Source organism: Notechis scutatus, chromosome 1, assembly GCF_049901735.1.
Source record: "Notechis scutatus isolate UNSWTSFEM ecotype Mainland chromosome 1, rNotScu1.2, whole genome shotgun sequence".
NCBI classification, from domain to species: Eukaryota; Metazoa; Chordata; class Lepidosauria; order Squamata; family Elapidae; genus Notechis; species Notechis scutatus.
Genome location: NC_142009.1, coordinates 269264797 through 269791338, shown reverse-complemented (window position 1 = coordinate 269791338; position 526542 = coordinate 269264797). Strand labels below are relative to the sequence as shown.

The following is a 526542-nucleotide window of genomic DNA, read 5'->3' as shown; positions in this document are numbered from 1 at the left end:
GTCTTTTGTGGACATCACTTATCAGGGACATTGGGAGAATGACCTTGGATGACTATTTCAGATCATCATAGATACATCTAGGAACAGGTGATTCATCAACAGAAGATCAAGTACCAAGATCTCAAGTTAGGAATAGTTTTAAAGGTTAAAAGGCAGCAGTTTAAAATGAATTCAGAAAAGCATCAGGTGACAGAGTATGACTTGATCTTCCTTCTAAATAAAATTCTATACTGAAGTTTTTGCCTAATTTTCAAATATTCAATGGATCGCCATCATCCAAAGAGAGTTCCATCTTAGGCCCAGTACTCTTCAATATCTTCATTAATGGCATAGATGAGGGAATAGAAGGGTAACTTGCCAAATTTGCAGATGATACTAAGCTGGCAGGAATAGCTAACACCCAAGAAGATAAGCTCAGGAGCCAGATGGATCTTGACAGACTAGAACACTGGGCCATATTTAACAAAATGAAATTCAATGTAGAGAAAAGTAAAGCCCTACACTTAGGCAAGAAAAACCAAAAGTACACATATAGACTGGGTGAAACCAGGCTCAATAGCATTAATTGTGAGAGAGATCTTAGAGTCTTAGTGGACAACCAGCTAAACATGAGCCAGCAATGTGCAGCAGCAGCTAAAAAAGCCAATGCAATCCTAAATTGCATTAACAGAGAGATACAATCGAGATCAAGTGAGGTACTAATACCACTCTATAAAGCCTAAGTAAGACCACACCTAGAGTACTGTATCCAGTTTTGGTCACCACACTATAAAAAAGATGTTGAGACTCTAGAAAAAGTACAGAGAAGAGCAACCAGGATGATTAGGGGACTGGAAACTAAAATATATGAAGAATGGTTACAAGGAACTGGGCATGGCTAGTCTAGTGAAGAGAAGGACCAGGGGAGGCATGATAGCAGTCTTCCAATATTTGAGGGGCTGCCACAGAGAGGAGGGTGTCAAGCTATTTTCTAAAGCACTCGAAGGCCAGACAAGGAATAATGGATGGAAACTGAACAAGGAGAGATTTAACCTGGAAATAAGGAGAAATTTTCTGACAGTGAGAACAACCAATGGAACAGCTTGCCTTCAGAAGTTGTGGGAGCTTCATCACTTGAGACTTTCAAGAAGAGATTGGACTGCCATTTGTCAGAAATGGTGTAGGGTCTCCCGCTTGGGTGGGGGATTGGACTAGAACACCTACAAGATCCCTTCCAACTCTGATTATCTGTTATCTGTTAGAGTTAACAGGGCATTAAAATGTAAGTTAAGAAGCAGCATATCTAGGTTACAATTACAAATCTAATATTATAAAGACCACCTTATTCTTCAGTGGCAAAGTGACAAAGATGGAGCAAAGTCTACTTTTTTAGAAAGAATGCAGCTGCAACAGAATAGAGGAAGAGAAATGAATCACCGGTTAACAGTATTTACTTCTTGTGTGGAGAATTTCAGCTTTGGTATACTGACTCAGACACTTTTAACATTTCCATTTCTCAAAGGTTTCAAATTTTGCAAGTTTACCACATTTCATGTGGTTTCAGATTCAGATCATCAGAATTGCATACAAGTTGACAATCTTCTCAAGTTTGAGGCAATTTTTGTTTGTATCTTTTGGGAAGTTCATAGAACAATACGTGATCGTTTAAAAGTTTTCCATTTCTGATAACCAGTATTACATTTTATTAGGAGTAGGACTAAACCTTGTGGGGTTCTAATGCATATGACTCAGAAATGTAAGCAGCTGTCTGGATGTGATTGGGATAACCAAACAGCTGTGTTGCCTCACTCCATGTTGGAAAATTGAGTCCAAACTTAGAACAGGCTATTAAATTTCTTGGCACAGAGAATACCATTGTTTGTTTGATGATTGGTTTTTGTTTCTCAACATATTGATAAAATTTGTGCCTTATAAATGGAACTTTTAATTCATTCAGAGACAATGATCAATTGTTGTATATCATAAAGAACTGGAATGTGTTTTAATTTTCATGTAGCTTCTGCAATCATAAGTAGCTTATCAACAGAACCAGCCAGATTATGGAAAAGGGCTTCTGACTCTTGTAATAATGACATTTTTGCATGGCATCCATTTCCCATGGAGCTGTTTGGGAAAATACTACACCAAATTATAGTAATGAGCCAGATGTCGATGTGTACAGATAGCTGGAGTGTGTAGATTGTTTAAAATGCTATCACTATGTGGCGGTAGTTTTTCTAGTTTGTTTCAGGATTATATGCCACTCAGATACCGAGTTGGCACCTTCGCAGCTATGCTATAAGGAAGTAATTCTAAACAGTGCACATAGCTGCCATATGAAGTTATTACTGTAAATGTTATGCTTATCATTCACCATGAGGCTCAGACGTCCATTTCTCCATATTCCCCAAATTGCTCTTTCTTTCTCTGGATAAAGGCTGTTTCTCCACTCATTTCCTTCAGCTTTTTTGATTAGGGAAAGAGTAACAATGGCTCCCCAGGAATGTAATTCACACCCTAATGCCAACCATGGATGATGCTACTAAAGACATCATAATAAACTCCAAACAATGAGCTATCCAAGTGGAACTTGCTGAATGTCCTGTTGAATTCTGCCAAAATAATAATAATAATAACCCTAGATATTAGAACATAATTCAAATTCCATATATTCCACATGGAATCTAATCTTAATATGGACTGAATATGAACTTGGCAATCCTCTTTCTGTTGGGCAGATATGAACAATTGGGTGTTTTTTTTTTTTAAAAAATTCTGTGTTACCAGGTGAACTGCTTTTAACTCCACCAGACCACTACTGGGAATATCATCCCCATCATCTGCACACTGAATTTGAGAGCTTTGGAGACAATCATTTTGCAGAGCTCCAAAGTGTACAGCCACCACAGCTCCAGCAGCTCTACCGACACATGGAGATAGAACAGATGCACGTTCTTGACTCTGGGATCCCTGTCACACATCTTGGACTCAACCACAACCATCAGGTACAAATCTGAGCCCAGATAATCCAAACATAGATATTTTTCTAGGCAGATAACTGGATATACAAGGATTGTTCCTATTTCATAACATTTAGTTTAATAAAACTAGGACAAATTAACACCACCACAAAGACCATTTTAAGAGAACAAGAAACTAAGCATTATACGTAGGGTTATATCACTTTTCTTTAAATATTTTAAAAAGCAGACACACCTTTTGCAGGCTGTTAACAGAAGGGCTAAAATTATCCATGCAATTAAATGCATCATTTGAAGTTAAACTATTATCAGTTTTTTTTGGGGGGGGGGTTGTTGTTTTTAAAATCAGAAATAGCAGGTGGAATCAACAGAGTGAGACCCAGGGAACAATTTATTTTTAATGTGCTATTCCCTGCCAGGGTTGCAATAAAAATACTCTCCTGATCAGCTATCAACCCAAGGAGAGACATTCTCAGTAACCATGAATAAAAGAGAGGGATAGAACTGCTTATTCTTTGCCTTCTTCCTTTCTTTGCAATGTAAAGGAGTTGGAATTGGGCAGCCAATACATTTAAAATACTATCATCCCCATCTTCATACATCCACCCAAACATTTTTCCATGTAGGAGGGAACGGAAAGCACCTGTATTTTTTCTTCATTCTTGTTCTTGTGTTGCCTGTTGGTCTAGATGTTGACTCTTAGTGGCCAATGTTGGGTGTAACCAAGCAGCTATAGCCACTCACTGTAGTTAATATATTTCTTGTTCTGTTTAGAAAAGGTTCACTCTCTGTCAAATAGCATTAATATCACACATTCAACACTTGGAATAGTAGAATAGAGGCAAAACATTAATTCTAGACAATCTGATTAGCAAGGTTTGTTCAAATAGGCTGAGAATAGGCAGAAGCAATTTTTCTGGTTTAATATTAGGAAAAATATCCTTCCAGTAAAAGGGGTTTCTTAGCAGAATCCCAAACTAGTCATACCACATCTGGGCTGTCAATCTCCGGATCAGCGGTCACCAACTGGTGGTCTGCAGCCCACTGGTGGTCTGCAAAAAATTTTTGGTGGGCTGCAGAGAAATGTCACCCTCAGAGCACCCCCCCAAAGCAATTAATCTAGGCTGTGCAGAAACACAAGGCTGCGCTGCCCACATGGCCCATAGGAACCCTCCCTGCTCACTCACTCCTTACCTGGCAAACTTGCCTGCTAAATTGCTATTTTTCCTTTTTTTTTCCCCCAACCATCAGCTATTCTGCTGTGTGGGGAGATTTAGATTAGCTAGAAAGCAGGAAATTGTTGGATTTCTTGCTTTCTAGTAAGTCTTTAGATCTTCGGCTCTGCTTTTAAGCACAGCTGAACCTCCCTTAGGACTGAAGGTTCTATTATTCAGTGCAGACTCACGGCAAGCAAGTTTTATATGACAGACTCAGGTAGCCGATGGCAGACAGATAGATCACTGAATGATTCTGTGAGCAACTCAATCTGCCTGTCTACTTTGCCTGATTTTGGGTAAAAAGTTGTTCTTAAAAAAAAAAAATCAATATTTACGTACATGGTGTCTTGTGAGTTAATTTTGTGAGTTTGCTTACTAGCAAATTTTATGAGTTTGCTTGCAAGCAAATTTTATGTGACAGACAGAGCTAGCCAATGGCAGATGGATAGATCTCTGAATGAATCTGTGATTCGAGCAACTCAATCTGCCTGCACGCTTTGCCTGATTCTGGGTAAAAGTTGCTCTTTTTTATAAAAAATTCAATATTTATATAAATATTTATAATATTTACATACAAGCCATGCCCAGCCAACATGACCACCAAGCCACACCCACAAATTAGGCCACGCCCACAGAACTGGTTAGTGGTCCCTGGGATTTAAAATTATGAGTTTGGTGATCCCTGAGGTCCAAAAGGTTGGCGACCCCTGCTCTGGATGATCTCTATATGGCTTCAAAAAAAATAATAGGATATTTTAAACTGGATTTCTCCTGGAGGTGAAATGCCTCCAAAAAAAATCTTTTCTCTCTACCCCAAGTAGGCTGACGACATGGTGTTCCATACTTAAAACCACACTTTAAAAAAAGATTAGTAAGAATGAAATGGAGTTTTTAGATATATATTCCATCATCCTTTTAAATTGAGGTTCACCATGTCAGCTCTTTCCTTCTTGTTCTTCCCCAAAGTATAGCAGCTTAATACTAGGGACAGTATGCAAAACTCCATGCAAAACTCACGGAGAAGATAATGTTTCACTTCCTCCCAAAATTTTCCAGAATGTCACCACTGGAAGAGCTTCCAAACTGTCACTGAATTTCCACTGTAGTAAAAATGTGCTTCAGTCACTCCTCTCTGGATATTTTATAAGCCCGAAATAAAGGTCTTGCTTTTCCTGGGTCTTCTTTAGCTGTTTCATATGATGGATATTTGCTCTGAATTTAATTTTAAATTAAATGTTGGTGGGCAATCTAATGCCTCCATTTAAGCTGCAGTTTAACTATAAAGAGCTCAAGGTGACTCTGTGGTTAAGGTCAGTAGTTTTACCCTTGAAGAGCTAGCAGGAAATGTACACACAATATTACTCAATCTCAGCCCGTTCCACTGTAGTCATCTCCAGTTATTCTGCCAAGTCATTAACCACCCATCCCTGTACCCCGAAGCAACTTAATTGCACATTCCTTGCTGAGATATTTTGGAACAACTTCTACATCAACAGAAAAAACTCAGAAGTCCACGATCTGACTGCTAGAATAAGTTACAAACTAAGAACCATTTTGTATCTTCTCAATGTGCCCCTTCTTACCTCTCTTGCTTCTAATAAGTTTTGTCACTTATTTCCTGTACCTAGGAGGAAGCAGAGAGGTTTGCTTCTGTAACCTAATGACAAACAAAAACAGTTAACCAGTATGTTTGGATTTTTCCTGCAATGGTAGCCTGTCCTTTTCCATCTTCCTGTGAGATGAGCCTAATAAGGCAGACACAAATTTGCAGCTACTTAGGTGATGTTTGAAAGAAAGGCTACTTTACCCCTCTTCATTCTTGGCACACCTTCCCTTTATATGACTTAACTGACAAGCTCATATCTCAACAGGTTGCCTTTCTGCCTCGCATGTGTGTGTATCCCTCTCATCAGCGCAGTTCTGATGAAGAAGATCTAGAGAGGCAGAGTCCACCCTTGGAAGTATCAGATGGAGAGACTGAGGTTGGGGAACCCACTCCTGGGGTTATGAATGGAGAATCAGGTTAGCAACTATACCACAGAAGCTGAATTCTGTCTTTTATCCTAACTTTTTCTTCATTCCTGTTCTATCATTGCTTCTCTGGCATCACTTTAACCCTTATAACTCCACTATCTCAAAACTGAAATGTTCTTTTCTTTTGATAACTCCCTCCCCGTCTTTATGAAGTTTTCTCTCATGGCTAGCTTATATTTTCACATCCTGTGCTAAGCACATTCAGCTACAAACATACTCCACAGAGGAGACTGTAGCTTCTCAATCTCAATCTACAGCTACATCCTTTCATTTAAGACTGATCTTTTTCAGGTCTTCCTGAAATGTTTGGCGCCAGGTTTTCTTTGGCCTTTCTCTTTTTCTCTGACCAATTGGCAGAATCTAGTTGATTGTGGTCTTTGATCACCCGGTAATGGCTCTCATTGTTTTCCCCTTCAAGCCACCTTTCAAATATTTTTAAAAGAAAATGTTTCATTTGATTCCTTAATCTAGGTTTCAAGTGAAAACTACAGATTCATCCTCACATTTTGCTTTCTTGCAGTTTGAAGACAATTTGGTAACCATTTTTAAGGGACATGTCCTGATGGTATTGCCTTCATCTCATCTCCCAGCTTGCTGTGGATGCATTCTGAAGTTCTTTTTGGTTAATCTACTGTTAGTAGTGTTTTCCCTCTTCTTCTGAACCTTGGCATGTGAATAATCTCTCACATCTCAGTGTCACGGCTGGAAGTGTTGTCAAGAGCAGTGATCTGCTCCACTTCTATTGGCTACTTAAATCATTATGAGCATGTCCCCTCTGTTCAGTATCTGAGCACTGACATTTGTGGCCATGTTGGCTTGGACTCTGAGAGAAATCCAGTACTAAGTTTTGCAGCCTGCAGCCTATGGATAAACCTGCAGGTTCCCATCCTGTTTTTCATGGTCCTTGGAGAACCCAACATCTCACCCAGGTGATACCCCTCTACCACCGTAACAAAACACAGCAGCAAAACTCAGAATCTGGTGGTGAGATTTTCCAGAGATTTGATAAAATAGCAGCTAGAAAATAGATGCTCTTAGTTTTAATAAAATCAGAGCTAAAAGTCCCAAACACCTGGTCCTACTTTCTCTGTGGACATCACTGCATTGTTGCCATATGTGTGATGGGCCATAAAAGATGAAAAGATGGGAATATGGGTTCAGCCAGAAAAGGGTTACCCATATGCCATAAACTATAGTTTATAAAATATAACTATATTTATATATAATGCTAAGACAACACCAAACTTCATTATGATTATGTGCAATGATTTTAAACCCAGGCATTATCTGGAGTCCTTAGTGTTCTCTGAGCTTGGTTGTTTTCTTGCAGATGTTTTGCTAACTGGGTAACATCATCAATACTAGTGGATAGAGGGGTTTGCTGTCATTTATATACTAGTGGCTTGCCCTGTCAGTATTGGTGGGAGTAGTCTTGATAGTTCTTTGATTGCCTGTTTATGTTAGCTTGTTTGGCAGTTCCTTGATTCAGGGATTGTTAATCCTGATGTTAATCTCTGCTCATCTGGATGTTGACTGCTGGGATGAACTGTTTTGGTCTTTTCATTTCTTTTGACTTTTTGATTGTCTCCTTTGAATGATATGTAGATGTTGTTTATGTCTCTGTGCCTGTTGATGGCTGATTTGTTCCAGTGCCAGGCTTCCAGGAATTTTCTAGCATTTTGGGATGGTTTGAATTCCTACGTTAGTTTGGAAGTGTATGGCAAGAATAGTACTTTGTTACAATGCAATCAATACAAATGACTATCAGTTGTATATAAATAAACTTCTGATATTCCTATTGCCCCTCATGCAGTGCTTTTTCTATTTTTTTTTCATATAGGTAGTAAGAAGAAAATCCGATTATATCAATTTCTTCTCGATCTGCTTCGGAGTGGAGATATGAAGGATAGCATCTGGTGGGTGGATAAGGAAAAAGGCACATTCCAGTTCTCGTCTAAGCACAAAGAAGCACTGGCTCATCGCTGGGGCATTCAAAAAGGCAACCGCAAGAAAATGACCTACCAGAAAATGGCACGAGCATTGCGAAATTACGGGAAGACTGGAGAGGTCAAGAAAGTGAAGAAGAAGCTGACATATCAGTTTAGTGATGAAGTGATGGGAAAGAGCAGCAGTGATAGAAACAGCTTTCCTCTCTGAATGAGAGTCCAGGATTCCCCAAAAGCCAAATTGTAGAGACAAATATGGGTTGGACTTAACAGCAGATTTGCTGTATCATCTCTGGGCCCTCATGCTTACCTTACTGAGGTTTTCATCAACCATCTTCTCTGGTACGAATTCCCTTTTCAGCTTTGACATTCCTACAGGTTATTTTTGCATCTATACAACAAGCTGGACACAGTAGGGACTGTTTTTAAAGAGAAAGAAATGTATAGGTATGTCATTTTCAGAAAATATTTGATTGTGCTGTAATTAAAATACATAGCCAATGAAGTGTTTTTATTTCTCAGACAGTATTAGTTGATCTTCAAAGACTGCCTTAGCCTACAGCTTTTAAATTAGCATTAATAAAGACTCTGCTATATTTCTCCATGGCTAGAGAGAAATCTGCAGACCTTGGAAACGTATCTTATTGTGCAAGTATTAATAACATTAAATATTTAATAAAATCAGATATAATGAAATAATATTTTCTGCATTAATCCAGATAATCTTAGCCAGGGGTGGGATTCCACCAGTATTACAACCGGTTCTGTGATCATGTGTGTTCATGCCAAATGCGCACTTCACACACGCGCTCCGCATTTCAAAAGGAGTTTATACTTGCCTTCTTCTGCAGTCCCTGTGACTAAAACAGCTGAGACACGGTAAACTGCTCCGTCACGCGAATCAGCTATGCTCTCACAAAAGGGAATAAAGCATAGGAAAGAGCAGGGACAGGTGGGTGGCCCCACATGCTCGTCACAGCAAACCGGTTCGCTGCCAGCTGATCTTCAGAGCAAGGGGTTCGCTCAAACCGGTAGATCCGGTAGAATCCCACCCCTGATCTTAGCTGTTTCTCAGTCATATTATAAATAGATTTCTCCAAGCCCTAATAGAGATGTTGGAGAAATAACCCAGGGTGGAGAATCTTCTTGATCCAAATCATGTTATTACTATTGAGCTATGGGCCTTGCCTTTCTTCTGGTGTGCATACTTCACAGTTTCCTTGAGCACAGAAGCAATAAGATGTATGACAGCGTGGACTGTTACTGCTTCCCCAACACTGACATTGAAATAATCCTTCTGAACTTCTAAGCTGCTGCTTCATACTGCTGCAAAGATTGTACATCATTTTGTAAAACAAAGTTAGAGACCTCTTTGCAGTTAAGAGAACCATATAGAAAGTATAGAAGTACACCGATGGTAACTAGTGTAAAGTTGCAGATAAAAGATCTCAGTCATGGATCTCCATTGCAAATCCCAATGACATCACAAAGTTGTGATGCAAATAATATGAATCATACACTTACATTATCACATGCAATGTCACAAGCACACAATGTACACCCTGTGGTCTCAGTACAATTTTTCTCAATTCGGAGGATTACATATATACAGTATATGTCCTGCCTTGAAACTACTGAGCTTGGACATATTAATGCTAGGGAGCCACAGTTATAAGTATGGCTTTCCTCAACCAATGCCATGTTCTTCCAGGTAAGAAATTGTTATGGAAGCCATAATCCTGTTCCCAAAGCACTGTGGTCATGGCATTAACCCATCCGCAGGATCTTTTCTCTTCACTCTCATAATTGGTGGGTTCAAGGTGGAAAGAACAGGCCTCCTTCCATCACAAAACTGCAGAGACACAGAGGTGGAATTTCCCATCCATTTCAAGAACCAAGAGAGGTTGTTTCTCTCTGCCTTTAAAATGATTTATGAGGAGAGGATTTGCTTAGAGAATTTTTTTTTTCAAATCTTCCTTGGCAGTTATTGATTCTTTATGAAGAAACAGGAGATTCTCCCATTTTTCTATGGTAAATAATTAAGAGTCCCTGCGCTATTTAGTTCCTGTGCAGTTTTCTGAAATATTCATTAACATTTAATTTCACTGCATAACTACAATGAAATTTTGGAACAGGCCTTCTATTACATGTGATGCCTATAGCACCATTACTAAATATGCTATAATTTAGATTGTATTATATTATTTCATGATAAGCATGAAAAACAATCTAATGGTATGAGATAAAGAACTGCAATTTGGAAAAGAACTTGAAGCAAAATGAGGAATTTTTTGCTTGCACATGTTTTCAAATGTATAATTTAATTCTCATTTCAATTCCAAAGTGGTTTTCTCTTGTTTTCCAAAATATTTATTTCTAAAAAAATATTGAACTGTGACTGGTTGAGAATTTCCACCTGTTTGATCACTTTCAGCCCTCAGCTGTGAAGAGAATTTCATGGTTTATTCAGCTGCACTTTTCAATCATTCCATTTAAACTCTGTAATTCTGACCCACCCATTCTTTATTGTTGCACACACATTCCATTCTGGATATAATCAAAAACTCTCCATTTTAACTTAAGGGAAGCAGCAGAAAGCTAATATTAACTAAAATATTGTACAAAAATGTCATTTAGAGCTAGGTCTTTTCCTCATGTGAGAACCTCCCTCCTGTGCCCCCACAACATTGGGAGCTTATGAAGTTTTAGTTTTTGGCTTGTTTTGTATGGCAAGAAAAATGTTTCAAAGATAATTTTGGCTAAAGAAGGGCAAAGTTAGGTCACTTGCTGAGTCCCACCCAGCAATAAACTAATGGTGAATATTTAGGGGCTGTATGAAGCAGATGAAACAGTGCCAGTATTGTCTTTCTTTGTGTCATGCTAGTTTAAACATTTCATCAAAAGAACAGGAAATGACCATGTTTCAGTCTTTCTCAAAAAGAGGCCTACATACGTTCATGGATTACATGTTGCATGTGAGTCAACAATTTGAGACATTTCCAAAAAAGGCAGGGTTGCAGGAACAATGCACCCAGGCTATAGGAACTATGACAATTTTTGTGACAGACTAGGTGAAACTTGAGCCTCCTGGTGTAGTCCTTTTGCATTTTTTTCTCACTGACCCAACAAAAACAAAATACAACCTGAAGCTATTGGTCAGTACTGTTACAAACACAGGTGGGATTCAGTCAATTCTCACTGGTTCGCTGGAACAGTTAGTTAATTGCTTATGCAGTTCGGAGAACCAGATAAAGAGTTTTCTCTCTCTCTTCGCCCCCTTCAGTTAATAGCCCCGGGAAGACAGCCAATAACTACTTAACAATTGCAGCTGGAATGCAGCCATACATGCTGAATCAAGTCAATAAATAACAAAAAATGACAGGATCAATCTATCAATCACCTATCTAGGGATGGGATTAGCCTCTTCCCTTCAGGAAGAAGGATGAGATTACAAACATTTTCATTATAAAGGGTATTAAGTAACACTTCTGTGATCAGCTGATGCTCCCTGGAGTTCCCCAAGACCTTTTATTGCTGCTGCAGTGTTGGCTACTTCTTGTTTCTTCCTGGGGGGGGGGGAGATATAGGAGGGGACAATGTTGCAACTTGATCATACAGGCCGTGAATTTAATGCATGTGTGGTCCAGCCAGCTGTATTGCTGTGAAGCACCCAATTTAGAATATAGAGAACATAGAATAGAGTTGGAAGGGTTAATGGCTTTTGGCAACATGCCCAGGCTTTCAATTAGCACAAGCAGCTGCTCTTAGTTTCCCCCTCAGCCGGTGCATTTGCTTTGGGGTTGACTATCTTTTAAAAGGGGAATGGCTGTTTTAAGTTTTCTGCATTGTTTTAGTGGTTCCTGGCACTGTCTTTTTGGGGTGGACTTCCCTCACTCTTTTTGAAAGCCTCTAGCGATGGAGCACCCACAACTTCTGAGACAAGCTGTTCCATTGGTTGGTCTCACCCTTAGGAAATTTCTCCTTAGTCCTAGGTTGCTTCTCTCTTTGGTTAGTTCCATCAATTGTTTCTTGTGCCTTTTGGTGCTTTGGAAAATAGATTGATGCCCTCATTTTTATAGTAGCCCCTCAAATTTCCTGACAAAACATTTAATCAGTGAAACAACTTGTCTCCAGAATTGTAAATGCTGCAATACAACGTTTTTAAGAAAAGATTCGATAACCATTAGTCTGAAGTGGTGTAGGGTTTCCTGCCTGAGCAGGAAGTTGGAATAGAAGACGTCCAAAGTTCTTTACAATTCTGTTATTCCAGAGTTGTTCTAAGACCTCCAAGGTTCTTTACAACTCTGTTATTCTATTCTATTTTAAATATTAGAACAGTGCTATTTTATTGTGCTATTTTATTATGAGTTGGGCTAAAGAGAAATTTCCTAAGGGTGAGACCAATCAAGTTGGCCATGCCTACCTAATCACATGACCACCCAACCATGTCCACCAAGTCATTAGGGCAGAGAACTGGTTGTTCAATTATTTGAGTTCCATCACTGGTTACAAACCATTTCAGTGACTATAATCAATAATTTTGGTGACTGTAATCAACTGTAATCAATTAAGCAACTGATTGCTTAATTACAGGGACTTGAAAAATCTTGTGCTCCGAAAGGGAGGAAAACAGGCGTATCCAGTTTTAACTAGCTTTGTTTAGGAGCATGCTCAGGGCAAACCTGATGAAGACACTTTTCTAAAGAAAGCAAGGCCAAAAAGAAAAAAGAAAAGGCTCCAGAAAACTATTGCTTCACTTCAGCTGAGAGGGCCATATGTTCTACCCAGTTCTCTCCCTCTCGTTCTCTCTCTCTTTCTCTCTTCCTCCCTCCTTCCCTTCCTCCCTCCCTCCCTCACACACACACACACACACACACACACTCACAGCAAGTGGAACAGGCACACAATTACAAAAGTAACACTGTATGGTACTCCCCATAACCTTAGGGATAGTTTCTAATGGAAAGGGAGAACAGAAATTTTACAAATAAGTAGTAATAACAAACTGCCTGGTGTCGTGGGTACCAGTGCAGTGGTGGACTTCAAATTTTTTTACTACCGGTTCTGTGGTCGTGGCTTGGTGGTCGTGGCTTGGTGGGTGTGGCAGGGGAAGGATACTCTAAAATCTCCAGTCAGAGGTAGTATTTGCTGGTTCTCTGAACTACTCAAAATTTCTGCTACCACTTCTCCAGAAAGTGGCCAGAACCTGCTGAATACCACCTCTGTACCAGTGTAGTTGTCAGGACTTAATACTAGAGGCCACCTAAACATATACTCAAAGCTACCTTGAGTATGCTCTTGACTACTTTGACTCCTTCTGCTTAATGCTGCCAGCTTCCCTATTACTTGCTAAATAAATAAATAAGTAAGTAAGTAAATAAATAAATAAATAAATAAATAAATACCACAAAGCCAAATGCCAACCTTTAGCCTTATTTTTAGTCACATAGCTATTCTGAAAACTGGGCAGCTGTAGTCCAGTGCTTTCTTTAGAAGTATGCCCAGCAGAAAGAAAGAACGAAGATGAGCTGAAGGAGTATCAATCATCCTGGAAGACAGAAGATAGTTAGAAGCAACCTTATGTAACAGACATGAGCTAAACAGATGATTCACTGTGCTCAATACTGCAGCTATGGTTTGAATATGGGAGTCTCCCACAGCAGACATTTTGTGACAGTGGCCAAGCTACGTTCTCTAATTTTCCATTTTTCCTTGATCAAAAAAGATTGCTTATCATGGTAACTAATTCTGGTAATCACAGAACCCTGAGTATTAGATTGTGACCATCCTTTTCAGAGCTATTTTAGCCTCCTTTCCTGAATTCTCAGCTGTCCTTGAAAAAAAAAATTCTAGGTTGTTTTGCTTGGCTAATATATGGGCAAGCATGCTTACTACTTAATAAGTAAATCTGCTCCTAGTCCTCAAAAATGAGCACCAAGAACAGATTAAAAACACTATAAAAACACAAGACTAAGTATGGTCAGTTGCTATTATGTACAAACCAAGCAGCTATTGAATGGAGGAAAAAATATAATAAAAAAGAAATTGGTCCCCTTGACATTTCTGCATAGGACTTGGATCAGGGTGACATGTACAGAATAGTTTCGACTTCAGAAATCTGATTTCCTAAGATGCAGCTCAGATACGTAAGACACAAAACTGTCTTAAAGAAATAAAACTGTCTTAAAGAAACTCTTAAAGAAATACATTCAAAAAGCAACTTAATCATTGAAGGAAGTTGTGGTATTCCAGTTGTTTCCAGTTTTGTTTTGCCAATTATTTAAAAGCATATTCAATCATAATAGCAATTCATGCAACTACAAGGTAATCTCCAAGTAACAACTGGGTTATATAATTTCCTAGATCCAAATTGTGTATTAAGAAAAACTCTGTGTTCTTAGATCAAACGCATTAGTGAAGAATGAGGATTTCAGAATATTTTCATCTGGGATTCAACACTTCATCCTGGGCTTTGGTACTGCATTGGCCCTCCATCCTTGGGATCACATGCCATTGTCTTCTTTTGGGCAACCAAGTCAATTTCCTTTCATCTTAACTACAGTATAGCCAAAATTATCATACCTCAAAGTTTTGTAACACTTCGGAATAGTCCATTTTCTCCTTCCCAGGAGCTCTCACTCAGCCTGCCTCTCATCTGAACTTTATAACTTTGTAGCAGATTTTACAGGCAATATGATTCCAAATCTTAATCCTGTTTATTTAGTCCCTGTTTTAAAAAAATAAAATACCTTGGCATCCCAGTTTTCCTTGTTTTTATAAGCAGCATTTATTTTCTCTCTCTCTCTCTCTCTCTGAGTAAAGCAGAAGTAAATAGGTTTTTGTTATTCTAGGAGCTGTCAAAGCTCAAAAATTGGGGCACTAACTAGTCAGCTGAAAGGAGCACTGGTTGACTCATGGTGTTCCTTGGCTGTTTTCTGCATTCTTACAATACCAGGGATGAAGGCACTTGAAGTTGATAGCTTGAAGTTGATACTTCTTTCAGAACATGAAATGCTCTGTGCAAAAATATTCATGAACTTACATTGGGATGAACTGTGAAGAGTTTGAAAAATATGGTGCAGAAACCCTTTAAAACTGATGCTAAATTCTTGCCATAGTGAAACAGCTTCTTTTCTTTTACTTATTTCTTCCAGTCCTCTGACATTAGGAGGAAATACTGCCAGCTGGTCATCATACAAGCTTTTAATTCACTTTCCTCCAGAAGTAATTAAAAACCCTATGTCATCATCTCACCTTAATAGTTTAAAAAAAAATATTGAAACTCACTGTTTAACTGGTGATCCCAACATTTCCTTTACTGGTAGGACTGAATGAATTCTGAGGTTCAAGATATCTCTGAAAGTTCATAAATGGCAGTTCAGGATGGATAAAATGGATTATTACTGCAATGCTGCCACCTGGTAGTCAACAGCACAGTAGCATTAGGGAAAGAAGAAAAATACTCTTCAGTCCACATTCCTTTTGAATGAAAGATCAGATCTAATATTTATCTAATAAAAGTCTGACACAACTGTGCACTAAAAATGGCCACTCCATTCCACTCTGGTTTTCAATCTTGTTATTTACCCCTGCTGAGTTTTTATTTGAAATTTGTGGAGATAAGCGCTAGAACTTTAATTCCCTATATTGATCAAAGTGGAAGGGTAGTTCTGTTGTATAGCTCATCAAGGAATACATTTTCAGAGTAGATTTGGTACACTGACACTGTTCCAAATGTGACACAATTCAACCCAAATTAAGCAACCCTGTTCTGCTCCATTTCAGTGAATGGGACTTACCAATGCATAACTTCAGCTGCATCTATTCATAGTGTTGGAATTTACATTGATATGCTGAGGTTTCGTGTACATAATTAAAGACACAAATGATATGCCATGGAGAGGAATACACAAAGACATCATTTTGGGCACTGGGGTGTACATAAGTCCTACATTGGATGAACAGTGGGGCCTGTTTTGGATGGTTCACACTCTCTGACACATGGAACTCAGCTATATTTAAACTGGCAGAGGAATTTTGTCAAGTGCCTCTGTACTGTTGATAAGGTGGCAGTATTGACAACAGAAAGGGAACAAGAGGGAGGAGCAGGAGGGGGCTTCTGAGTAGTATTTCTTAGAGGGGGTCTTGGTAGTCCTTCAGTCTCCTTGCAGTGCCACTCAGTGAAAGGGTCCTTTCAATTCACAAGCCAACAAGAAGATGCCAGAACCTACAAAGAAACCAGGTAAGGATAACTGGAGATGGAACAAAAGATGTTACTTGAATAAACAGAGATGGAGCAGGTCTCTTCATTATATAGTGAAATAAGATGCCTTAACAATAAAGTTACATGAGAGAAAAATTAACCAGTATTACCTTTTGAAGTAGGCAAACAGAAATATAATTAAAGGATAATTAAAATAAAGTGGAGTAGTTAATTTAAAATAGAGGGTGGCTATACATTCTTTATTTCTCTGTCCCTTTCAAATTGTAGCTTGTGATTTTTCTCTGATTTTTTTTCTGGGAGATGTGACTCCCATTGTTATTTATTTTTGTCCTGAACTTCCATGCAAATATAAGTTTATGGGGAGCTGAGAAAATGAGGTACTTTATTTAAGATGTAATTTTTGCTCAATAAGATTAATCCTTCTGGTGACAGAAATCCATAAATAATGCTTTCCTTTATCCTTTTGAAATATGAGATATGAGAGCTCTCATCCAGAAAAGCTATTTTGATATCTTTTCTGAAAGACTATTTAAATGAAAATGAGAAAAGCCAAGCCCCATTATTCCCTTGTTAAATGTCTGCACCTTCAAAAACATACATGCTTCATTCCTGAAATTTAAACCGTCTTTTAAAAAAAAAGTTTTTATTTTTTACAACAAACATACGAGCAAACATAAAAACATAAAACCATCTTTCAATTATATACATACAGTGTGTCAGTTGGTTACAATATTTTGTGCTATCCTTTTTTACTATTACTCATAAGTTATATAAATTCTCAACTTATCGATCTAGCTTGTGCTTATATAATATCAATTATTAAACATTCATTTGACTATTTTTCCATCATTTTATACAAGATATTCTAATTTTCATTATGATTTAATCTTATACATTCATCCAATGGTTGTATATTTTATATTGTATTCTATATCAATCTATTAACTTTTATTGTAAGGCTTACTAATCTATTTCTTTACCATGTCTTTTCATCTAACCATTGATAAAATAAATCCCATATCATATAAAATTGTTTATCTCTTGTTCTCTAATTTCAAATGTCAATTTACTCATTTCGGCACAGTCCATGATTTTCTTAATAATTTCTTCCTGCATACGTATTTTTTTCATTTTTCCAATTCTTAGCAAATACAATTCTAGCCGCTGTTAAAACATTTACGATCAAATATTTCAATTCTTTACAATATATTTCCCGTATAATTCCCAATAAAAATATCTCAGGTTTAAAGTCTATGAGTTGTTTTGTCATTTTTTCCAACCATGTGTGGATTATAGTCCAATATCTTTTTGCATCTGAGCATGTCCACCACATGTGGTAATATGAACTAGGTATCTGATGACATTTCCAACATTTATCCGATTTATTCTTGAACATCCAGCAATTCTTGTTGGGGGTAAGTGCCACCTGTAAAACATTTTATACAAATTTTCTTTATATGCAGTTGACATTGTCATTTTATAATTTTGAGACCACAATTTTTGCCATTTATCTAAGTCAATCCCATATACCAAATTTTCCCCCCACGCAATCATTGTTTCTTTTACTTGTTCTTCCTCTAATTTAAACTCTAGCAAATGTCCATAAAGTTTTTTGATTACTTTTTCATCAGTACCTGTCAAAATTTTATCTAAATCAGTCAACTTATCATAGATATCTTCTGTTTTAACATCTTTTTCAAATCTAGATTGTATTTGCAAATATGAAAACCAATTTAAACCTTCTTTAATGGTCCTTACTTAAGATCATATAATATTGAATGCTACATTCCGAGACAAGTTACTGGGGAATGGATCCATTGCTGTGATTGAACATTAGATGCAATTAACTCATATTTGCCAGGATATAAAATTGGTGAAAAAAAGACCCTTTTCTTTTTACAATCTCCTATTATATTGAGGACTGATAATCTGGAATCTACTAACTGCCTGGCTTAAAAGATAGTTATTACCCATGTTTGTATGTTTATTTTCCCAATTCAAATATCTCTTCTAACATATAGCATTCATTTGTTACTGTATATATGGATATGCAATTTCTGTATGCAAGGTGACTAGGCTAAAAATATGTGAGAGCTCAAAAAAATCAGGACATTAGAAATGCAGAAGCAACCCAGCAATGCCTTCTTAGGAAACAGAGAGACATTAAACTGGTGAGAATGCCATTGCTATTATACTATAATCAACAGTACCTGAGAAGACATAGAGGACTTCCACAGCAAATATTTGCTTTGTCCCAGTCAATTCTTGTGATCTCAGGTCTGATGAAATCCACATGCATTCTCTAAGACTCTTCCATTGTGGCGCCCTTCCTCTTTGGTTTTAACGATAAATCCTAAAAGAACACACAGAAGTAATTGATGTCTAAGAAGAATGGAATTACAGGTGTACATAGATGAATCTAGTTACTACGCAGAAGTAGAATGTTATAGGAAGAAAACCCGAATTAGGTACATTTTGGTATACGTTGGTAAAAGTATCTGTAGGGGAAGGCAGGGAGGAAGATAGACCAACAAGAATTGAATGGTGATATTGTGATGCAAACCCTATCCTTTTTCTATGCATGTTGTAAAAGGGGTGGAGCATGTGGCATGATGCTGTTATTTGGAGAATAAGGGGAAAAGGTTAGATGTAAATAAAAATAATGTTAGGGGTATGACACTCTTGTTGAACTACTCTGTATGACTAGAGGCCTGTGGAAAGGCTGAATGACTTTCATGAAATAGGGCTTGTGTCTTTAGTTGTCATTGGGTCCTAATTAAGCCCTAGCAATGTTAACAGTGAAAACATCTGGAAGATCTTGTTTGGGCTGGGGCAGGAGAACGATGATCAGCATTTTGAATAGGAGATCTCTGGGGAATACCAAAGCTATAGATTAGAGTCAAAGGCCAAAAGAAGTCCCAGAAGACAATGGTAAACCACTTCCATGTCCAACAACATCCACAGGCTTCTGCATCATTTCTCAGAAATTTCTCCACCACAGACCTCAATTGCCACTGTCCGATAGAAGCCATAGATCTGGAGAGGGGGGACATTGCATTTGCTATATAATGAGGGGACTCCAATGAGATTGTTTAAATTGATATTGCAAACTGAGTTAGCATGCCCTTTTTCACAACTTTGAGTATACAACCTCATCACAAAGCTTTAAGAGTACTAAATCTGCTTTTAAATGTAAATCTGAAAATACTAGGGAAAATAATTATAACTATTCTACACATTAATGGACTTGTGGGACAACAGATGCATGGAAAAATTATATACAAAGGCAGGCTTGGTATGCACGTCTTACTGGCAGTTTTTTGCTCAGGTTACTATACTGGAATTTATAGCCTCAGCTGCTGTAGCGGAAGAAGAATGTAAGATTGTAAGACATCACAACTTGGGATCAAGGGAGAGCTAAGCCTGTTAATGGAGCAGCTAGGAAATTTATAATAACTTTAAATATAGTTCCAGAGCAAAACATTGGCTAATTTGCTCACTGATCCAGCTGAAGCTGCCAGGTGCACACACCAAACTCATTTCCATTTGCTGTACTTTGTGGAAAGAGAGGAAGATAACATATTACTATAATAAGAAATCAGCTAAGGAAAATTATTATTTTTATGTTTCTCTCTGTGCTGAGTACAACATATGAAACTAACAGCAAGAAAACTTCTCCCAGACCAGAGCTGTTCTGATGATAAAATGGTAAGTGGGAAGCAATTTGAAAAGCTACTGAGAGATCAACCTTTGACTAAACCGAAGGAATCAGGAAGAGTAGATTTGATAGACTTAATAGACTTAGATTAAGATCTCTCTCTCCCTCTCTCCCTCTCATCATTACTCCCCTCATATCATGGTTCAAAGAACAAGATGAAATATTCCAGCAGCATTTTGTCATTGAGAATTTATTCATGTTATCCCTGTGCTCTGTTCCTGGCCAGCAACCAATTTTGTAGGACAGAAACAGATAACATTGTTCTTTAATCTCTCCTTCCCATGACTTACATAACCTCTGGGCACATTCCCCTGAGGCCTATCCTCTGTTTCTCAGCTACTTCACAGAGGAAGGAATGCTCCTCATTTCTTTTTTGAAGGAAGTCTTTTGCTGTGCACATAAGAAGTTATCCCAGTGGCGTAGTGGTGAGAAGGTTTGTTCCATGCACAGAATGGTCCTGGATTCGAAACCAACAAAAATGGCTGGATTTTAAATTATTTTTTCTCTCTGACATCCCTGTTTTTCCTAGGCTTTTCTTTTTAATAAGAAAAAGAATCAGGAGCCCCGGGACTTATTTAAAGAACAAAACCTAGGAGAAAATAGGAATGTCAGGAAAAGTCAAATATAGTTTCAAAAAAAATCTGAATTTTCTGTGTATGAAACAAGTTCTTAATTGTTATGCTCTTGATGCAATATTGCAACAGAAGCTCTAAAAGACCTTCTGGAAGGCAAAAAGAAAAACTTTAATTTAAATGTAATGCCCACATACTACTTGTATTTTGAATCATTAACTTTAGCATATATAAATTTAATTTATAAAATATATGTGTACACACCATTGCTTTCCTAAACAATTGGGAAGGGACAATAGTAGAGGAAGTGTCCAGTAAGAGGAGATAGTAATCCTGGGTCTTTTTTTAAGATGTTACCAAAACAATTCAGTCCCCACCAGGTTTTGCTTAAGCAGGGTTGGATTTAAATTGCCACAAGATAGAAAGAACAGAGGCCCTCAAACTTGGCAACTTTAAGACTTGTGGACTTCAACTCCCAGAATCCCTCTGAGATAGAAGCTGCTTAAAAAGGCATTGTTGACAGACCATTAAAGTATTTATGGATGATTTAAAGGCTAAAAAGGCTGGGTGACAACAACTGCCTTTACAAAGCTATCCCTCTAAATCTTTTTATCCTCCTGCTTTGAAGGGAGAAGAGGAGCAGTGTTCGTCTTGCAGTCATTTTCCAAACTGGCTTGACTTCCAAGAATGCTGTAACCCAGTCCTGTTAGATATAATGTAAATGTCAGGACTTAATTTTTGCTACCTACAACATAACATTTGCTTCGTGTTGGAAGTTCCACTCTTCTATGTATTGTCTCATTCTCAGTGACTGTCCTCCGAAAGCAGCAGATACAGTCAAAATGTATGCATTGGCCCACCCCATCCCCTTAACTTCTTTACAAATTTTATTCTCAGGGCTGTCATCACTTCCTACTCCTTCTCATTACTGTTACTTCTCTGATAATTGCATTAGATACTAGACCGCCTCCATCTGGTCTTGCAGTTTGCATAAGCTGTCATTATTTTACTTTGACTACAGCTACATCAAGCATGCTGGCTTTCTGTCTAAATATATTTTCCTAATAAAGGGCTTCTGAGAGAGACAGGAGCACTCCTCTGCAGAAATCCTTTGGTGAAATGCTTGTTATTTCCTCTATATTTTACTCCATAAAGTGCCTCTGCTATCTAGAGAGACTGGTATTCACTTCAGCACAGCCCAAGTTTTCTGTTTATTTTTAAATCTTCTTTTTTCAGAACTCAAGAGATTCAAACTGAAATTACTCTACATATAGTCATCTAAATCTCATACGTGTCAACAATGAAAAAAAGCAGTCCCATATCTGAGGCTTTCAGTTATTATACCCTTTAAATTAAAGCAGCTAAGGAACCCTGAATTCTTATCCTGAGGCCAGCTGAAACCATCCAGCCCAGGGGTGTCAAACTCACGGCGTCACAGCGTCGTCACATGATGTATCGGGACTTTTTTCCCCTTGGCTAAACTGGGACGGGTGGGGCCAACACATCATGCACCCGGCCCGCAGGCCGTGAGTTTGACACCCCTGATCCAGCCCATTTTTGCCTTCACAATGACATTTGCAGAAAATCATGATTTCATGATTTTCATGATTTTGAGTCGAGACCAACATACAAGCTAAAAACTATAAACCCTAAAACAGGCTTAACAAAATAAAAGATCTTCCCCAAACTGCAGAAAAACAGAAAATCTTTTTCTCTGTATGTATTGTCATTTGTAGCTAATTTGTGTTTCTTCTATGAAATCTGAAAAGTTTTAAAAGTATCATTAATTTGTTATTTGAGGGGAAGAATCCATTATGACACCTTATTTTCCCAAAAGAGATATTCCCAGCCATTTTGAAGTCAGTATTGCTCCAAAGAGTCAATTTTTCATGAGAAGAAAAATCAAAATAAGCCTATTTTATGAGGTAAAATATGTTTACATTTTAGCTAATCCTACTTAATGTATCACATAAACTACACTACTAATAGCTCTTATTAAAAACTTAAGGGCTAATTGATAACTTTAGTTAAGCTCCTTGTGCACATGAGTGCCCATTTGTATTTAAACCCAGAAAATATAGTTTGTGCATAATAAATCAGTGATACTTGCTTCTCCTGTCCCAAGGATCAATGTCATTATTTTATTAATTTGATCCTTTGTACTTCCTCTCACCAGTTATCCACATTCCCCTTCACGAAGCAGGCTGGGATTACTGCAGTGTTGGGATTCAATATTTTTTACTACCGGTTCTGTAGGCGTGGTTTGGTGTGTGTGGCAGGGGAAGGATACTGTAAAATCTCCAGTCAGAGGTGGCATTTGCTGGTTCTCTGAACTAGTCAAAATTTCCACTACCGGTTCTCCAGAACTGGTCAGAACCTGCTGAATACCATCTCTGGATTACTAGTTTATGAAACAGGATATTACATAGGGAAAGAAATCTCTTTGTCTCAAATGCAAAGTCCTAGTTTAAAACATAACCTATGCAGGTTGAGCTTGTGACGTTAGCATGGGAAACGGCTTAAACTAAAAAATCATGGTTAGAATTTTTTTCCAATTGTACTTTAGCAAATCTCACCAAGATTCTCAGAAAGTTTCATAGGGCGATTGCTTGTAATTACCAACCAACAGTACATTCGTAACCAGCAGTACATTCGGGAAACAATGCATTTCACTAACCAGCATCTCTGAAAGATTTAGTAATGCAAGCTTCAGAGATCACCATACAGTATATTTAATGTCACCAAAACACAGATAGCTGAGACCAGGTCTAGCTTTTTCTGAGAGGGTCATTATCTAACTAGATAGGAATTCTGGCTTCTACAGAAAAACAAAGCATTTCATTGGAAAGGAAATAAAACTGGCCTTCCTGTTTTCTGGTTCATAGCAGTGGGTTGCCTAAACAACAGGTGGTTGAGGTAAAATGGAGCTAGTATCAAAGTGGTGGTATTAAAAGTCCATATTCAGTCTGGTCCCAGACTGAATAAAAGAATTTATGATCATCTGCTTCAGTTCTGAAAGTCAACACCTATAAAAATATTGCAAATGATATAGGTAAGGGGGATTAGAAAATAGGGTAGAGCAGTAGTCCTCAGCCTTTTGGGCATGGAGAGATGTTTTTCCACAAATGGAAGGGGCATGTTTTGTGTGCTGTTTGCATCCCATGGATGGGCCTTCTCTTGTTTCCATGGCCCAGTTTTTGGCATGCTACCAATCTGTGCCAGTCCACGGACCGGGGGTTGGAGACCCCTGGGATAGACTATTTTGCACTTTTTATTTTTATTTGCCATCTTTTTAGCTTCAGCGTTCATCAAGAAACCAAAGACAAAAGATGTCTCAGCAGGAGGCACGGCTGTTTTTGAAGCAGAGACGGAGAAGACGGGCATCAAGGTGAAATGGCAGCAAAATGGTGTAGAACTTGCCACAAGTGAGAAGTATGTTATCAAATCGGAGGGGAATAAGCACTTCTTGACCATTAATAACGTTGGAAAAGAGGATGATGCCACTTATGCTGTCATTGCTGGAAGTTCCAAGGTCAAATTTGAACTTAAAGTGACAGAACCAGGTAAACCAGAAGTCCCAAGTGACTGTTTTGATCCATCATTACTGTGACATATGACCTTCCCTTGAAGACGTTTAAGACAAAGCCAATAAAATGGGGGTGTTCCCAGGGAGATGTTAAAAGGGTGGGGAGCAAGATGCTAGCCATGAATATGCAATTGAAACCCTGTCTCTTTTTTATGTGTGATGCCTCAGCAGGCATCTCTGTCATAAACCAAAAATAATCATCCTATCCACATGGGGTGGGGGGTAGGGGAACCACTGTTTGAAAACAGAGTGTGGTATTTCCCTTGTATTTGAACTATTATTTATTGTCATTTGAAATCCAATTTGGGAACAACTAGGCTAAATGACATGACCATAGAACAATAGTTGGATTCAGCACAAACCTCCCACAAGCAGATAAGTCATGCATTTGCAAGGCCATTGAACAAGCAGAGGTTAGATGGGGGAAGAGGCAATCCATCACAAAACCATTCAAACCAGTGAAGCTTCGAGGTGATGAAGAGGATTTGTAAAATTCCATTTATTGTCCCCAAAGTGCTTTTTCCAAAAGGCAAGTGGGCTTTCTTGTTTTGTTTTTCTCCCCTTTTGAAAATGTTTCTCTTTTTATCCACCAATTCCCCATCAGGCAGTTAAAATTGAAGAAGTTTCTTGGATGATGAGCAAAGTGTTTTCCAAAAAAAAAAAAAAAAAGACATCCAGTTGCCTTTTGGAAAAAAGCACCTCTGGGACAACCATTACTAGGATGACTGAGAATTTTCAAAGAATTCAGCTTATTGAACACGGGGAAAAAAAAGTCAGTTCTGCAAAAGAAAAAGTTCATAAATTATCACAGAGTGTAGATTTGGGAAGGCATTTTGGAGATAATTTGGTCCAGTCTCCTGCCCAATCTACTATTAAAACATCCAACCTCCATTTACATTCTTCCAGTGAAGAATGGAAGTGAAGTCCACTGGCTCTGAGGCAGGCTGTTCCACAATTGAATAACTCTTGCTATTAGAAAATTCTTCTTGATACATTAATTTTTTTTAATTTGTCAGTATTAACTAGAATCTTAATTTTGCCAAAAAATGTCATATTCCTACAATGTGCTGTAAACTTTCATTTAAAAAGAATTCTCCTATGGTGTCTTTTTTTTTTTTTAGAAAAAATGGGGGAGGTTCCTCCTGTCATGTCTTCTGATCAACCCACCTTCTCAGACATAGTTACTGTCCCAAACACTGGACCTACAAATGCTGAATCTAAAGATGCTGAAGCTACAAGTGATAACAAAGTCTCAGAAGGTAAAAATAGTAACAGGCACGAAGATTAATCTGACCCTAATTATAAGAAAATGAATATTTACTGACAACAAAGAGAATATTAAAAAAAATCCACATTATGTGGCTTGACAAACTATGTTACTATTATTTGTTCTTTAGTATATACAGAGTCACTTAGATGAGATGGACAGAATAGAAATGTGATGAATAAATAAATAAATAAATAAATAAATAAATAAATAAATAAATAAATAAATAAATAAATAAATAAATAAATAAATAAATAAATAAAAATAAATACAACCAATGTACTATAAAACTTTGCTACTGATGAGAAAATTTGCATACACTTCCATTAACTATTTTTCTCATGTCTGAGCAATTATTATTTTCTCCCTTTGGGGGAAATATCAAAATGATATTATAATAGACCAAGCCACCGATCTGTTTAGTTCAACGTTGCCTCCACCAACTAGTAACATTTTAAACAAGAACCCAATTTAGAGATTCAGAATATACAGCTGAGGGCTTTTTGTATGAAATGTAGATGCTCTACTTCTTATGTCTAGCCCTTGGTTATCTTTCAGATAATTTGCCAAATTATATACTTGTTTATGCTGATCTGCCCACAGCTGACATCACAAGGACCAACAGCAAAGTAGCTAGTGATTGTACAACTGTGATTAGTTCCCAGTAATCGATTTACTGCAATGAACACTTTTGTTAAATACAGGTCTTTCGAGTATCTGCTGCCATTCTGTCTACTTAAAGTCTGCTCCCTGCTTTTAACAGACCAGACCTGGCATAAATATAGCTGTGTTCTTTTCCATGTCCTCTTGCTTGATAGTGATAGACGGGCATGTTGGTTTATGTAACTTATTGATGACCTTCTGTGGGATCTCCCATCTCGACCTAGCTCATATTTTGTGCACAAACAAGTAGCTGGCATTATATATATGAACATCTGCACAGAACATGAGCTAGCTCTTCCTGTACATAATGCCAGCTACTTATTTGTGCTGTTCAATATATGCTATTCCTGCTTGCATCTTACATCCTGCCGCTATGTATTGGACTGTCTCTGGGGTCTCTCTGCATAGTCTGCACCTTGGATCATTTCTAGTGTGATAGTCCACTGTCTCTATGCAGTGGTGGGATTCAAATTTTTTTTAGTACCGGTTCTGTGGGCGTGGCTTGGTGGGCATGGCAGGGGAAGGATACTGTAAAATCTCCAGTCAGAGGTGGGATTTGTCGGTTCTCCGAACTACTCAAAATTTCTGTTACCGGTTCTCCAGAACTGGTCAGAACCTGCTGAATACCATCTCTGCTCTATGCTTAGTGTCTGTTCTTGTGCTGTTGTGCTGTTATGATCAGTGCCTCAGTGCTGTCTTTAAGTCCAGCACTTTCCAGCCACTGGTAACATTTCCCAAAAATTCTGCCACCTCAGCTATCTATCAATATGATATATCTCTTGCCTTGCCCAAGGCACTTCCTCTGCTGGATCTTCCTCCCATGTCTGCTGCTGCCTCAGGCATTCTCTCACAAGCTCATCTTTTAGTGTCATCTGACCAATGTATTCATGGATGCTCTGGGTTTCATCCAGGACAGTGACTTTGAGACTCACCAGACTCCGACCACTGTCTTTCTGGCTAGCGTACAGTCTTTGGGTGTTGGATTTGGCATGAAAGCCTCCATACATCATGAGGAACTTCCAGGTCTTGACACCAGCAGCTTCTATGTCCTTCTTTGGTCAGCTCATTATAGTGGCAGAGTATCTGATGACTGGCAGGGCATACATGTGGATGGCATGGATCTTGTTCACCTTGTATCCTTTATATTTGTGGAAAAAGGTCCCTCCAAGATTCCCCCCTTGAGTTTTCACCAAGAATTGAACAGCCTCCATCATGAGTTTTGAAGGTCCCTGAAGCTCTTTGCAAGGCTATACAAATGGATAAATAGATCTGTAATTTTTATTAAATATTTTTAAAAGGAAGATTAAAAACTAACACAGATTAATATAAAGTAAGGGAAAGAAAGAAAAGAGATAATTAAAAGTGTGAGAAAGAAAAGGAAAGAAGTAAACAAAAAATAGAAAAGAAAGAAAAAAAGATACCCAGAAGTAGCTTTTGATCTTCTTTACTCTACTTATAGGTACAATTATAAATTTACCATTTATACTATGGTTACAACATAACTTTCTTCTTTCTATAATCTATCTTTTTTGTTTTGTATTGTTTTCTAGCTTTAGTGTTCTAACAATTTGTAAACTGCCCAGAGTCACTGGGAATCAGGCCGCATCTACATTCATATTATTATTATTATCATTATTAATTATATTAATCTTGATTTGACTTACAGTTCTTCCTACAGAAGCCCAGAAAGAAATACCTGTCGACCCAATTGGCATTTTTGTGACTCGACCACAGGATGGAGAAGTTGCAATTGGTAAGTGCATGTCACAGATTCTAGGCCAGAAGTAAAAAAAAGGGGGGGGCTGGCTGAGCAAAATTCATTTTGTCAGACACATAAACCCAGACCTCCCGTAAAAGATGGAATGAAAAATTTGGAATCTTTTTGCACTTTTGGGAGGGTGGGGTGCAAAATGCTAGCTTTAATTCTGAAGATGCATAAGTCTCCTATTTCATCCTTTAAACCAGGGGTCCCCAACCACCGGTCCCCGGACCGGTACCGGTCCGTGGATCATTTTTTACCGGGCCGCAAAGCTTGGGCGCCACCATCTTGTTTCGACGGCGCTTCCAGGTTTTCAGTTGCTTCCGGGTTTTCGGTTGGAAAGTGCTTCTGGGTTTTCAGTTGGAAAGCGGCGTTTGGGTGCTCGCACCTTAGTTTTGTCGAAGAGAGGGGCGGCGGCTTCGAACGAAGAGCCGTCCTGATGGCGGTGGAGTCTCGCGTTACTCAGGTACCGGTCCGTGGAAGAATAAATAATCGTGAAACCGGTCCCTGGTTCAAAAAAGGTTGGGGGCCACTGCTTTAAACCTCTGACCCAGCTCCCTTGTGAACCTACAAACCCTGGCATGACTCTCAGGGAAGTTGTCTGTCCCTGTCCTAGGTCTTTAAAGGGAAAGATTGTTTTGCAAAACTAGTGCCTCTGACATAGTCCATGATATAGCAGGAACCCTTTTATTCTGGAAACTCCATACTCACCTAAATTTCTCCCTCAAGGTGGGAACATTACGTTCACTGCTGTAGTGGCAAGTGAAAGCTTGCTGAAGAAACCTACAGCCAAATGGTTCAAGGGAAAGTGGATGGACCTGGGAAGCAAAGTGGGAAAACACCTTCAGCTTCACGAGAGCTATGATCGAACCAACAAGGTACAGCTACCTTAAGAAGAACTTGCCCATTGCACCTTTTTATATTTTGGTGAAAACAGCATAATCGTAACATTAACATTTCTTCTTCTCAGCAATATCAAGCATTGTATATATATATATAGCTACTGTTTTATTATCTTCGTACATAAAATACTGTTTACAACCTCTTGCTTAAACTATGCTGAATAAGAGCTGGTAAAATTTACTTTAGGTGTGAAATGCCACTCGATGTTATGCATCTTCTCCCAATGCATAATTTGAATTAGTTAAGAAAGTACATTTGTTTCAGAAAAAGGATGAAAAAAGTACTTTTTAAGTCTGTTTTTTCCCCAGTGAGTGAATTTTACAGATAAGAAAGGATAATCTCTTAGGGATTAACTTTTTTTAATCAATCTGGGTCTTTTTTTTTTCTTTTTCAGTTTTAAGTGCACTAAACTTGGCTTCATGTATTTCATCACTTCTTTTCTACCATAGTTAGCTAACAATTGTTAGATATGTAGAAAATATAATGAGATCCAGACAGTATAATAAAACAAAGAATGAATATATTACATACATCAAGATAAATTTATAGATATTGAGGATCTCACTAGAGTTCCTAAGCAGGTTTAAATATCCATAAGTTCTTGTGACAAACTATTTGGTAGGGGAAAAAATTAAGAGAAAAAAGAAACAAGAACTTTTCCATTAGGAGAAGATAAAAGGTAAAAAAAAATCCCTCGAGCTGAGTTTGGCTCCTAGGGATTCACTGTGAAGTAGTAATTCCATATGTATATTATAGAAAACAAGATGACTATTGGGAAATTTATACAGAAGAAGAACTCTTAGTTAATAACATTCAAGTTTATGTGTCTATCTCCTAAAGAGGTCCAATTATTTCTATTCTATTCTTTTCAAGATTTATGTCTTCGAAATGAACATTATTGATGCAAAACCAACTTATGCAGGGGGATATCGATGTGAGGTGGCTACAAAGGACAAATTTGATAGCTGTAACTTTACCCTGGTTGTCCATGGTAATGTGTTGTATTTTCCTTACTAACAAAATGTTTATATTTTGGCAACAGTTTATAACATAGTATCAATTTGCTGTATTACAGCTACAATAATATTATAATAGTAATGATTATTATTATTTCATGCTGAATGCTGTGTCTTGTCTAAGGAGAAAATACACATCAAACTAAAATATGTGCTCAGTAAAGAAATGATAAAGTCTGAGTAAAATAGAGTTTTGGAGAAGGAATGTTCATGGATCCATTTCCCCCCCCCCCAAATGTCAGTATGTATTTTAAACCAGGATTTTGTTGGGATTTATAAATTTAAAGATAATTGGAGAATGTACAAGCAAAAATATTTTGCAATTCTATGCCTATCTATCTCAAATTAATTTAAATTGGAAATTACTCCCAGGTGTAGCTATAAAGTGGCAATTTTAACCTGATTATCCATTCAGAAGGTATGCATGGAAGGAATTTCATCTCATATATTTTAGAAACAATGGACACAAAGCAATATAATTCAGTTGCAGTTGCAGTTCTATGTATGAATATTAGTTGTCCTACTCCTAACATGTCTGTGCTGTAAACTGACACAATTGTTTTTCTGCAATTTAATTTGTAATCCAATTACAAAACAGATCACACGTTATTTGTTTTAAATTTGAAAGCGCTAAAACTGCAAGCAAACCGAATTAATTTTGCATCTCTAACAATGTTAGATTGTTTATTCAGCAAAAGTAAGTAGAACGTAAGACCACTGATTCTGTTTTCTCTAAGGCCCAACCCCAAAAGAGGAAGGGAAAATGCTTGCTACCACATGCAGAGCCTCTTCCCACAAATGGTTTGAAAGAATAACTTGCTCATTTCTGTAGCTTGATTTAAATGTAGAAACTTGCCTAATTTTAGAAATCACTCAGGAATTGGAAAAATATCTCAACCATAATTTTGACTTTGATTAGAAGGACATGTGGCCTAATATTTGTCTAAAGCAGGGGTGTCAAACTGGATTTCTTTGAGGGCCAGCTCAGTTCTCCGCGGGATGGCAGGGAGTGGGGGAGACGGGATGGACACCTCCTGCAGTAGCCTGCTGGCCAAAAAGGGGCATGGGGGTAGGCATTTTCAGCCTGGACAGTCTCCTGCAGCACTTTGCTGGCCAAAATGGCCCATGGGGGGGCTATCAGAAGCACCGCGGGTTGATCCTTTGCTATTTCCAGGCCAGCCCCGCAGACCAGATTTAAGTTTGAGTTTGACACCCCTGGTCTAAAGGAATCTCCTGGAGAAGCCATTTTTTCCCACTCAATGACCTTCAGCTCAATGGGACTTCAATTCCATTATCTTCCAAAACTCTCCTCATCTCTATCAGCATGTCATTTTTTGAACTCCTATAAGGATATCATTGTATTTCTATAAAGTAAAATCAAGATTTGGATTGTTCTAAATCTAGATTTTCTATCCGTCTCTCAAAAGTAAAATCTTCCAGTTGAATATGACTTCAGGTGACCAAATGAGGCATCTATATATTTTCTCAGCAATAATATGGAAGTGGTTTGCTACTGCATTCTTATGCAATATATTTTCAGCTCTAAGTCTAGCCTACAGGCTTGGGATTTTGAAGTTAGTCTCTTTTTTAAGTATTAAACAAGGCTAGGATTTTCCTTACTGCATGAAATTTTAACCTCTAGATGAAAACTGTAAAAGCTGTACAAAAAAAATCCCAAAAGAACCCAATGTAAGTTTGGGATGAAAGTTTAAGTTGCCTTGGGATATTGTCTTATTGTTATTACCATTTTCTATATAATCACAGAGGCACCTGCCACAGCTGACCTGGACATCCGATCAACATTTCGACGGACGTGAGTGTTATCACCAATGTTTACCCCAGTTTGCCAATGAAGGAGACAACTCTGAATGAAACAAAATGGTTGCTAGGAATATTTCCCTAGATTAAATTAATTAATTCCTTGAGGTCACTCTATTTTGAAATCCTGATTCAACAGTAATCAAATGTAGGTGCACCACATAAAAATAATAGATACAATAGACATAATAATACAATAACTTTGTATGATAATGTGATGACCTGGGGCCTGGCACAAAGGCAACCCAGTCAAATAAGCAAGAAATGTCCCTTTAGTACCTCCAACTTTGCCCCCAAAGCCCAGGTTACCTTCGGCTGGAGAAAAAACTCTCCCAAGAACAGTCTTTAAGTGGAGGAAATTCAGTCCAAAAACAAAGTACATACAAACTGTAAATAAAAATCCACACAAACCAGGCTGCAGCAATTAATTTGACAGGACAGGAGAAGGAATTGCAGACTTGAAAGCCCAGCAAAACACACACAGTTGGGAAGACGTCAGGAACCCAGATAAGCCTCGATGATACCAGATAATTCACAATTTGCTCCCAACAACTTTGCTGTGTGCAGCTTCCCTTTTTAAACAGTGTTCCCAGCTGCAGCTAATGAAGGGAATCAGGGCCCTTTCCTTCCCATAAGCCACGCAACCCACATTGCTCCCTTCTCTGTTCCTCCCTGCGTGCCCTAGGATGAAGAGGGGATGGTCCTGAGTCTTCCTCCGAATTCCATCTCACTTGCTCTACCTCTTCCCTGCTCTGCCCAGCCGGACTGTGCCTTTCCCCAGTTTCTTCCACAGCCAACAGAGCCACACTCCCACTCCCTGTCAGCTGCTCGGCCTCCCCCTCTGAATCAGATTCCAACAGAGGCATGACAGATAACCACATACAAAGTTTCTAGAAAACTGATGTATAATGCCAACAGAATGTCACTCCAGATATGCATTCATAGCGTAAGCCAACACGAGAGCATGCTGAGAGTTCCTAACACAGCACAAGGGATTTTGCAATTAGCCCTGTTCCTGAAACTGAGGTCTCTAGCCAAGTGATTCAAGCACAAGCCACATTTGTTTACATGTGTGCATTGCACATCCTAATCTAACAGCCATGTTTATGCGTATGGTCCAAAATAGCATAAACCTTTTCAAGTAGCAATTATAATTTCAGCATTTATAAAATATAATTTTAAATTTAAGCATTGGAATCAATACTTCTGATAAATGCTTCCTATCATGGCAGAGGTACAGAAGAAATCGAAAAAGTGTGGGAAAATCACTTGGTTTGTTTGGAAGTATCCTGATTTTCAGAAGCATCTACAAACAACAAGAGATAACAGCAACAACAACAACAAATCACCTCAAATTTTCTATAGAGATTAAAAGATAACATAGTCTCTGTGTACAGAGTCTGTCATGCCCCTGGTGGAGACTGGCTCTGCGGGAGAGGAGGAACAGCTGACAGGGAGTGGAAGTGTGGCTCCAGAGGTGGTGGAGGAGGCTGGGGAAGGGCAGAGGCCGGCTGAGCAGTCAGAGGAGGACCCAGGCCTATCCATCCTAGGGCACGCAGGGAGGAGAGGATAAGGGAGAAACATGGTTTACTCTGGAGGACAGGGCCTTGATCCTCTTCATGGGCTGCAACTGTGACAACTGAATAAGAGTTTGGACCTGCATACTGGCGAACGCTGGGAAAAAAACGTGTAAATACCTCTAGTTTATAGTTCCTTTCTGAGTTTGGCGTTCTTCCCAGTGTGTGTTATCTGTGGACATCCTCCAGCTCTTATATTGCCTGGTTTGTGTTGCTTTTTTCCTTCTTCATGTAACTGTTTGTGTGGGAGTTTTTTTGTCTTCCGTCAAAGATATTCGGAGCTTGGAAGCAAAGTGAAGGAATAAAAGGGGCTTCACCTGTTTTCTGTGACTGTGTTTGTTTTGTATCCCACCCTGGGTCATCACAGAGTCTGAACTTGATCAACATAGTTTTTAAAGCAGGATAGAGAATTAGAAATTTAGATAAATATTTTTTTCAGCAGAAAAAAATTGTGTAAATCCTTTGTATAATTCTAATTTAGGAGCACAGCAGGAGGAAGAAAGTGGACATTAGCAATCAAGTACCTAGTTTTCAGTATTCACCATTGATCATCATTGTGAATTGTCACTCAAACAGCACTTTAAACAAAATTTAACTACAAGCACTAACATGGATAAATGACTTAGACTAAGAATAAGTTTATTGTCACTGAATCACCTCACACAGAAATAAATATGAACTTATTTCTATATGAGGCAATCTTGAGACACAGATTCCTTTGTAGAATAACAAAATGCCTGGCAAATATTCTAAACAAAATAATACTTTATAAAGAACATTGACGTTGCTCATTATTCACCTATATAACCCTAAAATATGGATTGATTTTATTAACCAAATATTTGCCATGCTCCCATATGAAGTCTGCCCTGCAGTTTGAGATGCATAATAGCAATCCTGCTTTCCTTTCAAAGTAGCTTAATATTTTTATGACCCTACACTATCTTTACTGTGTTCACTCTGTCTTCAGAGACAATAGAATGCATTCACTGGTATTTTTGTTAAGTTTCCTGATTAGTTTTCAAAAATTGACATAATGCTTCTTACTTTTGGCTAATTTCAGCATGAAGATGCCACATTAACCATTCATCATTCATCAGTGATTGCTCACAGGACACGTTTATCTATTAACTAGCTATTTCATTTTTAGTGCTTTCTACCTTCTCTTCAATACATCTGGCCACATGAAAGAATCTATAATATCCTACTGACAATGTTCAGAGATTGGCTTCTTCCAACTTTATCTAGCAATTTTAATTAGTTATGGGCATCATCTGGACTCAATACATTGTTTTCTAGGGCTATTCTGCTTTTAGCAGTGTGAAAGTCTTTTTTTTAAAAAAAAAATTAGGCATGTGTCTATCCCAAACAGCCTTATCTCACCATTTCTTCTGCTTCTGTAGAGTTGAACACCTGACAGATAACTCTTATCCCCCATACCTTTTTCACTGCACGAGCACTGACAGCCAAACTCAAGGTTGGATAGAGTGGCAAGAGAAAGGAATAGCAGTAGAACTTAGACTTACCATGTTACTGAAAAATAAGGAAGAGGGGGAGTTTTTTACAATTTGGAATATATGGAACAAATGGTTGTATAAAAAGAAAGTAAAGAAGTCTAGTGAAACTGATTAAAGAAACAACAAGGGAAAATCAAATAAGGATAAATGTATATATAGCTAGGTATATATGTAAAGTAATATAATATAATAAATATTGTATTATAATTGTAACGATAACATAACAAAAAGTAAGGATTTAAGAAATAAGTTATAGATTCACTTGTAACAAATGACTTTAATTGACACTAATAGAAATGTACACTACTATGAAACGTTACAAAAATGTGAGAACATGTTTCTCTTTTTTAAAAATATATTCTTTTTTTTTTTTGAAACTTTGAATAAACATTATTTTTTAAAAAAGAACTTAAACTTATACACTGCTTCATAGTGCTTTACAGCCCTCTCTACACGGTATACAGAGTCATTGCCCTCAACAATTTTGGGTCCTCATTTTATCCACCTCATTTTACCTCATTTTACCTCATTTTACCGATGACTGAGTCAACCTTGAGCTTGATGGGATCTGAACTGCCAAATTGCAAGTAGCCGACAGTCAGCAGAAGTAGCCTGCAGTACTGCACTCTAAACACTGCACTGAAGCTCAGTGGATGGGGAAGCAACATTTTCTTCAACAGTCTCTGATCACACAGCTGTAGTATTTGATCTGTGAGGTGGTTTGGGATTGTGCCATAATATTCCTGCTTTACTGGACAACCCAATTCAGTTGCACCATAGTATGGCTTAGGGCAGGGATGTTCAACCTTGACAACTTTAAGACTCATGGATTTCAACTCCCAGAATTCCTCAGCCAGTAATTCTGAAAGTTGAAATCCACAAGTCATAAAGAATCAGATTTAGTCAAAATAAATTTTCAATATTGTTTGGATTTTAATGAAAATGAATGATTTTATGTTAATTCCCCCATGGTAAAAATAGAATGATTAAATTCTAATGTATGAACAATTCTTTTTTTATTAATCTTGATCTTCAGTTTAGAAATAACTATTTGAAACAACTCCTCTGAAGTAAGGAAGCTATACTTTTGTCCATAATTTTGCTTTTTGATGTTTGTAAATATTTGCAAATTTTAGTATAAAATGGCATTTAGTTTATGATAAACATTTAAAAATATACCAGAATTGCACTTCTGACAATTAACACAATTGTCATATACTTTGTTTAATTTAACTTCTATTTTGATATGTCTTAATAGTGCTATCAGCATATCTAATAGTGCTTCCAGCATATCTGAAAAATGATAGCTTAGGGATGATTGTTCTTCCAACTACAGTCAACATTTATTTTTATTTGAAATGTGGCAACTTAACTCATTTTCCTGCTCCCTGCCTCCTATGTGCAATTTAACCTTCTGGAGCAGATCTGGAGTATGTGCAAAAGAGGGCAGGGGAAGGAGATACTAATTTCATTGATGGATTCTTTTCCATCATTGGATAACAACTACAGTACCATAAAGACCCAAAGACACTGCTCTTGACTATATTAACCTATACAGTAAAACCAAAACCAAAAATAACAATACACTGTTTGTTATTCAACTAATTAAAATGATTTTATTAAAAAGGCTTATGTTATCTATTGAAAATTGTTGCCCCTATCCATTTCTTGTATATGAGTAACAGCCTAGTATGGATGACATTCGAAACAATATTTGCAGAAAAGGAGATAAGCTTTTTATTGTATGATACCAATCCAGATGCAATGGACTTCAGTGTTTAATACAATTTCCTTGACAAACTTTTAGGAGGAGAAAGGGACAAAATAAGCTGTGTTGTTCTGAGGTTTATTTTGAATCAGACATGATTTTATTTCTTTCATCCTTCTGGCATGGGCTGTCCAATGCCTGTTCCAAGTTAGGGAAGTCTGGTGTGATTATGTATCATTGTATAAAAGCAAAATATTCACCTGGATCTTTTTAAAAAAGTGATTCCTGTTCTTGCTCTGTTACGCAGTGTGGATGGTCAAAATGAAGGCAGAGAGTTGGATTTCACTACCTTGCTGAAAAAGAGGTAAGTGGTCAGGGTGTAGCCAATTCACCTCCAGAACAATGGGATGAAACACTTGTGGGACCAATGAATTATGTGAAGTGCTTTGGCAACATCCTCACATCCATTCCCCCCTCCCCCGCCCCCCAGGGTATGAGATGTGAGATGTCTTTAAGGCTACCAGCTGCGACAAATGTCTGTAATTTCCAATTTTAAAAAGGGGGAGTAGGGAGACTATAATGGCATGAGAACTGATCTCTAGGGTGGTTGCATCTGATTGAGCAACACAATTTGTCAAAAAGTGGATGCAAGGAAAACATTCCCAAAATGGCCATTTCAGTGTGTCAGTGATACTAAGTACTTCTAAGCAGCATAGCACTGTAATCTAGAATATAAGGCTGAGAAAGAAGATTAGGTAATTTAAGGCCACTTGATAGATTGATGTGAAAAAATATTTTTCGTAATTTTCTCTTATTGATTCTCTTTTTTAATTGACAATTTATTTTTCTATCCCTGGTTTTTCATGCTTCTCTCCCTTTTCCCCTTCTTTCTGCATTTTGCTCTGATTTTCATCTCCACTTGGAAATCTTGCTTGGAATTCTGGAACAGAGAGTAAGATTTCACTTTAATTCCTTTTAAACTGCATGAAGTATGTATGGTTTGCACTTTACATAAGCATCCAATTTTTCAGTGCTTTGGAACATCATATATCACCTCAGATATTATTTAAAATATAGCTCGTATGGAAGATGGAGCAGTCACTTTCATTGATTTGCTTGCTTAATATTCTGCTTTAGAGCAGTTTTGTTGCATAATTTCCAAAGATGGTTATTTGGGAACTAATTTTAAGTATCTTCTAGATATGTAATCATATCTAAGGGCCATTTTTCTGCCTTCTTGAAGTAACTTAAGTGGACTAACTTCTTTAATAAGCAGCTTATAAATCAATCATGGATCATGTCTCACAAAAGCTCTTGAGCTAAAATAGCCTTTCTGCAGTAAGTTACATTGAAACATCTTTTTAAATGACAGCTGTTTATGCCTTGTTACTGTCTTATGTTGCTGCAGTGATGTATTGTTTGAGCCTGAAGTTGACTGTGTTAATGTGAGGTAAAAGTATTAACAATAAGACAAAAATTGATACTTGGTCTTATTTAAAACCATAATTATCCTTCAAATGAGATCATATTTTGCTATATGATAATCTATCATAATTTTCAATTATACCTAATGAAGAAAAAAGGAATGGAGGGATAAATGTCACTTCAGTATCAACTAAACTATTTTAACCATAGGGAAACAATATCTTTATTAATATTAATTATCTATGTTCCACTGGAATGTTAGAAAGCTAATTTGAAACCAGCATTGAATCTAAAAATTACTAGTGTTGTCAGGAAGTCCTAGTCTAGGAGAGTTGAACCAAAATAACTTCTAAATATTTCTGCTAAATTATTGGAGTGTTTTCCACACCCTAGCCACTGTGAATTTGCAGCCAGGGTCTGCAAGACTAAAACATGGTAATGTTGGAAGAAATGTCCATCTGGGTTCAGTTCCAAGTGGGAAGAAAGACACTGGAAACATGAAGGCCGTTTGGAAAGATGGTTTAATGGTAGACAGCAGGACCACATGATTTGAAATCCTGGGCAGAAAGAGCACATGGGTGAGAGAGGGAGAGAGATTTATACCCTCTGTTGGGCTTTGAACTTGCTTCCTGTTCCTGTGGCAAGAAATGTATCCTGATTGGTGTCAAACTCCCACGGGGTCATGCAGGGGTAACTTTGTAGGTTGTCTTGAGTCCCAAGCTTGGTTGAATCTTGTTGGGTGATGTAATGAGGGGGCTTTGGGCAATTCCTATTATGGCTTAATGGCTTTGTCCTTGTTTGGATCTGAGTGAGGGTAATCCTACCACCCTGGGGGCCTTGTCTTAATCCCATTACCCTAGAGCTGAAGGGGGGGCAGGGAGCTGCTGTATATTTAAAAACATGTTCCTCCTTTTCTCGTCCAGGGAAATATAATATTCTGCCTTTTTAATATTTCCTAGAATATTTCATTCTTTTAGGAGAGGGGTGAGTGCTAACTTTCTATGGTAATCAGAAGGATGTAAAACCTTCTTCATATAATCCCAATCTGGACTGGGTACCCCTCTGCCTTCCCTTTTCTCAGATATATTTTGCCATATGTATTACGACAGTGAATAAGCTAGTGTTCTTTCTTTCTTTCTTTCTTTCTTTTTCTTTCTTTTCTTTCTTTCTTTCTTTCTTTCTTTCTTTCTTTCTTTCTTTCTTTCTTTCTTTCTTTCTTTCTTTCTTTCTTTCTTTCTTTCCTTCTTTCTTTCTTTCTTCATTTCTTTCTTTCTGAGGATGGATTAGGCAAGCAAGTATCAAGTATGAGGAAATGGGAAAGGGCTACTCATACAAAAACCTATCAATGGAAACTGTGTTCTCAACCCATAAAAGGAAAGCAGTTGGTGTTTGCTTTCCCAGCCTGAGTGAGTTGGGTGAGGAGAAAAGATAAACAATCAGAGGAAGCACTTAGTGGCCATAGTAAATGTGGTTGAAATAGAAGAGCAGACTATCACTATAACCAAAGTGAAGGAATGGGTCAAAAATTGGAAAGGATTTCTTAAGCTGAATTCATTTCCAACCAGATGACACACAGAAGAGTAAAGCACTGAGAGGGAAGTGATGGGATGGATTATTTCTCGTCCATTTACCTTACGTTCTACTGAGCTCATTAACATGCTATATGTTCATATTGTCAGGGATAACTGCTTTGTTTACATGACTTGGAAAACTATCAGATGCCCCAAGCGCTTCTATCAAGTTATCTTCTTTTGGTATCATCTTTCAGAAAACTGAAGTGTTTTCTCTATTGTGTTCTACTTCAAAGCTATTTTGGGGGGAGAGAGGGGTCACCTTTTAGGAAAAAATGGTACTTGCTCAAATGACATTCCAGCTTGGCACTTAAAAGCAAAACCCACTGGATTCAAAAGAATATATCTGGGGTTTAATGTTATAACCCTAGTTTACTCATTTTTAAACGGATTTTATTTTTAATGTGACTCGTCTGGCTCCGGAAATAAGGGTTTCAGTTTAAATACTTATGGTAGCATAGTGCAACTGATTTGTTCCTGTATTTTTGTTTCATAATCACAGTAAAGAGACAGGAAGATTATGTAACTTTTTTCAGAGGGCTGAAATTTTTTTGGGGGGGGAAATGCATGTACTCGCCCAATGACTCTCTTCTTGGAGCTCATTCCAGTGGAAATTTTATACTATGCTGTGCAGAAGTATTACTTTCCAACAGGGTAGTCTGAATAGATGGCACTGACATACAGGTGCCACAGACCAAACAGAAGGAACAGCTGTCACTCCAGTGTTGGACAGGCAATGAGAGAAACCACTAGAGGAGGTGACAGCTGACATTCTAAAAATCCAAGCAATAGGAAAGGGAAAACCATTGTTAGTTGTTTGCAACAATTTAAACTCTCACAGTTGTTTAGAACATATAACTCCAAGTTAGTTAGGACCAAACGAAACTCTCTAATACACGAGCGAGAGAGAACTATGCCAAATAGTCTCACTCCTGATGACATGATTTTATATAACTCCCTATGCCAAGGTATGCACATGTGAATACTGCAGGGATTATGAAAACTGGTCACTACAGATGCTGGTATTTTTGCAGCATAAGTTTTTACATAGCTTGTTTGCATTTGGTAGGACTAGTTGAAAAAGTAAAACAACAAGGCCCAACCTGGTTCCTTCAAGCTATATGGGAGTACAATTGATATTGCAATGGAAACTATCGTTCAAGACAATGAGAGACCTCGGTTTGGCAAAGAGTGTTTTAATTCTCCCACGCTCATAGGATAATTCTGGGGTTATTTTCTATACCACAAGAAGCATAATGGGGGATTAGTTTTCTAAGTGGCAAGTTAAGTGAGATGGAAGAATCCTTTGTTTACATCATTCTTAAGATGGTGCAGAACTGGCTTGTGACTTCAATCTCATTATTTCACCAACTTTGATTGAGACCAAATCAAAGCAAGGATTGATTTTGAGGGGGGGCAGTGATGCTTGAATGTGATTTGGAATAGTCCCTTTAGCCTGGATTCTGCTATACTGAAGAATAACGTTTCACTAATTGAACTGAATTACTTCTGTATAAATTAAATATCCAAATCAAGAGCTCTATTTGTATGTTCCCAAAGAGAATGGCACTTGGTAGAATTTCCTCAGTTTTAGAAAAGACCATTAAGAATTGAATCACTCCCTTGTTCTATCTAGCCCACAAGCCAGGTTTCACAATGGCCAATCAAATATACAAAGAAGGCTGCTTGTCTCCCAGTCACACTGATGTCAAACATAGAAACCACCAATCCCCATGAGTTCCATAAATTGGTAGGCAGTACTCCATTTCTAGTAGTGAATTCCAAGGTTTAATTACACATTGTATAAAAGAAAATACTTTCTTTTGTCTTTCCCAATTCTTCCAGGATTTAATTTCATTAGGTAACCTCAGGTTCTAGTATTTTGGGAATGGAAAAAAGATTCTCCTTGGCACTTTACACCACACATAATTTTCTATACTTCAATCATGTCTCCTCTCATTTTCCTCCTTCCTAGACTAAAAAGTCCCAAATGTACGTAACCTTTCCTCATCGTTGTTGGCCTCCTCTGAACCTTCTATAGATCCATTATATTTTTTTGAGGTGCAATCACCAGAACTGCACAAAATATTCCAGATATGGTTACATCATTGTTTAATATAATGACATGATGATATTGTCATCTCTATTTTCAATACTGTTTCTTATTATCTCTAACATAAAATTGATCTTGTTTTTTATAGCAGATGCACAATGCATGAATACTTCCATATAACTTTTTATCATTACTCCAAGATTTCTCTCCTTCATTAGTCACTGCCAGCACTGCACTGATCTCATTAGTTGGTGTAAGTACCCTGTTTCTCCAACAATACGGCCTCCCCCAATAGGAAGTCCCAGCATGTTTTATAGGCATGAAATGAAATTAAGCCCCTCCCCCCAAATTAAGGCCTATATTAAAACATGCAAAATGGGGAGGAATGGTGGGGGGGCTTCCCGTTAGGAAGTACTTTTGTTGCACACCCGGATATAGTGCTGCCTGCGTTGACCCCGATACGAAGTGCCCCACCAACGCTGAGGTCAACATCCAAGCCGTCGCTGCCCGCCCGCCTGAAGATGCAAGGGGGGGGAATTAAGTCACCCCCGAAAAGACGGCCTAGCCATTTTTTCGGGGCTCAAAAAAAAAAAAAGACCCAGCCTTATTATATGAGAAACACGGTAGTTAGGATTTTTGGCACAAGTAAGCCCCTGTCAATTTTTTGAATAAGGTGAACATCCAGAAATACTAGCATTAGTGGCATACTCTTTGAGACTGGTATAAATTATAGACTATAAATTACATTGAATTGGATTGTTGTGTGTCCAGTTGCTTCTCTGCTACCATTTTTCAGTGTGGTAAATATTTAGACTTTCTATCGAGGAGGTTGAAGCTTGTTCTAGTGATGGCTGCTGATACTACTAACTCCTAATGCCCTCTCTCTTGCTTATGGGGATGCCGCTGCATGTTCCTGCAAATGTTTCTCGGCATTGTTTTGAAGTCCAGCAGTTTCTTGCGCTCGGTACATCGGTAAGCATTCATTCCATCTCTTCTCCATTGATAATTGTCAGTAAACCTTTTCTAGAAAGGTAATTGTCTTTTGCACCAAAAGGGGGGCGGGAAGTAACTTTATAGCATAGAGCACCTTAAAGGCTAATAAATATATTACATTTTATGATTTAAAACCTTACCTCTGATGAACTGGACTCTGTTTCATAATATGTGTTAAAATGTAATACTTTAGAAAACTTCATGATTTTGTTAAAAACACATGTTTTTGTTAATAACAAAAAATTATTTATGTATTTAAGAGACATGAAATTAACAAGCAATCTTGATTTCATTATCGTGCATAAGCACACCAATCGGGCCTACCGTCCCTGTCCGATTGTTTCTTTTTATTTTTCTTATAAGTATCTATCTCATGTATTCAAAACTATGTTTATTCTTATACCTGTATCTTGTAAGCGATTGACAAATCAAATATTATCCAAAATTAAATTTTTGCATCCTTTGGACTAAAGTCATCTTTAGAATCCATGAGTGGCACATATCTTTTTAAGTATTAATTTTAAAATAAAGCATTAATCAGTATGTGTAAAAAAGAAAATAAAAAGAAAGCTTTAACTTACCTATACCTAAGGAATATTTTCCCATAAATTCATGTAAAACATGTAAAAAGTTTTCCTATTCCTTAACCACAGCCGTCAGAATCTGAAACTAAGGCCCAGCTGTTGCTTCATCATCAAGCTATTCAGACCACATTTGTACATTCTGCGAAATGTAGGATTACTAATTCTATGTTAGGGAACCAGCAGCATTCTGCTACCTACAGACCTTTTACTCCCATCTTGTTTCTCTTGTTTATGTGAATGGTGAAGTGATCCAGACCCTTCACATTTACTGCATATGTCTAAACCTAAGGTCTAATTCAAGCAAGTTAGAAGGCACACCATTTGTTGCTAGCTCAAAATACCAAATGTTATTATTGACAGGAGAGAACCAAGACCCTGGATGTTGCTCAATTGCTTAAGTGAAATTTAATGTGAGGTTACGTGTCTTTTCTTTGTAGAAATGAAGGAAAAGTTGAATCGCAACCAGAGGTTGATGTGTGGGAAATCCTTCGGAATGCTCCAGCATCAGAATATGAGAAAATTGCATTTCAATATGGCATCACTGATCTACGGGGAATGTTGAAACGCCTCAAGCGCATGAAGAAGGAGGAGAAGAAAAGCACATGTAAGAGAACATGTTTTCCTCCACCATTCAAATACAGTTAATTATCTCCTTTTAGAGAAGTGTGCCATTCAAACATATTTTTTTTCCGGATTGTGGTCTTTCTTCTCCTACTTCTATTTATTATCTAGAAAAGAACAGCTGGTTCTATAAAATTAGAAATGAAAGCTAAAGCTGACAAGGATAGGAGAAAAGAAAGAGGAAATTTATAAACAATAGAGGGAGCTTTGAAAAAAACACCAACTAAACCAATAAAAGTGAAGAAAGACAGGGGTAGAATAGCTCAATACTGAATGGAAGATAGGGGAGTTGATGTACAAAGGGCATAAGCCAATGGTATTGGCATGATCCAAAATAACAAAAGCATTTTTGCGCTGTCATCTTGGAAGCTTCATCTCTTTTGTATATGCAAGCTATTGTATATCATGATAGATATTCAGAAGGGCCAAACTTGTAATACTCTTTCATCATTGTCTCTCCTTGACCCTTGCAATGGGCATCTCTGCTAGAGGGAAGTTACAAATATAGGCTCGGAAACAGTAAATAGATTTGAGAGCTGCTGTTTTCCTTGCATCACAGAAGTTCTTTGAAGCTTGTGACAGACAATATTGTCGGAAGACAATATTTATATTTCAGAGTCAAATTGTGGGGTTCTTTGTGTTCTTTGAGCTTGGTTGTTTTCTTGCAGCTATTTCATTGCCTGACTAGGTAACAGCATCAGTGCTCCTGATGTTACCTAGTTGGGAAGTGAAACATTTGTTAAAAAACAACAACCAAGCTTAGAAAGTATCAAGGTCCTCACAATTTCCCCAATTTTCACAATTTTCTTGACTAACTTCAGTTTCTGAGCTTAAGACATTCTTCCTTATATAGCAATTCAGCATCGTTCCAAGATGACATTCTTTCTATTAAAGGTTTTTTTTTTTTTGAATACAGGAATATGAAAACTAATACTGTGGTGGCACAGTGGTTAGAATGCAGTACTGCAGGCTACTTCTGCTGATTGCTGGCTGCCATATAGTAGGCTGTGTTGCTATTATCCTTGTCATCTTCTCATCCTTTCTATCTTCTTGTCTCTCTCACCTTTCATCCTTCCTACTACCTTCTCCTATTGGTATATTATGAGGTATCAATTGCTGTTTGTAACTTATGATTTATGATCTATGACTTATGTTGTTGGTATGTACATTGAAAGCTTATGCACCAGAGACAATTTCCTTTTGTGTCCAATCACACTTGGCCAATAAAGAATTTTATTCCATTCTATATGCAGGCTTGACTACAAAGTACTGATATAATAGAGCTTGCCATTGAAAAAAAAATGCTACTAATATGGTTGTCCTGTGTGCAGAGTATGGACTTAGCTGAATCTCAATGAATGTCAGCAGATGTTAATATTAGGTTTATAAATATTTAGATGTCCTTATAAGCTAAATTTTTAAATGTTTTTGAAAATGGCAATAATAGTTTACCCTGGGTAGAAATTAAGAATATTAGGGAAATATGAGCTTCTTTTGTGAACAGAAAGCTATTTTTTTACATTAAAGTTAGTGATTTTGATGCTAAAGTTAATCCAGATTTAAAGACAGTACCTGAATTGAACTTGATAACAACATGTAAATTTAGTAAAAGAGAATTAAAAAAAAATCATAGACTGTTCGCTTATCAAATAAATTAAATTTACATATCTTTCCAGTGAGTTATTGTTCTGAGAAAATTACTAGGGTCAATACCATAGTAATACTGGAACACTCAGAAAGATAACAGATTAGGATTAGATTAGCTCCAAAAAGATGTAAAACTGTCTGAGAGAATAATTTCACTTATATACTATAAATAAAATTCTTGCAATGCTCAAAACCGGCAAATATTGAATTCTAGCAATACATTGTGATGAACACAACTGAATGAAAACCATTTGAAGCTTATGTGTATAATATATCTTTTTGGTAGCTATAAATTTACAAGATTTCCATTTGGTATTTATTTCAGCTGCTACTCCTGAATATCAGGGAATGTAACAAAAACCTTTATTCAAAGTGAAAGAGTAATATGCTACATTGATATATATTGATCTGTTCTGAAAAACAAGATAAACAAGTTAAAGACAGTATGGTAAAATGGAGTGCAACTTTTAGTTGTAATATAAATATGGATATATGGAAGAAAGTGTGGAAAACTAAATTTACATTGTGTAAAAAAATTTATAAAATGTTTGATCACTGGTATGTGACACCACTTAAATTGTAAAAAATGTATAAAGGAATATCAAACCAGTGTTGGAAATGTGAAAAGGAAGAGAGACATTTTAACTTGTGAAAAAGCAAAGAAAAAAATATGGGTGCAAATTCATACAATTATGTAAAATGTATTGTGGATTAATATTACAATGAAACTGGAATTATCTTGGGTTTTATGGATGATGAACTAGAAAAATATGGGAAAACTATATCATATATGGTAACTGCAGAAAGATTATTGTATGCACAAAGATGGGGAAAAAAGAAATACTACAGTAGAAGATTATAAAATTAATGGAGCATGTGGAAATGGAAGAGTTCAACAGTTTGATGAGGGGAAAAATAATAAAAAAAACTTTTTAAAAGACTGGAAGCCTAAAATTGATTTTTATTGAAAGAAGAAAAAACTGAATTCATTATTTATGGATTTGGAGATTAAAAAGGACCAAAGAGAAAGGTGGCAATTGCTTAATAGAAGGAAGGGAAGAAATCCTAATTCTCTGTATTCTTTTATCTAATTCAATTGTATAGCCAAAAAATTTTTTCCATACTATCATTGTTTCCTTTACTTGTTCATCTTCCAATTTAATGTATAATAAGTAGCTGTATGGTTTTTTATCATTTTTTCTTCTATCCCTGTTAGTATTTTGTCTAATTCCGTTAATTCTTTATAAAAACCATATAGTTTTGCATCTTTCTCATATCTAGAATGTATCTGCACTTGTGAATACCCTGTCATATCAATCCCTTGATCGCTTAATTCTTGTTTATTTTTGGTTTCCCCTATCATTCAAAATATCTTGATTGTTGCTTGTTTGGCTAAATGTATAGCTATACTTTATATTTTTCTGACAAGTTCAACAAAATTGTTGAATTTCAATGGTTAAATATCTGTGAGAGGGCATTTGCAGAGCTTAAGGCTTTGTTAAATAGGGTGCCCTTGCTGAGATATAATGTTGGCAAAATGTTTATTGCTTCTATTCACTAGAAGCTTGGGAGCAATATTGCTTCAAGATTGTTTACTAGGATCATACACTTCTAAAGCTATGACAACTGAAGATTAAAATTATTCTTACACTGAAAAAGAAGCATTAGCTATTCTGTCTGATTGCACAAGGTTTCATCAGTTTATTTATCACAAGATAGTGAATGTAGAAGAAGACAGATTGTAACCTTTGAAGCATCTGTATATCTGTCAAATCTTAGGATTGGAAGATGGCTGTTAATCTTTCAGAAATAGCAGTTGCAGTCTACTTATAAAGCAGGAAAGGAATTAATAATCATTGACATTTAATTGTGAAGAAGGATCTGATCCTGGAGAAACTGAACTCGCAGTGAATTTTATTATGCCCAATTTGTTTATAATTCTAAACTGAGAGGCATTAAAGTAGATGCCACCCTTTATTACAGAGTTCAGCCATCAATGTTGGTGCTGTAGACACTTCAGCCCTTATTCTGGAATGGGCTTATCGCAACTCAGCTAAATCAAACTTTTTATTGCAAATTGGGACGAAGTTGTATATATTCCTTTCAGTGCAAAGTCAAAGTTTCCATACTGTATATAATTATACCGACGTTTTTGAATTTCAGATAATTATACTGCCATGTCCCCATTGCCAGTCCCTATCTTACTCCTAGTGTCTTGGTGTTGTTGAAAGGTGCTGCCCTGATTCCATATTTGATTACCTGTCTGCAATTCCCTGCTCATCATCTCTGGGGCCCTTCCAATGTGAATAAGACAAATATATGTGTCTCGGGCTAATGTTGCAGGATCCAATCTGAATTGGTCATGATGAGTAGAGGTTTGTTCTTCCAAGGTTTTGGATTCGTGCTGGAGCCCACCTTCAGGGAATCTCAATTCTCAATGTGTGCATCCTAGAGATTGAGAAATTCTCTGGGGATGGACTGCAGCATGAGTTCAAAAGCTTGGAAGGACAAACCTCTGGTCCCAATGACCAGCTCAGATTGAATTCTTCCTCTGCTTTTATCTACCCCTCTTCTATCATAATCAAGTTGAATAATTTTAAAAAAACAGAATCATGAATAGACCTGAGTCATAAGGATCATTTTTATTTAGGATTTGTCGTTCTTTGCCTTGTGCAGCCAAAATGTTTATTTTTGTATTGAATTTGTTTATTAAGTTCTTTAATATCCAAAATCCATTGCATGAAAAAAATTTAAATGGAGACTTAAATGCAGGAGGATGAAAAGGATTTCTTGTCATTCTTAAACAATTCCAGATGACACTTTTGTTGTGGAATGTTCCTTCTAGACATAGAATTTTAGCCTGCCTCTTTTTCCCCACCTGCATTTCTACATTTTTTTCCATATCACAGAAATGCCCACTCAGGTTTTTAAAAAAAGCAGAATGGCTTTTGATTAATAGAGTCAGGAGGTCTCCACTTGGCAGCATTTGAGTTATAGGATGTATTCAAATAACATGAATCTTAATTTTAAACCAATTTTGTTCACAGCGTTTCAGAAGAGGTTGGATCCAGCATATCAAGTTGACAAAGGACAGAAAATCAAATTAGTGGTGGAACTTGCTAATCCAGATGAGGAAGTTAAATGGCTCAAGAATGGACAAGAGATCCAAGTGAGTGGCAGGTAATCAAGAGAACAAAATGAAAGCATTTGGATAAGTATTATACAACAGTATGAAATGTTATATGGATATAATGTGGAATATAGGAAATCATCAGAATGGGTGGGTGGGAATAGCAACCAGAGGCATCTATAGGTGGTTGAGGGTCAAAAAAAGTCAAGTTTGTGATTATAACTATACAATCACCCCATTTTTATGTGCAACTCACATAAATAAGGACTGGGCTTTAACTGCACAGTGATGGCCATGATCTTGAATCTTTTGATACCTCTAACCACTCACTCCAGAAGCCTCCAATATCAACAAAAGCTATAAGCAGTTGGGAAAATGAGGTGGGATTAATGCTTACTATATTGTAAGACTGTTATTCATATAGTTTTTCATGCCTGTTTTTTCTCTTTTCTCTGTTCATCCCTGCCTTGAATGAACCCCATTCATCATTTGTTCTTAGCAAGTAAGTCCTCATATAGCACTTCTTGTTTTTATTATTTTCCTCATCTACAATATAACAAAGAATATATTTTTGCTGATTCCAACCCCCCCCCAAGTTTTCAGATAGAAGCTGAAATTATAAATAAGTCAATCTAATTTTGAGATCTTCTAATACAAGTTTGACTAGTCCTAAGTGAATATCTTTGAACTAATGATAACATACTACATGATCACTTGGCCATAAGTAAACTATCTAACATAAAACCATGGTAATTACCTCTGCCTTATTAAGAATTTATGAAGATGATAGTGTTTTTTGTAACCCGAATAACTGCTATATGTCTAATTGTTTTCATGCATATCTCAAGGAATAAATGAGTCCCTTAGTAGTCTTTTACACATTATTTGGTTATCTATATATATATATATATATATATATTTTCCCATTATATATATATATTGTGCTTTTTCAAAAGTTGTAGTTGTGCTTAAAGGCCGTTTGGCAGAATCTCATCTGCCATCATCAGGCTTCTGTATTGGGAAATATGATGATGGCAGATGAGATTCTGCCGAAACGTCGCTACAACTTTAAAAACACAACTATAATGACGTGGGAAAATACCCAAACAAAGCTGAATACCATACATGTAAGTACCTGTGAAAACTTAACACACACACACACACACACACACTCACACATATATATATCATACCCATTATGCAATTCTTTTGGGGTGAGCAGCGTTATGCAAAGCACAGAAATGGGCAAAGAAATAATGTAATAAGCCAATCATGATCAGCAAGAGGGCATAGGACCATCCAAGCATTGTAAGATGCTTTTTTAAAGAGAGAAACCTATGGTAAAGAAAGAGAAGCAGCTCCCAGCAACAAGCAAAGAAAAATAAGAAAATCTGCTGAGTTATTTCACACTGAGCCCCATGAAAGAAAGTATACATTACAGCAAGAGAATTAAGGCACAAAATAAGAGGAACAGTATAGCTAAATGTAGTTTACCCCAAATCACTCATCTTTACCAATCCATACATTTGCCCTTAAAAACAGTTGTCTGTTATCACAATGCCCATGCCCCATGTCACACATTTACCTTCTCTCACCTCTTTTTTTGAGGATCCCATCAATTTCATCTAACTTTCCCATTCTTCCCCTTTCTCTCAATCCATTCACGTCATGCATTTGTTTTATGCCTTTCCTTGAGTCAGTCTCTCAGTCCACTGCAATTTATTTCATTAATACTGATCATTCTTGCATTAAATCCACATTCATTTGACACTATTGATTCTTCACCCTAGTGTTTCTTGTTTTGCTGCATATATCTTAAGTATATTTCCCCTGCAGTCAGTTTATTTCTATAATGTTCCTCAGAATGCAGGCATTATTGCCATATAAACAAGTTTCCCCTTCTTTTGATAAACTTCCATTCCTTGCCATCAAATATATGCTACCTACCACTTTTCTATAGCATTCACAATATTGTCTTAAAATGTCTCCATCCATCTTCCCTTCTTTGATCAACATTTTATCAGGGAACCTAAATCTATCTCTTTTCCTCAATTTTTCATCATTAAGTATTTGTTCACACAGTTTCTACAGTCAAACACAACTTTATCGCTCATTATACATTGATTTTCACCTCCATGTTCCTCACCACATTATGCAATCTAACATTCATTGCAAATCATTTGGATTGCAAGCCAGCAATATTGCAGCACCTTAATTCTGTACACATAACTATGTATAGCTTCATATCCATAGTAACACACCTCAAATTTCATCATAAACATTTCTTACATTTTTATTCATGAATACATTAAAAAATGTAATGATTTATCACAAATCCTCATCCTGGTGCTTACAGCTAAGCCATCTGCCAAGGAGTGCTTTTATTGTCATGTGCACTTTAGTTTTATTTACACAAATATGCCATTCTTACTCCATTCGGCAATCAACCATCAAGTCCATGTTCACACAAAATATTCCATCATTCAAGCTATTGTTTTATGTATGCTTTCATTAAATTGCAATAAGCTTTATTTCCCACATTCATACAGATCTTATTTGTTTTTGTCTATGTGTGAAGATGCAATACCGCCTTTCACTTTGTGTTAGGAAATAACAATTTTCTTCCAAACATCAGAAACAGATAAGTCTTTACACATACTAAACAAATCATACTATTATTCTATATGTAAACCAAATCCATATTTTAATATTTCCCAAATTTCATCATCCATGCTTGTGGCTTTATAATTTTATTAAAAAATTATAATTTTTCAAGGTTCTCACAACAAGTATTACTTTCTTTTCATAATTTTTTCCCCTGAACATTAACATTTATAGCATTTGAGTTCTGTTCATTCATTTATTTATTATTTCTATGTTTATAAAATTATAGGCCGGCCAACTTACTCAAGGTAACTTTGATCTATCACTACCATTCCTATACAAATCTCTAAAACACTTCCACTAAGCATTTCTTCACTTCAGTTTCATCCTAAATTATTTCAACACTTTTATTAATTTTATTATTATTAATTAACCAAGCACTCTGATGGAGGCTTCTTTAATGGTTTTTCACCTGCTGCTTCCATTTTTTTCATCAATAACACTGCATTTTCTTTCTCTTTTAAAAATGTAACTGTTCCTTGTTCTTTTTTTACTACAATCTTTGCAATTATCTCTTATCTTTTTTTCTCTACACACTGTATAGAATATGTGTATATGAACAGAGCTGATCAAAAATACCCAGGAATCTAAGTGATACCTATTCTGTGTTAGTTTTTTTTTTTTTTTAAATCCATTTCCATTTTTTACATACTTTTTATTATGGAATTTTAAAAGATAACAACTTATAAGAACTAATATAAAATTTTAAAAAAGGAACAAAGAAACAAAAGGCCCAAAGTGGAAAAAATAAGAATAAAAAGAAATAGAATGTACCTTCTAATAAGTACAAATACAAAATATCTCTTACTCAATGATTGCAAAAAAAAAACCAAACCTATTTTTCTATTATCTATTTTTTCTAACCCTCAAAACTGTAAATCATAAATTTATTTTTTGTTCTATTGCACACAAAGATTCTAGAAGAGGTTGCTAGTCAGCAATAAATATAAATATTGTCTTTTCTATAATCCAGGAAGTCAGTTTAGCCATCTCTGCAAGTTCCATCATCTTCATTTGCATTTCTCTAGATATATCTTTGAATCTATGGGAAATAAAAGGATCTTGACCATAAACCACTGCTCATTGGCTGATGACGCAGCATATCAGTGCGTGATTGGGGAAGAGAAGACTTTCACAGAACTGTTTGTAAGAGGTGAATGATTTATTATTGTTATTGGGTTGGGCTATGAGATGTACAGACTAAGACCTAGATTATAATTCAAATATTTCAAGCAACATCCTGAAATTCTACGTTTTGTGCAGCTGCAATTTTGCCAACCCAATGTTATTTTTGGCAACAATTTAATGTGTGTGTGTGTGTATGTGTGTGTGTGTGTGTGTGTAAGGCTTCTTCTCTTTTTTTCTCCATTATTTCCTGAACTTGAGAAAATTTATGCATGTCTGTATTTACCATATTTTACCTACCAGAAGGCATTATAAATATTTCTGCTTCTCTAATGAATATTACCCCATGAAATTGTCAAATCTTTGAATTCTCTGCAGAAGCTAATAGGTTATTGTGAACCTGAAAGTCTTCTGCATGTTCATTTGATACTTATCCAGACTGAATGAAGCGGCATTTACTTCCAACTATATCTCAGATTGGTTTGCAGAATGTTACTTTGTGTACCTTGATAAAAAGATAAAAAATAGCACAAATCAATCACAATTACTATATATTAAAATGAAAAGGTTCTAAAAGTTCTAAAATCAATTCTGCAGATTCCAAATTGCATTTCTGTATTACTTGGGTTAGTGAGTATTAGAATTGAATTAGAATTAAAATACAAGACAATTTTAGACGTCATCTTTCAGAATATATTAAAAAGATAATGATTTACATTCAAAAGAGATTCCATTTAAAGGAGAATAAAGAAGCATGGTAATTCTATAAACATACAGTTGTGTATAGATGTGTTAGTGTTGACTATTATGAGCAGATGGTTTTGGCTTACAACTAAAAATTAAACAACAGTATGATTCAAATCATCAATTCTAAATCCTGACATTTTTTCAGTTATGTCCTTTCATCTTCTTAGCCAAAGAAGCAGCTTTCAGTTCTTTCTGAAACAAAAATGACAATTATAGGGCTAGAGGAAAGGAAGAAAAGTGTAAAAAAAAGGGGGGGCATATACCTTTTACAAAAGTGATCATATTTAGTTTGAGAACACAGAAATGGGAATAAGATAGTATAAGGTGAGTTTTTTCTTGTTTCACAGGAATGGGACCTAGCTCAACCTTTCCAACATACAAAACCCATATAGAGGGTTGGGTTTAATTGAAGGTAACTTGAATTGCAGCTGAAGACTGTTAGAGTAGGCCACACGTGATGCAATTGCTGTAGTATGAAATAATGTGGTCCTGACCTTGGAAATGGGAAAGGAATCACTGAATCACTGTTAAAGAAGAATTAAAGAAGAATTTCAGAAAAGATGAGAAATTCAAAATAACCTTATCTTGATTTTGTTTAGGGTAAAATGTAGTAGGAGAAACCTTGACAAGCTTTCAAGGTAGATGTCAGCCTTTCAAGGTAAGGGAGATCACGAAACCAAAAAAGCAGAAATTCCAGAAATGCTTTTTAAGTTGCTGGGTAGGTTAGCAGTATCTTGAAAGCCTGTCTTTATTTCATATTATACCAAACAAAATTGACGCAGTGTTGGGTTGAGTTTCATTTGGAAGTAATGCTGTCCAAAACTTCTCCCTTAACACTTTGCTCATTCCTTTCATCTTCCTAAGGCCAGGTCTACATTCCTTCACATTATTTTGAGCAATGCTGAGTTTGGCTGCCATTTTCATTTATTGTATTGCCTTATGGCTATTTTATGAATTTTGTGGAGAATTAAAACAGCAAAATCCATCTGTTTGATACTATTGAATGTACCAGGAAAAAGTTAAAGGGAGACCACAGAGTAATTACAGCATCCAAGAGTATCATATGTTACTATCATCCTGAATTCTGCTATAACATTGTATGGAATTGTATAAGTACAGCCAAGACAAAAAATGTCACTGTCATGAAAGAAAAGGGACAGCTTGAATAATGTGCAAAAATATTGTCAAGAACTTAGTTTTTGGAAGAAAATAAGAGAAAAATCTGGGACCGATTGATATTCTTTTTCTATTCTTCTCTTTTGTCTGAGGTTTTTGTGACCTTCTCAGAAAAACTTCATGCTCTTGAGTGGCACAGGAATATGCTGTTCTGGGTCTTGAAAAAGAAAATAAATCTTATTCCGCATGAATGTAGTCCAGAAAAATGAGAAACAAATGCTAAAGTTTTAAATTATCTTCACTTTCTGTAACAGAATGCAGTGAGGAGTTGGATCCCACAGGGAGCAGGTGCTTTCCAGAAGAATAATACACAACTCAAGCCAAATATTTTGTGTGAGAGAAGATGTCAAAACAGCCCCTCCCTAACAGTTCATGGAGGAAGATGCAGATAGTAGAGTGCTCAGTCTGGCAAGATTCTGTCTATAGGTGTAGAAACAACAAAGCACTCGGGTTGGAAGAATCACCATGAATCAATCTTAGTTTTTAGGCCTGTCATATTCTCCATTCTGAAATCAAGTTCTCATTTCATTTCTAGAGCCTCCCATCCTGATTACTCATTCTCTGGAAGACCAAGTGGTCACAGTTGGGGAAAGAGTGGAGTTTGAAGCTGAAGTGTCTGAAGATGGGGCTACTGTGAAATGGTAAAATAAAAGGGAAGTGGGGGAAACCTTCACTGTTGAGGGGGAGTTATACCCTAAACTGGCCAAAGAGCTTTATTTAAAAAGATTAAGATTTCTTCTAATTGAGCTCAACTTTTGGTGATTTCATGGACATGCTTATTTGGTCTTCTTGGCAGCAACACAGAAGGAACTTCCTATTGCCTTCTTCTAGAATCTTATTCTGGCTTCCTAGTTAAGACTACTGCACTGGTATTACACCATGGCCTCCCCTCAAATACCCAACTAATCCCAACTACTTAGCTTTTTGAACTCAAACAAGGTTTTTAAAAAGAGAGGAATCATATTTCAGAATACCAAGGATAAAAACATATGGGTAGTCACTATCTGTCTTGTGTGACCGGAAAAGTGAGTTGAGGCCATAAGGCTCCAGGGAAGGGAGAGGGCCTTAGGTGACCCTGCAGAAAAAGCCACTCATCATTCTTTCTGGTGCGAAGCTAGCTCACCCTCCTTAGGAAGCATGTGAGCATGTCCTACAAACAGAGCTAGTAAAGAAAGTAATTTGGAAGCCAAATTACTATTCTGCAATAGCCATTGAGGTCTCCTGGCTAATGTAAGAATGCCCTATGCCAGGGGTGTCTAACCTTTTTGGGCTCCTGTGGCAAAAATTGCAAGTGCACCAGTGTGCACACGCTTGCGTGCCAGGAACCTAGAATGCAATGCGCCCTCCCTCCCCACTCCCCCTGTGCATGCACGCGCAATCACCCCTACCCTACCCTGTTACCTGCACTGCGCCTCACAGCTGATTTTTTGGCTAGTTTGTGGCCTTTTTTGGCCTCCCAGAGGCTTGAAAAAAGCCTCTGCAAGGCTTTTCAGGCCAGATTATAGGAAACGGGCCTATAATTTGGCCTGAAAAGCCTTGCAGAGGCTTTTTCCAAGCCTCTGGGAGGCCAAAAAAGGCCTCAAACCAACCAAAAAAATTAGCTGTAAGGTGCGCGCATCCGCAGTGAGGTAAGTTTGCCTGCAGCTCACGGGCCAGCACAAATGGCTCGCATGCCATAGGTTCGCCATCCCGGCCCTATGCGAATAATAATAGTAATAGTAATAAGCACAATGATACTTTGATACACACAGGGAGAAAGATGGTGTAGAGCTTACTCGAGAAGAGGCATTCAAATATCGGTTCAAAAAGGATGGTAAAAAACACTACCTCATCATCAATGAGTCCACCAAGGAAGATAATGGGCATTACAAAGTCAAAACCAATGGTGGGGAATCTGTTGCAGAATTGATTGTACAAGGTGAGAAATAAATAAGAACATGCTTTTTAAAATGTGCATGGAGATTGGTAATGGCCTTCTCTGTAACAGTAATAACTAGTAATAGAATAGTTAATTATGCATTGTATGTTAATCATGCATTATATGTTGATGTTGGATGTAGCACATATTCTGATAACAGCGCTGCCTTATATATCAAATTACACTAAATTCTCACACATTCCTAAATATCTCTATTTCACCTTTTCTGGAAAAGGTGGGGTTTTTTTCCTTTAACTTTTGTTTGTAAAAGCAGTATCTAGAGCAGGGGTTTCCAACCTGGGGTGCTCGCACCCCCTGGGGGTGCGAGATGATATTCCAGGGGGTGCGAGAAAGGTCCAGGTAAATAATAGGATATTGGCTATATGTTGGCATTGTTATTTATTATGCAATGGATTAACTTTGTTTTCATTTTAGAGTGAAGTATCGTTATTTAGTGGCCGTCACATACATAGCTGAAAAGATTCAATCCTACCATATATTTAACACGTTCAGTAGTTCCTAAAGTCTAAATTTGAGGGGGTGCGAGGTTCGAGTGAAATTTCTTTAGGGGTGCGGGCCGAAAAAAAGGTTGGGAACCACTGATCTAGAGTTTGGATGTTTCCTACCTCTGACCTGTTGCAATCATGTTGATTTGTTCCCCAATTCACAATCTCAGAAAAGAAGCTAGAGGTATACCAAAGCATTGCAGATCTGACTGTGAAGGCCCGAGACCAGGCTGTGTTCAAGTGTGAGGTGTCCGATGAGAATGTGAAGGGCATCTGGCTGAAAAATGGGAAAGAGGTCATCCCAAACAATCGGATTAAAATCTCTCATATTGGCAGGTATGTTATACATTTTGCAGTGATTGTAGAATATTGATTTTCTTGGGATTACTTACATGGTGTGAGAAAAGTGATTTAAAGTTCTCCATAAATTGCAAGCAGAAAAAAAGAGAAAAATATATGAAAGCTGAAAATCCTAAATGATCTTTTTAAGAAGATGCACAAGTAATTAATTAACAATTAAGTGACTTTGAAGTTTCTAATATTCATACTTTTTTTACTGATACTGTGAACATTTAAGCATGGTCTTTTGGATTTTCAGTACTGAAAATTAAAAATAGGAATACTAACATTAGATGTCGTGTTTTAAGATTGTTTTGTTTTTGCTTTATATAGTGTCTTAATTTTTATTTTTCTCTTATTTTTGCTGGTTCTCCACCACCCATCACCCCCATTATTGGTTATTCTGTGTTTGTATGGGTCTCTGTTTAATTTTTAAAAATTTATGTCAGCCCAAAAATTTGCTCTCGAGTTATAGAAATATTAGCCTGGCCATATTTCTGTATTATTTTTCTTTGAGATTTTATCTTATGATGAAAAGATATCCAAAAAAGAAATAACTGATAATATTGGATTACTAATTAACATTCCAGATATACATTCAAAAAGACTGAAATTAGAAGCAGTGGTCTAATATGGTATATAATGGAAATTTTTGAATAAGTAGTACTTTACTCATGCTAAAATTATTTAAAATGGAATTACCTTTTAATCCAGCAGCATTCAACCTTTTGGGCACCAGGGACCAGTTCCATAGAGAGAGGTTCTTCCATGAATTGGAAGGGGCGGGGTCTTGTGTGCTGCCTGCATCCCATGGATGGGGCTTCGCTTGTTTGCGCAGCCCAGTTTCTGGCATGCTGCACACCGGGGCCAGTCCATGGACTGGGGTTTGGGGACCCCTGTTTTAATCCATCAAGGTGCTTCATGGAACACCCTTATTCTTCTCTTAATTTTAATTTGATATTGGAATTATTGGGCCACCTTACTCAATTGACCTATTTTAAACATCAGTGACTATGGTAGATATGAAAAGAAATCATTATGGCCTGATGATATATTTTGCCTCATTAATAGTTATGTATGTTCTATTAAAATGCTTTAATATTGCGAAATAGTTTGGCAATTTATTAAATTATTAAATTAATTTATTATTAGACAATTAAGACTCATGTGCTTCCCATACAAATTTGCAAAAGTTCAGGTTTAATTTGTAATAATATATATGGTTTAAAACATACATGGTTGATCTACACTGTGGGGAAAATTAGACTCAATCTACTAGACAAAAACTGGATATAATCTGTCTCATCTGCACTGAACAAAGATTAGATTCAAGCAAAAATATTTGTTGCAGGATCCAATTTGGGTCTGTCACCAGGACCAACGGTTTTGTCTTCCAAGCTTTCAGACTCATGCTGAAGTTCAGGTCTCCTCATCTGACCACTCGCTTGTGTTCATCTGACCACTTGCTTGTGTTCTTGCAAGAACACATCTGACCACTCGCTTGTGTCCTTGCAAGTGAGTGGTCAGACCAGGAGACCCAAACTCATTGGTAGACTCACCCTGCAATGAACAAGGACACACATTCAACTTTTCAGCTACTAAGATTGTTGGAAGAGCAGGCACAAAAACAACCAGGGAAGTGATGAAAGTCTGGAAAATAGGCCCCTTGTCAGTCAACAGGAGTGCTGATTTACCACCAGCCTATCAAGTACTTAGAAGGTGAGAAATGGGCAGCACAAGCAAATGACAGCTAATGACTTAAAAGCCAGCCATCAACATACCCTAATCAATATCTAAAAAGCCACTTACAACAGACAGTACAAATACCACACACAGAACAGCACACACTCTGCTAGAGAAAAATTCCCTGAAGATGGACTCCAGCACGAGTCTGAAAGCTCAGAAGACAAAATTTCTAATCCTGCTGACCGACCCAGATTGGATCCTGCAACATTATCCTGGGACATGTATATTTGCCTTCCACCATGATCCATATTTGTTTTTCAGAATCCATAAGCTAACCATTGATGATGTTACCCCAGAAGATGAAGCTGATTATTCTTTTGTGCCTCAAGGATTTGCATACAATCTCTCAGCTCATCTGCGTTTTTTGGGTAAGTTTCATGGAATCTCTTTTCTAACACCAGGTAAGAATGTGTAGCAGGATTTATCTGCCTGACTGCCTGTTTTTAAATGCACATTTCATAACTAAGCTGTGATTAGATCTCATTGCTGAATATAGCTTATTTTATTATATTACAGGTCCAACACCACCATTTGCAAAAAAGAAAAAGGCAAACAGAGTAGTAGAACATAATATCATATATTGTATTACTTTAGCGTGACTTAATTTAACTAAACCTGCAAAATTAATCCACAAACTATAATCTGTTTAGCTGGGCTTTTTCAGTGGACTAGATTCAATTTGGGAGAGTTACAGAGGTGGTATTCAGCAGGTTCTGACCAGTTCTGGAGAACCAATAGTGGAAATTTTGAGTAGTTCGGAGAACCAGCAAATACCACCTTTGACTGGCCCCACCCTCATTTATTCTCTTCCTCCTGAGTCCCAGCTGATTGGCTGGGTCTTCTTTTGTTACCCTGCACAGGAGAACGGAGCTGGAAAGCAGGTTAGTGGGGTGAGGAGGGAATGGGGATTTTGCGGTAACCTTCCCTCAGGACTGGGGAGGGAATGGAGATTTTACAGTATACTTCCCCTGCCATGCCCACCAAGTCACGCCCACAGAACTGGTAGTAAAGAAAAAATTTGAATCCCACCACTGGAGAGTTCTGTTAGAAGAAATGAAGCAGGGAACGAGGATGGCTTTTCTTTTCTTTTTTAGCATGTTGTTCCCCCTTCCCCACTCAAAATCACCTCCCAAATTTCTCTGGAAGACTGTTCTGGGGAGGATGTATAAAGATGAAAGGGAACAGGAGAAAGAGTGAATCAAGGAAAAATACTGCCATGTTCCTTTCTTGGGTGGGAAGTTTCCTACAGATCTCTTATGCCAAAAGGATGAAAGTTGTTAATAAGTTAGCAACAGTAGAAATCCAATTACTGGATAATGAGATATATTGGGTATTTTATAAATCTATGCTTATATATTACAAGTACATGAGAAACAGACCTGAAGGTAAGATCAGAGAATAATGTCTGAAGATATGAAAAGCAAGCAGGAAATCAAAGTGATAAAGGAAATCTTGGAAAAAACCCTGCAGGCTGAATATGCTAACTATATTTTGTTACTGTTTTTGAAAAAAACAAAACAAATGTATGACCATGGTGGTCCAGAAAAATCAAGTAGTGGAACAGTTTCAGAAGAATAATGATAAAACTTATTTCATTGCAAATGTTTATCAGTGACTCAATGGATGAATTCAAAAGTTCAATGTCACTGTTTTGTGTGATTTTTTTTCTTTGCCCAGCTATGGATGTTTATATTTGTTTGAAGCTTGTTAAACCTTAGAAAATGTTAAATCGGAAACATTTCATCAAATACTATTTCATGCTGCCATAACAAAGCAGCCATGGTCTTCTGCAGCCACAATGCCATATTCAAAGGAAAACTAAGGGACAGGCTGAAACATTGGAACCTGGCAGAGGGGCACCAATTAAAAAGACAGTGGATTGGCAATGGTGAGCCATCCTTTAGGCTGCACATTGACAATTCACCATCTCCTCCCGATCACCAAGGCTTTGGAGCCAATGGCATAAAATCATTGGAGCCATTAATAGATCAAACTTAATGACAGTATTCAATCATGATAGCATTGATTTTATTACTCTGCTTCGCAATCCCCTTCTCTGTCCTCTCACACAGTCTCCTTGGCAACTCACATTCTTTCACTATAGATTTTTTTTAAAATAAATAAATAAATAAATGCTTGCTTCAAGCATATAGCTGCCAAATACATTTCATCATTTTTCCTCCCTTCCCCTCCCCCATTTCTTTTCTTGCAGAGATTAAGATTGACTTTGTGCCTAGGCAAGGTAAGAACAACTTTTTTTATTTATACTAATCTCTCTCTCTCCCTCTCCCTCCCCCCCCTCTTTCTCTACACACACACACACACACACACACACACACCATTTCAGAAGAGTCCTTGTTTATGTCATGCAATGGTTTCTATGCTCTTGCTGCAGAACCTCCCAAAATTCATCTGGACTGCATGGGCCAAACTCCGGACACCATTATTGTGGTAGCTGGAAATAAGCTGAGACTCGATGTACCCATCTCAGGGGACCCCGTCCCTGAAGTGATTTGGCAGAAAATAAACAAGGTAATAACAGTCTAGAAATGCCAGGGCTTCATAGCTGGTCCTTTAAATCAGGGGTCCCCAACCCCTTGGCTGTGGACCAGTATCTGGCCGTGGACATGCCAGATACTGGGCCAAGCAGACAAGCAAAGCCCCATCCACAGGATGCAGGCAGCACATGAAACCATGCCCTCTTCACTCCACAGAAAAACTTCTCTCCACAGAAATGGTCCCTGGTGCTCAAAAGATTGGGGGCTGCTGCTTTAAATCATGGCTGCCTATCAGGCTTATTACAAATTTCTTACTTGATTAAAAAAATAAATGAATTCTTACCAATAAAGGAGAATATTTGTAAGTTAGGGGTCTTACCATGCCTACCCAATCACATGACCCACCCAGCCATGCCCAGTCCAACCAGTCATTAAGGCAGAGAACCAGTAGTTAAATTATTCAAATCCCACCACTGAATCAAGGGATTTCTTTCCCTCACCTTTTGCTTCTGGATAAATCCTCATGTCCTTCAAATGTACTTCACTTGACAATCTGAACAGGTACAAGGGCTATTGTTAATTGCTGTCTGATAATTTATTCTGCCCCACTGTTTCTTGTAGCCTGAAATAATTGAGCATCAAGCTAGAAGGATTCATCCATTTTGAATCACTCCTATTGAAGTCATGTTATCGTTCAAAGAGCTGCTATAAGGATTCATCCATTTTGAATCACTCCTATTGAAGTCATATTATTGTTCAAAGAGCTGCTATAAGGATTGAGGAGTTTTGTTCTGCCCATGCCATTCTGCCATTCTAACCGATCCCAAAACTGATCCCTGTCCTGTTTTATTAATATCATTTCGTCAGGTAAACAGCATCAAGCAGTTCAGAGTATAACTCTCCTTCCTGTGCATAGGTGTGACTTGTTTCGATTACAGAATGACTTCTCAGATGTTTGAATGAAATTAACTAGCCTACAAAAGCACTTTCTATCTTTGCCTTAATTGTGTGCAAATCAAAGGATTGCCTTCTTTTGTGTGAAAGTAGAACAACCCTTTCATGTATCCTCTGGGTATTCAATTCCTGTTAGCCACAGCCATTGGAGACAGTGGGAAAGAACCGGGGAGCTGCACTTTGAATATCAAGAGAAATCAAGTTACCTATCTTTGTTTTAGGTCCTCATTCAGGGAACTGGTAATTCAGAAGCTAAAAAGTTGATGGCCAGCCTTCAATGTTTGTATCTGTATAGTGATGTGAGAACACCTTTGCAAAAGGCAGGGGCAAGATTTGGCATCCATAATAGGCAGTAGTGTCCAAAGAATGTGGTTAAAAAAAACAAGATGACAGCTGCAACATATTGCTCCCCCTCCCAACAATCTGCCATGATACAGTATAGGCAAGGGGTTCCCCAACCCCCAGTGCATGCCAGCAACCAGCTCAAACAAACAAGCAAAGCCCCATCTGCAGGATGCAGGCAGCAGGAAAAAATAAGCCCTCTCCAGTCTACGGAGGAACTTTTCTCCACTGAACTGGTTCCTAGCACCCAAAAGGTTGGGGACCGCTGGAATAGGCAACAAAGCAATAGTCAGTATAGGCTATTACAGCATTAGTCTTTTATAGATAGCTACTATTACCTGATGGTGATGCTTACTTAAGGCAGACCGATTTTTTTTAAGATACTTTCTCTCATTGGCTCACAGTTTGTGAAGATGGTTAGGAAGTGTGTACTCTAAGTATATCTATTAGATGGTCTGAAAGAAATGAAACTTACAGTGGAGTATATGACATAAATAATTGCACATAAGAAATTATAAAAATCCCATATATATATATTTGTATAAGCCAATCTGCCAATAACCCAACCATCATTTTTTTAAATACAACAAAGGCACCATCTACAGATCAGCAAATCCTCAATGTTTTTTGTTTTAATTTACCTGCAGGTGGCTCATTGTTTATGTATTGGCTCATTGTATTTTGGTTAGAAATTTGAATGTCTGTTTATCCACAGATGGGCTTATCCATGACCATTTATAGACTATATATTTGAGTATTTTTAAAGAGCTAAGAGGAAAAGCTATCATATATGTTTGCAGATAAACTCATTCATGGATAAGATGAACCCAATTTGGGAGCTGTATTTTGGCACCTAAAATCCTTGTCTTTTCTAAAAATACATAAAGAATATAATTACTTCTAATTCTTGATAATCTACAAGCAGCTCCAAAATTCTCGATGGTTGCATGAAACAACATGGTTTTCAGTTATTACAAGAAGTATCAGAAGTTCAAGAAAATGCACTGGATTATAAATAATAAAAAAGTATGGGTTATTAACTCTTAAATGACTTTTAAGATGTTTTGCTTATCTTTTATGTTTGGAAAGAACAAGGCTGACCTCTTCTGGTATGTATTTTTAATGCTAGTTCACTTTCTCTCTTCATTAGTATTCTTTCTGAGAATTTATGGTTTGAAACTTTTTTTATTTGTTTCTTGTGTTCAGCATTTTATCTCTCCTATATCTTGATCTCAATCTTCATTTCACAAGGATATGTTTATTTAAATACAGTCGGTCCAGGGCCCGGTGGTTGGGGACCCCTGCAGTAAAGGGACAATTTAGGACAGTTCTTTCCCACAGCACTATTCCTCACGGTAAAGCTAACCATCAGCCTTTGAGCTAGCAGAAAATTATAGTAGCATAAAATTGGCTAAATATGCTGGTGATCCCTATCCTACCAGATTCTAAATCCCATGATGGGGGATAACAGTTCTGTCCTTATCAGGTGCAGGTATGTTGAAGGCAAGGATTGATAGCTTCCCCCCGCTTTATTTTCCTGGCTCTAATCCTGTCCTATCACCCAGTCATCAGTTAATGAAAAGACATCTATCGATCATGCTCCTTAATGTGAGATGGAGATAGTGATGAGGATGAAGCAAATTTTAACAAATATGTCCCCTACTTGAATTCATGCTGGTTTTGCACAAATGTCTATGGCAGCGGTCCCCAAACTTGGCAACTTTAAGACTTGTGGACTTAGTTGGCTGGAGAATTCTGGGAGTTGAAGTCCACAAGTCTTAAAGTTGCCAAGTTTGGGGACCCCTGGTCTATGGAGATTCTCAGGGATCCAGCTCATAGTTGTCCCAAAGGTAATTTTTCATGAAACGTCTTTGAAGAAAAACCAGAAAGCCCCGTTGCCTTTTGAAAAAGCACCTTTGGGTTTTGCACAAATATTTTTTGCACAGGTACATTCAGAAGTCCAATTATGAAGTGTTATTAGTGTCAGGGCTCCAACAAATCCACCCCCATTCAAATAATAAGTCTCTAGCCACATCTCTCAGAGTAAAAAAATGTTTTATTAGGAATGGCCATGTTGGCGTTAGCTGGGTGCAGCAGACACTAAAATACATCATTCATTTTCCCCCTTGACCCTGATCTTCCCCCCACCCCCTGGATGTATATCCTCCAATGGGACACATCCATTGCCAAGAGTCATCAATCATGTTCTCTAGTAATATTCTTGTGTGCTGACAGCTTTGGGCTGCCAAGGCGATTATCTAACGCATTTGAGGAATGCACTGATTTCCCTCACTCCCTTTCTGCTGGCAACTAAAATGACCACAGGAGTTTTTTGTTCTTTTTTAGTTGACATTTAGCTCATTATTAGGCTCCTTTGGGGCACAGGTATAGCACTATTGCAGAAGCACACTTCTGTTTAAAACCTCAAATAATAGCTGCAGGTATTTTATCTTACAGCTCTGTTTCGACCCCAGCTAGTGAAGTATCTAAGCCACATTTCTAAATCCAAGACCTTCTCAAAGACTTCATGACTAAACAGAAAGAATACATTCTAAGAAAAAATAGACTTACCCACTATCCATAGGGACCTGAAAGACACTGCTCTAGGACCAGAATGAAGTAGTCATGTCTATACCAAAGCTGGCCAACAGATGCCAGACTGGTCCTATTAGAATTGTTAATAGAGCATCTCAGACGGTATCCATAGCAAAACCAAAGGGGAGAAACTTCTATGATGCTGATAGAGCTAAAGGTGACTGCTTCAGATATAGGATGGCAACCGCATGAGGACACATCGGAAGAGATTACAAGATTGTGCTTGTGCTGCAATTCAATGCAAGTGAGAAAAATTTCTTACTAAGGGTCTCATATCTTTCATGATCATTGGAGGATAGAATTTGAATCTGTTTTATTTTTCTGCACAATTGTAGTACGCACAATTTTATTTAAACCATCCGGTGACACAGTGGTTAGAATGCAGTATTGCAGACTAATTCTGCCTACAGCCTGGAATTCGATCCTGATTAGCTCAAGGTTTACTCTGCCTTCCATCATTCTGAGGTCGGTAAACTGAGGACCCAGATTGTTGAGGGCAATATGCTGAGTCTGTAAACCTCCTACAGAGTGCTGTAAAGCACTATGGGTAATATATACAAGTTTAAGTGCTATTACTATTGCTATTAAGGCCTGGTCCGAATATTTGGAACACCAAGAAGAACTGCCAGCTGGCTGCATCAATCTTAATAATTCACAATCAGGATTCAGCCTTTACAAACAAAATCACTTTTAAGCAGAATTAGACCACCTTTTCTGTGAGTGAAAACAGTTTTTCCTTTCTCCCTTCCTCCCCTGAGTTTTCATTTCCTAATTTTAAACCCAGTTTTTAAAAATCCCTGAGACTGGCTCTGAGCACCACATGTTCCAACATTTGCACAGAATGGGTCAGCAGCATTTACTCAATATTATTTCAAAGTGGCAAATAACTAAATCTCTTGCCTTGCCTTGCCTTCCAACAAATCTGTAACCAAACAAACATCCTTCTCCCCACTTCTTAAAAAAGTACAAAATAACAGTTAGTATTTCCCATCTCTTACACTTCATGCTAGTGGTGGGATTCAATTTTTTTTTACTACCGGTTCTCTGGGCGTGGCTTGGTGGGCGTGGTGAGGCTTGGTGGGCGTGGCAGGGGAAGGTTACTGCAAAATCCCATTCCCTCCCCACCCCACTAACCTGCTTTCCAGCTCCGTTCTCCTAGGCAGGGCAACAAAAGAAGACCAAGCCGATCAGCTGGGATTCGGGAGGCAGAGAATAATTGGACGTGGGGCCAGTCAGAGATGGTATTTGCCGGTTCTCTGAACTACTCAAAATTTTTGCTACCGGTTCTCCAGAACTGGTCAGAACCAGCTGAATACCACCTCTGCTTCATGCCCTTCAATGGATATATTGTTTTTGCCAAAAACACTAGAGTGAATCTGAGATGATGTTGTGTGAGACAAGGATGACTATTAATAATAGCTACAAATATACATAAAACCCTGCAAAACTTCCCACTCATTTTGGCAGGAAATCTCCATTACTTTCCAACTGCATGTAAGCCAGCAAAGCAGTTCATATTTGGGCCTATTTTCTGAACCATGTCAGCAGTTTGCTATGACATAAGCCCAGGAGAAGGATGGTGGAGGATGGGAAACCATCCTTTCGAGGATGAACTTTACACATTTGATCTTGAAGTGGCATTTCCCCATCCACAAATAACCATAGGTCTGTCCATTGGTGTTGCATTTGCTTGACTATGAAACAGTGTGATCAGTAAAAGAGGTTTTTTTTTTTTCTTGTACTGTTGAGATTATTTGTCGGGGTTGTTCTCTAAAACAATATTTTTGTTCTCTAAAACAATATTTTTTAATAACAAACCTGGCTAATTTCTTTGATTTTAAACATGAAGCCTATTTTTTTTCTTCTGCTTCATTTCTCTTTCAGAATAATGAACTGGAACTAATAAAAGGTGGTCCAAATCCTACGGATCTTAAGGGCACATGTGGTGATTTGACTAACAATGAGAAGGCAAGTCTTTCATTTTTTCAAACTGTCAGGCAGATAGATCTCCTCCCTTAGGACAAATGTTTGCAACCTAGTGATCCCTGCAGTAATTCAGAGATTTAGAATAGTTATGTAAATTGTTAACTTGAAATAATAATAGCTTAGAGTTTTTAATTTGAATTGTATCTCTGGACTTAGTTGTGCTTAAAGTACTATTTCTCAAACTGTTGAACCTTTAGCACTTATTTCACCACCAAATAATGAAGTACCACCCATCTGAAAGGGCAGTCTTGTGCAAATAAGTGTGTACTTCTGTGCAAGCATACGTTGTCTGGCAATAATCCCACATTGGCTTTGGAATGACTTTGCCGATCCTTTGTTAGCCATACAGAAAGATAAATGAGAAAAAAAGAAAATAAACCCTTCTAGACTTTCTTATTTTCAAATGATGGGATAGAAAGAGCGCAATTATTTCCTTAGGATCAATCTGGATCAGTTCCAAAGAGTATTCAGTGTATCCAGATTTTAGCTATTTAGGAAAGAAAATAGGACCTATCACTGAATCCCAATTCTTTTATTCCTTGCTACTCTCAGTTGCTTACTGTAGCACTGGCTCCAGAATATTAAATGATGTAAGATAAACGAAATGAAAGTCTCATCAGCATGCGTAGTTCAAACAAGTCTGCTCAGTTAACTCAGAACTGAATTATTTCCTTGATTTCATTTTAATTATAAATAAAATGACACATTTTGCATGAATACTTCAAGCGAAAAAAAGCTCTTAGCATATTTAAATTTTTGTAGAAAGGAGAATGCAACATTTAGCACATATTTGTGCTGCACCATTAAGCTGCTGCTGAGGTCAGAGAGATTGAAAGCTGGTTTAAGAAAATTCTGCCAGATTGAGATGTGTGGTTGATGACTTGCCAGATGTTCAGTACAATTCTTCTAGTACTGTTCCCTCCTAATTTTCTCAGAAAAGACAGTAGTTACCAATCACTTTCCTTCCTATGAAAAGTATATATAAATATAGTGAACATATAGAATTTTTGTGTGCGTACAATATATGTATATGGAATTATAGTTATATATAAATAGTGGATGCATTAAAATGTCCATATATTCAAGAAGATGTGTCCTCTTTAAAATAAAAAAACCTTCTTTCTTGAATTTTTCTCAGTTTGGCTCAGTAATGTCTGTTGCAGTTATTGTTACAGAATTCTTTCAATAGCACGGGGGTTATAATGTTAGCGTGACTTGCAGAATGTCACTAATTTGAAACCCCATTGAAATGTGGATTTTTAATTACTATTTTTCTCACCTTGAACAACCCACATTACTGCATTATTCAATAAATTCTCCTGGAATTTTTCCATCAGTTGAAGTAAAACGCAAAATATTTTGTTGTACTTATTCATGTGGAGCAGGGCTGCCAAACTCCCGGCCTGTGGGATAGATGCCTCACGCACTAGCCACGCCCACACCCGGATCAGCAAAGGGGGGGGGGAAGTCCCAATATGTCACATGATGCTGCCGTGACGATGTGAGTTTGACACCCCTGATGTGGAGTATTTGGGAGCCAATTTAAAAGAAAAAGAAGAAAACAAGCTCTGGTGTTTCAACTATGCTGCACTGGAACTTAAGAAGGAAAATGGCCAGCAAAAAAGTAGGAAGCTTAGGAGAAAAATAGTAATAAAAGGACCCTTTCCTGCTGAGTTTTGCACTGATAACATCTTATATATCAAGCAAATATCATAACCAGGGGTGGGATTCAACCAGTGTTACTACTGGTTCGGTAATTACGTTGCTATGACATAAGCCCAGGAGAAGGATGGTGGAGGATGGGAAACCATCCTTTCAAGGATGAACTCTACACATTTGATCTTGAAATGGCACGTGCGTGTAATACACAATAAGCTGTGCCGCCCGGACAGCTGATAAGCGCTGCGCGAGGGTGTGCAGCGTTTGAAAAACCGCTGCTTTAATGCTTTTTCAACCTCAGCTGTGCCACGCAAAGCAGCTGAGGTTGAAAAAGCAGGAAATAAAGGTCAGTTAACAGCTCAGGTGGGCCAAACAGCAGCAGACACAGAACCGGTTCTGTGTCTGCTGCTCTTCGGAGCTACCGATTCTATAGAGCCGTGCAGAACTGGTAGCATCCCACCCCTGATCATAACCACTCTACTATGGAACATTTATAATAATTGAGGCAGATATCGGTAAGCTGCAGGGCTTCAACCACTAAACTAAGTTGTTCCTTGAGTGGGGGTGTTTCTGTCACTACATAAAGTAATCTGTTAAGTTTGCTAAAAAGAAAATATTTAGCAGTAGCAGCTAAGATAGCAGTCCTTGTACTGACACTAACTGGAAAACATAGCTTTTAACGCAGAGCAGAAAAATACAGATGGGGGGGGGGGTCACATTTGCAATAGGCTAGGTTTACGTTTACATCCAATCCTACCCTCCCGAAACGATGGGTGGATCATACTTGCAACAGGGCAATCTGGCCCTGTGACTGTCCCTTGGAAGCCCCCACTCCATTGCTTCCTAATAGCTTTTCTCAGCTGTTTCTTCTGCAGACCATCTGTTAGAATATACACAAATATTTCTGCCCGCCTACCTATTTATTTTTCTCTTTTACACATTCAGATTATCATGGTGCAAATATATAACCTTACTAATGTGTACTAAACTATTTAAATGCTAATTTAAAACTTGGTCTGATTCCATACACCCACTGAAACTAACTTTTTTTTAAAAAAAAATCTTGCTTACAGCCATTTTCTGATTCAGAAGGTCGAGTCCACGCAGAAACATATGAAGACCATTGCGTATTTACTATTGAAGGAGCTGAGAAGGAAGATGAGGGAATCTACAGAGTTGCAGTGAAAAATCCAGCTGGAGAAGACACAGCTAATATCACTGTAAAAGTTATTGGTAAGCAAGACCGTGGTGGGTTTAGTACATGAAACAAGCCTTTGTCAATCAGTCATCTCAAGTCTTTTTATTTCCCCATGGAGTAGAGCAAGGGTCTTCAAACTTGGCAAGTTTAAGACTTGTGGACTTCAACTCCCAGAAATCCTAAGCTAACATGACTGGAGGAAGAATTCTGGGAGTTGAAGTCCACGAGTCTTAAAGCTGTCAAGTTTGAAGACCCTTGGAGTAGAGACTCAGCAGCTGGACCACCCAATTCAACTCTTCCCTTTCCTATAAGTCAGTGTTTCACAAACTTGGCCACTTTAAGCGGTCTGGACTTCAACTCCCAGAATTCCCCAGCCAGCTATGAAGTCCAGACCTCTTTAAATGCCCAACGTTGAGAAATACTGCTGTAAGTGAAACTCCAAATAAGGGAAAAGCTGCAATGCCCGAATCTCCACTTTCAGTTAGTGGTTTTCAGGGAATAACAACAACCTCTGGGCAATTGTTGCCTAAATTAGCTCTTTTTTGTTGTCTGGAATGAGCTGAGAATAATCTCAGAAATACTTACAATCCAAGAACATAGTAAACACATCTTTCAAATATGTTTCTTGGTCACTTGGCTTGGCAATTAATTGTTCTCCGCTAACATTATTTCTGGGTTGAATAGAGTAATATTTTCTATCTTATGTCATTTAAAAATATAACATGTGGGTAAGTCTCAACAGATTGGCTATTTTTTATTTTTAAGTATTAATCTGATTGTACCATTTGTTTTACAGATGGAGAAATGTTGTGACTAATATAGGAGTTATAACAGGAACATCTCCCTTCCTTCAAAATGTTACTAAGCAACTTTTTTTCAGAATTTTCTTTCCCTTTTTTAAGAAGGAATTGTTTGACATAAATACCAATACAATAATGAAAGTTCAATAAATCAAGAATACAGCAATAACTTTCAAGATTGCTTAGGCCCAAAGCTCATTCGTGTTTAACTCAAAGTTAAATTTTTCAGTGACAATGTAATAACTTAAGCCGGTGTTTTTCAACCTTGACGACTTTAAAATGGCTGCTGGCTAGGGAATGCTGGGAGTTGAAGTCCACCCATCTTAAAGTTGCCAAGATTGAGAAACACTGACTTAAGTCATTAGAGTATCACGTAAAGATTTTTGGATTATCTCCCCTGAGATTCAGATTCAGATTGAGGGAGGGAGGGAGGGAGGGAGGGAGGGAGGGAGAGGGAGAGGGAGAGGGAGAGGGAGAGGGAGAGAGAGAGAGAGAGAGAGAGAGAGAGAGAGAGAGAGAGATGAGCTGAATTCCTTCTACAACAGTCTATTTTTCCAACTATTTGGTTTCCACATGGGCAAATCAATTTTGATGGGAATAGTAACATTCTCCCCTTCTGAAACTAGAGATAATATGTAGCCACCATACTGTTGAATACCTCCTACTCTTGCATTTGTCTAAGAATCTTTAAAAATAATTCAAATAGGCAGCTGCCATCACTATACTGTTATTTAACTAAAAAGATCTTTGATCTCATCTTTCCCTACTTCTCCAGATATACCTGATCCACCAGAAGCTCCTAAAATAACTGATGTTGGTGAAGACAACTGTATAGTACAGTGGCAGCCACCTAAGTATGATGGAGGACAGCCAATACTGGGTAAGAATCAACAATAATCCTAACAGAAGAGTTTTTAATTGGAACAGACGTTTTTTGTGAATTACTTACAGAAAAAAAAAATGGCAGAGCTGTGAAATGCCTTGGATTTGTTTCAAAAACATGCTTTTGAATGTGTGGAGATATAAAATAGCATGTCTGCAACTGCTTAAAGCAGATGATTTTTCTGAAAATTGCAGTTTGGGGATCCTAGAAAAACAAATCGGTACTATTAAGTGTTATAGAGAAGTGCATCATACATGCCTCATATGCTCCAAAGCACCTGTTTGGAAGAGAATCAGATAGTGCCTTGATTCCTTTTACTTGTCTTCTCAAGGACAACATATCCACAATGTGTTACTCAAGTCATACAAAAGGAAATAGGAGCACCTTCTCTGTATAAAGTGTCTAGAATGGAAGCTCATAATAAAATATCCAACTTTCATGAGCCGTTGGTTTCAATCAACTTCAGGTGTTATATGGAAAGCATAAATAGAACTCACCCTTATTTCTTCTGCAGTTGATGTTGTGTGCAAAGCATTTTTCAGTGCAGAGGTCACTTTTCAAAGAGACTACAGTAAGTGTCAAGACAGGAAGGAACTGTCATGAGGACAGATAGAGATTAAGCTTGCAGTCTTATAATACTGGCATGATTAAACACATTATGATCAGACTGTCTGTCTTTTGATGAGACTCTAGACAAAAATAACATTGGCATTATACAGCTCAAATGGTTTTAATGAGGCATATGGGACTAAGTCTCCTATTAATACATTACATGTATTGGCTGCAATGGAGCCATATTCCTGTCCCTGATTCTGCTAGCCCCACCCACTGACCTGTTGAATGGAAGCAGAGATTTCAATATTGATTAGCGCAGGCATTGTATTTCACATTCATTTGAAAAGCAATGGACTTAATAGTATTTCTTTCATACAGTCTACATATGCCTGTAATCAAGCTACCCATTTCAGTGTAAAAACAGTTCTTACTATCACTCACAGAGAAAACACTTCAGTCCTGAAGATCACTAGAAGAACATAAGCTCTATTGAACAGTATCAGATCTCCTCCAGAGCAATAGTGCATTGGATTGGCTTGCATAAAGTTCAGTCCTATATGTAGACCTTGGGAAGTCTTATCACATTCACAACTGCAAGTTCTGCATCTTCTTGCTGTAACTGGGTGTTAAAAATAGAAACAGAAACCTGTGAGGGAGGGGGATTTTAATTCACATGGATTGTTCACCCTACTTTTAAAGTTTAGATTTCTTAACTTGAGGAATAACCAGTTGGGCTGTTGGCTAGGCAAGTTTTATTTCAATTGGTATACAAGCAAGTGAGCTTTTAATAGTTTGTGTATTGTTATTGGACTGAATAAATTAGGTCCCTTTTTTAAAAAAAAATTACACAATAATGTGTAGATTGCCTATTTTTTGTATAAGCAGATTGACTACTCAAAGATCCAGCTTTTGGTTAGGTCACTATAACCAAGTGGGATGCCTTATAATTCTTCCACGTCAGCCATTACAATGGTAAATATAAAAACAGAGTTAATGTAGCTAATATAGAATTTGCTACTAGGGTCCATATCCCTCCTAAGAAATAAATGTTATCTATCAGAGGTCAGCAGTGACAGATGTTTTCTTCAGACTTTTACATTTCTCAGAAATGAGAGCAGAGGTTTAATTTCAGCCCTGGTCATGGTGCATGCTTCTTCTACACAGAATGATATAATGACACAGAGTAATAATAAATAAATCCCAATGTGACTTGTGAGTGGATTACAGAAACACAGAGGATTAAAATTCCATCCATGGAAGAGAGTCAACTTCAAGTCAGTTTAACCACAATCATGTGGAAGCCTCAGGAGAAAGAGAGAGTGACTTTAGAGTAACAATGTGATATTTGACTGTACATTAATAAACTAAATAAATATGGAATTGGCTGATAATTTGGAGCAATTTTTAAAACATGAAGCTATAAGATAGACACTGTTTATTAAAATAAACTTGAATTAAGGTATTAAGTAAGAAAGGCAAAACATTTTTCTGGGAAGTAAGAGGCAATAAACAGAAAAATGTAACTATTTTATAAATGTTTAATAATATGTAACTATTTCAACAATCATTCTAATTAATGCATGTTTGTTCTTAATTAAATATCTCAAAAAGGCATTATGTTGTGATCTAACACTAGTTCCAAAAAGTCTCATTATATGGTATTATCAATCCCATCCTTTTAATATACAATACAATTAGCCTTGATCTTAGGAAATACTTGTGAACTACAAGGCATTGTACAGTAATAGTAAAGTGTAATTAGATAATACTCAGGGTCAAGGTTTCCTTACATTCACACTATTTTTGCTTTTATCTCAATTTAATAATTAATTTGCTAAATAATAGAGCGTTGAGAATCCAAATATTATTTAATGTTGCCTTTCCTAGTCTATATACATGAAGACTAAATGACAAATGTGTATGAAATATGGATGCAAAAAAAAAAAATCTGATTTGAAAGTTTCTGCACATCAGAAGCAAAATGGTTGTGCTGGTGTTACTTGACTGCTATACGGCCCAAGGCAGGTCTTCTATACCCTTATAATTTCTTTTTGATTTCCAGGATATATCTTAGAGAGGAAGAAAAAGAAGAGCTACAGGTGGATGAGGCTGAACTTTGACCTTTTGAAGGATCTGACTTATGAAGCAAAGAGAATGATTGAAGGAGTTGTTTATGAGATGAGAATTTATGCCGTGAACTCAGTTGGCATGTCTCAGCCTAGTCCTGCCTCACAGCCTTTCATGCCAATTGGTGAGTGTCAACATGCATGTTGCATTATTTGTAATCCCTCCTTGAGAACACAAGAAAGAAATGAACAATTTTGAAGAGAAAAAATAGATGTATAACTATTTAAAGTTGTTTTTTTTCCTTTTACCTGTCCTTGAAAATGAGAGCATGGAGGTTCCAGTTTCATAAAATTGCTGATGAATTTCTAACTGTTAAAATTAGAAGTGTGAGAGGCAAGCTAGGCTGAACAAGAGAGGGAAGCTAATTGGCAGTGACCTCCCATTGCCTCTCAGCTTCCTCCATTCCATTATGGATGTAAATGCTGTAGTAAAAGCTGTAAGGCTATCTGATTAAGAAAATATCCATGGATTTTCTATAAATAATCATTATGACCCACACCATTTTGTAGCAGTCCTTGAGTTAAGGACACACTGTGTGAATCATTGTGAGAAAGAAGCATTTGAGAAATTAAGGTACAGCAGTCATAGCAATGACCGAGGAGGTGGCTCAACTCATAGAAGTCCATAAAGAAGAAGAAGAGTTTTCTGAAAGTAACGATGTGGAAATTCAAGATCCTAAGAATGGACAAGCAGAGAAAATTATAGTTGAAGAGATCGTGATTAGCTCTGATCTTCAGTCACCATTCAACAACTGTACTGGCAAAGGAGAACGAGAAGAAGAAGACGATTCAGTCCAGGAAACAATTGAAGAGTTCCCACAGGAAACAGATGAGCTAAAAGGTCCAGGATTTTGATGAAATAAAAACATGTTTACGAGATTAGAAATAAGGGGCAACCTGCAACTCTGGAGATGAAGCACTGGGTTTGTAATGTGCATTTTATGGTAAACATGCTCACATCCATATGTGAGTGATGCACATGCTTTTTGAAAATTACTTTCAAAGACTGGCTTTAATTGAATGTCATTCCAGAAAGGCAAGTGAGAAAATGTGTTTATCGCAACAATGTTAGGTTGGGTGCTAACATTAGGTGTTCCATCTGTTATGTCATTTTTAACCTTTTTGAAAAGAGAAGAGGCTTGTTATCTGTTGTATGGAACATTCTGCATAGTTGAAATATTTTAAATAGTGTTCGCAATGTGTTTAAATACCACAACATTTAAGCTGCCTAATTTATGATAAGCACACATATGGCACAAAAAAGTAACCCACCTACCTTCTTTTAAGTGTTGTTCCCTTATTGCATGTAGTCTAAACAAAATGAGGTTGAATCAGCTATTGAATGAGTATTGAGTATCATGTCAAACAGTGAAGTGTGAAGCCTTTGTAGACTGAGATGGAGAAATATTTGGTAAAGAGGAATCTCAAAGATTGAAATGCAGCTCAACTGTGCAAAATATATATCAAATTATAAACTGCTTGGAACCTTTGAGAATGAGCATAGTATAAATAAATATTTTAGGTACAATAACGATGATGATGATGATGATGATGACAATGTTGACAATAGATAATAGCACTGGGTGAGCTTCTGGTTTGAGTCTCTTCGGCGACAGACCGAAATCCGCGATCGTGCGTGGTTTTGATCTGTGCTCGCCGCCAGAGCGCCCTGAGATGGCTGGTTTTGGGGCTAAGCCACCCCATAGAGGTGGTGAAGAGGGGGGAGACTGCCAGCAGGGTCGAGGAGAGCCGCATCTCTCTTCCCCAGCTGGCCATCACTCCCTTTCCCAAAGGCGGTTGCAGCGGTGGTCAGAAATGGCCACCTCAAAGAACTGAACTGGAAAAGAATGTGCAGGAGGAAGATAAGAAGAGAAAGTTTTGGTCGACCGGGTTAAACTGAAAAAGCAATAACGTAAGGTACCCTGGAATTTAAACTAAATACCATTGTTCCCAAAGAAGATTTTGAAGCAGCGAAGGAGAAAGGATTAGGTTTTTTTTCTTCCCTTTCATATACTGACAGCTAAGAGACTTAAGCAAGAAATTGAAAAAAAAAATCCACTTTGACGTTAATAGGCATTTAAGCTGAAAATAAAAGTCAAAGGGATAATAAAGATTTCTGGATATTTAAAAGTTTTTAAAAGCAGGAAAGGAGAAAAAAAAGAATAAAAGGGTAGGATCTGGAAAAATGGAGGAGACTGCCTGGAACTAAGGAATGGAACTGTAACTAAAAGGAACTTACAGTGAAACTTTACCAAGATTCCCCAAAGATACATCCAAACTGAAACCTGGCAACAAAACAATAGAACCCCAGGAAGAGAAAGTGGAAAAAAGAAGCAAGAAGAAACAGCCTTGGATTATTTGGATTACTTGGTGATTTTTGGTTTTTGCATCTAAATGACTAAAACTAATCGGGTGGTTGTTTAAAAGTGTTTAAAATGGTATCACTCTTAGAAGAACTGAAAATGGAACTTAAAAAATGGAAAGAAGATGCACAAGAAGGGAGAGGTTCTTTTGGCTTCGTATTTCAATTCATAGATATGGAGATCTGGAACTATTAGAAACAACAAGAAACGCTTGCAGAACAAGAAGATCGGGACAAAGAAGAAGCCATCTTTAATGATCAAATAATTTTAAGTGGGGGGAAAAAAGGAAAGGGGGAAAGAGAGTGAAAGGTTTGAATGGATAAAATTAAAAGATATAAAGGTGTCATACTCCAATTAGTAACTACAGGGGAAAATTTGTTTAATGAGAAAAGATAGTATGAAATTGCAACAGGACAGACAAAAGTATAAATATAATGATTTGAATTGAGATGAGATAATTAAAATAAAGTTGAGAAAATTAAAAGAGGGGAAAAACTATGTAGAAAATATAAAACAGTAATAAGATATGGAATAGAACATAAAAATGAGCATGAAATTGAGTTTGTGTCTGTATGAAGAAGTGATAACCTGGGACCATGCTATTTCCAAAAAAAGATGTTTTATTTGTATTTTGTTTTTGTGAAAACCCAAATAAAATTTTCAAAAAAAAAAAAAAAAGAATAATAGCACTGGGAAAACTCTGCTCCAAAATACTTTGAGAATCAGAACCAGAAAATTGTTCTTCTCTAAATCTCCTCAATATTGACTGCCAATTAGAGAGCAATATGGTATCCCTTCTTGTCTTGCCTATAGTTAATTTTGGGGTTAAGAGCATTCATTATACACATTTTATTGGCATGCTAGCTAATAATTTCTGCCTTCTTCTTGAATCAAATTAGAAAATGTCACACCATCCACTTAGCTATATCCATGTGATCGTGAGCTCCAACAAGTATAAGCTATGCTTCACAAGAGTGCTTAAATGCTGCCAATGATATAGAATTCAGCAGCCTCCATCTTCACCTATTTTCAGCTTAGGAAATCCTATTCTAAACATACAATAATAGCGTCATACAGGAAACAGGGCTTTTGATAAAAAAAATTATTGTACTTCTGCTTTTATAGTTTTAAATGACGTTTTGCAAAAGCTTAAAATATTATAAGCTGACATTTTTAATAAGGAAAATAAAATTACTACTGTTGTTCAGCTTTAACATATCATGCAAAGTCTTTGGTTTGTGCATTTTGTTTAGCTCCTCCAAGTGAGCCAACACACTTTACTGTAGAAGACATTTCTGACACTTCTGTTACCCTGAAGTGGAGAGCCCCTGAACGGATTGGAGCAGGAGGATTGGATGGCTACAATATTGAATACTGCAGAGAAGGATGTGAGTAAGCCCTGGTGTATTCTGAAATACCTTCCAAGGAATAAATAACACCCGTTTTGCTGATCTTCAGGTTGATAAAGTGGAGAGAGGAGGATACTGTAATATGAAAGAATTATTAGAGAGATTACGCTTTAAAACTGGCTAATATCACAGAGATGCTCTTTTGAGGGGGTGCCTATTTCCTAAAATGTTGATGACTATGCATAGAAACAAAGATGATAACCAAATATGAACTAACTTATAAGAGTGGATATAAATTTACAGGATGAATTTTGGCAGTTATGTATTTTGTTTGCCTCTCTACCTCCAAAGAAATGACTGGAACTAATGTTTTTTGGTGATAGTAATTGTTACACATTTTTATCTTGTCAGTCATTATTTCTAAACTTATTACAGCAAATGTTAAAGTAAACTGTGATCTGTGTAATTTTCAATAGATCCAGTTTCAAAATACAGACTCTCCCTCCTCTAACTGTTCCTTAGATTTATGTTAAGTTTAGTTAGCAATATCAAGTTCACCTAATAGAATAATGTCCTACTGAATTTGCTTTTGAATAAGTTGAACTTACTTTGAATAAATAGAATTATCATGCCATTAGACAAAGTCTTATAAAAATATGGTTAAAAAATATCTAGCAGTTTGTTGTTTAATATCTGCAGCCACCGAATGGATTCCAGCTCTTCCTAGCCCCATTGAACGCACATCTGTCTTACTTAAAGATTTGGTTACAGGAGACAAATTGTATTTTCGCATCACTGCTATAAATTTAGCAGGGATAAGCCAACCAGCAATGATTAAGGAACCAGTTACTGTTCAAGAGATCTTGCGTAAGTGTCTTGAGAGAATTCCTGAAGTCATTTATAATTATTTCTTTAATGAAAAGCTACTTGGAGTACAAGGGAGTATAAATTTGTTTATTGGAGTTCATTTTTCCTAATATTTTAAATTCATCAGTCTTCTAATCTTATTGGGGCCAGAGGGAATATTTTGAATTTTGAAAGCATATTGTGGAAGCTCCAAAAAATAATTATCACAGAGGCAGTCATCCATTTACAAACAAATGTCAAGATGGCACTACCAGTCACAGTATACTTCTTTCACTGAGGAAAAAAAAAAATCTCCAAGAATTGCAGTATATGTAGACTCATTAAAAGAAATCAATTTTTTAAAAGTATCTGACAAACTTTCAGATACTCCAAGCTGCTTAGCAGGTATCAAATGAGGCTTTATAGATGTATTATTGTAGTTGGGTTCCATGTTGGAATTTCAGTTTTAACCATATGAATCTGGCTTTCCAATGTGAGTCCAGAATCTCCAAAAACTGGGTTGAACAGCTGGTTTACACTAGAACATGGATGAGCAATCTATAGCTCTTGAGATATTCTTAGATTCCTACTTCTCTCACAATGGCCTATTTCATGGATGATTAATTGAACAATTAGAACCCCAGTGTGATTTCTTATTCCCATGTATCTTTGCGGCATTTGCCATGGCACAAGTATTTTTTTTTAAAAAAAAAAAAACTCCAAGTAATCACCATTAAACATGCTTAAAATTATGGTTTTTTTTGATTCTGTAAATATTTAATACATATTGTCAAAATCATTTCTTATTTTTCTGCACAAATACAATGCATGTGTACAATAATCTGAAATAGAGCAATTATCTTCTGACTTGATTTTTGATCTACAGAGCGCCCTAAAATTAGGCTGCCACGCAATCTCAGACAGACTTTAATGAAGAAAGTTGGTGATACAATCAACATTGTAGTTCCTTTCCAGGTATGTGTTGGGATCTATACTGATCATAGGGCAAAGTCTTACCCTTGTTGAAGAAACTGACAGTGGAAACAGGTATTCCTATGTATCTCTGGAGTAATTCTTGTCAAGTTGTCAAGAAATTTCCTCATCATTGGGTGAAAGCTCATCTGGTCTGGATTTTCATCTTTCCATCAAGTTACATAAGCACTGCCCACCTCTGATTTAGCTGAGGACAATGTTTGTGGTCATATCTCTTCAACTGAGTAGAACGGTAGTATCTCTAGCTTTGCCATACAAGAATGTTTGTAAGGAAGTACACTGCCAGAAAGAACTTTGAGGAACAGCCAGTGAAAAGAAATCCTGTGCCATCACTGAATAAGTTATTTCTGCCTTCTACCCCTAATGTGAAAAGCTGCACAAAAGAGACACTTCTAAATCTCATAATGGTCAAAATATTTTTTTAAAAGCTCATTTAAAATCTGAGGGCAATTTTTCTCAACCCTGGCAACTTTAAGATGTGTGGACTTCAACTCCCAGAATTCCTCAGCCAGTATGTGTAACCTTTAAAGTTGTTGAGGTTGAGCAATGTTGGCTTAAATCAAAAGATAAGCAATAAACAGAAAGGTAAATAGAAATTACACAATAATTTATTCAGAAGTTATGAAAATCTTCAACTCATCTTAGGAGGGGGAAAAACTCTACTCTACAATCCAAGTTGTACAATTTCCCTCTATTGCTCCAATGCAACTGCAAAGAACGATTGGAATCCTTCATCCCCATTTTAAGTTATCCAAACTTGACAAACTGAAAAATTTGAACGGTTACTTGTTTAATACATGTTAATTTTAAACATCCTGGAATGAATCTTTCTAGCTGAACTTCCAGGTGAAGTGGGTGGCATGTAAGTTGAATAAATGAATAAATGCATATATACCAATATGTTTGACAGTGACTTGATGACTATATAATAATTGAAAATCAAAGCTTTAAACTGTGGCTTATAAAATTAATTGCATTTTGTCTTGAATGGTATACTGAACTGTTTTTAATCTAAAATGGAGTAGTTTAAGCCAGAGATAGGCAGGCATGCAGGAGTCTGGGGAAAAGCTCATTATTAAAACTCATTATTGTCACTAAAAATCTTGGTTTTTGTGATGTCTGATAATGGTCATGATAAAATAAAAATTAAATTCTAAATACTCTATACATTTGAACATCAATATACATGCCATGCTTACATTAGTGATGTTAAAGATTTCATCTTTTGAAGGATTTGACTTTTAAATTGTTGAAATGCATTGATGCTCTCAAGTGTGTGTGTGTGTGTCTTTCAAGTTCTCTGTCTGGTAAGGAAGAGATAGGCTAAAAGAGAAGAACTAACCTACTCGAGAGAATTCCAGCCTCACAGTAATGAAAGGCATTTTCTTGCTCAATGCATAAATTGAAGCACACATTTTAAAAAACAGATTCTTGACTTTCAGGCAGATGTATATTGTTCCATGGCGATGATTTAAAAAACAACAACACATCTTCCTGAGAAGCAGGTGCTAATGAGAACTGATCATTTTGTAAAAAGTCAATTAAAATTATTTTCTGATGGCTTCATTGTAGCTGTATGTGAGGGCTATAGCTATATATTTCTAGCTATATATACAAGAAATAAGCCTACACAGAACAGAGAGGAAAAAATTATTCATAAAAGGCAGCAGGCCATTAATACAAGCAAGTACTGAAAATCAAATTTGTTTTCAGTCTGACCATTTTTCTTTCTTTTCACAGGGTAAACCTAGACCTAAAGTTGTCTGGAAAAAAGATGGTCAGCTAATAGACTCCAAGGAAGTGGGAATACGAAATAGTTATACAGATTCTATTCTATTTATCCGAAAGGCAGAGCGCCACCATTCTGGGAAATACGAAGTTGAAGTGCAAATAGAAAACATGAGTGACAAGGTCACTATTACTATGCAGATTATGGGTAAGAAACTGCTGGATAATTTTATTTATTTAAACAGTTGTATCTCACTCTTCATATGGAACAACTTAATAGAATTTAGTTCATCTGAAATCAGGTTGATTTTTTTTTACCAATCCTTCTGCAAAATATATTTAGTTGTAGCAGGACTCCCAGCAATACAATAATTAAATATCCTTCTCATTCCTTGTTTCAAAAAATATTTTTCCTAATGCTCATGTAAAGAGTGATTGAGGAGTGGGGGAAGAGAAAAATGCTCACATTTAAGTATAAACTCCATTGGCTTGGTGCCTCTTTGGATTGATGATCAATTGAGCATAGACCCAACCCAAGTTAGAAACCACAGCAACTGCTTTTATTACAAGAGTGTCAGAATTTCTGCGGTGGATTTCACAACTGAGCTTAGTTCTATGCATTAAACCTATAGCCAGGGATGGGATTCAAATTTCTTAACAACCGTTTCTGTGGGCATGGCCTACAGTATGGCTTGGTGGTCATGTGACTCGATGGGCCTGGCTTATATGTAAATATTGTAAATATTTATGTAAATATTGATTTTTTTATACAAAAAGAGCAACTTTTACCCCAAATCAGGCAAATCAGGTAGGCAGATTGAGTTGCTCACAGATTCACAGAATCACTTAGAGATCTACCATTCTGCAATCTGCTACCTGAGTCTGTCTCATTAAATTTGCTAGCAAGCAAACTCACCAAATTATCTCACAACACACCATTAGTAAATATTGAATTTTTAATAAAAAAGAGCAACTTTTACCCAAAATCAGGCAAACCAGGCAGGCAGATTGAGTTGCTCCCAGAATCACTTAGAGATCTACCATTCTGCAATCTGATACCTGAGTCTGCACTGAAAAATAGAAGCTTCAGTCCTGCTTTTTAGCTAATCTAAATCTCCGGGCACAGCTGATAGTCAGAACAGCTGATAGTCGGAAAATAAAAGGAAAAATGGTAACTTACCAAAAAGTAGGCTAAAGCAGGCAAGTTGGATGGCACGTATCCCAGTTAAGGAGTGAGTGGGTGGGGTGGGGTGGGGCCAGCCAGTGATGCGATTTCTCTGAACTGGGCCGAATCATAATAACCGGTTCTATAGAACCAGACCAACCAGGTAGAATCCCACCCCTGCCTATAGTTACTAAAACATAGAAAAATTGAGATAGTATAGACTATAGAGGGTTTTTCTAGAACTATTCAATTAAGAGTGAAACTACTCATCCATTTATAGGAGCAGCTATTACAAGATTCATTTGAATTTTTGTCTCAGGAGCTCCTTTACATTATGCCTCTGACAATGCAATCAGGTTTTTTTCTCTGAGACAGGGTCTTATTTTTGAGGGAATTAATTCATTTCCTGTAAAATATATATAAAAAATCATCTGAAAGAGTAGCAACCCAATCTGATATTCCCAGAATTCATTATTGATCATTTTAAGTGTTTAATGGACAGCTGGCTATCTCTAACAGGTATCCAGCTAAGAAGGATTAATGGGTGCAACCATATCACATGTTGAAAGGGAGGGAGGGAGAGAGAGAGAAAGGTCATAGAGCAAATAGCAACATTTAGCTAACCTTGGCTGATCTTGAGAAGGCTACAAAGGGTCAGACCTGGTTCATTTTGAAAGGAAATCTGAAGGAAATCCCAGATATACTGTATACCTAAGGCAGGGAATTATAAAGTATATCAGAAGAAGATAGTGGCAAACCAGTTGTATATTGTTTCCAAAAAGACTACATGTCCATGAGGAATCCAGAAGTCAAGTGTCACTCAAGAAAGATATTTTTTAATCTTATTTTTATAAAGCTACACAATAATTAATAACCCATTTCTATTTCAGAACAGTTTTTAAGCAATATGTGCATGCAAATTAGTATAGTGTTTTATTTATTTACCACATTTGTATCAAAATGCCCATTTTAGCTGCATGACTCTGGAGAGTTTACAAATAAAACCACAGAATCTTAGAAACTGATGGAATTCAACTTCAGCTTAAAAGATGTTGGGGGGGGGGTGAAAGAAAAAGTTTTAATTTCTTGATTTTCATTGATTAATGGTGAACATCCATGGATTTGGAGAAAGTGAAAGTTATTGTTTTTACCTTTCTCTATTGGAATACGTAGCCACTGAATATATATTCCACATCTATATTTGGTAGGGTAAATTTATTGTAGGAGGAAAAACTGGATGCAGAGGACTACTTGGAATATATCAGCACATGAGGTTATTTAAGCTGAACTCCCATTTGTATCACATCTAGGTAAAAACACTGAGGAGCCGTTCCTGATTATGTATAGCAGGTTGTGTGTTTTCTTTTTCTTTTTCCAGACAAGCCTGGTCCTCCTCTGAACATTAAGATTGTGGACGTATGGGGATTCAATGTTGCATTGGAATGGATGCCTCCCCAGGATGATGGCAATTCTCAAATCACAGGATATGTGGTCCAGAAGGCAGACAAAAAAACAATGGTAAGAATCATAGGCTGGGTAAGGGTACACATTCATCCTAGGATTATGTGCAGTCAAATAATGCTTCCTGTAATAGTATGTGGGAATGGCCTTGGGAGGCAGGAGAGAGAACTTGCCAGCTTGCCCTCGGAAGTTGTGGGAGTGCCATTACTTGAGACTTTCAAGAAGAGATTGGACTGCCATTTGTCAGAAATGGTGTAGGGCTTCCCGCTTGGGTGGGGGTGGGGGGGTTGGACTAGATGACCTATAAGGTCCCTTCCAACTCTGATTATCTGTTATCTGTTAATTACAGACTGGACAACCAGAGTTTAAATGTATCTCAGCCCTCAGAAAGAGGGAGGGCATCAGAAATATTTTAGAACAAGCCTTCTTATTTTTCCAGTATGTATGAAGAAAGGAGGGGAGAAGTACTTTCAGTTTCAGAAGACTTTGTTAATGTAACTTTACAATAAAGATATAGAGCTAGTATTCTTGTTTGTGCTTCTCTTCTGGACTACCTCGCAGGACTCCACATCCTACAGTCATGATAAGTTAAGATGATAACATTTGCATCATTTCCACAGTTAGAATTAAGTTTGTTTGGGGAATTCCAGAAGTATATAATCAGTGCTTATATTTTTTAAAAAACCTCCTTTTCCTTTCATTAAAAATTTTAGACTATGAAATATAAGTAGAACTCAAAAGATAGAAGCCATTCCCCTTTTTATGAATGCCTGTGGCTATGATAGAATTGTGAGAAATTCTATTAGAGCCGCAATCTTGTTTGCAAAATAGTTGCTACAAGAATTCTGGTTCACCCGTCAACCATTGTAATGGAGCAGTTATAGCTAGATTTCTCCACCTCTATGGGTTAATTATTAGGCTAAAGGAAATGCTATCCTGCTCTACCTTCTAAGGGCAACTTATTCTATTGAAAGGAAACTGCTTTCTTCTTTCAGTCTCTTTGGCCAAAAAAATCCCAGCTGTAGTTTTCTATATGTTAGTTTTTCATGGAGAATGATTCACTTCTATCTGTTCTATAGCATGGTACATCTCCCTAAAATGTATTTATTCCCAGTAGAAAACTGAGAGATCTGGTCTATCTGTGATTAGGTTGCAGCATCTCTTGCCCTACACAATGTAAGTTCACAATTTTAACACAGGTCTTAGTTCATAAACATCCCTTGAAAATCAATTAGGATTTTTAGTGTGTGTGTGTGTAATTAATATTATACCTTGATTGCACATCTGCTAGAGGTTCCATTAATCTTGTGCAGTAAAGTACTCTGCTATTATTGCAAGGAGGAAAAATACAACCCAATTTTTTTATCCAAATTGCTTGGCTGTACAGCAAGCAGGAAAAGGAAAGAAGTAGGGAAAGAATTGGTGTTGATTGCAAATGAAGTCATATATTTTAAGAATAAATAAGATAAAATAATAAATTAAGAGTTTATATTTAAGTGTTGGACTTCTTATTGCACATAATCCAGCTACCTTGTGTATGTATGTATTCCTTGTCTGAACAGACATTACAGCTAGTTAACCTTAGGATCCATTATGGCTTCATCAAGTTCTGCTTTGTATCATCGTGCTTGTGTATCATATGTCCGCTTTTAAAAAGATGTTTACATTTTAAGGTTCAGCACACTTTTGTTTTCCAGGAATGGTACACTGTTTTTGATCACTATCGGCGCACTAACTGTGTAGTATCTGAGCTGATCATGGGAAACGAATACTATTTCAGGATCTTCAGTGAAAACCTGTGTGGGCTGAGTGAAAATGCTACAACCACCAAAAACTCTGCCTATATTAAAAAGACAGGTAACTAAGATAAATAATACAGGCACTTGCCAACATTCTCATTAAAAATTATCTTTCCTAATGTTGAAGTCAAAATAAGTTGTCATATATTGTATGGGATATCCACTGAATTTTTGCTATTCAAGCCAGTTAATATTTGAAATAATTGCACAATTTAGTATTCAATATATTGGTAGATGACATGACATATAGTGGTTTGTGCAAGAATTTCCACACCAGCATCTACCAGAGAGTCTCCATCATGGAACGGGACACCTCACCTTAGCCAACTTCTTCATCATGGGAGACAACTTGTTGCAGGACAATTCAACAAATACAAAAGTTAAATTAATATCAACAGAACTGTGGCCAATAATAATAAAATAAGAAAGTTGATCCAGAAATACAATAAGTTACAATAACTTTGAAGAAAACGTAGTCTCCAATAATAAAAGGAACTGACTGAAACGATTAATACAACAGCTTGAATTGTCCCACAGCTCTAAAGGCAGGATATAAATAAACTAATTAAAAAAAGACAAACTAGTAAACTTGTTCTGAAATGTCACATTCATTCCAAGCTTTACTCCAAGTGCAGAGAAGAACAAAGATGATTGGGGAACTGTAGGCTAAAATATATGAAGAATGATTGCAGGAATTGGGGATGTCTAGGTTAATGAAAAGAAGGACTTGGGGTGACATGATAGCAGTGTTCCAATATCTAAGTCAACCTATTTTCCAAAGCACCTGAAAGACAGGAGAAGCAGCAATGGATGGAAACTAATCAAGGAACCAACCATCCTATAACTAACAAGAAATTTTCTAACAATTAGAACAATTAATCAGTGAAACGACTTGTCTCCAGAAATTGTGGGTGCTCCAGCACTGGAGGTTTTTAAGAAGAAATTGGACAACCATTTGTCTGAAATGTTTTAGAGTTTCCTGTTTAAGCAAGGGTTTGGACTAGATGGTCCCTCCTAATTCTTCCAATCAAATTCCAATTCTTCCATCAAATTCTTTAATCCTAAGACTAGTTCTAGATAATGACAATTGGAGAGTTTCACAAACATGGAAGGAGAGAGAAAAGCAAGAGAATTGCACAAAATAGACTGCATCCTTCATAGATCTTTGTTTACTCCTGAATGTTACTGCTATCCTATTTTAAAATATTTTAGCTGGACGTTTTTAATGATTGTTTTAAAATATGAGCATGATTAAACCAGGACACTTCCTGTTTGGTTTCTCCTCACCTTATCTCTTGTTCATTGCTGCAGGAGCAACTTACAAACCACCTAATTACAAAGAGCATGACTTCTCTGAGGCACCAAAATTCACCCATCCCCTTTCTGATCGTTCCGTAGTTTCTGGGTACAGTGCAACACTCAGTTGTGCTGTCAGAGGAAGCCCAAAGGTATGTCATACTATATCCTACCACTGGATTTTTTAGTATACATAACTGCAGTGGGAAAATTCCTATTACTATGCTAAGGTGTGTATGGCATTGTAACATATAAATATATTGAAGCAATAGAAAAACAGAAAACATTCCAGTTTATAAGTGAGCCTTAAAACTAGGGCAAGGACAGTGTTGTTTCTAAGCACAAATATTTTAGCAATTCAGGATAAGAACTTAGACTAGGAGTTATATAAGATTATTAGAAAAGCAGAGGCTTGAGTCAGGATGAGAAGATCACCTTTGAGAGAAATAGAAAAAGATATTTTCATAAAGGGAGAAAATCACAGAATAACATTAAGATATGAAAATTGGCTGAGCATATAGTCCTATATCACTATGAAATTTGCATGAAGGAGGAGGTTTGGTAAGAAGGTCTGTTTTGCTTCTTATACATCATGCTAATCTTGCCAGTGGATTCTGGCCCATCTTTTATGGAATTTCCCAAACTGCAGGTAGTAGTCCTGGACTTACAACCATTCATTTAATAACTTTATTTATTTATTTTATTTATTGATTTGATTTGTCAATCACTTACAAGATAATAGGTGTAAGTATAAACATGAGTAAGAATACAGAAAATAGGTACGAATGGGGACAATAGGACAGGGATGGGAGGCACAATGGTGCACTTATGCAGCCCCTTAACTGTGTGAAGTTACAACAGCATTGAAAAAAGTAACTTGTGATCAGTCTTCAACAACCACTTGGCAACTGACATGCACTTATGACAGTTGTATTGTCAGTCATCGTTTGTAACCTTCCCAGCTGATTTCCAATAAGCAAAGTCAATGGGGGAAGCTATGTTGGCTTAATGACTGCATGATGTGTTAACAACTGTGGCCAAAAAAAAGCCGTAAAATGAGGCACAACTTACAACTTGCTTAGCAATGGAAATTTAGAGCCCAATTGCGATTGTACAATTAAGTCAAGGACTATATGTATACTTCTTATCTTTAGCAGATAACATTTTTTTTAAAAAAATTGAAGGACCTAACATGTATGAAATACTTCTGGAAGCAAACATGTTTGGGTTAAAAATGCATTTGGACTGCTTAAGTTTCCAATGTAATCTCTAAGTAGCAAAGTAGATGTCCTTTCTTCTTCAAAATGACCTGCTTCTGCTTCAGACTTATTGTTTGTTTTCATAAACACAGCCCAAAATCTTCTGGTTCAAAAACAATGTGGACCTTTCTGGAGATGCCAAATACCGCATGTTCAGTAAACATGGAGTGTTGACTTTGGAAATCCGCAAGCCCACCCCATTTGATGGAGGCGTTTATACCTGCAAGGCAGTGAATGAATGTGGTGAAGCAGAAATAGAGTGTCGGTTGGATGTTAGAGGTACTAAAGAGGACTTAATTGATCTATTACTTCCTAAAAGATAAGGCTTTGAGTCTGTATCCTAAAGGTTCACTGTACAGTTTCAGTGTCCTTTTGGATACATTTCCTTGAAGGAATGATGTGTATAGCTAACATTTCAATAGTCTAATTAAATAGTAGACTAAAAAACTATGGACTTACGAAGACTTATCTGCATGCAAACTGGGCAAGTGATTTTACTCATTGCAGATCTTTTTGGTCTGCAATGAGTAAATCACTTGCCCAGTTTGCATTTTTAGCAAAGCATTTTTAGCAATGGTTCATACTGGTTTCATATTCCAATTCCAATGCAGAGAGAAAGGAATGTTAAGGAAACATACAGATATTATGTCTACCCTCTTTTTATGTTCCATTATGCATTCCATATCTTTTCTTCCACAAGTTGCAGATAACCTATGCCACATGTACTACATTACATGAGCAGAATCTCAAAAGTGGCACAGCAAATGAATCTTTTTCAAAATTACAGGCACAATGACTTCCCATACAGATTGGCAGCAACAGAACTGCTGCTGAATTTGCATTACTGTATCCCATTTCTGTGTAAGGAAACTGATTGAAGGTTTAAGGCAGGCGTGTCAAACTGGTGGCCCATAGGGCGGATGCGTCACACACAGGCCACGCCCACCCCAGCTCTGCAAAGGGGAAAAACATTTCGATGTCATGTGACAGCAATGTGATGCTGTGAGTTTGACACCCATGGGTTAAGGCATCAGGGCATTACAGATCAGGAGAAGGCCAAGTATGTCAGTCTTTGACCACAAGCAAAGCATGTGACTATGATATAGTGTAGTACAGTATATAGAAGCACACCAACTTACCTTCAAAACGGCAAACAAAAAATTATCCTATAAACTACAAATGCAAGGTCAACTGGAATACTAAAATACATTCTCAGTATTTTATGATAGATAAAATGGATTGTTAGCACACATGAATATGTGTCTTCATTCATTTCTTATTTATTTTGGTTATCTACAGCACCACAGTGAAATTCTAAGCAACTGGATATCAGCAAGTCCAGATATGGAACTGAATTGTTTGTCTCAACAAACTTGGGACATCTGGGAAAAATTGGAAGAGGCCAGTAACATAAAGAAAAACCAGCTTCTGGGTGTCACAAATGCCCATCGCTCCTGCTGCCGGGGAAATTACAGAACAAACTCAATTCATTTCCTGATGCGGTTTCAGTCTCTTGTTTGCTTTGCTCCCAATTAGTAAGACTGCTGTTCTTGATAAGAGCTCCACATACCCCCGTTATAATCATGCCAACTTAGCAATTTTCGGTTACTAATGGTTTTACAACGGTAGAACCTGTTTGACCACAAGCAGGGTATGTGAGATCTATAGACAGGAAATCCACACAAAATGCATTCATCAGTTTTTGGTGTTTTTTTAAAAAAACACAAGTCCATTTGGGAATGAGACCAATTGCATCATTATATTGTGACTTAGTGCATATGCTTAGGCCTCACATGCAAACAACTGGAGTGTAATTTTTCAAACTCTTGGGTTTTGTTTTTTTTATGTAATACTTATGGCAGATAACTTTGGAAGCTGCTATGGAAGTCTTCTAAAGGATGTGGCTGTTTTAAGAATTCAGAGGTGCTCCACGTTCCTTGGGAAGCACCTCTTTTGATGACTTTGGGCAGTTCTCCAAGAAATAATTTCTGCTTGTCTTTAAAAAATTGTTACCTAAGAGTTGAATTTGGGGAAAAATGATCGGGGCAATTCTGCAAAACAATCCGTTGACTTTTGTGTGTGGTTTTTTTTTTTGGGGGGGGGAATATCCTTAATGTAGTCTATTTACACATGGATTTTGTCAGCGTAGATTTCACATTTTAATCAAACAAATGGGTTTTATTTTTCTGAGTGTATAGTTTGAATTGACTAATAGCAAGTTTTTGCATTATAGCTGAACTGCACAGACACATTCCTTTAGGAAAAATCACATATCCAGGAACAAAGTATGGGAGATAATGAAAACAGAAGAATATTGCAGTGCAAATATTTAAATTTAAAAATTAGGGAGTTTTAAATCCTACTGGATTAGTTTGAATAGATTTTTATAGAAAGGTGTATGGGAGTGCTGGGGCTGTTATCAATACTTTTGGGGAGTAAACTAATATCCTACCCCACTTTTTGAATCAGCTAACCTCCCTGGGCACCTTTTATCTTGCCAGGTCCCAATTTTCCCCTGCTGCAATGATTGGCATAAAACTTTGCTTGATGATCTCAGGTTTCCAGGTTTTCACAATTGGAATTGTGCTGTTAAGGGATCAATCTTTAGTCTTCCATTCTTGATTACAGTTTGAAAACTTCTGGTTTATATTGCTCTGCATACTAAATGTAACATCGTCTTATGGCTGTTTTTCAAAGTCAATTCTAAAATTATTTTACAACAGCATCAGAAACTGTAATAAAGCTGTTCCCTGTTTTAAACATACGAAATCTATTCCCTGCACATTTAGGAAATAATATTAAGTTTATAAACACTGATACAAAAATATAAAGCACCAATGTGCTTTTCCAAACACAACACTGTATCTTTAATGAAAATGTACTGCTTCTGTGTAAGGAAATAAATATAATCAGCTTTTTCTTTTCCATTTGGTTTCCAGACTATATTTATTCTCCCAAGCGGTTTGTGATTTCTTGGTCTGTATTTATAGAACATAAAAGAGGACTATTTCAACTCCGTAGTTCATAGAAAGACTCTGTAGTCGCAGATCTCTACCTGAGAATATGTCAATAAGGGTGTGCATTATTATTATTATTATTTTTGCTTCCAAAGGCTACATGAAGCAATGGCTCAGGCTCTATGTGCTTATCAAGGGTGTGGTTGAAGGTAATGAACTTCTATGTGTGTAAATGTAAAATATTATAATCTAATCTAATTACAATATTACAATCTAAACTGACATGATTTTGCTAAAAATAATATAGTGTGGGAAGAAAAGAGAGAATAGAGAGAACCAAATCCACTATGCTGAAAGAGAAAAAATAGTAATTCAAGCAAAGAAGCCAAGAAGATTTTCTTCATTATGATCAACAGTGATCTTAAAACGAACAATAATATGACTTATGAACCAATGCAATGTTTATCGGAGTAATCTAACGAAAAGTAATAAAAGCAATAGACGGAAGTGATGGCTTTTATTTTTATATTGCATTTCAGTTGATTGATAGCTATGTAAGTTACTTCATGCTGAAGAGTTACAAAGTTACAACAGGAGGCTAAAAAATCAAGTGAACTTATAGCTGGAAGTTTTGCTCTGTTTTCCTTATGCAGTGTAAAGAACCAAAGGTTTAAGAAACACTGCACTAGATTATAAACTGAATCACACATCTCTTTCAATTTCTGCACATCGGCCTAAGATAGGCTTAAGCACTGGCAAAACTAGTGAGAATGCATAATTTCATTTTTAAAATGAACTTAGTGAAAATAATGCAACATTTTGCAATCTTAAATAATTTACCACTCTACCATTTTGGAGCAAATAATTTGCATAGTATTTTATAGTGGATCACAGATACAAAATTGCAGCCAATTAAACTTCATGCCTGTTCAAAATTTACCGAACCTGCTCTAGGGTGAAAAATTTAAGAAGAAATATCCATTTCATTTCATTATAAGTCTGAAGACGCTATGGCATTACATTTATGTGAATCAGTCCAAATATTGAGTTATGTTTCCCACTTTACCTCTTAGAGAATTCCTGTTCTTTCAAACCTAAAATTACAAATATATAATGCTTTAAAAGCGTACACACAATTTCACACATGCACATGCACACAGCCTTGATTCAGGAGACCTCAATGCAAAGGGCTTTGCTTCAAATGGATGAATTTTCTGCCTCAGTTTTTATATAAAGACATCATTAAGCTACATTGAGGTGCTTTGATTATTTAATCAAAACCTGTGCATAATAAATGCCCCCTCCTCCTACCTAGTCTGTTCAAATGAGAGTTAAGTATATATTTTAGAGATGGCCCCTTCAGTTTTGGTTTTATCTGAAACTGAAGTCATGCATATGGTACACAAGACTAGTAAGATTTCACAAGAGGCAACAATGGTTTAATTGGATTTTAATTTAACATTCAGACAACTGTACACTTTTCTATAAATATATGTGGTACTGAAATATGTACATTTCTTCCCCCCTCCCACCCTTTATAGTGCAGTCAATTCAACAGTCATACAGATTAAATTGTGCAGAACAAGCCCAACGATTCCTAAAGGCATGTTGCCTAGAAATGTTATCACTTCTGTGGTACTTCAACATCAGCCAGAAAAATCTGCCAGATGTTCCACAGTTTCTTCTCTACTGTAGATTTTCTCTTTCAAGTACCTTGGTGTATTTTTGCATTAGAGTCCAGTATAGTCCAGGAAAAGTAGAAAGACAATTCATTTATTTTTCATCCTACTCAACAATTGTCAAATGCAAATTTACCAGAAAGGGAAAATTCATTACACAGTGACATTTTTTGTTTTTGTTTTTAAATAAACATTAATAGACTGACAAAAGCCGTGGCTAAAGGGACACATAAAATGAGAACATACAGTGCTGCCGATACATTTGTGCATGCTAACAACTTTTTAATAACTGGATGTAATTCTAACAGTACACTGCACACACTCAGGCTTCACATGAATATCTCATACATTCAAGCCAATCATACTGTCTTGGTTTTGGTGGCTTTTCTCCTGTCCTCATTTAATTCTATACACTTATCATAAAGGAATCTATTTATGTCTATGAGTATATACTAGTGAATTGAACTGGAATGACAGCAAAATTGTTGTCATGTTTAAAATAGTATGTACAGCACATGCATACTGATCATGAGATCACTATTTAATCACGTCTGCATTATGATCTTTAGCCATTCCTTTCATGACACAATGACAGAAATTATATATATATATATATATATTCTGACCCTTGATGTGGAAATGGTTGAAGAAGTCTACAAAAGGGCTATTGGCAAGGATTCTCTAATGACAATTTAAGTACTGAAAACAAGAAAGGAAATAAAAGTAAGCATCTGAACAGCAGCAACAGTGGGTGATCCAGGCAAGAGTGAGTGGCTTGCACAATGCACACAATAACAAATCTGAAACAGAAGGCATGTGTCTATAAATTAAACAAACAACAGTACAACTGGAGATTAAAAAGAAGGAAGTGTCACGTGAGCCATCTTGATGAACTAAATACAAAAGAGAAAGTGATAACAGAGTGCAAATGCTTAGAATATCTTAAGCACAGGCCTCAATGTGCTTATGAAATTTCATTTCCATAAAGGGGATTTGCAGAGTCAGATACTCAAATGAACGGGGCCGTACATGAACAGTTTTCATGTGAGCTTGTATAACCGCAAAAGGAAGGAGAAAATTGCATGGCAATGTGTTTCCCAATAATAACATTGATCAGCTGGACACTGGACGAGGTGGTTTGCTTTTGCTTTCTGCCTCTTTCCCACGCACTGCTGCCACATAGGAGAAGAGACACAATACTGAATAGCAGATCTCATGAGCCTAGAAGACATTAAAAATAAGATAGTCAGATACTGGGTAGCTGGGTATATGTAGACGTAAAGTTCTTACTCTTAGAGCAAGTATAAAATGAAATGCAATGATGAGACCTATGTCTTGATGTGAGCAATTCATCCATCTCCACCACTGACAGGAATAAGCAAGCACACATTTTATGCTTGCATAATTAAAATCCAATGAATTGTAAATTTTGTTTACAGTTGAATCAGTTTGGAAGTACCTTCACTTGGATTTAGTACAAGTGAAGGTACTTCCAAACTGCCAACATGGGATTTTAGAATCTAATCTCAGCAATTAAATAATTGCTAAGATTAAACTCTAAAATCCCATGTTGGCAGCAGATAAAGAAAGGAATGGTGAGAAGGTGAGATATGAACTTCCTATGTACTCATAGTTTCATCTCTAATATTTTCACTGCTCAGTTCAGGGACCTTTTTTATAGGCTATATTTCTTCTCCTAACTAAATGACTTTATAATTGTTAGTTACTAAATTATCTTCTAATCTATATTCACTGCACTGGTATTACCTAGTTTGGGTAATAAAACAACTGCAAGAAAACAATCAAGTTCAGAGAGCATTAAGGACCCCTCATCTTTATTCAGTCTTACTGTTTGCCTTCCACTTGTCCCTCAAATCCTTTGTAGAGTAAGATGTGTAACTTTGAATGACTTTGTACTTTTTGCACTGCAATGTAATATTTAAAGGAAGTGTTATTTAAATTTTACTTATGTGCATATGTTCTAAAAGCTAAGTGTAGAGTGTCTTTCTTATATTTGATAATAATCCAAATATACTGCTAGGTATATTTACCTTTTTTAGGTATACTTTGTATTACCTTTTTAAATTTTCTGGTATACTTTCACAGGTACAATAAAAAATTTCAAAAAAGTTAAATATCTTATTCCGTAGGCAATGGCCCAAGAATTCTATAGAATAAAAACCAGCATTCTAACCTTAATTCATAGGATTTCAAGTGAGAATTATTAATATATTTATGCTCCAAATGAATCCGTGATGTGCCAGGTTTTTTCAAAGTAGACAAATTAAATTCCATTTATATTGCTAGCTTTAAAAAACCTACCACTTTGAAAAATGAGACAGAAAAATAAACTTTTAATCATTGGTAGTTCAACTGCCATGTTAATTAAGTTAAAGAGATCAATATTTGAGCTACATCATAGGCATAAATCTTCTTAATAGTACAAGCAATCTGATGAAATATTATACTATCAAATTCTGTTGCACTCTCCAAAATCATTAGCCTAGTGTATTTCCTACAGTTCTTATATTTCTTATATATATATATATATATATATATATATATATATATATATATATATATATATATATATATATATATATATATACACACACACACACACACACACACACACACTGCTCAAAAAAATAAAGGGAACACAAAAATAAGACATCCTAGATCTGAATGAATGAAATATTCTTATTAAATACTTTGTTCATTACATAGTTGAATGTGCTGACAACAAATTATCAATGGAAATCAAATTGAGCAACCCATTGATGTCTGGATTTGGAGTTACACTCAAAGTGGAAAAAAACACTATAGGCTGATCCAACTTTGATGTAATGTCCTTAAAACAAGTCAAAATGAGGCTCAGTAGTGTGTGTAGCCTCCACATGCCTGTATGACCTCCCTACAAGGCCTGGGCACGCTCCTGATGAGGTGGCGGGTGGTCTCCTGAGGGATTTCCTCCCACACCTGGACTAAAGCATTCCCCAACTCCTGGACAGTCTGTGGTGCAACGTGGCATTGGTGGATAGAGCGAGACATGATGTCCCAGATGTGTTCAATTGGATTCAGGTCTGGGGAACGGGCGGGCCAGTCCATAGCATCAATGCCTTCGTCTTGCAGGAACTGCTGCATGGAAGGCTGTGCAGCTCCCTAAAGAAATGCCACCCCACACCATTACTGACCCACTGCCAAACCGGTCATGCTGGAGGATGTTGCAGGCAGAACGTTCTCCACGGTGTCTCCAGACCCTGTCACGTCTGTCACATGTGCTCAGTGTGAACCTGCTTTCATCTGTGAAGAGCACAGGGCACCAGTGGCGAATTTGCCAATCTTGGTGTTCTCTGGCAAATGCCAAACGTCCTGCACGGTGTTGGGCTGTAAGCACAACCCCCACCTGTGGACATCGGGCCCTCCTATAAATACCCTCATGGAGTCTGTTTCTGACCGTTTAAGCAGCCACATGCACATTTGTGGCCCAGTGGAGGTCATTTTGCAGGACTCTGGCAGTGGTCCTCCTGTCCCTCCTTGCACAAAGGCGGAGGTAGCCGACCTGATGCTGGGTTGTTGCCCTCCTACGGCCTCCTCCACGTCTCCTGATGTACTGGCCTGTCTCCTGGTAGTGCCTCCATGCTCTGGACACCACGATGACAGACACAGCAAACCTTCTTGCCACAGCTCACACTGATGTGCCATCCTGGATGAGCTGCACTACCTGAGCCACTTGTGTGGGTTGTAGACTCTGTCTCATGCTACCACTAGAGTGAAAGCACCGCCAGCATTCAAAAGTGACCAAACCATCAGCCAGAAAGCATAGGAACTGAGAAGTGGTCTGTGGTCACCACCTGCAGAACCTTTATTGGGGATGTCTTGCTAACTGCCTATGCTTTCCACCTGTTGTCTATTCCATTTGCACAACAGCATGTGAAATTGATTGTCAATCAGTGTTGCTACCTAAGTGGACAGTTTGATTTCACAGAAGTGTGATTGACTTGGAGTTACATTGTGTTGTATAAGTGTTCCCTTTATTTTTTTGAGCAGTGTGTGTGTGTATGTGTGTGTGTGTATGTATGTGTGTGTATGTATATATATATATATATATATATATATATATATATATATATATATATATACACATACACACACATACAGAGAGAGAGAGAGAGAGAGAGAGAGAGAGAGAGAAATTGGTTATATACGTATTATTTCAAAATATTGGATGCTAGGCATGAAAACAAAACCTTTGAAAAATATCCAAAAACTCATAGTAAGTAACTTACCATTGGTGTCTTGTACTTGTGGCTCACCACTTCTTTAGTTTCAGGAACTAAAACCGGACGGGCAAGAGACAAAACAAAGAGTTCAAAAAACGAGAGGAAAAAATGAAAGGAATAGTGTAATGTTCCCAAAGGTAACAAAAGGTCCAAGGGAAACAGAACAGCGGCAGGAAAAAGGCATTTTAACTAATTCTATATTCTTTGATTGTGACAATTCACCCAAGTACAAATACTTTAGGATATATATTCATTTAGGATTCCTCTGAATGATATATGATATGTGATTTTTTTATATGTCCTAATAATTCTTCTATAGATAATTTTGGTATATAATACATTTACCAAGTTCCAAAAACTGCTGGCTCTTGTCTGTCCCATTTATACTAGAAAATAGTTTTGGCAACTATTTCCCAATATTGATGAAATGCATCCACAAATAAAGTGGAAGCAAATGTACTTAGGTATATAAAGGTTCTATCGTGTTCCCAATAAAAGATCAACTTCTAAATGCCCTTCGTGTAAGAAAACTGTCTCTAAGGAAGAGTTGTTCTTCCTGTGCATTTGGCCAACAGTTTAAAATATTCAAAAAGATCTACATACTAAAGCCAAAATAGGAGCAGAATTCTGAATTCTTTCTTTGCTAAATAATGTTAACCCATGTTAGCTTTGTTGCTTCATCATTTAACACCGAACAGGAAACAAATCCATTTTAGGAAGGAAACCGGATCATATAGGGCTACATGGGGAAGGATGAGTAGAATAAGTATCATATTACCTACTAAGAGAAAAAAGAATAGCAGTCAATCTATGAACAATTGACTTTAATATACGTGGGTTTGGGAAATGCAAACAAAATCCAGACATACCCTTTTTATGTAAGAGAAAAAAGTGCTATCAGAGAGACTTAATGAAACATAGTAACGATTAAGCAATACATACTAAAGATGACAGGATTCTATCAAAGAAGAATCAGACAATATATTGATATTATATGAAATCAATTATTTTGGAGAGCTAAAAAAATCCATCCATATGAAGTCCATACATGGTCAAGGATCAAAATTCAGAAAACTGGAAAAAAAAATCTTTTGAAACTATTTTACTCATTAGTATCACATAATTCTGAGGCTAACTCTGTATTACCCGTAAATGATTACAAAAAGAACCACACAAATATTTATTTATTATGTGACTTCAAAAGGCAAACAGGTAAATCAGACAGAAGTGGCCTTAAGAGGGAAAGACAGAATAAAAAAATGCAAAATCTCTGACATTTAAATATCATTTTAGAAGGGCACCATCACACTGACTACATCTACCTGCTATAACTTCTCCATAAAGAAAAGAATTAGAAATAAGGTTAAAAAGTAATTCTAAAGTGTATAGAATAAGAATAATATATCTCTTATCATACAAGGGTTTTACAGTGAAGCTCAGAAAAAGGATTGCCCTCTTCCCCCTCCCTCCAGAACTGCATTTGATTTTTGATACTGCTCAAATTAACCAAGTTGAAAGAAGAAATAAACAAAAGTACATCTTGCAGTCTCTTGCCCTGTTGATGAGCATACACAGTACTAGCAAAGGATAGGGATGAAGGGACCACATTACCTGCTGGAGAATGAAGGTTTTCATAGCAGCGATAGTGAAGGGGCCACAATAAAACGAAAGCACAAGTACATAGCAGTAACTCAAATTTCAGAGCCAAGGGCCTGATGCTTCCTAATTTTTTGGTGGGGCTGGGTAATTCATCACAACACCACTCCAACTCAGACATACCTCATCAATTAAATTATTTCAAACAATATGAGACTCTAGAGTCTATACCAACTTCACACAGAGATGCATAATCAGGGGTGGGATTCAATTTTTTTAACAACCGGTTCTGTGGGCGTGGCTAAGTTGGTGGACATGGCTTGGTGGTCATGTTATTGGCTGGGCGTGGCCAACTCAGTATCACGCACAGCGAGGCACGCATCTCCTCACCTGGCCTTTCATGACTATGGGGATGCTGCAACAGTTGTAAGTGTGAAAAAGGGTCATAAGTCACTTTTTTCAGTGCCATTGTAACTTTGAATGGTCACTCCACACAAGCAAAGTACCAGCAAAGGAGGGGGAAAAAACTCCAGATAAGTTCCTGAGACAGGAAGTCTAGTCCTGCCAAGAACGTAATAAGGGTTAACGGAGAGGCAGTTTCTGTAAGCAACACCAGAATGTTTCCTTCCTGCCTTCCTTACAGGATTAGGCCAGTAATTTTTTCTAACAACCAGTTCTCCGAACTGCTTAGAATGTTAACAACTGGTTCAAGCGTATAGGTGCGAACTGGTAGAATCCCACCCCTGTGCATAATGTATCCAAACTTACATTACCACAGCTGAAAATATTGGATTTAGTTACAAGGCCAGTTGCCAGAATCAAGCATATTTTCTATGAAATCAAAGTGATCGTCCACTAATAGGCAATGACAAAAAAGCTACTGAGAGCTGTTAATTGAAAGGTTGTCACAATGACTGCTTCCTTTGAATAAGCAGAAGCATTAGGAAGAATATAAAGCAGTCAGGTTCAAGGGAGCAAACTCACCAAGCAAGTGAATGGAGAGAACTGATAGGAATTTGCCAAGGGAGTTCCACAGGAAAGGGAAAACACTTTAAAACCAATTACAAACTATTACGTAAAGATGTTGACTGCAGATATGTGGTTTCTGCCAGGGTCTAAATTGCCTAAGGGATGGATTATTGACACAAGGAGGACTGTACCACATAAGGACTAGTAAAAACGTGTTCAACCAAAGCACGATAAGTTCGATTAGGAAGGTCTGAAATGGAACCTATGGAGTAGGGAGAAAAACCTCCCGAAATAATGGTTTCAGATAAGAACTATAGAAAGTTGGAATTTTGCTAAAATGGAGCCAATTACAAACAAATAAAAAGGATTATTGGCTGATAAAGTTGAAGGCCTTCATTCTTTATACACTAATGCTATGGGGGAGGAGGGGAACAAAGCCAAGCTTGAGATCCTAATACAGAAGGGCACATATAATTTAATAGATATAACAGAGATATAGGATGACTCCTGTGAGTGGGATATAAAGGTACAGTTTGTTCAGAAAGAAAGATGCAATCAAAGAGAATAGGAATTTCATTGTCACAGTATACTGTATACAGTATACTGTATCCACAGTATTCCCAGTCATGATATGTGCACAGTAGTGACACCACACAAAGCTGCTGTTATATACTTCTAGCTTAATACTTAACACAATTACATAAGCCGTGGAGGAAGTCAAGCTATTCTCCAAAGCACCTGAAGGCAGGACAGGAAGCAATGGATGGAAACTAATCAAAAAGAGAAGCAACCTAGAACTAGGGATAAATTTCCTGACGCTTAGAAGAATTGATCAGTGGAATAATTTGCTTCCAGAAGTTGTAAATGCTCCAACCCTGGAAGTTTGTAAGAAGAGATTGGACAACCACTTGTCTGAAGTTGTATAGGGCCGTGATGGAGAACCTATGGCATGCGTGCCAGAGGTGGCACACAGAGCCCTCTCTGTGGGCATGCGCATCACCAGCTGCTGTTGTTTCCGGCACTCCGGCATGTGCGTTTCAGTTTGGGCACTTGGTGCCAAAAAGGTTCGCCATCACTGGTATAGGGCCTCCTGCCTGAGCAGATGATTGGACCTCCAAGGTCCCTTCCAACTCTTTTATTCTCCAAGGTCCCTTCCAACTCTTTTATTCTGTATTCTGAGTTTGTGTTGTGATTCATGAGGCATTATGTCATCTCCCTATCTTCATTTGCACCATATACTAAAAAGATCCATTCCTCCTCATAAAAGGAAATTAGTGAACAATGTATTCATTTAAATGCGGAATTTAAAAAATCATATATTGCTATTTGTGTCCACTGAATATTCTCTGCTTGGTTAAGGAGATGATGTAAATGATGTCTACCAAAAGCAAATTGCAAATCTTTGAAAGAGGCATGAAGTTATGATACTTTAATCAGATTGGGGACAAGCTATGTCAAGCATGATCCTTTAAGGAAATTCCTGATCTGACTTCTGACAACATTCTCTTTGAGAAGAGAAAAAAATATATATCCATGTAATACCAGTGTTCTAGATTTTAAGGGAATCTAAAATTAAATATAACCAAACATTTATTTTGGACTTCAAAAAATAGATTACAATAAACAATGACAACAGGTATACAACAGCAGGAAAAACAAATCGGAGGATTGCCCAAGGGTTGTAATATTAAAAAAAACCACCTGCAGACAATTCCAATGTGAGAAAAATGTACAGCAGCAGATGAGGACAATATTTTTTTCTTTTTACAACCATTTACTCCCTTAATACATTCAGGGCAGAGTCAAGACAACTGAAGGGAGCTGAGCATTTACTAGCCAGATGCATTTCCTGTCACCTATGTGGAATTCGCAGTAGATACTGTATTTTCTCTTTGCGCCCTGGTAGAAATATTTCTCTAATTAATTGTAGATAACAGGACTGAATGGTGCAGAAAAAGTTTTACAAGGTGCTTTGCAAATATAAAATAGAATAACTCAACATTTACATCAAGTCCTTGAGTTATGACCCTAATTGGAACCAGAATTTCCATTACTAAGCAGAGCAAACATTAAGTAAAACATCACGTAGCCACACCACTTAGAAACATCAGTCCCCACAGTCCAGATTGGAGTTGTTACGCCAGGACCTCATGCTTCTCATGCCCTGTGTGAATGGCCTCCAATTCAGCTCCCCCTACCTGTCTATCTCCTCCCTACCTTCTCCAGGAGCGATTCCATTACAAGTGCAGAATATGTGCTGCACCTTCAGGAAGCCCTTATTTCTCGCTTTTTCCAGTTCCTCCTGCACATCCATCAACTTTGTCTGGGGAGCTATTGATGCATCTCCTGCCACGCCCATCAACAGGGTGTGTTGCACCTTGCTGGACTGTCTCACTGCATTCTCCACAGTCTAAGGGCTATTGCTCCTCATGGCAGCAGTGGAAGATGGGGCTCTTCCGCCCACACCACCATCCTGCCTCCCCTACCAACTCTCTCTTCCTGCCTGTTACCCAGCAGAACCGAGCAGTTTCCCTACAACAGGCAAGGCTCCACCATCCTGCTGTATGTGTATTGGGGTTGCACTCTTACCCAATGCCTGGATTCCAGGCCAGCAGAGGTGAGAAGAAGACAGTGAAAGTCAGCTTGGATTGCAGCAGGGATAGGCAGAAGAATACAAGGCAATCAAAAAGGCAGAGATGGGGAGTGAAGATAGTATGGTGGGGGGAATTGAAGCAGAGATAGGTCATGCATATTTGACCATGGAATACTGCAACCATCCGGAACATGAGTTGGTTGTGAAGTACTCATATTTTTTTTGTGTGACCATAGGAGAGCTGCAATGGACTGATCTTTGAGGATCAATAATAACTATCATTTGTTCAGTGCCACCATAACTTTGAACAGTAACTGAAATAAATGGGTGTAACCTAAGGACTACCGGTATATTGTTCCAAACCTGATGAAGAATCTGAATGACTGCACAAATCAATCACTGGGGCCTTTGTGTAAACTGACATTTGGTGCAGTGCATTTGACAAGAACCTTACAAATTGGTCTTAGAGAAACCAATTCAGAATATTTTTCTATCTTATTGCGGTGGCTTTTCAGATAGTCTTACAATATAAACTACATTGAGAGAAACATCATCTGGACTAATAATTCATATCAATCACTCAAAGTTTTTTACTCACAATAAAATAACAAAAGGCAATGCATGGCATGTTCATGGATAAGGTAGGGAAAAGGATAGTTGATATTATAGAAAACCAAGGAGAAGGTATGGTGATGGTATGAATTTTAGCCATGTTTTTGTTTCTTATTTTTAATTCTTTATGGCTGACCGTTTCATCTTCCTTTTCTATGTGCTCTGTTTATAACTGTTTATTCCTAAAGGGTATGCAGGATGGGAATATATCTACTCAGATTAAAAAAAAAAAAACCTGCATCTGTGTGGCACAGATTCTTCTCCTTGCACCTCCTTTTTTTCTTTGTCCCCATGACAAATGACCACATTGCAATTACTCAATTCATTAAAATTGTTTCAAGCAGCCAAAAGATAGATTCAGTTCAAGAACATTAGACGTGCTAATAGCAGACATGACGACGATTCCAAAGCATCTGAAACTAGCAAATTTACAATGACTATGACTTTTATCAAACAGAGCATTCCCATAACATGATATTTCTTATGACACCTAGAAACAGCTTTATTTAAATAATTAGTACAATTTTCAGGCTGCCAAGCTACTTAGAGATCAATGCTTCTTTCTATCTCCTTGAAATCGCTAGTCTTCCTTTGTCGTTTCACTGAAGAATGCTACAAGCTTACTAATTTTCACCTTTATTTTCCAACATTTCTTTATTTGATCTTTAGTTCCTCTGCCATCTTAGCAAACAAGCAAAGCCTACTGTCTAAAAGAGCTACAGCTCTGCCTCGCTGAGAGGACTAGAAATTTGAGTTACTGCCATGCAGGTACAAACCTAATATCAAAATAATGTAATTACCAAATTCTTCCAGGACAAAGACGCCACGCACTGTATTGCACTTTTTAATGTGATTCAGCTCTATGAAAACCTGAAAGAAAACAGGAGGGGAAAACACAAGATTAGGCTAAAGGAGGAAATCCTTTCTAAATAATACAAACATAAAAATGCACACCACAGCAGGTATAACTTGGAATGTTTGAGATGTTGTAGTTCATACTACTAATCAAGCTACAATTATTTAAACCAAAAGAAAGAGGAATTTCAAAGTAAATATTGAAAACTTGCCACAATGCTAGAAATCAACAAACAACTTAAAAGGCTAAGAAGCTAAGACAGCAGAAGATGAAGTACCTTCCGCTCCTTGCAGGAGGAGAAAGCATGGAAGAGAAACGAAGGAGTTAGTAACTCTGACATAATTCAACATTGCTACTCCCTTCAGGCACTCAGTAAAAGAAAGAAAGGGGGGGGGGAGGGGGGAAAAACCACACACCTCAAAATACAACAAAAGAAGGGACAAAGAACACTCCCAATTTTGGTCTCTTATTTGTAATCCTGTCCCATCCCATCAAATATCTACCCCTCCATGCATCCTCCTCCAGCACAGAGGGCAGGCAAGAGGGGCCATGCTTCCCACCCAAACCAGTTGTCCGCTATGTTTCCATACCCAATAAAGCCTCCTTTCAGGATTCATGGACTGTACCTTGACACAAAGTGCCAAGAAAACAGAGGTTATGAACAATGCAGTAGATCTGCATTCCTGTGAGTCAGAAATCAAATCTGTAAAATGTGCAAGTGTTCTGATTTTAATGGCCACAGCATCACTTCACACATCCACCCACATCCTCCAAAATGCAGTGCCATTAACTTCAGTCAAAATGAGCAGCAATTTATTATTTACAAGGAAGGGATGCAGAAAGAAAATCTATGCAAAAGAATATTTATACCTCAGTTTTACCAATAATTGAAATTCCCAAGTATTTCTTAGAATGGTACTGATATCAACTCCAAGGAATAAAAGAGAAGCTAATCTTTTTATTGTAGTGGGGTGGGTGGAGAAAATAAATGTGCCATGGAAATTTAGCTTAAGACAATAATCAATTTGTCTAAACACCTCAAATGCCACTATAAAAGGTCCAGGGCCAGATAATAGTATTTTCTAAAAGAAAAAGAAAAAGCTCATAAAATGGCAAACATTTGTGCAATTATTTTAGTACAAATGAAAAAGTACTATAATTACTATAAAGTTTTCTATAATTGCAGACATTAGAAAAGGTTATGTTCATCTCAAACTATCAACAAAGTATTATGACATTTACATAAATATATTTCAGACCATCATTCCAATTAGCTAACAGCTAACAAAAGGGATTCGCTCTTTGGTAGCAAAACATTATCTTGGATAATGGGAAAAAGTAAAATTGTCCTTGGATGAAGTCTTACAAGTAAATAGAGCAAGAATTGTATATTTGTATATCATAACGATCAGCATTATGTATATCATAATGATCAGCATTATATATATCATAATGATCAGCATTATGATCAGCATAATGATCCAGGGGAAAAATCTATCTAGAATCTTTGCCTGAGATAAGAAACTTTTCCTTTTTTCTACTATCCCTTAAACCACTCAGAATCCTGCTCCAAATGATTAAATAACCACTTGATGCAAACTTTGGATGTATGAGGCAGTGGTGGGATTCAAATTTTTCACTACAGGTTCTGTGGGCATGGCTTGGTGGGTGTGGCAGGGGAAGGATACTGTAAAATCTCCAGTCAAGGGTGGTATTTGCCGGTTCTCCTAACTACTCAAAATTTCTGCTACTGGTTCTCCAGAACTGGTCAGAACCGTCTGAATACCACCTCTGATGTGAGGACCTTCACAGGTGCTTGAAATTCTTACAATGACTTTACTTTTATTGAATGGGAACAACAGTTAAACAAAGCTACGAACAGAATAGATATTTATTAGAAAAGGTATTTAAAACCTTGATGAAGAGGAAAATCTAAAATTTCAATTGAAATAAGATTGGATCATGTCATGAATTACTTACTTCCTTATGAAAAAGTTTGAGATGTGCAACACTAAACAAAAGATGGAGTTGGCATGTGCAACCTCTTTTTAAAATTTCGTCTGCAAAGAGTCTTGACAAAGAATATACCGTGTTTCTCACAAAATAAGGCCGGGCCTTTTTTTTTTTTTTGAGCCCCGAAAAAATGGCTAGAACGTCTTTTCGGGGGTGAATTAATTTCCCCTCCCCCCCGCGCACCAGCACCGTCTCCAACAAGAGCATCTGAGTTGTTCCCGCTTTTCCCCCGTCCCCGTAACAACAGGAAAAAAAAGATTTTGAGGTACCTGGGAGCGCCGCGCACGACATTTTGGTTTAATCCCAAGCGGCTGGGTGGGCGTGAGAAGAGCCAAACGAGCGTCTCTGCTGCTGCTATGCTTGGTGCTCCAGCCTCGGGCTCTGCAAGTTTGCAAAAGTCCCAGTGCGCAGCCCGTTCCTGCATTCCAAGCGCCCAGGCTGAACTGCAGCTGTCCCTCTCTCGCCAGCACCGTCTCCAATAAGGGCGGCAGCAGCGGCGGGAACTGTGGAAGTTACGGAGGCAGCTCCCCCACCCGAGAAGCAGCTGAAACGCTTCCACGGTTCTGCTGCCGTTATTGGAGACGGCGCTGGCGAGAGAGGGACAGCTGCAGCTCAGCCTGGGCACTTGGAATGCAGGAATGGGCTGCACACTGGGACTTTTGCAAACTTGCAGAGCCCGAGGCTGGAGCACCAAGGGCAGCAGCAGCAGAAACGCTCACTTGGCTCTTCTCACGCCCACCCAGCTGCTTGGGATTAAACCAAAACGCAGCGCGTGGTGCTCCCAGGTACCTCAAAATGTTTTTTTTCCCCTGTTGTTACGGGGACGGGGGAAAAGCGGGAGCGACTCAGATGCTGTTGTTGGAGACAGCGCTGGCGAGAGAGGCGCCAGCACCGGTGGGAACCGTGGAAGCTACGGAGGCCTGAGAAGCGGCTGAAACGCTGCCGGATATCCATGCCAATGCCGCCCGCCTGCTGACTCGGGTAAGGGAGGGGTAAGGGAGGCCTCTGTGCTCCACCATGGTTGGCTGTTAGGAGCGGCTGATGGTGAGGCATAGCTGCCCATGGGGCACTCCTAATGGCAAGTTCCTCCCCCCGCCTTCCCCCCCAATTTCACATGTTTTAAATTAGGCCTAAATTTGGGGGGAGGGGCTTAATTTCATTTTATGCCTAGAAAACATGCTGGGTCTTCCTATTGGGGAGGGCGTATTGATGGAGAAACATGGTATTTTACATCTGACCTTCTTTAGAATATGGCTTATATTTTAGTGATGCAAAAAGAAGCACTGATAAATGTATTCAAATGCTACAACTAATGCAGAATTCAACAACAATTCTCCCTTTCTATTCTAAAACAATCACATGGCTACATTTCAATTCTTGAAACCAGCAAAGTGTTCACTACATATCTTTAAAGGTCCAAATTGTTTGTAAATCTTAATCAAATCTTAAGAATCAACTCTTCCAAGACCCAATCTGCTTGTATATTGACAGCCAAAGGTCTTCTCTAAATGCATTCATAAACTAAACAGTATGAGGACTGTCCTTCTGGATTCACCTAGACCTAGTGCTGTAAATTTCTACATATCGAATTGAAATGTTTTTACTGCCCAGTCTTTTATATTTTATTATACTGTATTTTGATTGCAATGGTATTAGTTGATTGATCAGATAATTTAAGTCATTTACTTACCAGACTGCTACATAATTTTGTTTTTATCAAATGAATGAATTAATATTTATTTGCCTCTTTAGAAATTATGTGAAGGCAGTATAGAACAATTTTAATAAGTATAAATGTTGATGAAACCTCTTTGTATTGATTTGCTATCAGAATTGTATTTTTTTTAGTTTTCACCCCCCACAAACAAAATACAGAATTCCAAAAAATAAATAGAGAAAGAACATATATCTCAATCAATTTAAAATGGCACACATCCAAATTCCAATATACAAGTCTCTCAAGTTCTGACGGCAAAACAGGGATTGGGATTGCCATCACTAAGCAATGTAGTTGTAAAGCAGGAAGTCACATGACTGCATCGCTTAGTGACAGCAATCCAGGCAATCCCAGTTGTCACTGTAACCCCAAGACACATGGGTCATTAAGTGGGAAGCAGAGGGAGTTCCAGTGGAGGTGAATTCACCCCACAGGGTGAATCGGGAAGCCCTAACAGGCCCAGGGCAGGATACGCACACAATTTGGGGGAGTATTGCAGTGTGGCATGAGCTTAGGATGGCTGGAGTAAGGTGGTGTGAATTGTTTGCATGCATGTGTATAATTGCAGGGAGGCCAGGAAAAGCGGTACAATGCAGGGAAGCTGGGAGGGAAAGGTACAAGGTGAATGCGTGTGTGAGCATAAGAACTCTAGCAAAAGAGGGGATGGGTGTGTGCATGTGCACCAACAGAAGGAGATCGTGGAAAGAGGGTGTGGGATGTGTGTATGCAAAGACAAAAAGGCTGGGAAAGAGAGCACAGGGTATGCATGTGCACAGGGAGGCCAGGGAAGGAAGGTGAATGCATGCCTGTGTACGAGTGCAGCAGTGGTGGGATTAAAAATTTTTTTACTGCTGGTTCTGTGGGCGTGGCTTGGTGGGCGTGGCAGGGGAAGGATACTGTAAAATCTCCAGCCAGAGGTGGTATTTGCCGGTTCTCTGAACTACTCCAAATTTCCACTACCGGTTCTCCAGAACTGGTGAGAACCTGCTGAATACCACCTCTGGAGTGCAGGCAGCTTAGGAAAGGAGGGTGCTTGTGGGTATGAGCAAAGAAAAAGCCCAGGTTGAGGGAGACTGACCTGAGTGACTTGTGACCTTCCTTGCCGACTTCCCTGTTGACTTTACTTGTGGGAAGCTGGCAGAGAAGGTCAGCAACAGCAATCTTGACCAGAGGATGCCACAACTAGTCATAAATATGAGCAGGTTGCCAAGCGCACAAATTTTGTTCATAAAATCCTGGAGGCACTGCAACAGCCTGAGCAAGAGTGAAAATAACATGACAGAACTGAACATTTATAACCAAACCTGTTCTGCTATAATTAGTCTATATGCAAATTTATTTCCAGTTCCAATAAACAAAACTAAAACTAACTTTTTAGGGAAAAGTGTTTATTTTAATAAGAGATATCCATGCTAATTATAAGTAAAATGTTTAATCTTTTGTTTAAAAAAAACAACCTACAATTACCATTAGTTTAATTACTAGCTTTAGACATTGCTGTCATCAGGGCGGGGAGTGGGATTTGGAGAGTGATTTATTTATTTATTTTCCAGATTTTGTTCTATTGTACTTTATTAATTTATTTTATCCTTTTGGTTAGTTTTTATTGTTTTTTTATTTTAAATATGGTTTTACATTGTGTAAGCCACCTGGAGTTGCCATGGGCAAATAGGCGGCAATATAAATTCAATAAATAAATAAATAAGACAAGGGATGTCAAACTTGTGGTGTCACATTGTCATCATGTGTGTTGTGGCCCGTCAGCTGCCAGCAGAGTTGGTGGCAGACTCGGACAATGAGGAGGTTGGGGAAGAACTTGGGCCAGTTCTGGAGCCTGGGGAAGGCTCTGATAGATGTTCAGCTTCGGACACAGAGATAGAGTCAGGGCCGTCCGGCATTTCCCAGCCTGAGAGGCAGCTGCCTTTGGAGTCAGAGATGAGTCAGGAGGAGAAACAGCAGGGGCCTGTTCCAGATGCGTGTATGCCCAGAGCAGATAGGAGAGGTGAACAATGGAAGACAATGAGTCGGCTCGGGAAGCAAAACCAATGTGGATGCTGAATGGCCCGGAAATAAATAGGAGGAAAGGGGAGTGGTTTGGTTGTAGCAGACAACCATTGGCATTTCTAGAAAGTTTATTCCTTGTGTGTTTCATGTGACAAAGACTGCCTTGCCAGAACTGAAGTTTGTCTATTTCTCTGACTTAATTTACAGCCTTCCAGCTGGGAGCTCAAGGCCTTGCATTTATCATAATGAGCTGATAAGGACTATCACTTCAGTTAACTCCTTGCAGGATTCTTGCCTGGATTTTCTGATGGTGAATGCAGTTAATTCCCATGGTATAAATAAAGAGGGGGGTTTCTTTGCGAAGAGCCTGTTTCTTGCTTCTGCGAAGATTGGGTCAGAACGTGACGTATTGTGCCTTTTTGCCCTTTGCTAAACCAAGGGTGGGCGTGGCCAGCACGTGACACATCTGGCCAGCGGGCCATGAGTTTGACACCCCTGGATTAGAACTTGCCAGCTGCAAGGAACCAGTAAGACCGTGTGAGCAGATCAACATAGTTTCTTTATTGTTATTCTCCTGTTCACAAAAATCTCACCACACTAAGTGCATTCTCTTGGGAATGGGCAGATAAAGGCTTCAGGGTTTGGTCTCTGTCACTTTCTCCCATGTCTCAAAGGTGCTTTTTCAAAAGGTAACTCGACTATGTTTTTCCTTGAGGAAAAATCATTTTGCTTCTCATTCAAGAAGCTTTATCAGTTCTGACGGTCAGAACTTCTTCTCTGGAAAGAAGAAGTTCTTCTTCCTCAAGGAAAAAAAACATAGTCCAGTTGCTTTTTGAAAAAGCACCTTTGAGACAGCCATGACCTCCATGACTGAGAATGTCCATAGTCACTTCCTCCTATGGAATGATTACAAGCTAGCTTGCTTCTTTACTCCCCTCTTTACCCTCGCTGGAGATTCCTCCACAACTCTAATCAATTTTATAATTTTAAACCATTTTACTAACCAACATATGGGCATGATCTATGAAAAAATACTGATTTGTTTTAAAAAAAATATTTTATAACCTTAAGTAGTCTATAGGCTTCTATGATCTGCAATCATTTAAATAACAGCTATTGGCACACATTAGTAACCATCTTCAAACTTATAATAAATTAATAATCATGCATTGGAAGGGGCAATTAATAAGAAAGTATATGAAACATGCAGGAATTATCATAAATAGTGGAAATAATTTTTTACACAATTCCCAGTTTTCAGGATTTTTCTTCCTGAAGTTGTAACAGTAGATTTACTTCTTGCCATCTAATATTAATGACATATATTAATAAAGTATATTAAAACCTAGTATTTAATCATATATCTTTCTATAACAATATATTCTTTAATGGGTTTATAAATGGACTAACCAACCACTGCAGCTGTGAGGAAAATCTCTCTTCACATTTATAGGACTTCTATTTTGTTCCTACTAAGATTCATGCAGCAGTAATAAAAATACTGCTAGCAGCTTCCCAAGTATATTTATTTTTTCCCTACACAGATATTTTAATTCTCCACCACTTATAAAAAAAACATCCATCAAATTATCGGTCATCTATAAACCAGCAGTTTTCCTTCCTGCTAGCCTTGAGGTTCATAAATTTAGACATCTTCCTTGGAAGACGTATTCTAAAAAATGCTACCTGAATGCTCACTGAATATTCAGCAGGGTTGGCTAACACAGCATGTATAGCTCTAAAAAAAGAGATGGGCAAACCTCTGGTAAGAAAGAGATAATTTAACATATTGGAGATGGATAAGCCCCCCCAAATGATACACCACCAATAGGTGGAGGAGTTTGGGGACTCCTTTATTTGAAAGCTGTGATATGCTTATTTTAAAATATTTGAACAGTGCAATTATTTATGTCTTTCTTGAATTTCTTACTCAAATCATTTATTAAATAGTCTAGATGCTTGTAATGTCAATTAAAGGTAAAGATACCTGACGCACGTACGTGCTAGTCGTTTCCGGCTCTAGGGGGTGGTGCTCATCTCCGTTACAAAGTCAGCACTGTTTGAAGATGTCTCCGTGGTCATGTGGCCGGCATGACTAAATGCCAATGGCGCACGGAACGCTGTTACCTTCTCACGAAAGTGGTCCCTATTTTTCTACTTGCATTTTTACATGCTTTCGAACTGCTAAGTTGGCAGAAGCTGGGACAAGTAACGGGAGCTCACTCGTAACATGGTGCTAGGGATTCGAACCGCCGAACTGCCAACATTTCTGATCAACAAGCTCAGCATTTTAGACACTGAGCCTCGCGTCCCCATGTAATGTCAATTATGTCTCCATAAATGATGTTTTCTGTACTTCATCCAACAGATTCACATCATTATTCCCCCTTTTGGGAACGTCTGCATCCTTGCAAATGTTTTCAGTATGTTTTGCTTGGTGTATTTTTCTTAGAAGCAAACTGTGCTAAAACCAATTTTCAGTAACAAATGTATTTTAAAATAAATATAACATTATATCAGTTAATATCCATTGCGTAATCCTCTACAATAACTAATTAATTTTCTATTTTTTATTTATAAATAAATACAATTTATGAAATGTATAGGTTTCCAGACTTCCGTATTACTCTGGATGACATACAATTAGCAACTTATGCTTGTGTGGGTATGTGGGTGTGTAGGTGTGGGTGTATACATAGATGTGTATGATATAACAGTCAGGAAGTAATCAAAATCCAAACAAAACAAGCAAAAGTGTGTCTACTCTTCAAATCTTAAATTTATGTAATTTGATTCAGTTTTAGATTAATTAAAGCAGAACTGTTTAATGATCTTAAGGTTTTATTATGTGGCAGTTCAGTTATGAACGCTAAGCGTGCATTTATAATATTATAAGATTGATATATAGATCAATAGATAATGTACATGTCATTAAAGTCCTATTGCCAGGATAAATACATAACCAATACATTGTAGTTTAATTTTATGCTCTTGACAAAAAAGGTAATTTGGGGAAGACAAGAGGCAGAGTTTCCAAAGAATGAATTCTTGTTATTTAGGTACAGACTCTTGTATTAAAATGAAATGGAATAACCCATAATTCATTTTAAAAAGACAACTGATAAATCTGCTAATGCTTGTCATATTTTATTACAGCATTGCAATCAATCACATTCATAGAATGCTTTGAGTTGGATCTTTATAGTTTATCATTCTTGTCAATCACTGAATGCTTACTTTTATTCAGAAATTCTTTCCCAAAGCAGCATACCAGCATTAGAACTCTTAGAATTATGCTCTTCCAGCATCGTTGCAATGAGGACACTATATTCCAATGCAGTGTTTCCCAATCTTAGCAACTTGTGTGGCTGGGTAATGCTTAAAGCCATGCTTGCCTGGGGAATTCAGGGGTTGAAATCCATTCATTTTAAAGTTGTCAAGAATGAGAAGCATTGTTCCAATGATATGCTTTTCTTTAAAAGTAAAGACCAGCCCCCAATTCACCTTTCAAGAAAAGTGCTAGGAGAAAACATCCACTACCTTTCATCAGAATTCAATCCACTGAGAATACAACAGGCATAATCATCGCAATACAGGTGGAAATCAACTCTCTGCTATAGTCTCCCTCTAGGCTGTAGACCAACAGCTGCCAAAGTGACATAGAACTAGAGCAGTGTTTCTCAATTTTGGTAAAGTTAAGATGTTAATTCCCAGAATTCCCTAGCCAACATGGCTGACTAGGCAATTCTGGGAGCTGAAGTTCAGTCATCTTGATGCTGCCAAGATCAAGAAGCATTGTAATAGAGTAACTGTTGGAAATTTGAAAAAACTGGCTTCATATAATGACTTTGAATTATTTCATCTCCGTGCTTTGTAGCTGTAATTCTCCAACACATTCAAAAGAAGGGGTCCAGAATGCAATATTTTTGGATTTGGGAGACATTTGGAATCAGTGGCATAGTCTCAAAATGGCTACTACGGAGAGTATGACTCTTCACATTTATCTTCAACATAACAACAAAACGTATACTGTTCAAATCCCATCTCTTCTCCCTTCTGTTTCATCTCATTTGAAAGCTGCTTTAAAATGGATTTCAATAAAAAAGCCCACTTCTTCCAGTTTTAAAGGTCATTTGGGTATGAAGAATTAATAGATAATATTGTAAGGACAAACCTGCACCTAAGGTTCAACAACATGTGTGATCTGTCAACATTTCCCTTTCAGGATTCATTATTATTGACTTGAGAAAGGAGCAAAGAAGAAGACAGCTGCAAAGTTTGGTTATGGGGTTTGGGGGAGACTTCCTTTGTACAGGACATAAATTGCCAGCCCCATTTTTATCTTTTTCTCTGCTCTTCTTTTGCTTTGCTTTCCTATAAGTCAATGCCATATTATTGTGTTAACTCTACTTATGCATTTTTCATTTTTTTATTCTAAGAAGTTTGACTCAATAATATGTTGTTCATTCATCAGGGACTTGGAATCAGTGTGAATGAATATATATCCATGTGCGCACTAGACCACTGAATTAGAGAAGAATGACAAAGTACTGTTGCACTCTTTAGTAGTTGCACATAATTTCAGCTGAAAAGCAACTTGTCTCCTGAGTGTTGCACGTAACTCAGTGTAAATTTCAAAGGAATCTTCAAATGCATGTATATTTTCAATGCATGTATTTTCAGATGTTCTGAAGCACAATCCGGGACTCTCACAGACACCAGAAACAATTAAACTTACCAAAATAAATAAAATAAAGACAATTGCACAAAAGACTGAATGACAAATTTAACTTTTCTCCTCTGTCTCATTCTTACACAGTCTTACATACAGATATACAAGCACACAAAACCCTAAAACACTATTTGCAAAACAAACATGAACATGAAGCAAAATAAAATCATTGAATAAGAGAAGCAAAAGAACATACATCTAAAGAAAGAAAAAGTGGCACATAATTCCATTTGTGTTTCCTCTATACCCAGAGATAAAGCTCTATTAATAAAGGGAGCAAAGTAAGATATCTGTATTACTGTGAGAAGAACTCTTTGCCTGAGTATGTTGCCCAGAGTATTTTTAACCATAAAGAAAAACATACGATGCAGAACAACTTAAAAAAAAAAAACTTGCAATCGCCAGTTCTAGCTCTCTTTTTTTTTCATGTAATGAGAATCAGTATAAATAAAGTGGTAATAAAACTGCTTTGTAATGTTTGGCTAACATATTTCAGTGCCACATTTATGCAATCTATACCCAGGATAGTTAAATGTTGTTTGAGGTGCTTTGCAGAAATCTAACATAGCCATAAATGCACATCATCATCTCAATGGCTATTTTTCAATTAAAATACTTTCTTCATTTGAACCATAAAGAAAATATGAACAAACTCACTATAAATTAATTATAAATAAACTGAAGCCTGTGTTTCTGAAAAATACTATTCTTATTATTTTTACTGAAGTTTATAAATAGATTCAATAATTCCCATATGGATTCATTTAAAAATTAATCTGCTTTTCATTATTAAAAACAATTTTAAAGCAGATTTTTAAAATTATCTGTTCTACCTAGCAAGAAGCACCTATCATTTCAAAAGGAAAAAAAAACATTGATAGCTGTGACATTTCTCTTTCCCTTTTCTGGTATAGGGAAGAGGAAACACATTTACTAGTGTTCTTCAAGAAGATACATGCTACTTTAAGACCTGTTACAGGCAATTTCCTACCTGACTATGCATGAATTTCAAATTAATTCCTTCCAGTGTGACTTGGAGAAGGCCTCCTTCGCCAGTTTTCATATCCTGTACGGGAAATTCCCCACCAAGTTCAGGCCCTATAACACAAACAGAAAATAGGGGGGGGGGAATATAAGAAAATACACCCAAACACCAAGTCATTAACGCAAAAAGGACTAATTTTCTAGCATATAATCCTTCCAAACCACAACCACAGGATAATTTAAGTTTCTACTGCGAGATAAAGATCTCTCAAGGCAGAATCGTAATGTGATAGTCTTAGGGCTCTTCTTCAGGACATTATAGTGCATTCCTTCAACCCTTGGAAGATTACTAGTTGGAACAGAAATATGCCAGCATAGTTTGCCTTGCCTCATTGTGGAGCAAGATTCTGCCTCAATTAACCTAGTCAGCGAGGAGCGTGTTATAGTTTTAATGCAGGACAAGTTAAGGAAAATAACTAGTGGCTTCCCCTGGCTGTCTCTAGCATTTGCTCTTTACCATGTTATTCATTTATTTAGCGTACGGCAATGTTACATTAGCCAGGAGACTACAATGCTAATACAGAGTAGTTTTTTAGCTGCTTAAGACTGCATGTGGTCATCCATATCATCAGTTGGCTTAGAAAAATGGTTTCTTTGATGGCGGCTAGAGCTAGAAGATAAATCCAACCCCTGGGCTATCTAGTCCAGTTCTGTGTTTTCACAGTAGCCAAAGAATTGCATAAGAAACCAACTAGTTTCTCAGCAGATGGCCTTCAGAAGCAGTCACACTAATCTGAAGGCAATAGCCACTGATCCCCATGACTTCTATAAATTAGTCCAACCCATCCCCCTTTCTTTTTTTGAAGCCAGCCATGTTGGTAGTCAATGACACGTCTTTTAGAAGTGAATTTCAAAGTTTAATTACATGTATTAATTTTTTCCCCTTTATTAGCCTTATTTCTTCCAAGATCCAATTGTATTAGGTATACACTGGTCCTAGTATTTTGGGAAGGGGAAAATAGCTTTTCCTTGCTATTTTATCCACACCATGTATAGCTTTTTGCACCTTAATCATGTCCCTTCTTATTTACCTCCTTTCTATGGTAGATTAAAAAGCCCCAAATCTCACAACTTTTCCCCAAAGGGAAGTTGCTCCAACCCCTTAATCATCTTTGTTGCCCTTCTCTGAACTTCTCTAGGTACGCTTATATCCTTTTTAAGATGTGGCAATCAGAATTGCACACAATATTCCAGATGTCACTATGCCATTGACCAAAAGCTACATTAACAAACAGCTACGCTTTTGCTTTTTGTTTTGTTATGTTATAAAAGCTCGTGGTATCATTAGCAACACATGCCAAACTCTTCTGTTTCTTTGTGTGTGTGTGTTTCTGCTTCTGTATTTCAGTCTTTAGATATATTTTTCTGTGTTGCTCCTGTACAACTATTTGCAATACTGTCATGTGTATAATTTTTGTTAATATTGTATGATATCCCACATTTTCTAAATGAGTTCAAGACTGTATCCATGGCACTCCCTCTTCCAATTTTTCCTCCCAACAACTCTCAGAAGTAAGTTGTGCTGAGAAAAGAAAGATTGGCCCAAAGTCACCTCTCAGCTTATATGGCTGAGGCTGGCCTTTGATTGTCCCAATGGCAGTCCAACATATTATCTATTATATCATGCTGGCTTATAATTGATATTACATACAGAGCAATATTCAAAGAATCACATTTACATCTAAACAATTGACATCATAAACACACGTGAAACAGATTCCTACTTTCACACTCCAAATTATACATATATTGACCTAACAATGTCTTTGGAAGAAAAGAAAAGCCTTGAAAGTATGAATAGGCATCAGCGACTTTTAGCAGCAAATGTGTTAAAAGTGAACATAAGACATCTTTCCTGACATTATCAAGGACTGACTTTGTACGTTTCACCGATTTGAAAAATAGGTATACACAGCACTACAACAGAGACATAGGAAGGGGACAAAAGCTTTACACTCTAACACTTGCATAAATTATACAGACATAAGCTTAGATCTTATTTCAGTATTTTAGAGGATGCCTTTCTCCTGACCCTTCTCTTTCAATGAGCCATAAAAGAATTAAGGATCATCTTGTGGAGTCAATTACAGGTAGTCTTCACTGTAACAGCATGTGGGAATGACACAGAGAGACAGAAAACACAACCAGGTGAGCTAATTCCACTTTATTGTAAAGCTATATTAACAGAATGTTGCACTTTAACTTGGGAGAGCGGATTGACTCCTTTTTCTTTCTCCAATTCCCTTACAGAGTGGAGATAGAAATTTCAAAAGCATACTGTAAGCTGCTTGCATAGCACACCTAAGGCTCTTAACCCTGGGCTGTCATTAGAATCACATTGCTTTTGATGTGCAAAAGACCAAACAGCTTACTTTCTTGCCATCCTTTTTCTTTCAGTTTATCTGCTCTGCAAGGGAGGGAGAAAAGGAAAAAAAAACCTATAGATCAGGTTCAGGACATGTACTGACTCTAATGGTGGTCACATGACTGAGCAATGTGGTTAAGATCATAAATGGGCCTTAGTAAAATATCTAAGATAGATACTTCTCTCTACCCTATTCCCTAATTGGAATTAGTTGCTATATGTTTATTTCTTTCTCTAACAGTAATCGTGTAATAATGTATTGCATGTGTTTAGGTGCAAGTGTGTATATAAAGATACACCTGCACAGCATCCAAAAATGAAATAAATCCATTTTGCTAAACTGGATAAAATAGGAAGTTTAATACTTTCAAATCTTCAACAAAATGAGCTACAGAAATGCTCTAATAATGTTTGTCATTTTTAAAAAAAACTAAAATCTTACCTGGCTTTATGCTCTGTTGTCTTGCAGCTGCTCTTTCCATACTATCTTTTACACAATAATATAATTCCCGGCACTATAGCAGATTGAAATAAAAGAAATAAAATGATAAGTACAGCATGGAACTAACAAAATAGCATAACTGCAAAGGACAGAAAAGACATATAACAATGTGATTTTTCACAGGAACTCCATATCACTTTGGTACAATCTTGGAAAACGATGCAGTTGCTTTTATCAGACCCAGGCAGTGCAATGTTCTTCTGAAGTTCCTCTTTGAAAACCATCGTATAAACTTATGCATTGCATCTTCCCAAAATCTAGTCAAAATATTAAGATAGTTATTGCACCCAAATTGCCCAGGAGTTTTAATCTAATAAGGTCAATAACATTATTGCTATTTAGAGCAAAACCAGCACTGTAGAAATAGTGGGGGGGGGGAATCATAAAACAGAAGTAAACATAATAATGGATACCCAAACATTATGGAATGATCATTGCTATCATTTTAAAGATGTTCAGCTGTGACAACCTTTTTTCCTTAGCTCCAATTATAGTGCAGATATACTATCTTTTATGGATAGAACCGTTTAGTTCGAGTAATTCAAGACAAGATTGTATCCACTCTATCAGATTTTAGCTTATGCTGTCTTTAGAGAGGAAAATGATACATTTAAGGCATTTTCTCTTCCAACCTAAGATTTTCTATAAGATAAAGGATTTGCTCTGATAGGCAAATAGGCATTACATATAAAGATACATGGGTGACGTTTAAAAATGCTTTATTTGTATACTGGAAATGTCACAGGATCCAAGATTACCGTGAAGATAAAATGAAACAACCCGCTCAATGCTTCAGTGCTTCTAAGGGAAAAGAAAGGCTTCTTGGGGAACGGGAAGGAAAAGGAACAAAATAAATAAAAGTGATGTTTTGATTACAAATTTTTAAAATAATTTTTGTTTTAGGGATGCTAAAATTAAAACCTACTATTTTGAATGAGTATGATCTAAAATGATGATTAAGTAGAATGTAAGTAACATCTTCCTTTATAAATAAACATAAGAGGACATTCCATTACAAACAATTTGGCAAATAATGTCAAGATGTATCATGTATTAAAAGACACTCTAGTAAGGGACTGCCTTTCTAACTTCAGCTTATCTGTTGTTATTGTTGTTGTTGTAGTTTTTCTTAGTTGGTGGACACACTTCTAAACAAAGCACAAGATTATAGCCACCTACACTTATTATCTTCTAAGATTGGGCATCAGTGGAAATAATCAGATTTGCCAAGGAGGCTAATAAGTGCAAAGAATACAGTGGCATCTAAAGAATCTTGTTAGGGACCAACATTCTAATATTGCAGGAGAATGAGTGCAGAACCCTGGGGGTGGAGTTAAAAGAGGGATCAGCCTAGAATTCCTATGTAGCCACAAGAGAACTAAGTCCAATCTCCCTTGAATTCCATTAAGCCGTATCTAACTTCTAGCAGCTGCTAACCATTTCTTGAGAAGATTCCTGTCCACAACCATTAGTTAAGAAGATTCTTGTGCATAGGCAGGATTAGCAATAATCATTAATTAATGATTAATGACTAATTAATAAATAATTAATTTAATTCGACCTTCATTTCTTGTACTTCACAAAAATGTCCAGTAAAACAATGAAATAGGTGTTTGTATCTTCCCTTTTTTTTTTTAAGACAAAATTATAGAAAACAGGTATACCTTTTTAGTGTAGAACTTATTCAGTTGTGTTTCCTGTCCATTCCTCCTCCAAAGACATAGCACTTTTGTTTTAGGACAGTACGTCATATTAATCAATTTTTCGTACCACCAACGTTCATACACAGTGCCAATGTTGCTTCTCAACACAATGCAGTCATCACACACCTAGAAATGTAAATAGTTTTATGCATAAAACTTCATAGAATTCAATCCAGTGACTCAATTAACATTTAATCTGATCTCTACCTCCATGAAGAATATGTCCCCTGTTGTATCTGTGCCAGCATGTACAACAAATGTTTGTTTCTTGATATGTCTACTGCCACTTGGTCGGATGGGGAGCTCCTTGCCAGTCTAAAGAAAAGAAAAATAAAAGAGGTGCATTCTTTTCAATACTCACATTACATAACTAAAATTCAGAATCTCTTAATATACTGTATAAAGCCACTCTCACCTAATATAACTCATGGGAGCTGAAAGTACTTAAATTGGACTAGATTATCACCATAGATATCTAACAAGTATCTTACATATTTTATTCATATATCTTAAAACATAAAGCACGGCTGTTAACAAAAAAAATTCTCAAGCATTTGTACCGTGGAAACATTAATCATTAAAAAATAAAAACCATTTTTAGTTGTTTTAGCAGAAAAATTACAAGATAATCTAATACATCAGCAAGCAGTCTACTGTATGAATAAATGAACTTTCAATGAAAGAATCCTATTGGCCTTTCAATAAAATATAGCTCAACAGCAAAATGTGACTCACTATTTGAACTACGGACACAATCTTTTAAAAGCAAACTTTCTTTTGTAATCTTTATAAAATGTCTAAGATTCATTTCAGACAATTGCTTGTTCAGAAATCCCCAAGTCAAGAGAATTTGACCACAGAGCAGAGAAAGCCTATCTACTGCCTTTCAAAAGTCTTGCAAGTCTCATCAGTTTCAGAAAATATGAAAGAACTTCAGTAGCTTCTTAGTAGAGTCCCAAGAATCGCTGCAACTGAAGTTCAGAAAAAAACAATGCCTTTCATGAAAATGATATTCTTCTTTGTACAAAGTACAGTTAAGTCAGTCAATACCATTTACATGTACTAGCACCCAGGTTTGACTCCCACCTTTTCCTGGAATATCTGATATTTCTCTGGAATAACAAGACAATATTTTAATAAATTACTTCTGTATTGCACAACAGAAAACATATTTCATGACTATGAAGTAGTCTTGATGCAGAATTATTATTTTGTATATATTGCATGTTAAGCGTATTAGAAAGCATGCAAACTTCTCTATATACTTTCAAATATTTGACAAGTGATACCATTGATATTGGAAGGACAAGCTGAAGTTTAATGTTTTTATTTCTTCCCCTCACAGCAAAGAAACAAATATATGTTTTACTTACTGCGCTGGAAATTTTGTCAAGTATTTCATTTATTTCTTGACTATGGACCAAGCCAATGTGAGATTTCCCCATCACACGGCGTACTTTCTTCCTAATATCATTTTTCTGCACCTAAATAGCAAAATGCAATATTTGTTAATGATACTTTCCCATCATTTTTGGAGATCTACATATCAGTATAAGTTTAAAAATGTGATTTGTTACTATATTTCAATCAATGCATGAATTAGATAATACTCTTGATAACATGAAGAAGGGAGAAGATCTCAAGTATACACAAGACTCAGGTGGTGTGGCTGTCCTTGGCTGACCTTGCCTAGATATAGAAGTTGAGCAAGATCAGATCAAATGAGCACTTCTAGGCAGTGGTGGGATTCAATTTTTTTTACAACTGGTTCTGTAGGCATGGCTGGGTGGGCATGGCTTGGCTTGGTGAGCGTGGCAGGGAAAGGATACTATAAAATCTCTATTCCCACCCCACTCCAGGGGAAGGATATTATAAAATCTTCATTCCCTCCCCACTCCATGGGGAAGGTTACTGCAAAATCCCATTCCCTCCCCACCCCACTAACCTGCTTTCCAGCTCCGTTCTCCTGTGCAGGGCAACAAAAGAAGACCCAGCCGATCAGCTGGGACTCAGGAGGAAGAGAATAGATGGGGGAGGGGCCAGCCAGAGGTGGTATTTGCCGGTTCTCTGAACTACTCAAAATTTCTGCTACCGATTCTCCAGAACTGATCAGAACCTGCCTAATACCATCTCTGCTTCTAGGGATGGGAAACTTCTAGGGAATGCTATGGCTATTGATTAGACAGGGAGGTTGTCTAATCAGCAGCCAAACGGTCTAATCCAATTAGACTACTTCAACACACTCTACATGGGGCTGACCTTAATGACCACCTGAAAGCTTCTATCTAGGCAAAATGCAGTGGCCAGAGTAATCATACATTCTTGTCAATGGGCATACATTACACCTGCAAGTCTTGTACTCGCTTCCTATTAAGGTCTGGGTGTAATTTAAACCAGGGGTCACCAAACTTTTGGACCTCAGGAACCCCCAACTCATAATTTTAAATCCCACAGACCACTAATATGAATTTTGATTGACGGTGGCTTGCTGACATTGGTGGGAAAGTTGGTTCCCATATTCCAGAGCCGCAGTAGTCACAGGATTGGCCCTTTGGTCATCCCGGAATATGGGACTGACTTTCCCACTAATGTCAGCAAACATCCCGGGGCGGATTTCCCTTCCCCGCCACTGGTCTTACCTTCCAGTTCCAGCTTACGTGGCTCTATTCAAGGTAAGGTTTGCACTCAGCCTAAGGGTGGGGGCCAGTGGGTGGGGGCCAGTGGGTGGGTGGGCCATGTGGACAGCGCAGCTTTGTGTTCCCGCGCAGCCTGGATTAATTGCTTTGGGCGGTTTGGGGGGGGACATTTCTCTGCGGACTACCAAAATTTTCTCATGGACCACTTGTGGTCCATGGCTCACCAGTTGGCGACCACTGATTTAAACTGCTGGTCTTAACTATATCTTTTATAGCTTGGTATTGAGTTACTTGCAGGACTGCATCCCTCCATTAGAATTGACTAAACCACTTCAATCATGCTGGGAGAAAGGGGATCTCATGGGATCTCAGGAGGGCTGAAACCATGAAGTATTATTAGATTACTAAAATGGTCTTCCTTTGGAACAGTATTTCTCAACCTCCAACATTATTAAAATGTGTGGATTTCAACTCCCAGAATCCCAGAAATTCTGAGAGTTGAACTCCACACATCTTAAAGATGCTGCTGATGTCAAGAAACACTGCTTTAGAGGTTGGCTTATCAATATAATTACCTTCTTTCTGGAAAATATTCAAAGCTGACCTTTTGGGGAGGGCCTTTGGGGTTTAACACCAGGCATTATATAGTTGGGCTTTTAATGTATCTTCTGATGTATTTTTGGTATTGTTGACCATTGTGGCAGGGTATAAATCTTATAAATAAATAAGTTTAGAAAAATCCTGAAAGAGCACAATGACAAACCATTTCCATATTGCTATTAAGAAAACTACATAAATATGCCCAAGAACACACCAGTTCAAGTTGAAGGTTTTAATAATTTTCAAGACTTTTAATGAAACAAAAACGCTTGACAGTTTGTTATACCAGCCGCTAATATTAGATTGTCCCTGAATATGTGTTCACACATCTGACATATACACTGTCCTCTCATCTGCCTGCCTTATTATCCTTCCAGCACAATTTTAAATAACTCAAAGAAATGAAATGTGCTCCATCCAGGCATTTCCAAAGGTGGTTCTGGGAGCAAAGACAAATAGATCAAATCATACAGATGAATAGGGCATCTTTTTGTTTTGCTGTAATTAATTAATATTTCTATAATCTATCACAATCCTGAAGCATTTTGAGCAGCATCTAAATATATCTGGGAGAAGTATTTCTCCCAGAGATTCTCCTCTCCCTCCCATTCCAGTTAGCCCAAAAGAAAGTGAAGCCTAAGCATATTGACACTTAGCAACTAGAATGAGAAAAGTTGATCCTTAACACCTTACTTCAAAGAGTGCAGTCTGTATCATGCAGAGACAATTATAGCATTACCCATCACAAGACCCAATCTAAAATGCAAAAACAAAAAAGCACCTTCATCATAATCATGTATGCAATCATATTGTGAAGCAAAGTAGCCAATAAACGGTCTTCATCATCTTCTAAACGTTTTCGGTCATGTGCTCCTAAAGAAAAATATCTACAGGAAAAAAAAAAATTAACTGAAGCCAACAGTGAACATTTAATCACTGATCACAAGATCCTATACACTGCCCTGCTATTTTTCTTTTTTGTTTTAAAGTTTCGTCTCAAGGTTTCATACTTAAAATTTACTCAACATAAAAATATTTCCCTTAATAGCCTCTGCATTTAAGATGAGCAAAGGCAGAAAACAGCTTATGAAGGAGAAAAATTTACACATAAGTAGCAATTGTCCCAAAGGTGCTTTTACAAGAGGCAACTGGACTTTCTGGTTATTCTTTGAAGAAAAGCTGAAGAAGATTTTTGGATGAGAAACAAACCATCTTCAAAGAAAAATCAGAAAGTACATTTAAGGTTTAGTTATAACTTACACATTGCAGAGAGAAATTGTGGAGAGATCTATACTTTACCTGTCAATCATCTCTTGAGGCCCCTGATCCATTCCCATCCCTTCTCTTTCTAACATCACAGCATCCAGAAAAGCATCTTCCCAGAACTGCATCTGATCCCACAGAGTTGAACGCTCTTTACCTAGACAGCACTGTTTTTGTTAACCATAGATTTCATATTTTTATAAGACAGAATCATATAAACAATTTCCCCCACAAATAATAAAATATGATTAAACCAGATATTTTCTTATTCTATGCCACTAAATATGCTATTTCTGATTTTACTTCATAAGTTATTCCTTAAGCGCATATCATTCTACCAATATTCCTAAATGAAACTCTTCTAGAAGTCAGAAACAAGGAAAAGCCATACATTCAAGATCTTTTTAATGCACACAGAAAAGCAGAAAGAAGAAATGATTACTCATAGAGAAGGTTTCCATGGCAGCATCCTCTAACTGGTCCCAGACAGATCCTTTATCCCTCCCTTTACAATTCCAAGCAAGCAGCAACATGGCAGCAAGAGAGAACAAAAAAATGACAAATCTAAGCATTTAATAAGGGTCAATGAGACAGGTCAATCTGTTTTATTGCAAGAAATATTTCAAAATACAGTTAAAGTAGGTAAGGAGTTAATACGAGCATATAATGATCAATGCTAGACTCTGTAATAATATTTCAAGATAGTACTTTTAAATATACATCTCAGAATTTAACAGTTTCTAAGTATCCTCAATCAAGATTGGCTTAAATCATAAATATAGTCATTATTGTTGTTATTGTTAATCCACTACAGGATGATGGTTTCTTCATGAAATTTTATGGATAGTAAATATTGTAGAAGAAGAACTGTATTAGTCTATGATGGCAAAAAATCAGTTTATGAAAGTTTATGCCTTTTTAGACAGTAATCTATCATCCAAGTCAAGCTTAGGTTGTTAAAAAGTGATCTTTTTGACTTTCCAATCAAGGGTAAGGAGTGATTAACAAGCTTTTAAAAGCAAATGAATAGCAAGAAATCCAGGGGCCACAAACATTACTGCTGATCATCCCTTCCAACTCTGTTAATTAGACACTTGGCAACTGGTTCATATTTATGGCAGTTGCAATGTCCCAGGGTCATGTGATCAGAGATGGCTTGAGGATTGATCTACTTCAGGAGGGGAGAGTTCTTTGCTTAGTGAATTGAACCTTCTCTAAACCTCGTTTTTTTTTTTGTTTTTTTTTGTCTCCTCTTCTTTTGTGGGTGATCATCTTAAATTTGTGGTCTTCTTCCTTTCAGATAAATATAATAACCTATTTGCTCAGATCAGATAAACATGTACTGTAAGCTAATTACAATGTTGAAGTCACCCTGCATAGAGCATAGAATAAATGAACAATCCAGTATTTGAAAGAAAGTGATAATGCTTTGAGGAATACAATGAAGTTACAATTTATATGTAATACTGTATGTCAGAGAATTCAGACATTATAGACTAGGGTTGGTGAACCTTTTTGGCACCAAGTCCTGAAACAGGAGTGTGAGCATTTGTGCCAGAAACCTGAAAAGCAGCCACATGGTGTGCATGTGTGCACCAGGAAGACAATCTTCCAGTTTCCAGTGCACGCATGCACACCAGCCAGCTGGTCTTCGCACATACATGTGTGCCAGAAACCAGAAGACCAGGTGGCCAATGCGCATGCGTGCGCTGGAAACCAGAAGAGCAGCCTCCCTATGCACGCATGCACACTGGGCAGCTGCTCTTCCAGTTTCCTGTACTTCGGCATGCATGAAGATCAGCTGGCCGGGGCGCCGGAACCAGAGGAACATTGGGTGATGGCTCTGTGTGCCACTTCCAGCATGCGTGGCATAGGTTTGCCATCACTGTTATAGAGAATTCACGGTAGTTTCATATCATTGCTCAGTTTTATTTTGAAAAGATCTAAAGACTAGAGAATACATGAAACTAAAATTTTATTCTTACCAAGTAGACCCTCAAAGAGATAAACTCGTTGACTTGCATCTTCTGGAACTCTTCCAGGCCTGCTGCATTTATTATCTGTGATTGTTTTTTTCATACTATGAGATTTACCCTTTTATAAAAGCAAAAATAGGACAGAAAATTCTTATTATGTAGCTAATTAACAAGATGGTTCTTAAAATGAATTAGTAATTCTATTGAGGAGATAAATAATTCAAAGTGCAAAGGATTTAAGAACAAGCATAACCACTTCTCAAATTCTGTCAGTTAAAATACATATTTAAACATGTGCACTTATCATTTGTTGATTTGTGTTTGCAGTGAACTTTGAAGGGCATGGATGTATAGTAAATTGGAAATATACTGTATATACTGAGCAGATAAATTGGCAACCACATTTAGATTAGCAGCTCATCATTATGAATCATTAACAAAATTTTCTTCCACCAGGTAATAGCGGTAAACAACCCCAACACCAGAACACCTAAGAAATGAAGTCTATTCTTACAAATATAGCACTGGTAGCAGAATTTGTTTCAATTTCACTGTCTGAGACGGTGCCTCGTGATCCTGTTAAATTTCCACTAATCTCTCCACCAAGACCATCGCCAGCATTGCTGCTCAGGTCACTATCTGCTCCAAGCGTTTCACCAGAGCTGTTGCTCACCTGAAGAAGGAAACAAACAAACAGTCTATCTATTTATTGCTCAATATACTGCAAAGATAAGATGCATTTACAGCATCATTCAAAGGTAACAAAATCTCAACATTCTACTATATGAATTAAAAATAAAATGGGAAGATAGTGGGTGTTCTTGGAGATATGTTACAATGGGATCCATACTGGGAATATGGGTCCAATATGTATAAGGACAAATGGCTTTTGGTTTAAGTCTTAATGTTACTTATTCAAAAACTACAAAAAATCCAGAATCTTGGCCTTCATTTTACCATTAATATATACACTGAATTTTTAACAATACATTAGATTTTGTCAAGCCCTACCATTGTAACAAACTCAGGAAACAAAACTATCTGGATTTCTGGAAAGATCTCTAGTATTAATAAGATAATGAAACAGAAAGTAGAATCTTGAAAGCCTATCGAAGCATTCTCCAGATAAACTTCTATCTAGCCTGATTGGTAGAGTTGTTCTATAATCCTGTTCTTATTTTCCTTTACATTTATTATTAAATTTATTTATTAAATTTATTTGGTGCCCATCTCACTATTGGAGTAACTCTTTCTCTGTGGCTAATTTATAGATAATTTAGAGGTTAATTTAATTTAATAAATCTTTAGAATAGAATAGAATAGAATAGAATAGAATAGAATAGAATAGAATAGAATAGAATAGAATATTTTATTGGCCAAGTGTGATTGGACACACAAGGAATTTGTCTTGGTGTAAATACTCTCAGTATACATAAAGAAAAGGTACATTTGTTAAGAATCAAGAATCATGACGTACAACACTTAATGATAGTCATATCATTTAGTTTAATAATCTCTAATTTAGAGCTGCACATCCTCTGCAAACAAAATTATAAGGTCAGAATTGTTAAATTTCTACTGAGAAGTATGGTGAACTGATGCCCCTAAATAGAGGGACAATGTTACAGCTGAATGCCAGATCCCGATTGTCAGAATTTCTGTGCAAAAAGAAGAGATTGCACAATGTGACATGAACAGGTGGCTTTTTCTGTGGGAATAGCTGGCAGGAAAGGACATTTTTGATCAGTTAGGAGTCGCAGAATTCCATCAAGCTTATAACCGTTAATGTGGTCTAGGTGCACTTTTTAATTAAATAAATTTATTTTTTTTACTGCTGCTTAAAGATTAAGAAACATCAGAATGGCAAGTTTTATTGAATTCACTGGATAAATTTTCTTCAATCTTTTTTTTTTAAATGTCTAGCTACAAGTTTAAAGATATGTAAAAAACAAAACAAAACTGGAATAATATAGTGTTGGTTTTAAGAAGTTTTAAACAGATTAGGAGCTAGAAATCTTAAAAGAATCCTTCCTGAGGAAAGATTAAAATAGATTGTTATTTTTGATAATATTTAATAGATTTTTGCTGATTAGACCGAATGTTTTAAATTAAATTAAATAAAGAATATTTGTAGCTCAGAGTTGAAATGAACCCCTGATGCTCCCTGAACTTGGTTGTTGATTTTTTTGTAGACATTTCATCACCCAAACTAAGTAACATCATCAATACTAGCTGTTTTAACGTGTTTATTTGAAGAGAAAAAATAAGGAAAATATGTTGAAGACAGAAAAGAAGATATAAATATAAAAGGAATGATTCAAATCACTTTAGTAGATAAGGTTTGTAACAGTAATGTTATTTCTGATAACATTTAATGGACTTTTGCTGATTAAGATAGAAATGACTATACTTGATTGAAGAAGAAGTCTTTTTTCCCTTTTCTTTCTGCTTTTTATTCTATTTTAACACAAATTTTATATTATGTATTATGTATGCTTTGTATTGGTTTTATAATATAATCTTCAATACATTTATTTCAAAAAAGGTCAGAATTGTTGTAAAACAGGATATGAACAAATGTATACTATATTTCTCAACGCATTTAAGATCATAAATAATCAATATAAACATAAAAGGAATATATGACAACTTATTGTAAAATTATAGGAATGAATAAGGCACTCATGCCTTTTGAAAGGGACATGTCCTCAACTAGAGTACAATCTCAAATAAAAATATAGAAAATTAAGGAGAAAGTGTAACCAAAAGCATATCCACAGCACCTGTAACTTATAGGATTAGAAAAAAAAATACACATAGACAAGAAAGTCTAGAAAATAACTGCTAAAATCAAACCCAGACATTTCATTTTGGCATGCCCTACCACTGTGCTAACTTCAGAATCTTGGCTGGTGCTTCGGATCATAACAGCAGGCCCCACACTTGCCACAGAGTCCAGATCACTCTTCTGAAATCATGAATTGACAGGAAGCAAAATAATACACATTAGATAATCCTGTTTCTGTTTGTAGGTTTAGTCAAGGTGGTCTTTGGGAGTTGGGGATAGTTGGGACAATTTTTCACCTGCCCGAATATTTACAAAATTAGAATGGTTGAAAAAGGCATACTCATATTTCACGAAACTATCATGCCCACAGATTCTTTTACAAGGTGGCAAGTTTTTCGCAACGTGCCCATTCCAAAGTGAACAGCTACACTTACCTGAGAGCTGGAGGTTAAGCTTAGACCACTGTCAGCACTAATCTGGGATTTCTTCTCATCTGTCTCTCCCAAGTCAAAGAAGTGTTTTGTACTTTCTGACCCTAATCGAAGCAAAATAAACAATCCTATTAATATGACAAGGAAAAATAAAAGAATTACAGGGCAGAAAACTGGAGCTATCAATGGGTAGTCCAAAGGGGACCCATAGAATCTTCTTCTCCCCTATTTTTTCAATACCATGGATTAATAATGTAGCTCAGTTTTTCACAGCCAACTATTTTGTCCAAATGTCACTGCACCTGAGAAATAGAGAAATTGTCTTAAACAATTATTACTAGGAAAGGAAGAAAACAAAGCAGGCATCAAACATATTCAAATTAATACAAAGCATGCCAGACAGTTATCACATTACTCTGGAAAGCCATACCTTTACCTTTTGTATGCAAGACTGGTTCCATGCCTGTTGCTTTTTAGAAAGAAGTCTTTCTTACTGTTTGACAATTTTTACACCGTGCAATACATTGATTTTCATTCCAGTTGTCTCACTAGCAAGTGGCAAAACTAACCAACCCACCCAAAAAGCAATAATCAATAATTTGTGTGCCATAAAAATAAAACATGAACTTCAAAGGAAAAATTACAGAGCACTGAAAGAGTGAAATAAATGGCTCTCCAGAGTTTGTAATAACAAAAGTAAAAATGGTAAGAGTGTACGTATCAGCAATTGACATGACATGCACTGATTATCCCATTCTCTTTATAAATAATATAAAAGCCGAAGAGATGCATGCAGTTCATTTAAAAAAAACAAACTCTTTTTCTGATGAAATGTTAGAAAATGGATGAAAGGAGAGAGAATTGGGAATGGTTTGGAAAACACTGTGCAATGGGAGTAAGGAGGCAGGAGAAAAATATATTACAGACTACACAGGTTCACCATTAAGATTTCAGAAGGGGGAAGAGACTGAGCACAATGCTTCTGCCATAGCCATATCTGCCAACTGTTCCATAACGGGGACACAAGACCAGCATTTGGAGGGTTTTGGTTTTTTTTGTCTTTTAATTACAGGACAAATACATGAAATGTCATCTGGCAACACTAGGTGCACAATCAAGAAATACCTTGCATACCACTAAATAGTGTGAGTTGGGAATTAAAAGTGTGAGTGGAGTTATACCAGATACCTATTAGCAGATAGTATCAAGAGAAGGGGAGAGGGAAAGAGAGAAATAGGGAACAAGAATGTGACACACAAATAATAGCTAATGTGTTCTGGAATAGAAGGGCACTTAGTGTAGATTTCTAGGATGATCTATTATTCAAAAATAGTAAACTACACCAAAGATATTTAGTTAATCCAAACTGCAGGGGTATCAAACTCGCATTGTCACAACGGCATCATGTGACGTATTGGGACTTTTTCCCCCTTCAATAAATCGGGTGTGGGCATGGCCAGCACATGATGCATCTGGCTTGCAGGCCAGGAGTTTGACACCCCTGTGCTATGTAATTGTACATGCTCCCAGGAGACTTCTTCAAAATGCTTTGAATTGAGTATATTTTAAAGCACTCAAAAAGTAATTGACAGAAGTTTGTAAATGTTGGCTTCTGTGATTCAAAATGTATTTCCAAGCAGGGTTGCGAATAGATGGTTGCTTTACAGGAAATTAAGGAAAATGGAGGAGCAAAAAAACCACAGGACCTACTTCAGATAATTATACTCTTAATCGACATGTGTTTTGCAGTAACTTTTTAAAAATCATTTAATCATTCAAAAATAATCTTTTATATACAAAGACGGCTAAACATGAACACGAAGTAATTTATAGAATAGCTGATAAATTACTAATGGTAGAAAATGTAGATTTCTAATTATAATGAAATCATTTGACCAATAGGGTACTTGCTGTCCATAATACTCCTAGAAATGAAAGGCTATGAGCAGAGAATTGATTTATAAATTATCTAAAATATATACTACCACTTGTGTTTCAATCAATTGTATGAACACTTGTGCATTGTGCACACATAACAATAAAATCAAAACATCTTTAAGCACTTGGTTAACCAAAGGTAAACACCAATTGCGAGAACAAGTTTTAATCAAAGTAAATTGAATTCTATTTGATTAGGATGACCATGTTTGAAATATTTATTCGCAGAAGGCAAAAAGATTAACTTTAGAGAACAGAAGGAGACTTATATCCTACAAAAATCAAGCGAGCAATCTTAGATGCATCTAGCTTGGAGTAAACCTTACTAAGCTCTGTAATTACCCCTGAATATCCATCCAGAGAATACTGTATTATAGTATTATGTGAAAGCAGTATACAATATTTAAAGTACGTAGTTAATTTCTCCGCACACCAATGGCCCCCTGAAAATTTAATTTTTAGAGCCATTTCTATAAAACACAATTTTTGGCCTGTTTATTAGAGTAAGGGGAAAAAAAGCTCAACAGTCTTCATATTTCTTAATTTTCTTTTTAATATATGATATACAGTATATGATCCAGCTTCCTTATAGTCAAATGGATAATGTGATTAAATGCTACTATTCAAACATAAATTTACAGGCTCTGCATTTGTAGTATTTAGTAGTGATATTTTATTATTATTAATCTGGAGTTCCTAACATGGAGCCTATGAGCACTGATCAATTTGTGAATACTTGCTAATGGTCTTGCTAATGGTCAATGAATACTCACCTTCCTAGAAATATAGGGTTCTTGGTTCCCCTTATTTTTTAATATTATTTCTCTCTAATATTTTCAATATTATCTCTAAATTTGTATTACAATGCATGGAAAGCTAATGTATTATAAAACATAATGCTCAAATTACTTTTATTTACAAAAGTGTCTTTTTAGTACCACTGTAGGCCCTACAGTAACACTTAGAAAATGAAAATGATTCATTGATCTAATACCAGGCTTTACTTCAAAGGATGCTTTTTGGCTCCCCAAAACATAAATAAATAGCTGATGTATAAGGGAATATCCAGGGAGCATCCAGAGGGGGGAAAAATACCTGCTAGGGAGCATTGTCGTCAGTTTACCTTTTGAAAAAATGTTATTTTATCCTCAAGTTTCGTTACTGAAATAGCCATTTGTGTGTTCTAAGCACAAAACAAAATATGCATATATTTGAAAGTTTCCTTTCTGACTTAGAACAAAACATGGCTGTTTTGCACTTAAAGTTCATGTGATGGATGTATGCTATGCTATTGTAATTTTCAACTAGTTAATGAAAAAGGATGTTTATGTATTCCTGTATTTCATAAATAATGTCAATGGTTTTCAGGATGTATGCAAGCAAAGTTGATTTGATTCACTTGTTACATATGTGCCTTTGTGAAAGTCAGTGGCCCCCAAGCTTTTGGGCACCAGGGACCAGTTCTTTAGAGAGATGTTTTTCCATGGACTGGAGGGGGCATGGTTTAGCATACTGCCTGCATCCTGCAGATGGGATTCCACTTGTTTGTGCAGACTGGTTTCTAGCATGCCGTGGACCGGTGCCGGTCCATGGACCAGAGGTTGGGGAACCTGGTGTAAGTTATGCCCTTGCTGTTGAGCTTTAAAGTGCATTTAAACATTTTACATCTGGGACCCGTTGGTAAGCAAAGTCTGCTGTTTTTGTTATAAGCTCTGCTAAAATTCTGTTGACTCAACAGAATTGGAAAGGATGATATTTAAAAGCACCACTGTAGCAGTTTTTACTGCCCACACAAGTTTGAAAAGAGAGCCAGTCCATCCAACATCAAGTCCCTAAGCCATTTATAACTACGGAAGTTAATTACAAATTGTGCCCAGTGAGCAACTGGCATCCAGGGTAGGAACTTTCAGCATAACCCTTACATAACTCAGCCATTGTACCGTTTAGCAACCTAGTTGCCAGATTTTACCTCAAAGACCACTCCTAACCTCCATTTACAGTGCATTATAATAATCAAGGTGATATGTAATCAAAGCATGGATAACTGATGTCAAATCTGACACAGATTATCAATCACTACTGGTGTATATCCTGCTTGCCACAGCTACCATCTGTGAATCGAGTAACAGTGAGGATCATGTTGTTGTTTTAAATGTATTCAAGTTCACTCCTAAAGTTTCCTAGGTACTAACAGTCCCTCTGTCTTCTCTGTATTTAATGTCAACTTGTTATTTTTGCTCCAGTTATTATGAAATTAGAGAACACTCAATGATACTGTTTGCTTTTTTGAAGTTGAATGGGAAGGAATAGCAGAAATGCTGTTGCCATCCCACTCTAAAGTTCCAGATGGTTTCATCTAGCTATAAACAGCAGGTGACAAGATGAAACACTGTTTGCAGACACTGTTGGTTAATTGTACAGATGTCAAACTATAGTTCTCAGTGCTACCTTTTAGCTACAGGTCCAAAAGAATAAGAACCACTGCAAACTGGTCTCATAAGTCCCAGTCCTGCAAGACAATCCATTAAGTTATAAAACCTAGTGGAATAAAAAGCTGCCAAGTGGTCCAGGAGATTTAGTGGGACTGCAGTTGACTCTCCCAGGTAGATCACATGTCACTATCACAAAACAAGTGATAGTCTATGGTAATATACATTTATAATAGTTTGCATTGGGCTCATATAATTCAAACAACCCATGGCCAGTGGACTAGATGTGTTCTTTTTTGAAATTTTGGTTAAGTTCCAGAGCCTATTTGTTTGCCATTGAAATTCAGCAGCAAACAAACTGCAAACCACTTTAAATCAATTTAAAATGCTAGTTTTCATTTTTAAAAAAGCATACAGTATGTGTAGTGCAGCAAAACTATATGAGAGTACTTTCATGTCTTTTTCTGCATGTATTTTGTTGGATCACTAATTTATTACATATTATCAGATATCTTATCTTCTTGATGCTAACTGAAACTACTTTTTAAGTGTAGCTTTTGGTACACAAACAAAAATTGAATGCAATTTTTATCCCTAAAAGACTAACTTTTCTGTAACTAATTAAACAGTGAAATTATTTTCAAGATCTAACCAAAACTTAATTTAATTAGTGAAATAGCATGGGCAAACTTCATTATATAACAGATGCATGCAGCAAAACATCAATATTCTCTTTTACACAATGTTGGCAGGAAAGGGCACTCCATAGAAGAAGAAAACAGTATTTAATATTTTCCTAACAACATATTTCTTTAATTTCCCTCCCATTTTCTATAGACAAACATGCCATATTTTTGTTCCTAATTAGTAGTTACTTAAAATCAATAGTGTGTATATGAACATTTATGTATTTTATATTTGTGCATGCTTATGAATATATCTAACTCAAATCTAGAGATCATATCAGAAGATTTCAATTGGGATTGGCTGTTTCCTAAACATGGCAATAAAGAACTAGAGTTTTAAAAAAACAATATATAAGTCTTGTCTTCCATTAAAAGTTAATCACAGTTGATCAAGTGATCTCCCACAGTTATTTTAACCTCAAGTAATTGATGGTTAATCTATGGATAGATTATGGATTGGACCTTATAAACTCCTTTTGCTGAAGAAATAGGACAACAATCTCTCCACACATTATTTCAATGAAAATGTTGCAGCAGCTATAGCATGCCTTCATAACAGAGAAACCCATCAGAACCTTCTAAAAATAAATTCAGTGGTAAGGAAGGATTTGAAACTCAGCCAGAAGAACTAAAGTATTTTTCCTCTCTCCTCATACAGGAAAGGGCTCTTTGAGGTAACTCAACACTATGTGTTTCTTTATTAAATGACCTCCTTGGTCCGTCCTATGGCTCATGTGACATGGGTGATCAATCAAAAGCTTAAGGAGTTGGCAGTTATGGGGAGGCTATGGGGAATATTATGTTTCTGTCCTTTTATCATTTTCCTTACTCAGTTTTTCCAAAGCTTTTTGTTTTGTCACTTCCTGGTGCTTGTTCCACAATTCTACTCAAGATGCAATGCAAGCAGGAGAGAAAGACAGAAGTATCAGATGCTGATCAGAGGTGGAAATGGGGAAAAAAAAGACAAAAGTAAGCCACCCAACCCTGCACTGCCAAAACAGAGATTAATGAAAACTGGCGTGTGAAGAAATAATTCTTCTTCCGCTAGATCAGGAGCAGAGCCCTCCATTACCTTAATAAAGAAATATTTTAAAAAAGAATGACATGCATTTTGGTGGCTGAGAAAAATAAAATAACTGTGAGACTCACCCACCTGATGTCATCTGACTTCACAGAAATTACATATTATAAAAAGATTTTGGCAAGCTCTTTATGCTTAATATTCAAATTACTTCTGTCTCCAAAATAATACTTCTAGCCAACACACTTTTTTTCATACATGTTTAGTCTGTTCAAATACTCCCCCCCCCCCCAATTTAACCAATTCACAGTACTCTCTCAGCAGTGTTAAAAAAGGATATTCTGAGAGAGATCTATATAAAAAGAGCAATATTTGTTTAGAGTACAAGCATCTTGGAATTAGGTAAAAATGCAATCCATATAGCAAACGAAGAAACCATTTTAGGTTTGCATTTCTGCATTGAAAAAAAATGTCAGGAACTTCTAGGTACTGGCTTCGTGGCATAATATCAAATCAACTTGCTAGAAAATTAAGCTCAACATTTGACTTGAAAGCATAATTTATGGAAAGAAGTAGAAGCTAGGAAATGTACTGTATAGAGGAAGCTGGAAACCTATCTCTTACCAAAAAAATAAAAATAAAAAGATTTGAACTAGTGGGTTGAATTATTTCTTACTATTCTGCAATTTAAAAAAAAGAGAACATGGGAAAACAAATAGGAGTTGATTTAGAAGTTATTGAAGGTTAAAGAGAGTGGGATTTCTGTGATGAAACAATGATAGAACAATCCACAACTTATCAAATCCATTTCCCCAGTAGTATATCTGGTAGATGAACAACTAAATATGGCAATAGTTTTTACTATAATGTAATAATTACTATAACAGCAACTTTTATTAAGTTATTTATTCATATTACATTGAAAATGAACCCCCATCTTCACTGATTTGTCTAGTATTAGACAAACATAGAAGAGCTGTTCATATTTCCTTACTTACTGTCACTGATAGTTTTATCTGCAAATTGGTATAGGATTCAGTAGTTATTAACTCAAATTAGAGCAGATGAATAGTTAGGAAAAAAGTTCCATAACAAAGTTGCAAAAAATATTTAATCTTTCTGTAGTGACTTGAGATTGAAAAATCTGTTTCCTCTATACATAGATGGTTATTTCTGCTACAACCCTTCTAAACCTGATTTTTTTTTTAAAAAAAATCCTGAATGGCAAAAATTTAAACCTAACAATTCAGAACGAATGAAGAAACAATCATTCAGAAAACTGGCTAGATGTTTTTCAGCCTGGATAGTGCAGTAATTCCAAACCTAATGCAATTATATTTCTCAGAGTTCTATGTTACTGTATGTATTTTGGCATAATAATTTATTTCTTATAATATCTAAGAGGATAAAGCATTAAATGTAATTTTCTTGAAAAAAGGAAAATAATGAGATAGGAATACACGAGTCCAAATGCACATAACTTTAATCTATTTATATCATATATATACATAGCACTGAGTCCCAAGAGCTCAGTGGGACTTATAAATAAAAATGGATCGATCGGACTGTAAAATAATTATCTGCATTTATCTATAAATCAGCCAATCCTTTGTTTATGCACTTCCAAGAAACATCCCATTAAAGAACAGCCAGCCAATTTGCTTATAGTAACTCAACTAGATATAATTAAAGTCTGTGATGTCAGTATCATATAATAGTCCTATTTAAAAAAAAAAGAAATTAACTCATCCAAAATGTTGAGTTGATTCTTGTTCAAAATGGGAGAAGAAAATATATGACTAGTCTTTGCAAACTGAGTGAGAGTGAAGCGCATTACTAGAGCAATGAAGGGAATCATGTTTTAATGGGAAAGATGCAAGTAGATTCTAATGCCAATGCACAATCACTTTCCTGCATTCCACGCATATTTAAATACACACCAATAGAAGCTACAAAATTTTCCTCCTTTAAACTCCTTGTGTCAAACTCCCTTGGCCCTTTCCCTGAGGGGCCTGCTGCCCTTGGCATGAGCTGAGGTACTTGTAGTTGCACCTTGGGTTTCGGTTCCACCCTCCTGGCTAAAATAGGATCTTTGCTAACCGGAGTGATTGCTCCATCTGTTGGGCTTCGCTTTCTTTTTTCAGGCTCTTTAAAAGAAAGGAACACAGAGAGATAAGCAGCCAAAAAAAAAAAAAACCCAAGTAAATATGCCAACAACCATTGAAAGAAGGAATGAGAAGGAATGAGAGAAAGGCTTGATTAGTGTTAATGGTGTTAATTCTTTATAATCATGAAAAATACCCTCAAAGCTAGAAATCATCAGCAGTTAAAGAGAAATTTACAAAATATAGATACGTAATCTAATATACTGAAACTTGGTTATTTTAAAGATGGTCCCCTCTAAGATGAATTTAGCTGGCTATCAAATTGTGACTTCGTGTTTTTTTCCAGTTAAAGAAAATTTCTCCTCTAACAAGTAACCTTATGATGACCTTACAATGAAAAACTCTTGCTAAACTTCTGCAGTATCAAGTCAAGAAAATGTTATTTGCCGATGCCATTCAGCAAGTTGGGGGAGGGGGTACACAAGAGGTGCTGCATTGGTTAGGAAGCCACATGAGAGGTCAGTGCTGGTCAGGTAAGGAGAGGTGGCACGAGTCATAGGAGGCTGGCAGGGAAGATATGCAGAGGTTTCTTCCTGTTTCTCCCTCCCTCCCTTCCCTTTCCAGCGGGAAGGTAAGTAGCTGCTGCCTAATAAGAGCAAGGGATTGTAAGACTGTCTGGGAAACTGTCACAAATTATTGAACCTGAAGATTACATGACCAGAGCAGCAGCACAATAGCACTGAAGCAGCCACAAATTTCCCAAATTTCACTCCCTCCGGTGTCATGGACCCTGGATTTTGGACATGTTCTAAAAGTTAGCCTATTTGGGGTATCTAGACCCAAAAATTGTTGCCTTATGATGCACCATTTCATCCAGTTAGTAATGACAATGAGACTTTTGGGAGCACATAGATTCTATATTGGAACTTACATGTTGTGTTAGAATTAGATTAGACATCTTAAAATCATTGTTGGCTTTTATGCATAAGAATACATATGTATTCTATATGTCAATTGTTATGAAACTCTATTTAAAGCAATGCCCTGTTATAGGATTCTTCCTTACCAATCAGGCCACTACTGATGGAAGTCTTATTTCATATAATAAAAGAGATGTATATGTGTCAGTGTCAACCACTTGCAGAAGTAAGTGACATTTAAATATGGGATGTCTGTTAATGGAAAAGGTAAACAAGAAATATGAATATAGGTTTGTTTAATTCAATCATTTCTGTCCATTTCCAGCTTCTCAAATAAGTATGGAGTAGACCTGTACAAACCATCTGAAAACTGAGCAACTTTTTGCAGGTTGCTCTAATGTAGTGGCCCCCAACCTTTTGGGTACCAGGGACTGGTTCTATAGGGAGAGGTTTTTCTGTGGACTGGAGGAGATGTGGTTTTGCATGCTGTCTGCATCTCATGAATGGGGCTTCACTTGTTTGCATCACAGAGTTTTTGGCATACCGGGCCCAGTAAAATAATAGACCAGATGTTGGGGACCCCTGCTCTAATGCTTTTACTGTTTAATCAAACAATATCTTTTGCAAAGCACCCTTCCAAATGCATGCACAAAACTGTAATCCACAGTCTTCTAGAAACAGCCATCTTGAATAAATCACTAATGTCTATAATTTCAGACCAGCTCTTGAGACCAGCCACCATTTATGCACCATGTATGCATAAATAAATAACCAAATAACCAAATGGTTATTCATTGTTTTAACCAGACAATGACTGGTTGAAGACAATGAATAAAGACTTAATTAGGAAGTCAAATATGTTTGATTCCTATATTTTACATTAGAATTGATTCAATGTAATCAATGCAATTGACTGAAAACTTCTGGTTTTCCTATCACCTCCCATCTCCCTGAAAGTAGCCAGATTACAGAGGAGAAACAACATAAAAGCTCCACCTGCTTTGTGATCCTTTTTCCCTTGACCAATTCATGCAATAAGCCAGGTTGAAGGAAGTATATTGCATTCATAACAGTTTAATCATTCCTGACTCTGCTTCATAAGCAATGCAACTGAAACATACTTTTTCCCCCACTTATTTTAGTGGTAATGATCAGCTTAATGCTGATTTGCTAATAAAATGACTTAGTGGAATGTGCATTTTGAACAAAATGAATCAAAATGTCAATCAGGCAGTTCCATATAACTTAGTGCTTCCCAACTCAATCTGGGGTAATTTATCTAGATTTGAGAAGCATTAACTTAGATTTACTACAGCTACACTTCACCTTTAACATCATACCCCTTGACTGAATACCAGAAGTATGAATGAGGATAAACACCAACTTAGGGATCTAATACTATTTTTTGCACGGGCCTCACTTCACTTCTTGAGGGAAGGACAATGTCTGGTTTTTCCTGCCTGTTTCTCTGTCGTTCACACAAATATTTTTTTAAACCAACAAAACAAAGATATTTTATAACTGATACATTCTAACAATGGTTACAATTACTTTATAACCTCTACTTGAAGATAAACTCCATACAATTATTGACTGTGGCAGGCTAGATTTAGTTCTGCCACATAAGGCTTTTCACAGTATTTATAGTATTTATACACCCATTTTTAGTATTGTCTTACCTTTGTTATAGTAATGAGTATAGGCTATTTCTAGTAAGCCAAACACACTTGCCATGCCTCCAAGTCCAGCATTTGCATATGACTGCTCAAGGCTTGATACTGTACATTTTAGTAAATCCAGCATTCCTTTATAAACCTTTCGGTTAATCTCCTAAAACAAAAAGGCTCATCTGTAAGAATGCTTTTTTTAATCAGAAGCTAATTCCACAGCCCTTCCAAGATATTATCCCAAAAACCACAATCCCCTTGGCATTTCAGTTTCTATTTTCTATCATTTAATTATGCTGTATGTAATTTAAAACAAAGGAAGGTATAATATATTATTAGTCTATCTAGCTCAGTATTTTCTAAATTTCTTAATAGCATCTCTGCAGGACACAATATACTCTTAAACTGGGTATTGTATTATAGTGTTTCTATTATTATCTCTTTTATTCATTAAACATGAAACTCAATCAACTGAACATTTAAAAATGTATCACAAATATCATTGACTGGTGCTGATGGTTAATATGGGTTGCTGCAGTATCCTAGGTATCAACCAAGTATTTTCTTAAAATGTACTATGTTCCGAGTAGCGCAGTTTTTTGCAGTTCCACTATTATTGTTGTTGTTATCACATGGCATTGTTACATTAGCCAGGAAACTACAATGCAATTACAGAGTAGTGGTTTGGCTGCCAAGATACCAGCTCTGCTGTAGGCAACTCTTGTGTGTTTCCCATGGTGTGCCCCACAAGAGGGCAAGCTTCACATCAGAAAGAAAGACAAGGGGCTCTTCCTGCACTAGCAGCCAAGGCCCCCTCCTTCCAGATGCTGCACCTGGGAAGGATCAGAGGACAGGAATCTGACTGCCTGCATGGAGTACCAGCTCATCTCCCCATTGAAGTGGTACCTATTTTATCTACTTGCATAGAACATGCTTTCATACTGTTAGGTGGACTGAGATGAGTGATGGGATTCACCCTGACATGCAGTACTAGAACTCAAACCACTGGAGCAGAAACCACCTCCAGCATCATTAAGCCACTAAGCACTACCTCTGGTGTTTCCATTCCTTTCTCTTAAAAATGGATCCCTGAAAATGGCGCTGAAGTTTATACATATACTCTCACATCTATACATATATATGTATGTGGGCCCTTGGGCATTGGATTAGACACAATTTACTATACCGAGACATAATTAAGATAGAGATATTACTGATGAATCTGAGAATCCTAGAGATCCATATTCATTTTTGATTGAATTATGTTTTCTGTAAAGCAACTGATTCTTAGTCTGAATACTCAAGGATCCAGCAGGCCTCTGGATATTTAGTAGATCTCTATGTTATGTTCATATTGAGCTTAAAAATTCGGACTCTTCTCAATCATCTGTATCCTAGTCATGTCATATGCTTTATGTGGGACTGTCCCTAAACCTACTGAAAAAGATCTGCTACCATAAAGCTGGAGCAAGCCACTGGGCTATTTCCTCTAACTATATGATCCACTCGGACTTTAACGGCTGGTGAAAAGGATCTGTTATGAGAAGGAGGTTTTATGGTGCTAGGGATGTTTTATATTTCATAATATTTTATAATCCTCTTAGTGACTGGAAATCTACAAAAGTTGGCAACAGAGAAACTACGTAAATAAACAAATAATTTCTGAATGCAAATTAAGGTGCTTCAAACTAAATAATTGGTTAATACTTTTTAATCCCTACTTCTAGTATTGGCTTCTTAAACCCTTGGTGATATCACTGGGCATTCTTCTGCCCATATGAATGTATCTGGGAAATGAGCTCATTTAGACAGGTCTGCCTCCATTTTCTACAGTCAGTTGGAAAAAGTACTTCTCAGTTAAGCTGACCATACAGGCAGTCCTTGACTTACAACAGTTCATTTAGTGACCATTTGAACTTACAATGGCACAGAAAAAGTGACTTATGACCATTTCCCACACTTATGACCCTGGCAGCATTCCCATGGTCACATGATTAACATTTGGATGCTTGACAATTGACTCAAATTTATGACAGTTGCAGTGACCTGGGTTCACATGATCCCATTTTGCGACCTTCTCACAAGTAAAGTCAATGGGAAAGCTGGATTCACTTAACAGCCATGCTACTAATTTAAACACTGCAGTGATTCACTTAAAATGTGTCAAGAAAAGTCATAAAATGGGGCAAAACTCATTTAACAAATTTCTCACTTAAGAACATAAATTTTGGGCTCAATTGTGGTCATAAATTGAGGACTACCTATATTGAGGTTCAGCTCTTAGGGAAAAAAACATTTGGTCAAGTATTACCTACATTTCATTCGAAGGTACTAACAGTGCTTTATCAGAAAGCAATTTTTCTCCATTACTTTGTTCTTCATATTTTAAGACTTATAGTAGCAGTTCCCTTGCGAGCCACCTTAAATAAGCTTCAGAACAGAAATCCACAGCAAAATTCATTCATAGATGGATGGGGGGGAAAATAAAAATAAAACTAACCACATCCTGGACAACATCCTGTCGAGCATCCTCCTCTGACTGGATAGTGCGATTAAGCTTACTTAACACAAACATACGGAGTTGCTCACTTTCCAAGAGCCGACGTACTCGCTTCATGTTTAGCCAACCAATTCCTTGTCCATCTAGGACATTGTGAACCACCTCTTTCAAGAACTGCTGATTTTCACTATAAGAATAAGAGGCATATAGTAAAAAAAATTCAACCCAAAATTTCTATAGTTTTTGTATCACTATATTATTATTAAAAGAAAGGCCTTTTTTATTATTTATATGTAATAGCATTCCTTAATATCCTTGGACTGCAAGACTTAAGAAGCATGTTATATATTATTTTGCTTTATGTAGCAACTTTAAGCATCAATTGTTTAAAAAGAAAATAAAAATATATTGTTGCTGTTTTTGAAAAAAGAAAATGTTGGCTTAAATAAGGAGGAAGCGATTTCGGAGGCGCAAAGACTCTTATTAGTGGTGAGGGATAGACCATAACGTAATCATATTCAGAGAGGAAAATGGTAATTTGTTGGATGAAGCATATGCCTAATACAAAATGCAATAGTATGTCTACTAATGAGAGCCAATATTGTCACATTAGGCCTTGAGGGAAATATTCAGAAGCCATTACAAAAAGGGTAAAAGCCCTGAAAAGGAATTAGTTAGCTATTAAGAAGAGGCTGATTTCTCTCTAACTTACTGAGATATAAGAGGAAGAGAAGAAAAACACAAGCAGAGTTTCAAGATTCTACTAATGAAGCTTAGTTCTAGTTTTCTTGTAGAATCTGTTTCCTGATCTGTACAATGTTGAAGGTTTGACAATTAAGGTTCCATCCTTCTGAAACAGCATATATCCAGAAATTCATATTTCACATGTTATAATACTTAGGAAGATATCTAAGTCAAGAAGGATATGCAAATATAAAATATAAAACTCAAATCAAAGTAATTAATGATAAAATAATATCAGTTAGTCTTCATGGACAGCCCTTTAATTAGTTATACAAATTTGCGCTTGAACCACTGATGCAGAAGAACAGGAGGATTGCAAGAATTACAGTCAAGTTTAATCTGAAAATTGCAAAATTTGCAAGAAAGACATACTGCTTGTGATTGGATGTTAGGATGTTAAAATTGGAAATAGGAACTAGGGAAATATAATTCAATTGCATGGTCTAAGAAACAGAAATGAAGGAGGAGAATGACTTACAGGCTTCTGCCAATGTAGGGACTTCTTCGTTGGTAACAGTCTTCTAACAACCACAATAATACCTGTATATGTGGACATTACTAGGTAGTGTACACAAAATGCAAAATATACAGGAGTGGGATGCTACCGGTTCTGCCCGGCTCTATAGAACCGGTAGCTCTGAAGAGCAGCAGACACTCAACAGGTTCTGTGTTTGCTGCTGTTTGGCCCTCCCACCCGCCTGGGCTCTCACCTGTCCTTTATTTCCTGCTTTTTCAACCTCAGCTGCTTTGCGTGGCACAGCTGAGGTTGAAAAAGCAGGGAAAAAGTGGCTTTTCAAACACTGTGCACCTGAACGCAGTGCTTTTCAGCTGTCTGGGCATCAAAGCTAGAGGTTTTTTACATGAGCGCACAGCAAAACGCAGTCACCGAACCAGTAGTAACACTGGTTGAATCCCACCCCTGAAAATATATAATACCAATGGTATTGATACAAGGAAATGGAAGAGCTGTAATGAGAGTAAAGATGTGATCAATAACTCTGAAACAGTCCCAAACTGTTCATGTTGAAATTCCAAGTCAAGCTAAACTGGAAGAACAAAGCCAACTTGTTTGCATTATATTATATTCCCTATTTATAAAACCTCTAGTGCTAGAATGTGCAATCAGATCAGCATTCCAGTCATTATGAGGTCAGAAGGCTACAGAAGTTGTTTGAGTAGGACAAGCAACAGAAAAAGAAACTGTGAAGTTTCTAATCAAACTATGCTAGCTAATCTGGAGAACAATACAATGGCCAATAGATTGGAAGAGATCAGTCTGCATGCCAATACCAAAGGGAGTTAGTGGGGTATATAAACTATTGTATGCTAGAAAAATAAATGCATATAACCACATATTAGAGCCCTTCACAGAAAAGAAGATGCTTGATATGGTTTTATGAAAAGGATGAGGAAGTAGGGATACTGTTTCAGGTATACATTGGAGAAAACAAAAGAATACCCCTTCAAAAGGCAATGCTTTCTTTCTTTCTTTCTTTCTTTCTTTCTTTCTTTCTTTCTTTCTTTCTTTCTTTCTTTCTTTCTTTCTTTCTTTCCTTTCTTTCTTTCTTTCTTTTTCTTTCTTTCCTTTCTTTCTTTTCTTTCTTTCTTTCAGTAAAGAAACCAGCAATTAAGAAATCCACTGCAGATTAGCGCTCTGTAGAATAGCAAAAGATACTTAGATGTCACAACCTATCTATTCCTACAAAGACCAGAATCATGCAGATTCTGATAATAGTTTTTCCTATAATATTCAATTACAGTGTAAGCTGTATTTTGAAGAAGCAAAAATATTCTAAACTTTGAATTGGAGAAAACCTATTTTGCTCAAAGTACAAATGACCAGGCTGATGATTATGATATTTGGACATATTATGAGAAGACCTAGCTCTTTTAAGTCTACAGTGCTAAGAAAGATAGAAAGAAACAGAAAAGACGACGACTAGCAGCAAGATGGATGGACTTGATTACTGGGATGAGGGGTACTCCACGAGAAGATTTGAAATGCCGGCTAGGGACATATGATTTGTCTGTTTGTGTGGTGATCATGTATGGCTTCTAGGAGACATCGTAAAATTCTCAGTCTATAAGAATAGCAAATATATATTTTTTAAAAATGAAGCAAGTAGCTGTTGACATAAAGTTAAAAATAGAAGATCCCATTCGTTGTTTTGCTGTTTTCTCTCTCTTCCAGGCAACTGACTTCAACAGAGAAGGCAGGTAGTAGTTGCAGAAGCTTCAGAAATTAGGCAATGTAAAAAAAGCTACTTGCCAAACTATGCTTTACATTTTTTTTACCTGGAATTACTGGTTCGTCCTTGTGGTGAAGGAGATTCCCTTTTCACTGTTGGGCTGTGCTTTATAACAGAAGATTTCTGATCTACAAGTGCTCGCCTGTTTCCTGCATGAGTAAAGGGGCAGAATGAGAAAACATTTGCTGAGAAAGATGTTTTAAGTCCATAAATGCTACTAATGAGACACACAGGAATTAGCTAACATTCTGTTTAAAAGGACGTACAAAAAAACTTGAAAAAGCAGCAGCATATTTTGTATTACTGCATCATACATCGGCAGAAAACAGTAATGGGAATGAGACAAAAGAGAAGATGGTAGTAAGAGCAGAAGGTGAAAAGCAGGAGAAGCTCAGCTGCTCTGCATGCATTTCTGCCACAAGAACCATCTTCAAATTCGACAACATATGGAAAAGCATAATGTGATATGGGAAAGTGATTAGTAGAGACCATACAATCTTGGTTACCAGTGGTAAAGTTGCCCAAAGACAGGCACAAAATGCTTACTGGGAATTGGTATGTCATGCACAACTCATGATGCAAAGGACCCACCTTCGTTGCTTACTGGCCCAGCTTCAGTAATAATCTCCATTATAGTATTTAGCCCAAATACTGGGACACAAAATAAACAATTAGTAGTATACTAGTAAAATCACCACCAAAATTTATAGATTAAATTAGTAGCTTCCCTCATTGTTGATTAAGTGCTGTAGGAATAATCAGGGAGTGGGAGGTAAAATCAACTAAATAAAACTACCAGTAGTCTTGGGAGGGCAAGAAGACCATAACACTATATTCTCTCTTATTCATGCATTTACACTGGTGTTGCACTGAACCAAGTCTCAGATTACCAATAATTAGAATAAAATAGTTGAACATCATCACTTTCACATAAAACTCCCTCAACAGTATAGTGTATTTCATTGCTGGAGCTATAGATTTCCTAATCCCCCAACTCTTACCGCAAAATTTCTAATTTCTTCCTTCTTGTTAAAGTTTAAAAACATACAGCCACCTCATATTTGCAGTATAGATTTGCCCTTAAACTGATTTTAAAGTTATTATAAAGCTGGAAGGTAACTGTGTATTCCATTCAAAATTATATTTTTTGTTCCAAAAACAAATTACTTTCCTTTAAGAAAATGAAGGAAGGTACATTAAACTCAAATCTAAAAGGAATTGCTGAAAAGGATAATAAAATATTGAGAAATGGAATCTAATGAGATACTATACCCAGGGATGGGCTGCTGGGGGTTTAAAGGGGTTCAGGAGAGCCCCTAGCTATGATTTTGTGCAGTTCAGAGAACCCCCAATCCCACTCCTGCCTGGCCCTGCCCACCCATCCCCTCCCCTCCCAGGAGTCCCCACGCGGCCCATATTAAATGCAGGTAAGCGCAGGGCGCACGCGGAGGCTCAGGGAAGGCAAAAAATGGGCCTCCCGGAAGTTTGGGAAGGCCAGAAATGGGGCCGTTTCCAGCTTCCAGACAGCCTCCGGAGCCCGGGGAAGGCAAAAACACCCGCCCCGCTATGGTGCAGGAGGCCAACTAGGCTATGCCCACCATGGCCATGCCCACCCAAGCAACCGGGCAGAGAACCTAAAATTTTTGAAGCCCACCCCTGACTATACGTAGTGAATTTTCTGCAAAGTTTTCTAATACTTTATTTACCTGAAAGGAAGCATATTTTGTTTCCACAAATAGTTTATTTCTAAAGTGGGAGAATTATATTTGTTGAGAATTCAGTAAAGGAGCAGAAGCACATAAATATTGTTCTGTCCAATCTTTCTTTTTTAAAAAAAATTCTGGATTGTCTTCCTTTTGGTTAAATATGTTTTTAAAAATTCAATATACGTTAACTTTGCTACTATACTATCCATTACTATTATGACTCTTAAGAAAGACAAGTCTCATATCTACTCACCTATTCATAAACTGACACCCTGCTAATTCTTAAGCTTTTTTAAAAAATCTAGTTACAAAGCAAACAATTTAAAGTAAAGAGCTGGTTTTCAGCCGCTTGCAATTTTTATTCCCTAAATGCCTCTGATTCAAACATCAACCATGCCTAAATTGAAGAGGAAAAGGTGGAACCCACTGCTTTGTAAGAAGAGGGAGTTGCAGCAGGAGAGCTACAAGAGGAATATCCTGAGGAGGAAGCAGGAAAGGCTACAAACAATGAGGGAAGTGGGAGAAGGTAAGAAAGCATCTGACTATGTGCATGTACATTTGTGCGGGGTTGGTCAAAAAAGTCAAGATGGTGGTTGTAACCACAAAACTGAAACCCTGCCCTTTTTTACATGCATGCATTAAAAAAAAAAAAAGATGGGGGATATCTTTGCAGGGTCACAACTGCCATCTTGACTTTCTGACATTCCCTGAAGAAGCCCCTACATATGTGAGTGTGAGTCTGTCCGTAAGATAAGTTGCACAATTCCTGTGAGAGGAAGATGGCAGTTTCTAAATTTGATAAATAAATAAATACAGTATGCATTTTGCGTGGATGATCCAGAGAAAGAAAGATGAGAGTTTGACACTGACCTTGAACAAAATAATTTGTGTTTTGAAGATTAGAGTCAATCTCAGTCATATAATTTATATTGTGGGTTAGTTCCTTTTAGCCTCATAAACTTATATTTCTGTGAAATTGGCATTTCATGACAAAGTTTATCTGCTATCTTGTTAAAAGCCCCATATTGTTCTAATATTCACTCAAAAAAAGTGGGAACCCCTATTTATATATTATTTATCAAAAAGGCAGAAGTACAGGCAAAGAAACTATTTCAAAGGTTAAAAATATAATTGGTATAACGTATAACAAGAGATCACACTGAACAGGAGGAGTTGTCAAAAAATGATAAATTACAGAAAATGAGACAAAAACATGAAAAGAAATGGAAACACCCATCACTGTTTTCTTCCAATGTGTGTTATTAATATTAGATTTACTTAACAGAAATGTGAGCCATAAAAATATGCTCATTAGAATGTAAGCAGATGGAAACATTCTGAGATATCATGCAGGAATTTTAGAGTACTCACATTCCTTTTCAGTTACTATTTTATTTATTTAAAACATTTATATAGCCGTCCATCTTATATCAAACTCTGGGCGGCTCCCAATCATTTGTGGATGTATATTTTACAGAAAAACACACACCCAGGAAAGAAAGTTATGCTATCCAAAGCAAACTTTAAGGCAGCAACACAAAACCAACGTTTGGCCTTTATCATTAAAAGGTCAAATGTTAGCAAGACATTATACCAACCTTTATCCATATCCCTTCCCACTTCCAGATTAAAGTAATCTTTACCGATGAAAATGGAGAAGGGGAAGAAATAAATAAAATCAACTTATTACAAAGAAAAAAATATAATTTTCTAATCATATACAAGAACTGAAAAGGCAAACAAAGCCTCCTTCTAGCTGAGCAACCAAAAAGTCCAAGTACAAAAAAATGATAAGGCTTAGGTTCATTAGTAAATCTGACTAATATTGACTGTAGTAGATATAAAATAACGTAACTTCTACAACCTGTATTTATTCTTCACTCTTCATATTGCTGAATGGTCCAGCCATGACTATCCACAGGAAATATAAGGCCATGACACATTGTGTCTTAAGAATTTTAGTCACAAATTGGGATGCAAGTAGAAGAGAATGGGATTCATTACACAATAGAGCTAGTTCTTGACTTTGACAACTGATTCGCATTTATGACCAACTGCAGTGTCCTGTGATCATTATTTGTGACCTTTATTGATGGCTCCCAGCAAAATCCAACCGTTTGGAAGAATGGAATCCCACTTATGACTGTGGTGTTTGCTTAACAACCATCATAAAATGGATTTCACTTGACTTATGAAGCAACAGCTTACAACAGAAATTCCAGTCCCAATTGGGGGTCATAAGTCAAGGGTTACCTCTATTGCCGTGTGTCATTATTTTTGCATTAATATGATTTCTGGGGGACACCTTTGCATCCCACGTAATTAACTGCAACAGCTCCCATGAGAAAGATTATTAATATATTCAATCTCAAATTAATTTCCCATCTAACAAACATTTATATGTAGAGGTCATTAAAAGTTAGTTTATATGAAGGCTCTTAAAACATCTTTCCCATATTAGTGTTCCGCATGACTGATATAGTAAAATGTTATCAAGGTAAGAAGACATATGAACAAAGCCACACTAAGTATACTTCAATGGTTGCTGCCATTCCAATGTATGTTCCATACATGCCATGAATAGAGATCTGAAAAACATCCACTCAGGATTCCTATTTTTTTCATTGTCCTATTTCATTGGGGAAGAGGATATATTTTGTGATTACTTGGCAATCAATTATGAAAGCATTAACTGGCAATGAAAACAATTACCTTTCAGACTAGGAAATGGAGTGGTTTTGTCTCTCACAGCTTTGGATGGAAGTGCTAAATTGGAAAGACTAAAGCTTGTGCTGTGGTTCTTGTATAGGCTACCTATAATAAAAAGAAAATATATCAAGTAATCTAATCATTCCCTTATTTCATTTGACTATTTATTCAGCTATTTATATGTGAGCTCATTTCTATCCTTCTCAGATTAGGAAGTAACTTAATATGTATCTTCACATTTTTTCCCTTCCTTTCAGTCATGTCTAATTCTTGAAGATCGTCTGTGGCCAAGTCCTTAAAAGTTTTCTTGGCAAGGTTTTCAGAAGTGTTTTCCCTTAGGCCAGGAAAACGTGACTGGCCCAAGGTCATCCGGCTGCCGTTGTGGCTAAGGCAGGACTAGAACTCACTGTCTCCTGCTTTCTAGCCTGATGCCTTAACCACTATAGCAAACTTGCTGTCATCTTCATGACAGCATTTAATATGCATCTTTTAAAAATATAAATTATAATCAACAGAAGACCACTAATGGGACATTATTGTCAAAATCAAAACTAGAACAAAGAAGAAGAATATATCAGGAACAAACTTTCTATTTCAATTTCATCACCTATTTGTTAAATGCACAAATTTAGCATTTAAGTCCTATTTATGTTTTTACTTAGGCCATCAATGGCAGATTCTGTCTCTTCATATTTTTTTTGATTAGAAGTATTTGAGGCACATTCTGGACATACAATAGGAAGAGAAGAGGTAGAATAAATGGTTCACTTATTTTATCTCCCTATGCATTTCTACCTCATTAGTTTACAAAATAATTTTAAATACATGCATTTTTAAAAATTCTAATTTTTTTTTTGCATCACATTTTTCAGATATCTGATGTATAGTAATTAATCACAAATCATCTATTTTAATTTGACAAAAAAGAATTTTGCATTCTTCTTTAAGAAAATGCATATCACTTGTAATTAAGATGACAATTAAGAACTAAATAGGCAGCATCAAAAGTTAATGAAAAGAAACTCACTTGCTTTAAAAAAATATATATATCACTGATGTTTTTTTAAAAAAATTGTTGTAACTTCATAGCATCTTATCAAAAAGGTAAAATGTAATCATTTTTAAGAGTATATTTGAAAGGGAGCCTGATGGATCCTCCTGAGCAACTACTATTTGCTACTACTCAAAAGCCCTTTTCTTCAATCACTACTGGGTTTTTTTTTAAAGTCAATTGATCAAAAATATTTTGAAACAACCACTCCTTTAAATTATACTAGAAAACAAACCATAACTAACTAAAATGACATGAGAGACTCAAGTATTTCAAAAAAAAATTCAAATTTTCCTGTACAATTTACAGAAGATAAATGTAACCCCAAGTAACCCAAATTTTAATATAGCTGAGGTATGTCTGTTCTTTACTCAAGCCTGCCAGTCTTCTTGGCACATCAGCTCAGAGCAAAATCTTCACTGGCTAATATTGCTGACTAGATACTGAGTAGCAACATCAAGGCCAAGAACTCTCTCGAATCCCTTCCAAAACAGACTAAACCACTACTCCTAAAAAGACTATAGCACTGACTGGAGTCACACAATTCAAATTCAAACTGTGCTTCTTCTTAGAAAGCAGGGTGGAGTTGATTTAAATAAAGTCGATTTAAATCAACTTGATTTAAATCGTAATTTTTAAAGAGCAACTGTCATCTCTGTCCCGCAGTGGCTCCTCCTCTGACCCACTGTTGACTCACCAGCAGTCCCATTCATTTTAATGGGATGGCTGGTGATGTGACAATGACACAACCAGGTGAGGGGCATGGCGGCAGCGGATGAGTTGATGCGCGCTATCAGGCACTGCCACGATCGATCTGAAATTACAGGTGCTCTTTAAATGTAAGGACTCATTCTTGCTGGCAATTAGAATCTTTAATATTATTATTTGTAAACAAAATGAAGGTTTCCTATTTAGAATGCATGTTATCTCAGCTTGCAGAGCTTGGATTCATTGAAATTGGATTCATTTACAAAAATGTAAATATTGCAGAATATACAGCCTCATACTATATAACTAAGCTCCATTTCATGCTGAATAAACTAAATTATTAATGTATCTTAAATAGAAAACTATCTTTAGATAGATTTTTTACTCCAAAAGCATTTTATTAAAATAAATGTGATACAAATAAAAAAAATCCCATTTAAATTTTAAGAAATCCATTTTTTAAAAAAAATCATCAATTTTTATCCATCCTGTTAAAAAGTAATATTGCAAACTTCCTTTGAAAATCATTGCTAATTAAAATGAGTAAGATAGACTGCGAGTACATCTAAGAATCACTAGGGAGAGGAGGGACAAGCCAACGGTACTATCTTCTCCCCCACATATTAACATGTCCAAAATGGCTCTTATTAGGAAAGGAAAATAATTGTTTACTGGCAAAGAAATATCTGTGATTGCTTGATGGCCATCTTAACTGGAGAATTTCAGTTTCAAAGCTGGCCAAAGACCTATAACAATATCCAACATATGGAACTAGTATCAGCCAAAAATTCTATTAAACATGTCTGTGAACTCCATTTCTTTTTTTTTTAATTTACCACTGAATTCATTTATTTAATATACAGCAGCTGTACCTAATTTCCCCTCTAAAGCATAAAGTTATTAACAACCACAAAGTACATTTAAAAATTACTTAAAAAGAAAACTATTAATATTTAAAGCAGAATTTCAAAAAGGTATAGCAGAGCAGGAGGAATTACTCTTAAGCCTTTATATAATAACATGGATGCTTCAAACACAAACACTGTAAAAAACAGCATTATTAAATTAGTACATGCCTAACAAAATAGCACCCTTATGTATGTCAACCTCATCCCAGCCAAAAAACAGCATTTCAAACAGGGACCCCAATACATTTCAGAGTTCACAAAACATGTTATCCATTTTATATCACAGGATGTGTTCTGATTACACATTCCATTAGCCTCAAACCAATTTCACTAATAGTTAAATGTTATGGGGTCCAAAACAACAATGATATGGTCTATCAAAATCACATGGAGATGAAAGTTCAATTATTATTTAGTAAAACTGAAAAAATAATTGCAGTATCATGAAAAGTTCTCCATAAGAGATCATAGAATAATGCATGTTAATTGTTCTAGAAACTGTGAATTCAGAAGTAAAAGATAAATGCTAAGTTCCCTAAATCATAGTGATGGCTATAATAGATAGACTGGATAATTACATATTTTCAGAGGCAGTGGTCATGGAAACATAGTTATCAATACCAACTGTTGAGGTACATAGTTTCCACTCAGGTTTGAGTTGCCTGACCCAGTCTACAGAGACCATTTTTTCCAAGATCTGCTACCTGACCTAACCTTTGGATAAAATCTGTCATTACATTTTTTCACAAAATAATGTCACCTCCTATTCTTTTATGCATCTATAAAAGCCATAATTGGAGGACTGCCACATATACAGCATTAATCAGAACCATGGCTTTCATGGTACCTAGGATTAACAACTTGCTTTCACAGTAGGTTTTTCCCCCTTTGAATATCTTCTCCACGTCTTCCCTCCTATTATTTAAATCAGTATGCACGAAATAAGGATACCTACTGGCAAAAGACATAATACCCCCAAAACCTTCACTGCTGTTATTGGAGATTGTAGAATTTGGGGAACTGGCATGAGAATCCGATTCTGCATCAGAGTCATTTCCCAGCTTTAAACTATTGGGACGCAAAGGTTTTGGAGGCCTTGAATAAAACAGGAAAAAAGAAACACATTATTTGCAGCATTTTGTATTTACGGCCATAGTAGAAATGGGAAAACATTGCGATTATCGCAAACTTCTTTGTGTTTAACTATGACAGGATCAGAAAACCATTACACAAAGCAACATTTATTCTGCAGGCCATGGCCGGCAGGATTATTAAATTCATTCATCATTCACTCAGTTAAATAAATATCTAAAGATAGATACAGAATTTTATGGGAAATAAGGCAAATCTATCGCAGTACGCATGGGTAAACCAAAATGCATAGATTGTTTAAAACCCTCTGCAGCTCTCCCAGTATTCCACAAACCCAAATCCCTCACCCACATTTTGCAGCTAACCAGTAGTGAAGAAAGGCTTTAATTTCATTTTGTCTCCCAAATATATCAAACAAGAGAAATAATGCCATCCTTCCCTACTGTGCAAATCTTTTGAAAATGGATCGTCTGGTTCTCCAGATTCTAAGTACCAGAGGGTTCGCTAAAGTAATCCATAGATTTTTGTCTCTATTATATATTTCATATACTGAAGATATGCAGAAGCATATGACATTAATATAAAGTCCATGGACAGTCACACAACTTTCTTCTTTCTACTGCTACTTTTGCCTCTTCCCTGCACTCTAAGAAGCCTACATATTGTTTTTAGCATCTTTAATATGGGACATAAATATTACTTCCTATAAAGGTAAACAAGAATACTATGAATCCAGAATTAAGAATGTAGCTGAATTGCAGAAAATTTCTTAGAAAATGGATGCTACCACACAGAAAGGACCAAATTTATTTTAAAAACCAATGCTGAATATAACAATTCTCACCGACTGGCATTGAGATTCTGATGGAACTTTGGAGTGTAGCTTTCTTCCTGCTCATCTTCCTCCTCTTCTGTTGGGAATCCATACTGTGGTTCAAAATATGGATTATCATACTCTCGTTTCTTCACCATTCCTTCTGTGGAATTCAAGCTGAATGAAGGACTTTCGCTTTCACGATGATGATCCACAGTCACCTTGGGAAAATTTGGCTGTAAAGGCAAGCTGGAAAGGTGATTTGAAAATCCAACTACCATCTTCTCTTCTACCTCTGCTGAATCAGCTGATTCCTGTACAGAGAACAAGACATGAATTTGTTTCAGCTAAAGCTTTCCGTCATAGATGATGATAAACTATTCTATCACAGTTTAAAATATAATAATTTTACTAATGATAAACTCAAATTTAACATAAAACATTCTATTGATTTCTAGCACTGTTTCTGCTAAACTAAGTTTTATTACATTCACACTGTTAGGATAACTTCTCTGCAACTTGGTTCCTGCACCTAATAGCAATATAAGTATTTGCTTTATTATAAATATTATTTTATGTGGATGCATTCAGATAAAAAGGTTTATCCATACATTAAAGAAATCATGACTAAAAAAAAATAGGACAATATTTGAAATATTACAGAAGGAATTAGCATGTAATACCAGCAATATTGAGTTTCCATTAACAAGTTCTTCTGTGCCTCTCTAAACAACTTGCTGAATCCAGCTGCCAGTTGTGGGCTTAGCACAACATCTAATATTTCCTCCTTACGATACAAAAAAACCTAAAAGATAACTGGGTTATGTTAAGTTTGACTGTGTAATAATGGAGGATGAAAGTTGCAGGCCAAAGCCACATTTGGAAGGCTGGAGGCAAATGAATAAAAGCCATGTTTGAGCTATTCTGGATAGCTGTGCCACAGTACATATTCACAGTTCACTTTGTGATTATTGAATTTTCTAACTAGAGTATATAAAAATAAACTTTGCTGGTACTATATTACAATGTTCACTCAATTTCTAATATTTCTAACACTGTCTCAAATATTTTTACTCATTTTAATCATTATCCTAGCTCAGTACTATCCTGAATTTTAAGTAAAGTGGTGTAAGTAAAACCACCTAAAATTATTACAATCTTTAAAATGCTGAAAATAATTTGTAGCTTTCAGTTAAACATGTAGGTTGGTGTTTTTTATCATTTATTTATTGCATTTTAAGACCATGTAGTTCAATCCTCAAACAAAAAGGAGTACATTCCACCAGACAGAAGTTACTGTGGAAAATTTCCTATATGTCTAGCAATAAATTCCTGTAAATTTCAATTTTTTTTATTATTGTGCCATTGAGTTAATGTTCTTTTGTTAATCAAATTTTTACATAGGCTATCTGACCTAAGTGACTGTACTGTCATCTCACCTAGTCCCTCTAGTTTTCTTGACAAAATTTTCAGAAGTGATTTGCCTTCTTTCCTAGGGCTGAGAGAAAATGACTGGCCCAAGATCACCTAGCTGGCTTCATACCTAAGGCAGCCTGATGCCAAAACCACTATACCAAACCAGTTTACTCAACTCATAAAGTTCCACAATCTCTTGTTAGGATTTTAAAAATAAATCCAGTTATTTCCTGTCTTTTTCTTCATTTTTATGCAGTTCCTATGGCTTGCAAACCCTTTTTCATTTTTTAAAATATTTGTTTGCATATTTAAACATGACAGTTAATCAGAGCTTTTTACTCTAAAGCTCCAGCTACTGATTATCTATCTCTTTGTCCCTTAACTCTAATCGCAGATTGATGAAAGGCAATAACTATAAACAATGAACAGTTTCCTAAGAGCTGTGATGAATACAGGTAGTCCTTGCCCTACAACAGTTCACTTAGTGACTATTCAAAGTTACCATGGCACTGAAAAAGTGTCTTATGACCATTTTTCATACTTATGACCATCGCAGCATCCCCATGGTCATGTGATTTACATTCAGATACTTAGTAGCTGGTTCATACTTATAACGGTTGCAGTCTCCCGGGGTCATGTGATCACCTTTTGTGACCTACTGTCTAGCAAAGTCAATGGGGAAGCCAAGTTCACTTAACAATCGTGTTACTAATTTAACAACTGCAGTGATTCACTTAACAACTATGGCAAGAAAAGTCGTAAAACGGGGCAAATTCACTTAACAAATTTCTCACTGAGCAACATAAACTTTGGGCTCAATTGTGGTCATAAGTTGAGGACTACCTGTACTGAAATTCCAGTATCCCATTTCAGCAGAAAGGTACCAGACATCCCATTGACTACTATTTAAACCTTCATAATTATAACTATTTGTTCCTTTAAAAGCCTTATGTTTTTTTTTACCATCTAGTCTATTACTTACATGATTAACCCCATGGATAACGGTGCTAGGACTACTGCTGGCTGTAGTGCTTGAACTTGACCGAGGTTGGTTATTATCTTGGGAATTCTCACTGTCTGGAGCCTGTTCATCCATATCTGCTGAGTATTCCTGGAAATCATCAAACTCCACTTCACTTGCATCACCCAAAGCTGCATGAGTTAGTGGGTCCACATCTGGAAGAGACGTTAGACCAAAAAAAACATGTTAACAATAAGAGCAGTTCAAAATAGAACTAGTTATTCAAAGGAAAGAGGACTAATTCAAACAAAGGGTAGACCCTGCTGGTGATGTCTTTATTTGAATGCTTTTATTTGGATTTCTGAACTGAACAAAGGGTTAGAGAGTAGGCCTCAATGACCTGTTTCTGTTCAATGTCTCGGTGACAAAACATTACAAGCGTCACACACAGGAAAACCATACTCCTCCCCAAAAGACATTTGTAATTAATTTTATGATCCCATGTAACGATTTCTGTGCTAGAAGATTTATATATTTTATGGACAAAAGCAGTCAACCTTTTGTCTTTTAAATCTTTACAATATAAAGGTATCTTTGAGTAAAATTTGATTCCTGATGACACCTATGCAATTTCATGGCAGCCTTATGGAAATGATTTATGACTCTAGTTTACTGACTCTGGAATTCCCAAATGACCCCCTCAACTAACTAGTAACAAAGTCTTAGCTTTCAAGGTTACCCAAGCTTAAATCATGTTTTACTTATGCCAAGTTCACATTCTTGACTGTTATTATTATAAAGATGTTATTGTTTAAATCCACCAGATGACAATGCTACAGAAAAATGCACAGGGTGTGTGCAACCCTTTTAATTTAGATTATTAAGTATTTTTCAGTACCACCAAGTGTGGCATTATTCTAAAATAGCTTTTGAAGTAGCATTATAGTTGATTCAAATCCTGATTCAAAACCTGTCTCATAAGTGGTTGCTAGAAAAATCCTGACTTTCTTGATCCCCAGTGTTTATGAGAAGCTATAAGAATTTTTGTGAGGAAATACCACCAATGTGTAGATAATTTATATTCTTTTTTTCTTCCATGAATCACAAGATGTAAAATTCCTAAACATACGTATACTAAAAATTGCAGAATGGAACAAGATGAAACTTAATCTGGATTAAGAAAGTACTATTGTGAATAAATAAAGAAGCTAATCAGAACCTGAGGTAACTGATCTTAGCCAGAGTTGCTAAAGGTTACTTCTGGTTGTATCATTATCTATAGAAGTATAGAAAATATTGTTTGAAGCAAGTCATAAACTTCAGCTTCTTTAATAGTAATTTTTATTGTTCCTTTTCACCTTTTACACATATTAATCTTGATTTTAACAGTACTGTGTCATCATTATTATACAAATTATTATACACACCAATCTCATGTAAATATCTACATTTATACATCTTTATATACATTAATATACTTTTATCTGTAATTTTCTTATTTCCTTTATCTTTATTTCTATTGTTCAACCAATTATACCAATTATACCAAATTTTGTAATACTCTGACTCTTCTTTCTCTTTTAATTTTAATGTCAATTTGTCCATTTCAGCACAATCTAGATTTTTTTGAATTATTAGTTCCTCAGAAGGTATATTTCTTTTCCCATAAAAAGACATGCCACCCTGTCTGTAGGTCATGATCCTCCAAAGTTAATATTCTTTTATTGTTCAAATTTACCCATTCCTTGATCCAAATCAGTGCTGCTGCATTATAATAGAGTTCCCAGTCCGGGAGTCCAAAGCCACCTCTGCCTCTACTGTCCTGTAATGCTATTAATTTTATTCTGCCTTTCTTTCCTGACCATATAAATTTTAACATAGTTTTATTCAATTCTGTAAATAGTTGTTTAATCTAATTTTATTGGGATTGTTTGGAATAAGTATAATAATTTCGGTAAAATATTCATTTTGATAGTCACGATAATGATAATAATAATGATAATTTTAGTTTCCCCCAATGTTCCAAATTTTTATTTGATGCAATAATTTCATATAATTATCTTCTTTTATCGTTGAGCATCTTGCGGTTAGCCATATTCCTAAGTATTTGACTTTCTTTACAAGTTGGAGTCCCGTTGCCCTTTCTAATTCTCTTTTCTATTCCTCCGTTAGGGTTTTAGTTAACATTTTAGTCTTTTCTCTTTTAATTTTTACACCTGATACTTTTCCATATTTTGCTAATTCTCTAATTAAAATATTCCTGTCTCCAAAGGGTCTTCTATGAAGAATATCAGGTCATCTGCAAAGGCTTGAATTTTATATTCTTCTTTTTAAATTCGAGTTCCTTTTATATCTGAGTTCTGTCTAATTTGGATTAATAAAATTGCTAGGGTCAGGATGAAAAGCAGAGGTGAAAACTTTTTAAGGAAAAAAAAGATGCTACATGTATACTGCAGAATGTAATGTAGTATTAGCCTCCAGCATAATTTTTATTTCCAAGAATGACTTTGGGCCTTACACACTGACATTCTTAATCAATAGGACATGAATGTTTATTTAATTAAGGTTTGCTAAATAAACTACAACTGGCTGGATTCACACAGCATACCAAATAATACTGTGTTTTAAAGCACACTGATCACAGCTATAATGTACTTTGTTGATTTGGACATTACATGTTTGCATGTAGACATTATTCCTTTGTATTGTGTACTGGTGAGACCATGTCTGGAATATTATATCCAGTTCCAGAGACATTTTAGGAAATACATTAACAAACTGGACTATGGATAATCAGGGTTTTAGAAGGAAAAGGTTGTAAGTTTGAGGTCTGGAGAAGAAAAGACTGTGGGGGAACATGATAACTCTCTTCAAGTACCTGAAGATTGCGAAGTAGAAAATATAGCAGGCTTTTCAAAGTTGCTCCAGAAGACAAGCAAAGAACAATGGTTTAAATTATAAGGGTACAGATTCTAGTTAGACATTAGGAAACATTTTGAAACAGTAAAAGCTGTTCAGTAATGAAAAAGACCTCTTCGGGATATGTAAGACTCTTTTTCACTGGAAGTGTTCATTTAAATGATGGGTGACTATCTGTCAGTGATGCTACAGTAATGGATTTTTGCAGTGGGCAGAGGATTAACCTAAATCTCCAAGATCCTTTCCAATTCTTACTTTCCATTATTCTATTATTTCATTCCATTCCAGATCAAGGGTACTTACTTGGAGTATCACCATTGATATCACATTTCATCATTTCACTAACAAAGTCACCAAGGGATGAATAAGAAGAGCTGGAGTCATCATAGTCCACACTGTCACTCCCACTGTTGCAAAGGGAGAGAAAATAGAAAAAAAATAAATTACGTAAGAGATTTAGCAGAATTTTTTTTATCATGGATTTGTATAACCTTAGTTGTATAGAGAGCATTATTTCTTTGGCCAGGTACCTCTTCCTGCTGCTAATAGCCAGGTTTCAGTCTGGAATTATCACTGCGGCAGGAAAATCTGTCCTGCCTTCCAGAGCAGGCTGGAAAAGCAGGTTTTTCTCAACTCCATGACAATGAAAACCCTGAAAGGATGAGCAAAACTATGTTCTATGGCAAAATTATAAATTATGTGGAATTAAACAGGCAGTAAGGAGTTTCTCATTTTCCCAATGGTAAAAGGAAACAGTGGAGGAATTCCTAATATCAATCACTGCCACATGTATGGCACATGTAGAAAACATATTCTAACTCTGTAAACAAGAGAGAGAAAGAAGAATGCCCAGGGACAACTCAGGGAATAGAAAATAGCATTTTCTCCTGTGTCTCATGGAAAGCATCTCAACTTATCAAACAGTGTCAGATAAGGATGGAATCCCCAAAATAGCAAACTGCTATCTGCAACTACTAAATTTTGGAGAACTTATTTGCCATTCTCAGGAAGTGTGAGCATGATATCCCTGTTCACTACTTAACCAGATAAGGAAATGAATGGCCCTGGAGCTTCTGCCTCTTAAAGATCTGTTTCCCAAAGGCAACATAACCTCATGCTATATTGCTCCCGAAACAAAAAGTAAAGAGATAGCGTACAATTACGTTTTCAATACAAAGGAAAAGGAGGCAATTTTGCAAAGCAATACACTTCTGAGAACAGCAGCCCAGAACTTAACAAGTATTAACAGTTGTACCATTATCTAAACCCTTTAAAAGAAGTCCAAAATGACATTAATATTCTTGAAGCAGTGTGCCCTATCCAAAATTTTCTCTCAATTTAGGAAGATTCTTCCTCTTGTGCAGATAATAGAGTTCCTCATAAAAACAAAACTCTTCAGTGGAACAACTTGCCTCCAGAAATTGTGAATGCTCCAACACTGGAAGTTATTAAGAAGAGACTGGATAACCATTTGTCTGAAATGGTATAGGGTTCCCTGCCTAAGCAGGGGGTTGGACTAGAAGGCCTCCAAGGTCCCTTCCAACTCTGTTATTTTAATTCTAAAAAAATTGTTAAGTCAGTTTTGCCCCATTATACGACATTTCTTGCCACATTTGTTAAGTGAATCACTGCAGTTGCTAAATTAGTACAATGGTTATGAAGTGAATCTGGTTTCCCCATTGACTTTGCTTCTCACAAGATTGCAAAAGGTGATCACATGACCCCAGAACATTGCAACCGTCATAAATGTGAGGCAGTTGTCAAGCATCCAAATTCAAATCACATGACCATGGGGATGCTGCAACGGTCATAAGTGTCATATGTCATTTTTTTCAGTGCAATTGTAACTTTGAATGCTCACTAAGCGAACTGTTGTGACATGGAGGACTACCTGTATTATGTTTTTGGAGCCAGGCAAAACTTTTAATCCTCCCAGGCTTTAAAAGGCTTTTCAAGAATTCTGGATCTGATACTTTTTTGTTGTTTCATCTATATTTTGAATGATTTTTGTTATAAATTATCTGCAATGTGTCCTTGAAACTGATGCTGGAGACAAATAAACAAAAAATGCTTACGAAGAATGACAAAGTTCACGACAAAGAAGATGACAAAGAATGACAAAGAAGATTGGTTGCATGCAGTTGCATTCCGTTCCTTACTAACCTATCATCAGTAGGATCTGAATCTGTTTCTCTGTCAGCTGGGACATTCATTGCTTCAGCTAGTTGAGAATTGCTGTCATAAACACGATAATGGATTGGCTGCAACTGATGAGCATACCACTTTGGCTTATCACCAATCAGAGCTGGGTCAAACATGTCTATAAACGCAATAAGAAACAAGTTTGCCTTATGCCAATCACAAAAATACAGTTACAGAAGCCACATGAACATTCTAAAACCCGGACAATTATGGAAAATAACAGTATTTCAGGCTTGAAATAGGTATTTCTAATTTTTATTGGAAAAACAATTCCTTATACTGAACAAATCTTTTTTGTTCTTAAGATAAAATCTTAAAACATAGTGGTCAGTTATTTCTCGGCAATATTTTGCATCGGAACATCCCAAATTAAAATCAAGAGGGCCAACAATTTATGATCACACTTACTGTTGTGGATTCTTTGGAAAGCATAATTAGTGGGACTGAGAGACCACTCCCCAAAGTATTCAACTGCTTGTGTCTTGGACAATTTTTCTGCAAATAGTGTCTGTTTTGGTCGTGAAGCTAAAAAGGAATTGGCCTGAAATGCAACCACAGGGCGTGGGAAGAGACGAAGTGTGCGGGTATGCATCTGGAATCCATGTAAAACATTTGGTGAATTGAAGAATCTCACCATAGCAACCCTTTAAAAAGGAAAGATAGGTCATTTAGCAACTAGCATGAAAACTGAAAAGGCGCAGAACATTCATGAATCACCAAAAAAATAACTGATGATGCATTCCCAATAAGGAAAGAACAAATGAATAAGTTTGTTCATGCTAACAATCACTAAATTGACTCTCAGAAGCACTTCTCAACCCTCCAAAATGCTGTTTTCATCATATTGCCCACTTTTTCTACAACTAAATTATGAAGTGAGCTGCAGATTGAAAAAGCTTACATTGTTCGGTAAGATTTGATAGTCTGAAAAAGTGCTACTAGGCTACTCCTGTGTTTTGGTTAACATCAATTAACATGGCTGCCCTAAAATGTCAGTAACATTGATAACTTTCTTTGAAGAGCCCCAAATATATTATGTAAATATATACTATTTTAGTATCTTAAATCAAGGCATCTGAAGGACGTTACCAATTTTATACCAGCTATCCTAAACATTTACAAAGTCGGCATAATTCACAGAAGTCATATAACAGCTTCTGCACAAAATATATATAAGCAACATATTAACCATACTACTTAGTACCGTAGATCATCATGAGAAGATCACACTGTTACAACAATTTTATCCGAATATTCATAGATAACCAATGTACATTGTCGGAAGATAATATAACTTTACTTATCATCTATTGCTAAACCGAACACCGGCTCTTCCCAACTAATTGGAAGTTTATTATTTTCATTCAGCAAAAGCACAATGCTTCATCTCACCTAGTGGCCACATCCACTGAATCTACATCATTGCCATAAATCAGTGGGTTGAACTCTGTGGACGGTGTGGATTGTAGGTCATTCTGTTGTCTTCCCAGAAGCAATGGGATTTCTTGACTTTCATGAAACTTTTCTAGGTTAAGAATAGGCTGGGTATTCAAACTCATGCTGGCCAAAGCCTAAAGAGCAATATGTTACAAACATAATAAACAAAAATGGCATTGCTATAATACAGCTCTGTCTCATGGGCAAAACACAAACAGTGTGATGTTCCAATATACCCTGGGATCATCTGAGACCTCTTTCGGTTGTTGTTTTTTAATGCCAATAAGAAAAAACTTAATCAATCCTTCCTCTGCTTAATTGCTTATCTTTTCTTACATTTGAATAAACAGAAAATAAAAAGAGGGAAATACACAAACTACTGTAAATATTCTTATACTAAAAAATTGCACAAAACACAAAACATTCACATAATCAATTAAATCTAATCAGAAGTTGCATTTTTTTAATTTACCATTTTACCTACTAAAGCTGTTTTAGAGAAAAACAGAAAAACTTTGAAATGAAATGCTGTGAGATTCAATTATTTATTTAAGAAACTATAAAATACTCTAGGCTCAATAGCTTTGAAAAATAAATCAAGAGTAATCTTGAATTTAAATTCCTCTCTAAACATATTGTAAGAAAAATATTGGAAAATACGATTTTATTAACTTGGCTACATAAGAAAAAAGATACATTAAATGTAAAATAAACTATCAATAGTATTTTGATACATCCTAAAATACAAAAATTATATTCTACAGTTTTATTTAAAAAGGACTTGGGGGGTGGGGGTTGCCTTTGAGTCAATGTTCAGTCCTGACAAACCTCTGAACTAGCCCTTGAAGATTTTATTTTATTTTTATTCCATCTTTAATATGCAATGAACATAATACTCCTCTCTCCTATTTTCTACAACAACAAACCAATGTGATAAGTTTAGCTGAGAGAAAGATAGTGGCTGGCCCAAAGTAATCCAATCTGGTTTCACATCAAAGCCTGGTGCCTTAACATTGGTTCTGAAAAAATGACTTATTTTGCAATAATTACCAATAATGGAATATGATCCCAATTTTTAAATCTCACAATCTTACTGCATGCTGAATATGAATGTTGGATTCAACTTATAGTTTCAACTTAAACTGCTTTAAAGCATAGGTACCAGGTACTTTTGGACTATTTACAAAGTGTGCACTACTATTACTGTTAATCTTCTCATCACTCCTTATCACCCCTCCCACTTGTGATTGTAGGACTGTAACTTTGTCGCTTGTATCCTTACGATTTATATTGACTGTTTCCTAGTATGATTTGATTGTTGATTGTATCCTATGACTATCATTAAGTGTTGTACGTTATGATTCTTGATTCTTAACGAATGTATCTTTTCTTTATACTGAGAGTATTTACACCAAGACAAATTCCTTGTGTGTCCAATCACACTTGGCCAATAAACTATTCTATTCTATTCTATTCTATTCTATTCTATTCTATTCTATTTCCAAATCAAGTTAAGAACATCCATTTAGAATGCACACACCATCAGATGTCAGATAGGTGGCAATAAGAACTTTTTATCTGTTGGGAAATACACTCTGGAAAAAAAAGCACATCCAGAGTTTTCTTTTTAGGAACTTATTTAAAAAGTTTTTCCCTCCAAAACATAGATGAGATGGGATGTGTATTAATTACACAAATATAGTCTGATTTACTGGCATACACTCTAATGACTTTGATACAATCATATGTATTATTAATGTATATTTATTACTTTTTTATTTTAAACATTAGAAATTAGTTCAGAACAAGTTTTTATGGAGAATGATACACAAATGCATTAAACAGATTAATACAAATTTACATTATTGGGTAGTTATTTCTGGTTCTGAATTCTTAACTCAGCCAATTTGTTCTGAGATTCCAATTTTGCCCTTCATGCCATATAAAAGGAGCAGAGTTAATGCATTCTTCACTATACAATTACTATGGAAGCCCAGATTCCAAGGCGGCTTAAGTTTTAAACAGTTTTCATCAACTCTTCTGGCTTCTGAAATGGCACTTCTCATATCACATTTGTAATATTCACAAAACAAGTATCTTCATCTTAGTTTAACATGCTGAATATACAAAAAACCAAACATCTTAGTTCTCTAGGTTGTCCACTAAAGTTTTCTCAATTTCAACTTCTTTGGAGGAGAGGGTGGTCTACCCTCAAGCCATGTGAATTTCTTTTATTTATCTTTCGCTTTAGTTCACCGTCTTTCACTGATATCTTCCACCAAAATACCCTTTCTTGTCAAAAGCCAATACATCAAAATAGACTAACAAAAATTATCCAATGGCAACTTAAGGGAGAAAAAGGTAAAATAAAGACACCTTTTTTTCAGGCGTGAGCAGTTGTTGCTGAGTGATTGCAGACATGCTAATCAGAGTCTGGAGGCAAGATGGAAGATCACATGACAACATCAGCGACAATCAGAGCCAAAGACGAATACATGATCACATAGAGACAGATGGAGAAAAGTCTATTATTACTAATACCACAGATGAGAAAATAAATAAATAAAAATAAAAAGCACAGTTCTTGAAGAAGGCCATGCTGCTTTGCTCCCATACACCTGTTTGTAAACATGTTCCCTTAAAAAGTACTGAGGGCTAGTAAATTGATGCACCACAAATAATTTAATACACAAACATCTGATGTTGTGACTGCAGTGAATGGGCTGTAAACATCTTTTAAAATATTTTACATACGTATTCACATAAGTTTGTTGCCTAGATTCATTACCATCAGTAAAGATTTTTTTTTTCATTCTTGCCTTCATTTATTTAATAAAAAATAAGATTGTGTTTCCTTTCTGCTAGAATAAAATATGGATTTTTATTTTATTCATATTGTTCAGGTGTGTGGGAATGTTGCCAACAGCCCCTTAAACTGTGGAAACAGAAACCAAACAGATCAGAAAGAGAGATTGCAGATTCTACTGCCTGTTGGTCTGTTGCATTAGCTTACACAATACATATAATCCTGCTCTTCTGTAAGAGACAGAAGCAGTAGCTTTTGAACTGCTGCTGTAACACTATATATATATATATATATATATATATATATATATATATATATATATATATATATATATATATATATATATATAAATAAAATTAATGATGTACAATGGGAAAACAAGTCATAGAAAAAATCAAAATGTTTAAGGCATACAATGAGTGGGAGGGGTAGGAACAAAAGAATGAGCTTTGTGCAGTTATTAAATTCAAAGTTGGATGTATAAAACCATTTTAAAGAGAGTGGCAAAGCTTTTTATGTGATTCTGAATGATATGAATAGTCCACAGAGTTTGACACACGTCAAATGTAGCTTATCAAAATGACGGTGGAGTAAGGATGTGATAAACCATACTCTAATGCTGTTTGAAGCATACATATTGATAACAGTTCAAAAATAGCACTTCAAGATGATTTCAAAGCTTCATGATCACATCAAGATTGTCGTGTGTATGAATAGATCTCGCATAAAACTCCAAGCCTCAATAAAGAGATTCAATTTTTATCACCATATATATGACTGATTAGGGCTATACAATATTAAACTATAATTGAGTGCTAGTACTACCAAACTTCAAATTGTGGTTAATGTTAACTATATTTGGTTAAAATAAGATATGTTTAATACACACTTTATAAATGTGGCTTTTTTTTCAATGAACCACTATTATTATTAAATAGTTTGAATCTGAATAACAAGCAAAACTGTAGGCAATCTAAGGTTAGTCTGATGATCAATTGTAGTTTAATATTATGTTTGACCACGATTTTCATTTTATGGCCCATATATTATACCTTTCTAGGATACATATTTTTACTCTGAAGTTTAATAATCCATTATTGGAAACACCATCACAAATCAATTCTATAAATAAATATCCATAAGATTGCTCCATAAATATAGGTATAAATTAATAGAACGGTGAAATGACAGGAAATAGGCAGAAATTGGACAAACTGAAAAGAACAGAAGTTGTTTTACTCTCTTAAGAAAATGTTATGGTGACTACCCCAACAGATTTTGGACATGCAGCCCCTTTTCAGCTTTTTTTTTCCTCATCCACAATCTAGTACAGCACTGGGGGGGGGGGAAGAATAATTACTAGTTCACCAGTATTTTATAGCTGACCAACCTAATTGAGCTTTTTAAAAATAATAATCAATTATTAATTATTAATGTGATTGTTACACTCTGCAAGTGACTACTCTTAGTCTTGATCCAAGCCCTTCCCTTTTGGTTTTCACCCTTTAAATTCCCACATATTCTGACTTCAAAAGAAACACGGTATATTTCTAGAACATAATTCACAGGAAAAAACAAATCTGTATACTTTCATGAAACAAACAATATAAAACAAATTGATTCTTGGTGGGGTGAGACAATTACTATTTTGTAAAAATTAAAGAAATGAAAAGGAAGGAAGAAAATTATTACACAGGATGTTTGTTCCAAATCTAATAAGAATTAGGGTTTCTCATATCCTTCTCTAAATACATTATATACATTCCAGTATCTCTTCAAGGGAAGCTATTTTTTGAAGTAACTATTCATTTGGGGACCAGAAATTAGAAGGAACTTCAATAAGTAGCCAGAGTCTCCTTGTTCTAATAGTAATATTATTTCATTACTCATTTTCTTTAATATATACCTCTGATGCTCACAGAGATTTTCCTTCACAAGTAGTAAAATGATGATTATGAAATTATGATCAACTTTGAGCCTGGACCTCTTAAAACTTTGGTCCAAGTTTCTGTTGTCCCAACACTCTCATCTTAGTTTTAAACTCCTCTTAACCATACTCACCAGAACATTAACTTACCTGCTTCAGATGCTTTTTCAGTTCTAAAACTTCCGGTTCTGGCAAAGTAGGCAGTAATTCAGCATTTGTAGGAACAATGACCTGAAATTAAAATTTAAAAATAACATTGCATCAAGGAAATCCCTTGAGTGGATTTCTTTTATATATCATGGAAACAAGCTCAATTAACTCATGCAAAGGAATCTATGCTCCAAATCAGTGTGACAAAGAGAACCAAATAATCCATCAAATATTGGTGACCAGGAAATTAAGTTGTTTTAGAAGCAGGGAGAAAACAGGTATCTTTGTTAGAAAAAACAATGCGGAATTAGATAATTCATAATACTGACTTATGACCTGTCCTCAAAGTTACAACCATCATATCCCCCTCACAGTCCTGGGATTGCTGTTTAGGTACTTCACAACTGATTTGCATTTATGATAATTGTAGCATCTTGCAGTCACATGATTTGCAACCTTCCAAGCCAGCTTCTGACAAATAAAGTCGATCAAGGAAGTAGGATTTGCAACCATGTGATTGAAATTCCAGTTCCAATTATCAATATAAGTCAAGCACTACCTGCATGCCTAAATGCTTCTCTAAACTATATTTAACACATAAATAGGAACAAGTTACCTTGTTGGTGTCTAGATCCACCAGCCATACATCATCTGGCATTTTAAAGTCTAACTTATAAAGGAAGAAGCTTGCTGGTACTCCAATAATATAAGGTGTTGGGGCTAGAAGTAGCTGTAATGGGCAGAAAATATTAATAAAAGTCAGATAAGAACAAAACTGGGCAAGTTTAAATACTAATGTATATACAGTATATTTTGGAAGAAGGTATATCAGAAATAAATATAACAAAGCTGAGAAGACAATGAAATAGTTGGGAAACTCCTTAAACTTATACCGCATAGGATGGAAAATACATTTGGAAATAATTAAAGTAATGTTGATTTTGAGACCTAATTTCATGTAGAAATAATTCCATCATGTCGGGAATCAGAAGGCCTAGTCCTTGTCAGGCACAAAGCCAGATATCTGCCTCTGAATCAAGCACTCTCTGTCAGACCAGGTGAAAAGGCAATGATGAGTCACTTTGAAAGTCTTATTAAAAAAGGCAGTTACCAGGACTCCAGCTAACTCAAAGGCATACAATTCTTTTTTCAAGCTACAGTAAATCAAATGTAGAACATTCATTGTTCTAAAGCAACCAATATAAAAAAGTGTATAGAAGGAAAGAATTTAGACTTTCTTTTAGAAAAATAATCCTTTGAAAACATTCTTAATTCTTTCCAAGCACAAGAAAAAATAAATACACTGAAGATTTCAGTAACAAGTAAGCAATACTTGTTAACAGATAAATATATTGGCTCTAAGGAAAGTCTTTAGTTGAGTCAAGGTTGGACTGTCCTAACATAATCATTGATATACCTGTTCTGCGGAAGCCATGCAGGTAGGAAGGAGAGGAATCACTGGGAACATGTATTCCAATGGGTAGATCAAAGATACAAATGCCATCACAGACATAGATAGAGCATTGTAATCTCGAGACTGCAGTACTACCTGAGGCCAAAGAAAATTGCATTAGTGCAAACATAAAGCAAAATTCTAAATTTTCTTAAATGCTGCTCAGTTCTATTTTCATTTCCAGTGCTGCTTCCTTAATCAAATGCTAGTTTACACAAAAAGATACAATTATGAAGGACACACCCTTTATTCCTTCATGGACAATAATAGGAAATTATCAATTATGACAAATCTATATAATCTTCAATGCTAAAGCACTACTGAAACATTGTGGAAAGGCAATGCAGTTCTCACTGCTAAATTATCTACGACGAATCGGCCACATTTTCCTCTCACCTTATGTTCCAGAAGAATGCAGGACAGGACTTGCAAGCAGGCATCCACACCTAACAGCTCCAAGGGCAAGTGCAAAGGGAAATCCACCAGAGAAAAGCGGGAAGGGTCGGGGAGGGCAAATGTCAAGGCTGGCTGCAATTCATGAGGTAAAACTTCCACATCCACACGTTTCTGGCCAGCAACTGGCACAGGTGAGCGAAGAAGCCGATAAATCCAAGCCTCGGTTTCACGCAAATCATGTAGCAAAGCACTAGATTTCTCCTCCACAAGCAGTGAGCCTGTGAAAATCCGCCACATGGTGTCCCTTTATAAAAAAATGATAGGATTAATACACCTACTTTTAGTAGTTCTACTGAAAATCCTGCAAAAAACATTAGGTTATAGCTTTGTTTCAAGAGAACAATAAAGATTCAGAAGACATTTTTTGACACTTTGCATACATACATAATATTAAATCAAAAGACTAACCATGGTTTTCTGAACAAGTCATCATGGCATGCTGCAATATATAGCACTGGGCCATAATGGGCAGGTTTATTCATCACATTACACCCCAAAGATTACTATATAAAAAGCAATCATAAAATTGTTTGTAATGTAGAATCTGTTTTATCAGTTTTATGCATTTGTGTAGTATTGCGCCATGCAACAAGTACACATATGGTTGTTGGTGGGGGAGGCCCTGGAACAGAGATCAGACTTGGGAGTATACAGTTCAAATTATGAATATTATGTTCTCCCGATCTTAGTTTTCAATCTATGAAAAAACAGAGAGCAGGGCTAAAATGACATGTTAATAACATTCTGGTAATATAATTATATAAGCTTTATAAAAACTCAGTCATTGATTAATTCAGCAACCTTATAAATCAAAATTATATGCTAATTATAAATAAATAGTTATCTTGTAACATATGCAATATGATCTTTTTACATTGATGATGAAAGCAATCAGGGCTCAAAGTAGTAAGACATGAAGTCAGTCTTGGAATCAACCAGGTTTCACAGACTCATACTGCAGGAATTATTATTGTACAGCAATCAGAATACTTTAGATAAATAACACCCAATAATATTTTATCAATACATTTTTGTCTCACAGAGTATTCCTTTGCATCTCAAAAATGGAAAGCAGTATCATTTTACTGAAATCCAAAGTAGAATTAAAAAAGCCATTGTGGCAGGCTTACTACAGAAATCATTGTGCAAAATAATAATTCATAATATTGTATGTTTAGGTCCACTAACTTTATGTATTTCCCTTCAGCTTGCTTGAAAAGGCTTCCTTTCATGCTTCTTTTCTTTCTTATTATTATCTTTGTATATCTTATTTATAGTATTATCAAAGTTCACAGAAGGAAATATCAAAGCTCACAGAAGGAAAAATTGAATACCATAGCATGCATACATTTTTGACATGGTATTCATGTATATATAGGTAGACCTCAATTTACAACAGTTCATTTAGTGACAATTCAAAGTTACAATGGCATTTAAAAAGTGACTTATGACCATTTTCATAATTACGACCTTCAAAACATCTCCATGATCATGTGATCAAAATTCAGGTGCTTGGCAACCAGTTCATATTTATGGTGTCCCAAGATCATGTAATCATCTTTTGCGACCTTCTGATAAGCAGTCAATGGGGAAACCATTTTTGTTTAACAGCTGGGTTACTAATTTATCAGGTGAATCGATTCACTTAACAATTGAGGCAAGAAAGGTTGTAAAGTGGAGCAAAACTCACTTAACAAATGTCTCACTTAACAACATAAATTGTGGTCATAAGTTGATGACTACCTGTATCTTAAAGAGATAAAGGTTCTAAGATCAGAACATTTTGGGGGAAATCACAAAAATTCTCATGTCTAACATTTTGTAGTCAAATGCCAGAATTTTTTCAATAACAGATGCAGCTTTTGGACATTCCAGTTGGGAGCTAGAAAGTCAGAACATGACACACACTTCTATGCAAGTTCAATGGCTGCCACTTTGTGTCCAAGCCCAATTCAAGGGGCTGGTTTTGACTTCTAAAGCCTTGAATAGTTTTTGAGACTGAAATGTTTGAAAGCTACCTAGGCCACGGATAAAGTCTCCCTCATGTGAGCTTGATTCCTTTAACTTTATACATATAACCATATGGTTTTCCTAGCAACAATATGGAAGTGGTTTCCATTACATTCTCCTCCAATTTCTTTTTCAACTTTCTTGTCTAGCCTATAGCCCTACATACAATCCTTGGGGTATTGAAGGCTGTGAGGAAGAGGTTTTACTCCTTTCGCTGTGTATGAATCTTGTGGAAAGTTTTGAGGTTGTAGATTAGCCAACAGAAGGGGAAAATGTGATGAAAGGAGAAAATAGGCATGTAAAACATTTTTTTTGTTCTTACATGTAAATTGTTTGCCTAATTCACCTCTTTATTCACCTAATTCACCTAATTCACCTAATTCACCTATTATCAGGCTCTTAAATTATTATTTAATAATTTAATTAATTAATTAACAATTAATAATAAATTTTAATTTACAACTACAACCCCCCAAAAAGAAGAAGAAAAATTCAAGATTTTAATTTTGCCGCACTATTTAAGCAACAGAAACTGTGTCTCTAGAAAATAAGTGACAGTATGGTATAAAAAAGTTTTACACTTCTACTAACAAACTCTCTCTACAGATTCTCTGGTCTACACATTCTCACATGAAAAGAGAAGGGAATCTGAGTAATTTTTACTTTGTTAGGCAAATAGCCAATTATATGAAGATTTTATACTCTACTGTATCATTTAGATTTGGAAACAAGTGGGGGAAAACCCCACTCCCATCTATACCTCTGCACTCCTCGAGGGATTGCCAGCTTCTTGCCTAAGAGCCTCTCACTGCAGCAGTCCACCAGCTTCTTCAGAGTGTACAGACATTCACGAAAGGTAGAAAAAAAGGGATAGTGACTGAGAATGCAGAGTGAGGTCAAGGTACTGTTACGAGAACGATGAGTGCCTTTTGCTGATGATTTACTCCGAGGTGACCGGTTTGTATCTGGAACTGGCTCTGTGCTCTGTGGCTGCAGACAGACACCTCTCTCTAAACTTTCGTTAGCTCTTTCTTTTTGCACAGTTGAAGCATCCCCAGATTTGGGAGCCTTCTGTCCATCTCGGCTACGATGTCCTTCACCTTTCTCCTTGGAAATACGCTTCTGGAAGGACCGATAGAAGTTAACGCATATCCCATAGCGGGTGATGCCTGTATCTTTGTCTGTGAGCGTGAAGACAAAGGAGGTATCATCTCGCAAGCTCATTCGCTTCTGTCGCACGCTTAAGCATCCTTCTGGTTGGCAGAAAAAGACTACATCGGGAGGCAGTGGGAAATCAGTGTGGTCTTCTAGCGGGTAACGGCGTAGTAGTTCAGGTGTCTGTGCCACACTATCACTGCTTGGTTGCCTACAGGAGTACAAGTATAAAATTACTGAAATATACTGTTACTAAGGTAGAAATGTCACACTGATGCAAATCTTCCCAATGGAAACACCACAAATACCACAGGACTCTTTCTGTAAATGGGGGTTGTAGGTTGGGTTGCAGAAAGAAGAGAAATGAGTCATCTTCATGACTAGTAATATGTCAAAGAGAGCTTATGAATCCTGACAGGGTTTGGACAGAATAGTGAAAATATACTCTTATGATTGATATGCTTAGCACACCATAATAGCTTAAAAAATGATACAATTATAATAAGCGTCTCCAGAGCTTAAATGGAAAATTAGATGACAGAAACAAGAAATGTATGGTTAGTAACAAAATGGATCTTTTTTTCGACAAGCAAAAAGAGGTAATAGTGAGCCTGGCTTGATAGTATGATAAACTGGTTTTATATTTGAGGTCTCCAATTCAATTGTAAGAAGGTAAGTCATTATTTTTACTTCCATGTAAGAATGTCAGGGTGGGAAAGGACAACTTTCAGTAAAAGAGCATGATGCATTAATCAGTTAAGTGAATCAATAAATAAACTGAAATTCAAATCAAAATCAAAAAAGCCAAACCTCACAACACAAGCTTTTAAATATACCACAGTAATTGCTTGAGAAAATATTTGAATTACTAACCATATAGATTATAAACTTCAAATACTAACCGAACAACTAACTAAAATTACACTTTAAGTTTAATGCATGCCATTGGCTTTTTGTAAACTACTGGCTTACAGTCCCAGTAGTTCCCCCATGCCTTGGGTTGAGATAGACAGGGCCCCCTTGTTGGTTGTGTTTTTGTTTATTTTTTGTAATGCTGTATAGAATGGCCAAATTCCATCTTGATTTGGGGTAGGATGTTTATCCTGTTTATATTACAAGCTGTCTCTGCAGTTGGAATTGGGTGGTGTCTACAATGGATCAAACACATATATAAATTACAGCAAATAATATCACCAATTACAAATGTCCTACTAAAAAGTAAATAAACATTGAGTTAAGGGAGCAAGCCACATGTTATAAAACTATGTAAATCCTTTGCTTGATTTTTTTAGTAAAAAGCAACTGTTGGAGGCTGCCATCAGCAATGAAAAAGGAACAGATGGAATGTGGGTGATCTAACTGTCCAACATTTTTTCCTCCCCCAAACATCCACTAACTACCTTCTCTCCACTACCATAAAATGGAGAAACAGATTCAATACTGTTTTCCTATAAAGGGAGGTAGAGGAAGTTTATGTCACAGCAGTCGGACAATATGCAATTGCACATTGCTATTATTGCCAATGTGGGTATTAAAAGCAGAAATACACTTGGCAGACTACCTTTTCTTCTACATCTTGCTTGTGATCGTAGGCTCCACAGTAACTTAGAAACATTTCACACAGATCTTTTTGCTTTCTTAGATAATTTTATTTAATTCTTATTTCAAGGTATAGATTGCATTTACTTGTTAGTAATCAAATGGTCTAAGAAGTTCAAAGTCTATATTGCATCATCTACAGGTTGTTTATAATGAAGTTTTTCCAAATTATTTTAATGTTTTCATCAGAAGGAATGCAGAGATCTTGGCGTATTAGCATTCATATCAAGTTGTCTTTTAATAAAGTGATGTCAAGCAATACCCAAAGCTTGCAGACATATGTGGGAAGCAGTCTGCATCAGGTACTCTTCATTATTCAATGTGGTTTTGCATTTATGATAGTAGAAGCCGCCCATTATTTTGGATACTTTATAGAGATGCTCACTAGCAAGAGCAAGAGCACTTAGACTTATATATTGCTTCACAGTGCTTTGCGGCCCTTTCTAAGCAGTTTACAGAGTCAGCATATTGCCCCCAACAATCTGGTCCTCATTTTACTGACCTCAGAAGGATGGAAGGCTAAGTCAACCTTGAGTCGGTGAAAATCGAACTGCTGGCAGTTGGCAGAATTAGCCTGCAATACTGCTTTCTAACCACTGTGCCATCACTAGTAAACATAAATGTTGTGCCCCTCCCACCTTGCTTTGGGCTGGTGATTAATGGCAGCAGCTATTTACTATTTTCTATACCCCTTTATTAGACCATTGTGATAATATGTGTATATTTATTCTAAGCAAACACATCTAGATGTTTACTATACCTGGCTCCAATAATTACAAGATAATCAAGTAAGCGAGGGCAGATCCTCTTCTTTTGCACCATGGTCTCGCTTCCTATACTATGTCATCTCAATGAATTCTTTTGTCATTGGTCCATCTAATATCCAGTACGTGCTCTAAAGAGAATTCCTCTGGAAATTGCGACATGAACCTACAAGTAAGAAATATTCCATTAAAGATTAGATTTGTATCCATCAAGGCTAATGACTTGATAATAAGTAATAATTTGAGCAATTTGTGACAGATATGACAAACATCAACCTATGCAACACACTGTTCAAAGTTTCACCTCTTTTATGTCTATTTGGTAAATACAACAGGAAAAAATATATCCAAGATTGAAAACAGAAGTTTCATCTTTTCAACTACCTGCATATTCCCCAAATTTCTGAAAAGTGCAAAATTAATCAGAATTATAACGAGCCTTTCCTAAAGTTGGCATTGGAGATTTCCTCATTTTGTATTTCCTCATTTTCCTCATATATAGCAAATGACAAGAAATACATAATAAGAGTATTCACAATCTGACCAATGTGTCTGCATCTCAACTAGCCAATTTTTAGTTAAATGAAAAAGGAATTACTTCAGCTTATGCTTATGTTCAGGAGCATTTTATCCAACAAGCACTCCTAAATACAGAGAGTCCTTGTCTCATAACCAGCTACTTAACAACTATTCACAGTTACAATGACCCCCCAAAAAACAAAGTAAATAACGGGCTGAAATGTCTCTTGCTGTAAACATTCATGACAATATACATTTTGTGTCTGGCAAGCAACCTACAGCATTGTGAATTTCTGACATAAGAGCACTACATTCACAAAAGCTTCTGAAAATATCTACTAGGACAGAGTTAAAAACTGGAACAGATGGAACTCAATAATATTAATCATGTTTATATTCTTAAATAAACTGTAATCAAAATGAAGTCAAGTTGATTGTTCAACAGTAGCATATACTTAGTTTTCTTACTTAATTGCATTACAAAATTTAGCTATAGATATTTTTATAACTTGTTAAAAGAAATTAGTGCTTAGTATTTTTGTGCTCAAAATTTTCATAGTTTTTAAATTAGTATTACAATACTAAATTAATATAGTAGGAAAATACAGAGACATAAAAGTATTAATATAATAAAACATCAAAATGTTGACAATAATTTTAAAGGGAAAGGGAAAAACAGGAGGGAGGCATGGAAAATTATATTATAAATAAATTGCAAAATATTTCATCATATTGTTCAAAAGTCTGCTTCTTTACCCTTTCTTGGAAAACAAAAGTAATTCAAATATTAAGAAATTGCTACATGAGTTTTTCATGATTTACACCTAGCAGTAGATTCCAATTTTATCTAATATTAAACCTAATACTATGTTTCTCACAAAATAAGGCCGGGCCCCGAAAAAACGGTTAGGATGTCTTTTCGGGGGTGAATTAATTTCTCCCCCCCCCCACACCGTCTCCAACAACAGCATCTGAGTCGCTCCCGCTTTCCCCCCGTCCCCGTAACAACAGGGAAAAAAAGATTTTGAGGTACCTGGGAGAGCCGCGCACTGCATTTTGGTTTAATCCCGAGCAGCTGGGTGGGCGTGAGAAGAGCCGAGCAAGCGTCTCTGCTGCTGTTACGCTTGGTGCTCCAGCCTCGGGCTCTGCAAGTTTGCAAAAGTCCTGGTGCGCAGCCCGTTCCTGCATTCCAAGCACCCAGGCCAAGCTGCAGCTGTCCCTCTCTCACCAGAGCCGTCTCCAATAACAGCGGCAGCAACCGTGGAAGTTACGGAGGCGGCTGCCACACCCGAGAAGCGGCTGAAACGCTTCCACTTTTGCAAACTTGCAGAGCCCGAGGTTGGAGCACCAACTAACTCATGTTTATGATGGTTGCAGTGTCCAGGAGTCACGTGATCCCCTTTTGCAACCTTTTGACAAGCAAAGTCAATGGAGAAGCTAGATTCACTTAACAACTGCAGCGATTCACTTAACAAGTGTAGCAGGAAAGGCCACAAAATGGGGCAAAATGTCTCACTAAGCAACAGACTTTGGACGCAATTGTGGTCATAAATTGAGGACATGCTTGGTACAGAATACCAAGTTTTGAAGATTTAAAAAAAAGCATCGATGTCTCATCATCATCATCGCCTTCTAAAATCTCACCCTGCCTTTATAGCATGTTACCAATATATGCACTTTCCCTACGAGTATCAGTCCTAGTTTTTAATATATTTTAAAATGACCCCACAGTATAACACTGTACACTCCTGCATTCCTCAACATCCATGCTTACAGGTGAATTTGACTAACATTTTCCAATATAGCACAGTTTATGCCTTTTAGGGGGGATATTCTAGAGAAAAATATATGATCAAATATATCAGTCAACCAATAGTCTAGTGACTAGTCGTTCAATTACAATTGCAAGTCATACATATCAAGCTGGGTAACAGGAACCTCGGGTAATCTGATTCAGATCAGTCTCCATAGCAACTCATCTTCTAGTCCCTGGATCATACCACGTTAGGTCTATTTATAGAAGCACATCGGCTCCCCCCCCCACACTTGCATGCATAAACATATCAACTTCACCTGCACTACAAACAAGATTCCCCTAGGTACAATATCTTCCTTGAGTCAGTAAATTACTATTGTTTTTGTGGCACCTCTATGATATTGTAACTTCCTAATCATTAGGGCTTTTCCCATATACGACAGACACTACCAGCTTTTATTCACGTTTGAACTAGTTTATTCATCAAATTTGTATTAACCCACAATCTACAACTACATACAATCTGATTTCCAAATACTTCTATACAATTTTCAGATTGTGAATTTTCTTGATTTAGTTGTTATCTGTATGTGCAGAAAAGATCGAGGGGAAAATCTGGTACCTTAATAATTTCTAAGAACTTTATTTAAACATCTAAAGCAGGAGTCTTCAAACTTGACAGCTTTAAGACTTGTGGACTTCAACTCCCAGAATTCCTCATGTTAGCTCAGGAATTCTGGGAGTTGAAGTCCACAAGTCTTAAACTTGCCTTGATCTAAAGGGAAAGCAAAAAGCAAAACAGGAATTAGTTTATCTGTCTCATACTAAAACTGTCTGTTTCTCTTCAATTGGGTGAAACAGTGCATCCTAGGGCAACATGGCATTTAAATTTGGCAAAGTTGTGATTGCTTTCGTGCTGCTGTATCACTGTGATCAGCTACAGTCATATAATCATTTCCAGCACTCCCTGCCAGCTTCCTACAAGGAATATCAATGGAGAAGCAATCAAAGATTTGGAAATTGCTTCTGTTCCCACTGTTTTTTTTCCTGCCCATAATCATTCTGTTTCTCAGGTAAGGAAACATCTCTGAAACAATGACTAATTAGGTCAAGGGTTGTCTGATATTTAAATAGTGTAGAATGTATGAGTTATTACACTATCCTGAGAAACATAATAATGCATAATAATGCAGTTACAGGTTGTCTTGGCTTAACAAACCTAATTGGGACAGGGACTTCTATCTCTAAGCAAAGCAGTTGTTAAGTGAAGCATCACATGACTGCACCATTTACCAATTGTCATTAAGAGAGGGTCATGTGGTCATTAAGCATGGACCTCATGCTTCTCCTGCCCAGTTGTGCTTGCCTCTGCTTCAATTTGCCCTATCCATTTCCCCACAGCTCTGTTGGATCTACACTCCCCCACTGACGCCTTAGTAAAGGGAAACCTTCAGTTTTCTTAAGTCTATGAAAAAGCTAAATTATAAAAATGAATCAGACACAAAAGTTAGGCTCCCTAGGCTAAAAAGTTATTAAGCATGACACGGTCACATAATAACTTTTACCGATGAAAAATAAGAATTATTATTGATGAAAAGTGAATGAGGTCAACTTTCAATAGTTAATTGTTGTCAACCAACATGAAGTGGAAATCCTTATTGTAAGAATGAAACTGATGATGTGGGAACCTGATAAAGGCATTCACTAAACAAGGGACAGATGGCAAAAACTCTTAAAAATTATCACAGAGTCATGGACTTGAAGTAGTAGGGAGACTCCAGATTCATACTCGGGACTAATATAAATAAGGGGTAGGATGCTTGGGTGTTCTTATATGGAAACCATCTGCTATGTATGGCCTCCTAATTCTAGGCAATGCATCTACTTATCTAAACTTCTTGGGTCAGTGTAAAAAAACAAAATGGGGAAAAAAAATCTAATTGCTCTACTTGATAGAAAGCCATGGCTTCAGTGGCACAGTGGTTAGAGTGCAATACTGCAGGCTACTTCTGCTGCAGCCAGCTGCCTGCAATTTGGCAGGCTGAATCTCACCAGGCTCAAGATTGACTCAGCCTTCCATCGTCCCGAGATGGGTAAAATGAGGACCCAAATTGTTGGGGGCAATAGGCTGACTCTGTAAACCACTTAGAGAGGGCTATAAAGCACAATGAAGTGCTATATAAGTCAAAGTGCTATTGCTATTAAATACCACTGAGTTTATTTTTCCCAATTTTTTATTAGGCTGTAAGTGAAGTTCTGCTGGATCCCAGTTGCATGGGTTTAACTTCAAAAATCTCCATTGTGCAGATGGATGATGGGAAAGTGGAGGGAGAAAAGAATGAGCTAGTTGACTAATAGTCAGCAGAGTCCCCTGTGATATTACTATCCATTGTTATCATTTTTCAGCTGCATATGACATCACTCTTCCTATCTTTTTAAACCATATTTGCTTCCATTATATTCATACACCAATTGTTTTTTTTAAATTTCCTAGGTAATGGTAAAGGTCTCCCCTGTTCAGTCATGTCTGATTCTAGGGGGTGGTGTCCAGAGGTGGGATTCAGCAGGTTCTGACCAGTTCTGGAGAACCGGTAGCAGAAATTTTGAGTAATTCGGAGAAGCCGCAAATACCACCTCTGACTGGCCCCACCCCCATCTATTTTCTGCCTCCCAGGTCCCAACTGATCAGCTGGGTCTTCTTTTGTTATCCTGCACAGGAAAATGGAGCTGGAAAGCAAGTTGGTGAGGTGGGGTGGGAATGGATTTTGCAGTATCCTTCCCCTGCCATGTCCACCAAGCCACACCCATAGAACTGGTAGTAAAAAAATTGAATCTCACCTCTGGTGGTGTCTATCACCATTTCTTAGCCAAGGGAGCCAGTGTTGCCTGAAAACTTTTCCATGGTCATGTAGCCAGCATGACTACACTTTCCCTCAAAGTATTACCTATTTATCTACTCATGCTTGCATGCTTTTGATCTGCTAGATGGGCAGAGCTGGGGCAAGAATAGGAACTCACCCTATCATGCAGGTCTCTCCAGCTAACAAGCTCAACATTTTTTACTACTGAGCCATCATGCCCCCTTTCTTACCTTTATTTTTTAGAAGGTCCCATCAACTCCACCTAATTATGATTTTCTTGGTGGTCTTCTTTCATTGAGATCATTCCATCATATACATTTTCTGTCATTCATTCTGTCTTTATGACCACAACACATCAACATACTTTTTCATACCAGTAATTCACTTTTATTTTCAATCCATATTCATTCAGCACCTATTTGTACTTAACTCTGCATCTTTTTGCTGTGCCACACATACCTTGAATAACTTATTAGCACTGTACTCATTTTATGTCTTTCCTGATATGCCAACTCTACTATACAACAAAGTTGACAGAAGCATGCTCTTATACATAGTTATTTTTACTTTATTTGACAAATATTCATTTCTCATCACAAACAATTCTCTTGTTATACTAGCATTTTCATATCTTAAAATTTCCCCTTTTACTCTTTGTTAAACAGTCTACCAAGATATATAAATTAATCAACTAGATCAATACACCTTTAATATTACCATAAACAATTTATCCATATATATATTAAATAGCCAAAATAATTTTTGTTTAACTAAATGCTGAATCATTCCCTTAGTATTCTATTTATTTTTATGCACATATACTGCTTTTATTGATAAAATATATACATCTGTATGTCAACATTTTTCAAGTAGCTACATCGGCAATCTTACTATATTTTCTAACATTCTTCCAATATTTATTACTGTGCTTTCTCAGAGGCTAATATTCAAAACATTCATTTTTAATTTGATGTATTACATTGCCTGGTTTTGTCCCAATGCTCATACTATTTTATGTAAGTCTACTCTTCAAGCCAATATATTATTGCCTGCAGCTACTAACTAGGAGATGCATGCAGAAAAAAAGGAAATATAATTTAATGGTGCATAATCAAGACTTTAAAGGGCATATTAAAATACATTCAGGAAAACTGAGTAATTTTATGGAAACTATCATAGCTTTTATGTCCTTGTTCTGCAATATTTTGGAAATATCCATTTGTGTTCCTAGGATTCATTGAAGCATGCCTTTGAAACTACATACCATATTTACTTGAAAGAAGTATGAGGTTATCGCCTCTTCAAATAATTATTTGGGAAGGCAGTCTACTTACAAGATGCTGAAAGTGATTGATTAGCCAAAATGTTCACATTGGCTGCAAAGGAGAATCAAAAGGAATGACAAAGCACACCATCCCTGCTCTTATCCCTTTATATTATATCAGGTTTTGAATACTTGCAGAGGAAAGTTTATACTGTCTATAAAAGTTCTCCATAAAAAAGAATACTAGAAAATCAGGATCATCAACTGATAGGATATCTTGATAGAAAAAATGAGTCTTCATTTCAGACACTTGCCTTATATTTTATTATTTTTACAAACAACCCAAGGTGGCAAATATATCCATCAGACCTTCCTCCTCCTATTTTCAATAAAACAACAACTTTGTGCAATAGGTGGAGCTGAGAGAGAAAGTGACTGGTTCAAAGTCACTCAGATGGCTTTCATGACTAAGGCGGGACTTGAACTTGTACATGGAAGGAAATGAAAAGAAAGTGGTGATAGCATCCTTCCCGAAGAAAAGATAAGTTTATCAAGTTCACCAAATAAAAGTTATAAATATACTAACCTAGAAATAAGAATGATTGACTATAGTGGGATTTATTATAGAATAAATATTGAAACGTTTCCAAGTATTGGAATATTGAAATGTTTTTGCAGCACAAAAGCATCTACTGATTCATTTTTTTGCAAACAAAAAGAAAAGTCAGTAACTCAAGAATCTCTTCCACAATTTTCACCCTGATTTACATGGGTAATCCAGCTATATAGACCCATTTCCAGAAAGACACTAGTTTATCAGACATCCAGCCCTTGCTTATCAATGCAGTCTGAGTAGAGGAAGTGGCCAGTTTTAAGTTTCTGGGTGTTACCCTAAAAGAGGACCTGATCTGGGGTGCCCACATTGCAGCCCTGGTCAAAAGGGCCCAGCAGAGATTATACTACCTGAGACTTCTCAGAAAACAACAACTGAATGAAAAACTGCTGGTGACCTTCTACCGCTGCACCATAGAGAGCATTTTAACATACTGCACCTCTGTATGGTTTGCTAATTGCACAGTGGCAGATCGGAAAGCACTCCAGAGAGTTAATGTCATTGCCCAGAAGATCATTGGTTGCCCTCTCCCATCTTTGGAACAGCTTTATAGCTCCCGCTGACTTAAGAAAATTCAAAACATTCTCAAAGATCCATCTCATCCTGGGAACCCTTTTTTTGAACTATTACCATCTGGCAGACGGTACAGAATAATAAAAACAAGGACAAAAAGGCTGAAAAACAGCTTCTATCCCAGGGCAGTAGCTCTTTTGAATTCTACTGTATAGTGCAGTGTTGGTGTGGTGTTGGGAGTTTCCGGTTCAATGTGTAAAGGGTGAAGGATGTGTGTTTGTGTTTATTTTCATGGTCATGGTCATGATGTGCACTGAAGATGGTGCTTGATTTCATTGTACGAGGTGCAATGACAATAAAGTAAACTAAACTTATGCATATCTAGCTAGAAGTAAAAGCCACTGAATTCAATAGGATATACAATAATTCAAAATAAGGTTTATTTTTAGAGTTCCGGTCAATTCTTTTTCTGCACTCTTGCTCAGTGGATTTGTTAAGATAGTTTTATATAAGAAACTGATATGAGTTTATGTATCAAACAAAGTATTGATTTTTAAAAATTACAAAAAATTAATTTTAATCAATATTCATTCATTTTAATTCATTTCAATTCAATGTCTGTTTTTGGGAATGTAATCTTTTCCACTGTATATTAAATGCACACATATGCCCACATATATGCAAGTGTGCCAAATGCTCCTGTTTGTTGAGGGGAAAAGATCAAACAAAATTGCTTCATAAGATTGGGCGATCCTAATTAAAGAAGGGAACTAGGCTTAAATTTTGAGTGATCTTCCACTCTGATAAGAATTGCATATACATAGACAACTTACTCTGCCTCAAATTATTCTTATCTTGCCTTGCCTCTATCATTAAGGTAACTAGCTATCTGTTCTCTCTAGATGCTTCAGACAGCACAATCAATAACAAAGGCTTGTGGGAGAACTGTTAAAATCTTATTATTCCTAATACTTGAAGAGATAACTCCTTAGGTTGTGGATGCCTTTGAAAGCAATGACAAGCATCCTACATTTAGATTTGATGCATAATAGTAACCAATACAGCTAATATTAGCTTTATATTTTTATTTATTTATTTATTAAATTTATATGCCACCTGTCTCACTGTCCAGTGACTTGTTATATCCACCCTTGTTATTCTTTACGTATGATGCAACAGTGTCACATTTTATCCACAATGAAATCTTTCAAGAGCAGTTCCCACTTTTGTGGAGATTACGAAGACATCTACAGTAGAAATAACTCTTAAGCATGATTCCCACTAGAGCCCTTTCAGATATGAGGCAGAAGCCATTTACATCAATCAACTTTATTTTAATCTACTAAAGTCAATTCCAGTCCCTTTTTATGCCTACATAACACTACCACTTGATTTCCTTGCTTATATCCTCGCAGCTCAGAAATGAAATAATACCATAACTTTGAAACACACTGTGTTGGCACTATACAGAAGTTGTAACTACCCGTCCCCAAATAATTATAAAGCAGTAGAAAACAGTATAATGAGGCTAGGCTGAAGGATATATTGTATTTCAGAAGTATTATATTCCATTGGTGGCATATAATAGCCCAATACATTCATCCATTCATATCTAGGAAAAGGCATATCAGCTGACATATAAGTGGTAACTGATAAAAACAGTTACTTAATACAGCCAGATCAGAGTTAAGAAGTGATGACTTGTCAGTAGACTACTGCCTTTTGAACAATCATTTAATTTACATGGATTTTATGGAACAATTCTTTTATATATTCAGAAGACTTCAAAGTTCTGAAACTTCTTTATATTATATACTATAAAGAAAATACATTCTCATGACATTTACAATGAAAATCATAATTCACACACACATATGGTTTTGTCTTATTTTGAATACATTTATCTCAGTTAAAGGAATACATATAAGCTGAAACAGCTGAATCAGCTGTTTCAAGAAAATGATCTACTGCATCTGACTAAAACCATATAAAAGCAGCTAAAAGCAGCCAATGTAAGACTAATTGAAGCAAACTAAATAAATCCAACACAGTTTGGAAATGACCAGAGTAGCTAATCCCATAATAGGATTATAAAAACTATACAGTATGTAGGCCAAAATGGTTTCAGTAGCCTGTCTCTCTTGGTGATAAGGGAATTGCAAGGGTCTATTTGTATCTGACTTATACAGTACCTTTGCATATTTCTAGGTATGCTTTTCCATATTTATGTAATTCTGTATAACATTAAACATACAACATCTAAAATGTTCATATAGTGATATTCACAACAATGGGTTTCCTAATACAAAATATTCTCCTACTATGTAAATGCAGATCTCAATTTCTATTTAACTGCAGATAAAACATACAAATTCTTGGACCGTAAAATAAATCAGTTGTTACAAAGCAGCACCAGTGTGCATTTGCATTACAACAATTAGTGTAAATAATACATGAAAATCCATTCCTAAAATACATGTAACTTCTTTTCATAATCCCCTATACAGTAATTTGTTTTTTGTTTTGTTTTGTTTTTTTTTAAGAAAAGTTGATATATTCTTAATTAGCACTTTCAAATTATATAGAAACTATATGTATATCTTTTGGTTGAAATAAGTACATTCGTAATAAATAAAATTATTCTTTCTAGGATATATATCCGTATCATGTCTACTTATAAAGATAGCAGTGGAAACTACAATATACAAATCATACATTAAATATTAAGAATGCAAACTTAACTTCTGTGTGCTATTATTTATTATTTTAATGCAATAATGAAAGGCTTTAATTTGAACCTGTAAAAATTAAGAGTATTGATACTCCCAGAAAGGCTATTTTCAAAGCTATTTAAAATGACTGTCTCAGTTGTGGAAAATCTATTAAAGATTCACCAGTGTTCCAGGATCTAAAAATTTCCACAATGGATACTATGCACATTTGAGGATTTCATCATTTATTATATAACTGAATATTGTTATTGAAAATAAAATGGAAGAGAAAATTACCAATATAAGTTTAACAGATGCAAATCAAAAAGCATACTTAACAAGATAGTATTTTATACTGTTAAAATAAACTTTGATAAATAATAATAATCATACTAAATTTTCCAGCATTCGTAGATACAAGATGAATGATTAAATAACTAAATCCTCCCAAGGTTCTACGCAGACGTTGATTAAAAACATTACAATCTAAATATGTTTTTAAATGCTCCAACTTTTTATTCTAAAAATCAGTGAATAATACAGTAGAAACATTTGTTTTCCAATGAAGTTTTGACACACTTTAAAAAAATCCTACCATAATTCCAGATGCAGTAAACTATTTATCAGATAACTTTATATGACACATTCAAGAAAAGTGACCTAGTTCTCTGTGCATCAATTCAGGGCTAATCTGTCAATAGCATTTACTTTCAAATATGTTTTTTCCTTTTCCAGATTGCTTTAACCCTGAGGAAACAGCATTATTCCCCAGTAAACATTCTGTAATTTTCCAGCAGTACAAACTACAGCCTCCAAATGCAAGTGAGATCATTCTCCCAAATTTTCTGCATGGTATAGCACATTTTTCAAGTTCCTAACTATGGAACCTGAGAAGATCCAGAGACCTCTGGAATAACATAAAACCTTCCAAAAGAATATGCTGGGGGCTGTTGGAGCAAAAACAGTGTAAACTGAAAACATAATGGCATTTTCAAGGTGCAATTTTTGGTAAATTCTCTTGTCCATAACCCTGATCAACTAAATTTTGCACACATTACACTCAAACCATGGTTTATTTAATCTAACCAACTGCTTCAATCTGCACAACAAAGCAAACCATTATCTAATCATACTAGCTGATTTATATAACACCCTGCCCCCAACTAAATTTAATCCTAGCCTAACCTGTCCTCCCACAAGACCCCAGAGAGAATTTAGGAAAACAATTGCAATGGGTGATGTGCAGTTTTGAAGGGTACTGGGATCAAGGAAGGAGTTTGTCCTGCGCACATTCAGCATGCAGGTTTGTATGGTGTGTGACAACACAAAATCCAGATAAACCTTGCACGCCAGGGGATGATGATAATGAGGATGAGGATGATGGTGATAACAGAAGTCTCTCTCTCTCTCTCACTCACACACACACACACAGCGTCCTTCCATAGCACATACTCCTCGGCAACCTACTGTTGCAGCTTTCCACGGCCCAGGCGCTCTCGCCTCCAGTTTCCCCCAAGCACTCCCGCAACGTTTATCCACACCTCCCAGCCCCACGCGACAACCTCCCCTGCGTCAGCCGTTGCAGCCGCCCCCTTCCATCTTTGCACTTGCACTCCCATCCTCTTGCCTCCCTGCTGCGACACCCGCGCTTCGTCACCCAACAACCGCGCCAACCTCCCCCTTGGCTGCCCGAGTCCCCGCCGTCTCCCTTAAGCCACGCAGAGCCCTCCCCGGACGGACCGGCTTCCCGCGGTCCCTCCTCAAGCTCCAGCTTCTCCCTCCCATCCCAAGCTCCCTCCGCTCCTACGGGCTCTCCTCGTCCCCTTACCCTCGCCGTCCTTCCCGGCCGCCCTCAGCCCCTCCGCCGCATATGTCACAGAGAGGGCGAAGGCAAGCGGCCCCGCGACGCTTCCTGCAGCCATTAAATGCGGCCTGCTCGTCTTTACCTGTCAGCGGAAGCCGCGTCCACTCCCCGCACGCAGGCAGGCGGCCGGCCAGTTCCGCATCAATAGCACGGGGAGGAGCGAACCAAGAGGCGGAAAAGAGGGCGGCCTTTCGACGTTGGGAACGGACCATTAAGACGCTCTGAGGGGACAGAGCCGAGCGGGGTGGGTGGGAAAGCGCGAAGCCCGAAGGGGCGGGAAGGGGCGTCACCATCAGGGGCTTGAGTACCAAGGCCAGCGCATCCCAAGGCCGAGCAGAAGCGCCAGCCCCGTCACAGGTATGTTGTTCTTATTAATAAAATACGTCCCTCCTCCCTGTCGTCCAATTGCGGTATAAAATTCAGAAAGCCAAATCCTACGCTGTCAAAAGCAACCGCAGAACAGGACACTCACTATTCGCCACTATTTGCAAATAGGACACTATGTTCCAAAGGAGGAGCTGTTTCTCGGCCAAATTTCGAGGTATCAGTTCTTTTGAAAATAAGCCACGTTAACAGAGTTATATAACTGAAATCTTAAATTACAACACATTTTAAAAAAAAAATGGGGAAAGGTTGTATTTCTGTCCATTCATAAAAGTATTTTTTAATTTAATTTCTGACCCTTCGTAAGTCTTGATTGAAGTTAAGTTCATATGTACGTTTTCAACAGAACAGGATAAATGTAGATACATTAAGTATGAGACAGGTTTTTCTTATTAGATTTTATTCTTTTCATAAAATTACATTTCTGAGAAATGGTAATTAGAAATGTGGGATTAAACCCAAGAAGTTCTGTAATTGCAAAGGGTTATTACAACATGGTAAATTGTTATATATGTGCTTTCTCAAGTTAAGGCCAATACAAACAGAGTAATCTCATGTGCAAAATAGTCATAAAGCTGACACCACAGATATGGCACTTGCTACATAGTAATTATACTGATTCAAGGGCCTAACTTCTAACACACCTGCAGAGAAAGCCAGTTTAAATGCTGAAAGAAGCAAGCATTATTAGTGTACCAATAAATGTCAGATATAATTTCTGGTATCAGATATCCTGGAAAGTGTTGGCGTATATTTTTCAAGTTATTTATCCCATTAGCAACTATTTCTGCCTAAATCCACTTGCATCAATAAGTTAAACTGCACTCATTCCTGAGGTTTAGGCTGTAAACACTAAACTCTTTGTGAGTATATGGGCCACCATGAAATAACTGAACATGTTTAACTTAAGGATGGAAGAATATAAACTTGGCCTTCACATCCTCAGTACACAAAATCATATACATAAACTGAATTCTTTTCCTCCCTGAAGATACCCAAAGGCAACATTTAAGAAATTTCCCACTGTAGGCATCCATCCAGGAAGGCAATTGACGTTAGGTGCATCATGACATGATGCAAAATGTACAACTTAAGTACTAGTATTCAACATTGGGACCAACTATGAAAGTTCAGGACTGCATCATGATGCATGCATCATCGTTTTTGGGAAAGCGATTTACAGCAGATACCAATCTGTATTTCCACCCAAATGGTTTTTGACAGAGAAGGGAAAATTTGAAGTAAAGAACTAGTAAGAGGGAAATAAGAAAATGTTTAACCATAATTGGCCGTTATTTGGATTTGTCTCTTAATGCATAGATGAATAAAAGAGAAGATGGTCATCTTATATGTAACTACGTTGTAATCTAATATAGTATATTTTGTATTATATAGAAAACATACTAAGCGGTAATCATCTAGATTATATGTATGAATGATGCACCTGTCCATATTCAAAGGAGTTTCATATAATACAAATCATGTCTTCCTCATTATTGTATCAGTATGTATCAGTAATGGTTGTATTTCTGGTCAGGGGATGGAGAACATAAATATTACAAAAGGTCCTAAGAGATTTCTATACTATAGCTATCCTTTCAATCCAAAGCGATGCTTCTGAAAAGTCCACAAAAAGGCACTGAAGCCACATACAGTCTATTAATTGTTTTGAATGTTAACATAGTTTAGCTACATACAACCTAGAGGACCCCCAAAAAAAGATATACAAGGAAGCTTGCCTCTAAAATTCCCAAGAAGGTTCTATACATCTGGATGGTGGTCTTGAAATTAAATATGAAAAAAGGATTAAAGAAAAAAACGCCTGCAAAATTATGAGGGGGTATTCTTTTACTCTTCCATGTTAGGTGTTTCAATTCCATTTTTGAAAAATAGTGACTAAAACATCATCTCATCCTTCTCATTTGTTGTCTATATACTGTATATATTTCATCAGAGCAAAGAAATCAGTCTTTTGCATTGTTTCCGTGCTTTTGATAAAGGAGAATAGTTTTTACTGGCAAAAGATAATCAGTGTAATTGCTCACTGTCCTTAGATAGTATACTCATTCATTTACATCCCAGATCTCTGAAAGAAGTGGTGGCAGCTTTTTGTCCTGTAGCCGAAGGGCAAACACTTGTTCAGAATGAACACTACTTAAAGTCCGAAGGCTGACGAGTTTCATTAACATCCGTGGGAACATTAGATGATCCTATAAGATCATACACAAATAGACAATATCAGAATGATCAAAATTCTGTTCCTCTGCTTTACTTATGTAGAATAAGATTAAAAACCATTTCCCCAGCAAACAGCCTCAAATTCTATACTATCAATACAAATAAATTATAGAAAATGTAGCCATGTGCTAAGCATGGTACTAGGTATTTGAATATTTGCTCCCCAAAGATTCCATGAACTTGTAATTCTTCAAATATTATTTTTGGGGAAAAAACACCTCCCCACTGCTTCAATAGAACAACACCACCCCCTTAGCATCTCTGATTAAAAGATATCAAAATGATCAAAAGCACTATTCTCTGAGTAAACATACATTCTTTGTTCTTTTTATTCCTAGAACTGAATACATGCAAAATAGCAAAGTAGAAGTAGCACCACACGTAGAAAGTTCATATTCAAGAGTAACGCATTGCTTGGATTTAAAAGCAAAAATCTGGAATAGCACCTATTTGCAACTTCATAAAGTAGCTTCTTAATTTTTGATGTTCAGCAGCCTGGCTCAACTGCAGCAAGTTCAGGGAAAATATACATTTGGTTTAAAGCATTACAGGTACACCCACTGCTTTTGCTTTCAAATCTAATGCTCTACTTAGTCCAAATTTCAAATGTAAAGCATGTCCAACTAAAAGAATTTCAGGTTCAGAAAAATTTGTAGAACCGCTGTTAGTCAGGATATGGCTAAATATTTGTTAAAACCTCAGTCATATCATGCAGCCCATGATAGTCAACTTACAGGAGATTCTGTTTTAACCAGATCCTTTCTTACATGCACTGTTCGCAATACAGTCACTTTCGCAGGCTAGCCAAGATACTTACGTTTGGCCTATGAATACATATATATGAGTGAAGGGCTTCTACATAGGTATGCTGCAACTTTTCTACCAGAGTTTGATCTTGAACATTTGGCCGGTCTGTTAAGGAAACAGTTAAAGCATTAAACTTTAAAAAATATTTGTCAAAATATAAATTTTATATGCTTGCCCATCTCACCTAAAGTAACTCTTAGTGGCATACAATAAACCAGAAATTAAAACATTTTTCAAACCCTTTAAAAAACAATAAGCATGGATAAAAAGAAGGCTATGAGAAGGAAGATGTTTACAAACAGTATAACCAACATGCCAGCTCCATGCTAGTTATACTGTATGTATGTAAAAATCTTTCTAATGGTTTTGTTTAATGCATGCTTATGGAAGGCTGGTAAGAAGCTTGTAATTATTTATTTGTTTATTTTTAAAGAAATATATACATCAGTGAATCCAAAGTGCTCTCTGGCTAAACTCAAAAATCTTAGTGCCATACCTGTTTCCCCAGTCTACTCTACAACTCTCTAAACACCTTATAGCTTAGAAATAGCATAAAGAAAAACCGCTTCAGAATCCAATGTCCCCGTTTGCTGTGATTTATCATTTTTTAAGAAAACGTCATTGAGAAAGAATTAGCACAGTTCAGCAAAAGCCAAGCATCTGGTTCAACAGCAAATAAGGAAATAGGAAGAGACAATAATAATATGCTGAATATTAAGCTATGAACAAGACATCTCTAAGACAGATGACTTTGAAGAAAATGATTGCAGCCCAAGCACTTTTATATGTACCATATCCATCATCTTGTCTATTTCGATCCCTCCCTGCAGATATCACAAGCCTTGAATATAAATACACCATGACACAACTAACCCATACATCTCCACCCTGAAGGTTCCGTCACCATCCTTCATCTGCTGCAGTGCACTACTACCAAATTTCCCTACCTTAGAATACCTATGCCCAAAATCTACATGTTGTGGGCCTGCACCTGGATTTGGGTTTATACAAAATGTGTATGTTTTGGGTCAGCCATGACTGGGATATTAGTGCACAACCTTAATCCATGACAAATGCGTTCCCTAGAACTAACATTAGGACACTAAGTATTATATACAATTCTTCTTGACTGAAGATTCTTTTTACTATTTTGATCTAGCTCCCTCCCAGCTTGTTACCTGCAGAAAAAATGCTGATGGCAATTAAAAGTGCATATTCAGCATCATTGAGATGCAGTTCATTCATTCTCTTTGAAAATCCAAAAATGGGATTAATAAACTCAATTTGTAGGCCTGAGGGAAAAAACAGAAAGTGACTTAGAAATATGTACAGCTTCTGTATATTGCCCCCACCTCCCCCCACCCCTAAATGGCACATTCAACTCTAGATGAATATACAGGTAGTCCTTCTTTAACCATAACTGGGATCAGCAATTCAGTCATTAAGCGAAGTGGTCAATAAACAAAATCTCAACTATACTTATGATTGTATTTCAGCTTTCCTTCACTTCACAAACCTGCAAAAGTCATAAATGAAAGAATTGGTTGCAGAGTTACTTTTTCATCACTATTGTAAGTGAAATGTCACTAAATGAAGCAGTCGCTAAACAAGGACTACCTGTATTTATCAGGAAAGACCATAGTCCAATAGAACAGGATAATTCCTCTCCCTTATGTTACTTCTGAGAACAGGCAATCTATTTTATTGTATTACCACATTTCCTGAAGAATAATCAGATGCAGACATGCCTGAGCTTCGTAAGCTTAACAAGATGGGAGACTATTATAGAACATTAGGACTATAGGCCAGAAGTTAAAATAACCTCCAAGGTGACAATGACAAACTTTTCTTATTGCTATTAAGAAAAGTGCATCATAGGACTACCATGATTCAAATTTAATTCAGGAACATCTTTATTTGATTGAAAACTATATGACAATGATGAGAAGACCCAAACAAAACATGGTAGAACCTATTTCCTTCATGTCATATACCCTTCTCTCTATTTCTTTCATTCTCCTCCATTTCCCAAAACACATGCATAGCAGAAAGGAATGTGTGAGGAAATCTGAACTGATCCCTTGCAAAAACTGAAATCAATCTGGGAATTTTCTATGGCCCAAGGCCACAACTCCATCCCAAATTAGGGTATCTACACTCTCCCTAAATATACTGTGTATAGTATACTTGTCAATAAACTGAGAAATTAGATGTCAAAATGTGTTCAAAAATGTTTCAGCTTATCTGGGGATGGGTTTACCTGCAGCTATATATAATAATACTTTTTAAAGTACCCGTATGCTGTATATACTCAATATAAGCCTTATAAGCTTATATAAGCTTATAATATACTTATAAGCCCACCCACAGACAAGGTGACCTTTAAGTTTTTAACCAAAGTATCATGAAAAATGGATAATGCTGCACTATGCACAAATAATTGTGACAAATTAAACATGAAAATTTCAAAGGTCAGGTTCATCTGCAAATGGCACATTAAAAATTCAAAAGGTGATTTGAATTTGGATGTATATGCTAGTATATACAGTTTGTGCGTGTCCGTGTGCACTACCACATGTGTGCATGCATCCACGCACACACACCCTATATTCATAGTGTCATAGATAGTTTGGGCATTTCAGGTCAAGAAATAAAAGAAAAAAATACAGGAATGATTGCTTGCTGCCTAGACAAGCTAATGTTCATTGTTAGAGCACTGTACTTGAAAAATTAAAAGAAAAAAACTAATTATATGCTTCCTTTAAAATTCTGTATATACATGTATGTGTGTGTATGGCATGCATGCATTTGGGAGCACACACACATATGCACACACACATATGCACACAACAGACACATCTATATACATCCATCCATCCATACATCCATACATACATACATACATACTACAAATATCCCACCCTTTTTTCAAAAGTTCAAGTACTTAGCACTACCTTCTCCAATTTTTCTCAACAGCCCTAAGGGATTAACTGGAGTGAGTGGCCCAACATCGTCCAGTAAACTTCCATGCTTTAAACATTCTCCTGAATCTGATTTTCCCCAATCTTAACATCACATTTGGTCTCCAATCTTGCCAGTTTGGTATAGTGGTGAAGTTGCTGGGCTAGAAATCAGGAAACTCAATTCTAGGCCCGTCACTTTCTCTCAGCCCAATTTATCTCACAAGGTGGTTGTTGTGGGAAAACATAGGAGGTAGGAATATTAAGTGTGCTTTTCACTTTGAATTATATATAAAGTACAAGATAAAACTCTAATAATAATCTACCACATATTTTGAAGTTATGAAGCTATGAAGCTAGACCTTTGCTAGAAGAACTAATTCAATACCCATAATATTCACAAATTTGGATAGCTATTTCATATCCTCCAAAAATGTTCTGGTAGGAAATTATATTATCTCTTCTAACTTTATTTTTTATAGTATTACTTGATTTCTACTTCCAAAAGTTTTGCCAAGTCTCAAATTTCAGGTTGAGGATTAAGCCTACAATCTCTCATAAAAGAATTTTGATTTTATTTTTTAGAAAATAAGTTTCCATGATATTAATCCATAAGACAGGGAGAATAAATCTCTTTTATATTCTGGAATGTGCTTAACTCACCAGCCTTGGAAAAATCATCCCGATTGTAACTCAAATCTTTCAAAAAAGTTATGCTTTCAGTTTCTGGATTGTAGCGCCTAGATGTTTCCAACAGCATCACCTTGAATACACAGATACGACACACATACCAAAACCAGTCACAGTTATAAATCTGATAATAAAATCAATTAAAAGTGTTATTGCACTCATATAAGCAATGAAATAAATACTTTTTGATAACTAAAATTATCAAAAAGAATTTGTACACTACCTTTAATACATCTGTTTTGCTTTGTTTTTCTCTAATTTATTTAAGTTGTAAACTACACTGAAAGTTCAATATGTACACAAAAATGAGAGACAAAATGATTAAATAAATATGCAACATATAAGAACATTTTTCTTGTCCTCTCCTTTCTCTCCACTCCTTTCTACACTTAAGTTTCTCCTAAGGTTAGGGATTTCTCTGGACTGATGCAGGGACAACTTCATGAGTAAGCGTTCTTTTTATAGAAACTAATTTGAGAAAATTCGCTGCTTTCCTTTCATCTCTCTGAAATATGGCTATCTTTCTGAAGAAGACCTCTTTGATTCTCAAAACATATATTTTGCCCAGATCTGCAAAATACATGTGGCAAGAGGAAAGTACCAATCCACCAAAATCCTTTTAGGATCCCAATCAAAATATGTTCCTGTGAACCCCACTAAGTAGACCAGACCTAGAAAACTGCACAAGAAGACTAAAAATACTTTTATTGAGATTGACTGTAATAACAGAATCTTGCAAATCTAATTGTGCTGTACCACCTCTCCCTTCTTTTAGATCCAGTAATTAGGGAAGCTTCTGCTTAAGTCACTTCCAAGTGTTATCTTGTTGCTTTGGGCTTAAAACTTGTCTCAGTCCCTTTTGCCCCTAGATAACAATTCTTGCATATCAAAGTGATTTTCCACAAGCTCTACATTTCCATTGACTGGGGTTTCAGGCCAAATCTTCATCCTACTTTCTATGGTCACCTTAACATCAACTGGAATTTGATTAAGATCTAAAGGTTCAGAACCTCTCAAACAGCCAGGTGAATTATTTATTTATTCAGTCAATCAGTCAGTTATCTGATGCCTTCTGACTCTGAACAACTCTGGACAGCTCACAATACACCAAATAATAAAAATGTAACATAAAAGATAGACATAAAACCAGAAGAACAAGACATTAAAACTAGTAAACTCCAAAATATCCCATTAACTTCTAATATCCATAGAAAAAAGTCTGAGAGCAGAAATGTCCTTCCAGCCTTCCAGAATACCAACAGGATGGGAGCCATTCAGATCTCAGGGGAAACATGATAGATGACAGTGTTTAATTTTGGAAACCAGGAGCATGCCAACCTTTTTAGCCAAAATTGGCCAGGCAGATACCATGGAAGATTGATGGCTCTTCTAGTAACTGGGCTCTATGCCATGTATGGCAATATAGATGATATTTGAATCACATGGAAGTAATCTGGCAACCAATGCCATTTGCACAGCAGAGATGTCACTTGGGTATACTGAGGCATGCCAACAATTGCCATAAAGGATTGAGCTGACGTTTAAATCCTGTTTTCTAAAATACTCCCTATTTTGGAAACCTAACATCAGAAAACTTTAACTTAAAACTAATAGTTTGCTCATTAGGCATGTGACTTTTAAAATGCTTTTTGATCCCAAAATTCCTCATCAAGCATTAATAAAAAAATAAAAAGTTTATTTCCTTTGTCATTAGATGATACAAAAGCAAACTGTACATATACTGTTGTGTATGCTGATTTATTTATTTATTTATTTATTTGATTTCTATAGTTGCCCATCTCACAAGTGATTTTAGGTGGAATACATTATAAAAACAATTTTAAAAATATAAAATAAATGTACATGGTCCCAAGTAATACTATTGCTGTAGATGTTAACAAAGCCAAAAAACCAGAGCCCTCAGTGTACTCAGGGCCCCAAGCCCCAGACATATAACCAGGTCTTTACAGCTTTATGAAATGCCAACAGAGTCAGGTTTATCCGAATCTCTGAAAGGAGAATGTTCCAGAGGGCAAAGGCTTCAGCAGAAAAGACATGTCTCCTAGTCCCTCCAACCGACTTTCCTTGGCTGATTCCTAATACACCCAACCTGCCAGATGGAATTGGACCAATAGCAATGACTGGGATAAGATAATCCTTGAGATAACTCAAGTGATCAATACGATAACTAGCAGCTTGAATTGTAGAGAAGCATGGGGGTAGCCAATGAAACTCACAAAGCAATGGTGTTACATAGGTCAAATATCTGTCACCATTTATTACCTGTTTAGTCAAATTATGCATCAGTTGAAGTTTCAAAATGCTGTTCAAGGACAGCCCCATAAAGAGCACATTGCATTAATCAATGAGGTCACAAGGCATGAATGACTGTAAACAAAGTCACCACTCCACAAATGGGCACAACTAGTACACAATGTTAAAGTGTGCAAAGACCCTCCTGACTACAGATATCTCCTGCTCCTCTAGAAGCAGGGGTGGGATTCAACCAGTTCAGTAGAACTGGTTGTTACAATTCCAGGTAGTTCGGAGAACTGGTAAAACGGGCCCCTGGCTGGCCCCACTCACTTCTCTGCTCCCTGCCCAGTTAGTCCTGATTGCGCATGCGCAACATCGTGCGCATGCGCAATTGCTGATTGCATTCTTCCCCCGCCTGCCCCGCCCCTCCTAATCTTGGCCATGCACCATCACTGCCTGCAGTCTGCCTTTGCCCACCCACCCGCCTGCCCACCATCGATGTCTGCCTTCCACCATGATCTCCCTAGGTGAGTGAGGCTCTGCAAGCTCTGCTGCTGCCAGCCCCAGCTAAGTCCTGACTCCTGGGCCAGCATAGGCTGCCACCCTTGCCACCACAAGCCCTGGTTAAGTCCTGACTCCCGGGTTGGCCTAGGCTGCCACTGCCATGCCGCCACTGCCCTCAGCGCCCGTGGCCTAGCTAGCTGTCCCCCCCCCCCCACCATCCCTCTCTGGCTTACTTCGCTGCCAGCGCCACGGCTCCATCCCATGCGGCACTTGCAGCCTAGCAAGCTTCCCCCACAATCGTCCCTGTCTGGCTTGCTTAACTGCAGGATGGGCTGGCTCACCTTTCCTGCAGCTCACCTCTCCTGCAGCTCCTGGGGTGGGTGAGGCTGCAGTGCAGGCCTTGCTTGAATTTCCCAGCCCTTTCCCCAAAAGAAGGAGGGGAAGAAGTCCCACCCGCAGCCCCTTTGTTGGACCCGGAAGCCTTGCCTGCTGGCTTTTCTGGGCAACGCGGGACTAGGTATGAACGGACAATCATGTCCAGTCCCTGGGACTCTGGGAGATTGGCCAGGAAGAACCCTCGTCATGAGCAACCCTGCTGGGGAGTACTTTGTTGGAAGTGTGTGTGTATGTGTGCGTGTGTGTTATTTCAAGTGGGTCTCCTAGCTTTAGAAGGAGAGAGGGAAGGAGGAAGGAAAGGGATAGAGAAAGAAAGAGAGAGAGGGAAAGAGAAAAAGAGAGAGAGAGAGAGAAAGAAAGAAAGAAAAAGAGAAGAGACAAGAAGAAAGAAAAAGTAAAGAAAGAAAAGGGAGAGAGAAAGTAAGAGAAAGAAGAGAAAGGAAGAAAATGGATAGACAAAGAAAGAAGGGGATGGAAGGAAGGGACAGAAAGAAAGAAAGAGGGGGAGGGAGGGAGGAGAAAGTGAATGGGATATATGGAAGGAGGGAGAGAAAGAAAGAAAAAAAAGAGGGAAAGAGAGAGAAAAAGAATGAGTGAGAAAGAGGGAAAGAGAGAAAAAGAGAGAGAGAGAGAGAAGGAAGAGACAAAGAAAAGAAAGAGAAAAGGGAAAGAAAGAAAAAGGGAGAGAGAAAGGAAGAGAAAGAAAAGGGATAGACAAAGAAAGAGGGGGATGGAAAGAAGGGTTTGACAATGGGAAAGAAAGGAAGGAAGGAAGGAAGGGAGGGAGGGAGGGAGGGAGGGAGGGGGAAGTGAATGAGATATATGGATGAATAGATAGATACATGGAAGGAGGGAGGGAGGGAGGGAGGGAGGGAGGGAGAGAGAAAAAAAGGAGAGGAAGGGAGGACACAAACCCTGGCTTCAGAAGACTCTTCGAAACAGCACAGCAATCTAGGGCTGGCCTGCAAGAGATCTCAGAGGTCATCTTCTCCCGCAGGGTTAGAAGGGAATGTGTGTGTGTGTGTGCATGCGTGCGCGTGCATGGCTGTCGAAACTCCAAAAACAGGTCAAGTAGCTCTGGGGAGGTCAGTCATAAATTAGAACACTTGCTAAGCAACCGGCCATTAAGCAAGGATCAGTTGTATTTGGTTTGCCAATCACCTGTCACGCCCGCCCAGTCACATGGCCAAGCCACACCCACCTGGTCACATGACCACCAAACACGCCCAGCCAGTCACATGACCACCAAGCCACACCCACAGATTAAGCCACGCCCACAGAACCAGTTGTTAAACAATTTGAATCCCACCGCTGAGTAGGACCCATGGAAAAATGGAAGAGTACTTACTTCTATTGTAGAAGTCTTCAAAAGAGCAATTTGGTCTTCTCTAGTGAGTTCCAAGAAACCTGGCAACTGTTTGGCAAAGTCCACAATTTCCTGCACAGAAATGATGGCAAGCTCTGTGAAATGAGCAAAGCGCTGTTGTCGTGCTTCACGATGAAGAGGATCTGAAATCTGAGGCCATGGCTGCAATTAAATAGCAAAGTGGGAAAGAAGACGACTTTAATGAGAGTACAAATTAAAAACAGGAAGTCCACTGAAATTAGTATTCCCAATCTCACAATTATCTCATAGCTCTCATACAAGTTTGATCTAAACAAAAGTAGTATTATATCTGGTTAATATGTTATACAACCCCTCCAGAACATGTTACACAATCCTTTGACACTAGGGATTCGGAATCATTCCGCTTCAAAACAAGCAAGTTTCCATCAACTATTCTTCCAGCTCTTTGACCGCAGCAACTGAAAGGTAAAAGCAATATCCTCTCAGTCTATTATACAGACCTCCTTGGGCCTCTGGAGGCTATTACAACATGAATGCAGTGTCTATTAAGTATGAGGCATTACTCTGTAAGTTAACCATTCGCTATACAAAATCAAAAGAAATCTTTAGTGAAGGTCAGTGTGTGTCTTCTTTCTTCTATTTAACAGCCCACAAAAATTGTGCTTTTACCGTCACTTTGAGCCTATCTGTGAAAGACCGTTGATTACATTGCTGTTGAGCTGCAACAAGTTTTTCTATCATAACAAGCTGCTCTGGTGTCATTTTGGGAGAGATGCTTGGGGGAGATGGTGGGTTCTGACGCACAGCTATCATCCGGGCTTGATCATCTTCCTGCTTCTTAAGTTTCTTCAGCTGGATTTGCTCTTCGGAGAGAACACCTAAATGTAGAGCACAGGACAGATAGGAATCAATGATACCATGGCTACCAACCAGCTTACAGTACATAATCACTTTTGCAAAAGCCTTAAAATCAACTCTGTCCATGACTAAACTGAACATAATTTGCAGTGAGAAACCCAGACCCAAAAATAGGAAAAAGGAGATGACAAATATATCTCTTAAAGGAAAGAGAAAATATATCCTTTCAAACCAGAATATGCCCAAGTGGCAAAGAAAAATAATTTGGTCAAACACGTAAAACAAAGTGCCAGAGAGGATTCTGATAATAAACTGATTAGCAAACAGAAAGCATTCTACATTCTAGACTGGCATTTTATAATAACATTATCAATTTAAATAAGAACTAAAAGGACAAAAATGAAAATTATTAAAGTCATATATGCATATATTGACTTTAAGAAGAGTAATGGAAGATTGTAAAGATGCTGCATAGAGATTCCAGATACTTAGGAATATGGTTATATTTATATTTGCCTATCATAAGATTGTATACATTGAGAAACATGTTTGAAGGAATAATATTTTATGATTTGGGAGAAGACGCTATCATATAGCTCCATTCTGGTGAAAAGATCATGAATTACTAAATTGGTCTAAGATCTAAAATCTAAGAAAAGTATGAAATGGAACTTGTACAGGAGCCGTTTCATTTGCCCAGAATAGAAAGCTAATTCTAGGATGGTTTGAACTGTTAAACTCTAATATAAAAACTTCTAGTGATTTGTTTATGTGGATATAACATTTTTCTGTTCAATTGTGTCCCATTCTTGGAGACTGCCTGGACAAGTCCTTTCTTGCAAGGTTTTTCAAAAGTGGTTTGCCATTGCCTTCTTTGTAGGGCTGAGAGAAAATGACTGGCCCAAGATCACCCAGCTGGCTTTGTGCCCAAGGCAGCATTAGAACTCACAATCTCCTAGTTTCTAGCCTGATGCCTTAACCATTACACCAAACTGGCTCTCAAATATAATATATTAGCCTACTTTGTTACCCTATTTATTAGGTTGATCCGTATTATCCTATAATAGATTTGTACTTTAATTTTAAAAAGGATTTTTTTCTTAAGAGAAATACGGTGAGAATCCAGTTTCGTAATGTATTTCAAATTATAAATTGGTAGTAAGCAACTGGCTTAGCTAAAATACAATCACATTATCATATTTTTAAATGCAAGGTAGTCACTCAAACAACTGTGGTTATTGGATGGAGTTATGCCATATCTGGTTCTTTTTTTAAAAAGGGCTGTCTTTTGCAGATTCTGTTTTCCAAAATTTGTAATATTTTGTAATGTCTAAGAACAGTGTTAGCATTAGATCATGTGACTGGCAGAATGTGTTTGTGAAGAAAAATGCTGTGAAGTGGCAGCTGCCATTTAAAGTCTGTTATTACATTGAACCTCAACTGTTTTACCATTTAGTAACAGGGAGCAATACCTGGCATTTCGGAAGCTGTTGTACTCTACATGCATACTTAATAGCTACCTGACAAAGAGAACAATTTGGAATTGTTTTTTCCATACTGAGCCTAGACAGAAGGAAACATTTAGGAAATCTCTCTGGTAAATTAAAATATGGATTTTAAGCAAATATCCAGTCATCCTATCAAAGGAGTATAAAGGATTAGGATAGTAGCAATATAAAATGTGCTCCTATATTCAGTGAAAAAATGAATTAATTTTTAGAACAGCAAACAAACAAAAGCATACCATAATTGAAAAAAAAGCCCTAACAAACAGCAGCTTGAACATTGTCCCAACCTAACCTGAGATAAACAGTTTAGGTCAATGGTAGTCAACCTGGTCCCTACCGCCCACTAGTGGGCATTCCAGCTTTCATGGTGGGCAGTAGGGGTTTTGTCCCCTACTTTATAAATCACCATTACTGTCGAACCGGTGGGCAGTTAGAAAATTTTACTACTAACAGAGATACAAAAGTGGGTGGTACATATAAAAAGGTTGACTACCCCGGTTTAGGTATTAATGGTCTTAAATATTTTGAATATTGTAAACATTCAAATAAAAATAATTTGAATAATTTAATTTATGCATATTTTATTCAAACTGCTTGCTTTAATATATTATTTTGTTAGGTGATTGAGGTTCTATGACAAAGAGAGTACTGGCAGCTTTATTATGAAATGTAGCTAAAAGAAAACATTTGGGTCTATAAAAGCAATATCTCCAGAATGATCCTTGATAGCCCCACACTAGGTACTTACATTGCTCTCGCATGCCTGCTTCATAGCACTTGCGTAACCGACACTCCTGACATTTCCGGCGCATGTACGTATCCATCTCACATCTGCCACTGTTCTTGCAGATATATTGGGCCCCTTTGATCACACTGCGTCGGAAAAAACCTTTGCAGCCCTCGCAACTCAGGACATTGTAATGGAAGCCAGAGGCTTTGTCCCCACATACACTGCACACCTCATTTCCTAGCATCTTGGGGGCTGGCCCTTTCTTCCTTTTCAGGGGAGGGTTTTCTAAAGCAAAGAATAGGGATGAAAGGAAAGACTCTGAAATTAGATCTGAAAATGAGAGAAGAGCTTCTCTTGATGTATACATGCTAACAGTTTTTTCATACATAACATGCTGACCCTGGAGAAACCTGAAATGTTACATGTAGGTGGAATCAAAGAACATAAGGACCTGTGGTGAAGGAAGGCCTCTTCTGGATATACTATTCTAATAATATTTACCCAATGGTGTTCAATGCATTTGTAGGGCCATGGGACTATAATGCAGATTATTCAATTAGTATTAAAAACAAGAATTATATCATCTTAGAATGTATAGGAATAATCAGGGGTAAAAATTCTGTACCTTCAAATACAAAGCTAGAATACTGCACAAAAGCTGAGCAATATATGTAGTTAAACAAGCAATTCTCCTTTCTGTTTATATATCTATTTAAAAATAATCAGCAGCTATTAGACTCTGAGAAGACCTGGAAATAGAAAATATCCTAGAGCAGGGATGTCAAACTTGTGGCCCGCAGGCCAGATGCATCACATGCTGGCCCGCTCCCATTTTAGCGAAGGGGGGAAGTTGCGATACATCACGTGACGACAACATGATGACATGAGTTTGACACCCCTGTCCTAGAGTGTTTCACATATAAAGGTAACATACACAGAGAATGGGTAACTAAGGAAAATATTAGCTCTCAAAACTGGTTGTCCTGATCTCTCTGTATAATAATGGTGTGTGGGAATGACCTTGGGAAATGGAGAAGAGAGGCTGCCTAGGAGCAGTCAGATAAGAGAAGCTGCATCAGAGTGGACAAAGTGCCTCAGAAGGGATACTCCCTTAGGTTTTAGGCTCTAAAGAAGGCAGCAGGGGATCTACACTTTCAGATTTGCACGATTCTGTTAATAGCCTTACAATAAAATAGAATTAGCCTGTATTGGTCTTCCTCCTTGGGGATTTTGAAAGCAAAGTCCAACATACTTTTCATTTACATTTTACAGTTTCTTCAGTCAGCTTCATAAACTTTTGAAATCATAAATAATCCAGACTATTCACTGTAAGCAGATGACTAGTGTTCATACCAGAAACAGAAATATTTCTTTTCAACATTTTTCAAAACTCAGAAAAACCAAGCCAAACAACCACCCTTGTAAACTTTTTAGATCTTCTCATGAATTTCTTTCCCCCTGCATTTCTTCCCAGGGTTTTCTTTTACCTTTTTTCAAAGCTAGACCCAAAAATTATTCCACATTCAATATCCATACCATATTCCGTAGTTATTGTTATACCCGTTGTCCTATAATGTATTGCTTGAAGGGAGATTGTTTTGTTTTAATGTCCAGAAATTATTTTAAAATTTCATAAAATCCAATTCTTGTACTACCTAGAATTCTACCACATAGGTCTATCACACGATTTGATTTAACATAGAGATAATTTCATACTGCATTCTGAACATATGAATTAAAAGAAGAATGTAGTCTTCTTACCTATAGGTTCAGAGGGAATCTCTGAATTCTGGAAAAGTGCAAATACTTTTTCCTCCATGTTAAAAACACTTGTCTTCTTCCCATGGTTCTGTGTGACAAGCTGAGAGGGACCCATGGTGGCTATTCTACAGGGGCTCACGTTCTTGTAATCTCTAAAACATGTTTATGACCATACTCAGGGTGTTTGCATGCAGTGTTACACTGACTTCACAAAATGGAGAAAAACAAAAGCTATAATAAAAGAAAAACATAATTCCCGAAGTTAATGGAAGTCTTCTGTTTTCATACTACCACCCACAACAGTATCCACCCAGGCAGCTGCTATCTACAATTATTCAACCTCAAAGAATTATAGTTTTTCTCCTTTAACTAGAAAACACTTATTTTCAATAAAATTCAATTTTAGAATATATATTTAGAAATATAATCATCATTTTTATCAATAATATAATAGTTATAATAGAAATAGTGTTTTAATTATTTGTTGGTTTTCAGCCAATTTTTCATACAGCAGCTCAAGTGGGTGTACATAGTGCTCTGTCCTAGCTTGTCCAGGACTGTCAAAACCAGATTATCTTAAGTAGCATTCTCCAACTTGGTGCCCTCCAAATGTGCTGTGCTGTACTGATGGGTAACATTGGAAATTGTATTTCCAGCAGATCTGAAGGATATCAGTTTGGGAAAGTTGGATTAAAAGTGAAGAAACCAATCAAATTTCCCATGAAAGCATTTTCACTTTTAATTCCTGTATCTATTTTTCATTACTTGTCTATCTCCAAAAATATACTTCTTCAGGCAGATCGGAAACCAAAGTCAGAAAACAGTAAAACTTTAAAACTATTACAATCATTAAAAACAATCCAAAACTAAGGCAGCTTCCTGCCAAAAAAAAATAAAGGTTCTGAAATTCTGGAGGGAGGGAAGGAGGGAGGGAGGGAGGAAGGAAGGAAGGAAGGAGCGAAACAGCCTAGTTGCCAGAAAGCTTATAGCTCTTTCTTTATTCATTATAACTTCAGCAGAGTTCCAGGTTCAGCTATTCTCAGTAAAGCATAGTGCCCTAATTACCATTTTTAGGACCTTAGAAGCAGTGAAAGGCATTCACCTAATTTGCAGCAGTGTGTCTGATTGTGGTGGTCTCCTTAGACACTAAACTAAAACCTCACTATGGTAATTTCCATTCTAGCAAAACTCTGATTTAATGAAAAGTTACAGTACCTCAATAGAAAACCTACTTCAGAGAAAATCTGCTGAATGGTTATGTGATATATATTTAACCAAACTTCCTTATTTAAAAAAACCCAAAGAGGATCTAGATATATTAAAAGGGAAAAAGATTGACTTGCCCCACCTAAATTTCTGAAAAAAATTCAATTTGGTCTTTTGCTGCTGTCAGCTCAGTAGTTAAGCAATACTGCTGGAAAATAGTACTGAAGGGGAGAATGTGCCAGGAAACAGGGTGTATTACCAGACAGCTGGAGCCAAAGAATAGGATATGGATGCTTGACTAAGGGAATTTCAAAATTGACATGTCATCATGTGCAGAGGCCAAAGCAGGCCCCCAAAGTGAAACTTGTTACTTATCACAGTTTTTGACTTGGAAAAAGTGATGTCGGCATTTAGAACTGGGGAAGTTGTAGTGCATCTCTGAAGAAAACAAACAACAGTCAGAAGTGAGCATCACTCTTCTCTGTTCCCTTGCAATAAACTTGATAACTTGTTGATCACAGTTTCCTCTTTAAAAGGCTTCTAAATTCCATTGTAAGTGCCTGCAATAACTAGGTACTCTCATTTGTGTGTTTACTTCCCAGTCACCTTGCCTGGCTCTCTTTCTTGGTTCATTCATTGCTATATCATGGGCCTTAAATACCTGAATGGGAAAATAATTCTATACTGTTAATTATTCAATTAAATAAAAACAATATTTTTCCTACTGCAATACCCAACCATTTATTACATCTTTTTATCATCATATAGAGCAGTGGTGGCGGACCTATGGCATATGTGACACAGGTAGCACACACAGCCCTCTCTGTGGGTACATGCGCCGTTGCCCTAGCTCAGCTCTGCCACACATACATGTGCGTCTCTCACTCGCCAGCTGGTCTCTGCCACACATGCGTAGGGTGTATGCTCAGAGGTGAGCATTGCATTTTGGGTATGCACGCTTGCTTTTGGCGCTCGGTACCAAAAAGGTTCGCCATCACTGATATAGAGCAATCATGTCTGATTTTGTTTTCCTTTACTGAGATGCAGATACACTTAAATATCAATCTCACTGTCAATTAGATAATGAATAAGAGCTCAATTATTATCAAGATGCATGTTGCATACTGTAGATCCATTCTAACACTATTCCCCACTTTTCTCAAGCTGCAGAGAAAATGATGTATATGGGGGAGAAACAAATCTGGGAGGAGTGAAGAAGGAGAACTTAATAATTTGGAGATAAGTAATCATCAAGCTCAACATTTTCATGATGCTCCTGGAACTAAAAATAACCCCTTCCATTGCCTCTTCCAATTATAAACTGCGCCACTGAATAATAGCAATACAGTTGTCAAAAAAGTACATTTGCAGCTTCTCAAAGTTACAGACACATACTTGATGCATGAAGCAAACTCCCAAATTCCTGCTGAAACCAGAAACACAATCTTTAAGGTCATATTCCCCTCACCAACTTTGTTATGTCTTTGGTCATCACTCTTTTCACCTCTCACACACACACATTAAATATAGGCCCTGGCCACAAAAACATGGTCAGCTCCTGATCTTTCTTGAAAGACTACAGACTCTTAAGAGTAGACCAATCACATATATATGATTGGAGGTGAGCTATATGCCTTTGGCGGATTTGTTCACTGGGATGCTATGTACTGTGTTTGTGTGCTGCAACAGTTTAACAAAAGATAGCACTGAAGACATTTTTAAAATATCACATACTAGTTTTATGGATTGATAAGCAATTTCAGGCAATTTCTCTAGTAAAAAGTGCCCAATTAGGAATGTTCATGACTACAGTAAGCTTTGAAATCAAAGACCGTATTGTGTTAAAAATATAAGAGATCATTATAGTGTGAAATATTTTCAAAGGAAGAATGTATGTTAGAGAATTAGCAAAACTAAAGGAAATCTGCAGTGATGCTTCAATGGGAAACATGTCAATGAAGTCAGAATAATCTTCATCTTCAAATTATTTGTTTTCTTATATCATAATCAGAAACCAATTCCCAATGCTCGAAATATAATTATAACCATGAAAACAAAAATATAAAACAATCAACATAGGTACCAACTTCCTAATCTCAATTATAGAGACAATTCAATCTTAAAGGACCTAAAGAAAATGTTTATTTTCACAGCCTTTTGAAATGATGCTGGGGTAGGTGACACCTGAATCTTCTGACTCTTATCTCTCTCACACATGTATGTGTAAAACCTTAAAAGATTCATACTCAAGATACGCATAGGGGGCGTGCATAAGTGCACCAACGTGCCTACCGTCCCTGTCCTATTGTTTCTCTTATTCTTTTATTTTTCTTATATGTACCCATTTCATGTATTCACAACTATGTATACACTTATACTTATTATCTTGTAAACAATTGGCAAATCAAATAAATAAATACATAAATAAATAAAATAAGCACACAGAATAGGCCTATTCTGCATGCTTAAGGCTGTCTTGGAGAGGAGATTCATGCTGTTTATGCTCTTACACTCATTGATACAAGGATTGAATGCATAAGATATCCAGCATATGGTGATGACTGGCTAGTGCCAAAATAAATTAAAATTAGACTGGACTTATGGAATCAACATTTGAAGCACCTTTTCATGTATTATTAATAAATCCAGAGTTTTGCTGCTATGCTCTGGGAAGTTTAAGAAATTCAGAATCTGAAAATAGTTGGAAAGATCTTAAGACCATTGGAAACAAATTGTTATAATAAAATATTATAACAATTTCTTTTGACAGAAATTTGTAGGTTTTGAATAGATCATAAGCAAGTTTTCTGGAGATCACTATGATGTAGAAACTACTGTTGCTTATATACAATTATTTTAATCTAATCTAGCATAGATTTTTTTCAACAATCAAAAATTAAACACTGTTTTAAGATTTCAAATGTTTGCAAGATATTTAAGTCCTCTTTTATACATTTTGTATCAAGTGATAGATAAACCAGGATCCATCATATTCCTCAATTTAATTAAAAGCTATTCAGCAGCAGATCAGCCAGGTCATTTTCTAGAGAATCAAGCAATAAGAGTTCAGAAGCTGGAAGAAAATGACTTTTATCTCATGTCCTATCTCTTATTAAGCACAACCAGAGAGGGTCTTGCTTTCTACAAAATCTAAAATAGAATTTGCTTTAATTATACTGTGAAAATAAATTCCTTAGTGAAAATATTATGAAAAGTTATTAAATGTTTAACTATCAAAGTGAAAGATGAAAAGAAGAGAGGTTTAGAAATAGAATAATGCCTACCAATTTTAAATTCCTTTGTTCCAATGATCCAGTTAATAATATCTATATGCTGGAAACTTGTATGTTGTCTTGTCAGCTGCTGGTAGTGCCAGTTCCAAATGAAAACAATAGATTATTAGCCAATCGTTCTTTTAAAAAATGCAATGAGAACAACCCCAAAACCCATGAGGAAGTAAATGTAGGTAAAAGGCTAATGAAAGCATAAAATTCCCTGTGCTGTGGTCACATTCATGTGTCAGTTGAGGCACCAAAGTACTTCCAAGATATGTTGGCACCAGGCTTTACACCCTGCCCTATGTAGAATAAGCTGAACAACTCAGCAAGCATATGTCCTAAGTCCAACTCCTATTGCTTCTTCAGATATGAAGTGCTGTTATTAAAATAAACCAAATAATTCAAACAATATTCTCCTGTGGCCACACCATTGGCACTCATAACCATAAAGAGACATCTCCCTTGTCTACTAGAAGAGTTCAGCTCTTTCTTCCTGCAACAAGAACTTTAATTTCACTGTTATCATCTCTGTAGTTATTTTCCAGTATGTTTATACACACACAAAACTTACACATCTATGATCCATTCCACCCATTACATTTTTAAGCTGTGTGAGCGTGCTTTTTCAAGAATAGCCTCTCCTCTTCTTCTCATCTGTTTTTCTCCCAAGAATTGAAAGATCAAGCTCCACAAAAGCTGTGGAACCACCAACTATCCAATTACATTTTTTGTAATTTATGCATGCAGAACCCTGGAGAATGTTTAGAGTGCTATACATATTCAAGCAACTGGAACAACTGAACAAACCATAATTTAGCTAAAAATAGATAAAATGGATTTGCACAATTCAGCAAACAAAAAGAGAATAGATAACTATCTTAAAGTTATTCTCCCCTCTTCCAAAGCTGGGAACGATGCCTAAATATATATATTCTATATATATATAGGCAAAATGCATGTGGATGTAACTCCAAAATGCACTGGACAACCAAATAAAACACTGGTGAAGAATAAGTCCTGGTTCTGGTAAGCATATATGTATCCTACCAGATCATTTTCTGACAAAATACAAGACAGAATCCAAATATCTGGCTTTTTTTTTTATTTTAAAAAAATGGCCAATCCTATCCCACTGTGCTCTTTAAAGAGAGATCACACATTGAGGTGTTTTCTGTAGCTCTTTCTTGTCATCTACCCGTGGTCCAGATACAGTATTTGCAACTTAAATATGATATGGCCCTTCTATGGTCATTAATCAATGCTGGCTAAGGTTCAGAGCTACAGTAAATCACAACAAGAAGGCACTGGGATGAGTCAGATTTAAAAACATAAATCACAATCTCTCAATTGAAAAATAGTTCATCAATACATTTATGAAGAGTAATAAATGCAATTTCTTTGTAAAAAAATTACAAGGCAAAAATTACATAATAGTAGATGAAACCACGCTCACTTTTTTCCCCAAGAGACTGGTGCCAGCATGACTTTTTGCACTGGTCAATTCCTCTTATTTTTGTACCAATCAGCAACATTTTTCATATGCTTCTTAAAAGGTTTATTTACTTCCTCTGCCACAGGGAAGCTAAATGTTCTCACAGTATTGTCTCTTAGCTCTTCCTCTTGATCTTGCTAGTGGACTTTTTGCTCATTTGTTCTGAGATTGTCTTAACCCTCTATACTGATCAGTATTTAGAACATGGGGTCCAATTCTTTCTGGTCTGGGACACACCTGCCTTTTAAGTGCAGTAAATGTAGTAAGGGAAGCCATGACAAAAATGAATTAGTTTTTAATTCCTTTGCATTTCAATATATTGAAACATGTTACGCAACATTAATAAACAATATCCTCTAATGTATTTAATGAGTTCCTCTTCTGTTATCTGAAAATATAAATTGATTGCAACTTTTTGAGTTACTGAACCCAAGACATTTATGCATTGTGCATAGTCTGGAGATGCCGGATTATGCATCTCCAATTAGAATGAGTAATTTGTTTGTCCCTTTTATGATTTAAAAATAAAGTGAACGCATTTTGGGTGAAAGATAAATCTGCACACGAGAGATCTGACATTAAACAACTAGCTGTACGTGTCACTTGGAAGATGTAATTGTAAAACTTTCACTATTATGAATCCATCCTCTTTCCACTGGCCACTTCCTTTTGTGTATTATTTAATTAATGCATGTGCCTTCCATGCCCGTGGTTTCAGACAGTTCCCAAGACACACACATAATACATAAAATGCTAAAACTATTTAGCATTCTAAGGCAATTCGAACACTAAAACACTTAAGGAGACGACACAATAGATACTGTCAAACCACTCAGAACTTCCCTTTGCCATACTGTGCATAGGAAACTGTCACTGTGCATAAATAAGGGAATACTGCATTAGGAGAGGGGTGATGTGGCTTTGAAATCTCACTAAACTAGGAAGGCTGTACATTTTCTCTTAGTTTATCTTCATAGGAGAAGAATGAAGACCAAAATGACTCTTCTTGTTCCTCACGTAGAAAATGATAAAATTGATTTTTTTTCACTCCATTTATATTTCAAGAGGTCTGTTTCTATTCCTTTATATTATTTCAGATGAATGTAATTATTTTCCAGGAATTATACACAGATTTTCACAACAATAGGTTGCATGCTAAGGCAGTGTTTCTCAACCTTGGGAACCTTGGGATGTTTAAGATGTGTTGAAGTCATTTCCCAGAATTCCCAAGCCAGCATACTAGCAAGTCAAACAAAAAAAGAAAATTATAAAAAGAAAAAAGAATTATATTGTATCATCACCAATGAGCTATGATATGTCTCTAGGAAAATCGATCCTCCTTCCTTTGGGAGGCATAGCAATCTGACAAAGTCTAAATACGATCAAACTTTATTTCTGAAAAGGAAACAACAAAAAGTAAAAAAATGCCTATCTAACTTTTAGTAATCATAAACAAGTCTTTTAATACTGAAGGACAAAAATATAGCGCTGTTGAAATCGAATAGCATTTTTTAAAATAAAGAGACTCCATTGAGAAAAACGTATGCAGTAAAACATAGAACTTTGGAAGACCACAGGGCAATGCTAGTGCCTTTCCTGTTGGAGCCACTCTGAGATTAAAAAGGTTCCAAGGTGAACAAAAATACATAATGACAGTACTTGTACGAAGACAATCACTACAGACAATAAATTACACTTAAACATTAGTCAAATCAAAAATAATCTTACGCAGTATTTCCATCCATTGTTAAACCTATTCTTACAAAAATAGCCTTTTTTTCTCAAAACAGTTTTCCTTCTGTATCAGTTTTTCCAGTTTCTTGAGGATTCCAATCAGTTAATTCTGAGGCTTCTGGGAAAGTGGCAGTTCCATTTTTCTTCACAGACTCGGTTCCCAACTTACTGTATGGCTTTGTTTCTCAGAAGTAAAGAGAGAGGGGATTTGGAGGATCTTGCTTGTTGCATTGTGCCAAAATCTGTATGCTTCTGCCCACTAACAGATTATTTTCTATTAGATGAATGGCAGGCAGTAAGGGAGGTTGTGATTTGCATATTGAAAGAAATGACAACACAACTTAATGGAGCCCGACTTTTTTGTATCATTAAAGCAGATGCAATGCATCTTTTTCTACACTTATACAGTTTCTTCGGAAGCTGCCCTCAGTTTTGTGTGCACATAGTCCTTGTTTCAGTGGGGAAAGTGCCGTCTCAACTCTTGGGGACTACTGGGGGCATCCATGTTTTTTTTCTTGGCCATCACATGAAAAATATATGCCATAGCTTCTTACCATCAACATTATGGAAATTAACTTGAAGAAATGAGGCATCTATGTTTAATGGGAAATAGATGTTGGCATCAAATGATATTCATATGATGAATTGGCCTGAGCCAAGCTCTAGAATATCAATTTCATAAGAATAATAATTTAAGATAATTTGGGTGCAAAAGGAATAGAGAACACATACCCCTTAATTTATTTATCCCAAAATGCTAAGCTGCTATAATGCCAAAATAATTACTGTATAAGAATATGAAATTCTTAATCAAGTGAAATTGTCTATAATATCTTGAGTCCCCACGTGTTTTGGAATATTGCTGCTATTAGTTTCAAATAGCATGGCTAATGTCAGAGCGATAGATTTTGTAGATCAAATGTCCTTTACAGATTAAGATCAGGAAAGATTATCCTAAAAATCATGTAATCTGAATGTAGACACTATGCATTTCTTGTCTTTCAATTTTGCACATTTTCTATAGCTTACAAAATCCTGCTTGTTCTCTATTAACATAATGACTGGAGCATCACAAAAGATGAAAAGCAAATCAACTGCAAGGCAACTTCCAAGTCTTTCCTTGTTGCCTATTGCTTGTGGGTTACTATTTCTCCTCCTTCAGTGCCAAGTCTTTCACCCTCAGCCTCTGTGAGCCACTGACCCACTGACTGGTGAATAGTGCACAGTAGAAAAAAATGGGTATTGTTTTTAGACCCCAGAGGATTAATATTCTCACCTGGCCCCTTAACTGAGAGAATGATTCAATGGATTATTCAGTTATTCTAAATTTCTTTTTCCATTCAAATAGCAGTTGTTTTGAACACAAGATAAATGATATATTTAAGTGTCTGAAGGTCAGTAAAGAGATGACATCAAGGATTTGGCACAATCAACAAGTTCCACCTTGAAGTTCCTCACTTAGTGATTGGATTTTGTTATTATCACAAAATTCCTCCATGTTCTGAAATAAGGCTTTCTCAAGTCAAATGCTGGTCAAGACTATACAGTGCTAATCAACTGTGATGTTGGTACTACATGGTTGTAAGTAACAAATGGAACACAAGCAAGTAATTACTGCCAATGAACTAGCAATTTATTATTTTCACTACCCAAGCTCTTTCTTACTCTTGACTTACCTCTACTTTTCCTCTGTATGTTATTATTGCTCCTTATCCATTTCTGTGCATCTTTTATTTCCCTCAGTCTTGTTATAGTTCAAATTGTTTGCTATCTGTTATCTGTCAGTCTGTTGGTCTGTCTATCTAATCTAATCTAACCTATCTATATAATTATTTAATAAATGTGTATGCCATCTGACTCCCAACCCCAACTTCAATTAAATTCTTAATCAGCCTTTTTTACGTTTTTATTTTGAAATTGATTCATCCTGAACATATTGCTTTGACTAGCAATTTTCTTTTCCTGCCATTTAAGACTTGTAAATACTATACTGGAGCAGAAGAGTAGGTCATTAAATGCATTCATTACAATAAAACAGAACTCCATTTCATGGAATTTGTAGGAATTGCCTAATGCCAAACCAGACCTTTGATCCATCATAGCTCTGTGAAGTCAACACCTGCACTGATTGGCAGCGATAATATACTAGGAAAGGGAGGGTAGTCGATGAATGAGATGCAGCTCTCAAATGATTCTCAGGTACAGGATTTCAGTCTCCTTCTAGGGCAGGGGTGTCCAACCTTGGCAACTTTAAGACTTGTGGACTTCAACTCCCAGAGTTCCTCAGCCAGCAAAGCTGGCTGAGGAATTCTGGGAGTTGAAGTCCACAAGTCTTAAAGTTGCCAAGGTTGGACACCCCTGTTCTAGGGTCTGAAAGGAGGGCTTTCTTTCCTCTCTAGCCAACACAACATTGGTGTATATGCATGGTAAAATGAGGACCCAAATTGTTGGGGGCAATAGGCTGACTCTGTAAACCGCTTAAAGAGGGCGGTAAAGCACCATAAAGCAGTATATAAGTCTAAATGCTATTGCTAAGTGCTATTGCTATTTCTGCACAGGAGGAGAAAGTCTCACAAACATGGCTCAAGTATTTGACATATCTCACGGCAAGTGATCTTCAGGAGAGAGAAATAGTTCTCCGCCTGGACACTAATGTTTCCCAGCAAAGACTGCCAGTTCAGAACTGAACCTGGCACATTTTACAAATAAAGTGGTAGCCTTACATTGAGGCACACACTCTAATATAATTTCAAACTCCTTGTGCATACAATAGGAAACTTCTGAACTAACTGCAGCTACAATAGTCCCAAAGATGCTTTTTTCAAGAGGCAACTGGACTTTGTGGTTTTTCTTTGACGATGTTTCACTTCTCATCCAAGAAGCTTCTTGGATGTGAAGCTTCTTGGATGTGAAGCTAAATGTCTTCAAAGAAGAAACGGAAAGTCCAGTTGCCTCTTTAAAAAAGCATCTTGGGACAACCATGAATCTCCTTAGACATGCAGCTACAATAATTATTAATCAATGATTAGAAATTGTTTTAAAAGTAGTACTGTGGTACAAAGAACAATCATTTTAAGAACTGTTCCCATGAAGCTATTGAAGTTTAGGTATACTGGCACATCAGGTTCCATAGGGCAAAAACGGCAGGTCTCAAACCTCTTTTCCCAGAAACCCTAAACATTATCTTCTGCTTTCTTCTTCCTTTCCTTCTACCATTGTCCTGCCTCTTCAATCTAGCCCATATCTAACATAAATGATTAGTGGATTACCACAATTGTATATATAGCAGCTACATGGAAGCTATTAATGCACAAAGATGGAAAAACACAGAAATGCCCACAATGGAGGAATGGACCATTAACATGGTAGAAATTGCTATAATGGCTAAATTGGCTTGTTTTATTAGGGAAAGAACAATAACTACTTTTTATAAAAGGAAATTCTTTAGGGAGATTTTGTTTAAAATGTACAAAAATGTATTGGTGATCTCAAGACTTACAGGTTAAAAAGAATTGTTTAGAGGAAGAAAGAAGCCATGATATATAATTTGGGACGGTGGAAAAAGTAGTAATTATGTTTATAAGTGCTGCATAGAAGCTATGAATTCACAACTTTATATATTTGTCTTTTATTAACTTTTTTTATCTTTGCTGTTTATAAGTGCTGCATAGAAGCTATGAAGTCACTACTTTATATATTTGTCTTTTGTCTTTTATGAACTTTTTTGATCATTTCATATCTTTTTCTCTCTTCTATTTTTGTATGCTTCTGTATTTTTTAAATTCTGTATAATATTCTTTTTCAATTAAAATTATACATGTAAATAAAATGTTCTCACATTAAAAAGCCCAATTTACAAAAATTCATACAATCCTCTTGGCAGACCACAAGATGGTGCTGGTCCACAATAATTACTGATTACAAGAGAAAAAGACACCTTTCCAAAGTTATACTATTCCAAGAAATTACTACAGGGAAAAGTGAACATTTTTACATAGAAAATTACATAGAATGCATATCTTGTGCAAAAAAATAGGAATGTCAGAATAAGATGTGTGTGTGTGTGTATGAGAGAGAAGAGAGAGAGAAGAGAGAGAGAGAAAGAGTAGAGGGGGAGAGAAAGTGTGTAGGGGGGAGAGAGGGAGAGAGAGAGAGAATGTAATGTTATCTATTTTGATGAAAACCGACTAAAAAGAAATTCCTATGCTTATTTTTCCTGGATCTCCCCCTGTTCCTTATTTATATCACTTCTCATTATAATTAATATGAGACAAGCTGGTTTACGTTATGAACTGTACTATTCCAATAACAAACATTTCTATAAACTTACTAGCCATTTAAGCTGCTTTTCTCAAATCTTAAATTACTTATTTTCTCATAGAAGGCAACAGGAATATTTTATTGGCAATAAGAGCAAAAAGCAAACTAATGTTCAAAACCAAGAATATATAAGAAAAATAAAATACAACTACAGCATTTTCATTAATCATACATTTTTAGTAATGGTACTCCTGTAAATTAAAATCACTTAAACCAAAGATTGTTACTTTGTTTCCTAAAAGCTGAGTAGGAAATTTTCTTGTTTCAATTTTAAAACAAATCTTTTAAAATTAAAAACAGCAATAGTATATTTTGTAAAAAAATAAGGAAACTTATCTTGATAATTTACCTTACTGTTGAAGAGTCCATCCCATCCCTTGTACCAGTACAGTCATGCTTAGAAACAATTGGTCTATGCCACTTCAAAGCACAGGAGGTACAGAAACAAGAGGGATTCCTCATTTATTCGCACATTTCCATTCTACATTGAATTCCAACCACCAAGCATGCTTACGAGTTTCAGGACTCCCAAAGGGAGGGCCCGCACAGCACTTATGAAAATGAACTATAATAGCCCCCAGATCTTGGCTCCCATTACAGCCTTGTACCAACCAATCTGACTCCACTATCAGCATGACCTTCGAACAGACAACAGGAAACGCAATTGTGACTTCAATTTTGTCAGAAATTTCAACCAGGAAAATAATCTCATCAGTACTCTTTCCTTGAAGGAAAGCCTTTCATTAATGGAGAGCTGGTAGGGGAAGAATCAAGAAAGGTCTCTACTTCCCTTTCATCAGGGAATCTACTCAAAGTAGGTTGGCAAAAGTATCTAATTATCAGACAAAGATTAGCTTCTGACACCAAGTTTAAAAAAAGTTGCATCACTGATCAACATAAATGTAGGTGTACACATTACACATTTGTCTCATTTATTCTGGCACATGTAAAAGTTGATAGCAAGATCGATTACACTAAACTAAATAGCCTCTTTAAAGCTATATGCAAGAAAAAACTCATGATTTCAACAATTCACTGTTAAAATTTAAATTGGTGGTTATCTTTTATCACAGTCTGACTGAAGCTAAAGTCTGCACTGCCCACTCCACAATTTATTTAGAAAACTTTATCTGTCTCTGTAACATAAGAATTCAAAAGACTGATTTGTTTGTTTAAGGCAAAGAATGCAAAGCAACAATACTTCTTTAATTTTTTAAGTTCAATATTATCTTCTAATGACTATGAGGACACTGGACAGAATGTGGATAGGCAATGAGATTAAAAATACATGGATTTTGGTCCTACAAATCAAAGGAAACAACAGTTATACAAAATTATGTATGATCTTACATATTTATATAACTTGGAAAACATCAGAAAACTACCATAACCCAAAGTGATACTCATTACTTTCATATTGGATTCTTCTATTGTACATTACTTGGGACTACCTAGTCAATACAGGACTAATTTAATATTAAAAAGATTTGTTAGAGGAAAGAATTATTATAGTTAACCATGGATAATCTGCGATAGCATTTTTTTAAAAAAAACTAAACATTAAATGAGAAAAATTAAACTTTCCATATGAGACATTAAAACCCTACTAATAACTAGAGAGTCTGGATGAAGAAGCTACACAATCAGAAAATGTGTCAGCTCCTTTCCATTACATAAAAATAAAAATTTTCTACAGATTTTGACCCGTTAGGTTACATACCCTTCTCACAACATCTGACATCATTACAGTCAGCTGGAAAACAGCAAGCCAGCCAATGACACAGCTGCACTCAAAACACACCCACCACATTAAAAAGAGAGAGAGCATGGGGTTTTTTAGGATGGTTTCAAACACTCACAAATTGTGGTTAGCTATCCCTCTTTTTTGGTGATTGTTTGCTATTTTTTCCTATTCATAGAACTTCCCTTCAAACTCTGTCATTATTTGCTAATTGGGATCACAGATTCCTGATGTGCCCCTGAATGATAAAGCTCATGGAGATAGTACTGTCATAAACTTAAAGCTAGGAGGGGGAGAGGGGGAGCAGGAGGTTGGACTATAAGACCTCCAGGATCCCTTCCAACTGTTATTCTGTATATGACCAGTGCAGTGAAATTCCATTAATTCAGCTTTCTTGTTTCCAGAAAGAGCCAACCTGATGCTTTGGGGAAGATTCCAAGCATAGTATGAAAGCAACATTGTTCAGCTATTTTGTCCCCAGATCTTAGTATTCATGGAGGTTTCCTTTTAGTTATGAGTAACAGCCATTCATAAATTGTGTTCATTCATCAGTTGAATCCTTTTAAAGCCACTTAAGACAATGCCAAATACTGTATCTTGATTATGTTTTCATAATACACTGAGTTCAAACTATCCAGCCACATTTTGTCCCAGTATGATTTATGAACTTAGCTTGGTATTTAATTAATGCTATAATATGTAATGCATAGTAAGAAAAATTGATTAAATAAACTGTGGTTAAGATAAATTCATCATGCAACTTTAGCCTATTTTCAATACCAACATTTTCCAACCTGATGTGTCCTTCAGATATTCTAGATTATATTTCCTGTAATTTCTAGGGTTTAGCTAGTTCTTAAGGCAGCCTTTTATAATAAAAATGACCTCTCTTATATTCATCAGATTAATATTAATACCAACAAAGGATAGTTTCATACTGAAATACGATGCTACAATTTAAATTTAATGTATCACTTCTTGGTGTTATTATAGCAAGCAAGCAGACCATTATACAATGACAATATGTACTTAGTTTATAAGAAAATGGAAATATAACAAAGCTGATTCAGAAAATGGTTGCAGCATGGAAGAACTTTGCCTTATTAATATTGTAAGGAAGAAATTGCTTTGCAGATCTACTTGGGCTATTCTAATCTGTACTTTTTTAAAAAGTATAGAGAAAAGGTGTGAAAAAAGATCATCTATTGTTGCCAATAGGGAAGATTTAGTTTATCTGAGGAAGTGACAGTAGAAGGAATGGCAGAAGAAAGTGATTGTGCAATGTTGATTTTATTTTATTTTATGACTCAATGTATATGTCACTCCAGTTCAGTCTAAAACTACATGGAATCAAACATTTTGTATTTCAAAAAACCTGATGTTAATAAACTAAGAACAATGATAAATAGAATTGCATGGCAAGAATTAATGGAGAAAAGAGATTAAGATACATGAAAGTTGCTATCAAAATACAATTGCAAACCAGACCAACAAAAAAGCATTAACAGAAGAAGCCAATGTGGCAATACAAAAAAATTAGTGAAGATCTGAAAATAAAAAGGCATATATAAATATGGAAAGAAGCCAACACATGATAGAAGATTACAGATAGTAAAAACTATAGAAATGACATCAGAATGAGCTAAGGTTACTGACCACTGCTGAGAATAATAACAAAAAACTTTTAGGCATTTTGAAAATAAATGAATCAGTAAACCAATTGCTCAATGAAGGTGACCAAGGAGTTGTCAAAGTGGGAGAGATACTTAATTTTTGTTTGTCAGGAAATTGTGAACAGCAAAATGAAGGGTCAGAGGTGAAGCTTTAGATTAAATGGACAAGGAATACCTCTTTACTTTAAATGAGTTTCAATCTCCAAGACTTGATGAACTACATTCCCTCAGGTTACTTCCCCCAGAAATTGCTAATAATTGGGTCAAGAGTTTATGTACTACTCTTGAGGAATTACGGAAAACTGGTAAACTGCCCAGTAAGTAGAAGAGTATCAACAGAATGCCCATATTCAAAAAAGGACAATCCAGGGTCCTCTAGATGTCTGTTTAACATCAATAAATGAGCTTTTAAAGCAGATAATAAAGAGACTGATTTGGAAACATCTTGAAAATATAAAGTAATTATCAGATGTCAGTAGGGATTTGTCAAGTACATTAGGAGATGACCAGGCTGAGCCTGAGGGAGCTGCAAAAAAGTGTCATCAATCTCCCTTTATGCCCACAAGAAATCTAAATGCTGCCTACCTTGAATTCCTTTGACTCTTACCTGCTGCCTGTTTGCTTTGACAGTTAGTAATTCAGATTTTGCAATAAACCGTTATATTAATTTGAACTGCCTGGGATCCGTGATTTTCCCATGCTTGACAGAACACTTTGCTAGATTTATCCTGCTTTTTGTTACACAACTTCTTTAATACCTTGTGGGAGATCTGTAAATATAATATTTCTTAAGTTCAAGAAAATGTTTAACAAAGTACCCTTTGGTGTTTTGATGAGTAAGTTAAGCATGGGTGGCACATGACTTAGCTGGCTCAAAAATCATGCTTAAAAGGTGTTTATTAATGGTTCTGCCATTTGTCAAAAACCTGACTGAGAGTTTAATTTGGATTTCTGTACTAAGCCTGTGATAGGATTCAATGGTCCAACCAGTCTCTCCCAACTGTATTACTCTATGAATCATGGAAACTAAACAGCCCTGGGAAGCCAAGCCAAAGTGATACAAGATGAATAAGCATATGACCTGCATCACTGGCAGAAACAGAAATGTTTAATTCATATTAATGTGGAAGCACGGTCTGGGGACTGAAGCCAAGGCCACACATATCAAACCATTATTTTTAAACTGTGGTTTGCTGGAATACCAGTAACATGCAAAACCAACAATGAAAACTATATCACACTTTGATCAATGCAATGTATGAATTATGAAAATGATTCTTGCAAAACAGCTGCATCTTACAAAGCTTCTGCCTTTTAATAAAACTGTTAGTCAGAAAAGGTGCTACCAGACTGCTGATATTTTGCCACTATAGATTAACATAGCTCTCCTTCTACAATGCCAAAAGAGCATACTAAAGTAGCATTGGCTGTTCTTGTTCAATACAATAACCCATTGTTTGCTTGCTCCTGTCTTATTGAATAACTTAGTTCACTGGATACACATAACACAATGAATCATAAAGTAACCTCACTAACTGCTTTGCACAATACATTGAGTGATACTATGCCAATTATCTGCTGCTTAGCAGGTTGTGTGAACCCAGCCACTGATTAGCAAATGTAAGAGTCCTGGTATACTGCAATAAAGGTCTGTTTATTCAGTTTAATATCTTGTAAGATTTGATTCCTGTGATCAGATTTGAAGGGAATATCATTCCATCTGGTCTCATGTAAATTATGCAATATTTATTGCGTCTATAACCTTCCTATGTGGGTAAAGTGCACTGTCTCTTTTTATAAAACTGATGAGAAAGAAAGTGTCTTGTTCAAGGCTGTCCATTGAGTTAATGACTACAAAAAGATTAGCCAGGTTGAAATAAAAGTAGCATTACACAGAGTGCCACAGACAACCTTACAGACCAGTAAGGTGGACCTTAGACCATTACCATTAAATCCCTTTTATGATGTGGAAGTTATATCTGCATGTTTTAACCTGGCGACTGGAATCTTGAAGAGATTCACCACAAATAGTAATTATTATAAATAATGCCCTACATGATGTACCAACATCTAATTGACCTTATCTCAGTTTGGAGGATAAGTAGTCTGATAGGTCGGGAGACCTCCTCAGAACCTCAGGACTGTAATCTAGACTTGAATTGAATTGAAAAAAAAAAAACACCACAGGAAGCGATCAGTAACAAACTGCTTATCTGTGGTTGCTAATGAAGTGATACTGGGAGGGCTTAACTTGAAGACTTTATTAGAAATAATATTGCATATTATATTGATGTTTCCCCAACTCATTTATTCATGGCTAATAAAACCTTAGTTAAGGTTACTTAAACAAACATTCTGAGTTTATAAAGCATTATGGAACCATCAGTTGATCACAAGGCCTGCATTCACACAGCACTCCAGATTAAAAGTGACTATTTTGTGATCCAGTGATGACTCAGCCACTGTTCCATTCAATCTCCTTTTATAATGACTGCAAGCTTCAAACTAATAGCATCCTGAAGCTGCTGCTGCTGCTTTTTCACATCATTGCCATTCTCCAACCCCAGCTTGATTGGATGGATATCTACTCTGACATTAAGTTGAATTAAAATGCCCAGGAAAGTTTGTTTACATTTGCAATTTTGAATGCAAAACTCCAGAATAAGCTACATCAGTTTTGTACTAGCAATCAGAATGCTACATTAAACATCCTGCTTTTAAAATCACTCATCTTCTCCAGTTTTTTTTTTTTTACCTCACCTCCTAATCTGCGCACCAAAATGAGACGGTAGCCAGAGGACATTCTCTTACTTAGTCATCTTGGTTATAGAGTTTATTCCTGGAATCAAGACTAGCGGTTCTCCACAGAGCAGGGCAACTTAAAGTCACGAACGGAGTCCTTACTGCTCTCCGGAGCCTCTGAGAGCAATTTATAAAAAATACACCTGTGTGGTGGCTGCTTTGGCGCCGGCAGGTGTTTTGCGTTGGTGCCTTCCACTGACACGAGGAGGAATTCCTAGCAACGGGCCCCCTAGGAACGTTAAGGAGACCCCAGGGTTGCTGAAGCAAGGCGAGCTCACTGGAGGAGGCTACCACATTCCCAAGCTGCCGTGAAGATGGCGCAAAAAAAAAAGTAGTTACCGGTCCAAAACAGCAGGTCCGGGAACGACGGCAGTCCCGGAAGGGGAAGGACGCGCTGCGCACGGCAAGCGAAAGGAGCAAAAGTCGAAAAACCGGCTCCCAGGGAAAGGCAGGATGGGGGCTCTAACTCAACCCTGCGCTCCGTCGTTCTCGGCTGAGGAGGGCCACTGAGCGTAAGTGACAGTGAGGTAATGCGAGTCTCTGCAACAACAGCAGCCGCTTTCGAGTCACATGCTTGAACTTTCCCCAACTCCACCCCCCGGCGGCCCTTTTTCTATCCCCGGCCCGATTACTACATCCTGGCTGCGGGGCGGGCAGACCACCCAAAGGCGGGGAGTGGGGGTGGGGGAGTGGCGCGTCTCTCTCCCGAGCTTTTCTCCGAATCGATAGGAGCGTTATAATCGCCTGGTGAGGATTCTTGTTAATGCCATTATTGGTATGTACTGTACCCGTACTGTACCTCAACGGAATCCTGTGAAAGCGGAAGGCTTGCCACGTTGAGTCCCGGTAGTTTGAGCTGTCGAAAATGGTCCTATTTTGGAATAGTAGCTCACCCCGTATTCTGGGACATAGTTTCTTACAGCTGAATATACGCACAATTAGCTGGTTCGACTTTTGTTTTCCAATTCATTAAAACTGTAGCCCACCTGAAGATTTTATTAAATTATCATGGGCAAAGGGTTTCTCTAATCTTTGGTCTTGCCGGGGCTGATGGATTCACCAGATGTGAACTGCTTCTCAGGAGATGTGCAGACTCGTGAAAAGTGACTTTTTTCTTGCATATCTTAGTTAATTTTAGCTTATTTTACAAACTATGCTTAGCCATAAAGAAACAGTTTAATATATTAGTGTGTCTATATTTCTACTCCTACCACTATATTGTATTCAAAAGTCTTGTGACCAAGATTGCTTTCTTAGTCTAATTTGACTATTTAAGGAGTGATCATATAAACCTTCTTTCCCAACCTGTTTCCATCTAAAAGCAACATCAAAATTTTTAACCAGCATGGAGTGGTTGACATCCAGAAGGCACTCTGTTTGGGGCAGACTGCTGTCCCTTTCTCTAAAATCTGCATCTCTGAAATGGAAAAAAAAGAAAAGAAAAGGTACAGCCAAACACTTTTACTCTCATTTTTTTCTGAAAATTATTCAATTTCACAAACTTATAATTAGCTTAATTAAAGCAGTCTCTTTAAACAAATAGTAGCAAAAGTCCTTACTTTATTCCAGAATAGTCCCTTCTTTGTACTGTTCATCATTGTACTCTGTGAATTACCTATGTCTTCAGAATGAAAGAAGTACATTACCCCAAATCAGAGCCTATTAAATGTAATAGCTTGATTTTTCACAGTCCCCAGCTAGGCGAAGCATGCAAATAAGGATGAGCAGCAAAACCTTCCATCTATGATCTGATCTGTTATTGGAAGGCAGTAGACAGTTCTGGTCTAAAAATATGTCATATCCAATCTGTCTGCCCACCACTTAATTTTCTGAGCACTTCTCTACTCCATTTAATTGTTGCCAATATCATTGAAATCAAGGTTGTAATAAGAGAAAATGGAGAAAGAAATATCATGGGAAGCTCAGATGGACTGGCTGGATATCTTGGGTTACATCAAGGATTTCACTGGTAGCAAAGAGAAGTAGAGAAAGGAAAATGGAGGATCAGGAGGACAACTGAACAACCATTGCCATGGGCTTCAAGAACAGTCTTTCCAACCAATACGCTATCATTGATTTTTCCAGCTCCTTCCTGTTCCTATTTCGTATTAGATGCCTCCAATTAATGTCTTTGGCTTCAAAGACATTAATTGGAGGCATTTCTAGCAGGACTACCAGATTATGTTAACAGCTGTGTTCCCTATGCCATCCGTCTGATAAACTTGCAAGATTTGTTTTTCTTGCCATATACATGTATACATCTGAACTAGGCTTGTTTCTCCATGTCAACTAGGCTTGTTTCTCCACTGCCAGAGAGTCTGTTGCTTGCCTTTTATCAAAGCTCTATAGAGAGCATTTTATCTTATTGCCTCTATGTGTGGTTTAGGAGTTGTACAGAGGCGGAGAAAAGGGCACTCCAAAGAGTGATAAAAAGGGCACAAAAGATCAGCGGATGTCCTCTTCCCTCATTGGAGGATTTGTACAACATGGGATGTAGAAGGAAGATACAAAAGATCTTGAGAGACCCTTCGCATCCAGGCCACCCGATGTTTGAGATCCTACCATCAGGAAGACGATATAGAGTGCTGAAAGCCAGGACAAGTAGATTTCAACATAGCTTTTACCCAAGTGCTGTGATCAGGTTAAATGCAGAGTTATGAATCTGGTGGTCTTAACATATATATATCCTGGTTGTACAGTTTTTAATTGTTATCTGTTTTAATTTGTTTTATATTGTTATTTGTATATGTCTTTTGGTGTTGTTTAGTTGTATGTTGCGAAAGAGCACCTTATTTCGTTGTTCTCAGGTTCCTGAGCACAATGACAATAAATTTATCTATCTATGTCATATATGTGGGTATATGCATAATTTTGTGTTTATTTATTTTGTCATATTTATTTTGTCAATATGGAGCTGGTGACCCTTTGAGAGCTGTATGCAACCAAATTTCATTTTAATGTATGCCAATTAGTGTACATTCAAAGTGACAAGAAAGTTATTCTTACTCTTCTTATTCAAGCATGGCTTGAAGTAGGTAGAGGAAAAAGCAAGTGAGCTAGTGTCCAGGCCATGGGGGGGAGGGGGAGGAGAGAAAGAGACAGAGACGATATCTCTGAGTATTATCTTGGTTGACATCTAGAACTATCAAAGTGTTCTGTATTTCAGCTCATCTGAACTGCAACCTTCCAGGAATGCTTTGGAGATACATTGTTTTGTGTTCCTGCCTAATGACAAGTAGTTGGCAAGCTTGACCATTCAAAGTTACAATGGCACTGAAAAAGTGACTTATGTCTGGTCCTTGCACTTATGAAGCTAGATTTGTTTAATGATTGTGTGATTCATTTGAAAACTGCAGTGATTCATTTAATATACATAATAAAAATGGTTGTAAAATTGGATGTGATTCAAGACTAAGCTGCACTTAGCACCAGAAATTATAGTACCAATTGTGGTCCTAAGTTGAGGACTATCTGTACATGGAATAACACTTTATCTCAAGTACCATAAGTGGACAAAGATAACATAGGTGGATACTGAGAACCTTATCTTCCATATAGATAGTATCAAATCCTACTTTTAATAGTGATCCAACCAGTACTAATATGTAGTTTTATGATAGATATGTATAAAGGCATAGATCAGTGTAAAGGCATTATAGTATTTACATATGTCTAATAAGGATATCTGTAAATTGATCAGGAGGTAGCTTTTGTTCCATTCTGTATCATTTTATGTTCCAAATATGAAACCATAATTACCACTAAATTGTTTTTGTTATCAGCGTATTTGATCACAATGTTTACCCATTCCAGAACTAGTAAAAAACCACTAATCCCTGGCCTAGTACTGATTACTTCTACATTCTGTTTCCTATTCTTCAGTTGGAAATTTAGAAAAGGAACTTTCTACAACTTCCTGAATTTATTCTGGAATTTGTTATGTGGGACCTTCTCAAAAACCAACTCTTTTGAAAGTTGGAGACTGAGTTTGCAAAATGTTGCTTAGTGAAGGGTGTAACCCCAACTGGTGTGGCTAGTTGTGTGGTTTAGTGTGTTGGGCAAACTTGGGCACATGGATTAATGCTTAATCATAGTCAAATAAATCACAGGATAGCTTGACATATGACACAGACTAAGCATATGTTTGCTGAATCTTCTGTTTCTACATGCTTACTGACAATCTCAAAGAACTATAAAATGATACTGAGATAGGGTTTCCCAGACTGGTCCTTCTTTATGATTAACAATGTTATTTTAAATAGTGCTTCACCAATATTTCACTTGAACCAGACATATAACTTGATGCTTCTTTTCACAGGTATATTTAGATGGAGACAGAGGTACAGATGAGTTGTATTTGCTGGTTTCCAGGTGTCTGTTCCAGGGATTAGTTGTATGGAAAAGTTACATTTGAAATTTTACATTAAAAAAAATTGAAACTTTATATTAAAAGGTTTGAAACTTTACATTGTATTGAGTAACGCTATACAATCCTTGTGCATGTCAAATGCCTAAAATTATTTGTCCTGGTTTTCCTCCTAAAAATATCAATTCAGGCAGAGATATTTTGTCCAAGCTCTTCAACAAGACTCAGTGTCATTTAGTTAGTACAGTACTATTTCTTATTTCTTGGCAAACAGTTTGATAGTTCTTATAGGCTTAGTTCTTCTGGTATCAGAGCTTTATGACAGTAAGGTCAATGTTTATAATTCAAGATTGGCCTTCCTTGTCTCTTCTTTGAGCAAGATTTTCATTGTCTAAAGAGTTTGCCTTCTTTTATCTAATAACCATTCACCATGCAGCCACCCTCTCAGGTTTCCTGACACTGTACAAATTCTCCCCTGACTTGATCTGCAATCTGCAATATTTGGGAGACAGTTGCCAAAAGAGGGAGGGTATGATTGACACTCACTTGGCCACTAAGGGCTTCTCCAAGATCCACCTATTTCCACCTGGTGGTATAGTGTTGTAATGACGAGGCAGTCGAGGTGTTTGATCATGATCACATGAATCATGATGACTTTATTGGAGTCTAATCTTGTATTTATACACATTTCTAGTAATCCTCTAACATTGGTTAACTTTGGTTGCTCAACCTTTGTTACTGTCTAGCATAGTAATTAACACAATTAACTATCTCTAGTTAAAGTCTAACACGTTTACTTCCTCTCTCTAATCCTTCTTTGCATTCGTGATTTTGTTTGCCTGAGTTGTATTTGCTTTTGTCCTTATCTGAGGTTTGCCATCCAAGATAATGACATTCCTGCAATTACAATTCTACATATCCTCGTTTTTTATTTTAAATGAAGGATTCAAAGATTTATGAATGTATCTCAATCGTAGAGGATTTAAAGAAGAGGAAGTAGAATGAAACAATGCAAACAAATTTGGAATACATTGAATAAAACAACAGGTTACAATTAGTACAACAATAATAATTATAACATAAAAGAAAAACTGTCTGAGCCAAGACCAATCAGGGAGCCAATTGGTTAGCCACTCAAAAGGTGAGTACTGAGCATGGATATTATTTTGAATGTAGGATTGTAAATTGGCAAGCTCATCCTCAATAGTTTTATTCAATGAATGAAAATGCACAGCACATCCATGGTGTCCAACTAACTTACAGAACCCGCCTTGACGGGCTAAAAGATAGTCTATGGCAAAACGCTGCTGCAAGACATCTTGATTTAAGTCTTCTGTTTCATGCTGCAAATCACGAATAATAGCAGCAGTAGCATTGATGGATTTTTCAAGTCTGCAGGTGAGACCAAGAATAGATCGTCTGTTTTCTTGAGCAATTATGCCAGGATAAGAGGCTAGAGTAATGACTCCTGTAATGGCCCCTGCCAATGCACGGCCAAATGTAGAACCAGAAGACAATTGTGTGTCAATAATAACTTCATCATTACATGTAGGCCCCAGAGAGGAACGACGCTGTCAAGTTGATGGGAGTGCACCTATTTGAACAGGTAGAGTAAAATAACCTATAGCTGCACATTGATAATTCTGAGGATGCACATTGGTGGCATATTTATCAAAAAAGAACCACATATTAGGATCTTTAAGCTGCCATCCAGCGCATATCGATCCTGTATTAGAGTGATCAGAGGCATTAAAAATAGGAAAATTGTTAGGATACATATCAGGAGCTATATTAAGTCCATACAAAGAAGAATTAAAGGTACCTGACAACCAATAGTAGTCAGAACAATAACTATAATTCCCTAGTTTTTTTTAATATGTGCTGAGCAGCATCATAATCAGACCAATTATGAAGCCAAGTATGTTTAGCGTGACAACAGAAACACAGACCCCTTGTAAATTGACTAACTTTCAAATAATGCCAACGACAGAATTCAATTACATAGGAGGTTTAGAAAATAGCCAGGAGTGTGAAATAGATTGTAATTGTGGGACAATAAATGTAGAAGACATGATCAAGTTAGGGGTAAAAGAAATTTGACCAAATGCCATTGGGGGCTCATAGTATAAAGTAATATTTGTGCCATGGGTCATAAACATGTATTGGGCATGACGAACCCACAAATTAGGGTTAAGACGAACCACAGAAGTGTCATTTTGAACAGAAACACCATTAACCATAAACAAGAAAATACAAAGTAAAATTGTAACAGAATTAGCAGTAATAATAGCAAAAACAGCAGCAACAAGATTTTCAGGAGTCTGAGGTAATGAGGCTTGTTGCAGTTGTTGTTGAGCTTGATATATAGTAGATTTAACCTGTCCCCAAGTGATGGGTTGCGGGCGCTTCAACCTTGGAAGCTGGACTTCTGTGTTCAGATGAAGATTGAAATCCGGAATCAGGTTGTGAAGGCCCTGATACCATGCCATGATACAGACGAACACAGCGCGCTGGAACCCACACTGCTTGTCTAGTAGAAGGATCTTCCACGGCAGCGTAACCGCGCCCCCAGGTGATCAGCGGTGTAGGGCCTTTCCAGGTTGGATCTGGAGCTTGGCGATACTTTACCAAAGGCCTTGCTAAAGATTCAGTAGTTCGAAAATGTAAATTAACAGGTGAGTCTGCAAGAGAATCTAAAAAGGTTAAATAATTCCAAGTATATAATGCTACAGCAATGAGATTTTGAATCTTTCGCAGATGGTAAGGGCCAGACTCAGTTTGTAATTGTTTTTGAAGCAATGCCTTAAAGTACGATGAGTTCGCTCAACTATAGCTTGACGCTGAGAGTTGTAAGGAATTCTGTGCACTAAAGTAATATTCCATTTCTGACAAAAGGTTTGAAATTCCTTACTAATATAAGCTGGGCCATTATCAGTTTTCAACTGAGAAGGCCGACCCATCACAGCAAAAGAGGATAGGCAATGAGAAATAACATCTGAAGTACATTCATGTTTTGAAACAGTAACCCAAAGGAAATGTGAATGAGTGTCAATAGACGTGTGAAGATAACAGTATGGCTTAAAAGTTGAAAATTGAGTTACATCCATTTGCCAAATTTGATTAGCTTGGGTTCCTCGTGAGTTGACACCTACTGGAAAGGGAACTGCCAGTTGCTGACAAGCTGGACAAGCACGGCCAAATCCCGGGCTTGAGATAATGAAATTTTAAATTGCTTTGCAAGCGATTTGGCAAAATGACTATCAACAGAATCAACGAACAAAGACACAACATCCTTTAAGGATTCATCTGCCTTCTGATTTCCTTCAGTCAAGGCATTAGTAAAGAGAGTATGACTTCGAATGTGTTCTACATACAAGGAATACAAGCGAGTTTCCAAACTATTCTTTAAAGATAAAAACAAGGATAACAAATTCTTATCCAAAGAGAGAGCACAATAAGAAAAATGAAGAGATTGCATAGCTAAATACACATATTGAGTATCAACAATCAAGTTAATAGGTTGGTCATTGAACAATTGTAAAGCTAAAATCACAGCAGCCAGCTCAGCACGTTGAGCTGAAGTCTGCGTGGCAGTAAATTTAAAATACCATTGTTGTTGAATCTGCCAGACGACCACACCCCTTGTTGGTGAGCCATCAGTAAAAACTGTAAAAGCTTTAGAAATAGGATTTCGCACAAAAATGGAAGAAAAGGCTGGATTTAAAGTAGTAGTAACCACTATTCTAGGATCCTTGGGTAAAGAATACAATAAGTCTCCCACATATTGAGAAAAGGCTATCTGATATGATTCTGAAATCATCATCAAATGCTCATGTTCAACTTTTGTACGAGTGAACGCTATACTAATGAGATCCTGTCCTGTAAGATGTAAGGCTCTTTTACGACCTTTAATAATCAAATCCTCTAATGCCGTCTGATAGGGGTAAATGTTTCTAGGTGGAGTAGCAGACAAATTAATCCATTCATGAATGTTGACTGCTTGTGGTGAGGCATTAGAATAAAGACATCCTGTGGGTAAGGGTGCAGTAGGAAGAATAGCTAAACAAAGTCCTATTGTTAAGGATGTTATCCTGTCCACATATCGATGCTTAAACTTATTCAATATTTCTTGAAGGCATGTTCTTTGAAGATCAGTTAATACAATTAGATCTCCTGGTGATTGTGCTCCCTTCAAAGACTGAAATAAGGGCAACATATCACCAGTTGTAATGTAAAAGAATGAGCACGCCCAATTAATAATGCCAAGTAATTTTGCCATTGTACTAAAGTATATGATTTCTGTACTTGTAATTCAGGAAGAATTGGAATGGAGCAATTATGCAACATTCTATGTCCTAAGTAGGTATAAGGTTCTACCTTTTGAATTTTGTCTGAGGCTATGTACAGTCCTTGTTGTGCCACAGTATCTGTTAACTCTTTTAACAACTTAGATTCATCAAAATCTGGGGCTGCTATCAATATATCATCCATATAATGATAGACTAAATAGGAAGGAAATTTATTCCTAAAGGGTTGAAGAGCATTATCCACGAAATATTGACAAAGTGTAGGGGAATTAAGCATTCCCTGAGGCAACACACACCAATGATATAGTTTTGTGTGCATGCTATTATTAAAAACTTGAACAGTAAATGCAAATTTTTCTTTGTCTTGAGGCTGCAAAGGTATAGTAAAAAGATCAACTACCAATAATTTATAAAAATTAGGAATTAAGTTAGGATTTGGTAGACCACATTGTAAAGGACCCATGGGTTGGATACACTTATTAATTTCTCTTAAATCCTGTAAGAGGCGAAATTTCCCATTTTTCTTTTCTATAACAAAAACAGGAGTATTCCAAGGACTATTAGAAAGTTCTATATGACCAACAGCCAATTGTTCTTGAACCAATTGTTGTAAAGCAGCAAGTTTTTCCCTTGATAATGGCCATTGTTCCACCCAAACCAGCATAGAACAGAACCATTTAAGAAGAAGAGCCATCATCAAGAATCAAATGTGCATTAAGAAGAGAAAAGATATCACTGCTCCAAATATTAGTATGAATATCTAGAATGTATGGTTGTAGGAAAAAAGACTTACCAACAGATGTTGTAACATTAATTTCTTGAACACTCTGCCAAGCAGCTGTAGAACCTCCTATTCCCCACAATGAAGAAACTTTTCATTTTTGCCACTGTACTGGCCAATGTAAAGAGATGACAGTAACATCTGCTCCAGTATCCAATAACCCTTGAAATGGTTGTTTATTTAGGAAGAGTGTTAACAAAGGACGAGAGGAGTTCAGCTGATGAAGTAAACCTACAGATAAAGAAGTTGATCCAAATCCTGCATCCACATGATTACCTATACCAGGAGGTGGGATTTCATGTGGAAGAAGAAGCAATTGAGCAACAGAAGAATTACAAGGAAGAACTTGAGGAAGATTCACCCAAATCTGAATCATAATGATACCAGTGTAATCTGAATCTATTACACCAGGCACAACAAAACAGCCCTTTTTGTGTGCAGAAGAACGAGGCAAAATTAAGCCAACTAATCCTGAAGGAAGAAAACCTTTAAATTGAGATGAAACTATTTTAACTTCTAAAGGAATTTTAAACTCAATTTCCTCTTGAGTGATTAAATCAATCCCAGCGCTACCAGCTGTGGCTAGGGAGGAATGAGAGAGACTGCTGAAGCAGTCAGGTAATATTTGCTTCCAATCTTCAGGAATCATTGTATAACCATTTTTTATTCCTTCTACAAGTCCTTTTGTAAAATTTCCACTAATCCCATAGTCTGTACCTACCTTTTTTAACTCTCCTAAGATCTGATAAGGCAGACCCTCCCATCCTGCTACTTGCAATCCAAGCTGTGGTCCCTGACCAGGATGATATTGTACTGGACAAACAGACAGTAATTCTGCAAGTTCTGTTCCTGAGACAGAGGCATCATTTTTCTCAACCATTTTCTGAAAAGAAGACTGAACAATAGAGTCAGGAGGTTTTTGCCCTGTATCTGCAGCAGCTGAGGGAATGGAAGACATATATTCAGGTGAAGAAGGAGGATAAATGACAACATTAGTATAACGTGGAGGTGTTAAAAGAGAAAGTTCATTGGGACCAAATTTTTCAATTGCATATCTACATAAATGCCACGCATGCAAGACTTCTATTTTTGCTCTAGGTTCAGTATGCAATATTTTCCCTATACGTTCCCAATCAGTTAATTTTAAAGACCCCTCTTTTGGATACCATAAGCACTGAGCTGCAATCTCCTGGACCAGCCTTAAGAGATTTTTCTCTGGTACCTGAGTATTATTTTTCTTCAACAAATCTACATGCTTCCTTTGTTCCTCTGAAAGCGAAGACCCCATACTTACAGAAACCAATAATGGTTGAGAAACCCCAAAGGGTTGAAGGTGCACCAAATCCTTGCCGGACGAAGTAAGAGGGTCCCTGTTCGGGCGCCACTTGTTGTAATGACGAGGCAGTCGAGGTGTTTGATCATGATCACATGAATCATGATGACTTTATTGGAGTCTAGTCTTGTATTTATACACATTTCTAGTAATCCTCTAACATTGGTTAACTTTGGTTGTTGCTCAACCTTTGTTACTGTCTAGCATAGTAATTAACACAATTAACTATCTCTAGTTAAAGTCTAACACATGTTTACTTCCTCTCTCTAATCCTTCTTTGCATTCGTGATTTTGTTTGCCTGAGTTGTATTTGCTTTTGTCCTTATCTGAGGTTTGCCATCCAAGATAATGACATTCCTGCAATTACAACTCTACAGTATAGCTTGTCTACTTTTCTACAATCTTTTACAGTTAACTGTGCACTGATGTTTCACTTTTTTACTCTCAGTTGAGATACTATTTTTGTTTCTTTTCTGCTGAGATTTTTTTTTATTTTCATCTTTTATTCATCTGCCATTTTCTAAAACATCGGTGGATTACAAACTATTTCTAGAAGGCAACCTAAGACTTTCATTTCTGCTTCAACATTAGCCACAGGAGGGATCAAAAGAACTAAGAACTCCTATAGTACACAGGAGAAATTTCTTGACAATGAGAACAATTAACCAGCTTGCCTTCAGAAGTTGTGAGTGCTCCATCAATGGAAATTTTTCAGAAGAGACTGGACAGCCATTTGTCTGAAACGTATAGGGTCTCTTGCCTGAGCAGGAGGCTGGACTAGAAGACCTCCAAGGTCCCTTCCGACTCTGTTATTCTGTTATCCGATCACTTCCTCCCTTTCTCTACCAAACCGTTTTCTCCGAAAAGACGGCAGAGACAGCTTCAAACGTTGCTATTGAGCATGCGCGGCTAAATGGAGCATGCTCACTTTCTCCCAGGAACGGGGGTCGAGCAAGGAACGTCGATGGTCGGCGAAAAAGAGACATGGAAGGTAGCAAAAGTCGCTGCAACTGGAGGGGGCTTCGCTTTCCCTTTATTCTGGGCTTCGTCCTCGCGTTAGCCCCGCCGATCGCCCAGAGCCGGACTCTCCGCTTCGTGACTTTGGTGAGCAGCCGAAGCAAACCTGGAGGGAGGGGGCTAAGTGGAGGGGGCCGCCCGGCGGGCGATCCTTTGGTTCAGGTGACACGTCCCGAGGGTGGTTTTTTTTCGTTTCGTTTTGTTTTTTAAAGGAAAAAAAGGGGGGAAGGGGACAAATCTGTGAGCTGCCAGAAAGTTAACCGCGAGATCCCTTTCAAAAGCCAGTTTGCGACGACTTTTTGTTAAAAACCTGGCAGATTTAAAACAACGCCGACCCCGCCTTGCCCTGCCGCTTTTAAGGCACCGGGACCCGCGGCATTGGGTTGCGTCCTGCCTTTTCCTTGCAGGTTGCTGGTCTGAGTGGAGAGGAAATCTTCGCGTATTGTTGCCATTCAAACGTTGCCATTCTCGGCATTTTGCTTGTTTTTTTGCGGAAGCGTTGGAAGGGAAGAGTCCAGGGATGGTGATGATTGCAAGGGCTTAACCGCGGAACGAGGCGGGAGAGGCTGGTCGCCCGGTACGGCTATCCCGGCTAGTAACAACAGTGTCGTCGTCGTCCCCACTTTCGAGCTAAATAATAACGTTTCCCCAAACCTAAATTAGAACTGGCACAAGCATGTGCATGGGCTACACAGAATACGTGTATTTCTGATTTCCTCCAGTTGTATCGGCATGGAGATCGCTCTCCGGTGAGGACATATCCTCGTGATCCCTACCAGGAAAGCGCCTGGCCCCAAGGATTTGGACAACTGTCTCAGGTGGGACTTTAAAAATCAAGATAACAACTTTTTTGAAGCGAAGAATGAAGAGTAATTGCCCTGTCAACAATCATCACTCAAGCACTTTTAGCAACAGTTTTAATATTTCCTGTTTTGTTCTCCCCCCCCTTCTGGAGTGCTATTTTTATACAACTTTCCTACTTTCTTTGCTATCCCAGGAAGCAGTAGTATCACTCAAAATCCAAGGAGTTGTTATAATTAACTATTAAGTTTATTTTATTGTAAGAACAGCCGAAAACTTAAAAAGAAGAAAGAGGACAGAAAATAGATTTTTGAAGGAGATGGGGTTGTTCTCTCCATTTCAGGAAGTTGTTTTGTTCACATTTCCTCCACTGAGAACATTTGACCTGTAAAAACATTAACTTTGCTTTCTGCTGTTTTGTAAACTAGCAGTTAAGACCTACTTAACTATTAATTTGTCCATATTGATATGAATAGGAAGGGATGCAGCAACAGTGGGACCTGGGCCAAGCTCTTCGTAGGCGTTACGATGGATTCCTGAGTGCATCATACAACAGGCAAGAGGTTGGTGCACTCCATATGACTAGCGGTAACAGTACAACTAATTCTCCTTGTTCCTTCTGTGCATTTTGCATAATATTGCTTTACGCCAATAGAGAAGAGCTATGTGCAGTAATTTTATTTTCTGGTTTATTGTTGCATAATCATACATTATATTGGAGAAAGGCATAGAGTGATGTGTCGCAAGGAAGAGGGCTAAGTCAATATTTGTATAAATGTCTCCGATGAAGAGACGAAGATAAGGCTTATCAGTTTTAAATGTGATACAATATTGGGTAGGATAGTTAATATCCTAAAAAAGGGGTGTCAAACTGGCGGCTCACAGGTCAGATGTGTCGCACATCCATTCCACAAAGGCAAAAAAAAAAATCACGATATGTCACATGACATCAACGTGACATGGCAAGTTTGCCCTAGAACATGGCAACTTTAAGACTTGTGGATTTTAACTCCCAGAATTCCCCAGCCAGCATAAAGTCCACATGTCTTAAAAGTTGCCAAGATTGGAAACCCTTGCCTTAGAGGTCAGAAATAAAATTCAAAATAATCTGGATAATCTAAAGAAATGAGCTGAAAGGGCAAATGTATAGTTCTTTATTTATGAAACAGAAATGAAATGAGCACATTTCACACACACACACACACACACACACACACATAAATGAACATATAACACAGTGGAAGATATCTAGCTTTGGTAATAATATGAAAAAAGTTTGGAAAAGTAGATGATTGAAAACTGAGTTTAATCTAGCAGTGGGATGTGAATGCAAAAATTGGAAACTCAATATGGGTTTCATCAATATGAATATAATGTCCAATTACATGATCTAATCATTCCACATTATTCTGTTTTAATCTGACCCTCCCTTGAATACTGAGTCGAGTTTCGGGCACCATTTTAAGGAAGAATCAGTGAAATCAGAACAGGTTCAGTGAAGACCAATGAGGATGATCGGGATTAGAAACTTAAGTGCAATGAAGAAAGAAAGTGGGTATTTGCCTTGAGAAAAGATGGTTGAAAGGAGATACAGCCTTTTTTTCAGAGTGATTACGATGTGTTCTCTCTCATCCTAATATGCAAGACATAAGAGTAACTGATCGAACTTTTAGGAAAGCAAGTTCCAATTGAGTATTTAAAAACACTTTTTAATAATGGGAATGAATCAATTACTCAGAGAGCTCCCCTTCATTAGTTGTGTTGGGCAGATCACAGATGGTCATCTGGTGGAATGCTTTAATTAAGATTCTTGCACTGAGCAGGGGATTGCATTCAAAGGATTCAGTGTCCCTTTCTAATTCCATAACCATAATTGTTTATTTAGTATAGTTCAGAAACATTTAATTTAGATTGCTTGGACTATCAATCAGTAATTCCCCTTTCAAAGAACTGTTTGTTTATGACACACATATCTGGACAATCTGTTCATCTGACAGCTATTGACTTCTGGCACAATGTGTTCTGGTCAAGAACGGTTTTTTTTGTAGGATTCATTCACAAATATGTCAACACGCATGAAGAAAAAGCCAGTTCCTATTTCTATGGACAGTTCGTTGCCCATAAGTTTACAATTCAGGAAAATCCATAGACTGTAGAAGCAGAGAAAGTAATTAAATGACCATCCTTGTTTCTGAAAAAGAGCTTTGGAGGTATTTTTTTAGCTACTACATATGTTTCAAAGAGTCTTGATTGGTCTGTGAAATTGGAAGCTGATCTGGACCAAAGCCACAATTGCTCCTAAAAGTCCTTTTCCTGAGATACATAGCTTGGGCTCCTCAATGAAGTTTGTTGGCATTATTCTATGTATCTTTAGGTTTATTATTTTCTGCTGCACTCAATGGCCGTACTTTAACAGCCTTACAAATTCTTTGCTTTCCATGGTGACTAGGAGAGGTAGAAACCTAGATTGTCACCATCTAGCAGCCCTGAAAGAAATATCCTGTTTTCTTCTTTTCTTCTTCCCACTAATCCTGTTCAGAATCATGCTCTAGCAGGAACTTAACCATCTGAAGCAGCGTTACCTGAAAGACATTGGAAGCTTCATAGCTTCTCCCTGTCCCAACCTCGTGGCTTTAGATCAGGGATGCCAAACTCAATGAGGTTCTTAAATCTGGCCTATGGGGCACCCTGGAAAGAGCGAAGGAATGGCCCGTGGTGCCTGTACCAGTGAAAACAGAGCTCAGGAGGGCTGCGTGTGGCCCTCCCGAGCTCTGTTTTCGCTGGCAGAGGGTTGCAGGGGGCCGTTGCAGCAGGAAATGGAGCTTGGGAGCCTGTTTTCCCTGGCAGAGCACTCGGGCTGCCACAGGCACCCCTGACACAAGTGACCTTGAGCTGGCCACACCCACCCTGGCCACACCCATCCCGACCCGAGGTCAAACACAACCTAGATACAGCCCTTAATGAAATCAAGTTTGATACCCCTGCTCTAGATTATAGCAAACTTTTATGCAAGATTTGTATAAAGAAAAAAGGGGGGGGGGGGACTACCCTAGACTAGCATTCATAGCAGCCCTTTTTAGTACACGATGAGTCATGGTGGGAGATTGCACACTTGTGGTACTGCACTTTCCACCACAGCTCTTGGGTTGAAAATGTTGCCAGCTCAAGATTTGCGGCCTTGATTAAAATAGACCTCCTATGCTTGTTCTTAGATAGCCTGAGTATAGTAATGATAGTGACACTAAGGTAATTCACTTCTATTTGGCTTTTTTCTCTGGCAGATCTATGTTCGCAGTACAGATTTTGATCGAACCTTGATGAGTGCCGAGGCAAATCTAGCAGGCCTGTATCCTCCAGAAGGGAAGCAAGTGTTTAATCCCAATATTACTTGGCAGCCTATTCCTGTACACACTGTACCTGACCACATGGAGAAGGTGGGTCACTTTAACACTTTAAATGTTGGAAGATTAGGTCCGTCTCTGTCAAAATATCTCTCCAGTACTTTTCTTTTCTACTACCTTGAGCTCCACTCTTCTGCTTTTTTACTTTAATTCCCAGATGTTATAGGAGAGCTGTGAGGTGCAATGGAATCTGATAAACTGCCATTCACAAAAGCTTATGTCTTATTATAAAACCTTGTCTGTCTTAAAAGGGGCTACGAGACTCTGATTTTTAATTGCCAGAGATTTCTTAGCCAAAACAAATACTGTAGGTAGATCCTAGAGAGGTAGATTGTCATGAAATTAGTGATTATAAAGAGGGATTTGTGCTCAAATTATCATTTTTAATCTAATATCAATGTTGCCTCTTTCCAGCTCTTGCGGTTTCCATTATCTTCCTGTCCCCGTTACGAACAGTTGCAAAATGAGACCAGGCAGACGCCAGAGTATGTAAATATGACCATCCAGAATATGGTACATTGCTTTCTATGTATTTTTATACATCATATAATATCTTGTTTTCTTTATATAATTATTGGGATCATGGAAAGAAAATATGTTTTTTTTTAAACTTATACAGGAATTCTTGAAAATGGTGGCAAACATGACAGGAATTCAGGATGTTTCCATTGAATCTGTCTGGAGTGTGCATGATGCACTCTTCTGTGAGGTACGTTTTGTGTTGTAAATTAGTCATTTGCTTTAGGTGCTTGTTAAAATTATTGCCTTAGTAATATTTGAAACTACCTATGCTCTTACACAAGGGCTACATGGAGAATATTCATGACATGATTGTACTGCACAGAAATACTTCTGTTGTTACTCAAATTGTTGTTATTGTTATACCATGCATATAATAACCATCTAATAAGAAAGGTTTCTAATGTGATTTGGTTACTGAAAGTGGATGCATTTTCTCTCTGAAGAATACATATGTATTTATTATTAAATAATAAGACAATCTACTCTGTAGAGTTAAGAGACCCTCCAATATGGGTGGTGCAATCAAAAACACACAATACTACCTTCCTCTTTTCTGAACAGCAGGTTCTGCTTTATCAGAAGACCTGCAAACTGACCACAGAAAGAAACCAGAAGTATATATAAGTACATTGTTCCAAACCTCTAGCACAGCCTTTCACTATCTGGTAAACTTCCAATGTGGATTTTAACAACATCTAGAAATGATAAACGCTGGGATGACTGAGGTCCAGAATGAGAAAAGGCTTCCCTATCCAAACTGTATTCCTATAAAACCTCTGTGTATTCTTCTTCCATAAAAGACAATTATTTCCATTCCTGTATAGACAAACCCTATTCTCCATATTCTTACTGACAGGTATATTGTCTAATATTAGTGTCTGTAGTTAACATAGAAAGAGGTCTCACTCATACCCCGATTTGTGCAACAGGAAAAAAAAATCCTCATGCAAACATACATCAGATTGTATCAGATTAGGGGGCATCTTGGTCACATCACTTTACACACCACCAGATATGACTTTTGATTTCATTGATCTGGTAATATAGAAAAGATCCAAATTCTGGTTGATGATCATAACAACGATAATGATAACTGGAAATATTACTTCATAAATTAGAATGATAAATTGCTGAAAATCTAGGTTGAATTTGATACATGATTTAAAACTGACATGTTCCCTTAACAGTAACATTGTATATTACATTTTAACTTTAAAATCAATTCCATATTTTCAACATCACACTGCTGGTCATGTTTACATAATTTGAGGGAAGCCAATTCAAACATTTACTTTAATGACTTCTTGGTAGTACCTGTGATCCAATACACATGCTGCTATGGAATACATATATTATTATTTCAAACAATGTTAAGCCCTATTAAATATTTAAAATGACTACCAGTTTTCCTGCTCCAAAAATAGTAGGCATGTTGTCAAATTTAAAATTTTCAGTCAACATGAATGAAACTTTTCAGACTTGAAAGTCTATAACCCTGTGCAAAAACACCTCAACATTAAATCATTTGAATATTGGAGCTATTAATACTTGGATGAAAAATGTGTTGCTATTTAATAATTACTAAATCATGTTGGTTTTGTACATTATTCTTCCCCCTCATCATTCCAAAATTGTAATAAGCTGCAAACAGGCTCTGTATGGCATGGTTCTGAGATTTTAGGAATATTTACATTCATTCTCCAAAGGGCAAACCACCTTTTTCTTGTGTCTTTCTAGACAACACACAAAATGAATCTTCCAGCATGGGTAACTCCTGTGGTGATGGCCAAACTGAAGGAGTTAAAAGATTTCAGTTTTAGTGTCCTTTTTGGCATCCATAGACAAGTGGAGAAAGCTCGTCTGCAGGGCGGTAAGTAAAGAAGAAATGTTTATTCAAGTAATTAGTGGGAGTGTCTGTAAGAGATTATGATGTAGACTTTTTTTTTCTTACTATAGGAGTTCTTTTGTCTCAAATAAGGAAGAATCTTACCTTAGCTACAAAAGACTCAGCACCTCACCATCTCAAAATGCTTGTGTACTCAGCGGTAAGTTTGGCATGTTGAGTCCAGATGCTGTCAGTGTCTCCCCTTTTGTAATACCCTACGACAGTGGTGCCCAAAAGGTTGGTGACCGGTTCCATGGAGAGAAGCTTTTCTGCGGACCGGAGGGAGGAGGGGGCGTGGTTTTGTGTGCTAACTACATCCCTTGGATGGGGCTTCACATGTTTGCACAATCTGGTTTCTAGAATGCTGAGGGTTGGGGAACCCTGCACTTCGAAATGCTCTTCATTGTAAGAATAAATGCTAACTATTAATCTACGTTCTAGAATCCCTCTTGTTTTTATCCCACTGTAGTTCGGGAAATTCTTCACATAGAAAATGCATTTTAGATTGTCTTCTGTGCATACTAAGGGGAAGATTCACATATTTCTTCTTTCCTCAGCATGACACCACGCTTGCGGCACTGCAGACAGCTCTGAATGTTTACAATGGGAAGCAACCACCCTATGCTTCATGTCATATATTTGAACTGTATGAAGAAGATGACGGGTGAGGGCTTTGCTCAGGGTATCAAAGAGATATAAGACTCAGAGGCAACTGTGTGCTGAACTTTAATGTTCAAAATACACTCAGAAAAGACAAATGACTTTAAAAAATAATTAACAATCTTCAGAGCAATCCATAGAGTAATTACCTTTTCCAATCTGTTTAAAACAATTATTATTTTCCACCGGTGCTAATTAACTTTGATGTGAATATAATAGCCATAAACATATGCACTGTGCAAGTACTTTGATACACTTGTGGACACAATATTTAATAATGAACTCTTTCCACTTGTTATTGCCGCAAGCGTTGATCGCTTGTGATCTGATACAAAAAATATACCAGAGAAATAGCTAAGTTGCATAAGGACAGTGCTCCAAACAGTAGGGCACGGTCTAACATTTTTAGATTTCTAGTATTACACAAAGGGGATTGGGCTGGATAGAAGTTGCATGCTTCAGTGCTTGGTTCCTATAGAAAATGTGATATAAAACAACTGATGGACCGTTAATACCTGTTTCTATCATATGCCTTGCTTCCAGTAACTTTACAGTGGAGATGTTCTTTCGGAATGAAAGTCAGAAGGAGCCTTATATATTGCAGCTTCCCGACTGTAAACAGCGCTGTCCCCTTCCGCAATTCCTGCAACTTACAGAGCCAGTTATTTCAAAGGACTGGAAACAGGAATGTAAGATAATAAGCACATTGAACGACACAGGTAAGTGAGGCGGCATGAATCTGAAGGAAAATTCATGTAAGATTAAACTATTGTAATTAGAATGGTTTTTGTTTCACTCTTTTGCAGAAGTGATTGTGACTTTGGCTGTCTGTGGATCTCTCCTGTTCTTACTTACCGTTCTGCTCCTGACAGTACTCTTCCGTTTGAAGTCCCAGCCACTTGGCTACAGCCATCTTTCCAATGAAGGAGAACAGCCTTGACAATTGCTTCAGCCCCTCCTGAGGCAGCAAGAGGAAACAGAGCTGATTTCAGGGACAAATGGGGCCTCATTCAATGACCAAACATCTTACTGATTTTGATTTTTGAAGCAGAAGAGTTTGACAGTGGAGCTGTTGCAACTAGCAGGTGCATTCTATCTAACACAGCACAATGCAGTTAGTTGCTAGGAGTAAAATGCCAACATGGCTTTAGATTGCTATTTCTCAGTGCGTGACTAGTTCAACAACAAGGTTATGCTTTTCTCTTTCTCTCTCGTTTAAAAATGGCACAGAAAAGTGGCCCGCTGCTCCTTAAAAAGACTTCAGTCTAGTAGCTGCCACTTGTACCTGTCTTCTACACCGTGACAGCAGCATGCTAAACCAGCAATAACCGATTGCTTCTACTGAGTTAATAATTCAGAACAAAATGATGGTTCTATTGTAGAATAGCCATTGGACGAAATATTAAATTCACTCAAAAGAAATGGCCATAATGGGATTCACTTCCAAGTCAACATAGAATTGTGCTATAGGTACTTTACTCAAAAATAGGACAAGTGACATTAGATTTTTCCCTGCCCTCTGTAACAGGAAAGGGGTTGATCAAATTTATGCATTCAACAAGAACGTGCTTTAAGACACATGCTTAATCATTCAAAGGTCTTAATTCAAATATCTGTAGTAGAAATATTTATGTCTCTGGTTTTACATTCCTAAACTTCATTTTGAAACATGCTGCTGAAGTTAAAGACTAGATAGCTTTTAATTTAGCAGGTTCTGTTGTTATGTAATATACAGGGTCCTATATATTTGGGAGATCAACAGCTCCCAGATCTTCCCTAGTGCCCGTTCCATTCCAATGATGCTGGTGCCACACATTTTCTCTTCACTCTTGCTCCCTTTAACTTTTGGCCTGGTTTTTCCCCACCTTAGGCCTTCACTGATTGCGCTTCACTTCAAATTGTATATTTCTACTTTATACCATGCAATGCAGCATAGATGTCCGTCTTATTCCTCTTCACGAAGAGAAAAATATTACACGTACTACCTCATCAAAAATATATGGCATATAAAAATCACAAGGCTGTAATTTCAAATATTCACATACAAGACATAGCCAATTTCTTAACTTCAATCAAAATATCAGTTCACATTTCACAGAAAATGGTACTTTCTTTAGATCTGAATTCTATAGGATCTGAAGTGCTCCTGAAGATGTGCAAGGTATTTCCTTCATCCCTGAACAGTGGAATCTGAAGATAAGAATCCATAGTATAATTGTCACATAGTCTAGAAAACCAGCATTTTTTAATTACCCCATCTCAAAAAAAAAAAAACCTGCACCCCTAATTTACTGCTCGAAGCTTTCTAACAAGTCCCATAAAAATCCTCTTTTATATTTCTCCACAGGACAATTTCCTACCATATGGATACTCTTTTTTTATTTTCAACTGGAGCACAGCCCATCAATTAGTTTGCAGTATCAGGATTAAATGCTAAGAACAGTTCCCCCCCACACACACAGCATTAAAAAATCAGTTTTTTCTTTCCTTAAAACAGAGCAATACTGGTTACTTACCGTAATCAAATACATCTAAGTATACAAAAGTGCTAGGAGATCTGAAGTAAAAAAATTAATTGTGTGCTTTGCTTTTTCTGGGCTGAAACTTTGCAATCCTACTCCAAGGAGATACTGAAAAAAATCCAGCTTGGTCATTACAAAACATTTCACACGTTACATTTCCTCTAAAGCCACTACATTAGTATCATGTTACTAAAGAGTACATATGACAATTGCCAAAAAAATTACCCAATTCGATTTGAAGTTGTCTTTCTTATTTTTCTATTGAAACTACTGCATGATACGTCTCCTGCAGGGCAGGCTGGAAGATAGAACCAAGAGAAACTCAGATAAATCACTTCCAGAAATGAATCAAGTCAATTTATATGCCAATTTCTTATACGCTAAGTTGTAAATAAAATGGGAAATAATTTGCTTTGGTACAAAATGAGGAAAAACTATGATTTATTTCTTGAGACAAATGTTGCTGTAATTCACTTGATCACTTTCTTAATGTTTTCATTAAAAACCAAGATGAGACTGAATTTTTGTTCCCCCTTTTTGTTGTTTCGCTCTTTTTGCACATGTCTAGCAGCTGGATCACAAGAAAAGATATAACTATGGCAACTTTTTGTATTAAAGTCAATTATAGTTAGGGAACTTGACATCGGACCAACTTCCCAGTAAATAATCCATTGTCTAGATCAGGGGTGTCCAACCTTGGCAACTTTAAGACTTGTGGACTTCAACTCCCAGAATTCCTCAGCCAGCAAATTCTGGGAGTTGAAGTCCACAAGTCTTAAAGTTGCCAAGGTTGGACACCCCTGGTCTAGATTTTTTAATGTAAGTATTAAAGCGGGAGTGCTCTTACTCTCTATTGCCCTAGAGGCAGGACCAGAACTCTAGGTTAACTACAAGCACGGAGGCTTCTGTTAGACATTAAGAATTTCCTGACTGTACAGGTCATTAGCCAGTGGCACAGACTGCCACATGATATGAGTTCTCTGAAGCAAGATGGTAAACTGTTAGAGATGCTCTAGCCCAGAGGTCTCCAACCTTGGGAACTTTAAGCCTGGCAGACTTAAAGCAAAGCTGGCTGGGGAATTCTGGGAGTTGAAGTCCGCCAGGTTTAAAGTTGCCAAGGTTGGAGACCCCTTCTCTAGCCGTCTAGCGGATCCTGCAATAAGCAGGGATTGGCAATGATTAGATTACCTTTACTGTCACTTCCAATTCAATGTATAAAAATTAATGTATTTCTAACAGGTCTTTGAAGCTAATAAAGAGCTCTATTTTCCTATACATTTATATATTGTATACCGGTAGAATGCAAATCTTGAAATCCTTCTTTTTTTTAAAAAAAAAGCAGTATCAGGTTTATAAAAGACAATGAAGGGACAAGTTAAAATGTGTGGAGCACGACTCCCCAAAATAAGACTCTGGTCACTCATTCAATTTTTATTAAGTTTCTCAGATATATTCCTTGAGCAGGCTTATGTCCTAGCTATTATGTTTTTCAAGAAGCATGTAGCTTCTTTGTATAACAAAATAATTATGATACAAAAACATTAAACATATTTTTAAACAAAAGAACACAGTAAGTGAATCACAATAATTGTTGCAAAGTAAGGTACCTATAGCTAGTTGCCTTTTTTGTACCTCTATATATCTTTTAAGTTCTAGACAGTTTTACAATCTCACAAAATACAAATACCTGTGTCTGAGAACAAACAAGTTATTTTGCTCCTTAAAACAAAAATGCTCTTATTTTTAGTGAGCATAGGATAAACATAGATTGTTTTCAATGTATTATAAAAAGAAAACAGCTAGGTCTGAAAATATACTGTAATCTGGATTGTTAGCATATGTTTGTGCCTTAAAACAATTAAAAGCCTTCAGGTACACACAACAGAATATTCCTTTTAGCTCATTTAAGGACATGCACATGTATATGCCTTATGCCTTGCCCATAATAATGGATGACTCAGTTCTGTAACATAATTTCCATCATCAAAGAAGATGGTCTATTATAAAGGGCTTCCTTCTTCTGAAGTCAATGTCGCACGTTATGCCAGCAGCACCAACTTTGCTCCAAGCAAACACTAGTGACACAAGCTTGACTCATAAGTCCTCCGGGTCCTTTCTTCTCTTAGTGCGCACTGTGTATTCTTTAGCCTTAGTTTTGGTCTCCTCTAATTCAAGACTCAGCAGTTTAGTTTTGAATTTGTTTGTTTCTGTGTTTGATTGCCTTTGCCTCTGTCCTCTTTGGTGGGGTACGTTCTTAAGCCCAATTCTCTGCTCTTTCATAGCTTGCATGAGATCCTCCTGCTTCTTACCAACCATCACTTCTCGGTCCCATATCAGAATATTAAAGCCTGTAAAACAACAGAATCACACTCTTAGGAATTCAGCCTTGGATAGCCTATAAACCACCTAATATGCCAAGAGCTCAGACATGGCTCAGTTTTTAAAGCTGTGTGTTTGGTACCAACTCTGCAGAGATTTTAGAGGAATACAATTCTGACAATTAGATAACTGAAGATCATGAACAAATTATCTTGCTCAACCCAACAAAGAGTAATACTTTTAAGTTATGAAGATTAAAGTTCAATCTTATTTTTTTTTTCTATTTGGTTCATTTTTATTGTCTTATTTTAAAAAATAAACATAATTATGCAGCTAAATTCCTTGTGAGAACATTTTTTCAAGGATCAATTATAGGCAAATATTCCCAATTTGTAAAAAATCTTTTGACCCAAAGTAGTTAAACTGGATTTTTTTTCTTGTTTCAAAAAAATATATGCTTCAATATCAAATTTTATTTTCTCCTTCCTTTTTAGAACATTATTTGAAAGGTCAACAGATGGCAGCAGTTCTCTCTTTCCTAGATAAGTACCTCTTAGTAACTACCATAGGTAGATATATCCAAGCTTTTTGGCAATAATATAAAATGGTTTAACATGGATGGTTTAGCTATGTAATTTTCTGATGGATTCTTCTTAGTTTTTCAAGATGAGCTGTGGCTGGGTGCAACCACTAGACCAAACAAACCCCAACAAATAACCAAAACCCTGTTGATTCATGGCAATTGATGGAACGCTGTGCCTTTGAATGCCCCATTTTCTTACTAATTACATTTTTAATGATATACAAAAATCAAGAGGATCTCCAGCCAAAAGAAGCACTGAACCCTTTTCTTCTTTTATATATTATTTGCTATCATTTTCAAGTAGCTGAAATAACTATGTTAGGTTAAAAAAATATATTAAAAAACCCAATCTCTCACTTCAGCCTTAGATTGTTTAAAAGTTAACAACTCTTTTTCATGCTATATATGTCAATATACCGGTACAACTAAAGCTACTTAATCAGGGATACTTAAAACATTATCATGCATAAACCAATATATGGATGGTACAGAGCTGGTTTTGGTTGATCAATGTCCAAACAAAAATAAGTGTGTTTCAGGTGTTTTGCTCCAATTATGGAATGAAGTAGAGCTGGGTTATTCAAAATATGACCAAACTGAAAATATTCCAGGCAAAAGTGATTTGGGTGAGAATAAGTAAAGGTCAATAATATATATATATATAAACATCAGGTGAGAAAAGACATTTGAAAGATCAGGGATGGCCCGGGCAGCATGTAGGTGATGTCAGAGAGGAAGAAGGGAGCAACTTCAAGCTTTTCCTTATAAGTTGCCTCATAAAATCCCTTCAGGATCCTTCCAGTTTTCATTTAAACTGAAACTGAGAACATCCAAAACATTTTAGTTTTTGTTTCTGTCAATCTATAATCAATCCAAAGTAGGCCAATGGAATTCCAGAATGTAGCATTTTATTACAGGTTCAACATGTTTCCTACCTTGAGCACACCCTTTTACAATTTTAAAGTATTAATCCTTTATTATTTTCAGCTATTGCTTGCTAAGATTTATAAAGTATTTAAAAGTAATGAAACATAAGGTAGTTACAAATAAAGTCAGAGGTTTAAGCCTATACTTAGCAAATGTTTGAGTGGGAAGAATACCAAACCACTACACGAAAAATGAAAGATTAAACTGCTTGCTTACCCATTCCTGAAGCCAAGATGTCGCCCATGGGGTTAAACTTATTGAGCTGCAAATGTACACACAATAATGCATTGTAAGCTTGTCAGCTGTCTACTTATCAAGCAAAACAGAAACCAGAACATTCTGAACAGTACAGAAAAGCCCAACAATGATTGTGGAAAATTCTGAACAAGTCAGCAAAGCATTGAATAGGAAAACCTCCTTCCTGCCCTGTTCCCTGGCTATTCTGTGTTTCAGCACCCTAGCTGATGCCAGAGATAAAGAAAGTCCTCACTCTCAAAGTTCATTCGAGAAACTCACTGGGAATCCTGGCTCATTATATTTCTGAAATCTAAACTGAAAGCATAAATCTCTGGAAACAGAAATTGAAACATTTCTTCTGCACCAAAAACTGAGGTGAAGCTTTCGACTTGAAACCACTCCCAGAACACAATTATACAGACCACTACAGTTATCCATACTCTGCTGATAAATTTCCATTGGGTCTTTAAAGGAAAAATAGGTGGGAATAGGGAGCTCTATAGACATTGCTTATGCCACATCACGGGCCATGCTAGCTTGGATTGCTGAAAGCTGAAATTCAGTAATGCCTAGAAGGCTATAGATTTCCACCTATCCATCTTAAAAAATAGTCTAAGAAGCATGCAGGAAGCCAAACTTAGACACATTCTTCTATCTACTATAATGCACAGTAGGCATTAATGATAACATGTAGGAAAGTGAGGGATTTATTCTCAGTCCTTTCTTTTTTTTGAATCCCAGATCCTGTGGCAGATAGAGCAGCAACTAAACTAGGTCTCAACACTCACAGCGATAATGCCTGATGCATTTGGATCATGTAATTGGCACACCATCTCTCCACTGTTTCCGTCAAATATGTCAACAGTTCTCAGCTCATCTGCTGTGTACCCTGGGAACTTAGGATCTGGATAACGACCAACCACAATGAGGTCGTAACGAGGATGCCATGTTGCCTGCAATACAGAAGATGTGAGTAAGTAAAGTCATTGATACAAATTTTATATATAGCACACAGAAATTGAACTACAAGTGTTAGCCTTTTTTCCCAAATGCTGGGGCTCAGCTTCAGCTTCTCCTCCTCTCACAATATCAAAAAGAGATCATGTTGTAAAAACAGAATTCCAATGGATTTTTATTAGTACTACACCTGATGCCTGAGTATAAATTGTTATGTAGTACACTACATAAACCTAGTATGCATTTTAGTTGGAAATACTTATATCTATTCTAAAATTAGTGACCCTGTTTGGTGTAGTGATAAGGCATCAAGCTAGGAACCAGGTGACTGTGGGTTCTAGGCCCACTCTAGGCACAAAGCCAGGCCTTGGGCTTGTCACTTTCGCTCAGTCCTAAGAAGGAGGCAATGGCAAACCACTTCTTAAAAACCTTGCCAAGGAAACTGCAGGAATTTGACCAAGCAGTCTATGAAAATTGGATAGAACTGAACATGAGAAAAAAAAAATAAGATTAATTTTATTCACTGTTAATTCTTTGCCCCTTACTTGGTTTACACTACATTGGCCTCTTTTTTATGACACAAAAGTTGTACAGTATATTGTTGCACACATTTGCAGTAAAATAACACATTAAAAAAATCTATGATATAGATCATGGACACAATTTCTTTTGGCTCAATCAGCTTTTCATGCATGTTTCAGGGTAAGTCCTAGGTCCATTCAGAGGAGAGATTTTAAGGGTTGAAACTGCTACCTTAAGCATTTTCAAAGCTCTTTTTAAATACCTCCATAACTTCCTAATGTAAAATAGGAATCATATTTTGGACCCCGTTTACTCCGATAGAACTCTAGAAACCACAAAAGGAATGGCAGTGGGCTGCATGTACTTTTTTGTAGCTTTTAATATCCCATGACTGGATTACTAGATGAATGTCCCTGTTTGACAATCACATTTCCAATTTCTATAGGGCAATTGTAGGCTGATTTTTTTAAAAAAACAAACAAACATGCTTTTGTCAGAAATGATTCCTAATTAATATTCCTGTCACCTTGATAGGTGTGAGATGCTGGAACTGTCTATGAGGATGCGAAATTGAATGCTGTGGTTTGGACCAATCAGAGGAAGAATAAACCCGGATTTCATTGTGCTGATCTGTACTCAGTAGTTTAGCACCATCTGTTGGACTGAAATAAGCTGCGGAAAAACACACACACACACACACAAAATGTAAGTCACAGTGCTTTTTAACACCAGGTTAAAAAAATATTTTCCAATAAATTATACTTATTACAGCATTTCCTAAAGGTTCAAGTATAATAGAGCATATTTCCATATCCTTAGCATTATGAAACATATGCATTTCAATCATATAACCATATTAATATCCTGAGTAATTTTTTTCAGAGTATGAAAACTGACAATGCAAGAAGCGGATCTGTTCTAAATAAAAAAGTATAATAGAATGATCAGTTCAGATAAAAATCAAATGCTAAATTTTACTGTTATTTCATTTTTATCCAACAATCCTTTGAAATGTATAATCTATACAGGGTTAACTATAAATGCAAAGGAGAGTAAGTGGCACTGTGAATAAAAGATGAACAAAAGTATCTTACCTGCATTGACACCTTTGTCATGCTGAAGTACATGAAGACAACTTGATTTATCCTTAATATTTCTCAGATCCCAGATTTTGACTGTCTGATCTACAGAGGCCGTAGCCACCAGCCAATCACAGTGAGAATTAAACTCCACATGAGTCACTTTCTTTTTGTGCAGCTTCAAATTCCATATCTACAGCGGATATAAGAGAAGGCAAATGTTTTGCTGTTGTACAGCACAAGATTCTGGTCTATGGATATTAGGCAGAGAAAACTCATCTTCACATCCCAGTGTGTCAATAAATGTTTTTAAGAGATGGCCTTCATGACATCGCCGTTTTATTCCTGGCCTGATGTGAAGGCAAATTGAAACCACCTTTAGTTGCGCTACTGTTGATATGATGATGCCTCCCCCAAAATATGTCTTACTATATGAACAATCCACAATGGCTCCATGATGAGGCTAGAGATAATGCAATCAGAGGCAGGAATCTGCCCAACCCTATTGAAAACTGAAGTCTGCTCATTCATTCATTTATTTATTTTATGTCCACCCACTGACACACACAAACAGGGCCTCTCACTACCCTGTCAGTCACCCAGATTGAGTAAAACAAGCATGGGAAGAAATTGTGTCATTTATTGCCATAAAGGATTGCCCAGCAGAAGAGAAACATAGCTTGTGTACGAGATGCCAAATTATGATTGGGCTGCATGTAGCAGCTCAGTGCAATATCATCATACAGCCTTTAAAACATTGTGTTAGAACAGGGATCCCCAACCTTTTGACGCCGCGCCCGGTTCCGGCGTCAGCTGGGCGCCGCGTGCCCGGTTCCGGCGTCAGCTGGGCGCCGCGCGGTTCCGGCGTCAGCTGGGCGCCGCCATCTTTTTGACGAAAATCACTTCCGGTGACGTCATCGAGTGATTTTTCGCAAAAATGGCGGCGCAGCGTTGGTGAGCTTTTTGGTAGAAATGGCTTTCTACCCGAAAAGCTCACCTGAAGCGCTGGCGCCGCCATCTTTTTGACGAAAAATTGCTTTTTTACCAAAAAGATGGCGGCGCCAGCAACCAGCGGCCCGGTAAGGCTTGTTCCGCGTTCGGTACCGTCCGCGGACCGGCGGTTGGGGACCCCTGTGTTAGAAGATGTTCAGTCAAATTTCAATGGAAGAATATTAGGTAAATAAAAAAGGGCTTAGGTTTATTTCTTTTTTGTTAAGGAAAAAATAAAATATACAAACCTGTTCACCTTCAGTACTAAGCAAAATCACGTTCCCTACATTATCTCCTGTTACTACAGTCCGACGAGTTGCTGATACATCAACACTGCAATACCAGAAACTAAAACAGAAATCACAGTTATTTTCTGTAACAAATAGAAATGCAACCAAAGAAAACAAAAGAAGCAATAACTTAAAAAGAAGCACTTAAATAATTGATTGAGTCACAAGTGAACTGAGTCCGAAGGATCTTATTTTGATACGGGATTGGTTGGAGTTATTTACCAAGAGAAGTTCATATCAAAAACATACAAAATGAAAGTTTTATCATATACGGTAGGTCACACAGAATCTGTAATAGAAGTCAAAGGCTCTGGTGTATATCTCTAAAGACATCACATGGAAAAATTAAACTCATGCTTAAAGCATTTTCCACAGAGCTGGTTTTAATTTAAAATGTACAGGTAGTCCTCGACTTACAACAATTCATTTAGTGATGTTCAAAGGTACAACAGCACTGAAAAAAGTAGCTTATGACCATTTTTCACACTTACGACCGTTGCGGTATCCTCATGGTCACATGATTGAAATTCAAACACTTGGCAACTGACTCATATTTATGACGTGTCTCCAAGGCACGTGATCACCTTTTGCGACCTTCTGATAAGCAAAGTCAATGGGGAAGCCAGATTCACTTAACAACCGTGTTATTAATTTAAACAACTGCAGTGATTCACTTAACAACCAGGGCAAGAAAGGCTGTGAAATGGAGCAAAACTCACTTAACAATTGTCTCACTTAGCAACATAAATTTTGGACTCAATTGTGGTCATACGTCGAGGGCTACCCGCAATGAATAATCTATAGGTGGGATAGAGGAGATTCAAATTGATGAAACAGAACAACCCAAATTAATTTAACATCTTCAAACCAAATCCCAACTTAGGTTGCAAGTAAAATTGCTGCTAGTTTTTCATCATTGATTATTCAAAATAGTTGAAAAAAATCTAAATTTAACAGTCCATGAAGCTCAGAAAAATGAGGTCCATGTACTTATCCTTCAAATATTTATTTTGAATATTATTTTGAATGTGAATTGGCCTTGTAAACTTTGTATTTATTCACAAGGCAATAGACAATGAAAATGCAAACTAGAAAATAGTTTTCTACCATAATAAATTGCTACCAAAATTGCAGCATGGCCAGTCTGCAAAGTCACTATTGGTGTTTTTGTTTGTTTCCTTAAATCTTTCCCAGAGATTTGTACCCAGAGAGATTTCTTGGATTGTTAAGGCTTTCTTCTGCAGATTGCTGAAGTATTCATGCCCACAACATACTTTACTACTTCATCTGCAAAAATGAAAAGCAACACTAAATTTCGACTCATTAGTTAGCCACTTATATTCTGAAGCAGAAACGTGTTACTTCATCCTGTATGCTCAGAAAATAGTTTAAGCAAATTCTAAGAGACTGTCCTTACAGTACCTATGAAAGAAGTTAGAGAAAGCTTAGAATAGCAATTCTCTCTTCCTTATTCCCCAAACTTGGAATTTATGACTACAGACTCATATATCAGAGGCTACAGGCTTCTCGTGCCTCAAACTAAGAATGCCCTCCCTGTTGCCATATTGTTTTCCAAATCAAATAGGTAGGGTCTCTGGAGTCCTTCTGGAATACGGATGAAATTAGCAGATGAAAACAACTATTTTACCATGAAAGAATGAGAATAGTGTTACAATTTAATAAAGAAATTATTAAGAGTGCATATTCTTTTTAAGGCCAAGAATCACTCTTAGCTTGTAAATGATATACTGCATCCATTTTAAAAAATGGAATAAAGAAAAGAATGGGCCAGAATGAAAATTACAGCTGAACTCAACTTTTGAATATCTTCCAGAGTGGGAGTAGTCCTAGCTAATTCATTCCCTATATATTTAAATGCATTTTACTTACTTTACAAAGCAAGTACAACAAATACTGAAAAGCTGTCCAGAATTATCTTCAAAACTATTTCATAATATTTCAAAAAACAAGATAACTGCATCTCACCAATTAGTCCTTTTATAAAGAAGCATTGCAGTAATTACTAGGTTTTTTTAAAAAAAAAATCCAGAACATTTTATATATTTTTTTAGATTATAACAAAACAGTCCTATTCAAAATATTCCATCCAAACAATTGGCATCTCTTCTGATGGAACAAAACTCAAGATGTTTTTCATGTATGACATTGGAAACAACAGAAACTTGAAACAAAGCCCTTACTTCCTTGCTTTTCACTGTGGGTAGAAAAGTATGTGAGATGGTAGCCCATGCTACATGCTAATTTACCATCAATCTACAGAAGGTGTAGTCAAAACAATCATCTATTTTTTTCTTAGCAAATAATAAAAGCAACACTAAGAATAATTTATGTAAAAACTGCACCTGCACAAAAAGCGAAAGAACTGAATCTAGCAAAAAAATAACAACTGATTTACATCAATGAAACCCATAAACAATTTAACAGCAGCAAACAGGTTTTCTGGATGTTTCATTGAAGCTTTTTTCATGTGTGTGTGTGTGTGTGTGTGTTGATCTCATGCATAATTTGTATTTGAGCTTCTTGGAACTAAACCAAATTTTTGCTATCTGGCAATCTCAAAAATGCAGCAATACTACCTGTAAAGTATCTATGCTTACTTTTAATGTTTGTCTATACAAGACAACATACAAAGAACACATAAGACTGCAAAATTACACTACAACACATGAACTAACTTCCAGACAACAATATAAAAATACAGTAAATGTCAGTGCCAAAAGGCAGTACTCTTTTTATATTGAAAGCAAGCTCTTATTCTCTGAAATATATGTCTAGTTATTCTTTTGTATCCTCCTTGCTCCTTCAAAAGTGGCTCTGGCCAATTATAATAGCAACTCTTGTCACTCCTGTTTTAATCCTCTCTCCAAATTTCTATGGCTTGGGGGAAATTGAAATGAATTACTAAATCAAGCCAACTGTAGAATATTCAAAATGATGTGGAACGAAATAATTCTGATAAAACTTCAGAACATTTTGTTCCAAGTTCAGAATGCTGGAAACAATTTGGACCTTACTAGTGCTATTTAATATCTCACTGTCATTCTTTATCTCACTATTAAGAGACATTTAAAATATTATAGAACTAGAATAATCCCAAGACAGAGTAGTAAAGACCTTTATTTTTCAACAGTAGCAGCATTACATGGCTACAAATACTTTACAAATACATTACTTTGTGCTCTTAGGGTCAAAATAGTCTATTTTCCATGAAGTACAATATTTTCTAGCTGTACACGCTTTTTCATACAAACTATATATTTTTAAAAAACTCACTCTAATATTTTATGGTAATCTAAACCTTACATGTTCTAAGCAAATCTATACCAAAGAAAATCTCTAATTCAGTCTGTTGGTCAGTCTTCCTTTTGTTATTTTACTGATTTTCAAAATGTTTTACTCAGTAATTTGTTTCATCTTTTTACCTAGGCTCCTTAAAGGCTACTTTCTGAACTAGAAAAACGAGCACTCTAAAAAGTGACTCAGGAATATAAATCACCCAAATGTTGAGTGGAAGAATGAAAAATATTCCTATCTTCACTGTTTCTTAAGGTTATGCTGCCTTCTAGATTTAAAAAAAAACCCCTGAAAAGAAGTAGAGTGCATCTTACTCCCAGTCATCACTATTGGCCATGACCCGGATTGTGTTGCCACTAAAATCTTGCAAGGCAGTAGTTCCAGCAACTGATGATGTGTACAGCTCACTTGGATTAAAAGGATTAAACTTCATTCCTGTGATGGCCCCTCCAGCTCCAATCTATAGTTAAAAGAAATGAATAAAAATCAGGAAGGATTGTCCTACCAGTCAATAACTACTTCAGCTTCAACAATACAAGAGCACACAACAGATACAAACTCAACAGATACAAACTCAAACTTGATTGCAAAAAGTACGACTTCAGCAACAGAGTGGTCAATGCCTGGAATGCACTATCTGACTCTGTTGTTACATCCTCTAAACCCCACTCCTTTAACCTCAAGCTATCCACTATTGACTTCACCCCATTCCTAAGAGGTCTGTAAGAGGTGTGCATAAGTGCACAATTGTGCCTACTGTCCCTGTCCTATTGTCCCCATTTATTCGTACCTATTTCCTGTATTCATACTCATGCGGGAAGGATTTTCAGCTTTTCTGGCCAATGCTACATATATTAAATAACTGTTACTAGAAAAATAACAATTGCTAACTCTGACATAATCTGCATCATGGCAAGAGTCCAGATTCCTCTTACTGTATCATATTGAGTGCTGTTTTTTTTTCAGTTTCTTAAAAATTATAACCTGAATGAGACTTTGAGGGATACTGTCAATTTTAAACGTAATCAGGGAAAATAAAGCAATCTGGTACATATTAATGAGCTTTATACATAACAAATGAAAAAGTCTACAGTAAGTAGTAAAAAAGAGAGAGAGAAAATATGATCAGTGAAATATGCCAGAGGACTTTTTTTTATGGAGGATAAAAAAAAAAGATGGAAATTAGGTCAAGAAAGCTTCTTCAGGAGCAATAACCTGCTGGGTACATGCGAAGTTCAATTTCTATTTGTTTATCTTCTCTTACTTATTTGAGAAAAACGAAAGGGGAACGTTAGATTTATACTCTTAGTGCAGAGATTCAGTTTTAATATTTGATACTTTTTTTCAAGTTTTACAAGACTGCAACGCTCTTGTCTTCACATTCATACATACATCCAAACAATATAAAAGAAGGTCACATAAAAAGATTTGGGAACATTTTTTTAAAAATCTTCCTCTTATCCAATATACAGACATCACGATATATTGTAGAACTATTATAACTGTAAAGCTAAGTCTATAAGTGACCACAGTTGACGCAAGGTTTCATATTAAAACAACATCTTTATAAAGCAAATGAAAAAATCTCACTCCCATTCATTCAAAGAATTGAGTTGGAAGACACCATTTGGGCCATCTTAGTTAAGTGCACTTCAGTGTATGGACCATGAGAGTAAAATAAAATTAGATCCAAAAAGATTACAGATTTCCTACTTTAAATTAATAATTTTCCAATTCTGAACCATCCCTCCAACCTCATTTCCGTTCTTTCAAAAGTAAGGAGACAAACAGCGCTGATTCTTCAAAAACAATTTAATTATAACTCATGGCTCTCATCAGCATGTTAATACAAAACAGCCCTTACTGCTTCAACTTACCCCTTTAATAAAAGATGTTTTATTGAGCACTTCATAATTCCACAGGATGATGTCTCCTCCCTTGGATCCCACAGCGACTGTGCTGGGATGCATTGGATGCCATTCCAAAGCTGTAATTCTTCTGTCAAAGGGACTTGCCGTTTGGAACAGACGGTACCAGTAGAGAGAACGTACAAAGGGCACCTGGAGACACTGTTGCAAAGAGAGTAAGAGAGTAGGATCAGATGCATGCACAGTCCCCAGATGCATGCACAGACTTTTTATACATAAGTACACTCGGGAGGAACAATTGCGTAATTGCCCAATTGTACCTTTGGATTCATTTTCTTCAATCAATAAATGAACAAACACAGCAAATCCGGTACTCTTTATCTAGTTTTAATGGAAAGCAGATAATGTCATGCTTAGGTCATATTTATGATGCAGAACTATTGAACATTCAAAAGGGTTCACAAGGTTTTAAGTGCCATTGTAAGTATAAGTATCTGGTGCTTCCTAAGATACCTTAGATCATATTCAAGGTCAAGAAAGCAGGGAAAAAATGCTACTCAAATTATCTTACCCAGAGCACAAGTGACTTGAAGAGATGCTATAAAATTTTGTTCGGATCTATTTCAGACTTGGCTGAATCTAATAAGAGGTCTATTATGCGCCATTTAGACATTAGTCTTTACATGTAATCTTGTATATTCTACAATATATTAGATTGGACAGGCATTATGAAATTTTATATTTCAGAAATGGCTATTAATTATTTCAAACAACAGATGGCTACTCATGCACACTATTATTCCAGTCCATTCAGAAATCATTAACTGATTTGGAAAATTGATGGTCCAATAAATTACAGAATGTCTGAATTCTTGGAATGTCTTCACTGGCTCTCCAAATATCCAAAAGGCTTTTTATGGTTTTATTTTAATTGTATATTATTTTTACTTTAATTAATTATTTCATATTTAATATTCTTAATATTCTTCTTAGTTTTGGCAGTAGTTTTAATAGCATATTTGTTAGATACATTGGGTTCCTTTTCTTTTCCTCCTGATTCAAATGTGTTGAATAAACAATTGTTTTTAATAAATTATCTATTGACAAGATGTTTTTTCAATACTAATGAATCATACTTTAAGAAGGTTTATTTTTTTTAATGCTGGTTATTGTTATTTGCAATTGAGACTTGGAGCTAGTCTAGTCATCACTACACATACTTTTTTGTATTTTTTTAAATTACAAATATATTTGAGTCATGGAACATTAAAGAGCTGAGGAGCATGCTTAAAAGGAAAAATATTTGTATACATTGAAATTGATGAGGGTGGATTCTTTTACATGTAATATATAATGCTCCAGATGAGGAAGAATCATTTTAGCAAAGAAAGGGATCAAATCAATTAAATAAATGGAAATTCAAAATCTGCCAAAGAAATAGAAATTTTAGTGAAAATTTCTAATTTTATAGTTGAACAAAATATTTGGTGACTACGCAAATTTAGTCATCAAACATAGAGATCATTAGTTCCAGTATAGCGTGATCATATAGCGTGGTTAGTATTGTGGCTGCAGCAACCTCGGTTTGAATCCAAGTCATGGCAGATGAAAAGAAGACAGATTAGACATCTTTTTAACCAGCTAACAGAGCTGCCTAATTTTAAAACATTAAAAAAAGTTACAGAAACTATTCCGGAGAATGTGGTTCGGAGAAGGATGAGGCATCTAGTTCCCGTGTACATCTGCTCGTTACAAAACAGCAACAGTTCAACTCTGCAAATATCAGTTGAATTATTTTTGTTGTATAAGAATATTGTATTTTACTGAATATTTTACACAATTACTAATGTTAGTTTCTTGGATTTCAGGTGGACCACATAACTATGATTTAATTATTTTTTTAAAAAAGTTTTTATTGGTTTTTAAAAACAACAGAACATAAAAACATCAAGCCATCTTCCATATGTATACATATAGTGTAAAGAAATCAATCAAATTATTCAATCAAATTATTCAATCAAATTATTAAATCAATCAAATTATTGATCCATTATTAGTTTGGAGAAAAATGAACTGGAAGTTACATCCTTTGAATACCATCCAGGGATTCAATTCAGTGGCCTATTTAAATGTGTAAACTCAGATAATTTTTAATATCAGGTTCAATAGTTAACTGTACAATTTCTAATTATATGCCCATATTAGTGTCATTGAATTTGGACAAAAATATCTCAACTATCAGAGTTAATATTTTAATACTTTTCTCCTGGAAGATTCATAGGAACAGCAAAACAATAAATATATAGATTTTCAAATAAAAGTTCAGTTAATTTGGGAATCATTTGGAATATATTTAAAGTATTTATTATTCATGGTAAGGTAACAGTCTATTGACTCCTGGCAGAAAAAGATCTACAATTACAACCTACAAAAGTTAAATTAGAAGGTAAAGAAACATGGAAAATATATGCCCTAAAACAGAGTAAGAAAACATATTATCTTTTTAGATTTACTAAGTTGCAATTGGACCATTTATAAGCTTTTTATACAGTGTATTTTTAAAGCCAATGAAACACTGAGTATTGAAAAACAGAAAGAAAAGAACTGGAAAATTATTGGATACGTGTTTGAAAATTTTCCAGCAAAGTAAAATAATATCTTTGTAAAAAGATTCCTCAGGACAAAACATACCAATTATAATTAACTGTCAAGTGTTTTTTCATTTTGTTACTTTTACCTTCTTAAGCTGTGCTCCAATAGTGCCACCCACCATATTTTGATAAACATAGTGGACAATATTCTTTTGTATTTCCCATGGATGGAAGGCAACTCTTGAATTTCGAACCATGAAGCCACCAAAGCAAGCTTGTCCTGTCCCCAAACAACAAAAATGGGTATATTATTACTTGCTTAGTTAGTATAGGAAGACTTCAGAGTTTATTTTTTTGTACTTACATATTAAGGACTACCAACCAGATATAAATTCAAAACAGTTGAGGAGGAAGACAGAACTAGAATAAAAATGGTTATTTAATGCATTGGTAGTTGTAAAAGTATAGTTTCATTAGCATGCTAATACAAACAACGTAAAATGGCTAGTAGACCATATAAAGATCTAGTAAAAAGCAGATGTTTAAAATTTTAAGAATGCACAGGATAAGACATAAGCATTTTTTCTAAAATAGTAATCGCACAAAAAAATTCACAGAATGTTAAATGGGGATGGCAATATTCAATTAACTATTTTTTTATTCCGTTAGCAAATTGAGGGAACTGAAAAATTTTGATCTTGGGGAAGGAATTACTGACCGCTGCTAGGGTCAATTTCTTCCTTATGCTCCTTTAGAAATAATGTTATACACTAAATTGACAGAATTATTGAGAAAACTCCATTTTTTAAAAGGCAGGCATATTGTATTGAATTATGTACCAAATAGGTCGAATTTATTAAGTTTGGAATAAAGATGGTTTTTGTTCATGCTGTCACAAAAGTTAAAAAAGAATAATGTTTAGGAGGTAGGAATATACTATAACTGCAAGGACTGGATTTCAGAGATGTAATTTAGCAATTTTTGAGAAAAGTAAAGATTCTGTAAAAAAAAAATGACATTATGTTTCCTTTGGAAAAAAAATTTGGACAGGTTGGGTCAACACTGAAAACTTTTTTTTAATGCTTACAAAATCAAGTGAACTTGGAATATAGCTGGGATATATAGATAACTTGGGATATAGATGTAATTTTTTTCATTTGTTTTTGTGAATGGGGAATTATTTTTATTTTATGTATGTCTGTTTAAAAATGTATTAATCAAAATATTTGATGACTTCGAAAAATTGAGCCACTGTAGGATTAAGTCTGTCTTCTGTACGCATGATCTATGTTTTGTTCTTGTTTCTTGATTTTTAAGTATAAACAACCTGCCCAGACTTATTGTGAGTTGGGCAGGCTCTAAATTGTATAAATAAATAAAGGTTTGACAGCTAACAGGACAGCTTCTTTATCTGCTCTACCAGGAAGACAAGGCACAGAAATTTAAAGTGAAGCTGCTTGCACATGTTCCACAAATGAATATGCACACATGCCCTATCAGTAACATGTTTGTACCAATGTACGGTATTGCAAGTTTTTTTTCTTATTTATTTCTGAACTGGTCTGTACTCCCTCTAGCTTGCCAAAGAGGGAGCACTGAAACCAACAGTTGATTGGTATCCTGTTCTGTTTGGCTCCTTCAATGATTCTAAAGCAAATGAGTAGCATAATTTGAGTTTTAAAAAGGCAAAGAATTAAATTTAGGATTCTACAATATGGAAAACAACAAGATGGATTGGCTATATCAAACTTTTAAGTTATACAGATACAGTTCCTCGACTCACAATCATAATTGAGCCCAAAATTTCTGTTGTTTATTTATTTTTATTTATTTATTTATTTGATTTGTCAATTGTTTACAAGATAATAAGTACAAGTGTGCCCCTGTTCAGTGAGACTTTTGTTAAGTGAGCTTTGCTCCAATTTACAACCTTTCTTGCCACAGTTGAATCATTGCAATTATTGAGTAAGTAACATGGTTGTTAGGTGAATCTGGCTTCCCCCATTGGCTTTGCTTGTCAGAAGGTCGCAAAAGGTAATCACATGACCCCGGGACACTGCAACCATTATAAATATGAGCCATTTGCCAAGCATCTGAATCTTGATCACATGACTACGGGGATGCTGCAACGGTCATAAGTGTGAAAAAGTCATAAGCCACTTTTTTCAGTGCCGTTGTAACTCTGAACGGTCACTAAATGAACTGTTGTAAATTGAGGACTTCCTTATTATCAAACTGTTAAATTTGATCACCATGCAGTTGAATATTTCTGTGGAAGAAGTAGAACTTTCAAGAGGCTTGCACATATCCAGGTTTGCTACAAAAAGTAATGTTCATTGCATAACAGGCATTCAATTATACTCTATTAAAAATAGGGGGCAGATTTAAAAGAAAAATAGACCCTTTATTACCTCTTATCCCAATAGCAAACTATTTATTTTCATGAAGGCAAATAAGCAAAATATTTTATCAATAAAGAAATAATTTATATAGAAATCAAGAATTAACGTTCATTAAAAATTCTTTAAGTTTCTATTTGGAACAGTCAGAAAGGCATAATTATAAGTAGTATAATCCCAAAGGAACTACAAAAATAAGTGATATAATTACCGTAAAACATGCTGGGACTTCCTATTGGGGGAGGCCGTATTGTTGGAGAAACAGGGTAGGAGTTTGAATTTGAAATGTATATAGCACAGAATTGAAAAATCTATTGGAGCCTGTGTGTGTGTGTGTGTATGTGTGTATGATTAATGAAATGGTTTAGAAAATGAAAAGGTCAAAAGTTCTATGATTAAATATAGAAATTAAGCAGCAGGAAACTTAATATGCAACTATGGGAATATCAATAAAAGTATTAAATTTACTGTGAATATACTCAGAAAAAGGTATTTTGTTGGTACTCTCAATATTTTTATTGCTAATCAAAATATGTATTAAAAACAACTAAAATGCTATAGTCAGATTAGATCATTCTTCTAATATGCAGTGGCAATGTTACATAGTTTAACAATTTTGGAAGATGTTTCATCATAGAATGAAACCATTTTTAAATAATGACTTTCCTTTTGTGTTAGTTGATTTTCTGCTAAGTATCACAAAGCCTTATATGTAGCTCTCTCTATATATATATATATATTTGATACCCACTGCTAGAATACACTATGCTTCTTACTGAAAATTACATTTAATTTCTTCATTAGAGGACTGGTAGATTAAGCCTTGATACATCAATATTTAAAATAACTCCATATCTAAAAATAGGTTTTTACTAACTCTAATTTTAAAATGTTTATGAACTGTAATTCTGCACTGTAGATTTCTGCCACATCTGAATTTTGGATTTGTTTCAATTTACTGTTTTAAAACTGTAGATTCTGTCTATCTGGCCACAAAGATAAGGGTGCATTGCTTTGGATCAGTTAGAAATCCTGCAGTCTGGTATGATTAAAAAAATGGCTTTTTGTATGAAATCCTGTCATATTTCTTCAGTGTGTTACTATATTCCCAGAGTCAACTTTTCCTGAGGCAAAATATACCTACCTCCTTCAATCTCTCTTTATAGTACTTAAATTTCTAATCCATGAATCATCCTCAGTGTACTTCTTTGAATGTGTTTCAGTATCTCTGAATGCTTCTTAAAGCTAGAGCCCAAAACTGGACACAATAATCAAGATGGTGTGAGAAAGCAGAATAATGTACAATTTTATTGCACTTGTGTTTTTGTCAGCCATATCACACTGAAGGTGTGCATTCAATTGCAACCTTTTTATTCACTTATTCAATTATGTCACATTCACTACGACAAGTATACATCCTAATTGTATATATATTGAGAAACATAAAAACAGGATATTCCTTCTGGAACAGAATATTCCAGTTTGTTCTATAGCTTACATAAAATGCACGGAGTTTCTAGCAGTGTGATTTTAACAAACAAATCCGCTGACACTTCATGAAAAAGCCTAAGAGACTGTTGCCTAGAGAGAATTTTGCTGAGCAATTCAGCTGTAGAGGTTTGAGTTTAGTTTGTTTTGTTTGTCATAGTTAGCTCCACTTTTTATATTTAATCCCTAGATACTTTTATTTACTTATTAATCAAATATACATAGTCACCCACTTGTGAAAAAGTGACTCTGGGCAATGCATAATAAAAACTATTAAAATAATAAAAAAAATAGAAAACAATTATGCAGAAAAAAATAAAAATCACAGTTAAAAGTTAAGAGAACAACAATGGAATCACCTCAGTACCCTGCTGGTCCCCTAGAGCAGGGGTCTCCAAACTTGGCAACTTTAAGACTTGTGGACTTCAACTCCCAGAATTCTCTAACCAGCTGGCTGGAGAATTCTGGGAGTTGAAGTCCACAAGTCTTAAAGTTGCCAAGTTTGGAGACCTCTGCCCTAGAGGTTTTGAGGGACTTCTGGAAAATCAACAGGGATGGATCCAGCCTCATTTTGGAGTGGGGGAAGGAGGATGTTCCATAGGGCAGGCGCCACGGCAAAAAAGGCTAACTGCCTGGGTCCAGCTAAATGTAGCTGCCTAGCAGACGGCACTATAGTATAACTCTTTTGCCAGTTCTGATGGGATGAACAGTTGTAATCAAGGAGCAACAGTCACTCAAATAACCTGGGCTCATGACATGAAGGACTTTAATGGTCAAAGCAGCACTTTGAACTGGATCCAGAAGTAAACCGGCAACCAATGAAGCTCGTGGACCAGAAGTGTAACATTTGCCATTCTAAAGGTATACATAATTGCCCGAACCACGGCATTTTGCACCAGCTGAAGCTTCTAGATACTTTTCAAGGGAAGCCCTCTATGGAGCACACTATAGTAGTCCCACTGAGAGGTGACTAGGACATGCATGATCATAAGCAGAGCTTCCCAATTTGGGAATGAGTGCAACTGGTGCACAATACAAGCTGCGCAGAGGCTCTGCCACTCACAACTGTCACCTGCTCTTTGAACAGGAGTGTGTATAGAAAGATTCCCAGGTCTGCTGGGCAGATCAAGCCCATCTATCACTAAAGAAGGCATAATCCTAAAACTAGTATGTCCCAAGTCCCAAAGCCACTCAGTATTGCTAGGGTTCAATTGAAACCTATTGTTCTTCATCCAGACCCTCACAGCCTCCAGGCACTGGGATAAGATGCCCACAACATTGCTTAATTCACTAGGGAACACTGATGACAACCTCAACCCATGGTAATGGATGAGGTTATTCAGTGGTCTCGTGTACATATTGAATAGGAGTGGACAGAGCACCAAATTCTGCAGGCATCCCACAGTACAGGTGTGGGGTGTGTGTGGAATGTCACCTCCACTCCCCCATCACCACAGCAACTGATTTTAGATAAAGCTTTTCACAGTACCAACCACCCGCAATACCAAAGGTCTTTGGAGCCATTGAGACATCAGGATGAACAAAGATGGATGCACAGATTTGCATTTCAAGGACAAGGATTAGATGTTACCTGCATCAGAAAATATGCAATGTAACCTTGTCCATGACAATACTAATCATCTTCAAAATAATAGGATATGCAACATCTGACAATTTGTTAAATTAAATAACAAGAAGCAGATCAAATGAAACAATTAAAAATACATTTATGTGGCACAGTACTTGTAGAAGCAAAGGGCAGTGAGAAAAATTATCTACCAAAAGTTTGTATTATACAATACAAACAGGGCTTAGCATCACTCTTTACTTTCACTCATTCAATAACACTTTTCATTATTCATTTTTCACATTAATGAGTATACTCCTATTTCTAAAGTCAGAACAGGTTTGGGTCTTAAACAGGAGCATATTGTCATTATTCACACATTATTCTAAATGACAGTATTTAGAGCCTTGAAAATAGTTTATTCAAGAAATTTTATTCTACAACCGTTAACTTAACCCCATTAACTTTAAAGTGCTATGAATATGTAGACCCTTCAGCACTCTCTCTCTTGTGACCAACTAGACTACAAACATGACATATAAACTGTGCTTTCCTTTCCCTGGTTTTATTTCATTAGAAATAATGAACTCTCCGTTGTTATGGTTTATAAAGAAAGAAAAGGCTGAATTAATACAGAAACTGGGAAGCAGAATGATGTAAGAACTGCCACAGAGTGGGGATAGGGACCATTTCGCCCACAGAGGTACAGCTTATCAAGAGAATACACATGTTGAATGTGATTTAGAATGCACAGCAGGAGAGCAGGAGATAAATTATCTCTAATCAACTGAGACTCTGCAAGTTCATATACAGATAAAACTAATTTTGGAGTGGCGCAAAGAACTTTTTTAAAAAAAGGTTCAAGTGGAATGATGCCTCACTCACCTTTACAGAGACTACCTAGCTAATTTTTAAGACATTTTAAAGTGTTTTAGCAATAAAAAATGGCTTCGTTATTGCTAAAGCCACCCACACATGAGATAAAGGAAAACTGAGGTCATTTATTCCTGATCTCTTTATTTCATCCCCTTCATTGTTGTCAGAGGCAACAACAACTTGATGGGACACAATCAATTATGATGATGAAAATATGTTGGGACCAGCACAGGTGTTATCCATCCCCACCCAACATTCATTTTTGTACCTTCTTTGTCAGGAGGTCATAAGGTAACTTAAGGATGCTAACACTTCTGTTTGGATTTAGATGACAGATTATGCCAAAGTTAAGCTAAGGGAAGCACATGAGGGATTGATCTGCAATTCATTTATTCAACCCATTTCTGGGTTGGCACAATATATTGAACAATAAACTGACAATACAAACTGACCCCTGTACAACAGGCTAGGCTAAAATAAGCTAGCTTGTCTGTGATTAGGTACATTAACTAAATTGTTAAATTATTTTATGTTTCAACATTTATCCATAAAGTAGAAAAGATAGAGACGGCTAGGTTGTAACTATTTTTCCCTGCTGCTGAATGAGTACCACCCACGCTTGAATCAACAAAAAAGTACACTGGCATGAAATTTTCTGCCCATCCCTATCTTGCCTCTATTTCATCTGTTCTGACTCACTGACAAAGAAGCTATCCTAATTTTGCATGTGCAAAGTGATTAGTTGATTTGCCTGGTCTGATCTCTTCTGCATTTCACCCTGTGGGGAAAAGAATCATCTGCCAATTACATTGCTGGAAAAAAAAATATAAAAGGAAAAGCTGGCTGTATGCTTCTATCTTTCATAATCTAGACTTTGGGCTCCTCTTCCTCAACCCAATTTTGAAAATAATATGTTGGAGTCAATAAACTGAATTCAACAAGGGAGGTAAACTTTTTTACATAAACAACAAATTCTCCTCTATTCTGTTCTGGAGGCTATTTGGGAAGGGATGGTCTCTATTATTTCAACTTTGCGCTACAATTAAAGCACTTATACTCCTGCAAGCAGTCTGTTATTATGAAATTCTGAGAAAAATAAATCACAATGCTACTCTATTTTTCAGGGAGATATCAGCAGATAAGCCTGACCAGAGGATTGAAAAATGAAATGTCCAGCCACTACTGGTCACCGCTTTTAATTTGATAGTGCTTAAAAGTATTTACATATCTTGAGTCTGTCTCTAAATCCTGCAACCTTAAGGAAGAAAACAATATTTTTATGGTGGCAGAACTAAGGACTCAATAGATGAATGTGTGAATGAAGTATGAAAAAATGTTATTAAATCATGTTTTTATAAATGAAAACAAGCCTCAAAAGACAGGAAAACAGAATTATACTATCTTCTCTGAAAAATCACTGCCTCTAGATCACCTAGAAGTCACCATTGCATCAGCTACTTTGTTTTCATTCAGCCTAGAAGTGCTTTTTGAAGAACTAGTTGAAATTTGTAAGATGTAGAATAAAAATAGTATTGAAAAAATAAATATACCTCTCAAGCAAATTAATTAGAAGCAACAAGTTCTTCTGTACAGGGCAGCAACTCAATCAGTACATTCTTTATCTCAATGTGATGAATTTCAGTTTGCCAAATAATTACTCAATCATTTACGTGACCATTTTTGCAGTCCCTGATATAAAAAAGGGCTATGGCACTGGTTACCTGTTTTTTTGCAGTTGTTTGGTTTTCCTCACAAATAGTTTTTTTGCTTGTAACTCATTATCCAGTTCTCCATGGTCTCGCTTCCTTTTTCCAGATGATTTTGACGCTTTTTCTGATTGATGCTCACATGGTTTCAGATGCTCATCCTTTGACTGCTTCCTAGAACCCATTTTGTTCAACTGAAAAAAATCAATGTATTAGGAGGAATCAGAAAACTAAGCATTTGATCTTTTTGAAGTCATGTTTCTCTGCTACTACACATTATTTATTTATTTTTTGTTTTATTACATTTATATTCAGTATTTCTTCCATCCTGGTATTCAAGGCCTCTTATGTGGCCTTCCAACATACATCACATTCAGGCCCTGGCTAATCCATGCCAATTTACTTTCAACTTCTGGCAGTCTCTAAAGGTATTCCACAGAAAGCCTCTTATTTGCTACTTATTTCCAAATTGTTCTTATTCTATACTAGAGGAAAAACTAGATAACTTTGCATTAAATACCCCATCTAATTATGGTGCAGCTTTACATACATTAAAGCAGAGAAAGTAGAAGACAAGACATTTGTTCAGTCTTATCACTCTGAATTACAAATGCGATTTTTACTTAAAAGTAAACTCCACTGTCTTTAATGGCCTTCATTTCTACCTAATCTCCAACTTTACTAGCTTAGCCTTTACATCCACCTGTACTGTTTCTTTTCTTAAAGACCAAAAAGCAAACGATCAATTTAAAGCATAATTCTGCATTGACAATTTACTAAAATTTAAACAGGTGGCATCTAATTATCCTAGCCCAGATTCAGATGTATGCAAGTAAGGTGGTCTGGCTTCTCCTCAGTCTTATAATTGCCATCTTTCTCCTAGTAAATAACTGGATTGTGTCTCAGTTCAGTTCAGTAAATAGATGAGTCTTCCTCAACTCAGTGAACTCTGGATGTGCAAGACTACAAAACCTATCAGCACAGTCAATATTATATATACAGGGTTTTATGTTCAACATTATGGAAGTTGTACAGACAACCTGGAGGGCACCAGATTAGAAAAAAGCTACAACAATGCATTCAAAACAGGAGCATATTGACATATGCAATTTAGATTTCTTACAGAAATGTTTCTAACCACATCCTAAAGGTTTGTCAGTAATCACCAGCTCAGTGATTTTTATATTTTCTTTCCATGTCAGATTCTTCAACATAACAGAAGTTCTGCCGAAATTTTAAAACATTCAGAAAGCCACCACAAGCCGAACTGATACATCACGTTACCTCCTCTTCTACCATGCAGCATTTTCTTAAGAGAAAAAAGACTTCTGATGATAATAGTTTGTTTTTTGGCACGTCCTCATTTATGCTAGTATCTCTGTTTGTACAGGCGAGAGAACCTGTGTGAAGGCTCCCCTGCAGCTAAGGAATTCAAGTTTGACATCCAGACTGCCTTCCTGCCTGGGTTTAGGTCTTTAGGATAAGTTCGCTACATCTAACCTGCTTCAGTTTTGGGAGGCTAAAACGCAGCTTTGGGATTCTCTTTCTCTCCCGCCCCCACACATTTCCACACACAAATAACGGCATGTTCTGCCATCAGCATCGAGCAAGGAGCAGAATCCGTCTGGAATACTTTCTCTCTCCTACCCAAGACTTTATTTTTAGGCACCCGAAACTTCCCCCTTCTGATATACTCAAGGGCTGACTACTCGGAAAAGCAAAGCCCATTCAGAGACGCAAAGCGGACAGAGAAGCCGGCCATCGGCATTAGCAGGACGCCCAGCTGCAAGGCAAAGGCTACACGTGCCCAAAGCAAATAAACCCTCTCTCCAAGGCACGAGACTCTGGGTCAGGCTGGAGAGCAGCTGCACCGTCAAGAGCACTGGGCGGGTGCGGAGGAAAAACCCCCTCCTCACCTGGAGTCTCGCGACCTAGCTTGCACGTTCCCCCGTAGCGATGCAGAGGCTCGCCGGGATAGGCAACCCCCACTCAGGGACTTGGCTCCCGAAATCTCTCTCCTCGGAAAGTTTCATAATCTGGCGAGGAGGAGGAGCGACCGAGCGAGAACGAAAACAGGTTTACGCGGGAAACCCGTTTGGGTTCCGCCCAGGCCTAGAAACCGAGCGACGGGCCTCATCCACCAAGGAACGTGCTCTTCCCACTCGCCGATAGGGGGCGCCGCAAGGAATGGACCGCGGTCCAGGAAAGGCAAAGTGAAAAAGTCTATGGAGATTCTCAGTCATCCTGGTCATGGGTGCTCCAAAGGTGCTTTTTCAAGAGGCAAATGGACTTTCTTTATTTTTTCCTGGAAGTCTTCAAGGAAAAACTTAAGTCCAGTTGCCTCTTAAAAAAGCACCCTTTCGCTTGAACTCTCCACAGAGAGTGAGAAGAGGGGGTACCTCGAACTGGAGTTTAGACCACAGACCAAACAATTGAAATAGAAGAAAAATAAGTCCTTTCAATCCTTTTCTCATAGAAAGAAAAAATAATAATTGCCAATTCCCTAAGCAAGTTATAACAGCAATTCTCTCACCCTTAGGTTGAGGGGAGGTGGCACCTCTGATGACCTGCTGAACCATTGGTGGTTAATTTAACTGATTTACCGTATTTGCCGGCGTATAAGACGACTGGGCGTATAAGACGACCCCCCAACATTTCCACTCAAAATATAGAGTTTGTTATATACTCGCGTATAAGACTACCCCCTCTTCCGCACACCTTCCACACACCAAATAAAAGGTAAAAGAACCTCAGATTTGATTTCAACATGTTAATTTATATTCAAATGCTTATGACATGCAGGCTGTATGTTATCAAACATGTACAGTAAACATAAAACAGTGCAAGTTTATTAAACGTAATTCACTAAAGACAACACACTCCTCTCCTCCTCAGCGCAAGCAACACTCCAAGTGGACCCTATGGACGGGTAGATGCTTCTCAGGAACACAGGCAGGCAGCCCACAACCCAGAGGGACTCTGGCAACACACTGTAGAAGAAAAGAAGAAAAACAGCGGGCGCCACCTCCTCGTGTAAAACCTTTTTAATAGATCCATAAATCAGAAATAAAATGATACTCACAAACATAGGAGTATGACAGGCACATCAAGAGTATAAACACTGGATCAGCAAAACTACGGGATAGGTAACATGTTTCTGGGGACACGCCCCCTTCGTCAGACCTTGCTGAGCTCCCAAAGGAATGTTCATAAATAGTGTGAGGGTGGCTAAGACCCCTCCCCATCCTGTATTATACCAGCCAATAGTAAATGCCAGGGGCTAATTCACTAAAGCTGAATGGAACAATAAACCTATGGGAGCTGCCATGCTGTTTGTTTTCTAAGCTGTTAACCAAACTGGAACTGTCAATGATAGAAGGAAGATAACAAATAGAGGGAGAGAGCAAGTGCCGGGCAAGTCCCTAGCAAGTTTGCTGGCATGACAGTTTCCTTTAAAAGCCTTCAAACTCCTGTTCGTCATCTGATATGAAAAGTTCATCAATGACATCTTGGGATACAGTTGCAAGGCAGTCATCGTATGGATCTACCGGTAATTCCGTGTCAGATGATGTGGCCTCAGCTTCAGCTTCCTCTTCATCTTGCCACAAGTAATCGTCCTCCATACCATCTAATGAATTTGATATGCCACACTTCTTGAAAGACTTGATTACTGTTTGTGCATCAATATCATTCCAGGCTTTTATGACAAATTGGCACAAAACATCCAACTGTGGAGCACGCATGTTTCCTCCTTTTGTGTATGACTTTTCGCCGCTAACCATCCATTCATTCCACTGTTCTCGAATGCGATCTTTAAACGGCTTGTTTAGGCACACATCCAGGGGCTGTACCAATGATGTCAATCCTGCAGGAATAACTGCTGCATCTGTTTTTATTCTCGCAAGCCTTTCCTTGGTGGTGGGAGTTAAATGAGCCCTGAACATATCCCACACAAGTAGACTACGTTTTTGAAGTAGACCACCTGGTCGTCTGCTCCATACATTATCCAGCCATAGTTTCACACCCTCCTCATCCATCCAGCCTTTTTCATGCACGTGCACAAAACAACCAGCAGGGAACTTGAGTTTTGGCATTGTTTTCCTTTTAAAAATAATCATAGGTTTCAGTTTGTTGCCATCAGCTGTACATGCTAGTACCACTGTAAAACTTGACTTCTCATGTCCTGTTGTTTTTATCAAAATAGTTTTTTCACCTTTTTGATGGACAGTTTTATTTCCAATCATATCAAAATTCATTGGAGTTTCATCCATATTTCCAATATTACTTAACGCATAGCCATGTTTAGTGCGCTGTTGTATTACGTATTGATGGAAACTATCCACTTTGTTATCCAGATCTGCAGGTAATTTATGGGCAATTTTTGTCTTTTGCCTTAGTACCAGATCATGCCTTGCCATGAATCTACTACACCAGGATATAGTGGCCTTAAAATTGTTGCTGTAATCTGGGTTAGATTTGGCCCACTGAAGTGCAAACAAGCGTATTGTATTTCGTGTCACCACATAACCATTTTGGCGATGCTGAGCCACCATGTCTGCTACATGTTTTTCGAGCTCTGGCCAGTGTGGGGTGCCTCTTCTTAATGCACACTTACCCCTTGGCATACTCTTTAATGCTTTTTCATTTGATTTCCAGTCCCGAACCATCTTTTCTGTTACCCCATATTGGCTTGCAGCAGCACTAATTATTATGTTCCATGGCAAATTTTACAACTTTAAGTTTAAAACTTGCATCATATTTCTTTCTTTTTGCTGGTGCCATGATAGGGTTGATAGGGGTTTGACTGCTGGACATTTTCTATGCTGTACTTAAATGCTGTACAATGGTGCAGTACTGTGGTTTGCTATTGGCTGTATACAAAGCCTGATTGGATTGGTCCCTGCTCCCTGTCTGCCCTCCCTGTCTCCCTGTCTCCATGTCACTAGCAGCAGTCTGGTCCGCCCTTGAATCCATATTATGGATAGTACTAGTATTATAGTACCATACCATATATTAATACCAAGTGACGTACTGTATATCATGACCTGATAAGAGATTTGGATAGGGAGTATTTATCAAGGTATGCATAAAAGGGGGGGGGGCGAGGAGAGAGTTGCAAAATGTATAAAAGTGTACCCCTGTGTGCTATTATTGTTACCGATATTACATGAGTGCCATTAGTATTAGTATTAGTGCCATTACAGTACCTGTCATTGACACCATTGTACGGCCGCAGCGCCTCTGGCCCGCCCCTGCATCTCCCTGTGACCGGCACTAGTGCGCAAGTGCGCATGTGCGAGCTCTGCGTAGACAAGGGGCGGGCTGGGCGCCGCTGCTTCCCACCGAGCAAAACGGGCCAGTCACGCCCGAAAAGGCTGGCACCCCTATCTCGCTGCTGATGCTCGCCGCAGCCACGCTGATGACCCGCCGCGTCCGCGCTGGATACCGCGCGATACTGGAAAAGGAGGCAGCCTTTATTTTGTACTTGCAGATCTATTCCCCCCACCCCCAATAGACACCAAGTATCTTTCCTGGGCTCAGATGCTGAGCAGAGTCGGGCTGCTTATGACTTGGACAGGAGACCACCAAGAGCTCTAGGGAAGTAAGCCACATCCCAGAAAGTGGCAAAGGCAAAACCATTTCCTCATTGCTCCCAAGACAACCCTATGGAGCTGAGACAATTAAAGGGGTGACTTTAGGTGGGCTCCCTTTATTGCACTTTATTTTTACCGTATACCTTCTCTTGCAATTATTTCCTGACAACACGGAGACGGGACCACGAGGTGATCCTTCCCTTCCACTCCTTATTTTTATCATCACCATAATTTTCTGAAGTAGGCTGGGCTGGGCTGGGCTGAAAAAGCCCCGAAATAGCTACCGGATCAAGTGGGAACTCGATTCTGACCCTTCTTGGTCCTATCCCTTGACTTCTCCGATAAAAGCCCTTGCGAGTGAGTTGGGGTTCCTTCTTGAACCGCAAAAAGAACCAGCTTTCCTTTGGAGCAGCCTTTTACAATTCAAGCAACGCCCGATCTGAAGCGGATTCCCATCCCTCTTCGGCGGGTAGATAAAGCAATTTAAATCAATTAAACGTCGGGGTTTCCGGGAGGAGAACCGATCTGCTGAAAGTCGTGTCCGCCTGGCTTGGAAGCGCCGGTGAAACGCCGCAGGCGTCAAGATGAAATGAAACCGCGCATTTCTCATTCACAGCAACCAGCGGTTCCTCGGTTGACGGGCGGAGAGATCCCGTTAGCCCTCGATCTGTCGGATCCTTGGGACTGGAGGCTGCAGCGCTTCCCAATTACTATTTGCCGGCGTATAAGACGACCCGGCGTATAAGGCGACCCCCCACTTGGAGGCATGTTTTTCCGGGCAAAAAAGTCGTCTTATACGCCGGCAAATACGGTAAATGACACCCTATCAAACTAGGTTAAAAACGTTGTTGGTATCTGTTTGTGGCATTTTAGAAGCTTTAGTGAAGGGCATTGTAGAAAATGCAGGAACGGAAAGGAAAAGAGGAAAAGATTTTCCTAAGGAGAAAACCATGCATCAAGGAGAAGTTGTTATATCCTGTTGGTTTGACGCAGCTGTAGATTTATCTTCGAACATACCATAGTAGTAAATAAAATAAAAACCCAGCAGTTATGACAATTGAGGCAAATGTGAATTTGTAGGTGAGTTTTAGGAGAAGAACAACAAAAATGTTAGCAAGGTGAGAAAACATTTGCATTACAATCTACTTTAGTATTACAGAAGGAGTTATATACTGTAGAAAATGTCCAAACACAGTTTTTGATAAGTCCAGTAAGAACTACATGTTATTTTTTTGAGTGCAGATACATTTTCCCATTTACTACACAAATTTGCTTCTCCCATATCAGAGCTGTGCCGTGAGAATTTTCATTTTCGCCCAATTTTTTTTAGAAAAGGAAAAATTGCTTACCTAAAACAATGTACTTTAAAGGAAGACAAAAATAATTCCAAAATAGCACTTAAAGGCCAGAAAGAATGGGACTGATTTTAATGGTACAGGACCAAAATTAATACATTATTTCTCCTTTATTTTTTAATAAAATTGCCTTCAGTTTCTTATTAAATATACTTTGTGTAAAGGCTATAGCCTTTAAATTATAGAAAAAATATGAACAAATGCTACTACTGTAATTACATTTAAGATATGGACTTAATCTACTAGAAAATGGCCTATATGCTAGAAAGTATATCCTAAATCTGAAATCACGGTTTAGGATATATAAGATCTAATTTCCAGTAGCTAAATTATTTTTACCAATAGAATAATGTGGGTATAGTTACCTATTTAGCAATAGCAATGGCACTTACACATATACCGCTTTATAGTGCTTTATAGCCCTTTCTAAGTGGTTTACAGTGTCAGCATATTGCCCCCAACAGTCCGGGTCCTCATTTTACCGACCTCGAAAGGATGGAAGGCTGAGTCAATCTTAGTTAAATAGTTTGTGATTTGTATGAATGCAGACAATTGGGTTACTTTAACAAATAATTATGCAGTTAACCAGTAAAATTATTCAGAATCAGTAAGTTGTGCAAATTCGTTTACACATCCTACTAAGCTATAGTATGGGTTATTTGGTTTTGGTTTAATATTTGAATGAACCTAGTCCATGTGATTGGTAAATTATGGCTGATAGACTAACCCTATGAGTGTAGACTGTAGACAAACCATGGTTTTAATAAATGCAGATTAATGCGTATAAAATGGCCGCAATGGTTCACATGGTAAGACCCCGGGCCTGCTTATTGCTGAGACTGGCATCTCAGCAGCTTGATTCCCATGAGCGATTAAATCGCGGAGGGACAAGAAAGGAGCCTCCCCCAATTGCCTACTGGTATTCAGGCGTCCCGCGGGTAAAAATAACACCCCATGTAAAAATTCCTTTCGCAGAGGCAGTCAGCCATCTCGGTGATCCCTGGCTAAAACATGCTATATGCTAAAAAAAAGTAAATAAAGTACGCATAAATTTTAGGCTCAAAAACGGTGCAACTAAAGTACAAGGGAAAGATGAAGTCTAAAAAATATTGAAAAGGCATTTATTAGGGATTGTTAAGGATGTTATAAAATATATTCTTAGAACAGATGACTAGACTGATTTGTCAACAGATCTAACGTTTGAACCACATTAAGAAGAAATTTGTCTTTTTTACATTTATTGTATTATGTAATCTTGGAGGGAGTGTTTACTTTTTGATACTTTACAGTCTAAAGTGAATAAATCAGGGGTGTCAAACTCATGGCGTCATGTTCTTGTCACATGACATATTGTGACTTTTTTACCCTTCACTAAAACGGAGGTGGGTGTGACACATCCAGCCCAAGAACTGTGAGTTTGACACTTCTGGAATAGTCTATATCCACAGGTCCTTTTCTCAAGGTTTTCATTGCAGGCCTTGAATGCTTGCAGATAACTAAAATAAATTCAGCACCCACTTAAAAAAAATTAATATATAGATATGATCAAGAACAAGACAAGAATTTGAACTGTGTATAAATAGCTACTTTATTTGCATCTACTGTCTTCCAATTTTTTAGATAGTAGTGATACATAAATTACATACAGCTAATCTAGGAATATTAATGGGTGGAAAATATGAACTTTTCTCTATATCAAAAAGCAGGTTCTTAGATATTTTAGCTGCAGAGGTGGGGAAAATTAAAGCTTGGAAAGATGTTAACAATGTCCATAGTTTAGTGGTAAAACCTGTTTGGTCTAAACTTCAATCCTTGGCAAGTCATTAAAAGAATGAGGGGGGTGGAGAGGCTTCTGCCAAAGACTCTACAAATCATAATCAAACAATTGTAGATCAAATGTAGATTTTCCTATGTCTTTATCAGTTAAAAAATGGTTTGAGAAATAATGTTTGAACTGATAGGAAGCAACACTTTATTTTGCATATTTTTGTTGAGATCAAGGAGGAAAAGTTTGTTTTATGCATATTCAGTCTAATTTTCTTCTGTCCCATACTGGGGAGGAAAAAAAAATGCAACTTCAATCTCATCCCATATCATTTTAACCAAATGTCTTTCTTTAAATGTGGTGTACAATTCCTTAAAATTCTATATAAAAGGTAAGAAAGTAAACCAGGCTATAGAGTTCTATTTGAAAGCTGCAATTTTTGTGTAATTCTTTTTATAGCACGCAAAAAGATTATAGAGTTGGAAAAGACACTGTTTTTCTCAAGAAATAAGTTTGTTTGTAACTGCTTCAAATGAGTTTCATAAAGGAAAACTTGTTTCTGCCAATTTGGGGATCAGCAGTGACAATCTACATCAGAACTACACTTTAATTGTTGTAATCAACAACAATTAAAAAGTAGCTTCTGGATTTTGGAGAAATCTATTTGGTGAACAGTGAGATTAATTCTGTAATTTCTTTCTTTTTTAAAAAGAGGTAACTATGGTACCTTGAGTTCTGTAACCAAGTATCATGGGAGATTAAAATGTCCTGTTACTCTTTTGGCTTTGCTTCAGTCCAATAACAAACTTGTGTCCAATAATACTTTTGCACAAAATCTGGTCCATCTGTCATACTTAGAATCCAGAGAGACATTGCTGGACATGATGGTATTATAATAGAGGAACAGCACGTTACTGTGAAGTTGTTGGTGCCTGTGATGATGCTCTTCATGTAAATATAGGGGCAAAGTAAGACATCTGTTCTGGTTGTAAGGTTTGTTTGGGTATTAGGATCATTTTTCCATTTCTGGCTGCTTGTGAGAATTGGTTTCATGTTGGATATAAATCGGCTTCTGTCTGTCTGTAAATATAGGCCTGCCACCCAATGCCTGAGAAAATGAACTGTCATTGTCTAGTATAGGTTGTAGCTTATTAATAATGCATCTGGGTGACTTGAGCTATGAGATGTAGCAGACAACCAGTAATATTCTATTGTTCTGTTTTTGTAGTTATTTAATAGGTCCTCCCTAGCTCTATTGATCTGGTTCTATTGATTTGTCTGTTGGACTTGCTGTAGGCAAAGTTCAGCCTCTGAACGCTTGTTTAAGTCCATCAAAGCATCTCTGTGAAGTGGGTCAGAACAAATGTGGTTGTAGCATACAGCTTGCATATAAATGGTAGAATTGATTATGTTCAGTGTTCTAAGTGGAAGTGGTATGTGTTTGTGATCTGTTGATTCCCTTTATGACATAGTGTTTATGAGTTGATTAAATCCATGTATAAATCTACCATGACATCAAGGAAGTAGACTTGTTTTATATAAAGGTTGGGGCTAAGATTGATGGTAGTGTGGAAACTGAGATGTTGATGGAATTTTATGTAAGACTTTTTTATGTTGCAGATAATATCAAGGAATTTTAAGGAAAATAGATTTCAGGCATAAGAGTATAGGAGATATTATTCTAAGTCAGTTATTAAAAAGTTGGCATATTGTGGGACCACAGCCATGCTACTGATTTGCGGGTCAATATTGCCAAAATTAAAATACTTACGTTATAAAGATTTATAGTCTGGTATCAAACTGTGTTGCATTGACATCAGTGATGATCCCATTAAAAGAAAAAGGACAATTGGTTGTTACCTTTAATTCAAAAGTCAAGCCCTGAAGTCAGAGGTGGTATTCAGCCAGTTCTGACCAGTTCTGGAGAACCAGTAGCAAAAATTTTGAGTAGTTCACAGAACCGGCAAATACCACCTCTGACTGGAGATTTTACAATATCCTTCCTCTGCCATGCCCACCAAATCACGCCCACAGAACTGGTAGTAAAAAAAATTGAATCCCACCACTGCCTGAAGTATATTATTACTGTAAGCTAAACCCATACTAAATAAACACTGCACTTTCTTAGGCTTTGGGTGGCAGATTCATGCTTACACCCAACCTGTAGTAATTCTCACAATCAAAAACAATGGAAGATGATGTTAACGTGGAAGTAGACCCTGCAACCAACCCAAATATCTATGTTGCTCCCAAATTCACAACAACAGCATCACCATCACAGGCTCCAACAACTTCACACACAAGATTAGAGGCGTTTTCGCATGTACCTCCTCGAGTGTAATATATACCATCATTTGTGGGGTCTTTGTTACTCTCTGAGGTTTTCTGTTGTTTTCTGGAAGACATTTCATTATCAAGCTAGGTAACATTTTCAGTGCTGGAAGAGTGTTGGGTTTACTCTTCAGCTAACAGTAAACAACAGCCTAATCAAGAAAGCCACCAAGACCACTCCCACCAACACTGGCAGGGCCAGCCATTAGTATATAAAATTACAGCAACTCCCTTCCCCCTAACACTGATGATGTTACCTATTTTGATAATGAGATGTCTGCAAAAAAAAAAATAACCAAGTTCAGATAGCACCAAGGACCCCCGCAGTTCAACTCTGAGCTACAAACAATCTTTTCTATCAATACCATATTCTGTCATCAATGCCCCAGTGGATTCTAAGTGGGACAAATAGGTCACACTGAACAAATGCAATGTTTTCAATACATTGTAATTAAAGCTTACACCTTTCAACAAATGTATTGGTCTGAAAAGATGCTATCAGATTACTTCTGATTTTTGGATATCATACTATAGACCAGGGCTGTCAAACTTGCGGCCCACAGGCCGGATGCATCACGTGCTGGCCACGCCCATGCCTGGTTTAGGGAAGGGGAAAAAAGTCATGGTAAACATCACGATCCCACTGTGATGATGACACCTCTGCTGTAGACTAATACAGTCCCCTCCTATTATTTGCACCCTTGTAATTCACCTTTGAAGAAGGATAATTATAGTTATTTAAGTTTGCTTAGCTATGGTTTTGATGCACTGATTCTTTTGGTAAGACCAAGTTTAATAAGATGTTTTGAATAAACTTCTAAGGAAAATAAGATTATGTTCTTATGGACAATTTTCTAGGGCTGAACTTTCTGATAACTTATGGGAACACAAGTATTTTTCTGTTAAGTTTTACACTCCTTGCTTCCTTTGGCTTAATGTAATGCCATGCACCTACTCAATGTGTACAAAATATCTTCCTATTGAGTAATTAATCAGTGACTATTTCTTCCACATAAATGACTCATAAACATTTGCATAGGGTGTGAACTTCAGATCGAAAGAAGTACTGGCATATTTCCATTGGAGGCAGAAGCTTAATGAGTAGTAATATAGATTGGGATAGTGTGTCTATTCCTCAGAAGAATACTGTCATTTGCATGATCTCAAAATTTTTAAAATCCAGCAGATATGGAAAAGTTCATGGGTCAAATGGAAAACTCTGCCTTAAATGACATAACTATTAAACAGTGGTTTATATAAAGCAAGTGTAAATTTAGTCTCAAGGCATCATGCCTTGTAATAATAACCAATAATTTTGAAATGTGAGGATGTTTTTTTAAATTGGAGACCTAACGCTACTTAACAGTCCTGAATGTAACCTGAAACTATTGCAGCACCTGGTACTGCTTAATTTGAACCTTCATCATCCCCTCCCACATTCCAAGGCCCAGCATTTCAACCTTCACTCAGCCTTTTGCCCCAGGCTTCTTTCTCTGTTTTTGTAACATTTTGTGAGATGAAGAAATATCAGGGCAACTTCAAAACCCTTTATATTTTTATTACTTTTAGACTGCCCTTTACAAGACTTAATAAGGATTCTGAAACTTTTAAAAATAGAATGATATAAGTGGAACTATATTTGTCAGAGGAAATGAGTGGACAGAAGGACATTGACCACCATTGAGTTTCTCTCAGCCAGAGTTTACTCTTGGAAACAAAGTGACAGGCTGATGATTATAGGCATGGAAGGCACAAAGCAGCAAAAAAGGTAAGTTGGCTTTTCCATATGCAATGCAACAGCCTCAATAAGTGAGAGACTCTTCATACTTATGACTTGCTATTACTGCCCCGCTGAAGATAGCTTGAAAACAATGTCTATATGAATCACAAGGGTTTTTTTGGTTTTTTTTAGTAGAGAGTTGACTCTCTTTAGGCTTATTTGTTTAATGGCTTACTAGATAAATACTGCCTATTTATCTAAATAAGTGCAGTAGCTATTTTTAAAATGGGAGTTATCTTTATTTTATTTTATTTTATTTGTCAAACAATTATAACAGGTATAAGTATAAACATAGTTATGAATTCATGAAATGGATACATATAAGAAAAATAAAAAAATAGGACAGCGACAGTAGGCACGTTGGTGTGCTTATGCATGCCCCCTACAGACCTCTTAGGAAAGAGGTGAGGTCAATAGTAGACAGTCTAAGGTTAAAGTTTTTGGGGTTTGGGGAAGAAACTACAGAGTCAGATAGAGTATTCCAGACATTGACCACTCTGTTGCTGAAGTGGTATTTCCTGCAATCAAGTTTGGTGCAGTTTACCTTGAGTTTGTATCTATTGTTTGCTCTTGTGTTGTTATGGTTGCAGCTGAAGTATTCATTGACAGATAGGACATTGCAATATATAAGTTTATGTACTATACTTAGATTGGACTGAAGGTGGCATAGTTCTAGGTTTTCTAGGTCTAGAATTTCAAGTCTGGTGGTATTCTGCAAGAGAGGAGAGGAGAACTCTTCTTGTGAAATATTTCTGGACTTTCTCAACTGTATTAATATCAGATACATAATGTGGGTTCCCGACTGATGAGTTGTATTCAAGTATTGGTCTAGCAAATGTTTTGTATGCTCTAGTTTGTAATGTGATATTTCCAGAGAAAAAGCTAAGTAGGATTAGGTTAACAACTCTTAATGCCTTTTTGGCTATGTAGTTACAGTGGGCTCTAGCACTTAGGTCATTAGGGATGAGTACTCCAAGGTCCTTGACAGAGTTTGGATCATCAACAAGGTCTTGACTATTCAGCCTGTATTTTATTTTCTGATTTCTTTTTGCCAATATGTAGGACAGAGCATTTTTTTGTTGAGATTTGAAGTTGCCATTTGTTTGACCATTCTGATACATATCTTATCTTCGATATTGCAATACATCTTCCTGTAATAAATGAGCATGCTTATCAAGTAAAGTATCTCATCGAGGGCTCGTAAGACCTATTGAGAGGGGGACAGTTTCTGCGGTTGGAGATACTTGGAAAGTGACGCCGGGGCGTAAACTCTCTTGCCTAACGCTAGAAGTGGGGCTGGAAGGGTTCGATTAGTCATTGGCAGCTCCGCTCTTTCCACAAGGGCAGAGGCGCTGCTGCTTCGATGGCGTCCCCGCTCTCAGCTCACAGATTTTCTTTCTTCCCAAACTGGGTGGATGCCGACTCTCTCGCCCCATTTCCAGGGTGGCCAGCTCAACCACCAGGGCTGCTGGGCAGGGCCTCGGTTCATCCCCAGAGAGGCAGCGGGCTAATTGGATCAGAAAGTCCCTCCCGCCCCCGTTGCGGGCAGAGGGGTGGAGGAAGCTCCGCGTTTTTCCTGGCTTCCTAAAACCAGGCCTCCTTTGCCCAGAGCAGACCAGCTCCCGCAACGTCCTCCTGGAAGCCTCTGGGGTTTGCCCAAGTCCGCCCATTGCCCGGGAGGAGGGCCAGGCCCCTTTGGCTGGACGTCCATCAGCTTGAAATAGCGGGGAGGGGCTCGCTCGGCCCGAAGAGATCGCTCGCCGGGGGCAGCCGAGAGAGGGAGGCGGATTGATCCAGCCTGAAGGGCTTGCGGAAAGGTGCCTTCCCCGGCCGCCTGTTGCACCGGAGGAGCCCCGAGACTTTCCGCTCAGCGGGAATCCTCCAGAGCAGCCGTCGGAAGAGGTGAGTCGCCTAGTAACCCTGCTCTCCCCCAGGGGCCATAGCGGGGCGCGCGTCCATTGCGGCGCCCTGTGCCTGCTGAGCCGAACCCCACGCGCCGAAGAGGGGCCCGCGCGCAGAGGGGTTACTGCACCCCCCCTCCCCCTCCTCCACTGGGAAATGCCTCTCCGACCAGCCTTTTCGAGTAGGTACGAGGGGGGCCCGTCGTCCCCTGGCTCGTTTTTCGTCGCGCTCGGCTGTTCGGGGAAAAGGGGTCCTGGAAGTGGGAAGACAGAGGGCGATTGTCCTCGCTCAGCTGCTGCGCCGGGGAGGGAAGAGCGGCCGGAGCACAGAGGGGGCGGAGAGGAGCCGCGATCGGCCCGCGGGGGGCTGTTCGCTCTCCTCTGCAGCCCTCGCTGCCTCCCGGCCGTGGTTCTTGGTCTCCCTCCCACGTTGCTCGCTGCGGGCAGGGAGGGAAGAGAAGAGCTGTCCCGGTTGAAACTGCCACACCTACCGCGGAGTTTCTGCCGAAGAAGGCATCGCCTGTGCGTCCTGGACTCGTAGGGTAGCCCCGATTCCCGCTATGGGAGAGTTTGGTTTCGTTGCCGAGTGGGACTTTCTTAAAACCGAGGCGGGAACGAATCGTTGAAGACTCGGGACCCGGGCCCTTTCCTGTTTGGTGGGCCCCTCGGTTCCTCCGCAGGGTCTTCGGAGCGGGAATCCATTTGCTGCGAAGCAGCCTGGAGGGTCCTGAGGGGAAAAGAAGAAGGTGGGAGAGGGGTCTCCATTGTGAAGGCGAGAATAGCTGGAGCTGCTTCTGCTGAAACCCGAAGCTCCGGGTCCCGCAGGGAGTTGGCACAACTCTTATTAAATACGTGGAAGGGGCAGAAATCGCTGTGGGAAGCCTTCGCCCTGCCTCAGTCCTGTACTTTTACAGGAGCCAGGCAACAGCGTTGGCTGTTGTAACTCTTCTTTACCACACCTTCATAAAAACAAATGTTAAGCAACGAAATATACTATAGCTGCACAGTATAGGGGGTAAGAGGAGTGAGTACCTTAGGAGCTTTCCATCTGGAAGCACCTGTAGCTTCAAGGCTAGTAACCCCCTTCTTCTGCTGTTGTACTTTCAAATACTGTATCCTGCCTTTAATAATACCTTGATATTTGACAGAAATCATTCAAAGACAACTTAGAACATTTGCCATTTGCTTACTCACCATATGCTCAAGGTGAGAGAATTAAATAAGATTGGATCTGTTTAAATGGGACATGCCCAAATCCTCCTGAGAGCATAGTATCATAACATGATGGAATTTGAAGGAACAGTGGAACCCTGATCTCGATTTTGCCGTGAGTTCCGACTTTTCTAGAAATAACTGGTGTCAAATAAGAGGAGCCGTTCATATAAATACAAAAGGTTGATAATGTGGGCAAGATGTTTGAACAAAACAGAAGGATAAAAGTCAAAACTCTTACAGTAATAAAATGGGAATTATACTGCTTCAGACTTCCTCTGATAGGTTATGCTGGAAAAAAAAACTTTTTAGCTGGGAAATAGCTCTCTCAAACTCTTGGACAAGCAGAATCCGGGTGTATTCTCGGGTCTTGTGACTTTGTTATTGGGCTTCATAAATTCTGGACTTTTCTGATCAGAAGGAAAAGAGGTTCATATGGCTGCACTCATATTCTTACATATGCTATCTGTGCTTTGTCCTTTCTTGATTTGGAAGAGGTCAGAAGCTCTTCAAGACAAATGTCAGAGGAATTTTGCAAGCTGTACAAACTGAACCAGTCTAACAGCTTTCTGTGCCAACCAAGGTTTCTTTACTTATCCTATTTCTTTGAAGAGTTAGTCAAATAAGAGAGAAAGCCTGGAGTGCTTCAAATATCTTTTTCTGAATTTTGCATGACTTCAAAAGATGATGTAAGATCCACGCAGCTCTGAGACTACTAACATTGGAATATCTGTTTTTAGTAGTACGTGGTAATATAAATCTGCCTGAGGATTTCTTATCTTGTAAAAAAGATTTAAAATCTTATTTTAAAAATGATGTCATTTAATTAGATTTTTCTCTGAACACTATGCATTACATCTCTTAACATAGAGAATAAAAATGGCAATGACTGGATTGCATCTATAATGTGCGTAGACAATAAAATTACACTGACTCACCTAACTCTAAGCATGAGCTGAAGTGGAACAGAAATGGAATTCTTTATGGTATGTTGCACAATAAAATACCTGATGTTTTATTGAAGGCTTGTTTGTTCCAGCCCTTGTTCCATAGCTTCTGACAGCTATGAAGAAACAAAATGATTACTTAACCTCTCACAAATGCTAGCTAGGAGGTAGAAATATATGAGATATTCTACAGATTTGTGTGTTCTTGTCATGGGAGCCAAGATTAGGCAGTAATTTCAGTTAAGCACTTTATTCCCCCCCACCCCCGCGCGCCTTTACTTGGATTCCTGAGTACAGAATATTGTACTTTCTCCGGCATTTAAAGCATGGATGTGTGCTATTTTTTCTAGAACAACAGAGACAAGTTTCTCATGGGCATTTAACCTCACAATTTCCCAAGGGTGGGAGGTGAGCCTAATTTTTCAAGATGGCTGAGATGCTATCTGTACAGCCAGAGGAAAGTTATTTTGTGTGCTTTTAAGTGAAACAAATTTGCCAATATAGCTTGTGGGAACAATATTTCCAGCCAGGATTTAAAGAATCGCTAACTCAATGACTTCCAACTATCTCTAATTTTCAGAACAAATATCTTAGGCTTCATGTTCCTTTGGTACATGAAAGGTGAGATCTTATTGCATAATTGAAACAAGCCTGTTTTAAGGTAGAGATGCATGTTAAAGGACACTAGCTTTTGGGGTCTTTGAATGGTCTCTGAGCATGATTGTTTGGTTGCAGACATGTCACTGTCTGGCTAGGTAACATCCGTGTGAGTGAGTGTGGGATTCCTTGTTTATTATATACAGTAGCTTTCCCTAGCTGTTTGAAATCCATTGTATGCATTGTATACAGGTAGTCCTTGACATACAACCATTCGTTTAGCAACCATTTGAAATAACAACAGCACTGAAAAAAGTGACTTATGACTGGTTCTCACACAACTGTTGCAGTATCCCCACAGTTAACGTGATCAAAATTTGGGCGCTTGGCAAATAGACATATATTTATAGTGGTTGCATCATAAATAGTGGGGTCACATCATTGCCATTTGCAACCTTCCCAAGTGGGAAGCTGCATGCACTCAACGACTGCATAATTCACTTAACAACTGCAGCGATTTACTGTAACTGCCTTAGGAATGGAATTTTTGGGGGCTCAATTATGGTTATAAGTTGAGGACATTGTATATAGTTTCCATAAATTATGAATATAGAAAGGAGGACTATAATTGAATTAAAGCAAACTATTAAATTTGATTTAGCTATTGCCTAGGTTTTTTTTAATTAACTGAGATTTGGGTGAGGCTAAAATGCCTTTGTAGATGCTTCAGGATTTAATAGATTATTTATATTCTGCTGCAACCAAATAATTATTCTCTACACCCAATGGATAATCCAGGGCTGCTTACTTCTAGAGCATAAGGATGTAGTTGGAAAAAGCTCACAAAGTTGCATATCACAACTGTTCGTATTGTTATTAAACACTTGACATATCTATGGGTGAATTTAGTATATTTCTCAGCAAATTATTCAGTTCTTCCATAGAGGATATTATTCAGACATATCACAGATTCTCAATATGTGAGACTTGATTATTTACTGTAAGCTTTATTTATAAAGATGCTTTTTTTTTCTGAGGGTAAAAAGAAATGGAGATTGTAGATTGAACTAAGAAATCTCTACATAAAATCTTGCAAGCTGTATTCTTATTTCAGGGGAGTTTTCTTACAAACTAACTGCCCTTCCTTAAAACATTCATTTTAAGAATGTTTTGAAGAATCTCTTACATTTCAATAAAGTTTTGATTATTTGAACTACATATAGAAACATTCTTAAGAGTCATATTGTGCAAAGAGAAACCATTCTTGGCTCTGCCAAGAAGCCCTTCCTGTAGTTGATGATAACTGTGTGTGATTACAATGGCTCTGCATTGTAATTTTCTTGATATTTACATTGTTGTATTAGGTATTAGGTAATCTACACAGCAGGGTTTGGATTAACCTATCAACTGAATTGCCAATGTCAACCCATAAACAAACACGCTTCTGAGAATGTAAAAGTTGTCCTTTATTGTTGTAACCATCATACTACTGTTTCATGGGTTTTTATTACCTTGGATAGGAAGAAGAGAGGTGTGAATGTTGGTTTGTCATTTAGACTAACACTTTCCTTGCTTGAACCACAATCTACAGAAGCTGTAGCTGAATCTTCCTGCACAGTTGTTTACTGTATAGCCATTATTGAGCTGTCATGTCAATAGATGCATTTAGGCATAATCTGGGTCACTTAACATGGGAATCACATGCCTCTGCATTGGATGTTTAAATGCACGGCACTGTAATAAGAGTAATTTTCTGGATATTTGCATTGTAGTATGGGGAATTATGTGTGGCATAATTGAATGTTTAAATCCATGGCTCTGCACTGTAATTTTCTTGATATTTACATTGTTGTATTAGGTATTATCTGACATAATCATGGTAGGTTACAATGTGTTTCTTTCACAAGTTAGCCATCCTTCGCATACTTTACAACAAGTTGAGACAATATTTCTGCTATTCAGGAATTAAAATTTTGTAGGCTTGTCTAAGATTCTCAAATCATGTGATTAAGAGTACAGTAAACCTTTGATTTAATAAACTAATAGAGGGCAGAACTGTTAGTTTCAAATTCGTTCAAATGTCAATTGAATAGGATTGTAATACAAGAGAAAAATCTGAAATGGGATTTAATGCATACATCAAAGGGTGTAACATAACAACTGCATAAAATGATGAATAGTTTGTATATTGCATCTAGAGACTGCTAAAGTAAGGTAAGTTAATTGAAGGTTAACTGCAGTTAGAAATATATACAGCTGCTTGTATATAGATGTCCTCTCATGGATTATAAACCTACAAGGTTTTATTTGTAAGCAGAGTGTGCCCATGTGTTGACAGGATCTCTTAATTTTTTAGTCAGTTGATATGTATCATTAAGTACTATATCAATAATCGTCACAACAAATGTCTTAGATTACTAGTATCCTTGTGTTAAAACAGAATGGAAATAATGGAGACGTGTGACTTACTAAGATAAAGCAGTCAATTCATGGGTGGGTTGATAATTGTAGTAGAACTATATACCTTGTATTTATTAGTCCAGATATGTTAACATTTTCATCCCTATAAACAATAGAGACCCAATTACATGCAGTTATTACTATTGTATTCGTTTAGGTTAGCTATCCTTGAATTATTTTCACTATACACTCGAAGTATAATTCTGCCCAACTCAAGAGTATCATTTCCTATATATTACTTTCCTGTGTTAGTGATTGTACAATCTCAAAATATGAAATACAAAAGTAATATTTCATTTATAGGTTGCTTGTTATCTCTAGATACAACTTCATTCTCCAAATTTGGGAGAGGGGGGAGAATCTTGGTCATAATTACTCTTAATGTCTCAGTTTTCTTTATATGTGTGTATATATACAGGTAGTCCTTGAATCATTATTACAATTGGGGCCAGAATTTCCATCGCTAAGCAAAGTGATTGTTAAGAGGGGGTCACGCCTGATTTTATGATCTTTTTCCTTTTTTTATGATCTTTTTCCACGGCTTTTGAGCAAATTACTATAAGTGAATCATATGGTTATTAAATGAATCTAGCTTTCCCCATTGACTTTATTCTTGGAAGCTGGCTGGGAATGTTGCAGATTGCAATCACATGACCCCAGGATACGGAAACTGTGTAAATATATGACAGTTTCCAACAGCCCAAATTTTGATCATGAGACAGTGGGGATGTGCATGTGACCGTTGTAAGTGCAAGGACCAATCATAAACCATAAGTAACTTTTTCCAGTGCTTTAGTGATTGATGAATGAATGGTAAGCCAAGTACTACGTGTGTGCCTGTCTGTCCATATAATTTATATATTCATTTAGAATTTTTCAATGTAGCAAAATATACAAAGCAAACAGGAACACAGATAGAAAAATGTGAGAGATAAAAGAACTATTAAAAAAAAAAAAACCATTTACGCCTTCTACTTTTCTTTCTGTTAAGCAATTGACCCCTTAAGTTTTCCCAAACCTTTTCATCTCTTTTTGGTGTCTACCAGAGTTTTCAGTTATTCACTAAAATGGAAATTATGCAATATTTTTTTTGGGAGCTGATGCCTGTATTTCATAATTTAACATGCTGCAGAGGAAGGATGTCGGACCATGAGGGAAAAAGGTGACGAGCAGGGATAAAAATGCAGTTAGCATTAAGTTAAGTATGGTGTAATTACTCCCTCACTCAAGGCACAAAATGATCAGACTCAAATTATCCTACTTTGGAAACTTCATACAAAGGCCCAGCTCCTTGGAAAAGGCTCTTGTGCTGGGAAAGATGGAAGGAAAGAAATGAAGAGGATGACCAGCAGAAAGGTGAATTGGACTCCATTACAGTGGCAATGAGTGCACCGTTGGAAGACCTGCAAGTTCAAGTTAGGCAAAGGTCATCACGGAGAAAATCCATCAATGTAATCACTAAGAGTTAGTACCAATTTGACGACACATATCATTCCTCATGTATTCAATAATTGTTCTGCCTGTCAATTACAATTCAGGGAGAAATTTTGTAGGGCCTCGAGGGAGGCTGCACCCAATAATTTGGGAGTAATGTATACTCCTGAGACCTCAGGTTGTGTGTCTGTAATTAAAAACAATGATTATGTTATATATTGTACATGGTTTTTAAAGTACAATGTTAATGATTCTTGTCAAAACTGAAAGTAGAAACATTTAAGCATCACAATTTTGTTTAAAAAACTGATTAACTTCGTTCAAACTATTAAGAATAACTTTTATAATACATATTTTTATATTTCAAATGTTCTTCCCACTAAGGCAGCAAATTATTAGTGTCTTTCATTGATATATTATTTTCTACAATCTTAAATCTTCATGTGTATTGTCTGTATTTCAAAAATGTAAACTTACTCTAGTAGTTTTAATTTTGATTTGATTTTTTTGATCCTTAATCTAATTCTAACTTCAAGGTTTGAGTTGTCTTACGTTAAAAGGTCCTGTGAATGTTATGGCAATTCAAATTATTGCCTTTGTCAAATTTTACTTCAGACATTGAAATGTCTGCACATGCAACTCATACATTTCTAATTGATTGCCATTATTGCAAATAATATAAAATAGTGCTTTTTAAAATATAAAGATACTTTTGTTTAAAAATAAAGTATTATTAAAATGTTTTTGATCTCTCTACCTTTTTTAAAGCAGAGGGAGAGACATATTTCTTCTTCTTTTTTTTTTTTTTTTACAAAACCATGGTCTTGACAAATTTATCACTACAATAATTTCCCAGCTGTAGAAGTTTGGTTTTAGTACTTGAGCCAAGAGCTGCTCTTTTGAAGTGGAAGTGTATCACAAATAGGCACAATGATCCAAATCTAGAAACTACTGTACTTTTGCTAATTATCTTGACAGAAATCTATAGAGACAGTAGCTGAAATAGAAACCATTGGTTTGAAATTAAATTGTTCAGAACCTAGATGAATATATCTTTCCAATTTTCCATGGAAAAGATGCTGCATGGCTGCTGAATGGCTTTATAAGGTTATGGTTTAACTTCAACTGCAAGTCCTTGGGTTCTACAGCTGGAAACATTCTTTCTCTTGAGCTGCAATGCTTTTGAAAGGATCACCATTGCTTCTTCAGTACTCATTCAGTGTGTCTAACTCTACTAAACACAACAGTGATGTATTTAAGGAAAAACTGCATTTTTCCGGGTACATGTTATATGACAAGAGAGACAGTGTACTACAGTGGCTGAGAGCATGAGCCTAGGAACCAAGATACCATGTGCTTCCTTAGGCACTGAAGTCATTCCCTGTCTGTTGGCCCTCAAAAAACATCAAGTTCTGTAACAAGCTGGCTGAAGAATGAATCTTTTATCACATCATGCATTGGTAGTATCACCATGAGAATTAGGCAAGCACATTTCAAAAGACAAAGAAAAGAAGGACCCTGCAACCAAGCAGAACAAATGCTAAAAAGAAGAAAGCTGTGTTTCCAAGGAATGTGATGGAACCGATTTTCTGTGCCAAGATTCAGCTTCTGTTAAAAATAAGTATAATGGATCTTAGGAATGAATATTAGGAAGATGCTTTATTTTATGTAATATGATTGTTTCATATTATGAAGAAATAATCATTATATTGAAAGTGAATGGTGGCTAGCTATGGAATAGTTTTAGAAATTGCAACCTGGCTTTACAAAGGCTAACATGATTTCTTTATTCTTAAGCATTAGGGATCTTCAAGGCCTTTTCAGTATATGGCTCTATGTGTAAGTGCATGTATGTGTGTATGTATGTGTGTATGAGAGAGAGGGAGGGAGGGAGGGAGAGAGAGAGAGAGAGAGAGAGAGAGAGAGAGATATTCTGTTACTATTTGAAAAGAGGTTTTCCTATAATCAGGTTAAAAACATACAGACAGGAAAGGATGTAGCCGACCTTTCTGGGCAGATGCCTTTTAAAAGGTATTCGGGCAAGTAAACTTTCATATAGAGTCCACAGCAGTAAAGTATAGGAAGTATATTTTGCCACTCTTATTTTAGATTGCATGATCTGGATCAGAGGAATAATATAACTTTTAAAATTAAAACAAATTGTTGACTTTTGTAGGGTGACATCTAAACAGATTAGTAAGGAAGCAAAAGATCAAATCAAAGGAGGAAACTACGATTATATATTTTTACAAGAAATAATTTAAAGGGAAATTGAATGCAAGATAAAAGTGTTGCAGAATTGGAAGAATTAGGCCTTAAAGCCTAATGTTCAATCAGTGGTTGCATTCACAGAATGTATTCAGATATAATTTAAGCAACATAGCCACAGTTGGCTGAGTTCTTATATAAGAACCAAGATTAAACCATGATTGCAAATCCTTCTGACTCATACAACATATGCTATAAATCTCCTAATGAGTTAGAATGTTATGTGAACCCAGTCAAGACATTGCTATATAAAATAGCAATATGTTGTATGAACCGCCCATCTTCCATCAACAATGAGGTGATCGACAGAATGCTCCAGGTGGATATCAATCACAGCCTGGACATCCCACTATCAAAGACTGGAACCCTACAGGCCATCAGCCAGCTGTCCAATAGCAAGGCCCCAGGATCTGACGTGATCCCAGTGGAAGTGTATAAGGATGGTGGTGTAGACAAACTCACTCAGCTCTTCCAATCCTTCCAGAACCAAGGATCCATTCCTCAGGAACTGAAAGATGTGTCCATCGTATACAAGAGGAAAGGGAATCGACAAATATGCGATAATCAGAGAGGAATATCACTTCTTTCCATCACAGGCAAGATCCTTGCACGAGTGTTGCTGAACCGCCTGACTGACCACCTGGAACAGGGTCTATTACCCAAGACACAGTGTGGTTTTCACAAAGAGCATGGCACGATGGACATGATCTTCACAGCCCAACAGCTCCAAGAGAAGTGTCAAGAGCAGAATCATGAATTCTATACCATCTTCGTGGATCTCACCAAGGCTTTTGACACTGTCAGTCTCAAAGGTCTGTGGCGCAACATGTCGAAGTTTGGGTTTCCTGACAGATTCATCCTGATGGTACATCAGTTCCACGATGGCATGATGGCTCTTGTTCTGGATAACAGAGAAGCTTCAGAGGCCTTTCCCATTACAAACTGTGTCAAGCAAGGGTGCGTATTGGCACCGAACCTGTTTAACATAATGTTTTCAGCCATGCTGTCACACACCTTCCAGAACAGTTCTTTGGGAGTTAGCCTGAGATACAGGACTGAAGGAAAACTGTTCAACTTGCGAAAACTCCAGGCTGTCACCAAGATAAAGGAGACTGTGCTACAAGATCTCCTTTTTGCTGACGACTGTGCCCTGAATGCTGGATCAGAGCAGGAAATGCAAGCCAGGGTGGACAAATTCACAGCAGCATGCGACAACTTCAACCTCCTCATTGACACAAGACCGAAGTGATGCACCAGCCATCTCCAAAAGCCCAATGCCAAGAGCCCACCATCACAGTGAAAGGACAAAAGCTGCAAGCAGTGGACCAATTTACATACCTTGGCAGCAGCATCTTCCATGCAGTGACAATTGACATTGAGGTCAACTGCAGAATTGCCAAGGCAAGCTCTGCATATGGTAGGCTACATGTGGGACCAATGTGTAGGACCACCATGGAATAAGCCTTGCTACAAAGCTCAAAGTCTACCAAACAGTAGCGCTAACTACCCTGGTGTAAGCCAGTGAGACTTGGATTGTATACATGAGAGACGCTAGGCAACTGAAACACTTTCACACAACCTGCCTCCGCAGACTACTGAGGATCTGGTGGCAGGACAAGGTACCAGACACAGAAGTCCTCTCCAGAACAGGCCTGCCATCAGTCCACTCCCTGCTGATGAAAGCCCAGACATGCTGGGCAGGCCATGTTGCAAGGATGCCAGACCATCACATCCCTAAACAGGTCCTCTATGGTGAGTGGTCTAAAGGAAAGCAATCACAAGGGGGACAAAGGAAATGATACAATGATACAAAGCCTCCTCCAAGTCCCTGGACATCGACACTACCTCCTGGGAAACCCTGGTACAAGATCGATCGACATGGCGCACATTGATCCTCCAAGGTTGTCAGACATTTGAAGACAAAAGAACTACTACAGCACAAAAGAAGCGAGCACTTTGCAAAGCCAGAGGTGCAAATGCTGCAACAATGGTGCCCACACATATCTGCCCAACGTGTGGCAGAACATTCCGTGCCTGTATAGGCCTTACCAGCCACCTGCAGACACACTGTGGACAGCCCACCACCCGTTAGATGTCAAGGTCCTCTTTGAACACGATGGACAAACATCACATATGTTACATTCTCAAAAAATTGAATTTCCCTTTTGGTTTTTTTGCAAACAATACATTCTCAAAAAAAGGTAGAGCACCTCCATCTTGATTTTCCAATCCCAATTTCCAAAATAGCTATAGTACGTTCTTTGTGGTGTTAGGCATCCTTGAATGTGGTTTTTGTTTAAAGAAGAGTGCTACATCCTGTTTAAGATTGAGAGAAGTAGTAAACTAATAACATCTGGCCTCCTTCCTGTGCTGAGCAAAGAGGTTTATCATGAGTGTTAGTCCTTCCCTGTATCTCTTCCATCTGTTATTCCCAGACAAGTTCTTCCCCAAAGAAGCCCTTAAAGTAATGCAGGCTTGGCTGATGCACAGCTGTAAGCTTTTAAGTTTGCTACTGGTGGATGGCTTTAAATGCTTACTTAGAAATTGTTTGGATTTTGTTTTTTGTTTTTTTTGGAGGGAGCAATTTAATAAATTAGTTACCCCTTATTCTGTTTCATTAGGAAACACTTTTAGTTTAAGAAATTTGTCTTTGACTTCTCAGCATTTGAGTTTCCTAAACTTTTGCATATCACCACCACTGAACGTTATCAGATCTTAATGTAGGACCTAATAATGAATCATAAAGGGATTCTGGACGAACAAATGCCATCAATTTGGTATTTATTTCATAAAGCCACCCCGCTTGTGATGAAAAAACAATTGCATCTCTATTTCAATCCCTTCATGTAAAGGGCTAAATAGTTGTGTGAATGCTATTTTACTAAACAATCAGGTCATTTGGGACTGCAGTACATACATTTTATGGACCATAACTTGAGCACACTTCAGTGCACACCTCACAGCAGTCTTGGAAGGCCTAAACGAAAAGATCCTTATGAGCTAAGACTGTGACCTTGTAGACAAGAGATTATTGAAACTACAACTCATGTCTTGCTATGCAACACCCTCTATAAGGATCCAATGATCTACCTTGTAACTCCTTACCTGCTAAAACACCTAGGGAATTCTGATCTTTTTGTATGCATTTATCATCAGATCAGTGTGATTCTGTCTCCTTGAATGGAGTCAAATGTTGTAAAACTAGACAGATTTGCCCATCCACCAACAATTGTGACTTTTGTTTTTACTTTATTTTTTTAATGTGCTTCTATCTGTCTCACTTAACAGCAGAAAATTTGGGCTCAATTGTGGTTTTAAGTCGAGCACTACCTATATGCAGGTTCTACAGGCATCTTATGGGCCATCCTTAGATGATTCTGAAGACCTCTATCAAAAAGTTGTTGAAGTCTATCAATATAAAGATTACAGAACACTTCAGCAGACTGACTTCAAGACCTTAGTTTTGAAATGGAAAAGATGATAGGATTGTCATAATATGGGGATTCATTGCTGCCTCAGAATATCATAATAAAACAAATTCTGTAGCACAGAACTCTGCAGAAGAATATCAGGCCATCTGTCAACTGAAGCTCAGATAGATCACACCGTAAAACAATGGTTCCAAGATACAAACAAGGCTATATAATTATATTTTTAAAAGGACAAATAATGTGTTTCAGAATGCCAAATGAAAGTCCAGGCTCACAGTTTTGGCAAGAGCAGAAATGTGTGACAGAATACTCTCAGATGTTACTAAACTGAAGTAGTATTTTTTTTTTTTTTACAAAGGTGCAAAAGACTGATGCCAATTGGATAGTTTGGCTAAAATTGTTGCAGCTTTCAATTACAAGCAGTTACTCAATTCAGGGGAGTGATTACTCTTACAAACTGGTACATCACAAGTCAGATAAAATTAAGCACCAACAATTGGTGGAGTTAGTTTATTCATATTCCCTTTAAACTATTGGTAGAAGCCAGATGAAGCTCTGATAACATTCAACAGGCAAAATTTAGAATTTAGAAAATTTAGAAAATCCAAAAGCCAGCAAACACTTTTTTTTCCATGGAACTATATTTTCTGTACATATTAGTTTAGTCTCTGAGAGAAATCATGTTTCTGTGAATAAAAAAATCATAACTGGACTGGAAAAATTAGTGCCTATATGGCAGGCTAAATGGAAAGTTTGCTTGGGCATATGGCTGATGCAAGCCTTGTTTTGAGTTATATTAAATGCAGAGCAATGTGGAAACCATAGAATTGGACAAAAATACTGAGATATCAAGGAAAAACTTGAAATTACTAGCGAAAAGTTGTGAATTAAATATGTTGCCTCAATATTATTTTCTAAAGAAATACTAAGGATTAGATTTGTAGTACTTTAAAATAGGTGGCTCATTTTGCTTCAGAGTTATTTAGTTCTGGGAGGGGTTATGGCCTACTTGGCTTCCTTTGTCCTTGGCTGAGGCACAATGCTCCATTTGTGGTATCAAAGTATTCATGCTTCCAATACCAGGGCAAGGGACATAAATTTCAGGCCTATAAGAGGAAACTGAGGATATAGCCTTTCCTAGTGATCAAATTACGGTCCAATTCTTTGGGAAGAAACCTGAGGAATCCTTTCCCATTAATGAGATGTACAATTTTCTATTGGGGGAGAAATACGTAACAAGAAATGGGAATATTATTGGACACTGGTAAGTAACGCTAATAGGAGAGAAAGTTGTAGCTGCCAAATGTGAGAATACAACAGAACATATTTTTTAAAGTTTGTCTAGAACTGATGGGATTCTGCTCTTCTCTGGGATGGCTTAATGATGAAATCTCTCTCTTCAAGAGTTTGGAAAGAAAGTGGACAAAGCATTTTAAATTCGTTTGGGCATAGTCCAGTTTTTTGTTTTTTTTAGCAACTTAAGGTACACTAGTCAAAAGTTGACACAGAATTCTGGTAGAGGCCTGAACAAAGCAGAATGGTGTGATTACATTAATTCTCATGCTTTGGTTGATACAGCATAGTAGCATATTAAATTATAGCAAATGAGTGGTATAAACTACAAAAGAGTAATTGCATCTTCTCTCTTTTGCACATTAAAGTTTCTCCCTCACTAGATCATCTCGAAACATTACATATCAGAAAAAACAGCAAACCTTTAACCTCCATTTCAAAACACAAAACCCCCATCAAATTAGCTATCCTCACTCAACTTTTTGGATGTGATTATCTGGGATTATTCTGTTCGTTTTTAAAATATAAAACAATCGTTAGATCCAAAAAAGCTACCCACTCTTGCTTGGGACAAAGCTGCACTATGAATAATATGCAAATAATCTTCTAAGTACAATTGTTTGTTTAATGACAGTTCAAAGTTGTGACAGTCTTAGAAAAAGTGACTTATGACCTGTATTCAGACTTATGTAGCCATAGTCACATGATTGCAATTGGGATGCGTGGCAACTAGGTCATATTTATGACTGGTTGTGATTTGCTCAATGCCTCTCTGGGGAAGCTGGGTTTGCTTAATGAGCATATGACTCACTTGATGACTATAAATTGAGGACTTCTTGTGTATTTGTTACGAACATATAAGGTTGCGTGTATCTATGAGAATGTCTATGAAATGGCATTGAACTTTGATTGTTGCACATAGCACTCAGTTCTCCGAGTCCTAATTGGTGACAAGTCTCACTTCTTACACCTAAATTTGTCATAAGTTCCTGACACTCTCCCTGCAGATTTTGCTGATTCATTCTTCATTGGAATTGGTGACTAGCCCTTTCTTCTGTTTCCTGATATCGGGGAGAGTCAAACTTTTTCATCTAGTCAGCACACTTGGAAATGTGAAACCATGCTCTAACCAATCCCATGACACACATTTATCAGCAAGTAAGTTGCCCACCGCTCCCTCTTCCCTCCCAAGTTGAAAATGCCACTCCAGCTTATTTTTGTCCCATTTTTTTCCCTGGGCACATGGGTGACCAATTTCCAGGCAGTCCAAAAATGCACTGGGGTGAGCCATTCACTATTTTTACTTCCTAAGGGTAGACATAAAGCAATTAGAGGATGACACTTTCATTTGAAAAACACTTCACTTTCCCTGCAGTTTTCTTGGCAAGGTTTTTCAGAAGTGGTTTGCCATTGCTTTCTTCCCGGGGCTGAGAAAGACGGACTAGCTTAAAGTCACTCAGCTGGCTTTCATGGGTAAGGCATGAAAGGAAACGTTGTCTTTCTGGTTTCTAGCCTGATGCTTTAACTATTACACCAAACTGGCTCTTACAAACATCATAAAATTATGTTTTTTTAATCAGATAATTAAATATGCTATAGTATATGTTAATAAGGTATATCCCATAGTATATATTTAAAGACTTGGATGAAAGGTAAGTAGGTAAATACTTCAGTTGATTTCCCTAAGTAAGGTAACACTAACCCTTTTCAAATTTTAATGACCGTTTTCCTATAATATATAGGCTGCACCATGGGGGAAAAAAAAGCAAAATTATTGATTTTATAACATATCTATGGTGGTGCATGTTAAGGCCTGAATGTACAGAAGAGTCAGCACAAAAAAATGCAATCCTTCAAGTAACACGGATTAAAGCATATAAAATTTGGAAGGCTTCAGTGAATGGTTTAAGTTAAGATGTAGAAGACAACAAGGACGGCAGTTCTGTCTGAGGATAATGTAGCGCCTCTTAAGGGGTTTGGCTCCCTATACATGCTGCCATGTCTTGGGGCAGTTAAAATTTCCAAGCCATGTTGAAGGGCTGTCCTATTATGAACATATTACAAATACACAACTGGGAGATCATCAGCACCATGGATCACTGCCACTAGGATTTTTCTCTCCAGAGGGAAAAAAAAAATCAGCACAACTGATTTATCAAAGCTGACAAAAGTTTTCCTTTTATGATATTATTATTGGTTTGTTGCAGAATCAGCCAGATGTTTAGACTGGATTTGGCATTTTTATCAACCCATTGAGTCTTTTTCAAAGACTTGGGATAGGCAGATGCTGATAGTAATGGTGTTAAAAGTATCTTCGCAGGATGTAAGCTGTTGTGAGTAAAGCTGCCTTTTGCAATTGACTGACTGTGATTTTGTCAAAGATAGTGGTGTTCAAGTGGTATTCCAGTTGTTTTGGGATTGCACCCAAGGCGCCTATTATTTTTTTCTCATCTCACCTTTATTGCTTTGTAAGTAACTCAAGGCAGTGAACATACCCAACATACTTAATTAATACCTAATATTAATGCAACGTCAGGGATTTTCAATTCAATGTATAGAATGTGAAGGATGAGTGCTTGTGTTTATTTTCATAGTCATAATGTACATTGAAGATGATATTTAATTTATTGTATGAGGTGCAATGACAATAAACTAAACTAAACTAAACATGCTTTCCTCCTTGCACTTTTCCCACAATAACCCTTTGAGGTAGGTTTGGCCGAAAATGACTGGCCCAAAGTTACACAACTGACTTTCATGCCTTAAGGCAGGGCTAGAACTCACGGTCTCCTGGTTCCTTAACCACTGCACCGCACTAGATCTCTTAGGTATCAATGGCAGATCTAGAAGAGATTAAAACCCTGCCCTCTGAATGGAATGTGATCTTAGGAAGAGTGTAGCCAATAATTATTCCAGTTATTTTGAGACTCAGTGTTGTTTTTCTGTTGACTAGAAAGCTAACTAAAAGGAGTGCTTGGTATTTTGAAGGATTACCTATTATATTAATAGGTTATTTTCTTTTTTGTAATATAATTCAGTCTTTAAAAATATTATATCAATAGTATAAAGTCTAATATCCCGAAACTATGGGAAAATATTTATCTAACATTGGGAGGGAATGTATGAAATTGTGGCTAAAGCAGTATAATGTTAGAGTTATACAGGTAAATCCTAGCATGTTTTATCCTTTATAATTATAAAACTAGGTCCATGCTGACACGACCACAAATTCATTGTAGTTGCTTTGACAGAAATAAGCTTCTAAATTCAAGAAATGCATATCCAGTCTGATTCAATATGCAATTATTTTAGACATCCCTACTAATCATTAGTATGGCATAGAAGTTGAGTTCCTGAAATCCTGCTCTATCGTTTGGTAGACTGTTCTCTGACTTATTATTTTACCAATGTTTCTGCTATAGAAATACCATACTATTATGTCCTTATGTGGTTAGATGTCTTACTCATGTTTTAAACTGGATTAGGCAGTTTGGAGGGGTATAAATTCCAAGGAAGAAGCTAGGAAACGCTGATTTATGGCTTCTTTGTCAACTAGTAATCTCCTCCCAAGGATTTGTGGGCTAGGAAATGAATCTTTGCTGATTTGGAAAAGATTGAATCTTATGTTGTCGTCCCCACCCCCCGAATTAAATTCACTTATTAATTACAGATAATTATAGCAGGGCAGTTCTGAAATGTAAAGTACATAGTTTTCCTAAAATTAAAAATGATATGCTGGCCTTCAATTGCATTTTGACCAATTGAAACATTCTCCAAATACACATGTATACAAACACACTACAGTAGTCAAATGCCCTTTTTTTCTATGTATCTATAAATAAATTTATCATTACTTTCCATGGCATCTGTTCACATTGAAGTTGGTAGTATCCTAACAGTCTTTTGTAACTAAAGAAGTCATAAAATATTGAGCACACCCATAGTGGTGCCTATAGATAACATGTTAGAGAGAGGTCTGCCATCTTAGGATTCATTATTCATTATACGATATGTCAGTATTTATATTCCCATCTGTTGGAGTTACTATATTTTAGAGTGAATGAAGAATTGTCCTGAGTATAAAGCAGTTTGATAACAACTTCTTAAAGTTATGTTTCATTTATATATAAAAATATGTCAGGCTGAATTACCCCAGTTTGAAAGTATTGAAAACCAGTATGCAGATATAAACTTAATGGACTCTAAACACACATGCACACAACAAAGGCACATACCTTTCCATGAGCCAAGAACGTAGATTTTATTATAGCTAATAAAAACCATTTTCTTTTCTCTGTGTAAGTGCTTCTTCCTGTTGCTTTCTCACATCTGCCCAGAACGTGTCTTTGAAGAAAGCTTATAATTGTGATGTTTCTTACTACTGCTGTCCCCAGCTACTTTGGGTTAGCAATTGGGGTCAGTAATACTGCCAGCCCTATGGCTGACCAGGAGAGCTCAGATATTTCATTTTTCTAACACACTCATCAAGTGCCTTGGTATCTGAGTATCAGTACCAGGAAGAGGTTCTGTTTTCAGTAAATCTATAGAGAGACAGTTTGGTCTAGCGGTTAAGACATCAGGCTAGAAACTAGAAGATCATGAATTCTAGTCCTGTCTTAGGCCCAAAGCCTGCTGAGTGATCTTGGTCCAGTCAGATCCTCTCAGCGCTAGGAAGCAGGCAATGACAAACCATTTCTGAGAAATCTTACCAAGAAAACTGCAAGGATTTCTCCAGGCATTGTCCGAGAATTAGACACAATTGAACAGAAGTGGGGGGAGGGGGGAGAAGAGACTTGGCTTCCACTAATACTATAGAGTCGGATAATCTATAACTAAGCTTCCTTGACTGTGCATACATAGAACTGCTCATAAATAAGGAGCAGAAGGACAATTTATTAGATGGTCATCAGAAAACTGTGTAAATAACCAACTCCTTCAAATGCTGAAGGTTCAGGGCTATATTTCTAGAGGCCTTGGTATGTTACTACATATTTTTCTCGTGAGAACCCTAAACAGGGAGGTGCAATACATCCTGCGTATTGTTGCGTTCCAAGTCGTTGACCTCTGTGTGTGCAGTCTACTGGATCCGATAGCTATTTAACTTGATTTCAACAAAGTTTTTTCAGGGCATTTGGATGTTTTCAGAGATTTTTGTTCATTAGAAGGACATGAAAGGAGGACGCACATGGAAGACGGAAGAAAAAAAGTTCCAGGAAGGGCAGGTTTGCTGTAATCTGATCCTCTGCAAAAAAATTAATTTCTTTTATACCAAATTTTTTAAAAATGTAAAGGGAACTAGACTCATCCCTCCTAGGTTTGTCATTAAAGGAGCATTATTTGTTACTACAGGACATAGTTTGATTCATAAGGAATAAATAATGTATTTGGATATGTGATTAATAAGACGGTCATCCTATAATAATGTAAGTGCTACATTTACTTCACTGAATAGCCTATGAAATAAAGAAAAAAAAAACCATTTGCTGACTCACATGAAAACAACACGATGTGGAAGATTTGCTAAGATATTTGTGCTTTTTATACCTGCCTTCTGACTCAGCCTCCTTTCGGAATAGATTGAGACCATCCCGTAAATATTTAGCTATTTCCATCTCTGCCCCCATGTGGGATAGTCCATTTGGTCCCTTGATTATAGGTTGAAAGTCTTCTTATTGCCCCCCTCTGGCATGTAACCAGACAGAGTTGAGCAATCTTATGCAGCCATCTGTCTCTTTAGGGATAGTTTTAGGAATGCCCCCACTCAAGGCAAATTTCTAGTCCTTTTAGTTGCTGGAGAAGTTTAAATATATAGCATGAAATTACTGATCATGTCTTCAGGCACCCCCATTTTCATAGACCATCGGTTGGGAAGGCACTGTAACTATTTTTGAGGGCACCCACCTTCCCCCAAACAAGGAACTTTTCATTTTTTAGGTTCACATGGTATTTGTTGAGTTTGTTTGACTGTTTTGAATTTAATTCTTTAAAGAGTGAAAGAAATCAGAAGGATTCCTGATTGTATTGGGAAAGGAATATCTCCTGCATATGAACTAACAGAACTGTAGAGAGGCATCTTAATCAACCTCATAAATAGCTGTTTACTTGGTCAAATCCTAAATAAATGACTGTTTTCTCTTTCTAATGCTTACCTTTAAACATTCATTACCTCTATACAGTACTTCTCTTTCTTTCACTTTGCAAAAAGAAAGCAAGGTTAAACCAAATACTTTACTCTTTCAACAATGCTAAAAATATCAAGGGGCTAGTTGAAAATGCTGGCTCAGGAATTCTGGGAGTTGAAGTCCACAAGTCATAAAAGGGCTACAGTTCTCTGCTCCCCCCCCTCCCCCCATATGATCAGATCTACATGATCCATTACAGACATTTTCACTTTTAAAATACATTTTTGCCTTAGGTTACCAAGAAACATATAGTGAAGTTGTTTGATTGGGGACAATACAGTCCACTCCTTTGGCATTCTTCTCTTGACTTGTGGCTCTCTTTATAGGTTTCCGATTCTACAGGCATCATTAAATTAGAGAACTATTCCTCAGGTTGGACTTCAGACTTCTGTTTATTAGTGATGGGAAAAAATGCTTGCAATTGCAGCTGCACTGTTTCTAAGCAACAGTTTGGAAACAGTTTTAATCACTGCTGGTCAGTTTCTGTGCCCACTTGCCTTTTAAAAAGCCCTGATTTCTTTTCTTTTTTTTTTTAAATATAGTTTATTAATTTTTACAATTAAAACCAGTCACAATACATACACAGATAAGCAAAAGAAAGAAAAAGAAAGAAAGAAAGAAAGAAGAGAGAAGAGGAAGAGAGGGAAAGAATTTTGAGAAAGAAAGAAAGAAAGAGGTTACAGGATAAAAAGTATTCTTATTTTAACAGTTTGCAAGATCTTCTTTTGTTTTCATCACCTTAACTTGTGTCATATAACCACACCTGTTTCTAACTTATATTGCTACCTCATTATTATGTATTGATACTTTTCTTTTATGCCTTATGATATATAATTTATCTTTGGTCAATCCACTTATACCAACAATTCCAGCTATCATAATATAGTGAAGTGTCTTTGTTTTTTAGCGCCAAAGTCAATTTATCCATTTCTGCGCATTTTGATATTTTTCAATAATCATTTCTTCTGATGGAATTTGATGTTTTTCCAGTGTTGAGCGAAGGCTAATCTGGCCGCTGTTAAAATGTGTATTGTTATGTATTTGGTTTTTTTGGAAATTTGCTTATCAAAAATCCCTAGTAGGAAGGACTCTGGTCTGTGTTCGATCTGCTCTTTGGTGATTTCTTCCAACCAAGTTTTGATTTTCTTCCAATACTTTTGGGTTTCTGCACAAGACCACCACATATGGAAAAAGGTTCCTTCTTTTTTTCCTACACTTCCAACAATGCGGACTCATGTTGGGGTGCATCTTCGCTAACCTGAAAGGGGAGATGCCATCTATAAAACATTTTATAAAGATTTTCCTTGTATGCTGCCGATTTGGTAATCTTATTGTTTCTGCCCCAAACTTTCTCCCATTCCGCTAATGTGATGCTGCGCCCTACGTTCTTACTCCAAGCAATCATATTTCCTTTTACAATTTCTTCTTCTAGTTCTGTTTCTAATAAGTAGTTATAAAATTTTGTTATGTTTTTTTTATTTGATCCTAATAAAATTTTATCTAACTGTTGCAGTTTGTTATTAATTCCGAATTCTTTTTTGTCTTGTTTATATCTGCTTTGAATCTGAAGGTAAACCCATTGATCAATTGTATGTCCTTGCTCCTGAAGATCCAGCCTCGGTTTCAAATTTCCTTGTGAGTCTAATAAGTCTTTGGAAAAGCCCTGATTTCTTAGGTACTGTGTCTGTCTTCCACATAAGCCTTCCCATGCCTGAAATGTATGGTTGGAGGCCTATTTCATTTACCCCTGGGTTCTGAAACTGGACAGGTGGTAAGAGATCCATGTGGCTGTGCTGCTTCACTCATATACTATTATTATACATATATAATGTAAAATAATAATACTTGGATCTTGGCTTCAAAAAGTGCCAGAGGAGGAAGTAAGGAGGATTAATTGTGGCAGGTGCAAGAACCTGGCACAATCCCAGTCCTGGTTGACTGACAAGCCAAGTTTATCTTGGCTCCTTCTGGTCTCAGGGTTGTTTTAGCTGCCTGACCAATACAGTCAGAAGGATGTATTTGAGTCAGACCAACTTGAATTGGCTGTAAAGTCATGTTCATCCTGTTCTTTCCCAGCACATTGATCAAGAAGAGCCCCAAGGCTTCTCTGCTCATCCTGGCATTGGTCCTGCATTTGGTATGTAGCTGGTAGTGAACATTGGGAATATTGGGAATATTGCTTTCTGAGTTGTGAAGCTCTTAACCAAACATTTAGGCTACTTGGTGCATCTGAGTCCTCTGCCTAGCTCAGCAAATGAATTTAACTTCCTTAGTCACCTGGCAAGGTGAATGATAGTATCTGCTAAAATAGTATTTGTTAAAGCTGATGCCACAGGATAAGGTTGATAGGGCAGCTTGCATTGGCTTTAACTTTCTTATGTTTAGCAGTCTTTTTCTCAAGGAAGACTTCATGTTATGGAAGACATAGCTACAGAGGGTGGAAGGAAGAATGCAACTCTTGGTCCTGTCTCTGTGAGAATCCTGCCTTGCCTGAGGCCAAGTGGATATTTTTCAAGGGTGTGTGGGAACTTTTTATAGACTGGAATGTACAGGGGGAAGTGAGCTGCATTTGAACATGTGTGCCAGTCTTTTAATGAGCTGTGGCATGTTAGGTGGTAGTGGAATTGTCAAAGAGATGGTGGAGTTCAGTACAAATCTTCATTTGCTTTTAAATTAGTCTTCTGAAATATGTTGTCCTTATAGATCAAGGGTCTTTAAACTTGTCAAGTTTAAGACTTGTGAACTTCAACCCCCAGAATTCCTGAGCTAACATGACTGGAGGAGGAATTCTGGGAGTTGAAGTCCACAAGTCTTAAACTTGCCAAGTTTGAAGACCCCTGTTATATATTATGACTCCCAGACTTCTCTGCTATTTAGAGTTGTTGTCCCAGCAGAAGTGGCCTTTATGTGATGCCAAAGCCCCAAGGCACTGTTACATATAAGTAGCTGAATGGCACAGCTCTGGATTCCTGTGTGAATACATGGAAACATGAGGGTGATGGAACAGTGAGGGAGAATTAATATCACATTTAGTTTTAAAATGATTGCTGTAATTTGTTGGAGTTCAATATATTCTATGTAAACATCCATGTATTCCTCCTATGCAAAAATATCATTTGCTCCCTTCCTACAGTATATGTGTAAGTGCACACTCACACACCCTGTCCCCACATTTTAAAAGAGTCTCAAGCTGATTCTGCATTATTTCAGAACTTTTCACCGTGGGGAACACTGGTCTGTAGGAAATTAATACCTTTTTGGCATTGACTAGATGTCTTCTTCTCAGGCAGATGGTGTTGTTAATACTCATAAATGAAGCTTCTCTAGAAAAAGCATGAAGCTGTCACATTTGTGTTCCTTGGGCAGTTGGTCTATATTGTTAAAATTAGGGCTAGTCTATTTAGGGAGCCATGAAGGACTTCGTTCTTTCAACCTTTGCCATGTTATAGTTTGTATACATTTCTTTTTTTGTTTCTTTTTTTAGGAGCACCAAACTTTGCAAACATTTTGTGCTGCAAGGAAACTAGAGTGATGTCAGCAGAGGATGATACCGGTGGAGAAGCTCCCAGTGGCAGTTTCTGGGAGGTAAGAGCAGAGTAAATGAGAGATAGGGTGTTGCTTCCACAAGAGTTGAGGGAGAATCCTGGTAGAAGAACGAAGGTAGAATAGAATATAGAATAGAATTAGAATTCTTTTATTGGCCAAGTGTGATTGGACACACAAGGCATTTGTCTTGGCGGCAAAAGCTCTCAGTATACATACAAGAAAAGATACATTCGTCAAGAGTCAAGAATCATAAGGTACAACACTTAACGATAGTCATAGGGTACAATAAGCAATCAGGTCATACTAGGAAACAGTCAATATAAATTGTAAGGATACAAGTGACAAAGTTACAGTCATAGTCACAAGTGGGGGGATGGGTAATAAGGAGTGATGAGAAGGTTAATAGTAATAGTAGTGTAGACTAAGGTCTCATGAAATTGAAGCCAGCAACAGCAGGCCTAGAGCAGGTGGTGCAGATGCCATTTTTAATGGTGCCATTTTATGGTTGTGCCATTTTTAGTGCTTAATAATAATAATAGTTTGACATTTGTAACCGTGATACAAGCTGTCTATCTCTGCTTACAAGACATGGAAATAATTCTACAGCTCACCAGCATTGCGCGTTGTGTGGGCAAGTCTGATGCATTCTTCTGACTCTTAAGATAAATCTCAGAAGGGGGCAAGCATAACTGATGCTGTGGTCTAATTTCAGCCTGGCAATTACAAGAGGACAGTGAAGAGAGTGGATGATGGAAACCGGTTGTGCAATGACCTTGTCTCCTGCTTCCAAGAGAGAGCCAAAATTGAGAAGAGCTACGCTCAACAGCTAACAGATTGGTCCCGCAAATGGAGGACGTCTGTAGAAAAAGGTATTCTAGAAGGAATATGTGGCCCAATAATGAAACCAAAATTAAAACATTCAATAAATCAGTTAAACAATAAACGTAAGAACTAAATAAAGATCACAACAGGGGAGATACTATATATCAGGGGTCGCCAACCTTTTGGATCTCGGGGACCACCGAACTCATAATTTTAAATCCCACGGACCACTAATATGAATTTTGACTGACGGTGGCTTGCTGACATTGGTGGGAAAGTCGGTCCCATATTCCAGAGCTTCAGTAGTCACAGGACTGGCCCTTTGGTCATCCCGGAGCAGCTGCTCTTCTGCCTAGGTGCACCGGCCTGCCATGGACTGGAGGAGCTGCTCCGGGATGACCAAAGGACCAGTCCTGTGACTACTGCAGCTCTGGAATATGGAACTGACTTTTCCGTCAATGTCAGCAAGCCAACCCAGGGTGGATTTCCCTCTCCTGCTATTGGTCTTACCTTCCAGTTCCAGCTCGCATGACTCTACTCAAGGTAAGGTTTGCACTAGGCCGAAGGGTGGGGGCCAATGGATGGGTGGGCCATGTGGGCGGCGCAGCCTTGTGTTCCTGTGCAGCCTGGATTAATTGCTTTGGTGGGGACATTTCTCTGTGGACCACCAAAATTTTCTCGCGGATCACCAATGGTCCCCGTCCCACTGGTTGGCGACCACTGCTATATGTAACATAGCCAGTATGCAGGGTTCTTTTCACCAGGGGATCTCCAGGCTTATTGGAAAAAACAGGTTTAAAGAGTTCTCTAAAACAGGGGTCCCCAAACTTGGCAACTTTAAGACTTGTGGACTTCAACTCCCAGGATTCTCCAGCCAGCATAGCTGGCTTTGGGCCCAAGATCCATAGCTGGCTGGAGAATTCTGGGAGTTGAAGTCCACAAGTCTTAAAGTTGCCAAGTTTGGGGACCCCTGTTCTAAAAGGTCAGAGGGTTTGGGCCCTTCTCAAGAGGGATGATGTTCCAATGGGAGAGGGGAGGTACCACAGCAGAAAAGGCTCATCTCCTAGGTCCTATCAGGTGAAACTCCCTCGCAGATGGGACATGCAGCATTTTCTTCCTGCTTTTCTAGAAAGAATTGATCTTTCATGGAGAAATCTTTCTAATCGTCCTCCAAGAAGTAACTTCGTTAAATCCAGAAAAGCTATGAAGCATTTTGGTTTTAGGGTAAACATCTCACAAAGTCTGCAGGATGAATCTGGAGGGGCTAATACTGCTGCTTCTACGAAAACGACCAATGGCTTTTTGCCACTGGCTTTTGAATGGGCATCTAAAGTTTGATTTAAACAGGAAGAAGCCACGAGCCCATAACATCTGTCTTTGGAGAAGAGATAAAAGGCAATCTTGCATTATGTGCTGGGAAATCTGTGAGTGATAACTGCACACCGGCAATAAAGTGACTTGGTGCAGGCTGATATTTATAGATATCGCTTTTTTATAGGAATTAAATCTTTATGGAACAGAAAATAAACAAGAGTTTGGTAACATACTCTATCTGTGTATTTTTAGATCTACATCCATTTCCTCTAGCAGCTTAAAATGGTGCAAATTGTATCCTTTCCTGCAATTTTAACTCCATTATGTAAATCCACAGACTCATGGACACTTGAGTCTGCTGGTTTATTGTACATATTACATCCATACACATCCATGCAGCTTTCGTACAATAATTTCCTTTAAACATTGGCAGGTTAGATATTTTGATGACAAATGAAGTTTGGGTTCAGAACCTAGTTCCTTTATATTTGGTATGCTTATACTGTTATACTGACTTTCTTGATTCCTAGGACCTCAATATGGCACTTTGGAAAAAGCCTGGCATGCATTTCTGACTGCTGCAGACAAACTTAGCGAGATCCATCTAGAAGTACGGAATCGTCTATCTGGTGAAGACTCAGAGAAGATTAAGGCTTGGCAGAAGGAAGTCTATCATAAGCAGTTGATGGGTGGCTTTAGAGAGACAAAGGAATTTGAGGATGGATTTCGCAAGGCCCAGAAGCCCTGGGTGAAAAAGTTGAAAGAGGTGAGTTGGATGTGCAGCCTGAAGACAGGTGGAGAGAAAATCAGGAGATTTACCATCCTTAAAATCCTGAAAAATATAAGTTGTTGATTCAGTCCTCTGTAAATGTTTGGCCATATGTTGCTGGACCTAATTCAGTGAAGGAGTAGCAGAAGTCGGTGCAATATTTGGTGGAAAACAGCATATAAAATGCACAGATTAGGGAAAAGTGCCCCATGAAAAATAGTGCAAAGTCCCTTGTCCTTTTAAAAAGAATGAAATTCTGCATAAAGTTGATAGGACAGATGCTTGATACAGACCTGTGTACATTCCTACTGGGGCATTGCTAAAATGTAATCTGATTTTGAGATTGGCCAAATGTATATGTCTGTTTTTGGCCCTGTGGAAAAAGAAAAAATATATATATAAATGGCAGTTAATGTTTTCTGCCACTTGTTGAGTAATGCTATTTGTCACTGTATCCTGAAAGCAACTCTGCTGAAATGTTTAATGTAATATTCTGTGGAAAGGTGGAATCTTCAAAAAAGAATTATCATGTTGCTCGAAAAGAGGAGAAAACTGCGCAGACACGAGATAATCATGCCAAAGCAGATACTTCCACATCCCAAGAGCAGCTGCGCAAACTGCAAGAACGAGTGGAGAAATGTTCACAAGAAGTAGAGAAGGTAAGGTTGCGCTTAGTTGAGAAAGTCTTTGATCCAAAATTAGGAGCATGGATTCTGCATAGCTGATGGAATTCCATGTTCAGAGAGAGAGAGTAGCCCACCCCTATGATCTTCAAGTTTTTGATTCTTGCGGGGGCGGGGGGGTTCTATTGTTGGCCAGGTGAAAATCTCTAAAGGGAAATGTTGGAAGGTTCAGTTGTGAAGAGCATCTAAATTAGCCCCTAAAGTAAGCTGAAGTAAGCGGATTGCTCTTTTGTATAAAGCAAAGGCAGAAAAGCAAAACACTATGTTCTTCAAATTATAAAACTGCCAGAGCAACCTGTGAGCAAAAGATTAAAATGCTAAATGGTTCAGTCTGAGTCGTTGATATTTCTTTGTAGAACACAAAAGAACAATCAGTTCCGATTTAGCTTAGTTAGATTCCTAAATTTTTATTACAGTAGGAAACTTCCCAGTTCTTTTGCTTACGTTTTGTAAACAAATTATAATAAGCCCTAGTGGCACAGTGGTTAAAATGCAGTATTTGCAGGCAAACTCTACTCACAGCCTGGAGTTCGATCCTAATGGGGCTTAAGGTTAATTCACCCTTCCATCCTTTGAGGTTGGTAAAAATGAGGACCCAGATGATTGGGAGCAATGTGCTGACTTTGAAAAATCTCATAGAGAGTGCTGTAAAGCGCTATGGGCAATAAAGAAGTGCTCTTTCTCTTGCTATTTTGTTGGGTTCCCTCTAGAGCAAAGATCATTATGAGAAGATGCTGGAGGAGCTGAACCGCTACAATCCTCGCTACATGGAGGACATGGAGCAGATCTTTGAGGGCTGCCAGGAAGCAGAGCGCAGACGCCTGTGTTTTTTCAAAGAGATGTTCTTGGATATGCACAACCATCTGAACTTGTCTGTCAATGACAGGTGAGAAATTGAAAGCAGTGAGTCCTTCTATGCCCTTAATATCACTCTGTCGGGTAAGAAAGATTGTGGAGGAAGATCATTTTTTAAAAGGTCATATGTCTCTACACTAGCAACCATTATTCCAATTTTTTTGTAACCTTTTTTTCCTCACGCCAAACTTCTTCTATTAAAAAAAAAAAAAGTTGTGTGATTGAGGTCTGTATCTTCTAATTGCAGGTTCCATGCACTTTATCGAGATTTGCATCAGGGAATAATGGCAGCAGATGACCAAGAGGATCTGAAGTGGTGGCGCAGTACCCATGGACCAGGCATGGCTATGCACTGGCCTCAGTTTGAGGTAGAACTATCGTGGTCTAAGACAGGGGTGTCCAACCTTGGCAACTTTAAGACTTGTGGACTTCAATTCCCAGAGTTCCTCAGCCAGCAAAGCTGGCTGAGGAACTCTGGGAGTTGAAGTCCACAAGTCTTAAAGTTGCCAAGGTTGGACACCCCTGGTCTAAGAGGATGTTATCACAAAGCTTGTCCTTGATTAATTTCAGTCCCACTTTTATCATTCTACTGAAATTGAGGTCCAGTAATGCTGTGAAAAACATTTTTAAAGAATAAAATGTTTAGAGCAGTAGAAGCAGACAGGTCCTAGTCTTGTCGGCTAGAAATGCCAGGGATTGAATGTGAGACATTTTCATTCAAGGCAGATGCTTCTGAATAAGCAGCAATCCCTCTCCATCCCCATAAAACATGGCACGTAATTTGAAGTTCCTTCTCCCCATAGAATGCTGTGGATTACTGGAGTCTTAAGTTTATTCAAAGGGAGGAAAAAGTCAGCCTGCCATGTCTTCCGTGACATGTCTCTCTTTTGGGGATGAAAGAGGGCCGAGAAGCTATGTATTGGGATAGTACTGTAGTAAAATAATGTTCAATATTCAAAAAGCATTCAGAGACTATTCTTCCCCGCTGCCAGGAATGGTCTCCGGAATCCCAGCGAGCAATCGTCAAGAAAGAAAAAAGTGGCAAAAGTGGTGAAGATGTCACTCTGACCAGTATTGTGCCTTCAGGAGATGGTGTGAAAGGGACCCCTCCCTCAACCAAACAGAGGTAACCATTGCAGCTGTTGCATCCAGCTCTTGAGCTGGGAACTCAGTATCATTTATTTCTCAGGAGCAGAGATGCATGAAAATGCATCCAGCAGTTTTTAACAGTGTATATGTTTTAAATCCTTCTTAATCAAATTGATATTTTCCAAGGTCACTTCCTCCCCACTGTTGCAGTAAATTCTTAGGCCAGCATAGTAATATGGAACCTGTTGCTCTTAAGAATTACCAGCAATGAAAGATGGTAGGTTTCAGTTCAGCAAGACTATAAAGCAATGGTTGAACTAATAGACAGAAGGGTGAATTTGCATGGAATGCCTTTGTCTGTCTTGATGAGTTAAAAGAATGAAAACCTCTGATTTCTGTGAAGGAAGATTCTAGCAGAATTTTTATTCCACCTATTGCTGGATCTAGGAAAAAAAAAATTCTCCAACTGAACATCAGTAGTCCTGGATTTCTTAGATTGTTCTTTTCTTGGAATAGTTCCTTTTATATAGAGAAGATAACCAAACAAAACCTATTAGACCTACATTGAAGTTGATAGGTGACAGAGGTTGTAGGATTCACAGTTGGGTTCTGTAGATCCAAAATCTGATCAGAGAATACACCAAGCATGCTACTGGTACATATGTACAAAACTGAGTGTTGGTACAATTTTACATACTGGAGAAGTCCTTAGAAAAGATTGTGTACTTCTGTCTGGTACTCCTGCACCAAAATCTGCTTTCTTAATTGCATATTCCTGGAAGAAGAGGATTATGGCATGGTCTTATCTCTTTTCCAGTTTAAAGGGCTTGTTTGCAAATCCACAGGTTTTCACATCGAGAGGAACAAAACAGCCACTTCTATGACAACCTGAGAGCTTCAGCCTGTATGAAGTTAGTATGAAACCAAGACATTTGAGGATCCCTGTCTCACTCTTTTTTTCTGCTGTAGCTTTGTAGTTAAGAAGTTGAGCACGATGCACTTTCTCCTTTCTTGCAAATGAGGATGATTGCCCTCCAGTTAAAGTCAGATGCATAGGCAGCTTTCTTTTCCAAATTGGTCATGGTTAGTTGAAAGGAGCTGTTGCTGGTGATCTGCCATTCTCTTCTCTACTTTAGTAACTTCCATGGTTATCTCTGCCTTTTCATCTCGTGATATCTGCCTCTTTAATCTCATTCTACAACACTGCATGATCTGGGGAGAGGTACTTTTAAAAAGTGAATTTTAAATTGCCTTATTGTTGCCTTACTCATTGTACCTTCTCTCCCTTTCTTTGCACAGTGGAGGGAAAGAAGAAATCTCAGAGTGGTCAGATGAGGACACTCCCAAGAAGTGCCTGGAAGTCAATGGGCATGAGGAAGATATAAAGGTACCAGGTGTGCGAGTGCGAGCACTGTATGATTACGCAGGACAAGAGGCTGATGAACTGAGCTTTAAAGCAGGTACAAAGGCATTAACCTTCTAACATGCTTTCCATTGTGTTTGGGGCTGCCGGATGACACTTCACAGCAAAGAAGATCTAGATGGCTCCAAGACTCTTGTAATTGGACATGGGGAGGGGGAATTGAACCACAGGAGTTTGCTTAGAAATTGGGGAAGAAGGACATTAAAATTGAAACAGTTTGCATTGCTAGAAAGGATAGAGGATAAACAATTTAAATAAATGTCATTTTCAGGTTCTCTCAAAAGGCACAGGCTTGTTTTAAAGATATCTTAAAGAATTACAGGAGAATATTTGTAGCTCAGGGTTGAAATTATCTTAAGTAGGTAATATCATCAGTGCTGATGATGCTACCTAGTTAGGGTAATGAAACATCTGCAAGAAAACAAACAAGTTCAGATAGCACCAAGGACCCCTCACCTTAAACAATTATTATTCCTGAGGCGTCCTATGTATATATAGCTGGGCCATGTCAGCTCTTGTGTTCCTTTCAGTGTTGGTGTCAAATGACCTGTGTTTCTGTGTTATTCAAGAATGTTCTCTTGCTCATAGCAGAAAAAATAGAAATAAAAAAAAATAAAAGCTCAGGCCTGTTTCCCACATGACAGATTGGATGCAGGCATCTTTGGGCAGCAGCAGCTGGCAATGCCTGGAAGTGAGTAGCCATTGATGTAACTGCACTGTATAGGGCTATGTGCCTCACCCAAAGCAGAGACAGCCATTGTTGCTCCCAGAGACAAGATAAGCTAAAAGTTATCCCACTTCTGCTTCTTTGCATTCCTGAGTGGTTATGAGTAATGCAACGGAAAGGTTTATAGTACCATTCCTAAGGGCCACAGCCTTGCCATATTGTTAAAGCCAGAAGTCTTAATCAGTTCCCTGTGGTTTTGATGATAAGTTCCTATTCTGAAATAAGTGCCAGTCTTTTTATATGAGAGCAGACTGAAGAGAGTCTCCATTGGGGCCATCTGGATGTTAGAAATATTGTATTTCTGCTTTATTTGAAGTTTTATTTTGCTGTTATGTGCTTTTCCCATTCTTTTAAAATAGGAACCGCATGAATCCTACACATGAACTGCTCATTTGTTGTAATACTAATTTATTTTGGTTTGATATGTCTGTGATAACATGGCATGATATATGTTCCTTGTAGCATGAGGCTGCTATAAGAAACTAAATCCAGCCTTTTTTGGTCATCACTTCAGCACTCCAAATTCCTCCTATATAACTTCAGTCTTCTGGTTTACATCCCTTTTTTACTGTGGGAAAAGACAGAAAGGAAGCAGTGACTTCCTTAAAAGTTCCTTCAGATATGCCTGCAAACCACAGTAACAATTCACCAATTTGTATTTGCTCTACAGCAGGGGTCCCCAACCGCGGTCCGTGGACCGGTCCCGGTCCAGCGGAACAAGTCTTACCGGGCCGCTGGTTGCTGGCGCCACCATCTTTTTGGTAAAAAAGTGCTTTCGGTGAGCTTTCCGGGTAGAAAGCTCACCGAAGCACTTTTCATCAAAAAGATGGCGGCGCTCAGCGCTTCGATGAGCTTTTCGGGTAGAAAGCCATTTCTACCCGAAAAAGCTCACCGGGCGTAAGCGCCGCCATCTTTGGCGAAAAAGTGCTTCCGGTGAGGTCACTGGAAGCACTTTTCGTCAAAAGATGGCGGCGCCAGCTGATGCCGATACCGGGCCGTGGCGTCAAAAGGTTGGGGATCCCTGCTCTACAGCATTCATGTCATGTTTCCAAGTATTTATAGCAAAGAGGCAGAGTTGGAAGCCTCCCAGAATCACTTGGGAGGCAATCTATAAATTAAATAATTTAAACCAGTCCCTCCTACCCTTCATTTTGCTGAATTCCAAACCCTAGCATCTTTGGTCATATTGCCTGGAATCTTAAGTTACGAAAAATCTGGAGGGCCACAAACTCCTCACTTTAGCTTATGGGAATGGGATCTTTCTCTTTGGTCCATTAGAGGCATATTTTCCCATAGAAATGCTACTGCTGATGATACCCACAATCATCTCCCAGTATTAGCTCAATATAAATGCATGATATATGAAGGAGAAAAACCCTATTGGTCAGTTTTATTGCATGCATTTCATTAAATTTAATTTGAAGCTGACATTTCTTCTTAAATGCAAAATTTAAAAGTTATATTTTTTTAACAGAGTGGTTATAGTTATTTAAATTGTTTTCAAGCTCAATAATTGAATCACCTTTTTTGACATCTGTATATTTTTAGTAAACCCGATACACCCTATATAGGAATATTCTGAGTGTCAAAGATCTTTTTGAAGTACTGTTCTGTAAAATGACTTTTTCCCCAGCAGGCTTTTATATTACGACTCTATGTAGAACAGAAGCTAACAATGATCCCAGATTCTTAGCTGAAAATAAAACACATCAGTTTGCATTTCAAATGACTTCAAATCCTCCTCCTCCTCTTTTAATGTCCCCATAATCCCTTATGGGGTAAAGTCTGGGCAATTGAATGGAGCTAGGAGAGTATTTTAATAGCTGGATGCCCTTCCTGTCCCCAATTTCAAATGACTTCCAAAAATAATGCTTAATGTTTTGGCCTGATCCCACTGGCCCTGTTCATAATATATACAAAACCTGGTCTTGAGAGTGACTAAGCATATTATGTAAATTGCAATATTGAATTAAATGACTTTGTCAGTTAACTTTATGGGGATAAGGCTTGGCCAATAAATACACTCATTCTTGTTTAAAATTCATCTCATGCCTAGCCAGTCAGCAAACTCCATATTTCATTCATACTTCTTACCTCCTTCCAACATCCACCATTGAAACAAAACCCCAGAGCAGAGATTCTGCAAAAACAAGGCTTATTTGTAGGCATCTTGATTTTAACCTGATATATTCATGAACTTGGGCAAAGAAGGGAAGAGGTGGTGGCTAGGAAATGATCAGACAAAAGAAGCAGGAACCCACAGTCATTTAATGGGCAGAGAAAGAAACTTAGGAAGACCTTCCCTCACGGATCAAGAAGTTAAAAGCAGAGGCAGGAGGTTTGTACCTTCAGACATGCAAGATTATGTTCATTAGCCTTACAACAGAGTAGAACTCATTCATCTTGTCATATTTCCCATTTGGTTTACCTGAGAGGACAGACACCTGCCTCTGTCACATAGTGGGAGGGGGAAGTAGGCAAAATTAGGTATGGTCCCTGAACCTATCCATGATGATACGCTCTGATAAAGAAGGAGAAATAGTTGTTAGTAATAGAGTGACAGCAACTTTTGTGCTGGCTAGGAAAATAAAATGGCAGAACATTAAACCCCTGGCCATCCCACATTGGGTAGCATAAGGGCTAAAACCTGAACTAAGCAATATGGAGAGAGGATGGCTAAGTTGCTTATGCGAAAAGAATCAAACAAGTGCTGGCATATTTGGAGACAGATTCACTTGGGGGGAAATGTGGGCATTTGGCAGGGTCAGAGCCCCAAAAGATCAAGGATCACCTACTTATATTTTCTTTATTTTTGCTCAAGGTCCTTTTTCTTTGGGTTGTTGACAGATTAGATAGGGGTCCCCAAACTTGGCAACTTTAAGACTTGTGGACTTCAACTCCCAGAAGTCCACAAGTCTTAAAGTTGCCAAGTTTGGAGACCTCTGTATTAGATACATAATTCTTGCAGCATCGTCTGTTGCACCACCTTTTTCATCTTCATTTCCCTCACCCGACTTCCTTGGTGCTTTCTGCATGCATGCACTTAGGCTGAGGGTCTACCTGCTCACATACACACTCCTGTGACTATCAGAGCAGTGGGAAAGAGGTCTGTGTTTGTTTAATGCTGATGTTTCGTCTTTCTGCAGGAGAAGAGCTTATGAAAATCAGTGAAGAGGATGAACAGGGATGGTGCAAAGGCCGGCTTCAGACTGGTCAGGTTGGACTGTATCCTGCTAACTACGTAGAAAAGGTCATTTTGTGATTGCTTCTCCCTTCCCATCACTGCAACCACCTGACAAAGTGTATTGTGTGATGAGTTTTTGCTGAGGTCCCAAATCACGGGCTTCTGACTTGCATACAAAAGAAACAAATGAAATAATCTGGACCTTTCCGGGGATATTCTTTTCTTGTAACCAGTGCTTCATTTTAAACATCTAGAAATATGCTGATTTTTTTTTTCTAATAAAGAAATGTAACATTTTCTGAATCTCCTGTGTACTGCAGAAGAATGGAAAGGATTCTTTAAAGAGGGAAAATATCTATTTGGGGTTGGGCAGGGTAGAGAAATTAACATAATTGCAGTCAATTCAACATTGTCCTCCTAGCTATTGCTTTAAAAACAAATTTGGAAGAATAATTTAAAATTACTCCTAGATCAAAATTATAGAGCCGCCTTAACTGAATGTTCTTCACTACTGGCACGAATTAGAACAAGCCATGCAAACTATTACTCCCCACACCCAAAATTAGGAAGTTAAATTTTGACCCAGTGTCATAGTTGAGGGATAAGTTATTCAAGCATAATTATGTACTGTAAGATAGTAAATTCATTTTAAGCTTTTTTTTTTCTGTAGTATTTAAATAATAATTGCTTTTAAATGTAAATACTGGATCAAATAATACAGTATTTGCCTTAATGATTTCAAATACAATTTAAAATATGTAACCTACTTTACATCCTTAATGAAATGCAGCAAATGATTTGAATATATTCATATTGAAAGTTGACAATTTAGAAACATTTTAGTGAAACCAAATGAGCAAGCCCTGGTTGGATTATTTTTATATCAGGGATGCAGAACCTCAGATGATTGCTGGATGATAACAAAGAGAAACAGAAAACTCACAAGTCACTAATTCTATCTACTGCCTGAATTTTTTTGTATCACAGATGTGGTTAGTCCTATTATTAAGGAATAATTCAGCTTTTCAGCAAAAGCTTATTTCGAATATTCCAATTCAGTTTGACATTCTGACTTTGGAATGAGACAGCTTGTCAGGGACAACTCACCACAGCTAACCCAGTGCAACCATCTCGCGGTGGCGAAAATGCAGTGCTCTTTCTCACTATCAACCCCCTCCCCCCCCCAAAATAACCCACTGTCTCATGAAGTGGTTCTGATAATGATATGCATAATTGATGTCATTACTTGTTTTTGCCACGATTGTCACTTCATCTGACCTTCGTTCCAATCTAATGCTAGTCATTGTCTAATTCAAGGGCCTTCAAACTTGGCAAGTTTAAGACTTGTGGATTTCAACTCCCAGAATTCTTGAGCTAACATGACTGGAGGAGGAATTCTGGGAGTTGAAGTCCACAAGTGTTAAAGCTGTCAAGTTTGAAGACCCCCTGGTCTAATCGTTGTTGGGATGATATTCTTCAATTAAGGCAACTTGCTTAGCTCGATCATTGAAGAAACACAGGTCTCTGCTGATTGACTTATGTCAGCTGTCCCCAGCTGGATGGAAGCATTTGTGAATCTTGGGGCAGTTTTTGTACTTGACTGGGGAAAACGTTCAGTTGTACTGAGTCTCCAAGGAAGCTAAGGCACTCCAGAGCACGTACCAATTTGAAGTCTGGAACTCAACCCTCAGGCTCAGATAATATTTCACTGATATTAGTTGCCAGCAAACTGCTTCAGCTTGAGGCCACTGCAGCCTTGCCCAAAGTTGTCCAGACCACTTGCTGTAGTCTATGCCTGCTCTGCCAACACATTAAATTACATCACTGAAACTTTGCCACGCGTGCAAGCTTGCCAAAATCCTAAAAGCACAGCTGTTGGAACAAATAATCTTGCATTCCTGTCTTGTTTGCTGACCTGTATGAAAGGCCTCCACACTTGGTGCTGGACTTTGCTTCTCCACAATCAACACCAATGTCAGATGATTTGTGCTCTAATTTGGGCTGCTGCCTCAGCTTTATTACCGCAGGTCGATCGTAGGATGGGTAAAGAAGAAAAATCTTGCAAGGGAAAGATTAGGGCACCTTTTTTAAAAAAAACTAATCTCCCCAGAGGTTCACCAAACTCCATTGTTGAACTGTGTAGAAAAACACAGGATCTCTCATTCAGATTTCTGTTTAATTCAGATTTTCCTCAGTGTTGCCTAAAAATAAATTCCCAGATCTGTGCTTTGATAGGAACTAAATATTTACATTACATTAAGAATATCACTATTCCCACTAGCAGTTATGCTGCTAGCAGGAAGGATTTTCTTATCTACAAAATGCTTTTGTTGTTTATCACAATTCCGGGTGCCCATGGGGAGGCTGCCACGCATCAACAAATAGAAGCATATTTTCTGGAGCTGTTGGACAAGCTACAAGGATCAAGTTTCATTTCTAACGAGGGGAAAATTGTTCCATACTTCTGAACAATCATTGACATCCTTTCTTCCGGGTCATTGATTCCAGGCTGGTAAATAGCAGGGCTACAGTAAAACATGCAGTAATAGAATTTTGACTCCAAAAAACAAATGTATAAAAAAACAGACAAAAATTCAAAGGTCATCTTACAAAAATCCAAAGGTCATTTCCCACTTCATCAAAGATCAGGAGGCCTGATCAAATACTTCCCGCAAGGTTCCACCTTGAACCACGTGACCAGGATGGGCTGCTTGCTTTTTCATTCCTAAACAATCACCCATTTTATCACGATAAAATAAACTCTCAAGCTGTCATTTCCAAGCTAAACCTGTAAAAGCTCACAATAATATGACACAGAGAGGCTACTGAGAGGAGAAAATGTTTGTCTAGGGACCATATAGTAGCCTCTGACTGAACAACAGAAACTCTTAAGCTGTAAGCCTTGTAATTACATTCTTCAAATACCAAACATGGTATTTTGTTTGAAGGATTGGTTTTAGAAATGCTCTTCATAGTTTCAGCTTTGTTCGTCACGGTTTTTTTTAATCATCAGGCTGCCTCAGAATTTCCTATGTATTAATATTCTCTCTAATTCCATCCCATCTCCTCCAGATGGCCTGGTACCATTTCATGAGCCCAAGTAGATCCTCGGGCCAACTCCTGCTGCTGCTGTTGGCAACTTCTCCGCTCTGTTTATTGTTCATCTCTTTCACGCAGTTACACTCACGAATCAAAGGCATCGTCTGTGCTCTGCTCTACCTTGAAACCACAGCTCTAGGAAGGTTTGCACAAGTTGCTGCAGCAGAATGACATAAGGGTTGGAAACCTGAGAACTGCTTCCAAAGGGATGATTATTCAGGGATGAGAAAAGGTTAGGTTCCTTCACTCACATATTCCAATATAGCCCACTCTTGTGCTAAGCAATCGGATGGTCTGGAGCCTTGGAAGAACCAGGGAGAAAGGCCAATCACTTGCTTGGCTCTGTAAATCACTCTGCACAGAATTCGATGGGAGGTAGTCACTCCCCTGGCTCTTCACACACATCAATGCACTGCTGCCTACAGGCAGTTCTTTACAAGGGCTCAGGAGTGGAGCACAACACTTAGCACAGGGCAGGACTGGCAGCGGTTTTCTCAAAATTGCACAAGCAAGAGAAGTAGTTATATCCTTCTCAAGTTCAGTATGAAAGGATAATATGATACTGTCCATCTTTAGGAGAAGCTTTGAACCCCAGGGCAACAGCCGTATTTGCCCAGAGGCTAAGAGGCTTGCAACTGTAAAACGACTTTGTCTGCATAAAGATAGGGTGGGTGAGTCAAGGCTCAGACTGGAAACAGTTCTGTTCAAGGTAAGCTTATGTGCACTTTGGATTTTCCCCTGGGGTGGTAAATCTCTCTGTGGCCCCATGCATGTCTTATGCCCCCAAATACCACTCTAAGGGATCCAGAATCCACCAACCAGAGAGCAGACAAGTAATGGGTTTGTCTTCTGCCAGTTGAGTTTTTGCATCATCCACTGAAGGCTGCGCGAGTTCAACAGAAAGCCAAAAAATCCCCAGTGATGATTGCTTAGCCACAGTAGCTCTCCAATAGTTGTGCCTAGTTTGTGAAGCAGATTCTCATATTCATTGCGGAGGCTGTTAAAAGGGACAGCATTGGTAGAGGGACAGTGGTGCTCTGAGGCCCTCCCCATGGGTGTTGCAGCTGCTGCATGCATCAAAAACAGCACTCGCAGTTCTATAAAGAAGATGGTGGCTTCGTGACCACGAAACTGAGGCAGGCCTAGTCTGGCTGCAAAATGCAGGACTTGTACTGGACTAAACACCTGCGTTATGCCATTTCCCCATATCTGCTGCTCCTGCCTGTTGGCTCCAGCTTGGCACACTTCCTTTTTCCTGGAGAGCACCAAGATGCAGAATACATTCCCTGCTGACAGCTTTGCCATTCATTTGAAAATTGCCATCAGCTTGTAACAAGTTGTGAATCGGATAACAAATGGCTAGGGGTCAAAAGTACTGTAATATTCAATTTCCAGTGTTGGGGTGGCTGAATAAAGGAAAGTGGACTTGACAGTAGACCCATCCACCTTCCCTCCCAGTTGTCTGGTTGTATCTATATTAGGCTCTATGGCATCGGATGTCACAGAGATTACTTGCACACACTGATGTCATAGAGTTTGAGGATACATTAGTGCAGGAGCTGGGCCTGTAACGGTGGCAAGGAGGAAGTAGTGAAGTGGTACAATCCATTGACGTTGAAATCCAACAACAGGGCTTCTGCTGCTCTTGGTATCTCATTAGCATCATAATTCTCAGCACCCACATCCACCAGGCCTTCCAAATGCCTGATGGAAGGTTAATAATGGATTCGTATCTCTAAGGGCCTTGTGCCAAGAAGGAGAGCACACCACTTGAAAGCTCAGTTTCCCTGCTTGAGGTCTCTCTGCCGAACATTGAAGGCTTGTTGGGTGAATTTTGGTTTATAATCCAAATTTGAAAGCCATCTGCATAACTGAGGAAGCATAGGACAGAAAACGGTGAGTGCCATGTTTAATTCTGACACAAAATACCTCCCTTGCCAAATATATTGAAAAGTTTAAAGCCCAAGCTGGTGGGTTTTCAAGGGGAGGGCATCTATTACAGTAAAGTTCAAGCACAGTGTTATTTTCATTCAGCTGTTTATCTCATTCTTGTCAGCAGTCCTATGCTAAGCTTCCTCCTTGCCTAACAGAACCTGTTTAAGTTTCCAGAATTAGATATGGTATTAGTATTGAAGTCACATAGACTCATGATGTGGATAGGTTTACTTTATGACTAATCTATTTATAGTACCTCAGGAGTTCATCAATTGAACCAGCTAAGATGAGTAGCACCTATGATGTAGGAGACAAACCATCTGAGACGTTATCAAAAATCAAAGCCCACTATTTCACCCTAAAAAATAGGACTTTCCCCCAGCATGGTTAAAGATGAACCTCGGTAATCACATTTGATAAACTAATATCTTTATAGCAAAAATAGGATGATAGATATAGTGGTCTTCATGGTCTCTTGCAAGATAGTATAATATAGTGTATAGTATAGTATTGTTCAGTACAGTACAGAACAGAATTGTGATTGGACACACAAGGAATGTGTGATTGGACACATAAGGAATTTGTCTTGGTGCAAATGCTCTCTCAGTATACATAAAAGAAAAGATACATTTGTCAAGAGTCAAGAATCATAAGGTACAATACTTAATAATAGTCATAGGGTACAATAAGCAAACAAATCATACTAGGAAACAGTCAATATAAATCGTAAGGATACAAGCGACAAAGTTAAGTGGGAGGGGATGGGTGATAAGGAGTGATGAGAAGATTAATAGTAATAGTAGTGCAGACTTTGTAAATAGTTGAACAGTGTTGAGGGAATTATTTGTTTAGCAGAGTGATGGCATTCGGGGAAAAACTGTTCTTGTGTCTAGTTCTGGTGTGCAGTGCTCTATAGCGTCATTTTGAGGGAAAGAGTTGAAATAGTTTATGTCTGGGATGTGAGGGGTCTGTAAATATTTTCACAGCCCTCTTTTTTTTATGCCCTCTTCTACTGTCCTAAAACTGGGACTATGAAATCAGAATATCCACATGATTATTAACACTGGGTTAGTAATAAGCTTGCTTCCAGAATTGCAATTCCTACCTCTCAAGGACTTATCTAATGGTTGTTGTTTTTTCAATTAAGACTTTTTCAGGAAAGATTTGTGGAGGAGGATTCTTTTTGAAGTTTGGCCTCTTGATTTTGAATAGATTCGACAAGTTCCTGATGCTCCCTCCTCCAAAAGAGAGATGTTAGGTTTTCCTATTTCGGATCTGAATGTGATATCATGTCTGAATATAGTGGTCAAGCATTCTTCTGAGGGAAAAGCTTGCAAAGAGAATCCAAGAGTTCGTCCTTTTCTCTCTAACATTAAAACACCTTGATGGTTTTGAAGTGGTTTTCCCCCAGTGTCTGGGGGAAAGAAAAAAGTATAAGAATTACACACATCATGTGCAAGATAGTTGGCTCTGGCAGTAGGAAAGTTTTCCTCATGAATTCATAGGCCTTGGCTGAGAATAAATGCAGTGAGACAGCAAAGTTGTGGGAGGCAGCTGGGATAGTTGTCGCTGTGGGTCTTCTCACACTGCAAACTGAACTGCAGATCTCTTGAAAAGAAGCACTGGATTTCTTGAAGACTATTTCTGAAGCAAGAACAAAGAGAGATTGACCAACTAATCCTGCATTGATTTTGTAGTTCTTAGATTTGCATATATATTTTTCTTTTAAGAATTTGGAAGTCCTCAGGTGAATCCAAAAATGGGAAGGTAGGAAGAAAAACACTAAGGAGATCTGTGCAAAAACAGCAACAACCTTAGAAAATGGTGTAGCCAGGTTCTCTGATAAATGGGTGTTTTGTAATTGGACACACCCATCATGCCAATCACTCTGTGAATGTGCCTATACTAAGTTCTTCCACATCAGAACAGTCCAGAAAGAGTATGATTGCTGTGCTAAGCCATTACATGGTTTCTGTTTACTTGAGTGTCATATGTGAACCCAACTTTTATGGTTTGCAAATTTGGTTAATGGCTCGGCATGCTGGATGAAACCAGTCTTGTGACTGCTCACAACAGCAAATTGTTATTCAATCTGACAATGTTAACTTATCAGGGGCCCTCTTCTGGGACTGTGTCAGCAGAAGAATAGAACACAAATAACATAGAAAGTATTTTTCTTAATGTTCTAATTAAAAATAAATAAATCTATTCAAATGCCAGAAGCATCCATTTAAATTAGGCGCATGATATGCTTGATCTCCTTATTCCAAACATGACAACATATAGCCACATTGTTAAATTATGAGCTATTTTGACAAGATGCCAACAATTCAAAGTATTGAATGTATCTTTCTTTTATGTATACTGAGAGTATTTACACCAAGACAAATTCCTTGTGTGTCCAATCACACTTGGCCAAGAAAGTATTCTATCTATCTATATTGTATCATACATTTAAATATATTAATACAGAGATCTTTGGTAATTATTGCATTCATTTTAAAATATTTATTGTTTTTATGTTTTTGTTTATGACTACTGTGTTTCTCACAAAATAAGGCTGGGCCGTCTTTTCGGGGGTGACTTAATCCACCCCCTTGCATCCTCGGGCGGGCGGGCGGCGACGGCTTGGATGTTGACCTCGGCGTTGGTGAGGCACTTCGTATCGGGAGACCTTCTGCCACCGTTACTTTCCCTTCTCCCCATGCTGCCGTGGCATTTAGAGCAACGCCGTGGCATTTGGCGCAGCCATGCGCGGCCAGCCAGGCCTCCTCCCTGCAACCGGAGCCTGGCGGAGACACTCGGCTTCAGGTGTTCCTGTCGCCGCCTTCCCTTCGCCTTCGAAGGCAAAGCCAATTCTTTTAAAAACGACGCCCTACTACCAGTACGACAAAGACTCCCCTGCCCAAGAGGGCAGCCCAACCCCATGTGGGGAGGCGAATCTCCCGGGGTTGCAGCGCAGGATCGGCCCACCTGGAAGAAGCGCCCAGCCGCCATCCCTGCCTGGCACCGGGCAGAGCGTGAAGAGCTTCGCCTGGGGTGCCCAGCGCAGCTGACAGGCGGGCCCTCCTGCCCGGCGGCGTAGCTCTCGCCAAGGCAGCAACCACCTCCCCGCTGGACCCTCCGCTCATCCTGCCAGGGCCGCGCCAGAGCCGTGCGGGCTGGGCAGAGCTGGAAAAGCGAGCCGCGGGTGCGTGCGCGCCTGCCAAGCAAAAGAGCCAGGCCGACCCGAGCTTGGCTTCCTTCCCAAGTCCCTCCAGCCTGAACTCAAAGGGCCCACCAGGAGAGGTCGCCCGAGGCAGTGATAACGCCCACCTATCCGTGGACAGGAAGGCAAGGCAATGGCCTGCGCCGCGTCCTCCAAGCTGAGCCCCGCTGAGTGAGCGCCTCTGCCCGATGCCTGTGCCACTGCAGTGTTTGGAGCTGCTGGCACATTTGGAGTTGCGTGGGGATGGGATGGGCGAGGGGTGGAAAGGACGGGCAGCTTCGGGCTCCCTCCGCTGGACCCACTGGCCAGGAAAGCAGTGCTGCTGTCACCTCACCTCCCTGTCCGCGGACGGGTGGGCGTTATCACTGCCTCGGGCAGCCTCTCCCGGTGGCCCCTTCAGGTTTGGGCTGGAGAGACTTGGGAAGGAAGCCAAGCTCGGATCAGCCCGGCTCTTTCGCTTGGCAGGCAGGCATGCACCTGCAGCTCACTTTCCCGGCTCTGCCCAGCCCGCAGGGCTCTGGCGCAGCCCTGGCAGGGTGAGCGGAGGGTCCAGCGGGGAGGTGCTTGCTGCCTTGGCGAGAGCTCCACCACCGGGCAAGAGGGCCCGCCTGTCAGCTGCGCTGGGCGCCCCAGGTGAAGCTCTTCACGCTTTGCCCAGCGCCAGGCAGGGATGGCGGCTGGGCGCTTCTTCCAGGTGGGCCGATCCTGCGCTGCAACCCTGGGAGATTCGCCTCCCAACATGGGGTTGGGCTGCCCTCTCGGGCAGGGGAGTCTTTGTTGTACTGGTAGTAGGGCGTTGTTTTTAAAAGAATTGGCTTTGCCTTCGAAGGCGAAGGGAAGGTGGCGACAGGAGCGCCTGAAGCCGAGTGTCTCCACCGGGCTCCAGTTTCAGGGAGGAGCCCTGGGTGGCCGTGCATGGCTGCGCCAAACACCACGACATTGCTCTAAATGCCGCACCAGCACGGGTAGAAGGGAAAGCAACAGTGGCAGAAGGTCTCCCAATACGAAGTGCTCCACCAACGCCGAAGTCAACGCAGGCAGCACCATATCCGGATATGCAACAAAAGTACTTCTTAACGGCAAGCCCCCCCCCGCCATTCCTCCCCATTTCACATGTTTAATATAGGCCTTAATTTGGGGAGAGGGGCTTAATTTGATTTTATGCCTATAAAACATGCTGGGACTTCCTATTGGGGGAGGCTGTATTGTTGGAGAAACACGGTATATACTTGTAAGCCACCATAAAATTATTTTCAGGTTAAAAAACAATATGAAGTTTGTAATAAACACAAGTAATTATCATTTAACAACTGTCTGCACATATAATTAGTATTCTTATAGTAATAAAAATCATTTTCTGACCAATGCACATTTACAACAAAAGCCTTCAGTATGAAACTGATTACAGTCTAGTTAATTTCAGGCAGCAGCTGCTAACCTGGAGAAGGGTTCTAATTAACTAATTAAGATCACAGAGCTGAGCTTGTTAATTTGCAGTTAGCACTTTTTAAAGACACAATGCCTGCCCAGTAAGATGTCTATGGAGATTCTTAGTCATATCCAGGTTGTGCTTTTTCAAAAGGCAACAGGACTTTCTTTGTTTTCCTTGAAGTTGTTTCTCTTTTCATCCAAGAAAAAGGGTTTTGGGGGGAGAAAATAGGTCAAGTACACAGCACTGCATGGGAGAACTCTATTTGAATGAAATGGCAGTGTCTCTCTTGTTCACTTAGCAACTTAAATGACTGGGCCATTGAAGTAATTGTAGCCAGTAAATGAGGACTATCTGTAAATGGTTTGTGAATGAGATTCCAGAGGATCTTCGTTTCTATCTTACTGTGTAGTGTTCACTGGGAATTAAGTCTATAACTGTTGACTACTTATGTGCCATCAAGTTGTAGATAGATGATGCCCAAGATAATCTCTTCCCCCATCCTGGTCCTTCAGGTCTTCCACTGTAATTGAGTCCATCCGCCTTTCTGCTGGTCATCCTCTTTCCTCTCACATTCCCAACACTTATTCGCAACACAAGGCATTCCTTTAATTTCACTCTTCAAATTAATTCCTTTCCCCACACAACTGTCAGTTTAATTTCTTATAACATTTAGTAATGGACTCCACCCCGAGAATTTTTTTATACACTCATAGGCTTCAGGGAAAAACATGACCACCTGCAACTTTTTCTCCTTATTTCCCTTTTATTGCTGAAGGCCATCATTCCATGATAGAAAGCAAATAAATAACTGCTATGTGGAATCTATCTTAGTGGGAGACATAGGGAGAAAGGCCAGGAAGCAAGCAGCTGTCTGAAGTACGTAAATCTTTTAGGGCAGAGCAGACTGCCAAGCCCTATTGGAAAATGAAAAGGTCCAAACATTAAAGTAAGCTTCCCTTTGCTGTACAATAACACAGATTTCTACGAAAAGGTCATGAACAGGAAGCTGGCCTTGTCATGTGCAAGGAAGACAAGAATTGCTAACGTCAACAATTCTTACACTTATGCTATATAAATGGAGGCAGCCACATCTATTGAATTAACACAAAAACAATAAAAATCACTAGAGTTAGCATGAATTTGATATCTCAGTCCAAAAGTGAGTACCGGAAAAGAATAATCCAGGATGTTTTGTCACATTAGATTTCTTGCACTGCCAGAGTATGAAGTTATGCAACAGCAATGGGGATGATTTCTGAGGAGCAGTATTTCTATTATTCTGAGACTAGAGTACCTAGGACCTAGTATAGTACCTAGGACAGCGAACTTTTGGGGCCCCGAGTGCCCAAAGCGCTCATGTGTACCCAACATGCAAGGCATGCCCCCGTGCAAGTGCTCCACCCCATGCATGCGCCCCACCCCCCACGCATACACGGCAGAGACCTGAAGGCCAGCTGGCCAGTGCACATGCACAGTGGAGCTGAGCTGGGGCAACGGCGTGCATGCACACAGAGAGGGCTCTGCATGCTACCTGTGGCACACGTGCCATAGGTTCACCACCACGGAGCTAGGATGTCTGCACGGATCTAAAACTATACACAAAAGAATGTAAGCCATTTAGTGATGAAGGAAATACTGCATTGTAAGAAAACCTGGAACTCATCTCTATAAAAAAAAGTATTTGCCTCTTAGTCAGGATGTAAGATATGCCTTGTGGTAACTATTTACTTATTACTTGTTGTTATATCACCTTTATAATTAACTCAAGGTGGTGAGCATACATAATACTCCTTGCTTTCTTCTTCCTATTTTCCTCACAATGATTTCCCCCTCCTGTTAGGTAGGTTGGGCTGAGAGAGAATAACTGGTTCAAAATCACCCAAATGGCATTCATGGCTATGATGGGACTAGAACTCATAATCTGGTTTCTAGGTCAGCACCTCCACTACCCTACTAAACTGACTCTCAAACTATTTAAATATATTTGTGCCTTCTCATCAGCAATCCTTAAATTGGGTTCACATACTACAGTGATAGTTTCTTTAATCCTGGTTAATTGATAGCTACAATTGGCTAGACTAACATATGATTTAGAAATCTTGTAAGATTTCAATCACTTTAAAATGAATGTCATGACCCTGTCAGAATCTGATTCTGAGTGGGAGGCCGAGCAGCTGACAGGGAGTGAGAATTTGGCTCCAATGGCTGGGGAAGAAATTGGGGAAGGGCAAAGTCCGGCTGGGCAGAGCAGGGGAGAGGTAGAACAAGGCAGAGGGAATTCAGAGGAAGACTCAGGGCCACCCCCTCTTTATCCTAGGATATGCAGGGAGGAACGGAGAAGGGAGCAATGTGAGTTGTGTGGCTTATGGGAGAGGAAAGAGCCCTGATTCCCTTCATTAGCTGCAGCTGGGAACACAGTGTTTAAAAAGGGAAGCTACGCACAGCAAAGTTGTTGGAAACAAATCGTGAGTTATCTGTTATTGTTGAGGCTTATCTGGATTCCTGGCATCTTCCCAACTATGTGTGTTTTGTTGGCCTTTCAAGTCTGCAATTCCTTATCCTGCCCTGTTAAGTTAATTGCTGCACCATGATTTGTGTGACTTTTTATTTACAGTTTGTATGTACTTTGTTTTCGGACTGAATTTCCTCCACTTAAATACTGTTCTTGGGACAGTTTTTTTCTCCAGCCAAAAGTAACTTGAACATTGGGGGCAAAGTTGGAGGTATTAAAGAGATTTTTCTTGCTTATTTGACTGTGCCATGCCCTGGACCATCACAATGAACTTCAGGTAGTACTCATTTAGCAACCACAATTGGGATTGGCTACTCCATCACTAAGCACCAAAGTTGCTAAGTGGAAAATCCTGGGACTTATGTCACTTCCCATTTGGTTGTTAAGCACCAGCCATTAAGTGAAAACATCACATGACTGCAACTATTTATTTCTGTGCTCTCTTTGTTGCAAGTCACTTGGGAAGCATGTGAATGGTGGTAATGTGACCCCCAGGACTCAGCAACAGCAATAAATGGAAGGATTAATCACAAAGCTGTTTTTCTGCATTGTTGCAGTACTGAACAATTGCTAAACGAGGCTATTGGTAAGCGAGGACTATGGTACCTGTATTTTATGAAATATCAATTACACATTTTATAATATATAAAACAAATGTTATTAAATATATATTTTATTTTAGGGTTCTGTGAGCACCATTTTTCAGATGGCATCTTTGGATGTCATGTTACAGATTTAATGGTTAAGCTATAGAAGACCATAAGCCATGATTGTATAACCTAAAATGGCTAGGTTCATCCAATGTAATTTTTTTTACTTTAAAACCAGCAACGTACTAATCTGGTTTACTGATTATATGTGAACTCAAATTAAATAGTTCAAAAACTGATCCTAAATATAGCTGATAACAAATGTCAAGAGGAAAACATGACATGCATATCTGGCCAGGAAAAAAGACTGAGAAAGAATGCTACTTTCTAAGACACAACTATTAAGAGAGATTGGTTACTGTTAGTTCTTTCAGCAGCAGGGTTTTAAAATCCAAACATAATGCATTTGTGCAGTAGAAAACTTGTATTTTTATAATAGTCTTACACTATAATTCACATGGGTGGAAATCCCTCATGGGTGTGCTCATCCTACACGTTAGAAATATTAGGATAAAGATTTTCGCCTTTGATCTGTCTTGACAATTTGTTTGCTTGGAGTGGGAGAAAAGAACTGCCACCTACTGGGCGGGGTCAATTATTTCAACAGACTGATTTTGTTTATCAACACATTTCTGATTGGGTGTTGTCCCTTGTCAAAGTGGCTGGGAAGGTAGTGGCACCTGGCTTGGAGGCTTGGAAGCTAAACAGGAGTCAGGCCTTGTTGGTACTTGGCTGAGAGGTCATCAGGAAATTTTAGGACAACAGACTAGACTGGTAAGTAGAACAACATCCCAGGAAGAGAGCCAGGGTGAACCATTCTACCCTTCGGCAGGAAAATGAGATCGATGTTTTATAAGGTCACCAGAGATATTTTACATGACAATTTCATTTGCAAACCCAAGATGAATTGGAATCGTTCTTAAGTGTTTGCCTCTTCACTGCATTCTTGAGTTTATACAAAGCATAGACTTACAATGTATAACTATCTGGACTGGAGCCCAAGCTTTCCCTAAGAGCTCAAGTCAGGGCTTACCATGAAAGTGGTGGTCTGGCCAAGTTACAAATTGGTGGTTACAGATTTCAGACACCAACTATAGGGAATGGAGAAAGCATCAATACTCTGAGCAAGTACGCGTGATATTTCTATTACGGCAAAATCAGACATAATGGGCTCACATTTTTAAAATCCGTATCGGCATGCATCGAAAAATCCATGCACCGTTATATGGTGACAGGCCATGATGAAAATTTCAGCCATTGTCTCTCAGAAACCAGGCATAGGCTGGGCCTCTCCATGTACAGAAAGGCATGAACCAATCTGATACCATGAACCTTGTAACACGGATGTTTACCATATCACCATTCTCTCTCCCTCTCCCGAAAAGATAGAGTGAATGGGGATATGGTAAAATATATATCTCTATTATAAAAATCCGAGACACTGGAATATCATGAAATTAGGTGAAATAGCCTGCTACTGAAGACTTCAAAAGACTTATTTCTTATTTGGCCACCTGGGTAACAAATTTATCCCTTGCATCTTCCAATCTTCAAATGCAGCCCCATAGACAGTGAACAAGAGTCTAATTAGGTGTTGATCAAAGCATGAATAATGCTCATGGGAATCATTCTCCCCCCCTTTTCCCCCCTGTCCTCCCAGAGCAGGTTTCTGTCTTCCTGGGCTGTTTTTCTCCAAGCCAAGGCATCACTAAAAGTGTTAAGGGGGAGTTAACAGCTTGCTCAGCTCTATGACCTTAATTAGTTGATTAGAACTCTGGGCCAGCTTGCAGCTGCTGCCTTAAATTGACAAGACCCTAATCTATTTCACCTTAAAGGCTTTCTTTTGAGTCCTAAGTGGCTGGCAGCTTACTGGATAGCACACAGCCTTGGAATGTCTGCTTTTACTCTCTTGTGATCCCTTCTCTCCAATGAATGTAAATAAACATTTTTCTGCTAATGATCCCAGAGCCAGGGAAAGCTGAAATAAAATTGTAAGTAGAACTGTGGTGGTGTGATTTTCACTTAGTCATAGCTTTGCTTAACAACCGATTCCAATTGCAGTCACTAAACAAAGTCTACCTTTATTCACATTCAGTGCAATATGTCAGACAATCATTTTACCCATCAGGTAGAATGTTGTTTCATAAGAAAATATCAAATTCTGTGACCCTCCCCTTTAGTTTTCTAATGAAGCCCATTGCAGATGGATAAAGGCACAGGTATACTAATAGTGGAAAAAAAAGAGGAGACAGCCACCTTAGGACAATTGAGAGATATTTAATGGACATGCAATTGGGCTGAAGACAGCATAAACTCCCACAAAAGACACCACCCTGGAAATAGGTTTCCAGCCTTAAGAGCCTCACAATTGCTTGGCACCCACATTTTTGCATGGAGCCCCAACAGAAACCATAGCAAAGAAGCAATACAAAAGGAAGAATTGCTGCTACTACATTGCCTGTTTCTCTGTTCTGGTTCCTAAGTCAATTGTCATTTCAGCAACAGCAGCAGTACCACCATCCCTACCAGCATCTTCTCCTGAGCTGGAAGGGAAGGGAAACTTTGTGTGGATAGAGGAAATCAAGACCCTTGCAAGGTGCAGCCTCACTGTTGTAGCATCAGGAAAAAGAAACCAAGAGACCTTTCTCCGTCTTCAGTCTTCAAGTTTGTATCCTGGAGAAGGGCTCTTGCTACTGTGGTAGGACAGCATTTAAAAGGTTTGCTCTGGGGATCACCAGACTCTACTTATGCCCTTAGGTGCATATTTTGTAACTGAAGCTCCCAGGACACACCCTGATTATTTCCAGTTAAAAGGATGTCTATTGCAGGAAAGAAACAGAACAGGCAGAAACTTGCTGTCTATCGAAATATAAGAAGACTGCATGTGGACTGATTCACTTAAAGTTGCTTCACATGTTCATATTCTGAATAAAGTTTCAATCATCAAAAACTACAATGATCAAGAGTGCATTATCTTCTGCAGTTCTGAGTAGATTGGGACTTAGGGCTCCATTTTGGAACTGCTCCAATGAACACCTTGAACGAGGTAGTTCTCTTCTCAGAAATCCCATAAGAAAATTACAACATTTAAGTAATAGTATACATTTTATTATATAATAGACTGAGACTGACATGCAATTTTAGTTTATAAGGCCTTGTAGTCTGTTTTATCCTAGAGAGAAAAAATCAACAGAACAGTTTTATAAACACTTTTATCTTAACAAGCATTTTATCTTTTATCTTAATATTCGCTTGGCACAGACCTGTAAGATACTTGTGTCACTGCAGAGCTTTAGCGCAGCTTACATTTGTTAGGCTCAGCTTCTTGGAACTACAACAATATGTGAATCACAAGATGTTGGAGGCACTGAGAGTTTCAGATTGGGCAATGCATATGATTTCTCTGAATCAATATACAGCCCTTGTTCCAGAAGAAATGAAGTCTGATGTAAGCGAGTACACACTGTTGGGTGTAAGAAATTGAGAATTTTTAAATTTTAATTTGGCATGCTCCTGTGCCATGGCTCCTTCTGCAGTGCATCACTTGCATACCGGCTTGCGGTGGCTCTGACTTAGCAGCACTTTCCTCCCTTTGTGAAGGGTCCTGTCTCCTCCTATTAACAACCAGATTGTAACACTCTTTGGCTGCAGTGTTTTGATTTTTGCATTCACAATGGATTTTAAGATTGTTTGCAGCCAGAGTCACTTGTGGAGATGGGCATCCATACAAACTGAATTAGTGACACCTTAAAACAGTGTTTCTCAACCTTGGCAACTTTATGTGTGGACTTCAACTCCCAGAATTCTCCAGCCAGCAATGCTCTTGACTGAAGGGGCTGAGAGCACAGAAAGGCGCCAGAAACGAGGACCCACAATGTCTTGGGTCCTGGCTCAACTCGATTCACAGACAGCATCCATTTCTTCTCTCAGTTCAGGGTCTTTGGGAAATCCGACAGAAGGAAAATATTCCATTTCTGCACAGGACCTGTCACAAAGCCCCGCCCCTATCTGAATAGGACCCGCCCCTCGCACGCGGGACCCGCCCTCCCCGTTCGAGCGGTCGAAGACTTTTAAGGGGCGTCAAGGCTGTGAAAAAGATAAACCCTTTGCCCGGTTCAGCCGAGCGTCCCGGTTGGGGCAGTTAGTGGCACAACAGGTTTTGGGCCTGCTTCCCAATGACCGTGGTTCCCACCAAGTCCTTCGCCTCCAGGAGGCCGCACTGAACTGACCCTGAGAGGGACCCATATTCGCAGAAGCCCGCCCGCTCACGCGGATTGGCCCACGCTGTGACCGGCTGCTGAGCACCGTGAATGCTGGGAGAAAGAAAACATGGCGGCGGGGCCCAGCCGGATGGAAATTCAGACCCTCTTTAAGCGTCTGCGAGCTGTGCCAGCCAATAAGGTACTTGAGGGTGAAGCGTGGGGACTGTGCGCTCGGTGGCCGGACCACGGGACGTTTCAAGAGCGGAATTGAGCCGCCTTTTGATCCGTATCGCTCTTCGTCCTCGCCGGTAACCACTCGACCCCGCACCCGATTGTGGCGAGGCCGAAGGGAGAGACGAGCCCCCGAATCGAAGCGTCGTCACGTAGCGGTCCGGCATCAAAGCACCGTAGCAGCTGCTGAGGGGGAAAACGAGTGGTTGCCTAGGTGACGAGTTCGGTTTAAGACACCACGAGACGGCTTCTCCATTTCTTGCAGATCCGTTAATTTTACATTCCTTCTGTTTCGTTTTGTTTTTTTTGTAGTCCTGTTTCGACTGCGGGGCAAAGAACCCGAGCTGGGCCAGTATCACCTACGGGGTGTTTCTTTGCATCGACTGTTCCGGAACCCACCGCTCGCTGGGCGTTCATGTCAGCTTCATCCGGTAAAGTCCAGCTTGGATGCGGGCTAAAAACGCCTTCCAATAGTATCCAGGGCTGCTTAGATGATGGGTTGGCAATCCACATTATTTGCCTGATTACATAAGTAATTTAAAAAAAAAAATTGCATCGGGCAGATCTATCTTAATGATTTTCAAGTAAGAGAACAATTGAGTTTTATTTTCCTTGTGTCTAGAGTCCTTTGCATATTTCCAAGTCGAATTATTTAATAATTTATGTTTGACAGATGATCAAGGACTGCCGACCTGATACTGTCTTATTTCCCAAATTCTAGTTTTCTACTGGTATTAAATAACTATCAGTGTATAGATTCTTGGGTATATTAACATACTTTAAAAATAATAATCCCTATTCTATCCTGCAATTTTGCTGTCTTAAAAATATGACTTAGAACTAGAATAAATGTATAATCACTATAAATGTACACTAATCAACATACATTAAAATGAAATTTTATTGCATACAGCTTTCAAAGGGTCACTACTCCCAGTGTACATTATATAAACATGACTAAATAAATAAATACAAAATTATGCATATAGCCACATACCCACATATAAATATGCAAGATGACATAATTCTGACACTTTATATTGTATCTGAGATCCAGTTTGGGATAGGGTTAAGGCATCAGCACCTTCTGCTTGAGGCGTAAAGCCGGTCACTGTTTCTCAGCCCTAGAAAGAATGAGGCAAAGCAAACCATCCTGAATTCTTGCTTAGAAAACTTGCAGGGGCTTGTCCAGGCAATCACCAGGACTCCAACACTCATTCAAGAGATAGAAAAAACAACAACCCTATCTTTCTTTTGAGCTCTGAATAACTGACACTAGAAAATGGTCTAAATAGATTCATCATTCCTTTTACTCTAAATTTTGCCTGTGCCTTATTGAGCATTAGGGCCAAATGCTATTTAGAGAGTCTGGTTTATTTATCTTCAGGTTCTTTTCAGTGATAAAGGCTCTTTCGAAGTTCTGTGGATTAATTATTTGGAGTCTTTGAGTTTGTATGACAATGCAGGCTATATATGGCTTGCTTATGCACAACAATTGATTAGCAAACCATAGACGCCTCCAACCTTGACTTATTTGATGATATATAAAATAGAGTTCTGGCTTACTCATCATTATCCTTTATTTGAATAATATGTCTTTTATTTTCCCCACTGAAGACGTTTTCTGCATTTTGTTAGCCACACCTGTTTGCATTTATAAAATACTGTGTTTCAGTAAGCATGTCACTTATGTGAGGTGCAAATGCATTCATTTTTGTCCTTATTCTTAAAATTTAGTAACAATTCTAATATGCATTGCCCTACATACAAATTGACTAATTCTTTCATATTCTCTTTATCTATTTTTGCTTCTAAGAGGATAGGCAATGATTGTAAAACATTTTCCCTAACTAGTCCCTAACTATTTTATACTTGTAAGTAGTTGTTTTGTAATAGTTAACAAATGACAGGCATCTGTCAAGTAAATTGGTTATTAAGTGTGCATTTTTTCTCTTTGTTATCTCATTTCAATATATTTGTGAAGTCTGAAAAATTAGACACCTACTCACAGAAGATTGTTAAGAAAGTGTTAACGAAAGAGTATTAAATTATTTATATTGCAGTATTACAATAGTTTATACTGTAGGTATAAAGAATTACTGGCTCTGCCAGTGCATTGAATCAGCAGCTCCGTCCAGTATAACCAATGATGAGGAATGCTGCAAGTTGTAATTCAGAACCATCAACAGTCACAAATTCCCTACCCTGTTAAATTGTCAACTCTATAGCTTTAGCTTATTTGATTTGTGTTTGAAATGTTATAAAATGAATTCACTAGGTGCTCACAGATGTTTTCTGATAGGCACACAGTACATCTGTTTTAGGAGCCCTCCATAGGCTTTCTATTAAGTTCTGTGAGCTAATTTAAACAGCTGGTCTTAGCCTATACATCTCTTTATTGGCACCAGATTACCCTCAGGACTTCATATTTTCATTGACCAATCCAATAGTGCCAGGAGAAACAGCTGCCTGTACCCTATTTCGATGAGGTCGGGGTGTATGTATGTATAAACCTGGAAGCATTGCTTTTCTGTGATAGGGATTGCTCCTTGGAATGGTTTCTAATTAAGGAGTTGTTTGTGCCCAACATTATTTACCATCTAGAAAAAAAGAGAGCTTTTTGGGCACTACACCAGGCTGTTGGTTTCTTTTTTTTTTTTTTTTTTAACATTTCTGATATTTTTTTTGTATTATGCTTTTGCAAACTTTTGTTTTGTTTTGCTTTGTTATTGCAAGCTGCTAAAAATCTGTTTATGATTGTGAAAGGATATAAATCTGATGAATAAATCATAAACTAATAATTATTCCCAATTTGTCAGATAGACAAAAATTAGAATTCTGCACTGCAGAAATATAATGAAAGGCAGCATTCTCTATATCAAGCCCCCTGAATAGTCAGGCTGGTAGTGCCAACGGTTCTGGAAGACACAATTTAGGGAAAGCTGATATAAGATGATCTTTATGTTCCTGCAAATTGATCAAAAGCTTGGAACGTGCTAACTTTTCCTGTTTGTTGTGTGCAAGTATCGTACTAAGAGAAATGAAATTTGTATTTTTTGATAGGGCAACAGATTATATTGTGACAGAAGGGCATTTTGGCTTTTAGAAATCATTGATACCTATATGGTGAATTTGTGTTTAATATATAATGCCAATCTTGTCCCCTTGTAGATCTACAGAGCTTGACTCCAACTGGAGCTGGTTTCAGTTGAGGTGTATGCAAGTGGGTAGCAATGCCAATGCGGTAAGGACCAGTTGAAATTATATTATCTGATTATTTAGATGGGCATTGGATTTTTTTAATTGTTCCCTTTTTTTAGAGAATGCTATGAATGGATACCTGGTGAATAACTTTGTGAATAGTTATTAACAAACTTATCAATATTTCTGGATCATCTAATACCATTGAAGTTCAATCACTACATATCTACAGTATATCTGGAAATATTATCTAGATTTCAGTGTGTTCTTTTTGGCCCTAACAATCAACTATATTCTCTCTGTTTTCAGACAGCTTTTTTCTGCCAGCATGGCTGTACCACCTCAGATGCCGCTGCCAAGTATAATAGCCGTGCTGCTCACGTGTACCGAGAAAAGGTCCAGCAGCTGGCAAGTGCTGCTATGGCCAAATATGGAAATGATGTAAGGACCAATAAGTCTCTGCCCTGTTGGGGATAAAGGGAGAAATTATAAGACCTGCTATAAAAATCCATAGATGATCATCTCCTTTTTTAGCTCCTGATTGATGGCCTGAGTGGGATTCCTGGCCACTCTCTGGAAAGGAATGATGCTGATTTCTTCTTGGAGCATACACAGGTGAGTAGAACCCACTTGACTTGCTCTTTTCAGTTGCAGATCTTCCTTGTAGGATTGCCTGATGATTTTTCCTCAATACAGATAATCCTTGGTTAGCGACCAATCATTCAGCACCCACTTGAAGCTATGACAGGGAGAACAAGGAGCCTCACACCCAATCTTTGAAGTTGTGGCTGTTGCAGCATCCCACAGTCACATGTTCACTATATTCAACCTTTAGTGTCAGCTTCTGATAAATAAAGTTAATGGAGAAACTGTTGTGATCCTGTGATGTCATGCTTAACAATCATACAGAATTTGCTTAACTGTGACTGGTTCTTCTGTTGTGATATGATATGGTCATACTTTTTCCTGCATGATTACATCACTTAGTGAATGAGTTCCTGGGGCCTAGTTATAGTTGTTTACCAAGACTACCTATACTGTACCTTTTAACTGAGTACTAGTTTATGGTGAACCATTCGGATTGACAGTCTGGTCAGAAGTTGCCATCTTCATTTTTTTTTCATTGCAATTCTGAGTTGCCATCATATATTAATTTGTAGCGAATCAGGATAGTGCTATGTACGGGACACAGTACTATTGATATTTTTCAAAGCTTTCCCCAACCTGGTGGCTTTCAGGTGTATTGAAATTGTCAGAAATCCTGTAAGTTGAAGTCCCGACAAATCCGTCAGGTAAAGATTGTAAGAGCTGCTCTCATTAAAGGAGCTGGAACTTTACACTATTCTTTTATGTGCAAGCCTATATTTTTTTCTTTGAAATACAAACCATTTGGATAATAGTTCTTAACAAAAATTTATATGCATTCTTTGTTCAAACCGAATATAATGTCATTAGGCTAATCAATGTATGTTGTGTCATCCCCTTTCTTAGAAGTGATTGGCTGGATAGTATCAGAAATGGAGTACAGATAATCCTTGACTTGTGACCACAATTGAGCCCAAAATTTCTGTTGTTAAGGGAGACAAGTAAAATTTCTCCCATTTTACAATCTTTCTTGTCACAGTTGTTAAGTGAATCAATGTCATTGCTATGTTAGTAACATGCTTGTTAATTGAATCTGGCTTCCCAACTGACTGCTTTGCTCACATGACCAGGGGATGCTGCAACGCTCATAAGTGTAAAAAAGGGTCATAAGTCACTTCTTTCTGTGCTGTTGCAACTTCAAAGGTCACTAAGCGAACTTCTGCATGGCTGGAATATTTTTTCTTTGCGATAGGATCGTAATTGATGGCTGACAACTCCATTAGAATGGAACCTATCTTTAAGAAAGTAGTAATATTCATTCTCTACAATGTGGGAGAAATATGTGGCTTATTAGGGCAGATCTTGTTTGAGTTATAAATTAACATTGTTGAGCCTTTGTAAGAACTGATTTGTTTTCTTTAAGGCTTTTAATGATTGGGATGTGGCTAAGATGGAGCAGAGCAGAATAGAGTCCACATCAGAATTGGAGAAACCAGCAAAGCCATCTGAAAATAATGGGGTTCCACGTAAGTACCAAAACAGAAGCCATATATTTAGTTTCTTTTTCCATATTAAATATCTCCACTGGGTAAAATGAACCTTGGTTGCTATTAAGCTTGATGATCAGCAGACAATCCATGTCATGCAGGCTTTATATTTTGATACACCGAAACTCTGTAATCAGTTCAGTGATAAATGTAGTAGCTTTTGTTTTTCTGAACTGAGAATTTTTTTCAGTTAAAGAGTATTACCTGTTTGAATAATTTAGAAGTTCTGTATTTCAACAGGATAAATGTATGATATATGAAAGAATCATGTCTATTAATTGATAGGTGGCTGTATTCATATACCTGGCTGAGATAATAGATGGTTTTAATTATAGATTGTTGAGAAAACAGGATCAACATTTGTAGATAAGCAAACTTGTAATAGCATGCCAGCTATTTTCTGCTAATTACTTTCCTTTTTTAGCTGCCTAGGAGCGTTAAAACTAGGAATATGCTAGAAACTATTAGCCCAGTATCCCCGTTTTCATGTTACCTTAAGCTATAGTTACAATCAGAAGAGTAACAATAGAGCATAGATTCAAGCTGGTTTTCGCTGAATCAGTCATTTGCAATAAGTGTCTCTTTGATAAGTTCTTCAGTTTATTTTAGTAGTTTCTTCATGGAATTGTGGTGCTTTGGAGTATGTGTAGTGCTTCTAGACCATCACAGTTCGGGGAATTATTTTTTTATTCTGTAGAGGCTGACCAAGGTCCATCCATTGAGTTATTGAGCACCTCTCCCAAAGGCTCCCTTGGTAAGTATACATAGCACCTCTGTTTTCCTCAATGCACGGTGCTGCTAGCGATCATCGGTTTCACTTCAGATGATTTGCACTGACATAGATCTATTGCAGATGCTATACTGGGTTGAGAAGATGAATAGTTCTCATTTTGAACTGCTTATTGCAATATAGTAGGAATTGCGTAACATAGATTTCATCTTTTTGGAAACTGTAGAATCATTGGAAGGAACATTAAGATGTGAATTGGTCTAATCCCTCGCTGTCCAGAGGTGGCTATAATTATCTCTTAATAGGAAGCCACCCAGCTTCTATTTTTAAACGTTTTAATTCTGAAGAGTTTATAACAGCCTGAGTCAAGTTTGATTCCCTGTTAAAGAATTATCTGTCAGAAGGATTTTCTTAGAATTTGAAATCACTGTGATTCTGTAGCCTTAGCTAATACTGAGGATTGAGGTAGTAGCAAGCTAATATGGCCTTGGCTTGTTCTTCAAGAGTAATGTCCAACTAATTCAGATTGTGGCCTGATTCTCCAATGTCACGATCTTAGATATTATTTATACCTCATTTCTATTTTCAAGCTCTCTTCACTTTGATGTAAATATCCTTAGGAAAAAAACAATACAACTTTCCATAACATCCATGCTCTTTTCATTTAGGAATATGAAAGATGCACTGAATCCTAATAAGAAAAACCTTTAAACACACTATCTTGATTTAAATGTCATTTTACATGTGAGTATATGTGATATATTTTGTATATTTATCAATCAACTAATATATGAAACATATTGTATATACTCGCATAAGGACATAAACCATCCCTCAAATTTTAACCAAAATACCATCAAAATGTGACACCTGCAGATAAGGTGACCTGCATTTTTATGGTATTTTGGTTTAAATTTCAAGGGCCTGCTTATACCCAAGTATATATGAAAAATAATTTTTTTTAAAAATGCAGGTATCTGCAAAAAAGCCAAATCCATTTGTTTCGGATGCATTTTAACAATATTCTTAGCTTATCTCTTGAGTCTATTCAGTATTTCCAATACTGGCGATTTACTAGACCAAAGTATAGTCTTGTGTGGGATATCTTGCAGAAGGTCAGACTTGTACGCTCAACCTTCATCTAAACATCTTTTTAGAATCGATACATGCCTGTCTCTTTCTCCTTCAGACGCTTCCATGTGTCTGTCTCCACAAGGGGCAGCTCCGGCCAGAGGTAACTGGCTCTGTATGGACTACTTGCCTTCCATTGCTGTGGTTCTGCTTCCAGCTCTAAGTTTATCTGTCTTGCACCTTTTAAGATCTCAACCCAACATGGAAGGACTTGCTCTTAGTTAGCAGTGAACTTTAGATTACATTTTGCTTCTGGAATTTTGGCAGTTAGTTAAGTGGACACACATGGCATAACTTGGACAATTATATTCTCCTTGCTTTGGTTGTGTGGAAACTACTGAGCAACCTGCAACATATGTCTCTTCTAAGTTTACAGCAATGCTTCGTTTCTACTGGGCCTTTCCCACCGACACTTCTGAGCTCACTGCCTACCAAAGTCACCACGTCTTGGCGTTGTAATTCTATCACTTTCTCACCTGGAAGGGGAGGCCCAAGTGGTTACTAATTTGAAATTGCATGTTATGGCTGGTCATATTGACACTGAATCTGGGTGCTGCTGCTGGATCTGCTGGGTATATTAACAATGTTTATAGGACACTTGGCCACGGTAGTCTTTTAACCATAAAAGTTTTGAAATATTGTGACAAGTATTCGTATTCACCGCAGCTTAAGCTCATCCTTCATTGATTGCCTTTATTGTAGAAATAAAGCCTTCCCTTATTGGAAAGAAGAAGGCAGGTGGAGCAAAAAAGGGGGTAAGTTTGTTGTCAGATACCTTGCCTTTCCATGGCATGCACTTGCTTGCATTTTTTGACAAAGTTGTGTCCCTCCGAGTGACATTTTGTGAGAACTTCCTTTTCTGCCATGGCTGCTGTCTGTTTTTTATATAAGCTAATGGGGATTTGCCTCGTTCTTTTTCTCTTTCATTTCTTCAGCTCCTGCTGGACAGCATCATTATCCAGTTCTCTGGAAACCTTTCTGCATACCAATAGTTTGAAACAGTCCTCTTAATACTATGGATTTAGCTCTTGGGGGATTACTGTAACCCTGTATTTATTTTTAGTGTGGGTTAACTATCATGGGCAGATGATTTCACCTTAGAAATTAATGTATTTATGTTTTGCGTTTGACTTTATGGTGTAGTCTTGGAGAAAAAGATAATAGATAATAGATGCCCCCTCCAAACCGCCCTTTTGGTTCATACAGCAAAGCTTGCAAAATTGAAGGCATTGTTTTGTATCTTTGCTTTCTGTAATAAAGTAACTCTGAAATGGAATGATAAATGGATATCTTGGTTTCTATTGTGCCCGTGCATAGGTTGCTATATAATTCATGCAAATTCCTCCGGTGTTTCAGGTTCAGTGACTTTCACATTTTCTTCTGCTTCCTTTTCTTTAGCTGGGAGCCAAAAAAGGTCTTGGAGCTCAAAAAGTGAGCAGTCAGAGTTTTACAGAAGTTGAACGGCAGGCCCAGATGGCAGAAAAGCTGAAAGAACAACAAGCAGCTGAGTACAGGAAGCAAGCAGAGGAATCTGTGTGAGTGGCTTTTATATCTAGCATCCTTGAGTTGGGATACACATAAATTAGCTCACAAGGGGATTGAACTGGAGAATGAACTCAGGAAGCCTAAATGACCTGATGCCCAACTCAGACCTGAGAATTTATAAATAAATAAAATAATGGCCAGTGCCTGCACATGAATAGAGCCTGGATCATCATACTTTTCAGCTTGTCTGTTGTCAGTTCTCATAGTTATATTCAAAACTTGGGCTGGGATATGATATATACAGTACACTATGGGGGAGCTATTTGAACTCTGTGGTTTGTTGATGCTTGTGTGGTGTCTTTCTCACAGAGTGGCCTCAATGAGATTGGCCTATCAAGAGCTTCAAATTGACCGGAAGAAGGAGGAGAAGAAACTTCAAAATTTAGAAGGGAAGAAGCGTGAACAGGCTGAAAGACTAGGCATGGGCTTGGTGTCCAGAAGGTAATTTACTTTATTAGAAAATAAAAACAGGGCTCCCCTTCTGTGTCATGCAGTTGTTAGCAGTCTCAGCAGGCCTGACCTGTGCTTTTGATCTTTCCAAAGGCTGTTTGGATGCTGTATATATTCAGCTCCCTTCATAGGAGTGATTTATATTGTGGCCTTGGAGTAAGAAATTGCAGTAAGAAAAGTCAGCCAGAGGCTAATGTGATAATCAAATAGTGTTCAGAAATCTGTACAAGTTAAGGAAAGCCTTTTTTAACAAATAAAGCACAAACTATAATAGAAAAGGGTAATAAAAGATTATAAAGGATGCTGCTGATGATGCCCAGTTACCTTGAGATAAGATGGGCAGCCTGTAAATTTTATAAATAAATAAAAGATGGTGCAGAAAAAGAAATGCATAGAAAAAAACACAATAAAGAACTTATTAAGAACTTATTTGAATGTTTTTGAAGCAGAAAACCAGCCAATGAAACAGCTGGACCCGAAAAGTAAAAGAGATTCTCAGGGATATAGATATAGATATTGCAGATAAATTGAGCCAAGTCCTTTGCATCTGTCTTCAGTACAGAAAATATAGGGAAACTGTCTGACCTGGTATGGATTTTCTTAGGTAGAGGATTGGAAGCATTAAAGGCAGTTGAAGTAACAAGGGAAAGTATTGTAGGTCAGCTTGAGACATGACATTGAAACAGATCATCATGTTCTGATGGAATCTACCTAAAAGTTCTTACAAACACTGTCAAATTATTGACACCTTAGCAAAAAAATACCTTCGCTCAATTTAAGTTCACTATAAGAAGACTGGAAATCCCTAATACAATTTAAACAAGAAACTCAAGGGAGTTTGGGGAAATTTACACTGTGGAGCAGTCATCTTAAGGTCTGTTGCAAGCAAACCAATAGTCATCAGTAATTAAGCACAGAGCAAAACAAGTTCTGAAAGTAGTTTTGCATGGATTCGACAAAGAAAATTCTTTTGGAGGTTATTTTTAAAAAGACTTCGCCAGCCGTCTTCATATAGGGCCAAAGGCTATGCCACCACCGTTTCTGAACAAATCACAAGACTTCTGGGACACTGTCCTTTGGATAGATGAGACCAAAGTGGAAATGTTTGGCCATAATGCTCAGTGCCACATTTGGCGAAACCCAGACACAGCATATCAGCACAAACATCTTGTACCAACCATTAAGCACAATTATGGAGGGGTGATGATTTGGATTTGTTTTGCAGCCACAGGACTTGGGCATCTTGCAGTCATTTAGTCGAGCATGAACTTCTCTGTATACCAAAGTATTCCAGAGTCAAATATGAGGCCATCTGTCTGACAGCTAAAGTTGGGCTGACATTGGGTCATGCAACACAGCAATGATCCCAAGAACAACAGCAACTGTACAACAGAATGACTGGAAAAAAAATAAGAAGGTGGCCCAGTAAAAGTCCGGACCTCAACCTATACTGTGGCGGGACCTCAAGAGAATTGTGCATAAAGAAATGCTCACAAACCTCAGTGAACAATGTTGTAAAGAAGAGTGAAATTCTTTCATAATGATGTGAAAGACTGATAAAGTCATACAGAAAATGATTACTTCAAGTTACTGCTGCTAAAGGTGGTTCTACAAGTTATTGAATCATAAGGTGTATTTAATTTTTCACAGATGGTTTCTCCATTTTACTTTTTGTAAAATAAATGATGACATGGTGCAGTATGTTACATGTTGTTAATCTGAAGTTGTATTTTTAAGAATTGCTAAGGACCAGATGACTTTTACTATGTACTGATATATAAAACCACAGAACTCAAAGAGGGTGTATTTTTTCACATGACTGTATGTATTTATATTTGGGACTATGGATTTTGAGCGGTGGGCTACCTCCAATTCATGGGCCTAAAGATCTCAGTCCCTGTTTTAGAGTATCATCAAGCAAACAAGTTGAAAAGAACTCTGTTGCTATTGTATAGTTGGATTTTCAAAAAAAAAAAAACTTTGACACAACCTTATCAAAGGCTGTTCAGTAAACTTAGCTGTCATAGACTAAGCAGACCTGTACATTTATGTATTAGTAATTGGTGAAAAACAAATAGTGTTGGAATTTTATCAAAAAATGGAAATAAGAACTAGAGTCCTTCAAGATTCATTGTTGAGAGCAGTATCTTCTAATTTGTTCATAGACAGATTGTCTTAGGCCTAAGTAGTGAACCAACCAAATTTATGAATGCTATTAAATGATTTAGGATGGGAAAACAAAAAGGATCATGAAAATATCCAGAAGGCTCTCTTTAAACTAGATGGACTGTCATCAAATGGCAAAAGCAGTTTGTTTTAAGTAAGTGGAGAGTGATATATGCCAAGGTAATTCTAGTGTTGAAGAAATATTTGGAAGTGTGGAGTTCTGCCAGGTCTTTTAACTTTGTATTGTTTCTTCTAGTTCCATTTCGCATTCCGTCCTGTCTGAGATGCAAGTAATAGAACAAGAAACACCAGCGAGTGCAAAGTCCTCTAGGTCTCAGCTGGGCCTCTTTGAAGATACTGGAAGCTTCACATCTGGACCACCCAAGTACGACTGAGCTTTGCTGAGTTTTTAGTTCTGTAAATATTTCTCTATCTGGCCTGCATATATTTCTTTCTTGCATTTGTTCCTAGGTACAAAGATAATCCATTCTCACTAGGGGATGGTTTTGGTTCACAATGGGAAACAGAAATGCCTTCCTGGGGACTTGACAAAAGAGAAGAGGAGACAGACGTCACAGTGTCAAGCATCCGACCCATTGGTGACAGGTAAAGGGAAGACTGTCCTTTGCTCTAACGTAGAGCTGTGTGAATGGGGAGTAGAAGGGATCTGCTTGAAATTTATAGTCAGTGAAAGATTTCAGTGCTTTTCTCTTATTCGCAGACCGACCAGCAGAAGAGAAACGGAGAGCAAGGTATCAGAGTCTAACGAAGCTCGACAGAAGTTTGCAGGTGCCAAAGCCATCTCATCTGACATGTTCTTTGGGCGAGAAGTTGATGCTGAGGTAGGTTTTCTGTGATTTTCCTGCCCATAGAGAGGCCTATTTCTGACCCATCCTAATCAATATTAGCTCCCCCCCCCACACTTATTTTTAAAAATCTTTTTATTTCCATTAGTTTTAAATAGTTTTTTTTTTCTTATTTCCACCAGTATGAGGCCAGATCCCGACTTCAGCAGCTCTCAGGAAGCAATGCCATTAGTTCTGTTGATCTTTTTGGAGAATCTGAAGCAGCAAATTTGGGTATGTCCATCAGAACCCAAAAAGGATTATTCTTTTGGAACTGCACTGTGATAATTCATAACTTAACACCATAGCTTTGCTGCCCTCAGTTCCATATTGAGGACCGTTTGGTACAGAGCAGTGAGTAGAGTAAGACTTGTGAAAATGTGCGAGTTCAAGCAGTTAAGTTCTCTCTGATAAGCGTCGTTCTTTATTTGGCAAAGATCTGTCAGGCTTCATATTTATATTTTTTCTTCCCTGCAGGTGGTGTATCCATTGGAAATGTACTACCGGCAGCTGACATTGCTCAGTTCAAGCAGGGAGTAAAGTCGGTTGCTGGCAAGATGGCTGTCCTGGCCAACGGTGTGATGAACTCGCTGCAGGTGAGAAGTGAGGGGAAGCTATTCATTATACTTATACGCCATGTCAACCAAGATGACATTGGACTTTTCCCTCATTTTATTTTGTTAAGTAGTAAGTTGGGTTGAAAGAGAATGATTAGCCCATAATCACCTGATGAGTTTTTGTGGTGGTGGACGAATTAAAACCTGAGTCTCCTCAGTGCTAGTCTAGTGTCTAACCACTGCACCATACAGGAGTCCCAGTCAATCTATTTACTATTAAATTTTAGAAGAGCTTTTAAAGGTGTAATTAATATGCTTCCATGAACAACATATGTAATATTTGAAGAAACTCATATGATGGTGTAGACTGGGTAATTCTTTTATATTTTGAAAGCATGTTGTGGGTTCCATTGGAGAATACAGTCAGTTATGAAACAATGGGTGAAATTGCTCCTGTCATCCCCTCTGCCTACTTATAGTTCTCTCTCTGCCTAGATTATTATTATTTTTCTGGACAGTTGAGCATGCTTCTAAACAAGAGTTGCCATTTTTCACCACCAGTGTAAAATCCAAAACGTTACTGAAAATAGTGATAATGCTGGAGGCTGGCCACTTACATTTCAACACGCCTGTTTCCTATATTTTTTTTTGAAAGAGAAGAATTTAAAAGACAATTTTAAAATAGGGGTCCTGGAGCCTTATGCACATCTTGATGCTCATGGACATCACATTGTTTAATTCTGCCAAATGGGGTATAAAAGCACTAATTTAAGTACTTCCAAGACAACTAGTTGATTAGTCCACTTTAAGAAGTATTGCATTTTTCATGGTCAATTTGAATTTGCAAATTTTATAAAGCTACATGGATCCAGTTGGATAATTTCACTGTATGCAAATAAGGTGATATTAAAACATTGATTTTGAGTAGAAGCATTGATAATACAGCAAGATGTATCTCCTAATACTGTACTTATGTGATTTACAGCCCTATCTGAACTGTATTTATATAGTATGCAGTAAAATAAATCCTTAGAGACTTCTGAACTTTCCAAAAGGGATAATCATATGAAAACAAACTTAAACATAGTATATAGACATCAAGACAAGACCCAACAAGAGCGCTTAATATTTTCTGTATTGTTGACTGACTAGCCAAGATTGCTGATGAGATATAAAATAGTAGGAAATTCAAGGATAAAAATACAGAAACTAAAGTGAAGAATCTTCCCCCCAAAAACCATGTTGTTAGTGCATAAATTCAGGAGTTTTGATTAGACTCAACATACAAATTTGGTGGATACATTAAGGTTCATATTTCCTATGTACTTAATAATGTGGCAAAAAGAACCACTTTGGACTTTCTTGAATAGTGACCCAGATTCCATTCTGGTTCGGGCTTAGTTCAGGCCTGGTGTGCAAGCCTTGAGTTCAAGACTGTTTTTATATTTTGTGTTAATTATGTAAACATGCACATTCAAAGAATTGTCCAATAATGAAGCTAAAATTCCCATGCTGATCTTTTTCTGACATTCTGGGAGGATTACATAGAATTCTCCAATATTTTTTGTGGACCATCTCACTGTTCAGATCTTAATAGTTTAGTAAAACCTTTGTTTTTGGTATGACTGGCTCATAAGCACTAAGTTTTGTTTATCAGCTTTGGACTAGTTTTTACAGCTAAATGCCTAGAAATCTTCAAGCATGTTTCTGGACAATTTGTTAAGTGATTTCTCCCCTCCTCTTTTTCTCTTTTCCCTCCTACCCTTAGGACCGCTATGGTTCATATTGATGATCTAGAAGACTATACCTCTTGGCCATCGGGTGTAACACCACTTGAACTTGGAAACTTGGAAATACCACATGAGAAGTCTACAGGATAATTTCTAAACTGAGCAGAGCTGAGGTCTGCTTGAGAATAGAAGAAATGGACATGCTTGTCCTATACTCAAAAGTTTTCTGGACAATTGTTTTGTATTAGAAAACAAATATTTTGTCAAAACCCAGCCTTCAATGATTGAAGTATGGGCCTTTCCAGAGAACACCCCTCTGCTGCTATGGATTGAGATAGGGTGCAGATGTCATTGTGGTGCTGCTCTTTATATTTCTCTTTGTCTCCCTGACTGCTGTTGGTGGACTTAGTATTGTGGAAGCAGGAAAGTAGTGTGTAATATTTCTCATGCTTCTGCATGAATTCAGAGGCAAATTATAGTACTTGTCGCATTGGTGGAGACTCTAGAACCTGTGCTCCAGAATAGAGTGAAATTCCTTCCTCTGTCCTTGGTAATCTTACTGCCTTAAAGGAACCAGTGTGATGCACCATTTTAGAATAGTGGCTTAAAAGCACAAACATACAGCATGCAATGAAAGGTCAGAACTCTTGGCCTTAGTTAAGATTCTTTTATTTTGCAAATATGACTGATGATAAATTTGTGCAGGAGATAGGAGATCTTCAGTGATAAGCAAGGAAAGGTTATCAAACCTTTCCTATAATCAGTTGGTTGTCCATTGAGTGCTGTCTTTTATTTCATGTGCTAAAAGAAATTGGAGCTGAAATGCGTGTTTACTATATTCACTCCATTTACTGTGTCCCATTGTTGTTGCATAACCATTGCTACTACTGCCTTCCTTTGGAATCACAATAATGGGCTTGACTGAACACCATAGCTCTCTTGCAAACTATATTGAATCAAAATCAGTCTCAAGAAGGCTTCTTCCACCTATCCAGGCATCACTATTGTCCCTATGCTTTCTGGCATTGTTTTCATAAATTGCTACAGCTTTATTGATCAAAGAGGAACTGGAATAGATAAATGCTCCCAGCCTACACTGCTAATCTCATGCCTGAGACAATAAAAGGTATTTTGCTCCAAAGCACCCATTGCATCTGCATGCTAAATCCCATGTTTCAGTGATACTTTTCCACCGGAGTATTCTCATTTCAACAGAGTGGGAGAATTATTTCCTTGTGAAATGGTGCTTACTGTTGTAACCATTTTGCATTCAAATTGCATGATTGTTGCTGCTGCACTGTGGGTTTATCTGGAAACTGCCACCAAATACAGTGTGTCCCCTAAGACGACAAGCCAGTTGTTTAATAGGAAGAGTAATCACCAAGAATACACTGGAATTATGTCTTGACTTTCAGTGAGGTAAACTTGCTAGAGGCAGCTGAGGTTACCAATGCCCTTTGAGGTTACCCACTTTCACATTAGTGTAACTCATTAGTGCAATTAATCTGCTTATGCCTTGTGCACTTCCTATGAAAATAAATGCCTGCATGGACTGACCAGAAATTTCCCCCTTTGCTTGCTTCTCCTTTGTGTTCATAGGATTCTGAAAATAGCCTCTCCAGTTTCAAGTGTTAGAGATTTAAAATTGTTTGCTCAGTTCCTGAGCAAGGAGTTTGCAGAGCTCATTAGACCACTGCTTTTTCACTCAAGAGATTAGAAGAGGTTTCCCCTGCTTGGGTCATCTCTGTATTTGAAATTCATCAAAATATTCATAAGTGATATGCAGCCAACGTTATGGCACTGCTTTATGGGGTTTTAAAGGTGAGAGAGATGGAATCTTTCTCCTCTCCAATAAATCAGACTGGATTCTTGTGTTCTCAATTTCTTGCGGTTCTTATTTTCCTGGGCCCCAAATAATAATATAAAATGTGTTGTTAGAAATCACACCCTCCATCGTATTTTCTATACTAAGCTCTAAGAACGAAAATTAGATTTAAAGTAAAGCTAAGGTTATCATGTATGTTATTTAAAAAAAAACACGAACCTTCTAGAAGTATTCTATAACATTATGACGACTATTTTTTGACTGCAAGAAATATTGCCTTATAGTTTCAACTGTATAACATTTATACTTCACTTCCCAAGGAAAGAAAGAAAAATCTTTCGTTGAAATTCTTTAGTACTACTTATGTCCTTTCAAAAGACATCTGAATAGCAAATGATGCAGTTGCTACTTTTTGTAATATAACTTATTGTTGTGACTCCGGGATTTGAATCTGTTCCGTTGGCAGATGTGAGCTCAAGTGAAGAGGACCTGGCAGTGAGATTTAAGCCTGCATTGCTGAGTGATTTTGAGGGTAGCCAGGATGAGGAAGTGGACTTGGCTATGAGAGACGAACCTAATTTATTAGAGCTGTCAGAGCCTTCTACCTCCCCCAAGTTTCCATCTTGGATTACGCAGCAGCCGGTGGCAGATAAACAGGAAAACGTGCGAGAGGTTTCAGGAGAGGAGGAAAACTTTGAGGGATCCTAGCTTGATGTGAGAAATAGACGGAGATTGAGACGTCAATCTCAATTGGGAAAGAGGCGTCGAGCCAATGATTAATTAATGAGACTAACACGCCCCCTTAGGGGATAAAAGGAAACGGATTGGCTTGAGAAATTTGCCAGAAGCAAAGTGTCTTGTTAGAGCGAAAGTCTTGTGAAGATTCTCTGAGGCATTGTGATTTATAGGCACTTCAGGTTTGCCAAACAGATAACGGAATTACTGCTGAGGACTGGAAAAACTTCAGCAGTTATCTTGTTTGGGGTTTGTTTTTGTTTGCTTATATTTTTGGAACTTCAGAATTGTGATTGCTCACCTGTGGATACAAGTGAGGCATAACAACTTATGATGCAAGAAATCTCAATCTGCAACATTCTTTATTTTCTATACATAGTTCACACTTCACAGGCCTCATCCTGAACCCACAGTGAAAAAAATTACCTATCCCTCTGAGCCATGCATTTTCCTTTCTGATCTGGACTTTCATAAAATACGTTAATACCAAGCAGTATAATAAAGGGTTCATATGAAGGGAGAAGGTAAAGTCTTGTGTGTACAACAGAGATCAAAGGATAGTGATGCAAACTCTACATAGAATTTAAATTTCTTAACACTGAAACAAATGCTCTCGTATTTCAATCAATATGACATATTTGCCACAAGAGAGCAGTATGGTCCTACAATTGCAATAGGTCTCCCATCTCCCTTTTCCTTAAATCCAACACTTTGGGTTATAAGGACCTGTTAAACCATTGTATATTCATTTAATCAGTTCTCTGAAGAATCTGTCTCTTCTGTGGAGCCATCACTTTCAGTATCCACTTTCCGACGGTGGTGGAGCGGCCTCCAAAGGGAACAGATGCGTGGTGAAGCACGAGAAGGCAAGTTTGTTGCATCCCCACTTGCACTAGAATTGGATACTGAAAGGCCTGAAATTGATGCAATCCTGAAAGAAAGAAAGAAAGAAAGAAAGAAAACCCTGTTGTAACTTTACTTTGGTTCACATTTGTCATTATAAAAGTTGTTAAAGCATACTGGGGAATGTTTAAAAGTATGGAACAATAATTTGCTAAAGTATTCGGAGAAGAGGAATGCAGTCTTTGGCCACCTTTACAATTGGAGACTGAGCTCCTTTGCTTAGAAGCTCAGAAAATTGCTCCTATAGAAACGGTGAGATGTTTGAAATTTTCTTTTGCATGAAACAACATTTGGAAAAAGCAGGCTTGCTCCTTTCTCGATATATCTCGATATATCAACTGCACAATACTTCCTTTTGAAATGATTTTTATTAAAATTTTCAGAGATTAAAAAAACTAATACAAGTTAAAATAAATTAGAATATATATATAAACAAATTTTAAAACAAAATTTTAAAGCATCATCATTCAGTCCTGATAAAAAGCCCATTAAAATTTATGAGAAATAACATATTTTAACCTTTAAAAAGACAACTTTATATTCCTTTACTTTGCTTTTTAACACAGCAACTTACCACTTTTTTTGAAAATACAACCAAAGATCTCTTCCTCTTATACCTCATCACTTGCATATAAGCAGATCTTTAAAGCCTCATCCTTCAGTCTTGGTCAACAAAAATCCATTAAGAGTTACCAGAAAAATATATATCTTATTTTAATCTTGATCAAATAAACCAATTTATATTCCCTCCCTTTGCTTTTAACAATACCGATCTTTGACCTCTTTAAATAATGTCCCAATATTTGATTTTGTTTTGTCTGCTCAAAACTTTAATGCATCTCTTTTGTAGACGCAAAATAAGTTATTCAATGCAAAAGTTATGAGAAACGTATAAGAAAGTTAGCCAGTGTATAAGTTGTTACAAGAAAGTTGTCCAATTCAATGTAAGAATGAATAACAAAACCATCAGAACAGCAAGCTTCATTACACCGGGTGAGTCTCTTTCAATCCTCAGCAAAAGTAGTTTATGCAAGTTTAAGGAGTTCAAAATGTTTTAGAATAAACAAAGAGTGATTAGAATATTGATTCTGGAAAGTTATAAATGGTCTAAGGGGGCCGAAATTAATTAGAAGAATGCATCCTTACAATCCTGTGGGTTGTTTAGAATTCTATAAAAATATGTGGGGAAAAATTGAAATTAAGGATATGTAACTTTTCCATGGGAAAATGCTGTTGATTAGAAAAAAAAGACAAGATTTTGAAAGTTGAACACAAAAGCAAACTAGAAAGAACTAAAGATCAAAATTATAGAAGAAACTCAAGTTTTATTGGGCAAGACAAAGAATGAGGCTGATTTGAAATGATAGGTTATAAGAATGATATGGAAGATGTTACCTGGATTTATAAATGAAACTGGCTGATGTCATAATTAAAAGGGATATACAAATAACAAATAGCTATACCAATAGATATACAAATAGTTTTCCTTTGCTCCTTGAATTAATTTCAATTCTACCTGCCACGTTTTAGAGTGAAAGGAAAAATTACCATTGCTGTTATGTTAACTGCAAAAATTCTGCTGTGACACCTGAAAGGAAAAATAATGGTGCCCCATGCCACGTAGTTGTTCTTCATTTTAAAAATACTTACAGTTTCTCTAATTCCTGATCCATAACTGGGTCAAACAGCAACTCTGCTTTCTCAGGGAGAGCTCCTAAAAATGAATGGCAAAATGAGAAAACCCAATTTAAATTCTTAACCAAGAATAAGTTTCTATATACTGTAATACTATGGAATCTGAAGTGAATCCACCCATGAAAATGGAAATATATGAAGAGGAAGATCTGCTCAATAATTCCAATGGAATTCATGCTACAAACTGCTCTCTGTATGGCTTAGGTTTGTTAGCCTTCTTCAAAAAGCAATTGAATTTGCAGACACTCCTCCTGCCAACTGCCTGATCACCCTTTTCACAATTGCTACATTTGGAGGATCTTGTCCTACTCCTACAGGAAACATTTTTTGTAGCATCCCAGCATCCCATTAGCTCAGTGTGAGGATGGTCTGTTGTGGCTGATGTCCTTCAAACAATCATTTTATCACGTTATACTGTACATGGACTTCCATAAAACATAAAAGAATGATCAACCTAAGAATTATTATTTATTTTTTAATCTATCTCTATCTCTATAATAGCTCCCCATCTCTACTTACTTGTAAGTCTTTCACTTTAACAATCAGCACTGTAGCTCCTACAATTGTCTTAATAGTAACATACATGAAATTTCAGACTTTTGCACTAATAAGGAAGGTTATTTGGTATACAAGGGAAACCCAGTTAGCTGACTAATCAGGACCTCACTGACTTCCAAATATGGGAGGCTGCTGTATCTTAGTAAGTAAAATCATCTACATTAATATTTAAAACAGTCACTAAGATATTAAATCCACATAAAGTTGCATAACTACACTGAATTAAGAGCCCCATTCTTCTCTTTAGAGTTTGGACCACTTCATAACTGACAAAGAACATTAAAAGGGCGTTTGCCTGACAAGGAAGCAAAGAATTTGCTTTCTAGTATGAGCAAAGAAAATGCAGCACAATCATGTTTTAAGTGCCTTTTTAAGAATACATTATTTGGAGGGGGAGGGAATCTCAAAATACTAACTTTGAGGTCCTTGTCATTCATCAGCAGCTTATAGCTGCAGCAGGATTGTGTATATGAGTACATTTACTGGCAGAGAGGCCCATCTGTCCTGAACACATGATACTGCTTAGATATCTAATGCTACCACTTGATGCCTAAATTTACTTGATTGCTCTTCCCTTCCTCATTCCTTTTGCGCTTTGTCAGCTACACGATGAGCCCGTGAACAGAGCTGGTTTTGGTTTTCATTCTTCGTGTAGGCACTGTGGACAAGGATTCCGTTCATGAAGCATGATCTGAATCTAGCAGATTCAGGTTGCCAATTTCCTTAACAGCCCTTTATCGTAGATGAGGAAAGGGAGACTCCAGTATGAATTGCTTACTCTGTTATTCTGTTACTATGTCTCCTTTATTTATCAATATTATTGAAATGATCAAATATCATTATACTTGAAATAAGTTGGGGGAAAAAATCAAAATTTTTGATGAGTCATATTTCATTTTTACAAGACTGTAGACTATATTGCTGTAAGCCAGACTTGAGGCGATAAAAAAAATGGATTTTAAAAAGAGCCTTACAATCCAGGAACAAATACAATGGTTCACAAGACAGATTTGTGCAAAGTGTCTTGAACAGGTAGACATGAATCTAGATGAATCCCCAAACTGCACACCATTTTTGTCTAGGGCAGGTCAACCCCTGCCTGGGGGGACAGAGCGCGTGGGGGGGTCATGTGCACATGCGTGTGGGGGTGGGGTGCATGTGGGGGGTCATGTGTGCATGCCAGGGGGGTGGGGTGCATGCATGGGGAGGCACAATGCATTTTGGGGGTTCGCACGCGTGCATTTGTGCGTGCACATGTGCACTTTGGGCACTTGGTCTGGAAAAGGTTAGCCAGCTTTGCTGGCTGAGGAATTCTGGGAGTTGAAGTCCACAAGTCTTAAAGTTGCCACGGTTGGAGACCCCCTGCTCTAAGGCATCTCCACATGAAATATATAATCATATTGGTCTACTAACTGGAGTGCAAAAAAGAGGGAAAGAAGGCCTAATTTTCTCCCTGGTTACCTCAGATACATATTCTGTGAAGATAACATATATCTGAAGATGGAGAGAAGATTTTCAGATGCCCTGATACACTATGGCAGAGAAGTGGCCCACTGGGATTACCTGACAGCTGCGCTTTCTCCTCCTGTACAATAAATTGTACTCTCTTTTTTTTTTAATACAGTGTGGTGCATGGGACCTAACTGGAGTCTGTTGTCAAGAACAGAATGCTCTTCCTGCCTTAGATGTGGAAGTCTACAGAGAAGAGTCTGCACACACAGTTCTTGGCGTAACTTGGCATCCCCGGCCTGTATATGGCTCCCAGGGCAGCAGATCCTCACAGAGATCTTTTGCATAACCCTTCACCTTGCACCAGTCACCCATGGGAGAAACAGGGATGAAACCTGTTCCTGGAGATGAAACCTCTTAATGAGAAAGAAAGCTGCACTTGAGGAGGGAAGGGGCAATCTGTTCCTTCTAATATCCTGCCTAATATCCCCCAAAAGAAAGGCACTCTTATATCCCTAGCACTATAATACCGAAGGCCAAATGAGCAAAAAGGGGCTGCTGCCAGCCTTCCGCAGCCTCCATTTCCTGAATGCGAAGCTTGTTCTTGCATCTAAAGATCTCAAGGGTGCTCCAATCTCTTGGGAGAATTGGTCAACAATACGCAGTGGATTGGAGAATCAATATTGACACACGGGAGTGAGGCTGGGCCTGCAGTCTGCTTGACAAATTCATCAGCTGCCTTCTAAGCTCTCCTTCTCTTCCCTTTCAAGATCCTGGTGAGATTGGAGGCAGGGTGGGCCCCTGCCTGGAAGCGCTTTCCTTCCTCATCTGAAGCTCTCTCTCGCCTGGAACTGCCCTTGCCTGTGGGCCTTGAGGGAGCCTGTGATCCCTGGCAGACCAAAGCCTATTCAAATGATCCCGTGTGCAGGGAAGATGAAAAGGCAGGAGGAGAAAAATCCTGCTTTCGTTGCCAAAATCCTGCTTTCGCTGCACCTGTTACACTTACAGCTGCCCCGCAAGAGGCCTCAGTAGGAGCCTGGCTGGGAGCCAGGACAGGCCTTTCTTAATGGAAGGAAAAACCCGTACACAATGGCGGCAGTAGGCAGGGCTTTCTCAGCCCATCTGTTTGCTTTGCACCTTACTGGAAGTGGATTTTGCACAGGCAGAAAGAAAAGCCTGAACTGGGGCGATCTAGGCATCGTCTTCGCTTGGGAATGCATTACTAGCTAAGCTTGTTTGCAGAAGGGATTGAGGGCTTGTATCGTGTTCCTTTTGATATATAATCTCTACGCTTTGGGTAAACAGCAGCTCCAGTTGTTGGCAGGGGATGGGACGCTGGAAAGGGAGGGGAGTTTGGGCTAAGACATATATCCTTGAGCGAAGAAAATGCAGAGGCATCAAGAGCAACTTGGATGGCTGCTGGCAGAATCAAGAAGGCATGCTGCTCTATTCAGAAGCCCAGAGATGCATCAGGCCCACTGCCGATCTCCAACACAGACAGATTCTGCTATGGAAAAAGACACCCACTTTTTCAAAGCCTGATTTTAAGGTTGCAGGACAAATAACAGTCCTGAAAGGGCGTATGGGCATTGCTTCTGTCCTGGAATCATGAGGTTTCTATTGAAACAAAGAAGTCTTGGCTTCTTCAGAAGAAAATGAAGAATTAAGAAAAAACCAGGATCTTGTTCACTTGCATGAATTAAGCTAAATAAGGATCTGGGGCACAGAACAGATCATAATGGTAGTTGCCCATCTCTTTCCTTGCTGCTGGAGGGTTATAACAACACCTGAAAATCTAATAGGGATAGATGGGAATTAAGGGACCTTTTTGTTTTGTTATTGACTTGCCCTGTTTCAATCTCATGGAATTGTTTTGCTTTAAATATAAACTTTTCTGGTATATACCTACTAGACCTGCGGACTCTGTAACCTTCACAAAAAGAATCTAGGCCACCAAATCCCTAAAATATTATGCATGGAAAATACAGGACTTTTCATTACCAAGAGCTTTGTTGATCCCATGATGCTTTGCAAGAGCCATCAGAAATCCATAGAAAGTTACTCTCTGTACATTGCTCAGAATTTCCTTGAGAACAGTGGCTGGGGGGCAGCTAGGCAAACACAAGGAACACAAGAAAAACGCTTGATATATTGATGTCTGTGAATTACCTTTCTTTAGACATAAGACCGATCAAACTGAATGAATTGAGTCATCTACATCACGAACCCATTTTACTACAGTTTGAGAAATGTATCTTTCTGCAATGAGAGAGAATGGACTAGTAGTTCCATGGGCACTCATGGTTCCTTTTTAACTTGGGAGAATCATGGGAAGAGAAGGTCCAGTGAAAAGCATTTCCCAATTACTTTAAACAATACCTTTCTTCTTCATGTTGAAGGAAATCTAGTTGGCCAGGCAGCAATTAAAGCAGCATTGGGAAACTCTGGTATGGTGGTCAACTCATTCTATGGGTATTCGAGAAGAGTTCTCCCCTTTCCCAGAGCCTCCCTCTATACCATTAAAGATTGTTTGTATTTTCCTGATAGGTCATTTCATACAAGTTTTCCCCAGTGGGTGAACCTATGTGTTAGACAAACGTTCAGGAATCACCCCGTGCTTTTCCCATTTTTCCCTCAGTGGAAAGGCATGGAAAATGGTGGCAATGTAGTGGGAAGTATGTTCTATTCATTTGCAAATATGAAAAGAGCATCACTTCCAAAGAGTAGCAAATTGTTGCTTGATTGCTCTGCATGTAGGAGAAAATGTGACCTCTTTCTTACCGTATTCTCTAAAAATGTATGTTTCTGTGTTCTCTTTTCTCTATGACTTTTCCCACTGTGTGCATGTACTGCTTTTCTTTCTGTATGTTTTTGGCATATGCAAAATAATTATTGCAACCTTTTGTCCCATTTGACGCTGAATGTTTGGAAAAGCCTTGAATCAAACTGAATGCCACAAGCAAGCTGTTTAATTGTTTGCTGTGACAGAGATTCCAAACACAAAGAAAAAGTCCAACCCTTTACAAGGGGACTTTTAAGCTACCCTTTTAAAATGCTTTGTTCTATAGGTGACAATTGTAGGTTGTCAGTAGAGCACAGTTAGGACTGATGTGATGAAGAACAACGTTCCATGAAATCTTGCCCTTTTATCTTCTTCACAAATTATATCATTTTCTTGTTATTTTAATTGCAGCTGAACTCTCTTCACTAATTCATTTCTTTCTTTCGGTCAATGTAGTTTTTTCATTGTAAATAAAGTATACTGGTTATTAAAATGAAATAGCTCTTTTTCCATGTGCTTTTTCTCAGAGAAATCAATAAATTAAATCGATGAGTCTGACATATGGATGTCAAAATATATTGATATAATAAATATAAAATGGGTATAAAATGGGGCAGAATTGTTGGCAGCTGAAAATCAGTTGCATAATACATACAAAAGTCAAATTTTAATCTGTACCAATGCCTGACACACATTTGTTTCAGGAAATAGAGGAACAGCGCAAGACTGAAGATACAAGATCACATTTACAAGAGCTTTTTGATATGGATTGTTTGTACCAAAATGTCAGTAAGCCCCTTCCTTACCCTGAAGCCAATGAAATAGATACAGCTTGTTCGAACCCAGATGGCCTTACCTGTATTTAGATTTGTCACATAATGATTCAAGGCACTGGTAAAATGCAGATGCCTCCACCCCATCGACTGGACTGCACTCACTGAGAGTTTGACGCGAACGATGCTGTCCAGAAGATGACGTAGGCACAATCACGGTGTTTGGATTTTTACCTGTCAACAGCTCTTGATAGATGGCGGCCACATTTTCAATAAACTCTGTTCAAAAACAAAGATAGGTTGCAAAAATCACTTATCAACGTACTGTAAGACTATGTGCTATATAAAAGACTGCATTAACTATGTATAGTTAATGTGCTATATAAAAGACTGCATTAACTATGTAGCTAATTAATTCTATTCTAATTATACATTGTATTTTGAGAACGTTTTACTGTTTCCAGAGATCATATAAATATGCAGTGACCAATATCAATATGCAATTTACTTGCTAATTTAGTTGCTATTTGACATGAAAATCACACAAAGGTTAACAAAGCTAACTCAAAGTGCCTTTTGGGTAGCCAATTGATTCTATTCTTTGGACTAGGTTTTCAATTATGTAGAGTGTTCATTGTGTGAAGAAGCATAAAAGACAAGGTCACCCAATCAGAATACACACATACACAGACAGACAGACAGACACACACACACACTTCCATAGTCAGAAATAAACATAAAATTTAGATAGTTGGCATTGTTAGAGGTTTCAGGAGAGGTGGATTATGCAGGCTCTGGTGAGCAACCCAGTGTGTTTCAATGCAACTTCAAATTAAGTACAGTATGGGATCAAAAGAGATATTAGCAAAGAAACTGACTGAAAGCATTCTCCATCTGGCTCCAAAATTTTCCTGTTATTTACTCCCAGAAGCTGCATATAAACAAGTTTTTAAAACCATCCTGATCAGCTATGCAAAGATGTAGATTCCACTCTGAGTGTTTTGCATTCATGCATATTGGTGGGTGACTTGAAAACAACTGTTAAATTTGGATAACAACAGAAATGGTATCCAAAGGTATTAGTGTGCAAATCTTTGCATGCATGATTGGAACCTGCAAAAGTGTATATGCCGAAACAGATAGGTGACATTTTAATGTGAATTTGAAGGTCTGAAATTCTCAAAGGATGAAACATATCATAAATTATTGCTTTTTATTTTCCTTTCTCTGTTAGTTTGATCTCCAGAGTAGCTTAATCTCCCTCATCCAGATGACACAACTGTCGAGAGAAAGATGACTTGAGGAAAGGGTTATTAATTGCCATGCAATTGAACCTTGCTTCGAGAGAGAATTAACAGAGAAACTTGCCTTAGTAGTAGCAGTGAAATAAGCCATTTAGTACAATGCTCTCTCTGAGATGATAATAAACATTTACATGCAATCATTTATTACATTTTACGTTCAAATGAAAAACATTTATAATAACTGGCCCTTGCTTTCATTTAGTTCTCAACAGAGGCAAAACCGTACCTCAGAATAAAACAGCTGTCTTGCTCCAAATATTTGGAATTTCCTACCCAAGCCTAAGTACCAGTCAGCTGCCTAAAAGTCTATGTTTTGTCCTAATACTGTATATCACAAAAGTTATTTGCTTCTTCCATTTCATTTTTTTCTTGCTTATTCCCAAATTACCCAACCAAGGATTCTAAAGTAGCAAATAAAGAAAATGAGTTTTAGAGACAATAGGTTTTATAAATTTAGTTGACTAGACTGGATCCAGTTCAATAGGTTTTATTATAATTTTATACACTATTTTAAATTAACTACTTTGTCATTTATTGTATGTTCATGGATATTTGCTGTTCTTTCCCAGTCTTTCTCTCTGTGTCTCTCTTATACTGGTTACTGACTATAATTTGTAATATTGGAAGTTCCTATATGCAATAGCCTTTTTGGAAGGATGTGCAAAAGTTACATAGAGTTTATCTTATGTGTAGAATCTGTCTATGTAACTGTAAATCAAGGTGCTGGGAAGCTGTCAACAGCTTTCGAGCATTTCTGTATGCTGACTGATGAAAACAAATCTCGTAAACACGTTTCAGGAAGATTTGCTCTACCAGGAACAAGGTAACATAGACTGGGGATACCCCTGAGATGCTTACAAGGTTTTGTAACTTTAATCACTGGCGGAAAAATGGTGCTAAAACTTGCCAGCTTTGATCCTAACATCTCCCTATGTAAGCAGGCTCTCCAATCTCCAGTGTTCCTCCGATTTACCAGAGAGGTCCCAAAAGGGAGGAACCAAATAAGAAACTAATCTACACTCAAGACCCTAGCACTGAGGAGCCTGATGGAATCGGCACATATAGGAATACTAGGAATAGGATATGTTTACAAAAACTCACTTCCCTACTATGGCCTGGAATCTGAAACGTTTTAACAGAGCTCTGATATTTGTGGAGGAAGAACTCCTTATTGACAAAGCTACATTTTATCAGCTCAGAATGTCAACCTTTTCACCTCGTCTTCAGTTTATATACATGCATTACTCCAATCTAAACCATCCTTATATTACCTATGCAGAATTACCATCCTTGAATTCATGCATGCATCAGCCATCACAGAGGTTGTAGAGTTGGCCTGGTGCTTACAGGAATTAACACCGCATGGGAAAGGCCAGGTAAGTTTGTTTAATTATATAAGGATTTTATATCAGGAGCAGTGGCTGTCCTTCATGACTGATCTCAGCTTAAAGTCTGACATAACTTACAAAGTCTGTAAACAGTCTTAGAGATCTTGTTCTCTGACTTGCTACTAAAAGCATTCAGATTGGTAATACCAGCAAAGCATTTTCAATTACCATTCCACTCTCATAATGTTTTCAGTTAAGTAATTCTGTTGGGGTAGACATATACACATAGCTGGTTTTTTTGGCCTTTAGTATATATATTTTTATCTAGGCTGTTATCAGTTTTTTTAAAGCTATTTTATTGCAACTGCTTATTAAGACTTGCTCTAAAAGGCACAGTGGGAATATATTAATTAAAATAATCCTCAGATATACAGAACAAAGCTTGACATACAGATTTCAGACAGCACAGGTCTTATTATAGAGCAAAATTGTCCGACCAAGGTCGTTCCCAGTATGATGCTATGTGATCTGTCCAATTACATTAATCACAAATGTAATAAAGTGGGATAGACTTGCCTGAGTAGTAAAACTGGATCTGGAAGGCAAACAGGAAGTCTGAAAAAGACATCAAACAGTCCACAGCATCATCCATTAAAACAATCCTGGAATCAAGAAGGAGAATGCTCAGCAACAGCCAATGTGGTGTACAGCAGAGATACAGGGCATTGGAAGTGAAGCAGAAATGTTCAGGACTGATAAAAGGTATTACATTTTGTTCTCCAAATCAGTCCCCGGATCTGTTGTATTAAGCCCACCAAGTTTCTTCTTAATGCTTTATGATACTTTTGTTATTACGGCATTGTTGTTATTATTCTTTTATTATTCCTAGAAAGTACCACTAAAGACTGATGGATAACAGCATATTTGTTTGTTTGTTTAATTAATTTAACCAACTAGCATTTTCAGTTGATAGCCAGTGCTGTAGCCTCCAGAAGAGTGGGATTCTACAACAGCAATTCCCTCCCAACAGTCTTGTTCCCCACATTCTCTACTATTTGCAAGTCCCAAGTCCTCTTCAAAGACAGCCCTTCATATGGTGCTTGGGTAATGGGTTGTGTGATTACCTTGTGAAAGTCATTCAAAAAAGCAATCTAAAGCCTTGAAAACTAGATTGTCAAGAAGACTACAGTTATCCTTATGAGCAGAGTATAACAATCTATATTTCCTATTGCTTGTTTTTATTTTATTTATTTATATTTATATTTTATTTGGTTTGTCAATTGCTTACAAGATAATAGGTATAAGTAAAAACATAGTTATGAATACATGGATACATATAAGAAAAATAAAAATAATTAAAAGAAACAATAGGACAGGGACGGTAGACATGTTGGTGCGCTTATGCACGCCCCCTACAGACCTCTTAGGAAAGGGGTGAGGTCAATAGTAGACAGTCTAAGGTTAAAGTTTTTGGGGTTTGGGGAAGAAACCACAAAGTCAGGTAGAGTATTCCAGACATTGACCACTCTGTTGCCGAAGTCGTATTTCCTGCAATCAAGTTTGGTGCGGTTAACCTTGAGTTTGTATCTATTGTTTGCTCTTGTATTGTTATGATTGAAGCTCAAGTATTCATTGACAGGTAGGATACTTGTGGGTTACTCTAATAAAATCACGTCATTTAAAAGTGAACTAAATCCTGAGCAAATAAATGAGAAAATACTTGTTTTCTTGCTTTTCGAAAAGAAGCAATAGTCTAGTATAAAGGGTAAAACTAAAATAAGTTTACAACCACAAATATCTTCTCTGTGCTGTTTTAAGCTTGGATGAACACAGTTAATGCTAATGGGCAGAGCAAAACTTTACTGTCTTAATGTATATTGCTATTCCAACAGCATTAAACCTACAAACCTTATAAAAGCAAAGTCTGTGGTACTCTTACAAAAACTTCACAGAACAGTTGGATGATAAAGCAGCAATTATGGGGAGGAAGAAATTACTATGCCATTAATTTGCCAGTGTTGTTTGGATAGGTCAAAAGAAGCATACAGAATATGTCAATGCCACAGGAAAGAAAGGCATTACTTCGATACCATGTTTACTGTTGGGGGTGTCCAGTAGTGTCTGAATTGATACTGTAATATTGCAATGCAATCAAGTTTTAGGTATGCTAACTAAATCACTTGTCTAATCTTTCCTATGTTCACCCTCCCAGCTGTTCCTTAGGTTTCCCCTCCAATAGCTAATCATTGAGAGTTAGTTATGCAACTTTGAATGAGCTACACCATAATGCTGTGGTAAATAATACTCAAAATATGCATGCTCCTAGTGTTTATTTCTCAGGTGACACAATTGTACATCTTTAATGTCTTTACATCTTAGATGTCTTGTTGTTACTGCAGTTCTTCAAACGGATCTGTGCATGTCCCTTCATTTAGGAACATTTTAAAGCTGAGCTTTGTAATGGGACTTCATCCACACCAGCGCATGGCTTCACCAAGTAATGCAAAGTACTTGGAACCAATACAGTGACTTGAAAGGAGTAAAATATGAAGTTATGCAAGAAGGACTTGAAAAACCACAATTACAAGTAAACAATTTATAATTCTTTGTCATTTCTAAGCATTCCATACATGTATAACAATATGTTCAGAAACTGACAAATTTACACCCTGCCACCTGGACATTCCTCACTTATTAAAAGAGCAGCCTTTTTGCCAAATATTGAAAAAGTCCCCACTTAAACTAGCTGGGAAAGAAGATCCTAAAACAATAGCAACCCAGTTGCTGAGATTTTGGTACCTTTTAATATTTTCTTTCAATAAATCTTGTTAAAAGAAACTCTGGGAAAATCTTGATTTTAGTTAAAGTGGGCTTGGCAATACAGAATACTGCAATTTACACACAGCACGAGGCTAACAAACATCTAGACAATGAAGCATCTGCTACATATCATCTAAGAGAAGGAAGTCAGAAGAATTATGACCTGAACCAGATGGAAATCAGTCATTGCCTTTGGCAGGAAACAGGCATCTGGTAAGAAGTTTGTCTCTAACTTGGATGAAGTTAAATCAGTGTGAAAAGTACAAGGGTTCACTGATGTGACATAATTAACTGTAGAAAGAAGAAACACTTTAACAGTAAACAACATTAAAACTATAGTTGTCATGATTTCAACTATAGTTGAAAGTTGAACTAGTTTAGAACTCAAATGAGGGTAAAATAATCAAAATCCAAGAATGAATTTTATCTATGAACCAGAGTTACAGGTTCTCTAAATCTCAACCCAAAAGCTCTGGAAAATTTCTGGGCAGGAAAATGAAAAGCAGAAATTGTTATAATGTATGCTGAAAGAAGATAAAACGCTGTGTTTTAGAAACAACAAAAGTTGTAGGACATAACTAGAGTAGTTGAATGGCTTTCCATAGGAAGGGAAGGCAACCATTTGAAAAACAACTAAGATAATCTTATAAGAGCAGTTGCAATCTTCCTAGAGGCATCCGTTTTCCTTGTGTATCAGGTATTACATAACTAAGAAGTGAGACTCTAGGCTGTTAGATACAGGATCTGAACACCATCTCTCAACAGGAAGTCATTGTGAAGGGAGAGATTGAAAACATTTGTTTGCCATCTGAAGGAAACTGGTGAACCAGATGTCACAACGATGCACTGAGGTTGGCAATAGTTTGGTGAGCCAAAAAGTAAGGATGGGAAGCACAAAAGTGAGCTCCCATTTACAATTTTGTGAAAAATTATTTGCATCTTCCAGGATTTTCTGAGTTTTATATATCTGCAAAGAATATTGTCAGATTTGCATACTGATATATAAATATATATATAAAAACCCATTAAAATGTAGTGCTTATTTTACTTATTTATCTCATAGATAACCATTCAACATATGATGAGCCAATGTACTATCTTCAGTTCAATATTTAAAATGGATGTGGCTCAGCATTGCTCAGCGTAAATCTCATACACTTTGGTCACTCATCCCAGAGAAGTTGCTACAATACAGATACTATATCCATACCATGCCTCACTTAAAAGAGTAACTGAAGACTGTATTGGTGCTTATTAGTGTGGATAACATTACAAAACCATCTCTGGGGCTCCACTGGCTTATAGCTGCAGCCATGGTCCCAAAAAAGACGTAGGCTAACCATGAATCTCCCCAAGAGTTATAATTTTGTCAAAACTCTCCAAAAGACCATCATAAAATCATGCAAGACATCACGAAGTAGCAGGGGATAGAAATTGGATTTCATATAGTCCTCAACTTAAGGTTCTTCGTTTAATGACCATTCGTAATTACGATTCCGTTGAAAACAATGACGACCAGTCCTTACACTTGTGACCATCGCAGCATCAATGTGGTCACAATTTGGCACTTGCCAACTGGTATGTATTAACACTGGTTGCAACATCCCAGGGTCATGTGATCACCATTTGCAAACTTTCCAGGGCCTTCTGACAAGCAAAGTCAATAGGGGAAGACAGATGGGTCAATAATCTTGTCTTGATGGGTTTGTTCTCCTATGTTGTGCCATGTGTTTATGGCCATCAGGACAAGATTCAGTAGTCCATCTGCATTTAAAAGGCCACTCTTTTGAAGACAGCAAAGTCCACATTTTGGACAGAGAGGACCGCTGGTTTGAAAGATGGGTCAAAGAGGCCATTTATGTCAAAATTTAACAGCCCTCTCTCAATAGAAGGGGATGGATGTGACATCTTCTATTTCCAGTCTACAACACAGTCCTTTCAGCAGTTCCAAGAAGGCTCCACACCCATTTGTACTACTCAGGTGATCCAGAGGACACAAATAAACCTCCAGGTGGAGGTTTTAGTCTTATTTAACTAATAGGTCCCAATAGGCCTGAAAAAGTATGGAAACTGCTGAACTATCAGTATATTACAAACAAAACTTAAGTGTATTTGCCTAAATAAACAGTTCTGGTGTTCTGATTGCCAAAATATAATCAATGTCTGTGATTATTGTTAGAATGAATCCTAAGTTTCATGAAGATCCTTGCTTTGTTGAGCATCATTTGGAATTACAGTATCTTTAAACTCCTGAGAATCTTCACTGACTTGGACTAGAACAGTTAATAGAAGTAGCCTGAGAAAACTAAGTTTTCTTATTAATTCCACAAATAATATCTCCTTACTCATCAGAGACACCATGGAACTTGAACAGAAATGTCCAAATGCCAAATGCCGTCTGGAAGACACCAATGAATCAGACGTCATCACCAAAGTTCATGATATCATAAGCAACTCAAATACAACAAGCATCTCTCCTGAAGATATCATTGAAATAACCAGAGATGGCCCTGGGTACAAATACAATGACGGCTCTGTGGCCCCAAGATCTTGTAGAGTTGTAGGCAAAAATTAGTCCAGCAAACGCATATTCATTCATACAATAAATGCCACTGAAAAAACCAATCCCAACCACAAAAAACTTCGTTCAAGACCAGACTTATCCATACTGCAAAGAATCCGCTCCTGTGAACTCCACGCAGAACTCAAAAACTGTCTAGACAATGGCAAAAAGGACCTATACATTGACTACAGAGCTGATTGCATCAAAAGAAAGTCACACAACCCGCAACTCCACAACCCCACCCCATCCAATCCAACATCACTCAAAACTAGGCACACACACCCCTAGCTACCTCTATTCCAACCACAACTGGTCTTAAATGCAAGCTACTCAATGCAAGAAGCCTTGTAAATAAAATACCTGAATTTCTCCTCTTACTAAATATGGCTAAATTCAACATTATATTTGTCTGTGAAACATGGTTCAACGCATCTCTCCCTGACTCCATTACCACAGTAAGAGACTATCATGTTTACTGATCAGATTGTGAAATCCGTAGAGGAGGTGGTGTTGCTATCTTCTATAAAAAGTCCCTACATCTAAAAAACATCCAAGTTACCCAGGAGCTTGCTATTCCTGAGACCATCGTCTGTGAACTGCCCTTAAATATCACATTTCAGTTCTTACTATGTTACAGAGCCCCTGATTATGACATCGAACATGCAAACAAGTTAAATACACTACTAACATGGGCAGCACCCTGCCCACACGCTTTTATCTTTCTTGGTGACTTCAATCTACCTCATATTAACTGGACCCTTAATGAATGTACAACTGAACCCACACATGCAACCTTCTACAATGCAGTAACAAATCTGGGACTAGAACAACTAGTAACCAACAATACTAGACTTAATAACTGCCTCGATCTCATCTTCTGCAATAGTTTGAATTCAATTTACGGAATACAAATTAAAGAACCCTTTTACAAAAGTGACCACAACATGATTGACTTTTGTCTCAACATACGTCCACACAAAAATTATCAAACGACGGAATCCCCAATTATAACTTCAAAAAAGGCAACTATGATCTTATAAACAATGATCTCTCATCCCTTGATTGGCAATTTCTATTCTCTGGATGCAACACTGTAGAAGACCATTACAGCGTATTTTTACTTGAAATCAAGAGTCATCAAACTATATGTACCATTAACAACTCCCAAAACCAGAAAAAATAAATTACCCATAACAATAAGGAAGCTTCAATCCAAAAAGAAATCACTTTGGCGGAAAAACAAATCTGGTCACGTTGCCAACTTCAAAAGCCGATACAAAAATTTATGCCACCAGATAAAAACTGAATGCACCAATTATCACATTAAACAAGAAGAAAACCATCTACGCACCAATTCCACCCACGCTTTCTACAATTTTGTAAACAACAAACTAAAAGACTCAAGGTCCATCCCACCCCTGAAAGGACCTAATGGTAAAGACTGCAACAATGACACTATTAAAGTCAACCTCTTTAACACATTCTTTGGCTCAGTATTTGTAAAAAGCAATGGATCATACCCAGTATTTCCTAGTCGAACCACAGACAACTACAATGATCTAATACATATCGATTTTACAGAAGACAATGTTGAAAAAGCACTATGCAATCTAAAACCATCTCTATCTATTGGACAGGATGGAATATGTGCCTACTTCTTAAAAAAGCTATCCACTGCCATAGCCAAACCTCTAAGCATAATCTTTGAAAAATCTTTCAGGACCAGCTCCTTGCCTAACCTATGGTAACAAGCCACGGTCATCCCCATCTTCAAAAAGGGAGACCCCAGCCTAGTTGAAAATTACAGACCAATCTCTTTATGCTGCGTCACCTGTAAAGTCCTGGAATCAATTATTAACCAATCCATCATCCTCCACTTAGAAACAAACAACCTACTCTCCAATAAACAATTTGGTTTCAGAAAAAACTATCCTGTAATCTTCAACTCTTACACTGCAAAAACATATGGACTACACAACTTGATCAGGGCAAAGCAATAGAAGCAATCTACATAGACTTCTGTAAAGCCTTTGATTCAGTGGTACATTCCAAACTACTCCTAAAACTAAAATCTTACGGTACCTCTGGACAGCTGCATAACTGGGTAGAAGCATTCCTGTCAAACAGACAACAAATGGTCAAAATGGTCAAAATTCTGTACCGTCAACAGTGGTGTCCCCCAAGGCAGTATTCTAGGACCAACTCTTTTCATACTCTACATAAATGACCTTTGTGATCATATCAAGAGCAACTGCGTTCTCTTCGCTGATGATGTAAAGCTATTCAATACCACAGACAATACTGCTACCCTTCAAAAAGACCTTGACTATGTATCCGAATGGTCAAACAAATGGCAACTTCAAATCTCAACAAATAAATGCTCTGTTCTACATATTGGCTAAAAAAATCAGAAAATAAAATACAGGCTGAATAGTCAAGACCTTGTTGATGATCCAAACTCTGTCAAGGATCTTGGAGTACTCATCTCTAATGACCTAAGTGCTAGAGCCCACTGTAACTACATAGCCAAAAAGGCGTTAAGAGTTGTTAACCTAATCTTACGTAGCTTGTTCTCTGGTAATATCACACTACTAACTAGAGCATAGAAAACATTTGCTAGACCAATACTCGAATACAGCTCATCAGTCTGGAACCCACATTACGTATCTGATATTAACACAATTGAGAAAGTGCAGAAATATTTCACAAGAAGAGTTCTCCACTCCTCTACTCGTTGCAGAATACCTTATGCCACCAGACTAGAAATTCTAGACCTAGAAAACCTAGAACTATGCCGCCTTCGATCCAATCTAAGTATAGTATATAAAATCATACATTGCAATGTCCTACCTGTCAATGAATACTTCAGCTTCAGCCATAACAACACAAGAGCAAACAATAGATACAAACTCAAGGTTAACCGCACCAAACTTGATTGCAGGAAATACGACTTCAGCAACAGAGTGGTCAATGTCTGGAATACTCTACCTGACTCTGTGGTTTCTTCCCCAAACCCCAAAAACTTTAACCTTAGACTGTCTACTATTGACCTCACCCCTTTCCTAAGAGGTCTGTAGGGGGCGTGCATAAGCGCACCAACGTGCCTACCGTCCCTGTCCTATTGTTTCTTTTAATTATTTTTATTTTTCTTATATGTATCCATGTATTCATAACTATGTTTTTACTTATACCTATTATCTTGTAAGCAATTGACAAAAAAAAAAAAAAAAAAAAAATAAAAAATAAAAATAAAGTGGGGTGGGGAAAGGAGATGGATGAGCTACAGGACATATCTGCAGGAGAAGCTTCCTTCCCTGCCACTCAGAACAGCTCAGTTCAGTGAGGCAGATTCAAGCATGCAGAGCAGCTTGAATTAATTACCGTGAAGAAGAAAGGATAAGGCTAAGAGAGTCCCCAGGAGAAAAGCTACTATTTAATACCAAACCCTTTGAAGATGTCAAACTTCTGTTTTATTTATTATGTCCCAGAAGCCTCCTCCTGGTGCTGTCTGCTAGCACTCCAGTTCTTATTCTCATTACTAACCACATTACAGAGGTGGTCAATGGCCACAGCAAGGAGATGGTTTTGAAGCTGGCACACAGAGCATCTTCCACCTCCCAGGCAATTAAATTTAGCCATTGGCATCTTCAAGCCCTGGAAATGCTAAAAGTCCTTGGCTGAATTCTATATCACATATTTTACCTTTTAGACAGCTCCTGACAAAGCAAGAAGCATCAACGGGAGACATGGGAGTTTTTACGAATATTTTCTATTTCTAGAATAATGGAAAGGCAAAGCATATAGAATGCACAGAGAACTTTTCTGTATTTCTATATATTGACCCCAATGACAAATGATCAAGTTTTGGCAATGGAATAGGTATAAGTCTACCTTACAATTCTAAAGAGCTGTAAAATATTAATAAAGAAGTAAAATTGGGTGCAATTAAGTGACAACAAATTAAGTTATACAAGAAAATTATTCTGACCTGAAAAAGTACCATATTCATTTGGAAACTTCCCTGAGAGTTTGTGATCTAATTGCTCAAGAGGATTGTTATTTGTAGGAGAAGGAATGACGGAACTTGGGGATGGAGTAAAAAGAAGGATCAGCCTAGAATAGTTAGCAACAAGAAAACTAAGTCCTAAGCGAACACCCAACTAACTGTTGATCATTAGCTGAGAAGATTCCTGTGCACAGGCTTTTAGCAATAAATCAGATTAATTGAAACTTCACGTATGAATCTGGTCTTTCATGCCTGACATATTTCCTCAAATGACCGTGTAAGTGGAGTAACAATGGAGTGCTGTCTTGTTTTTGGATCTCCTAAAGTACTGTGCGGAGGGAAAATCTTAGTGTAGGGCAGTGATGGCTAACCTTTTCGGCACCAAGTGCCCAAAGCACATAAGCACATCCCCAAAATGCAATGCATGCATGCCCGCCGCATGCGTGACCTCCCCATCCCTAAGCATGAGTGTGTCACCCTGCACATGTACTCCATTCCCCATGCACGCGCGCATGACCATGCATGCAACCTGCCCATCACCCATGTGTGTGTGAACGCCATGTGCGCCCCACCCCATGCGCATGCACGGCAGAGACTCAAAGACCAGCTGGCCAGCAGGAGGCGCGCATGCACTTGCGTGGCAGAGCTGAGCTGGGGCGACGGCTCACATGCCCAGAGAGAGGACTCTGCGTGCCACCTTTGGCACACATGCTATACACTGGTGGGATTCAGAATTTTTTACTATCAGTTCTGTGGGCATGGCTTGGTGGGTGTGGCAGGGGAAGGATACTGTAAAATCTCCAGTCAGAGGTGGTATTTGCTAGTTCTCCGAACTACTCAAAATTTCCACTACCGGTTCTCCAGAACTGGTCAGAACCTGCTGAATACCACCTCTGGTGCCATAGGTTCGCCATCATGGGTGTAGGGGCTCAACTAAAAAGTATAACCCTAATTTAGAGCAAAATCCTTCTGAAGAGGAAAGAAAAGGTACGAGCTCTTCAATGTAGGGGTGTCTCAGGTAGTAAAAGAGTAAATCCTTTCCTTAGCATATTTTAATAATTCATTTCATAGAAAGAATTAAAATTAAAAATTTAATTTCATCTTTAGGTGGACCCAATGATATATATAATTGAGCATGATTGTATAACCAGCTTGTTCCCTTACAGTAGTAAAACCTACTTTGTATGTTATCTTCTGTAGTGCAATTCTACACATTGAATGCTTTTGCTGAAAGTCAAGGCAAACTATATGTATTGTATTCCCATGGTCAATTAAGCTACTGTAGTTACTCTACCAAAATGGAGAATGGATATTTTTAGTAAGATTTAATCTTGATAAACTCATGCCACGCAATGCATTTTTTTCCTAATTCTCAAAAACCAACAGCTTAATAATTTCCTCCAGCATTTTGACAAGTATCAATAGAAACCCAATAGCTCTTTATTCCCAGACCCTGAAATCTGTATGGGACAGGTGAAGGAACATAGATGCAATTGTGTTATTGAAGCTTTGAGTTTGTGCAGTGTATATTAAGAAGGGACAGAGCTTTGATTACAGTCACAGGCACCTTATATATTTTTTTTGACATACTCCTGCTGTGGGTACTCGTGCCCATATCCTCTTTTTGAAATTAGCATAGTGACTGGCCTAGTCACCCAACTGGATTTCATTCCTAAGGCAGGCCTAGAACCCACAGTCTCCTGGTTCTAGACTAGCACCTTCAGCACCACACCAAACTGGCTCTCATGTGTTCATGTGCAACTAAGACACAATCCCTCGCCTTCTCTCCAGTATTTTCAACCTTAAGGGACTTTGTCTCAAAGTTTCCACTGCCTTTATCCCTTTAATTAATTCTTCTGTACTGACTAGGATTAGATCTATGATGAACAATATCAAATGTGGAACAAAAATTATGGTTCAGAATTTCATTTTCATAAACCTCTATTAAATCCTAGTCCACTTTTCCATTAGTAAGCTACTGAAGTAAATGAATACTTAAGAGATGAACAATGTGCCATTCTACTTTGCTGTTGTTTTTCCTCTTTTTCCTCTTATTCAATTTTCTCTTTTTATTGTTTGTTATTAATACATAGCAACATCTCCTAGAAGAGCTAGCTGCATTACAGAATCGTCTCAGTCTGCAGTTTCAAGAATACAAAAAAATATGGTGACATAAACTATGTCTATAAAAGCCATAGTCCCTGGTGGGTTGTGGTTTCTAGTGTGTGCTGCCACTGAATTTATAACCCCTCAAAAATCAACAAAAATCCTGTCAGAGGACTTCAAAAAAAGAAGCATATGATGAATACAGTATGCATACAAAGAAGAAATTGCTTGGAAAAAATGATTCTTCAAATTAATCTTTTTTCCAGCTGGTGAAATTTATGGGTCATCAGTCAAGTTGAAATACAACCTTTGATAGAAAAGTAGACAAGCACATAAGAATATCAAATGGTACAGTTGAAGAAAACCAGGGCAAGATCTCTTCAGACTAAGGCAATATCAAAGAACTTATTTTACTAGCATAGTTGACAAAAGCAAAGCTCTCAACCTGGGAAGAGTAAAGGCAGTGATATCATCCCCACCTGAGTCTCAGAGACACAGCTCTCAGTTTTCTCTCACACCCGGCATTCCAAAATCCTTAAAGCCCTTGTCTCCAAGTAAGCACACCCACACAAGCATAGAAACAGAAAGGCTGCCCCCTCAACAAAACTTAATATTTAGAAAAGGGTTGCAAGTTATTTTTTAAAAAGCAGCCATACATCCAAGTTTTTAATTTAGACTTGTAGTCAGATTCATGGAAGTCATTAGCCAATTTTGCAATTATTAGTGGCAATTCTTCTTCATTCATTCCTACAAACGGTTTCTGAAAGAGACTGCTATTAATCTCATTTGGCAGATCTAAGCTGAAAAATAAATGACTTCTATTTTAAATTGAGTTGATCTGTTAGAACACTTTATTTGCCAATTCTTAAGAATCTAGTAAGTAACTTGTTTAAGCCACTCATACTGATATAAACAACATGTGAATTGTTAAAAGATATGTTAATAAGATGCTAAAAGGTTGTGGAAAAGTTGTCATTTTCTCCAAATCCATTGTGAGAATCAAAAAGTGCCCTTTTGCTGTACACCTATGTCTCTATCACATTTTAAAAAGCAGGTTTCAAACATGATTTGGGGAGATTTGTATTTCAATGGAGACTTTCAATTTCCATAACAAAAGTGGCAAAGAGTCAAAGACCCCCTAAGTGGCAGCTGGAGCTTTATGTATTACGTTTCATACTGCCAAATATTAACCACCCAAGGCATAAAACATAAATCCACAGTTATGAATCCATAAGCCAATCACCACAGCAGAAACATTAAAAGAATGAAATAAAATTTAAAATAATCATTATTAGCCTAATACAATCATCTTGTGTTCATAAAGAATGTAACTGGCAAGTTATACCAAAGGATCCTGAAGGAACCTAGGAGCCAAGCCATTATCAGTTTTAAAAAGCCCTTTGAAATTGAACTGTACAGACAAACCTATTGAAAATTAAAGAAGCATTGCAATGTAACTGGCTACAAATAGCTCTCAACTCCTAGCATGAAGGCTCCTCCATTTTGTATCTATTGTTATTTTTGAGTCATCTTCAAAGATATTCCCATATAAGGTACACTGTGGTAATCTAGCCAGGCATATTTAGGGGGCGTGCATAAGCGCACCAACGTGCCTACCGTCCCTGTCCTATTGTTTCTCCTATTCTTTTATTTTTCTTATATGTACCCATTTCATGTATTCACAACTATGTATACATTTATACTTATTATCTTGTAAACAATTGGCAAATCAAATAAATAAAATAAAATAAATAAATATGTCACTGTTGCCAGAGCTTCCTGCTCCAAGCAAGATTCCAATTGGTGCGCTTAAAGAAGGATCTTCAGGGTGACCTGAAGATCACAGACCTGATTCCTTGGTGGAGAGATTCCCCAACCAAGAAATAAATCCAGAGAAGACAAAATGCCAGATTTCTGTATAAACAGTAATTTTGGACCTGAACTTCAACCTGTTTTGTATCAGTCTCTTGTAACCTCTAGAAAGAATGTCACAGACTCTCTGGTCTGGCCCAAGGTGAATATGTTTAACTGGGTATTACAAGCATACTAATACCTCATCTCAAACTGATGGACAACCTGTCCTAGTGGTTTCATACATGTGTTAAAAAAAAAAGGCCCTGTCATCATTTCAAGGTAGACCAGGTTAGTAAACAAGCGCCACAAGAAATATTCTGTTGACATAAGTTATAATAACAGAATTTTAAATACATGAAAGCATTTCTCCTTCTCTTCTTCTTATACCAGAGTCAAAGAAGATGAACTTTGAGTTTCTTTCTCATGCCTTCCTATTTTTCCCGTCAAGTTCGTGTTTTCCTAATCGCTGTTACTATTTGTTTAAAATGCCATCCCTGCACAAAGGATTCCCTGTTGTGCTAACCTCTCCTCCCTTGCCACCAACTGGCACTGTCTGCTTGAGGAGAAAGAGATTGTAGAGCAGTGCTTCTGATCCCCAAACTTTGCAGACAGTCCAGAAAGTTACCATTGTCAAACCACTAGGGAAAGATCAAGTACCACCAGGAGGAGTCCAATCCAGATCTTGTTGAAGGTTGTCAACCAAAGCAGCCCAAGATACTTGTGTCCCATATCCTGACTGAACTCTATCTGAATCTATCATCACATAATTTGCTTTTGTATGACATTCTGTAGCCGAAACTTTTATCATGTTTTTAACAGCCTTCTCTAGAAAGAGAAGGCTAGAAACAAAATGTAGCCAGATCTAGGGGAGATCTCTTCAACAATGCATGCTTGCCTCTTTTAAAGCATCTAGTATAACCAACTCTCCTAGATAGTCATTATCATTTACCAATCTAGTCACTCAATCCCTGTCCCCTAGTGAAAGGACCCAAAAGGAGTATACATTTCAGTTACAGGCTACAGAGCCCTTCTTTATTAGACTTTATGAGCCAAAATGAATTTTGTATCACTGAACAAGACTTTGCTCCAGTCACAATTTCAGAGATTGGTCAGGTATAGAAAAAACAAGAATTTGAATGACTTTTATCAGCAAACACTATGCAGATTGGCAGATCTTCCTGCCTATCTCTTCCCGGAAGGAGCAGGCCATCTTAACTAGCACTGCTGAACAACAAACCAATGACACAATAAGACAAATAGTGGTAGTTCACTGGCCTGATCTTTACAGGTTAAGCTCTTCTCCATAGTTGTGCTGCTTTTTGTACAAGTGCTGTATGATTTATTTCTGGTGTTTCATCTCCAAGAACCAAACATAAGATTGGTAAACTGAGAATTGCTGCTGTAGGACAATCACTTCAAGAGCTCTGTTAACTCCTCAGTAAAACCAAGCATTTGATGAAACACACTGCAAGTTCCTGGGAAATCCCAAAGTACCTGATAAAATCTACTCATTATTCATTTGAGGTTTTGGCCCTTGGAGACAAACAAACAAAACAAGAAGCTTCAAGACCCTAATGCAATCACAGAAATCCTAGATTTTAGAGTCGTCTTAGTGCATTATATTTTTAGAGATGGCTTCGTCAACAAACCATTAAGAGTGAGGAAGATGTCAATTACTTTTCAAGCAACTATATTAGTCTGGTTTCTATGTGGGTTTAGAATTAAGCTAGATATTCTTTAGATATTTTAGTCTGCAAATGAATCCAGAACTGTATGTCTTTGTCATTCATCATAAGAGCTCTTACTCCTGAAAAAAAAACCAACAGATCAGTAAGTATTGATGAATTGCAGGATTTGGTGGAAATATGAGCTTCAATTCTAATATAGTAAAAAATCCTGTGAGAAACATCTTTCTAAATACAGATGTTGCAGCCGTGGTATTAATTTTCATTTTTAAACCTGAATACCAAAAGTTGCCATATTTAATTGGCAACAGACAGCAGCAAAGTCAAAGGTTTCTGCTGGGAAACTATGAATGAATTACAATCATGCAGAAAGAACTATGCCCCCATTTCTATGCAGCAAAAAGTAATCTGTTCCAGTAATACAGATAATTTAGAATTGCTGAGTACTATCAACATAGTGTTGCCAATAATGTTACATGAATACATCCAAGTGGAGCAGCGGAGTCAGCTTGAAGGTATCTTTATCTTTTACCTTTACTATTGGAATATGAACTGATCATTGGCATTAAAATATAATCAAGGCAGTACTCATCTGGGAATGCATAAAGGCTCACCTTGCTGCTTTCTGAGTAAGCTCCACAGGAAAGTCAGGGCAAAGGAGTTGCAGTAAGCAGTGGTACTCCTTGGCAGTCAGCAAGTCTGGAACAGAAAGCAAAAGCATTAAATGTGAGGTGAATAGTCTCCCCAGCATTGAGGACGGATCATGGACTTCATTTATTTTTAGGATATAGGTAGTCTTTGATTAATGATCACAATTGGGATTGGCAACTTGTTAAACAAAGCAATCACTCCATGTGAAATCATATGACTGCAACTGTGCTTATTCTTTTACTTTAGCTTTCTTGTTTCTCCACTCCCCTGTCCTTTGAAATGCTCATCCCTGTCCCGGAATAATTAGCAAGGAGTGAATTGTTACATTTACATTCACTGAAGAGAAAGGGATAACAAGACAGTAAACAGACACACAATGGAAAACACACATCAAAAGGAATCTTGCTGGTACAAGCAAGCCCCAAACATGTGGATGCTCCAACACTGGAGTTTTTAAAGAAGAGACTGGATAGCCATTTGTCTGAAACGCTGCAAGGTTTCCTGCTTCAGCAGAGGGTTCCACTTCCAGCTCTAGTTATCCTCTGTGTTTGGGGCTGGGATCTGTGAGCACACTAGGCCAACTGCCAGTATACATCTCATTATGTGCCTGCTTACTCTTTTGTAAGCAAAAGGAAAAAAAAAAACCCAGCTCAGGCACAGGAGAGATTGCCTAAACCACTTATTTGGACAATCTTTCTTGGGCCTGATCTGTTTTGGTTGTGTTTGTTTGCTTGGGTTTTTTGTTTTCCCCTTCACATAGCAGAGAGATTGAAGAAGAAGGGAGCATATAAGAACACATTTGCCGATGTGCTTCTGGCTCTCAACCCTTGTGGTTGGGGATGCCAGTGCTAGTGCATTCGTTCTTATGTGTATTCCCCATTGTGTGCCTACTTATCCTCTTGTAATCCCTTCCTCTCCAAACTCTCCTCTCTACAAGAGAAGGAAAAGGGGGAAAGGGGTTAGACACAGGACAAGTGTACTGACTGTTTTAGCTACCATGTGACTGAGGTATGCTGTGAAGGTTGTAATGTGTGCCTTGGTTGCAAAGTTGTTGTTTTTTTTTGGTTTTTTTTGCAGTATCATAACTTTGAACAGTTGTTAAATGAGGCAGTTAATAAGTGAGGCCTACTTGTACTTCATATTAGACAGCATGTGGCAGGTAACATTTCATTGTATTTAAAATTTCTCTTACATATGGTCCAAATGTTAATAGGGAAGCCCAAAATATCTCTAAAGACAGGGTGAATTATATGGGATATGAAACATTCAGGAATTGAGAAAATCCTTAAGCCTATGATATTAAACTTCCTGATTCAGAGATTACTAATTAGGCAGAAAAATCATTCAATCATACATTAATTGTAGTTCAGGACATATAAGATTAGTTCACAATAGAGGGTAATTGTTAGATTTGGCAAGGTGATGTATTTGAGTGTTTTGATCACTTAACAAAAGCAGTGTGTATAACAACTATTTTAACAAAATCTATTGTCAAGAACTGCAAGAAACAGGCCCTATGCATGCTATGTTTCACACACTTCTTTGTACACAGGATCGTATTTAATTTTTACAAACTAAAAACTGGCATATTTGCTTCCTTCATAGTCTTCAATCATACATTCCAAAGTCTGCTTTTTAGTCATACCATTTCTCCTGACATCACAACATTCTACAGTAGGCCCAAATTATTGAAACTTCTACAAAAAGAAATGTGTAAGGGCATTGATGCAAACTTTGGTTTGTTTTAAACAAATACTCAACACAGAGAGTAAGAAAGTAATCCTTGCACATACTTTTATGAGAATAAACCTCACTGAACATAATGGGGCTTCTGGAGAAATATACAGAATTGTGATATAAATAGAATAACATAACTAGAAATTTTGTTTCAAAAGAAAAATTTATGACTCAAAAAATAACTGAATTGTGGGGGGGCAAAACCTTGAGATTTTTGTATACAGAAAACACACAAATTACTCCTTCTACAGAGCAACAATCCTTTTGAGAAGGGCAATTCAAACTGAACATTATGGGAGAAAAGGTGCTGATACCATTTTCCCAGCTCAGTGTTACCCTGCAAACCCAGTAATGCTTCTTGGTAAACTCATATATAAATGCCTGTTTTCTTGGGCAGCCAAGAAGTTCAGTGTCAATTTGAATTGAATCCTAGATACGTATGCACTCATTCACAAGCATGCATACCCAGATCCAAATTGTCTTGCTAAAAAAGATATTCCCTGGTGTTTAAAAAAAAAGCTATAATAAGTAATCTACACATGTTTTCATGTAATACCTAGTTTGGTCCAAAAGACTCCTTTAAAACAAAATAGTTTCAATCTGTTAAAAAAAAAATCACTGGTATGGGAACATTCACTACCATATGTTTGTAAAACCATCCAAGCAACATCTGGCAGCATTAGGAAAGGCAAACAAGATCTAAGGACATATATGAATAAGTATGGCGATTAAACCCACAAACATTATTACTTTGGCATCCAGTAAGGCAGCTGGATGGCTTCCTGGAATTGTGTGTGTGCAAAACTGGTCAATGTATTAAAGAAAGGCAAAGAGACAAGATCCAAAATACACAAAGTAGCCAATCCAATGAATCAACTCTTAAGAGTCCCGCTTTGTAAAAGATTGGCAAAGAAAAGCCTCTGTGGTTCTTGAGGGGAGAAGACCAAAGAGGGGAAGCTCAAGAGCGTTTACGGGATGGAAAGAGAATGGAAAGCTACTTATATCAAAAAGCTGTGCGTGATTGCAAGTTCCCAGTCCAAAAGGTTGTGGACTGAAGTTAAAGAGAGGGCTGGCTGAACAGCAATAATTGTGACAAATTTCTATATGCAGAAGAATGTAAAGAATGGAAGAAAAGCCAGTAGTAAAACTAGAAGCCAAGTACAGGAAGGGAGTGAAGCCAAAGGGCACTAAATGGAAGGCTATAGTTAGAGCTCATTTGCTCAGTTACTTGTTATCCTTCAATTGAGCATTTACTTTTCTGCTCCAATATTTAATTAATGCAGCTAGAATCAAAAGAGGCCCCTGCATGTTCTCAAACTAAGCACTGGCATGCATTTACAAAGCTACCGCTTTCTTCTCCTGATTGCAGCCCATTGTGCCTCATACAATGAAGGTACAGAGAATTCTTTGGCATTTAGGGGTGGGTAAAGGATCACACTAGCAAAAGAGATCCTGGAAAGCTACTGTGCATAAATCTGGGATCCTTGCCTGTATTTCAATTGGGTTTCATCCTAGACATTTGATATTTTACAATGTTTAAGCAAATTAAACTCAGTTTGAATACTCATGAGTTTCCAGCTTCTGTTCCTGCCTATTTAATCATACCCATATGTAGGCAGAATTTGAGTTCAAATTTTCCCATGCTAGTGCTCCTCCAGATATGTTAGAATTCAGCTATCATAATCTTCTACTAACGATGAAAAATCATGCTTGTTGAGGAGTATAGAAACTGAAGCATCTGGTTGGAGAAAGATGCCCTGTGTTTAAATAAGAGGTATAATACATTCAGGGATGCTGGTAGCATTCTTTTTCCCTTTTATTTTCCCTTTATTTTTTTGTGGCAGAAGATAGAACCAGGTACAGATGTGGCATTTCTCTGTTATCCCATCTTTTCTTCTCAGACTTTTTACTCTATTTTGCTCCAAACTTCTGCACTGAATTTTAAGAAACATATTTCTGCATAAAGAAACCAAGACTATAAAACCTGACACCATTTCAACAAGGTCAAGGCAAAACAAATATGGCTGAGGAAAAAAATTACAAAAACAGGTGTGATTCTTCAGTAGTATACCTCTTAAGGCAGCTTTATGTATTTAGGTACTATGTATTCTGTGTTGAACATTAATTATTGGAAATGGATTCTTTATCCAAGTATTTTATTTTGTTACTGATATCTTTTGTATTTTTGTTTTCAGTTTTTATTTTAAATCTAGAGTGTACAGTCCTTTTTTGTCAGGAAAATGTACAGCAATTGACTACTGGGGAGTACAAAACATGGGTATGCATGTACAAAATAGGCACAAAATTTATGCAACATGCAATACTATTGTAAGAAATTGCAAGTTCTGTAAATGGAGTATGCAAAAGCAAATCAGCAAGTAGACCTGTGGTGGGGACTTTTTTTATGCCAAAGAAATAGCATCATATTAGTGATGTTCCTTAAACTAAGAGAAGAAAGGCATGCCCCTGGTATTTACTTGGAGATTCTCAGTTGTGATATGATGGACAGGAAGGAACACCACAACACGAGTAATGAGAGGGAACAGGTAGCAGGAAGAGGACATACTCATCCCACTAAGTCAGCTATTGAAATGCAAATCAATTCCAGATGGACAAGGGGAAAAGTCCAGTATGGATGATGGCCACATGTTTTTCTTATTCTTTTGTACTGTTTCGTATCAGCCCATTTAGTATCTGTCTGCATATTTCCACACAGAAGGGGCGTTGGTCCTACCTGAACGCTTCTTCTCGGGGAGCCGAAGGGAGAATCCAGGATGGGTAGTCTCTAATCTCCTAGCTCTGCAGACCGAGTTGAAAAACTGAGGACACACCCCCTGGTAGCGGTCCCCAGTTCTGAACGACGTTGAAGCGAATTCAGCTGCTCCTTGTCTTCAAACAGATAGTTCATTGATACTGCGAAAAAAAGGGACATTTCCTCCCTATTCTATTGCTTGCCACCCCCCCGAGACCTTTGGAATCACAAACAACATTGAATAGAAACCCTGTCTCTCCTGATCCACTGGAACCGGCTGGATGGCCCGAATGTCCAGCAGATGGTGGATCACTGATTCCATGAGATCCCTCTTTGCGGGGTCCCTGGAGATGGGGCAGCATACAAAAGCTCTTGGGGGAGGGAGGAGAGAAACTCTAGAGAGAGACCCGACCATAAGGTTGACAGGATCCAAACGTCCATTGTGGTCTGTTCACACCTCTGCCAGAACAGTCCCAGACGGCCCCCTATGGGGGTTGAGGCTCGGGCGTCACTTGTTGCGCCTGAACGGTCTGTTGGAACCCCTAAAGGACCTTCTGCCCTCTTGCCTCTGACGCCCTCTGGTGGCAAAGCCCTGTCTATCGGCCTGAGAGGAGGATCTCTGGAAAAAGGGCCTACTTTGATGGGGAAAGCCTGCCCCAGCCTCCCCTGTTTAAAGGAGGGCTTCCTGTAGTAGGGATGAGACCTGTAATCAAAGCGCCTCCCCTGGGAGGGCAGGATCTTTCACTTATCCCTGGTTTCCGTCAAAAAGGGATCCAGGGCTTCCTCAAAAAGTCTCTCTCCCTTAAAGGGAGTTGACGCCAGCTTCCATTTGGTTCTGACGTCCATCTGCCAATTTCTTAGCCAGAGAAACCTGAGTGCTGTTATGGAAGAGGCCATGGCTGTGGAAGAAAATTTGGCTGACGTGAGGGTGGCATCAGCAGTCAATTGAGCCACAGCTATAATCTTATTCAGGTCCTGATGCACCCTGAGATCCTCAGGTGGGATTCTGTCCTGTAGCTGTCTCAGCCACCGCAAAGAGGCCCGAGTAAAAAAGGATGCAGTCATCGATGCTCTGATGGCCCAGGAGTCGGCTTGATGAGTTCTCCAGAGCACCATCTCCTCCTTCCGGTCCTCTGTCTTTAGAACATCCTCCGCATCAGGTGGGATGACAGATGAGGAAGCTAAGGCTACCACTGGGCCATCTACCTTTGACACTTCCATAATGTCCAAGAGGTTTTGTCCACATTAAATAAGGTAGACTCAGACCCACTGGGGTGAGTGTACACCCCAGGGGACTCCCACTGCTTTTTGATCAGGTTCAGAAACATCTGGGGCACAGGCACAGCGTCCACCAGAGATGCTTTCTCAGTGAACAGGAAATCCTCCTGATCCTCTCCTTTTCTCTATGCCTGGCCTGTCTATCCTCAGCCCTAGAGGATCTTTTAGGGGCTAGAGCACTGGCTCTAATCCTAGCTGCTGCCTCTAGACCAGCAAACCTGGGCTTAGGAGATCCCTTTACAGCCTTCTCTCTACCCTGCTGAGGAATTGACAATTCTTGATCAGCTCCCTTGGCGGCCATCTTTGAGCCTGCCAAAAATAACTGTCACTTGACAGGGGTAGAGAAAGGGAGAAAGAAGTAAAAATAAAATAAAATAAAATAAAAAATATTCAGCCTAAGCTGTCAGCTACAGCCACAGTAGTGTCCACCACTTCAGGAGGCTAGGCTCCGCAATTCAAAGGCCGAGTCAAGGAAAAAAAGTTGGAAAAAAAAACGGCTGCCTCTTTGAATTGCAGCAAGCCCTGACAGGTCAGAGGCTTGCGAGCCTTGTGCTGGCTGCACCGCAATTATCAGGCACACTCAAGCGTCTTGCAGCTGCCACACTGCTCTGGGGACTGGATGGGGGGGGTGTCAGGATTTAATCCCGGTGGCCAGAAACCCCCCCAAGGGACAATCCTGGAGACGAACTGCAAGACTGTCCCCAAATGAAATAAATGGCCACTGCCGCCGAAAAGGGACAGAAGCGCTTAGCAGCAGCTGCGGCTCATCCCAGGCAAAGGAAAGTGGATCGGGAGGAGGCGAGTTAAATAAGACGCCGACTCCCGCCCCAGCCCAGGCTACACAGGCTCTCAAGGTCACCTCCACTCAAGTTTTGGCATAAAAACAAAACAAAAACCAGTCCACCAGCAAGGAAAGTCAAAAACTTAAAATAAAAAGCAAAAAAACACGAACTGGAAAAAAGGCGTGAAAAAATGAAAGTGCCAACAATCCTAACTATTCAGAGCCCTTAAAGGGTGGTCTGTACATGCTGAGACCGAGTGAAGAACTGGGGACCACTACCAGGGGTTGTGTCCTCAGTTTTTCAACTCGGTCTGCAGAGCTAGGAGACTAGAGACTACCCATCCTGGATTCTCCCTTCGGCTCAGTGGAGAATAAAGAAATTGTGTTTGGGCTGAATTCATACAATAAGTATACAGTTTTTGCAGTGAGGTTTAAGGAATAATAAATGTTTTGGTGGGTCTACAGAAATTTTACAAATTGTGTGCAGAATCTTGTGAAGTTCTTCCACTAGGATCCTGATTCCAGATCAGCTGGTTTTATATCCTTATTCTACTCTAAAGTGAAGTTTCTACATTATATGTATCAAACATAAGCCAGTTTCACCTGAATTCATTATTAAAACACAACTAATAAGTCAGCACATTTGGTAAAGCCAAGTGGCATTCTCTTTGTATAAAAAAACAGGGAAATGTGATAAATCACTTAATTTTATATTAGGAGTCACTATGGAAATCATGACTAAGCACAGCTTTTTACCATTACATTTTACAACAAAGAAAAGCTTACTATTCTGTACTTGTAAAACATGTTACTTTGTGAACATTCTAGAATAAAGACATCACTATTCATTTACTTTTTAAAATTGGACTAAGTGAAAAGATTCAGGAGTACCAAAACAGGAAGATGGCCAGATGTTTTCCTTAAATTTGCAGACCATGTCTGAAAATGATGTAAGTAGTATCACTTCACCATACTTATTTTTGATGAAAAATGAATTTGTACATATTATATATAAACAGATCTCAAGATTGAATTTGTAACTTGAGACAGTCTTATACTGAATGCCAAGTATTCTTAATATCTGCTATTTCGCCATTGTGAAAAAAAATACTTACTTCTAGCTAGAAACCACCAATTTTATAGTTTTAGATTTATATATTTATGGATCTATTTTGTTTTACAGATAGATAAATTCATAATTCCTGTTACTTTTGATAATTTGGACTTGATGAAACCTTAATTGAAAGAAATAATGCAGTAATAGTAAAATGGTAAAATTGTAATTCATCTACAAATATACTATAACAAATGCATAAAGTGACCACTGAATAGAAATAATGCTTTTTTAAGCTTCCAGTATTTACTTTACTGGTAACATAGATGGAATATTTATAAAGTTTGGTCAGTGATAATCTGTTTCTCAGTAATTTTCTATCTATCTATCTATCTATCTATCTATCTATCTATCTATCTATCTATCTATCTATCTATCTATCTATCTATCTATCTATCCATCCATCCAATCAACTCAAAGCACCAAACATACCTGACTCTCCTGCCTCTTCCTTTTTTCTATAACAACCCTGGAGGTTGGTGGGATTGAGAGAGTGACTAACCATAAGTCAACTAGCTGGCTTTCATGTCTAAGGCAGGAATAGAATACAGCATCTTGCTTTCTAGAACAGTACCTTAACATTCATTCATTCATTCATTCATTCAATCAATCAATCAGAAAAGAGTTGGATGGGACATTGGAGGTTTTCTAGTCTAACCCCCTGGTCAATCAGAAGACCCTATACAATTTGAGACAAGTGGCTGTCCAGTGTCTTCTTAAAAACCTCCAGTGATGAAGCACTCACAACTTCTGAAGGCAAGCTGTTCCACTGATTAATTGTTCTCACTGTTAGGAAGTCTATCCTTAATTCCAGGTTTCTCCTCTCCTTGATTAGTTTCCATCTATTGCTTCTTGTCTTGCCCTCTGGTGCTTTGGAAAATTAAGTTGACCCTCTCTCCTTTGTGGCAGCCCCTCAAGTACTTGAATACTTCTATTGGTTGATTGGCTTTCAACCAGACTAATACTTCTTTAGTCATAATCAAGTTGTCTACGCCGGCAACAATAAAAACAGTTATTGAGTATGAAAGCCAAAGAAAAAAAAAAAGACCAGTCCAGTTTCTAAAGTTAAAAGGCGTTTGTAAAAAGTCCAGCAATAAAAAAGAATAAAAAAGACACTAATTTTGATTTCAAGCTTAATCTCTCCGCTTCCTCTCTTCTGTCTTCAGTTTAAACTTTTTCTTTTTCCCTCTCAAGGTGTTCTCTCAAATAGAAATATTTAAAAGTTATCTCACCAAACCAACACACTTTCTCTTTCCACTTTCTTCTTCCGTTCGGAGTTGTCCCAGCTTCAGCGGCTTCAATGGCTGCCTCTCTGCTGCCGGAAAAAAGGACTTCTCCTGGATTGACAAGGGACTTTGCGATGTCCCTGGGATCAACAGGATGTGCCCTTCTCTGTCACCGTCTCTATGGGACGGTTTAGGTCCAAAAGGACTGTCCAGCAGCAAAGATATCAACGCTGATCTTAGAGCATTAAGATCGCATGTCGTACCACCACGACGTCAGCCCCGCCCTCCCACTTCAAGTGGTTTCAAATGCCTATCAAAATCTGCATTATAGTCCAAATCCTCTCTCTTTCACAATTAAAAGTGACCAAAGAGGAAAAAAACAACAACCCCATTCTGCATGGAATTTTGCCAGCAAATGAAATTAGCTAAGATTAGCTAACATGGAAGGCATTACTGTATTAGTAAAGTTTTGAAGACCTGTGTGATTTTGTTGTCCTTTTAATCCTTTTTCTAATTATATTCCAGACATTTAAAAAATGTAGACATTTTATTTCTTTGCTTAATCCTATTGGAAATAAATATATATCAAGAAGAAAGTTACAGTCAACTGCCATTACACTCAAGATGATGGAGACTAAATTTATATACATTCTTTTTCATCTTAAAGAGTCTTGTCAAATTAGAACTATTTAAGGAACAATCAGGAACTTTTCATGGCCATGCTTTTTATTCTGCCTTCTCTCTTCTTTCTTCACTTATATATACACTGCTGAAAAAAATAAAGGGAACACTTAAACAACACAATGTAACTCCAAGTCAATCACACTTCTGTGAAATCAAACTGTCCACTTAGGTAGCAACACTGATTGATAATCAATTTCACATGCTGTTGTGCAAATGGAATAGACAACTGGTGGAAAGCATAGGCAGTTAGCAAGACATCCCCAATAAAGGAGTGGTTCTGCAGGTGGTGACCACAGACCACTTCTCAGGTCCTATCTGGCTGATGGTTTGGTCACTTTTGAATGCTGGCGGTGCTTTCACTCTAGTGGTAGCATGAGACAGAGTCTACAACCCACACAAGTGGCTCAGGTAGTGCAGCTCATCCAGGATGGCACATCAATGCGAGCTGTGGCAAGAAGGTTTGCTGTGTCTGTCAGCGTAGTGTCCAGAGCATGGAGGCGCTCCCAGGAGATAGGCCAGTACATCAGGAGATGTGGAGGAGGCCGTAGGAGGGCAACAACCCAGCATCAGGACCGCTACATCCACCTTTGTGCAAGGAGGGACAGGAGGAGCACTGCCAGAGCCCTGCAAAATGACCTCCAGTGGGCCACAAATGTGCATGTGGCTGCTCAAATGGTCAGAAACAGACTCCATGAGGGTGGTATGAGGGCCCGACGTCCACAGGTTGGGGTTGTGCTTACAGCCCAACACCGTGTAGGATGTTTGGCATTTGCCAGAGAACACCAAATTTGTCACTGGCACCCTGTGCTCTTCACAGATGAAAGCAGGTTCACACTGAGCTCATGTGACAGATGTGACAGGGTCTGGAGACACTGTGGAGAACGTTCTGCTGCCTGCAACATCTCCAGCATGACCAGTTTGGCAGTGGGTCAGTAATGGTGTGGGGTGGCATTTCTTTAGGGGCTGTACCGCCCTCCATGTGCTCGCCAGAGGTAGCCTGATTGCCATTAGGTACCAAGATGCGATCCTCAGACCCCTTGTGAGACCATATGTTAGTGCGGTTGGCCCTGGGTTCCTCCTAATGCAAGACAATGCTAGACCTCATGTGGCTGGAGTGTGTCAGCAGTTCCTGCAAGACAAAGGCATTGATACTATGGACTGGCCTGCCCGTTCCCCAGACCTGAATCCAATTGAGCACATCTGGGAATCATGTCTCGCTCCATCCACCAATGCCATGTTGTACCACAGACTGTCCAGGAGTTGGGGGATGCTTTAGTCCAGGTGTGGGAGGAGATCCCTCAGGAGACCATCCGCCACCTCAACAGGAACATGCCCAAGCATTGTAGGGAGGTCATACAGGCACGTGGAGGCCACACACACTACTGAGACTCATTTTGACTTGTTTGAAGGACATTACATCAAAGTTGGATCAGCCTGTAGTTTTCCACTTTAATTTTGAGTGTAACTCCAAATCCAGACCTCCATGGGTTGCTCAATTTGATTTCCATTGATAATTTTTGTGTGAGTTTGTTGTCAGCACATTCAACTATGTAATGAACAAAGTGTTTAATAAGAATATTTCATTCATTCAGATCTAGGATGTCTTATTTTTGTGTTCCCTTTATTTTTTTGAGCAGTGTACATTCAATCAGCCCAATGCTGTGACAGTATCTTATATTGCTTCCTAGTTTGTCTATTGATAGCTGCAGATATCAACCCCCAGAACCTTTTTATTCCCATGCCCCCACTACAATTCCTGGAGAACTCAATCAAAATTCAGTCATGCCCAGAAGGTATCAAGAAATATCACTTTGTGGTGTGGTGGTTAGAATGCTGTATTTGCAGACTAAATCTGGCCACAGCCAGAAGTTCGATCCTGACCAGCCCAAGGTTGACTCAGCCTTTCTTTCTTCCAAGGTCAGTAAAATGAGGATCTATATTGTTGGGGACAATATGCTGACATTGTAAACTACTCAGAGAATGCTGTAAGCGCTATGAAGCAGGATATAAGTGCTACTGCTATCATTTTCAGTGCTACATCACCCAAAATACGATTATTACTGTCTCTGAGCAATGTCTACCATTTGCTATGATTATTGCTTTCCAGTTAACTACAATGACATCACTGAAGGCCCAGTTCAAAAAAACAACAACCCCCAATCTATTGAAATTGCCAAGAGCTGCTCAGAATAAACAAGAGTTCTTGGGTACGTGACCACATAGATTCTTCCTGTCTCTAGGATACTCAGGCCACAGGCCAGGCCACAATCAAGTCAACAGTCCTCAGGAAGGCAATGGCAGGACACAGAAAGATACTATCATAATAAATAGAACTTTCTTGTAATCCATCTGTACCACAAATTACCATTTTAAATGCTTTATCTTTAAAAGGCCATACTGTGATCCATGTAAGAGGCAGCCATAATGACTGCATACCATTCAAGCCTTCAGTACCACCAATGAACTCCAAGAGTCTTAAAGTCAAACTGGAAGAGTGAAGTGGAGAACAGAGATTTCCTTACAGTATTTAAAAACAGTATTCATTTTCCCATCATGAAGCACAGATTGTTCAAATCAAGCACAGAAGTGGCTGTTTGAACAAAAGGTCAGAAGAAAACACATTTAAATTGCAGTCTTCTGTGCAGACCCCTAAATTATGATTCTTTTTTTTTCATACTGGTCTCTGGACTTTGGAAGATCTACCACAGCCCCAGTGTCTCTAAGATACATGCTTTCTTCTAAGAAGAAACTACACCATAAAAATAAATGCAATTAACAAAGTGGTATTTCTTAATTTTAAAATGAAGCAGAAAAACAATAAGGTGCGATTTCATTTCATGTCTGCCTTTGCACAGAAGTTATCATGGCCAACTTAATAAATCTACTATATATGAACTGGTAATGGGAGCTCATCCGTAGTTTTAATCAGTAATATCAGAAAAGTAAATATTTAAAATCCACATGATGCAGCTATCATCAGATCGTGACCCTGCCAAATATGACATGTTACCTAATCCCATCATGAAAAGATGCCTATGTCATGAACTTTTTACCAGATTTATCATATTGCCGAATCTTTGCTAGCCCTAAAATTAGTGATGAAAATAACCCTCTGCTTGATTGTACTGACCTGTACTTTTTCAATAAAAAAGCTCTAATAAAGTCTTGCTTTTGTTGAATTTTTAAAATCAGTGCCTTAAATCTGGGGGGGAAATGAAGTATAAACTAATGAAGGCATATATTTTGCAAAGCTAACTAGAAACTTATACACACATCTTCTCTCATACACACGTATACACACCGCCTTAAATCCTCTGTAGTCAGATCGGCTGACGTCATTTGGGGCTGCAACAGCACTTGACAGTCCAGCATCTGGGCTGCCCTGACACTGTAAACTTGCAGCTGTTGCTACCCTGCTTACAACCACATCTTTCAGACCCTATCCCTTTCAAACTCAATCTGGGCGTTCAGTTAGAAGTGTTCTCAGGTTTGTGAATAGCTCAATTTATAAAATACATTTTTAAAAGAAAAGAAAAATATTTTTTCAGAGTTATTCTGCATTAAGAACTTTAAATACCTACTGTAAATGCATTTAAATCTTGCCCAAAAGACTAATAGGGTCTAGTTTAGACAATTGACAGGAGTCATCACTGACTTCAAGGTACAAACTAACTCAAACATAGCTAGCTAATAAAACCTTTTCTTTCTTATTTTTGTTCCCTGCCTCTCAAATATTGAAATTCTGGATTGTTTAGAAACTTTAATTATGAAAGTAAACATGTGCCTTTTTTAAAAGAAAGAATATAAATATAAGACAATTGAGATTTGATAGTATAATTCTGTGTGTGTGTGTGTGTGTGTGTGTGTGTGTGTGTGTGAGAGAGAGAGAGAGAGAGAGAGAGAGAGAGACTAGTATGTTCCTCTATTTACCTGCTTTCATTCTCTCCTATCTTTCTGAATCTAGAAGAACTACATTTTACTTTGATAACTAAAAATAGGTAATTGATGTAACTTTCCTACTATTTATGCTTAAACTAAAATGAAAGAAAACACAATTTAATTATCTCAATTATTCCCGTTATTCCTGTTAAAGATTAAACAACAGAAAGTGAATGAATGCAACCAACTATCCCTTAAAAAACCACATACCAGAAAACTTTGCAATTTTATGTCTTTGGTTTGTAGAATTTACAGAAATTACACTAAAAAAATTAAAACCTGTCTAAGCCTACAAATGACAGAAAGAATCACAAACAGCAACATGTTGTAATAGAACATATTCAAAGAACATTGATTTTAGGCTTTGGAAAATTGCTACGATTGAGAGAAAGGCTAATTTTAAGGCATCTGAGGTTTCTCTTTATATTTTGACATGGCAATCCAAACTGTCCAATCATGCATCATCTCTTGCACTTAACAGAATAGCAATCATTATCGATATGACAAGATTTCTGAGAAAGGAAATGTAGTATCTGTCATTCTGTAAGATGTCCTGACGACAGTGGGATTTTCATCCATCATTTTGGTGTCTGAGCATGGCAATTACTATTAATGGTCCACCATTCTGGATGAGATTGCTGTCAGTCAATCTCTCCATCTAAAAGGTTTCTTAGCAAGTCAGTCCACTCTCTCTTTCCTTTTAATTCTGCATCGTATATAATAACTGAAGAGAAAAGAAAGAAACAAATAAGCAAGAGATGAAATGAGCTGTTCACATAGCTCCTTTTGTTCCCTTGTCAAGCCTTTTTCTATCTGGTTACAGATAGAAAAATCATAATGAAGAAATTGTCTTCTTTATGTCTTCTTTGTGCTTTGTAAGACTAGAAGAAATGCATAGGAATAAGAACTTTCTTCATTATATATTTATGTATCTCTTTACTTCATCCTTCATCTCTATGCTGTTGGAAAAATTCAAAAGATGGATAAGAAAGTAGTTTGAAAAACAGAATAACCAAGAGACTCCTTCAAGGAGTTGGCAAGAGTCTGACCTTGCCTCTCTGCAATACAGGTAGACTTCAGCTTACAACAGTTCATTTAGTGACCGTTCAAAGTTACATCGGCACTGAAAAAAGTGACTTATAACCAGGGGTGGGATTCAAAAATCCCAGCAACCGGTTCACTGCCCGGTTGCTGGGTGACCGAGGCCATGGAAGGTGTGGCTTACTGGAACTCCCGGGAGGGCTGTTTTTTTGCCTTCCCCAGAGTCCGGAGGCTTCTCTCAGGCTTCTGGGAAGGCAAAAACTGGCCTCCCCTGGGCTCCAGAAGCCAGAAAAGGGCCAAGTCTTAAAAGAGTCGTTGTTCCCCAGTCCTGTAACAGAGAAATAAAGTCTACCAAAAAAATATTGTAGCCAAATGTTATAACTATCTATTTATTTATGTATGATTTATACCGTTGCTCATTTAGTTGCAGGCACTCTGGGCAGCTAGTTAATAAAACAAAATGTGATCCAAAACAATTAAACAAAAAACCCAAACACTTAAAATGAAATTACAATCAATGTATAAAGCATCAGAGGTCCAAATAAATCCCTTCCCTCTTATAAGAAGACAGCCAAAACATAGCTTCGCTTAACCACCTGGCCCCAATGCCTGAAGGAAAAGCAGTTTTTTTTTTAAATTATGAAAGGCCAGCAGGTCAGACAACAATTAAAAGGGCTATAAACTGCAAAATTAATTGGTATGCCCAGCAGCATTAATACTGCATGCTCCGGAACAGGAAATCGCAAATATACAAGGAAAATAACTTTTTTGTGGAAAAGTTCCTGACTTCTGTCCTATGATCAGTCTTTCTTAAAAAAAAAAAAAGTACAAGTAGTCCACCTTTTTAATATAAAAAAATGAGTGAGCTTTAGTGTCTGGATTCTTCAGTATCTTTATGCCATTCCCCATTTTCCTTATTAATCAATGATACATCCGTCTTTACTGAAAACATCAAAGCATTACGAACACCGAAAGCACTGTCATAAAACCCTCATTTCTACATAAACTGAGAACATTATTTGTTATCACATAGATTATCTGCAAAGATACTACTCTTGAGGAGAAATATTGAAATAGACTGCTTCCTCAGTCTGTGGTAGAAATTAATATGCACTTGTGTAGTCTCCCTCAGTAATGTTTTGCTCAGCCTTGAAGAGCTGCCTCTTCCCACAAGCAATGGAGTAGAGTAAGCTTAGTAAAGTTGAATATTGATTGGGTTGATGTTTTGTAATGGTTATTTATAATTTGTTTGTCTGTTATTGCTATTTGTAAGCCAAGGTGATGGTGCATAATATGAGCAGTTATATAAGTTTTATAAATAGATACATGTATAATTGCATATTTTATTTTCCTGATATACTAATTTGGAAATGGATGACTGCAGGACTAAACAACACTCTTTTTCGACAAGTTGTCCTTGCTCTATGAATACATTTTGAACTGATAGTTTTGGTAAAAGAGAAGGAAATTAAATGATATTTTTTTTTTTTTTTTGGTCTTCTCTTAACTCAGAGAGAAGAGGAAGTCTGAATGGTATTCTTAGTGGGCCTGCACTTATGAATTTCTCTCTTTGACTGTTTTCAAAAAGGTTTCCCTCTTCTTTTTTTCAGGAAGTTTAGTGTAAACATTATTCAGACAGATATTTCTAATCATCCAGGGGAAATTTTTTTGAAGATGGTACACAAATTTCAGTTTTCATGAGGCAGAAGAAACAAGGGTCCTCTAACCATGTACAGGAAGTCTTCTATTTACTCCCATTTGTTTGGCGACAGTTCAAACTTCTGATGGCGCTGAATGAGTATTTATGACCCTTCCTCAGAATTCTGGCAATCTCAGAATGCCTCCAGTCATCTGATTGAGATCTGGGAACTTGGCCCCCAGCTTGCAATTCCAATATCGCAGCATCCCGCAGTCATGTGGTCACTATTTGCAACCTTCTTTGTTGGCTTCCAGCAGCAAAGTTAATGGGAAAGTCAGCGATAAATTGCAAATGGCGACCATAGGATGTCCTCACTTAATGACCCGTGGTGATTTGTTTAACAATGGCAACTAGGACTGTTGGAATTGCTATCACTAAGTAGCATGTTCAGGTGATGTTGTGTTTTACATTCATGTTGCTTAGCAACAGCAATTGCCAATTGCCATCATAAAGCAAGGACTGCCTATAGAACAATTGGTTAACAAATGGGTTAGGATGTACTTCAGCCCAGTAATCAGTTTCAATTAATTGAATCATCGCACAGAAAAACTGTTCACAGATTATTCTGCTGGAACCTGGAGGAAAGCACTGAGTGGGATTCTCAGCCATATGTCTATGGAGATTCTCAGTCATCCAGGTCATGGTAGTCCCAAAGGTGCTTTTTCAAGAGGCAACTGGATGTTTTTTTTCTTTGAAGACATTTTGTTTCTCATCCAAGAAGCTTCTTCATCTCTGACTGGATGGTGGAGAATGGAACGATTTATACTCCTTGCAGATAGGTGGTCATTTGCATTCTTTTAGATAGTAACTGAGGCCACTTGGAGGTTTGCCAGTGTTGTCAGGGTCATCTGAGTAGTGCAAATGGGTTTAGAGGCTTCTTGGAACTGTTGAAAGAGCTGTGTCGTGGAGCTGTACTTTCTGCAGGATGTTTTCTGCCCTATGTCCCTTCACTGTTGAACACAGGCGCAGGCTGTTGTGGATGAGTCTGTGTTGTCTGCATTTCAAACTGAAGCACAAATGATTCCTATAGTCTGCAATTTTTCTGGAAATCCATTCATACTCCTGAAAAATTCCAGAAAAATTTCCAGAAAACGGATACACCCTCATAATGTTCAACAGTAACAAATAGAAGAACTGACTCAGAGTATATGACAAGCATCTACAATATGAGTCCTCCTGGAGTACAAACTGAACATAAGCAAAAGATGTTGTAGCAGCCAATGAAGATTGAGGGAAGAAGCCTGTTCCTTTGCCTCTTTCCCTTCCCCTAGACTTCATCACAAACTCAGTCACCCACTTTCTGTGGAGCGGAAGTATGACTTTTTACAGGGAAGTAGGATCCACAGAGCTATTTAAACATGCTGGAAGGCTTTATGTGCCCAGTGTAAACTTTTTCCATTAAACAACAGGTTATTATCAGGGGTGGGTTTCTACCAGTTCTGTCCACCTCTGTAGAACCGGTTGCTCCAAAGAGCAGCAGACATAGAACTGGTTCTATGTCTGCTGCTGTTGTGGCCCACCCACCCGCAATTTATAGATTTAAGGGAACAGATAAGGGGAAATAGAAATTCAACAGATTATTTTTAGAAGGTGTAGGCAGGGGTGGGATTCAAAATTTTTAACAACAATTATGTGGGCGTGGCTAGGTGGGCGTGGTCATGTAACTGGGTGGGTGTGGCTTGGGTTTTTTTTTCAACAGCACCCACCCATCCCGGTTTTTGTGGCCTTCTGGGCCTCAGGGAAGCCTCCTGCGGGGGGCGCTTTTGCTCCCAGGAAGTTTCCCTGGGGCCTAGGAAGGCAAAAAAATGGAGCGGGGGTGTGTGTGCTTCACCCCACTCTATTCTTTGCCTTCCTGGACCTCAGGGAAGCCTTCTGGGTGAAGAAGTAAGACGATGAGGGGAATCCCAGCACAGCTAATCATAGGAACAGCTGATGGTCAGGAGGGGGAAAAAAAAAGAAATACCTTAAAGAGTGACTGGGTAGGGAAGAACCCAGTCAGCGATGTTGGGCATGCGCGCAATGTTGTACATGCATAGTAAGGACTGACTGGGCGGGGAGGGGTGGGTGGGGGCCAGCCAGGGGAACGATTTGCCAGTTCTCCGAACTGCGCAGAATCATAACAACCGGTTCTATAGAACCGGTCTGAACTGGTAGAATCCCACCCCAGGGTAAAACAATTTCTTACTTGGGATGACTTAAAAGCACAATAAATTTGTTTAATATGCAACTATACTCATTCCTTCCCAGTCTGTTTTACAATCCTTTCAAACACCTTTATAAATCTGACAGCAGAATGCTCCATCTACTGGTCACGTTGATGACACCAAAGCTGTCCTATTTGTTCCTTCACTCTTTCCTTATATCCCATACCAAAAACAAGCAAATAAAATTACAAAAGAACCCATAGCTAGTCTGCAAAATTCCTTCTAAAATCCCTGATGGTGGAACAGTTATTGACATTTTTCTGCTACCAAGAATTTCTGTTTCCATTGGAAGGCTTTCTGACCACACACTTTGCTTCCCATGTTTAACCACAGCTTCAGCATTTTATTTCATCTGAAACTAGGGTATTATTTGCCATCCATTTTCTTTCTTTCTCTTCCCCAAGTATGATTTAAGCTTTTGATAATGGAACTACCATGTTCTGGGGTTTATAAATACATTTTATCAGACTACTATTCCTTTACTTGCCTACTCACCAGAAAGGTTCCCCAAAAGAGGTTCAAACACAATGTTATAATGTTCATTAAAAATTAACTGTAAAATCATCATGGAACAATGAAAGTTATAGGCTTACATATTTTCAACAGAATTTTCCTCAGCACCACCTCTCATTAAGGTGTTTGCTTCTGCAAACTGCCAAATGTACACAAACAGAAGAATTGGGGAGAAGGATGGATGAAGGGATGCCTATATATTCACAGTGTAATATTACTGGGGAAACAACCATTAGGTGGGTACAAAAATGTTAGACTATTGTACAACTTGGATACAGAATGATGAATAGTGATTGGTTGACTTTCTCAGGAAACTTCAGATTTGTACAAATATCAACAATATTCATTATTTTTGCATCATGAAATTTAACACAAATATGAAAAGGATAAGATCTGCTTAGAAATATTCTGAAACCTTTTCAATGTAAACTGAAATGGTTTGGAAAATGGAAACTGTGTGGGGTTGACTGAAGAGAAATTGGATCTACTAGCTGGTTCTAAACATCAATGCCTAACTGGCTCTTATGTTTCCATAATGTCATAGAAATAGAAATAGCATTTAGGTTATATGCTGTCCCACAGCACTTTAGAGTACTATCTGATTGGTTTACAATGTAAGCACTATTTGCATATTTATATCCAAGTTACCCAGGAGTTTGCCCTTCCTGAAACCATCATCTGTGAACTATCCTCAAATATCACAATTCGATTCTTACTATGTTACAGAGCACCTGATTATGACATCGAACATGTAAACAAGCTAAATACATTACTAACATGGGCTGCATCCTGCCCATACCCTTTTATCCTTCTTGGTGATTTCAATCTACCTCATATTAACTGGACCCTAAATGATTGTACAACGGAAATCATACACACAACCTTCTACAATGATATTATAAATCTGGGACTGGAACAACTAGTAACCAACAACACTAGACTAAACAACTGCCTCGATCTCATCTTCTGCAACAGTTTGAACCTAATCTACGGAATACAATCTAAAGAACCCTTTTCCAGTAGTGACCACAATATGATCGACTTTTGTCTCAACATACATCCACACAAAAATCACCACAATGATGTAATCCCCTATTGTAACTTCAAAAAGGCAACTATGATCTTATAGACAACGATCTCTCATCCCTTGATTGGCAATCTCTATTCACTGGATGCAATACCGTTGAAGACCATTATAACATATTTTTACTTGAAGTCAAAAGAGTCATCAAACTATATGTACCAATAACAACTCCCAAAACAAAACAAAAAGCAGATTACCCATATCAATAAGGAAACTTCAATCCAAAAAGAGATCACTCTGGCGGAAAAACAAATCTGGTCACGTTGCCAATTTCAAAAACCGATACAAAAATCTATGCCACCAGATAAAGACCGAATGCACCAATTATCACATTAAACAAGAGGAAAACCTTCTAAGCACCAATTCCACCGCGCTTTTTACAATTTTGTAAACAACAAATTAAAAGACTCAAGGTCCATCCCTCCTTGATAGGACCTGATGGTAAAGACTGCAACGACGACACCATTAAAGCCAAAATCTTTAACACATTCTTCGGCTCAGTATTTGTAAACAGCAATGGATCATGCCCAATATTTCTAGCCGTACCACAGATAACAACAATGATCTAATACATATCGATTTCACAGAAGACAATGTTGAAAAAGCAATACGCAACCTAAAACCATCTCTATCTATTGGACCGGATGGAATATGTGCCTACTTCTTAAGAAAGCTATCCACTGCCATGGCCAAACCTCTAAGCATAATCTTTGAAAAATCTTTCAGAACCAGCTCCTTGCCTAACCTATGGTCACAAGCCACAGTCATCCCCATCTTCAAAAAGGGAGACCCAAGCCTAGTTGAAAACTACAGGCCAATCTCCTTATGCTGCGTCACCTGTAAAGTCATGGAATCAATTATTAATCAATCCATCATCCTTCACTTAGAGACAAATAACCTACTCTCTAATAAACAATTTGGTTTCAGGAAAAAACTATCCTGTAATCTGCAACTCTTACACTGCAAAAAACATATGGACGACACAACTCGACCAGGGCAAAACAATAGACGCAATCTACATAGACTTCTGTAAAGCCTTCGATTCAGTGGTACACGACAAACTACTCCTAAAAATAAAATCTTATGGTATCTCTGGACAACTAAATAACTGGATAGAAGCATTCCTGTCAAACAGACAACAAATGGTCAAAATCGGGAACGCCCTATCAAATCCAGTACCTGTCAATAGTGGTGTTCCCCAAGGCAGTGTTCTAGGACCAACTCTCTTCATAATCTACATAAACGACCTTTGTGATCATATCAAGAGCAATTGCGTTCTCTTCGCTGATGATGTAAAGCTGTTCAATACCACAGACAATACTACTACCCTTCAAAAAGACCTAGACTATGTATCTGAATGGTCTAACATATGGCAACTTCAAATCTCAACAAATAAATTCTCTGTCTTACATATTGGTAAAAAAATCAGAAAATAAAATACAAACTGAATAGTCAAGATCTTGTTGACGACCCAAGCTCTGTAAAGGACCTGGGAATACTCACCTCTAATGACCTAAGTGCTAGAGCCCACTGTAACTACATAGCCAAAAAGGCGTTAAGAGTTGTTAACCTAATCCTACGTAGCTTTTCTCTGGTAATATCACACTACTAACCAGAGCATACAAAACATTTGCTAGACCAATACTCGAATACAGTTCATCAGTCTGGAACCCACACTACGTATCTGATATTAGCACAATTGAGAAAGTCCAGAAATATTTCACAAGAAGAGTTCTCCACTCCTCTACTCGCTGTAGAATACCTTATGCCACCAGACTTGAAATTCTAGAACTAGAAAACCTTGAATTACGCCGTCTTCGGTCTGACTTAAGCATGATATACAAAATCATACATTGCAATGTCCTACCTGTCAATGAATACTTCAGCTTCAACCATAACAACACAAGAGCACACAATAGATACAAACTCAAAGTAAACCGCACCAAACTTGATTGCAGGAAATACGACTTCAGCAATAGAGTGGTCAATGTCTGGAATACTCTACCCGACTCTGTAGTTTCTTCCCCAAACCCCAAAAACTTTAACCTTAGACTGTCTACTATTGACCTCACCCTTTCCTAAGAGGTCTGTAGGGGCGTGCATAAGCGCACCAACGTGCCTACCGTCCCTGTCCTATTGTTTCTCTTATTCTTTTATTTTTCTTATATGTAACCATTTCATGTATTCACAACTATGTATACATTTATACTTATTATCTTGTAAACAATTGGCAAATCAAATAAATAAATAAATTAAATAAATAAATATTGCCCCCAATAATTTGGATCCTCATTTTACCGACCTCAGAAGGATGGAAAGCTGAGTCAACCTTGAGCCTCATCAGGATCAAACTGCATGCTGTGGGCAGAGTTTGTTTGCAATACTGCACTTAACCACTGCATCACCAGGGCTCTTGTTATGCCTTGATTTCAGCTACAGCAATTTTTCAAGATTTTTTTAAAAAAAAATACAATAGATTTTAAAAGCGCAAACAGATGTTTCACCAGCCCAACTAACAATAAAGGGAAAAAGAAGGCAGAGAGTTCAACTGAAGAATGGGATAAGGGAAAGGTGGGTACAGAAAAAAATATCACAACTTCATCAGAAGCTAGTACCATGTGGCTCATGAGCTGAATGGATATGTTTCCTATAGGAGAAAAAAAATCCGCATGAATCCTGTTTGTTTATATCTATCTATACATAGATATACAACTACATCTACTGTAGTTCATACAGATATAAACTGAGAAATCCAATTATTTTAATAGGTATCCTTTTAAAAAATTCTTCTGTAATCTTTTTTTCTAAAACTGTGCAATAATGTTAGACACATATGCTACTGATGCTATTAATGCAGTCTTTTTTCTACTGAATAAATAAAAAAACAAGTTCCACTCACTTATTTATTATATTTCCAACCCATTATTTTTCCAGAAGCTCAAGGTAGCATATACAGTAGTTCATTTTCCCAATTTTTCCCCATATCTTTATGAAGACAAAGTTCAGCTGAAAGAGAATAATTGGCCCAACAATACTATCCATGGATGAGACTACATTTGAACTTTGGTCTCATGAATCCTAGTCCCAAATACAAGTACTTGAAAAATATCACCGTGAACTAACTGAAATTGTAAATTTGTGATGATGCATTTACTAATATTTCATAGTTTATTCACTTCTTTAAAGTCAAGGAATGGAAACTGTCTACTATGTAAAATGCTATATGACACTTATTTTTCAGTATGGTCATCATGTCATAGTTTCGAAGAAATGGTATCATTCCTTGGGGAAAAATGATTCTTTATCTAAAAGATCAGAAGTAGCAAACAACCAAACTGCAAAAATAATATGACCACAACTAATAATCTTTTTTTGCAATGTATGAAGTACAGTGACTTAATAATAAGTTTCAATATACTTAGGTTAATATTCTGGCTGATTAGACATTCATGAGTATGTGCAACATAGAGAAATTTCATAATAGACGTGCACAGATTCTCAGGAGACAAAATAAAAAAAAATTATTTTAAAAATGTTAGCATCTATGAATAAAATATTGGAAATCCATTGTCAGCCAAAATAAATGGAAGGACAATAATCTGATTCAGATGCTTGCATATGAATACACAACTGGCATGGGAATATTATAGTCCTTAAGCATATAAGGAATTACTTCTGAGTATTTAGCATAATTTTTGAAGCTACTGTACATTTGTAAGTAGTGCTTCCGTTTAAATATTTTGTAGTAAGGATGAAATTAACAAAAAAAAAAAAAAAACATTACTAAAGCATCATTTCCTTTACAGTGCTGCATACAATATGCAGTATTGTGATTCTCAACTCCAATCTGTCATTTAATATTTGAATCACAATGCCAGGATATTTTATTTTATTATTTTATTTTATTTTATTTTATTTTATTTTATTTTATTTTATTATTTTATTTTATTTTATTTTATTTTATTTTATTTTATTATTTTATTTTATTTTATTTTATTTTATTTTATTTTATTTTATTTTATTTTATTATTTTATTTTATTTTATTTTATTTTATTTTATTTTATTTTATTTTATTTTTTTATTTTATTTATTTATTTATGTATGTCAATTGCTTACAAGATAATGGGTATAAGTAAAAACATAGTTATGAATACATGGATACATATAAGAAAAATAAAATAGGACTTCCGGTTTGTCGGCTTCGCGAGCGGCAGGGATTCACGAAGCTGCGCGATCCCTGCTGCGCTAGCCACTTTTGGTGCTCCGATCCGGATGGGTCCGGAGCTAGGCTGCCCTGCAGGGGCAGCTGAAGATAGGGGGGATCCGGAGAGGGGTTTGGGGGTGTTGCAGACCCCCCCGGCCGGCAGAACCCTTTTTCCCAAGACGGTGCAGCGGCGGTCCGCAATGGCCGCCACAAAGAAGCTGGCAGCCGAGTAAGAATGCGCAGGAGGAAGTGGAGAAAGTTTTTGAAAAGAGAAAGTTTTTCTTGGTTCCCAGGACTCTAAGACATATTTAACAAAACTCCTGAAAATTATGACTTTCTGAATGATACCTTCTAGAAGAGGAAAAAAGCGGCAGTTTGGTGGTGCTGAAAGGAAAGTTTACTCTCCTTCCCGACGGAATTAATAAGTGGACATTGAGAAACCTGTTTTTTTCAGGTAAAACTAGCTTTATGGGATAAGTCGGAAGGAGAGGACAAAAAATATATTCATCTGGTTTGATTTTGTTGGAGGAGATGCCTTAAGGATTTGAAGACAGAAATAGAACTCCAATAAGGCTTCAAAATACAGATTTGGACTTTCTTTTTTTCTTTTGTCTGATACTACCCCTGGAAGAGAAAGGGAGAATTTTGTCTTGGCTTGGATTGATTGAGGATTGTGGATTTTGGGATTGTTTTACTTTTTTTTTTGAAATATCTTGGTTGGTGTAAGAAGAAAGAGGGAAAAAAGAAAAGAAAAGAAAAGATCTATAATGGCTTTTTCTTTTGAGGAACTGAGGGAAGAATATGAGCAAACAAAAGCAGCCGGTAAAGATGGTATGGAAAAAGCCTTCCTATTTTTAGAAATGGCGCTGGTTAACTATCAACAAACAATACAACAGATGGAGGCAGAAGAACAACAAGAAGAAGAAGATGAAGACGCCATCTTTAATGAATTCCAAAATTTAACTAAGAAAGAAGGAAGGAAGAAAGCGAGGAAAATGAAGGACTTAAGATCTAAAAAAACATTTAAGAAAGAGAAAAATAAGATGCAAAATAAATATAATGATAGTAAACAAAAGAAAAAGGGAACACAACAGAGAAGGGATGCCAGCAAGGCAGAGGCTAGAAGAAGTGGGGGTAGGAAGATTTGGTGGGGGAAGAAAGAAAAGGGAAAGGCGGAGAAAAGCCACAAAGTTTTGAAATTAGATGGGAAAAGAGGAATTTTTTTTAGGGACAAAGGGTAAAGTACAATTTCCTTAAAAAAGATTTTGCAAGGTACATAAGATGGTATTGTAACATCTGTATTAGAAATAGAAAATTAGAATGGCTTAAGAGTTAATAAGAAATTAAAATGTTGAAATGTTTAACACTGATTGATTTTAAAATGTAATAAAATATTAAAGGGAAAGGCAATGGGAATGTTATAAGATTTAATATTTAGATTTATTATTTAACTATGTATTTAATCATTTTGGATTTATCACTCTGTTTTTATTGTTATTAAAAGAAAAAAATTAGTAGATAGAATGTACCAAGCAGAATCAGATTGGGTATTAGGTGTTATTTTAAATGTTAATCTAATTAATTTAGGGGGAGGATAGAAAGGCATCATACTCTGATTAGTGATTTCAGGAGAAATTCTTTTTTTATATATAAGGAATGAGATAGAGGGATAATAAAGAATGGGCAAAAGATACAAATATAATGATTTAAATTAAGATGGATTAAATAAGATAGAATTATGAAGAGTGAAATGTGTGGAGAAGTTTATATAGAAGATATAGAATGGTAAACAAAATAGGTAATGATATGTAAGATGAGCATGAATATAATTGAAGCCCATATAAAGAGAGGTACCTGGGGCCAAGTTACTTTCCTAAAAGATTTTTTATATGTTTGTTTGTTGTGTGTTTATGTTTTTGAGAGTATTAAAAAAACCTTGTAGAAATACAGAATGAGAATAATGGTAATCAAGTCAGAAAGAAATAGATGAAATAATAATAGTGAAATTGAATAAGAGTAAAGAGAAGTAAAGAGAAATTGGATAAGAGGTATTCTTATGCTCATATGGAAATGGCTTAAAATAGAATTGTAGTGTATAAAATAAGGTTTTATCTGACTTGTAAAATTTATAATGGAAAAAGGTTCAAATATGTAATGGTTGATGATGATTTGTTTGTCTTTGAAATTAATACAATTTGCTTAAAAAAAACAAAAAAAAACAAAAAAAACAATAGGACAGGAACGGTAGGCACGTTGGTGCGCTTATGCACGCCCCCTACAGACCTCTCAGGAAAGGGGTGAGGTCAATAGTAGACAGTCTAAGGTTAAAGTTTTTGGGGTTTGGGGAAGAAACCAGAGTCAGGTAGAGTATTCCAGACATTGACCACTCTGTTGCTGAAGTCATATTTCCTGCAATCAAGTTTGGTGCAATTAACCTTGAGTTTGTATCTATTGTTTGCTCTTGTGTTGTTATGGTTGAAGCTGAAGTATTCATTGACAGGACATTGCAATATATAATTTTATGTAATATACTTAGATCGGACTGAAGGCAGCGTAGTTCTAGGTTTTCTAGGTCTAGAATTTCAAGTCTGGTGGTATTCTGCAATGAGTAGAGGAGTGGAGAACTCTTCTTGTGAAATATTTCTGCACTTTCTCAACTGTGTTAATATCAGATACATAATGTGGGTTCCAGACTGATGAGCTGTATTCGAGTATTGGTCTAGCAAATGTTTTGTATGCTCTAGTTAGTAGTGTGATATTACCAGAGAAAAAGCTATGTAAGATTAGGTTAACAACTCTTAACGCCTTTTTGGCTATGTAGTTACAGTGGGCTCTAGCACTTAGGTCATTAGAGATTACTACTCCAAGATTCTTGACAGAGTTTGGACTATTCAGCTTGTATTTTATTTTCTGATTTTTTTTTGCCAATATGTAGGATAGAGCATTTATTTGTTGAGATTTGAAGTTGCCATTTGTTTGACCATTCTGATGTATAGTCAAGGTCTTTTTGAAGGGTAGCAATATTGTCTGTGGTGTTGAATAGCTTTACATCATCAGCTAAGAGAACGCAGTTGCTCTTGATATGATCACAGAGGTCATTTATGTAGAGTATGAAAAGAGTTGGTCCTAGAACACTGCCTTGGGGGACACCACTGTTGACAGGTACAGAATTTGATAGGACGCTCCCAATTTTGACCATTTGTTGTCTGTTTGCCAGGAATGCTTCTATCCAGTTATGCAGCTGTCCACAGGTACCGTAAGATTTTAGTTTTAGGAGTAGTTTGTCATGTACCACTGAATCAAAAGCTTTACAGAAGTCTATGTAGATTGCATCTATTGCTTTGCCCTGATCGAGTTGTGTAGTCCATATGTTTTTGCAGTGTAAGAGTTGCAGATTACATGATAGTTTTTTCCTGAAACCAAATTGTTTATTAGAGAGTAGGTTGTTTGTTTGTAAGTGGAGGATGATGGATTGGTTAATAATGGATTCCATGACTTTACAGATGACGCAGCATAAAGAGATTGGTCTGTAATTTTCAACTAGGCTGGGGTCTCCCTTTTTGAAGATGGGGATGACCGTGGCTTGTGACCATAGTTTTGGCAAGGAGCTGGTCCTGAAAGATTTTTCAAAGATTATGCTTAGAGGTTCGGCTATGGCAGTGAATAGCTTTTTTAAGAAGTAGGCACATATTCCATCTGGTCCAATAGATAGAGTTGGTTTTAGATTGCGTAATGCTTTTTCAACATTGTCTTCTGTAAAATCGATATGTATTAGATCATTGTAGTTGTCTTTGGTTCGACTTGGAAATACTGGGCATGATCCATTGCTGTTTACAAATACTGAGCCAAAGAATGTATTAAAGAGGTTGGCTTTAATAGTGTCATCGTTGCAGTCTTTACCATTAGGTCCTTTCAGGGGTGGGATGGACCTTGAGTCTTTTAGTTTGTTGTTTACAAAATTGTAGAAAGCGTGGGTGGAATTGGTGCGTAGAAGGTTTTCTTCTTGTTTAATGTGATAATTGGTGCATTCAGTTTTTATCTGGTGGCATAAATTTTATATCTGGAAATATAATCTACTAAAGAAACATAAAATAACTGGAGAGAAAAATGATTGCTTCTATGTGCAGAACATAGGTAAATAAGGCAAATTCAGCCGTGAGCATTCAGAAACCGATTGAGACATCCTATCATGCTTTCCATTGGCTGTAGTCTCTCTTCCAAAAATTTCCTGACCTCAACTAGTGTTCTCATTAGCATCTGTTAAAGCTGCACTAGAGAGAAGCTTAATGCAACACTACATGATACTGCATCTAAGAGTGCTCCTGTTTCAGTCTCTGTAATGAGGAAAGGATGAAAAGCAATATTTTTTCTTTCTCTGGAGTTCAGTGAGGAAAGTTCCAGGCCTGCCACACACAACTTCCTTAATAATACAACCCAGTTCCTTTGATTCCAGGAACATGGTGAAGAATAAACATCCTATTAATCTGAGTTTTCTAGTTTGCTTCAAAGAACAAAGCAGCAGTGAATAACCCTCTTGGCTAAACCAAATGTACTGAAATACAAAGTCGCTTGTCTCCCCACCCCCCACCTTTTTTGCAGAATTACTCACAGGAAAATAAAACAGAAATGGCTTTCATGATGGCTGCTCAGTTACAACAGAGGGTGCAAAGTAGCCTGAACAGAGCTTTTTTTGTGTTTTCACATGAAAGCACTTTGATATAACCGGATACACTCAAGCCAATTATGAAAGGTGCAGTGCTATCCAACCCAAGGAGTGAGAATCATCAACTTAGCCAGTTCTCATTACAGTGTCACCAGCTACTGAGGGAAGCAGCTATAGTTTTATGTGTTTCACATTCTTAAGGTTTTATTTAACTTGGATGACTTTGAGATGGCCTGCAAATGAGTTGGTACAGTTGGTATTCTGTTAATACGAGAATAAGTGTTTTGCTCACTGTTGTGCCCCTAAAAGCAAAGCCAGCTGAAGGTTGGTAACTACTAAACTCTACTCAAATATGCTTGTGGTGAACACATGTGCTGTTTATTGGTGTGGAATATCCAAAGTTTGTTGTCCTTGGGTACAACAGCATACCATCTCTTGTTTCCATTGGTGATTTAGTAAGTAAGCGCACTTGAAAAGAATACAAACAATTCCATATGCCCAAATCAGTTTCAACTTAATTGAAAACAAGATATCATAGAAGATTATGAGGGACAGAGCAGTAGGATGCATTCTTATGCACCCTATGTTGACAATAAGGGCTTCCACACATGGCATTTGTGCTGCTCTCCATTCAGCTCTGCATCTGCATGCCCAGATTCCCACTGGGAGCAGAACCAATTAACTTCTGATTTCTGATGCACCACAGATGGGATCACACAATGGAGCTTTGGAATCAGTGGTTATTCACTGGTAGATATTCCCACTTTGTCCTGCCTCCCATTTCCTTGGCTCTCCCTCTCCTTGTGCCTGGTAAATTGCCAGGACATCATGGTGATTCTTTTAATATTGAAGAGAGGGGTGGTTTCGTTCACCCTCTGAGTAAATGTAATAGAAAAAAAATACAATGCGAAAGAAGAATAGTACACTGGCTGAATCCAATTTTTGTGCTCCCCTGAAGGGAACACTAGTCAGACAACTAGACAGAATTCCAGCAAGGGCAATGAACCAACTATTCCAAAATCTGTTCTTAACAAAAACTTGTCTGTGTGAAAGCGTCTTGCTAAATGTACTGAGCTCTCTTTTAAACAAATATTCATACTTTAAGGTTGCACATGTTTTATTCTATCTTCACGAAGCTTAGAACAGCTTCCATGGGACTCCTTAACAATTTCACATTCAACTATTAATCTGCATGAGATTTCATATAATACCTTTGATGCAGAAAATCTCATAAGAGTGCTTAATGTATTTTTCTACCTTTTGAGTGATGGTGAATTTGTCAATGCTGATGGTGTTCAAATTGTACTCCGGTCGTTTTGGAACTGTACCCAAGGAACCTATTATGACTGGTACTACCTTTGCTTTCTATTGCCACAATTGTTCTACTTCTAGTTCCTTCTCTTCTGTTCTGCTGTCTCCATGTACTACCATATCCACTATCCAGACTCTTTTCCCTTTCTTATCAACAATTATTAAGTCTGGAGTGTTATGCAGAAGGTGCTTGTCTACTTAAATTCTAAAGTCTCAGAGCAATTTAGGTTCTTTATTTTCTATTACTTTCTCTATTTTATGGTTCTTGATTATAGGCAAATGGTATTTCTTGCAGATCTTCCAGTGCACCATTGTTGCTACTTTATCATGCCATGTTTGTAGCCAGTCTGGGTGATGATCTTGTAGCAGCTAACCAGATAGTCCACTATTTCTTCAGTTTCTTTGCAAAGATAGCACTTGCTGCCTGTTGCTGTCTTCTCAACTCTTGTCTTCTCAACTCTGACTTTATTTTTTTATTATTTTACATTGGACATAAATTTGATTTATTTTGTATTTGTTTATTATATTACTTATATTGTATATAAAATTATATATTTAATCCTATTTTTATGAGTCATAAGTAGGGGTACTTCTGCACTCCAAGAGATTCTCAGGGTTGAATGTGAGCAGAGCTCTCAGCAGTCCTGTATTTGAGGCAAAAACATTTTATTCAAAAATGGGCCCTCTTTCCAAATAATGAAAACAAAAAGGAATAAAAATTCTAGGACAACTATATAAAAATGAAACAAACAAAAAGGGATACAAACAAAAAAATTGTGAGGATTACAAAGAACATTGACAAAATATTTTTGCAATATATTAAAAGAAGGACATTAGCAAAAGAAATGGTAAGACTTTGGATATGATAATGTTAAAGGACAATAAAGAAATTTGTAGATCAATGGATTATTTGTTGAGAATGTTCTATATTTCTCAGAATACAGAGAGAGTAAATACGGTTTAGGGGGGAAATATGAAGAACTGAAACAAATTAACAAAATACCAATAAATAATTGGTACTTATCTAAAATTCTTAATAAATTAAAATATAAAATTATTTGTCTAATAAAAATGTAACTTCCTCTTTATATTTGCACTGATTCCCAAGGATAAAATTATTGTTTTAAATTTTAAATAAGGGGAGGACATATGAAATTAATCACTAAGTATTTTACAATTTATTTGGAAAGTATTATTAAACAGAAAATAATCAAAATATAGAATAAGAGTAAATAAACATGGCTTTTGTAAAGATAAGACTTATCTCACTAACTGACTAACTAGATCTTTTGAAATTATTTATTAAAAAGTGATTTAGTTGATATGACTTTAAAGATATTAACAAACTTCAGCAGTTGCAAAATTTAACTGAGTTTTTGACAAAATCTATAAATGAATGTTTCTAAGCAAACAGACATGGAATAAGATCTTTTCTGGATTACAAGTTAGTTAAAAACAGGAAGTAGGGAATATGAGTAGAGGCACAATCTTTTTAATGAAAGGTATAAATAAAAAAAGATAATTCAAATTTGACTTCCACACTAATAAAGCTTGAACTGTCAATAAATATCTATGAACCAGATTTTTTGCTTTTATGAAACAGGTGTTGAACATCAAGAACAAAAAAGAGAGAGGGGACGAATGCTAAGTTTTGAATCTTTGGAAAATGCAAGTATAAATAGAATTAATGCATTTACATTTGCTTTGAAAATAAATATGTTTCATCTGGCATACTGAGTGGATTTTGGGCCATAAGCCTTACAAAAAGATATTGCATAATTAGAAAATGGCAACTAAAATTATGAGGGTGATGGAACACCTTTCCTACGAAAAGACTACAATTCCTGTCGTTTTGTTGTTGTTGATGATAAAGACAACATGAGAGAAGTATACAAAACCATAAATAGCATAGAAAATATTACCTTTTCTCTCTCACACACATACACACAATATTAGAACTGTGGGGAGTTCAGGAATCATAACTTTTTTTTACATAATAAATACACAATTAACTATGAAACTCACTACTATCAGATGAGGCAAAAGTCACATTTTAAACAGGAATAGACAGATTCATTGATGGAAGGGTGTCAGTTATTATTAATTTTGGTAGTTTAAAAATATCTCTAAAATCAAAGAAAGAAAACTCTCTACTGAATGATCACATGACCACTCAACCTGAATGTAAAATTTTGGGAAATGTACATTTGTTCAGTGATGCTTCCATTATGAATACTGTAACAGACACTGTGAAGACTGAGCTTATAATTCCATTGATGAAATCTCATCACTTAACCATTTGGTATAAATATGACTGAGTTCCTCAGAGCAGTAAAAACAGATTATATTCTTTGTGAAAACCAAGATAATTTGAAGATAAATGAAATTACTTTCAAAAACTCGGGGACTTTATTTTTTCCAAAGGCAAATACAAAAGCATCTATTAGCTTTAGATATTGTTATAAGATGCATTGTAAGGACATTCTGTGGATATATATTCAAAGGCTTGAGACCAGAGCTAGACACAAATGGCTGTTAAAATTAATCAAATATGAGAGAAAAAGTGCATAATTTTTCTTAATTTCTGCAGAGGAAGTAGCAATCTTCAACATCTTCTTTTAAAAAAGCACTCATTTGAAAGAGTCCAACAGGTTTTCCCTTGAGATTTAACTTAAGTGGGAAAGGCAGGGAAGGTTGAAATAGCTGGCAAGAAGAATATTTAGAATACTATACTGTACCTACCAGCGTTGATTCATAATTTTCTTCTTTGAAAGAATCATTTACATAATTTATTCAATGGGGGGGAAATAGAGGTTCCCTCCCTGACCACCGCTGTGTTGTTTGTTATGTACCAGCAACCAGTAGCCGACTCCTAGTAACTATAAATAAAAACTTTCCAAGCTGTTTTGTCTCTTGCCACGTTACACAATTTCTGCAGGTGCATTCTGAAGCTTTCAGTACTCTGCCTATCTACCTCACATACTCTTACTGAAAAACATGTTGTGAACTGCCTAGAGTTCTGTTTAATATTTATGCCCTACAAATTTTTGAATATCTAAAATAAATAAGCATAACCTCCAAATAAAAGGATATTGTGTCATCAAAATAGAGCTGGACTTATAGAGCTACCTCTCACTTTAGAGTTACCCTTCATTTCTAAGTACTATACTGTATAGACTGAACTCTTTTATCTGGTTTAGTGTTATGTGGGATCTATTGCAAAGCTGTAAACCAGATATAAATTTACTTGATTTTAATCAAGTGTCTTAATGTGAATTTAGGAATGTACTTTGTACTGTTTTAACATGGTACATTAATGCCTAAACCACGTGGAAGAATACAACAGCAAATACAGAGGAAACTGGTTTGGCATCAAGTTATCTCAGTTACTATGCAGTTATTGAAATAAAGTTATAAACATTCTCCAGAGAGAAATGAACAAATGTTTTTTACTCAGCAGCAAGATGTCGGGTAACACTAGTACAATTGTGTAACACTTACTCAGTCAGAGTCCCTAGAGTAGACTATTAATATTAAAACTATGCAGTTCTCCACATCATTTCATGTCTATTTACAACTATTCTTCTCAAATGCTAATGAGGCACATTGGCTCTTCAAAGAAAAGGGAGAAAACCCGCTTTTTTTTTGCCAGTCTCTGTCTTGGCACTCTCTGTCTCTGCAACAGAAATTTTCAGAAAGGGACTGCAGCCAAGGACTGCAAATTTAGAAGAGTGAATGATGTGAAAAGAATGTCTGCAATTTTATGGGTTAAGGGACCCAGCTGTTGGTTCACACAAATGTGTTAAGCTAGGCACATATATAGTTATTGTATCCTGGTATATGTTGCATTAGATAAAAAATAATTGTCACAAAATTATCAATCTCAACTTCATCCTGAATTTTGCTTCAGTCACAGTATGCTTTTCTCACACATGTATTTTTTTTACTTTAATTCTTAAAGTATAATCGCTATATTTTATCTAACAAAAAGAGATCATTGTTTTCTTTATTGTGCTATTCATATAAATTGTATAGATTGCATGCAATTTTTTTTTGTATAGCATGCAACCTTTGTGGGACAACAGATACATCCCAAATTGTAAGAATATTCCATGAGAATGGACACAAAATAGTAACAAGGGTGGGGTGCCCATTTTTATAAAATGGTTGTGCATGCATGTGTGTGTGTAGACATTGTTGACTCCATTACCTCCTCAATTAAGCAAAAGGAAACCTCTAATATCTTGTAGTTGTCTCTGTGAAAAGAAGTTGCATTTACTAGGTAGCCAGTACTATTAGCTCTTAGTGCAAAGTTTGTCAATTAAAAATCAATCAATCAATCAATCAATAAAAGGTTAACTAATAGTACATGCCCTGCCTAATTGAGCAGAAGTACTGTATATGTTAGTAAGAAAAGAGTTACACATCACACACAGAAATATTTGACTTTTAACTACACTAAATGTTGTTATAGATACATTTTTGCAGAACATTAAAAAGAGGTGATTTTCTACTGCATGCCATATTTCCATTTTAAATCTTGTTAATGAGGTTGGGGAAGCATGCTGCTACGGCTTTAATGCAATGTACAGCCATCCTGTTTTATACACAAAGGAACTTTTATTTTATGTTGAATAAGAGGAAAAATATTGCATTGCATGCAATGAAAAGGTGGATGGAAGAAAAACCACATTGTGGTATTCAAGCTGAGGTACTCTCCAAACTCCCCTGTAGAGATCTTATACTTTTAATTAATTTTAGCCTGAAAAATATTTTATGGTGTTGGGTTATTTACTGATAGCTGAGATGTTTTGTTTTTCTTTTTAATTTTTGGTCTGCCAGTGATGATGGATGGATGGATGGTATACTTTTCTGCTCTGAAACTACCTGTTAATTTCTCAATCAGTTTCACACAACTGAAAAAGTAGATGTTTGTTGCCTACAAAACTTTACACTGCAGTAAGTAAGGATACAATCCCAAACCTGCTTAAATCCGTGGGATTTAAGTCTTTTATGCCTGAATAGAAGGGATGAGATAGCTCAGTGGCTAAGACACTGAGCTTGCCGATCAGAAAGGTCGGCAGTTTAGTGGTTCAAATCCCCATAACGGAGGGAGTTCCCATTACTTGTCCTGGCTTCTGCCAACCTAGCAGTTTGAAAGCATGTAAAAAATATGCAAGTAGAAAAATAGGGATCACTTTGGTGGGAAGGTAATAGTGTTCTGTGCACCTTCGCAGATTAGTCATGCTGGCCACATGACCACAGAGACGTCTTTGGACAACACTGGCTGTTTGGCTTTATAATGGAGATGAGCACCACCCCCTAGAGCTGGAAACGAGTAGCACATATGTGCGAGGGGAACCTTTACCTTTACCTTATATTCCTGAATAGAAGTGAATATGAAACTTGGTTTAATTTATTACAAAAGAGGAATTCCTTATTTTAATTTGCCATGGCTGTGATTATAATACAATTGCACAAAGAAACATCTTTAGCCAGATTTTTCCATGACATTCTTACTGTAGTAGTTCTTAACAGTACCAAAGACAAGTCTTCAAATGGGACTTTGCTTTCATTTGTATTTGGATTGTTCAGTTATGTAATTAATACATTTCTCAAGACAATCAATAAAAGCTGCAGTGAAAGAACTATGATAAAAGCATGTTTACATGACATTGCAATACTTCAAAGAAAATATTTTGAAGTGAGCATGGCCCTTAAGCTACAAAATATTCCTTATTACACACCATAAATTTAAATTCATAGCTAGGGCTCAGCAGAACTATAGAGTTCAAAGAGTTTGGCACAACAGTAGTATTTTATATATGGTTATAGTCAATATTATGAACTATTCATTTACCATAAGATGTCTACTTATCTTCAAGGGCTTTTCCTGGGCAGTTTCAAGAAGGTTTGTGTCATTTTAAAAAAAGCATTGTGCAATACTGCTGTGGCATCATATCTAAAAAAAAAACCTGTGTTATCATCTTAAGATTTCTCTACTGTTAAAACACAATGATAGAATCCAATCCAAGGAAGACACAGCTTTAGTTTTATGTCATAGATCAATATATACAACTCAGTAAAGTCGAATATGACTGGTGACAACTCTCCAAGTCTCAGTCAGAGGAACCGATACTGTATTCTAAATGCAGAATATAATTCTGCTACAGAGCTATAATTTCCCTCAATACTTCCACTATCCATAACTTCTAAACTTATTCTACATGTGTACACATTTTCTATATGCACGTGCAAACTCATTCATGTTTGGGTAATTGGCCCTTCCAAAATTAAATTATCAAGGGAGAGGATTGCCTTGAGGAAAGAACTATTTCTTACTGCAATGCGATTCTGGTTAACAGCTGGTGTCTGACCTCAAACTGCCCATGATACAGCTTTGGGATAAATATTAGATGGTGAAGTCCCACATACTTGTCAAAAGCAGCCAGGTGTTTTTCCTAAAAAGTATTTATTAAGAAAGTCACAAAACTGTAATGCAATAATTAACTGAGAGAGCCATTCAAATAACAGGAAAGCAGGAATGAGAGATCCTCTAGACCAGGGGTGGGCAAACTACGGCCCGAGGGCCACATCCGGCCCGTTGGTCTTTTTAATCGGCCCGCCAAAGAATTAAGGTTTGATGTGAATGATTGAATGATTGCATTCATTTGATTTTGACTTGTAATGACAGGCATTTGACACCAGGTAGCGGCCCGTCTGTCAAATTTTAAAAGTCAATGAGGCCCCCGAGCCAAAAAGTTTGCCCACCCCTGCTCTAGACCTAACCTGCTAGAAAGGCTATTTAGTGGTTGAAGAACAGAAGTCTGCAGCTGTTGAAACTTAACAAGTCCCATGGCAATTTTCTTCAAAGAAAATAAGTTATGTTCAAAGTTACAACACAACTGGAAAAAGTGACTCATGACTATTTTCACACTTATGTTGCAGCATCCCCATGATCATGTAATCAAAAAATTCAGATGTTTGGCAACTGACTCATATTTATGATATGTTGCAGTATGTGCATGTGAGCACCTCTTGCAACCTTTTGATAAGTAAAGTCAATGGAAAGCCAGATTGACTTAACCACCATGTTAATACCTTAGCAATTGCAGTGATTCACTTAATAACTATGACAAGAAAGGTAATAAAATGGGATAAAATTCTTGCTCAGCAATATAAATTTTGGACTCAATTATGGTCTTAAGTTGAAGATTACCTGTAACCTTTTCATATAATGTTGGGATAGGGTTGCATTTTAAATCTGAAATGATGCAAGCTATTCTGGTTATATCAAAATATTTCCTAAGTATACACTTAGCAAATATTTAATTTGTTATTGAAATCAATGGGACTGAAGTTTAACAGGTAAAATTACTTTCAGCAAAAATTCTAATCCAAAACATTGGACTCTTTTACACACACACACACACACACACACACACACACACACACACACCTCCATCAAGTGCTATAGTGAGAAATATCTATGTTTTAAAATGATACAATTAAAGAAGTTAATAAAAAGAAATGAAAAAGTATTTATATTTTTTAGAAATGCAATTTCTGTATGTATCATGAACATAATTTGGTGCCCATTGATTAGTTATGTAAAGCATATACTTACATAGTTTACACACCCAACCAAAATAATTTACTTCAGATGAATAGGCGTGTGCTTGCTTGCTTAGTTTCCAAGCGATCGTTCCCTCCGCCTCCACCGGTCTGGGCTGCTTCTGCACACCTTCCTCCTCCCAGGCAGAGCATAAAGATGGGCGGAACGCTTCCGCAAATTTGGGAGTCTCTGAGCGTGTGCAGAGTACCTCCCCTTGCTTGGCCTGACAGAAGTGGACCTTGGGTTGAAGCAAAGAGGGTGAAGTCAGCCGCATCGCTGCCCGGGGAGGTTGGCATTGCAAAATTGGATGCCAAAGAAAGAACTGGGGCAGGGGGCTGGAGAAGGGGCAGAGGGGCAGCTGCATTAAGGAGCAGGAAGATCTTAGCCATGGTTTATTGACTAAGCCGGAATCAAACAGCATGCTAAACTCTAAACCAGAATGGCTGGGTTGATATATTCAGCCTGTGTTTCTCAACCTTGGCAACTTGTGTAGACTTCAATTCCTACTCTGGCTTTGCTCTACTTTCTCAAAGTGCCATCGCTGTCGATTTCTTTCTTTCTTTCTTTCTTTCTTTCTTTCTTTCTTTCTTTCTTTCTTTCTTTCTTTCTTTCTTTCTTTCTTTCTTTCTTTCTTTCTTTCTTTCTTTCTTTCTTTCTCTTTCCTTCCTTCCATCCATCCATCCATCCATCCATCCATCCATCCATCCATCCATCCAAAAGGTCTGCCTGTCTGCCTGCCTTCCTGTCTACCTACCCACCTACCTACCAATATAGATCTATCTATCCATCATCTATCTACCCTGTTTCTCCAATAATACATTTCCCCCAATAGGAAGTCCCAGCATGTTTTATAGGCATGAAATGAAATTAAGCCCCTCCCCCAAATTAAGGCCTATATTAAAACATGCTAAATGGGGGGAATGGTGGGCTTGCTGTTAGAAGTACTTTGTTGCACACCCGGATATGGTGCTGCCTGCTGCTTGACCCCGATATGGGTGCCCCACCAATGCCGAGGTCAACATCCAAGCCATTGCTACCCGCCCACCCAAAGATGCAAGGGGGGAATTAAGTCACCTCTAAAAGACAGCCTAGCCATTTTTTCAGGGCTAAAAAAAAAATAAGACCCTGCCTTATTATATGAGAAACACGGTATCCATCAGTCCATCCATCCATCCATAAGGTCTGTCTGTCTGTCTGCCTTCCTGCCTACCTACCTACCTGCCTGCTACCTGTCTACCTACCTACCTACCTATCCACCAATATAGATCTACCTACCTACCTACCTACCAACCTACCTATCCATCCAAAAGGTCTGCCTGCCTGCCTGCCTGCCTGCCTACCTACCTACCTACCTACCAATCTACCTACCTACCTTAACTCTCTGTCTCTCTCTCTCTCTCTCTCTCACCATCCATCCATCCATTCATGTTCGAAGCGCCAGCCCTGCAGGCACATTGGGAAAGTAGAGCAAAGCCAGTCTGGGAGGGAGGGAGGGGGAGAAAGAGAGAAAGCAAGAGCGAGAGAGCTAATGCATCAGATTGAAATGAGGCCTAGTTTAGACTGAGGCCCTTTTCCACATTGAAACATCTTTGCCAGCACATTGAAACATCTTTGGCTTCTATTAAAAGTTTTGTGGACGAAACATGGTCAAGACTATCAGGAAGCTCTCACATTTTGTTGAGGCTTTAAACAGGATCCATTGGACCAGATCTCCACCCTAAAAACTACTTTTCCCCAATGTATTACAGTGTCAATTCTGAAGAAGGCAAAACCAAAATGTAGTGGTAAATTACAAGGAGAACACACCCACACCCACACTCCCTTCTAACCCTGCTGGAGCAGATGATTAGACTAGAATAGATATCGCATTATCTTTTTCCTCCCTCCCTCCCTCCTTCTTTATTTCTTTTTCTTTCTGTCCCTTCCTTCCACCCCCTCTTTCTTTGTCCCTTTTTCTTTCTTTCCCTTTTTCTTTTCCTTCCTTCTCTCTTCTCTCTCTCTCTCTCTCTCTCTCTTTCCCTCTCTCAGGCTCACCCCATTAATTTGATTTGCTTGGGCAGGTCCCTCCAGTGCAGTGGGCTCAATGGGATGGACCCATGGGCCAGCACCTAGAATGCGGCAGTGGCGGCATGTTTGAAAAGTAGAGCAAAGCCAGAGGTGGTAATTTTTGCTGCAAAGAATCACAAAAGCTTCTGGGTTGGGCACAAGAAGGGACACACATGTCAATGCAATTCAGCAACATAAAATAAAGAGATACAAATGCATCAGATTGCATTAATCACTAAGCAACATGATTATAAAGCATGATATTCCATGATTGTGCCACTTAGCAATACAATCTCCAGCTACTCACATCCCATTTTTCCTTTTTGGCTTTGGTCTGACCACATTATAATTTCCAGATCTACTTTCAGAAGTTCTATGCTCTTCCCATGTAATCCCATTTCATCATCTAGTAACCAAATTCATACAACTCATCTACCATTGTACTTACTTTACCTTATTTATATATCACCAATCTCATATTAATTCTGGTTGGTTTTCTTACAATACACAAATGGTTTACCACTGCCTTTTTCTGGATTTGATTTTGGAGTTTCCTCACCTTATTTATGCACGGCCCCACCACCTCTCATCCCTTTGTTGATTCTTCCTTTCAGCTTAACTAACAAGAGTGATCCTACCAGGACCTCTCACACATGAGCATTATTGTCAAAGTTCCTAGAACTGCAGTAATTACTTGGGAAAAGCTAGCTATATGATTCCATTTTGATGGATTTAAAGTTATCTAATTTTAAAGGATTAAGTCACAGTATTAGGTTCTCAGATCAATAGCCTAGAGATATATTCTATATATAACACAGCATGAAATAATAAAATATGTCATGTTCAGAATTATCATCTATTTTTTGTATAGGCTACATGATATAGAGACGGTCTAGCTGATTCATATTATTTCCATAAGATACAACATTAACCTGGGATGTTTTAATCTAAATGTCAAAACCAAAGATTAATAAACATATTTTGTTAGAAAGTGAGAGGTTTGGTCTATAGAAAATCACATCGCACAAAGTAATTCAGGATACACCTGGTAGCAATCTGTTTCACAAAAGCCTAAACTTGCAATTCAGGTTGCTAAGTGTTTCCTCATTATTCAACATTGTTAACAAGGAGTCAACATGCTTTTCCAAAAACCCTAGGTTAAGAACCAAAAACATACAACAATTACACACATTATATGGCCCAGCACAAAATTATATTAATACAAATGTTTTAATACATTTCATTGATTCTCACTTTGACCACAATATTTAGAATTTTTTTTAGAAAAAAGCATTGTGATAGGTAATGCCATTAAAACCTCTAAAGAATGCTGTCAAACATAATTCAAATCACAGATAGCATAGAATCACAACTAATATGACCAGTACAAATGTAAAACAGTCTAAATTTGACCATATGAGTCACTCTGAGGGCCAGTTTGGCATAGCGGTTAAAGCACAAAGCTAGAAATTAGAAGAGCACGTATTTCAGGCCTGCCTTAGGCATGAAGCCTGCTGGTTCACCTTGGGTCAAGTGCTCTGTCTCCGCCCTAGGAAGAAGGCAATGGCAAGCCATCTCCAAAATCATGGGAAGAAAACTGCAGGACCATGTCCAGGCAATTTCTATGGATCAACACTGACTCCAAGGCGTGCGCACGCACACACACACATATACACACAAAAGTGTCACTAAAATATTTTGTACTCTACTAATTTTTTAAAAGCTGGGAAAACTTTTTACAATATATGCTTTAAAAAACAACAACTAAGCAGCTTAATATAAAATCCTTAAACCAGAAAATAATGTATACTGTTTCATTAGTAACTTCCCTAAATACATACAATTATTTGAACATGTCTTTCCCAACCATATTTTGATTGTGTCAGTTAATTTCTATAGAAAATTCATTTTGCTAGACCAGCCCATATGCTCTCACAGAAATCTATTGCAGGTTTCTTTAACAACTGGAGGGTTTTTCTTGGGGAGGTATGTCAAAGTAACACATCCCTAAAAGAGTAGAAACTATGACTGCAGCAAAGACTGAAAAAACAGTGAGAAGATCAATTCTACAGGACCTCTCCAGATAAGGAAAGATCAGGAGATGACCATAATGTACTCCAGACAGTTGCAGCTAAGGAGACTGTAGACAGTGTCCTCCTATCGGTTTGAACACTGAGAGGTAAAAGACTCAACCATCATGCTCACAATCCAGTGGTGTGATCCAAAACATTTATTACCGGTTCTGTAGGCATGGCTTGGTGGGCATGGTGTGACTTGGTGGGCGTGCAGGGGAAGGATACTGTAAAATCTCCATTCCCACCCTACTCCTGGGGCAAGGTTACTGCAAAATCCCCATTCCCTCCCCACCCCACTAACCTGCTTGCCAGCTCCGTTCTCCTGTGTAGGGCAACAAAAGAAGACCCAGCTGATCAGCTAGGAATCAGGAAGCAGAGAATAGAGGGGGGCAGGGGCAGTCAGAGGTGGTATTTGCTCGTTCTTCGAACTATTCAAAATTTCTGCTACCGGTTCTCCCAAACAGGTCAGAACCTGCTGGATACCACCTCTGTCACAATCACTATGGAGTCTTTTAAATGCATGGAAACACTGGCTTTGTTAACCACACTTTCTAAATCATTTTTGGAAATTGCCTATTTAATTATTTTAAATTTATTATAGATCTTTAGAATGACTATTTTAAAATCCACCTGATGAGTTTATCTTCATTCTTGAACAAAATAAATATTAATAATTAATTTTAACTTAAATAATTTTAAGTTGGTTAAAAAAATTAAAATAAATGGGGAAAAGTCCAATAAGATTTTGATCCAAGGAAATTATAAAAAATGAAAGGTCCAGACAAATTTGGAATATTGATACTTTTATTATAAGATTTCTGAAATAATTAAATAAACAACTTTTTATGGGAACCAAATTATTTTCTCCATCTTGAGTCATAACAGAGATCTTTGTTTTTAAAAATTGGACTCTAGAGGGAAGTAATGATTGCACGCATTAAAGAAAAAGGAAAAAAATATGAAAACTTGTCTTTGGTTTTTGGTTTTACAGAGATTTACAAAATGGCATAAAATGTTAACATTTTAAATACTCCAGGAGATGTTTAAAATATGGGGTCAGAAATTAGCAGTTACAATGGCAGCAGTGATGACTGCTTCTATAGATATATTATGTCCAAAAGATGTTACAAATAGTAACAAAAATGTTACTTTGGGCCAGTCACTCTCTCTCAGCCCAATCCAGCCCATAGGTTGTTGTTGAGGAAAATAGGAGGAGGAAGATGTTGGATATGTTCGCCACCTTGAATTATTTATAAAAATAATAAAGATGGTCTATAAACAAATAAATGAAAACAAAAACAAAGGAACGACATATGTGAAATTTTGCTTTATATAGAAACATCAGAACTAGAAAAACTCGATAATAAAAATATTATGGCTTATAAGACAGAGAAGGCAGTTAAAGTGGAAACACAGATGAAAAACCAAAAGGATAACAACTTTCTACTGAATATACAAAAGAAGTTGGTTAAAGTTTTGAAACTCAAAAGTGGAAATACAAATCGTAAACTCAGACCTGGACAATGACTTTTTATTGGATTTACAAAAGAGACCTACTAAGGCTCTGAAGAAGCCTTTGGGATGGGGAAAAGTTTAATTGAAGAGAGATCAAACCCTACAACAGCATCTGAATGAATTGAAGATCATGAAGATGGTTAGAAGTAAAAGGAAGGTATATAAAGTTGATTTGTTCCACCAAGATTAAAATAAGACGTTTTTATAAAGCACTGGTAATCATTTACAGATTTTTTGCTGACATCAGGACCGAAAAATTTATGATTTATGGATTTGCATACAGATACGGGGCAGGTTATGAGAAGTAGGAATATTTTTTATAAACTTATAGGGGTTATTAATGTTATGTATACTTGTGATAAAGATATATATTTATTTTCTTTACCTTTATCTTATTTTCTCCTTTTTCTTTTCTTCTTTCCTTTCACTTTTTATTCTCTCCTTTTATCTCTCTTTCTCTAGGTGAGTTTAGCTTGTGTTTGCTTTTACTAATGTTGCAATCAAAATCTTAATAAAAAGCACGAAAAGGAAACAAACTGGACAGCAGTTTATTCTGGCCAATAAAGATCTCACTTTTGTATGTGTCCTGAGCAATACAATCCCCTCCCTTAAAAAATGCACACATGTCCAGACAAAAAAAAGGTGTATTATGTGTAGAATTAACCTCTCTAAAAGCTTTGAATTTGCAGCCTGATCCTTGGCTGCCTGCGTTCCTAAAGAGACACATGCTTAACTGATTATAAGTACATCCTCTTTAACTGATGAGATATGAGTATATTTTATTTTCAGATATATGTACCCAGATATAAAAATAAAACTGAGATGCAATCCTAAAGTAATATTAAACATATATTTGGACTGCTACATTTTTAATGGGATACAGTTTTATATTTAGGTGGTTCTTTTTCAGATCAGTAATTGTCATTTCATTATAAACAAAAGAGAAAATATGAAAGATCACAATCCAAAACAACAAGTTTTATGGCTATCTATTCTATTACTTATTCACAACTGAAAATCACCAGAATGTTGTTCTTTCCCTCAAAAATATCCTGACCAAATTAAACAAACTAAATATATGACATCACAAAATATTAACCAACACCTGGCTAATCCCGTTGACAGAATGATTTATAGTACTATCAATTGTTCTTGATAGTGTAGCAATTCTTCTTCTCTGTAGTAATTATATATTTAAAACACTGGATATTTCTGAAAAGCTATTTTAGTTAGATTGCCAAAAGGAAAACAAAAACAAATGATTTGGTGCATTAAAGAATATAAGGAAAGATTTTTTAAAAAAAAAAGACAGTATTTCTTCAGTCTTCATGCCAGAAATTTTCTAGCCAAAATTCAGTTTTAGGCAAACATATTTCTAAATAGTAGCATCATATATAAATTTTGTCTATTATTAAAATAAAATAAGCTATTTAAAAAGTCACTTACATGTTATTAGACTTTGTCCTCACAAAATGATTCACCTCAAATAAAGTTTCCTAGCAAAATATTTGTAATTTAAATGTTGTTATTTAAAATGACACATCTTTAGTTCTATCCTCTGTCCAATAAGTATAATTTAATAAAAATTTAAAAGTATTTGACAGAAATGAATCAGATACAATTTTTACATTTACAAAAGAACAACCTTTTGGAAGTTCCTATCATCTTTATATCAAGAAAATTTATAGATGTCAAGATCTGAACCATCAAACTGAAAACAATGGAGTTAAGATTCTTCTATATACACTAGATTACACATGTAATAAGGTAGGAACAACATCTTTAAATTATTTGCACAAGGCTGGGAAAGTTATCAGGATTAAATTCAGATACTCCCACTCCTACTCCTATATTTATTGCCACACCTTATATTACCAACTCATAGCCTAAGCAAGCAAAACTTCTGATATCTTTCTTAGGAAATTAAAACTCATGACATCTGTAATATATAACATTACCTGGGCATTTTTGCCTTACTTGTATAGACTGAATTAATTGTTTAATTAGAAGCAAGCAAAAAAAAACAACATGTCACAACTCATCTGCTACAAAATTAATATTTATATGCAATCAGAGCATATAAACAATGAAAGTATAATGCGCTGATTTACACAATAAGTACACAGTAAACAGGAACACAACTAAAGAGAAAAAAATAACAGACAAATGTTTCTATTTGTACAATGATGTACTATAAACACACTTTTTTTCTTTTACCTTAGTAATCATGTTTTGTTGATACACTTGATTTTTAATGTTTGTGATGATCACGTAATGAATTACCTATCCCTTAAAATCCCATAAGTAGATTTATCCGAAGTGGCACCTTCTAGCTACATATATAGGCATCTATACACTACATCTGGCATTTGTTCAGATTGGTTGGTTCACAGTATATGGCTATAAAGGATATTACACGTAAATCTTTACAAAATCAGATCGCTTCCTAGTCTGGATAAGATTGGTTTCCACCTGGGATCTGCACAGGACACATAGACCTGTTAGAATGGTCTGCCCTGATGCTTTATTCTGGCATTCTCCAGATTTTGGCAGGCACTTTGGGAATTTCTGTGAGAGACTGTGAGGAAGCTGGGAAATGAATGAAAGAGAAAGCAAACATAAAAAATATCAAAATACAGTAGGTGAATCAATTGACAGGTTATCTAACTTATTCCTTGTAGGTGAGAAATCTGGGGGAAAGTATTTTAAATCATCCAAAGAGATTCTACTTAATTACAACAAATGAGGTTGGGAAATTCCTCTTTTGGTTTTCAAGATTGTATATTTATCACTTGTAAACAATCTGTTCTTGCTTCTTTGCTTTCTTCTTTCTGGCTTGCCAGAGCTTGACAAATCTCCAAGCAACTTCCATTCCACATCTCTGATCAGCTGCTGGCAATAGGAGGCTACCTGAGTTTTTGATAGTATTACTTTGAACTGGCTTCTCCCTATTGGCTGGTCTTAATTAGCTATTTTGTTTACTGAGTAGCTCCAAAAATTGAAGTGATATAAACCACACCTAGAATACTATTAGAAGGCTAAAACAGAACTTGACTGATTTACATGTGCTAAAAGATTTATTGTTGCTGCAGATGTTTTAGAACTACTGGAATTGCAAAGGCAACAGAAAATACAGAAGGATGGATAAAGACAAATTCTCCTTCTCCTATTCACCTACAGCCAGCCTGGAAATTATATAAGACGTGAACATGAAATACTCTTCCACAATTGAAGCCCATGCTAGATAACACATTAAATGCAAGAGTACAAGAGTACATTTTTAACTGAGATCTGTAATAATTTATTTTCAGTGCACACAATATAAGATGGTACAGTAGAAAGATTTAACAACCATTCCTCTGTACTATGGAGTCTTATCATCTGCACCTCTATAACTGTCTGGTTTGGTTCTGCAATCCAACAGGACAAACACAGACTTCAGAGGATAATCGGGACTGCAGAAAAAACAATTACTACCAACCTGCCTTCAATCAAGGACCTGTATACTGCACGAGTCAAAAAGGGGGCTGTGAAAATATTTACATCCTGGACATAAACTGTTTCAACTCCTTCCCTCAAAATGATGCTATAGAGCACTGCACACCAGAACAATTAGACACAAGAACGCCATCACTCTGCTAAACAAATAATTCCCTCAACAATGTCCAACTATTTAAAAAGTCTGCACTACTATTACTATTAATCTTCTTATCATTCCTTATCACCCCTCCCCTCCCACTTGTGACTGTATGACTGTAACTTTGTTGCTTGTATCCTTACGATTTATATTGACTGTTTCCTAGTATGATTTGATTGCTTATTGTACCCTATGACTATTATTAAGTGTTGTACCTTATGATTCTTGACTCTTAACAAATTTATTTTTTCTTTTATGTATATTGAGAGCATTTGCACCAAGACAAATTCCTTGGGTGTCCAATCACACTTGGCCAATAAAAGAATTCTAATTCTACCAGACTAGATCAAGGGATACATGGCTAATTTTATGAAAAACTGTTTAAATAGATACAATTATGCATTTCATGTACAGTAGCATTTTTCTTAATATAGACAAGAGAATCATAACACTTATTTAAATTAGTGGTTTAAACTACAACTGATTACATAATTAAATTATTATTAAATAATAGCGGTATCTGAATTTTGCATAATAATATTTTGACATGGGCAAAAAAGATTTACATGTATAATTAGTTCCATATTTTAAAAAAGGTCATGGAAACTCTCTTGAAGTCAATAAGATTTTCCATTCCATTTCAATTCATAAGAGCTAAAGAGGAAGATGCCAACTCCAAGAAAAGAAATTGCATAGACATCCCTTCCTTGGGATTCTTTGCAACCCTATGAGCTTTGCTCCAAAGCCATTTTTCCAAATATATCCTCATGCTATTTTCCAGTAAGTCAATCATTCTTATACAATTATCTTTGAAAAGATGGATAGAAGCAAAAACAAGATGGACTGAGGACTCTTTTCACAGCCAAAGCATTTCCATATTTTGAAGCTGTACAAAAAAGCTATGTACAGCTGTATACCTGGACTAGCAGGAATAAAAAAGGGTTTACCAAAACATTTCAATAGGTTTTCTGGATACTATCCAAAGATCCAAAAGACTATTAGGAGGTTTCAAGAGACTGCAAGTACAATTCTGAAAAAAATAAGACACCCTCTTAGTGCTATATTTTTCCTACAGAAATGAAAGAACATTACATTTTTAAACAAACAAGCAAACATTGCATGATGAAAATACACAGTGCTCTTTTCAGGGATTTTTCTCTCTGACTTTTCAAAAAAGAAAGGCAAACTCGTATCCTTCTTCATTCCAGAAATCTAAATTCCCTAATTCAATGTTTTAACACTATTTCTGACAGGGGTGAGTTTGTTTTTGTTTCATTTTGGCTCAAATATTTGAAATTCTACTTCATAATCGACCATGGTATTCTCCTGGGGTGGCTTCAGGGAATGGGAATGGGAATGGGAGGCCTTATGCTATCCTGGTTCACTTCCTTCCTCTGCAGCCGCTCTCAGTCAGTGTTGATAAGGGGGGGAGAGATCCTCGCTCACTACTTTGCAGGGTTCCAAAGGGCTCAGTACTCTCTCCACTCCTGTTCAACATTTATATGGAGCAGCTGGATGAGTTCATCCGACACTATGGACTGAGGTATCACCAATCTGCTGATGATACTCAGCTATATATGTCTCGGCCTGTGGTGAGTTAAATGATGCCATGTCCTCCCTCTTGCAGTGCCTGGAGGCTGTTAGGGGCTGGATGGGGAGCAATGGGTTGGAACTAAACCCTTGCAAGAGCAAGTGGCTCTGGGTTTGGGGTTTGTTGGCTCAGGGAGAATTGCCACCTTTGTTCTTGGATGGGGTGGCACTACCCCAAACAGACCCTGTGTGTAATCTAGGGGTTCTCCTGGACTCACGACTCCCGCTCAAAAAGCAGGTGGTGGTTGTGGCCAGGAGGGCCTTTGCACAACTGCAGGTTGTGCGCCAGTTATGCCCTTTCCTGGACCAACTGTCCCTCTCACAGTCACTCATGCCCTAGTCATTTCCCATATTGACTATTGCAACATGCTCTACATAGGGCTGCCCTCGAAGAGCATCCAGAAGCTCCAGTTGGTGCAAAATGCAGCAGCCTGAATGGTTTTGTGCAGACCCCAGTGTGCACATGTATCACCTCTCCTGCAGGAGCTGCATTGGTTGCCAATTTGCTTCTGGGTGCAATTCAAGATGCTGGTTGTCACCTTTAAAGCTTTTCATGGCTTAGGACCAGGTTATCTGAGGGACCGTCTCTTGCCAGTTACATCTACTAGACCCATCAGAGGGGGGGGCAGGGATCCCATCCCCGAGGGAGATACACTTGGTGGGACCCAGAAGGGTCTTCTCCTTGATGGCTCCCTCTCTCTGGAACATTATTCCCCCAGAGATAACAGCCCCCACTCTAATACTCTTCTGGAAGGCACTGAAGACCTGGTTCTGTCAATGGGCCTGGGGAACCCAGAATGGGATGGAGTCCATTAAATGGCTCCTGTGATCTGCTGTCACCGGGGTAGGGGTGGGAGGTGGGGTGATTTTGTTATATTGTACTGTATTAATTTATTTGATTCTTTTTGTTAGTTTTATTGTTTAAATGTAGTTTTATATTCTGTAAGCCACCTTGAGTCGCCATAGGTAGCAATATAAATTCAATCAATCAATCAATAAATAAATAATCTGGTCCAACTGTAGACAAATTAATCAAATCTGTTTTACAACTCTGTCTAGCTAAACAAAATTACCTTCAGCCAAAATTATCTTTTTATTAGTTTGGGAATTCCTGCCACTTATATAAATGTTACAGTTGGCTGTTGCATTCGACCTCCAATTGTCTTTGGCTTCAGTCACAGAAATTATTGAATGATTACTAAAATGTTGAGATTTTTACTTTATCATTGCAGTAAATGAGACAATACATTTCATTACTGAATCAGACTCCTGAAAAGGTAGAATATGGAATATGATTTTATTATGATTATGTCCTTCAAGCTAATGTCAACTATTAGCACAGATGACTTTCTCTATGACAATCTATCTCTAACCTGGCCTTTAGTTCTTCCAATGGTGCATCCATCATTACTATAACTAAGTCCATCCACCACAATTATTATATATTACATTTGTATCCAGCTTTCCAGGAGTTCACATAAACCTTTTAGAAACAGATCAACTCTGAAAACCAGATTAAATTGAATTCATTCATATAGCTTCAGTACAGTTAGTTTGGAAGTATATGATAATTGATGGTAATAGTAGACTAGCTAGAATGACAAGAAGAGTATTTGCATAATAGGTCATTTTCACAAGAATAGTGCACCTATTGTAGCCTACTACAGAGACAGCAATATCTTCAAAAGCTGCTCAACTATAATTGCTATGTTAAATATTCAGAGCTTTATAGCAAAGTTTTACAACCTGGGCTTTCCAAGACTTGTCCCAATTACTCTATACACTTTCTCTAAAAATATAAAATTATTATTGTCTTTTTCTTTTTTAATCTAACAAAATCTTTTTTAATCTAACAAAAAGCTCAAGGCCCGTTACTAGAGGGAAGTGTTTAATTACACCTCAGCTGTCTCTGGCGTTGCTGGGGAATATAAATTGTGTTAAATGCAACATAAAGATTCATGAAATTAAAATCACAGCTCCTGCCTTGAATTAAGATGGGGGTCTCAATTCAACCAAAACATGTTAATCCCTATTATTTCAAAGAAGATTTAAGAATATGCGTATCTCAACCCTAATAAAATCAGTGTCACATAACAGTAATTAATTCTGAATAGGTTGTGACTTTGGAGGACTGAGAAGCAAAGTGTCATTCCAAACATCAGTATGTATTTGTCTTTTTGAGACTATCTCCCCTTTTGTGAGGAAAAGAGTTCTCAATCAAAATGTATTTAATTGGGCTGGCTGAACAGCACTCAAAGAAAAATACAGTAATTAAAACCAGAGAGTCACCATGTCTTGCAAACCACAGGAGTTAGGGAAGCACGTGCTTAACTCAGAAAACTCCACAGGAGATCCTTGAAGGGCTGTTTATACTTAGGAAACACAATTTAATTAAACTGTTCTGGGGAACAGACAATACATTCCAAAAAGCAGGTCAACTAGATTCCAAAGGTCAATTGAAAGAAAGCATAAGGAGACTAACATGTTTAATCATTATATTTCAGTTTTGGGAGGGAGGGATTCTCATGTACAGTTTTTTAAATTGGGATTAAAAATACGAACAGTTAAGTTTAAAACGGGAGGATCAATATCTGCTTTTTGCAATGCAGTCTAACTGTTCTATTTCAGAGGGACAGACTTCTGTTCAAAGGGCTCTCCACACAAGTTCAATTAAAAGATAAAAAAGAAAGCAAAGAGAAGGTCCATGAAGTTGCCCCCCCAGTAATTAGCATTTGAAGAGCAAACTGAGTGTCACACAGACCATCTGGTCATAGTCTTTCCCAAAACATTGAAGTGTAGCATGTTTCTATTTGAATTTCAGCAATTCATTCTCAATTTGCAGTCTACTTACATGTATGTATGTATGTATGTATGTATGTATGTATGTATGTATGTATGTACACACACACACACACACACACACACACACACACACACATTTTAGTTAATGTTTTGAGGCAATTCAATTCTTTTTTACTGATGCTTAAATAATGGATTTTCCTTGTCCATAATACAGATCTACCCAATTCTCTTCTTAGAATTTCTGAAACAGTTTTAAAGTTTTGTAACATTAGCATGCCATTAAAAAAGAAAATCCCAGTGCATTGTACACATGCAATGTTTTTTACATCTAATGATTATCATTTTGACTCTAAACCAACTAAGGCATGTTACAAGAAAGTAAGAGGTTCCTAAGCCAACACAAAATGTACTAATAAGATATGATTTTTATGATGTAAAGTAAAAACAGCTGTTGAAGCAGGCTGCACAGATGTACCACTGAACGAACAGGAAGAAGAAACTAAAAAGGAGTAATGAAAGCAGAAGCTTTACATTTCCTCTTTACAAACAAATCATCAAAGCTAACAAATAGCCAGTTAAATCATATTTAAAATCATTCTCAGACAACAGGAAGAATCTGTTTATTCATGCATTTGTCTGTAACTTTTAATATTTATGTGTATGTTGTGTTTAGCCAGGAAAGGTTTCAGCAAAGAATGTATATTTTCCAGGTCACAGCATGTTTATCTCAAGATCAAACAACAAATAATGTGTTCTGTATAAAAAAAACATCTGGCATGTTGGCTAAAATCCTTCCACTAGAGTGGAATCCCCCATTTCCTGTATAAGACTTGGTGGTGCCATAAAACACCATTAAAAAACATAAATTTCTGCATGAAATCTGAAACTTAGCTCAAGGCCATTTTCTTTTACTGCCATCTCTACCAAAGAAGAAAACGTGACATAATTAAACATGTATATTGCTTCTAAAATCAGAAGTTGCCAAACTACCTATTATATTATGCTTACCTTTCTATAAAGCTTATGAAAGCAAAAGAATTAGGAGAGTCCGTTACCATCTTTTCCAAACATTAAAATTTAAAATTAAAAGCTAAATGCTATAAGCATTTTGAAGATCACTTCATTGGATGCACAGAGTGGCTAGAGGGCTATAGGATTTAGATTGGGGTGAAGTGGTAGGTGCTAAGGAAGGGGTAGAAGATAGGTTGATTATGCATATATTTTCTGCCTAGTAGTTTGGATTTGTTACTTTTTAGTTACCTCTAAAACATTCAAATTAAAGACATGTAATTAATTCTATATGAAGCTTTTATCTGTCCAGCTACTGACATTCTTCTCAGAATAGTTCACTTGCAGAAATTGGTGGCTTGAAAACAAAACCTGTTTATATACACCATACCCTTCCACAGAACACCTTTAGGTGTCATTATTACTATCCATTAAGGGACATAGCTAGTTATTTTTTTAGTAGTAAATGTATGTGGTTGCATTATGTATAGCATGACCAGCATTTATTAATTACTGATTTATTATATTTATCAAAAGCTGTTTTAATGCTATGCTATTTTTGATAGAATTAGTTTATAGAATTTTGAATACCATTAAAAAACAACCATCTTAGAAATTTGATCTGTACAGGAGAAAAATATTATCAAGCTATATTTTAAGATACAGAACCACCAAACATGGTAGTTATTACGACTGTAGAATAAGCTTCATATTAAACTCCTCAAATCAGGGCAGTCAATGTCAAGTCCTTGAATCCTTTTTCTGCCAGCATCGGAGCCTTGCCTGCTTGATGAAAATCAGTTGTGCAATTTTCTTAAGTAGGAAATACATTGAAACTGAAGTTGAAGGGCTATCCTGTGATTTTGATCTGGAAAGATCAAAATTAGGTAAGCTAGCTCTTCCTATTTACTCTTACAAATTGTGAAACAATGTTCCTGCTTTAACACCAAGTAGATAATTATTTCCTTCTTTTTTATCATAGGTGGCACTAGTGCCTGCCAGATACTTAATTCTCATTAATATAATATTAATCTTGCTTTGCAGATATCTAAACTAAGCAACTCTAGTAGTGGAGCGGAATAGAGTGGTTGAAGGGCTATAAAACTTGCCCAATGAGAGCAAGCCCTTTGTGAGGTGAATGTTGGAGATTGTCGCTATTGCAGCAGATTGGGGAGGTTCCCTGGAGCTTTAAGAAACTAATGGGGATAATTTTAATAAATATTATTATGACTGTCCTGGTGCCGCCTTTAATATTCCCCTGCTTCAATAGCTATATGTCAAATTCTAAATTAGCCAGCAACACAAACATTTCAGAAAACAAAGCCTAAAATATGGTTAAATTATCAGTACCTATGGAGTACTTTAAAATTCCTGCAATGTCCCTGCCTGCCTGCCTGCCTGCCTGCCTATCTATCTTACATGGCCACCATTTGTTTGTGTACAGACCATTTTTTTAAAAAAAAAACCCATACATGTACAAAAATTAATATTATTTTGTCTAAGAGTGTCAGTTTATGAACAATGGAGCCACCTAATCATATCACCATTCCATTATAACTCCCAGGTGTTTTCTCTTTTTTTTCAGAATTCAAATTATATTTTTAATTAAAATATAAGAGACAAAGAAAAATAAAAAGTAATGAAAAACTAGGGGAAGGAAAAGGGGGGAAAAGAAAAAAAAGGCGTTGACTTCCAACTCTTTGGCACAGTAGAAAATAATAACATTACAACCTCAACTTTTTACTTTTATACAGCAGTATTACAACAAACCTGTTTAATCAACCAAAACAAAGTCAAAAAATTTTACTTATTTTTTCTTCATAAGCACAGAGTCTGGAAGCAATGTCCCAACAGAAACAAAATTAAATATATTCCCTACTTTGGATAAAAGAATTGAATTAAGAATCTCCACATTTCCTTGCTGTGGGAAATAATATATATTTCTGTTTGCCCATTAATATTTATAGACTATTATAATTCATATTAATAAAATTCAGCATATTCTTTCAATTCTTTTAAACCGAAAGGGGAAAAATACTTTTTCTAAATTTTAAAACATTAAACTTTTGTTTAAAAACATTTCCCAGGCCTGTTGACACTCCCAAGTTTTAAGGGAGTTCCAGAAAGTAATCAAAGAGGAGTGGTGATGGACTTCCAGCTGACGTTGTGGCAGGATCAGTCACGGAGAGCAGGTCTCCTCACTCCCGTGCCGAGTTCTCCCTGTTGGTGGGCTACAAAAGGAGCCAAAGCAGCCCTGTAAGGGCGGCGAAGCAAAGAGTGGTGCTCCTGCCTGACCCGGCGCTTTCTTTTTCTTCTTAGCCATGACAAGGAGAAGAGAGCCTAAAAATGACTGCCATGAAGCTGGGACAGCCGAAGAACATCTAAGACTGGTGCTGGAGTGGAGTTAGTGAACAGTATCTGGAACTGGGTGAGAGGATTCCTTTTTACTCAAAATTTAACCCCAAAAGAAAAAATCCAGAAGAAATATTTGCTCAGATCTACTTGTTAAAGCAGCGAGTGAACATTTTGAGAAAAATACTAGATTGGAAAGAAAAAATCAAGGGAAGAAAAACAAAAAAACTTTAAAAATACAGAAAATTGGATTTTTAAATTGGGAAAGTGTTGTTTTGGGAAGGCATTTTAAAATGTTGGAATTATTTACTTAAAAAGTTAACCCTGCTTTTATAAATTGAATTAAAATCAAATTGGATTGAAACTGGTTGGTTTCATTATAACATTGAAATTTAATCTGAGAGCACCACCTGCTGATCAAAGGAAATACAATATATATTTAGAAGCCTGGCAAGATTTTTTTTTTAAAAAAAAACAAGTTTTATTAATTTTCAAAACACACAAATCATCATTATCCATTACATGTTTAAACCTTTTTCCATTATAAATTTAACAAGTCAGATAAACTATAATTCTGTTTTAAACCATTTCCATATAAACATACAAAAACCTCTTATCCAATTTCTCTTTACTTCTCTTTACTCTTATTCAATTTCATTATTATTATTTCATCTATTTCTTTCTGACTTAGTTACCATTATTCTCATTCTATATTTCTGCAGGGTTTTATTAATTCTCCCAAAAAAAAAAAAAAAAAAAACCATATACACACAACACACAAAACATAAAAAAAATCTTTTTGGAAAGTAACTTGGACCCAGGTATCTCTCTCTTCATGGACTTCAATTATATTCATGCTCATCTTACATATCATTACTTATTTTATTTACCATTCTAAGTCTTCTATATTAACTTCTCCACATATTTCACTCTTCTTAATTCTATCTTAACTAATCATCTTAATTTGAGTCATTATATTTGTATCTTTTGTCCATTCTTTATTATCCCTTTGTCTCGTTCCTTATAAAAAAAGAAGAAGAAGTTTCTCCTGAAATCACTAATCAGAGTATGATGCCTTTCTATCTCCCCCTAAATTAATCAAATTAACCTTTAAAATAACGCCCAATACCCAATCCGATTTTGCTTGGTACATTCTATCTAAATAGTACATCCAGAATAATTAAATACATAGTTAAACAATAGATCTAAATATTAAAAACAAATACTATAATAGAAATTTTATAATAACATCAATACCATAATCTTATTAAACTCTTTAATTAAAACTCAATATTCTAAACCTCCTCATATTATTAAATTTTAAAACCAATCATTATTAAACATTTCAACATTTTAATCTCTTATCAACTCTTAAACCATTTAAGTTTTCTATTTCTGATACAATACTACAATATCATCTTATGTACCTTGCAAAATCTTTTTGAAGAAATTATACTTTATCCTTTATCCCTAAAAAGATTCCTTTTTCCCATTTAATTTCAAAACTTTGTAGCTTTTCTCCACCTTTTCCCTTTCTTTCTTCTCCCAACAAACCTTTCTACCCCCTTCTTCTAGCCTCTGCCTTACTGGCTTCCCTTCTCTGTCGTATTCCTTTTCCCTTTTGTTTACTATCATTATATTGATTTTGCACCTTATTTTTCCCTTTCTTAAGTGTTTTTTTAAATCTTAAGTCCTTTATTTCTCTTCCTTTCCCTCTTCCTTCTTTCTTGGTCGAGTTCTGAAATTTATTAAAAATGGCTTCCTCTCCTTCTTCTTCTTCTGCTGTCTTCATCTGTTGTAATGTTTGTTGATAGTTAATAAGCGCCATTTCTAAAAAAAGGAAGGCTTCTTTCAAACCAGCTTTTCCATTTTTTTGCTTGTTCATAATCTTTTCTCAGTTCCTCAATAGAAAAAGCCATTATAAATCTTTTCTTTTCTTTTCCCCTTCTTTCTTCTTACAACAACCAGAATATTCCAAAGAAAAAAATAAAACAGTCCCAAAGTTATCAATCAGTCCAAACCAAGGCAGAGTTCTCACTTTCTCCTCCTGGGGTAGTATCAATCAGAGAAAAAGAAAGTCCAAATCTGTTTCTTAAAATCTTATTGCAATATATTTTAGTCTTCAAATCCTTAAGGCATCTCCTCCAACAAAGTCTTAGCATACAAATATTTTTTTTAGCCCTCTCTCTTCCCACTCATCGCTTAAAGCCGGTTTTCACCTAAAAATAGGTTTCTTAATATCCACTTATTTATTCCGTAGGAAAAGAGGGTAAGCTTTCCTTTCAGCACCACCAAACTGCCGCTTTTTTCCTCTTCTAGAAGGTATCATCCAGAAAGTCATACTTTTCAGGAATTTTGTTAAATATGTCTTAGAGTCCTAGGAACCAAGAAAAACTTTCTTCTTTCAAAAACTTTCTCCACTTCCTCCTGCGCATTCTTACCCGGCTGCCAGCTTCTTTGTGGCGGCCATTACGGACCGCCACTGCACCGTCTTGGGAAAAGGGGGTTCTGCCGGCCAGGGAGGGGTCTGCAACACCCCAAACCCTCTCCGGATCCCCCTACCTTCAGCTGCCCCTGCAGGGCAGCCTAGCTCCGCACCCGTCCGGATCGGAGCCCCAAAAGCGGCTAGCGCGCAGGATCGCGCAGCTTCGCGAATCCCTGCCGCTCGCGAAGCCGACAAACCGGAAGTCAGAAGCCTGGCAAGATTTTTGATACTTTGAATACTTATCTGGAGGACAGTGAAAATATTTACTGAGTTATATGCATCTACCTATGACGACCGGAGATTTAAATGTGAGAACAAGGAAGATGTCTAATTAAAGTGACCCCTGAATGTTATGATGCATGATTGAATTTATAAAGGGGATTTAAAGATATTTCCTGGACTACCTAAAGGGAACTGAAGGATTAACTACTTTAAGAGATTTAAAAAGAGACCTGGAGATGCAGGAACATATTTTCAAAAGGGAGACAGGGACACGGGTAGTTACTTTGAAAGCCAGACAGTGGAAGAGGGTAGAGATGGGAGAAATATTTGGATTGAATAGTCAGGATGGGGATGCAGACAGAAACAAAGATCTGAGAGGAATATGGGAGGCAAGTCAAAAAATGAATAAGAATTAAAATACTAATTCGGTCAACAGATGATGGTTAGAAAGGAAATGTCTTTTACTATAATGGTGGCATGATTAAAAGCTAGAACAGAGATAGAAATAAGAAAATGGGGAAATATTAGTATATACTTTTATATAATAAAATAAAATCAATAATAAGGTGGGAAAATTAGAGACTGAGTGGTGTTATTATTATGTATGTTTAAATAATATTGTGATTGGCATTGGAATAATATATTGAAACACTGAAATAATTAAATAATGGAATAGCATAACTTAACATAAATATGTTTATTAATCTACATTAGAACTACATTAGCTTGATGAATGTAATGAATATGATTAATATTACTGTTATTTTTGTATTAAAATGAAAGCGAATAAGAATTAAAGTATTAATGTGGATAAGAGATGAGGGGTAAAAAGGAAATGTTTTTAAATATAATGGTGACATGATTAAAAATTAGAAAGGAGATAGAAATAAGAGAGAGGGAGATTATTAATATACACATATTTATATAATGAGATTAAAGCAATAATTAGAGGGAAGATTAAAAACTGAATAATGGAATTATCATGTATGTTTAAACAACATTGCAATTGGCATTAGAATAATATATTGAAACATTGAATAATTAAATAATGAAAAACTATAATTTAATACAAATATGTGTATTAACATTAAAATAACATAAGTTTGATGAATGTAACAAATAAGATTAATGTTATTATTTGCACTAAAATGTATGATACCCAGATGCCACACTGTTCACGCATTGATGTGTATATGTAAAATAAAATAAAAAACTGGGGGCGGGGGGAGAGGAATGGGGATGATGTTTCTCAGGGCGGGTGCCATAGCAAAACACACTAGACTCATGTCAACTTCTTAGCAGACAGGACCCATAGCATATCGGACACATGTAAAACATTCCCTTTTATGTCACTACTATGAACTTCAACAAGGATGGCAAATGATGAATTGCATGTTCAAAAACAAACTCTGCACCTTATGAACTAATTTTTATTTTATTTATTTATTTTATTTATTTGATTTGCCAATTGTTTACAAGATAATAAGTATAAATGTATACATAGTTGTGAATACATGAAATGGGTACATATAAGAAAAATAAAAGAATAGGAGAAACAATAGGACAGGGACGGTAGGCACGTTGGTGCGCTTATGCACGCCCCCTACAGACCTCTTAGGAAAGGGGTGAGGTCAATATTAGACAGTCTAAGGTTAAAGTTTTTGGGGTTTGGGGAAGAAACTACAGAGTCGGGTAGAGTATTCCAGACATTGACCACTCTATTGCTGAAGTCGTATTTCCTGCAATCAAGTTTGGTGCGGTTTACTTTGAGTTTGTATCTATTGTGCTCTTGTGTTGTTATGGTTGAAGCTGAAGTATTCATTGACAGGTAGGACATTGCAATGTATGATTTTATATACCATGCTTAAGTCAGACCGAAGACGGCGTAATTCAAGGTTTTCAAGTTCTAGAATTTCAAGTCTGGTGGCATAAGGTATTCTACAATGAGTAGAGGAGTGGAGAACTCTTCTTGTGAAATATTTCTGGACTTTCTCAATTGTGCTAATATCAGATACGTAGTGTGGGTTCCAGACTGATGAACTGTATTCGAGTATTGGTCTAGCAAATGTTTTGTATGCTCTGGTTAGTAGTGTGATATTACCAGAGAAAAAGCTACGTAGGATGAGGTTAACAACTCTTAATGCCTTTTTGGCTATGTAGTTGCAGTGGGCTCTAGCACTTAGATCATTAGAGGTGAGTATTCCAAGGTCCTTTACAGAGCTTGAGTCATCAACAAGATCTTGACTATTCAGCTTGTATTTTATTTTCTGATTTTTTTTTGCCAATATGTAAGACAGAGCATTTATTTGTTGAGATTTGAAGTTGCCATTTGTTTGACCACTCTGATACATAAGTCAAGATCTTTTTGTAGGGTAGCAGTATTGTCTGTGGTATTGAACAGCTTTACATCATCAGCGAAGAGAACGCAATTGCTCTTAATATGATCACAGAGGTCGTTTATGTAGAGTATGAAGAGAGTATTCCATGCAATATATAATATTGCATGGAAGCACATAAGGAGTAAAGTAACAGTCCATATTTTATCATTTTTATAAAATCTTGAACTTGTTTAGATACCCCTGTATATTACCCAATGGCTTCTCCAAAAATACTGAGTTTGCTTTCTGATGCCTAGAAATCATAAAAGCACTTTATTCATGAATTATTTTAAGGCTTTTCGTAAGCATGTTCTGCAAGTCACATGGTGACAACCAAAAATTCTCATCACTGTATGTTAGGCTAATTTATTTCACTAATACCCTGAAGAGAAGGGTCTTTAGACTTGACTTGTTCTGCACATATGTGGTGAATGAAGAGCCATTTATCAAGTAGAAGTAGCTAATAGAGAAGGTCTTGAAAATGCCTACTTTGGTGTTTTTAGATAACTTGTGCATTTATGGGTGTTCCATTCTTAGAACATAATTGATTGATAATACACTAACCATGAGTGAAAGAAAAGTTTTTGTATTATCATTCATATTCTCTGAAAAATGGCCAAGAAATCATAAATTCTGCCAGGTTATATAAACTTATGAGGACAACTATATGTAGATATTTATTAAAGGTGTTCTTTCAATGCAGTTACTAAAAAATGTCCATCAAGCATTCTTGTAATATCTGAAGCAAGTAAGTCGATCTTTTAGGATGTTTTGGAAAAAATGCAAATAGGCCTGATGTATCCCAGCTGGAAATGAGTGCCATTAAATGTAAGTGTAATCAATGAAAAAGTTCTACTTGTCAGCTGACTGATCAAGATTATAAAAAAAGAGGGCCTTTGGCATTATTTTCAAGTGTGGGCATGCTATTCCAAAAGCTCATCCCAAATTCTTTTAAGACCTGATTGTACTTTAAACCAGCTTTTTAAATCAGACCTAGAAACACTATGGCAAGGCAGCTGATACGAATCATGAATACCATAACTAGATTATAGCACACAACCATGCTAAAATTCTGCACTAGTTAAAATTTCTGAACTGTCTTTAAAAACAGCTGCATATAAAGTGCACTGTAATAATCCATACTAAATGGAAGCAGGGAGTAATAAATAACTGAGATATAGTACGATTTCTCTGATACTGCTGCCAACTGGTAAAATAGTTAAAAATCACTCTGATAAATGAACTCCTACAGTAAGGATGAATCCAGGAAAATTCATAAAATGTACTTTTTATTTTTCAAGAAGTGGTAGTCCCAATTATAGTTGTTTGTGCAAATTCTAAAAGACTATTTTATTTTCCTTTGAATCATGTAATTATCAGAATTAACATTCATTTTGTTCTACCTTACCAATCATGAAACTGTCTTGGAACTTTGGCTCTGCAGTGTTTCCAAGTATTACCCAATACTTGGAAACAAGAACTTAAGGTAAATGTTGTATAGTCTAAGATAGTTTGGTTTAAACATCTAACCAATTCTATTAATGATTCCTTTTCAAGCAACTAAACCCTATTACTGCATGTCCATGAGAGAAATATTAATATTCCACATATTCCTGTGAAAATCAAAATGCTGGTATTTTCAAATATGTACACAATGTGCTAGCTTGATGTTCTTATTTAGCACCACATTTTGTTAACAGAAAAATGAACTTCTTCCCCCATCTGGGCAATTTCCTGGGCTGGAAGTGGGTGTTTGATTTGCTGATAATAGGAAGGAAGAAGAGAAACGTGTGTCCAGTTACAAAAGTTTTAGCATCAAAGCACGAAAGAGAGTGTTTGCTATTTGTAGATAAGGAATCAATTTTATTAAGGGCTATCTTAAATTATAAGCAAATCATATTACTTACTAGTTGACATAGATAGTTCTGATCCTGCCCTTTTTTTCTTTTGGGTGGTATGACTTCTGACAGATATACACACACATATATACTGTATATAGTAGCGTGTACAAATATTTTGAAAGGGAATGAAAATTTCAGGACTGAGTTAAGCAAAGTTGACATCCAAAGTAGGGAAGAAAGGGATTCACCAGATCTCTCTGTCCCTCTGCATAGTCCTTCCTTTCTTTTCTTTTTGGAGAGGCTAACTTAAATTCAGAGTAATCCTTCCTTCAGAAAAATATAGTGTATCCTCATTACAAAAGCTGTCACTGGTTTGATGAATATTTTATTAAGGCCTCTGGCAACTTTTCTAATAAAAAAGCACACACAATTATATCAGTTCGTAAAATGGAAAATGTTTTATACAGAAAATGAAACTTTTTATATACTGTTGAAATTTTATTATCACATTTTCTCAAGCAAAATTTTCATAATCATGATATTCAAGTTATGACAGTGTGATTATGTGCTACCAAACTGGTTTTGACTCTTAGTATCCACATTGACTTTTTCCATGATGATCTATTCCTTTAAGGTTTCCAATGATACACACTACAGTAACTGAATCCTTACTGCTGTTTGTCCTGATTTCCCTTTTCTCTTCCACTTTTTCCAGTATTATAGATGTCTCCAGGAAGGGAATCTTTGTACAATGGGTCTAAAGCATTATAATTTGAATCTGTTATTTGTGTAAGAAACATTACCCGTGTGATTCTCACTTTTATAAATTCTCTAATGTTCCAGATGAAACATTATCCACAAGATCAAGGAACATGAAAATTAGTTGGCTTTCTTCGTCTGCTTTAACTCAACTGAAAACTTGAACACGAGCAATTTGTGATCTGTTCCATGTCTTTATAACTGAACTCTTCCACCTTCTTCTACCAATAATGTAATCAATTTAATTTAGTAATGTCCACATATATAGGTGTTGTTTCAAATTAGGGTGAAGGTATCATTGGAGGAACAGAAACTGATAAGTCTATCTCCTGCTTCCTTTTGGTTTCCTAGATCATATAGTCCAACTACATTTTCCTCCATATTTCCAATTATGACAATCACATCTTTCTTGTATCAATTTCAAACTGAACTTAACCATAAAAACCACCAACCACCTCTTCTTCTGCATGCGTGGGTGGGGCATAAACCTGATTGTCATATTAAACGTTTTAAAGTTTAATTCATATTATTCATTCATTGACTGCACTGTAGTCAATTATACTTCTTGCTATAGCCTGCCAAATTGGAAACAATCCACTTGTTTTTCATATCCTGAGTAGTAAACTTTGTGATCTTCTGACTGAAAGTGTCTGAACTCAGTCCATCTCAACTCACTGATGTCAGTGTTGTTCATTCTTTTCATTTTTACTGTGCTGAGCTTTTCCATGTTCATGCATCTTATGCTACATGTTCCTTCTGTAATTCTGTCTTTGCACCTTTGGGTTTTCTTTTTTCCTGCAATGCAACACCATCTACATGTCCTAAAGACTTTAATCTAGCAACATCATAAACACCAACATATTTTCATCTATTCTCAGTAAATTGTTGAATGCTATCCAACCTGAGAGGCCCATCATTTGGCACTATGCTATCAACCATTTTATGTTTTCTGTCCATGTGGTTTTCTTGCAAGACAATCATTTAAAAAAAGAGGGGCTTACCGTTGCTTTGTCCTATGCAGTGTGAAATGATGCCTTTGCCATTGTTACTTATATGATCTAGCTCCAGCAATTTTTATATCACAGCTTCCTAATATAGATGCTTGCTTGCTTTAGCTGGGCAGCTGGATGGCCTTTATCATGATATTCCCTTGGCATACCCTCCTGTGTATGTATGTATATTTTTATAATTTTAATTAATGGGTTTAATTGTTCTTTTTTCTTTTCAACTGGCCCTTTGTCTATTGCTCCAGTTATCTTAGGTTTGATGGCTTCCTTTTCCCAACTGTGAGTTTCATCTCTTTTTACTGATGATCTATTGGATCCAGATCAAGACTCAAATCAGGTCCCTTCAGAACAGTCTAATATTTGCTTTTCACAATTCTTTGGTCCCCTTAGATATATATATTTTAGGTTGTTATCCTGTTGGAGGACCCATGTCCTGCAACTGAGACATAGCTTTCTAACACTGGAAATTATGTTTCACTCCAGAATGCCTTGATAATTGTATGATTTCATTGTGCTCTACACAGATTTCAGCCAGTTGATGCTAGAGGCAGCTCAGCAACACATGACATCATGGAGCCTCCTCCATGATTCTCAGTAAGAATGGTACTATTTAAAAGCTTTATTTGGAAATTACATCCTGTGACAATACCTTTAACACCATAAAATAGCATCTGCCTCTCCCAGGTTTCTTGGGAAGGACTAGATAGGTAGATAAAAAAGTCAAATCCAGTCTAAACATCCACTCAATACCTCCGTGGATACCCTCTTGTTGTGGGGGAAGGGCTTGTTATGTTCTATGAGGTTGAGAACTATACTGGCAGTAATGTATTCTACCAAATGGGTCTCCCATGCCGGACAGTTTTTAATGGAAGAGTTAATGATTTTTAATGGAAGAGTCCATGTATTCATTTAATATGATGAGAAAAACAGGGTCCTATACTGGATTGGTCATTAAACTCTTTAACATATTCTCACACTGGTTTCTACTTATGTAATCCAACCATACATTTAATTTTCCCTAGTATGAGACAAGATTTATTCTGCAAATATGTCTTTAAAAATCCTATTACTGATCTCTTTTGTATGTTAATTGTAGCCTATACAAGCTCACAGGAAAAAACACAATCTAGAAAAAGAATATAAAGTATATTTAAAACCACTGCAAATTTGCAGATTTTGTTACTGATTCAAAAATTTTAGACAAAAAGTTATCACACTTTTGGCTTAAAATTAAGACAATTTTTTAAAGACTCACCTCCATTTTTCCCCACTGTCCTGAAGCATTGCCAAAAAGTCCTTAGAAAGGATGTTCTATTATGGGGTGTAGCTTGGACAAAGTTGAACTCTCGGAACAAAATATGAGTTCCTTGACGCACACTATTAAAGCTATAAAGAAAGAAAATTAAATCAGGTTCAGCCACTACGAAAGACATTAAGATATCACACACTCTGGAAAACACATATAATATCTACAGATCTATGCTTATAAAAAATAAATAAGTCTCAATACGAAATTGCTGTTAACATTCAGCTGCTTATATATCAACAAATTGAAGATTCAGATAAAGTCGTCATAGAGGTTACATATAGTCAAGAAACAAAGAATTAATTAGGAAATATTATCCTTTTACAAGACAGACTGGATAAGGAACAGCCATTTCTGAAACTATTATTTCTAGTTATAGGGTGATTAACTTACATAAAATACAAGTTATAGATTCCAAGAACTGTTAAATATACACTTATCATTTTGCTTGACAGAAATGCTGCATGTTTGGCTTAATCTTGGTATATTTACCAAGATAATGAGCTGTTAATTGAAAAATCTTTTATCACATGAGAAAGTTTTAAGATAAGAAAAAGTAGCAAGGCACCCAGAGTTAGTTTTCAAATGCCAAAATAAACATCAAATATATATTTCTGTACAAATATAAATATTACCTTTCCACTTATTGTATTAGGGGAAAAAATAATCTCAAAACAAAATACAAATATCCAAGTAACACACTAAATAAATAAACCAATTCAGCAAAATATTTTCCTGTCTGAATAATCCTGTTTTTTGCCTTCTAATGAAAGGGTATCTATCAAATACAAAGCTAGTCTGGTTGGCAGGAAACTCTCAAACCTGGGAATAATGACTGAGATGACTCTCTGCCTTAGATACTCCAACTATGATGAGATAAACATAGAGACTTCTTTTAAAGACTTTCAGAAGGAGTGAGGTAGCACCTTTTCCCACTAATAAATGTTACTAAAAAGCACACGCTTTTGTGAGCTTTTGTGAGCTGTTAACTCATTTCTTCAGATAAATAAAGTGGCTAGCATGATGTAGGATTAAAAGTGAATGAGCCATGGTGGAGGGGGTAATGAAAAACTGGTTGGTTATGCAAATACAGTTACTTGCAGAGGTGGGATTCAAATTTCTAACAATCGGTAGTGTGGGTGTGGCCTAATTTGTGGGTGTGGCTTGGTAGTCATGTGACTGGTTGGTCATGGCTTGTATGTAAATATTATAAATAGTTATGTAAATATTAATTTTTCTATAAAAAAGAGCAACTTTTACCCAAAAGCAGGCAAAGCAGGCAGGCAGATTGAGTTGCTCACAGAATCACAGATTCACTTAGAGATCTATCTATCTCCAATCAGCTACCTGAGTCTGTCACATAAAATTTGCTTGCAAGCAAACTCACAAAATTAACTCACAAAACACCATATATGCAAATATTGAATTTTTTTATAAAAAAAGAGCAACTTTTATCCAAAAGCAGGCAGAGTAGGCAGGCAGATTGAGTTGCTCAGAGAATTACAGATTCACTTAGAGATCTATCTCCAATCGGCTACCTGAGTCTGCCCTGAAAAATAGAAACTTCAGTCCTAAGGAAGGTTTGGCTCTGCTTTTAGATTAGCTAGAAAGCAAGAAAGCCAAGGATTTCCTGCTTTCTAGCTAATCTAAATCTCCTGGCAGAGCAGAACAGCTGATGGTCGGGGGGGAAAAAAGGAAAAATAGCATAGAATTCATGAAAGAATTTGAATCCAGGGGCTAATGCCACCCACAAACCCAAACTATGGTTAAGATACATCAATGACACATTTGTGATTTGGCCCCATGGAAAAGCAACCTAAACAATTTCCTAACACACCTAAACAGCACACACCCCAAAATCAAGTTCACCATGGAAATGGAAACAAACAAACAACTACCATTCCTAGATGTACTAATCTACAAAAAAACAGATGGCACACTAGGACACACCATATACCAGAAGAAAACACACACCAACCGCTACCTCAATGCCCAATCCCACCACCACCCAGCACAGATAAACTCCGTGGCCAAAACACTAATCATCAGAACCAAATGCCTGGCAGACAAGACACACATAAAGACTGAACTATGCACCCTGACTAAAGTACTGACAACCAACGGCTTCCACAAAAGCAAAATCACCGGCTTGATCCACAAAAACGCACTGAGACATAATGGAGACCTAGAAGATGAACAGACCTATGGAACAGCTGTCCTGCCCTACATAAGAGGTACTACAGACAAAATCAGTAAGATACTACACAGGCATCACATCAAGTCTGCCTTCAAAACAGACAGAAAAATAGCAGCCATCCTAAGAAACCCCAAAGATAAAATTGACCTGGAAAACCAAGGCATATATGAAGTCCCCTGTGCATCATGCCCTGCCACATACATTGGACAGACCAATAGAAGAATAAGTACCCGCATGGATGAACACAAAAATGCAGTAAAAAGCTGGAACACACTTCCTCACTAGTCCAACACATGAAAGCCACAGGTCATAGCATCAACTTCAATGGCATCAAAACCCTAGCCACTATAGAAAACCCCAGCTGCAGAATTATCAGAGAAGCCATAGAGATTGAAAAAAGACCAGAAAGCATGAATAGAAGAGATGACTCCACCAGACTGTCAATTATTTGGAAGCCTGCACTCACAAACAAACAAATCTCCACACCACAAGCCAGGCAAACATCTGGCCACAAACATATCCCCCCTGATACCTCCAGCTCAAACACACCCCAACCAGGCACCCAGATGAAACCTAGCTTCCTAATAAATGATAGCAGTCCATTTACTCAGAGCCAAGCTGCACTAAAAGCCTCCAATATAGGAACACAATGTTGCCAGCCAATCAAGACAAAAAAAGCCACAAAACAGACAGAAGATATTAGAAACACCAATCAAGCAGAACACAGCAAACTCCAAGACCAATAAACACAGACCAAGACTCCCAACCAATCAGGATGAAGAAAAACCATTCTGGCACAGCAGTAGGCTAGCCCCAAATTTAAAACTGAAACGGCTGTGAAAGTCTGACTCACAGACGAGCACAATACAGAAGCCTGATGATGGCAGATAAGATTCTGCCGAAACGTTGCTACAACTTTAAAAGCACAACTATAATGACATGGGAAAATATCCGAACAAAGCTGAATACCGTGTGTGTGTGTGTGTGTGTGTGTGTGTGTGTATAGTTACTAATGGACCCAGAGGGAGTTGGGAGTTATTCCTCTTGGTCTGCCTCATGATCCAACTGAGTCCTTGGCCATTTTTTTTTTCAATTAGAGGATGGCCAAGGCTTTGGATCAGATTGGACCTAAATGGCTTCTTTTTTCTCATGGATTCTGTTTTTGAGATGTAAAAAAAATCAGACCAAGATAAATCACTTCACCATTTCTTCCATTTATATAACATATAAGCCATACAATTTAATTGAAAAAGAAACTGAAATCTTTTAGGGGTGAAAAATAACAATATTTCCCAATCTGACATTGTGGGCTGAGAGAGAATAACTGGTCAAAAGTTGCCCAGCTGGCTTTCATGCTGAAGGCAGGACTAGAATTCAGTCTTTTGGTTTTTAGCTTGATACTTAACCACTAGACCACACTCAATTTCAGATCATAGAATGTTTTAAAATTAATTGATTAATTACAAGTTAATTTCTCTCAGCAGTTTTCCAAACATTTCTTGATTTGAATTCCTATTAAACAAACAATAAAAATGAAAATATCATCTTTGGATTTGAATCACCAAGTTCAAGGTGTGCAAATTTGCTAAGATATTTTGTAAATAAAATAATAAAATCCACTCTGAGTTTGAAGCTGGATGGGTGAGATCCAATGAAGTGATACAGATAACATCTACTTGGAATGCTATTTGGAAGGTTCTTGAGTTTATGGATTGTGAAAAAGTGGACAAGTTTTGTGAAAAACTAGGGGATAAGCATGATAGTTTGTGAATATGATCCACTCATTTATCTAGTTAAAATGGCATGGGAGGGAACTAGGAGTTCTTTATTGGGCTGCAGTCAATACCTCACTGCGAAATAGAAATGTTCCAGTTTCCTTGAGAGAGGTGCTAGTTTGCTCCCATTGGTTGATCCTCAAGGGGCCTACCTTAGAGAAACTGTTCTGGACTCCTTTGATTCCAGAGATTTGGAGACAGAAGAAAACCTCACATTCCCAGCCTACAGTTCAGGAAGCTGTCAGGCACTGGTGAATAACTCAGCCCAGATGACCACTGATTCCAAAAGCAAGGAGCCTGACCTCAGGAGAGTGTTAAGTCCTAACTCATGCCGCCTGCTAAAGAGAGCTAAGCAGTAAAGGTCAGTACAGTTCAAAAGGAAGGGGCATTAACTGCTCTAATTAAGCATAGCCAGGAATTCTGGCTATAAAGAATGTGTTCCAGATACTTCCTGCCCCATTGCCTGCAATCAGACCCTAAGCTAGACTGGCTTTTGTGGAAATCTCTGGTGTTTGACTGTCTTAAAACTATTTTTGGTATTCCTGTTTTGGCTAGGAGCTTGCAGCATTAGGCATAATTACAAGGCAAAGAAATTTCTCTTAAATTCTTTGCTCTCTGACTAAATAACCACCCTCTATCTCTGCTTTAAGGTCAGTAAAAGCTATCAGAGTTGTAATTGCCATGCTTGCGGTCTGCATCAGTCTAAGAAGGAAGTTGTAGAGAAAGTAAAGTGACAACAATGTCAGCTCTGGAACAAAGAAATTATGTGGGATCTTGATAGCTGGGATTCCAGATGAATTATAGACCAGAAACTGCATTTTGTTTTGTTTTCTGTTTATATACTGCATTTATTATTTTTACAAATAGGCAGCAAACACATCCAATACACCTTCCATCTCCTATTTCCTCCTCAGCAACAACCCTGTGACTGGGTTGGACTGAGAAAGAATGACTGGCTCAAAGTCATCCAGCCAGCTTTCATGCCCAAGATGGGAGTCGAACTCACCATCGCTTGGTTTCTAGGTCGGCACTGGACCTAGACATTTTTAATACATTAAAATATTGCTTACTAACGTAGTTACAATATACACCAAAGTAATACCAAACATTTTTCAGTGCATTGGGAACTGCTTTATTAAATATGACTTTAGCATATGGGTGTGGGTCAGAAAGCAAGCCTTCTTGGTAGAGGCTCCCACATTATAAAATATACTGCCCAGAGATAAGCATGGCTCCTTTTTTGCCTGACATTTCAAGGCAATGAAAGCTGTTTACCCTTTGTGAAAAACTATGGACAAACCTTCTAGTTTTTTGTTTTCATATTTCAATGTTATATTATAATTTTGTACACCATCCGGTGTGTTTTAGACTGGAGTTGTATATACAGCAAATGTTTTTAAATAAACATACAACTGGATTCTGATTTTTTTTCCCCCCTCTGCAGCTACTTGCTATTTTTAGACAAGTGCTGCTGGATGATTGTGGATACAAATACTGTGCTGTCAGTGTTGTACAAATCAGGGAAAGGTATCTGTTGTTGCATGGTGAGAGATGACAAGATAAAGAGACAACCAGAATCAAACTACAATGCCCCACGGGCTTAATTCAAAGCCCAGCAAAGTTAATAAAAATTTCACTTTATTTCACCAAGCTTTGGATCAGTTGCTATAACCATGAAAATAATTTAAACCCCAAGTGTTATATCGTTCATTTAAAAAGAGAGAAAGAGAAAGAAGTTAATTTCATATCTGATGATCGCAATACTATTTTTTTACTATTATACTGCTTTAGTATTATTTAGACCACTCACCCTGGCCAACTCACCACAGGACAACTCAATGAGCGATAACTATACTGTTATCCGTCACTGTTTCTTCAACATTACTCAAATTTTTGTCACTCACATTTTGTCCCTCATTGTGCCTCCTTTAGCATTCTTTTTTTTTAATGATTCTATTCCACCATTTCTTCAATATTTCTTTTTATTGAAATATTCAAGAAATGGTATAGAATCATTAAAGAAAGGATGCGAAAGGAGGGACAAAATTACAAAAATTTAATTTAATTACAAAAATTAAAATAATGTCAAAGAAACATTGGTGGATAACAGTACAGTTGTCCCTCATTGAATTGTCCTGCAGCAAGTTGGCCATGTCAAATTGTCCTGCACTGAGTTGGCCAGGGCAAGCCAGCCGAGATGAGTTGTCCTGGACCCTTATTTAGATTTTGTACCATGCAGGACTTATTAACGGTCATTACAATTCTATTAATAAAATGCAAATGTCCACCCATTTGCCTGTTACTATCTGACATTTTAACATAATTTTTCACTATGTATTTATAGTTATAGTAAATAATTACCCAAGCATCATAAAATTCTACTCTTGAACTGTCCGACACTTAACAGGGTTGCACTCCCTTATTCTTCTTGCACATTAATTCCTGATCTTCATCTTCTGAACAAATCCTGCCTAAAGTTATATTTGTACATACACTATCACTAACCTAGTATTCAGATAATCCTCAACTTATAAACATTCATGCAGTAATTATTTGAAATAATGACAGTGCTGAAAAAAATTGATTTACAACCCATGCCCAAAGCTATTCCATTGCATTGCCTCTCAATCATGTGATCAAAATGCAGGGGATATGATTTTATGTGGTTCATCAATTCTCTGACTCCCCTATCTCCCTGTCCATCAGTGCTCTTTTGATCATGCTGCATGCTGCCTTGGCGTGGCAAGCAGTCCCAGAACCATGCAGTTCTGGGCTTATTTGCTACGCCATGGAAAGCCTCAGCCTGCTTCAGGAAGCGTCAGCAAGTATTCATTTGCCTAGCTATCTTCTCTCCCCAGCACCATGTGGCTCTACAGACTACTCTAGCAAGCAAGCCAGCAAGCATTTGTATGCTTGTATAGGTTAAAATAAGTGAAAAAATTCATAAAATAATTATTTTTGTTGATCCCTACCAACCCTGCCAAGGAGAATCATAGGGGAAACAGATCTTGGAAGTCTTCTAGTCTTATCTCCCGCTAAGTGCAGGAATGATCATACCATTCTGGATAAATAGCTGCCAACCTCTTTTGAAAATCTCCTGTGGTAGAGCTCCCATGGTTTTAAGGAAGCAGGGCATTCAACTTTTTAATAATTCTCACAGTCAGGAAATGTCTTATTATTTCAAACTTGGAAACGGAGCTACTAAGCAATAATTCTTGTTTTACTCTTGGGCGCCGTTGAGAATAAATCCACACCTTCCACTCTTCATGTATTGAAAGAGAACTCTCATGTTTCCCCCTAGTCTTCTTTTTTTTTAGGACAAACATAGCAAATTCCTTTAATTCTTCTGCATAGGATTTAGTCCCCAAATCCTTACCATCTTTGTTGTTCTCTGTAGATTATGATTTTCAAAATCAACTATAGGTACTCTGGAAAACACTGTTGTTCCAGGAAGTTGCTGACAACTTTCTCCTTTTGAGGGCGGAGGATATCAATTATCTTTGAGTTCATAAAAATCATAAGAATTAGAAGAACTTCAGAGTTCATCCATCCTAACCTCCAAACATAGAGTTTTCCAGTACATAATCTCTGACAGATGACCATTAAGCCTTCATTTGAAAATATCTTCATTTGAAAATGAACATTGTAGTGGTTTAGATGCCATTTGTGATTATAGCCTTTTGGAAAGTCCCAGCAAGATACGAGTGGAACATCTTTAAAGTGGTTCTGTTCAAATCTGGGTAAAAGTAATCAAAAGGTGATACTTGGAAATTTCTGCTCAAAAACATAGCATTTACTCTGTGGCATATAATGAAATATTTTATTTTACCCTCCCTGTTTATCATCTACCAGAAACTGCTGAATGAGATCATCCTAAAGTTTAGACTAAAATGTGATCAGCCTGCTGATGACACTTAGCTCTATCTCTGTTTTTCATCAAATTCAGGTGAGATGGTAAAACTGCTGAATCAGAGTCTGGCAGTAGTAATGAACTGGATGAGTGCCAGCAAAATGAATTTCAATCCAGACAAGACAGACATGCACTGTTTATCTGCACCAAGGACAGAAACTGAATCTGCTCCGGATAGGACTGCAATGAATCAGATTCATGGCTTGGGTTAATTCTAAATCCACCTTTAACATTGTGGACATAAGTGGCCTCCATGATATGAAGCACCTATACCAGTTTTTACTGGTGCTCCAGTTTAGATATAGCTCTGCAAAGATAATAAGATGTCCCAGAAACTTCTCATTTAGAGTACCATAATGTGTTAAATGGGGAATTGAACTTGTAGATGTTCCACAAATATCACTTAGCACACAATGCAATGGTAAGAATACTAACTGGAATGGGTGATGGGTATGAATCTACTATACCAGTTCTTTATCATTTTCACTACATTCCTGTGTTTTCTGGTCCCAAATCAAAGTGTTGGTCTTAACTTATAAAAACCTTCATGGCTTGAGACCACAGAATCTTAAGGAATGCACTTTCACCTATGCTTGTTTTTATAACCTAAGATATCTAAAAAGGCTATTTCAGGTGTCCTTCCAAATCGAGTTGCAGTGGGTGCCTAATCCAGGAATAGACCCTTTTCACTGGCTACTCCCCACATCAATTAAATCTAGGGAAATTCCTCTCTCCAGTGAAGTATATGTAGTGCCATCTTTATTATTTTTCAGAACCAGCAAAGGAACAAATTCTGCAACCTATGTGCTGGATTTGCAGTCGAAATTTTTACATCTACATTTAACAAAGTTATCAAACAATTTGACCAATTTTAGTTGCAATGTAGCTATTACATCAGTCCCATAAAAATAATAATTAAAAGAATAATTTTATAAAGAACTCTACATACTTCTAACAATATATGTATCCAGAGTTTACTGCATTTTTGATACCATTCTATTGGAAACTCATCCAAACCAGGGGCCTTCCTGGTTTACACATTATGAATAGAATATAATATTTTGTGTAAAGTTAAAAATGAAATTAAGCTTGAGTAATGTTTTGAAAAAGTATGGCTATGTAGCATATCTGCTCTATATAAAACTTTAAAATGTCCCAAACAGTCCTCAAACTTTTTGAATATTTAAGAAACTACAAGATTATTTTTTTTGTTAAACAACTGTGAATCTCTTACTAATGACATATTGGACTATCATCTTATATAATTTCTTCCCAAAAAAGCATCAATATCTCTGGAGGAGATACAAGAGAAGCTATAGTACTGGACTCAATTATCTACCCAATCAACTAGGGATTGGAATATTAAAAATTAATTTGATACAGAATATATACTGTATAATGAACAGTTGAAAAAGGTATATTTTCATGGAGCTTTCATTTCTACTAGCTGGAACAGGACTTTCCAAAAATGTGCCCTGATTTCTGTGTCTTGGAACTTAGCTGATTGAGAAAACTGTGGTTTCAGAAAATGTGTTGAATGAACAGATTAGTCATTTCAGAGGCAAAGTCAGGCCTTCTCTAATATGAAACCATCAAAACTTACAAAGGAGAATATAGGTAGTTTGAAATATTCCATAATGCCCAATTGGCTGGCTATTGTGACAGAACTGCAGTACTTTTCCTAGAAGGAAGAATGGCTCTATAATTGATCTTGCAGTAGCACAGTGCTCCTTGTTTCCACAGAAAGTAAGAAGAAGGCAGAGTCTGTTAGATCGGGTACAAACGAGACGCGAGACCAGTGTACTTCAAGCTCTTTATTTTATGTTAAGATCTGTACAAGATCTTGGAGCCGCGGCAGCCCTTCATATAGGGATTGCTCGCGGCTCGCCGGCCAATGACAGGGCTTTGAATCTCCTGCGATTGGCTCGGCCAATCGCAGTTGATTCTTAGAAAGCCAATCACGGCCATTCAGTAGACCAATCAGGAAGCGATCCATGTGGACCAATCAGATTTAAACTTTTGGAGTATGTTAATATAGAACACCCCCCCTCTTGGTTCAGTCCTACGCAACGTGGTCACGTAGTCGCGCAAATAGGCGGGGCTTCATACCTGCCTATTTGACCTGCGCGGCTCAGTTGATGTTTGGTCTTCAACCGGTTCGGACGGACTCCTTGCCGCTCTCGTCCCTTCTGATGGAACCGCCTGGAAGGGTGAGCCGGGCCTATTGCGGTAGCTCCCTCCCAGTCTACCCGGGCTGGTTGAGCTGCCGGTTCCGCTGTTCCCGCCTGGTCTTTCTGGGCTGGTTGAACTGGCTGGGCTACTCCTTCCAGGTGAAGCTCCGGGTTGTTCGTCTGCTGCTGGTTCGTCATCTACCGGTGAGTATTGCTGGTTTATTTTGGCTTGGGGGTGTTCGGTTTGTGTTTTAGGATTTTCTTTTCTTGTTTGTTTATTGCTTGAGGTTTCCCCGCCCCCCTCTGGTTTCTTTATTAGTGACTTTTTGTGGTGTTTGCGAGTTGTCTTCGTTGTCGGTGGCTATTCTAGACCTTAATTGGTCGATGTGCCGTTTCCAGCTTTGTCCATCGTCGGTTTGTAGCCAGTATGATCGGGGGCCTGTTACCTGGGTTATTTTTGCAGGTACCCAGAGCGGGTTCCCCGTGAAATTTTTAGCGTAGACTGTGTCTCCTGTGTTAAACGTTCGGTGTTTGCTTGATGAGTCTGAGGGTTTCTCGGGGTTGTATGTTGGGTGCAGTCTATCTAATTGGGATCGTAATTTTCTGCCCATGAGCAGTTCTGCTGGGCTTTTGTTGGTCATTGTGTTGGGTGTTATGTGTTGTATTAATAGCATTTTATTTATTTTATCCTGCATGTCCCCGGTTTTGATTTTTTGTGTAACGAACCATGCGTTCCGCCCGCCCGTTCGCCCCCGGATGAGTGGGCGCTGTCAATGCATGCCGTATGCCCTGTTCTGCCGGGAATTTTTCAAATGCCAGGGTGGTAAATTGTGGCCCGTTGTCTGACACCAGCACGTCTGGTAGGCCATGGGTGGTGAATAGTTTGTTTCGTTTTTTGATAATGGCCTCCGTGGTGGTGGATTTCATGGCGTTTACCTCCAGCCAGTTGGAGTAAGCGTTGACCGCTATCAGGAATGTGTATCCCTTGGTAGGTCCGGTGAAGTCTATATGGATCCTGGACCATGGTCCCCTGGGGTTTCCCATTCCAGGATTGGGGCGGAGGGAGGGCTTGGTCTGGTTTCCTGGCATCTCTTGCATGAGGCTACCCAAGCCTCGATTTGTTTGTCCATCCCTGGCCACCAGGTGTAACTCCTGGCCAGGGCTTTCATCTTAACTATGCTCGGGTGACAATACCCTTTTTTGTGGCGTTTCAAGGATCACAACCCTGTCCCCCCAAAGTATGCAACCCTTCTGTGTGAAAAGTTCGGTTTGCCGGTTTCGAAAAGTTCTAAATTGTTCGTCGCCGTCGTTTTCCGCCACCCTTTTTCCACCCAATTCAAGACCCGCATCAGCCGTTTGTCTTTATTAGTCTCTCGGGCAATGTCTGACGCGGTCAGGGGTGGGTTGGGTAGTGTTTCTATGTGCAGCATTGATGTTGTGGGTGCCGGGTCATCTTCCAGGTCGGGCAGGGGGAGCGGCTCAACGCGTCTGCATGCGTGATGTTCTTCCTGGGTCGGTGTGTCAGCTGGTAGGTGTAGGCGGCAAGGAACTCGGACCACCTTGTCATCCTGGGTGACAGTATGTTCGGGTGGCGGATTGTGTTCCCTGCCAGTATCCCTAGCAGCGGCTTGTGATCGGTGATAATGGAAAAGGTCCTACCGTATAGGTATTTTTGTTTGTTTGAATGCATTTTCCTCCCGCTTCCCCCAGGCCCAGGTGGCTGTTTTGTCCAGCAGCCTATGGAGGGGTTCCGCTACCGTCACCTTCTGGGGCAGGAAAACATTGTAAAAGTTAATGAGTCCAAGAAAAGCCTGCAGTTCAGTCTTATTCCTAGGTCTAGGGGCTTCTTTGATGGCTTTGAGCTTTTTTTCCGTGGGGTGGATTCCGTTTTTGTCTAGGAGGTACCCCAGGAATTCAACTTTCTCAGTGACATTTTTTCTTTTTAACCTTTAGCCCGGTGTCTTTGAATTTCTGCAAGACCTCCCTTAGGTGGCTTTCTAATTGGGTTTTATTTGTAGCTGACACCAGTACATCGTCGAAATAGGGTACCACCCCTTTTATTCCTAGTAAAAGTCTTTCCATCAGGCTCTGGAAGACCCCTGGTGCCACACTGACTCCGAATTGGAGCCGTTTGCACCAGAATGCCCCTCGGTGGGTGACAATGGTCTGCGCCTCCACGGTCTCGGCATCGACTGGCAGCTGCTGATATGCCTGCGCCAGATCGAGTTTTGCGAAGACCTTACCTCCCCCCAGTGAGTGCAGAAGGTGCTGTACCACTGGGACAGGGTAGGCACTTGGCTGCAACGCATGGTTGAGGGTGGCCTTATAGTCACCACAGATTCTTATGGACCCATCTGGCTTGATCGGGGTGACTATGGGGGTTTCCCACCGGGCATGGTCTATAGGCTCTAAAACCCCTTGCGCGATGAGCTTGTCTAACTGCTCATCGATTTTGGGCTTGAGTGCGAATGGCACTCGCCGTGGCTTAAGGCGGATTGGGGCAATGTTTGGGTTTAGGCTGAAGGATATTGGGGACCCCCGGTACTTGCCTAGGTTGCCGTTGAAGACCTCCTGAAAGTCCCTCACGAGCGTTTCCTCCCAGTCCGCCTCGGCAACGTGGTTGATGCCCGTCACCTCGATCCCCAATGGCGCGAACCATTGTAGTCCCAGCAGGCTTGGGCGGTCTTTGTTCACGACGGTGAGCGGAAGTACCTCTGTGCGCCCCTTGAAAGATATTTTAAAATGTCCAATCCCGGCCACGGGGATGCGGTTTCCCTGATAGTCTTTCAGGGTCAGCTTCTGGCTTTCTAGTTCGCTCCTGTGGATGGTAGGCACCAGGCGCTTGATTGTGCGCCAGGAGACCATGGAGAGGTAGGATCCGGAATCTACCTCCATCACGCATGGCTGGACTTCGATGCCTACCTCCACGTGCATTTTCCGGGCGTCGAGGGTTGTTGAGTGCCCGATGACGACCGTCTGATGGGTCTCTTCTTTTTGCCTGGCCTCGCTGAACTGCTTGTTCCGCCCGTCCCGGCTGCATCGGCTCTCGGCGTGTCGGTCTCTGGTCCTGGGGGGCTGCCGTCTCGTCGCTGGGGGCTGTGGTTCCTCTTGTTCCGGCACACCTTGGCGATGTGCCCCCGTTTGTTGCAGTGCCGACAGATGGCATCGAGGAATCGTCATTCTGAGCGTGGATGGTCGCCCCTGCACCCGGCACACTGGAACCCCGGCTTACGACCTCGCCGCTCTCGCCGGTCTCATTCCGCCTGCAGCCAGTGGATCTCCTCCTCCTCGTCCTCGGTATCTGAGAAGGAGTCGAGGTCTCCATGGTGCATGGTGGTGGTCTTGTGGCTGGCCTCTGGTCGTGCTTCTGGGGTTGGTGCCGTCTCCATGGTTGTGGGTCGGTCTGCTGCATGCATCTGCCGCATCCAGGCTGCGGACTGCTTGGTGGCGTCAGCTGCCGTCGCTTCGGCGATGGCCTCAGTGACTGAGCTGTCTGCCCTTGCCATCAGCCGGCTCTGGAGGATGGGGTCCCTGAGCCCGAGGACCACGCGGTCTCGCAGGGCCTCGTCCATGTCAGTGAAACCGCACATGCCCCCAAGGTCCCTGAGCGTGGCCACGAAGTCGCTGATGCTCTCGCCCTCTTTCTGATCCCTCCGTTAAAATTCGTGCTGTCGGATGAGGTTGGGCACGGCAGGGGCGTAGTGGCTCCGCAACAGCCAGTCGAGGTCGGGCCAGTCCATCTCTTTCACGTCTGCGGGTTTGGCTAGGGCTTTGGCCATCTTGAACACTGCAGGCCCACAGTGCGTTAGGAACACGGCCCTCTTCTTCTGTCCGTTGGCATCCTTTAGATTGCTGCTCTCGAGGAACATTAGGAATTGGTCAATGTATGATTCCCAATCCTCGGCAGCCTGGTCAAAGGGTGCGGGTGGTGAGGTGTTGCTGGCCATCTCGTCTGGATTTTGGTGTCGGTTCACCACGTGCTTCGTTGGTCTCAGGGTCTCACGATCCCATCCTCGTCGCCAGTGTTAGATCGGGTACAAACGAGACGTGAAAACAGTGTACTTCAAGCTCTTTATTTTATGTTAAGATCTGTACAAGATCTTGGAGCCGCGGCAGCCCTTCATATAGGGATTGCTCACTGCTCGCCAGCCAATGACAGCGCTTTGAATCTCCTGCGATCGGCTCGGCCAATCGTGGTTGATTCTTAGAAAGCCAATCACGGCCGTTCAGTAGACCAATCAGGAAGTGGTCCGTGTGGACCAATCAGATTTCAATTTTTGGAGTATGTTAATATAGAACAGAGTCTCCCTGAAGATCTTCTGGATTGTATTAAACTATGTAAACGTATCTTAAAAGTCCAATGGATATAAAAAGTCTACATACCCATTTTTGAGATGTAAAAAAAGCAGACCAAAATAAATCATTTCAGATTTTTTTCCACCTTTAATAAAACATCTAAGTTCTACAATTCATTGAAAAACAAACTGGAATCTTTTAGGGGGGAAATAATATTTTTTTTTTTACAATAACATGGTTATACTAATACTTCATTGAAACACCTTTTGGTTTTATGATATTTTCGGGAAGAGCCCATCAGCATGGCACATGTTACCTTAGGAATCTTTGTCCACTCTTCCTTGCAAAAGCACTCCAGATCAGATTGTGAGGGCAACTCCTATGCACAGCCGCTCTTCAGATCACTCCAAGATTTTCAACTGGACTTAGGTCCGGGCTCTGGTTGGGCCACTCTGAAACTTTGATCATCTCCCAGTGAAGTCATTCCTTGGTTGATTTGGATGTATGCTTTGGGTTATTGTCATATTGAAAGGTGAAATTCCACTTCATCATTAGCATTTTAACAGAAGCCTGATGGTTTTGTCACATAATTAACTGACATTTGGAACTGTTCATAATTCCCTCCACCTTGACTAAAGCCCCAAAGTAGCCCCATAATGCTGCCTCTACCATGCTTCACTGTGGATATGGTATAGTTTTGGTGAAGCAGAATGGTTTTGCACTAAACATACTTTTGAGAATTATGGCCAAAAAGTTCAACCTTAGTCTCATCAGACCATAACACAACTTTCCACATGCTTTTGTCAGGCCTGATATAGGTTTTTGCAATCCTTCTTGCTACCCTACCGCACAGCCCAAACATGTGAAGAATATGGAAGATTGCTGTCACATACAATGCACAACTAATACTTGCGAGAAATTCCTGCAGTTCCTTTAAGGTTGCTGTAGGCCTCTTGGCATTCTCTTGGATCCATTTTTTCTTGTTTTTTCATCAAGTTTGGAGGGACAGTTCTTGACAATATCACTATTGTACCATATTTTCTTCACTTGTTGATGACTATCTTCACTGTGTTCCATGGTATATCCAATGCCTTAGAAATGTTTTCTAACTTTCTCCTGACTGATACCTTTCAACAATGAGACCCCTTTGAAAGCTTTGAAAGCTCTTTGCAGACCATGGCTTTTGCTGTAAGAGTAACTGGATGTCAGAAAACTTTTACTAGAACAGCTGAACTTTATATGGGCTTGATCAGAGTCACTTTAATTGATAGCAGGTGTGAATGGATTACTATTTACCATCAATTGGAGTGTGATTGCTTAATTCTGAACACAGCCATTTATAAGAGGGTATGAACACTTATATTATCATGCTATTTTATGTTTTTATTGTTATTTTCCCCCTAAAACATTTGTTTTTTTCAATTGACTTGTACAGCTTATATGTTATATTAAAGGTGGAAAAAATTCTGAAGTGATTTATCTTGGCCTGCTTTTTTACATATCAAAACCCAGGCATTTTAATGTGTAGACTTTTAATATCCAGGGCCCTGGCCTTGTACCTTGGCCTTTTATTCAACATATTACATTAGCATGAAAGTAACATTAAATTATGATTCACTCTGATGCGAATGAGTTTTGGGTGTGAGTCTTTCCCACTCCCTTCTCCTTTGGTGTGGTTGCAAGAAGTTTTCATTTCTATTTTCAATTAACCAGGGCAGACTTGATTAGATAAACTTCTCCCTACTTGGTTCCAATGATGTATAAATTTGGGAGGATTGTTTTTAAGACAAAGTTGTGGGATACTTAGCCCACTTTTTGCCATTTACCTCTATGTTGACACTTCTTCCCACAAAACAGGACTTTTAATCTGGGTAGATGAAAGGGTGAAGAGTTTTCTTGGTTTGTACAAATTCAGACATAACTACAGGCTCCCTTGACAGAATGTTGGGTATATGTACTGTAAATTTGCATATTTTTTCATATTTTTCAAAAAACCAAATTAGATGTCAGAATAAAGAGTTCTAATTTAAACTCTTTCCTGAAAATGGTTGCTTCCTGTTTATGTTTTTCCCAAATATCTATGATACATGTTTTATGTTCTTTAAGCACAATGGTGGAATTGCACAAAATACTAGTTCACAGAGGTAAATAAAAGCTTAGAATTTTTTTTAATACACTGATTTAAAATTAGTGGCTAGTAATTGGTTTTCTGAACAAGCAGCTATAGTTTATGTAAGTCTGTTACTAATATAAAAAATGCAGGACACAGATTTCTAAATATCTTCAGTGTATTTACATGAAACATAGTGATAATAAACAGTAATATTATATAAAAGTCTGGCCAACAGCCTCCCAATGATTTATTATTGGGAAATTCATACTTTTTTTATCCTGTAACAAAAAAACTGCAAAACTGCAAATGATTTCATGAAATTATCTGTTCAGCCTTTTCTGCATTTCCTGCATCAGATGAGAAGAACACATCTTTCTCTTTCTGTCCTGACCACTTTTTACAGAGGCACAATTGAGAGCATTTTAACAAACTGGGTTCAGGGTTTGGTTTGGTGGCAACAGTGCCTCAGATAGAAAGTCCATACAGAGAGTGAGAAGGATAGCTGAGAAGATTATAGGAAGCTTGCTTCCTGTTATTCAGGATACTGCTTACAAGTTCTATGTGCTTAAAGCTCAAACATTGTTAGAGACCCTATACACCCACGTCACAGTCTGTTTCTATTGCTCTCCTCTGGGAAGAGGTTTTGAAGTATTTCTAGCAGGACTACCAGATTCTGTAACAGCTTTGTTCCCTATGCCATCCATTTGGTAAACTCGCAAGATTAGTTTTTCGTGCCGGGTACATGTATACATCTGAACTAGACTATGTTGTTTCTCTGTGTCATATAATATATATGGGTATATCCATAATTTTGTATTTATTTATTTAGTCATGTTTATGTTGTGTATATTGGAGGTGGTGACCCTTTGAGAGCTGTATGCAATGAAATTTCATTTTAATGTATGCCGATTAGTGTACATTCAAAGCAATAATAAAGTTATTCTAAGTAAGTCTAAGTCTACCTGACTGGCAAACCAGAGAACTAAAACAACACAGTACCAGGATGTGTCTGAACCTGAACATTTGACTACTTCATGTTAGGAGGGGTCTATGGGATGAAATCAAGAAACAGTGTCAAGAACCTCAGTAGGGGATGTAATGAAATCTTTCTGTACTTAAGTGTAATAGACATCCTTACTCATAATTCCTCAGGAACTTGAACATTGAAGCTCTGCATATCTGAAGGACACTAATTTAGGATAATCTGAATTCATATATCCTGCACCATAGCACCGTTTTCCTGGTTCAACTTCAGATTTAAATTTAATATCATTAGATTAGTCATCACATTATTAAACTTAATATGGAGAATCAATTGGGTGTGTTGGTTAAGGGCAGCACATTAGAAACTAGGTGACCATGAGGTATAATCCTACCTTAGGCACAAAGTAAGATGGGTGATTTTGGGCCAGTCAAACTATTTCAATCCTAGAAGGAGACAATGACAAACCACTTCTGAAATTTTGGCAAGAAAACTGCAGTGACCTGTCCAAACAGTCACTAGGCGTCAACACTGATTCAAAGACATCATCCCACAAAAAGCTCTCAAAATATTTGAAAATATTCCAATAGAAAGCATTTCAAATAAAAAAGTATAATAAAGCTTTATGTTATTTTCTACAGAAACTACTGATTTCTAACGTAGATTTTTTTTAACATCTAAGACATTCCTAAAGCCTATTAACTATCCATCAAAAATGGTGAGTTAGATAGAGCCAGTTTGCTTTAGTGGTTATGTCACCAGGCTAGAAAGTGAGTTCAAGTTATGTCTAGCCATGAAAGCCGGCTTTGGGCCAGTCAGTCTCTCAGCCCAACCCATCTCATAGTGTTGCTGTTGTGAGGAAAATACAAGGAGGAAGATATGTTGGATATGTTCTCTGCTTTGAGTTATTTGTAAAAATAACAAAGGCAGGATAAATAAAAGTATTTAAATAAAAACATGAACTGAACCATGCTTTGTCCAATTAATGCAATGTTCTGTCTTTATAGGACATGCTGAATCACAAACTTACCATGTGAAATAGATTTGCACAGTACTAGATTTGTTACTGTGTGGTTCAGGGTGTCATATTTAGCTACTTTCCATTTTTCTTAATGGGTATTATGCATAATTGCCTACAGGTACGTCCCCTTAAAAATAAAGACAACCATTACATCAAATATTGCTAAAGACTGGCTCTCTTCAAACCATTAACGAAGGATAGGCAAATTAACATATCAATTGGAGTTACCATGGACACAATTCCTTGACTTGTCTACTTGCACTAACAAAACTAAAGTCCTCATTAGTACCCTAACATACTTCAAGCACTAGCATTTCACTCAGAGGTTTTGTTGGGCTTATGGGTGGTCTCTTTAATAGTAATAGTCACCTTTCACATTACAGAAGTGGGAAGCTCTGTTAAAGGTGGGGGGAGTGTTGGATAGGAGACCGAATCCAGGGTAACTTCAGAAATTTTAAAAGGGGTTTAGAGGACTTCGGGCATCAGCAAAAAATGTTTGTACTTAGAAACCTTGCCTTTACATGCTCCACAGAAGCCAAACCAGACAGGAATCTTCTTAGTGTGCCAGGAATGGGAAAGACGTGCCTTGCAGCATACTCACTCTATGTTAGCAAAACAGGCATGTGCACACACACACACACAAAAAGAATAGATGGAGCAGGATTCAGCAATTATAAAGCCCAATTTTTCCAACAGGGAATGTGCTTGGACTATTAGAACTCAGGTGCTACTGCTCTGAGCACAGACTCAATTGAGCATTGTCTCCAGTATAATAATATTTAGGCAATGTGCCAGAAATACAAAAGTCTTTTATACAAAAGTCTTTTAAAGAACCCTTAGAAAACCTTTGGGCTTTTTCAAACTAAGAAAAAAAATCAAAGGATGTCATGTTAATTTTTAATAGAAACCAACCACAATATTGGATAAACTATGCCTCCTGAAAAATAGGTACTGAAACAATATGTGCAAATAAGATAACCGAGTTTGGGTAATGAAACATCTACAAGAAAACAAGCAAGCTCAGAGGGCAGCAAGGATCCTTCATTCCAACCTGACCTACAATTATTCTCCTTTATTGAAATAAGAGAACCTTCTGTTCGAGGAAAGGGCAGTAAATGCTTTCAAATAGACTCATTCTGTGAGTAGGAACCATGTCTGGCTCTCAATAGAATGCATTGCAGGATATTTCACTTGATAAAGGTGTGTGATTTGAATGGTTTTTCTTTATAAAACAAGTCCCTTCATATTCCTGTACTTATTTCCTGACATGAATAACCAGGAATACACCTCCTTTTTAGACTGCAACCATTGTAAATTCTTGCCGTTTGCCAAGTGCACAGATTTTGATCATGTATTTGTGAGGATGCTGTGATGGTTGTAGGGGCAAGGACCAGTTGTTAGTCACTTTTTTCAGTGTCATAACTTCAAACGGACACTAAATAAATGGTTCTAAGTCAAGAACTATCTCTAGTGATCTTAATACTAATTAATATTAATCATGTTCAATGAAAGCATTACTTGGTAGGTGTCAGCATATCAGTTATACCAGACCATTGAGACTGGCTATAATAACAGAATCTTTCTTTTCTTTCTTTCTTTCTTTCTTTCTTTCTTTCTTTCTTTCTTTCTTTCTTTCTTTCTTTCTTTCTTTCTTTCTTTCTTTCTTTCTTTTCTTTCTTTTCTTTCCTTTCTTTCCTTTCTTTCTTTCCTTCCTTCCTTCCTTCCTTTCTTTCTTTCTTTCTTTCTTTTTTCTTTCTTCTTTCTTCTTTCCTTTCTCTCTCTCTCTCTCTTTCTCTCCACACACAAACACACACACACACACCTACTTACAAGACTGTTTCATGCCACTCAATATCAGAGGAGAAAACAAAACATAAACAAGCATAATACCACATGCCCATGCACTGTTTCTAATCATCAAACTGTTCACACATATCTTACAGACTCTAACTAAAAGGTTTGCTGTATCCTAAAAAAAACCACCCTTGTGTAAACAATAATTGCTTCTTCTATATGGTCTTTTTGTACATAGCATGGAGCCCCTAGGCTCCCTGCCAAGTTTGAACAGTTTTATCTCAACCTTCCTAATATGCTTATACTATTTAGTGTTCAAGTCTGGAACACAGCCCCATGTTGTCAGGATGGTATGCCTTCATATTTGGTAGCTATTGTTGCTGGATGCTCACGTTTTGGGGAAAAAATGGAGCCCAATTCCCAGTATTTTATTAAGCTTCCAGCAACTTCAACAGTCTTGGGAAGCTTAAGAAAAGAGCAAAACCTTCTTTGGAAACGCTTAAGTGCCACTACTTCTAAAGTACAACATAACACTGGATACAGACAACAAGTTAATAGACATGCTTACCAAAATGGACACCATTCACATTTGTGGACCTCAGTGCCAAGGATATTTGATCTCATTCCTCCTTTTAGTTGACAGTACTGTGAATGGATCAGTAGCTTTGCACAATTCCTCACCTCTGGCCATGTTTCATAGGGTTACTGGGAATTATAATTCAGCAACATCTGAAGTACCACATGCTGTGTCTCTCTATTCTAAGTCTAATGAGTCCCGATGAAGACACGGGATTTACCAACAGTAATCAACATGGGCCTCATTACTGATGTTTTTCATAGTTTGATAAATTCTATTTGAAGTTTCAGCAGAGACAAGCCATTTTTCAAAATTCAAACAAAAATATTATAATCTTTTCCATTGATCACGTTAGCTAGAAATCCTGGGAGCTCTAATCTAAAATATCTGGAAAGCATGAGACAGAAGGAGGCTGGTGTAGACTATCACTCAAAAACTTCTTTTCATTTTTTCTTACCGTCTTTCTAATAGGTCAAAGAAACAACAGGAAACTAGGTCAGTTACTTAATACCTTGATCTTTCAAATCAAAGGTTGCACGATTTTGCTGTGTTGAATTATGGACCACTATATATGAAAACAAAGGGGCAAAGAAACAAAGGGAAAAGAAAGTTTTAAAAAGCAGGAATCCTTTGATCAGAACAGCATAGTACAGCCAGCTGTAACTCAAGCTGGCCATTCTTACATGGCAGGATTTAAGAACTACTCCTGCCAGGCAAAACCCTATTAAAAAACAATGGCTGTTTGAAAAGGATAAGCAAACTGATATGGATATAATAGGCCACATATAGTGCACTCTTTCTACTCTGAAATAAAGCATTTTAGAGTTATGAGTTGGGAAATTCAGTATGCTGGAAGACTGCGGGCCTATCACATAAAGGGCTAAGTAGCCATGGAGAAATGCTTGGAGATAGCTCAAGGAAAGGAAAAAGTAGTTCACAGCAAAGTTAAGGATTAGCGTTTGAGGGTTGCACGGTGCTCCATATATATCTTAGCACTGCAGTGCTATATAACTAACATAGACATCTAGCCTCCACATTACTCTCACAACTGAAACTTCACTGTAGGAAAACTGTGGAAGATAATCTTTATGATCAGAGCCCAAATTACATTACATTACATTCCCAAGAGTATCAACTTGCTTTTTAATGTCACTGTGGCCAAAGCTTCATTGACTACTAAGTGAGAACACCCCCTCACACACACTATTATTCACTCCAAAGGTAAATTGAGCCTCTGAGGCTTCATGCTTCAATTTCCTCTCTTCCTTTACCCCCGCCCACACGCTAGTAGAGAATGAAGATAGCTTTAACTCACAGACTTGGATTGTGAGAGCAAATCCTTGTCTGAATTTCTCTCAAAGGTTAGGAGGGGAAAAACTATTAACAGGGACATAGTAAAATGTCTTGGTTTTCTTTCCAATAAGTGACCCAAAGAAAAATGTAATATTGTATCATTTTATAGGTGAAACATTAAACCATACGATCAGCTGCAATCTGTTATGATCCACTACCACTATGTTGTAATGCAATACAAATGGATAGATTTCCCCAAGGGTAGATTCTGCTACAACATTTTCCTTCTACAGAGAAAGACTCCATAACTATGTTACGCTGCAATGCAAAATCCTTGTGGGAAAAATAGGTATATGGAAGAGTAAATAGATATACTGGTAATTATGAATTCTTTAGGCAAAGCCCATGTGCATTCTACATTCCATTGTGACGCTTATCACGCTTATTTATTTCTCCCCAAGGAAAAGTGTAAGGATGTAATGAGTTTTCAGTATACTACCACTTACTTTTGCACAGAAAATTGACCAGAATTAGAAAATAGCAATTGTTTTTAAAACAACATTTATACATTTTCACTCGCTGCTGCATTGTGACCTCGTGTTCTTCACTTACCATGGCATGCATGTTCTACATTTCGAAAAATGTTTAGAACTTGAAGAGAATTTTTAAAAAACACAATATTTGATGAATTCTATGAGAATATTGGAGAATGGAGCCTTCCCCCACAAAAAACCTGAAAAGTAACATAACCCTGAAGATGTCTTAAAAATTTATGCATATATGCAAACTGTTTAGCACCTAGACAATAGGCCAGTTGCCGAGTGCCCAAAATGCAATCATGTGACCATGAGGAAGCTATCAGAACTAAACAGAAGCAATGATCACTAAATGGCCAGTTGTAAATCAAGGACTATCAGTACTGCAATAGAAAAGCCTTTGTACACAATAACTCTTGGCAACCATAGGGAAAGCTTGTAAGTTTTTTGCACAACTTAACAAGTTTATGCATATTCTTCAAAAATCATAGGATTGTAAAGCTTAAACCTATTGTGTACATTATATATGCACTCTTAAAACTGTATATATATTAATTTGGGAAGCATAAACAGATTTACTCTAGGGCAATGGTATCAAATTGAAATAGAATCGGGGAGCCACTAAACCATAACTAAGGATCCCTATGGGCCAAATATTGACTTAGAAAACCACCATATTATTTATGATATGAACTGGATATAACTAATGCATTAAAAGAAAAATTACAAATCTGATTATTTCATTTCAATATAAATAGATGCTAGATAGCTAGATAGATAACCACATATTTTATATGTATATATGTACATAGATAGATAGAAAACCACATATTTTATATGTATGTATATATATATGAATGAACTGGATAAAAGTAAAGCATTAAAAGAAACATTACAAATCTGATTATTTCTTTTCAATATTTATATAGAGAGATATTTACCCAGATAGTCCATGAGTTATGATAGCAATCAGAACTGGAATTTCCATCACTAAGCAATGTGAACATAAAGTGCAATATCACATGACCACATTGGTTAGCAATGGCAATCCCTGTTAAGTGAGAATCAGGTGTCATTAAGCGAGCACATTCTTGAACTTCCTGCCAGCTTCCAACAACTAAAGTAAGTGGGAAAGCCGGCAGGAAGTTGCAAGTCACAAGTGGGTTTCAAGTAGGCTGGCTGGCAGTCAGGCAGGCAAAATACAGTAGCTGCTGCCAGGCGTGCAAGCAGTGGGGAGATATGGCACAAGCATGGTGTAGAACTGGGGGGGTTCTGTCAGGTGGGAAACAGTGTGCAAGTGGCAGAGAGGTGCCGTACAAGCCTGAGAGTGCTTGGGTTGGCTACTGTCAAATGGGAGAAGGAACATGAGAGGTATAAGTGTGTGCTGCGTGCAAGGTAATAGTGACTTGTTCAGCAACATCGAATTAATTAATTTTAAAATGTAGTAAGATCTATGTTTTATTACATTGTTATTTTATTTTCTTAAATATTACCCAATTGCATTTTCATCTGGTTAGAATTACACTCAGGGGTATTGTGGGCTGCATGCAGTCCACTGGCCACATGCCTGATACTTCTACTCTTCTAAGGTCTAGGCTGCAGAGCACTGTTCCAGTTGAAGATATGTCTTTGTAAACCTTTGAAGCTGTCAATTTTTGTTCTGTCAGGACTTTGCTCTGACAAGTGTTTGAAATTACTGTATTTAGTCTCTTTCATCTTGGAATTATTTTTATCTGTCCTTGTTTCAATTCTAGCTCATCATAGCCAGGTTAGCAGAAACCTTCCAATTCTTTAGAACATTTATAGATTTGTTTTATGTGTTATTTTTATCTGGAAATAAATTGGGAAATGATCCTTTCACATATTTTTTAAAATAATATTTATTGTTTTAATTTATACTTAAATAAAGAATATTATATTTAAATTTTATGTACATAGCCTCCCATTTCAAATACATGACTCTTAGCTGCTAACAACAGTCAATTGTATCATAAAATAGAAAAAAAATACATAGGAGCCAAGATAAAACAACAATAATAAATCAGTAAAACTATAATCAATTGTGGCAAGATGTCCAAGATCCCAAAGCTCAGTGACATAACTATTATATGTCTTTAAGGCTTTATGAAAAATAGCAGAATTGGGGCCAATCTAATCTCCGGAGGGATTATATTATGCTATATTGTATTGCCATAATGTTATGCTTTAATGGCTGAAAACAGTGAACTAGGAAGTCCCCATTTCAAATCTTAGCAAACTTTAAAAAGCCTGAGGGTAACCACAATTTCCAATGTCATCATACGCTTCTGCAAGTGGGAATAAAATTGTTCATATTTATGATGCTGCTGTTCTGAAATCAGATATGATTTCAGTGCTTTGAACATTGAATCACATTTCTATAAATGTTATTTTATTCTAAAAAGATAAACGAAGAGAAGCAAAAAATTAAAACCATTTTAGAACCTATAGTGTTTTTCATACAAGAGCTGTCTTTTCTAATACTTTATCTTTATAAAGTTCTTATCAGAAACTCTTATTTAAAGCATTTAACACTGCTTTTCAGCTGAAAAGTCTTCAAGAACTGATTACATAATTCAATAGTTAAAATTCTAAAACAGTTTCCACTCATAGCCATATGATGTTAAAGAACTTTAAAAAAAACTGAATTGGAGAAGGATGAAAAAAGCAAACTGAGAAACCAATTTGTAGTTGGAAAGAATAAATAGCTAAAATGAAAACAGTTCAAGGTGAGTAACAGCTGAATCTGCCCGTTTTCAGTCCTTTGTTGCAACCTGATAGAACCTTCCTTAGAAAAATCTGGGGAAGCAGCAAGTTAATTCCTTGTAAGAAAATTAAAGTTTTATGTCAATAAATCTCATTTTCTTTGCAAGTTGTAAGGAAAATTACATGAATTGAGTAAGGAAAAGTATAAACAGATTAAATATTCAAGCAATACATCTTACTGAATATTTAATTATTCTTCCTTTTTTTCCTATTCATTCTCAGGGCATAGAAAACCAGCTTTGGCTCACTGAGCAAAAATAAGTGGCTCCCGAGAGCATGCTGTTGAGAAAATGTCAACATGCAGACCTTTATTCTATACTGAAGTGGAATCTTTGTCACACTTCATCAGCAGAAAGGAAAGCCCAAGTGGTGAAAGGAATAGAATATAATTACAATTCACTGTTACTGGCTACCAATTACTAAGAAAGCAACTAAACATTCAGTAGATATTTTTTACCATTAACTTGCAAACATTGACATGCAGATGCTGAAGACATTGATATTCTATCAGAATAACATATTTAAACTGTGAAATCAGTGGCTTTAATTGTCACTTGATGTATAATATCCAAGCTAATTCCAATATAATTCTGAAGCTGGATTTCAAATTTCTCAGCAAAACAATGAAAAGAAAATAATTTTAAAAAAACCAAAAAACAAAACAAAATGCTAATCAGTTGGCAGATCAAATAGTCTGCCTTTGGCTTCTCTAATTCAATCTCCACTCAAAGTGGTGCAAGTTTTGAATAAACCGAACTACCCTCTACATTCTGTATCTTAGATCAAGGCAATGACCATTTCTTCAGTATAAATCTCAGAATGTGATTTCATTCTCTAGATCACAGGGATAAAACTACATGCCAGAGTCTCCTCCTTTTCAGTATTTCTAAGAGTTTTAGCAACATGGAAGACTTGTCAGTAATCAGTAAACAAAGCATTTCAAGAGAAAATGCCAATTGATAGTATCACCTCATAGCCAGATTGAGGATTGGAGCAGCCATGCATTTATCACTAAGTTTGTTATGGTCAGTTTGTTATAGTGTTGGAGATAATGCTGTCCTCTTTAATTTCAGTAAAGGCAATGCTGAAAGCACTGCAGTACTATTAAGGACAGTCACTCAGAATGTGGTCCTTAATGGAACTACATCTACGTGAAGGGAAGTATACAGTGGAGTTCCTCAAGATTCTGTCTTTACCAAATGCTCTTCAGCATCTCCATAAATGTTCTAGATCAGTGGTCCCCAACCTTTTTTGTACCAGGGACCAGTTTCAAGCACAAACACTTTTTCAAGGACCGGGGGGAAGAATCCGAGTTTGGTGGTTTGCTTGCAGACGTTTCATTACCTGACTAGGTAACATCTGATGTTGTTACCTAGTCGGGTAATAAAACGTCTGCCAGCAAACCACCAAGTTCAGGGAGCGCCTCGGCCCTGCCTCCCTCAGCCCCATCCCTCAGGTGTCTCCCTCCCTCCCTCGGGTGTCTGCCTCGTTCCTCTCTCAGTCGCTCTCTCGCTGCTCCACCAGCCCAGGAAGAAACTGCTTCAAAGAAGCCGGGGGTGGCTTTTCCTGTCACCGCAGCACCTCCGAAGCGCCCGTTTACCCCACCCCGCCCGCCCGCCCAGTTCAATCCACAGTGCTCCGTTCTGCCTGCCTGCCTGCCTTCTTCGTTTCGGAGCAGCTTCGGCTGATAAAAAGAGGCGAATAGTTATTATTCTCACCAGAAACGAAGAAGGCAGGCAGGCAGGCAGAACGGAGCACTGTGGATTGAACCGCGCGCAGGCGGGCGGGGTGGGGGTGAACGGGCGCTTCGGAGGTGCTGCGGCGACAGGAAAAGCCACCCCCCCCGGCTTCTTTGAAGCAGTTTCTTCCTGGGCTGGTGGAGCAGCGAGAGAGCGACTGAGAGAGGAACGAGGCGGGAGGAAACCGAAGCCGCTGAGCCAGAGAGCAGGACAGGCTTTGGTTGCTTCCTCCCTCCCCTTCTCTCATTTGTGTCCTTGATCCCCGATCCCAGCAGCATTCACCGAAGGCGAAGAAAGCCGCCATTTTTTTTATTTTTGTTTCTTTGCGGCCCGGTACAGAGTGCTCCACGGACCGGGACCGGTCCGCGGCCCGGTGGTTGAGGACCCCTGTTCTAGATGAAGGGATTGAAGGGCAGTCACCAAATTTATGGATGACACAAACTTGGAAGGAATTGCTAATCCTTCAGAAGACAGACCAAGATAGGTAGGTATCTGGCTCAAAAGTAAGGCCTATGAAGGGATCCAGTAGCCTTGTGGACTACTGCTTATCTATGAGTCAGCAGTGTGCTGCAGTTGCCAAAAAAGATGACGTGGCCCTTGGCGGCATCAACAGAGGGATAGCATTGAGATAAAGAGAAATGATAATACCATTCTATACTGCACTGCTGAGGTTGCATTTGGAATATTGAGTCCATTTTGTTCACCACAATACAAAAAATATGCTGAGTCCCTAGAAAAAGTACAGAGAAGAGTAACAAAGGGGTCTGGAAGCTAAATCCTATGAAGAACAGCTAAAGGAGTTATATATGTTTAGCCTAACAAAGAGAAGATTGGGGTGAGACTTGATAGCAGTTTTCCAGTACTTGAAGGGCTGCCACCGAAAAAGGCATTGATTTATTCTCCGTAGCACCTGTGGTATATCAGAAGTAATGAGTGGAAGGTCGTCATAGATCCAACCTGGTAATAAGGAGAGATTTCCTGACAGTGAGAACTATTAAGCAGTGGAATACCTAGCTTTCCACAATTGTGGGTGCACCATTACTGGAGGTTTTCAAGAAAAAATTGGACCACCATTTGGTATGATATGAGGACTTCTGCCTTGGGTGTGGGGATTAAAAGATTTCTAAGGCTCCTTCCAACTTTATGATTCTATTATTCTCAGTCAGTAGAGAAAAGAAATTAACTTCAAATATGAGATATTAAAAGAGATAGAAATACATGGCCAGAATGTGGAAGTCATAAACACAAATATTAAGTTGAAACTATACATTCATTAGGTCATTTAGCCTCATGAAAATTTGAATCAGATTTTCCAAAGCTTATTGAATGGATTTAATAATGACAAAAAATAAGCTCCAGTGGCTTATTTTTTCACTCACAGATGGAAAGATAATGCTGCTGGCACAATTACTGTTTAGTCTTCCTCCTCCACCACTATCTCCAAACTTCAAGTCAACTTTATGCATAGGAAATTAAAGAATCTCAAAATAAATACATCTAAAAAATTCACATTTCTTCTTAAGAAAGAGATGCCTTAGATTGGGCAATCTATTCTACTAATCTCATTGTGGAAGTTACATTACATACAAATTGTTGAGGAATTGTTGATGTGTGAAGAACTATTTTCGTTTACAACATGCAGAAACAAGATTCTTTTAATATTCAGTTTTTGAACCTATTCCTCATAGCAATATTAATAAAGAGTTTTTATTAGCACTGGGTTTTGCCAATTAAGTAGCAAAAATCTATTGGCACATCTGGTAATTGCTATATAACAGTATAGCCATCCAAAAGAAGAATGCTAAAATCCAGCAAAAAGACCAGTCTTCTGCCCAGTTGTCATAATGTTACAGAAACTAGGACACGTGTGAACGCATGCCAGAATCTCTTACATTAACATACTCCACTTTGTCACCTTGGTTTTTCTTCTTGGAAGGTTGAAAACTACCTTGAAAAGGGATTCTTGACAACCTTAATTTTAATGTAATTGAAGATTCCCTTGCAGAGAAACTTTCGAAAGAAGAAAAGGTCATTTTAAAAAATCATGCATCAGATATTCTCCTTGGCTTATTTATCACTTTCTCATCAAAGACCTATTGAAATAATGATGTATCCTGCTACAATTTCCAAAAGAAAAAATGATTAGAGTACCATCTCACCATGTCTCCTCTCTGGCATAAACTTTCAGAGACTCTTGGGAGCATTCTGCCTAAAAAAACCCCATCCTTGCTAGTATTTAATATTCTCTCATCATGAGTGTTACAGTAATATGATCCCTTTTTTCAGAAAGTCTTCTATAAAAGCTGAGCACATTGGCAATCTTTTGCTCATGTTCTATGACAGGCTCACCGTCACAGGAACAATCACGGATTTGTTTGACCAAACTATTATAACGAAGGAGTTTGGAGAGAAGAGGATTCATATATTCTTCAGTAAGAACAGAAATCTGCAAAAAGTTTAGGAATGGGAAGAGAGAGCACAATAGAGAGTGCTTTTATCAGTACTTTCTCAAAAATATTAATATTTTAATACTTTTTCTATTGCTCGTATTGAAGATGTTTTAACTGATCGTCTCATTTGGATGAGTCTCTTTACACCTAAGTAATGTACACTGCTCAAAAAAATAAAAGGAACACAAAAATAAGACATCCTAGATCTGAATGAATGAAATATTCTTATTAAATACTTTGTTCATTAAAAAAGTTGAATGTGCTGACCAGCATATGGTCTCACAAGGGGTCTGAGGATCTCATCTCGGTACCTAATGGCAGTCAGGCTGCCTCTGGCGAGCATATGAAAGGCTGTGGATGTCGGGCCCCCATACCACTCTCATGGAGTCTGTTTCTGATCATTTGAGCAGCCACATGCACATTTGTGGCCTGCTGGAGGTCATTTTGCAGGGCTCTGGTAGTGCTCCTCCTGTCCCTCCTTGCACAAAGGCGAAGGTAGCGGTCCTGATGCTGGGTTGTTGTCCTCCTACGGCCTCCTCCACGTCTCCTGAGGTACTGGCCTGTCTCCTGGTAGTGCCTCCATGCTCTGGACACTACGCTGACAGACACAGCAAACCTTCTTGCCACAGCTCGCATTGATGTGCCATCCTGGATGAGCTGCACTACCTGAGCCACTTGTGTGGGTGGTAGACTCCGTCTCATGCTACCACTAGGGTGAAAGCACTGCGAGCATTCAAAAGTGACCAAACCATCAGCCAGAAAGCATAGGAACTGAGACATGGTCTGTGGTCTCCACCTGCAGAACCACTCCTTTATTGGGGATGTCTTGCTAACTGCCTATGCTTTCCACCTGTTGTCTATTCCATTTGCACAACAGCATGTGAAATTGATTGTCAGTCAGTGTTGCTACCTAAGTGGACAGTTTGATTTCACAGAAATGTGATTGACTTGGAGTTACATTGTGTTGTTTAAGTGTTCCCTTTATTTTTTTGAGCAGTGTACTTATTCACTTATTCATCATCATAGCCAGCTATGCCTTAACTCTTCTCAGGATGTTTTTATCCTCCTAGCACACTTAACTGCAAGGTGCGGAACACAAGCAAAAGGAACAACAATAAAAAGGAAAAAGGACAAGAAATCATTTACTAAAGACAATACTTGTAATTGAATGGAATCTGAGGTCAATACGCAAGGTCCTGAGAGCATTGCTTTCTTACAGCTTTAAGGCACCTTAGTCAAAAAAAAAAGGCATTTCCTGACTAAAAGGTGTCCATGATAAATTAAGAGGCTAAGGAGGGAGCAGGATAGCATTGGAGGCCCAAACAACTTCAATTTTGCCACAGTAATTTTGCTTGCTTCACTGTTTGTCTCTCTAATGTTTTAATTCACTGGGCATCACAGTTGGCCAGCAGTGAAAACAGGAAGGATCTCTGAAGGTTTGTGCTAATAGTAAGAAGTCTGGGTTGAAACTGCCGGAATAGGACATGCCTTGGAACACTGATTCTCCAGTTAGGCTGTGTCATCAAAGTTGTTCTGGAAATTGTTTGGGAACAGCTTGTTGCATGGACTGTTTAAAGTAGGATGGGTGGATGACAGTTCAATTTGGGATGACAAGATTCCATCAATGTAACTTCCTTGTATTTGTTTCTCACTTTATAACATTGAGAAGAATGAAATTTGGCTAGAGGCATGAAGAACCATATCTTGGGTGAGAGCGTTGGGTACCAGGGTCCTGATATTGTTTACAATATCCAATCTCTAATACAAATAAGATTAAGTATGTAAAGTAAGTGGCAGAGAGTTTCAAAAGCTCAAAAGTTACCCGAGCTTACTGTGATTTGGCACAAGATACCAGAGAGCTATTCTGGTCATAGTGGTGGCACAACCAGGGAGAATAGAATCATGGTGATGGTGATGATAATACAAGGCATTTGAAAGGCAATGAATGGACTTCACTCAGGGAAATGAGGACCGATATTTCTGACTGAACTTTTTATTCTTCATTCCAAGAGCCAGGGTACCAGATTCCTTGAAGCCCCAAGGGTTTGGCTCAAGTTATTGAATGCTAGGTCTGCTGTGGGGGAAAGTATCTCCACCCATGATTTAATTATGGATTAAAGAGAAACCTGGCTTTCATACTAAAATCTGGGGGTAGGGGAGGGGGAATTAATATCTCAAAGTTTTGCCTATGAGCTTTATCAGTACCAGTGCATATATGGAAAGCTGTAATTATTGTAATCTATGAGACTGTACTGGCATCAAGATGCACTACTCTATAGATAACTGGATGTGAGGTCTTATTTCTGCAATTGAGGCAGAAAGCATAGTTGGGCTGGATGATGGTGTACCATTCCATCTGTTGCTCAGCCAGGGCTATTCAATGTAATTGCAAACATGGAAGTTTTCTCCCGCGGGGTTGGGAGACTTCAATGTGCCTTCCCAGGGTGAAGGGTCTGGATCAGCATAGGAATACATGGCTGCCATGACAGTCATTGACCTGCCCCTATTTACAGTATATAGAGCCAAACTGAGATTACACATTAACTGTTTTTGCAACATGATCTGAAAGGTGAGGAAAACCAAGTTTAGTCCCTTGTCATGAATAGACCATTATCTCTTTTTGTTCTACAATGGAAAAGAATGTTTTAGATTAGTCTTCTTCAGATACCTATTGAATCCAGTTGTTTTCAAAAGGTATTTTGGGAGTTTCCTGAAGATTTGTGGATAGTTTGGTTAAAATCATGATTGGCCACAGGAATAAGGGGGTAACTAAGGGATTAAACCAATTATACCAGAGTAGCCTCTCCCCACTCACAGATCCACTGCAGCTGCTCAGTTTCCTGAGGAATTTAGGGAAATGAAGAAAGGGAAACAGCCATTGCTAAAGAAAGTCCCACCTCATATCTTCCCTGTCAGATTAAGAGTTCAAATCTGAACTTGGATAGTGGTGATTCAAGGGGCAAAAAGGAGGTGTTTTGTCATTTTATTGTGACTTCTGAATGCTGCCTAGTGGCTTTTTGTAAGAAGACTTGTTTCCTTTCGATGATTAGGTGACATCAAGCTGATTAGCAATCACATAGATATGCAGTACTTTCTTCATGAAGATCTGTCCTCAACTTAATCCTTCAGTGATGTTCTTATTACCATTATATTCACCTTGCTGCTGGACATCCTCTTTTTTCTCCCCTTTTCCACCTTTCCCAGAATTGTAGACTTCTCAAAAGAGAAGTGACAAAGTATAATAATTTGAACACAGTAATTTGTGCCTCAAGTAAGAACAAATTAATTAGTCCTATGATCCATGTATTCGTTTTCATGTCATGATTCCATGGAATTTCAGGGAATCATGAAATTCTCAAAAGTCTCCTACAACTCCAAAATCATTCATTCTCTCGCTTCATTTCCATTTCCTTGTCATTTTAAAAATAATAAAATAAACATAATGTCATTTTCCTTTTAGAGAAAGACAGTACTCAAGAACATCTGAAGGGTCACCGTAAAGGATTTTCAGAGCATCTGGCAAATAAAATCAGTTAAATTCAAACAAAATTGGATTCTAGCTGGACAGTGCTAATGAAGATGACTGGGCTTCAGCTTTGGAAGTGATCTGTGATTCATCACAGAAGTCTGAATCATCTGAAGACTTTCAGCATTGGAGGTGGGAGGAAAGACTTTAACTAAATTCCTGCAAGGCAGAGTAGTTTTGGGTTTTTGGACCTAACCAATCTAAAGACATGCCATCTTTGACTCTGAATGAAGTGCTGGGTATTTTTATCACTACATCCATAAATATAACAGAATTACAGAATAACAAATTTCCTCCTCTCAGAGAACTCTGGTATACTTATTTCCATTTGGATTTAAGGACAGTAGTTTAGACCTGGTTGTTCCATCCAGCACAGGAGAAGTGCTTGTTGTAAATGAAGTCTGGAATCTGGTGGGTACATTATTTTGTGCTTTTTATGTTTATTATTTTGATGTTGCTTTTATTCATATTGTGCATTGGGAGTTTTATTTTTTTCTCATCAATGTTGATGTTAGCCAACAGAGCCTCTGTGAATGGGAGATGTACAAATAGAGTAAATAAGTAAATGATAGAAGTGTTCTGGCTCCAACTGTACAGAGTTCCTTGGCTTTTTTTTTCTTTGTTTATGCAAAGTAATCTAGTCAGACTACAGTTGGAAAAGAAAAAAAGGAGAAAGAGAGAAGCTGCTTAACCTTTTCCATCTGAAGATCACTTTGTCCAAATTGCATTCTAATCTATATAGATCAAGATGCAGGAATTGTGTAGGCTTCTGTTTCTTTTTTCAAAAATAAAACACATAGCTTGCAGATAACAATTCTGAGATGGAAAACAAATAAATAAACATTGCTAGTTAGTCAGCCTTCAGCTGTAACCTGCCTTCAGCTAATTAACTCTTTTTTAAAAATGCAGAAGAAAATATCACACAATTCTGCAAAATCTATAGTTTGATTCAACCCTACAAAAACCTTTTAGAAGTCAGGCTACTTCTTGTCTTTGCCTAGGCAGAATATTTTGCTGGGAACCACAAGGAATTTTAGGAATTCCAAAAATGTTCACCATACAACAAGAACTTGTGCCACCCACACAGCATGGCATTTCCCACTTTGTCCTTCTCAGAAACTGTGATTTCTCTCCCATACCACCTGACTTAAAAGAGAAATACCTCACCCCCCTCAATTCCCCATTATTCCACTTCTAAGATCAAGCAGAAATTGACCGGGTTTACGTTTTCTTGTTTGTATTCACTGTGTTTTTCATTGCATCTTTTCTTCATGAAGCCAAACATGCTAACCTTTTCAGATAACAGATTTTATTTCATTAGGACTTCTTTTTTTCAAAGTTAAAGCAGAATATCCTCAGAAAGTGATTGTACGTATGTCAAATATATGTAGAATATAGATCAGATTTGCACAATTTGTTGAGGGGAAAAATACTTGTGGGCTGTAAAGAAATACCTGAAGTGCCATTCAGCTGTTCCGCAGCTAGCTGGAGCTGGTGGATGGCAGTGAGGCTTGGAGGTACTTGGCAGCATAACTTCTGGCACAGTGGCAGCAGTGGCTTACTTTTTAAAAAACATTGGTGAGCCACATAAGACTGCTTGACATGCTGTATGAAACCCATGTACCATGTGTTGGACAGGCCTGATACAAATGATGGTTTTGATAGAGAGAGGGAAGATCTGCTTTTCTTGCTGGATCTAATGGACAAACAACTAGAAATGACTTATGGATATATATTTTTTGTTACACAGTAACGACATGAAGATGAAAAGATTCTGAAATACTGTACCTAAATGGAAGAATGATAGGTAAAAAAGCCAATTTACAAACAGAGCAAAATTGACATATTTAATTAGAGAAAAGAAAATAACTTATGTTTGTCAATGACTGGAAACTCTTTATGGACTTTTTGCTGAAAATAGAAAAAAATGTACTTGTGATTTATAAATTGGATGATTAGAAAATGTAGCTTGTGGAAAAAAGGAGTTATGATATAAGGTGAGAGAGGGAGGGGGGAGAGAGGGAGGGGGGAGGGAGGGAAAGATGATAAAACTTATGCATTGTAACTGCTGTAAATTGGAAGACATTTAGTTTTTCTATTTTCTCTCTCTTTTTCTTTCACTTCTTTATTCTTTTCTCACCACTTTTCTTTTACTTTCCTTTATTTTCTTTTTATATTTTTATTCTGTAAAAAATTCTTCAATAAAAAGGGAAGGCCCATTACCAACCCATCAAACAGATAAACCTGGCTTAAGTCATATGAAGATAGGGATTCAGGAAGACAGGTGTCCCCCTAATTCATATGAAGAGGGATGAGGGGAAGCACATTCAGACTTGCCAGATTTTGTTCCTGTACCTATCCCACTAAAACTAGTTTTAGTCTTACTCACCATCTGCCTCTTGATTGGTCTACTATATAGAGCTGGCAGCATATTACCTATATTAAAATAGATTTTATATTTCTATGAGCTACTCTTCATGAAGAAAATCTTGAGTTTGCTAAGAGTGGACACCAACTTAATGGCACATAATCTTCTATTTTAGAAAAAGAGGAGGAGATGTCTTAAAGATCAATATTTTATTCATATAGAAGTTTTCAAAAACAGGAAAAACAACAATCAAGTCTATCACATGGCAAATTGGTGAAGATCAGAGAAATATCAGACCATCAATAAAATGAGATTAGTCATCAAATTCAGTAATATAATGTTTTTCCCACATCTAGAACTTAGGACTGGCTAGTGTGTTATTATAAAATAATGTTTGATATATCTTCTACTGAATTGAATCCAGTTAATGTCTGGTTACACCACCTAGCTGTTTGTGCTTAGTTTCTCTGAAATGTATATCTAATTCTAGGAGATATTAACAAATACATGACTGGGCAAGCCTCATACTAGGGAATTAAAAATCAGTTGGTTTCTTTAGGCTAAGCTTTTCTTAAATTGAATATACTATTAAATGAAATCAGGGTTCATTTAGGACCATCTAAAGATATCCAGTAAAAAAGCTTGGGAGAAATTTCTTGTAATCCTCCAAGAGGACATTTCTTATCATGGAAAAGCCTCCCTAAAAAATTAGATTTACCTCAAATTTGTAAGCATTGTATAATCAGAAAAAAACCCACATCGTTGTGAACAACTTTTTTTAATTGGTTGGATAACAACTTTGGAATTTTGCATAATGTATATTTATACATACATTGTTCCACTTTAGCTTAGGTTGGTTGAATTTTTTTCATCTTTGCATTATTCTATTCTATGTATTTTTTACCATGGAAATGTTATGTTGTAGCACATATTATACGAGTGCATTAGTATAAAATCAGAGGGAGAATCAGATTGATCTCCCCACTTTCCATAAATAAGGAAACTGGTAGATTGCAATATACTTACTATTCAGTGAAGAATCTGGCAATGCCATATTGACCAATATCTTCCTTGCTTTCTAGTAGCTGACTCACTGCATCTTCCATATAAGTAATGACATGCCTTTGGGCTGAAATTAAGAGTAGAATTTGTTATGCTGTGTAAAGGTCTTATCATATGTGTCTTTCTGTTAATACAATTGGAACAATTAAAAATTTAAAGACTTAAACCTTTTGTTATGCTTCTTACATCCTGAAAAGCATATATACTGACCTTGCTCACACATTTTAGTATGTCTTAAAGATAGTTTCTTTAGTTTTGGTTTAGCATATATTAATTCAGGCACTCAGTATTATAACCCATGACTGATGTTATAACAAATTATTTGACCGTGAGTTATTAAATAAACCATGGTTAAATAAATAAACCATAAAAGCCCCCCAAAGTTGCCTCCAGGCAAGTTGGGCAGTATATAAGTCGGAAAATAAACAAATAGGCAAACTATGTGTGAACACAACCACAGGTGTACAATCTTATGCTATCATATTAATGAAATGTGTCCTGAAAAGTGTACATTCTGTGCGCTGAGATATCTGAGACCCTGAGATTTGATCACATTTTCTCCACATCATTAAAACAATTCCTAGGTCAGGGATGTTGTGTGTTATATAATGGTAGTAAAAATTACACCATAATTGAATAATTTATTGTATTTTATATCTGTCAACTACTACAGGAAAAACAAATGAAAGCAGCATAGAATAAAAATAAAATTTTAGATATAATTATGTGTTGGGCTAAGCCAACTCTTAACATATTACTGTTCAGTTATTCAAAACATTAGCCTCCTAGAATCTTCTAGAGAGTGATTCAGAATTTCAAACTTATTATTTCACAATCAAAATTAGACCACCTACATTCTGAACTTGCCATTTGAGTAGTGTGGTCCTCAATGTGTCACACAAAGCCTAATGCAACTCTTAAGCCAACATAAGCTGGACACCCATTTTGAAGAGACTAAATGAATTCCTTTATTAATATTAACAGAATAATAGAGCCAGAAGGGACCTTGGAGGTCTTCTCATCCAGCCCCCTGCTCAAGCAGGAGACCCAATACCGTTCTGGACAAATTATTGTCCAATCTCTTCTTAAAAACTTCCAGTGATGGAACATCCACAAGTTCTTGAGGAAAGCCATTTCACTAATCATTTTCACAGACAGGACACTTCTCCTTAATTCTAGGTTGGATCTCTTTTTGTTAAGCTTCACGAGCTTTTTTGGAAGAACTAGACACAGATTTTTTGTACAAATATTTCAGGATAGCAAATATATCCTAAAATAATTCCAAAACAAGTTATTTTTCAATGGACTCTTATCATACATCAAAGTGATATGCAAAGACACATTCGAACCAAATAGTTCATAAACAAAGCTGTACATTTTCAAGTGTGCTGGAATAAGGGTCATTGCAATTGGACAAAGACACCATTCATTTATACGTTTCATAACTTGATGAAATGCTTTAGCAATCTTGCTCCTTTAACAAAAAGAAATGACCACACAAGCAGAGTAATATTTTGCATGAAAAACTTGCCATTTAGCCACTTTGATGCCAATTGCTGATTGAAAACTTTTCCCACACAGCTTTCTACTAGCATTACATTAGCCATACACAGTAAAATTCCCCTCCAAAATACCCTACAGGGAGGTAAGTTTTTATCTGGATATTTTGAAATGTATCAAGACATGGTCAAATAATAGGCATGCATCTATATATCATGGTTGTCATTATATGAAATTAAATGATACTGTATATAAGTAAGCTACCTAGATTTACATTGGATACTGAATTGTACCAAGTGCCACACAGAATTTCACTTTCCACCTTTGAAAATGATGTATCTTTGGGGAATGACATTCAAAATTTACAAGTAATTCTATTTAATCACAACATAATCTAGCTGGCTCAGTCACCCCCGAAAAGTCAGAAGCATATGACAGTTACTAGGATTATTCATTAAAAAGACCTCTGCAGCTGCTTTTATTTTCTTGGCAATTTTCATTTTTTTTGGTTTTATTTCTTTGGATAGATGAAATAAAAGTGGGTTACTAATGAGAAATTGTGAAATATCTGGATCTGCAGAATTCAATAAAGAGACAGAATAATACAGCTTCATCAGGAAATACCCAAATTCGACAAACAATTTGCACTGATGTTTCCTTATAATTAAGTACAATAGCAACATGTAGGACTATACTCCATAAACAGTGTCATGAAAAAACAAGTCTTATTATTTCAAGTTATTAGAAAATGCATTCCAGAAGCATTCCATTTTACATTACTTTAAATGTAATGAGTGCCGTTGAGGATAAACTTTCAAAGAAAATAGCACAAGAAAATACTACTATATTCTTTCCTTTCTATAGTATGAATAACTGCCTCTGCATCTCTATTTCAGCCTTCCTGACCCATATATGGTCCACTTTATCAGATCAATCAAGTGTTGATCCAGTGATTGCAACAGGAATTGACCAAGCAAGCGGCTTGTCACTCAAGCCTGATGTTATAAGCTAAGAGACAGTGACTGATCCAAAGTCACCCAGCCAGCTAAGGTAGGACTTGAACTCACAGACTCCTGGTTTCTGGCCTGGTGCCTTAATTACTAGACCAAACGGGCTCTCTAACAGCTCACCCACATACAGTATCTATTTTGTTCACCCTGATGAAAGTGATAAGATGGGAAGGGAGGACAAACCCAGGAAAAGTGTCTGGAAAACATGACTTGCTACTGGGCATTATTATTATTATAACTTTGCATAGATTCTGATTGCTATCAGGTTTTTTATTTTGTTTGTTTGTTTTCCACCTAGAACATTATTTAATACAAAAGTGGGTAATACACACCCTGGAAAATACCTTGTGGCCAACAGCAAGGTTGTCAGCCAGAGGTTCAAAGATATTATCTGATAATAAAAGATATAGGGTGTAGTTTTATTTAATTATTTTAATGCAAAAGAATAAATGTTAATTTATGTGAGTGATTAAAGAAAAATAACTCTGCGCACCTGTATCGCCTCAGGGAAGAACGACTAATGCACTTCAGTCAGTCACACTCCAAAGTTAACAGCAACAAGGTTATTTTCATCTTTGCCCCTCCCATCCTTTTCTCCACATGTCCAAATTCTATGCTCAGTAATTTCAAGAAATTATTCTAGCTAGAGACAGTGTTTACCAAATTCAGATACAAACTGGCAGTAATTGTCCACATTTCTCAAACCTATTAGGATTTTTTTTCTCCTCACAATGGGAAGATAAATACACACACACTCACACTCACACTTTAGCAGAGTGGGGAAAGAGGGAGGAATATTTTAGCCTAGCTCTTGGCGTAAGTTCTGAGTTCTGAATATTAGTGAACAGTTGGGAGTTGTTACAAAGCTACCATGTGAAATGTATTAACAGTATTAGAAGAACATATACATTCTGTTGAAAGATCATTCTCTATGTTTATTTCAAAATATTTGAAGTACTATGCACATTTCTCATAACTTTAAATGCAATATCTTTTAGTGATATCCAATAAATTGCAAGCAGCTTCCCCCTTGGTCTCCTTTCAAGCAAGTCCTGAATCTGCTAAGTTGAATGACACAATCTGTGTAGAAAACTATGTAAGCTGCTGAAGGCCCTCCCCCCCTTTTTTATAAAAAGTTTTTTATTTTTTACAACAAACATACAAAACAACAAATAAAACCTTCTTTCAGTTATACAGTGTGTTGGTTTAGTATATACATCTTGTACACATTATAAACTTTTCCTCTTAAGCTTACATTCATATTGTATTAACTTTTCATATTATATTGTAGTATTATTATTGTTATGCCATCATTAATCTTTTAGTTTCAATTCCATGTTAGCCTTAAGAGCAAATCTCAGTTCTTACTAGTTTTTATTATAACATAACTTATTCAGAAATAATCAATTGTAACATATCATTTCTATTGTTATTCTTCAATTTCCTAGTTTTCTGTCTAACCATTGATAAAATAAATCCCATATCTTATAGTACTCTTTTTCTTCTTGCTCTCTAATTGCTAATGTTAATCTACTCATTTCTGCACATTTCATTATTTTCTTAATCACTTCCTCCTCTATCAGAATTTTCTAATTTTTCCAATTTTGAGCAAATACAATTCTAGCTGCAGTTAAAACATTAATAATCAGATATGTCAATTCTTTATTGTAACCTTCAGGTAAAATTCCCAATAAAAATATATCTGGTTTTAAATCTATATGATGTTTTGTCATTTTTTCCAACCATGTGTGTATTTCAGTCCAATATCTTTTAGATTCCACACATGTCCACCACATATGGTAATATGATCCAGGTATCTGATGACATTTCCAACACTTCGCTGATTTATTCTTGAACATCTTTGCTATTCTTGCTGGGGGTAGGTGCAACCTATAAAACATCTTATACAAATTCTCTTTATAAGCTGTTGATATTGTTAATTTATAGTTTCTGGTCCATAATTATTGCTATTTTTCTAAATATATCCAATATCCCTCCCCCCGCATGCAATCATCACTTCTTTAACTTGTTCTTCTTCAATTTTCACTCCTAGTAAATAACCATATAATTTTTTGATCATCCTCTCTTCAGTACCTGTTAAGATTTTATCTAATTCAGAAGGTTCTTTATAAACCCTTCTATCTTACTATCTTTATCATATCTAGAATGTATTTGCATATAAGAATACCAATTCATATTTATCCCTTGTTCATCTAATTCTTGCTTTATTTTGAGATCACCCTTTTCATTTAAAATTTCACTATATCTAACTATCTGTTCCATTTTAAAAACAATTGGATAGGCAAATGCCTCTATTGTTGATAACCATATAGTGTTGTTTCCTTATTTTCTCCCATATTGACAATAAAGTGTCTCAAATATAATGTTTCCTAAAATACCCATGTACTTAGCTTTCCTTATACCATAAAAATGCATGCCACCCCAATTGTAAATCATGACCTTCCAGTGTTAACAATCTAGTATTTTTCAGAACAATCCATTCTTTCATTCAATCAGTTACATCAACGTAACTGCTGGTAATATAATTCCCAATTGGGTAGTCCAAAACCTCCCCTCATCCTGTAACAATTTTAGTTTAATTCTTGTCTTCTTTCCCTGCCATATATATTTCAACATTATTTTATTTAAGTCTTCAAAGTATTCTTTCCTTAATTCAATTGGAATCATCTGAAACAAATATAATATCCTTGGTAGTGCATTCATTTTGATTGTAGATATTCTCCCTATTAGAGATAATTGTAGATTTTGCCATTTTTCCAGGTCTGTCCCAATTTGTTGTTTTAGTTTATAATAATTATCTTTCTTTAGTGTTCCACATCTTGCTGGCAGCTATATTCCAAAATATTTCACTTCGTTTGTGATCTGGATGTTCAATCTATCTGTTAGTTCTTTCCTTTGTTTTTCCATATTCTTGACTAAGATCTTAGTTTTATCTTTATTTTTAATCCTGCCACCTGTCTGTATTCTTCAATCTTTTCTATCAGTTTAGACGCTGTTTCCAATGGTTCTTCCAATATAAAGACCAGATCATCTGCAAATGCTTGTAATTTATATTCCTCCTTTTTTATTTTCATTCCCTTTATTTCTTTATTTTTCCTAATATTTCTATTTAATACTTCCAGTGTTAATACAAGTAACAATGGCGACAGAGGGCATCCTTGTCTGGTTCCTGTTTTAATATTAATATTATCTGTCAAATCTCCATTTATGCTTACTTTTGCAGATTGTTTATGATATATTGCCTTAATAAAACTTTCTCCAAAACCCATCTCTTTCATTTGCAGTAACATAAATTGCCAATTTACATTATCGAAGGCTTTTTGTGCATCTAGGAATTTGCTTCTCTGGGTGTGTTTCAAGGGTGGGATTCAAATTTTTTAACAACCAGTTGGTGGGCGTGGATTGGTGGTCATGTGACTGGGTGGACATGGCTTGGTGGTCATGTTATTGGCTGGGCGTGGCCAACTCAATATCACTCACATCGAGGCATGCATCTCCTCACCTGGCCTTTCATGACTGTGGGGACGCTGCATCAGTTGTAAGTGTGAAAAATGGTCATATCACTTTTTTCAATGCCATTATAACTTTGCATAGTCACTCCACACAAGCAAAGTACCAGCAAAGGAGGGAAAAATAACTCCAGAGAAGTTCCAGAGACAAGAAGTCTAGTCCTGCCAAGAATGTAATAAGGGTTAACAGGGAGGCAGTTTCTGTAAGCAACACCAGAATGTTTCCTTCCTGCCTTCCTTACAGGATTAGGCCAGTAATTTCTTCTAACAACCGGTTCTAGCGAACAGGTGTGAACTGGTAGAATCCCACCCCTGGTGTGTTTCATAATATTCCAATGTATTCAAGATTATTCTCATGTTCTCTTTTATTTGCCTTTTAGGCAGAAATCCAGTTTGATCAGTATGTATAAAGTAATTCAAATATCTTTTAAATCTTTCTGCCATTATTGAGGCAAATATTTTGTAGTCTTCATTCAGCCGGGATATAGGTCTGTAGTTTTTTTATTTGTTGTAAGTTGGTATCTTCTTTTGGTATAAGAGTAATATAAGCCTCTGTCCATGAGTTAGGTATTTTGGCTTTTGACAAAACCTCATTCATTACTTCAAGTATTGTAGTGTTTAAAGATTCCTGCAAGGTCTTGTAGAATTCTACTGGTAGCCCATCTGGGCTCAGAGTCTTTCCAGTGTTTTGTCTATTTATCGCCTCTGTCAGTTCCATCATTGTTATTTTCCTTTCTTGGAAACCCCCCTTGAATACTTGCTATTATAATTAGTAATTTTAAGTACATAGTATTAACTGTGATGAATCAAGCCAACTTAGTTCCAGCTTCCAAGAGATGGAAACATACCATTGTGAGCACCTGGATAGGCATGGTACAATTGACTGGAGCCAGAATGATTATACTATTAAAAAAATTGTGCTATATTAAACTTATCTCCTTCATAGATATAATTACTGACTTGGTATCATGGAATTTGTTTATTTGTGTTTGTTCAATTTCTATGGCCACTCATCTCAGTCAATGACTGAACCTACACTTCAAAAAAAAATATTAGAGTTAAAAATATGCGGAAAAATTAAAACAATAAAAACAGTAAAACTAATAAAACACTAAAAACATCCAAATTAAATCTACATGGGAGCAAGCTTCTTGGCCAGTTAGGAATATAGCCAAGAAATGGGACCCTTGAAACATTCAGCATCCCAGGCTTGGGAACATAGCCAGGTTTTTAGGGCCTTATGAAAGGCTAATAGGGTTGGGGACATTCTGATCTCCGAAGGGAAAATGTTCCACAGAGCAGGAGCCACTGTGGAAAAAAGCTTGTCTTCTGGTCCCCGCCAATCAACATTCTTTGGCAGACAGGATTCACAACATGCCGATTCTGCTCGACCTGGTTGGATGGGTAGAGACTCTTGAAAAAAGGCGATCCCTCAGATATCTATACAAGTAGTATGTATGTATGTATGTATGTGTGATGACCCTGGGCATGACACAAAAATAACCAAGTTACAAAAACAGAATAATGTCCCTTTAATGCCTCCAACTTGGTCCCAATGTCCAATTATCCTCAGCAGGATATCAAACTCTTAAAGAAAACAGTTTATGGAGGGAGTAAATGCAGTCCGCACCCAAAGTAAGGTTAATTCAAAATAAAAAACCCAACACACCACACTGAAGGAATTACTACAGCAGGCAAGGATGATTAATTGCAGACTTCTTCCAGATACTGCAGCAACCACAGTTGGGAGGAAGCCAAAACACAGATAAACTCCAACAAGAATGCACACTTTGCTTCCAGAAACTTTGCCATGCAGTTTGTCCTTTTAACCAGTCCTCCCAGCTGCAGCCCATGAAGGGGATCAGGGCCCCTTCCTCCCCTGTAGACCACACCACTCATGTTTCTCCCTTATCCGCTCCTCCCTGCATGCCTTAGGATGAAGAGGGGATGGGCCTGGGTCTTCCTCTGAATGCCCATTCGGCCTGTGCCCTTCCCCAGTTTCCTCCACAACCAGCGGAGCCACACTCCCACTCCCTGTCAGCTGTTCCATCTCTCCCCCGGAGTCAAACTCCAACAGGGGCATGACACTATGTATGCATGTATATGGGCCTTAAGATGCTCAATGTTTTAATTTATTACTTGGATGAGGAAGATTAGGGAACATTTACTGAGTTTGTAAGTGACACAAAGTTGTGGGGTGGCTAATACTTCAAATGAAACACAGAAATTTTAGAAAGATCTAAGGCTTGAGCAGTGGGCTGATATGAATAGGATGGAATTTAGTAGAGAGAAATGTGAAAAATTGCATCTGGCTGGGAGAAAAGGTACAAGTATAGGATGGAAGAGATTTGGCTTGGCAAAAATACTTGTAGTCCACAAGAATTAGCTTTCTCCCCCATAAGTTAAATGTGAGCCAACAGCATGAAGCAGCTGCTGAAAAGATAAAAGCTAACTTGAGATGCACTAACGGGACCAGATAATTTAGATTACAGGGAAGGAAGTGCTGGTAAACACATTCTTGAGAAATTGGTGATCCTGTCAACATTTATAAATGTTTATAAATTTATAAATGGCTTCCTGAAAAAGCCATCACTAGACCCACACTTCCTAGACAACTTTGGTCCTGTCTTTATCTTTCCCATTTTAGGGAAAGTTGTTGAGAAAGTTGTCACAATTCTACTATATAAAACCCTGGAGGAAATAGATTATCTGGACCTCTGGACCCTTCACTCAAGTTTCACACCCACTCATAGTACAGAAATGGTCCTGATTACACTTGTGGATGACCTCTGGCAAGAGTGGAATAGAAGTAGTGTACCAGCCCTTGCTCTTTTTGACTTCTCAGCAGGTTTCAATACCACAGATCATAGTATCCTTCTGGGCTTGCTTCAGTGGTTAGGTAGATGGAGCACAGATTTGTGCTAATTTTTCTTCATCCAAGTAGATTCTAATCAGTGTTTTTGAAGGGAGAGGCATAGCTAACAGCTCCTGCTTGTAGAATAGCAATAGCAATAGTACTTAGACTTGTATTCCGCTTCACAGTGGTTTACAACCCTCTCTAAGCAAACAACAAAAAACCCTCAAAGCGCAGCCTCAATGGATCACCAGTTCTTTTTCTGCCATCAGTTTTCTATGTTTTTCTGTTTCTATATTGGATCAGAAAGTAGCTTTTAATATAATTAAATGAATTTCCATTAAGATTACAAGACTTGTCATTTTAAAGTTACCAAATAAATGGAGAGAACTGTGTTAAAAGATATTTTATGTTTTAAATTTAAACAGATACAAGCTTTGCACATATCAACTTATTCCAGGCCTAGTCTTATGAAACAAAGATAATGGAAAACTAAGCACTCTCAAACCAGAGTGAGTTAGAAAACTGAAGCTAAGTCAATTTCATTTTCCTTTCACTTCAATCTTTCTCACTCAGTTATCTTTAGGTTATATATTTTTCTATGGTACTGTATGTAACACATCAAAATTTACTTTGGAATTGTGTCACATGAATCTAATGTAAAGCTGTTTCTAGTATATATTAGTCATGAAATTACTGCAACAGACTGGAATAACTCTCCCTCTGAAAGATATCCAATCAAAGGAATGTGAAAAGAGTACAGATGAAGAGAGTTATTGCAATGTCCATTCACTAACAAAAACATAAGTGTATTAGTCTTTGACATCATTTAGGGACAGATTTAAACAATTATTTCTCCTAATTTGTATTCTTTCCTTTTTATTTATTTAATCAATTGTTATACTGCTCACTCACCAAGCAATTCTAGGAAGTTAAAAAGGGTTAAAAAGATCAAAGAATAGAAAATTGCAAAATAATTAAATGTAATACAGTAAAATATTCTTCAATGAGGACTAGATACACGAGTCATGCCTTACAGCAAAGTCATCTGATTTCCTGATTCACCTTTGGGGAGAACTAGGACTTCAGTGCCTTCTTAATGGCTGGCAGGAATGAGGTTCATTGAAATTTGGAGAGGAGATTGCTTCATATGGTCTCTTCTAATCAAGTCAACATTATTTCTTTTTTTTTTTAAGTCTCTCTCAAATAGGAAACAGATTACTGAAGAAAATCTGTGTTCTGCTGTAACTCAGTTCTATCAAGCATGTTATGCTTTGCTTGATTACACTAAGAAAAATTAGAAACAGTTTGTAGAGATATGGAAAGCTCACAGAACTTAATAAAATACATCAGTAATTGAAATAAACATAAGGGTTCACTACTCTAAGATAAATTAAAAATAAAGTATTCAATTTGTGTTCAATACAGTTAAACCATTAATAATAAAACAGGTATAATAAACAGCTGTTCTAATTCACTAGAGTATTATCAAACTTATAATTATCAATAAAATATGAAGAGGTTTTTTTGTTGAGAGCTGCTTGTTTGCTGTGTTGCTTTTACAAAAAAACAGTGTATGAACTGTCAAGCCCAATGGTCAGTCAAACCTGGGATAACAGAAATTGAGGCCAAAGCATGTCACCTATTGTTATATGGGTAGAAAATGGAGTTACTAGTATTGTTTATTTAATTGAATAGTCATAAGACCTTATCAATAACATAACGTAAATATATAACAAGACAAAATACAGATAAGTTAGATATATGAGAATACAGTAATGAAAACATATGTGGAAAACCAGGGAGTCAGAAATCGGATAATAGATCACCCTTGCAGGATGCACCAATGTGTTCAATATATTGTGTTCTTAGGACCGCTGCCTTGATTATAAACTTAGCAGTCCTATGAACAATGTGTACATTAGAGGCCTGGAGGAAATATAACAATCTGTGGTTTGATTCCCAGTGGGATGTTCTTTCCAGTAGAAATGATAAATATTTAAGCCTAATAGGGGCATATATTGGCAGCTGAACAAGATGTGGGAAATATCTTCAATAGCAGATGAACCACATAAGCAGGTTCTCTGGTGGTATGGTACATGGTAGAAGCGCCCATGTCTAGACATGGAATCCAGTAACTCAAATCTGGCTCTGGTATAGGCTCTTCTCTGTAATTGTGGCATACCCATTGAAAGGTATTTTTCAGGTTGGAAGATGTTTTTATTCTTAGCCAACCATCTTATAGATCTGCTTTTTGCTAATAATTCCATGTCAGTCTGGGCACTAATATTCAAGACTCTCTATTTAAAAATTTCCCTTGCCTGGGAAGCCCTTGACAATAAATATAGGGTAGAAAACCCATGTCTTAAGATGGCTCTGTGGAGTTGACTGGCCCAGGAGTTAAATTGGAACTTATTTAACTGTTCAATTAGGCATAGTTTGGGAAGTCTATCCGAATCCATTGATTGTATCTTTAGCCAGTATGTAAATGTTTTAATTATTAAGTGGCTATGTAAGGAGTGGATACCCAATTCCGCTCTTGACTGCTGAAGCAGAAGTGTTCTTATCAGTCCCCAATAAGTGTCTTAAAAAGCAGGTCTGTGTTTGTTCAAGTGGGGAGGCTTTATTTAAATCCCACAGTTCTGCACCATATGTCAGCATTGGAACTATTTTTGCCCTAAATACTTTCAACATAGGGGTCAAAGTGCCTGGGTAATTATGATTAAATAATTTATATAATCTTTTGGTGCTTATCTCAGCTCTTAATGCACTACTTTGTGATTAAACCAAGATCCTGTATTAGTAAAGACCACTCCTAAGTCGGTGTAAGAATTTACTTGTTCGATTGACTCCCCATTAATCTGCCAATTATATTTCCTACTTTTTGTGCTGAAAACCAACACTTTGGATTTGCTTTTATTAATATTTAAGAAATTCAAAGTACAATAGGTATTCAGCTTATGCAACAGTCTCCTCAAGCCTATTTGTGAATGAGCCATTAATACCATGTCATCGGCATATAAAAGAGTATTAATAAATTTATCAAGAATCTTTGGCATATGCAAATCTACTGCATGCAGGAATCCTGGTAAATCATTGACATAGAGATTGAAAAGCATTGGGGCTAAAATGCAGCCCTGTTTTATGCCAATATTGGTCGGTATGCTCTTAGACAGGGCTCCATTTACGCCAGTACGGATTTTCACATGGGTATTTGAGTAAAGGGCCCTAAACCAGAAAAAGGAGTCTGGGCTCCATGTTCAGGTCCGCCAGTTTCCTCCACAAGATATTTCTGTTTAACGAATCAAAAGCCGCACTTAGATCAATAAATGCAGTGAATAATTTCTTACCCATTTTTAAATACCTTGTTACCAAGTGATATAATGTGAAACAATTATCTAAGGTAGATTGCTCTGTTCTAAATCCTGCTTGTTCCTCCGCCAAAAGATTATTCTCCATAACCCAGATTTCAATTTTGCTCAATAAATACTTTGCATACATTTTAGCAACATTTCCAATCAGGCTTATTGGTCTGTAATTAATTGAATTGCCTCTATCTCCTTTTTTGTGTAAGGGAACAATAATGGACACTTCCCAACCCACAGGTATGCGGCCAGTATTGTTTATAAAGGTGAATAGCCCTGCTAACAAAGGCGCCCACCAGTCCATATAAGTCTTAAATAATTCCGGGGGCAAAAAATCTTCACCAGGTGCCTTTTTAGCTTTTAATGATCGAATAATGGATTTAATTTCTGAAACAGAAACAGGGTTACTAATAGATCTCTAGGTGATAAACATGTTTATAAGGAACTCCTTGTAGTTTAAAATAGCAACAATAAAAAAGATCTTCAAATTTCCCAAATTAGGCTCAGAGATGAGTAAAAAAAAAAAATAGTAGTTTAAAGCAGGAGTCCCCCCCCCCCCGGGTGGGGCCCATTACCAGGCTGGGGCCTGTCTGAAATTGGGTCATGGGAGAAATTGGCAAACACTATGCATGAAGTGAATTTGCTTAAATTGGAGCTTTGCACTCGAGTGCAAGTGCCTCCGCATGAGCTGCCTCTGCTCGTGTAAGTGGAGCTTCACACGCTAGCGCATGTGTCTGCCACTCTTGCAACTGGAGCTTCGTGTGTGAGTGCAAGCACTCTCTGCTCAAGCACGAAGCTCCATTTGCGTGAGTGGAGGGTGCGTGTGTGTGCCACTCACACAAATTGAGCTTTGTGCATCGCCTGCCATTCACACACACACCTGTGCTGAGCTAGGCCACCAAACTGGGAAAGTTCGGGACCGCTGGTTTAAAGGACAGCCACTTGAAACTGACTTAACACACTCAACAGCTAGGTAAATGATCACTAATGTCAGGAGTAATTCATAAGCTCCAATTTCAAGCTAAAATGTTACAAATATTCATTTTTTATAAATAAATACTATAAGTTTTAAGTGATAGCATGATAATGATACAGCAGAATGGATGGATGGATGGATGGACGGATGGCATATATATCCTGGCATAAAAATCCATTAAATTTGTGTTTTTAAAAGCTTTTAAGTATGAAATCCCTTGTTTAATTACCCTTTATTTAAAAGTTTACATTTCTTGCATGAAAAATATACAACACAATTTCCCTATTTTTATATTATATTTTCCAGAAGATATCATCTCCTCAAACTAATAACTCAGTCCAAAAATTTTGACTGAAAGAAGGTAATGGCGTGCCACTTTCATACTGTTTCCAAAATATCTAAATGGATATAAAATCACCAGAAGTTGAGTTTGATTTTATTTTTCATGATTTTGATATATATATTCTGATACGATGCCTATTGGTAACAAAAGTGATACCAGTATTATAACATTCTGAATGTTAATCGGAGTCAAACAAACTATGCTTTAAACAATGTTCTTATTCAAGCACATAAAATAGAAATAAAAAGTACCATGTAAACAGAAACAAAAATACAGGAGAAGCTTCCACATTTCTGCTTAAAAAGGTTCTGACTCAGTTAACTTTATTTAGGTTGCTAATAGTAACCTTGTACACACTAAGAATGTAAAACACTACTTTCTACACCTTGTTTTCTATGTTATATATCACAAGTTTTAAAAACATTATTTGTTGAATAAGCTACAGTTGGTTTTGTTCATGCAACAGTTTAACAAAATTTGAATATTACCCTTTACAATTAAGTATGGTTGATGAACCAAGTGATTCTTTTACATAAAAATAAATATTTATTTTATCTTTTTTTTCTTTCTTGAAAAGAAGAGTATTCAAAACAGAAAAAATATACATATGATTTTATGACAGAAGAGTTAAACATTATGGTTTAAAAGCCCGATGAAACTAAAATTAACACTTACTTGCAGGTTAACCTGTATAAAACTACTGAGACACACTGATAAGATTCATACAGCCATGCTATATGAATTGCTTAACCTCAGTTTACTAAATAAACCACAACTGGCTGGATTAAATATATGCTAATTAGTTATGCTAATTTTAAGGGCTAACATGAAGTATGAAGCCAAACATTAATTTTCTTTTAATATTATATATTCTTGGCAGATCAACTCTTTTTCTAGATATACAGAACAGAAGAGTAGGATTATGCTCAAATGTTACTCAGCCATGAAACATACTGGCTGATCTTTGAAGGACCTAAATTACATCACAAAGTTGCAATAAATTTGAGAATGAGAAAGAACAACATACAATACAATGAATTATTTGGAGGAAAGATGCAATATAATCACAAGAAAATTAAAAACACAATGAATACTACCATATCATACTTAAGTAGGACATTTCTTGTCATGAGTAATGGGGCAGGATACTTCAAATACCTAACAACTTTATTAGATAATCTATGAATCTTAGCACACTCACTGTGAGATCTGCAACTATGAGATATTTTAGTGTGCTAAATTTGTATACTAAAAATAAAAAACATACAATGGTTTGTTTAAAATGTTTGAAATTGTACTTTTACAATTTTACATAATACAATATTCCACTGGCACAAATGAGTGCTGTGTTTTTTCAAAACTCCTTGGTTTTCCAATAATATTAGCTCTAGATAAAAGTCTGAGATAATGATGTATGTGACTTGGTATATATTTGGTGTAGTTTATACATATATTTCATGGTAATTGTTCCACTTCAAGTATTTCTCAGATACACAAGTTTAAAGTTTATGGCTGATGGTTCTCATCCAGCAGAAATTGGTATCAATTTCCCAAATTGTTACTCCCTTGCAAGAATGTTGAGGTTAGGTTTTAATTTGCTTTTCTTTTTGCATTTTGAATCTCAATAAATTTATGATACCTTTATCTTTCTAGATAATTCACACATCCATTTAATTATATTAAGCTTCTCGAACCATGCTTAATGGAAGGACTTTTATATGAACAAATTTACTTGCTCATCCCTGATTCTACATGAATACAAAGAAAGACAATTTGCTTTCTTGTACCACCTTTATTGATTTTACAAATACCTCAAGACAGCTAGCATAACTGATACTCCTTCCTCCTATTTTCCCTAAAACAACAACCCTATGAGGTGAGTTGGGCTGAGAGTAACTGACCCAAGTTCAGCCAATTAGCTTTCATGGTTAAGGTGGGACTTGAACTCATAGTTTCCTACTGTTTAGATTGGTGACTTAGCCACTAAACCAAATTGCCTCTTAAGTTGAAAGTTTTGTGGAAAACAATTATTTGGGAATGGTGACAATAATCTCTATGGAACAGCTGAGCAGCTTCTTACAATTAGCTATTCATATCTGCCTACCAGATAAGAATACCTACCACTGTAAGTTCAGATGGAGAAGATGGGGAACAAGTTAATGAATCATAGAATTATTAAGGAATATTACTCAGAGAAAGGGTATGCCCAATAGAAGTAATGTCAGAAAGCTAAAGTTGGTAAGGATGTTAAAAACCAAAATATTTGCATACAAACAAAATAAAAATATGAAAAAGGGATCAATGCAGCTGCTACAGTATGATGGCAAAATACTAAGAAGTCCGCAGAGAAATGGTAAAACAACTCTTAGTTCATCTCAACTAAGGATATGTTTATGTAAGTATGGGAAAAAAAGGTTGAAGGGGCAGGAATTCAGTTTGAGATTTCTGGAAACATAATCAAGGCCAAATATATTTATTCTAAATGAGATCAGATATATCCTATGCCAAGCGTTTATGTATTTTATTCTTCAAAAAAAGTGAAAAATGATTTAAGCAACTCTAATCCAGTCAGTCTGACATCAGTACCTTGGACGAGTCTAGAGCAGGAGTTTTCAAATCTTTCCAATCTATGGGATCCTGTTAGTTTTAAAAAAGGTTTCTGGGGCTTCTGATGAAGGGTAAATTGTTTAGTGAAAGAAAACTGCCTTTGTTCATGTCTCTCTTTTTTTGCTCTTAGTCACTCATGAAATCCATCAAGCTCTCATGGAATTCTAGGAACACAATTTGAAAAGCTCTGCTTAACAAAAGCAGATCCTAAACTGCCCCCTTTCTCCTCTATTTGCTTTGTATGTTACTGTTAATTTTATTTTAATGAGAACCAAATAACGATGCTGAAACAATACAGATATAATACTCTATGCCAAAAATGCCTTGATATTCATTCTAACCATATTTCTAGATCCCAGTAACAATACTTAAGAATATTAATTAATATTAAGAATATACACTGCACAAATATTTTTCTACACTCTTAATTTTGAGCAGCTGTTGTGACACTATGACCTTTAGAGAATAAAGAACAGTACATTTGGCAGGGTTATAGCTTATCAGGAACATGTTATCATAGTACTTTTACATTACTTTATCTTTGTGCATATTTGCCCTCTCCTTTTCATCTGTGACAATATCAAAGTTGGAGTCCAAATGGCCATAGACAGAATATATATAACTAATGTTCCAAAAATATATCCCACCATAACAACTAGAAGCCACTGAATTATTCAGGGTATGAGCCAGTAGAGTAGTTTTCTCTTAGCACTTAATATCCTACTGGCAAAGTCAAAGTTGTTAATAGCCAGGTAACATAAGCTAATGTTTCAGAAGATGAAAACAGTACATTTAAGAGAACACTCAGACTTCTTTGATAGCAACCCTGAGTTTATTTATAACATTAAGAATTTGTTTATTATTATTGGGTCAATGTGTGGATTTATAATTCTATTCATGCTTTATCCTCTATCATGCTATAGGCTGCCTAGAAGTTACAATCTCATTACCCGAGACTAGCTCCTCTGAATTTAGTGGGATTTATTTGTATGTAAGATAGCTAGTATGGCGTAGGGATTAAAGCATCAAACTAGAAAGAAGGAAAACATGAATTCTAGTCCCACTTTAGGCACAAAATCAGCTGGATGACCCATAGGCCAATAACTTTCTCTCAGTCCTAGGAAGGAGGCAATGGCAAACTCCACCTGAAAAACCTTGCCAAGAAAACTGCAGGGACTTGTTCAGGCAGTCAGTGAGAATCTGGAAAAAATATATGCAAGCACACTACAGAAAACTAAAAAATCCAACTGTTTGGCATAATAAAATGTCATCATGGCTACCATTTTCAGCCATTGGGATTTCTGTATTGTTCATTTAAAGTTTTGGAAACTAAACCCAGAGTAGCAGTGTTTAATTAAAAAAAATAAACCCAAAGAAGAAATGTATGCATTTAAGATGCAATGATTTAAAGAGTATAATTTTTTATACTTCACACTGCTTGCATTAAGATGTATCTTATTATTTCCACAACCACAGGAATCAGTTGAAGCAGCTCCATTCCATATATATACAGTTTGTCATAATACATGTAGAAATCAAAATAGTGCAATGCATTTTATCATTTGCTTCTCTTGTTCCAGATGCTCATATTTTGTTCCAGATGCTGATATCCACAATAAGCATGCTTAGAAAGGCAACTTTTAAGATACAATAAATATAATCTTCAAAAAAATATGTTCAGAACAGCTATTGTTTGTGTTCATACTACATGTTTACTGTCAGTGCTAATTCGTGGCTAACTGAACCATGTTTCTCTCCAAGAATCCAGTTGTCTGCATTCTGAATAATAAATTATTCACACTAGTTGGATTCACAAAATATCCTGAGCAATACATTCTCTAATTACATCTTAGCTCAATACAGTATGTCACATAATAAGCAGTTTGGTGCTAGTCCTGCCTTTGGCATGAAACCAGCTGGATGACTTTGAGCCAGTCATTCTCTCTCAGCCTATGAAGAAGGCAATGGCAAACCGCTTCCCAAAAATGTTGCCAAGAAAGCTGCATGGATTTGTCTATGAAGTCATCAGGAGTTGAAGGTGTGCCTGCACACATACATATTGCACATATCATGCAAAAATCAGTATTTTTAATGCTTGTTTTATTCAAGAATGCTGAATAGACCACAGACCAATAAAAAAAATGGGAAATTCTAAGTCTTAAGTATCTCCTTAATAACTGTCAGACATCAGATTAACAAAAAGAATGCTTATGCATTTTCAGTTGAACCTATTCTTTTAGCCTTTTTATATTCATATTTGACATCATAATATAGCAACTGGGATAAGACACATAGTCCAAAAAAAGAAATAGCAGTTTGTGCCAATACCATTCTCTGCTTTGCAGGATTTTGTGCGACTCACCATTAATCCGATCACAACTATTCAGAGGAGGAGGGGATCCCTTCCATTGCCTGGCAAAATGAGTTGGCCTGACGTGTCATTCTGTATATAAAGTTACAATGCATGGTATATGTTGCTGATCTAAGACATGTGTTCCGAGTCTGTACAATCTGGGAGTATTTTACCACTAAGAACAACATGGTCAAACAGAATCTAAATTAAGAACAAAAGCATTTCTCAGTCTTGAGCTCAACTGAAAACAAACATTTTTGTGTTTTTAGCTAGCATAGCAAAGACAACACACTGCTTCCTGAAGCTAGCAAGCAACCTTGTTTATAGTCATTCTCTCATTTATTTTTGTATCAAACACAGATTGTTTTCATTCATGGTAGCCAGTGAGCAGCATCAAGCATAAGTTAATAGTTGGCATATTACTGATAAGTAAATGGATTATTATAAGGGAGATATTTCCTTTCCTTTCTTATTCTAATTACTGATTGGATTCACAGCAGGAAGCTATGATGTTGGCTTTTACTTTGAATATTGTGTCATCTTTTTAAAATTCAGTCTGACTATGAATCTGGCTGGTGTGTTCACCAAATCATAGTTTCAAATCTCCTGAGTTAGTATGATGAATAGTTCAGCCAAAGGTTGGGTTCTTAAAGATCACCTAGTTCAATCCCTTAAAACATGAAGCTCTGCTGCTACAGTATCCCTGATACTGTATCTTTAATCACCAGAATCTGCTTAAAAACCTAGTAACAATCTGCTATTTTCTGAGGTACAAAAAATACAATCAGGAAGTTTTTTCTAATATTTCACTGAAATTGTTTTGATGGTATAAATTGGCTTTTAAATGTCTTCTCCATGGAGCTATATTTCCTTTAACAATGCTGCATAGAATTTGCTTGCCAAACCCAATCTATCAATTTTCTCTGAACATGTTCCTAATTGCCAAAAAGCATTGCTCAATTATGCAGACTATTCCAAGTGAGGCTTCATCAAAGTGAAATAAAATTACAATATCATTTTTCATGATCAGGACATTATACTTTTGTTGATACAGCTAAGAGCTGCATTTGCCTAAATCAGACTTAACCTTTACTAAAATCCTGAGTTCTTTTTCTTATATATTAGTAAGAAATATTAGTGTTTATAGAAATTCTCAGTCATCCAAGTCATGGTTGTCCCAAAGGTGTTTTTTCAAAACACAACTGGACTTTGTTTTTTCTTGAAGATGTTTAGCTTCTTATCCAAGAAGCTTCTTCAGCTCTGACTGAATGGCGGAGGATGGAAGGATTCATATATTACATATTAGTGCTTTTCACATAGTGCTATCATTTTTGCTTCCACTATTTCAGGTTTTTATTCAAGACATTTACAGTCCTCATTTTACCGACCTTGGAAGGATAGAAGGCTGAGTCAACTCTACTGCACAACTGTCTGGTTTCATGGCTGCTATGCCATTTACAGATTGAGATGGAAGAGCAGATAGTGCCATGTCCCATTGCATATACAAGAGCTGAAGGGAATGGCAATTCGATTATTTTTCAATATGGTAACAGAATAGCATTCTCCACAGTACCAGATGATAACAGACAATAGGGTTTTTTGTATATTTTTTGTACATCCACATTAAAAATTTGGAAAATATTTTGTTTAGGACTACGAAAGAACTAAGCAAATTAATTAGTTGAATATATATCCCATCTGAAAACTATGGGAAAAATTAAAAGCCCTTAGTTACAATAGTGGCTGATTTAGTCCGGATCTAACCCAGTCTTTGGCTTTATGAAACCAATTGTGTAATTTTTTGCTAACCATGGTTGATTAGATAGCAATAGCACTTAGACTTATATACCACTTCACAGTGCTTTTACAGCCCTAAGTGGTTTATAGTCAGCATATTGCCCCAACTATCTGGGTCCTCATTTTACCGACCTTGGAAGGATAGAAGGCTGAGTCAACTCTACTGCACAACTGTCTGGTTTCATGGCTGCTATGCCATAAACAATGGTTTAAAAATCACACTAGTGGTATTCACATGATACAAAAAAATACGAACAACCCAAATGGGTTTAGTGTGCTGCAGGAACCCAGACTGCTGATATAACTAAAGTAACATAATATTAGTTTTATTTAACAGAGCTAAATAACATGTTAATTACTTAATTATGTGAAGATAGGTGGCAAGTTAGAAAGTAAGGAAAACATGTCCAGAAATCAAAATGCATATACACAGTGTTTCAGGAGTTGGTTTTCAGGTACTATATTAAAAGTCAAAAACTCTCTGGCTGGTAATGACAGAAAAACACCAATTCCACAGCATTTCCTTTTTGTAAGAGAGCACAACATCACTGGCACTGACTACACCCAAGCACTATAAAATGCAGAGTTTCTCTGGCAGGGATTCATGTTCTCACATGTCCACAGCTGGCACAAGATGAAGGAAAAAGGATTCTAGTAGAGAGGGGAAGGAAAGGAACTTAACTCAAGAGGGAAAATAATTAAAAGTTTCAAAATTGCTCTATGAAGAATAAGCCCTCAATTAGAGATGGAATATATAAACCGCTTCACTGAAAAGGCCAAGTTTCATCAAAGGAACCAAGATTTCAAGAGAAGCAGAATCAAACATGGTGTACCTAAGAATGTGAACTTTGAGTCAGAAAGTTCCTTGGATGAATAGTCAAAAAAAATTAAAAAAAAGGCCACGGAAAAATTATTATACCTGAACTCTGGCATCTAAAATGTGATTACAATAGAAGATAGTATGTTAGTGCAGAATTGAATAATTATTACATTTTCTGGACTCCTTGGTGCTCTCTGAGCTTGGTGGTTACCTAACTGATGATGTTATCTAAGTCCAGTAATGAAGTGTTTGCAAACAACCAAGCTCAGAGCACCAAGGACTCCAGAAAATGTGATAATTATGTTGGTCTAATTTACAGCGCTGTTGTAAGTAATACAGGTAGTCCTTGAATTACAGCCACAAATGAGACAGAATTTCCATTGCTAAGCAAGTTGATGGTTAATTGAGTCATGCCCAATTTTATGACTTTTGCCAGATTTGGTAAGGAAATCACTTACCAAAGTGAATTGAATCACATGCTCATTAAGTGAATCTGACCTCCCACGTCAGAAGCCAGCTGGAAAGATTGCAATGGTGTTCACATGCCTCCGGGACACTACAACTGTTGTAAATATTTTATTTTTATGGTTATAATGTACACTGAAGATAGCATTTAATTTTGTTGTACAAGGTGTAATGACAATAAAGTAAAGTAAAGTAAATATATGCTAGTTGCCAAGTGCCCAAATTTTGATCATGTGACTGTGGAAATGCTGCAATGGTTAGAAGTGTGAGGACAAGTTATAAATCACATTTTTGTATTGTTATAACTTTGAACATTCACTAAAAGAATGGATGTACTTATATTTAAATTGTATTTTACAACTGCACTTGTACCTGAATTGTATTTTACAAAAACTAAGCATACTTTGCAAAAACTGAGCAACGTTTTAGAACTTATTTCACCACCTAGTTTCCATATTGGTAACATCCTTAACTTCAGCAATTACTTTTGGCTCCCGTTTTGGGCTACATATCAATACTTCCTGCTTAAATCATTGCAAATTAACTGTTTTTATTTCAAATAAACCTGATTTTCCTTCTGCATGGAAGTTGATGGGGCAAGCGGTTGTTTGTGGAAATAGCGGCTGGGGAAGAAAGGTTAAGTTATATTATTCCTTATTAAACAAAGCAACTGACATTGCAATTTCTTATTACCAATGAAAAGTAATTTGTGAAACATCAACTTCTACTAGTATATTGAATATAAATGTTGTGATGAGTAAAGAATTTTTTTTTGCACAGAAATATATTTTGTTATAATAAAATGCCATATAGAAAATATTGTGAATATGGAAGGTTATTGGAAGCACCCATTTAACTTGCATTACTTTTGTGTGCATGAGACAAAGAGTGTTTATAAGATAGTTTACTCATCTCCAAAAGGAAGCCAAGTTAAGCATCTCTTCAAAGAACACCTGATATGACAGCCCTGGGCAACAAACAGTCTGAATAAGATTAACTTGATTTGGTTTCTCTTGTCACAATTACCCATAGTCTCACAGCCAAATAATACTATTAGCAAGACCTTGAGAAATATAATAAAGCACTTGGAGGAAGGTTGCTATTCTCTTCAAAGAATGCTGTTTGAACATAAGTCAATGCCAAAAAAGATTCAAAGGTGTTTTTCCAAACCTTGCTTACTTTCACTAGATTATATTAAAGAATTATTCAGCCACTTTTAAAAAAATAGTATTCACTTCCTCCAGCTCACAAGATAAACTAAACTTTTGCTATGTATTTATTTTAATATTAGTCAACTATCTAAGTTTCGTAATTGAAGTTGTTTGCAGAATACATTTATTAATAAGGTAATCCTTGTTTTATGGTTTTCTAATTGTTTTGCCTGTGAAGACCAAGGTGATATGTCAAATTTTGATTTGGCTTTAACTTTTTGTTGATACAGAGAACTCAAAATGATTTTGATCCACTCAAAAACCCACTACCACTTCTAGGTGCCTGTCAACCTAAGTATCTATAGGCAAAAAAAATGGTAAAAGGCATTAGGATGACTAATGGTCTGGTATCCCAACCATCTGTTCAACAAACAACTAGATGGCTGGGGTGTAGAAAAAATTAGCCATCTTCACCCCAATTTTGTTTCTAATTCACTCCTTTTCTCTCCAACACTCAAGAAGAGAAGGAAATAGAATAATGATGATGATGCCTAGCATTTCCTATTTTAGCAGGTCCTCTTTAGGCTCACATCTCTACGTTCAAAAGCCAGGACAGCATTTTAAGTTTGCTTGGATGATACAACTTGACTGCTACATCCTAATTCAAGTAGGACACATAACTACTGAGATAATTTTGAAAAATGTGTATATTCCTGAGTCAAAATAACTAGAGTTCACACAACACAATAACCCAATTAAATAAGTGCAGTTACACAGAGTAAACATTAGGAGGGGATGTGTGGATGAAAATTATAAAACATTTAGATATTAAGCAAATTTACAGCTATTTTACAGTGGTAAATGAAATTTCCTGCATAGTGACTAGATTCCCACATTGTGTTAAGCCATGATTTGCTGATCTATGATTTACTAATGAAATCACAATTGGTGGCCTCTCATATTGCACCAAAACATATTGTATTGCACTTTGTTTAATTTAAGGCTATGTGAACCCAGGAAACAGGTGTCTGGTAGATCTTACAACTGTGCCATGGTTCAACAAACTATGGCTTATCAATATGTGAATCAGGTCACTTCCTCAGAAGCACCACTGCCAGAGAACCAGGTGATGAACAATCACTCATTTAGGCTGTTATTGTAATATAGCCTTCCTTCCTTCCTTCCTTCCTTCCTTCCTTCCTTCCTTCCTTCCTTTCTTTCCTTCCTTCTCTCTCTCTCTTCTCTCTTTTCTTTTGTGTGCCACCTGTCTCATCTAGAGGCAATTCTGGGCAGCTTACCAATATTAAAACCAGTAATCATTAAAAGAATAAAGCAATAAATGATAATTTATCGTTAAAAGATAGGGGGGAGAGAAGGGAGCAAAAAGTACATGGGGACAGGTGTGTGTGGGGGGTCTTCTTTAATCCTACAGACACCTCCAGGGTGATATTATTGCAATATAAGTAAATGTTTATTACTTCAAATGGTTATTCTTCGAAATGGTGACATTAATAGTGATTTCCAGTTTTCCCTTCACAGCACAATTTAGTCCCAAGCTCCGAGAGCGAGCAAGTTACTTCCACTGATACGCTTGCTCGGTCCCAGTGCCCTTAAAGGATGATATCTCCATCTCGGACGGGAGAGGAAGATACCGACCAGGGCAAGTGGCCCGAGGGCTGGCAAGCCGACAGCCCCAACCCCGCCCTCCCAAGCCAGCAAACGGCGAGGTGATTGTCCTCTGCGCCGCGGGGGAAGCAAGCTCCGCCGTAGGCACATCATCCCAGGCAAGAAAGGATCGAGGGAAAGGGAGCCCAGAATCACTTCTCCCTCCCTCCCTCCCGGGAAGGCAACCTTTGCCCCACGGCGACAACGGAGAAGCTACTTCCATCTCCCTCCTCCTCCCGCCGCGCCCGCTGGAGCCTCACCCAGATACTCGAGCCCCGGCTGAGAGAGGCGATCCGCGTTCAGCATCCTGTCAACCGCCTCCCGCTCTCGGCCGCCGGGCCGTTTCTAGGACACCAGACGCTGCCGCGAGGAAAATGACTTCCGGCCAGAAAACCAGACCCGGCCGTCGGAATCCCGGAGGAAGAGGATCGAGGTTGCACCAGGAATTTCTCCTCCTCCTCCTCCTCCTCTTCTCCCAGACTCTTCCTCGGCTTCCCTCGGGTTGGGCAACCGGCTGCTTCGTAAAATAAATCTTTTTTTGAGATTTGCTTCAACTTTTGCAGAGGCTTCATTTTTCACAACCGAGAGTGCTTCAGTAGTGGAAGGCGTAGTTCAGCGCTTCCTCGTCCTCCGTTATGGCCGGTAATGGTTTTATTCGGAAGAGGAAGATGCACTCTCCTTAAAACCATAGCTCTGCAATGTTTTAAGTTACAGTATTTGACAGCTGAAATAGGTGATGCTCTGAGTATAAGCACATACAAGATGCCCTTGAACCACAGTCTAGCCAACTTCATTTTACAAGAGGGATACAATCGAGATCAAGTGAGGTATTAATACCACTCTATAAAGCCTTAGTAAGACCACACCTAGAGTACTGCATCCAGTTTTGGTCACCACACTATTAAAAAGATGTTGAGATTCTGGAAAAAGTACAGAGAAGAGCAACCAGGATAATTAAGGGACTGGAGACTAAAATATATGAAGAACTGTTACAGGAACTGGGCTTGGCTGGTCTAGTGAAGAGAAGGACCAGGGGAGGCATGATAGCGGTCTTCCAATATTTGAGGGGCTGCCACAGAGAGGAGGAAGGGGTCAAGCTATTTTCTAAAGCACCTGTAGGCCAGACAAGGAACAGTGGATGGAAACTGAACAAGGAGAGATTTAACCTGGAAATAAGGAGAAACTTTCTGACAGTGAGAACAATTAACCAATGGAACAGCTTGCCCTGGGAAGTTGTGGGAGCGCCATCAGTTGAGAATTTCAAGAAGAGATTGGACTGCCATTTGTCAGAAATGGTGTAGGGTCTCCCGCTTGGGTAAGGGGTTAGACTAGATGACCTACAAGGTCCCTTCCAACTCTGATTATCTGTTACCTTATATTTTGTGGACTCAACCATGTAGCTAGTTCATGGTTCAGTGTGTGTCCCAAGAACCCTCCCAAAATTAGACATTAAGGGGGACATATAAATTGAGCTATTGCTTATTCTCTGAGATGCCCAAATGAGCCAATCTGTTTTCTCGTTTGTATCAAATGTGCTCAAAGGATTCCACCCACCCTAGTAAAAATCTCTTCTTCTCTATTTAACATATCTATGTGCTGCACCTCATCAAATTTCATCTACAGTACTCTAGACAGTGTTAGAGACATTGTACACAAAGTTTGTAAGAAATTACCAACATTTTAGATCTTTAGTCTTCAATATCTTGAAGCAAGCAATCACAAATGCAGTACCTGTTCAGCTATATTGTTGGCACAATGAGACTGCCCTTATTGTATCAGTTGGGCAAAAAATAGGTTGGAGTCTTCTAACAGAGTGTCTCCAGTTTGGGGGGATTCCAAAACATTTATCAACAAAAATAATATTTTTCCTCTAAGTTTAACTAGCCATAGAATTGGAAGAAAACTTGTAGAATATAGAACCAGGAATAGATTTGTGCATATAGGACTATGAATTTAATTATATTGCTGAGAGATACCTATATTTTTTTAATATCAAAAGTACAGTTAATCCTCAACTTACAACCAAGTTGGGACTGAAATTTCCATTGTAAGACATTGCAATCATGTCAAGTTGGATCTGGTTTTATGACAATTTTACCGTGGTTGTTAAGCGAATCATATAGTTATAAAGCTAATCCAATTTCCCTAATTGATATTTTTTGCCGGAAATCAGCAAAAAGGTTATTAAATGTGATCACATGACTGCAGGATGCAGCAACTGGTCATAAATGCAAGCCAACTGCCAAGCATCCAAATTGCAATCACGTGAACATGGGGGTAAGGGGATGGTTGTAAGTGCTGGTACAGTTAGAAATCACTTTTTCCAAGGCCATCGCTACTTTGAACCAACATTAAACTGTCATAAATCAGGGACTGCTTGTATCTCAGACAATAATATTTCATTTCTAGCTAAAACTGACACAAGAATGCCATGGCAATACCAATATTCTGAAGAAAGTTAGCACCCATCCCCCTCATAGAAGAATGAAGTTTTTTTAGGAAATATTAAAAAGGCAGAATATTTCCCCTAAAAGAGAAATAAAAACCTTAAAGGAAACAGAAACAAAAGACCCCAGTTCCATGCCCCCAGCAGATACCTTGGTTCACCATTAAACCATCCTTCCAAGCAGTCTCCATGTTTCCAGTGTCTTTCTTCCCACTAGGAACTGAGCCCAGATGGACATTTCTTCCAACAATTCCCTCTTCAACACATAATATTGACCATATCTTGTCACTAATCCAAGATATAAACAGTATTTTGCTCTTCGTGGTTTTTCTGCATGTCAAAAAAGGCCCACCACAGCAACAAGATACTAAAATATAAATATTTAACCACCCTTTAACAGAGAATGGAATCAAGTTAACTGTTTAGAGTATGAAATGAGGTATGCAAAGATGCTTAAGATTAGCAACAGCTTAAGTTGATGGTCAGCAAGATATACCAGGCATCACTGATTTTATATTAACCAATCTTTGTCTGAAAACTATAGATACCGTATCATATTTTGGCTAGGCAAGATCCTGTAAATGCAGAATGGAAGCCATAGTCCATAAAACCCATCTTATATCAATTATTTTATTGCCAGAGAAGAGCTATAGCATGTTAAACCACTGAGCAAAAGCCCAAAGACCGTATTTGGCACCTGGCTTTAATTGCTAGACCTCTGGATTCTAGTAAAATGCAAAGTAAATACCAGAAAACTGACATATTCTTCCCCTTTGCTGACCTTACTAAAAATGTTGAATTTGTACATTACTCAAAGTCATGCCTTGTTTCACCATTATGGCAGATTTTTAAAACCCTATACATTATGTCTAAGTGTAGTCTCTTCCAATCTAGACACTGTCCAGAATTTGGACTTCAAATCCTGGAATTCTCAGAAGCCCATACATTTGGAGGGTACTGAGGCTGGGAAAAGCTAACTTAATGTGACATGTAAACCCAACTCTCCATTGTATAATCAAAAACTTTGTTTCTCTGTATTTTCAAGACTATCATCCAGATCTGTCAACAATATAAGTGTACCAACTTCATTCATCATTTTAAGCAATAATATGTCTGGTTGGCTTTGGCTTGGCATGTTTTAGGTACTCAACCAATTAAGGCTTATCCAACAGATCATGGGTTAAGTAATGCATGGGTTATTACAATGTATGAATCCAGGCTTCATTTCATGCCTTGATTATCAGGAACCTTTTGAAAATTAACCACAACTATGGTGAATTATCTCTGATTATATAACCATATTAGGGCTGGTGTGCTCCAAGTTCTGTCTAGTAAGCAGTGTCACCTAAGGAGATCCAGAAGGCATGCTTTATCACTGTGCCAATCCTGTGGAGTAGCTTTCCCCAGAGATTTGAATGCCTCCAACTCTGCTGGCCTTTAGAAAAACTCTGAAGATCTGGTTTCTAGTATCTTAGAACTCACATGGGATACAGCTTGATCCTAACTTAAACTTAAGGGTTTGTGAGTTTTTGTCCCCAATACTGTAGTATGTGGGTGTTTTTCTTGTAATCATTCTTTATGTATGTATTTTTAAAAAATCTGTTAGCAGTCCAGAATGAATTGTTGATCAGCTAAGGAATCAGAATAGAAAAAATAATAATCTGATTTAGTGTATGTTTTGTCAATTTGCACAAGCAGAATATAAAATAGAAAACCATTTTAATGGTTTTTCTTTCCATTTTATCTCTTCCATCTCATTGCTTTTATTGGAAGCTAGATAATCCTAGTTCCATGGCCGTAGGTGTCCTAACCTTTTTCTTTTTCTAAGGAAATGTCTGAGAAAATAGAAATGCTTTGGATTCCACCAATCCTAGTTTCTCCTGGAAAATTCTTGAGCATCATTTTTGGAACATCCCTGATATCAATGTGTCCTCCTGACTGAAGAGCACTAGGCATAGACCTACTTGTGAAGTTTTTGAGCCTTGTTATTTACTTATTTTATAGTGTACTTTTATGTAAGCTAGAATGTGGTTGTCCTGTTTATAGTTTAGTGAATTGTATGAATCAATTGAATTAATTTAGTAAATTATCATCAGATAAATCACAGGCTCTGAGTTCTGTAAGCACAGCCTAAAACTGTACATTTTTACCATTTGAGTAGCACCCAGGACCAATAGCTGCTAGAACAGTCACTTCCTCTGCCAGATACAAGAAAGTTCAGAAATATAGATCATTTATGGAGACATTTCCAGATTGTAGAGCAAGGACTATGGACCTCCAGAGATTTTTCCCCCATGCACACAAAAGGGGGTTGGATTTCTATCGTGCAAGAAGTGTTTCCCATCTTGATTTTTTTAACCTTCCCTGTATATGTTCCTATTCCCAGGTCCAAACTCTTATTTCATTAGCCCACCATCTTCCCCCAATGCTGAGAAATCTCTCCGCACTTTTCTGCTGCAGATTGGATTAAAGTCCTCCCTGTGGCTAAGATAGCTCAGCAAGACTTTGTCTCTCAATGCTGGAGCAGGTAGAGACAATTCTTTTTCCTCATGTGCAGCAAAGAGGTTGGAAGCAATTTCCTTTCCTGCTGCACATGAAAAAGCAGTTCCTTTTTCCATGTGAACAAAAAGAGTAGGAAACCTTGCTTCCATTCTGTCCCTGAGGAGAAAAGGTTGCTCAGAAGTTGAATAGGGTTTTGTCTTCTGAAAGGCATCAGGCCCACTAAGGTTAAAGAAAAGAACAACTCCCAGTTAGGTGACTTCCTTCCAGATATCACTGGAATATTAAATACCTCAATGTTAATTGAGCAAAGTAGGTCTGCATGAAGCTATAATTCGGCAAGATATAGAAGAATGTGTACTTTCCACCCCAGAAAATTATAAACATTTGATACAGGAAACATTTTAGGGAAGGGTAGTAGAAGCAGGAAAAACAGAGAAATGGTGCCTAACATTTCTTGTTCTGGTCCTCAAATATAATTAGAATTTCTGGATACTGTTATCTCTCTGTTTTCTTTTGCCATGAAATGGGCTACTTAGTTATGCTTGCTATGTTAGATCAAGGTTTAATAATTTCATTTTATATTTCACTCTGTATTTCCCCTTGCCTCCCAAAGTTTATTTTTTTGCTTTTATGGCATTTCCCTTTTATGGCATTTCCCTTCTTCGTCTCTTCTAAGGCCAGCTAAAGGATAAAGTCTTCCTTTAGGAATCAAAGCCCATTTGTGGCTATAATAATGATAAGTTTCAGCACTACTGGCGCCTGACTGTTAATGACTCAAAAGAGAACTGAATAAAAACAAGATGTTGCTTCTGGAGTCCTTCATACACTTTTCTCTGCTTATTGTCACTTCTCCAATGGTCTGACAGAGCTGGACATCCTTATAAAATCCACTGCAGATATCACCTGTTCTTCTTCAACTGAGATGTTTTCAGAGTTTATTTAATTTTCATTTGGTTGTTAATTTTTAGAGCTATGACTCTCCGATATAGAGAAAACATCAATCCAGATAGATAACCTAAATAATAATTGCTTTGTTTTTGTGGGCATATATATCCTGACATATCAGGGAATTACCCACATTGCCATTTTATATAATGAAGCAAATCAGACCAAGGTAAGCAATGATTACAGCTGTGTGGTGCTTTAGATCTGATTCCAAAAAGGTGCTTTACATCTCCCCTGTATACTCTGAAGCACCTTTTCAGATCAGAGGAAACTCGTGAAATTCCTGCATTTGTTGACTTTCTGCCCGCAGCCAGTCAATAATATGCACCTGCTGTCACGAAGAAGATGAGGGCTTTCTCACATTAGGACGCAGCCAGTTTGATACCCTATATGGAACAGAATCAGTGAGGTAACCGCATTGGACAACATAGCCAAAGGCACATCATTAATATGCTCAGAAATTCCAAATGGTTGCTACAGTACAGGAGCTGTGATGAGGCAATACAGACATGGAGAGCTCAGTTGCAAGTGTTCCACATAACTCTCTCCCTCCTCCACTGCTGCTACTCCTGTAGTCTCTTTTTTCTGCAATAGCAGGAAGGCCCCTCTAAGTACACTGCTCAAAAAAATGAAAGGAACACACAAATAAGACATCCTAGATCTGAATGAATGAAATATTCTTATTAAATACGTTGTTCATTACATAGTTGAATGTGCTGGCAACAAAATCACACAAAAATTATCAATGGAAATCAAATTGAGCAACCCATTGAGGTCTGGATTTGGAGTTACATTCAAAATTCAAGTGGAAAAAAACACTACAGGTTGATCCAACTTTGATGTAATGTCCTTAAAACAAGTCAGTATGAGGCTCAGTAGTGTGTGTGGCCTCCACGTGCCTGTATGACCTCCCTACAACGCCTGGGCATGCTCCTGATGAGATGGCGGATGGTCTCCTGAGGGATCTTCTCCCACACCTGGACTAAAGCATCCCCCAACTCCTGGACAGTCTGTGGTACAACGTGGCGTTCATGGATGGAGCAACACATGATGTCCCAGATGTGCTCAATTGGATTCAGGTCTGGGGAATGGGCGGGCCAGTCCATAGCATCAATACCTTCATCTTGCAGGAACTGCTGACACATTCCAGCCACATGAGGTCTAGCATTGTCTTGCATCAGGAGGAACCCAGGGCCAACCGCACCAGCATATGGTCTCACAAGGGGTCTGAGGATTTCATCTCGGTACCTAATGGCAGTCAGGCTACCTCTGGCGAGCACATGGAGGGCTGTGCAGCTCCCTAAAGAAATGCCACCCCACACCATTACTGACCCACTGCCAAACCGGTCATGCTGGAGGATGTTGCAGGCAGCAGAACGTTCTCCATGGCGTCTCCAGACCCTGTCACGTCTGTCACATGTGCTCAGTGTGAACCTGCTTTCATCTGTGAAGAGCACAGGGCGCCAGTGGTGAATTTGCCAACCTTGGTGTTTTCTGGCAAATGCCAAACGTCCTGCACGGTGTTGGGCTGTAAGCAAAACCCCCACCTGTGGACATCGGGCCTTCATACCACCCTCATGGAGTCTGTTTCTGACCGTTTGAGCAGCCACATGCACATTTGTGGCCCACTGGACTCCGGCAGTGCTCCTCCTGTCCCTCCTTGCACAATGGCGGTCCTGATGCTGGGTTTTTGCCCTCCTACGGCCTCCTCCACATCTCCTGATGTACTGGCCTGTCTCTTGGTAGCGCCTCCATGCTCTGGACACTACGCTGACAGACACAGCAAACCTTCTTGCCACAGCTCGCATTGATGTGCCATCCTGGATGAGCTGCACTACCTGAGCCACTTGTGTGGGTTGCAGACTCTGTCTCATGCTACCACTAGAGTGAAAGCACCACCAGTATTCAAAAGTGACCAAACCATCAGCCAGAAAGTATAGGAACTGAGAAGTGGTCTGTGGTCACCACCTGCAGAACCACTCCTTTATTGGGGATGTCTTGCTAACTGCCTATGCTTTCCACCTGTTGTCTATTCCATTTGCACAACAGCATGTGAAATTGATTGTCAATCAGTGTTGCTACCTAAGTGGACAGTTTGATTTCACAGAAGTGTGATTGACTTGGAGTTACATTGTGTTGTTTAAGTGTTCCCTTTATTTTTTTGAGCAGTGTATAACAAAGCAAGATCTTCAATAACACAATGTACATATCCTATTAAGCCAGGAGTCCCCAAACTTGGCACCTTTAAGACTGGTGAACTTCGATTCCCAGAATTCTCCAGCCAGGTGGCCAAAAAAAAATGACCACTACAAAATTTATCATAAAGAATGGTTAGATAGGAATAGTAAGTTGAAAGATGAAACATCAGAAATTTGCATTTAATGTTAATGGTCTATCTTGACTTCCATCATCTTGGATTTATAATAAAATGCCAGCTTCCCCCTAAGGTTTTTGGCTGGAAAATCTGAGATATATAGCTCCAGAACATTTGGACAGACCAAATCACCATTTGCAGCTTCCAAATCTGCAGTATGTTTGCAGCAAAATGAAACAATATGAAGGTTGCTGAATGCATGCCACCTAGGCTGACAGTTGCTGGAATTTGGATATTTTAGCCTTTTGACCCTGCTCTGTCATGCTCTCTAAGAGTGAAATAATATTCCAGAAGAACCATAATTAAGGTTCTGGTTTCTTGAGCCAATTGAGCCTTGGTGTACCTAACAATTAATGTTTGTTGTACCCATGCTAACCACAGTGATCTAAATTGGGTCTGGTTTATATTTTTTCAACTTTTAACTTTTGTGGTTCCTTAAGGAAATTTTAGTAAGTGCACATTGCAGCCTTAGTGACTCAAAACAGAGAAACTAAACAATATTTTAATATATTTAGCAAGTTGAATACCCTATAACAAAATAGATGAGGGATAATATGAAAAAGAAAATTAGATGAGGAAAAAGGACTTCTATACTGTAAAATGTCAATTTTTTAAAATGGAAACATTATGACGTTCCAAATGTCTTCATTTCTCCCTGTTAAGTATGGTCGGTGGGTCCCATAGATGGGCAAGGCTCGAGTAGTGAACAACAACTCTTTATTAAGCAAACAGATTCTGAGACAAAAGCCCCAGCCGCGGCTGCTCTTTTTATAGAGCTAGCTGCGGCTAGGCAGCCAATGACAGGTTTTTGAGTTTGCTGCGCTTGGTTTTACCCAATCGCGGCAAACTCTATATGAACCAATCCAGAGCGTTTACGGCGACCAATCACGGCCCGGCTTAACTGGACCAATAGGAATGCAGGTCTTCGAACCTGCTAGCATGGAACACTCCCTATTTATTATTATTTTTTAGGGCCTTCACTTCATCTCCACAATTTAGAAGAGTTTAGCAGGGCAGTACCAACTTTATCAGTCCTCAGAAAGATTCTAGACATAAAAATAGTTGATGTATGCCACAACATCATGACTGCCACCAATCATTAAATCCTTCATCCACAGGTCTACTACTACATTGCCATGGAACTTTTTTTTAACAACTGGTCTTCCTTCAATGCTATCTCTCATAAGGCAGCCATGAAAGGAATTTGAATTCCAAACTGTTAGACAAATGTACTGTAGATACATGGCTTGTAGAAGGGGACCAGCAAGTCATTTTTACTTTTGTGGATACATACTAAGATTAGAGACCAACCCTTAGCTACTGGTCAGCTTGGAGGCAGCTGCTGCAAACTATAGACTTGCAAAACATAGACACACCTATGATTATGATCAAGATTACAGAGTTATTAATATCCACCAGCGTTTGAATACAGTAAAATAACTTGGAAGCCTACTAAATTAATAAAATGTGTGTTGACGTAGTCTAACAAGAATATAATGACAAGCAGAAATATTTTATATGTTTAAAAAGTGTGTCCTGATTTGAGGGAGAGGAATTAAATCTAGAATCCTTTCTAAATATGTGTGCAGAGCAGACAACTTTAAGATCCCAGTCTTTGAATGATTTCTAAATTTAGCAAAAAACTTGACAGGAAAAATAAAAAATGAACTGCTGGATTATGCTCACACATTAATCTGTATTCTATCTCAGTCTGATGATGTTTGAAAATTACTGTCTTCGAAGATGACAAAACCTTGATTTATTTCCTTGTAACAGCAGCTAAAACAGATGGCCTTGACAACATTCTATTATAACAACTGTAATTCATTTATTAAGCACATGTTTGCCTTCAGAAGTCTCTGATTCAAACCTTGAGTTTAATCTCTATGTAGGGAAAGGTTTCCCTATATTACAGAGGCATCCTTAGTTGAGCAATGGTTGCATGCAGGGGTGGGATTCAACCAGTGTTACTACTGGTTCGGTGACTGCGTTTTGCTGTGCGCGCGTGTAAAAAACCTCTAGCTTTGCTGCCCAGACAGCTGAAAAGTGCTGTGCGCAGGTGCGCAGTGTTTGAACAGCCACTTTTTTCCTGCTTTTTCAACCTCAGCTGTGCCAAACAAAGCAGCTGAGGTTGAAAAAGCAGGAAATAAAGGTCAGGTAAGAGTCCGGGCAGGCGGGTGGGCCAAACAGCAGCAGACACAGAACCAGTTCGGTGTCTGCTGCTCTTCAGAGGTACTGGTTCTATAGAGCCAGGCAGAACCGGTAGCATCCCACCCCTGGTTGTATGAACCTTAAGCCAGAGAAAGTAACCATATTTTTCTAGTGCAATGTGTAAACCCAAGAAATAATTGACTGGAAAACTCATTCAAGATATTGGTTTTGGTCAGATCTTGCCATAATGATCTGAATGAAGAATAATTCATTCTTTTTTTCTTCAAATCAAACAGAAAGGCTTCCTTAGCTTATGCTTTTAGGCAATCATCCAGTTAGGCTTGAAAAATTAGAGGACTCAGGACCAGTTCCGGAGAAAAACACCTCTATATGTAGGATTCTTCTAAGGATTGGGTTGGAGAGAGGTTAAAAATTATCTAATATTTATGATTTTGAAAACATGTATGAATACTGTATATTATACTGAATTATACTAACCACCATGCTGAGGTTTAATTTTAATTCATCCCTTTTCTGCATAAAAGAAATATCCAGAACCAACTGTGCAATAATACTTTCAACTTACTTGTATCTATCTTTCTTTTGTTTATAGGTTTGAGTGGCTTCTAAGTAGTCCCATAAAATTACTGTATAAATAGTAAGAAATACAAGCAGTTAGTAACATATTGAAAAAAATCCAAGGACATAAACATTAATGAGGCCTAAGACATTTCCATATACCTCTGTGAAGAGCCATGTTTTCATATCTAATAGCACCGGAGTAGGGCACATTTGTGGGGATTGGTGGTTCTAGAGATAGGGGGCCATCATTGAGAAGATTTGAGAACAAGGTCCTTTTAGGTGGTCTTCCCTCAAATTTGGGAGCAACTTGTTCTCATCACTACATCTTATTGGACAGGCAGATTCTACTTAGAGAAAGTGATCTCTGATATGCATTTATGTTCCTTAAAATGATAATTGGAATGTTCCTATCATGTATATGCATAGCCAATTAATTAATTAAAACTTCACTACTAGCTATATACATGCTATTACTGATATTTAAATCTATGTAACATTTGTTAAATAAGCATTCTGTTGTTAATAGTGTAAAAAGCTTAATTAATTTTCAAGGCTACTTTAGAATATTTTTCACATATTAACATTATTCTTGAGGTAAGAAAAGATATTGTATTAACTAAATATGAGCATACTAAATAGTTATTAGTTCATAATTTAGAGGTTATCAAATCAGATTTGGTCCTTACTGATTGTTTCAATAAATACTCATCAACCTGAGCTATCTTGCAGCTCTTCCAGTCAACCTTATCTGTTGTCTTCTCCTACTTTTTCTCAGCTTTGCCGAGACTAGAATATTTTTTCTAGTACAGTGTGGGAATTTCTGCTTGCTGATTGTTGCTTCAAGAGAATAACTAGACCTTTTACTTGATACAAAATTACCTGATTTTTTTGTATTCTTTTTCACTGCCACTCAATCTATCATTTGAAAGCATCTTTTTCTTTCTTTCACCTTTTTCTATAGCAATCGCACTTAGAGTTATAAACAACTTTACAGCTCTTTCTAAGCGGTTCACAGAGTCAGCACATTGCCCCCAACAAGCTGGGTCCTTATTTTATTGACAATGTGGCAATGTGGGCAGAGTTAGCCACCAATACTGCATTCTAACCACTGCACCACCACTGCTCTTTCACTGTTAAAGCAAAGCAAAAAACAAAAAACAAACTATTGCTTTAACTATTCTTTTTTAAGTGAAACAAATTCTGTCTTTTGCATTCTCCCTGGAATTAATCTCTTCTTTACCACTGCCGTGCTTTTTCATAAATATCCTTGAAAGGAAATACAAAAGAAAACCAATCTGCCAGTTTAACTTCACTTCTTTATTGTAAGTTCATTATGCATGTAAACTGATATACTGTATATTTTAATTAATTATCAATTTACAAAAAAATCTCCATAAAATGGAAGGGATGAAAGATATGTTGGAGATTATCTTTAAGTGGTTACAATCTCCAATTAGTGCTATGTCTATTTTGTCTATTATATTTTTTATTTATTGTATTTATAGTATATTTCACAAACATACTTTGCCTACATGATTTTCTATTATGTTTATTATGTGTTCTTGTAAGTCTTCTTTACTTTTTGCCAACAAAATTACATCATCTGCATAACTCATATATTTATTGTTTTAATTTCCAATTCTGGGTGTACTTTCATCTCTTCCATGATCCTATCATTGTTACATATAATGATTGTACAAGTTATACGGACAATATACATCTTAGTTTCATTCCCTTTCATATTCTGATCTCTGATTTTAATTCTTACCATAATTTCTTGTTTATCATAAAGATTCCTCAGAAGAATAATCAGGTGTTCTGGCACCCATTCATTAACCTCAATATTTTCCACATTCTGACAGGATCAACAAAATCAAAGGGCTTGTTGCAGTCAGTGAAGAAAAAGGAAACTTTTTATGTTCTCTTGTTCTTTATTATCTGGTTTATATTAGTTCTCTGATCTTGTATCCCTTGCTGTTTTTTAAAAAAGCCCACTCATTTTACATTTTTCTCCATATGTTTGGCTCTGTTCATGAAGCAAAACTGTGTTTTTGTGAAGAATTAATGCAATGGTTTGGTAACCTGCACATTCTTTTGTACAACCTTCTCAGGCTTGGTATCAACACCAAACTTTCCAGTCTCTAGGTCACACTACCTTACCCATGCTTGTTGACATCAGGACTAAGGGATACTTTAATTTTCTCATTAAAGTTAACACAACTTTTTAAACAATAACTCATTTTTCTCAGACTCACATGAAAGCTTTTTTTCTGTATCAGAAAAAAAGGGCCAAAAGTGTGTCTGCGTGCACACATGCGTGTCTACATCCATAATGCAATGCACGTGTGACCCTCCCACCCTTGCGCATGCACGTGCGCCCCGCCCTGTGTGCTCTGTTCGTGTGACCCCCCCCATCTTTGTGCATGCGTGCATGACCACCACGCGCCCCCCGCCCATGTGCAGCAGATACCCAACAATCAGATGGCTGGCAGGAGGTGCGCGCACACATGCTCAGTGGATCTGTTCTAGGTGACAGCTCGCATGCCAGCAAAACTGGCTCTGTGTGCCACTTCTGGTACGTGTGCCATAGGTTCGCCATCACGGATCTATTCAATAAGGAACTGAATACACCAGGGGCACTTATCACAATGTGCACTGTCATGTTCTGGACCAATAGAAGTTTCTGGGTGTTCTTTGAGGGCAGCTCCATGTAAAATGCATTGAAAAAACAGGAGGTGATCAAGGAATGACCATGAGCCAAGGCACCCCAGTCCAGAAAAGGACCATAGACAAATCTGTGCAAAGGCAACACCTCCTGCCATGGTTCCCACCTGCTCTTTAAGCAGAAGCTTTGTCCAGGGGGACCCCCAAAGTTGTATAGCAGCACAGTCCAGGGAGTTTCTATCCCATCCAGAACTAAAGATGAAATATCATCTGGACCTGGTGAGGGAGCAAAAACCCAACTCCTTCTTGCCAGGGTTGTTGAAGCCAGTTCCTCCTCATCCAGATCCTTACAACTGCTGGGCACTCAACCAGCACTTGGCCAGCAACACCTGTGTATGGGTAGAGATATACAATTGGATATCATCACCCCAAGAATCCTTCTTCAAGAGCAATTGATTCAAGGGGAAGAAGGCGGAGCCTCCTCGCTGACGGACGGTAGATCGCAACTCTCTGCGGCTATCATCCGTGCTCTTTCGTTGGAGAGCCCCAATCATTTTGATTAGGGGCTGAAACTGCCTTGGAGGGGCAGCGGAGTAAGAGGAAGCAGCAAGCCTGATTGTGGGGAGCCGCATCTCCCCCCCCCCCGGGCTTGGTCTTTTTCCTCCCAAAGACGACTGCAGCGGTGGTCTAAAATGGCCACCCCGAAGAGGACGACTCAGCTGGACTAAGATTTGTGCAGGAGGGAAGAAAGAAATAACATCTGAACCAGGACAACTGGGCAATTTAACTAAACAAAAGTACCCCGGGACTAAGGTAACAGAGAATTTTTAAGAAAAGAAAAGTGAGCAGCGAAATTACAAAGGGTCAGAGAGAAAAAAAGAAAATATTTTTGACAGCTAAATGGGGCTTCGAACCGGGAAAGGAAGAAGCTGGAATTAAAGATTTAATAAAATTGGACTAAAATATTTTGGGAATAAACAAGTATAAAACTAAAGCTGGACTTAAGATTGTCAAAGAATAATAATAACAAAGTTTACAAATTGGAGACTGGACTGTGCTGGAATATTGAGGTTCGAAAAACCTTAAATAAAAAAATAGGGGGAAAAGGTGAAGACTTTGTATAATGGAGAGTGTCACCTTTTGATAAAAATTTGGCTCAAATAAAAGGGAAAGCACCCTGTTTTTGAATGAACTGGTGTGGATATAACATTACAGAAATATTGAAACAAAGTAAGAATTTTAGAAAGTGAAAGCAGAACCAGAATAAAGGAAAAAGCAAGGAAAGACTGTTTGTGGGACTGATTGATGTTTTTGGTATAAACCCTGGACTGGAATAACTGAGAACCTTAAAAAACTGAAAGAAGGAAGAAGGAAAGTAAAAGTGGTTTCTTTTTGTGGACTTTAACGATCATAAAATATAAGAATGATGATATCTCTTCAGGAATTAAAAATGGAACTTAAAAATATGAGAGAACTACTACAGGAAAGAGACGAATCACTTTGCTCTGTGCTAGAAAAAATGGAAATGGTGATTGAAGAACAAGAAGAAAGATTTTCAGAGGAGGAGGAGGACTCAAGGAGAAGACATTTTAAATAGACAATTAACACAAAGAATGCTACAAAGAAGTGGGGAAAGAAGGAAGGTTAAAAAGTTGAGATTTAAGAAGGCAATTAAAAGAGGGAATACCTGTGAAGTCAGGAAAGGCAGGAAGACTCAGCAGAAAAGGGAAAAGGAAGATATTAAGAAAGAGAGGGATATAAACTGGAATGAGAAAAGATATGGGGAAAAGAGGGGGAGGAGAAGCAGTAAGAAACAGGCATGTGAAAGAAAGAAACACAGAACTAGTAAAATGCTGAAAAGAAATTGTTTTTTCAGAGATAATGGTTGATGAATTAAAAAGGAGATTCTGCAGGGTGACAAGGGGTAATAAGAATATTTCTGCAATTAAAAATATTTAGAAAATAGGGTAATATAGATACTGATAACTCTTATTAAAGGGGGGGAAAATATGCTGTGGAATCCAATTGAAAAGATGTAATGATTAATGGTTTATTGGGAATTAAGATGAGGGAATAAAGGTATATTCTAATCATTAAGGTGTCACACTCAAAATAGTAAAAGGGGGAAAACCTATATTTTTTATTTTTTATTTGTGTGTGTGTGTGTGTTAAAATTTGTATTAATTTAGAATTCATTAAAAAATGTGTAATGGAAAGGGAATACGACAGACTAAAGAACCAGCTAAATTAATAAGTTTAATATAGACTATTAAAAGGAAGGAGAGACTTTGGTAACTTCATTATTACTATTATTAGGTAAATATATATTGTTTATTTTTATTTTTAAAATAAATATTAAAGGATTATATTTGAAATAATTGAAATGAAATAAAAAGATGTTTAGACTGAGATTAATGAAAGAATTTAGAATTAAACTTTATTATTATTATTATTAGGCAAACGCATATTGTTTATCTTTATTTTCAAAAATAAATATTAAAGGATTATATTTGAAATAATTGAAATGAAACAAAAAGATGTTTCGATTGAGATTAATGAAAGAGGCTAGAATTAATGTGTTGGTTTCTCTCCTTACTGAAAATTTGGAATGGAAAAGGTAATAATAGAATTAAGTATGCATATATCAATGTATAATTTCTGTCATATTTGTATGTAAAGGTGATGATCCGGAAATATGTTGTCCACTAAAAAGAGATTTTTGTTTTTAATGTGAAAAACTGAATAAAGTTTGTTTAAAAAAAAAAGAGCAACTGATTCAAGCTTCTCCCATATAACATGTCTCAGACCTGTCTCTGTCACCTCCAAAGGCTCTGCTCCACCTATCATCCTAGTACGAATGGAGCTACTGAATGCACTAATAGAGCAATACCTGAACTGTTATGTAAATTACCACCAAACTAATTGGGCAGAGCTCCTGCCTTTCACGGGGGTGGCATATAACAGTGCTTTAGCCCTTCCAAGGTGGCCACAGGGACTTAATTAATGCACATGCCAGAGCCCCCACAGGAAGCTCCATTCTCAGCTGAGTGGATAGATACTCTGAAAGCCACATGAGGCACCATGTGTAAGGTGCTGAATAAGCCTAGGGAAAAAGAGGCAAGCTGATTGGAGAAGATCCCCCCCCCCAGGGAGAGTTTCGAGTGGGGGATAAGGTGTATTTGTCCACAAAATATTTAAACCTGAGACAACCTTGTAAAACATTAGGTCTCAAATACATAGGGCCTTTCCAAATAATCTAGATCATAAATCCAGTGAGAGTGGAACTGACTTTGCCAAATAGCCTCAGGCAGGTTCATCCAGTATTTCATTGGTCTTTTGATAAACCCTTTTGGGACTCTGGGTTGAAACCAGTCAGAGAACTACTTCCCATCCTAGTCAAGGGAGAGCACTACTATGAGGTCAAAAAGATTCTTGATTCCAGATATCACAAGGGTAAGTTACAATATCTAGTACTGTTGAAGGGCTACCCGTTAACAGTTGCTGAGTGAGTGGTTGCTCCAGATGTTAGGGCTGCAAAGTTAGTTAAGAAGTTTCATACTAAGTACCCTCAGCAGCCCCAATAGGGAATGCAGCAGTAATTGGTTTGTAAGTAATAATGTGTATATATGTTTATTATTGTTTCAGGTCTACCCTTCTTCCAGGGGGTCTGCATTTCAAGATTGATTTTCACTTTCACCAACATTTTTCCTTCGTTCTCAGCTTGACAATAACAGGGAGGGGGGTTGGAAAGCAAGGTGGGAGAATGGTATTCAAGCATCTGTCAGCACCATGAGACATTGCTGGCATCTCAAGGACACACCGAGCAGATGTCAACTCCCCGTGTGACTGGCTGTTTCCCATAACAAAACGAACAAAACTGATTGGTAGATGTTTTAGACTACGGGAAAAGGGGGAATTAACTACACTTTCTTTGGCGTGGGAAACTCAGAGTTGGTTTTGCTTCTTCTCTGCCAATGTGGTTTATTCAGTAAAGTTTTATACTTTTGGTAAAATAATGTCCCAGGGGTTCCTTTTTCTGGATTCGCCAACTGGACAGTTAACACAGATTCCAACTCCAAATGAAGTTGATGATTCTGCCTGACAGACGCTGGCAATCTTCCTCACAATTCCTCACAGAGAATCTACTAAGGCTCCCATCCTCCTTATCCAGGAGGGACCTGATTACTTGAAACAGAACACCTAGTTGGCTACCTGTTGATGCATAAAGGTGGAAAAGTAATGGCACTAAATCTCTCCAAGGTCTGTTTGAAGAACTCAATTAATGAGGCAATTTATTTCACTGGTTGACATCTCGTACTGTCAAGACTTCTGCTATCTAACCTAAATCAGCTTCACTCCCACTTCTACATGACAACTCTTTAAATATATGAAATTGTTAACACATCTCCTCTCAGTCTTCTCCTCTGCAAGCTAAACATACCCATTTCCTTTTACTGTTCCTGATATGGCTTTCTTTCCAGTCTCCTTAACACCTTGGCAGACTTCCTCTGGAGTAACTTCAGTCTCTCGATGTCATTCTTGCACTGTGGTGCCCAGCAATGGATATGGTATTCTAAGTGGCCCTGTCCAAAACAGAGTAGAATGAGACAATAACTTCCTATGATCTGGATATTCCAAAACAGCATTTGCCTTCTTACCATTATACTGTTGGCTGATGTTTGCAACCTACTAGCAGAACCCAATTCTTTTTTACATATATACTTTTGCCCAGATGGAGATCATTGCATATCTGTCTGTACATTTTGATCAAGCCTTCCAGAGTGTGGGAATTGCTATTCTGTTTCTCAGCAGCATTACAAGGACAACGGGCCTCTGGTAGAGGGCCGGCAGCTAGCCCCTCTCCCAAGGCTGCCCATATACCATCCACTGTGTATGAATTATCAATGGCAGAAGATGTGTTCATATCCTTTCCCCATCTCTGTCAGCACACAGCTTCCTCCTTCTGCCTCCTTCTTCTCCGATAAAACTGCTCTTACAATCTCACCCTCATGCCCTTCTCAAAGGAATCTCTGTGGTTCCCGATCTGCTCTATCCTTCCTCAAAACTCTCAGCCTCTCTCTCTTTTTTTTAACAAACTTTGTTAATTTTTAAAGACATGCAGAACATGGATACACAGAAACACAAAACATAAAAGCATAAAAATCTCTTTTCTGAAAGTTGCTTAGTCCCAGGTCAAAACTCTTGGTACAGACACAGATTCAGATTCGTGTTCATTTTGCATACCATTGGCATTTTGCATACCATTGGCATTTTGCATACCATTGGCATTTTGCATACCATTGGCATCTTATTGGCATTTTCAATTTTCTACATAGCTTCTCCTCTCTTTTGAATTTTCTCGGTTTTATTTTGTTAATCTCCTCTCAATTCGAATCATAGTTTGTTATTCTTTGTTCTATTTCCAGCGATCCATTTATCTTTCTTCTTTGAAGAAAAACTTCTCCTGTGCACTGAATGGAGTGTGATGCCTTTAACTCTTTCCCCTATATTTGTAATACTTAATATAGAACACATAATTTGCACTGGGATTCTATCTGGTGCATTCTGAAATTGTGCAGTATTGTTATTCATTAGTGTTGATGTTCATTTGTGTCTTGAACATTTGGTACATTGCTTTTCAGTTAAACCACATCACATATTATTGATCATTATTTCATTGCAGTGTTCCCCTTCTCCTACTTCAGATCTCTCATTTCACAAAAGGTTTCGCTGGATAACATAGTCTAATCATTGATGTTGACAATCATTTATGTCTTGAACATTTTACCCCTTTGGTTAGATATCATGCCTTTGTGGGAACACTTATGCTTTCGGGATTGGTTTCCCCCCACACATCCCATGTCTTAAATCATTGTTTCATTACAGTACTCCTTTTCTTGGCAAAGGTTTCACTAGATTATACTGAGTGTTTTGTCACACTTTGAATTGCATGTTGTTTCCAGTTTTCTATGGTTATTTCTGGATGTAGGTGTAGAAGTGCGGTCTTTTGTCCCTTTCTGAAATCCCTTTTTCAGTGGAATTTGTCTATTATCTCTGGATAACTTTTGCTTAAGGCCTCTCATCTCTTCCTTTCTCCCTTGCTTCTTCTTCTCCTTGTAAAATATTGGAAAAGAGTGCCTAGGACACCTTTCCCTTCTTGCTTTTCTTTTTTTAAATTTTTGATATACAAGTTTCAGTCCATCCACACGTGATGCCATTGTGTAGACATCCCTCGTACAATTACAACAATATTTAGGGGCTATTAATTGGACCCGTCCCTATTTTGGCATTACTACACACATGCTCAACCCCTGTTTGATGTGTTAAAGGGAGGAACCACTCCAGGGATAAAATTACCATTACAGATCATCAATTAAAAATCACCCAGGACATATAGCACATTATGCAGAAAAGGTGGGTCAACCAATGTCACAACAATGCTCCTATTTCCTTAATCTTGCTCAATACACCCCTCCTTACCTACTGCTGTATTAACCCAAAAGTCTCAGCACACTAGCAATCTCCTTATCTTAGAATGGATACATCTTCCTCAACACTCCTAAAAAATCTCTTAGTCTGTTAAAACTGGTTGTTGAAAATGCAAATGAGGATTGCAAGAGGATTCTGCAGCCTCTATCTGCCCGAGGGGGCTTCCCTCTCGGACTATCTAAAGGCTTGCAGAATCGTGGGAACTGAGGACCATGATTGTTTGTTGCAAGTAGGTGGATGGGTCAAGCAGGGTTGAAGAAGGAAAGAGGAAATCAGGATTTGCAGTCATGATAGGAGCAGGGGAGGTCATAAAAGGGCTCCCTCCCTTCCTTCATGGTCTGCGCAGAAATGTGAGTTGTTAGGATTGGAAACCTGAGGAAAAAGAGGAAGATGAGTTGGAAAACTGAGAAGGGGTGAAGGTGGTTTCTGTGAATGCAAAGTATGTTTGAAAGTAAACAAGAAAGAAGCAAGGAAAAAGAAATGGGAGGGCGACCCTGATGGGCTGGCCTTTCCAGAGAACACAGATTGATTTCATCAAAGTACTAACTCCATACGCATAAAATGCTTTCAACTACTGTCTATCCTTCACTTCAGTCTCTGTCTCTAAAAATCTTCTCTCTCTTTTTGTTACATTGCAACACCTTGTTGCACAGCACCAGCACCCGCTCTTTGTAGCACACATTCGCAGCCACCAACCCTTCCCAGAAATTCTCCAGGAAGGCAATGATATGGCTGATGCGGCAGCTGCAGCTGCAACCGCAGACAGCGCCATCTCTTGCATGATTCTTTCACAACAAACACCCTGGGACAGTCATAGTTATTTTCATCAAAATAAAAAAGCCTGGGCCAGACAGTTTAAATTCAAATTTAAAAATGTCACAGGGTTGCCAGGACTCCAGAATGCATTGAATGTTTGCTTGTTTACTCTTAACTTCCTCAATGAGTCCGGATCCCCCATGCACAGCAGCATCACGTCATTTCGCTTCCTCGCCTCATCCTGAACCCAGACCAACGGTATCAGCTTCCAGATCCTCAGTGGAAAGGTCCTGCTGAACTTATAACCTGGGGACGAGGTACGCTGACAACAACAACACCATCTGGGTCCCTGGACGACAAGTAAGGCCTTTTCTACCCAAACCAGCCTTGCCTACATCAACATCATGAAGCTGCCCACTGTATTCATCATTTGCTTCCTGGGTTTCCACATCGTTCCTGCTGATACGACAGCCACCCCATCTTCCTGCGACGCCTGCATCAAAACTACTCGCAGCGGAACGAAGACCCAGTCCACCCTGATCTATCATACTTTGAAGCCTGAGTGCAACTCCACGACGGTCTCCCCTTGTCTGCATAACAACACTCAATATGCACGATGTTACACCAAACAAGGTATCCAATGCTACGAACCAAAGGCTGTGGGGCCCATCACCGCCTCACTGTATGTCTATGCCTACAAAGGAGGATCCAGCTCTGACCTTGCCTCAATGTTCTCAACCAGTCAAGCAAAAATGGGTACATTGCCCATAATGTCACTCGGGGGTTACCAACACTTCTGTGTGTTTTGATGCTTGTTTTGCCATCAACAAAGGCCAAGGTCCTAACGACGCTGCAGGAGTCACCTGCGGCTCACACAGCTGGCAAAGATCTTATCTACAGGAAAAGAAATATCTCTTCCAAAAGGTGTCCGGGACTAATGTGGGGGCCACCACTGTTTACAACTACTGATACACCCCACCTATTGACTCTGCTCAAGTAAGAGGCCCTCAAAATATTAATATCACTGTTAAATCAAGCTCTACTTCATGTACCACTAACAAATGTAATCCTATTTGCTTGTACACTCACTTACCTGAAACAAGGGGGTACCATACCCCCACATATATATTCTCAATAGAATTATAAGGTTGCAAGCTGTATTAGAAATTATAACCAATGAAACTGCTCTTGCTTTGAAAACATTAGCTAAAGAAAGTGCATTGTCTAGAACATATATCATGCAAAATCGTTTGGCGTTAGATTATCTTCTTGCCAAAGAAGGAAGAGTGTATGGAAAATTTAATCTTAGTAATTGTTGTATTGAAATAGATGATAGTGGAAAAGTTATTCAACAAATCACTGATAGAATGATCAAGATTGCACATGTACCTGTACAAACATGGAATGGTCTTGATTTTAGAGACATGTTTGGATCCTGGTTCCCAAAATTACCTGGTTTGCAAGCTATTGTAGCGCT

At 37.6% G+C, this 526542-nt stretch overlaps 10 protein-coding genes and 1 long non-coding RNA gene across 96 annotated transcripts in view; 5 read left to right on the top strand and 6 right to left on the bottom strand.

The window, feature by feature from the left end:
- The window catches only part of SPI1 (Spi-1 proto-oncogene), a 31743-nt gene extending 22890 nt beyond the window's left edge, over positions 1–8853 (top strand). Inside the window, exons 3-5 of the mRNA XM_026671202.2 lie at positions 2767–2984; positions 6049–6199; positions 8052–8853. Coding sequence (XP_026526987.2) covers positions 2767–2984; positions 6049–6199; positions 8052–8368 — 686 coding nt within the window. The 3' untranslated portion in view covers positions 8369–8853. The remainder of the gene's footprint in view (positions 1–2766; positions 2985–6048; positions 6200–8051) is intronic.
- Positions 8854–16231: 7378 nt separating this feature from the next.
- On the top strand, positions 16232–91503 carry MYBPC3 (myosin binding protein C3). Its single transcript, XM_087951410.1, is given in 34 exon segments — positions 16232–16399; positions 23968–24234; positions 25379–25516; positions 27854–27940; positions 28676–28824; positions 29723–29840; positions 31630–31684; positions 33745–33780; positions 36793–36849; positions 37435–37437; positions 42483–42506; positions 43549–43715; positions 48427–48559; positions 49009–49011; positions 52202–52326; positions 54757–54862; positions 55973–56139; positions 56816–56981; positions 58992–59098; positions 60943–60972; positions 61126–61262; positions 67004–67087; positions 69838–69997; positions 71538–71642; positions 74263–74451; positions 77943–78077; positions 78738–78905; positions 79771–79859; positions 81618–81813; positions 84149–84288; positions 85929–86088; positions 87342–87478; positions 88678–88864; positions 89885–91503. Coding segments are annotated over 34 exon segments (3861 nt in total). The 5' UTR covers positions 16232–16374; the 3' UTR covers positions 89896–91503.
- Positions 91504–92976: 1473 nt separating this feature from the next.
- MADD (MAP kinase activating death domain) lies at positions 92977–188708 on the bottom strand. 50 transcript variants are annotated; one of them, XM_087951359.1, is made up of 38 exons: positions 188590–188708; positions 176403–176572; positions 173649–174254; positions 170819–171122; positions 170387–170518; positions 169586–169699; positions 168970–169050; positions 166463–166519; positions 164042–164220; positions 163058–163293; positions 162611–162767; positions 160751–160854; positions 157550–157743; positions 155182–155465; positions 154201–154340; positions 150582–150683; positions 149468–149506; positions 146755–146814; positions 146210–146312; positions 143171–143357; positions 140683–140833; positions 137919–138125; positions 135787–135840; positions 129908–130008; positions 129570–129653; positions 127200–127358; positions 126695–126803; positions 125152–125214; positions 124746–124866; positions 124228–124333; positions 121584–121694; positions 120418–120525; positions 120172–120336; positions 118448–118520; positions 115588–115694; positions 104075–104144; positions 97511–97557; positions 92977–94442 (listed from the first exon to the last, which is right to left on the bottom strand). In XM_087951359.1, the coding sequence occupies exons 2-38, from the start codon at positions 176462–176464 to the stop codon at positions 94335–94337; spliced, it is 5085 nt and encodes a 1694-aa protein (XP_087807485.1). In that variant the 5' UTR covers positions 176465–176572; positions 188590–188708; the 3' UTR covers positions 92977–94334. The 50 variants fall into 50 exon arrangements, with proteins under 50 accessions (XP_087807485.1, XP_087807487.1, XP_087807486.1 ...); XM_087951361.1 differs by having other exon boundaries at positions 129582–129653; XM_087951360.1 differs by having other exon boundaries at positions 188472–188604.
- A 566-nt stretch (positions 188709–189274) lies between these two features.
- Positions 189275–223793, bottom strand: NR1H3 (nuclear receptor subfamily 1 group H member 3). 7 transcript variants are annotated; one of them, XM_087951407.1, is made up of 10 exons: positions 217327–217512; positions 209438–209516; positions 204948–205178; positions 203205–203471; positions 200760–200968; positions 200091–200270; positions 195560–195659; positions 193115–193228; positions 191947–192041; positions 189275–191101 (listed from the first exon to the last, which is right to left on the bottom strand). In XM_087951407.1, the coding sequence occupies exons 3-10, from the start codon at positions 205060–205062 to the stop codon at positions 190955–190957; spliced, it is 1227 nt and encodes a 408-aa protein (XP_087807533.1). In that variant the 5' UTR covers positions 205063–205178; positions 209438–209516; positions 217327–217512; the 3' UTR covers positions 189275–190954. The 7 variants fall into 7 exon arrangements, with proteins under 7 accessions (XP_087807533.1, XP_026527002.1, XP_026527001.1 ...); XM_026671217.2 differs by lacking the exons at positions 209438–209516; positions 217327–217512 and adding an exon at positions 223533–223793; XM_026671216.2 differs by lacking the exons at positions 209438–209516; positions 217327–217512 and adding an exon at positions 223203–223779.
- Positions 223794–234922: 11129 nt separating this feature from the next.
- Positions 234923–245309, top strand: ACP2 (acid phosphatase 2, lysosomal). The gene is made up of 11 exons (XM_026671232.2): positions 234923–235084; positions 235720–235815; positions 236275–236361; positions 239080–239232; positions 239614–239712; positions 239819–239908; positions 241459–241591; positions 241678–241766; positions 242164–242270; positions 242810–242985; positions 243073–245309. Exons 1-11 carry the CDS (start codon positions 234965–234967, stop codon positions 243204–243206), a joined length of 1284 nt encoding a protein of 427 aa, XP_026527017.2. The 5' UTR covers positions 234923–234964; the 3' UTR covers positions 243207–245309.
- Positions 245310–246199: 890 nt separating this feature from the next.
- On the bottom strand, positions 246200–270676 carry DDB2 (damage specific DNA binding protein 2). Of its 2 annotated transcripts, none has more exons than XM_026671223.2 (11): positions 270419–270676; positions 268518–268696; positions 260613–260746; positions 257885–258076; positions 256322–256467; positions 252651–252750; positions 251428–251605; positions 250860–251005; positions 249643–249807; positions 248834–248879; positions 246200–247136 (listed from the first exon to the last, which is right to left on the bottom strand). In XM_026671223.2, the coding sequence occupies exons 3-11, from the start codon at positions 260721–260723 to the stop codon at positions 246883–246885; spliced, it is 1338 nt and encodes a 445-aa protein (XP_026527008.2). In that variant the 5' UTR covers positions 260724–260746; positions 268518–268696; positions 270419–270676; the 3' UTR covers positions 246200–246882. The 2 variants fall into 2 exon arrangements, with proteins under 2 accessions (XP_026527008.2, XP_087807531.1); XM_087951405.1 differs by having other exon boundaries at positions 260613–260750; positions 268523–268696; positions 270419–270666.
- A 10878-nt stretch (positions 270677–281554) lies between these two features.
- LOC148133369 (uncharacterized) lies at positions 281555–284070 on the bottom strand. The gene is made up of 2 exons (XR_015746703.1): positions 283720–284070; positions 281555–283482 (listed from the first exon to the last, which is right to left on the bottom strand). It is a non-coding gene; the product is annotated as an uncharacterized LOC148133369 (long non-coding RNA).
- On the top strand, positions 282931–317761 carry PACSIN3 (protein kinase C and casein kinase substrate in neurons 3). Of its 28 annotated transcripts, none has more exons than XM_087951355.1 (12): positions 283556–283765; positions 305129–305189; positions 306537–306637; positions 307311–307467; positions 309265–309500; positions 310007–310162; positions 310897–311072; positions 311289–311409; positions 312034–312167; positions 312976–313041; positions 313430–313590; positions 317427–317761. In XM_087951355.1, exons 3-12 carry the CDS (start codon positions 306584–306586, stop codon positions 317540–317542), a joined length of 1377 nt encoding a protein of 458 aa, XP_087807481.1. In that variant the 5' UTR covers positions 283556–283765; positions 305129–305189; positions 306537–306583; the 3' UTR covers positions 317543–317761. The 28 variants fall into 28 exon arrangements, with proteins under 28 accessions (XP_026527015.2, XP_026527011.2, XP_026527016.2 ...); XM_087951351.1 differs by having other exon boundaries at positions 283614–283770; positions 313430–313517; XM_087951337.1 differs by having other exon boundaries at positions 283614–283770.
- Positions 317762–320493: 2732 nt separating this feature from the next.
- THAP9 (THAP domain containing 9) lies at positions 320494–334545 on the bottom strand. The gene is given in 18 exon segments (XM_026671291.2): positions 320494–320681; positions 320684–320804; positions 320806–320920; positions 320922–321215; positions 321358–321431; positions 321434–321583; positions 321585–321655; positions 321658–321815; positions 321817–321910; positions 321913–322081; positions 322084–322135; positions 322137–322191; positions 322194–322434; positions 323943–324056; positions 324058–324142; positions 332754–332860; positions 334092–334253; positions 334393–334545. Coding segments are annotated over 18 exon segments (2403 nt in total).
- A 47-nt stretch (positions 334546–334592) lies between these two features.
- On the top strand, positions 334593–351101 carry ARFGAP2 (ARF GTPase activating protein 2). 2 transcript variants are annotated; one of them, XM_026671220.2, is made up of 17 exons: positions 334593–334701; positions 335046–335164; positions 337905–337977; positions 338244–338375; positions 338469–338549; positions 339943–340045; positions 340764–340820; positions 341986–342030; positions 342630–342682; positions 343326–343462; positions 343782–343913; positions 346345–346473; positions 346560–346694; positions 346810–346930; positions 347077–347167; positions 347411–347529; positions 349259–351101. In XM_026671220.2, exons 1-17 carry the CDS (start codon positions 334630–334632, stop codon positions 349277–349279), a joined length of 1620 nt encoding a protein of 539 aa, XP_026527005.2. In that variant the 5' UTR covers positions 334593–334629; the 3' UTR covers positions 349280–351101. The 2 variants fall into 2 exon arrangements, with proteins under 2 accessions (XP_026527005.2, XP_026527006.2); XM_026671221.2 differs by lacking the exon at positions 341986–342030.
- A 1026-nt stretch (positions 351102–352127) lies between these two features.
- Positions 352128–504577, bottom strand: CSTPP1 (centriolar satellite-associated tubulin polyglutamylase complex regulator 1). 2 transcript variants are annotated; one of them, XM_026671022.2, is made up of 9 exons: positions 504417–504577; positions 479685–479787; positions 443076–443206; positions 378221–378305; positions 363149–363234; positions 360024–360219; positions 358387–358496; positions 354334–354397; positions 352128–352711 (listed from the first exon to the last, which is right to left on the bottom strand). In XM_026671022.2, exons 1-9 carry the CDS (start codon positions 504460–504462, stop codon positions 352534–352536), a joined length of 999 nt encoding a protein of 332 aa, XP_026526807.1. In that variant the 5' UTR covers positions 504463–504577; the 3' UTR covers positions 352128–352533. The 2 variants fall into 2 exon arrangements, with proteins under 2 accessions (XP_026526807.1, XP_087807459.1); XM_087951333.1 differs by lacking the exons at positions 479685–479787; positions 504417–504577 and adding an exon at positions 463954–464077.
- Positions 504578–526542: the final 21965 nt, after the last annotated feature.

Coding starts and splice junctions, on each gene's coding strand:
- NR1H3 (XM_026671217.2), bottom strand. CDS start 205,062: ATGGGTCCCTCTCAGCTTGTCACACAGAACCATGGGAAGAAGACAAGT. Junction 195,660..200,090: donor TGAAGACTTCTACAATAGAA/GTAAGTACTCTT, acceptor TGTGTATTCAAG/GTGATGCTGTTGGAAACATC. Junction 193,229..195,559: donor GGATGATTTTTCCAAGGCTG/GTGAGTTAAGCA, acceptor TTTTTCCCTCAG/GCCTACAAATTGAGTTTATT.
- ACP2 (XM_026671232.2), top strand. CDS start 234,965: ATGGAAGGTAGCAAAAGTCGCTGCAACTGGAGGGGGCTTCGCTTTCCC. Junction 235,085..235,719: donor CTCTCCGCTTCGTGACTTTG/GTGAGCAGCCGA, acceptor GATTTCCTCCAG/TTGTATCGGCATGGAGATCG. Junction 235,816..236,274: donor GATTTGGACAACTGTCTCAG/GTGGGACTTTAA, acceptor TGATATGAATAG/GAAGGGATGCAGCAACAGTG.
- DDB2 (XM_087951405.1), bottom strand. CDS start 268,687: ATGGGTTCTAGGAAGCAGTCAAAGGATGAGCATCTGAAACCATGTGAG. Junction 249,808..250,859: donor AGCATCTCACACCTATCAAG/GTGACAGGAATA, acceptor TCTGTATTGCAG/GCAACATGGCATCCTCGTTA. Junction 247,137..248,833: donor CATCTTGGCTTCAGGAATGG/GTAAGCAAGCAG, acceptor GTTGTTTTACAG/GCTTTAATATTCTGATATGG.
- ARFGAP2 (XM_026671220.2), top strand. CDS start 334,630: ATGGCGGCGGGGCCCAGCCGGATGGAAATTCAGACCCTCTTTAAGCGT. Junction 340,046..340,763: donor TGAAAATAATGGGGTTCCAC/GTAAGTACCAAA, acceptor TTTATTCTGTAG/AGGCTGACCAAGGTCCATCC. Junction 347,168..347,410: donor ATCTGAAGCAGCAAATTTGG/GTATGTCCATCA, acceptor TCTTCCCTGCAG/GTGGTGTATCCATTGGAAAT.
- MADD (XM_087951359.1), bottom strand. CDS start 176,464: ATGGTGCAAAAGAAGAGGATCTGCCCTCGCTTACTTGATTATCTTGTA. Junction 130,009..135,786: donor AAAAGCTTTGGAAAAACTGA/GTAAGGAAAATG, acceptor TGCTTCGATTAG/GGTCAGAAAGTACAAAACAC. Junction 126,804..127,199: donor CTGCTACCAGTGCTATATTT/GTAAGAATAGAC, acceptor CTTTTATAAAAG/GGTAAATCTCATAGTATGAA.
- PACSIN3 (XM_087951353.1), top strand. CDS start 283,386: ATGCCTCTCCGACCAGCCTTTTCGA. Junction 307,468..309,264: donor GAGGACGTCTGTAGAAAAAG/GTATTCTAGAAG, acceptor CTTGATTCCTAG/GACCTCAATATGGCACTTTG. Junction 311,410..312,033: donor TGCACTGGCCTCAGTTTGAG/GTAGAACTATCG, acceptor CCCCGCTGCCAG/GAATGGTCTCCGGAATCCCA.
- CSTPP1 (XM_026671022.2), bottom strand. CDS start 504,462: ATGCTGAACGCGGATCGCCTCTCTCAGCCGGGGCTCGAGTATCTGG. Junction 443,207..479,684: donor GCCAGATTCTTCACTGAATA/GTAAGTATATTG, acceptor CTTTCTTTATAG/CTTTAATAGTGTGCGTCAAG. Junction 360,220..363,148: donor GATCCAGTTTTACTACTCAG/GCAAGTCTATCC, acceptor GTTTTTGAACAG/AGTTTATTGAAAATGTGGCC.